We start from the raw sequence: 576,716 nt of genomic DNA, 5'->3' as shown, positions 1-576,716 counted from the left end.
GAGGGCAGAAAATGCACTTTTGTTGGTTCCAGTCACTACTTCAGTGATCACCCCGGTTCAAGATCTATCTGTTTTTTACACAAACACATTACAGACTAACGACCCTGTCTATCAAGAGCCCCCACGTGAAGTGGACCAAAGTACGGATGGTGCACCAGCTCCCGTGTTTGCAGAGGCTGCCTCTGGCTATTTCATTGACATTGATGATTTTTCATCAGAATCATCCACTACTGTGATTGACAATGTTTCAAAAAGTAGTAAGCTGTATCAATGGCTTAAAAAGAACTATTTGGCATACCCATGGACCTACTTATGTTTCTGTTTGACATTTTTTGCATTATTTTTATGGATTGGTTTTGTGACTGTTTTCTTTTTTGCTTATAAATGGCCACTATATTGCTGATCGCTCCTCTGTGGAGCCTGTTGATGAAGTTTTAACACCACATCATTCTTCACATAAGGTCCGGAGAGACTTGTCCCCTGTAAATATTACAGCAATACCGATTTCTGATGGGATTGTGTGGGACAAAGTTCCATTCGATATATACCGTCCTACTGAAATTATTCAAATACCATACGTGTTCAAAATTTCAATGACAGATGTAATTACACCTAATGTTGTCTTTGGTGATTGGGATGCCCAGACAGTTGATTCTATGCTAACTGAAATGAAGGACTATTCCACTTTTGAAAGTGATGATGTATAAGAATATACAATTAATTATGGGGAAATGTTCTGCTATAATAATTGGGGACATTACTACCTACATTGTGCCACTAGATACAGGCCAGTATTAAACTACACACAGTGGGAACACTGTTCTACACCACCGGTGGGGAGCCCAAAGTCCTATAGTGACAAATTTACATACTTTTCTGGGCATGATACAAAAATAGCAGAGTCGTATTATTTTAAAATACCTCCAGCACAAATTAGGAAAATTTTGTTAACTGATACAAAAATGATTTATTCAGAACCCTTTGTTTCCCGACTCGCAGTTGAGGGTTACGAATACTGGAAGAGCACTATTGATTTGAAAAGTGTATGGGGAACACAAGATTGGCAGATAGGGAGGCTTTATTTCGAGCATGCCTGATTCCTGTGCAAATGATTTTCTTAAATGACACTATTCAGCAGACGTCCTGTCTGGGGTTAGCAAAGATCAAAGACTTGAATACATCCAGTATCCCCACCTGTCAAAATTTAAAGATTGGCAATACTTCTTCAATATCACAGAGGACAAGCTAGACGCAATGGTTAAGGCTGGTACTTATAATTCTTCACTTTCCAGTCCCGGCGGGTGGTTAAAATGGCCCACTGACACAAATGAGTGTCAAGCGCGTTTTTTGAACTCTTCGGTTTTTTTTTCTCCAATTAACAGGCCAGACCCTCGCTTTGTGTCGGGTCAACATACAGGTATAATTACGACATGCAGTGTGGGTAAGCTGTCCAGCTATGGGTACAGACCAACACGTTAGCCGCAGTTAAGAAACATCTGAACACTCTTTCTGAAGATATAGACTTGCAGGATTTTCTGCTGGGTCCTAGGAAAAAGCGCTCAAAAAGGTTTTTATATGCTATGTACAATGACATTTTGAAACTTTCCCAGATTGAGGCTGCTGCGCGTTTAAGGCAATTGGTTAAAGAAAATTTAGAAAAAGCTTTAGCTGTTGTCGATAACGGCATGAATACACTGTCCAACAGGATTTATTACTGTCAAATATAGTGTCATCTGCTATTGATATCACTCAGACATACCTGTCCCGGTTATATCATGGGCACTCACAGCTACGTTCCATCATGCAGCTGGGTTGGACTTTACAAACACTGAAAAATGGCCGCGTTCCATGGAAGTATATTAACGGGAGTGACTTCTTCACTGCTTTTAATTTTTCCAAGGAACAACAGACAATGGCTAAAAGGGAGGCTAGTTTCACCATGCTTCGCGTAGAAAAAGTTAGATAAGTTGCCCTTCACTGTAGCAGAGAGTCCTTCAACTATCTGGCTCTTACATGGCATAATTAATTTGCCGATTTCGACCTTTCGTTTCTCGAGCTGCCTGAAACATCTTGCAGTGGGACAGTACGAGCAACTAGAAGATAGCTATATTAAGGAAGAGTGAGAGTTGCCCTTTGACTACAGATGTCTGAACGGCGAAACAGAGGTCTTTCTTAGCGGAAGCGAATGTGAGACTGCTGTTCGTCATTCGATTATATGCAAGCAGGTGTCTCTTCATGGTCTTTGCAATGCGGGGTCGCAAATTTGGCCTACTTGTTGAGGGGTACTTCCGTCCCTTTGATTCGCCCGGTATTTCTTGTGCTTTCCAATGGAAGTTATGTGCTACTGAACGATCAAAGTTGTTGCGGCATGCAACCAGGAATTGCCTACGCAATCTCGGTCTCGAAGGTCGTTACATGTTGTGGACATGTTTTGTTTCCCCACACATGAGAGAGAAAAGTATTTGACATGTGGCCCCACATAGATACTATTAATGTGAACTATGACAAGCTGAGCAGGCTAAAGGCGCTATTGTTTAAAAAACAGGTTGCCTTGACATCCGCAAAAGATACGTATGCTCTCCAGATTGCAAGATCATCAGCCGAGATACAATCCCTATTAAATACCAACTTCCCCAAGCACTTTGGAGAACTGGTATCCAGAATATTCAATGCTTCAAGCACCACTGGGATTGTTCACTTTTTTAAGGCTGTCGGGTCTGGTTTCGTATCCATCTTCCAGACTGTCTTCGGAGTCATCCCGTCAGCCATCCACTCGCTCTTTTCAAGTGTGTTTGGTGGCTTTCCAATTATTTTGGCTTTGATTGGCGGACTACTACTGCTATTTCTTCTGATTCGCAGTGGTTGTTTCTTTCCAGCAACGCAGAGCAATGGAGGCGCTCCCACCAAACCCACAGTGCTGTGAGCGCATGGTTCGGATCTTCGGTGCTCCCTTGCTGGTGGAATTGCAGCATGACTGGTCGTTGTCATTTCGGCCCCTTCTCTGGTGCGTACAACCAGTCTTCCGCTGCATATGGTGTCTTTTTGAACATCTGCCTATGGTCTGTCTTGCTGTTGCACCGACATCTCCTGTGGACCACGCACTGCTGATGTCCCCGATGAGGGTTCATACACGGTCATGCCCCTTGAGACTGAGGTTGCTCCGCGAGGTCACCTATGAGCCTTCCGTTTTGAGATCTACCACGGAGGAGGACACTGCAACGGATAATGATACACCAGGAAATACTGCTCACTACTGCTCTGTGGATCCGTTTGTCCGCCCAGCACTTGATTTTACATCAGATGACGTTGACTCATTTTTGAGGTCCTTGGTTGGTGACTTCGATGACACTCTTCAAGATCATGCGTACAGCACATAATTTGATGATTTGATTTGCCATTCTCATTTTTAGATTGTACACTTAAATTAACTTGCTTTGGCACGCTGTGGTTGTCATGGTTGACATTAACATCTCTGTATGTGGTTTAGCGACACTGTTTTTATCATCGTTATAACACATTTTAAAGATTTTTTTGCTGATTTTTTATGCTCTTAGCTTTTAGTTCAGCGCAATTTTAGCGTTTGGGTTCCTATACCTTCGTCATACCTGTTACGGCAATGGGGAGGGTGTAGTGAATCCTACTTCGTTTTAATGGGATACCAGGAGTTAGCTTAGCCTGTGGCTTGCAGACTCGTGCCCCCGTCACCTAGTGACTTTTAACATACTTAGTTTGCTCTGTCTTAGCACATTTAATTATTTATTTCTTCTAAGATGGCTGCCTTGTTTATAGTTAGGCCACTTGTTATGAGTTACATTATCAGTGTCACCGCGCTAAGGCGTCAAGCTCAAGCAACAAAGACAAACAAACAGTAGGTGTTCACACTTAGGGATTTTACCTCTCTATACTTTCGAGGGATTGTTTATATTAATTGCCGTCCCAAGCATGTCTGTTATCTATTGTTTGGGAACACACCTGCGTCAGGGGTCCTTGTAGATCTGTATAACTACATCGCACTTTAGACAGATAATCAGAGGGATTCCGACCAGAGGACATCACCACTATCGCTGATATCGATGCTACACGTCGTCTTGACGCTGACCCAGTCTTCGTGTCCCTGCGGAGTCTGAGATAGAGAGCTCATTCCAAGGTAACGAGGGTTGTGGGCTCCTCTCATGGACATGGCATTGGCAGATTAGGTTTAGCAAACCCAGCTCTCCTTTAGGTAGAAGGTTAGGCCATTCACATTAGGGTATTAGGGCATATTACATCTCGTATGTCTTTTCTATGCATTGCAAGATGGTGGGGGTCTTTGTAGTAATGACTCTCGTCTTCACAATTCTGTTTCTTGCATTATTCATTATCCTAATCATTGCAGCCCACGCAACTTATCGCAAATTGCAGTTATGTTGAATAAAAACTATTGAAACTTTACTGCATCTTTGTCATTGTCTGTGTTTGTATGAGACATGATATATCTGTGAGAAAGGGGTAGTCTTCGTTTAACCACAACACTCCCTGAGATGTCTTACTAACGAGTCAATGCGTAAAGGCTGCCACAAATCACCTTTTACTATTGTGTTTCTGGTGAGGTGCTGCTAGTGAGCTGGTAAGGTTGGGACAACAGTTGCGACTTGTTGTAGGAAAGACGTAGTCAACTACAAACAAAATTACTGTCATCCTTTAACCAGCAGTCTTGCCTAGAGCAAGAGTCCAAACTACGACACAGCTATTGTATTTGATTTTACAGTGAAAGTAATGTAGACTTCACAAGTCTTGGTTGGAGTACTGTTAGAAATGGGGTCTTTGGTTGACAGTCAGGTTACACCTGTCCAAGCAAGGACCCTCACTCTAGTCAGGGTAAAGGAGAATCACACTCAGTTAAACCCGCTCCCCACCTTGATAGCTTGGCACGAGCAGGCAGGCTTAACCTGGAGACCGTGTGTTAATTATTTGTGCAAACACACAGTAATCCAGTGAACCTCTACAGAATGACACAACACAGTTTTAGAAAAATAGTAAATAAGCAAGCCCAAATATGATAACAATCCACAATATAAAGTTAAAAATATGAATTTAGCACTTAAATGTATTACTGCAAGTTGGTACTATGTGGCATTGTGGCGGATTCATTTCCTACAATGCGATGCCAATGGCGCTGTTTATGGAGTAATTCAACCCCTAGGTACACTACCTTAAGAAACAAGTAGAGAACAGGCTGATACACAGAGTCGGGGAGAGCGGCTTTGCTGGTTCCGATGTGGTGTCGGTTCCGGTGCCACGGGGCAGAAAGACAGCTGCATTTGGTCCTCATAACAGGGCAGTGGCGGTGAAGCAGCGTCAGATGCGAAGTCGGTCCCTTTGTTCTGGCAGATGTGAAGTCTGGCGGAGTCACGATGCTGCAGGACAACCTCACGGGTCGCAATTACATCACAGGGCCACAGGTGCTGTGATGGTGTCGGGTTGTCAGGGACGTTGGACTTACGACACTCCGGTGTCAGTGAAAACAGGCGGGATCGGCGGCTGCAGGGACACAAGGCCTACCGGGTCGTGTGAGTTCTATGACGTTCACGGCCTCAGGGCAGGCGGTGTCATGGTTCCGGGGTAGCAGCGTCAGCTCACAGGGTCGTTGGATTCTTCGCACTCAGCGAGGTCCACAGCCTCATGGCGTCGTCCGGCATTGTTAGACTGTTTTTTCTCCAGGAATTTGCTTCCAGGGGTCCAAGAACTGGAATAGCACCCTCTGGCAAGCTACAGTCCACAGCAAGTAGTCTCAGGTCTGGTTGGTGAAGCCTTTGCTGTCCCAGAGGCTTCAAAACAGGAGGCAAGCTCTATTCCAAGCCCTTGGAGTCACTTCTGAAGCAGAAATGCAACAACGTCCAGTGTCTGTCCCCTTGCACAAGCAGAAACAGCAACTGCAGGATAGCCTAACATAGCACTGTCACAGGCCAGGGCAGCACTTCTCCTCAGTTTTTTAGCTCTTCTACAGGCAGAGGTTCCTCTTGAATCCTTGAAGTAATCTACAGTCTGGGGTTTTGGATCCATTAAAGCATGCTTTAAGACTGTCAATAGACTGTTGCGCCAAAGCATGGCCATTAGAGGCAGTGGAGCCACATTTCAGTTCCTTGTAGAATATAGTCACTTTTCCTACTTCCCTTAAGATTATCGTACAGTTTAGTTTCCTAAGCATAAAAATATTGCCATCATATCTCACCAGATGGACTGAACTGAGCTATAGGTTAGGTGAAGGCCTCAAACAATGAAAGAGGATTGTTAAGGAATTTGTTTTCTAGAAATAAAAGTCCACAGTTTTAGAAGGCGCTATACAGAATGCATATTGACTGGAAGGTGATATTCCTGAATAGTAGCCAGTTCAGTTTTGTGAAAGAATGAAATAATCACTCTTTTTATTTTTAGGAGATGACATGCTGCAGTCATCAAAGAGAATTATTTGGAACACCAATATACTGTGTCTACCCATCACCATTTGTCATGTCTCTATCAAGCTATCCTCCATCCCCACTCTGACTCATGCCAAACCCATTCTACTACTTTCATCTCCAAAATAACCCTGCCTAAGCTCTTCCTTCCTCTTCCACATCTAGCTCACCCAAACCTCACTTTACTACCATGATCTCCCAAACAACCCTAATAAATTCTCCCTCATTTATCTCACCTTGACTCATCCAAAACCCCTCCTGTACTATGATCTCCCTAACCCTTTCCACAGACTCTTCCCTTCTCCATCTCTCCTTTACTCATCCCAAGCCTCATCCTATTACTATAAACTCCCAATTATACTTCTGATTTCTTCCCTCCTCTATCCCTTCATTGCTCTTGTCAATCCAACTAATAAACTCACATATCCTCTGCTCAAATTAACTCCTAAAAATACTAAAACTGAACTCCTATTTCCCTATACTAATCCACCACTAATTTCTCTTGGGTTCCGGAGTAGCATGCTACTTGCCGAAAAGCGCTTCGACGCCTCGTCAGGGGTAGTAAGCGCTATATAAATACTATTACAATACAATACAATACTTACACCCCTTTCTGCCTTTGAAGTTGGCAAACTTCAAATAAAGTCTGAAGTGTCTGTAAGATACTTTCTTGTAAAGGCCAAGCCCCAGCCACACACCAGGGGGTTGGAGACTGCATTGTGTGAAGGCAGGCACAGTCCATTTACGTGTGAGTGACCACTCCTCCCCTCCAGAACAGATGGCTCATCAGGATATGCAGGTTACAACCCAGCCCCCTTTGTGTCACTGTCTAGAGAGAGGTGCAACCAGTCCAACTGTCAAACTGACCCAGACAGGGAATCCACAAACAGGCAGAGTCACAGAATGGTTTAAGCAAGAAAATACCTACATTCTAAAAGTTGTATTTTTAAACACACAATCTAAAAACCAACTTCACTAACAGATGTATTTTTAAATTGTGAGCGCAGAGACCCTAAGCTCCATATTTCTGTCTGCTCCCAAAGGAAATCTGCAACTTAATAACATTTAAAGACAGCCTTCTTGTTAATCCATGAGAGAGATAGGCCTTGCAACGGTGAAAATTGAATTTGGCAGTATTTCACTGCCAGGACATGTAAACCACATAAGTACATGTCCCACCTTTAACATATACTGCTCCCTGCCCATGGGGCTACCGAGGGCCTACCTTAGGGGTGCCTGTCAGGTATAAAAAGGGAAGGTTTAGGCCTGGCAAGTGGGTACACTTGCCAAGTCGAATTGGCAGTTTTAAGCTGCACACACAGACCCTGCAGCGGCAGGTCTGAGCCATGTTTACAGGGCTACTATTGTGGGTGGCACAACCAAGTGCCGCAGGCCCACTAGTAGCATTTGATTTACAGGCCCTCAGCACCTCTAGTGCACTGTACTAAGGACCTACTAAACCAATCACGGAAAGCCAATTACACATACATTTTACATAGGCGCACATGCACTTTAGCATTGGATAGCAGTGGTAGAGTGCCCAGAGTATCAAAAACAGCAAAAACGTCCAGCACACATCAACAACCTGGGAAACAGAGGCAAAAAGTTAGGGGAGACCACACCAAGGATGCCAAGTCTAACACGTATCCCCCCCCCCCCAGCTGAAAGAGGGGAGCAACTACCCAACCTCATGGGAGTTCTCATCACTAAGGCGGAAGAATCTGGACAGACCATTGGCATTGTTTTGTTCTATACCAGGGCGGTGTTGCACCGTAAAGTCCATCACCTATAGGGAAATGGACCACTTCAACAGTTTTGGATTCTCACCCCTCATCTGCATCAACCATCTATGTGGCCTGTGGTCAGTCTGAACCCGGAGGTGAGTCCCAAACAAGTAGGGTCTTTGCTTCTTCAGAGCCCACACCACAACAAAAGCTTCACGCTCTATTGCACTCCACCTAAGTTCCCTGGGAAGTAACCGCCTGCTAATTAAGGCTACTGGTTGATATAGGCCCTCTTCAGTAAGCTGTGAGAGTACTGCTCCTATACCATGCTCTGAGGCGTCTGTTTGCACAGCATACTCCTTGGAGTAGTTATGTGTCTTCAGCACAGGTGCTGTGCACATGGCAGCCTTCAGGGCATCAAAGTGGTCTGGCAAGCCTCTGTCCAGATGACCTCCTTTGGTTGCTTCTTGGAAGTCAACTCATTCAAGGGGGCAACAATAGTGCCATATCCCTTGCCAAACCTCCTGTAATAGCCAGTAAGGCCTAAAAGGGCCCTCATCTCAGTCTGGGTCTTAGGAGGCTCCCAAGCCAGAATGGTGTCAATTTTTGGCTGTAGGAGTGTGACCTGGTCACTACCTACCTGGTGTCCCTAGTACACCACATAACCCTGCCCTGTTTAGCACTTACTGGCCTTAATAGTGAGGTCTGCCTTCTGCAGGACATCCAACACTTTGCAGAGGTGCCGCAAGTGTTCCTCCCAAGTGGAACTGAACACTGCAATGTCATCCAGGTGTGCTGCGCTGAAGTCCTCTAGTCCAGTCAACACCTGGTTGACCAACCTCTGGAATGTGGCAGGGGCATTTTTCATCCCAAATGGCATCACTTTAAACTGGAAGTGTCCATCTGGGGTAAAAAATGCTGTCCTTTCCTTGTCCCCCTCAAGGCCAAGGCAATCTGCCAATACCCAGACGTCAAATCAAATGTGCTGAGGTATTCGGCAACTCCCAACCAATGGATGAGCTCATCAGGTCAGAGGATGGGGTGCGCATCAGTTTTAGTGACTGCATTGAGACCCTGGTAGTCCACACAGAACCGGAGTTCTGGGGTGGCACCAGGAGCAGTAGCCTTTGGGACCAATACCACAGGGCTGGCCCAAGGACTGCTAGAAAACTCAATTACCCCTATGGATAACATCTTAGACACCTCATCTTTGATGCTAGCCCTGACCTTATCAATCACCCTGTAAACCTTCTGTGTAATGGGTGGACTGTCCCCAGTGTCCACATCATGTGTCTACAAGTGTGCGACCCCTGGGATCACGGAGAACAGGGAGGCGAACTGACCCAATACCTGGCGACAGTCCCTCTGTTGTTCTGAGGTCAGGGAGGGGGAGAGGTTCACTCCCTCCACAGACCCATCTTTCTCTCCAGCAGACAGGAGGTCAGGTAGAGGCTCACTCTCTTCCTCCACCCCATGATTTGTTGCTAGGAGCATGGACAATTCAGTCCGCTCAAAGTGTGGCTTGAGACGGTTCACATGCAGGACCCTTAAGGGGTTCGTGTGAGTCTGCACGTCCACTAGGTAGGTGACTTTGCTGTTGGGCTCCCCTACCTCAAATGGCCCACTCCATTTGTCCTAGAGTGTTCTAGGCTCCACTTTTTGCCCAGGCAGTAACTCGACCACAGTGGCATTCTGGTCATATCACCTTTTCATGTCTTCCTTGCTTGCTTCTAGCTTCTCTTGTGCGAGAGCTCTGAAGCGGGCAGTCTGGTTTCTGAAGTCCAGCATGTAGCTAAATACATCCTGGGGAGGTTTATTGGGGGCGTTCTCTATGCCCTCTTTCACCAGACTCAAAGGTCCCCTCACAGGATGGCCATACAGTAACTCAAAAGGACTAACTCCAAGCCCTTTTTGAGGCACCGCCCTGTAGGCGAACAGAAGGCATGACAAGAGGATGTTCCACTTCCGCCTCAAGGGCTCTGACAGGCCCTTGACCATGCCTTTTAAGGTGCGGTTGAATCTTTCAACCAGACCTTTGCTTTGGGGGTGGTAAGGAGCGGTGAACTTATACGTTACTCCACACTCCTTCCAGAGACTTCATATATGTAGTTATGAAGTTGGTACCCCTATCAGATACCACTTCCGTTGGGGAACCCAATGTGGGTAAAAACCCCCATCAATGCATGGCCCACCACAAGGGAGGTGATTGAACTCAGAGGAATGGCTTCTGGGTACCGGGTGGCATGGTCCACCAAGACCAGGATGAACCTGTTGCCCATGGCTGTCTTGGGATCCAGAGGCCCCACAGTGTCAATACCAACCCTTTCAAAGGGGGTACTAACCACTGGAAAAGTTTGGAGGAGAGCATTGGATTTCCCCCCACTCTTGCCCCTTGCCTGACAATTTCGGCAAGACCTACAACGAGCATACGAATGCCTGCGGATTAGGGGCCAGTAAAAGTGGGTGAAAAGCCGTTCAAAGGTCTTGTCCTTCCCCAAACGTCCAGCTAAAGACACATCATGAACCAGACCCAGTAGGAAGGCTCTGAAGCACTGGGGTACCACCAGCACATTGGCTAACCCAGGCTCAGAACTCTTAGGCTCACTATACAGGAGGCCGTCCTCCCAATAAATCAGGTGAGATCCTGGCTCGTTGCCAGCCACCTAGTCTGCAGCCTGCTGCCTCAAACCCACCAGAGTAGGGCATGTCTTCTGTGCCTCACAGAATGCCTCCCTGGTGGGTCCGCCTTCCTGCTGCCACTGTGTCAGCTCAGGGACCGCCTGCAGCTCAGCCACCTGTTCCCCTGTAGACTTTTGGGCGTCACCCTCATGCTCTGCCACCTCCCCGACCGTGGGAATATCTGGGGCCAGTTTCCCGCACCCCTTGCCCTTCTTCTTTTTGGAGGTCCCCTGGGCCACTGTTTCAGGTTCCAGGGGCTTCTGACCACCCTGACGGGCTGCCATTGACCTGGTGGATACGCATACCCACCTAGGCAGACCCAACATCTCCAAGTGTGACCTGTGTTCCACCTCCTTCCAAGGGGAATCCTCCAGGTCATTGACAAGCAAATTATCCACAGGCATGGTTGGGCTCACAGCTACTCTCAAGGAACCTGAACCCCACCACCCCCCATTCAAACAGAACCTGCACCACTCGGCGCAGGCGCTCCAAGTTGTCCACTGCAACTACTTGGTGAAGTACACGGGGATCTATCTGCTCTTCAGACACCAGGTGACTCCTCATTGTAGTCACCCTGGCTCCTGTGCCTCTCAGAGCCTCCACCCTCTGTCCATTAATGGTCACCCACTGTCTGTACTTCTTACTGTTCTCAGGCACGAGGGTTCTCTGGACCATCTCACTGTGCCCTAGTGAGACAAGTGTAATCTCAGCTGGCCCCACCCACCTGAAACCAACTCCACCCCAAGCGCTACACTGGCCAAAGCCTGTGACTGAGCACCAGTGGGTGCCGGTGTACCCTTGGGGCATTTGTGGTCCCCCCTCACATCACCCACCTGGTCACATGCAAGGCACTTGCGAGGACCCCACTCCGCAGGTTTCCCTTTGGAGAACCATGGTTTCTTTTCACTGGGGGGGCTGGGAATCCTTTCCCTGGGAACTAGGTTGGGGCCCTTTAGAGAACTCCGCTGTTTACCCTTAACCCCTCTTCTTCTGAGAGGGACCCTACCTACCCTTGCGTGGTCTCCCCCATACCTCTTTTGGACTCTGGTGCTCTCCCAATGGTCCGCTTCCTGAGGTCAGTCAGCTTGCTGTCAATCAGGTGCTGGTGCAGCTCTGGAAAACATTAACTGTACACATGCTCCCAAGCAATTACATTGTAAAGCCCCTCATACATTGTAACCTTACTGCCCTTCACCCATCCATGTAGTGACCTGCGAAAAGAATCAACACATTCCAACCATGTTTGCGATTCCTTCTTCTTATAGGACCTATACTTGTCCTTCTACTGCTCAGGGGTGGGGTGAGACCAAACCTTGTGAGTAGGGTGTCCGTCATGGTAGAGTAAGTGAGCCCCTGAGAATCCCCTAAGGATGTCAGAGTATGCCTCCCCTTTACCTCAAAGTGCTTCTACAGACCTGCCCCACAATAAGCTTCAGGAACCAGATTCATATGGAGAGCACTCACTTGAACCACAAAAAATATGTAATCCTCCCTTTTGTAATCCTTCACAAGGTCTTTAGGAATGTGCACCCTCCTCTCATGTTGCACTCTGATGTTGCTGCTACCATCCCTACTGGACTGGCTCTTATGATCCAGCTCCCTCAAGCTGAGCTCATGAGCCAACCGTAACCTCTACTCCATGGCTATCTGCCTCCTTTCTTCCATCCTAATCTTTTCCAACTCCAACTGGTGAGCCCTTTATGCCTGTCTGCCCTGTAACTCTTCTGGAGTCTGTTCCTTGAATGACACACTGCTACCTGTCCCGGAGACCCTCTTCCTAGACATAACAGGCCCACCCACTATAGTATAGTGTATGGATTGCTTCTCCTCATACTCCACCTCCTCCTCTGTGTGTCCCTCATCCTCCTTGGCTGTCACCCAGGCCCTCAATGCCTTCTACAGCTCCTCCTTCCTGGTAGAGCGCTTAATGGGACAGCCACTGTATAGCTCTCCAGTTTTCCTAAGTCAAAAGGTGCTCTAGCTGATGCATCTCCAGATTGAGACATGATGAAGAATCAACAAAATTGCAAAGTTCCAAAGGCAGAAAAAAGAACTGCCAATGAAGTTCAAAAGTCAATCAAAGATGACCAAAAATATGGAAGTAGGGAAAAACTCCAAAGTACAGCAAAAAGGAAAAACCTGTATGTGGTCACATAATGGTCTGCACTGAAAACAGTAGTGTACACTTAATCACTGTATGTCAAGTACAAATACAAGTTCAAATCCTCACCAACGTTAGAAATGGGTTATTTGTTTGGCAGTCAGGTTACCCCCCTGTCCAAGCAAGGACCCTCACTCTAGTCAGGGTAACCCTCAGTTAACCCCCTACTCACCCCCTTGGTAGCTTGGCATGAGCAGGAAGGCTTAACTCACAGACAATGTGTTAAGTATTTGTACAAACACACACAGTAATCTAGTGAACTACTACAAAATGACACAACACAGGTTTAGAAAAATAGTAAATATTATATCTAAATAAACAAGACCAAATACGGTAAAAATCCATAATATACAGTTAAAAATACAAATTTAGCACTTTAAAAGTATGAAAATGGTGCCTTGAGGCACAAATACAGCAAGTTTGTATTATGTGTTGTCGTGACGGAGTAATTTCCTACAATGCGGGGCCAATGGCGCCGTTTACGGAGTCGTTCGACACCCAGGTACAGTACCTTAAGAAACAAGTAGAAAACAGGCTGGTACACAGAGTGAGGGAGAGCGTCTTTGCTGGGTCCGATGCGGCATGGGTTCAGGTGCCATGGGGCAGAAGGACAGCGGCGTCGGGTCCTCACTACAGGGTGGCGGAGGTGGAGCGGCATCAGATGCGAAGTTGGTCCCAGCAGATGTAAAGTCTGGTGGAGTCACGATGCTGCGGGGCAACCTCACAGGGTCACGATGAAGTCAAAGGGCCGGATGATCGTCATGGACGTTGGACTTATGACACTACGGTGTCAGTGAAGTCAGGCAGGATCAGCGGCTGCAGCAACACAAGGCCTACGGGGTTGTTGGACTTCTACGAGGTCCACGGCCTCAGGGCAGGTGGCATTGCGGTTCCGGGCTAGCGGGATCAGCTCACAGGTTTGTCGGATTCGTCTCACTGAGTGAGGTCCACAGCCTCAAGGCAAGTGGCGTTGCAGTTCCTGGCAGTGGCGTCCTTTGCGAAGTTGTCCGGCATCATTATACTGCTTTTTCTCCAGGAATTTGCTTCTAGGGGTCCAGGAACTGTAATGACACCCTCTGGCAAGCTAGAGTCCACATCAAGTAGACTCAAGTCTGGTTGTGGAAGTCTTTGCTGTCTCTGAGGCTTCAAAACAGGAGGCTAGCACTACTCCAAGCCCTTGGAGTCACTTCTCAAGCAGGAATGCAACAAATTCCAGTCTCTGTCCCCTTGCACAGGCAGAAGCAGCATAGCCCAACAAAGCACAGTCACAGGCCAGAGCAGCACTTCTCTTCAGCTCTTCTCCAGGGAGAGGTTCCTCTTGAATCCTTGAAGTAATCTACAGTCTGGGGTTTTGGATCCAGTACCCCTTTCTGCCTTTGAAGTAAAGTCTCAAGCATCTGTAAGATCCTTTCTTGTCCAGGCCAGGCCACAACCACAGACCAGGGGGTTAGAGACTGCATTGTGTGGGGGCAGGCACAGCCCATTCAGGTGTGGGTGACCACTCCTCCCCTCCCTTCCAGCACAGATGGCTCATCAGGGAATGCAGGCTACACCCCAGCCCCCTTTGTGTCACTGTCTAGAGAGAAGTGCAACCAGCCCAACTATCAAACTGATGCAGACAGTGAATCCACAAACAGGCAGAGTCACAGAATGGTTTAAGCAAGAAAATGCCTACTTTCTAAAAGTGGCATTTTCAAACACACAATTTAAAAACCAACTTCACTAACAGATGTATTTTTAAATTGTGAGGTCAGAGACCTGAAACTGCATATTTCAATCTACTCCCAAAGAGAATCTATACCTTAATAAACATTTAAAGGCAGCCCCCATATTAACCTATGAGAGAGATAGGTCTTGCAATAGTGAAAAACGAATTTGGCAGTATTTCGCTGTCAAGGCATGTAAACCTCATAAGAACATGTCCCACCTTTAACATATACTTCACCCTGCCCATGGGGTGTCCTAGGGCCTACCTTAGGAGTGCCTTACATGCATAATAAGGGAAGGTTTAGGCCTGGCAAGTGGGTACACTTGCCTAGTCAAATTGGCAGTTTAAAGCTGCACACACAGACACTGCAGTGGCAGATCTGAGCCATGTTTACAGGGCTACTAATGTGGGTGGCACAACCAGTGTCACAGGCCCACTAGTAGCATTTGATTAACGGGCCTTGGGCTCCTCTAGTGCACTGTACTAGGGACTTACTAGTAAATCAACTATGCCAATATGGAAATCCACTTACACATAGATTTTACATACGAGCACTTGCACTTTAGCACTGGATAGCAACAATAGAGCCCAGCACACATCATCAACCTGGGGAACAGAGGCAAAAAGGTTGGGGAGATCACGCCAATGATGCAAAGCCGATCAAGTACCTAGGCACTCTAGAAAAGTAGTCAGCAGGATGTTTATCCTTTTCTGGAGGATACACAGTGGTGTAATTGTCCTCTTGAACTTGTAGCCCCCATCGTTCAGTGTGAGGAAGCATCTTGGCCTATGAATTGCCGAAGATAGTCAGTAAAGTTTGATGATCAGTTACCAACATAAAAGGCTTTTGGTACACAAATACATGGAAATGTTCACAAGCCCATACCACAGCTAAACTTACTTTTTCAGGTTGTGAGTAAGCACATTCTGTTTGGGACAAACTTCTACTAGCATATGCTATAATATGCATTGAACATTTGGGTGTCCGCTGTGCTGTGAAAGGCTAGCACCTAATCTAACTAGTCTAGCATCAACAACAACCTCTGTATGAAGCTTTGGACTGAAGTATGCCATTTCAGCAGCACTTTCAATGGCTTGTTTGATTCTCTTGAAACTTCTTTCACATTCTTGTGACCATTGAAATAAAACATTTTTCTTTGTCAACTCTTGTAATGGAGCACTTACATTGGCAAGAACCTATATATATCTTGAGCAGTAACTGGCCAAACTCATGTGTTATCGCTATAATTGGACACATTCACAACTGGCTGTATGATATGTCAAATGACATCTTGGAAAAGTTCTGCAGCTGATGACACACCAAAACTAAGTCTTTTGTATCAAAACAAACCAACAAGTGTAGAAAAGATTCTATTGTACCTGCACTTTTCTTCAAGTTCAAACTTATGATAACCTTTATTTAAATCAAGGTAAGAGAAGAGCTTTGTACCATTTCATTGTGTTAACTTGTGAGCAATATATGGACCTGGATGTTGTTCTCTTTGAATTGCCTTGTTGGCCTAACGTATGTCAACACATATGCGTACAGCTCCTTCACTGTCCTTTTTGGGCATTACCACTATGGGAGAAACCCATGGCGGTGGCCCAGTACAGCGCTTCATAATGTCATGTTTGAGTAATGATTCAAGTTCTTTTTCAACAGCGCCTTGTAAATGAAAAGCAATTCATCTATGTCTCTTAGCTGCAGGATAGACATCCTAATTAATATGCAGCTTTACTTTCATAGTCTTAAGCTTTCCTAAACCATGAAACAACAAAGGGAATTGACTTACTAATTTGTGATGATCATTCATATTGTAATTCATAGATATCAGTGCCAGATCAATGGCTGTGCTGAAACTGAGGTGACATGCACCTTGAAACACACAGATGTTTCCTTGTACCTTTGTTTTCTTGTGTTTCACTATCGCTACAAATTAACCTTGACTTTTTATTAGACGTCGATGCAGCCATGTATACACCTTGGTTTTCAATGGCATAAGCTGCAGTAATAGAGATAGTTCATTGTATTTCTCTTCGACATTATGTTTATTGATGCACCACTGTCTAATGAAAGGTATTGAATAACCATTTATTTTCAATGTGATCTTTGGACATTGTTTGTATGATTTTGGTGTATTGAGATGTCACTTTTCTTTGAAATTTTTCTTCACATGTGGCCAATTCAACATGTGCACGACTCTCTGAGGTAAACAACGAGCATAACCATCTTCCTCACAGTCACGTGATATGGAGATGGAAGAACTGTTTTAAAACTGATTTAGATGATGATCAAGTTCGTTCATGTTGATTTGCCTCAAATAATGTTGCTGCTTGGCCATATGGGTGTGCGTTGAGCATTTCTTCTGGAACATTCTGGCAACCATTTTGTCTTTGCGCCACAATGCACTTGCTTTTCTCATCACTTTACAAAAACGATCACTAAATAGTTCTCTTTTCCACTGCTGTTACATATCTGTCCAATAGCGTGGTATTTGCCCTCATGTGGAAAAGAAAATTCACATCTGAAACATAACTTCTTTTCACATTTAGATATCACTTTGTGACCTTCAGTCTTTTTCTTTGGCTTACCTTTCACACACATGACTGATTCACTCTGAGCACTTCTGGCCTGTATGTCAGCAGCTTGCCTTTCAGCACGCTCTTCAGCTCTGGCAGCTATGTATGCTCACTCCAGACTAAGAGTTTCTCTCAGCATTTGTCTGAATTAATTTGACAAGCATCCTTGTAGGAGGCTGGCTCTCTATATGGTGCACTGAAAAAAAAAGTACACTGTGCAGTGCGTCCAGTGGAACCCCAGTTGTTTAGCAGAGGCAAAAGTAGATAGATCTAATGTTCTAGTTTGTGGTAGTGTGGGCGAGCACTTAGTCTTTGCAAAGGGTAGAGCTAAGCATTTGTTGTACTCACAGAGGCAATAAATGAGACATACTCAAAGAAAAAATCTGAGCGCAGTTATTAGAATAAGAATAGTTCATTTTATATATGTTTCAACCCCAAGAACTTTGTAATCAGGTAAGTACTTTTTCAAGCATAACTACTTTTCTGTTTAAAAAATCAACACAGTGAATTTCTCAGAGTTCTTTAATGTTAACCTATGGAAGAGAACAATGTTTAGCAAATACAGGGTTAATAACTTATGAGGCCAATCTGGGGGAGTTAAGGTAAGTACTGGGCACTGATCAGAACCACATCAGCAGGTCACTTTGGGCAGCACTGGGGCTGCCAGGTGCTGGGGTGCAGTAAGCCGTCTGGTGCCCAATGGTTTCTTATGGGATTTTGGTCCTCATGCAGACAGGCTGCAGGCTCTGGCTAGGAAGCCAGTTGAGGAGAACAAACAAGTAGGTTGTAGACTTGGGGTGCTCAGGGACATAGGTGCACCTTTGGTCCTTTTTGTCAGGGCCTAGGGGCGTCCTTAGGTGTCAGCTTTCTTCATCCTGGAGCACTCGAAGTAAGGGGGCCCAGCATGTTGAGGCTGCAGGTGTTATTAGGGAGTCCAGCAGAGGGATACTCAGGGTGGACTTGAGCTCAGGGGAGCTTGGGGATGTCATTGGCACCAGTGACCCACCTCAGATGGGGTCAGGGTGACGTTTGCAGTGGTTGCTGGATGTGTCAGATTTTCTCTCACCACAACGCTGCAGGAGAGGGGGCCTGTGTGCAGGGGCTGCTGGTGACTTGAGGGAGTGCAAGATGGGTGAAACCACACTGGACTCGGACTCTGGACAGCTGGGGAACCTTGCTGGCACCATTGGTTGGCTTCACTTCGGGTCCTGGATGTCGGTTGCAGAGGTCACTTCGGGTGCCTCAGCTGTTCCAGAGGCTGCAGAGTCCTTTCTTTAGACTTTGTTGCAGAGTGGAGTGACTGCTCATGGGAGCCTTGAGTCCTTGAGGAAGGCAAGTAGTCCTCTTGGGTTTCTTGGAGGCTCAGCTGCAGGACAAGTCGTCTTTTTGGGCAGAGTCCATCGAGGTCAGCAGACAGGCCGGTGGGGTTGGTTCCAAGTAAGCTGCTGCTTCTTTTCCTCTTCTACAGGTGCGACTCCTCTTTGTTCTTTGCTTGTTAGGTCATCTGGATCTGAGTTCTAGTGTTCAGGAGTGCCACCTACATTCTCAATTTTAGTGTGTTACAGGGGTGCCAGGAAGTAGCCAATGGGCTTCCCATCATTAGAGTGACTACACCCTTTCTATGACCCCTTCTGCTGGGAAGTGATCATAACCCTAACCCTAGTGCCCCAATTCCTTCCAAACAAGATGGAGACATTTAAAAAGTAGTGTCCACTTCAGCTCATCCATCATTGGGGGGGACTGGCATGAAGTGGGCACATCTCCTGCTCTGCCTAATTTTCCTGCCTGTGCTGCCGCCAAAAGTGGGGTCAGGACAGTGGGTTATGTAATCTCCTCCATCTGAAGAGACATGGGTTGCATTACAAAGACAGCTGGGACTTTGAAGCTTGCTGCCCTGGAATGTCCATCCTGCCTGGGTGAGGTGATACCCCCCCAGTGCAGGCCTTTGTATCTGGCTCTCAAGAGCGCTGGCTCTCACCTTGGGGGGCCAGAAATGCATCTGTTGTGGCTGAACTGGTCAGTACCAGTCAGTCATTCCTCTAGTGGGTTTTCAGGGGGCACCTACAAGGTGCCCTCTCAATGCAGCTATTAATAAATCCTTCACTGGCATCAGTGAGTGTTTATGAATCTAATATATTTGATACCAAACATCCCTATATTCAGAGAAGCCATCATGTAGGTGGGGAACTCGTAGTGACCAGTGTCCAGCACATGCATTTCAAATGGCTTCCCTGGTCAATTACTATGTCTGAGAATTGCCAAAGACATAGCAGACATAGCAGGGGCATATTTGCTTATGCAGATATGCCCTCACATCTAATATAATGCAACCTTCCTTAGGGCTGTAAGGCCTACTAAAGGGATGACTTACATATATTGCGTGCAAACCTCAGGGTGGCACAATTGGTCCTGTAGCCCTACAATTGGTCCTGTAGCCCTAAGGGACCCTTCTTAGCACCCCAGCCCCTAGGTACCAGGGGTACCAATTATTAGGGACGTATTGTGGGTGCTAAAGGTTTTGCCAATTGGGAAAAACAACTGTGCAGTTTTGGGGTAAGAGATCTGGCACTGGGGTCCTGGTTAGCAGGAACCCAGTGCACTTTCAGTTGAAATTACACTAGAAACCAAGCAAAAAGTAGGGGGTTGGCCATGTCAAATGAGGCACTATCCTCCAATCCATCAATAACTCTAAGACAAATAGCTTCTTCATCGTTAAATTCAGTGTTTGATAAGGGTATTGAGTCGCTCCACAAATTTATCGATGGTTTCACCATCTTTTTCCTATTCTGGACTGAAAATATATCTTTCATAATCAATGTTTTATACTAGATTGAATTTGAGATTGAAAGTTTTTTTTCATCTGATGGTATGTGACTTCTTTGTCAGTTATCTGCATTTTCTGTAAGACTTCTTTGATACAATCACCAGCAAGATTGTTGAGACATTTGATCATTTTCCTCTTATCAGGACCTGCAAGTGCAGCAATGAAATCATCAAATGTCTCTATCCAAGCAGTTCTGTTGCCAATATTTTGCCTTTTTGGCAGTATCAAAAAATGGTGGTGGTTTCAGGAAGGTGGCAGCATGGTAACTAGTTATGAAAATGGCTGACATTAAAGGTGGAGCTTTGTCAGAGGCTGTCTGCTGCACACTAGGACCTGGGTCACCTATGCCATCACTGAGGCCCTGCGATGGATCAGCATCCGGGTCATCCTGGACAGTCTTTGGGACTGTGACCTCCTTCTTGGTCACCACCAGAGCCCTTTCGCTTTTGGAGACTTCTGGAGTTGTTCTGAGGAGCCACCTGGCAGCTTTGGTGGTGTGCTGCTTCAGGTATTGGACAGCTCATTAAGCACAACCGCCATGCTTTTTCTTTGGTCCCCTCGCCCGGTGCTGAGGTTGTAAACCTTTGCTTATCAATATTCTGGTAAGATTAATATCTGTAAGAGACTTCTATTTGCAGATTCCTTACCTTAGAATTTCCCCCAGGCGTCAGACTGGATCCGGAGATTTTTCTTCGAGCAATACCCTTGCGCGTCGGTAGGTGGCGTCAGTCAACTCTGCAGGCGTCATTGGCGTCGTAGTCATCGTGATGACGTCGGGAGTAGTATATAGATGCCGCCTTCACGCAGTGACGTCAGTTCTTTTTTTTCCGCGCCACGTGCTGATCCAGAGAAGAGCTACCCTGGTCTTTTTTTGACTGACTTTGACCGTTTTGTTGAGATTTGGTGCATTAAGGATGTTCCCGAAGACCGGTTTCAAGCCGTGCGAGGACTGTCATCGTACGATGTCGGTGACAGATCCTCATCGGGTTTGTCTGTGGTGTCACGAGCACAACCACAACCCGAAGTCGTGCTCCGAGTGCTTGGCCATGCACCCGAAGGCTTTGAGGGAGCGGTCCCTAAAGCTCATGGCGGCCTGGCACCCGACTCCGCTTAAGGTCTCGATCGAGAGGAAGGTCTCAAGACCAGTCGTGGAGCCATCACAGCTCGTCTTTTTCCAAATCCTTGGGACAAGATAAGAAGAAGAAGTCGAAGAGATCCCATCGCTCTCCGACTTTGCCCCGTCACTTGACTGACCGCTGTGCGCTTCCCCAAGTTTCCCAGGGCTGAAGCGACCCCCGCCCAGCTTAAAAAGTTTTATGAGGCCATGCGCCTCATCTTTGTGGCAGTCTGACCCCGATACGGCACCTTCGGGCCCAAGGGGTTTGGATGAGGGGCCTTTGGGTTCCGCACCGGTGGCTTCGGCTCCGGCCACCGAGGTCACCTCCGGATCTGTGCGCAGATCCGCTCCGGTGCCGATTGCACCCTTGAGACCTTCCCCGGCGCCGAGTCAATCATCAACGCTCCCGACGTCGGTAGTGCCCACTATCGACATTGACCCGATTCTTATCCCCAACGACTCGGAGTCGGAGCGGCATCAGCCGACGTCTCCTTCGACGTCGATGGGGCCTATCTGCCCCAGGTCGGATTAGGACCCTTTTTCTTATGGGTATGAATATGGGGAGGGATTGGAGAGGTCCCTGGACCCTTATGAATACCAGGGTGACCCATCTTTGGACTAGGCTTAGGAATTTGGCGATGCCAGTGGTCTGGATTCTTCTCCTGACGCTGGCATGCTGTCTCCTCCTACCGTGGCTACGGCGGAGGGAGTGACTTATGGTATGGTGGTCAGTAGGGCAAATGAGGTCCTTGGTCTTGAGCTTCCCACTGTTGAGGTCAGGTCTAATCTCCTGATGGAGGTGCTTCAGCCTGGGGATCCTACTTCAGAACCCCTTTTGCCAGTTAATGAAGCCCTCACCGATATCCTTTTGGGTACTTAGTACAAACCCAACACAGGGGCTCCTGTGAATAGGACTATAGCACGCCGCCATCGGCCTGCTCCGAATGACCCTAAATTCCTGTCCAAGCCTGAGAGTCTTGTTATCCAGGCTTCCTCTTCTTCAAGCGCACTCCCTTCCGCACCCCCGGACAGGGAATCCAAAAGAGTGGAACAGTTTGACAAGAAGTTATTTTCTTCCTCCAGTCTTGCGCTGCGGTCTGTGAACACCGCATGCCTTTTGGGCCGCTATTCCCACTCTTCGTGGGATATGGTTGCGCAAGTCCTGCCGCAGATACGGGAGGAGGCCCGTGCTATCGTCTCCCAAACTGTGAACGATGGGAGAGATGCGGCCAAGTTCACAATCCGTTGTGGGCTGGACACGACCGACTCTGTGGGCAGATTGGTTGCTACGACGGTGGCCTTACGACGCCACGCCTGGCTGCGTACTTCTGGTTTTTCTGGGGATGTCCAACAGTCACTCATGGACTTTCCCTATGATGGCTCACATTTCTTCGGAGATAAAGCAGACTCGGCCTTGGAGAGATTCAAGGATTCCCAGGCTACGGCTCGGTTCTTTGGTCTTTCCTCTGCCCCCCACTTCCCACAGTCCACTTTTCGCCCCTTTCGTGGCCACGGAAGGGGCTCCCTGTTGCGTCTTTCACCCAGCCACCGTACCACCCATGCTGTTCAGCCTCTGTGTGGCCGGGGCCGTGGAATCCCACATGGCCGTGGCCCAGTCCACCTCTAACCCCTCCTAGTCCATCCCCTCACTCCCGGCCAGTTGGTGGCAGGATTCGCCATCATCTGCCCCACTGGGAATACATCACCACGGACAGGTGGGTTTTGCAAATAGTTCGAAAGGGCTACTCCCTCCCTTTTGAATCTGCTCCACCAACCATGCCTCCATCCTTCAGTCACCTTCCAGAGGATCATTTGGTGCTTCTGCACTAGGAAGTCGTAGCTCTCTTGGCCAAGGGAGCTATAGAAAAGGTCCCTGTGGCAGACGTAGGTCGTGGTTGTTATTCCTGCTACTTTCTGATACCAAAAAAAGGACGAGTGCTTACGTCCTATCCTAGACCTTCGGGACATAAAATACTTCCTCAAGAAGGAGAAATGCTCACCCCAGCTCAGGTTCTGTCTGCCTTGGATCCAGGAGACTGGATGGTAGCGTTGGACTTGCAGGACGCTTATTTCCACATCCCCATCCTGCCTGCCAACAGATGTTACCTATGATTTGTGGTAGGTTACGAGCACTTTCAGTTTACCGTGCTCCCCTTCGGGTTTACCAGCGCCACCTCGTGTGTTCACGAAAGTGATGGCGGTGGTTGCAGCTCACCTGCACAGGTTAGGGGTCTCAGTCTTCCCCTACCTTGACTACTGGCTATTGAAGGCGGACTCAGCCCAGAAAGTCGTCTCCCACCTTCAGACTACGGTGAACCTCCTGCACACGTTGGGGTTCACTATCAACGTGCTGAAGTCACACCTAACTCCCTCTCAGACACTCCCTTTCATTGGAGCTGTTCTGGACACAGTGCAGTTTCTGGCTTATCCTCCCGAAAGGCGAGTCCAAGACATTCAGGCTATGATGCCGATCTTTCGGCCTCGGTTCTTGGGTTTCGGTGAGACCGACTCTGAGGCTGCTGGGCCTTATGGCCTCCTGCATCCTGCTAGTAACACATGCCAGATGGCATATGCGGGCTCTGCAGTGGGACCTGAAGTTCCAGTGGGAGCAGCATCAGGGGAATCTTTCCGACATGGTCCAGATCTCCGAGGGGACAGCGAAAGACCTGCAGTGGTGGCTTTTGAATCCGCATTGGGTCCATGGCAGATCTCTCTCCCTTCCCCAACGAGATCTCTATAGTAACAGATGCGTCACTTCTGGGTTGGGGCGGCCACATTGGAGAGGTGGAGATCAGAGGACACTCAATCTTCTGGAGCTCCGGGCGATCAGGCTGACGCTGAAAGCATTCCTTCACTTTCTGAAAGGGAACTTAGCCGTCGAGGCACAGCCAATCATGAATGGCGTCTCCATCCGGAGGTGGCACAAGGTCTCTTTCAGCAGTGGGGAGAGCCTTGGTTAGATCTGTTCACCTCCGCAGAGAACATGCAATGTCAGCTGTTTTGCACGTTGGAGTTTCCAAGGTGGCAATCGCTCGGAGACGCTTTTTGTCTTGAGTGGAACTCCGGCCTCCTTTATGCCTTTCCGCCTATACCTCTTCTGCCCAGAGTTCTCAAGAAGATCAGCAACGACAGGTGGCTCCGGACTGGGCACGGAGAGTATGGTATCCAGAGCTATTGAGATTTTCCATCGCTCCTCCACTCAGACTGCCTCTTCGGGCGGATCTTCTGTTGCAGTAACAGGGGACGGTTCTTCACCCAAACTTGTCCAACCTCTGCCTTCATGCGTGGAGATTGAGTGGCTACAGTTTACGACTTTTGATCTTTTACTCGAAGTCTGCGATGTTATCTTGGCAGCCAGGCGTCCCTCAACCAAAACTGTATACTCCTGTCATTGGAATACATTTGTGGCATGGTGTACCAACAAATCTGTTGATCACCTTTCTGCTCCTCTATCCAAGGTTTTTCTGTTAATTCTTTCTTTGGCCCAGCAGGGCTCTGCTTTGGGCACCCTTAAAGGGTATTTATCTGCCATTTCAGCCTTCCTTAGGCAACCTGATCAGCCCTCACTTTTTAAATCTCCTATTGTGAGTAGATTCCTAAAAGGCCTCACCCATTTATTTCCTCCCACTCCATTTATCATGCCTCAGTGGGAACTCAATCTTGTCCTTACTTTTTTGATGTGTACTCCCTTTGAGCCAATGCATAATTGTCCCTTGCGGCTCCTCACCTTCAAAACTGTCTTTCTTGTTGCTATCACCTCTGCTCACAGGGTGAGTGAGCTTAAGGCCCTTTCCTCAAAACCTCCATACTTGCCTGTGCACCCTGACAAAGTAGTGTTGCGCACTAAGGCTTACTGCCTTCCTAAGGTTGTTACACCTTTTCAGGTAGGCCAGTCCATCACTCTGCCTACTTTCTACGCACCCCCACACCCTTCCCATGAGGAGACACTCCGCCGTCTGGACCCAAAAAGAGCATTGCCGTTCTACCTCAATCGTACTAAAGATTTCTGGGTCGACGATCATCTCTTTGTTGGGTATGTGGGTGCAAAAAAAGGGAAGGTGGTGCAAAAGCGTACTATCTCTCGATGGGTGCTTCTTTGCATCAAAATGTGCTACGCTTTGCCCAAGAAGCAACCTCCTGAGGGCTTGCATGCTCATACCACCAGAGCAACTGCTGCTTCCACGCATTAGCATGCGGAGTTCCTGTCCTGGATATCTGCCGGGCAGCTACGTGGGCGTCCCTGCACAAGTTTGCTAAACACTACTGTCTAGACAGTCAGGTCCGGCGGGACGGCTACTTTGGTCGTTCGGTCCTGCAGGACTTCCTAGTATGATCTTGGTTCGCAGCCCACCACCGAGGATGGCATTGCTTGGGTATCTATTCTCAGGTAAGGAATCTGCAACTAGAAGTCTCTATCAGATGTACAAGTTACTTACCTTTGGTAATGAAATATCTGGTAGAGACATATTCTAGTTGCAGATTCCTTACCGCCCACCCATCCTCCCCACTTGCGAACTGATTTCTAGGGACAGGGATTCCCCTTTCAGGTCCTTAGCTCTGGCACACCAATCGCAGTGTTCTTAGCGGCTCTGCGATTTGGCATGGAAAGTCGTTAAAAGAACCTACGTCACTGCGTGAAGGCGGCATCTATATACTACTCCCGACGTCATCACGGCGACATCGACGCCAACGTCGTCTGCGGAGTCTACCGATGCTACCTACCGACGCGCAAGGGTATTGCTCGAAGAAAAATCTTCGGATCCAGTCTGACGCCGAGGGAAATTCTAAGGTAAGGAATCTGCAACTAGAATATGTCTCTACCAGATATTTCGTTACTGAAGGTAAGTAACTTGTACGACTATATGATTCCTTTTTGCATGTTCTGTCAGGCAGCACATCTTTATATTTTGTTAGTATTTGACTACTGCAGTTCTTTTTTAGCGCTTCTTTTCTGTCTATTGCAGTAGCACTTTGTATAGTGTACAATTATATCTTGTGTGGTAGTGAGGTACCTTTATTTATGACCTGATTTGCAGGTTCTCAGCCAACAGCGTGTTTATTCTTTACAGTGTTTTTCTGGTCTACAACTGCTTCACAGGGGCTGGAGCTGCACTTTGACTCCACATGCATGAATTGTCAATTCCATACTTTGACAGCGGTGCATGTGGCACAAACAAGCAATTTGCTTGGACCACAGCAAACTCTCTTGGACATTCTTCGGGTTACTTATCCCCTATCGTGTTGCCAGTTGTAGCTTCCCCCCCCAGCCTCGGTAGTTGCCAATGACCACACCACACATGGAGCTGAATGTTAATCATCTTTACTCTTCTGCGTATAACCGCAAACTCAACATTCTAAACCAAGCTTTCTTTGCATTCTCCTCTAACAACTGGAGCCAAAAGAGCCCCGTCATAAAACACGCAAGACACCACATCCATCAAAGAGAAAAAAATTATTTTCCCTGAAAGAGAAATTTCAACATAGCAGTATACATTCTTTTATAATCTGTTATATTGACTAACTGTAAAATTCTTTCTTGATCATATCTGGAATACTTGGGGGGTGGGTCTTACTATACAAAGTGCAATGTACATTTATTCCTACCCTCACCTTGTGACTACTCGCCAGGCATCAGAAGGGATCTAAACTTTTCAGCAATACCTCTGTGAGTTGGTAGATGGTGTTATGCAGCTTGGTGCTGATGTTTCACTCTGAAAATGGTGTGCAGAGCTGCATATAAGTGCTACCTATGTCTGCTAACATCAGTTCATTCCTCTCTGCACCTGCAGACGTTGATACAGTACTCCATCTTTAGGGTGTCTGACAGAGGACCATCTTCTGTCTTACGGCAGGAAGTGCAGGCCCTTTTGGCCAAAGGGGTCATAGAGAGGGTTTTGGCTTTAGAAATACAAACTGGGTGTTACACCGGTTACTCCCTGTGACCGAAGAAGGTCAGAAGCCCTCACCTTCATCCTGTTTTAGATCTCTGCCATCTCAATACCTTGATCCAGAAGGACAAACTCTAGATGCAAATGCTAGCTCAGGTCTTGAACACTCCAAACCCTGGAGAATGGATGGTGACTTTGGACCTGCAGGATGCTTATTTTCACATCCCTGTCCTACAGGTCCACATGCCCTCCATGTGGTTTACCGTGGGCCTAAAGCATTTTCAGTTTGCAGTGGTCCCCTTTAGGCTCACCAATGCCTCCTCAGTTGTTCACAAGAGTGATGGTGGTGGTCAAAACACAGCTAAAGCGGTCAGGGGTACCAGTCTTCCCTACTTTGACGACTTGTGACTGAAGGCGAGCTCACCCCCGGTAGTCGTCAACCACCTCCAGATTATGGCGAATGTCCTAACCTCTTTTGGGGTTCACTATCTTAGAGCCAAAGTCACACCTTACTCCCTTGCAGATGCTCCCTTTCATCTGAGCCGTTCTGCATGCCGTTTTGTGCCTTTTCCCCAGGAGGGAGAGTCTGACTAGGAATGCAATGTTTCAGCCTCGATCCCAGTGTGGTCTTTGAGGCTGCTCGGATTGTTGGCCTATTGCATCATGCTTGTGTCACATGCAGGCTCTGCAATGGGACTTGAAATTCCTGTGGACGCAAGCAACGGTAGGGAAATCGATCAGATTGTACCCAGATTTGGGAGAAAACTACAAAAGATCTGCAGTGGTGGCTACAGGACCATGACTGGGTGAGTAGCAGGACCCTCTCTTTACCCCACTCAGTGCGAACATTAGTCACAGATATATCACTACTGGGTTGTGGAGGTCATCCTGGTTTCAAGACGTCAATATTGCGGTTTTACAGAAGCGGCTACAGGCACTTGTCTGGCCTGTTCTGTAATACGGATTGCAGTGGTCCAAAGTGTGTGCAGCAGTGACTCCAATGCAGCATTCTCTCATTTTAATAAGGGTGTGGGCCTATGCATTTTGAAGTAAAGTCTTTCCTACTGGGTCTGCACTGTATGACGCTTAGGGCCAATGACAAAGAAGCTGTAGGGAAGTGCACTGAGTGTGTGCCAGGTAGGAAGTGATTCACAGTCAGTGCATCCTGTGGGAATGGCCCTTGAAAGAAAAGCACAGAGGACCTCTGGATTCCTCCCCCAGGCACTCACTGCTCCCTCCTAAGAGTCGAACCTGTGTTCTCTATTAAAATCAAAGGCAGGTATGCTAGCAGTGAAAGACACAACCTCAACAGTTCAGTTTTTCACTTATGCACTGCAGGTGCTGGTCGAGGAGCATACTCTGCAGTGATCAAGCATACTATCTCCGTCTGAGCTGGACACACCTAAGTGATGTTGCCGCAGCACAGTCATGGAAAGTGCATGTGACCAGTATTACAACACCTGGATCCTGTTGCTATCATGGTCGATCCTGTTCTTCTTTGTGACCGGCAAAGAATCTCATCCAGGCACAGTGTGGTTCCTCCTTGATGGTTTCTTTGTCTTCTGCCACTCCCTGCGACCTATGGTGGAATGAATGCCTCAGTCACCAAGGGAAGAGGGTCAAATGACACTTCATGTTGCTACTGGCACGAACTTCTCAAAGACCTTCAAAAAGCCTTATTTTGATTTTGAGACTCGGGCAAATGTTGAAAATCAGAGAATGTGACGATTTGCTTCTTTGTCCATATTTTACAAGGTTTTAATCAGGGCCTGTAGTTATAATAATATCGACATTGAACACTCTTTGGGTTGATCGAAGTATCTACATAACTCATCTGTGAACATACAAATGAAATACACTTGCCGGAAATGAGAAACTGCAGTCGCACACAGTCATGGAGGTATGTTTGTTTAAGCTCCATCTTGGGAGATACGAAGCAACCAGCTTCCAAGTATGGTCTGCCGGATCCAGCAGTCCTATATTATTCACACTCGATTGAAACGGCTGAGTCAGACATGCCTGTAAACAGTTGGTTTTGCAGGCTTAGCTTTGTGCCACCATAAACAGGAATCTTGGTAAAAATGAATACAATCTCAAGGTGGCATAACAGGTGCGATTCCGACATCTGCCACTATCGTTCTTTATTATCTACGCATTCCTTCAGTTCTTTAAAAAAAAAGGGGAAGCTAACAAGCACAAACGGTTTTCAGACTTCAGCCTACATGCAGAAGCCAACGTTTGTGCAGCTTGATGGTTGTTGAAATTATGGTGAAGATACAACGTGGAACAACAGTTGCTCAATATCACATTTATGCTCCCACAGCACTTTATGAAGTAAATTATTTATGCTATTTGTTTATCCATGATCATATTTGTGTGTTCCTGTCAGCCCCTGTTGTTCTTCAAGGAAAATGCCTCCCTTTTTGATCAGTTGTGGGTAATATAGACTCAATAATTTGCAAACATTGTTTTAGTGAACTGGGTAGCATGGATAGGGTTGCCACCTTTCCAAGAGAAACATACCAGCCATTTATTGTTGCCTTAAGAGTCTGCAAAAGTCCCGCCATGAAACTAAATAGGACTTTAAAGAAAATTTCATGCATTCATTTGTAACACAAATTTTCTGTCTGTTTATGTTTTTATTACTGGTCCGGGTTCATTAACACAGCTCCAGAACACATTTTTCTGAAATTTCCCTACCTCTCTCATTCCATTTCCTTTTTGTGCCTCCTGTAGAAAGGTAATGTAGCCAATGTGGGCTAGGTTCTCTCTCTTTCAACAGCCTGTCATAAACTGTACTATATTAGGCACATCATACCTTCAGAAATCTGGGTCATAGTTGTAGGAAAGTACCATCTTGCCTGGCATGTTACCCCCATTCTTACATGTATGTCAGTTTGTTTTTGCCTGTCTCACTGGGATCCTGCTAGCCAGGACCCCAGTGCTCCTAGTTTGTGGCCTGAATGTGTATACCTGTGTAGTGACTAACTGTGTCACTGAGGTGCTGCTAACCAGAACCTCAGTGCTTATGCTTTCTCTGCCTTTAAACTTGTCACTAAAGGCTAGTGACCACTTTTACCAATTTCATTTGGCACACTGGAACACCCTTATAATTCCCTAGTATATGGTGCCTAGGTACCCAGGGAATTGGGGTTCCAGGAGATCCCTATGGGCTGCAGCATTTCTTTTGCCACCCATAGGGAGCTCAGACAAACCTTTACACAGGACTGCCACTGCAGCCTGAGTGAAATAATGCACTTTATTTCACAGCCATTTTCACTGCACTTAAGTAACTTATAAGTCACCTATATGTCTAACCTTCACTTGCTGAAGGTTAGGTGCAAAGTTACTAAGTGTGAGGGCACCCTTGCACTAGCAAAGGTGCCCCCACATAGTTCAGGGCTATTTCCCCAAACTTTTTGAGTGCGGGGACACCATTACACGGGTGCACTAGATGTAGGTAATTACCTATATGTAGCTTCACAATGGTAACTCCGAATATGGCCATGTAACATGTTTAAGATCATGGAATTGTCCCCCCATGCCAAATCTGGTATTGGGGTGCCAATTCTATGCACACCTGGGGCTCCATTATGGACCCCGGGTACTGCCAAACCAGCTCTCTGGGGTTTTCTCTGCAGCTACCGCTGCTGCCACCCCACAGACAGGGTTCTGCCCTCCTAGGGTCTGGGCAGCCCAGTCCCAGGAAGGCAGAACAAAGAATTTCCTCTGAGAGAGGGTGTTACACCCTCTCCCTTTGGAAATAGGTGTTACAGGCTGGGAAGGGTTAGCCTCTCCCAGCCTCTGGAAATGCTTTGAAGGGCACAGATGGTGCCTGCCTTGCATAAGCCAGTCTACACCGGTTTAGGGAACCCCCAGTCCCTGCTCTGGCATGAAACTGGACAAAGGAAATTGGAGTGACCACTCCCCTGTCCATCACCACACCAGGGGTGGTGCCCAGAGCTCCTCCAGTGTGTCCCAGACCTCTGGCATCTTGGATCCAGAGGTGTGAGGGCACTCTGGAGGCTTCTGAGTGGCCAGTGCCAGCAGGTGACGTCAGACACCCCTCCTGATAGGTGCTTACCTGACTAGGTGGGCAATCCTCCTCTGAGGGCTATTTAGGGTCTCTGCAGTGGGCTTTTCCTCAGATAACAACTTGAAAGAATTCACCAGAGTTCCTCTGCACCTCTCTCTTCGACTTCTGCCAAGGATCAACCGCTGACTGCTCCAGGACGCCTGCAAAACTGCAACAAAGTAGCAAGAAGACTACCAGTGACATTGTAGCGCCTAATCCCGCCGGCTTTCTCGACTGTTTTCTGGCGGTGCATGCTTTGGGGGCTGCCTGCCTTCATCCTGCACTGGAAGCCACAAAGAAATCTCCTGTGGGTCGACGGAATCTTCCCCCTGCTTCAGCAGGCACCAAACTTCACAGTCACTGATACTCTGGGACCCCTCTCATCCTGAGGAGCGTGGCCCCTGGAACACAGGTGGTGGACCCATGTGACCCAGACTGTCCAGTGGTTCAACTGTCCAAATTTGGAGGAGGTAAGTCCTTGCCTCTCCAGACAGTAATCCTGTTCACCGCGTGAACTTCAGCTACAAGGGCTTCTGTGCCCATTTCCAAGAAATCTTGGTTGATCTCCGGTGTCGTGGGACCCTCTTTTGCAGTGTTGAGATGACCGCTGTGTTCAGACTTCTTGAACCCGTGTTCAAGGACCTCTGCGGGTGCTACCTTCTTGTGTTGGGCTCTCTACGTTGCTGAGGGCCCCCTCTGTCTCCTCTCCCAGGTGGCGACATCCTGGTCCTTCCTGGACCCGGGCAGCACCCTTTTTCTTTAACCGCGACTCTTGCAGCTAGCAAGGCTTGTTTGTGGTATTTTGCCAAGGAAAAAACTCTGCACCCTTGTAGGAAAGTACTACCTTGCCTGGCATGTTACCCCCATATTTCACTGTATATATGTTGTTTTAGTGTATGTGTCACTGGGACCCTGACAGCCAGTGCCCCAGTGCTCATAAGTGTACCCTGTATGTGTTCCCTGTGTGATGACTAACTGTCTCACTGAGGCTCTGCTAGCCAGAACCTCAGTGGTTCTGCTCTCTCTGCTTTCCAAATTGTCACTAACAGGCTAGTGACCAATTTAAAAAAAAATCACATTGGCATACTGGAACACCCTTATAATTCCCTAGTATATGGTACTGAGGTACCCAGGGTATTGGGGTTCCAGGAGATCCCTATGGGCTGCAGCATTTCTTTTGCCACCCATAGGGAGCTCTGACAATTCTTACACAGGCCTGCCACTGCAGCCTGAGTGAAATAACGTCCACGTTATTTCACAGCCATTTACCACTGCACTTAAGTAACTTATAAGTCACCTATATGTCTAACCTTTACCTGGTAAAGGTTGGGTGCTAAGTTACTTAGTGTGTGGGCACCCTGACACTAGCCAAGGTGCCCCCACATTGTTCAGGGCAAATTCCCCGGACTTTGTGAGTGCGTGGACACTATTACACGCGTGCACTATACATAGCGTCACAATGGTAACTCCGAACATGGCCATGTAACATGTCTAAGATCATGGAATTGTCACCCCAATGCCATCCTGGCATTGGGGAGACAATTCCATGATCCCTCGGGTCTCTAGCACAGACCTGGGTACTGACAAACTACCTTTCCCGGGGTTTCACTGCAGATGCTGCTGCTGCCAACCCCTCAGACAGGTTTCTGCCCTCCTGGGGTCCAGCCAGGCTTGGCCCAGGAAGGCAGAACAAAGGACTTCCTCACAGAGAGGGTGTTACACCCTCTCCCTTTGGAAAAAGGTGTCAGGGCTGGGGAGGAGTAGCCTCCCCCAGCCTCTGGAAATGCTTTGATGGGCACAGATGGTGCCCATCTCTGCATAAGCCAGTCTACACCGGTTCAAGGATCCCTCAGCCCTGCTCTGGCGCGAAACTGGACAAAGGAAAGGGGAGTGACCACTCCCCTGACCTGCACCTCCCAGGGGAGGTGCCCAGAGCTCCTCCAGTGTGCTCCAGACCTCTGCCATCTTGGAAACAGAGGTGCTACTGGCACACTGGACTGCTCTGAGTGGCCAGTGCCAGCAGGTGACGTCAGAGACTCCTCCTGATAGGCTCTTACCTGTGTTGCTAGCCTATCCTCCTTCCTAAGTAGCCAAACCTCCTTTTCTGGCTATTTAGGGTCTCTGCTTTGGGGAATTATTTAGATAACGAATGCAAGAGCTCATCAGAGTTCCTCTGCATCTCTCTCTTCACCTTCTGCCAAGGAATCGACCGCTGACTGCTCAGGACTCCTGCAAAACCGCAACAAAGTAGCAAAGACGACTACTGCAACCTTGTATCGCTGATCCTGCCGCCTTCTCGACTGTTTTCCCGGTGGTGCATGCTGTGGGGGCAGTCTGCCTCCTCTCTGCACTAGAAGCTCCGAAGAAATCTCCCGTGGGTCGACGGAATCTTCCCCCTGCAACTGCAGGCAACAAAAGACTGCATCACCGGTCCTCTGGGTCCCCTCTTAGCACGACGAGCGTGGTCCCTGGAACTCAGCAACTCCGTCCAAGTGACTCCCACAGTCCAGTGACTCTTCAGTCCAAGTTTTGTGGAGGTAAGTCCTTGCCTCCCACGCTAGACTGCATTGCTGGGTACCGTGTGATTTGCAGCTGCTCTGGCTCCTGTGCACTCTTCCAGGATTTCCTTTGTGCACAGCCAAGCCTGGGTCACCGACACTCTAACCTGCAGTGCACAACCTCCTGAGTTGTCCTCCGGCGTCGTGGGATCTCCTTTTGTGACTTCGGGTGAGCTCCGGTTCACTCTTCCTCGTAGTGCCTGTTCCGGCACTTCTGCGGGTGCTGCCTGCTCCTGTGAGGGCTCCCTGTCTTGCTGGGCGCCCCCTCTGTCTCCTCACGCAATTGGCGACATCCTGGTCCCTCCTGGGCCACAGCAGCATCCAAAAACCCTAACCGCGACCCTTGCAGCTAGCAAGGCTTGTTTGCGGTCATTCTGCGTGGGAACACCTCTGCAAGCTTCTACACGACGTGGGACATCCATACTCCAAAGGGGAAGTTTCTAGCCCTCTTCGTTCTTGCAGAATCCACAGCTTCTACCATCCAGTGGCAGCTTCTTTGCACCCTCAGCTGGCATTTCCTGGGCATCTGCCCAATCTCGACGTTGTCACGACTCTTGGACTTGGTCCCCTTGTTCCACAGGTACTCTCGTCCGGAAATCCACTTTGGTTGCATTGCTGGTGTTGTTCTTTCTTGCAGAATTCTCCTATCACGACTTCTGTGCTCTCTGTGGAATATAGGTGCACTTTACACCTACTTTTCAGGGTCTTGGGGTGGGCTATTTTTCTAACCCTCACTGTTTTCTTACAGTCCCAGCGACCCTCTACAAGCTCACATAGGTTTGGGGTCCATACGTTATTCGCATTCCACTTTGGGAGTATATGGTTTGTGTTGCCCCTGTACCTATGTGCTCCTATTGCAATACATTGTAATTTTACACTGCTTGCATTACTTCCTTTTGCTATTTACTGCATATTTTTGGTATTGTGTACATATATCTTGTGTATATTTGGCATCCTCATACTGAGGGTACTCACTGAGATACTTTTGGCATATTGTCATAAAAATAAAGTACCTTTATTTTTAGTATATCTGTGTATTGTGTTTTCTTATGATATTGTGTATATGACACCAGTGGTATAGTAGGAGCTTTGCATGTCTCCTAGTTCAGCCTAAGCTGCTCTGCTAGCCACCTTTTCTATCAGTCTAAGCTGCTAGACACCTCTTCTACACTAATAAGGGATAACTGGACCTGGTACAGAGTGTAAGTACCCCTTGGTACCCACTACAAGCCAGGCCAGCCTCCTACAACCCTCCAGAACTCCGTGGCACATCTTCTGCACGAATGAGAAGTTCCTAGTACCTTTCGTTGTTGCAGATTCTTCAGCTTCTTCCATCCGGAGGCAGCCATTTTGCACCTTCATCCGGGGTTTAGTGGCCTCCAGCCCCCCGAGGACACTTTCGCTACACTTGGACTTGGTCCCCTTCCTTTGCAGGTCCTCAGGCCCAGGAATCCGTCTTCAGTGCTTTGAAGTCTGTTGTGGTCTTTGCAAAATCCTTTATCACGACTTTAGTGTGTTTCTGGGGAAATATTAGTACTTTACTCCTACTTTCCAGGGTCTTTGGGTGGGGTATCTTGGACACCCTTAGTGTTTTCTTACACTCCCAGTGACCCTCTACACACTACACTAGCCTAGGGGTCCATTCGTGGTTCGCATTCCACTTTCTTAGTATATGGTTTGTGTTACTCCGAGGCCTGTTGCATCCTATTGTATTTTACAGCGTTTGCACTACTTTCTGACTGTTTTACTTACCTGATTTTGGTTTGTGTGTATATTTTGTGTATTTTACCTACCTCCTAAGAGAGTATATCTTCTGAGATATTTTTGGCACATTGTCACTAAAATAAAGTACCTTTAGTTTTAATAACTCTGAGTATTGGCTTTCTTATGATATAGTACCTGTATGGTATAAGTGGTATAGTAGGAGCTTTGCATGTCTCCTAGTCCAGCCTAAGCTGCTCTGCTATATCTACCTCTATCAGCCTAAGCTGCTAGAACACTACTAATAAGGGATAACTGGACCTGGCACAAGGTGTAAATACCATTGGTACCCACAATAAGCCAGGCTAGCCTCCTACAATAGTCCCTTTTGGTACCCATAAAAGAACCACCATTAAACTACATATTCTGCTATTTGCATCACTTCCCATTGTGTCTTAACAGTTATTTCTCCTCTTAGTGCAGAGATGGAATAAGCTCATGAGGAATGCACTGTGGGACAGCCACACGCACCTTCTGTCTCACCCTACCTTCTGTCCCCTTTGTGAAAGCATGTTCAGCTGGGGGTCTGTGAACACTAATTCTGTTGCACAGTGGCTTCAATCATCACCATTATTCTGAAAAATGTGTGTAGGCATGAAAGTAGTGGGGCCTCAGACCACAGCAGACCTACAGCCTCTACGACCTGCCATTCATCTCCTGACACATTGGGCAAATCCACTCAAGAGAAATCCATTTCAGAGCCTGCAGATCAGTGGTAAACTGAGAAATGGGCAATCTCTGCTCTTGTATTTTTTATGGCATTTTACTTCCTAAATGTACCTGTCGGTTGTTTTTAAACAAACACCCTACAAACTGACATTGATGTTCTGAAGGATAAACCTTCCTGCACATTTGTCATCGTAGCATATTCCTCAAGACGTCAGACTCATGTGGAAAACTTTCCAGAGCAATAGGTCTCAAGCTCCCCCAGGTGACACCATGTGGTGTGAGCTACAACTCCTCCTGCTGCACGGGTATACCAGAATACACTACGCACCAACCGGTGTACCTGCATGTTCCTGTTTTTTTGTGACTCATCGATGTGTGTTCTGAAACTTCCTCACTTCATTTACAAATTCCTCAGTATTTTGACAGTGACTAGATTTAATGTCTCCTCAAAAGCAATCAGAGTCTAAACCCTGTTGCAGATGTCACAAGAAAGTCCTTGTCAGATCCACTTGGTGTGTATGTGGAGTCTAGGCTCAGAAAATTATGCCATGGTCTGCAACTCCTGTGCTTGAATGCACTCAAAGGCCATCAGAGAGTTAGCTGCTTACTTATGGCCAACGCCTGCGGGATACACCAAAGGAACTCCCAAAAGATATTCCTAGAAAAAACACAACAAGCTTTGGCAAAGCCAATAGGTTTGGCTTTAACAATCCACAGTATGTGAACACAGGCCTTCACAGATGCTCTACATATGCAATGCTTGCACAAATATTGTTTATTGCATGAAAGTCAGCCGCATAGGCATTGGAAATGATGGGGTGGGGGCAGAGTGCAGAGAGCTCACCAACATCAAAGTAGGAATTTTTCTGGACTGCTAAAATCCTTGCACTAGTCCTGAATGCATCCCTTGTATCAATATATTTCTTAGAGAGTTTGTTTTAATAAAGGGCTATATTTAGAACAAGGGTTTGCATATTAAAAAGTGGTTCCTCTTAAGGAACTAATAGCCTGGTGTAAGAAATTGCCATTTGCAAGAAGTGTCACAAATTGCACGCCAGATTTTTACAAATGGAAATGATTTTTGTTAACCAACCTACAAAGAAATAGGTCAGTTCACAAAACTCCAAATCACAGTGGGTCGTAATCAGCCTACCTCATCCTCATTCACAAGGAAGGTCATAACTTTCAACTAACTACGATTAGATGCCGTCATAGGGATGGTGGTCTGCTGGGGTCAGCAGACCACCATGTCTGCGATCACATTTTAAATAAAGTCAATGTTATGTTTTTAAACATAGTCCATTTTGCTTAAAGGATACGGGTCTACATTTAAAAAAGAAATATTATTTTTGTTTGTTTGAGAGCTGGCAGAGGTTCTTTGGACCACTGCCTATGCTGCAACAAACCTTTTTGTAACAGTCAACAAGGAAGGAGTAGGGGTTCCAAAGAAATCACTTCCCATTGCGAATGGACTAACATCTCCTTTGAGGTGTCCGTAAAATGTCAGTGTTTCAGGACCAAATTTCAGTTACAAAGCATTGTTACATCCTTTAACAAATCACTATTTGGAGGAAACTCCCTAAACACAGCCCTTCCAAATCTTGATTTGTTATAAGTTTCTAACAAGTTACTGAATCACAAAATATTTTTTGCGCTAAACAAATAGTCATTTTGTTGTTGCAAACCTTGTGTTTTTATGAATTGCAGGTTTTGCAACTGCAAACATTGCTTTGTACGTTAGGCCTTAGGTTGGACACAGAGCTTTGCTTAATGAAATTTACAGTGGTCTCAGCGAGGGGTGCTGTAAGGGCTTGGTGGGGTGGGGACATTGTAAAAGTGTTGTCTAGTGGTACTAGAGTGCAGCTGTCTGCTACTGTCTCAGTAAATCTCCCAGGGATGGGCTAGTCTTAATGTATGGATGTGGTCACTCCAGTGATGTGTGCTGACATTTTCCTAGGGATGTGGACTCCGGATGTCCAGAAGTAGGTTAGGGGTATCTCAGTGTTAAGCGCTACCCTTACCTGAGACTAACAACACCAGAGTCAGCAGTCCCCTGTGCACTAACAATTTACTTTGTCTGCTATTTCTTAAGTACAGAGAAAGGAGAACTCATAAAAGCCTGCTTACTTTTTAAAAGAACCTAGACAATTTTAGGGAGCCTCAAAAAATTAGAGATTGAAAAAACATTCCTTTCCTGGCTTTTGTGAGAGCTATCAAAGGTGGGACACACTTTTGTGGCAGAGGAAGTGTGCTGTAAATGCCAAGAATCTCATTATTTTGTTGTATTTTTGACTTAAGATATGGATCTACATAGTAATTCAGATTAAATCGTACTGTAATGTACTCCACATTTTAACAGGCAGGATGCACAATTTACCTGAGTGGACAAATGGTGCCAGACCTGGCGGTCCAGGAGTATGCATGTGGTTCTTGCCTAATGTGTATTTTCCTCCGGCCCAGGATCTTCTGCTTGCTTATAATTTTGCTCATGGTTTCCCCAGCAGTGGTGAACTCCCTTGCCCTATGGACTGATCACGGACTAGGATGGGAGGAGACTGCTGGTGCAAAAGATTGGGCACGAGCTAAGCTGGTGGTGCTAAGGGCTGGCCACCGAAGCTGGGCCGGTGTGGATGACTTGGGATCATGATGTTACTTCTTGATGCTGCCTTGTTCACTATCACCTTTAAAATGGTCACTCCAGAATAAAGGAGCTAGCAGCTGTCACCAGCAGCCAGGCGTATAGAGTGAGCTGCCTGTGAACTCCTACTCATAGTTGCCAAAGTGCTGTGTATCTCCGCTTGGCTATGTCCACATTGTACACTATCCTATTGTTGAGTACGTAGGTGGAAGTTTGTTTTATTTATTCAAAACCCCTCAAAATAATAAAGCTGATTTGACATGGTCTCTTCTTCAGGGATAAACCCAGAGCACAGTGACTACCAAGAACAGAATTGACCAAAAACCAACACACAAGCAACAACATGGTAGAACTTAGCTTGTAATATAACGATTATCCGTGGATACACCCTCCCTAGGGCCACATGTACTTTGCTACATTTTGCGAGTTCCAAATTGCGACTCGCAATTAGGAACTCACAAAATGCGATGTACAACAGTGTCTCAGACACTGTTTGTGATTCCCAAATGGGTAGCAAGGGACCTGCCTCATAAATATTCATGAGGAAGGTCGCAATTTGTGACTCATTGGGAATGGCCTGCACTCACAGGGATGCTGGCCTGCTGGGGTCAGCAGACCACGATGTCTGTGATTGCTTTTTAAGTGGGACCACTGCCTGCCCTTAGAAAATGTTGGCGCCCACATTCACAAAAGGGAAGTGGCCCCTTTGGGACCCTTTACCATTTGAAAATGGGTTACCACCTCCTTCACGGAGTCAGTAAACAATGTATGTTTTGCGACCACATTCCGATCGCAAAACATGTGTACATGCCCCTGCAACTCTCCATTAGGAAGGGATGCCCTTAACATGCCCTTTCCTAATACTGACTCGCAAACCCTATTTTGTGATTTGGCAATTGATTACCAAATAGCAAAATGGGGATGGTACATGTCAAAAGACTACTTAATGGTCACAAATGGCCCAATTCGCCTTTTGTGACCTCTAAAAACATTTGTACATGTGGCCCTTACTGCCTTATCACTATGCCATTAGTGAACCAACAGTCACTTGTCATGTGTACCCTAGATAAGGGCTACATTTGTAACGTGCATGGAGAAAAGTTGTATTCAAGAGAGATTTATATTGAACTGATGTATTTCAAGGTGCTCTTAATTGTTATGGTAAGGGAAAATAAAGCACAGTGGAATAAGGTAACTGCCGTAGATCACACAACTAGGTCACGTATGGAAGCTAGGGTTCATCCCACGTTTCCTGGTTGCACAGTTCAGCCGCTAGCTGGTTGACTCTTTTTCCTGGTTTAAATCAAAGTTTATTATTTTGTCTTTAAATCTCTAAGGAGCAATTGAAGCACACTATATTTTATTTTAATTGCATTTTTATAGCACTTACTACCCCTGAAGAGGTGTTCGAGCGCTTCGTCAAATGTTCTTAACTGCTTCACAGAGATGCCAGCCCCTTACCTCCAGCCACAGACACTTCAATATAAAATGTCTACACCTTCAGAAGATCTCAAGCCCAACATCCACAACCCTTGCTCCTAAACACCAGTGCCTGCTGTGTGCTCCTTCTTCAGGCGTTCAAATAGCATGTGATGTAAAGAGTTCTTCCTTCACAGTCGAGGTTAGCTCTGATAAATTGTAACTGCAGATTAGCATGGGAGTGTGTATCTTGCCCCCTGCTCATGCAAGCTCCCTCGGTCGGTTATCTTACCTCTTATAATCTATTCAAGACCCTTTTCCCTTACACAGGACATAACTCTTGCAGCAAAACAAAAATGTGCACATTTCATGTTTGAACAGGGATGTTGCTCTGGCTTCAGGGGGCAGACCACTTTTGAAGTATGCTTGAAAAGTAAATAAAGCAACATTGAGTTTGTGATTGCAGGGACATCTGGTTTGCATTGATTCTTATCAAGAAAGAATGACATTTAGTCTAGTTGGTAATGTACTTTATCTTGCACCTTGGCAACTTTTAAAGGCATGAATGCATTTCATCCTTTATGCATATGTTCATACTGAACATTGTGTGGGTGTTGATTTGCATCTTAAAACTAAATAAATCAATAACAAGGTTGTCTGCTCGATCTGATGCATGTGTAACACAGCAGGACATATTTTACTCGAGTTCTGTGAAGCTGTGTAAGCCTGCCTCGCCATCGCACCCGTTCACTTTACACAAATTGACCACAAATTAAATAAAGCTTAATTACATGTTGGGGGGGGGGGGGGGGTGTTCTGCAACTTTATTTTATTGATTTTGCAATAAACAAAACTAACCAAACAGCGCGATAGACTCAAATTTACAGTATACATCTTCAGAGGGTACTGGAGTGGAGTGTTCAAAGAGATCTCACCATGAGTGTCATACTGTAATAAAGAGATCATACCCTGTATTAGAATCTTAATGGGGAAGAGTTTAGTCTTGACACATTTGGTTGTCCCATTGGTCAACAGCATAATCTAACAAGTCAGTATTCACCCTCAACACTAACATCAGAACCAGGTCAGTGTCATCATTGAATTTATCTAGAAGTCGCCCCATGTCATTGACTCTTCTGCTGCTCCCTCATCTGTACACACCAAACGCATATATTGTTCCTCAGAAACCCCCTTTCTAACAAGTCTCAAAGCCAGTGGTTTATCAGCAGATTCCTAGACATCAACCACCCTATGGCTATTCTCCGTTTTGCCAATAGAAGAGCATGTTGTGTGAGTTTGTAAGGGATCTTCCAACATCTGAGTTGAGGCAGTACTCCCAAAAGACATGTAATTGGTGACAGAGGGATCGCCATCCCAGTGGCCTCCTCTATCCTGGGAACCACCACCTTCTTAAAGCTCTGGACCTCGGCACACTGCCAGGCTAAGTGTAGAAAGGTAGCACTCTGCTCCCCACATTGTATACAGCGTGCTCCCCTAGAGGGATCCATTCTAAGTTTGTTAGGGTTCACATAGTTTCAATACACAAAATCGAAATGTAGCAACTTAAACCTGTTATTGCAAGAGACAGTGCGCACCAGCTCGGAGGCATGCATCCAGGCAGCGTCGGATATTGGGCCCTCCAGTTCCAGCTCCAAAACATAGCAGGTGACAGGGTTTTTTCTCCATGTCCCCCCTGAGTGCCTTATAAAACTGGGTGATCAAATGTGGCCCCTCTCCCCATCGAAGAACCACCCTCAGTATCTCTGATGCCCGGGACACGGCCAGGAAGTCACACTACACCTCCCTTGCAACACTTTCTAATTTGGCATGATGCAGGAAGTGACCGGTACCAACTCCAAAGTGTCTTGTGCCTCTTGGAATTAAACAAAGTGCTCCCCAAGATACAAATCACCTGCCAGACCCCCATTCTCCACAGCTCTATAGACATAATGGCATTGATAGCCCAGAATGGTGCAAGGTCCCAAATATGTACATGTCTGTCAAATGGAGTTTTGCAAAACACTTTCCTCACTACTCATTCCCAGAGCGCGGCACTGGTTCTAACCAGATATGGCACTGGGTGTTCTGACTGTCCCCCCTTCATCAAGAGTTGAGCTGATGTATCCTTCCCAAGCATGCCACGGAAGATTCATTTCTCCCAAGTATCCGCCTCGGCTAGGCACCTGGTGGCATGCTGCAGGTGTGCTGCATAATAGTATAGCTGTAAGTCCATGACACCCACCGCCCCATCCTCCATATCCCTCCGAAGTGTAGATAGTGCCACCCTGCTGTGGCACCCAGCCCAAATCAAGGAGATCAACATACTATCCAATCTGTGAAAGAGCAGAGGCTCAAGTGGGAACAGTGAGTTCTGAACCAGGTATAAACATTGCTGGAGGATTACCATTTTAACAATGGCCGCGCTGCCCATTACCAAGAGAGGAAGTCTATTCCAAAATACAACCAAGTGTTCCAGGCCCAATATCACCCTACCCACAGTAAAGCGACTATGGGAAGCTTCAGTGTGAAAAACCAAATACCCAAAGAATGAAACCCCTCCATTTTCCAGGGAAGACCAACGTCTGGCAACTGATCAAATGACTTCCCACGGAGGCCACCCAAAGGAAACGTGAGCAATTTCCAGATGTTAACCGCGAGACTAGAGACACTTCCAATGGATGCTAAACATTGCATCAACAAAGCTGCGGACTCACCAGGAGACCTAAGATACACTAACTTGTCATCAGCGTATACGAAGACAATATGAGTGGTATCCCCCACGTTAGTTCCCGAGCGGTCCATTTCCTGGTGAAGCAGCAGAGCAAGGGGCTCAATTGCTACCACAAATAGGAGTGGTGATAGGGGACATCCCTGTCTGGTCCTTCTGCCTACAGCCCAGGCATCAGACAGCTTGCCTCCCACCTGAACTCAGACAGAGGGAGCAGTATACAAGAGCATCACTGACATATAGAAGTTGGGTCCAAACCCCATACCCTTCAATACTGCCATCAAATAACTCAATTCAACTGTATTGAAAGCCTTTTCCAGGTCTAGGGATACCAATGCCATCTCATCTGTAGCTTCTGCAGTATTGTTTAATACATTAGCCAATCTGCACAGGTTGAAAGTCGTGCTTCGTGCCGGCATAAAGCTGCACTGATCTTCATGAACGAGATCTCTTATAACACCAGTCAGTCAGGTAGCTATGATCTTGCATAATATCTTTAGATCATTGTTGAGCATGGTGAGTGGCCTATATGAGGAGGGATCCGCCGGCTCCCCCACGGAGAGACAAAGGCAGACTTTCCTCCGGTGATAGTTTCTGGCAATACATCCCTCCCTCGAGCCTGGAGAAAAACCTCCAATAGCTTCTCCTTAAGCACAGCAGAGTATGACTGTTAAAATGTAACAGGAAGACCATCCCCATCCAGAGCTTTGGCTCTATTAAAGCGTCCCCCATTTCCTCCAAAATTATATCCTCTTCCAGCTCCTGCATGCTGCCACGCTGCAACTGAGGTAGCCCACTCACTGTAAGAAGGCATCTAAGGCCGCCCCTGGGCACGCCGGACTGGTGGAATATACAGTTTGGAGGTGATCAACTAAGACAGACAGGATGCCCTGCCTGCAGGTGACCACTTCACCGGCAGCATTCCGAAAGTGCAAAAGGGGGAGTGGCTCCACCTGCCCTGGAGTATCCAGGCTAACAACTGGCCCAATTTGTCTCCGTCCCTGTGTAATCGCTGATGACATGTCCTAAGAGACATCTTGTTGAGCTCTCCCAACACCTACACATCTCTCTATGTATTCTCATATGTTCCTGTCGCTCCTCAGCCCAGTGTAGCTCCATTCTCTGCATGGCAGCCAAGCATCCTTCTAACACCTTGAGCTCCGCCTCCAGCTGTTTACTCACTTCACAAACTGGACCCATGCATTTACCTCCGAGAACAGCCTTCACACCTCCCACCCAACAGCCCTAGTATTCATGGTACCCCAATTCAGCTCCAAATATTCTGTCAAGGAGGTATCCAACACCTCCCAACAGGTCTCGTCGTTCAAAAGGTCTGGAGCCATACACCAAGATCTGACTGCATCCCGAGCTGCCCCCCAACATAATCAAAGAAGTACAGGAGCATGATCAGAGAGGAACCGCCCTAGATGTGTTACTGCATCCAAGTATGAGTGCTCCAGGCCTTCCAACAGAAAACAGCCCAAGCACCTGTATGTGTTGTACATTTTAATGTGATAGGTGTGCTCTCTGCCCTCAGGTGTAGCGTCCTCCTCCCATCCAGGGGCCCCAGATAAGCTTAGTTATAGGTTGATGTAAAACAAACAGTGTCTGTCAGCGCTGCTACAGCTCTTTTTAGACATAGGCATACACACACTTTTTATAAAGTATCTAATTCCTATTGCGAAACATGACCCACGTGCATCTCCTTGCTACACACCTTGAATACAGAAACAGCTCAGCTGATGTACCTCCAGCCTAGAGCAACACTTTATTTCATAGTGCTTAAACCTATGTGTTACCCTGCCAGTGCTCCTGACACTTGTTCACTAGCACACCTTGACTATCCTGTGTTTGGACTTTAGTACAGTGTGCCTAGTGTATCTCTATTTTGCATCTGTGCCTGCTATCGCAAAGCTCAGACACACATAACTGTGCCAATGTCCCTCAATCATGCAGCTGCACCTTTGAAAAAGTACATTAAGGGAGACCATTTTATTACAGTTCAGTATCAAATGCAGCTACTATGCCAATAATAGAAAAATAATTTCACTATCCACATTTTTAAACATTTTCAAATAAATGTTTGTATTATGTACAAATAAAAAAAAAAACATTTGTACATCTTGCCGCCATCTGCATTTCTAAACACTGAGAACCGATCAATTGCAGTGTCCTAGTGTTCCTAGTCAAATAAGGGTATTGTAGGAATTTAAAAAAAAACACCATTCTTTCAAGAAGCATGTAGATTATATATTAGTGTAACTTTGGGCATCCCATACTGCTGCCAAACACACAACTGTTCTCTGAAGTCTAAAGTTAATGATGGGAAGGGAAAGATGCTGGGACTGGAATATAGCAATACAACCCTCATGACTGCCCTCCTCCCATCTGTGCTGCTGCCAGAAAAAAAACACTTTTAATAAGAAATAGTAGCAGCTCCAGTGTTAAGCTAAATCTAAAAAGCACCGCAGGAAGGAGAATTCCTTTTCTTTTTCTTTGAGGAAAGAGCCCTGCTCCCAGGCCAGATCGGAATCTCAACACACTTCCCTGATAACACATTTCCCTGCCCCATCAGCCGAACCTGCACAGTTTTTCAAAAATGTGTCTTTAATTCTTAGTACATTTTATTGAAGTTTCATTCAACACAGGAGAATAGTAAAACAGCCTTACATTTACCAGTGTCCCCTAAACATATATTGACAAGAACAACATCATTTTCATTAGTGCATATACCAACAGTAATACACAATGCATTAGCTGATGTTCAACCTCCCTCCTGAGGTGCATCGCCTTCTATGGTCTGTCCAGGGGTGACAACAGGTATGTTGTGAGAGGGCCCCACATGTCTTTGGACGTTGAAGACCTTGGTAGTGCGTCCCCATAGAGTTCCAGTTGGGACCTGCCATAAGCTAGATTTGATATCCAGTTCTTCTTGGTGGGTATTGCCGGTTTGCCCCAGTGGAGAGCCACCCTCCTCTGAGCCAGCAAAAGCGCCACTGACACAAATTTAAGATTGACCAGCTGTAGGCCCCTAGCCAGTCCCAGTAGGCACACTAGGGTCGCATACCATTTGTTCTAACACCTTGTCTATTAGTGTCCTTGTAATTTGAGCTCAGTATTTTTTGACAGAGTCACAGTGCCAGGCCAGGTTTAGAAAATCCCCCTCTAACACCCCACAGCGTGCACAGCTCACATTCCCCCACAGCCCAAATTTGCATAGTTTAGCAAGTGTGCAGATATTTAAAGTGTATTATGTGCCAATTGCAATTAAATGCTAGTTTGCAGAGTTGCTGACAGCAACATTTCCAACCCGCCATCTCTCCTGGCCGGTCATATACTTCATTCCAACCCTCCAGCACCTTGTGAGGGGTCTGTGGCCTATCCATTGGTGCCTCATTATAAAGGTTTGTGATCAAGTGTCAATGCGTGGTGTTAGTGGGCAGTGTCTGCAGTCCAATAAGTGCAGGCAGTTATTATGGGAATTGAGGGTATAATGTGCGCAGTGCAATTTGTAGTTGATAATATGTAAATGTCAGAAGTGTAGTGTGTTGTTGGGAGTGTAGAATATCAGTAAGGGCCACAAAAGTGCCATGAGTATAGGAATATCCCATGGTTTTTAGGCCTGCACCAGCAAGTATTTGCAGTGCAGTGTCCTCCCAAGAGACCAATATTGCAGGGTGGTATCGCAATGGTAACGCCAGGGCATATACGGGGATTTTCGCAACTTGACTTCCCAGCCCTGCAAAGCTGCCATTGTAGAATGGATTGTGTTAGTTTCCGAGCATGGTATGCCCTCCCTTTTGTGCAGCAGGAGAGCCTGGAGCAGAAGAAGGAAGGCATCATTGTAATCCACCGAGATTTGTGACACATATTCTTGCTGCGCATACACATAAAGTGCAAAATTAGCCTGTACGCACAGGTAGTATAGGGGAAGTCAGGCACGTTAAAGCCTCCGCATGAGTATGGCAGAGTGAGTAAATCCCAGCTAATTCTTGACTGTTTACCTGCCCATACGAGTATTAGCAGATATGTCCTGAGTTTCTTAAAAAAGTGCAATGGTAAGATGATGGGAGTGTTGATGAACAAACATATAAATTTGGGCAGGATTACCATCTTTTTAATTGCAATCCTATTCGCTTGATTCAGAAACAGCTTTGGCCACCTGGAAACCTGATCTTCTAGTTTTGAGATGACTCTGCCATCATAAAACCTGATTACAAATTCAGGATCTCTATGAATCCACACCCCCACATATTTAATAGGGTCGTGTCCCACACCAGTGGAAATTCAAGTGGGTTCTCCAGAGTGCTGGGCGTGAGTGGAAATATAACTGACTTTGACCAATTAATGCTCAGGCCTGAGTATTGTTCAAACCCAATATATTCCTGAATCACTAGGATAGGTGCACAGGAGGATTTCTGACATAAAACACCATGTCATCTGCATAGAAGGAGATACTGAAGGAAGCATAGCCGGAAATGCATTGCGGATGCAACATGTCTTTGCCCAATGGCACAAGTCAGCGTCTCTAGCTTTATGACAAATAAAAGTGGCGACAGGGGCATCATTGTCGTGATCCTCTACATATGGGGAACTCTTCGGATGAGGACCCAATAATATGTACCGGGGCTACTGGGTCTGTTTATAGCAGGTGAATGCCTCTGGCATTGCCAAGCCAGGCATGATTGTAAACATGTATTTCCATTCAATAGAGCTGAAGGCTTTGGCTGCATGCACTAGGACCACTGCTGCCTGTAAGGAGGGATTGAGTTGGTGCAGCAGAGCGAAGATAGTGTGCAGATTATGCGCAGTGGCTCTAGATGGTATGAACCCGGATTGTTCAGGTAGCACAAGTTTGGTGAGCAGTGGTTAGAGCCACATCTCCAGGATTTTTATCAATGTTAATTAAGGACATTGGTCTGTATGATTCACAATGCTCAGGCGCTTTGTTTGGCTTTAACAAAGTCACTATAAGGGTCTCGCGCAAGGAGGGGGAGTAATAGCTGCTTTTGGTACACCTCATCATACATGGCATGGAGGTGTGGGGCCATGAAATCAGCAGACTCCTTATAGAACTCTCCATTCAGGCCATCCAGCTCCAGAGCCTTACCATTTGGGAGAGTGTATATGGCTTCTTTAACCTCTTCAACTGTTAAAGACTGTACTAGATATTTGCACTGTCCCCGAGACAACCATGCTGGCGCTACAGCTTTGAAATATGCATTAATCTCACCTGCAATAGTAGAGGTATGGGTACTGTAAAGGCTGGTGTAGAAGTGCTTGAAAATAAGTATAGAGGGCGTGTCATAGTGTGTTCGCTCATCTCCGGAGTCAGTATCTTTACCATGTGTTCCCCGCCCCTTGGTGTTCTAAACTTCTCCGCCAGACTATGACCTGCTCAGCCACCCTCTCCCCGTATGCTCGAGCTGTGTGGTGCTTGGATAAAAACTGCAATTCTTGTGTTGTAAGGTCTTTAAATTAGATGAGGCTCTCCCGGATGGCTGCGAGGGTTACATGGTTAGGCGTCCCTCATATTCTTGTTCAAGAGACCCTAGGGTATCCTCTGTCTTGTGCAGTTGTGTACATATTGCTTTTAACACTCCCACTTGTGTACTAAGTGAATATTCCACTGAATGTGACTTTGAAGGCCTAGCATAGGGTGTCCCTCCCATCTACAGATCCAGCATTTCTTTAAAAAAAAATCAACAATAGCTGATCGGATCCCTTCTTTGAACACAGCATCCAGTGGGGCTGTTGCGCGAAACCTCCATGTAAATGGGGCAGGAGTTATGGTAGGGAGCGATAGCTGCAACTGCACTGGTGCATGATTGGAGAGTGTTTTGGGCATGTGTCTGACCTCTTCCGGCCATGTGCATACCTCCCTGTACACCAACCAGTAGTCTAATCTATATAACCCATGTCCTGATGACATGTATGTGCCCCCTTGCAGGTACGGGTGTCACAGCCACCAAATGTCCACTAAACCAAAGTCTTCTAGTCCTTCTCGGATGACTCCGGCAGATAGTTTGCCATGTCAGTCTAACACTGCAGACTTGTTTACTGTAGGGTCCAAATATATGTTAAGGTCTCCCACTCCATACAATAGTTGTCAGTGACAAGGTGTGGATGTGGCTGTTCTGCTTTGCTTCAAACTAAGAGGAAAATTATGCCAAGGAATGCAGAACTCTTAGTTTGAGTAATGAATTTATTAAGGCACTTCCCAGATTTCAAATGAAAGCACAAGAAAATATAAACATGATCATTTAACTTGAATGCAGTAGAACACATGTGTAAATGTTAGCATACTTACAGCAGTTAAACAATGACAGGCATAAAAAAAGTACAATGCATCAACAATGAATATGTATGCAGTGAATATATATATATGTATGTGCACAGCCACGCTAGATAATTAAGAATAAATTTGCATCGCCATTGGATCCAACACCATCCTGGTGCCAACGTCAAGCTGAGGAACCATGGCCAGCTGAGACAGAAGACACCTTCCCCAATTGGATTTTGTTCTGGGCAGTGCGTCCACCCCTAAAATGAGTTCCTTCTGCGCCAAGCATCCCCCCTTATATACCTTAAACAAACCCAAGAGTAAGGTTCTGGCAACCTCCCCCTCCCTTCGCATAAGTTATGAAATTCAAGCGCTGGCTGTACTTGATCTGCATCGCAAACATGCAAAGGAACGGGCCCTGCCCCGATGCGCATTCCAGAAGAGCAGTACTTTTCCGTAATTAAAACATTGAAAAAATTCCCAAGCTAAGACTGTCTTATCACATCTACTGTCCACATCTCCCATGTTATGTTCCTGCACAGTGGTGGGAAGAAGCACAAACATGCTCTATGTGGAAAGCAAGCTAGGTGTGGAAAAATCCTTTGCCACCAATGCGACGGCAAGCAACTGAAGCTAAACTAAGCACAAAATGGAGTCAGTGGTCAAGACAGAGTCGTGGTTAAATGCAGATAGCATTACACTCCACCCTTTGACCAGTGACTCTCTGTCAGGAATAAGACTGTGCGCGGGCCAGGTCCCGTCCTGACCTCAAATTCGGGCACTGGCTGCATTTCAAGTGTGCTGCTATTTATCCCCTCTTGCTCCAGGCATCGCTTTCCCTGTGGTAAAGCTCATTTAGCTGCAGGGTCAGGGCATTGGTAAACACAATGTACTTATCAGTGGCATACTGTGAATGGACTACAACTCCCAAGATTTTAGGGGCAGTGGCCATCTTGGGGTGTGGCAGGCCTATAAAGCCCAGCCACACCCAAGCACATTGCTCACTGTTTTGGAGACTTCGGTTCTGCCTGACCTCGTAGAGTCTTCTCTTCAGGAAACGAGCTGAGTTGCAGCAGTGCAGAGAGTTTGTGTTTCTAGTCAGATCCATAATAATGAGTAGGTCGTACTCGTGGCGGTAACGTCAATCGGAGGGCTTTGTTTTGCCAGCCTTGAAAGGCGTTTCAGCTAAAAAGGGCGTTTCAGTTATAAGAGAGAGAAGCGCTCTAATTACAAAAGAGAAAAGCGCTTCAATTAAGAAAGAGAAAAACATGAGAAAAGTCACTTACAAAAGAGAGAGGTTTAAGGAAAGCACTTTAATTACAAAAGAGAAAAGCATTTCAGTTACGAAAAAGAAAAGCGCTTTAGGTATAAAAGAGAAAAGGCATGAAAAAAGAGGCGCTCCAGTATGAATAAAGCAATTCAGTTACAAAGGAGAAAAGCGCTTCAGTTACAAAAGAGAAAAGCATGTTGATAAGTTTATTTCTTTTTTTTTAAAGCAAAGTACTTGAGATACATGTTTTAGTCTTTGTGGAATCCTATGCCAAGGTTTTGACATTAATTTCATGAAACTATATTTCTATTCGGTTCTGATACTGAGGACGCTGTTTTGAAAGTGCAGTCATTGCCTAAAGCTCACGCCATCCTCAGGTATAGTGATTGCAGTTTGTCTTTGTCCCACAGCTCAAGAGGGGCCACGCCCAGTTCATAAGGGTCTTGTCTTGCTATCATGGAGACGCTTTGTCCAGGAGTATGTTGTGATTTAATAACAGTTATGAATGTGTGTGTATATATACAGTATATATATATATATATATATATATATATATATATATATATATATATATACACACACACACATATGTGTGTGTATATATATATATATATATATATATATATATATATACATACATATATATATACACACACATATGCTTTAATCATTTCCTTTTCAGATCTCCTTCCCTGCAGTTCCTATCTTAACCTCTTCGCTGCCAGGTCTTTTCCCCCACCTGTGCCGAGCCTTTTTTGGGCTATTTGGGGCAGTTCGCGCTTAGACCCTCATAACTTTTTGTTCACATAAGCTACCCACGCCAAATTTGCGTCCTTTTTTTCCAACATCCTAGGAATTCTAGAGGTACCCAGACTTTGTCTGTTCCCCTGAAGGAGACCAAGAAATTAGCCAAACTACAGTGAAAATTTTGTTTTTTTCAAAAAAATTGGAAAAAAAGGGCTGCAGAAGGCAGCTCGTGGTTTTTGTCCCTGAAAATGGCACCAACAAAGGGTTTGTGGTGGCAAGATCACCATCTTCCCAGCTTTCAGGAACAGGCAGACTTGAATTGGAAAACCCAATTTTTCAATACAATTTTGACATTGTACTGGGACATACCCCATTTTTACTATTTTTTGTGCTTTCAGCCTCCTTCCAGTTAGTGACCAAAATGTGTGAGAAAGCAAGGCTGGATCCCAGAAAGCTAAACATTTCTGAAAAGTAGACTAAATTCTGAATTCAGCAAGGGGTCATTTGTGTAGATCCTACAAGTGTTTCCTACAGAAAATAACAGCTGAAATACAAAAAATATTGAAATTGAGGTGAAAAAAACAGCCATTTTTCTCCACGTTTTACTCTGTAACTTTTTCCTGCGATGTCAGATTTTTTAAAGCAATATACCGTTACGTCAGCTGGACTATTCTGGTTGCGGGGATATATAGGGCTTGTAGGTCCATCAAGAACTCTAGGTACCCAGAGCCAATAAATGAGCTGCACCTTGCAATGGGTTTTTATTCTATACCGGGTATACAGCAATTAATTTGCTGAAATATAAAAAGTGAAAAATAGGTATCAAGAAAACCTTTGTATTTCCAAAATGGCTACAAGATAAGGTGTTGAGAAGCAGTGGTTATTTGCACATCTCTGAATTCCGGGGTGCCCATACTAGCATGTGAATTACAGGGCATTTCTCAAATAGACGTCTTTTTTACACACTGCCTTACATTTGGAAGGAAAAAATGTAGAGAAAGAGAAGGGGCAATGACACTTGTTTAGCTATTCTGTGTTCCCCCAAGTCTCCCGATAAAAATTGTACCTCACTTGTGTGGGTAGGCCTAGCGCCCACTAAAGGAAATAGCTCAAAACACAACGTGGACACATCAAATTTTTTCACAGAAAACAGAGGTGTTTTTTGCAAAGTGCCTACCTGTGGATTTTGGCCTCTAGCTCAGTCGGCACCTGGGGAAACCTAGCAAACCAGCGCATTTTTGAAAACTAGACACCTAGAGTAATCCAAGATGGGGTGACTTGTGGGGATCTGACCATGTTCTGTTACCCAGAATCCTTTGCAAACCTCATAATTTGACCCAAAAGACACTTTTTCCTCTCATTTCGGGGACAGAAAGTTCTGGAATCAGGGAGGAGCCACAAATTTCCTTCCACCCAGCATTCCCCCAAGTCTCCCGATAAAAATGGTACCTCACTTGTGTGGGTAGGCCTAGCGCCCACAAAAGGAAATGGCCCAAAACACAACATGGACACATCAAATTTTTTCACAGAAAACAGTGGAGTTTTTTTACAAAGTGCCTACCTGTGGATTTTGGCCTCTAGCTCAGCCGGCACCTGGGGAAACCTAGCAAACCAGTGCATTTTTGAAAACTAGACACCTAGGGGAATCCAAGATGGATGACTTGTGGGGATCTGACCAGGTTTTGTTACCCAGAATCCTTTGCAAACCTCAAAATTCGACCAAAAAAACACCTTTTCCTCTCATTTCAGTAACAGAAAGTTCTGGAATCTGAGAGGAGCCACAAATTTCCTTCCACCCAGCGTTCCCCCAAGTCTCCCGATAAAAATGGTACCTCACTTGTGTGGGTAGGCCTAGTGCCCACGAAAGGAAATGGCACAAAACACAACGTGGACACATCAAATGTTTTCACAGAAAACAGAGGTGTTTTTTACAAAGTGCCTACCTGTGGATTTTGGCCTCTAGCTCAGCCGGCACCTGGGGAAACCTAGCAAACCAGCGCATTTATGAAAACTAGACACCTAGGGGAATCCAAGATGGGGTGACTTGTGGGGCTCTGACCAGGTTCTGTTACCCAGAATCCTTTGCAAACCTCAAAATGTGACCCAAAAACACGTTTTCCTCTCATTTCGGTGACAGAAAGTTCTGGAATCTGAGAGCAGCCATAAATTTCCTTCCACCCACCGTTCCCCCAAGTCTCCCGATATAAATAGTACCTCACTTGTGTGGGTAGGCCTAGCGCCCACGAAAGGAAATGGCCCAAAACACAACGTGGACACATCACATTTTTTCACAGAAAACAGTGCCTACCTGTGGATTTTGGCTTCTAGCTCAGCCGGCACCTGGGGAAACCTAGCAAACCAGCGCATTTTTGAAAACTAGAAACCTAGGGGAATCCAAGATGGGGTGACTTGTGGGCTTTGACCAGGTTCTGTTACCCAGAATCCTTTGCAAACCTCAAAATGTGGCCAAAAAAACACTTTTTCCTCTCATTTCGGTGACAGACAGTTTTGGAATCTGAGAGGAGCCACAAATTTCATTCCACCCAGCGTTCCCCCAAGTCTCCCGATAAAAATGGTACCTCACTTGTGTGGGTAGGCATAGCGCCCACAAAAGGAAATGGCCCAAAACACAACGTGGACACATCACATTTTTTCACAGAAAACAGAGTTGTTTTTTGCAAAGTGGCTACCTGTGGATTTTGGCCTCTAGATCAGCCGGGCCCAGGGGGGGCAGAAATGGCCTAAAATAAATTTGCCCAACCACCCCCCCCTCCCCAGGGAGTGACCCTTGCCTACGGGATCGCTCCCCTTGCGTGACGGCGCAAAAATAAAGATCCCTGGTGCCTAGTGGTTTCTGCCCCCCTTGGGGGCAGATTGACTTAAAATCGGCCGATTTGCCCCAAAGGGGGGGCATAAATGGTCTAAGTACAATTTGCCCCCCAGGGGAGCGACCCTTGCCTAATGGGTCGCTCCCCATCTCTAAAAAAACAAACAAACCAAAAAAAAAACACAAACATTTTTTTTGCCCTGGCGCCTAGAGGTTTCTGCCCCCCCCCCCCCCATAGGGGCAGATCGGCCTAATAACAATAGGCCGATCTGCCCCCAGGGGGGGCAGAAATGGCCTAAAATAAATTTGCCCCCCCACCTCCCCCCCGTGGAGCGACCCTTGTCTACGGGATCGCTCCCCTTGCGTGACGGCGCGAAAAAAAAGATCCCTGGTGCCTGGTGGTTTCTAATCGGCCAATCTGCCCCCAAAGTGGGCAGAAATGGCCTAAATACAATTTGCCCCTCCAGGGGAGCGACCCTTGCCTAAGGGGTCGCTCCCCATCTGTAAAACAACAACAACAACAAAAAATCCCTGGTGCCTAGTGGTTTCTGCCCCCCTTGTGGGCAGATCGGCCTAATTAAAATAGGCTGATCTGCCCCCCGAGGGGGCAGAAATGGCCTAAAATAAATTTGCCCCCCAGGGGTCGCTCCCCTTGCGTGAAATTCACGAAAAAAAAAACTCCCCAGTGTCTAGTGGTTTCTGTCCCCCCTGGGGGCAGATTGGCCTCATAAAAATAGGCCAATCTGCCCCCAAGGGGGGCAGAAATGGCCCAAATATAATTTGCCCCCTATGGGAGTGACCCTTGCCTAAGGGGTCGCTCCCCACCTCTAAATTAAAAAAATAAATAAAAATTCTCCCTTGTGCCTAGAGGTTTCTGCCCCCCGCAGATCAGCCTAATAATAGGCCGATCTGCCCCCGGGGGGGGGGGGGGGACAGAAAAGGCCTTAAAAAAAATGCCCACCCTGAGAGCGACCCTTGCCCAAGGGGTCGCTCCCTCATGCCAGTTTCATTTAGATAAACAAAATCCCTGGTGTCGAGTGAGCGTTTCAAAAGCCGGATTGCTTTGCAATCCGGCTTTTGAAACGCTGAGAGAGACTTCAAAGGGAAGGAAATTCCTTTCCTTCCCTTTGAAGCCTCTCTTGCCTCCTCCGCGTGATCGGAGAGCTTCCAGCGCGAAGGAGGAGGCATTGTGACAATTAGCTAGCGTTAACGCGCTCACGACACAGGGGGGGTGGGACGGTCGGGGGTTGGAAGGGGAAGGTCTTCCCCTTCCATCCCTGCCTTGGGGGGGTGGGGGAGAACCCCACAGAAGGAGCACCAGCGCTCCCTCTGGGCTCTGTGCCCAGGACGTAATGGTTACGTCCTGGGCACACGAGCACTGTGCCTCAGGACGTAACCATTACGTCCTGGGCACAGAAGGGGTTAATTCCCCTTCCCCCGCCTGGCGTTATCAAGACTCAGTGCTTTAATAGCTTTCTGAGTTGGTGGCGCTGGGAGTTGGGCCTTTTGCTCAGCAGCGTGCAGATCCTGAGGAAAGGGCGCTGTGACAGAATAGTGAGCCCACGAGTTTATACTTTCCTCTTGGTCTGTACGTGGGCTGCGCAAGATGGCCACCTTAGAAAACCTTATGCAGGTAATCACTCAAATGCAAAGAGATTTAATAGATTCAAAAGATGTTACAGCAGACTTAGTTAATAAGGTAACCCTGTTACAGAGTAAGATGGACGGGTCAGGACCCATGCCCATACCTCGTCCTATGCCTGCCACACCTACTAATATAGCCATGAATGTGCCAACACAAATTCCGCTGGCTGCACCAGAAAGGTTTTCTGGGGACACTAATAAGGTTCAAGTTTTCCTCACGCAGGTGGACCTACATTTTACTTGCCGTCCCAGTGCCTTTCTGGATCCACAATCTAGAATCTCTTTCCTTATTTCATACCTATCAGGTGACGCAGCTACTTTGGCAGTTCCATTAGTGCGGTTCGATAGCTCCCTTTTGTATAATTGGCGTCAGTTTGTGGAAGAATTTGAAAAAGGTATTTGACAGGCGCTCAATTACCATGTCTGCAGACAAAGAGCTACTGAAGTTATGCCAAGGAAACAAAGACATGATAACGTACTTATCACATTTCAATCGGTTAGTGGTGGAAACCGCTTGGCCAGATGAAAAAAGGTCAGCAGTGTTTTATCAAGGACTAAAAGACAAATTGAAAGACGTTTTGGCCCAGATAGAACCCCAACCAAAAACTTGTACCAATTTAATTAATCTAACCCTGCGGCTAGACCATAGACTCGCAGAAAGAAAAGGGTAAATTAAAAAAACGGAAAGATCCAATTGGCGAATGGAAAGGTTCAGAACCCCACAGGTATCCTCAGACCCTACCATAGAACCAATGGATCTCGGAACTATTCGTCAACCATTGACGAAAGAGGAAAAAGACTTATGACGACGAAATGGACAGTGTATGTACTGTGGAAAAAAGGGTTATTTTGTAAAGGAATGTCAAGTGAAACCCAAAAGAAAAATTGATCCAACAATAGAGACAAAGAAAAAGATAGCAGTTGTTCTGGAAAATACAGATGAAAACTAAAAGGCCCAAGAAAAAACGAAGGGGACCTCTTGGGCAAATTGACAATCCCTTCAGTGTGTTCTTGTACAAATCATTATGTCAAACATTTTAGAATCCTGGCACAGCTAACAGTACATGGAAAATGTCATACTGTACAAGTTCTAATTAATTCAGGGTGTATTGCTACATGCACTACGTGCAAGTGTACTACGTGCAAGGTGAACAGTGGTGCAGGGTAAGAACAATGAAATATAGTATGGACCATTGGCCTCTGCTTCCATTTTACATTGGTTCATGACTCCATTTCATCGATTCTGGTTCTGTGCGCAAAGCACTGTTCTGTGTTTTTCCTCAAGCTTCTGCAAGCTGCAGGGTGGGGTGTTTTTCTGCTCAACTTCGCTCCATCTGCCTGATACAAAGGGCGCTATTTACATTCCACAAGCTATCAGTTAGGACAACAGGGCGATGCGCCTGTACTCAAGGAGGAATGCAAGCTTCACCTTGTAGCCCTCTTCTGAGAACCTGGCCCGTTCCAAGGAGACGTCTCGAAGGGTGAACAAGGTACCGCCGATTGCACAATTTGTAAAGGAGGAGGTCTTTTTCTAGAAAGGACTCCTGGGCGTTAGTAAATACTATAAAGGTCAGGAGCCTTGATGGACTGGTTTAGGAACTCTCTTCTGGGTTGGATGCAATGCCAGGAGGACTGATTGTCCCGAAGGAGACTCCCTGTGCCAGTCGATTTGGGTTCCCCGGCTTTGTGTGCGGCGGAGGGATGCAGAATCTCTTTTCGATGAAGCCTTTCAATTTATAAGCATTGAAGCATATTGTGTGTGCGTGTGTAATATGCACTTATTCTTGTAGTTATTTTCGTGTTATTTTTCATGATATCACAGAGTGTTTATATTCTCACAGTTATTCTCATGTTATTTTTCATGATATATTAGTGTGGTCAGTTTTGCTATATGAGAACTTGCCCCTTAAATAAACTTGATTATTCTACTTACTAAGGTGTTTGAGAGTGATTTGAGAGTGATTGTTTCACATTGTGCCCTAAACTATCCTGAAGTGCATAGTTCTGTTATTCTGAAGAGTGAAGCAACACACAGGGGCAACAGGAAATTTTGTGGATCAACAAACTGCATTAAACTTACAAATACCCAGTATCAAGAAAAAGTTCCTGAAATGGTTTATGCAGTTGACGGTAGTGAATTGGCAGGAGGCCCCGTTACTATGCAAACCTCACAGATGCAAATGATTTGCAAAGATGACAGGAATTTGAGCCACTACGAGATAATTTGCTTCGATATAACCCAAGCACCCCAATATGGTTTTATTTTAGGAATGCCGTGGTTAATGTTACACAATCCAAGAATAGACTGGCACAATCAGGTTTTGCGTTTTTCTTCATCCTCTTGTCTAGATAAGTGTCTTCAACCAAGAAAAGACAAAAATAAAAATCCCCAACACACTCTTGCTACTGCAGCAGAGAAGGAAATTGATCTGCTGCAACAGTATTCAGAATATACTGACGTCTTCTGTGAAAAGAGAGCAAGTTCATTACCACCTCACAGGTCGTATGATTGTCAAATAGATCTTGTACCTGGCGCCAATATACCAAATTGTAGAATGTATGCATTATCAGAGAAAGAAAACCAAGTCCTACGAGAATATCTCGATCAATGCTTAGCCAACGATCTAATTAGGCCATCACGATCACCAGCAGCTTCTCCGCTGTTTTTCGTACCCAAAGCTAATGACAAATTAAGACCTGGTAATGACTTTAGAGCGATAAATAAGATCACTGTTAAAAATAAATACCCATTGCCACTCATACCAGTCTTATTAGATCAAGTAAAATTATTTACACCAAACTTGATTACGTAGTGCTTATCACCTGGTTCGGATTCGAGAGGGAGACGAGTGGAAAACGGCTTTTAAAACCCGTTATGGTCTCTTTGAATATCTAGTGATGCCGTTTGGTCTGTGCAATGCCCCAGCAGCTTTTCAATACTTCCTAAACGATGTCCTGAGGGAATATCTAGACATCTTTGTCATCTTTTATATTGATGATATTCTAATATATTCTGATTCCGAAGAAATCCATGAAGAACATGTAAAAAAGGTGCTACAAACTCTAAGAACTCATAATTTGTATTGCAAATTGAGCAAATGTGAATTCCATACCAAAAGGGTAGAATTTCCGGGAGTGATCCTAACACCTAATGGGATACAAATGACTGAAAGAAAGATTCAAGCTGTAGCAGAATGGCCCACACCAAGGTCAGTACGTGATATTCAATGTTTTTGGGGATTTGCAAATATTTATCGATGTTTCATCCATCACGTCTCTCAAAAGGTAGCGCCAATTACCAAATTGTTAAGAAAAAAGGATGTTTTCAACTGGTCCAAAGAAACAGATGAGGCATTTTAAGGTTTAAAAAAAGCCTTTACTTCAGCTCCCATTTTAGCACATCCCAACGTAGAGGAACCCTTTATTGTGGAAGCAGATGCCTCCAATGTCGCTATTGGTGCCATCCTTTCCCAACACCAACTAGATACTGGACAATTGCACCCCATTGCATATGTGTCAAGAAAGCTGAATGAAGCTGAAAAGAATTATACCATTGCGGAAAAAGAATTGTTAGCAATTCGCAATGCTTTCAAGGAATGGAGACACTATTTGTTGGGAGCAAAACACACAACAACAGTCTACTCAGACCACAGAAACTTACAATTTATGAGCTCTGCCAGACTATTAACTCCCAGACAACTGAGATGGATGTCATTCTTTGCAGATTTTGATTTTATAGTGATTATCAGACCAGGAGTAGATAACCGCAAGGCAGATGCGTTGTCTAGACAAGATTCTTCAGTCACACATACTGAACAAAAACCCATGTCTATTATAGCGCCTTCAAAGGTGTTGTGTTTAGTAGCTGCAGAAAAGTTTTTTGATCTCATCCGTACTCATTTTCATATTACCTAGTGGCAAGATTGGTTACAGCAAGACACCAAAAGATCCATTCTGCAAGGTCTACCTTTCCATGAATCTCGAGTGTTTTTGCCCACAAAGGAATTGAGACAGACAGCCTTTCATTGGTTGCATAGTCATCCTTTGGCAGGACATCCAGGTCCTCAAAAAACGATATAACTAATGAAAATATATTTTTGGTGGCCTACATTTGTTCATGACTTAAAACAAATGCTACAATCATGCAAGGTGCAAAAGTGAACACAGTAAACCTAAGGGACTATTATGGCCACTACCCGCTCCCAACCATCCATGGGAACATATCACTATGGATTTTATTACTGGTCTTTCTCAGGTAAAACAATATTCGGCCATTTTAGTGGTAGTAGATAGCCTTACCAAATATGCCCATTTTATTGCATGTAAAGGTCTCCCAACATCCGATACCTTAGCAACTATCATTCTAAAAAACATTGTCCGTCTTCATGGGCTTCCAAGAGTTATTCTTTCTGATCGAGGCACACAATTCTCTGCACGTTTTTGGCAGCAATGGTGTAAGGCCTTACAAATTGATTCAACATTATCTACTAGCCACCATCCACAAACTGATGGTCAAACAGAGAGACTGAACCAAACACTAAAACAATACTTACGATGTTACACAGCAAAATCCCAGAATACTTGGCTAGATCTCCTGTGGCTTGCAGAACTGGCTTATAACAACTCCCACCATTCTTCAATAAACTCAACTCGCTTCTATGGTCTATATCACCCACACATTTTACCAGTCAAGTTACCTGCTTCTACACAAACCACGCCAGCAGTCGCGGATATGTTAACACACATGCAACAAATACATTCACAACTACAAGCAAATCTACACCAAGCAAAGACAAGGTATAAATTACAATATGACAAAAAACACCAGCCTGGCCCTCATTACACCAACAAAGATAAGGTTTGGTTATCCACAAAAAACTTTGGGGCATATTTATACTCCGTTTGCGCCGAATGTGCGTCAAAAATTTTGACGTACAATCAGCGCAAACGTTGCCCCATATTTAAACCCTGACGCCCGAGTCCGCGCAAGGGAAAAATCCGCAATGTGCGCCATTTTCTGGATGCGGCAACCTGCCCTGCGTTAATGATATGCAGGGTAGGCGTTCCCGTCCAAAAAACGACACACACAGCCGTGCGCCGTATTTATGCTTCCGGGCAAAAATGACTCTCGGCCGGGAGGCGGCGCAAAAAAATAACACAAAGCCCGATTTGCGTCAAAATTTAACGCCTGGGTCAGGGCAGGCGTTAAAATGGGGCAAACACACCAGTATTTAATCAGAACACACAGAACAGAGCAGCAACAGGGAGACATGGAGGTGATTTTCATTCAGCGTGCACGTCGACGCAGAGCCCGGCAGCAACAACAGCAGCTACAACAACAACAGCAGGGACCCCAAAGGCAGCGCAGAAGGCAGGAGAGGATATTCTGTACGTGAAAAAATTATGACGCCCATGCTGTATGCGTGGAAATGTGACGCAACATGGACAATATGGTGGACATGTCATGTACCTTATTAATTTAATAATTTTCATATCATATTTTTTGACTCTGCATTCTGTGCACTCCTGTACGTGAAAAAATGATGACGCCCATGCTGTATGCGTGGAAATGTGACGCAACATGGACAATATGGTGGACATGTCATGTACCTTATTAATTTATTAATTTTCATATCATATTTTTTGACTCTGCATTCTGTGCACTCCTGTACGTGAAAAAATTATGACGCCCATGCTGTATGCGTGGAAATGTGACGCAACATGGACAATATGGTGGACATGTCATGTACCTTATTAATTTATTAATTTTCATATCATATTTTTTGACTCTGCATTCTGTGCACTCCTGTATGTGAAAAAAGTATGACGCCCATGCTGTATGCGTGGAAATTTTACGCAACATGGACAATATGGTGGACATGTCATGTACCTTATTAATTTATTACTTCTACACTAGAACTGTAAACTCAGCCTCACAATAATGTAAGGGAACAATGAAGAAATTAATTTTGACTCTGCATTATGTGCAATGTTATGCGTCAAAAAATATGACGCATAACGGGAAAATAAAAAAGGCGGCCATTTTATGCAGGAAGCGATGTAATAAGATATCCTGTTTACAAAATCTGTACTGGGAGTTAACTTTCACTTTCACTTTGAAGTCTCAGATTTATCTAGACTGTGTGGTTGTGTGAAAAGTGTAGTCCTGTGTTTAACTGCTTTTGTGTCCTGTGTACCTTGTATTTTGTCTTTTTGTGATCCTACTCTTGTTGTCTAATATTGTCTCAGTCTGTTTAGTGTACTTTTGTCCAATCCTGTATTTGTTTGTATTGTCTGTGGGAGTCTGTTCTGGGTAGTTTAACTTTGGGGTTAGTTGGGCTATTTTTCTTAACTTTTCTTTTTCCTTCACTACTCTACCTTTCCCCATTTCCCACTTTTACTTGTTTGTCTCATTTTTCTCCTTTAAATTAGTTAATATGTCAGGTAGGCCTCGGCTTGCCAGGATGGGTGAGGAGGAATTGGGGGGATTCATTTGGCTCGTTTGCCATTTCCTCCCACTCATGCTGGAGGCTGGGGGCCGTGTGATACAGGGGTATCACACGGAGGCACGTAAAGTCCGGTGGGGGAAGGTGCGCCATCACCTGGTACGGGTGTACGGGAGCATGAGGAATGAGCATCAACTAAAGCATCGCTGGGCTGATCTCATATCCAGGGAGCAGGACCTGCTGGACCACCTGGGAATCAGGTTTGGTGGCCATGTTGGTGAGTACAAATCAATTACATGTGAATAAAAGAAATCTGTGTGGGGACATGTGATGATTGTTAGCCAATCTGCTAGATAAGTAGCTGACTGTGTGTAATGCTAGGGAAACCTAGGCCCATATTTATACTTTTTTAGCACCGATTTTGCGCCGCTTTTTGACGCAGAAACGGCGCAAACTTACGAAATACAATTGTATTTTGCAAGTTTGCGCCGTTTCTGCATCAAAAAATGACGCAAATGCGGCGCAAAAAAAGTATAAATATGGGCCCTAATGTGTATTTGTTGCACAATGTGTAGGAAGACCAATGCTAGCAGTCAGATGGCTCATGTTTTCAACCCATACCAGATGCCTGTAGCTGTATGTAATGTAGTGTTGCCTTTGTGTCAGACAAGCGACACGTTAATGCCTCTATTTGAACTCTACAGGTCATATTGGCCAGTGAGAAAGTCATGTAGAAACAACATACCTAAATATGTTGACGCCATAGCTAGACAGAAAATTGTAAACCCATGATGATGCTATAAATGTGTGGTGCCTTCACGTCACATGAAGTTAGCTATGTTGTCCACACATATGTCACATGTGTGTCTGGTTGCTGTGTTTTGAAAATGTCCACCTAGCCTGTTTGATTGTGAGGGGTCATGCAGTCCTCAAGTAACCAGCTTTTGGATGTCTCTCTGGGATGCACATGATGAGATGTATGCAAGCCATTATTGTTGGGGCATACTAATGGAGGGGTATCTTTGACAACACCTGACTGTCCTGGCCACTGCATGTGTGTAGTAGGGTGTGTAACTGTAGCAGGAGACTCATCCAATGTTAATGTTGAATAAAAATTCATCCATGCAGTACGAGCATGTGGGAAAGTGTATCATTACCATGTCATATTCACACAGTGTCATAGTAACTGCAATTATTTGTCAGTGCACCGAGTCTGAGTATATTCTTCCTTTCATGCTTTACAGGTGGACCAGCACCGTACACCGTGGGAGAGGTGGCACATTTTGAGGACCCCGATACCTACAGTGAGTGTGGCCTGAGTGCTATATTTATTGTTTGCTAGTGATGCATGATGGACTACTGTGTGTTCAACAGAATTCATGATTTGTTGCGCTGGCCGTTCATTGGCATTGTTGCTTTAGTGGGATTTCAAATATCACTTCTGTTTCTGTAGACCAATATTTAGCCATCTCTCAGATTTAGGGGCTGTAGGTCATTCCAGTTGGGCCGCTATGGGGAATGGGATGAGTCATGTGGAATACACTGGTTAATGTAAGAGTTGCTCTGGGACTTGGCTTGAACTGAGTCTGCATATCAGACTGACATTCTCCCAGATAGCTTTGGCAAATGGCTTGTATGAAATGTGCAGCTTCCTAGTTGAGGATGCACTGTGTACACTGTCGGTTGGATCTTCCGGGGGCATGTACTTCCACTAGTTGAACTAGAAGTGTGTGTGACTAGAGTGCAATGGCCTAGGTGTTCATTCGACTCATGATCATGGGTGTTCTTGCTCCTCTGTGTGTGTTGTAAAACATGCCTCAATGATAGTATGTGATGTTGGCCTGAGTCAGAGCATTTTGACATGTGTGGACCTTGGATATGACTATGTCTGGCTGACTCCAACGTGTTGCTAGCCCTTCATTGGTGTTGTGTGTGAAGGCACATACTTGTTGACCTTTCTATACACTCCTGGGTGTGCATTGAACCTGGGATTGTTGGTTGTTCTTCCCACCCCACCCTCAAAGACTGCCATGTGATTGGGGATAGGGTACCTAGGACTGTAGCAACCAGTATGTTACATGTACTTGTGACCTTTTGCAACTTTGTTTGGAACCCAGGGCCAGATGTAGCAAACAATTTTCAAGTTGCAAACTGCAAATATCGCCCTTTGCGAGTGGCAAACGTCTGTTTGCTATGCAGAAATGCATTTTGTGAGTCGGAAACGACTCGCAAAATGCATTTCCGACTTGCAAATAGGAAGGGGTGTTCCCTTCCTAATTGCGACTCGCAGTGGTATGCAATTCCATTTGCGACCGAGTACGTGGTCGCAAAGGGAGTGGCAGTTACCATCCACTTGAAGTGGATGGTAACCCACTCGCAAACTGGAAGGGGCCCCCATAGCACCCCTTCCCCTTTGTGAGTGGACCCAAAAATATTTTGCCAGAGCAGGCAGTGGTCCAAGGGACCACTACCTGCCCTGAAAAAATCCGAAAATAAAGGTTTGGGTTTATTTTTCTAAGTGCAGCTCGTTTTCCTTTAAGGAAAACAGGCTACACTTGAGGAAATAAAACACCTGCTTTATTTAAAAGCAGTCACGGACATGGAGGTCTGCTGTTCCCAGCAGGCCTCCATCCCCGTGAGTGCCCATAGTCGCTAAGGGGGCGCAAATTGGGACCCACCTCATTGATATTAATGAGGTGGGTCTTTGCGACCCCATAGCCACTCGCAGACGGTGTCGGAGACACCGTTCTGCATAGCAAATTGAAAGTCGCAATTTTCCGTCTTCCTACATCTGGCCCCTAGTGTACACATTTGGTTATGGCCCATGGGTTCAATATTAGCAAACCACAAATTACAAATGGCATTGAGTGAGGGTTGTGATAGTTATCACATAGAGTGACATGTAGTGAAGTCAGTATGCGGAAGAGGTTCAGCCATAATGTCAGATGCATTAGGCATTATTTGGATGAGTAGTTTAGGCTGATGTCATCCATCATGTAGAGACATGGATATGCTAGGTGTGAGATGCCCTTATGTATGCAGGCTTCACATGTACTTCCTCTGAGACTTTAAGTGAACTATGTTGTGACAATTGCTGCAACAAATACATTACAAGTAATGTACAAATAACCCATTGTGCTACTCCACCCAATTCAATTCCAAAGGTAAATATTTGCCATTTCTCTTCACAGCTGCAAACATGAGTGCCGCAGATAGACACCAATTTGAGAGGCGTGCCATGCGATACAGGCACATCCTGCAGGTGCAGTCGGGGTACCGGAGGATGGCCCGAAAATATAAATCAGATCGGGCCTCCGGGGCATGGTGGGCCTCACCACAGGGTGGGCCTACATTGCCCACAACAGCCACCAACACCACATCCACCAGGTCTCCCCAAGTGGCCCCAGCAACGTCGGGCACAGTTGACCCTGGCTCCTCATCCAGACCTGGACCCAGCCATGTTCAACAACCAGGACAGTCCACTGGGCATTCAACTGGTGGCACAAGGTCCACTTCGGCCGGCACACAGGCAGCATCAGCCCCTCCTGTGGACCCAGCCGCATTCCTGGCATTGAGCCGTAAATTGGACAAGGTGTTTAATAAGGTGGACAAGCTGAGCCAGGATGTGGCGTATATAAAAAAAAAAGGGTTCGCTCCATCAGGCGGACCCTACGGAGGGCCAACCTCTAGGACATTTGCCTTGTTTTACTTTTACCCCTCCCCTCTCTCCTCTTTCCTATTTTGTACTGATAGTTGGGTTTTGGGGATTAGTATTAGGTTAGTATAGGTAATTAGCTTAGTTAGTGTTAGGGAAGAGGGTAGGGGGTCCTTATCTTTCTCTCTTTATTTTTTGGGTGCGTGGGTGGGGGTCAATGTTGGGATTCCTGTTTCTTTGAAAAACAAAAAAAGACAAAAACATTAAAAAAAAAACCACAAAAAAAAAAATGACAAAAAAATATATGCTTGTTTAGGATAGTATAGTATGTGTGTAGGTTAGTAAGTGTTGTCCTGCATGTGTCCTGTCTCATAATGGTGGGTGGGGGCTTGATGTTTAGATCGTTTTGTTATATGTGTAGAGTAAGTTTAGCTTAGGTTAGTTAGGGACAGTTGTGGGTTAGTAGTAGTCAGGTTAGATTAGTGTAGGTATTACTTTTCCCTTAGTTGCCTCTTGTGTGAATAAATAGTAATAAATATATAGTTAACCCTTTACATGATGCGTTAGGTGCTACTTTATCATGGCCTTGACATCAGTGTAGGTGAATGTTTTTGTATGACATTAGTGTCCTATGCTAGCCATCCCCAGAAAATGGAGGTTTAACATGCCAGCTACCCCTGTGATCACTTGGTAAGTATCCACCATTTGGGAGACCCACCATTGGTAGTTTGGATTGATCACCAAGGTTTTGTGTTGGCGAGTATGTATTCTACTTCACAAAGTGTGCTTCCAGACTTGTTATTGTGGGTAATTTCATAGGTCGGACTGCAGTGTGATGTTCAGGGAGATCATTGTAGATGAGGTGTTGTTAACACTCTTGTCTTGTTGCCTTCATTGCTGACCTACATCATGTGTGTGCTAATTCTGCATGACTTTCCTTCATGGAAGTATACTCAGAAAGGGTGATTGATGCAGTGTTATTTGTTTATGTTTGCTTACATTTTGCAGCATAATTTCATGTTTTAGTATTGCATGGTGCCTACATATCTCAGCCACCATTAGTTGACTAGAATTGCTATAGATGGTGCATCATTCTGTCCAAAACACCATGATTGTGTGTGGCTAGTCCCTTCATCAGTTATTCTCCTCATTATGGTAAGGCTATGATGCAATCCTGGCCACTGCACAGATGTATCAGACTACATGATGTCAGGACAGTTGTATTGACAAGCTACATGGTTGCCACACAGGCACTTTGGAGTTATGTACTGCACAGTTGAAGTGTGAAATAACACAGAAACATAGGTGTGCAAGTGCTATTTATTTATAGGTGCTGTAGTGCAAAATTGTCCATTGTCCATGATTGCTGGGTCCGTTCTGGTGCATTCTTCCATAGTGATCCTACAGAAGGGGTGTGGATGATGCTCCTGACATGCTGGGGTGATGTCACAGACAGTGCAGAGGGACAGGAATTGGCAAATAGTAGGAGATAGACATTCACTGGCAATGCTGACAAGTCATACAGTGGATTGCAGAACAGTCATTGAGTGTAGTTGTAGTGAGACTGGCATTTGTCAAAACGTAGGACCTTGGTCAAAGTAGGCCATGGTGCAGGGACTAGTGCTTCCGGGTACTCTTCCGTGTGAATGTGATCTGTTCCATGTCTTCTTCTTCTGATGTGTGTGTTGCCTGGTTTGTCCTTGTTGTTGTTGGTTGTGAAGGGGCAACACACACCTCAGTGTTAGAAGACGTGGAGGCAGACATCCCGGGGGCTGCTCCCTGTGGAGTTATTAAGGGCAGTACTGCAGCAAGGAGGGCCTGCTGGTTTTTGAGAATGGCAGCCACATCACGATGGTAGGCAGCCAGGTCGGCCCTGAGGGGTTCAATGTTGCATTCGTGCACACGTTGAATGGATTGCAGTTGTAGGTGTTGTGTCAACTGGATGACAGCTGTGCTGATTTCCTTCAGTGTTTTGGCAAGTTCCTGCAAGAGAGATGTTCGGGCTTCCGTAGCAGCTGCCTGATCTGCAAATGACGTCATGCACGAACGCACCCCCTCAAGGCTGGCTGCCATGTTTTGCATCCCCACCCGCACCTCCTTGGCCAGCTCCCGCTGTACCCCAACTACAGTTCTTTCAAAGCTGGTGCCAGTGTCGTCAGAGTCCTCAGCTGTGTTGGAGCTGGCAGGTCTCACAATTGGGGTGGTGGGTGGTTCTTCTGTGATGGCTGCTTCTTCTGTGCTCCTCCTTGTGACTGAAGGTGGGGTCTGGAGGCTTTCAAGGACCTTTTGGATGGTCTCCTGGGAAATATTTATGGGCTCGTCATCCATGTCATCAGGGAATCCAGGGACAGGCATATCTGCAGGAGATCCATGTTCCTCTGCAATGAAAGAGGGTACAATTAGTGTGTCTGTGTTGTGACAATTTTGCCATAAGATGCAAGCCTTTGGATGACTTAACTTTGTGCTCTGGTTTGGTATTGGTATCTGCTGTCCTTCATATGGGCATTGTTATAGGCCTATGGCCCACCTGTGTGTCACATGTATGATATTGAGTTATCAGACTTGTCTGCCTAATTGCCTCTAGGTGTTGCTTTGTCCAAATTTGGGAATAGCCATCTTTTTGTCCTACTCGTCCCTCCGTGTATATCTATTCTTATGGAGAGACATTTTGTCGCGTGGGCTCTCATTATCCTACATGAGATTACTGGATTTCTAGGCAGCAGGATAGCTAATGGTGTGGGGGACTGAGTCTGACCCACTTGTAAATAACTCTGTCACCCTAATTCTTTCTTTTTGCTCTGGCTAACTAGCAGTGCCTCATGTCTCCCACGGCAAAGAAATGATTAGACAGCCGAGCGCATGACATCTTTGGAACTTCTCTGGGAAGTCGTGGTCACTCAGATCCAAACCAATTCTCTCTTTTCCAGTATGATCTCATATACAAATGACAAGGACCATATTGGTTTTATATGATGATTTCATAAAACAACTGACTTTTAGATAATTAGGTGTGAGCCACAATAACCCAAACAATACAACATGGTAGAATTAAAATAGTCACCAGGAGTGTAAAACATTTGAACAAAGCTATCATGGTGCCTAACTGTTTCTACTCTCCCTCTGCTTGTACTATTTAGAGCACAGCATGTTTAGCTTGGAGCTTGCCTGTCTGAATCACTGGGGAGACATCAGCCCTCATATCTGAGCAATGGCCTGTGATCTGGTTCAGCATCTGCAGCAAGGCGGGCAGCGTCTAGTTGTGGTTCACTGTTCGGAAACTCCCTCTTGCGTGTATTGGGACAAGGAAGTGATTTTATAACTAACATGTCATTGTGATGACAAAGTGTCCCTACGCAGGAACGCCAAATCTGAACTCCTACCACGTCTATCGGCAATGTACCAGACTGTATCCTTGACTGGAGCACAGAGTGAATATGTTCTGGAGAACTGCAGTGCTGAAGTAGGCAAAACAGTCTGATATGACTAAAAAACAACACCGTAGAACTGGCTATTTACAAAATTACTGATACGAAGCCTAATAAATAGCATTTAGTGCAAAGTGCACAGAGGCTCTAAGCTGTTAGCACATGAGTAAAAGTACATTCAGGGCAAGGTGCACAAAGGCCTAAAGCCTGAAGCTAATGCGCAAAGTATACGTAAAACTTACCACACTACACTTTGACTGGCTGTGGGTGTTGTGAATGCCCTGGCAGCACACTTGCCTCTCAGGACCTGCCCCAAACACTTGTTATTCACATTGACCTAAATGTACATGTTATGTGGCATATCCTATGCATGGCAATGTTAGGATGTGGTATGGATGTAAACATTGTTGATGTTTCGAGATGATGTTGGGTAATGTGTGTTTAATTGGATTGCCCTGTTTATAGTATCAAGGTCCTATTTGGTTCTCAGACTGTGCAGGTGTGTTTCAGTGACCAGTTGCATGTGTCCCCTCCTCAATGTTGTTGTCTGAGCAGTATGACATTAATGATGTTGCCTTGCCAGGCACGTGAGGGACCCTGACGTATGCAGCATGTGTGAGTCCTTAGTGCTGTGTGGCTCCTATTGCTATTTAATTTGGCTGATGTATGTGTCAAGTATGGACATTGGCATTTGAGTGTACTGGTGCCTTTGTCTTATTTCTATAAATAGTTGCAGATGTCATCCTCACCCCCTAATTTAGGTATGTATGTTCCATGGGGAGGTTCCTGCCATTTGCTACTATAGCTGCATAGAGATCAGAGGTGTTATTGTCAACTGTTGTCGCAGTTACATTGCAGTTGTTGTTTTGGCTAATGGATTACAGATGGGGACCTAGTTTATGTAGGATACATTTTGACTGACGAGTGCCTGGATCTAAGTTTGACGTAGTGGCCTTCCCACCTGTCGCTGCCTTCCCTTGGCTCCATTGTTGTGATTACAGGGTGGCCCCATGGGACTGTTGTTGGTGCTGTATTTTGTCGTGCCCCAGCTTCAGTCTGTGCTGGCCATGCCCCCTGCTGTGCCCCTTTACCCATGCCACTTCATATATATGCTGAGTTACATGCATTGTGTAGTAGGTATTCCCCCCCCGGTTGCAGTTATCATTATTGTAGTATGATTCCCCATGCGACTTACCCTGCATGTGCGTTGTGTCGTGGTAGTCTGCGCTGTCCTGTCCTTGAATCCCTGTGACGATCTCCTCAGGGATGACGGCTGCGACCATCTCCTCCATGTGGTCCAGGGCCTCCTGGTGTGCTGGACTCCCCCCTCCAGTCTGCAGTGCTGCCTTCCTGTTCCTGGCCATTTTTTCTTTTGTCCTACGTTTGCAGTCATGCCAGCGTTTCTTACACTCGGTGACTGTTCTGCGTTCTTCAGCCACACTGTTGATCTTGTCCACAGTTTGTTTCCATATGGCCTCTCTCCTACTGATAGGCAATTTAGAGGTGATGAACAATTGGTGCTGGTGTTCCGTCACCTCTTTAACCAGGATTTCCTGCTCCTCTGCACTGAAGCAACACTTTCTTTTTTTTCTGAACATGTCCTGGTTCCTGTATGGATCATCCTGGCTGGTTCCTGGTCTGCTGTCATCTTCCTGGGGTCTGTTGTGGCATCTGGGATCCATTTTGGCTCTACTCTGCTGAAAGGGCAGTTTCCGCGGTTAAATTTGACGCAATTGCGTCAAAATAAACAGCGCTTTCCGGGTTGCGCTGTCGTAAATCGACCCACAGTCATTTGCGTCGCGTTAACGTTGGTTTCCTTTACGACTTGACGCCGCTGTGTGCGTCACAAAATAATGACTCCCACCTGTTTGTTGCGCCGCCGTGCGTCAAAGTATAAATTTGACGCCCGCACGGCGCATCGAAATGGCGTTAGCCGGCGCTAATTTTTTTGGCGCAAAACTGCGTTAGCGCAGTTTTGCGTCAAAAAGTATAAATATGGCCCTCTGTGTTTAAGAATAAAAATATGTTTAATCCAAAGTTCATAGGGCCTTATGAAATACTTCGACAAGTGAACCCTGTAACATACAAACTAAAACTGCCATCGTCTTTGAAAATTCATCCGGTGTTTCACATTTCACTTCTTAAACCTGCTTCGCCCTCATGTGTTGCGCCGCCTGGTCCTATTCTAGTCCAAGGTCATTGGGAGTATGAGGTGCAATCCATTCTAGACTCTCGATATCACGGCTCTTCCCTTTGGTACTTGGTGTCCTGAAAGGGCTACGGTCCTGAGAATGACTCATGGGAACCCGCACGAAATGTCCATGCACCATGTTTGGTGCGACGCTTTCATCTCCTCCACCCTGATAAGCCGGGCCCTGGGCCGTGCGTGGGAGGGGGGTGTATTGTCAGGAATAAGACTGTGCGCGGTCCCGCCCTGACCTCCAATTCGCACATTGGCAGCATTTCAAGTGTGCCGATATGTATCCCCTCTTTCTCCAGGCATCGCTTTCCCTGTGGTAAAGCTCATTTAGCTGCAGGGTCAGGGCATTGGTGAACACGATGTACTTATCAGTGGCATTCTGTGAATGGACTACAACTCCCAAGATTTTAGGGGCAGCGGCCATCTTGGGGTGTGGCAGGCCTATAAAGCCCAGCCACACCCAAGCACATTGTTCACTATTTTGGAGACTTCGGTTCTGCCTGACCTCGTAGAGTCTTCTCTTCAGGAAACGAGCTGAGTTGCAGCAGTGCAGAGAGTTTGTGTTTCTAGTTGGATCCATAATAACGAGCAGGTCGTACTTGTGGTGGTAAGGTCAATCGGAGGGCTTTGTTTTGCCAGCCTTGAAAGGCGTTTCAGCTAAAAAGGGCGTTTCAGTTATAAGAGAGACAAGTGCTCTGATTACAAAAGAGAAAAGCGCTTCACTTACAAAAGGGAGAGGTTTAAGGAAAGTGATTTAATTACAAAAGAGAAATTTCAGTTATGAAAAAGAAAATCACTTTAGGTATAAAAGAGAAAAGGCATGAAAAAAGAGGCGCTCCAGTTACAAAAGAGAAAAGTATGAATAAAGCGATTCAGTTACAAAGGAGAAAAGCGCTTCAGTTACAAAAGAGAAAAGCATGACAAAAGGGCTTCAGTTACAAAAGAGAAAAGCATGTTGATAAGTTTATTTCTTTTTTTTTAAAGCAAAGTATGTGAGATACATGTTTTAGTCTTTGTGGAATCCTATGCTGAGGTTTTGACATTCATTTAATGAAAGGATATTTGTATTCGGTTCTGATACTGAGGACACTGTTTTGAAAGTTCGATCATTGCCTAAAGCTCACGCCATCCTCAGGTATCGTGATTGCAGTTTGTCTTTGCCCCACAGCTCAAGAGGGGCCACCCAACAGTTCGTAAGGGTCTTGTCTTGCTATCATGGAGCGGCTTTGTCCAGGAGTATGATAATTGTGATTTAATAACAGTTATGAATATATATATATATATATATATATATATATATATATATATATATATATATATATATATATATATATATATATATGCTTTAATCATTTCCTTTTCAGATCTCCTTCCCTGCAGTTCCTATCCTAATTCCCCTTCCCCCTGCCTGGCGTTATCAAGACTCAGTGCTTTAATAGCTTTCTGAGTTGGTGGTGCCGGGAGGTGGGCCTTTTGCTCAGCAGTGTGCAGATCCTGAGGAAAGGGCACTGTGACACTCTCATAGCATACTGGTCTAAAGGTAACCCTTTCTGGTCTAAACACTTCAAGCAGGTTAGGTATGCATTGTATATATCAACATAGCAATATTGTAATACAAATCACTATGAGTACTCCACCTAAAATAGTGCAACCATCTAAATAACCAGTCCCTCCACCCTTTATCTACATCTTGTTTTACTCACTTCACCAGTATATGTAAAGCATCAATGTGTAACTGAATAGAAGCAGAGTGGTCTGACAAATTAAAACATATTCTCAAATTCTGAGCAGCCATCATCATGCTTCAGGAGCAAGTTATCATTGGCTGCCCTGTTTTGCAATGCAGCTTTTCTAGTGCCTTGGATGTCTAACAATAATTCAGACAAAGTGATGGAATTATGATTAATACTCTTGACCATTAAACATGCTAACTTGTTAATAACTCGAATATTATAAACAGCTAATCCTGGAACTCCTACTATAGAAATACTTAGGCTTACATACTCTGACTTAGATAATAACTGAATTTCAGAGACACAATCTTCACTTAATTGAACTGCTTCTCTTGTGAGTCGCTGATGTGACACAGAGTGAAATGGAAACATCTTAAGTCCTAACTGGGTGAAAGCACATGATCCTCTGGTTGCATTGGCAGGAATGTACATATAAGTGGTATTTGCACAAGAGAACAACCACCCCACTGGTAGTTTAACATGCTTGATGTGACTAGCAGTAGTCACAATGTTTTGGTAAGACATGCTATTAATGTTTTCACACCTTTTATCATTTCTATGCTGACACAGTTTTTGTTGTTCCCACCGGATCTCTTGAGGAGATCCCGTTGTTGCTTCAAGACGCATTTGAGCTCATTTTCTGATTTTGTAAGTGTTGCAGGTTAAGTTGTAGCAAACATCACCTGTAGTAATGTTGTAAGTAATCACGTGTGTTATTTTATCCCATTTTTCTTCTGTTACGTCTTGGCAAAACCTAAAATATTCATAGGGAGTAAAGTGGGTAAGGACATGACTTTCTTCGAAAGCTCCATCTTTGTTGGTGGCATTAAAGATGTGCAGCAAAATGCTGGCAGGAGTCGGTTTGGCGACTAAACCTGTTGTAATCAAGTCAAGAGTACTTTTCATATTCATCATACAGAAATCCGATCTGTTAAGCACGGTACGCACCCGATGGATCCAGGCGTTCTCATTTATATGCAGTAAAGGTGTCAATCGGCGCGATCGGTCAATCACTTCGGAGCTGGGGGCTTTCGGTCCCTCCCGACCCCACACAGACATGTCCTAACACCGAAAAGGAGGTACAAGCAGCACAAAGACACCGTGCAGTATGATCTGTAAAAGAGCCAAGTATGATCGTTCTCGCAAATAAGTTTTATCAGCTGGCATGTGTTCCCACTTTTCTTGTCCTGGTTTCATGACTAATAAAATATAGTCCCTCCCCTTTCCTGTAACATTTGCTGGTTCTAGAGGACAATTTGGGGATTCTACCCACACCTTAGTACTAGGAGTTTTGTCAGTTGAACAAAAACCTCCCTCCCCATGCACTGTAAGAAGGGCAGGGCAGTCCCCTTTTTTTACCTACTCCTCCATACACTGGAATAAGGATAATCTGAGCAATTCTGTCTCCAGGGTGTATTATCAAATCAGCATCTCCACTGTTCAATAGGATAACCTTAAGTTCTCCTTGGTAGTCTGCATCGCTCACTTCCCCCGAGATCTGAATACCTTCAAGTGCCAACCCAGATCTAGGAGCAATCAATTAGAAGTGCTCCCGGGGAATATGTAATCCAACACCTGTTTCAAGAAGTGCCATGTCTCTTGGTTTCAATCTGTAAATATTCAAAGCATGTAAATCAAGACCTGCAGATTTTGGTGTGGCTCAGTGAGGAGCTAGTGCTTGTGGTTATTATTTCCCAATACATGATGGTATTTGTTGCTACATGGGGTTGTATCTTTAAGGCTGGGGTCAACATTCGCAATAACGGGGTCTCTATGTTTGTCAAAGGTCTATTATTAAAACTTTGGATGGCTTCATTTAAATGCTCTCTCCAGTTTCTCAAAGTTCCATCAGATAATTTTCACAATTGGGCTTTCAGTAAGTCGTTCATTCTCTCAATCAGTCCTGCAGTTTGGGGGTAATATGGAATATGATAAATCCACTCAATATTGTGTTGTGAACAATAATCTTGCACCAGTTTCCTGTGAAAATGTGACCCGTTGTCACTCTGGATCTGGAGTGGGACTCCGTAATACAACATTAACAAGTCCAGAGTTTTGATATTATTAAACTGAGTAGCACGTTTTCAAGGGAGTGCAATCAAATAGCCAGAATAGGGTGTCCTCCACTGTGCAGGCGTATTGACACCTGCGACTATTCGGTAGTGGCGCAATGTAATCATTCTGCCATATCTGCCCTGGCAACTTTCCTCTCCCCAACTGATCTCTGACAGTTTGCAGGACAGATCTCTGTTGTGTGTGTTGACAAATAGGGCATTGAAGAATGACAGTTTTGATCAAATTAGGGGAATGCGCATCCCTCTAATCTCTGCCCACCTGTTAGTGGCCTTCTCTCCCAGGTGTCCACATTTTTGGTGCACCCACTCAGCCATCCCCACCAAGTCAGAATCCTGTGTTGCCACTTCTGCATCAGAGATTTTGGCTTTATCGTCTGCAAGGGAATTAAACCATTGTTCTAGAGAGTCGGTGGGACATTAGCCATCTAAATGATACATAGTAACAGTACTTTGCTGTAGCGTTGCCCAAATTTCTTACCGCAATTCTTTTCCCAACACCTCCTTGGAATGTATTTGCCAGTTAAGTGCATGCCATGTGGGAAGCCAGGTGGCTAACCCATTGGCGGTAGACCAAGAGTAAGTATGAATGTGTCAGGTCCCAGGCAATGCTTGTTTCAGTGCCTGATATACAGCATGCAATTCTGCATATTGACTACTCTTCCCTTCTCCTGTAGTTGAAAGCAAATTCTTGGTGACTGGGTTATATGACACTGCCTTCCACATACTTGGCTGAATCATCGGTAAACCATACATGCTTCCTATCCTCAGAGGACAAGGATTCAAATGGCTCACCCCATCTCACTGGTGACTCTTTCATATCTGGTACCTCCTGCACCTCCTTCACCCTCTCATCATACTACACGGGGGCCTGTGCCACCTGTTTATGCAGGGCTGCCATCCCTGCTGGTCCCACTGGGGCCCTGCCCTGTCCTGTACGTACCACTTCCATTTTATTATGCTGTCTTCTGTGCATGTCCTATCTGGTGGGTTTTAGGTGAGCTCATCATCCACTGCATTATTGGAATCTCAGGCCTCAGAATTACATTATGACCTAAGGTCATTTTCTCAGTATCCACTAGAGGCCAGTAACATCCTAGTAAATGTTTCTCAAAGGGAGTATATCGCTCTCCCGCATCTGGTAGCTTTTTGGTCCAGAAACCCAGGGGTACCCTCTTTCTTCCTTGTTTTTGCCACATGCTCCCATTTGCATATTGCCCCTGTTACATGTAACTCAATGTCTCCTTCCTGTGCTGGCCATAAATCTAAAGCCTTTTGAATCGCCTCCTTTGCAAATTCAAACACACACTTCTGCTGCTCTCCCCATTCAAACTCATGCATCTTTCTTGTCACTTTTTACAAAGGGTCCAAAATCTGACTCAAGTGAGGGATATGCTGTCTCCAAAAAACAAACAATCCAATGAATTGCTGAGTCTCCTGCCTATTACGGGGTATGGGAAATTCTAATAGCTTTTGTTTTGCCTGTGGCAACACCTCCCTAAGTCCCTGATTCCACTGGATTCCTAGAAACTTCCCATTTTGAGAGGGTCCTTGTGTCTTATCTGAATTGATCATCCACCCTGTGCTCTGAAAGAGTTCCACAACCCTGTCCAACTGAGTCTGCACCTGTTCTTGTGTCTCTCCCTAAATCATCACAGCATCGATATGAAACAATTGCACCCTTGGAATGACAGGTACTTCACCCAGGTGTTCTGCCACCAGCCGGTGATAGATGGTGGGGCTATGTCCATACCCCTGGGGAAGCCTTGACATTTTTAATTATCTACCGCCATGGGAGGAGCTAAATGCCCCCTGACTCTCGGGGGCCAATGGTATGGAAAAGAACGCATTAGCAATGTCAATGGTTGCATAGCAGGTCCCTTTATGTTTTTCTATCCTTTCAATCAAAGTGATGGTATCGGGGATTGCAGCAGTCAGAGTGGGTGTATATTTGTTCAGTTTGTGGTAATCTATCGTCATTCTATAGCACCCATCTGCTTGGTGCACAGGCCACAGGTTCTACTCAGTGGTGACTGGAGCCACCACGCCTGCCTCTATCAACTCCTGTATAGTCTCACTTATTTCCTCATTGCCTCCCGGAATTCGGTATTGTTTCAAACGAACCACCTTGGTTGCGGGGGCACCTTCATTGGGGGTATCTTTAGACGACCCACCCTCGCGGCTGCTACGGAAATGTATCGCTTTGATCCTAATTGACACCAGCCATCATCCAACTATAGACTCATCCCCTTCAAAATGACAATTCCCAGTATAGTCAAGGAGGGGCACAATCAAACCAGTGTATTCTCTTTCAGGTGTTAATCCTATTTTCATTTGAACAGTAGTCTGCACCAGCAGGGGTTTGCTTTCCACCCAACCCTGAGGTGGTGTAGTGCTGACCTGTAAACGTTTTTTGGATTATCATATATTAAAGAGGCCTGCGCTCCGGTATCCAAAAAGGGCCAAATCTTTCGAACATTTCTGTTTCCAATGAATTTCTAAATCAACATGGGGTCTGTTACCTTTACGAGCCCATCCCTGTGCCGGAGCTTGGCCTGTTTCCTAATCTGATTTAAACCTGTCAACTTTTGCCCAAGTCAGGTCTGGGTATATGCTCTCATATTTGCAGGGAGATTCCTCTCCTTCCCTGTTTTCAGCAGTTAACCAATCAGTATCCAAATCTTCCTCCTCCTTCCCCCGTCAAGAAATCTTTTTCTTCCTCCCGTTTCCTTTCTCCTGCATCTGTGACTTGCTCTGAGTCACATGTTTGTTATGCTGCTTATTCACTTTTCTACTGTCGTCCTTTCTGTCCAGCCCTCGCTTATGGTACATCTCTCACAGACTCTTAGGGACATATTTATGGTTTTTGGCGCAAAACTGCGCTAATGCAGTTTTGCAGCAAAATCCTTAGCGCCATTCCATAGCGGCAGCCATACGACATATCTGTGGAATGGTGCACACTAGCGCTAAGGATCGCTAGCATCTTAAAAAAAGACGCTAGCCTGGGGGGGGTGGGGAACAAGTGTCGGTAGAGTAAAAGGTGCTAGTGGGTCAGAAATGACGCTAGGCTGGTGAGCGGCAATAAATATGCCGCTAACCAGCCTAGTGTCATTTTCTGATGCACTAGCACCCAAAAATGACTCCTGTCTTAGTAAAGACAGGAGTCATGCCCACTACCTCAATGGCCAGCACAGGGAACCAGTGTGCCCTGGGCAAGGCATAGGACTCAGTGCCAGGGGGGCCCTCAATGGCACATAAATAATAAAAAAGAATATATATATATATATATATATATATATATATATATATATATATAAGGAAGGACGAATTTTCACATTTGCGAGGAAATTTCATAGTACTAAACAAGGGCAACAAACAGATTTGTTGCAATCTGAACAATCGACATATTGAAGCATTGAATCTCTATCTATGGACAACGATACTAGTGAAGGTGAAGAGGGGTGTTCAACAACACATAAAACAAATTTAACTCTGTTAAACGAAATGCACCTCGCCCTTCAACAACAATCAAAAGATCAACAAGTCAACAGACGAGGAAAGGGACGAGGTCGGGGCGCAAGAAAAACAAATGTACAAGAAGGGGACAGAGAGGGAAATCAAAGAAACACCAGAGCAAAAACTGCAACATTATTCAAGAACTAAATGTAATAAACCTGTCGAATAGAATCATGTCACACAAGAAGAGTCTCTATTGAAAAAAGGTTTACATTTTTGCCCCGCTATTAACATTGACTTAGTACAGACACGGATTGACTTATATAAATACATACGAAAAATAAAATTGCCCAAGTTTCATAAAGGTGCAAATCAAACCGACAAAACAAATCCCAAAATACCAACATGTGAGTTAACAGCACAAGACAAAGACACTCTAATGACACTCATAAATTTGGATTGCACACAAGATGAAGCGCTCATTAGTGAACAAGAGGTAATAGTGCAGTTAGGAGCAGGTTTAACTAAAAAAAGACCTAAATCCAGGTTTTGCCCAGCATTAGCAGTTGGTAATAAAATTTATCTTTTTGCTGAGGTTGTGGTCAACGATTTATACAAAACAAAATGGAACCAATGCAAAAATAACTTATCAACAACAGAGGCACAAACCCTCCGCAATTTGCAAATGGATGAAACTGTGGTTATTAAACCTGCAGATAAAGGCGGCAATGTGGTAATTCAAACCAAACAAAATTATGTGCAGGAAGTAATGCGTCAATTATCTGATACCACCTATTACAAACCAATAAATGTCAATCCCACGAAACAACTAACAGTTAAAATTCAATCATATTTAAGTACTTGGGCAGATCAGGGCCTTATTGATCAGGATGAAGTAAAATATTTAACTGTGGAATATCCCATTACTCCCACAATTTACTTTCTCTCCAAAATTCACAAAAATGCAACAAATCCACCAGGAAGACCAATAGTTTCAGCAAATGCGTCCATATTAGAACCCATATCCAATTACATTGATTTCTTTCTAGAGCCGGCTGCACATAATTTAAATTCATATTTGAAGGATACAGGGGACCTTTTGAGACATCTGGAAGGGATACCGTGGCAGGAAACTTACAAACTGATAACAATAGATGTGATCTCTTTGTATATTAATATTGAACATCAAATAGGCATTCAGGCATGCAGACATTTCTTAAGTCAAAGAAATATTCACTTTGCTCAACATAATGAAATGCTTTTAGAAATGATCAATCTTTCGCCTCACCAACAATTTTTTTCAGTTTGATCAACAGCTATTCCTACAAACAAAAGGGACAGCCATGGGTTTCTCCTTCTCTCCAAATTTTTAAAACCTAACAATGGGTTGGTTTGAACAAAGAATTGCTTGGGCGGAAGAAAATGAAGAATTCCAACAGAAAGTGATAAGTTGGTTTAGATTCAATTGATGATCTTTTTCTAATTTGGGATGGTACAGAAATGGAGTTTAACGAATACTTCGATATCCTGAATAACACTTCGGCAAAATTGCAATTTACATATGAAATCAGCACCATGAGAGTGTCCTTTCTGGACACAGAAATTTACATAAAAGAAGGTGCAATACATACCACATTACATAGAAAGATCACAGCAACCAATTCTGTGTTACATGCCAACAGCTTTCATCCACCTAATACAAAATGGAGCATACCATACAGTGAATTCTTACGTATTAAGAGAATCTGTTCAGAATCTGGAGAATTTGAAAAACATCTAAAAGCCTCAGAAGAAAGGTCTATCGCCAGACAATATCCAATCAAATGTATTAACAAGGCAAAACAGCGAGTTGAAGAGGTCTCAAGAGTGGAATTAGTCCAGAGAACAAATCTTCGGCACATCTTCGGCACAAAAGAGAATCAGATGAACAAATACGATTCATCACAACATATTCCAGTAGTGCCTCTCAGATACGTAAAGTCCTTGCAAAACATTGGCCTCTCCTCCAATTGGACTCTACAATAAGAGAAATCATGGGAGATTATCCTAAAGTGACCTTCAGGAGAGCACCAAATCTACGCGATAAAATAACAAAAAGTAATTTTAGTTCCCAGAAAAAGGGAAATTGGCTTCAAAAACCAGGTTTCTGGAAATGTGGGAACTGTAAAGCGTGCAGGATTGCTAAAAACACAAAAGAATACACCACAGGCAATGGAGGCAAAAAATGTATCAAACAACATATCACCTGTAAGAGCCGATTCATGGTATATGTAATTGAATGCCCCTGCGGCTTAAAATATGTGGGGAGCACCATTTGTGAGACCAAGAAAAGAATATTGGAACACATTTGTGCAACCATTAATACAGATAGAAGCTATGCCACAGCTAAACACATGGAACAAGCACATGACAGTCAATGGGAAACTATGACATTCTATGCAATTGACCAAGTCCCCATTAATGAACGAGGAAGGGACAGGGAAAGGAGACTACGACAGCTAGAGTCAAGATACATTTTAGAGATTCGCCCCTTGACTCCTTTGGGAATTAACCTGGACGAAGAATTATTTGTACACTTGTGAATGGTTGAACAATATTTCACCAATAACAAAGACTCCATATATTTTCACACATGTTTTTTTATATATGTTTTTATGTATAGTGTATATAGGATCTCTATAACCATAAAGCATGTTTGATATGGTGAAAGTCACCCTATAAATGTGCTGGACATCTTTGAGTCTATTAATATTGTGATAAATAACATACGGCTCCATTGGTAATCAGCACATGAATAAACTGGGATAAAAGACAAATATATAAACATAGCTTATGGGTGGCAACTACTATATCCACAATGCAATAGGATGCACAGGGCTTACTGATTGTTACATTTGGATTTACCTTTGCATGCTTTACTAGGTCTGGAGAGCAATAATGCTTGTTTAACTTTTATAAATGCGCATATGTATATTAAGTTTGCAAATAGGAGTTGTGAGCATGTTAAAATTGTGGATATGAAATCAGAAGCAAGGGGTCACAACCGGAAATGCCTGTGAACAAGGTCTTGGTGACCGAAACGCGTTGGGCGGCATTGCGTTGTATATAATTTAAATTAAGCCCAGACTTTGGAGTGCGGTCGTTCCTTCACTTTTGCTAAGGAACTTGATTTTCATATATATATATTAAAAAATATATATATTTACCTATACTTACACAGGATGGGGTACCCCATCCTATGGTGTTCCTCTGGTGTGGGTGGGGGTGTTGCTTGGGCTTGGGATGGGTATCTGTGGGTCCATTCCATGGTCTCTCGCCATGGAAATGGGTCTACAGGTACCCTAACGCCTGGGCTGACCCCGGCGTTAAATAATGACAGCAAAAAATAAAGCAGGCTCAGCGCCATTATTTGGGTCTGCCTTCTCCGTGTGTGTCGTTTCTGTGCGTATAAATGAGGCGGTAGGGGGTTAGCGTCCTATTGTGGACGGGAATGCTTACCGTGATTCTAATTAGCGCAAAGTAGCTTGCTGCATACACAACATGACGCTAACTCCAATATTTTGACACTAGACAGGTCTAGCATCAAAATATCAATATGGAGTTAGCTTAGCGCTGTTTTAAATTATTGACGCTGAAACGGCGCAAGCAAAGTATAAATACATCCACAAATTGCACGCAAAAATTCTCAACTTGTTGTAACCCTTAAACTCCTGCATGAAAAACTGACCTTCCAATCCCTTATGTTGTTTAAATCGACCTCTGCTTCTTTCTGCCAACCATAGCAATATTAATTGCAGCTAGCAATTGTGCCTCATGTACCCCCTCTTATAATCACATCGAACGAAATAAGCCCCCACACAGCATGCAGACTAACCCCAAAAACCATGCAAACTAACCCCAATTACCAATTGACTGACCACTAACCAGGCTCTGAGTAGCGTGCTACTCACCGTAAAGCGCTCTGATGCCTCATCAGGAGTAGTATGCACTATACAAATACAATATATATATTTATATATATATAAAACACCATTGTTCAACAGTGCCATAAACATATCTCTCCTAGATAATCTGCTCTTGTCTATGCTACCCTCAGACCTATAGGCTCTCTCAAGTTTAATTCAGTCTCAGAGCTCCCCTAATTCACAAACTGCCTCCAGCAAATCTTTTAATGCCTGCCCTGTCTGATTAATTAGGAGAGTCATTATAACCTGCTTGTAAGCTGGGGCAGCTAACCAAATGATTTTGTTTTGTACGGAAGCTGTCAGTGGAGCATCTAACAAATTGTGACCTCATCCAAGAGAATAGCAGTTTTCATACTTTCTTCTTTAATTCCTTTCATAGCATTTCTCAATGTGTACCAGGGCTTTTCATTTGGCGGCAAGTCTGACTCAGTACAATATTTCTGTCTACACCCCTCAACTGCCAATTGCAACAAGTTAGTCGCTCCTTGATTCCCATAACCTTTAAGCTGTTCTTGTTTTATGGGGTCAGTGCTAAGAGTACAAAACTTACTTGCATCTCCCTCATCCAGTGCCGCACCAGAAGCTCTTGTGTCATACCACCGCACCATCCACGTAAGCAATGATTCCCTAGGTTTTTGGTGAAACCTATCCATGATATCATTTATCTCCTGCTGAGAATAATCTTCTAAGGAGTGCATCTCAACTGCCCTCCCCGTCCACCGGGTTTTGTGGAGTGCCCTGGATTTCCCATCTAAATTTAGGCTGTGCATGAACCATATTCTGTTCTTCTGGCTCAAGCTGGCCCCCACCTTTTCTTAACAGACTCATCACTGGAATCAGATAAATCAGTGGAATACCAAATATTGGCACCCCAAACATCAGGGTTCCAATCTAGCCCTGCTTTAGCAATGACTAAATGAACTTTCTTTTGATTGACTCTACCCCTACATTTACATTACCGATATTGTGCAACACGAACAGCTGCTTTCTCTGCAACAAAATGATGAGTGTCAACTTTATCCTGCAGTAACGTATTCTGACAAGACAGCATGGTTATGTTATTTTTGGCTTTAACTAGCTGCCTCTGGAATTGCTGATTTTCTTGTTCTAACTAAGCACATTTCTCATGCATTTTTCTATAAGCAGATAAAAGGATTCAGCCTCGTCTGCCTAAAAAAGATGAATTACATCCCGTTCTACCGTCCCTTTTTGCAAGCAAAGTAATACTGATTTTGCTTCAGCATCGACAAGGCAGCCACTCCAATTTCTCACATATCCCTGCTCCACAAGACCACTCATTCGCAAGAACATCATAGGGTGATTTTTCCCACCCTAGTATGTCATTTGGCACCTGGGTAACTGCCTTTGACTTTTTGCCAAACATTTTCACTTTTAAATCTTTCACTTCATTTCCTGCCGACAACGCCAAATTGTTCTGCTTTGCTTCAAACTAAGAGGAAAACGATGCCAAAGAATGCAGCACTCCTAGTTTGAGTAAATAATTTATTAAGGCACTTCCCAGATTTCAAATGAAAGGACAGGAAAATATATACATGAGCATTTAACTTGAATGCAGTAAAAAAATGTATGAACACCAGAATACTTACAGCAGTTAATCAATGACAGGCATAAAAAAGTACAATGCATCAACAATGAATATTAATGCAGTGATTATATATATGTAGGTGCACAGTCAAGATACATATTTAAGACTAAAATTGCATCACCATGGGGACATATGTATTGATAAGAGTGATAGGAGTCCTGTATAGTGTTCCCTGTGCTATTGTATGGTGACCCTGGTCTTCTACTATGGTGTAGGTAACAGCAAATGTCCCCCCTGGTTATCCAGAATTAGAACACCTCTAGAATAAGAGAGTAGGAAGATGCCAGGCTATACATCACCCATTTAGTTCCGATTGTGCGTTCTGTGTGGCATATGAGATGCATCTTCTGCAGGAATGCAATCTGCATTTTATGGTGGTCTAAGTAGGTGAGAACCAGTCAGGCTTTGCGATGATTGTTAGAACCCTGTATGTTCTGAGTCAGTAGAGTTACGCGTCCCCAGGGCTGGGCCATACTTTCATTGTATATTGGGTTGCAGCAGTGCGTAGTCAGAAGGCCAGTGTATGTTCCATTATGAAAATGGTGTAGTGGGTAACAACCTGGTGACATACATACGAACTAACAAACAACCCTCCCCTATGCCACTTCCGAATCCCGAACTTGCTAAAGACAAACCCTGTATCAAAAAACTTCAAATTAAGAAATAAAACATTCCAAAACAGAACATGTAGTGCAGTTCTACTTATCAAAGACATTTCCTCTTGGGGTTGCTAACTTCTCAGTTGCCCTCCAGATGATCAGAGGTGGCAGAGAGAAATCTGGAACATGCCATCTCGCCAAATCAGGTAGGGCAGTTGGGATGGGCTGCACAGTATAGTGAGGGGGCCCTACATTTCCCATCACTTGTTTATGTTTGAGGAGCTCAGTCCGTTTAATAGGTATGACAGTCCATAGTTATTCACATTGTTAAATATCCTCTTCATCAATATTCTCTGTTGATTGATCTCATTACTGTGGAGTGAGAGTCTTGAGAAATTCCTTTTCTGCCTTGGGAGTTTGCAAAAATGTTCTGTTTCTCTCTGTAGTCAATGCAAAGCTGCACTGGGTAGACTATGAGATATGGGATATCTGCCTTTTGTAATTTTCTCTAATGGGCAGAGATTCCCAGCAGGCCACTTGCACTGCCACCATGAAGTTTTGATAAAATGCATTCTGGTTGCCCTGGTAGTTAATATTGTTCTGTTTTTGCGGCAGCCGGAGGACCATGTCGCTGTCTCAATAGATTAATAGCTTCACTGTGATCAGGCACGGAGGTGCCCCAGGCGGTGGCTGCTCCATGGGTGACCTGTGTGCTCTTTCCACTACTAGCAGATGTGACAAGTTTTCAGGACCAAATAGTGTGGTAAGCATTGTTTCTACATAGGTCTCCATCTTGCCTGTGTTTGTTGATTCTGGGACCCCAGTGATGCGCAGGTTATTGTGATGTGAGCGAGCCTCAAAGTCTTCATTCTTGGCTTCAATTACTGCCAGTACCTTCTCCACATTCAGGCATTTCAAGCTCAAGGATTGCAACTTGTCTTCTGCTGTTGAGAGCTGCTGCTCTGCTGCCGTGAGGCGCATTGATTGTTTATGCAGTTTGGCTGCCATGTAGTCCATGTGCAAGTCCATGTACTTGATTTCCACATCTACAGACTGGAGGCTTTTCTGCATTGCCAGCAGTGTGGTCTTGAGTGTGGTCATACTTGGAGAGTCTGAGTCCTGGCTGTGGACCAGCTGTGTATCCTGTTATGGCTTGGTAGAGCACCGAGTTACAAAGTTAAGGCATGTTTGGCTTCGATCTGCCTTCCTCTTGTCTGCCAATTGGAATGTGACTGTATTTCCTATGCGCTCCACTGTGCAGTTGTCACCTGTGAGCCATAAGACATCATTGCTCTAGGCTCACTTTCAAAGGGCGCTTCTGTGCTGGGTAGTAACTGCATGCAGGCGCTCACTCCTGTCCCGTATTCGTCACCATCTATCAGATTCTGAAAAATAGTGATACCACAGGCACAGTGCGTTACAAGTATGATGTGCCGTGGGGGAGATTACACAGTCCAATGTACAGGCAGACTATTGTGTAGAAGTTGGCCTCTCTCAAAACCGTGCACTGACGCAGGTCTTTCACTACATGTTTACTCTTGGGCAATGATCTCTAGTGTGTTATGTAGATTGGCAGCAAGGCAGTCTATTGTGTTCACAATATAAGGATAACAACAGTACCAGCAGGTCACCACTTTTTTAATATACACTCCCCCAAAGCCAGTTTCAGAGCATGAGATGGGGTGCAGGCCCTCGGGCCGGCCTCGATGAATGGTGGAATTCAGAGAGTATGGTCTCAAACTTGTTACCATATTGTTTCTACGGTGAAGCCCCAGCGCCGCTTGGGAAATAGTGTCTACCGCTAGGGTGCCTACAACCAGTTCTCTACACTGTAACCACAGTTGTGTAATATGTCCATAAGGCAGTTATCTGTTGTTTTTATTTTAATTAAAAGTAGAGTGTGATTACCTTCAAGACCCTACTGTGTAGATGTTTTCCAGCAGCCAGTCTCATACTGTAAATCAGGGCACCTGGACAAGGTGAGCACCCTAGGGGGAGACAGCAAGGTAAAAAAATGATGAACAGTTTGGCCCAGATTTACTAGAAAATGAAGAAGTGCAGCGCTGCACCAAATTTGGCAGTGCTGCGCTCCGTCATTTTCAAAACACAGGGATGCACCGTCTTTAATAGAACACAACACACCCTTGTGTTTTCCCCTCCGCCAGTGCTAAATTTGCTGCTGAGTGCCCAAGCAGCCAACCTTGCGCCATGGTGCAAGGATGGCTGCAATGAGGTGGCGATTGTTTTTGTGCAGAAAGGGACACCTTCCTGCACAAAACATTTCTAATTTGCGATTTGCTTTTTCTATGTGTGTTGCATAAAGCAGCACACATAGAAAGAGCAAAAAATGAGGAGAAATGAAAGCATTTCTCCTTGTTGCACCACTCTAATGCCATCCCTGCGGTTGCGTTAGAGTTTGGAGCTGCCTCAGGTTTACGAAATATTGTAAATCTGAGGCAGCGTCAAAATGCAATGGGTATTGCTGTGGCACTCCCACAGCAACACTCGTTGCACGACCCCTTCAACGCAAAGTGCTGCGTGAGAAGGAGGCATATTTACAAGGTCGCGTTAAGCACAAAAAGTGGCTTAATGCCACCTTGTAAATATGGTGCAAGGCACTGCACCACTGGAGCGTCACAAAAAGTGACGCTCCGGTGGCAATAGATCCTTGTGAATCTGGCCCTTTGTGTGGCGCAGCTCCTCCGGCGGTGATCTCACCCCTCAGCTCTGCAAGAAATTGCATCAGACAGCAACGCGCCCCAGGTTCGATCCTTGCACCTGGGCTTGCAGGCCTCTGGAAGGGACCCCACCGGCACCCCCAGCTTACAGTCATTTTAATAACAATATGGTTCCGCTTGTGACCAGCAGTCGAGCAGCTAAAGGGCCCAACGCTTCAGCATGGTTTCCAATGGGCGGGGGCTGCTGTGCTGCTCTGATCATGTGCTCCCACAGGCCGCCTACATCCCTCCGGCCACCCACTGCTCTTTCAGAAGCCCCCTGGTCCAGCTGTTTGCTCTTGTCCTCAGTTTGTGGGGCTGCCTGGGGCCCCAGGATGCACCTATGGATCCTGACCCACCACACTTGTCTCCCTCTGTGCAGCCACTAGTCACCTACTGCAGGGCAGCCCCTGGCCCTCCTTCTCTATGCAGCCCACATGGTTAACAGCCACAGGCCTTTATCGCTCACATGAAGGATCACTGATACCCGGGAAGGACCGCGTCTGAGCCTCCTAGTTGCCCTTAACACATATCCTTCTTTATTTCTGTAGTGCAGTCAGCAGATGGCAGGATATTCATTGGATTTAATTGGCAAGCCAGCAGAGCTGCACCTCACGGTGGCCATCTTGCCGTGGGCTCTCTGGCGCTACCCTCCCCCTGCACAGTTGAGGTCTTTCAGCTGGCAATGCCAAACTTATTAAGTATGACTCCTGCCACTCTCTGGGCCACACTCATGGGTGAGTATAACCTTGCTGCTCTGATGACTACTGCCTTTGACTCAGATATCTTACAATGCCATGCCTTTGCAGGGTCATGTCCCAGCGCTTAAGAAAAGGTTGAGGTGTTCCACAGGCCGCAGTACATCAGAGCCTCCTTCAGCACCGACAGAGATACCACACTAGAGCCTTAAAGAGTCAGCCATGAATATCCGTTTGGCAGAAGAGAAAGTAAAGACATGCTTTAATGAAGAACCTTTGGCAGAACACCTTCTTAGGGCTCAGAGATTTGCTCCAAATGGAAGAGTTGTTTGACTCTGACCTCAATGTCCAAGCTATGCCGCCTAAGAATTATGGGCACATAGATGATGGTGATGATGATGATGATTAGGGGAGGATGAACTTCTACCTCTCTATAAAACTAATACTAGTTTGTATCTGAATGTACAAGAAGTGAGTTGCCTGTACGCTTCACCAGAAGGGGACATTTCCTCACCCCTCTGGCCCTTAGTCAAAGGACCTCTCTTAATTCACTACTCTAGTTCAAAAAGCAGATTAAGCATTAGAACTGACATTGCATTCTGTAGATGTAAAATCTGACATTTTGATGGAGATCTTGCAACCCTTCACCTCAGGGCAGAACCATTGCTTTCTTTTGATGAGGCTCTTTCGTTATAGCCCTCCCCCGGGTGACCTGCATTTTGTTCTCTCACCCTTTATCAGCAAGTCTTGTCTACGTCTCGTCTTTACAACCATCTAGTCAAGTTCTTTTGATGTTGTGTTAAAGACATCCAGGTTTAGCTAGAAAGTCTTTGCTTCTGGAAGTCTTGTTCTCCACAACATGAATGTCACCTGTCTACTGGCTCGATATGTCCACGTTTTGTGGGAATTTGTAAAACGTAGAGCAATCAGCCTACAAGACCACATGAAAAATCCATTTATCGATTTGCTCAGCTCTAGTTTCAATACCTTCAAACTGATCCTGAATTGTGGTCTGGATTATGTGTACACTGTGGTTTGATCCATGGGCACAGTCATGAAGCTGCATTAATATGCTTGGATGTATTCCACTTGCTTTTCAGGAGATGTCCAGGCAATGGCCTTATAAATACTCTTTTAATATGAAACAGATGTTCGGAGAGAAGACTGATCCTCCCTAGAACACTTCAAGAGCTATGGCTCACTTGCTGGGCCTACCTTCCCAAGAAAGGCTATTCCAGCAACAGTACAGACATGTTGAGGCTATTTCAGGGCAGTGCATTACCCGTAGAGACATTCATCGCAACCAATCCACATTCCTCAACAATTGTACTGTTCCTTTCAGGGCAAAAATGGATCTAGAGGATGCCTCCATGAGAATCAGCAGCAGATCAAGGGCCATATTTATACTTTTTGACGCAAAACTGCGCTAACGCAGTTTTGAGCCCAAAAAATTAGCGCCGGCTAACGCCATTCTGAAGCGCCATGCGGGCGCCGTATTTATTCAATGACGTTAGCCGGCGTTAGCCGCCGGCGCTGTCTGGTGTGCGTTAAAAAAAACGACGTACACCAGGCAGCTCCGGCGTAGGGGGAAAATGGCGTATGGGCGTCCACAAATGGTGCAAGTCAGGCTGAGGCAAAAAAATCGCCACAACCCGATTTGCGCCATTTTTTTACGACGCCCATCCCCCATTGAAATGACTCCTGTCTTAGCAAAGACAGGAGTCATGCCCCCTTGCCCAATGGCCATGCCCAGGGGACTTCTGTCCCCTGGGCATGGTCATTGGGCATAGTGGCATGTAGGGGGGCACAAATCAGGCCCCCCTATGCCACAAAAAAAAATAAAAAAAAATACTTACCTGGACTTACCTTAATGTCCCTGGGGTGGGTCCCTCCATCCTTGGGTGTCCTCCTGGGGTGGGCAAGGGTGGCAGGGGGTGTCCCTGGGGGCAGGGGAGGGCACCTCTGGGCTCATTCTGAGCCCACAGGTCCCTTAACGCCTGCCCTAACCCAGGCGCTAAAATCCGGCGCTAATGCAGGTTTTTTAGACCCGCCCACTCCGGGCGTCATTTTTGCCCGGGACTATAAATACGACGCATATGCATCGGAGTCATTTTTTAAGACGGGAACGCCTACCTTGCATATCATTAACGCAAGGAAGGTGTTCACGCAAAAAAATGACGCTAACTCCATGAACTTTGGCGCTAGACGCGTCTAACGCCAAAGTATAAATATGGAGTTAGTTTTGCGTCGAATTTGCGTTAAAAAAAACGACGCAAATTCGGCGCAAACGGAGTATAAATATGCCCCCAAGTCTCTGCCATCCAATGCCAGCTCAGCTGCAACAAACCCTTTCTGATTCCCACCATCGTCTGGAGGAGGTTGTCGGACACTTTTTCATCAATTTAGAGATAATTATGACGAATCCTTGAATTCAGCTAATCCCTTTCGGTCTCTCCTTCTAGTCTGCCCTCCATCCACAAGAGTGGATACATTTTGTAGGGGACAATTGATTTAATTGAACTGATGTCTTACACTGAGGGTAAAATGTGAATGAGATACTTGATCAGAAAAGAAGCAAGGTGTGCAAATGAAGCACATTATAATTGTACAGAGAAATTACAAAATAGATTTGACTAAAAAGGAAATACAAGAATTAGGTTTGGTGACTTTACATGCTCACAATAAGGATCTAGTTAAGAAAGTCAAAGACTGGAGACATTTGAAGAAGTACAGAGACAAGTGGAAGAAGAAACTTACTACTAAAAAGAAGATATAGAACCAAGAAAAATCAAAGGTGAGGGTATATATCATTTACAAAGCATGCTAGCAGGCGACCCACAGACTGTTCGAAACTAACCAAGTCAAAAAGCCTGTGGGACACCTGCTCGCATGCTTAGGAAAAGTTGTATCCCTTCACCTTTGATTTATTCAGCACTTTTCTTGGCTTCATGAATTGATGACAGAAACTTTACAGTGGGGAGTACATAATTTAAGTATACATTAAGGGGACATCTCTTATTTGTCCATCAACTGTAAGTCCTGGTGATGTAAATGTAAAATGTAAATTAGCACTTGTATAGTGCACTACTCACCCGTTAGGGTCTCAAGGCGCTGTACTCATACCACTATGGAACCCCTCCTGGCTTTTCCCTGTGAGGCGCCCGCTCCTGAGCACCCCCAGGGTGAAGCCAGGCATCCAAGCGCTGTTGGGGCTGTTGTGGAGATTAAGCAAGCTATTGCCCAGAGTGGGACCCATGAATTAGATTAGGCACCGAGGCGAGAATTATCTGGTCAAGGGGAATTGAGCCCAAGACCTGCCGAAGCGGGACTTGAACCCTGGTCTTGAGCCAGATCTCTGCTTCAGGGTCTGCCACTCTAACCATTGAGCCACACTTCTCCACTGTGGTCTAACTGACATCTGCTATTGAGACGTAAATGCCGATGTGTTACCCAACTCAGCTCTAAATTCACCAATGTGGAATCTTGGATCATCACTGCATGAATAATCCTTATGGACATTCTTATTGAGTGGGTTATTGTAACATGGGCTTATAGCTTAACAGCAATATTGATAATACTGAACCCTCCATGCGTCTATAACCATATATGTTTTGGTTTATGTACCCCTGCAAACTCTTTGTCCCAGTGCAGGCAGTGAGCAGCATTCTGTGGCAAAATGTCTAACGAAACACTAACCTGCTCGCTTTCTCAAAGGGTGTTTCAGTAGGTGAATACTTGTGTTCTGCTGTGTGTCAGATCAATTTCTAAGTCACACTTATTGTATCTCAAGTATGAAATGGTTCCCTACATAAATCAAATCGGAGGACAAATTGCAGTTGTCCATAGGCCCCTGTGAAAGCAAGATATATCTACTACTACATCAGGTCAATTGTTACATCATGCACCCAGATTCTCTTACACAATGGTAATAACTCTCCTAAATTAAATGTCAACCTACTAGAGAACAAAGATTTTTTTGAAATGTTAAATAACTATTACCTTTGAAAATTACCTAACCCTAACTATGCTACACTAACTAACCTTAACACTATCTTATAATAACTTAACTAAGTCAGACTTACCTTATGGACCATACACCCATGACAAGTTAAACATTAACTCCCGGCCCCCCTTAATACACATACAGTACAATACAAACAGCGACTGCATCCTAAACATATACTACCAATACATGTAATCCTAACAAATACATATTTTTTGTATTTTATATATTGATATAGTTATAAACACAAACATTACCCCCACACACTTAAAACCATAACATGATAAAAATAGACTTAAAAAGTACTAACTACAAAAATGTTGATTAACTAACACTTAACTACATTAAACCTACACCTATACTAACTAACTCTATGATTACTAAGTATAAGAAATAATACAAAACCAACTGGGAAAGGGAATGGTAAAAGGGAGAGAATCATATTTGGCTTGAAATACGTTCCAGGGCCTCCTGGCACATTAATAAGATCTCGGGAATGCTGGCCTGCTCCCTTTTCATTGCAGTTATCCTCCTATTCAAGCTCCAATTAGTCTGACCAATAGATACTAGTGTGCTGGTGATCTTTCATGGCTGGGCATCCTTTGCTTCATGTGTGGCAGGTGAGATACACTTAAGGGTCCTGCTGTGGCTGCTGTCTGCCACCCTCAAATTGTGGTTGTGCTGCTGTTTTTTTTTTTTTTTTACATTTTGACCTGCTTCCACTATTCCAAAGTCGACTTGCCTTTATCCTTTGGTATATGCCACTTATCTTTGGGTAGGCCTTGCCAATGTTGCGGCATATCTATATCTGTCTCATCTGCCCTCAAAGGTCCTTGCCATGTCTGGTGTCATGTTATCTAGGGAGTCAAAGTAAACATATATTTAATCAAGTTGCAAATGCACATTATGTTTCCAAACGTTTGCTGACATTGTCATGCTATCATAAGCGCAAGTCCAGACCTACACCAAATATTGAGATCAAGATATGGACAATACACCATCAATACAAATACAACATGTGAAACTGACCCAATTGATGTCAGTGTAGGTTTACAATATGTAGAATTAGTCACAATATGATAACAACAATATCACTAATCACTGATTCTCCATCATGATGATGTCTCAATAGGAAATTGTAGATATGTACACTTTTGGTGTTAGCATTATGCAATGGAGACAAAGTTGGTAACAAACATATGTGAGCTGTGAGATAAGTACATGTACAGCTAGTATGGTTCTGCATTGCATAACTCAGCTGGAGTTACACAAGGCAGCACTCAATGCTGACTTGACTTACTATGCATCAGGTAGCCACTCCATAGATGGAGGGTGTGTGGCTCCCTCCTGCAAGACTGTAATGTTCAATACTTTGCCTATTTAGTTTCAAGCAGATACATTGAAATCTGACATAAAGTATCTGGTATACAGTTGTACCAAAACCATGCAACCTCTGCATAATTACCTTTCTGTACACATATTCGCCCTAGGCTGCATTCATCAGCGCACATATAAAATATGAAAAAGCATATCAGGAGTGTGTGTGTGCATTCAGGAGCACTCATTTGTACAAGAACTATGTTGGGTATAATGCGTGGCCCCCGGCATCATGATGCAAAGGTGACTGCATTGGTGCTAGCCAGTCCAACTTACCCACCAGTAGGTGAGCACTATGGTGCACTGTATGCTGTTAACACTGTGCATTCCTGCATGTGCATTTTTGCACAGTGCTGCAACATGACTTTCTACCTTGTATTGTGTGGAATGCCTCACAGAAATGGCACACAGGGGATATATGGAGCATGACCCTGCCACTTCAGTTCCAATCCATGTCCAGACTAGTGTATTTGTCCAGCTGGCCACACTCATGCCAATGACACTGTATTCAAGCATCGAGGCCTGCCAGCGCACCATTGGTTTAACAACAATGACTTTTGCATGTGCTCCAAAAATACACATTGCACTGAGATATGGAGGCTGACATCCAGTTTACATCTGCTAATCCATATGACCAGAACCTAGTTTGTAAACATCTACACACACAATGTGCAACAGTCAGGCAGTCTGGTAATGATTTGTACAACACAATGGGGCAATAGAGTAGCAGGTGTACATTTCTGCAGCCTCCTGGGCATCAGTGTAATTGTTCCTCTGTCACTCCATTTTACATAGATATTGCATGGTTTTCTCTGAGTGAGGTTCAGTCAACCCCGAGGCAGGATTGCAACAGCCATACCTGAGGTTAATTAAGCAAAAAGATGATTATCCATACTTATCACAATTTACTAATAACCTAACAGAAATACATGTTGAGATGTCATTTGTACCTTTTCACAATCATGGTGTAGATAAACTTTGTGATGTTACTGACACATTACCAGCATCTATCCTTGGTTAAATATTTTGAATGTGATGGCTACCCTGTTGAAACTGTCCTCCATGTTTAAAAAGTTTGGCTTTTGAATTGACAAACAGTTTTAGGGATGAGTATGAGCCCCCAAAATGCTGAAGTGTTGATCAGCAGGAATCTTTACTCACACCTATATTCATTCATGCTGGAATTATGTAGCAGGAGAGGTTAAACTTATGCAGTATGTTTGAGTATGGTATGCTAAAAGATAAAGCAAAATATGTGGCGAAATGGTGCACAATTTTTAGTATTCTGATTCCATAATACCTTCATGTTTAAACTTGGTAAGACTGTCTGGGCATTGTGTGCACCTCATTAGCACCAGTTTCATACTCAAATATGGACATAGACAACATAAATGTGCCCAGACAAGATTTGCTACTGACATTACACTTTGCTGCAAAATCTGTTGAAACATTGTTTGTTACGTTTATCCCATTTGTGGTACGACCAAATTTGTTTGTGTTGAACATTTGAAGATTAAGGGGGTCATTACGACCTCGGTGGTCTTTTTGCAAGACCGCTGAGGTACCGCCGTGCTGAAGATCGCCAGTGGTGGCGGTCTTCCGCTCGGTGTATTATGACCGTTGGCTGCTCTCCGTCCTTGTTCCGACGGAGAGCCGCCAACAGCCATACTGGCTGGAGGCGGGGAAGTGGAGGTTGCTCCACCGCCACGCCAACAGAACACCGCCCAGCGAATCACGTCCTGTGATTCACTGTGGCGGTGTTCTGTTGGCGGTGTGGTGTCGGCGGAGCTGCCCCCATGGCTCCCGTCCCCTCCCGGAGGATCGTCGGACCAGGTAAGTCGATCGTCCGTGAGGGGAGGGGGGTGGGGCGGTGTTGTGTGGGTGCATGGGGGTGTGCATCTGTGTATGTAGAGGGGGTGTGTGAGTGCGTGTATGCCTGCGGGTATGTCTGTATGGATGTATGCGTGTATGTGTGAATGTGGGTCTGCGTGTATGACTGTGTGTGTGGATGTAGGCATGTATGTCGGCGTGTGTGCGTGTAAGTATGTATGTATGTAGGTGGTGCCTGCGTGCGTGTCGTGTGAGTATGGGTGCAGTGATGTTGGGGGTCGGGGTGGGGAGGGGGGCCCTGCCACCTTTGGGGGGTGGCAGGGGGAGTGGGGGGGGTGGGGGGGAGACCCCTATCAGTGCCAGGAAAGGAATTCCCTGGCACTGATAGTACTTACCGCCATGGTTTTCATGGCGGTTCAGACCGCTGGAAAACGGCAGCGGTAAGCCGGGTCCAAATACCGCCTGCAGTATAGTGACGGACGCCGGGCTGGAGACCCAGGTCTCCAACCCGGCGGTCGTCTCCGCCCTGGCGGGCGGAACGGAGAACCAGCGGATGACCATGGCGGTAACCGCCATGGTCATAATACGAAAAATAAGACCGCCAGCCTGTTGGCGGTCTTACCGCCGGTTCTCCGCCTTCCGCCAGGGTCGTAATGACCCCCTAAGTGCCAGATGATGGCTTATGTGCCAAATGCATCAAAACTATAGACATGCAAACATCACCATAGATGCAAAAGTGCATGTGGGGCTGCTTATATTGTCTTGACATTCACAATAACATGCCTCCTTGTCAATTATAAATGATCTTGTCGGCACGTTCTGTTGTGTTGCCACACTGACTGTAATTTGTTTGCAGTTGAGGAATACCTCCCATACACATCACAATGTTACAACTATCATGGATCATACACAGACGTCACAGAGCTACAACCATGTACTCATTACGCTTACTGGTTGCATTTGGATCCTGGAAGCTGTTCACTTCTTCCCGGGAGAATGGGATGTCCCCCTACAAGACAAAGATTTAGACATCGCATTGTAAATAGTGCAACTACACAGGTTCAAAATCTACAATAAATACAATGACATGCCATGGTGCTTACACAATTCTACACTCTTGACACACATCTATATACATTGTATGAATATGGGAGGCACCTAGTCACCTTGCTGAGGTGGCTGTATGTTGAAGGTTAGAAGTATCTAACATCACATCATGCATCATGTGATGTTTAAGTACTGCTGGCCAGCATAATCTCCGGCTGCATTGCACCATGGCATAAGGGTGAAACCATTGGCCCTAGGCAGACCAAAGTTGTTCTTTGATGTGAAAGGACAGGTATACACCATATGAAACATTGTACAGACCATATCAGACTTGTCATAATGCTGGAGCACAAGGTGCTGACTAGCCGCAATGCATGCAACCTTGCAACATGGTGCAAGGGTGCATGCCTTGTAAGCAGGTTTGCATTGTTTAGTACTTGAAGGGTCACCTTTCCCAAAAACAATTGCCTGAGGCATTTTCATCTGTCTACGTGTGCTGTACAATGCAGTACACATAGAAAGATTACAAAAAGGAAATATAAACATATATCTCCCCCCTTACCCATCACCTGAGGAGGTGTAGCATTTTCGGAGCATTCCCTGATCTATCATGTATGTTAAATCTGAGATTGCTTCAAAATCCATGCATGTTCAATGTGAACAACCATGCACAACCCATAGAACAGCCCCTAGGGGCAGGGTATAATGACATATCAATTAGCCCTGAGTTGCATTACACTGGATTTAGGAAGCCACTCTGAGGCACACAAAGTGGCCTTCTGTTGCTTGATAAACTATAAGTTTTGTGTTGCACTTGAAGCAAGTTGCATGGTGCAAAATCAACCCACCACATTAATAATTCAGCCCCTTTGATGTTTAAGTTTTGCAAAACTGATATAGCAACATTACTACATGCAGATGGTACATAAATACATACCTATGGGGCCTCCAATCTCCAAATCCAACAGGTCCACCAGATTGGCCTCACATGCTAAATCAGCCCACAGATGCTTCAGTTGGGAGACAATGCAATCTCCTCCAAAGACCTGACACATGTGCCAATGCACCCGCTCCCATGAGCCTTTCCTGTCCTTTGTGGAGTAGCCTTAGCTGACCCTACCCGCAGAGGCCACCATGTGGGACATGAAGTGCACGATGAGCCAAATTAAGCCCCCCAACCTCTCCTCTGTATAATTACCCTTCCATGACTGAATCCCTCCTTAAAAGACTAAACCCCAAAAGAGCACCCCTTAAACTAATAACTAGACATAATATACGAAAACCCCTAACGTTAAAAACAACCGACCATGCAAAGACAAATACTAATACAATTGACTAAACAAGCACCGACAACCAACTTTATCTAACACATTGTAAAAGAAATTGAAACTAACTTTTGCATTTCTTAATATGCCATCTGTCACACCCCTTGCATCATTTCCTGGGTGCAAGCAACACGTTTTCGACATTTGCTTCTATTTTTCAGACACATTGCTACTCAAATGTACATTACGTGATGGATGAACTGCACATTATCACTTCTGCAGCTATGCTAAGTTCCACACAATGTCGGCGATGTGTGGTTTCCAAACAGCGCAACGGGGGCAGATGCATGGGCTACAAACCACCCAACAGGACCAATGCGTGGGTTCTGAACCACGCAACAGGGTCGATTTGTGGGTTCTGACACAGGCAACAGGTTTGATGCGCAGCAAGAATAGTAGAAGTGTGGCTTCTGCTGGAGCAAACACCTTTGGACCACTTACATTGGTCCAGGACTGAGATGGCACCACTTGGCAGGGCAAACTGACAGATGACAGAGTCCAGGGGGCATATGTATGTCCAAGTGATGCAGAGCAAGACAGCAAGTCTGAAAGATGTGCTTGGTGGCCCTTGCAACTCACCAATAGTGGACACTAAAAAAACCGAAGTGAAAATGGACAAATATTCAGGACCTAAGGAAAATTAATAAAATAGTGATTCCATGTTATCCAGTGGTACCAAATCCTGCAATTATATTGTTCATGATTCCATCAGAATTATATACAGTAATTGTCTTATGTCTAGCATTCTTCCCCATTGCTCTGCATGAAGATAGTCAATTTCTTTCTATGTTTCAGTTTCAAAATAAAGTTTACATTTGGTGTCGAATTCCACAGGGTTATACTTAAAATCCTTAAATTTTTAGTCAGATTTTAAAGAAAGATTTGGAGAATCTACAGTTGCCATTTAACTCAGTTTTGGTGCAATATATCATTGACCTAGTTGTGGCATCAAATACAAAAGAATACTGTAAACTAGATGCTATTGCTCTTCTGCAGCATCTAGCTGACAGTGGTCACAAGGTTCTCCAACAAAGATGGAAAAAAGAAATGACCTATCTTTATCATCGCATTGAAAAAGGAGCAAGGAAAGTCTCAAAAGAATGTGTTTGTGCAATTCTGAAGATAGGTCCTCCAACCACCCAGAAAGGGGTAATTATGTTCCTGGGAATTGTTGGCCACTGTTGTCAAATGTTGTAAAGCTGGACTATATGGTTTGATGTCTATCAGTGGTAACATGTATGTTTCTTCTCTAACAGATTCAATATGATATAGGGTGATAAAGGACAAGCAGTAGCATCAGATGAGCAGAAGCAGAGTAATTCCCGTAATCAGCCAGTCATGCAGTATAAGTAAGACAAAAGTAAACCTGGAACGCAGTCTAGCATCTTGAAGCAGTGGGTTTTTTCTCTTTTTCTTTCTCGGGCCCAAACCAACAACTTGGTAACCACTGCAGACGTTTTGCTGCTATACATTCACCAGGCACCTAAGAGGACAAATCCAAGATAACAAAACCTACACCTGGGTGTGCTGGACATGGGAGTGTTATCCAGGACCGGAATCATCATACCCAAGGGACACTAACCCCACTAATGGATTTTTTCCCAACTGCGGTGCAGACTGACCAGTAGCCCGGGCTTAGGTGGCCTGCTACTGCAATGTAGAGGAGTTTGATCTCTGTGGCCAAGTTTGCCCCATTTCTCCAGTGGATCGAGGAACACCCAGAAAGGTACCATCATCAACCCGCACCGCAACCAAGAGCATCTTTGAGAATCTTTTTGCCGGAATTCCTCAGCATCAGCACCACGCCGTTGATATCTATAACGGTTGTCCTGTAAAGTTTGGACCATGCTTTAAAAATGCTCTGGTGGCCAAGTAACAGTCTAAAGTATCTTTTTTGGCCCCCAAGACCTCTGTCCTCCTGGGCTTGATGGTCCAACTTGGGCCGGAGTTGCCAAATGTTTCAAAAGTTTCAAAATGTTTTATTGGCCTATGCTTATTTGCGGTTCATATGAGTGATTTCATACTTCTGAAATCAGTATCTGTGGAACCCTCCAGGGGATTTTGATGCTTAAGGTCTCTAAAAATTCATAAAACTGTACTCTTATTTTTATAAATTGGTATCTTGTTTGTGTCACGTCCTGTGACTTTCTTATTTTGTTGTTTGGTGCTTTTAAATGTTTTACACATTGTTCCTCTACTAAGCTTTATTACTCGCAGCCACAGCTACCCAAGGTTGAGCTTAAAGTTAAGTAAACATGATTGACTGGACCCAAGATGGTATTTGTGAGTGTACTTCATGATAAGGCACCCCAGCCATATCATATGGTACACCTACATCCTCACAATGATGAAAACGGTGAACCGGAACATGACTCCATAAGCATCAGGGAATTATGTACCAAATCAAGTGAAAAGATGTGCTCACTGGAATACAGTGAGTGCATATATTTTATTGCATTTATACGTTAGCAGGAACATCAGAAGGGAGCTGCCAGCAGCTCCTCAACGGTTGTTGTTCTCCCCCGCCAATATTCTCACTTAGAACTCTCATGACATCCCACGTGAAGGAACGATGCATGTCTGGTGAAGTAGACTCATACGAGTCTAAATACAACACCAGGACCAGTGTTGCGAGCCACTCACCCAAATTCCAGGTGGTCCCTCTGGAGCGACGACAAGTTTCCAACTCCCTCTGAGGTATGCTGTAGGTAGCAGTGCTTGAGTTTACTAACTTCCCCAACATCAGACGATTTATACAGACAGTCATAATGGTTTTGGAGCTGTCCATGATTTCAAACAGTTGTGGTCACAAAAGGGCTTTATGATATGCTACGATGCATCTGTCAGGAATGGTTCCTATAATATGGATTTGTTGCAAGCAATACAACAAACGAAATAAAATGTTGTGGTCAAGTTCATTGCCCATAAGGCTGGAGATTATTTGGTTATACTAGGTAACAAATATGCTAATCAACTAGTAAGGTACTGTGCAATTGAGAATGAAACCTTGAAATCAAATGAGCAGATTGAAATGCAAGAAACAAACCAGAAGAAGAAAGCCGTACACAGCGAGCTGAGTTGATAATGCAAATTGAAGCAAAAGTAAATCAGTGAGTGAAAAAGATTCAGCAGTGGTCACAAGTGAAGATGCAAGAGTTGAAACACTCAGGACAGTGAAAAGAACCTGCAAGAGAAATCACTGGGAAAATAGAGAGCTAGAATTGATCAAAGAAGAACCGGAAGTAGTTTAAGTAGTTGAAATCGAATGAGAGTACACCGAGAGTGAATCACCTGTTGTTAAAAGACCAGTGAGAGTGAACGCCAAATAGAAAGTATGCTTCACCTGAATGGGCATATAATGCGTCTGTATGCGAAGAAAAGGTGCCAGATGCTGTAATCTACAGTCCCATACACTGTTGTCAATTCATCTTTGAAAACATTGGAAAGATGAATATCCACCTTGAACTTTTCAGAATCCTGAGAGTGGTAAAATACGTTTGAACCTTGCAGAAGCAATCACATGAAGAAATAAAGCTTGAGAGTGAGATTCACTACAAAAAGCAGAAGTGCTTTGACTTTGAAGTCAAATTTTGATTTTTTGAAGATCTTTGATTGCTTTGAAAAGAAGAGCTTTTGAAGGCTAATTTTGAATCATGATTTTGTTTTATTTTTTTGCTTTTCACTTCAAATAGAGTTATCCTACAGTAAATGCTGTACAATTGTTAGTTCGGGCTCCCTGATATTTATGATAATAATTTTAGTTGGTCTATTCTTTTGTCTTATTTCTCTGGTAGGATATGGTTCCACAGGAGTTGAATTAACTACTGTACATAATAGAATTTATATTACACTGATACATAGGTAAAGCTTAGTGGATTTAGTGATAATACTGATATAAAATGTTGGATGAATATATTTACATCGTGAGAGTTAATAATTGCATTGTGTGTACTTTTCTTCCTTCTTCTGCGGGTGAACCTATTTACAGCTTCATGTTTCTTATGGACTTTCCTGTACTGTTTGTTAGAATATTACAATACAGGAGTTTTTATCGCAGCATCAGTCAGATTTCAACATTTCGCTGGAATATCTTCCTGTTTCTGAAGAAGCTGAAGGTAAAATGACTTACGGTAATATTTTTAAGACAATTGCACAAACTAACCATAACAATAAACAGACTAGACTGGAGTATGTGTGCAGTTTGAGTAAAGAAGAATGTGAATTTGGTAAGAAATATTGGTAAGAATGTCAATTTGGTAAGAATATTTGGTAAGAATTTGAATTTGGTAAGAAGAGAGTGAAACTTTTGAGAGATTGGAAGGAAAAAATTAAAGAGCAGGTAAAAGATGAAAAAGAATTTACGTTTTCAAGCTTGCATCCAAGATTGAAAATGGAGCATGGGAAAAAGGGTAAATTGTCTATGGTGTGTCGTGACCCTACAGGAGTTAGATCAATGGAATTTGTGAGGGAGTGTGATAGAAGCCATGTTGTAAGTGGTGATTTTCTGGTTGGTGAAGAACCAATACTGAGAGAAATCCACTGCTTATTTCAACCTGCCTCATTATTGGGTAGGTTGTTGTTATCTGCCTATAGTATTTCCTACAGTTTATCATGTGAATTAGTGGAATGATGCTGTTGGTTTGAATAGAGTGAGGCGTGGTTCTGGGCTAAGAGTATTAGATATATTGGGAGCTATGATTGCAACTATTGGTGTGGCTGTGAATGATGTAACAATTAGAAGATTATCTACACTTGTTGGTCAATTGGTGTCTAATACAGCAGGTGCACTAAACCATATTAACTCTGAACTATTTGCCATACACACAATGATTATGCAAAACATCTCTGTGCTAGATATCCTTCTTGTGAAGAAAGGCAGTGTGTGCAGGGTCTTGAAGGTTAGAGATTAATTCCTGATAACAGTAGAGTATTAATGCCTGTCAGCAACACCACTAGCAAATCTCGAAGTTCAAGCTGTAGAAGAACACAGCTTGTGAGAAGCAGTAGGTTCCTGGGTTAGAGAGCTAGGAATGGGGTTTAGTAAGGTTGGTGAATGGATCAATAGTTTGGGAGGTCGTTTAGGTTATTGGTAAACCCTCTAATTATTGTGTTGATTTGCGCACTTGTCTTCTTTCTCTTGTTTAAAATGTTCTGAAATGGTGTTTCTAAATTGTGGGCATAAGGAAGAAAGATGTTTGCCTAAGAGGATGCAACATGGCATCGAGATGGAGGGTGCCAGAGATTAGGGCCATATTTATACTTTTTTTGCGGCGCATTTGCGTCATCTTTTGACGCAAAAGTGGCGCTAACTTACAAAATACAAGTGCATTTTGTAAGTTTGCACTGCTTTTGCAGGAAAAAGTGATGCAAATGCAGTGCAAAAGAAGTATAAATATGGGCCAAAGTTTACTTTCAACTAAAGCTATTGCAAGAATTAAATCACAAGAAGCAAAAAGTGATGCAGATAGTGTTATAACTGTTAGAATAGTTGGGTTTTTGGTGACAATTGAATTTGTTAGTGCAGCTTTTGTGCATTTTATATTTTTTATATAATTGACAATGTGCAGAATATAGATTTACTCTAGATTTTATATGTACACACTGACATAGTGCTGATGTAATTGAAACAATTTTGCTTTGATTCAGTAAAGTATTTTATTCTGGCTCGTATGGCTAGGCCTCGATTTAGGTCCTGTCAACACCTTAATCGAAAAGGATATCTCCATATCTGCACCACTGTTGGTGCCACCCACTTAAGTAGCCCTTCAACATGTCTCAGGCATGCCAGCGCAGCCCTTGTGTGTTCAGTTTCCAACTGCCTTGTCGACCTGTCAAGTTAACCCTCTTGCCAGGCCCAGACCTTCCTTTTTAATACATATAAGTCACCCATAAGGTAGTCCCTAGACAGACCAAGGGCAGGGTGCAGTGCATTTAAAAAGTAGGACATGTACTTTTAGATTTTCCATGCCTTAGTAGTGAAAAACTCTTACATTTGTTTTTCACTATTGCAAGGCCTATCTCTCCCATAGGATACAATTGTGATTGCCTTATTACATTTTATAAGTGTAATTTCCAATTGGGAAGAGATGGGACCCCCAAGTTTGGTGTCTCTTGAATCACAATTTAAAATCACAACTTATGGTAAAGTTGGATTTTAAATTGTAATTCTGAAAATGCTACTTTTAGAAATTTGGCATTTTCTTGCATTACCCATTTGGGGCCAGATGTATGAAAATGCAATTTTGCATTTCTTAAATAGCGACTTCATAGAAATCGATATTTAAGAAATGCAAAATGCACTGTACTATGATACAGATTTCCTAATAGCGATTCCTACAAAGTAGGAATCGCTATTAGGAAATTGCTATTAAGAAATCCCATTGTATATGAGTCAATGGACCGGTTTTGCATATCCTAAATAGTGATTTCTTATTAGGAAATCGCTATTTAGCAAATGCAAAACCAAGGATGACAATGGGCAAGGAGCCCCCTTTGGTGCACCCCAAAAATAGAGGTGCACTTGTAGAGCACACACATGCCCAGGGGGCATATGTGTGCTCTATTGCAATGAAAAAAAAGCACTTTGGGTGCTTTTTTGAAATTGTACATAGTTACCATCTGCTTCAAGTCAGTGGTATCAAAGCATCCTCTGCTTCAGGATCTGTAGCAGCGCATCACAGTCGGAACCAGCGCATTGCACTTGTAACTGCTGCATTGCCGTCGTTGCATAGAGAAGATCAGTGCATCGCTTTCACTGTGAGGTCTGACACATCGCTTCAGCTGCGTTACACATCTCCTCAATGCCGACACAAGACAGATCAACATACTTTGCAACTAACTGGCCCAAGGTTGGTCCCTGTACCAAACCCGCATTCCATTGCAGTTGGCCTGAATTTTTGACTTTGTCCAAGTTCTCCGAGACCAGATACCCCACATAGGTGCTTATTACTTCCAAGTGCTAGTTTACAGCTTATTCCTTTAAAACATTCATATTGAATATTTGTCATTTTGGTCTTGTTTTATTTATTAAATAAATTAGCTCTATTTTTCTAACCAGTTTTGATATATTTTTGTGTGGTGTTTGCACTGGTATACAGTGTTGCTCAAATACTTTACACGTTGCCCCTCAAGTTAAGCCTGATTGCTGTGTGCCAAGCTACCAGAGGGTGAGCACATGTGAATTGAGGGTGTACATCTGACTTGTCCTGGCTAAGATTGTGGTTCCTGCTTGGACAAGGTGCAAGGCAAGTGATTTCACCCCATGGTTTTACTTTGCTTATCTACATCTAAAAACTTTTTAAAATGTGGGTCTATCTACATGTGCCGTTTTCAGGTTGCTAGCGCCATAATACACCTTCGGGTGTGCGTTGTTTTACGCTATATCAAATGCCTTTGACATAACATACCTCTGCCAATGAAAAAAACGAATTTTAACAGTTGTGTCAATCCTTTCAGCCCATCAGGTTGTAGAACTTCAGGCCCTCTCAATCTGTCCACATGTCATAGCTTTGTACACAGATAAGAAAGTACTTCATACCTGCCCAGCCTTCCGCCCCAAAGTGGTACCTGCATTTCAAAAGGGCCAATCCATTACCCATTGATTCCTCTTCCCTGTTCCTAATCCCACTAAAGAGTAACTGCGGCTATGTAGTTCCCACATAGGATGTATCCTATTATACTGATCACACTCAATTGGACAGAGTAGATGTTCATTTTTTGTTGACATTACTGGAGTTAACAAGATCAAAGCAGTGAATAAACACACCATTTCTTGTTTCATTTCACTGTATTAATATAGCCTATATCTTGGCCAAGAAAGGCCCTCAGTAGGACATTTGTGCTCACTCCACTTTAGCCAAGGCTACTTCCATGTCTCCTTCCAGGGGCATTTCAGTAGCTGACACCTATTGAGCAGCTACATGGTCATTTCTGCATACTCTTGAACTCAGTGATGGGTACTTTTGCAGGGCTTTGTTGTACAACCTCCTTCAATAGTTAACACTACTCATTTCCCACCTCCGAGAAGGGGGTTGCTTTGGGGCTTATTCTTTAGTGAGAAATGTTTAAGAAGATGCATTCATCAGAAGGAAAAGCTACTTATGTTTGCTAATGACATTTCTAGTGGATACATATTCTTCCAGAAGATTCCTTGCCATCCTTTTCCATCCCCTGATGATTTAGAGTTATGAGTACAAAAAACCTAATGCCTGCAAACATGTTTTGCTGTAATTGTTGCTGTCTTTGATGTTTGCTTAGTTACACTCTATACACCTCAATGGATTGTGAAAAATCTACCAGGAACTGATGCCAGTGTGCAAGCTGGCACCTAAAGGTCACTCATGTTGTCATGTCCAGCAGGCAGCATTTTCTGGGCCAATCTGTTGTCTGGAGGGATATTCTGAGGTGCGGAATCTGCGGGAAAATTATGTATCAACCAGAAATATCTTTACCAAAGGTACGTCATTTTTTCCTTTAAGAGCATATGAAATTGTAACATTTTGCCAAAAATAGGGGGGCTTTGTTTTGAAAATGTAGTCACTTCAAAGTCCTAAGTATTAATGTAATCAGAAAATATATACTTAGAGGATGGAATCAGGAGCTTGCTAATGGTTGCAGCAACTTTCCTTAACTCCAGTCAACTGGGTCTACATATATAAGTAACCAATTATTATACTGTACACAAATAAAAGGCAACATTTTCTATGACTTCCAATACTTTTTTAAGTATTGAAATTTGGTATGCAAACATATTCCTAATTAGCAGCAGAGATTCTTTAAGGCCTAGGTAAAGTGGGGTCTGGCCCAGGGCCCCCATCTTTCAAGGGTCCCCCTCGTTAAGCTTTTGTGACAGTCCTGGACTGTATAAAGTTTATAAGTATACAGTTTGTTTACTTACTTTTTTTTAGCAAGCCCAAGCTGTCCAGCCATTCCTGCACTTACCTGAGAGATAGTGAGCATTAAAGCAAAATACTTAGAAACTAGATTCTGGTTAATTTCAGCAAGAGTTTAACATTTTAAAGTGCAAAGGTCCAGCCCAACTGCACAAGCCTTTGCCTTTATGCAGTTTGTGCCACGTGAAGTGCAGTAATGATGGGCATTGTGTACTCTCTCTATAACTGCATCGCTCTTGTGGAGCTACTGCCAGACCAGTGCGATCACAGCCTAGTGCCACGGCACTCACATTACCCATCCCACAGAGCACAGGCAATGCACCAAACTAAAGCACCCATCAGTACTGTATGCCTGAATAATGTGACAGAAACAACTTCACATATAGGCCCTCATTCTGACCTTGGCGGTCTTTTCGCAAGACCGCCGAGTTACCGCCGCGGTGAAGACCGCCGACTGCGGCGGTATGCCGCTGTGCGCATTCTGACCGCTGGGAGCGTTCCGCCGGAAAACCGCCAGCAGCCACACTGGCGGTCGGCGGGAAAGTGGAGACTGGTCAACCTCCACCGCCACGCCAGCAGAACACCGCCCACAGAATTATGACCCACATTTCTGTGTGGCGGTCTTCTGTTGGCGGTCTTCTGTTGGCGGTCACCTCCCCATGGCTCCCGTCGCCTCCCGGAGGACCAACGCACAAGGTAAGTTGACCGTCCGTGAGGGGAGGGGGTGGGGGGGTGTTGTGTGATGTGGGCGTGCATGGGGGTGTGCGTGTGAGTGTGTAGAGGGGGTGTGTGAGTGCGTGTATGCGGGCGGGGGGTGCTGCTGTGTCTATGGGTAATGTGTGCTGTTCGGCAGGTGCGCATGTCTGCATGTATGTGTGCGGGTATGTGTCCCCGTTGTGTATGTGTGTGTAGGGGGTGTGTATATGTGCATGTTGGGGGTGTGTGCATGTCGGGGTGCATGTATGTGCATGTCGGGGTGGGGGTGGGGAGGGGGTTCGTACCACCTCTGGGGGGTGGCAGGGGGGTGGAGGGTGTGGGGGGAGGACTCGGGTGGGTAGTGGGGGGTGGGGGAGACCCCTATCAGTGCCAGGGAAGGAATTCCCTTGCCCCGATAGTGCTTACCGCCATGGTTCGCACGGCGGTTCCCGCCCGCAAGAAACCGCGGCGGTAGGCAGGGTCATAATACCCTTGGCGGTCTTGGGACGACCGCCGGGCCGGAGTGCGCAAACTCCAGCCCCGCGGTCATGACCGCCGTGGCGGTCGGAGTGGAGAAGTGGCGGTCGGTCGCGGCGGGGACCGCCGCGGTCAGAATGCCATTTTTAATACCGCCGGTCTGTTCGCGGTCCGACCGCCGTCTCTCCGCCGACCGCCAGGGTCAGAATGAGGGCCATAATGTGTAGAAGGCTTGGTCAGACCAGTAGTCTTTTTGCTTTTCTGGCTCAGTCCAAGCAGAGACTGCTTGCGCCAAGGTGGGACTCGGGGTAGGCCACCAGGGTAACCACTTGTCAATGTGTATTGCAGAGCAGCATTATGGTGGTCATTACAACCCTGGTGGACGGTGTTAAAGCGGCGGTAAGACCGCCAACAGGCCGGCGGTAAACAAATTGCAATTACGACCGTGGCGGAAACCGCCAACAAAGACAGCCACTTTAACACTCAGACCGCCACGGCGGTACAAACAAACAGCGCGGCGGTCACCGCCAACAGACAGGCTGGAGACAATGTACCGCCCACAGTATCACAACCTACCAATCCGCCACCTTTTCCGGGGCGGATTCACCGCGTATAAAAACACGGCGGAAACAGGAATTTCAAAGGGAAAACGCTCACCTCTACACACTCCACGAGGAACGAGGACACCATGGAACCAGAACTCCAAATTCTCCAAGCAATAGTCTTCCTGCTCCTCTGCCAGGAGCACGAACGCCGGCGGCAAAGACCACGGTGAATACAGCCCCTACGACACAGGGGAGGCAAAAAACAGGGACACACACACGCAACACCCCCACCCCCACCCTCACCCACCACAACACACACACTAATGCATATCAATACATCACAGTTACACCCCCCAAACCCCCCCCGGAAGAATGCAAAGACCAAAGAAAATGAGTGTAACCATCGGAATATATTAAAAACAAGTAGGCAGAAATATATATATACACAATGTACAAAATAAATACCAGGCATAGTAGTCCAGGTACTGCACAAAGAAAGTCCGTGGAACACTGGGACCACACGGTATGGGCGAGGCCCACACAAGATCCCCGACCATGATGGAGAGAACACTGCAGGGGCATCAGAGAGCAAGAAAACAGGCACCTCAGGGGGAGGGAAAGGGGGGGCACCTCAGCCGGTTCAGTGCACAACGCCAAATCCACGAGGAGGCCACATGCCCACTGTCCAATCCTGGTGAGTGCAAAGCCACAGTCTCTCAAGTCTCTACAGTGGGTGGGTTGCCCACTGTTCAATCCTGGGGAGTGCAAAGCCACAGTCTCTCAAGTCTCTACAGTGGGTGGGTTGCCCACTGTTCAATCCTGGGGAGTGCAAAGCCACAGTCTCTCAAGTCTCTACAGTGGGTGGGTTGCCCACTGTTCAATCCTGGGGAGTGCAAAGCCACAGTCTCTCAAGTGGATGACAGTCTCCACTGGTTCTGGAGGGGGACTGGTGCCCAGAGTGCTTCATCCTGTTAAGGACAGAGGTAGTGGATGGATCTCTCCACTGGTTCTGGAGGGGGACTGGTGCCCAGAGTGCATCATTCACCCTGTGACGGACCCAGTTGCGTCAGTGCCCCTGCCGCTCATGGGCTAGCGGTGCTTGAGATGGCGGTGCCCTGTGCAGCGGTGCTTGAGATGGCGGTGCCCTGTTCAGCGGTGCTTCAGATGGCGGTGCCCTGTTCAGCGGTGCTTCAGGAGACGGACTACATTGCAGGGTCTCAGCTGCTGGCGGTCCTTCATGGCCCAACATGCCTTTTGCTGGCGGTCCTTCATGGCCCAGCTGGGCTGGTGCTGGCGATGGCCTCCTGGGCAGCTGGGCTGGGGCTGGCCGTGGCCTCCTGGGCAGCTGGGCTGGGGCTGGCCGTGGCCTCCTGGGCAGCTGGGCTGGTGCTGCCGGTGACCTCCTGGGCAGCTGAGCTGGTGCTGGCGGTGGCCTCCTGGGCAGCTGGGCTGGGGCTGGCGGTGGCCTTCTGGGCAGCTGGGCTGGGGCTGGCCGTGGCCTCCTGGGCAGCTAGGCTGGGGCTGGCCGTGGCCTCCTGGGCAACGGGGATGATGGCGGTCTTCTCCGCCGTGCTGCTCTTCCCGGACTTGTCGGGTTTCTTGTGGCCCTTCCCCACCTTGGAAGGTGTCACAGCTGACTCCACACTCCCAACGGGACCCCTGGGAGCGGCTTTGGTGCCTGGAGTCTTCCCCCTCTCCCGCCGGGCACTGGCCAACTTCTGATGCTTCACAGGTGGGGGACTGTCTGTGCTGTGGCTCCGTGCCACACTGGCTGTCCTGGTGGCTGGTGCACTCCACATTCCGGTGACTACAGGCACCACTGGTCCCGGAGATGTTGTGGCTGAGGTGCTACTTCGGGACCTATGAGATGGACGGGATGGGGGAGGTATGGGAAAGAGGTCAAGGGTGGACAGGAAATGTTTTTTGGACACACTGGGACGGGTAGCTGGAGGGAGTTTGTGAGTGGAGGAAGAAGTGGTGGCTGTAGGAGGTGTATGTTTGGTGACTTTGGGTGAAGGTGCATGCGCTGGAGGCTGTCGTGAGGTGGATGGCTGTTGGGTGGGTGTGTGCCTGCATTTGTGTATCTTGGGAGGGGGTGTCACAGACACACTGGGAGAGGACACAGGGGACGTGTGAATGGTAGTGGGGGTGGTGACTGCACCTGAGCGGGGTGTGGTGGTGGGTGTGCTGGAGAGGAACGTAGTGGTTGTAGAGGTAGTGCATGCAGGTGTGAGTGTAGACGAGACTGGGAGGGAGGAGGGAGACGAGGAGGAGGGGGACACAGTGGAGGCAGTGGATGTTGGTGTGTCTGCATGTGTGTGTTGCTTGCGTGAGTGCCTGTGGGATGTGTGGTGCTTATGTTTGCCTGAGCTTCCCTTGTGTGTTGACGTGTGTGCAGGCTGGTCTGATGGTGTGCTTGGGATAGGCAGAGGTACAGGGGATTGGGTCGGGGTGGAGGAAGTTGGAGGGGGGAGGCTAGAGACGGGGACAATGGCTGCCATCAGTGCTGAGGCCAGAGTCTAAATAGCTCGGTGAAGGGCCGCCTGACCAGAATGAATGCCCTCCAGGAATGCATTGGTTTGTTGCAACTGCCTCTATACACCCTGGATGGCATTCAAAATGGTAGACTGCCAAACAGTGAGGGACCTGAGGAGGTCAATGGCCTCCTCACTGAGGGCAGCAGGGGTGACTGGGGCAGGGCCTGAGGTGCCTGGGGCGAAGGTGATGCCCACCCTCCTGGGTGAGCGGGCACGGGGCAAAGGCTGAGGGGCTGCTGGGAGGTTGGTGCTGGTAGGGGGGGGTGGCGGCTGTACCTGTAGATGCGGGGGCACAGATGTTGCCACCACCACAAGGGAGCTCCCATCAGAGGACGAGTCCGTGTCGCTGGTCTCAGCTCCTGTCCCCGCCGTGGAGCTCCCCTCGCCCTCCGTCCCACCGGTGAATTCAGACTCCGTAGTGTCGCCCTCCAGGGCCATGTGGGATGCAGCTCCCTCGTGCTCCGGTACCACTGCTCCTCCGCCTGATGATGCTAATGCACACAAGAACAGGGAGACCACAAAAAGGGGGGGGGGAAACAGAAGAAAGACATGTTGAGTGCATGCATTACCGCTACCGTTGGCGGACACGACAGACACAGAAGCCCCCTGCATTACGCCGCGCTCTTGGGCTCCACTGTTCAATTCCTGGGAAATGGCCTACAAGGCTATGGACGACATCTGCACACATAGATGACACTGGGGCATGAATAGCTGTACTTGGCACTCTACAGAGGTGGGGTGGGGTGCCACATGGCCTGCCTTACGGAGGGGCCTTGCCTACGGAACTCGCCCTGGCCCAGGGAAACCCACAGCCCACATCCCCCACCCAAACACCTCGTAATGCGCGCAAAGTCAGCTGAATGAGAGTGTACTCACCCCCTTGTGTCTGCTGTGATGCCTTCAAGTGCCCATCCAACTCCGGGTAGGCCACCGCCAGGATCCTGAACATCAGGGGGGTCATGGTGCGACGGGCACCCCTCCCACATTGGGAGGCCATCCCCAGCTGAGCCTCCGCCGTCTTCTTGCTCCAGCGGCGAATGTCCTCCCATCTTTTACGGCAGTGGGTGCTCCGTCTGTGGTAGACCCCCAGGGTCCGGACGTCCTTGGCGATGGCACGCTAAATATCTTTCTTCTGGTGGGCGCTGACCTACATGAAATGTACAGGGGAAAAAGTGAAGTCATTACCAACTGCATCATCAAAGTGATTGGCCCCCATCCCTACCCTTGCCATGTGGCACATGCATTCACCGTCTTTCATGCACGCAGCACTCTGCCCCCTTCCTTCTTACATCCAGCCATCTCCACACAGGCATAGCCCATACAACATGCTCCCTGTGTACTTACCTGTTTGCCTGGAGAACCGTAGAGTAGCTTGTACTGGGGGAGGACCCCATCAACGAGTTTCTCCAACTCCTCCGATGTGAAGGCAGGGGCCCTTTCCCCAGACACTCGAGCCATTGTCTCTTCCAGACCTAGGTCACAGCAGCACTTGCAGTGTAGGTTCTCTCCTGTCGAAGATCAGGTATCGAGTGATTGAACAGATAGAAAATGGCGGTCACGTCCGCGGCGGTGTGTACCGTCACCGCCGGCGTACATCGTTATTGGCTCCTGGGACCCATAGGGTCCAATGTTAACCAATGCAGCATTGCGCCGCGGTCTTTGACCGCCTACCGCGATGGTGTACAGCGCCAGCGCAGTTACCTCACATCCCATTGTCCCACTTTAGAGGTCAGGCAGCTGCCATTTCAGGGGCCCACATGGCTTCATTTTCAACTGCGTCACACAGACCTAGGCCTAGACTCAACACACATACAGGCCACCTTTTGTGTATGAATGGTGTTCTGTGTAAACTGTGGGTACGTACCTCTGAGTTGGTTGACTCTGTGCTCGCTGTTGTCCTTCATAGGCACCGTCCGCTGGGACATGTGAGGAGATGGCAGCATCCTCCGGTGTACCGACCGTTGGTGGACCTGTCGACAATGGAGGAGCACATTTGATTATCACCTACAGGCTTGACCGTGCCACAATCCAGGAACTGTGTACCCAGTTGGAGCCAGACCTGATGTCAGCAATCCGCCATCCCACAGGAATCCCCCTCAAGTGCAGGTGCTGTCAGTGCTCCATTTCCTTGCAAGTGGCTCATTTCAAACAACTGTGGCCATGGCATCAGGGATGTCCCAGCCTATGTTTTCCAACGTATTGTCCAGAGTGTTGTCTACCCTTCTGAAACACATGCGGAGCTACATCGTTTTCCCTCAGGTGGAGGATTTGCCTACAGTGAAAGGTGACTTCTATGCCCTGGGACATATCCCCAACATCATAGGTGCCATTGATGGGACACATGTGGCTTTGGTCCCCCCCCACAGGAGTGAACAGGTGTACAGAAACCGGAAGAGTTATCATTCCATGAATGTACAGATGGTCTGTTTGGCCGACCAGTACATCTCCCATGTGAATGCCATGTTCCCTGCCTCAGTGCATGACACCTACATCCTGCGGAATAGCAGCATCCCTTATGTGATGGGTCAACTCCAGAGGCACTGTGTGTGGCTATTAGGTGAGCACCTGGAAGCAAGTCATTGGGAATGGTTGTCTGGGTCTGGGGTTATCCCTACAGGTTAATGTGTGTCTAACAGTTGTCCCTCGCCATTTGCAGGTGACTCTGGTTACCCCAACCTGTCATGGCTACTGAACCCAGTGAGGAATCCCAGGACAAGGGCAGAGGAACGCTACAATGAGGCCCATGGGCGAAGTAGGAGGGTGATCGAGCGGACCTTCGGGCTCCTGAAGGCCAGGTTCAGGTGCCTCCATATGACAGGTGGATCCCTATTCTACTCACCAAAGAAGGTGTGCCAGATCATCGAGGCCTGCTGTATGCTTCACAACTTGGCTTTGCGACGACAGGTGCCTTTTCTGCAGGAGGATGGTCCAGATGGTGGTGTTGTGGCAGCTTTGGAGCCTGTGGACAGTGAAGAGGAGGAAGCAGAGGAAGAAGACATGCACAACAGGGACTCAGTGATCGTGCAATATTTCCAGTGAGACACAGGTAAGAATACAAACCTGCCTACTACATGTACTTTAACACTACTACCTCTCTACTGTCTGTCATTTTCACCCAGTGTATGGTCACTGAGTTGTCACTTTCCCTTACGATTTCACAGATGTGGGTCCCACTGTGTGACATCTGCTTAGATTCATCATGTACTAGAGCTGTGTGACATAGGTATGTTGACATTACTATTTAAAAAGCATTTTGTCACTGTAATTGCTAATACACTATTTCGAAATCACAGACAGACTCCAGATCGTTTTGTGCTTTTGGTGTGTTTATTTAAGTGCTCAATATTGGAGGGGGTAGTGAAATGGTGAGGGGTGATGGCGGAGGAATGTCCATGGCAGAGTCCAGTCTATTAGTCTCACAGGTGCATTGCCCATATGGGCATAGGAAGTGGAGCTGGGGCAGTTTAAGTATGGACAGGGTGACAAAGTGGGACAGCAGGATGACAATCAGGGTGGTCTCATTTCTTGGCGGGGGTCTTGGCATCGTGCTCTGTCTTCGTCCTGGATCTCAGGGACCGTTTGCGGGGTGGTTCGGGTGGGGTGCTGGTGTGGTGGTCCTGTGGCGTGGCGTCCTGTCCACTAGCGCCGGCGGAGGTGGTGGGCAGTTCATCGTCCATGCTAGTGTCAGGGGCCCCTTGTAGTGCCACAGTGTCCCTCCTGGTGTTGAGTACTTCCTTCAGCACCCCTACGATGGTGCCCAGGGTGGAGCTGATGGTTCTGAGTTCCTCCCTGAAGCCCATATACTGTTCCTCCTACATGCGCTGGGTCTCCTGAAACTTGGCCAGTACCGTTGCCATCGTCTCCTGGGAGTGGTGGTAGGCTCCCATGATGGAGGAGAGGGCCTCGTGGAGAGTGGGTTCCCTTGGCCTGTCCAGCCCCTGTCGCACAGCAGCCCTCCCAGTTCCCCTGTGTTCCTGGGCCTCTGTCCCCTGGACCGTGTGCCCACTACCACTGCCCCCAGGTCCCTGTTATTGTTGGGGTGGTGGGTTATCCTGGGTTCCCTGTAGTGGTGGACACACTGCTGATTGACGTGTCCTGGGGACGGAGGTATGGGCCCGCTGGGTGGATGCTGTGCTGGTGTTTCCAGATGGGGGAAGGTCTGTGGTGGCCTGTGCCTGTGTGAGGGGAACCGACTGTCCCGAGGTCCCCGATGGTCCTGGCTGGTCATCTAGATCCAGTTGGACAGAGGTGCTGTCATCACTGTGGGCCTCTTCTGTTGGTGGTGTGGACATGTGTGGACCCTCCTGTCCGGTGACGTTGGGTAGGGGTCCTGCAGGGGTATAAAAGGATGTTTATTAAATCTGTGTGTGTAATGGTGTGCAATGGGTGGGTGACCGTGTACCCCAGTGCTTGCATTCCTGTGTGGGACCGTGTATGATGATGGTTGAGGGGGGTGTATAGGTATGTGCAGTGGGCATGCTTTGGTGATGGGGGTCCATGCTTTGTTGTTGCATGCAGGGCTTGGTATTGGGATGGCTGGTTTGTGATGTTGGGACATATGTGAGGAGTTGGGGTGCTGGGGGTGAGGGTGGGGGTATGTGATAGCATGCAGGTAGGGTGGGGGATGTAATAGTTAATATTTGACTTACCAGAGTCCATTCCTCCACCTACTCCTGCGAGGCCCTCAGGATGCAGAATCGCCAAGACCTGCTCCTCCCATGTTGTTAGTTGTGGGGGAGGAGGTGGGGGTCTGCCGCCAGTCCGCTGAACCACGGAACGCACCTTCCCCCGTAGGTCGTTCCACCTCTTCCGATTTCTAGGGTGCTGTCCCACTGCGTTGACCCTGTCCACTATTCTTCGCCATAGCTCCATCTTCCTTGCAATTGAGTTGTGCTGCACCTGTGCTCCGAATAGCTGTGGCTCTACCCGGACGATTTCCTCCACCATGACCCTGAGCTCCTCCTCCGAGAACCTGGGGTGTCTTTGTCGTGCCATGGGGTGGTGTAGGTGATGTGTGGGGTGGAGTGTGTGGTGATAAGTGTGGTGATATGTAGTGGTGTGTTGTGTGAGGTGCGTGGAAGTTGTGTGGGTGATGGTGTTGTGTGCCTGTGGATGCTAGTTTGTTGATGGTGGTGTCTCTCTCTGGCCTTCTCTCAGTGATTCTGGTCGTGGGGGTTTGTGGGTGATGTGGGTGTGTGTTTTATATTGTAATGGGTGTGTGGGAGTGGTGTGTGTATGTGTATCAGGTGTGTGTATTTTGAATTGTCCAATGTGGCTGTGTTTTGGAAATGTGTGTGTATTTTGAGCGCGGCGGTGTGTACGCCAATGGAATACTGCGGTTGAAAGACCGCCGCGTGGATTTGTGTGTTGTGATAGTGTGGGCGTATTTCTGTTGCCGTGACGGTGGAGGTTTTGTTTTCGCCAGTTTATCACTGACCTTTGGTGTGGCGGACTTGTGTGGGTGTCTGAATTTTGGCGGATTCCGAAATGTGGGTCATAATAGCTGTGGCGGAATTCCGCGGCCGCGGCGGTGTGTTGGCGGTCTTCTGCACGGCGGTAAGCGGCTTTTACCGCCAATGTTGTAATGACTGCCTATATGCTCACTTCTTGACAGCACCATCCTTGTGGGACCACTGATGGGCCAGTGTAATCACAGCATAATGCCAACAGACTCTGTACCCCTGTTCCTCGGCAGCAGGGAGTAGAAGTGCATTTAGCAAAAATGCAACCGATGTATGCACAGGCCTAGTAGGATGGGGGACCAGCCCACTGTATCACATGCAGCGGGATGTTCATGTCAATAGTCTTTCTGTTTCTCTTGTGCAAGCCAGCCAGAGAAAAACTGTTTGTTGCGGGGTTGTGCCCAGACATAGACTGGGCAAGGAAGAGGGCCATCAATGATCCCACCATAGTTGCCCAGAGGGAGAATGAGCTAAAAATGTATACTAAATTCATAGTTGTTCTGAGCAGGGGGCCCCAGATTACGGCCCAGATTTACAAGCGACCGGTGCTGCAGAGGCATCACATTTTTTTATGCATTGGCGGTGCAGGCTACTGACCCATATCTACAAGGTCACACAGAGCCACTTTGTGTGTCTTTACATGGCCTTGTAGATATGGAGTAAGGCAACGCAGGGCAAGTTGCTGCGTTGCCATACTTTGCGTCAGGGTGGTGTTTCCATGGGTGTTGTGTGAGTCTTCCTACGCAACACCCATGGATTTTGACGCATTCCCAGATTTACAAGGTTTTGTAAACCTGGGAATGCATCGAAACCCTACGCCACCCCAAGGGTGGCGTAGAAGTGATGCAACAGGGAGAAATATTTTTATTTCTCCCCATTTTTTCCTCTTGGGATTATTTTTGTGGAAGAAGGTGACCTGTCCTGCACAAAAAAAATCATCCAAGCAAAGTAGGTACCTTTGTACCATAGTGCAAGAGTGCATGCGTTGGCGTATGGCAGCGATTTGTGCGCCAGCGCAGGGGAAAAGAACAGGAATGCGCCATATCTCAAAGATACAGTGCATTCCTGCCCTTTTGTTTTGACGCAGAGCAGTGCAACAAGAAGGCTTGGGGCACTGCCCTGCACCAAAGCATTGTAAAACTGGCCCTACGTTTGGACCAGGGCCCTACAAATTCTCAAGGTGTTCCTGTTTGGCAGTTTTCTACATTCCTATATTATGATGCTAATGTTGAGATGTTAAAATGCTCATCATCACAATTTGTGCACAGTAACATGTTTACGATGTTATGCACTGTCACTTGTTTCAGCATTGCTTGCTACATGGAAAGCATGGGCAACAACAATTCAAAAGTCAAAATGCATTGGCAAACTGTAAGTGTACTTTGTAAAATAACATTAAAAACGTTGTTATCACCAATCTTACTCTAAATGATGATTTGTACTTAGGCAGGACCTGCTAACAATGGTCCACTGGCCTACAGTTGCCACTGTGGCAAACGCATTGGTAGAACTGGCATTTACATAAGGGTAATTCAGAAGGAGGACTACTAAACTGCCGGAGCTGGATCCCGTTGGCTACAGATATGCATACAGTCAGCAACATACCTTATATTGCAAATAATTAGTACTCTCCTCCATAGGATCTCAGGCATGCCCAGGACTGAACACTAATCTCAGTGCTTCCAACCGGTGACAACAGCCTTAGGGTGATTACATGAAGGTATGGTTTATACTTCCGGCGGGTGAATCTTTAGGAGTTCTGATTTAAGGTTGTTATGGGGAAACATGCTGCAGGTATTAGGGTTAGAGGTGAAAAGGACCAGTGTACCAATGGTGATTAATTGCGACTAAGCTCACAAAGAAAGAAAGCACAGAGGAAAAAGAACCTGGAAAAATGAGACAAAGAGAAAACAAGTGTAGAAAAGTGGAAGAAAGAGACATGAAATGGAAAAAAGACTAGGCAGTCTTAGCATTTGTCAGCCCCGCCTGCAGAATTCAAGGAAAAACTTTGGGGCTCAGCATTTAGTTTATTTATATAATTATTTATTTTAGAATTTTAACCCTGTCTAGAACAGAACTGTTCTGATAACTTCAGTAAAGAATTGCAGTGAAATCCACTTTTGTTCCATACCACCTTGCATGGGACCTCAATGAAAGATATCTTTGGGGTCGTCACAAAATCAGATGACTTGGAAGGGCACAATGCCAAATGAGTGCCTGTGGCACTTAGGGCCTCATGTACATTATTCAATTTTCAAAATAGTAGTTGCAAATAGCGCACCAACGTTTAGGCAATGGAATCAAATTTTGTGACCCGACCTACGTATTAATACGTGAAATAAGTAGCTCGCGAAATTCCCATTCAGGATAAGTTCCTATCTGATAGAGCTCATTAGTAATCATATGGTAGGTTGCACATTGCGACTCATTCCGATTCCTAGCCATCACGAAGATAGTGGCCTGCTGGGGTCAGCAGACCACCATGTCTGAGATCTCAATTATATATTACGTTTTTGTTTATGTACTTGCATTCCGTTTTCCTTGGGGGTTTAAAAACGGTGCTGGGATTAAAAATAAAATACTTGGACCACTGCCTTTCCCAAACAAGCTTTTTTAACATTCACGAGGGGACCCTTCCCCTTTGTGAACAGGGTACCACTTCTTTTGAGGAATCGGTAACCTATCTACGGTGTGTGACCAAAATTGTAGTCCTAAACCATTGATAGATAGCATTCTGAATAGCAATTTGGAAGGGCTGCGCTAAACACCACCCTACCAAATTGCGATTCGGTATGCATTTCTAAACCCATTTTGACGTTTTACTTACAGAATGGCAAAATGGGTATAGCACCCACTAAAACGGCACTTAGGCCCATAGTTATACTTTTTTGCTCCGCATTTGCGTAGTTTTTGACGCAAAAGCGGCGCACACTTACAAAATGCAATTAAGGCCCATATTTATACTTTTTGACGCAAACCAGCGCTGGTGCTGGTTTGCGTCAAAACATTTACCGACGGCTTACGCCATTCCTACGTGCCATGTGGGCGCCTTATTTAAGGATTGACGTTAGCCGGCGCTGCAGGCTGGTCAGAGTAAAAAAAAATGACTCAAACCAGGCAGTGCCTGCGTAGGGGAAAATGGGGGTTGTGCATCAAAAAATGGTGCAAGTCAGATTTGAGTAAAAAATCATGGCTCAAACCGGACTTGCGCCATTTTTAGACGCACAACTCCCATTGAAATGACTCCTGTCTTAGCAAAGACAGGAGTCATGCCCCCTTGCCCAATGGTCATGCCCAGGGGACTTCTGTCCCCTGAGCATGGCCATTGGGCACAGTGGCATGTAGGGGGGCCCAAATTAGGCCCCCCTATGGCACTTTAAAAAATTAAAAAATAATACTTACCTCAACTTACCTGTACTTACCTGGGATGGGTCCCCCCATCCATGGGTGTCCTCCTGGGGTGGGCGAGGGTGGCAGGGGGTGTCCCTGGCTGCAGGGAAGGGCACCTCTGGACGGCTTTCATGGTCTGAGACCATGGAAGTGAGCCCACAGGTCCCTTAACGCCTGCCCTCACCCAGGTGTTAAAAAACGGCGCACATCAGGCTGTGCGCCGTTTTTTAAGGCCCACCCCCTCCTGAGCGTCAAAATGATGCAGGAGTATAAATAAGGCGCAAAGGCCTTAAAGTAATTTTTGGGACGGGAACGCCTACCTTGCATGTAATTAACGCAAGGCAGTTTCCCGCATCCCAAAAATTACGCACACGGAGGTTTTTTTATGTCCGCGGGGTCGGGCGTCATAGTTTAAATATGGGGCAAGGTTTGTGCCGAATGTGCGTCAAAAATTTTAACGCACATTTGGCGTAAACAGAGTATAAATATGCCCCTATATTTCTAAGTTTGCGCTGCTTTTGCGTAAAAAAATGACGCAAATGCAGTGCAAAAAAGTATAAATATGGGCCTTAGTGGTTGCAAACGCCCTTGATTTAGCGAATCTCAGGTTTTGCAATCTCTAAATGGTTTCCTACATCTGGGCCAAAAATATGCAGTGACATGCGGCAATTAACCCTGTGTTCCGTTTGCTGAGGCTCATAACAATTACTTACAATATGATGAGTACGGTTAAGCCCAACAACACCTACTGTTCCTCTCAAATTTAAATTTGTTGCTAGACCACTGGAATCGGTGCCAACCTTGGAAGCACTATTGAGCTTGGTCCGTTTTACTTACCTCTCTACAAGATTCAAGCTGTGGATCGGGCAGCAGAACTGCTGTGGTGAATTCCTGTCGATTCTTATCTAAAAGCACGCGAGTTTAACTGCACGTGGGAAAATTCGGAGCTGTTAGTTCCCAGAGAGGCATTAACACTTAAAAAAGCGTTTTTGCCATACAAATTAACCTGAAAGAGCAAACTTCCTTACTCTCATTAAGATGGTGATCCAAACGTTTTGTTGCAGGGCACGTAAATGAGACAAAAAATGAGCTCTTTACTATACTTGTGACAGCATTTTTGTGTGACAGAAATGTATATTTTTATCATAGTATCAATTGTTCTGGTGTAGGTAGCATAGCTTGGGAAACATAGGGAAATCTATTTTAATGCCTACAGATTTAGAACCAGTATGTCTGTTTATGCTTTACTAATAAATGTTTGTAATTTGTACTGGGGCAGTGCATTAAACAGTAAGGGATTGGAGAATCAATTAGAACTCAACTAAACTGAAGAGCCCTGACAACTTCAACAGTGAACTATACCAGTTCTCAAAGTGACTTTGAAGGCCCTTAATTGTAGGTTAGCAAGTGTATAATGTACCATCTGCTGTGTTTTGCGAGGCCAGTGACCCATTTACCAAAAAGTTACAGTGAAATATGTCTGTAAGAAATTGGGTTATTAGTTGCCAAGGATATGAGATCTTCAAGTAATAAGTCCACAACTTTCTCTTTACTGAGAGCCAGCTACTCCATTGTAGCCCTTGACACTCTGGGAAGCGAAGCAGAATAGTACAAGGCCTATTCAGGGGAGATGGTGTGGGCTAATACCCCCAGCTACAACACTCAATAAATGGAAGAATTGATGCGTCTGTTTGAAATGGGAATACATTTGATCGACGGAGCACGATGGGAGTCTGGATATTATGAGTTGCCCACAATACCTCAAGAGAACAACGATTTAGGCAACAACACTGGAGGTTCTAGGCAAAGTTAGAGGGTAAAGAAAGTGCCCATAAATAACCACGATTATGTGTTAGCTCTACCTTGTTTTGGATCCTCCTGTTGTCAACATCTGAGAACGAAGGCATCACCTTTTGGGTTTGTGTGCCTGGAGTTCATTTAGATTTATTATTTTATTTTCGGAAACTCCTTGTTAGTTGGGTTTGTCTATTTTTTCTTTTGTGTTTTTAAAGGGGAATGTGTGTGGTGTTCACAGTGGAATTAGAATTAGAATGTAGGATTGTCAAAGTGTAATGAAAAATAGAATAAAAAGAGACTCCTCTGGTGGCAGTTACAAGTCACCTGGTTGACACAGAGGAAAGGCTGTGGAGAGGTTCTCTGTTGCTCCTTAATTCATCCAAGACTGTTTGAAAAATAGACATCTTTAGGACTACAAATGTGTCAGATAACTTATTTCTTCACAAAGACATTCCTGTAATCAAACTAAGACAGGTGACACCGTTGACTGAAATGGGGCTGAGGTGAAGGCAGTGTTTTATGTGTAAAAAAACACACATAAGTGCAGGAGCCCAAGTTTTTCTAAGGAGTCTGCTGCCAATTTTGCCAAAAGCTGGTAATGCCTAATACCAAGTCAGTCTAGTCTTGATCCCTTCTCAAGCCTTTATCCTCCACCACCAAAATCTCCAAAAATGAGAGCCAGTGCCCACCACCTACAACCAGCAGCACAAAATATGCACAGAGTGGCGGCAGATGAAGATGGTCTTGTGAAGCAGGCACCTGCACATGCCTGCAAGTCAAACTGTGAGGAGAAGGCTTCCATGGATAGACTTGGGTGACACTCAGAGGATGGAACTCTGAAGAGAAGTGGCACTGCAGTCTTGAATCTTAGGGACGCCACCGCTGTTGCCTGAGGTGAAGTAAAACGCAGGTTGCACTAGGGTAATCTGTCAGAGGGTGCTCCCAAAAAAGGAGCCTTATTTTGAGCAGGTTCCAAGAGGGCTCCTAGGGGCCAGAACCCTTATTTTTAAATACACACTTATTCTTTATTGGCAACTGCATAGGTACTAATAAATTCTATTTGGGTTTGGGAAGGAGTCTAGGTTCCCGACAAGGTGTGCCAAGCTTAGCAGATACAAACGAGACCCAAGATATCAACTAGCATCTGAGTATTTGTAAACCAAGGTTGTTGAATGAAATATTCCCAAGACATTGTGCTCAGAGGAGAAACGATATATCCCTTTATAGGGACAAGTCCCATTTTGCCTCTAGCTACAATGGATGGTAAAACAGGATATGTTTTTCAGCAAGTATGCACCACTAACCCACTTGCCCAATATGATCCATACCAACACACTGAGTTGCTCTTGGCTTACCCAAATAAATGAAACAGATTCAAGGTAGGTTATCACATTTCGAAAAACTAGTCTGATAGGACCGTTTGTCTGACCAGGCCAGATGTGATAGGCGTTTGGAGGGTACAGCCCTCACCTGCAAGAGTTAGACTAGAGTAAGGGCCATATTTATACTTTTTGACGCACAACTGCGCCAACGCAGTTGTGCGTCAAAAAATGTAACGCCGGCTAACGCCATTCCAAAGCGCCATGCGGGCACCTTATTTACGGAATGACGTTAGCCGGCGCAGCTGACTGGTGTGCGTCAAAAAAAATGACCCACACCAGGCTGCGCCGGCGTAGGGGAAAATGGAGCTTGGGCGTCAAAAAATGGGGCAAGTCAGGTCTGAGGCAAAATTTTGGCCTCAACCCGATTTGCGCCATTTGTTTTGACTCCCAACCCCCATTGAAATGACTCCTGTCTTAGCACAGACAGGAGTCATGCCCCCTTGCCCAATGGCCATGCCCAGGGGACTTATGTCCCCTGGGCATGGTCATTGTGCATAGTGGCATGTAGGGGGGCACAAATCAGGCCCCCCTATGCCACAATTTTTTTTTAAAAAGTACTTACCTGAAGTTACCTTAAGTTCCCTGGGATGGGTCCCTCCATCCTTGGGCGTCCTCCTGGGGTGGGCAAGGGTGGCAGGGGGTGTCCCTGGGGGCATGGGAGGGCACCTCTGGGCTCCTTCCGAGCCCACAGGTCCCTTAACGCCTGCCCTGACCAGGCGTTAAAAAATGATGCAAAAGCGGCTGGACGTCATTTTTTTTGACCCGCCCACTCCCGTGCGTCATTTTTGCACAGGAGTTTAAATAAGGCGCACATGCCTTGGAGTCATTTTTTAGACGGGAACGCCTACCTTGCATATCATTAACGCAAGGTAGGTGTCCACGCTAAAAAATGATGCAAACTCCAAGATCTTTGGCGCTAGACGGGTCTAACGCCAAAGTATAAATATGGAGTTAGCTTTGCGTCGGATTTGCGTAAAAAAAACGACGCAATTCCGGCGCAAACAGAGTATAAATATGTCCCTTAGTGTTTCCTTGAATTATGCGTGAAGAGATTAAACTGGATAGGTAACAAGGCAATATCAGTTGTAGGCATCGGGAACTATGATCCAACTCCACCTAGTGCACCATTGATTAATCCCCAGACTATAAATATTGTAATGGGGCAACACCCAATTAAGCAGGATAAGGTTTCCTTTTGGATAACCTATAAGGCACCCTAAATAAATGAAGTACATCCTCACACTGCATGCCAAGACAAACAGAATTATGATTAAGGTTCCCAGTTTTCCTTTTTTTCTGATTTTTACAGACAGCAATGTTTCCTGTCTGTATTTATTTTTAAAAGTGAAAAATACAGCAAATTGTGTTTCTTGTGAGCGACTCTCCATGTTCTCCTTCATGAATTCCAGGCCAGCAGCAGGGCAGATAGATAGCATGGAGAGCTATGAAATAGGATCAGATTTCTTTAAATACAAGCATATGTTAATCTATATGTGTATACAATGCTAATATTTACCTGGATGTAGTGTTTTATTATATGTGGCTGCTTAATTTTGTAAAACGCAACAGGTATCAAAGTATGAGTGCATATTTATCTGTTAAATATTTGTGGAAATACATCACATGGTGATTCCATTTATTCTGAAAACACAAAATAAATATGGATACATACAAGTGAGACTGCCAAAAAATAAATAGGGATAAATACATAAATACCATACTGATTATGATCCTGTCTCACCTGACAAGGATGCCTCTGACATCACGGCAATGTGCTACACGGGGAGCTGCCTTATAGCTATCACGCTTGGCACTCCACGCTTAGTGGTACTGCCTGAAGTACACAGACAGCTCCAAGAACATGGGATTTCTCCTGCATCGATGTGGAATAACATTGATTGGACATATAGACATTGACGGTTCTTGGCAACATTAAAAGTGATACAGTGTCCTGGCCGTAGAGGTTGCAAAGTAATCTCTAGAGTAGAAAGAGACACAACAGCATGAGACTATGGGGGTCATTCCAAGCTTGGCGGGCGGCGGGAGCCGCCCGCCAAGCGGGAACCGCCAGAAGACCGTACCGCGGTCAAAAGACCGTACCGCGGTCAAAAGACCGCGGCGGTCATTCTGGGTTTCCCACTGGGCTGGCGGGCGACCGCCAAAAGGCCGCCCGCCAGCCCAGTGGGAAACACCCTTCTACGATGAAGCCGGCTCCGAATGGAGCCGGCGGAGTGGAAGGTGTGCGACGGGTGCAGTAGCACCCGTCGCGAATTTCAGTGTCTGCTAAGCAGACACTGAAATTCAAAGTGGGGCCCTCTTACGGGGGCCCCTGCAGTGCCCATGCCATTGGCATGGGCACTGCAGGGGCCCCCAGGGGCCCCACGACACCCCTCACCGCCATCCTGTTCCTGGCGGTCGAAACCGCCAGGAACAGGATGGCGGTGAGGGGGTCGGAATCCCCCATGGCGGCGCAGCAAGCTGCGCCACCATGGGGGATTCCTCAGGGCAGCGGAAAACCGGCGGGACACCGCCGGTTTTCCGGTTCTGACCGCGGCCATACCGCCGCGGTCAGAATGCCCTTAGGAGCACCGCCAGCCTGTTGGCGGTGCTCCCGCCGACCCCGGCCCTGGCGGTCAAGGACCGCCGGGGTCGGAATCACCCCCTATGTACCAAATACATTCTTCATTGAAAAGGGGCACTGTCCGAACCATAATTAAAACTGAAAAATAAAACTGATGAAAGCCTTAAAAACAAAATGCAGATAAAATAATTGAATAGAAACGTCTACAACTAAAGGTAGGCCCTCCACCCCCTTGGCATTGGCTGGAAACCAGCATCACTATTATAAAATAGGGGCCCGTATTTATACTTTTCTTTGCGCCGCATTTGCGCCGCTTTTTGACGCAAAACGGCGCAAACCTACAAAATACAATGGTATTTTGCAAGTTTGCGCCGTTTTTGCGTCAAAAAACGACGCAAATGCGGCGCAAAAAAAGTATAAATACGGGCCAGAGTATCTAGGGTTATGCCCAAAAAAAAAAAAAACTTTAGCTGCCAATATTCTAATGCTCACTATACCCATTCTTCACACGATTGAGGAGACAAAACATCCTGTTAAATACTCTGATGACCGTGGAAGTGACCGTCCTAATTACAGAAAGACTGAAGACTCTTCCTGAAGTAAAGTGTCTGGCAAAAGACAGAAAGGAAAAAGAATACACAGGAAGGCAAGAAGAACAGGGTGGAAAGAACAGGCCCTGTAACAAGCCTTCTTAACCCTGTTTTTTGCAGCCCTGCATGTTTCTCCTACAGCACAATCGGTTGGCAACTTGCTCCTGCCTTTATAAAAGTCATGCATGTTGGGTTAGAAAAGCAACACCATATGGCATTCCCTTACGTAATGTTCCACCCATCTAAAAACCTGAGCCCAGAAGAAATATTACATAAGGTTACAGATGAGCTGTTGTATCAGGACCTAAAAATTCCACCCTGGTATTCCATGTTGTCCTCCTGAACCAATGATATGTGGAAGTATATCCCATTTCAGGATCATTCCTTCTGTAATCCTCTGATTGTCAAAGGCCTGTAGCATTTTGCAAACTCCTCCCCGTTCTTGAGCTAAGCTACTAGGGGTTGCCCATGTTATTGTAGGAACCACAGAGGCAGGTCCATGTTCAGCTGTATGATGCGCTGTGGAAGTTCCTTCTTGGTAAATACCCACAAATGTAAATGGTGTCCTCTAGTGAATGAGGTTACAATAGGTTTTACGTCCTGACCAGACATCATCATACAAAGAGATATTCTGGTTATTTTTGTTGAATAATAAGGATGCAAAATTGGCTAAGAGGACATGCTTTTTGCTTTTAATCCAAGACCCCCTTTAACGAGATCTTATCAAGTACCCACAGGATCAGCAGTTTGGCTTCATCACACTTTTCTAGATAACATCATCAAAACTCTGAGATATTCCGCTTGCTACTTTAACACAGCAAAGTATCCTGAAGTTCACTTGTCTCACAGGGCCAGTACTTACAGGCAGGTTCGGACTGGCAAGGAAAATAGGCCCCAAAATAAAAGGGGCCTCCATTAGTGAATTGGATAGCTAAAAAAGTGGCCCATGTTTGCAAACTGAACAGTTTCCAACTTGTAAAGACATGATGTATAAGTGTTTTGCAAGGTGTTGAAGACTGTATGGATTTGAGCTTCCTGCAGGCAATATTTGTTTTAATACCAGAGCAACTCAACACTTAAAACTGGCCCAGCAGACAGTAAAACAGGCCCGCAAACAGTCCAAAAAAAAACAAAAAACGGCCAGCACACTGACCTATCAGACCTGCACACCGGGCAATGCCTAATTGTCCTATTGGCCAGTCGACCCTGCTTTGTGGCATCCTTCACCAGCACATTTTACCAAAAACACCTTCTGGACCATTTCCCTGAAAATGACACATTGTTTGCTGCAAAAGCTATAAGGACTTTACCTTGTCACACCATGGCACCCTCCTTTCTATTGATGGTAAGTAGGCCCCAATTTGTGACACCGCTGTAAGTATGACAGCAATTCACCAAAAGTGGACAGAAGGCACCATGTACGTGCACAAAGGGTAAATACAGGCAGATTTTCGACTTTCATAACAGAGGTGCACAACTGGTGCAGGGAACATAGGCCAATGTTCTAAGTTCTGAGCAGCATCAATCCACTTTACAACAAGCAGTACAGTTCCTCTTCCATATCAGCTGATCTTTGACAAAGTCGAATAGATCACAAGGAAGAAAACTACAATCTCCAAGGACATGCAATCGTTATAAGCTTTTGTCCACATGCTACCTGTCTTCTATGCACACGTTCTCCTCCCTAGCTCATTACTTATGTAAGTGCCTGTTGCATGCTCCTTGTGCAGTGATGAGCAACAGGCGGATCCTTGTTCTTCAGTGCCACTAATGCGTTCAGCGGCACCATAAAGGAGGCAGGTCCAACATTAGTGGCTCACTAGGAAGGCAGCCAAGACCTTGATGCTCCTTGGCATATTGATCCCTAGCAAAAATGGCTGACAGCACGTGTAGTGTGTAAACTGGATTCGCTTAGAATTGTCATATTTGAGCAGCACACAGTTGTACTGGGAGCACGATGGCATAAGGCGAAAGCAATTTTGATGGGATTGTAGTTTCTGCCACAGAAATTCTGAGGAGTGTTCACTGGCAGTGTGCCTACCATTATGTATCCTGATGTAAATTTAACTGTGGATTTTATTTCCCGACGCGGCATTTATGGTGTGCATTTTTTCCTGCTTGGGTAACTTTTATCACACTGGCAATATTTCTCCGACATTTTTCTGCAGTGCGTCAGCATTCTCACCGGGTACACACTTTTCTGATGGGCACATACAAATGATGTTGGCCGTTGGTGCACACATTGACATGCTGGATTATTTTGTGACTGAGTTCTCATTCAGAACTGTTTCTGAACTCGGTGGTTTTATAGACATTGTGTCTGAAAGTGCGCCTTAAAATGTATTTTGTTGTCTTTTCAAACTTTCAGCAGGGACACAGTGTCCCCAGAAGTCCTTCTTGGAAACACTGCTCGTTTGCTCAGTCCCACCGGGTGTGTTACAAGCTACAATACATATAGAATGTTTTACTGAATCCAGAAACGCGGTTGCAAATATTTTAAGAATCCAAATGACATTTTCTCGTTGCACTCCCATAAGGGTGGCTTTCTCACACACCTTTACATGTTTACTTCAGACTGTTGCTTTAAGGGTTTTAGTGAGCACAGTCAATTAGGCAGCATTGTTTACACTGTGTGCACAGCTGTTTAAAGCTATAGAAGCCAGTGGAACTATCGGCTCACACATCTCTAATTTCCTTCCCTGCTTCCTTTACCCTCCTCGGAGTCTCGGATTTATAGTGGTTTGTCACTTTTATGAACCAGTCACCTTCTCCTAGGTTTTTTCTGGGTAATCAGTAGCCAGCGTCAGGGCCTGTCTTCTGCCAGTAAATTCTTTTGCTATTTGGCTCAAAACAAAGTAGTAAGCTAAACGCATGCACATTTGATGTTTCCCCTTCTTTAGTACATTTACACCTATCAAAATCAAGTCTCCACAAAAATTTGACTTTTTAATAATACTCAAAATATAAAACGCCTTTACAAAATTATATTAATAGCCTCAGCAGATGTAAGCATCGCATTTATCAGAATTTTTCGCCAATGAAAGGTGTTTACACCGGCCCACAGCCTAATACAACAGTTTTCCCTTAACAGCGTTCATACAAGTCGTTACCATTTAATCGGGAGAGTGCTTTTAATGAAGGATAGTCCAGGATAGCAACCTATATCCGTGGCTTGCCATTTTTACCCCTGACTTGAAGTCAGCAGCGCCGTAGGAAAGTTAGGTCTCTTAGAACCCTACATAATCTCTGTCCATTCCTCTCATCGCCCTTATCCAGTTTTACTACTGAATAGCGACACAAACAATATCCTGGTACAAGAATATCGAGTACAGAATATCGAGGGATAACATTTCGAAAGGCTAGCTCATATAGTAAAATATCGATTTACTATTCCTAACTGCACATGTACCTCCCTTGAAGATATATGTACCACGCAGGTATATAGATGCGGAGTTAGGCCTAGACAATCTGGACTTACCTGTAGAAATGTTTTCATTATTTTATCCTCAATAGTCTGTCCCATCTGTACAGTGGGTTCGATATTCGGGATGGACACATCCCTTATCCAAACCTCTCAGTGGCTGTTAGGTGGCAGTTGAGGAGCTAAGGGCAGGACAAGGAGTGAACCCCGTGGTGTCGTTTTTTTGGAGAAAAGGGGTCGAATGCCGAATTATAATCAGATATGCTGCATTTATCTTCTTGGTGGACTGACGTCCATCCTGAACATGTCCAACATGATGCACATGCTGCCTCACAAGAACCTCAATACACCTCAAAGGCAGAGTCTACTCTCAGTCTAGGAGGAGTACCTGGCTCATTCTCAAACAAAGTAGGCATTTAGGAACAAGCATTTGCAACGCCATTAGGTCTGGCCTACACAAGAGCTATTGGTTTGGCAATGTGTTTTTGCTATGTTGTATACCAGTGTGGCTGTTGTTCAGTATGGCTAAAAGTTAGTGGCCTGGAGTGTCATAGAGTGGAGGAGTTGTGTTGTAGAGTGGATTTGTTGGAGTAGAGTGTGGAGTAGGGGGAGTAGAGTTGAGTTAAGAGAGTAGAGCTAAGTGGTTCAGAGTGTTGTAGAGTGCTGTGTCATAGAGTGGAGTAGTGCAGAGTGGAGTGGGGTGGAATAGGGTAGAATGGGTTGGAGTAGATTGACGTAGCCTGGTGGATTGGATTGGAGTAGAGTGGGATGGTTTGGGCTAGATTGAGGTGAATGAGGTGGCTTGGAGATTCGGATGGAGTGAAGTGGGGCTGATTAGACTGGATTGGGGTGGGTGGACTGAATTAAAATGATAGGGCAGGATTGGATTGGGGTGGAGTGGATTGGGGTGGGGTGAATTTCAGTGGGATAGAGTGGGGTGGATTAGACTGAACTGGAGGGGGGTGGATTGGACTGGACTAGGGTGGCTTTGTCTGGAGTGGATTGGAGTCATTGGTTTGGAGAGGGGTGGATTGGATTGGAGTGGGGTGGGCCAGATGGATTGGAGTGGGGTGGACTGAACTGGGGTGGGATGTATTGGACTGGGTTGTATTGGTTGGACTGGAGTAGATTGGAGAAGAGTGGGGTAGATTGGATTGGAGCGGGATGGATTGGTGTGGGGTGGATTGGAGTGGGGTGGACTGGATGGGGTGGACTAGAGAGGGGTGGACTGAAATGGGGTGGATTGGATTGGGCTGTGGTGGGGTGGACTGGATTGGATTGGAGTGTGGTGGACTGGAGTGGGGTGGGGTAAACTGGGGTGTGTTACATTGAGATAGTTTGAATTGGAGTGGGGTGGATTGGAGTAGGGTGTAAGGGAGTGCAGTGGATTGATTGGGGTGGGGTGTATTGGAGTGGATTGGGTGGGGTAGATTGGATTGGAGTGAGGTGGATTGGATTGAGTAAAATGGATTGGATTGGGGTTGGGTAGATTGGAATGGGGTGAATTGACGTAGGGTGGACTGGAGTGGGTGGGTTGGATTGGGGTGGGCTGGATTTCAGTTGGGTGGATTGTGGTGTATTGGACTGGAGTGGGGTGGATTGGAGCGGGGTGAAGTGGGTTGGTGTGGAGTGGATTGGATTGGTATGGGATGGATTGGATTGAAGTGGAGTGGACCTTTTAAAGTGGGATGGATTGAAGTGGGATGAACGGAACTGGTGTGAGGTGGACTGGACTGGAGTGGGGTGAATTGGACTGATTAGGTGTGAATTAAGGTGGCTTGGAGTGGGGTGGATTAAGGTGGACTGGATTGGACTGGAGTGGACTGAACTAAGGTGAATTGAAGTAGAGTGTGATGGATTGAAGTGGGATGAATTGGATGATGGTGGATTGGACTGGAGTGGGGTGGAATTGATTTGAGTAGGTGGACTAGGTTGGACTGGATTGGAGTGGCCTGGATTGATGTAGGATAGATTGCACTGGAGTGGGGTGGATTGGAGTGGATTGGAGTGGGGTGAAATGGGATGGAGTGGGGTGGATTGGATTGGGGAGAGGGGTATTGGATTGGAGTTGGGAAGATTGGAGTGTGGCAGATTGTTTTGATTGAGTGGGCAGATTGGACTGGGGTAGATTGTTTTGGATTGGAGTGGGGCAGATTGGAGTGGTGAAGATAGTTCTGGATTGGAGCAGGATGGATTGTGGTGGATTGGAATGGAGTGGTGTGGATTGAATGGGCAGAGTTGGTTTGTGTTGGATAAGGGTAGACTGGATTGGGTATGGATTGGAATGGGGTGGATTGCGGTGAGGGCATAGTGTTTTAGAATGGAGTAGGATGGACTGGAATGGGATAGATTGGAGTGGGTCAAATTGGAGTGAGGCAGATTGGAGTAGGGCAGATTGTTTTAGATTGGCGTGGGGCATATCGGAGAAGTGCAGCTTGTTCTGGATTGGAGTGGGACAGGTTGTTTTGGATTGGAGAGGACACATTTGAGTGGGGCACATTGGAATGGGGTGAATTGGAGTGGGGCAGTTTGGAGTGGGGCCGATTATTTTGAATTAGGAGTGGGGAACATTGGAGTGTGGCAGATTGTTTTGGATTGGAGTAAGGGAACTCTGGAGTGGGGCAGACTGTAGTGGGGTGGATTGGAGAGGGGTGGATTGTTTTGGATTAGAGTGGAGCAGATTGGATTGGGGTAGATTGCTTTAGATATGAGTAGGGCAGATTAGAGTGAGACAGGTTGGAGTGGGACGGATTGGAGTGGGGCAGACTGGAGTATGGCAGGTTGGACTGGAGCAGATTGTTTTGATTGGTGTCAGGTAGATTGGAGTAGGGCAGATTGTGTTGGATTGGAGTGCAGCAGACTGTTATGGGCTGGTGTGGGGCAGGCTGTTTTGGATTGAGTGAGCATTCTGGAGTGGGGCACAATGTTTTGGATTGAAGTAGGAATATTACTTTAGATTGGAGTGGGGTACATTTATTATGGGGCAGATTGCTTTAGATTGGAGTGGGGCAGATTGTTTGGGAATGTAGTGGGGCAGATTGTTTGGGATTAGAGTGGGCACATTGTTTTGGATTGGCGTGGGAAAGAATGGAGTGAGGCAGATTGTTTGGGTTGGAGTAGAGCAGATTCGAGTGAAGCAGGTTGTTCTGGATTGGAGTGGCACAAATTGGAGTGGGGCAGTTTGTTTCGGATTGAAGTGGGGCAGATTGGAGTGGGACAGATTGTTTTGCATTGGAGTGGGGCAGATCGGAGTGGGACAGGTTGTTTTGGATTGGAGTGGGGCAGATTAGAGTGTCAGATAAACCATTATATTATTCCACATTATGATGCAGCAAACAGGGAAAGTGTTTAACTCTTTTGCATGGTGCTACAGTCCCCATTCAAATAATGGAAATGTCCCCTAAAAATAATGCTTGGCTAGTTCACTGGTGGTAACTGTTTTACAGAAGAAGTCACAGAAGCAATTGCAGACACTTGTGTAATACTACGGTGTACCAGAAGTACAGAAAATAGGCACACATGCCCTTTGCGTGTCCCAGGGCTCTGTATCTAATACTCCTCAGGTTTTCTCATTGCCATCACTGCTGTACGTCTGCATCAGCAAGCTGCAGGCTTTGTCAGTTCAGCCTGTGGGTATTACCTTTTTTCTTAACAAAATGATGCTTAGGACACATGCATCCTTTCTCCAGAAAGAGGTGTCAACTTTTTACTTAAGGCAACCATCATGTTTCCACTGTTCTTTTCTCCATCGCATCCATCTAAAGAGAAGAAAGGCTACATCAGTTCTATTTGGTCATTTGTTGGGGGGTCTGGAACTTTACGATTTAGAGATTACATTTTCAAAGAATGTTGAAGATAAGAATCCAGTCTCTTGTACAGGCATCGATCCTCACTGATAATAAGTAAGAACACTGTTGGATTTTGGTCTTTTTGCATGGTCACTCCCAGATTTTTACCTTCTGAACCTGTTTTTGTAGGCATTAGCATTGTGCACTTTTTACCTGCTAACTAGTGGTAAAGTGTGTGTGCTCGCTCCTTAAAACATCATACACCTGGCATCTACCTGATTGATACATTTTATTTACATGTAACTCCTAGTATGTGGTACTAAACATACAAAGGGCCTAGAAATGAAATGCTACTTGTGGGCCTGCAGCATTCTTTGTGCCACCAACTAAAGTGGCCTTTTAAAACATGTTTCATGGCTGCCAATGCAGCCTGTGGCAGAGTTTTAAACTGCCATTTTGACCTGGCAAAATAAACCTTTCACCAGGTCTAAACCTTCCTTTTTAATACGTATAAGTCACCCCTAACGTAGGTATGCCTGGTGCCACCCACAGAAAGTCTGGCAACAGGTATAAATATTGGACCTCCAAAGCCACTCTTCAAAACCCTCCTGGACTTATGGACAAAACAGAAGAAGGACTGCCCTGCTGCTTGACAAGACCAGCCTGCCTACATCCCAGGCTAACCTTGAGTCACTCCAAGGGTTAGTTGGCTGACCTTCTGTTTGAGCTACAGTGAAATAACAAGTTCCAGAGGCCTCCTCACAACTGCCCAGTTGACCTGCTACAACTGGACCTGCCTGAGCCCTGCTGACCTCTGCTGGAGTGAGTTCCTGATCTCCGAGAGGTACCCCCCAGGTCTTGAACCCTTGGCTGGCATCAGTTCAATCTTCTCTTAGGAAGAAGAGGTGAAATCCTGAAGTTCAGGCTCTTCGCAACACTCAACTGGCCTCATTGCGCCAAGACTTTGCCGCAAGTGACTACCGCCAACGAGCAGCTTCAGTGAGATCTGCTCTTTGCACTACTTCGACTGCAGCGTGAGATCTGCACTTCTCTCTACAGCATCGACTGCCAGCAGTGACTGCCAATGCGAAACTCCAGCAACGACTGTGCACAACTCCTGGCCTGCTCTTCATGCTACAGAGATGACCATCTACAACACCCTCTATTTTCCTTTCCTCATAAACTCCTTCTCCGCAAATGGGGACTTTGTGGAAATAACTGTTTCAGCATGACTAACCTGGTCCCTGACCAGACCTATGTTCCATCACGGTTGACCTAAACTTGTTTCTTTTCCCCGGTCTAGTGGGACCAGATGACTGCGAGTGGCACTTTGTGCTCTTAGGTGCTATTTTCAACTAAAACTTGAAAATGTATTATCTCCGGTTCTACTGATGAGATTTTTGCTATTCTGGTACCATTTCATTTATTAAGATTTACTATATTTTTCTAAATTGGTTTGGGCTTTTTCTTGTGTTGTATTTTTACTTTTTGTTGTTTGTGTGCTGCCTTTACATTGCCTCTCAGTGGCCTCGTAGATATGGCTCTGCAATGTGTGCCACAGGAGCGTAAAAAAAGTGATGCTTTTGTGGTGCACAGGGCTTTTAAGACCCTATGTCCCTTAGTCCAGTTTTAAAACAAACCCTTGAAAATATTCCCAAGCAAGTTTTTAAGTGAACCTTCCAGTACTTTTGCTGTTGTTTTATTAAGCCACTTCAACAGAGAATGTGTTCACTATATGTAATCATACACAATCATCTCATTTGCAGTCACGGCACGCTGTGCTCTTTGAAGGGATAGGTCAGCACATGGTGGGGGTGGGGGGCACCAAAATAAACAAAAAAGTGTAATTAAAAAAATACCTCACCTGACTCCAGAGACCGTGCTGCATCGCAGGTCTTCAGGCTGCACTGCAGGAACAGGCTCCCAGCCTGCCCTCAGGCCATTCCTAAAGCTGCTCTCATGCTGCTAGCTCTCTCCAACCCGGCACACAGTGAGAGCTCAGTGCGCCTGTGTTTGGCCATCCTGAGACGTCCGTCCAAACACACATGCCCACTGAGGGGAGTGCACACCACTCCCTCTCCATTCTCATTATCCCCATGGCCCGCCCCTTTAAAAATAAAACGATAATAAACATTGTTTATTATCGTTTTATTTTCAAAGTTTTGCAGCTGCTGCTGCTGACGGGGGCAGGGGGGTTCTTCTGCCATACCAGAGGAGCTACCGCTGCCCATTTTTGTATGACATTCAGACATAGATTGTGATATATGGATGTGGCCTAACAGCTAGAGCAGCTGGTTTTGGATCTGGGGAACCAAAGTCACAGAATTGGCTCTGGGCAAATCCCTTAATCTTCAGTCCTTAAACTAAAATGAATATGACCATATGTAATGTAATTCAGTGCTCATATGAAGCGCTTCAAAGCTCTTGGGCAGTATTCAATCTATATAAAACTCCAACATATTTATGGAGTCCACAATGCACCACTATGCCTCATTTTGAACACAAAAATGGATCTAATACCTTACTCCATACTCTGCTGCAGGCTACCACCCCACTCTGAAAAGTGTTTCAGTTCCAGCGCAGTTCACCATCTGCCACTTTTATGGCCAGATCAATACCAATATTAAATTTGTGATACTTACAAACAATTGCTGTTGCAGTGGAACGCCAAAAATTGTAAAGTATGTTATTTTGGCATGCATTTTGAAAGCATATCTACTATTACATTAAAAAATCGAACCAGCTTCATGCCCTTTAAAGCTATGTGGGTTGTGAAAGTTTGTCATTCTAAAAATGGGGTTGTGGTTCTAAAAGGTTTAGGAAACGCTGTACTACTAGATAAAAAAATGGACTCCGCCTCATATCTGTGATAGCTATGTGGGTTGCTACGCAAACGTTTGTTGTTTTAAAAATTGACTCATGGTTCTAAGAAGCACTGATATGGACAGTCACATTACAATCACTCAGTTTATAATGTGAACTTGTGTTTTTTAAAAGCAATCGAGAATTTTCTTACTTGTTCTTGTTTAGTGTACATGTTCTCCCCCACCCAAAGAACAAAATCTAGCTATTTTTTGGCCATTTTCTGAGTTCCCATTAGGGTACACTACAAACTCTGGATACCTTTAGAAACCACTGGATCTTGGGAAAAAGGATACAAAGTTGGTGGGAATGCTTTTCTGAAAAAAAGTTATGAAAATGCGAACTACCCCAAACATCCAAAAAAGGTCTTAGCAGACAAGAGGCTAACCATGACTGCATCATGTTACATAGTTTTCTTTTCAGGAGGCTTGCAGTATTTATGATCAGTTACGATTACAAATAGTAACAAATGTATACATTTGGGAGCCTTGCTTTGCCATTATATTTCCACTGTATTGCATTTCTCTGTTGTGTTTGATTTGTGCACTTTTACTTTTTACAATTTGACGTTCGTTTTTACTGTACTAATATTTGTGCATTTTGAGGTATTTTGAAACTTGTAGCTTTCAGTGGCGGAGGCCAAAATTCTCAAGTGGGGAGCGGTGGGGCAGAGGGGGGAAACAAATAAAAAAATACATTTTAAAATCCCAAAATGTATCTGTTCCTGCCGCCACCGCTTGCCTCACGCACCTCTTCGATGGTGTTGGTGTCCCAACAGTCACTGGGACACCAGCACAGGCTCCCCACGCAATCCTGGTGCTGTTCTCATGCTGAACCTAGCATAAGAGCTCCATTGGATTGGTCTGAGTGGATTGGTCTGCTGCTGAGACACTGCATGGGAGCCCGTGCAGTTTCTCCAACCCAGCTGTGTAACACAGCTGGGTTGGAGAAACCTAAATGCACATGTCAGTTTGGCCGGCCAAAGATGGCCGGCTAAACTGACCTACACACTTAGGCCCAGATTTCTGCTAAAGTGGTGCAGCATGGTGCTGCGCCAAAAGTAGCAGCACCGCGCTACGCCACTTTTGAAATGCAGGGGTGCAACTTATTTAGAGGAATACAGCGCACCCCTGCGTTTCCCCTTGCTCTGGCACTGAAATAAGCTGCCTAGCGCCAACGCAGGCGTCCTTGAACCAAAGTGCAAGGGTGTCTGCGTTCAGGGGATAGATTGTTATTTACAGGATGGTATTCCTTCCTGCACATAAACAATCTACAATTGAGATTTGGCACTTCTATGTGTGCTGCAAAATGTAGCACACATAGAAGTATCAAAGCGCAATTTTGAATGATTGTTTATGTGCAGGAAGGTGTCCCTTCTTGCATGTAAATAATTGTCCAAAAAAAAAAGCAAAAAACAAGGAGGAATAAAAGCATTCCTCCTTGTTTTGGCATTCTAATGCCACCCCTGGGGTGGCGATAATTTTTGGTGCTGCCTCAGGTTTACGACAACTTGCAAATCTGAGACAGCGTCAAAAGCAATGGATGTTGCTGAGGAACACCCACAGCAACACCCATTGCACGCCACACTGACGCAGAAAACTGCGTCGGAGGGGCCCATATTTACAAGGAGGCGTAATGCCACAAAAAAGTGGTGTTAAATCTCCTTGTAAAAATGGAGCAGTGCTGAGCACCACTGGAGCATAACGAAAAGTGATGCTCCGGCAGCGCTAGGGTCTCTTAAATTTGCCCTTTAGTGCACTCACTCCACTTCTCCTTCCCATCCCATGGCCAAGCCCCACTCCTCCCTGCACACGCTGGCTGAGACAGCAGCTGAAAAGTAAATTGATAGCAAACTATTGTTTTATTTTTCAGCTGCTGGCTCTTATCCATGGGGGCGACGCTCCTTCGCCATTGCGAAGGAGCCTCACTCGGTCTTTACAAAAATATGCAATTGATGCTAGACTTATTTCCTGTGATGTAGTGTGCCCAGACTCAATCTTACACTACCATCTTCGAGCTAGGCCTTGGAGTGGTCGTTCACAGTACACAGATAGTCAAAGACTGTTGGATGGCCAAATATGCGGGCTATGACTGCAAAAATCTATGGGCCTGATTTAAGGAAAGTGGCGTTGCACTCAGGGCAGGACCACTTTACTTGCGCCCCTTAGCGCCCCCTAATGCCACTATGTGCGCGCTGTATCTAAGATACGGCACACCATGGCGGTAGTTTGGGGAACTAGCGTCAACATTTTTTTACACTAATTTGGAGCTTTGCAGGATTAGGGTAAAAAATGTTGCCACTAACCCCGGAAAGCCAATTGAGGCCCATTGAAAACAACGGTGTGCCTCCTTTTAACGACTGCTTTAAGCAGGCGTTAAAAGTGCTAAAAAAAATTGACGCAAAGAATTCTCTTTAATTTCTTTGCGCCTTCTTTTCGGCCCCACTAACAGGGGAAACACCCCCTTTGCATATATTATGCCTGGCGCAGGCATAATGTAGGGCTAAGGGTTACAAAGTGGCACAATACATGTCACTTTGTAAATTTGGCGCAACGATCTTGGCCTCTTTGGGCCACATTAGCATCAAAAACATTACGCTAGTATGGTGCAAGGAGGAGCTAGGGGCTCTTAAATCAGCCCCTCAGTGTTTTTTATTACTGTATTTTATGTGATCTGGTTTGCTTGCAATGCGGCTATTTGTTACTCAAATTAATCAATAGATTTCTAATACCACGATCACCCGTTAGAAAATAGAATCCATAAGTAATTCTCTGACACCTGAATTTTTCCCGAGCGGCACTGAGATTCACAGTTAGGGCCTGATTTATACTTTTCTAGCGCCGCATTTGCGTCATTTTTTTACGCAAAAGTGGCACAATCTTACAAAATATAATTGAATTTTGTAGGTTTGCAGCACTTTTGTGTAAAAAAATGACGCAAATGCGGTGCTAAAAAAGTATAAATCAGGCCCCTAGTCTGTCTAGTTATTAAAGTTCAGCAACGAAGAAGAAGCTTTTTATGTATTGACAATAGGATGGGACTAACTAAGAGTTATGCCAGATGAAGGAAATAGCAGTTTAGAGTACCAATAAATGGTGATTTTTCTGCTTGCTAATAGGGAAAATCCTAATAAAAAAGCTGACACTAATAGCATGAGGGCATTTGCAAAGATTTTAAATAAGTCTGCAATGACGGAAGAAATATAATTAAAACCCTCTGGGTACTCATTCCAGGGCGTGCATGCGTAGGCCGCTTGCGTAGAGTTGGTAGACTAACGCGTAATGGAAGACTACGCGGCAAACTATGGACACATGTTTCCACTGCTCACAGAGAACTGCGCGTTCTTGCACCTTGGTGGATCATAAAACTAGGACAGCGCTACAGTAAAGTACAAAGTACTAATGGGGACCATACATGACACCTCTCCCTCAGAATAACTATAGACAGGACGTTCAGACTCACTTTTAATAGACTGGGAATCTGCGGCCAGATCCTCTGCTGAGGAAGTTTATTTATCTGTTGCCAGCAGCACCCTCGCGGGCCTTTAAGTGCAGTTCTGAAGCCACGGGACCAGGCCTCAATAAATCGCAAAGGCGACCGATAAACCTAATAGGAAAAAAAAAACACGGAAAGAAGCTCATTGGATGACAGGCTTTTCCCTCATATTTGTATGTTTGTGCTTCACAGGCTGTATGTACCCTTTGAACATCCCATTTAGAAACACTTAAAAAAACGTGAAAAATATTGGTAGAATTTGTCGAAAAGTATTGTTCGAAGCTAAAATAGTTTTTCTATTTTTTTTTCCCGGTATGAATCTTCCAGGCCTGGTAGGGGCAAAGGATTGATTGTTTCTGACTACAAAAAGGGAAAAACCGGAAGGGATTCTGTTTTGCTAGAATACAGCAGAAATGGTTTATAAACGAAAATGCAAGTTACAATAGGTCACCTAGGGTCTGCAGTTGCCATGGAATTCATTTGTTTCTAAACCAACTTCTCCTGCTGGAATAGTTCCTCATTATCATTCCCTTCGACAACAAAGCAGGCATTAGATCTGTGTTTTTAACGCTAACAAAGAGGCGTCAACTAAATGCATTATTTAGATGTAATTTCCCTGGTAAACATCGTGTTGTTTATGATGAAACGCCGCAAATCTAATCACTAAAAATGGAGAAAAAAAAAATTAGAGTTTCCGTTTATTTTATGTCATTTATATTCCTCTGCTCTACAGCTCTGGGCTTAAAATTCCATCCACCCTGGACTTTAACATTGCATGCAGAATTCACTCCAAGTCTCCCAGCAGGAATATAATTGCATGTGTATTCCGGATCCTCCATTAGCTAAGGTGCACAGCAGGCCCTCTTTCAGCTGATGATATATATGACCCGTATCAATACCCAGAAGCCTCGCATACTTACTGCACTAGCAAGCACAAAACGTAAGTCTAACGTTTTAGCATACATATGTTGGGAAGCTCTTGTTGTATTCAGTCCTAGATTTACTAAGGACTTTCATTGTTCTTGAGTGACGCAAGTTGTTGCAAGGCATCTCAAGTCCTAAACTGGGATTTACTATGCCACGCAGGGGCAATGTGCGCTGCCTTGCATGGCTTTGTAAAGAAAAAGTAACGCAATGCAGCCGCTTGTGCTACGAAGTGTTACACTGCATTTGGGAGGCGTTCCATAGGTTGATGATGGAAATTCCCATGTGTCCATCCATGGATTTTGGTGCATTTCCAGATTTACTAAAGCTACTAAACCTGTGAATGAGTCAAAATATCATGCCTTTCCCAGTGAGGCGTAACAAGAAGAAATACCTTTATTTCTCCTTATTACCTCCTCTTTCTATGCTTGATACTTTCCGCATCATACATAGAAAGAAAAAAATGCCTCCAATGATTATTTTTGTGCAGAAAGGAGTCACTTCCTGAACAAAAGCAATCCTGCCTGTAATGCAGGCACCCTTGCACTATGGTGCAAGGATGCCTGCATTGGCGTTAGGCAGAACCTAGCGCCTGATTTATACTTTTCTAGCGCCGCATTTGCACCATTTGTTGATGCAAAAGTGGCGTTTACTTACAAAATCTAATTGAATTTTGTACGTTTGCGCCACTTTTGCGTCAAAAAATTACACAAATGCGGCGCTAAAAAAGTATAAATCAGGCCCCTAGTGTTATTGCACAAGGAGCGAGCAGAAATGCTTCATATCTTTGTAAATAGGTACCACTTCTGCTCTCTCCCGCTTTCACGCAACTGAGAACGCATCTGGCCCATTTTCTAATTTCTCTGGTTCTGACAAATCTTTTTAGGCGTTCCACGGGGTAAGGAGAAATCAAATCAATACTTTCAATTCAATTAACAGTGTAACCTATTTGGTCACACATTAAATCTCAGAGGCAAAATTCAAGTTCAAAAGTTTATTACAAATTCAAGGCCAGATTTATATAAATGAGCCTCAGAAACATACTATATAATTACAACATCACCAAAGGCGAATTAAAGCGTCTAATCAGGTTAAATGAACAAGTATAAAGCACACAACTATTTCTGTTACAGCAATACAATAGACAAGAAACAACAGTTGGTGATCAGAATCCAAATGGCAATCATCCTGTTTAATAATATGAAGACTAATTAAATCTAAGTATTCTAATTAAGCTGTGAGGAAACCTAACGATTTCTCCAGAAATGCAGAAAATGGATAACAGATAAATGTGTCATTACACCAGAAGCCTCAGTAGAAGTTCTGCAAGAGAGATGTGCATAGCATGAAGCCACTCAGCAGAAGTAAGAATAGAGAGATCTTTATCCCTCTAAGTCTCAAAGGAATACGCTCTAGTCAAAGGGTAGAAAGGGTCTGCCCCACCTAACTTACTGAACACCACTTCAGACCTTGCAGAACCTTCAGATTCCATGTCATTATCCACAGTAGTTTTCTATCTTCCATGCACAGTTTGGAATTTGCAACTCCCATCAGACTTTCATCCCACAAACCAAACATCAGGATGACCTTGGGTACGACCCTGGCCCAGGAGCTCACAAAGAAGATTTTTCCCATCCATTCGTTAGCACTCCTTGTCCTTGCCAACATATCCTCCTGTACCCCTTTATCTGAAATACATAACATACCTTTCATTAACTGTAGACTTTTGCAGATGCACCTGCAAATAAAGAATAATTATCATTGCAATTGTAATTGTATTTATATATCACTTACTACCCCTGATGAGGCGTCAAATCGCTTTTCGGCAAGTAGCCCACTACTCCGGAACCCAAGAGGAAATAGTGGTCGATTAGTATAGGGAATTATGAGTATAGTATTAGTATGCCTATGAGTCAATTTGCGCAGAGGATATGTGAGTTTGTTAGTTATACTGACTAGAGTAATGGAGGGATAGAGGAGGAAAGAATCCAAAAGTGTTAATTGGGAGTTTATACTAGTAGGATGAGGCTTGGGATGAGTAAAGGAGAGATGGAGGAGGCAACACGAGCAAAACTCTGCGCTGAAAGTTAGGCATAGAAAAACATTTCAGGTCTTACCTTGAGTCAACTTAAAAAACAGTTCAATGCACATTCGAAATGAATGGCTTTACATGCATATCTCCTCATAAGTATAATAATTGTAAATAACTGTGATTATTCAACTTTTAACTGTAATACTGTAATCCCAATACACTGAATATAAATGCATACATTTATTATATTTCAATCGATTAATGTTATCAAAACATGTATATAACTTTCTACTTGTGAGTGCAACTTGAAAAGTATTATTTTGATGCACCACTTAACATTGATACCATAGAACATATGTTTCACATGACGTTGATTTCATTTTTATTTCACTTCTGTAACTCATAATGGCACATCATAAAGTTATGCTTTTTCACAACGCATTGCAGCAACTTTGCCTGCTGCTCTGCATTCCATGAAAGATTAGAAAATATGCCCCTAAGTGCACAGTAGCACCATGAAAACTTTTTAATTCTATTTGAATCATATGAAACAAGGTTGAACGCATTCATTTGTAAATTGTATTTGACTTTTTTGTTGATATTTAATTTTTTTGTTAAATAGTGAAACTTTCTATCAAGGAATTTCAATTAAATTATTATATTTCTTTAGGTGTCTTGTACAGTGTTTTGTATCATTCTCTCATTAATTTAGGCAATGGGGAGGCATGTGTCCAATAGGTGTCCAATATTATTTCTTGAAGGACAGTCATTGTTTAGGTAGTCAGAGCCTAAGTTGTGCAAGTGGCTACAGGTGTCGGGCTCCAGCACTAATTATTAGGGGCCTAGACTTATTTTTCATTGTAAAACTTTGACCACCAGAAAGAGAGAATGGTAGAGCCAATAGGTCTGGGTTTAATATGATAATGCATGTAGCATTAGCACATCAGACTGAGCCTAAAATGAGCGAGCTAGGAGGAGTGGCCAAAGAGTGGACAAGTAGTCATACATGCAGTTCAATGTAAATACTCAGGTGAAAGGGAAGGATACAAACAGCCAACAGCTTTAGGTGAGAGATTAATAGCCCACTGGGCAAAGCCAATAAGTGATTGACAAAAACTCACACCAATGGCTCAAAGAGAATATTTGAAGAATGTACCAAGGGTTGAAAGAGGCATAACTAAAATCCACTCTGAATATATATGGTAGCAATAAGTATTTTTAACAACTGTGCTGTCAAAACCAAGATCTAAAAAGGAAGGAGAAAGGAGGAAGAGAAATACAGGGAAAAAGTGATAGAAGGGCAAAGGAGGAATGATCAATAACCGCAAATAGTGAAATTGCATGTTTATTTTTACAAAATGAGCACTGGTGGTAGTGTGGCCAACAGGATGCCAATCTGGACCCTACCCAGTATGCCTCAGTTGCTAAGCATGCTTACTTAAAGATAGTCTAAGTCAAAGGCCAATGTAACAGAATTGTCAACTGGAAGGGGAATGATTTTGTCTCTGTCTTGCTTTTCTTGTCTCATCCCTAAATGGAGAGCTAGTGTTTATGGTTTATGAATAGTAAAACGTGTATTCTTTGTGTTTTACTATTACCTAGAATGGGGTATGTGTTAAACAGCAAATATTCAATCGAGGCCACATGCTCTATCATAACGTACCTATGAAACACTTTTGAAAAAGACAGAAGGTATATTGGGAATTGCAACAGTTTAAAGTTTTCCAGACCCTAGTTCTGGTGCAAATGTACTTAAAATGAAATGAGAAAGGAAACACGCACCCCGAGAAATTGAAGAAGGCTTTGCAATCAAACCTACTTGGTTAGGAATGCTATAGGGCAGGGATCTCCAATCTTTTCTGTAATAACAGCTATTTATGTTCAATGAAAATCATCCAGAGCTACTAATCGTAGTGATTTGATAGTGGCCACCCCATCCAAGTTTGTCAACAGTGATAACATCAATGCATTAGGCAGGGTTGCCAGCAGTAAAGTAGAAAAAGCACTATCAATTTGTAATGCATCTACCTGGGTAATACATAATAGCCGCAGCTGCAATCTCCATGGCACCAAGGTAATAATGAGTAATACATATTTCCAACTCAAATAATAGTATGAAATGCATTTTGAAAATGTAAAAATTTTTCTCCAATCATCAGCTTGTGAGCTCCTAACATACACACAGTTTCATCTGAAATACCTGATTTTTAAAATTGGCCCACAAGTAATAATCCAAACAATAATCCAAACAAACAAAAGCTTCTATATTAGTAGGCTGGGCTGCACACCAGAGAGATGCTCACAGGTAGTTCACCGGCTAATCACTGGAGACAACTACTAAGGAGTAAATAGGACCTGCTTTCTAGAAGCAAAGAATCATCGTAGAATGAAAAAAGGCAGTGTTTGGGTAAGGCTCATGATAAAAAGTCAAAAAAGCAACTGATTCATTGTAGTGCAAAAATTGCCTCACAAAAAAATATGCAATTGGAGCACAAAGCACCATAGAAGACATCTAAATGTTCCAAATAGCCCCAGAAAGTTAGTAGAATGACTCACAAAAAGTATCCCTTCACTCAAAGTTGACTGTCTAACTCCAAGCACCAGGGGCATATTATGAAATATGGTTTGTCTTTTAACCTCTTTGGTGCGTTGTACATCCGGGAGCCGTCTGACGCAACTGTGCTGGTGCATGGCACTGGAAAACCCTCTGATGCCCCCACACCATTTTCTTACCTACAATGCCCTAAAAACCTCCAACTGGAACCAGATATTTTCCCTATATTTCTGTGATAGAATTTGCAGGAATCCACAAAATTCCTACCACCCAGCTTTGCCCCATCTGTACTGATAAACACTCTAGCCCACTTGTGTGGGAGGCCAAAGCAGAGTCATCCTAAAAACATATGCCCTTTTGGACCCTCTTTGGTCCCCCTTCAATTTGTACATGGGTTTTGGCCCTTCCCTGTCACAGGCACTTAGCCCACCTACACAAGTGAGGTATCATTTTTATCAGGTACCAAGAGAAATGCTTAGTGGTATGAAATTTGTTCCGGTGCAGTGATCCCTCTCAGAAATGTGAGGAAAAAGGGATTTCTTTAGCTACGTTTGAAGTTTACAGGGGATTTTGGGTATGAATGCTTTGGGGGATCCCTGCAAGCCACACCTCCTTGGACACCCCCGGGTGTCTAGTTTTCAGAAATGTCTGGGTTTGGTAGGTTTCCCTAGATGGCCGCTGAGCCCGGGACTAAAAACGCAGGTGTACCCTTTACAAAAATTGGTCGTATTGTGATGGATAATTTTTATGTGTCCACAAATGTTTTGGGCCCCTCCCTGTCATGGGCACTTGGCCCACCCACACAAGTGAGGTACCATTTTAACTGGGAGACGTGGGGGAACGCTGGCTGGTAGGAAATTTGTAGCTCCCTCAGATTCCAGAACTTTCCATTACAGAAATGTGAGTTAATGTGTTCTTAGACAGATTTTGAGGTTTGCAAGGGCTTCTGGATAAGAGAAACTGGTGAGAGCCACACAGGTCACCCCATCCTTGATTTCCCTAGGTGTTTAGTTTTCAAAAATGTACAGGTTTGTTAGGTTTCCCAAGGTGCCGGCTGATGTAGGGCCCAAAGATCACAGCAACCCACTTTCCCAAAAATGGGTCAGGTTTGCATAGAAAAGTTTAATGTATCCATGTTGCTATTTGGGACGATTCCTGTTGCGGGCACTAGGCTTACCCGTACAAGTGGGGTACTATTTTCATCAGAAGACTTAGGAGAATGCTGGGTGAAAGGAACTTTGTGACTCTGTGCAGATTCAGGAATTTTCCATCACAGAAATGTGAGAAGAATGTGTTTTTCAGTCAAAGTTTGAGGTTTGCTAGGGATTCTGTATTTAACACCCTGGTGAAAGCCATACCCATTACCACAGTCTTGATTCCCTTAGGTGTCTAGCTTTGAAAAATGTTCAGGTTTGCTAGGTTTCCCTAGGTGCCAGCTGGGGTAGGGCCCAAACACCACAGCTACCTGCTTTGTAAAAACAAGGTCAGTTTTGCGTGTAAAAATTGGATGCATCCATTTTGCATTTTGGGCCATTTCCCTGACGCAGGCAGAAGCCTACCCACACAAGTGAGGTACCAATTTCATGATGCGACTTCAGAAAATGTCAGGTGAAAGGAAGTTTGTGGCTCTATTCAGATCCCAGAACTTTCCATCACAGAAATGTGAGGAGAATTAGTTTTTTAGTCAAAGTCTGAGATTTGCAAGGGACACTGGGTAAAACAGTCTAATGTGAGCCACAAAGTCACCCTACCCAGGATTCTCCTAGGTGTTACGTTTTTAAAAATGTATAGATTTGCTAGGTTTCCCTAGGTGCCAGCTGCGGTAGGGCCCAAAAACCACAGCTACCCACTATGCAAAAACTGGTCAGTTTTGTGTGGAAAAATTTGATGTATCCATGTTGTGTTTTGGGCTATTTTCTGTCACAGGCACTGGGCCTACCCACATAAGTGAGGTACCATTTTTATTGGGAGATTATGGGGAACTCAGAATAGTAGAACAAGTGTTATTACCAATTGTCTTTTGCTGCATTGGAGTCTTCCAAATGTAAGATAGTGTGTAAGAAAGAAGTCATTTTGAGAAATGCCCTCTAATATATGCAAGTATGGGTAACCCCAAATTCAGAGATGTGCAAGTGACCACTGTTTCTAAACTCCATATCTTGTGCCCATTTCAGAAATATATAGGTTTCTGTGATACCTATTTTTCACTCTTTATACTTTACCAAATAAATGACTGTATACCCGGTGCACAATGAAAAACAGTTGCAAGGTGCAGCTCAGTTATTGGCTCTGGGTACCTAGGGTTCTTGATGAACCTACAAGCTCTAAATATCCCTGTAACCAGATGTGTCCAGCACACACAGCAGCATATTACTTGCAAACATCTGCCATAGTTAGAAATTACAGATGAAAGCTTAGCCACAAATGGCTGTTTTTTTTCAACTCAATTTGAATATTTTTTTATTTCAACACTTGGTTTCTTTGGGAAAACCCTGAAGGCTCTACACAATCGACCCCTTGCTGAATTCAGAATGTAATCTACTTTTCACAAATGTATAGCTTTCTGGGGTCCACAATTGGTTTTATGCACATTTCTACCACTAACTGAAAGGAGGTTGAAAGCACAAAAAATTGGAAAAATGGGCTATGTCCCAGTAAAATGCCAAAACTGTGTTGAAAAATGTGGCTTTCTGATTCATATCTTCCTGTTCATGTAAGCTGGAAAGATGGTGATTTTAGCACTGGAAACCCTTTGTTGATGCTATTTGCAGGGAATAAAACAGACACTTCCTCCTGCAGCACTTTTTCCCCATTTTTCCCCCAAACAAACAAAATGTAGCTGTATTTTGGCTAATTTCTCAGTCCCCTCCAGGGGAATCCACAAACCCTGGGTACATTTAGAATCTCCAGAATGTTGGAAAAAAGACAACAAATTTGGCATGGATACCTTATGTAAACAAAACGTTATGGGGCCTAAGCACAAGCTACCCCAAATAGCCACAAAATGTTTAGCATTGGAGGAGAAAAGGCCTAGCAGCGAAAGGGTTAATGGACTGCAGGAACAAACTGTGGCTGCCACGCATCCTTCTAGGTTACTCTTTACTGTAAAAGTGCCTTGGTCTGCTCTGCATGTGCCCGAGTCTGATCTACAGCACGTAGAGTAGATTGCCCTGTGCAACCTGGAATACTGGCGACCTCACATGATGCTTTTTGAGGATGCACAGTAGGCCCAATTGCATTTGAGAGTGGGCATTATTGCCACCACAAAAATGGGTGTAATCCCTAACTTCAACTGTCCTTGTGGATACCCTCTTGCTCAATAAAAAAGAAGCAGGGATTTCCTGGTGCAGGAAATGGGTGCACTACCCCAGCTGCAATGCCTGGATTGGTAACTGAAGCCCACCAGCATGGATATCGCGGTGAGCCAGACCCTTTTTTGGGTTTTGGCACCACTACATGAGCTGACTAATAGTAAGTGTGAGACTCTCCTTGCCCTCTTCTAGTCTTCATCGGAAAGGCACAAATTGTAGTGGACGCCCTGGGTGGTCTATATTCTTCAATTCTGCATAACAACATTCGCTGGCTGATGGGGATTTGCTCAGTGAGATCAAGCATGCGAATTCTAGAATCTGAGGATACTGAGCCAGGGCATGCACGCTCGTTTTGTTTTTTTATGGAAAAGGGTCGTAGGCAAGGTTACTGGAATTATGTGGCAATATGGGACCAAATTATACAGCAGTTTGACTAAACTAGCAAATGCAAGACCAATTTTGTAAAAAGAAAAGGTAAATTATGTTGCATTGTTAGGACATTTTATAAGTGGTCGATGTGGAGGTAGGTTATCACGCTTGGGGGCTAGTCTGAAGCCTAGTGTGCACACGTTGGGGAAACATGGGTCTGCTCCGCTGGGTGCACTGCAGGTCTGGGAACTTGACGTGTCTCCAAGGGGCAGCCCCTGTGCCTTTCTGCCTGGTGTGTAATGTTGTGGAATCTTGAGGTGGCATCTCCAAGCCAGGTGTCTGGATTTTGCATCCTGTACATGTGGGTGGAACAGTTGTGTCCTATTGGACAAAGGTTTCCTTGGTGGTGCTTCCTTCAGAGCATCTCAACTCTTGGCTTAGGTCTAAAGCTAGACTTCAGGTCTTAAAAATAGACTTTAGATCTAAACTCAGACCTCAGGTCTAAACTTGAACTTCAGGTCTAAGTTTACCTTTGTGAATCAGGCCTAGAGACTGTGTGGGAAAATTGTGGCTACTGGGGGTTCTGCCTGTTTCTCAAGCCAGAAGAAAAGCACTAAGAATTGCCTTGCGTCAAGGCCTTGACATTCATATTATGCAAGAAAGGCAAACTATGTGGCACTCTACAGCATTCAACTCTAGATCTAGCTAATTTGACATTTAAACATATTACAATACAAGGGATCAGAATAACACACCAAATATATGAGTTTCTTATGGCGCAAATCTATACATATTCAGCAGATGCTGTTCAAAATGGTATTCATTACCAATTGATGATTTTCTCTTAGGTAGAAGCACAGTAACATAATGATATCAACTCATTTGACCTTGTCAGAAAGAAATAGCTTATATAAAACATATTTAATGTTGTACTGTGCAGAACACAAGAGTATTTGTGCAAGCCTCTTGTAACAAAATGTATGCCACCTTTATTCTGCACATTCCAGTTCAAATGATTTCTGCTTTTAGAATAGTCCACACGAGTTAACCGCTGTTAATCTTTGTACATAATGTAAAAACGTTTTATTGCTGTGAAACAAACAAGAGGACGTTCATTGTTTCATATTTGCTTTACTCATATTCATGCAAGGTTTTTGTTTCCTGTTTGAGAAAATGGCAATAAAGTATGCAAGACTCTACATGTTTACGGGGTGGCTAAAAGTGCAGCTTGATTCTTGTCACAAACTTCAGAAATCCAAATTGCAATGATGGCCAAAACACTAGAGGAGTCTATCAACTATTGTTGCACAGACAAGGCATATTCAGGTGATGCTAATGCATAGTAGGACACTGATGCATAGTTGGATGTCCTTATCTGCTTGTAAATATGAGGGAGAACAAGTAATATCCCAAATACATACCAGTAATCTTCATTACTTCTAGTCTATGTCTTGTTCATCACAGACTTTATGCCCTCACAGAGGGCTGTGACGAGGATGATGGGTCTGTTGGTAGTTTCAGACCTGCCAGCTTTGAATAAAATTCTCCATGTGAGATGTTGAAGGTCTTTGGATTGGGAATGGCTGAGTGTGGAAAAGGTGGCCAGTGTGCTGGGCCCAACACAGCCTAAAGACAATGGAGGAGGCAGGGCCTGAAAGATGAGTTGGGCTTTGTGCCACGAAGAACCTTAGCAATTACTGCTAACCAGACCTCAAAACACAGACAGCAGCTTCTGCAACAGGGGGGCGTGGCTGAGCGCTGAACAAGGCAGACGCAACTCACTAGAGCTCCCGCAGCCTTCCCGTAAGCCCACCAACATCCTGCTACTCACTCATAGAGCTGCATACAAACCACAATAGGGGCTCTGTTCAAGTCCACAAAAGCACAAATAACCCCACAAAAATTAGCTAAACAGCTAGTATTCCGTTTCAGAGGGGTTGTGTCACGGCGCCCACGCGGGGTGCGCTGTTGCTCTACTGTGGTGCAGAAGAGCGTAAATGGGACAAAGATTGCAGCCAGATGAGATCGGGAGGCTAGGTTCCCTGGCAGGGAAAAAAACAGCTCCGCCTGGGCCGCACAGCACAATGGACGTCGACTGCGGCTGAATGCGAACTAGAAGCAAATCAAACACCTACAAAACTACAGGCTGCAGGCCTGACGGATTCTGAACGGGGTAGGCTGCAACCCTTCATGATTGAAAGGGACAACCCTTTGTGCTGCAAGGCACAAACCCCAGCACTAACCGCGCATAACAATACAGAAACTCCAGGGAGCGGGGGTCCTCAACTGGCCTGCACATGAGGCCCTCCCCTGTCCGCATTGCTCCTGGCTGAGCATGTAGCTTGCGCTGGCATCTGCTGAGGGCTGATTTCTAACTGGGACATTGCAATCACCAAACACCAGTCATTACCAATTGGCCTGTCAAGGCCCCTCTCTCCTCTCCAGCTTACTCAGTGACATAAAGAACATCACTGCCACATCCCCATAGCTCGTGAGAACCTGAACCCAGGCTGGAGCTCACACTTGATCACAGCTATATGCTTGCCAAACAGTAATGAAGGGCAACCTCACCAAAAAGTCTTCTCCTCACCAGAAAGATTTTCTCGGACACGATGCCCATAACGATTCAAATCGCCCTTTGACCATTACAAAACACAATCTCTGCTTCTGCTTCTCTCCAAGCTGCACACTCCAAGACCGGTACCACTCAACATTGAGGACGGACACTATGGGGCACACAAAGACAACATGCACTCCTTCCTGGCATGAGGACGCCACCACCCACCAAAGTGCCTCAGACAACTTTACCCTGTCAATTACAGAGGATTGTATTCCTCCCATTAAGTGAACTCCACCTACTGACAAACTAGACCTGATTCTGTAGGAAATACATGACTTGCGTGATGCCAGCGAACATTGCATGAGTATTATTGCCACAAACTTGAATATTTTGAAGGATGATCACCGCAAACTTGACGATAAGGTGTAGACGACCAAGAGCACCCTCACTGAATTGACCCCCACCATGCCCTGAATACTGACGCCATTTCGGACCTTTGAAGATGGCTCCAAGCTCTCCACAATTGAGCAGAAGATGCAGAAGGTCGAGCACGATGCAATAATGTCAGGGTAGTTGGTATGCCAGAAGACGTGGAAGAAACTAATCCTACCAAGTTCATAGAGGACTGGCCTTGAAAAACAGTGGCTTCCCAGGGCCTCTCTGCTATGTTTGTGGTGGAGAAGGCAAACAGAGTACCGCCACATCACCCCCCACCTGGAGCGCCACCCCACCCTATGGTGGCCAGAATTTTTAATTACAGAGACCATGACCATATACTACAAATGGCCCAGAAGGCAGCACCCATCACTGTAAACAAAGTAACGATCTTGCTATTCCCCGACTATACAATGGAAGTACAAAAACATCGGGCATCTTATCAATCTGTGAAGAAGCAGCTATGTAGTGAAGGTATCAGCTACATTTATGCTTTTCCCAGCTCAGCTGAAAGTCCTACATGATGATCAATCTTTGTTTTTTGTCTCTCCAGCTGCAATCTGGGATTGGCTTAAGCTTTAATACCCCACGGCACGTCACCAGGTCCCCAAGGGGCATGCCTAAAAGGACAATCACTGACCTACAAAACAGCATAAACGTCAACAGGGGTACCAACTGCGATTCCTTCGCCTTAACAGGTTAGAGAGGGTCGAGAACCAGTGCTATTGACAGCAGTATTCATGGAGGTGAGGCCTGTACATTTGCCCTCGTGCTCCCACTCCGACTCGGAATCGATTGTCAGTTTAACGCTCTTCTCCACAGTGATGCCACAAACGGCAGGGCCAATCACTTAAATGAAGCACACATACTTTGTATGCCTGCCTGATGTAACTGTGAGAAAATTAATTGATTAAAATGCACTGTCTTTAACTGTCAATGCATGTTTATAATGAATGCACTACTATCTGCTTGCCCATTATTCCTTTTCATTGTTTGACCGCCAGTAGCCTAGATGGTGAAGTCAACACAAGCGAGAGTTGTACAAAACGATGACTAAGACCAATGGCCCTTCTTCCCCTTTCTTCGAGTCCTTTGGCATTCACAGACCAAAAAACTATGTGGCCTGTAAGCCATTGGAAGCTCTCAGGCAATGTGGGGGCAAACCAGGAAGCACCATTCACTCTGACTTGACGGTATCTGTCCAAATACTCTAAGCCTTAACATCCCCCCTAAAAAAAATTGCACTCATAATTACCAGTTAAAAATGGTAGAGTTCAAGGTTTTTGTTTGGTCAGACAAGTGTTTTTTGTTGGACCTAATAGTTGGCATTTTTCTATTGTTGCACCCTCTGTCCCTTACAGCCCTATTGCCTACTAGGGAGGTAAGAAGGCACACTGAAGGAGACACACCCCACAGGAGGCGAAGGGAAGACTGGGGGTTGTGCGTCAAAGAATGGTGTAAGTCAGGTTAGAGTCAAAAATATTGGCTCCAACCTGACCTGCGCCAATTTTTGACACACAACCCCCATGGAAATGACTCTTGTTTTAGCAAAGACAGGAGTCATGCCCCCCTGCCCAATGGCCATGCCCAGGGGACTTCTGTCCCCTGGGCATGGCCATTGGGCAAAGTGGCATGTAGAGGGGGCCAAAAGTTAGGCCTCCCAATGCCACTCCAAAAAAAAAAAAAAGATTATACTTACCTGCACTTACCTGCGCTTACCTGCACTCACCGTGGATGGGTCCCCCATCCATGGGTGTCCTCCAGGGGTGGGCTAGGGCGGCGGGGTGTCCCTGGGTGCAGGGAAGGGCACCTGTGGACTGCCTCCATGGTCTCCTACCATGGAAAAGAGCCCACAAGTCCCTTAACGCCTGTCTTGACCCAGGCGTTAATTTTTGATGCAAATCGGGGTTTACGCATTTTCTGGCTCCGCCTCACAGCCGTGCGCCATTTTTGCCCAGTTGGATAAATATGGCGCACGGGTGTTTAAGTCATTTTTTGGACGGGAATGTCTACCTTGCATGTCATTAACGCAAGGTGGTTTCACGCATCCAGAAAATGACGCACACTGAGATATTTTGATGTTAGCGGGGTCTAACGTCGAAGTATAAATATGGTCTTAGTTTTGTGCTGTATTTGCGTAAAAAAATGACGCAAATCCAGTGCAGGCAGAATATAAATATGCCCCATAGAGTACTTGCACAACTATACCGCCGAAAGGCGTCCATAATTTACCTACAGGAAACCCACCTCTCAGCACCTGAAGCGAATAAATTAAAAGCAAAATGGAGAAGCCAATTGATCACCACAACATATTCAGGGTTTGCAAAAGGCACGGCCATATAGATCCGTGCTGAGGTCCCCTTCAAGGTCCTAGACGCCAAAATTAACACCCTTGGTCGATACACCTTTGCCCTACGCCTATTAGATGGGACTCAAGTGATCTTGTGTAGCATATACAGCCCTATTACCAAACAAGACCCTTTTCTGCAGTGCCTGTCCATGCTGCAGGTGGATTGGGCGCATATACCATAGTTCATTGGAAGGGACTTTAACGAGGTGCTGGATCTCACCTTAGATCGCTCTCACCTACCCCTGCCCCACACAAACTCAACCAGACAGGCTTATGTCCTTGCAAACTGGACCACTCACTGGGACATAGTAGACATATATAGAGCTCACAGTGATGGGATGTGGGAATATTCCTTCTTTTCCTCCCACAGGGTCTCCATGCCCGGCTAGACTGCATCCTTTGCCCCACACATGTCGAGGTTCTTTACAGACATGACCTACTTAGCTAAGACCTTTTCTGATTACAACCTGCTGGAAGTAACACTGCAATGGGGCTGAATCCCTGCCCCCATACCAACATGGTGCATGCAACCATCCCTTCTAGAACATGGATTATAAAGAGACACAATTGTCACTGCCAAAGATGACTTCATTTCAACAAACAATGGTTCAACCTCATCACTGCTGACAGAATGGGAAGCTTTCAAAGTGGTGATTAGGGGGGTGTCAATAAACATAGCGACTGGGACCAGATGTAAAAACCTAGAGGACCTTGTCCATATTGAAAATTACATGGGTGACCTAGAACACAAAGTAATCACTGACCACAACCAATTGCTGAAATTGCAAGAACTTAGGATACAGCACGCTGAAGCACTTGAATAATTACGTGTCTATGAACTCACCTTCTATACACACCTCACACATGCTGAGAGAGACAGGGCTGGGTCACTTCTGGAGTGCATAAGACAACCCCTCAGAACCCCCAATCCTTAGTGTGTCCTCTGATTCCTGCCAATAATGCTGCACTCAGTTGTCAGTGAATCAAGCTTTCCAGGAATATTACACCACCTTATACAAAGCAGGCCCCCCACCTCCCCCTGACCTTTGTGAGGGTTTCCTTGGGGACCTTTGACTCTCTCGCTTTGACAGAGAGGCCCGAGCACGGCTGGTGGTGCCTATCATGGGTGAGGAGATCCTGACGCCATGAGGGAAATGCCTCACAACAAGACCCCAGGGGTGGACGGACTGGCAATTGAATTTTACAAGACATTCGCCTCACGATTATCACCAAGATTAGTGTCATTATATTAAAAAGCATATCATGCTGGGCCTCTACCAGCCACAAAGAGTCAGGCCCTTGTCACCTCCTTACTGAAACCAAGCTGCCCACCCGAAGCATTGCCCACCCATAGACCCCTATCGATTTAAACTACGGATTACAAGATCCTAAGCAGGGTCTTGGCACAGAGGCTGCGTCCTCTCCTCCTTCAGTTGATCAATGTGGATGAATGTGGCATTATACCCCGTAGAAGCACGTCCTTAAATATCAGGCATCTGTATCAGACTATAGAGTTAGCCTACACTGCCTTTCCGAGAGCAGGTTGTTATTCCCTAGACTTGCAACAGGCGTTTGATTCTCTGGAATGGGAATACCCGTTTTCGATGCTTCTGAGATTTTTCCTCCAGGCTGCATTTATTAAGTGGGTTAAAGTACTGTATGCTCATCCAATGGCTAGAGCAAGGACTGGTGGAAACATCTCCCTGCCCTACCCAATATCCCAGGGCACACGTCAGCGCTGCCCCTTGTCCCAATTGCTGTTTGTCCTGGCAATGGAGCCACCTGCACAGAAACTAAGACAAGAAGAAGACCACTGGGGCATAAGAGATAACCACTGATTACATACATTCTCCCTATATGCAGATGACATGCTCATCTATATTAGGGACATGAACATGAACCTTACTCAAATAGGTGACACTTCACTGATTCAGCACAATCGCTGGGCTGCGAGTGAATCTTACAAAATCCAGACATTCTCCTTCAGAGACACATTACCCCACACTGATACTGTCTATTTCAGGACAAATGAGGTTCCAGTTGCCCAACAAATCTTCTGATATTTAGGCATCCATATATACTAATCTCACACTGATTTACTAGACAGAAATTTACAGAAGGCCAATATGTTGCTAAGAGGACAAATACAGTTCTGGATCATTCTCCCTCTGGTGGTGGCGGGCCACCTAACCTTGGCCAATATGGTCATGCTACCCAAATTGCTGTATTATTTTGTAAATCTTCCCATTATCATACCACAGAGGGTCTTCTGCACACTAAACACACTACTAACTAAGCTGATCTGGGATACAGGTTGTCGCCGTGTTAGCCTTCAAAAACTGCAGCTGCCCATAGATGAGGGTGGAATGGAGATCCTGGTTTTCATATGTGTTGTCTAGCAGCACAGCTACAATTGTTCTTGCATTGGCTAGTGGGTATTTATCTTCAGGAAATAAACTACACACAGACACATCTAGGTACTGGGGAATTACATGAGTTGCTTCTACCCGAGACACCAGGCTGCCTGCAGAATTTACCATTACTGTTATACAATGCACTGTGGTATTGGCGCGTTGCTCTCCGTCAGCCTAAAACCACAATTCCATATGCCCCAAACATACCCTTATGTGGCATGTCCAGCCCATCTGGAATATTGACTCAACAGAGGCTTCACCATTGGGAGCATCAGGGCATCTCCATCATAGGTGACTTGTTTGAGGAGGGCACGCTGATTCCACACCGAGAGTTCATGATCACTACCCATTGCCCAGAGCTCTTTTTCTAATCCATGCAAATATACTACAATAAATACAGCAACATTGGATGACATCCGGGGACGAACCCCAGACACATGCACTGGTACAGGCACTTGACCATATGGGGTCAGACAGATACTTGGTCGTTGGTTGTACAAAGTTCAGCATTCACACTTACACATATCCCTGGGCCCTCTCAGGGAGAAATGGGAATTGGACCTCTCTCGCCCACTCCATGACAAAGAATGGAAATTTATATTGCAGGCTGCAACTCATATCCCCCACTATTCACAATTTAAGTTCATACAACAGATAATATTTCTCAGGGCATACCTAACCCCAATAAAAGTGCATGATCTCTTCCCTTCAGCACCATCCTCTTGTCCCCACTGCCGTATGGAGGATGCTGACATACTCCACATGTTGTGGGCATGCCCTTTCCTGAGCTCCTATTGGGAAAAAGTCTGCGACTCACTAAGAACAGCAACTCAATTGCCACATTGGGATTATACCCGAGTCCCAACAGCCCCAGCGTGATGGCGAGATTTATAGATCTTTCCTTAGTACTAGCAAAATGGCAAATAACTATCTGTTGGAAATCGGTGACCCACCCACCCCCCAGTAATATTGGCATGGAAGGCAGAAATTACCAATTGGGGACAAGCAGAAAGCTCTGCGCTTCACTGAGAGTAACACAGAGGACTGCGGAGACGCCTCATCTCCGCAACCTGGGATCTGATGCTCGAACAGTTCTGGCTACAGGGCTCCGAAAATGAACAATCTAGAGCAGTATATATCGGAAATGAACCTCCTCACTAGTAAAGATGACCCCGACACACATAGAACTAAAGCAGCTTCCATACGTCCTCAAACCAGGCACTGCTCTGTGCATCACACTTACCCCAGTGCGCCCTCCCCAGTCGTACTCAGACATGATCAGTAAGCCTCCAGCAGATGAGGGCAGCATTTAGATAGGGTGACCAGATTTTGAAAAGAAAAAAAACGGGACATGTTAGACATGAAAGTAGAACTAAAGCCTTTAGTCTCACTTTTATAACTACTGTCGAGAGAGAGAGAGAGAGAATATATATGAATATATACACATGCACGCACGCATGCAGCAGAAGAGGTAGTTAAGACTCTAGAGATGCATGTCAAAGGAGAGCACACCTTTCACTTCTGATGCGCAGGTTGACCTGACCTTTGTCCCAAAAACCGGGACATTTATTTCAAATTAATAAAGGCGTTAGCAGATTGACCTGACCTTTGCCCCAAGAACCAGGACAGTTATGTAAAATGAACAAAAGCGTTGGGACACCAGTAGAGTCCTCTGAAAACCTGGACAGTCCGGAGAAATCCTGGAAGTCTGGTCACCCTACATTTAGACATGGTGCTAGCTTGGGGTTTGGGGGCAGGACATTTGTTTAGTTTCAAGACAATACAGAAAGTTATCGCCATTGATACTCTGCACTTTCATGTAACAACAAAGAGTTCGTTATTTTTCGAGCCGACCGGAACCTTAAGCGCATTCTATTGCAATTACAATCGTATTACAAAATGTGTGTCTACTCATGCTGCACAATACACTGCTTGTTATCACCTGTTGTTTACTGCAAGATTATGAATCAATAACACCCAATAAAATCCATTTAAAAAACAGCTTCTGCAACAACGTCGCATGTCTGTGCGACCTGGAAAGCTGCTTCAGACTCCTGTATGTGCACTGCAGGGCCTCCACGCGTGGACAGGGCCGCACTCTGTGCATGGGTTTCCAGATCACTTATGTTCACGGTGTGATATCAGCTTTTCACTGGATGACCTTGAAGCAATATTGTGTCACATACTATGGCACGGTGTGAGACGGCAGGCCTGTAATAGATATGCTCTTGCAGAAGGGTTTTCAGTGGCCATAACCTCAAGCGGTCAAACAACTCTATGGTATTTAAAAATTACATCAGTGGCAGGTGGCGGCGTTTGAAAATGGTGTGGTGAGCGAACTGGCACTGCAAGAAACCAGCAATCCCTTTAGGCTCAATACAAAAGCTCTCAATCGTGGCTCATTGTAAACAGTGCCTATAATGGACCATGACTGAGCGCTCTGGTGTTGTGGTTAAAGGCAGTGCAAGTTTCTCACGGTGCCCATGAGTGTGTCAAAAAGGTGCTGACACGACAAGGTTAAATAAAATGCAAGCTATCAACAGTAACTAAATCTCTGATATGCATTACATAAAGATTTTAAAGTTAAAATGTGTAACTGTAAAATGTTAATGTTGTGCATTTCAGTGATTTAGTTAATGTTTATATTGCTTAAATATTCAAAAAGAAAATTACCCACTGACAGTGCATCCACAGGTCATCTGTGTTCTTATCTAGTCACCGGAGAAAGGGGTTCCAGAACCAGCTCCCTAAACCAATTGAGACGCTGCTCTTGTGCTGGTAATAATGTTAACAGTAATATTAACCAGCATGAGAGACGCGTCATTAATAGTTGCAGGGGTTGGCTAGACCCTCATTGAGACACTGGGGTCTGTGCCTGCTCTCCAAATGGAGGTCTAACACAGCTTGGGTTGGAAAGGTTTATAGTGCGCATGTTGGGCTGGCCATCGCAAGACAGCCAGATAAACTGACCTGCAGTGTAAGCTGGTGGAGTCGCCACCAATACTCCTCTCTGCTGCTAATCAGCAGCAATGGCCCTTCCCTTCCCTCACATTTGGTTCAGGCTGACAGCAGTAAAAAAAAATGGCAAAAAAAAACATTTTATTGGCATTTTATTTTCCGCATTTGCTGCACACGCAGCAGGGGGCACCACCACCCCGCCCTAATGGAGAAACCTCAGTTGAGTGTCAGATTCAAGTTAGCAGAGAGACTTTATTCACACAAACCAAATACACGCATGCATCTAGCTGAATATATGTGTAGGATTGTACTGTAGCTTTAGGAGAGAAAAGGTGCTCTGCCTTGCCCTCTCCTGGAACCTCAGCCTCTATCCCAAATCGTTAGTTCTTCAAATGAGGCACGTAGCAGAGATATTAGCGTAGAGTCTATATGCATCTGATGATGACGTTTGTGGTAAACATTTCATACCCTGGTGTTTTGATTATTGATAAATAAGCAATGTATTCTCTTACCTATTAAGGAGAAACACTTCATTTTAAGCTGCTGCCGTATTTTCATGAAAAACTTTCGAACACAACCATACCATGGTGATCTAATTTGGACTGCTAAATCTTCCATCTGGCATCGTCTATCCTACCCAAGACAGCAGTTTTGTATGATGCAATTCAGCTATATGATGTCACATCCAAACACATGAAAGCAACATAGCATGTACTTGAGACTCCCAAGGTCTATGTGATTAGATTCCTGCTAATGGTCATATGATGCATTGCACATGTGCTGTCTGTGGTGGTATAGTGGTGGTTGGCAATATATTATGTTTTACCAATAATCTTCTAGGAATTTATAACATTGTTGGTACAAATATTCCACGTATGCCCACATAATTCTTTTCTTTAATGTATTATTGCCTCCCTTCTTTCCCTTCTGTGATGGGGTTTAGTTTTGGACCCTCTGTGGCTTTAGCAAGCTTGCTTTCCACCGAGGTGTCTCAAAACACCCCAGAGTAAGTTGAGTAAGTGCACCATGATGGTGTGGATGGTGTAGGCATAATGAATAGACCCAGGCATCCTCATTAAAGCATTGTTGTTGATGTGGTTGCTATTACAAATAAATAATCCTATATGGTGCTATCTGAAAATGTGGGAGGGGTTTATGTTGTATATCCTGCCATACGGGTGTAGCCTGTCACCCACGGCCTACAGAGTGCACTGTGGTACCTGAGGTGTGCTTGATCTGTAAAGTGTGCCTTGTGCGTGTACTTGTGTGTGTTTCTCTAGCTGATGGTGTAAGGGAAGCTACTTATGTAATAGCTTAGACCCTACGGGGGCTGCCTTACCTCTCTATTTATGCACTGCTACTTTTCCCAAGGGTCCTACTGTGTGCTAACTCCACGTTTCAGAAATGCATGTATTGGTCTTTAGATAGCACAAACCCAGCTACCAAGCAGGAGTGTGCTGCACTTACATGAGGGGTTGGGAGACCATCTGTAAAATCATGTACATAACATAACGTGTATTAGTAAAGCACTTGTTCACCAAAAGTCTTGGGTCTCTTGGCACTGATCTAATGGATGTGGGAATTACACAATTACATTTTACACACATAAGTATTACATTTTTTGGCACTGAGAGAATATGTAGTTTAGCCAGAATCACACCATGTTGAGTCCAGCGGCAAGGCCAGGATTCGAACCTGGGTCTCCATGTTCCAAAGGCAACAGCTTGAAATGCTGGATCACGTCTGATCAGGACTGCTGGACGGACTGGCCGGTCTGCCCCCAACATTACTCTACACTTCTTCTTCCTCAGTGTGGGAAGGCCTGAATAGAGCTTAAGGGTCTTGCCATTGCCCTTTAGTATTTTTCTGTCTTCAGTACATAGAAATGGAATAGCCCTGCTCAAAGTGTACAGTCCTTGCCAGGTCTCCGTATTAGCTCAAGGCCCTGCTTTCGTGGAACACCCAGCAAATACCAGGCTTTATCTGGAACTGAGAATGGACATGAATAAAGGACTGTCTGATTGTCACTAATTGGAGCTTTATATCAGGTGCTCGGTTTACCCCCATGATCTGTCCAGCCTCAACAGGGCTTCCCTTCTAGTGGGCAGGAACTCTGCTGCAGTACTGCTGATTTAATAATAACCAACTTTTTCTGTGATTTTGTGCCATGACTAGCAGTCACCTTTGTGGAAGCATGGCATAAAATGGCATGTTGACAGGGGCCCTCACTCTATTTTATCAGAATACACAATGAAGATACTGGAGGAGTCTTGTTTGGAAAGCCTGAAAGGGCTTGTTGCATGCAACTCATCGCTGCAGAGACGTCATGAGAACTGCCCTTGGTGGATGGGACCTCCCTTGGGTGTTGGATTACTCCAGACACCCAGCCCGCAGTGACCAGGACCCAGAGCTTGCTAGGTTCCATCACAGGTGGTGCACAACTAAGCATTGCGCACTTCATTCATGGAGAACAGTAGTTTCTTGTCAGTTACTGGAGCTGGCAAATAAGACTGCCCTTAATATAGCGAGGAAGTGCAAAGAGAGTGTATCCTAGATTTGTTTTCCCCTCTGTAGGAGGCCACACCCATTATCTAAACACTTTGAGAGTTGATTCATCTCAGTTTCTGCTAAGAAATCACATTGAGGAGGTAAAAGGTAGGGTTTTGCAATGTTTTTTTTTTGTGCGAGCAGTCTTACCCAGTTTACGATTACTGAGTTATCTACACAAACTGGTAATATTTTCTTGTGGGTTCTAGTTAGTGCTGAAATTGGTTGTGCCATCTTCTGTTGTGTGTGTCATTTTTAATAATTGTTTCCTTGTGACTGGATTGGTGTTGATCATCTTTTTCAAATTATGTGAAAGTCACAATTTTAATGTGAAAACCCAGACGCAGAAAGATTGTTAAATGCAACCAGTGACAAAAGAATTTCCAAGATTTACTGGAATTTAGCAAAATCAGTCCACAGTCACAGAGTGCATCGCATCACTTGAGTTTTTAGGTCGAGCGTTAGCGTCCGGCCTGTTGTATACTAAAGTATACAATAGAGTGAGTTCCAGCATTTTGATTTGTTAGTTGCAGTGTCCTTCAAAACTCCTTGCTAGCTAGTGGTCAGTTCTGCCTCTTTGTCCTGCCTTTTTTCACTTTCGGAGCAGCACAAAGTACTGTGTAATTACGCTATGTCCTGTTTATCTCTTCTGAAGGGGACTTTTTCTTTCAGTATTGGCCTGTTTGCCTTGCACTGTGGGTGTGTGTTCAGTCCCTCCTCCCCACCAGCTCCCTCTGTAAACAGAAACCAACATCAGAGGGGGGCTTTTCCTCTCGCTCTCTTCTTCTTGTTATTTTCAGTCTGTGTGGCAGTAAAAGTCCAGACAGTAATTTACAACGCTATGAGCTCTAACTCGAGCAAACACAAGACTATTGCATTCCAAATGCTTGTTTTAGTTCAGTGTTCCAGCTGCTGTCGCTGTCCTCCTAATGTTAAGTCCCTCGTGATTATATCCATGCAGTGCCAGTGCTTTGTGCAAGCGTGTTTTTCCTTAAATGTAATGAAGTAACAGAGACCCCATTCTGATAATCCTTATTTGTTTGTGGTTAAATCAATTGTTTGCACTGCATTTTGAAAACAAATCAGCGGTATGCGTGAACTAGGTCTCCCATTATAAATGTTTCTTATTTGATGTGCGGGTCAGTTTTTTGTTTTTTTTTATTATTTATTATTATTATTTACAGAGAAATGCGACGTAGCGTGTTTTTCGGAACAAGTAATGCAGTGTAATTGTTTTACTTAGCTGCTACCACAAATAGCTTTAATTATTAAACATGCGTGTGGCCTGCCAGCTACATGAATTCATTAGCAGCTGTGTGAAATGTACTTCTAAGAAATATGTTTGATGTTTTAGGAAATACCGTGTCCTTAGGAAAGCAATTCATTAGTGAAATGTTTTTAAAGTAAAACTGGGTTGCTGTTTTCAACAAAAGACGTGGAAGCGACATGCATGCGGAGGGCGTGGTGGGGTCAAAGGAATGACACTGCTGACGTCGGCAGACTCCCCTGCAGCCGTCGCTGGAGTGGAGGAAAATTTGAAACCGCTGCCAAACGTGTGCCTTTTGCCTCAGATTACAACAAGCAGGAGGCAAAACTCAGGGTTCTGGGAAATTGAGACATGAGACACAAAGACGAACACCCACTCTGCCACTAAATTAACTCCTCTCTTGTCTTGGCAGTGAGACAGATGACAGAGATGGCACATGTTGGGGCAACGCTTTTTGTTTGTATGTTTACCTGCCTGGTAGGAGAGCGATACGGTTCAGATGTACTTAGGGGTTTTGAGGTCGCAAACCCTGGGGATCGCAAAATGACTTTTTTTTGCAATCAGAAAAAAAATTCTGAGTCGCCAAATGGGGTTTCTGACCCATACTGAATCACAATCTAGAAGGGGTGTGTAAGGGGCATTCCTTCCAAATTGCCATTCACTATGGAATGTAGCAGTGGTTTTGCAATCACAATTATGGTCATAAACCATCGAGCAGCTACTGACTCCCAAGTTGGGATGGTAACTGATTTGCAAAATGTAAGGGGTCCCCTTCAGAACCCTGGCACTTTGGGAGTTGGAGTGGCAGCTTCAGGGTGAGTAAAAACTGATATTTAAATTAGGCTGTGACTTCCTGTTTTGCGAACCGATCTATTTGTAGATGCGTTGGTTCCCAAAATCTGATTTGATTCTCAAAAAGTCAGTGCATCTTTTGCAACCGCTTTTTGGAAGTCAAAGTTTAGTACATCTGGCCCTCCAATTTCTTCTGAGTAAAGTTGGAAACCATTGCTCCATTAACCACCTATGTTGGCTATTGGATGTGGTTGAGTTGCAGTTCTAGGAAAGGATAGCACTGCAAATTCATGACTTCCTTTTGCTGAATGCACTGCTCCACTCATTTATTTTTTGTGTTACATGGTGCGTATCTTCCGCAGTGATCCCCTTGCCTCTGACACCTGGCAAGGCAGCCTCAAAAAGCACAGCATGCCGCAATCATCTCCTCAACAGTGATTCTTTAAGCATTTGTTGTGTCTCTATCTTAGCAGCTGCTCCTAGGTTATTTTTCCTGGTTGCGACGTGCTTTTTTATGGGCGAGCGCAAAGCGCTCCGTCCCATGCTGTAATCTCTCTTTGGGCTTTTAACCATGCCCATGTCATGTCAGTCACTTTTATTGGTTTGTGGGCTTGCCTTTTCAAATCCGCTTGCTTTCATTTTTGAAAGGCATGCACATGTCATGCCTTTTCCAGTGTTTAGCCCACCTACACAGCACCAGTAAACTACTGAAAACCATTCGAGGCTCAATGTTTTCAGCATGGTTTCCGGACTACTTTATCTTTTTATTTTCCATGCAGCGCGATTGCGCTGGGGTTTACAAAGCGCAATCGCGCTTGTTTTTTAATTTCAGCACAATTGCGCTGCATTTTACATAGCACGATCGCGCTGTGTTTTTTTTCTTGTAATTTGTGTGGTAAGAAAAGTCTGATTAGGAGTTTACAAAGCTAATAGCTCTAACTCGAGCAAATGCAAGACCCATTGCATTGCAAATGCTTGTTATGGAACTGTTATGACATTTTGGTATCTGGAGTGCTTGATGGAAGGTCTTGTTACAATGTGATTTTCCTGAGAGAGCAAAGAAGCTGCTGAAATTTCCCTCAAACCCTTTGACATGTTTTCTGCAGCGAAAAACACTGTTACTATCATCTTGTATCTAGTACTTGTCCCAGGTATCTTCTCTCTCCAAAATATTCCCACCTGAAGTCATCATCAGTGTGCCCAGACAGGGCACACTGAAGATTAGAATGGGTTATGCTCCTTGTGAAGACCTGAACGATTTGGGAATGCTGTGGACCATTGCATAATTGTTTTGTTTGCTTTTGCATTGACTTATTTTATCTTCGTTAAATTCAGAGTTAATTAATGTGCTCTTTTTATTCTGTTTCTTTGATACATTAATTGATTTTTGCCGGAATGCACAATGCCAATCCTTATTTGTCTCAGTCTTGTGTCATATAACCAATCAATCATAGCAGGTCACTCCTTCTATATCTAGTTATGTTTCCTCTGTTGGGGTGCAACATACATTCTACGCATCCAACGCCACGACGGGGAACCCTGGACAAACTCCCCTGCTGACATTATCATTTATTTCACTTTGTACTTCAAGAACACCTATTCTCACTGAGATACTGTGGTTCCTGGGAGGGTGAGAAAGGGGGTGGTGCTTTCAACATATAGGAAGCCCAAGCTACACATGCTGTTTGAAAATGATGCTGCAAGTTGGCTTAGGGCAATGCCAGCCCACTGGACTTCTGTGTTTAAAACGAAGCTACAGCAAGGATGTGCAGGCCTACTACCTGCGTGAACATCATCAGTGGGTGTATTACCTTACCCAGGGTGATGTCCTGCTGATTTAAAAATGGGTCGATGTCGGTCATGCTTCAGGATGCCAAACCTGATGACATGTCAGAAGTTGTAGATGGAGCATAGCCTTGCCCGACTGTGCCATAAGGGTTGACCCCATAATTCTGGGGAACCTTTGCTCATGAACAGTGTGGCCATCCATTTCACAATGCTTCAGGCACAAGTTTCTGAGATGGGTGGGGTGCTGGGTTCACTGTTTGTAAAAAGTGAAATGTTGACGAGTAAAAAATGCAGTGAATTGGAGTGGTGATAAAATGGGGGTCTGTAACACCCCTAGTTTCTGTTTCACTGTGTAGGTTTAATATCTGTTCAGCAAACTGAAGAGAATTAAAAACAATAATCGAAATATTCACTAACCGCAAAACCCCAGACTGCTACACTGCTATAAGCTACCTCATGATGAGACCACAGAGAGGAAGATGTTGAGGTAAACGCACGGCGGTTTTTCCTACAAAATACAATTTACTGTAATCTCATTGTTTGATTTCTTGCTAGTTATAGGTTTGCACGGACACAGATTTAAAGATTTTGCATAAATAGTGGCTTATTATTTCCCCACGTTCGATTTATAGAAAATGCTGCTCGTATTTTCGAGAGCTGGGAGATTTCTGTTAGTGACTAGTGTGGAAATAAATCCTTCTAAATTGTTCAGAAGTGTAAGGTCTTCAAGGTGGACAGTGAAATCATATTTCTGATTTAGGCCTCTCTTATTTTGAGTAATGTTCTTATTAGTCTGCATATATTACAGTGGAAACCGGTACCAGTTCAGAAATTTATACATCATAATCAATCGCCTTCCCCTTTGTTAAGCGAAGCATCTGTTCCTGGTCGACCCGGTGACTAAAATGGCTATTTCTCTTATTCGTGTGCAATCGGGTGCGGTGTTTTTCCTGAAATGGCTGTGTTTCTCCTTGTTGTAGATGTGTGTCTCAAAAGGACTGGGCTTGCAATAAATAAAAGACAAAAAGAGAGTTGTCTCAGCTGGTATAAGTGGCTTAACTTCCTGTTTCCATCAGGGATCCGTTAAATAAGGGGGTGTCAGTGGTAGCTGGTGACATTTGAAAGTGATGGGAAGTAAAAGTTGGGGAGGAGTGCCCTGTGGCGAGTGAGCATAGCGAGCGTGCCCCGCTGCCATAAGTGGGGCTCAGGGGGGTTCTCCCCTGGTAATTTCTTTAAACGAATGGGAAATGGTGCATTTTCAAGCAAATATGAGAAAGCAAGAAAGTTAATGAAGAAATTGTGAAAGTGTAGTTATGAAATCAATAAAGAGATTTCAAATGATAATGACAAAGGTAGCTGATTATTCAGTATGACCAGTAAACTTCATAACAGACTTTGAGATAACAATGCAGCGAGTACCTCACAAATTTATTTATTGATATACCTGTACAAATGAAATCTACTGAGGAAATAGAAGTTATTGTGATTTGTCGGATTGGACACAACGAGACAGCAAGGAATAAACATTAAAAGGCAGTAGGGAACTCTTTAAGGCACTTTACCTCTCCTTCAGGTGAAGAAGAAATATGATCACATCACCCCCATCCTGATGGAACTCCATAAACTCCCCTTGATGGTCCACTGCATCATCAAAACCAGCCGCGCCATTTAAAGACATTACAAATGATGCAGCTGTTTTCCTATACGAGTGGAGCGGAGCTGCTGCTCATTATATTTGTTGGTCCCTTTCATATGCAAACAGACTGAGGTCCTGACAACCAAACATATGTACGATTATATCAGTCAAAAGGCTGTATTGGTTGGTGCTGAGTGTTCTCCTTTCATTAGTGCACAGGAGGGCTCCAGAATCAAGAGATTCACAAAAATACTTTATCTTATAAGATCAACTAGGGAGGCTACTCTCTGTACCCCTAGTACCTCAGTGCTAGTGACATGCAAATGTAAATCGGAGGGCATTCAAAATGTTGGAAAACTGTTGTACATTGTGAACATTAGCGAGGGTGTAAATTTGCACATTTTTTAAAGAAGGGTTTCAGCTAAAATCCGTTTGTTTTATTTTTTAAAGTTTTATCCAAGTAGAGTTTTCCTTCTACCATGCAGGTCGTTGAAGGGGTTCCATTTAAAATGGCAATTCGCATCTAACTCACTTTGGGCCTGATTCTAACTTTGGAGGACGGTGTTAAACCGTCCCAAAAGTGGCGGATATACCACCTACCGTATTACGAGTTCCATAGGATATAATGGACTCGTAATACGGTAGGTGGTATATCCGCCACTTTTGGGACGGTTTAACACCGTCCTCCAAAGTTAGAATCAGGCCCTATATCTGGAATAGGTTCAAGCAGGGAGGGTTCAACTGCATCAGATATTTTTATGAGAAAAGAAAGGTTTAACTCAAACCTTGTAACGTAGCGCCTAACAAACCAGAGCACTGGGGAGCAACAAAAAACACTCACATTAAGAACCATGTCATTGCAGTAACAACTACACATCGAAAAGGGTGCACGCCAAGCAATTGGTACACAGGTTGGTTGCATGCACACTTGCACAGGCGCTGATTTGGAACTTGTCCAGCAACTCCTGGAGCAACATGTTACAAAAACCAGAGGTGGAATAAGGTGTCAAACATTATGAAGACCTCAGACAGAACATCAATCCTGATGGGACACACCCTACACCGCCATGGGTTAGACATCAGTAGCCGGCGCACGGGGAGGACTCAGAGACAATGGGGGTTATTCTAACTTTGGAGGAGGTGTTAATCCGTCCCAAAAGTGACGGAAAAGTGATGGATTTACCACCAGCCGTATTACGAGTCCATTATATCCTATGGAACTCGTAATACGGCTGGTGGTATATCCGTCACTTTACCGTCACTTTTGGGACGGATTAACACTCCTCCAAAGTTAGAATAACCCCCAATATGTCAAACCTTCTGCCACACTATCTTGACTCCATTCTACTTTCAATGTAAATTAAAGTTTTCAAAAGTGTGTATCAGAACATGCACAGCTGAGAAGTTCTCAGTTGGTGACATTTTCATTCTGTGTGCTTTTGAGTGACGTTTCAGCAAGGAATGTGTGGCGCTTTTCGTGACGTTGTCCCAAGTAGAATAAAGCAATTACATACGTCCATATAGTGTATTAGATTCTCAAAGAAGGAAAAGTCGACCTGCCTTGTGTAGCTCACAGAAACTCAAACTCTACACAACAACCATTCATGCTGCAACACAAGTTTGTAATAAAAAAAGAGCCAGGCGTACTGCTTTTCTCAGTAGTTGTGCTCAGCACTAACGTGTGGAGATTATTTTCAAAGTAGTCAAGGATCTTGACTTTATGTCGACGCCGACATGCTCTATTTAGTGCTCATGTGGTAATGCCAGTAGTAATAGTGCCTGTGCTCTGAATCTGGTGCTGTGCAAATAGTTTATAGTGTACATTAAAACACTGAAAATACAGCAGCAAAGCAGCGTGAAACACTTCATGTATCAGGTTTTGACACTGTGCCAATTTACTGAATTTACCTGTGGACTTGAAGCTCTTTTTATATGCTTGCGTAACAAACTGCCAGCAAAGCTGGTCTCTCTTCATGGTACATGGAAAGGGGACAGACGGAGAGAGAGAGAGCCCTCTCCCACCCCGGGCCTCGCGCTGCCTCATGTGCACACACTGCAACAGAAGCCTCTAGTAACCACTGCCTCTCTCTAAACCAACCCAGACGCTCCTCCTGCTGTCACAGCAGTGCCTGGATTGGCTAGGGCAGGCAACCTCACCGCTCATTACTGAGACCGGGGGCTGTGGCTTTGAATCCCCCCCGGCTCACTATTGAGCAGGTGAAGAGGCTCTGAGAGGCCTTTAGTGCGCATGTCGGGCTGGCCAGAGGAAGCCAGAAGTCCAACCCGACATGCGTGCTTGGGCCAAGGTGCGCTGGCTACTAACTCGGACCGTGACTGACAAATATGTCATTAAGGAACAACTTAAGCCACCACCCCAGGCCTGCACTGGCTTAGGGCCAGCCTTAGCCTCAGGAGCTCGATTATGCAACTGGCCTGCAGCTAAAGACTGACTGCCGTGGGCCGCCCGGGCAGATGCAAAATACTTTAACTGACATTTATTTGGGGAGTCGAGGGAAACAAAATATAAGTGGGGCAATGCCCCCCCCACGCCCTAACGGAGGCATTGCCCCTGACCATGGGGTAAGCAGGGGCTATGGATCACAGACGTGGGGTGTGGGGGTAGTTTGCCTCTGATGTCCTGAGGTAAGTCCTACTAGTTACAATGGTGAGCGGTCGCAGGCTTTTCAGAGAGGATAATATTGCGGTACAACAAGCTGAGCAATCAATAGATGCTTGACAGTGTAATAAGGCGATTGTCCAGTCCAGTGCTTATCTTTGTAAAAAGAGAAGTACTTTTATAAACAGTAAAACTTAATACTACACAAACGTATCAGGTACTCGGAGTCCCTGGAACTGGACTACTGCCTCCTGGTGAGAACGCCCTCAGTCTCATTGCATCTCCCTTAGCCTAATGTACTAAAGTGTAAGTTTCATCACAGGTGCAGTTCCCCTAACCCTTTGGTCTGGTGAGCCCTCAGTGCTGTCTTACCTTCAGTTCTGGTCCATGGTACAGCTTGGTCCTCCCTGGATCGAGGAGGCAATGTGGTCTGCTTCTGGTCACAGGTCCGGGATGGCAGCTGAGTCACTTCAAGGCAGCAGCGGTGGTTTGGTCTGATCAGGTGCACATTCCGTCAGTGGCCCAGTAGCCACACAGTCACTCTGGCACACAGTGGCAAGTGCCTCGAGGCAGCGGCTTCACTTCTAGGGCCATAGTCCACACGGGCACACTTTGGGGAAGTGCTGCAGAGCTAGCAAGGACAGAAGTACATTTGGGCATGCTTGGGTCAAGTGGCACAGACTTACAAAGGTCTCCAGTGGCACAAACCCTTTGAGCACACTAAGGGAAAGTGCCGTAGACTTTCATACATGACAACAGACCTCATTCAGTCGGAAGACCCCCGATTTTTGAAGCAATTTTTTAAAAAAAAAATTGCTGTCTCCTGCTTGAAATTGCCTCTGCTTTCATAGACATCATTGGGGAAAATGCGTTCCCCTAATTTTGTTCTCAAAATATCCCACTTTCCATTTTGAAATGTTGGCATGTATAGACTGGGTGAGTCATCGATTCAGGGGCTTGGTCCTGACTGGGTCGAGGCGGAAATGTGGTCCACTTCTGGTCGCAGTCTGGGGACAGCAGCTCTGTCACTCACAGGAACTTCAGTGCAGCACTGGTGGATTGTTCTGTTTGGATACCGCTTCTGGTCAGCGCCTCAGCAGCTGCAGAGTCACTCTGGCATATAGTGGCAAGTGCCTCAAAGCAGCAGCTTCACTTCTAGCAGTGTATTCTTACTGGATACACGTTAAGCAAGTGCCACAGGGTTAGCCAAAATACAAGATAGTTTGGGCACACTTGGTGCAAGTGCCTCAGGCTCATACATGTTTTGGGGCAAGTGTCATGACTGTGACAGCAAGGTTAATGAGGGGATTCACTCTGACACAATTCAAGAATATAGCCAACTTCTCCATCTCAGTGATAGTTACTGGCTCTGAGCTTGGAGCACACCACTCACTTTTCCATGAGTCCCTGTTAGACGTACCTACAGCAGTGGGATCAACGGCTTTCACCCAAACCAGGAGTCCTCTCCTCCTGCAGAATTGGTTCACTCCTTCCCTCTTCTACAAGGCATGAAGCTCCAGGCATTCAATGACAAGGAAAAGCTCTTTATTCAGGTCATACTCCATGTGATGATCTCTCATCTCTGGGGAGCTGGCTGTCAAGCGTTCACCAGGCCTGGATGCACAATAGTGCTCTCGGTACTCAGTGGATCACTTTCTCCTTAGTTGAAGAGAACTTCAAACTGGAACAACATCTGGGGCAACAGCTTTCAGAACCAGTATGGGTTGGTTCTCTTTTAAGGTCCATCTCAAACGTTCTTCCAGACTCAGTCTTTGTTTAAAGTGATGCTGCTCACGGCAGGGTTATCTCCAAACTGGAGTACCCATAACAGAGGGACAAAGAGGTGTGAGCATGTTACAACTATCCCTACCACAAATGACAATTTGATCAGGAGAAGAGACAAAAAGTTAACCACCGACTAAAGGATGCTTCACACTCTGACAAATGAAACAGTGGTCCCAACCTTCACCATCTACCACTCCCTAGTTAGCAGTATTGAGGGGGACTAACCAATAGCTCTCTGCAGCAAAAGAACGAAAGGGGACTTTGTCTCCTCTTTGCTCGCTTCATTGTCTAGAAGCCCCACCAACCTCATCCAATCTCAGAAGTGCCAGCAATCCACTTCAACCATCTGGGCAAGTAAAAGGTCAGCTCCATCTTATGCACATGAATACACCAGGGACCCCCAAAATGGAGCCACAGGACTCTGGTTCACTCATATATGCACAATGTTTGTAACACACAGTTCATACCCATATATAGATATATATGTATACATGCACTTGGGGTATCAGAGCAAAGGTACATGTTCACCTGTGGAAGTGCATCTCTACTACTGCAGGACTCCATTCCTGTGACTTACATAAGAAAGTCTGATCACAATAGGATCACTAAAACCATTGGTATGCTGCCACCACTGCGCTACAAGCATTAACCTGTGACAGGGAGATGCACCCTTTCAGGTACAGGAGGTTACATGAAGGAATAGCTCTATATATCCGTGCACATGCTAGAACAGTGTAAGGCTGGAGGCCAAAAGTAAAAAAAATCCGGACACCAGATACCTTCCGTTGGCACTTGGGGCAGGGGTTACGATTGTACAACATGCAGGGGACAACCTGATCCCAACAAACATAATGATATTCAAGAGGATAAACATATTTCTGCCTGTGATTGCTGCACTGGTCCCATCAGGGCGCACTGCCTGCACTAGAGAAAGGCATAAGGCATTGGTGAATTTATTAGACTCTATGATCTTGAGAATGACTTAGCTGGCAATTCTTTATCTTGCTGAAAGGAGACACAATTTTGAATCATTTATGAAGACATAGGACTTGGCCGACACCAACAAATTATGCTTCCTCACTTCTGATAGAAGTTGGCCACTCTTTTGGAATTGTGTACACTTCTCTGATCTTACAGATTGATTTTCCCCTTTTCAGTCCATTGGGATGCATGAGTATGGATGCAGATGATGTGGATCCTGCTGCTAGAACAGTGGAAACTTCATGTAAGAGGGTTAACTCAGCTACACCTCTTCCTTGTGATTGGAGGCATATTCTGTCTATATAGTGACAACCCTTGTTTCAGGATATTCAGCCTGTTGATCGCCTTACAGGAGGAGAATTGTGGACATATTACTGAGCTGATGGAGATACGGTTCTGCTTGCCTCAGACATAGCATCAGAAGGACTTAAGAAAGCCACTCTTGTTGCTGTGTCTTCCATAGTGACCCGCATACAATATTGGAGGAGTTCTTAGGAGGGTATTCAACCTAGAAGTCTTCCCAGGAGTCCATGCTGCTTATCAATCTGTTACTTGGCCAGAATATATTTGGGTAGAAGTTGGGGGGAAGACTGAGACATACAGTGGAAAATTCTAAGCTTACTGCACAATTTTGGCCAATGTCACTCCTAAAGTTTTAGTTCACTGGAGGTTTTATTGATTGCCCTCGCACAATAAGTGGTACCACTTTACTAAGGACTGACATGTAAAATAAATGTGCCAATTGGGTGTACCCCAATTTCATCATGTTTAAAGTAGGGACCATGATCACTTTAGCACTAGTTAGCAATGGTAAAGTGCACAGAGTCCTAAAAATGACAACACAAAAGGTTTAGAAAACAGGATGGGTGAAATAAAAAAGTTTGGGTGTGACCCTACAAAGTGTGTCAAGTCCAACATGACTCCCTTTCACCCAAAAGCCGGAGTAGACTAATCAACACCTTGATGGGCTTCCCTGTGATAGAACATGGTCAGTGGCCCTCTACTGCAGAGTTACTTCTGAACTCAGTTGGAGCCCTCTGTCAACACTCTCCTAAGCCATTGAGTGACTCATGAGGACCCCTTGTCCTCATTTGTGTACCCCATCTGTGCAAGTCCTTACCTTAACTTGATCCCAGATGCATCCCAGTAGTCAGACAGTACCACCATGGCCAACAGGGTGTTGTGGCCCACTCCCTCCCTCCCCCAAACCCGGATCAGACATCTGTCCCCAAACCAAAGAAAATTCTGCCCATAAGAACGGAAACCAACAGAGGCCACTGACAGCTGCCTTTGTCAACAGACAGGCCCAATGGCATCCGCTGCCATAAAAAGAGAAAGAGAGACTACTGGTGTTGTGATTGGACAGTTTTAACATCATGTATTTTGTAGTTTGTCACACATGCCTGCTAGGTATTGAAGTTTGTATCTTTATTGGCTTGTGTGATTAAACAGTAAAGAAAGTTCAGCGTAATTCTTTCCTCTGTGTCCTTAATAGAACTGAAACTTTCTTCATGATTGCTAGGAGATTTTTCATTATCCGTTGTATGGCACTATCTGAAACATAGTGGGAGTGGTACATTTTTAACAGACTTTCTTTTTGGAATTATGATCCCAAAATAATTTTTGATCATATTGGAGACATGGCAAATGGACATTTTGGTTTCATCTGTTTTCCACTTTACGGTTTTACATACCTCTAGAGGAAGAGGTGACCGTCTTGCTCTGGTTTGCCAAAAGGGTTAAAAACATCATTAATTAATGCTATGATTAGCACTAAGTGTATGACTGGCCCATCCTTATGCTTATGTATATGTGAACCATTTTTTCACAGGGTTTTTCATTGGTTAATATCTATGCCTCATCCAAATAGCTCTTAGAACAAAAAGTATTCTTTGACTTCCCCTTTTCAAGGCTTTGCTCTCATTTTTTAGGACAAGGGAACCCTGATTTATAGGGATTTCATTGATTACTTAGTTGTAAAAGTTCATTTCTACTATGAAATTGTGCCTGATAGTGTTAAGGGTGATGCCTACACCAAATTTGTCTTTAGGCATTCCTACTAAAGGTGGGTTAAGAACCTGAATCTTTATCTTTTGCTATGATGAGATTCACTTGGTTGGTTGAGGCTAGAGTGCTCATAGTGAGGCTTTTGGTTTATCCCTCCTCATCAATACATCTTACAACGTTTAAAGAGTTAGTATTTTTGTTGCTTTTGTTGGTTTCACTAATGTCTTTTACAGGTTTTGGAACCTGTTTCAGAGGGCCACGGGCATGCAAGAGCTACTGGGCCCAACGGTGTTAATTTAGTCCTGATGTGTCAGGGCCCGACCTACTATACATCCTGAGCAACAGGGCCAAGTACCCCTTCTGCACTTGACTCACAGTGGTAGCTGTAGATGAGCAGTCAAAGGCTCTCTCAAGTGGGCAGTGTAGATATAGTTAAGTGAACATGGCTCATAACTCAAAGAGCACGCAGTTCTGTCAGTAAATCAATGTTAAGTTAAATACCTGCTTTCATAAGAAAAATAAGTATTTTATTTCCAACTCTACACATGCAAAGGTATTACAACATTCGTAAGCAATAACACAATCCTCTTGTGTTTGAGGCTCTATTGTTAGTCAAGCCAAGTCTTCCAGCTTGAGACTATGCAATAAGTCAATTTCCCCCAAATGGCGAGGGTGTATTCAATCTTTTAGCTCAGTACTGGAGCCCAGAGAGGGAGCAACATCTTCCTTGGCATCCTCTTGGTCCTCAGTGGTCAGTTAGGGCAGATCCTGTTATGTAGGCTTGACCTGCTGGTCACAGTCTCACCATAGTCCCGGGTGATAGCCCAAAACTTCGGCAACATAGTACTGGCAGCCTCTCTTTCGGCATTGCTGTGGAACCTCCAGACACAACAAAGACTCCTCTGGTGCCATCACCCACCCACAGCGGCCCCGCCGGGCAAACATCATTGGTGCCTTCTCTGGCATACAGCATCACAGCAACAAGGCACTATAGGCCTGCTGCTCCCAGCACAATACTTGGTGTATGACTCAGTCTACAGCAGCCCCTCTCCTGGCATAAAAGGGTCACCAAAAACAATCCTGCACATGAGCTGTGACCCAATCGGTGCACAGACGAATCCTCACAACTTGCTCACCACTGGACTTCACTCCCTCCAATGCTCTCCTCTTTGTCACAGTGCACATTGCTTTTGACAGGCAGGTGGGTGCTGGTGCTCCAGGCCAGGTGGTCTTAGATTCCCTGGGTGATGCCTCCTCACCCAACAGGTAGGCTGGCAGACCTTGGCCCCCAGTCACAGTCACAGGCAGAAGTCTTGTAGAGCTTCCCCTTCTCACAAGCAAGTCTGGCTGCTTGGCAAATGACAAGTTCTTATATTGCTTTCCAGACACCACGTGTAATTTAAGATCTGGGACTTTGAAGTTTTATGTGGGGTTCTGTTTCTTTTGAAGTGTATGCATTTCATTCTCTGCTTCCCTCTTGAAAGGCTCTCTGACAAAGCAGGAAAGACTCTGAAGCTGACAGACTCACAACCCAGTTCATGGGAGTGACCAAAGTTCATACCTTGATGCCAGCCACAGTGATATTGGCATCAAAAAGCTAATCATGGGCTCCCATCCCTATTGTTTATAATTCACTTATCAGCCCCATCTCCTTCCTGAGATGTATCCAGGCCCCTTCCTTGTGATCTATCACTCAATCAAAGAGCACCCTTTTGATGTGTAAAGTGGGGGTCTTTCCCATCCTTCTTTCAGTGTTTGTCTCACCCAGCTCAAAGCAATGCAGCAATACCCAAATCTGTTTGGGGGGATTCCTCTACTCCTCATGTCTTCCCCAGGCAGGCCTCGCTTCCCAAAATGGAACACGGTCCTCCATGTAATGTACCACTGCAGGCACATTTGCACTCATTGTACTTTCACAGCACACATACTCTCCAGTACAGTTAACTCCATACATTGTGCCACTACAGACCCATACATTCTGCTATCACATTTAGTATGCGCGCACTGCTGAGTAGTGTAGCTTTTCTGTTTTGTTCCAGAGTCTGCTATTTGCAAACGCACACACTGCCAGCACACACACACTCACCATGTGAAAGGTGTACAACACTTCACCCTCCGTGTATTGTACTTCCCACAGGCACCTATATACCCATCACATGCTTTCGTGTGCATGCATTACACGGCACTACATCTCTCATGTAATATGTTCCTCGCAAGCATACATACACGCAGTACATGCACTAACAACACATCCACTGCAGAGTACTGCTCTAACCCTGTACTGCACCCTTCCCAGGGACACATACATCCAGTGCAGAATCCCTACTTCTACGCTACGCAACACTCTACATTTACCTGATCTAGGCAAAAGGTGAGTTACACTCCCAGCAGCGGAATTTTAAAAAAGGTGAGTGAGCCTGTAGGCCTCCTCCAATCACAGAGCATAAAAAGGACCTGTTCACTCCTACTGATCACTACATGGTATGCTGCCACCACTACGCTCATGGTGGTTAACTCGTGGAGAAGGTGGTAGCTTTCCACCACTATGAGGGTACCAGGGTAGCACTATGGGTGCCCCCCCGGTCCAGCAAGACTGCAATCCACGACACAGGCCTATGTAATGATGTGCATGCATGATACGTGTTGCCTATAACAAAAAAATCAGCATTAGGGATCCAGCAGTCAGGACAGGATTACACACTGATTAAATGGAGAGAACCTTTCTGCCCCAACAACAGGGTACCAACATATCTGGTTGGGGACAAATTAATGTATTTGAGAATCCTGTTGGAGCGACCCTGTGCCATTCAAATGTTACATAGCAATCCTTAGCTACATATAACTTGACCAAGACACAATGGCCCTAATTCTGAGTCTGACGGGCGGCGGAGGCCGCCCGCCAGACTTCCCCCCTCCGAAATACCGCTCCGCGGTCGAAAGACCGCGGAGGGTATTCCGAGTTTTCCCCTGGGCTGGCGGGCGGTCTTCGCAAGACCGCCCGCCAGCCCAGGGGAAAACTCCCTTCCCACGATGACGCCGGCTCGTAATAGAGCCGGCGGAGTGGGAAGGTGCGACGGGTGCAGTTGCACCCGTCGCGTATTTCAGTGTCTGCTTTGCAGACACTGAAATACTTTTAGGGGCCCTCTTACGGGGGCCCCTGCCGTGCCCATGCCATAGGCATGGGCACGGCAGGGGCCCCCAGGGGCCCCGCGACTCCCCCTCCCGCCATCCAGTTCCCGGCGGGAGAACCGCCAGGAACTGGATGGCGGGAGGGGGAGTCGGAATCCTCCATGGCTGCGGAGCGCGCTCCGCAGCCATGGAGGATTCCTACGAGCGGCGGAAAGTCAGCGGGAGACCGCTGGCTTTCCGCGTCTGACCGCGGCTAAACCGCCGCGGTCAGAATGCTCGTAGGAGCACCGCCAGCCTGTTGGCGGTGCTCCCGTGGTCGGTGGCCCTGGCGGCCACCGACCGCCAGGGTCGGAATGACCCGCAATGTCTGGTATTTTAACAATTGAAAATAGCCTTTGTCGGAGGATTATCTTGGTTCTAGTACTTGTTTGTGCTTTTCTACACTTTACTGAGTCTCTGGGAAGGAAATATTAACTCCAGAAATTATGTATGCAGGTGATGCAGCATTGATCACTTTGTCCATAGCTGGCATGAGTTGCTGCATAACTATGTAGTGAGTTATCATCATATGTTAACATTGACAACACTAAGATTAATATTTTGGGGGCATTAGACTTTTGATAACATGTGAATAGCTGTACAATGGAGTAAAACTGTATAAACTTAGGAGTGTTAAATATCTGGGCTAACAATCTGAGGGCGCTAGTAACTGCAGAAAGCACCATAAACATTATACTCTGTTTTGTGCCAGTTTTGTACCTATGAAAATGTTAAATAACTAAAATTGGTATGTTTGGAAGCTTTTCTATGGGTCCAATTTAAAAGCCTATGAAAACAAGGTGATTCCATTGATTCCAGTTGGAGGGTGAAAAAATGGAGTTGTACAGAATCCCCGTATATTAGATTGTATAGAGGGAACATTAAGACATACTGCTTTATCCCTGACACGAGCTACCCAAAAAGAGGTATAAATAGGAAGCTTGATCTCTTTCCCCTTTCTTTTTGTATCAGAAAAATTGTGTTTTTGTTATTACTAGGACAAGTTATTTGTAGCAAAATGCCACGTTGTTTAGGAAATCACTTCAAGAGGAGAATGTTGCTGGGAGTGGGATTCGATATAAGATCTTTGGCCTGCTATGGAAGGCCTTGCATCTCTTAGAGGTCCTCACTGGTTTTGTTCGTTACCTGACTTCTCTATACTTTACAAATTTGCTGTAGACCTTTTGCATATTCCTGATTTAAATTAGAGATTGTTTTATAAACTCTTTTTATTGAACAGTTGCTCAATTGATAGTGCTGTAGCGAAGAAAACAATTTGAAATATTTAAAATCGATCGACACAGAACACAACACTTGCATGGATATTACGATTGTCATGGCATGGTTTGTCCAGGCATTTAGCAAACAGTTCCCCCCAAGATAACTAAATACAAGGAGAGTACACGTTTGAAATACACCACATCATTAACCATTCAAGTGCCCCGGTAACTGTGCTAGCCACTCCACACCTTTCTCCCATTTTTGGGGACAGCCTCCGTTGAGGTATACTGTGTGATCAGTCCGTTGTAGATTCTAGAAAATTATACATAAAAAGTTGATTTAGATTACTTTTTTAGTTTTTGATAAATCAAACAGTATTGAACATACTATCAACAGGGAATTATGTGAATTTTACATTTCCTGGGCCATTTTTAACAGCAGCACGTCTCATTCAGTGACCAGAACCAAACCTGTCCCCTTCTTTTCTGCAGGTTAGGGCCTGGAACCTCTGCTTCAGCCCACTGAGCCAGCTCTCTCTCCCGGTGTTCGCATTCTGGCACCTTCCTAGCTTTCTAATTCAAAGCTGGCTGTCTTCTGGCGCACATCAATGATAGGTCAACAAATGTACATAATGTCACCAACCACTAAAAGCACGCCTTTGTGTTGCGGGTAATGGCTGCAGCAGTCGCCCCTTCTGTTACTTTAATAATGTGGGCCTAGTAGGGCTCTAAGAGAAGGCAGGAACCAAACAGGTCAGACACTTGTCTGGTGTTTCAACGAATATTCTGTAGAGTTGGGTGGGTGTTAGTTAGGTATGTTGTTTACAATAAATTATTAATCAATCAAATTGGATTTATTTAGCACTGCTATTCACCCCATAGGGTATTTATGTGCTTGCAGACCCCAGAAAGCTCACAGAAACAGCCAGGTCATGAGTGTTTTTTGGAAATCCAGAAGAAAGGCGACAGTCCAGAGCTGCATGGGGAGGGGAGGCTGTTCTAGGTCTTTGCTGTGATGTGAGAGAAGGTGTGTGTTCCACTTCTGCTCGGGTAGATGTAAGGAGTGTGGGCAAAGAGAAGGGAGGAGAATCATACATTTCTTGACAGCTGGTGGAAGTTTAGGTGATGGTTGGTGTAGGCAGGTCCTTGGTTGTGTAGAGCCTTGTATGTGTGGATCAGCTTCTTGAATTGGCATCTGTTCTGTACAGTAAGCCAGTGGAGTTGCTTGAGGTGGGGTGTGATGTGGGTTCATCGTGGGAGGTTGAGGTTGAGTCTGCCTGCAGCATTCTGTATAGTTTGAAGTCCGTGTAGGTATGTGATGATTTTCCACGGCAAGGGCATTGCCATAGTCCAATCGGCTGGTGATGAGGGCCTGTGTCACTCTGCGTCTGGTGTGTAGGGGTAGCCACTTGAAAATCTAATGTAATATGCGCCGGGCGAGGAAGAAGGCAGGGAGATGATGTTGGTCTGTGATTTCATGGTGAGCTTGTTATCTATGATAATTCCAAGGTTTCTGGGGTGGTCCGTGGGTATGGGTCCTAGGTCTGAGAGACACCAGGCATTGCTCCATGGGTAGTTGCCGAAGATCAGTACTTCTAACTTGCCCGATTTCACCTACAGGCAGTTGTTCCTCATCCAGTCAGTTATGTCTGCCATGCATCTGTGGAAGTTGGTCCTGGTGGTGATAGGATCGTTGGTGAGTGAGAGGATGAGTTGCGTGTCACCATGTTTAGTCTATGGGATCTCACAATGTTGGCGAGTGGGGTTGTATAGGCGTTGAATAGATTTTGGGTGAGAAATGAGCCCTGTGGGCCATTTGAGACAATATCCTTGGGTTCTGAGGAGAAGGTTGGTATGGAGACCCTTTCATTTCTCCCAGTGAGGAAGGAGATCCCCTTGGATGCTGATGTCCCAGGGGAAGGCCACTGAGAGGTTGAGTAAGGCTGCTGACAGGTCAAGGATGATTAGAGCTGCTGTTTCTCCTTGGTTGAGGAAAGTACAGATGTCATTGGTGGCTGCGATCAGGGCAGTCTCAGTGCTGTGATTACTGTGGAAGCCGGATTGGGAGGCATTGAGTAGCTGGTTCTAGGAACTGCATTTGCCCATTCTTTTTGGTCAGGGCCCCTTGACATCACTGAACCATGTCTCCCTTTTCCTTAGTGTTAATAACTGTATCTTAATCTTTAATTTAGCACTGAGTATACCTGTGTCATTGCCTTTCTACTCTGTCACACATCAATAATAATGCCATGTTGAGGCTGCTGTCACTGATATTACACTGTCTCTTGACCATCTGTGTCAGTAATTAACCATCAGGAACGGCCCACCCAGCAGGTTATACTCTTGCTATAAGCTCTGTGTGCAGTTTGTTTCATTTCAGTAACCGGATTATAGACTTATCCCACAGCTCCCAGTCTGCTTGCCTAGCCACCATGAGAAAATCTGGTAGGCCCACCAGTGCAGATAAAGTGGGCATGCTACTTTCATGGATTGCAGAGGCACTGTCTGCTAACAATGCCTGGCTACACTTGTCAATCTATCAACATTCTATACCCTTATGCTTAAAAATTAACTTCAATAGCTCTGCTACATCTGTTTGCCCCAGAAGATATTTCAGTGAAGAGCCCTCTGCACCCATCTTGAGACCCACTCACCCCCATCCAGGAATTATACTATCTTGTGATGTAGATCCTGACTGGAGCTGCGTCAGGAGATAGTACAATTCCTGGTATGGGGTTCTGGTCCCCCATCATTCCCTGACAGCTTTAATTTCCACAGAATTGCCTTATTCAACCAAAATACTTTAGTGAAGTTTGCATTTCCGTTATAAAATGCAAGTTCACCAGTCTCCTCACAACTTATGAAAATTAAACTTGCAACCTCCTTTCAGGTAGAGAGCAGTCTCTTTTTTCTCTCTGTCTATCTCTCTCTCTCTCTCTCCCCTTTCCCCCGCTCATTCTAGAAACTAACTGCTGTCTCCAATACCGTCTCTTTCTGAAGAGTGGCGTAACTTGAAATTATCAGGGGTATAGCTTGACCAGTAATTTGGGGTAGGGGGAGCTTCATATTTTCCCACAATCACGCTGGCATACTATGTTAAAACACATTATACCACAAGCAAGGCGCATGAGAGGGGCTTAAGAGGCAATAGAAAGGGAGAGAATGTGGATTGGTAGGAGTACTTAGTGAGAGAAACAATATTTTGTAAAGTAAAATTTTTAGGGCTTTCAAAACGGGGATGAGAGAGAATGTATGTGTTATTGTCTGTGTATATGCAAAAATCCCAGGTGAAGCCGACGGACATCTCACCATACCTGACTGAAAGCACCTGTACCCAATTATTCATTAGAAAATAAATTTATTAGGTGGGTGTAACACAGCAGCGGCTAGCATGTAGGCAGAGCGGGGGGTGCGCAAATATAACGTTGGTGTGTGCATGCATGTACACAAGTTGAGTGGTGTGTGTAAATAAAAAGAAAAAAACACTTACCTTACTTGCTGCATGACGTCCTAGCTCTGGTTCCCTAGGCCTCCAGCAAATTCCCTTGAACAATCCTGGCTCTGCTTATGCTGGTAACCAGCATGGGAGAAGCACCAGGATCGGAGAGAGCGGCCTCTCTCAGCGCTTTCAAGCGCACTGGAGGCCTGTGCTTTCTCTAACCCAGCTGTCTTAAGAAAGCTTAGTTAGAGATGTTTAAAATGCGCATGTCTGGCTGGCCGTCCCAAGACAGCTGGCCAAAAAGCACTGGCGTAACAATAGCCCCGGCAGCCCCTGAGGTGCAGGGAGGCAACCAAGCTCCAGAGGGCCCCCTCAGCAAGGTACACTGTGCATGGGTGGTGGGCCCCTGGTCTGAGACCTCCTGACTGGGTGGGGGAGTAAGCCCTTCCAAGTACTTTGCAGATGGGCCCCCTCAAGGTTCATTTTACTACTGCTAAAAAGACATGCACACTTTAAACTGTGCACAGTTCACTGCTGTCACTCAGCAGCAGTGGCCCCACCCAGTCCTGAAACTCAGTTCAGGACAGGAGGATGGAAAATAAAATGGTAATTAATTAACTTTATTAGCATTTTATTTTTCAACCCTGGGGGACATTTTAGGCAGAAGGAGTGATGCTTTTCTGCCCTAGAGGAGGAACCACTACTGGTAAAAACACCCCCAACCTATACCCCTGCAAATGATGCTCCTGCTTCTGCAGAATGCGATGAACGTCAATTCACCAAAATTCCAGGGGTTGCGGACGTGACATCACACGCCCTTTGACCTTCAGTTTCACTCAACATACACATGATTACACAAACACACTTTCACACATATCACGTAAACACACTCACACTCAAGCACACACAACATACATGTAAAAGCATTTTTTTACTTATCTCAGCTGCCAGGGAGGGCCAATTCCAGCTAATTGTACTCTATTTTTCTTATGCCAATAGTGAATAATTAAAAATTATATTTTATTAGTGTATTAAAAAATGAAAGAAAACGAAGACAAAGGCGCCCAAAACGACATCCGTAAGGATGTGCTACCACTGCATTCCTGGCACTGATTGTGCCTCCTCTGAATCCAGGGGTCGCAAAGGGCAAGCCAGAGGTCGCAGCTGCGACCCCTGGCGACCCCTAAATTACTTCCGTGGAGGGGCCCCTGCGTATCGCACAGATATTCATTTGCTTTGGCTCAATGGGAGCCCCCTCGATCGCTTGGGGACACTTAAAAGATGGGGAGGGGCTGCACCGCAGGGGGTGCAGGGGCCTGTGTTACGCCCCTTGTATTTTAGCTGTGTTGGACCAGGGAATGGGCTAATTCTCCTTGCAAGCATTAGGGCCCGTGACACCCATGCTACCCCCTCACGTCAGAACCGCTCTTAGAGGCAGTTTAATAAAACCTGCACCTTCGTCGCGCAGTTCGCATCACCCCACCTTCCGTGTTTCCTGTTGCACAACGACAGGTGAGGCGGCGCCCACCCTAGAAAATAGGATGCTTTTCAAAGATGTTAAAATAAATAACGATCTGGACAAAGTCGTCAAGTGTGGGGGCGGGTCAAATGTCACCTGTTGCGTGTAAAAGTCCGAGCGGCCTGATAGATATCAAATCGCATAGTCTAGAAAGCGGTTTAATCCTCCCTATCCATCCATACACCCATCCATCCATCCTCCCTCTTACACAGCATTGATGACGTTTGACCCGCCGCTACACCTGACCACTTCGTTCGATTCCAATGGATGGATGGATGGATACGTGAAATGACAGAGAGACGTTGCCTTTTTATGCCATGTTACTGAGTCTGTCTGTTCTTAGTGCTACGTAAAGGTCTTCTACTGCCTGTGTGGCTCTGCCTAAAATGAGTATTAATTCACAGGGAGGGCAGGGTTTGGTGTGCATGTATCTTCAGCCGCAGAGCCGCCGGCCTCCCAACCCCGCTCACCAGCTCAGCTTTATGCGCCGCAGAGCACATGCGCATCCGTGGTGGGTGAGAAGAGCGCAGTGCGGGCACAGGGCAGCAATTAATTAGGTGCCATAACTGATTCCCTTTTAATTTTCCACTTTCTGATTTCGTTTCTTTTATTAGTGGAAAGGTGTTTTGCTTACATGTCTGAATCAACCTCCAATTAACTCCAATCAAACACGCCAGGGCAATAAATATGTTTACCTGCTATTAATGTCCACGTCACAGACAAGTAATTAAAAGAAAATAGAGCAGTTTCTTCGAAAACGCAGACTGACCGAGGCCCGTGCTGTCTTCCTCTAAATACCAGATAATTACCACAAAATTCAGTTGTGAAGAGTGTGGTCGCCACAGGGCCCTTCGGCTTCCGCCCACGGAGCCCCTCTCCCCCAATTACCCACGCTCTCTTCCGTGACCCTCCGCCAGTCGTGGATTTTCAGGATCTACAATCAGGTGCTGAGATTCGGCGTCACTTTGTGGAGCGGCGGGACTTCTCTGTGCTATGGTTGGCGCTATACAGTGTTCTGATGCCATGTTGTTCCGCCCATATACGCTCGTGCGACCATGCTCTTGGTACTGTATAATTGTACACGATTGCTGTCAACAGCCGTGATTTGGTGCAGACAAAGTATAGGTAATGAGGGACCTAAATGGGAGGTCGAAGTCCATGCATTGTGCTGGATATACACACGTGTGTAATTCTTTACCCAGTCTTGGATAGCAGCAATTCTGAAAAACACAAATATCTCAACTATGATCCAGATTGATGTCATCTATGACAAAAATGCATTTCAGCATGAAAAGTAGAACAGTGAATTGTTCATGGGAAAGGTGAGTAGTGAAAGAAACGCAATAACAATAACAATAAAACTGGAGAATGTGTACTATGGAAATCTCTTCGAGGAAAATGGGAAAGGTAACAGGAAACGTGTAACAAAGCGTAATAAAAAGGAAGCTGGGTTAGAACATTTCCCAAAACGAACACTTTACGACGTGATAGCTTTATCTGCTATGGTCTTTATTGTTTGGGATGTATGCTGCTTTAAACTATTTTACTACAGAGTACACTGCTCCCCCCCCCCCCAACTCCTCTTTGTTTGTACGTTCGTTTTTGATGGGGCTCGTATGCGACATTATGTGTGTGTTTTAGAGGTTTCGTGCCATTTTCCTGGACCCTACACGAGAGAGCGCTATTTATTCGAGCACGCATCTTGCCTAAAGTTGAATTCGAATTTTATGTGCATATTTTATTTTCGCAAAATTTTTCTCGCAATGTGACGGAAACGAGCACACTCCATTGTTTAGAGGACGCGCAGCTACCCACTGGGAGTCTCATATTCGGAATATCTGAAAATGTAACGTTTCTTTAGTAGCTCACGTGGACACTGGCTTTCCGGTGTAAAAGCCCTATTCCGCCTTGTACAGATTATAAAGAGACACGTTCCTATGTTACACAAATCCCATTCCGTGGCAAGTGTCGCTTCGTGGCTCAGAAGACGCAGCGGACGTGTCCCTAAAAAAGTCCGCACCTCGGTGACGCGCGTACCTGTGCCGCTTCGCGGAGTAAACAGACGTCCGGTAGCAGCAGAGGCGCGGAGCCGCTTCCAGCCGCACCTAGCCGCCGTGCCGCACTGTTTACGCAACAGGGGAGCGGTGGATCAACAAAGGAAGCTTTCTTATTACACCAAGCCCACAGCCCTGTTTACACAGCTCCCGCCTCACATTAATGATTTACCCGCCGACATCATTTACATTCATGAACTGTAATGTATGCAGATTAGCAAATCCCACTTTTGATACATCACGGGTCGGCGTGTTCGCACTAAACCGTAAGGAGAGGCGAGATTGGCAGGTGAGGGTGCAGTAGCTGTGTAGTGTGCGCAGCGGAGGGGTTGCCTCTGCCGGGCATCCTTTACCTGTGTTCTATGTGCACTTCATGTATGTACACACGTGTGTCAGCAAAAGACATCAGTTCTCCCAGACTCTGCCTTGGTGTTACATTAACCTAAGTATAGACAGACTATTCAAATTCTATCGCCTTAAGATTCAACACCTATGTGAAATATATGTTTGATATTTTCCATATATACACTGTAGAGAAATGGCACATCAGTGATGATGCGTGCCTGTTTTCGAGTTTATAAATGTATACTGGAGTGTAGGTGTGTGTAAATGCCCATTAGAAGGACTTACTATAAATTGTAGTATAACTGGGACTACCTGCATGTATATAGAGCAATTTTGAATGTATGACCTGGTTTTACACCTTTACGTTTAATCGTAAAAAGACGTTTGAAAAAGAAATTCGTAAATATTTCTAAAAACCCGCTTATCCAGCAGTACGTCTATTGCATGCATACGCTTTCATAAGTAGTTCATTTTTTAGTTTGATAAATATTGCTTTGAGATAAACCGCATAGGACTAATATGAAGCCTACATTTTTAGCATAAAGACATGGATATATTTAAGGGGAAACTAACCAGCTAAGATAACTTATTCATGAACAAATCCGGGTCGACCTTTTCTTTAAAAGGCTGGGATAAGTATACATATATATATATATATGTATATATATATATATATATATATATATATATATATATATATATATATATATATATATAGGTTTTACGGTGAATGATTGGGGGTGTCCTGGGAGGGGTCAGCAAACGAATAACATCCTTAAAAAACATGTCATGTCGCACTCAAGTCTGTGCTTCCTTTTCACGGGCTTTTGTTAAAAAAATACACCCCTGCAATGAGAGGCATATTTCCTCGGGGGGGGAGCCCAGCTGTCCAAGCGCTGGTGACGGGGTCGGTGTTTCTGGCGTGTGATGGGCAGATCGTCGTGTCTGCAGGGCTGTTCTGGGGTTTTACCTTCAGGGGGTGGTGCTTGGTCCATCTGTGATCCGGACGAGCCCTGCGGCGGCTCATGGTGAGAGAAGGGAGGCTTCATGGGGGGCGAGAGAGAGCGACGCTGATCCCCTGACGGAACCGTATCTAACCCTCCTCGCTAGCAGCTGTGACTCTGGCTGATACCTACATGTTCCTTAGTTGAGCAAAAACGCACCTCATGCCTCGGTTCACGCCCCGAGTCTGCGTAACCGGGGAGGCGCTGTGAAGACAGTGGGCAGCTGGGACGGTCGCTGCTGCCCTTACGCACAGAAGACACCGCTTCACGGCGTTATTCACGCAAGCTGCACATTCATTAAACTGCAATATTCACTGCGCTGGGTCTTATCATGGACATATCGTCTCCCAGGCCTGGGTCACGTCCCAGTGATGTGTGTTTTCTGCAAAACACATTACTATGGCCTCTTCGGAATCTGTCGGTTCCGGCGCTCTAAACAGTCTCCAACATATTCCAGTTTGTATTATTCAACAGCAGAAGATAGTGGGAACACGAATAACTAAAAGCAAATAAATATGACCCATCGAGCCATTCACAATATTACCATCCCTTTCAAACAGATCCTCCTGCCATACACATCCATTCCTCCAACCTTCTAACCTTTCATCCAATTCCCCACGCGCCCAGCTATCTATTTACATTCCACCATCCATCCATTCATTCATTGATTCACCCATTATCACCCATTTACCACCATAATTAAATTATTCAAAGTCCATCATTCGGTCCAAATCCATCCATCCATCCATTTATTAATTCAAATATATCATTTATTCATCCATTCAACTATATATCCGAATTCATAAATACTTTTTTTGTTTTTTTACTGTAAAGGTACCTGTCTGAGTAGGGCTGGCATAGTGTCCAAAGAGACAGTAAACACAAACGAAAGCCGAGTATGTGCTTATATTATGCCTCTCCACAGCCAAAAACCGCCTACAGCCGCATCACACCGTTTAATGGTTATTCGTTTCAGGTCAATAATAAATCATATCCATTCACGGAGAGTCACAATTTCACCTTACTTATATTACATTGGCCATTTCTCCGACGAACGTTGGCTAAGGTACGTGAGAAACACACACATTCATCGAAAAATACCCCACGATTTCTTCCCCTTAAACAACTTTCATGAATTGTTTAAATGGAAATATAGCTCGTCCTTTCAATTTCTTAGGTACACTAATTCGTTCTTATCGTATTTACAACAAAGAAACGTCCTCCAATGCCCTTGGTTAATTTGTAGTTCTGGAAGCTGTCTGTGGGGTGGTGACAAGAAAAACCTCGCGGAAAAGACGCCTAAATATGTTTGAAATAACATTAAAACCGAGCTGACGAACCTGCCACTTGCCAAGTACTCCGGGGCTCCTTAAAACCTGAATAAACACAGCACGTGACGCTGCGTAATTTACACTATTCAAATGTTAAGTAAACCGATGAAGGGGATATTATTTTACACCAGGGACTTTGATCGAGTGTAGCCGGCGACATAAATAGTTATTCCTGAGGGCATCATTGGAACGGACAGGATATGCACGTAACACAGCAGACATGATCATTTGTTTAATACCGCCATGAGTTACAAAAAATGCGTGTTGTGTGGAAAAAAAACAAATATTCTCACTGAAAATAAATAAATATGACTGCTTCGCGTCTTTCTAAAATATGGCGTTTTGATATTGGCGCGCCCTCTCGCTGACGCGAGGTAAAAGCCCCAGAAGCGGGCAGGGGAGGCAGGTGCCAGTCACTCACTGGCCCTTGGGCAGCGGGGGCATACTTAGAGCAGTCTGACGGCTGGCAGCGGCGCAGTGGGCGGTGCACCTGCGGCGTCGAGCTGTTTATAGATATTCGTTTTCACTAAGTCTTCCTTCCACCTGTTATAACACCGCAGACACACATAGCTTATTGGGGCACTTTAAGTCCGGCGCTGGGCTTGTGGGGCAGCAAATCCTTACTTGTCACTTAAGCGCAAAGAACCTGGTCATTGTAAAAGGCTTCTTTGGATCAGGGGACGCAGCCCTCTGCAGCCGTGAACAAGGGTCTGCTTCTGTGACAGCGCAAAGAGGCGGGGAAGCCACTCGTACTGCAGAAGTCCAGCGCCTAGCTGTGTCTGTGGTGAGGAGCAGCCGAACCACGGGGTCGCGGCACCACCATCGACCTCGCAGCAGCCCTGACAAATGACAGGACAATCCCCAAAATCAAATACACGATTTAAATAATAATCAAATCGCGCTATTTACTCTTAAAACGCACTATATAGCGCTCTGAAACCCGGGTGGACGAGTTAGCCATATAAAAATGCAATAAAAATATAAATACCATGGTCTCTTAGATGGCAGTTGAAGCTTGAAGTGACACGCTGGTGACAGTCCCAATAAGTGAATCCTGTCTGATAAGGGTTTGGGCTGCTCTTGTAGCCTTAGTAGAGTACTGGTCTTCAATGTGTTAAGCCCTCCACCCCCCCTTTACCCCACCCGAATGCTTCCCTTGCCCAGGGTGCAGTCATCTTTTGCGCTTCAAAGACTCTTCAAGGCTAGTAAACGCTATATAAATGCAATTGCAATACAATGCCGCACCCCCTCCTCCGGTGTAGTACTGCCAGGCAGCGTGAGAGGGTGATGTGAAGTTGGGTTGGCACTGTGCCCCGCTCAGGTGCAGTAGGCTGAATTATTGAACACGGTGGAGAATCGTCGACTCACCTGCCAATAACGGAGGGGCATTTAACCCAGGTGATGTGCCCCTCTCGGCTCACAAAAGCACGTGACATGAGGGGCAGGCAACCCCTGAGGTGACCAGATGTGAAATACATGCACAACCAAGGAAAGATCCCTACGTGTTTGCAATGCCAGCATGGGCAAACAGAAGCAGCCCTGGCAAAAATGCTCAAACCAGGCCCTCCCTTTTTCTCCTCTGCACTCTCCCTTTCCATTCATTCTCTCGGTCCTTCTGTCTTCTTCTCTGATCGGTTTATTTCTACCTCCCGTCGCTCTCTCTTGAAGCCTCACCATGCTGGCTGCAATTAACCTCAGGGAGCGGTGGAAAGTGACAGGGGCGCAAGCAGCAGCCCTGGGCTTTCATTACTGGCCGCCGAGTGCTCCAGCCCACCGGGGAAACGCCCCGTGGAATAAAAGGCCAGTCTGGCCCTGCATGTTCGTCCTACAAGCAGCATTATTGGAATGATGAGTGTAAAAGGTAGGGCTCAGACCTTTGAAATAGGGACCCCGCCTCCCTCAGTCTAGCCTGAGGCCTATGGATATGTGTGATACATGCGAGTCATAAGGTCCCCTCACCACATTTTGCTGTGGGCCCATCATTTTTCCTTGCATCACTGCTTTGAAAGTACTTTTCAATCTAGTCTTCATTGTCTATCAAAATATAAGGCACAGTAGGTTATTCTAAGCTGCTGTCGCATTACACACTGTATCATAGATTATCTTGCGCACCTGTGCCTCTTACTCATCGCTCTCCCTAATTTGTCTTTCTATATTAGGGCCTTTCTCTCGTTATTTTCTATTGCTCCTATGTATTGTTCCATGTTTGAAGATAATATGCCCATGCAACATTACCATTCTTCCTTCATACCCCAAGAGTTCTCTTTTAATTGCTCCCTGACATGTGTATCCACCCCTTTTATGATGCACTGCCTCTCCAGTGTCATCCTATAAATAGACACCTTGTACTTGGTTGAAAAAGTGGGGGAGGTGGGTTAAAATACCCGTGGGAGGGTTGAGCCATAGAATCGGCTATACGGTTCAGGCTGCATGGCAGTATTACTTACGATTTATGCCTGAGTAATTCTTAGACGCAAGGACCCATATTTATGGATGGTTAGTGTCGCTTTAGCTCCATTAATTTTGGTGCTAAAATGACACTAACCTAACTCCATATTTATATTTTGATGCTAGACCCGTCTAGCATCAAAATATTGGAGCTAGCGCCATGTTTAGGATGCGCAAAACCACCTTGCGTCAATGAGATGCAAGGTAGGCGTTCCTGTCCTAAATACAACGCAAACCCCCTAGCGCCATATTTATCTACAGGCAAAGAAACGACGCACAAGGAGGAGGCGGACTTTAATAATGGTGCTAAGCCCGCTTAGCGCCATTATTTAACGATTGTGTCAGACCAGGCATTAGGGTGCAGATAGGCCCATTTTCAAGGTGAAATACCATGGAATGGGCCCAAAGATGCCCAGCCCAAGCCCCAGGAACACCACCATCCACATCACAGGGACACTACAGGAGTGGGACCCCATCCCAGGTAAGTTGAGGTAAGTATAATTGTTTTTTTTAATGTACCATTGGGGGCCCCTTACATGGGGCCCCCTGCCTGGCACAGAGTATTTTAGCCTGGGGGGTGGTAATGACTCCTGTCTACTCTTAGACAGGAGTCATTTTTTGGCTGCTTGGGTGCCATAAAATGACGCAAGGCTGGTTAGTGGCAATTTTTTGCCACTAACCAGCCTAATGTCATTTCAGACCCACTAGCGCCATTTTCCCTAACACCATCCCTGACCGCTTAGCATCTTTGTTTCAGATACTCGCCATTCCTTAGCGCGATCTTGTGTCAATTAATAAACATAGCGCTAAGATGGCTCTACGGAATGGCGTTAGCCGGCATTAAGAAAAATGATGCAAAACTGCGTTAGGGCAGTTTTGTGTCATTTTTCATAAATATGAGCCAAGGAGAGCGATTTTATGACCATAAGTAGTATATATTGGGCGTGAGTTTAAAAAAAAGGTGGATGGTTATTTTTGGGATCCTGTTTATAGAAAGGATACTGAGGTGAGGTTTTGTGTAATCTAAAAGTGGACAGTTTTACTTCTGGATTTTCTTATGTAGTAAACGCAGGACAAGGACCTTACCCATCATCACTGGCACAACAAGACTAAAGTATGCATGCAAATCTCATATATATATATAAATATATATATATATATATCACTTATTTCCAGTTTTGAAGAAAAGTTTTTGAGGGTACACGCTACAAGTGCTTTCGTGTAATGGTGAAGACCTTTTTAAATAATACTGTAAAACTTTACTATCCTGAAGAAGGTGCACCCTCGAAACGTGCCGATTTATGTGATCCTACTACTATGTAGACTTAATGTACCTGTGACAGATAATATCAACTATAGTACATAACGATCTGCTAGCAGAAGACTAAAGTAATTATTTTTGTGCAGGTTGTGGTTTGTGTTATAAAGGGCAAAACTCCAAAGTTGGAGAGGGTCCAATTTTGCTATTCTCCTGTGTAAATGCCTTGATTATGAAATGGGGGACTTAGCCAGAGGACAAGGACCCAAACGTCCTCTAAAGAAGAGAATGCAAAGTCAAAAAGAGGTAAAGTCCCACTCAAGAGTTCTTGAAAATATCAAATTCGAAGTTTATTGCAATACTTATTCCAACATTTTGCTTCCAAACATTCCAAGAAAGTCACTTCATTTCCTTATGCGAAAGCATTTCCTTTTTATAAAAGCAGCATCCAATCAAATGCACGATAGTGTCTTATATTACAGATGTATTATTTTCCTTAAATCAGCATATGCCGCAATATTTGTGTAATCTAGTTAACAACAATTAGTGATTTACATTAAAGATGCATACTTATTCTCACGTTTAGTTTAAATCAATTGTTCCTTACTTGTTCATGTAACTGACTCTATAGTATTCCTTTTCATTATTTATTTTAGCACAGTGCATACTTTTACTTTTACTTCTACCTTTTCTTGGGATATTGAACAGCTTTGTCTAGACCTGAGCACTAGATGCCCTATCACTACTTTTCGTACAATTATCCTGTAACTTATGTTCTAGTGTAAAACTACTCATCACAGACAGCGTTTCCTTCATCGCTGACTTCTTTGCACAATATCGGTGACATTCTTTGCACAGCATCTCGTTCTTTTGCACATAAATTGAAGGGCTCTTGAAGGCCTATGGATAATTTCCTCTTTTTCTTTTTCTTTCTTTTTCTTATCTTTCTCCAGACCATCAACAAGCGTTGATTTCTTTTTCTTTTCCAGCCTTGAAAAAGCCCCGGCTTATAATGCCAGAGGGGGCGAAACACGTGTTGGCTTGGCTTTTTCCTTCTCTCTTCTTGCGCCATTTGATTGGATGCTGCTTTTGTAAAAAGGAAATGCTTTCGCATAAGGAAATGAAGTGACTTTCTTGGAATGTTTGGAAGCAAAATGTTGGAATAAGTATTGCAATAAACTTCGAATTTGATATTTTCAAGAATTCTTGAGTGGGACTTTACCTCTTTTTGACTTTGTGGTTTGTGTTATGTATTCGTCTTTCCGTTCATGGTTTTAATATAACTTTTTTGTGACTTTTGAATCATATGTAGCTTTATTTTTCCATATGTAATAAATTAAATGTATTTATTTCTAATTTTGTTGTGATGTTTCCTTGCACAAGATGCACACTGCTCTATATTTTTCTAATTTTCTTTATTAATAACTGGGAGAATGTTTTTGGTTGTAGTGCCGAAGAACAAAACAGCTGTAATTAAACTTGCAGGTGTGGAAGCAACCGACACATGGAACATGCCCGTTTGTGTAGCCTTGTAACAGCCTCAGACAACTCCCAATAATTTCCAGATAAACTGGCGGAGAGGGCTCCACCCTAGCGCTGTTGCTACTTGCGTGGTGTCTGAACATTCGTCGTTGCTATGCTAAAAGTAAGGGCACCCAATCTGCCCCCAACTCCTCCCGCCCCCGTAGGTCAAAGAGCTACGTTCCGGTGAGCTACTGCAATTCACAGACGCCTGTCCAGCGGACAGGGACGTCTTCTGCGGCGGCGACGACGTCACCACGCTAGGGTAGTCGTGGCCTCCACTTCCTGCGGCCAATGGGCGGCTGCGGCTCAGGGACCCCTTCCAATGGCTGCTGTTTGAAGGGGGCGGGGCTGAGCGGACTCGGGGTGGGCGCGAGCCTGAGCTCTAAGTTGTACTAAACTAAAGCCTGCAGCTATGGAGAAGTTATATGCCGAGCCCAGCCTGGAATTAGGCGCGCTCCATTAGTGCCCAACTCCATGGCACCTGCTGCAGAGGGGCTGCAGCCGGAGAATTGGAGGCGCACAGGGCCGGAGGAGGCAGAGGGGCGCCCTAGGGAGCCGGCAAACACTGGCATGGGCTGTCACTGAGACCTGGGCTCTGCACCCGAGGGCTGCGTGCTGGGACGGAAGCGGAGGTAGGTTGGACCCTCACCAACACGTTCCTAGCAGGACACTCGAACCAAGTAACATGGCCTGTGTTTACATACCTCTGGGGGCTGGTACCAGTTCTCCTTTCACTCTTGCTGTCCGTACCCCCTGCTTCCCCCGAACCCGGTAATTTTCCAGTAGGGTAAATTCCGACAATAAGTCTTGTGGGCGCGAATGCTTCTAAGTTAATAAGTGCAAATAACGTCCAGTTAAGATGACCTTCTCAGAAGTCCATATAGGCATTCGGCTTGTTCAGAGAGTCGTCGGAGTTCGTTGAGGGTGACTGCAAGGTGAACTTAGCTTAGATCTGCTCCTCCAGTAAGACATATATCCAGCCAGACACCTGCAGGCTGAAGTAGCTGCACAGGTAGCTTTGCCAAGATTGCAAGAACACGTAGACCAGTGGTGAACTATTTTGCCTTGTCTTTCATCTTCATTTTAAATAGTAAGTATTTGTCTTTACTGGTGGTGCTGTGTATGCCACTTCTTCCGGCAAAGGCAATTTCAGGACACTTTAAAGGCTTTCAAATAATATTATGAAACGAACGACATACCTCTATTATGAATGTGCAGACAACCACCATGTTAAAGAAATACGCCCTTTGAAACTGTTATTAACTAAAACGATGTTTAATTTGCCGTTTCTAATATTTTTTTCAACATGAAAAAGCTTGAATATTGGAATGTCCAATTTAATGTTGCCCGAAATGAAAACAAAATGTCTGGCTGCAAAAATCTCACGTGTCCATTTAAAAGTCAGGTATGCATTTCAATTAACCATGGTCCTTACTGTGTTAGTAGTACGCCGTGCCCTTTTTACAGCCTCTTCTTCGTTCGCCGGGGAACGCTGCCTGTGAGTGTGCTGGGGGCGCTTTCATTGTTAACTCTTTTCTTCACAGAGAAAGGAAGCCACCCGTATACTGGCACGATGAACAGCTCGCCACTACACTCCCTGCCAGTCAAGAGCGAGTGGCAGTGGGAAAAATAAACAGGATTATGTCTCTTATTCGCACGAACTGGGCTTGCATTTCGCAGCTAAAGAAAAGGACACCGGCTGGACACTCGCGGACCCAGATGGCATTCAGACTAACACGTGGATTGTAATTCACATTCGATAATCACTTTTTATTCTATCCAGTGTGTCATTGATTGTGATTGTTCTAGTAATTTTAATACATTAAATCAAAAAAAACGAGCACCTTCAAAATCTTTTTTACATTTTTGCGAAATGAAGCCGAGTTGAAATCTCTCTTCCCCGCTGCACACTTCGGATGGTTCTGTGGATTTTGGCACCCGAGAAGGAAGGGGTAAAAATACACCATGAAAGAGAAGTCCAAAAATGCCGCCCGGACTCGACGGGAAAAAGAAAACAGCGAATTTTACGAACTGGCTAAATTACTCCCACTGCCCTCTGCGATCACCTCCCAGCTCGACAAGGCGTCCATCATCCGCCTGACTACCAGCTACCTGAAGATGCGAGTGGTCTTTCCCGAAGGTAGGTCTCTTCTAAACTATGAACTACTTGCATGTTTACAGGCACGGCAGCCGCACGATCGTGGCACTGCCTCAACAAAAAAATAATAATAATAAAATACACATATATATATATATTTGTTATAACCTTCCTTTTCCATTACCTTGTTGCACATCTTTTAAAAATGTACATATGAAATTTACTGCATTTCGATGTGGTTGGCAGTGAAAACTTGGAATCCGCGTTTGCTGGCAGGGTGTACAAGCATGACAGAAGGGTGCCTACTTGCTCGTACTTCAATGCTCGTATTTAATTTCCGAGCTGTTTCCCTTGCCGGCCGCTTTCCAGTTTGCAGAAGCTTTACCCCCTCAGCGTGTTTGGCTACAAGCTCCGCCAGTAATGCCTTTGTCAACACGTGAAGTGCGGAGCCAAAGCATGGCAAAAACAAACATTACTTTCTGCTTTTGTTGGCCGGAGTGCCCAGGTTGTGGGCATGCTACCAACCAACCACTTCTAGCGACCAGCTTTTGGAAATGATTGTTATCAGCGCAGATGTTTATGTAGCCGTGCTCCGAGTGCCGCAAACATTATCTCGCGTGTTATCAAAGTTGCCTTTGACTCCCCGCAGACCAGTAAAGGCCAAGGAATTCAGCTGCGCATTGCAATACACTAGGACGTGCCTACCAGCCGGGATCCTTGGAAGAAGTGCAGAGAGGCAGGGAAACCAAGAAATATAGCGGGAAGGACTGTTAGGAAATGTAGAGAACGAACGGAGCGTGTTCGTGTTCACGGTCGAGACATCCCGGAGATGGACACGTGTGTGCTTGAATCGCAGACACAAAATTCCATTCTAAATGCAAACTTTGATAATTAGTATTGAAACGTAAAAATACATTTTCCGCTGAGAGCAAACGAATCGCAGGGTATCCAGTGTATTTAAATGTATTTGAATTAATTAAGAGAAGTAAACCACATGTACAGACTGTTCACTTAGCCCCATACAACGAAGTATTAACAATAAAACCCACGTTGTAAAGATGATGCGAAAAATTGTTTTATGTTACTTTAGTTCAAACGTTAAAGCAAGACACTCGTACGCGAATAAGTTGACACAGGGAAGTAACGTCGGACAGCACTAGAGTGACACCTGATTTTTTCATATTCGAGTAAATTGATAGTTCACATTTATTCGATTGTAAATGAACATCTGTCTATCTACACAGAATAGTATTTTCCTAACCAAGCCTCGGTAATCATTTTCTTTGAGACACCGAATTAACACCAGGCGTCCTCTTACAGATCTCAATACTTTATAAATCTGCCCATTGCCAATGGTTACTCCTCTGCCGCTGCTATATGGACTATGGGACAGGTTCTGTGGTAGCTGAAGAGTGCACATCCCGCGGGTAGCCGGTGTGGTTAAAGCAGCAGGGTGCAGACCACTCATACGTGGGTGGTATTTGTAAGTGTGACTGTGCCTGTTCTCTTACAATTCCCTGTATCCATGTGTATGCGCAACTACACACCATGTAGGCATTTACTACAGCATTATTTGAGCAGCCCCCGTCATACACGCATGACACCACACCGCTTACCACATGGGCCAGGACACACTCAAGCCCAAACTATCTGTACATTAGGTACCCATACTTAATGTTTCTTTCTCTCACTGCCTCTCGGTCAAATGCAGGTGTAGGTGCAGCAACAATGCATCACAGGAGCAGATCTCTGGCCACCACTCAAAACACTGGACCACTCCTGAGATAGGCCACATGCAACACACATACACTTCCGAGGAACAGGATTCCTGTTCACAGGTGTGCTTTGTGCCTCTGCGAATGAAAGAAGCATTATAATAATAATGTAATTACGAGAAACATTTACCAATCGAACAATCTAATCTGTGTATTCTACCCATTGATCTAATCTATGTATCTATTCCCTATAGTGGTTATTTCACAAACAACAGCAGTTTTAATACCTGTAAGTTGCAGGAATGACTTGACACTCATGAATTTTCTCACACATTACGTGACTACGAAAATACAATGACAGCATTCCCTCGACGTACATTTTTCAACCAATAGAAACCCTAGAAAATAGTTAAGAGTCTCATTTTCCTCTCACCAGATAATCAGTCCAGGTGGTTAAACATGAATTTTCTTTTCAATAGTCAAAGCAAGTTACAGAGTAAACTGCGTGCATTTTCTTCCATCCGAATTGTATGGAGCAGGTGGAAACAAAACTTAAACAGTTCGTGTAAACAACGCCCATTATTAGTTGAAGATTGCAAAGAGAAATCCTGACTTCTTAGGACAAAACGTATATGTAAATCAGTGACTTGAACGCAAACGTCACTATGACCCTCGCCTTCCATCAACTTATGTTTGTTCTATTCTAATGCATGCTCTCAACGTGAATACTATAATACTCTGCAAACACTCAGTAAACCTATTCCTGTTTATACAAACATACTTTTCATGCTATACTAAGCCCAACTAACACAGCTGTGAAAAGAGAGTGCGCGAATAGCTCAATAAATCTGAAATTTCAGAATTCATCCAATGTAAATTCTAAAATAATTTTAGTGAAATAAAAAATAATGAATGGGTAATATGTCAGTTTCTAAAGACTGCGTTTTTCAGAGTTCTCTTTCAATCTGTGCCTATACCCATTCATAAACTTTGCAGATTGGCAAAGTGTTTTGTGTTTGCTTTCTTGTACTTATGTGAGATTAATTTTTTTATAATAAAATGTCATATTTAATAGGCGTGTATATGCACGTAAATATATGTAAATATAGATATATAGACATGTGTAGACCTGCATTCTAAATTACAAACACGCACAACCAAAAACAAGAAAACAAAGTAAAAAATTATGTGACTAAAGTGAAATGGCATAGAATTATGAAGGATTTGAAATTTGTATTACACAAACAATAGTCTTTCCTTAACACTTTTTACGGGATTTAAGCATAACTGAACTAAGTTCCATCATGTGCTGAAATTACGCCATTGCTCTGAATTACAAATTTCAGTCATCCAGTATACAGCACTTTTTATTACTGTTTCTGCACATATTTTTTTTCGTTGAAAACTCTTTTAATATTACAAAAAAAGTGTCAGATTGTAGGCTGTAATGAAAAAAAACATAGCCCATATTTATACTTTTTAGCGCCGCATTTGCGCCAGGTTTTTGGCGCAAAACTGGCGCAAATTTACAAAATGCAATTAAGTAAATATGGGCCCAAGTTTGTTTGGGCTTGTTGTGGCACCAGAACACTTTCATGAGAATCTGGGGCTTTTTCGTGTGGATGTCTGCCGTGTTTACCCTCGTATACCTCTAGGAACATAAAGTATTGGGACCGAACGAAAGACGAACACCACTTGCAAGCCTCAAACCTCATGACTGCAGTGTGGTGTCATAACGACACTGGAAGACCCCCACGCACCTCAAATTGAGTCGCATCCTCCTCCCCCCGCCCCCCAGACTAACACAGGACACTTGATGTTGTGAGGGGGTCCCCTGTTGCTAACCTCCTCGCCCCCATCTCCCAACCCAGCGTTTTAGGCTGTGGGGGCCTTTGTTATGCCCCTGTTGTGTGGGGGTGGTTGTGCGCCCCCGAAGAAGGCTTCGCTGCACGCTCCCCGTGCTCCAGAGCTTGCTGTGCACTGTGGGGCCGTCGCAACTTAGTCTGTGCACACGGAGCCCCCCGGCGTGTTCCTGGCAGCGCCTGTCAGGCGTCCCCCGCCAGCTCGCCTCACGTACCGGAGGCCCGACCAGCGGGGGCAGCACGTAGCGCCTGGCGGAGGCTAGGATTGACACCTAGAGTGTAGGCCCTGGTGGAGAGGGCTGGGCACATGTAGAACAGGGGACTCAGTGGCGTGGGGAGGAGGGCTGGGGCCTGGTCAGTGCCCTGGGTACCCGCCGCGGCAGAGAAATAGGGGCTTGTCCCGTTCTGGGGCAAGTGTCTGCCCTGCCCGAGGGGGCACCGTGGCACCTGCTCTGGTGCCCGCCTTAGATCGCATGGCACAGAGTTCCGGAGACTGGGCTTCGTCTGCTGTAGACACTTCTTCACAAACCACAAAGTGAAATTTGGATGTACCCACAGCAAACCAATTAAACTTCCAATACATCTTGGAAGAACTAAGAAAAAGAAAATCACAAAATGGCGAATTGAAAGGAAATCTCTCAGTGATGGATGATGTTTGTTTTTCCACCACTGTGATGTTTTATTGGTGACCTGGGCAGAAAGAATAAAATGGACGTACTGGTAAAAAATATCACTTATATTACATATAATACAGAGCATTTAAAACGTATACCCTGTCGGGCACTGTAGCCTGTTACCAGTGTTAGCGTAATAGAACGATAAACATAAAACAGTGGGACAGGAGGTTACACCTGTCACCTTCAGATTACTCGACATTAAACGGCAATTTCTGCTCCTAAAACGTCCCCTGCCTTCTCTTTTTCAAAATAAGACGGCGGCATCAACTATTTCAGTCTACACCCTATAACTTAAAACCTTTCACCCCTCCCTCTCTGCCAGAATCTGAACTCATGCACCCCCCTCCTAATTCGCTAGAACTAAAAAAAGCAAAAAACATATTCTCCAATTGAAGAAAAATAAACGAGTTGAAATGATTAGTGCACAGCTCCACCCCCACCCTGAAAATTAAATATATAAAAGGAAAAAATACAAAACAGCGAGTCAAAAGCGAATGATGAATGTTGTATGGCACATTACCATTTTTACGCTGTACATGAATACAATATTTATAGAATAACGGGCCCCTATTAAAATGTATCTTAAGGGTTTCAAAAGTCACCTCTGGGATCTGTGCCTGAATCAAGCGTCACCCATTGTCTGGCGTAAGCGACCATGTAATAGAGGTTTCGGGATACACTTGTCTTCTTATATTACACTAAAATAACAGTAACAAGAGGACGAAGCTTATGTTAAAAATACTAAAATGTTAATATTTATCCTGAGAAAAATAATACAGCAATCACATAATAATAATAATTATTATTAACAACATAACAATGTTTGCTTATATTTAAATTCATTCACGTTGCTTCACGGGACATAGATGTGGTGGCCTTAAAAATAATTCCAAAATGTACTGAATGGAAAACACCGATGTCGCACTCTGTAAATGTGTTTGAAATACGCTTACATTTGGGCTCAGAAGACAGGGAGGCGCAGGCGAGCTAGCCAGAGGGACTACGTACGTCACCGCCACAGCCTCGCGCGTGCCAGGCATTGTTGTTCCAAGCATTAAAACCGTTAGTCACTTGACAACACCGGTGAGCGCGCGAGCCGGTCCCCGCTCCGAACAGTCAGAAACGTCTCGGCGGACGGGAGTTCTAAATAACTGTGACATAGTGGCGTTTCGTGGAGGTTTTACACAACTTGCTGCAGCACACACCCAGGAGACAATGTTTAGTGTCGGGGTCTTGCTCAGCTGTTTTACGGACACACACAGCGAGCGCGCGAACAACCTAAATAGAGAAGCGTAAACACGAGAAAAGACAGACTGCAACACGGAGCGGAGAGACCGCCTCTGCCGGCGGCGTGACCAGTTACAGTAATGAGTAACGAGTTTCCTCTCACCGAGAGTGCAGCCTCCCCACACTAACGGAGCAGAACGGAGCCAGTTCAACGCGGGGGCGTCCGCCCTGCGCCCGGCAAAGCGCGGGCCTAGAAAACAGAGCACGATTTACCCTACCCAGGATTACCCCGCCTGGTGCGGACATAGCTGATAGTAACAAAGAAAGAGCTGTAGTAATTAATAGTATGATACATGTGCCGCTGCTTGTCACAGTATCAGACCAAAGTGTATAAACAGTGTTATTATATCTGTGCCGCTGCTTGTCACAGTATCAGACCAAAGGGTATAAACAGTGTTATTATACCTGTGCCGCTGCTTATCACAGTAACACACCTACTATGTACTGTTATTTTATATGTGCAGTAGTACACCTCTTATATAAATAGTGTTAGTTATTATATCTGTGCCGGTGCTTATCACAGTAACAGACCAAAGTAAATAAATAGTGTTATTATACCTGTGCCGCTGCTTATCACAGTAACACACCTACTATATACTGTTATTTTATATGTGCAGTAGTACACCTCTTATATAAATAGTGTTATTATATCTGTGCCGGTGCTTACCACAGTAACAGACCAAAGTAAATAAATAGTGTTATTATACCTGTGCCACTGCTTATCACCGTAACACACCTATAATATAGTGATATTTTATATGTGCAGTAGCGCACCTCTTGTATAAATAGTATTATTATACCTGTGCCGCTTCTTATCACAATAGCAGACCTAGGCCCAGATTTATACTTGCTTTGCGCCGAACTTGCATACATTTTTTTGACGCAAATTCGGCGCAAACCTAACTCCAAATGTATACTTTGGCGCTAGACCCGTCTAGCACTAACGTTTTGGAGTTAAAGTCATTTTTTGCTTGCGGGAAACTACCTTGCGTAAATGAGATGCAAGGTAGGTGTTCCTGTGCAAAAAATGACGATATGGCCTTAGCGCCTTACCTATCCCCAGTGCTAAAATCGCACATGGGGGCCTTAAATAATGGTGCTAAGCTTGCTTAGCGCCATTATTTAATGCCTGAGTCAGGGCAGGCGTTAGGGGACCTGTGGGCCTATTTCCAGGGTCACAGACCATGGAATGGGCCAACAGGTGCCCTTCCCTAGCCCCAGGGACACCCTTACCCACACCAGAGGGACACCACAGGATGGGGGGACCCCATAACAGGTAAGTACAGTTAGGTATTTTATATTTTTTTTAAAGTGCCATGGGGGGCCTAACTTGGGCCACCCTAAATGGCACTGGGCCCAGTGGCTATGACTCCTGTCTTTACTAAGACAGAGCCATGTCCATGGGGGTTTTACATCAAAAAATGACGCTAGGCTGGTTAGAGGCATCCTTTGACGCACAACCTCCTGTTCCCCTCCATGCCTCCCCCACCCGGCTAGAGTTATTTTTCATGACGCTAGCCGGGCCTTACCGCCGCCAACAGTCATTCCATTAATATGACGCCCGGCCGGCATCTTGGAATGGCTCTAGCCCGTGGTATACTTTTTCACACAAAACTGCGTTAGCGCAGTTGTGTGTGAAAAAGTATAAATCTGGGCCCTAGTATATAGTGATATTTTGTATGTGCAATAGGGCACCAATTATATAAATAGTGTTATTATATATGTGCCGCTGCTTATCACAGTAACAGGCCAAAGTATATAAATAGTGTTATTATGTATGTGCAGTAGAGCACCTCTTATATAAATAGTGTTATTATACATGTGCAGCTGCTTATCACACTAACACACCTAGTATATAGTGTTATTTTAAATGTGCAGTAGTACACCTATTGTATAAATAGTGTTATTATACTTGTGCTGGTGCTTATCACAGTAACAGACCAAAGTATATAAATAGTGTTACTATACCTGTGCCACTGCTTATCACAATAACATACACTATACAACACTATATAGTGTTATTTTATATGTGCACTGGAGCACCTCTTATATAAATAGTGTTATTATACCTGTGCCACTGCTTACCACAGTAACACACCTAGTATATAGTGTTATTTTATATGTGCAGTAATACTGTTATTATTTAATTAGTGTTATTATATCTGTGCCAGTGCTTATCACAGTAACAGACCAAAGTATAAAAATAGTGTTATTATACCTGTGCCGCTGCTTATCACAGTAGCAGACCTAGTATATAGTGATATTTTATATGTGCAGTAGCGCACCTCAATATAAACAGTGTTATTATACCTGTGCCGCTGCTTATCACACTAACACACCTAGTATATAGTGTTATTTTATATGTGTAGTACACCTATTATATAAATAGTGTTATCATATCTGTGATACTGCTAATCACCGTAACAGACCAAAGTATATAAATAGTGTTACTATACCTGTGCCGCTTCTTGTCGCTGTAACACACTTATTATATAGTGTTATCATATCTGTGCCGGTGCTTATCACAGTAACAGACCAAGATATATAAACAGTGTTATTATATCTGTGCCATTGCTTATCACAGTAACAGACCTAGTATGAAATTGTTTTATCATATCTGTTCCGCTGCGTATCACAGTACCACACCTAGTATATAGTGTTATTTTATATGTACAGTAGCAAACCTATTATAAAAATAGTGTTCTTATACCTGTGCCTCGTCTTATTACAGTAACAGATCTAGTATAAAATAGTGTTGTTATACCTGTCCCGCTGCTTAGCACAGTACCACACCTAGTATATATTATTATTTTATATGTGCAGTAGTACACCAATTATATAAATAGTGTTATTATACCTGTGGTGATGCTTATCACAGTAACAGAACAAAGTATATAGTGTTATTTTATATGTGCAGTAGTACACCTATTATTTAAATGGTGTTATACCTGTGCTGCTGCTTATCACAGTACTGCGCCTAGTATATAGTATAATTTTACATACGTAGTAGTACACCTATTATATAAATAGTGTTATACCTGTGCCGCTGCTTATCCCAGTAACACACCTAGTATATAGTGTTATTTTATATGTGCAGTAGTACACCTGTGTATAAATAGTTATTATATCGGTTCCGCTGCTCGAAGTAACACACCTATTGCATAGATAGTGTTATATCTGTGCAGGAGCACCCCTAATATATAAATAATCATTATATCTGTGCCACTGTTCATCACAGTAGCACACCTAGGGCCAGATTTATGTAAAGTGGCGCTACAGTACATATAGTGCCACTTTTCTTGCAGCCCTTTACCCCCCCCCCACCGCCATCATGTGTGCGCCATATTTAAAATGCAGCGCACCATTGTGCAGGGTAGGGAGCAATAGCGTCCATTGATGTACTGTTCAGGGTTGGTGCCAAAATTTTGGCGCTAACCCTGACCAGTACATAGGGGCCCATTAAAAACAATGGCATGCTCCCTTTCAACACCTGCTCTGAGCAGGCGTTAAAAGTGCCAGAAAAAGTAATGTAGAGAAATCTCTTGGATTTCTTTGCATCATTTTTTCGGCCCCCTAACGGGCAACGCCCCCTTTGCCTACATTATGCATGCATTATGCAGTGGCGCAATGCACTTTGTAAATTTGGTGTGGGGAAAAGGCCACCTTAGCATAAAATAAAAAAAATGACACTAAGGTGGTGCTAAAGTGACGCTAGGCCCTCTTAAGACTGGGCCCAAGTATATAGATAGTGTTATTATATCTGTGCAGTGGCACACTATAGTTATTATATCTGTGCCACTGCTTATCGCAGTACCTCCACTGGTACATGCATAGAGTTTCTATATCTGTGCTGCTTCTTATCAAAGTAATACACCTAGTTACACCTAGTATATAAATTGCTTTATTAAATCTGTTCCATGTGTATATATATATATATATATATATATATACATATATATATATATATATATATATATAACCTACTGGCAGTCACCAGTAGGTAGTTCTAGTTAGGACCTAGTTTCCAGAGACGGAGCGATTTTTTTTTGTCACCGCTTGACCAAACGTCACGAAATTTCCAAAACGTATACTTTGGTCAGTTCAACTGGTGCCTTGAACGTTTCATGGTGATCCAACAAGCGGGGGCTGAGAAAAATGGCGGCACTAGTTATATATACATCTGTGTGAGCTACAAAAAAAACCCATAGAAATTCACTGAAAAAAACAAAGTTTACAGGAACGTTATAGTTAGGTTCTGAATTTCCTTGTCCAAAACCATAGAATTTCAGCAGTTATAATTATGATTAACTCAAATAACTATAACTCGCGCCTTCACTATGCACAGCTAATTACTCCACATATTACATCATTGATGACACCTTCTGTGGCATCATTGATATTATTATTGCAACATTTACAATAAATTATTGATAATAAAACCTGTGCTTGGCAGGGGCGCAGGTTATAGTTACCTTAAGGCGCGTGTTATAGTGACTGGAGTTAACCATAACTATAACTGCTGACGTTCTGTGGTTTTGTTGGAAGAAATTCAGAACCTAACTATGATATTATATTGCTTCTTAACAAAGTACATAAAACACCTAGGCCCATATTTATACTTTTTTAGCGCCGCATTTGCGCCGCTTTTTGATGCAAAAGCGGCGCAAAGTTACAAATTACAATTGTATTTTGTAACTTTGCGCTGCTTTTGCGTCAAAAAATGACGCAAATGTGGCACTAAAAAAGTATAAATATGGGCCCTAGTATTAAATCTGTTCTTATCTGTGCCGCTTCTCATTGCAGTAACACACCTAGTACATAAATGGTGTTATAAGAGTGACATAACCCATAACATTAACCCACCTACTGTTAAATGTGTTTTATTATAACTACACCGCTGCTCGTCACAGTAACAAACCTAGAATTAAACCTATGTTATTACTACAGTGACGCTGCTTTACGCAGTAACACACCTGGTATTAAACCTGTGTTGTTGTCACACTGATGCTGCTCGTCGCAGTAACACACCTAGAATTAAACGTGTGTTATTACTACAGTGATGCCGCTCGGTGCAGTAACACACCTAGTATTAAACGTGTGTGATTACAATCACAGTACCGTTGTTACCACTGGGTAAATTACTTTACATTCAGCTGAACTTCTCAGCTATTGTTAGAAAAGAGAAGTGCGTTGCATTTAAAAAGAATGTTTTGAGCCAAACTATGTTTTTTCGAGGAATACCCTCCAGATTAATAACTATTTTAGTTTTTTTTAATCGGGCAGCACATTTTTGTTTTTCCTACTCTGAATGATTTAATTTCGTAGTTTTTTTCAAGAAGGAAATAGTCTGAAACGTACAATTCCCTGACCGCTGCTTGATTTAATGCTGTTTTTCTTGGGCACAGGCAGCGCCGGACTTGGGTTTCAATGTTTGTTTTCGAACAGGAGTTTTTCTCATCTGAGAGCCTCCGAGGTACAAAACTCTTGCCACGCCGCTTTGCTCTGTTTAATCCCATTTCACGCGAGCCTCTAAATTTTGATGTGCAGAACTAACTTGCTGTTATAACAGTCGCAAAAAGCAAATTTATGGAGCGAAAAACCTCCCCACAGATCCGCCGTGTTTCCCTTAGAAATGCAACACCGCTACCTCAATTGTGCAGCTATTAAATGCCGCCGAGTTCTTTGAACATGTAACTCGAAATCGAGTTTCGTACAGGGCCGCGTATCGGCGACAGCCCCTTTCACGGGGTGCGGTGAATTTTCCCGCGCACAACTTGACAATGTTATACACATTTTGCATCTGCCAAAAATTAGCACATTTATTTGGCACCATTCATTTTATAACTTGCGTTTTACGAGCACCCCATACGCCCTTCTCCCCTTTTTAAGCGCTATAAGTGACAGGGGCTTATGCAAAAGTTGCATAGTTAATTTGCCCCATTTCAGAATACAAAACTTTACAACGTAAAAGTAGACAGCTATTTGCCAGTTAGCATGGTAAACGCCTTGTTTCTGGTTTCAAAATGAAAGTGTAGCAGGGAGACACCAAACCAGTGCGTGGCATCCATTAATACTTCCAGCCAGGGGGTAGACCTTGTGATAAAATGATGCACACAGGAGCAGTGACGCCCTTCCGGTCCGTGTCTCAGAGGTGCCCTCTACAGTGACCTCCCCCACCGCCATCCCCACTTAAAAGCTTTGGCGTTATGAAGTATGCGACCAGCACACCGCAAACACATTAACAATGAGCGCTTCCCTAGTTATACATTTCATTTCTTCCACGAAAATTGTTTATTCATCTGGAAGAGAGGACAACCATGGTCACTGTCCATGACGAAACGGAACACAACATAACACAAGTGCTAAATAAAGCCCTCGTCTTGAGGTTCACCCCCAGTAGTCTCAGGCCTTATATCTCATGACAGTAATATTGCATTCACTGCATCGTAATGTGATTATAGGTAAGTATAACAGGTGAATATAAAAATGAGCAGTATTACGTAAAGGACGCGGGGCAAAATAAAAAAAAAAAACCTTCGTACCATCGCGCTGTAGTGGTGAGGGATGCATTAGATACAATGTAATTGTTGTTCAGTTTTACTGACGTCAAAATAGAGCCCTGCAACCGTCTGGAAATTGTCGGAAGTGTTATAAATGGGGTTTCACGCGTGATAAGTAGATTTCTGCACATTCACCACAATGTTTCAATTTCTAGTAAAATGATGTTACCCAGCATTGTCTGGACGAGGGTGTATGGCTAGTGTTTCAGGAGTGGCTTCTGTTTCTGAGCGCCCCCCACCCCTCCGCACCCACCCTCCGTGTGACCACTCACCCGTCCCTTGACAACTGGACTGTGATCCAGACAGGATGTGACCTACCTCCGTCCTTCTTTTGCCCCCCCTCCTGCTTTCTGACTGAATTAAAGCATGTGTATGACCCCTGTTAATGATTCCCAACTCCTGGAATGTCTGGAGGTGACCGCTTTGTTCCCAAGGTGCTGCAGTCCTTCCAGGTGGGGACTGGCAGTGTACGCTCCTGTAAACTGCAGTGGTCACAGGGGTGGAGTATAGATTTGCCGCCTAGAAGTTACTTTCAGGGAAAAGGGAGAACATAGTTTGTGATTTCAGTCACTGACTGACACATCTAATGAGTTGAATCATTCCATGCAACGAGGTAGTATGAGAAAACAAATTTGAACACTGTGCGCACAAATTAGCGACATTTGGCCCGTCCGCTAGGAAAGGACTGAGCAAGAAACGGAGTGAAGATAGATGATTTTAAAACTGCATTTGTATAGCGCTTTATACCCCGCTCTGAGTTGTTGAAGGGCAAAGTAGGGCAGGTGGCGCGCTACAATTTGGGGAACTGCTTGATTGGAAAGGAGTTGTGCTTGCAATTCAGCCTATGTGGGAGGCGTTTGATGTCGTGTCTGAGTGACCAGGGTGGCGTTGTTGTCTTGTCATAGGTCACGTGCTTACTCGTGTGATGGCGGAAAGCGAGCGAGAAGTACCGCGTGCCCAGTTTACACTAGGCAACTGCTAAGAGTTACTCTGGAGGCCCCAAATAGAGTTTTTGGTGAATATGGAGCCCCCACCTCATACCTTTTACTGGGTTCTGCAATTAACAAGCCCAGTCCCTAAATCTTATAGGGTGTACTTTACGGTAAACGCACAAGGCCTGCTGTCATTTTTCCCAGATACTAGTTTATTGAAGCTTTTCACCAATCTAACCTCTCTTTTAATGCAATTTAAACAATGGGGCCTGATTTAAGAAAAGTGGTGCTGCACCCAGTGCTGCGCCACTTTCCTTGCACCTCTTAGCTCCCCATCTAATGCCAACATGTGTGCGCTGTATCTAAGATACAGCACACCATGGAGGCAGTTAGGGAACTAGTGTCAGCATTTTTGATGCCAGTTCGGAGTTTTGCAGGATTAGTGCCAACAATTTTGACGCTAATCCTGCAAAGCCCATTGTAAACAATGGGGTTCCTCCTTTAAAAGCCTGCTCTGAGCAGGCATTAAAAGGGACAAAGAAAGACACAAAGAAATCTCTTAGATTTTTTTGCACCATTTTTTCAGCCCCCCCCTAATGGGGGAATGCCCCTTTGCATACATTGTGCCTGGCGCCGGCATAATGTAGCCAAAGAGTCACAAAGTGGTGCAATGTATACACTTTGTAAATTTGGTGCTGAGTGTTTGGCCTCGTTGGGCCACATTAGCGTAAAAAAATCATGTTAATGTGGTGCAAGGAGGCAGAAAGAGCTCCTATATCTGCCCCTAAATGTATTACACAGTGCTCTTACGTCATATAGAGAGTGGAGATTGGTTCTAAAGGAAAAGAAATGAGATCAGTATTGCTTCCTCAGAAAGGCTTATAAATACCTGAATTGCTGCAAGGTTTGTGGTGTTTGTCTCCTTTGGGTCTCAGGACACTGTTCAATTAACAACAGACTGGAGCCCACATGCTGGATAAAAGGCATCTGTGCCTAAATAGTCAAGTCAAACCTGGGCAGAAAATAAGATTTGTGGCGTTAAAAATTGGATTTAGGCTATCAAGGCACAAACAATCGTTCGTCCACTTTCTGGAGGCAGTAAAAATGATGGAAGCATATACGATTAATGGCCTAGTCCTGAGAATAAACACTTAATTATTGTCATTATTCCTTTTGCAGCCTGTAAATTGTTATTTAAATAATAGGAAGAACAGGCACACTAAAATGTTTAATATTTACAATAAAATAGGCTCAGGGTTGCTGCGAAGTTAATTGCATGTTTTAAAGACAGTAATTTCCCTTCCTCAGATCTTAATTTGCTGTGGCTGGCTTCATTATTAAATTTAATAGGAATGGTTCAGCAATTGCTATTTTTAAATTCTGTCTTGATGTACAGTTGTTAATGGAATAGTTTCATCTTGAATATAGGAATGAATATTTAATGTTTCTCATGATATGAATTTTACCGATGAATTAATGTTTTTAGGCCTTTTTTCAGGTGTAAGTCTAGACAGTTTATTTACATTCATGACGTCAATAGTCAGACCGTGGTCACCAAAACCTGAGTGATGAAGCTAAGCAAATATATAATTTAAAGTGAACAATTTTATTAGTGGTAGCTAAATATGTTTATAAGGTCTTTCTAACTTTATAGCGTTGCATTAGTGTTTTGGTCAGCAGTGTCTTTGTGGAGTCACTGTTGTATATGTTGTTAAATAAATATAATTTAAAGCTGATACTCAGTGTGCAATTTCACAGCTAGTTACACGTGGTTTATAATCCATGTATTCTATTGTAAACAGACATATCAAAGAATATGAGAGAAGCACTCCCTAGGTATTATTAAAAAAATCAGTACTACTAAAGCAACAATTAGGAGACACAAATAGGTCTTGTGCAAGTGTCCAGCTTCCTGGTCAAGATACACATGTACAGTTATCCATGGTGTCTTGACCAGGAAGTTGGACTCTTGCACAAGACCTATTTGTTTCTCCTAATTCTTGCTTTGTCAATACTGGATTTTGGAATAATATGAATGGAGTATTTCTCCCTTATTCTTTGATATATGTTTGCAGTTGTTTCTTTTTGGGGACTGTTAACCCTAGGGATGAAGCACCTGCTATTTGGGAACGACTGAGAGTGCTGTGACTTATGTAACAACTGTCCCAAAGTACCTAGTTTGTATTCCGTTGTAAGTTTCTAAAATCCGCTTATTCCACAGACCTTTTCCTTCGTTCATCCAGGCTGCAACTGATGGGCCTTAAGCCCATCTGAGGAATGCCTACTGCTCATGGTAAAGGTGACATGCACTCTGCCCTGCTTGGGATTTCGACAAACGTATCACATTCAGTGTACCAAGGGGATTACCAGGAGTCTCTCTGCCCAAACACTCACTCTTTGACCCTTTTCATCCCCATTAACTGCCCAACCTAGTTCCGGTTTTTATCTTTCATGTCAGCCAGTTTCTCCTCCATCTGCCTTATACTCTCTTTATTTGCTCCTTTCGGTTCTTCTTAAATAACCGTGTGCAATTTTAGATTTGCCTACCAACAGATTTTATATAACATATAATGAGAGTGGGCTTGGTTGAATGGCTTTCTAGTCTGTCTCAGTTCGATGCTCCTGTCTCAAATACTTAGCTCTCTATTCTTGATCTTGCAACGCACCATTGTTTTGTTCAAAGGAGTTGTAACCTTCCACTGCTGACATCAGTTAAATATTGTTTTCATTTTTGTTTTAGCACTCCATGGGAGAGCATGGCTTACCCTTGTCCCTCATCACACCACATCACGTCCCTGCCCTCAATCTCTCTTCCTGCTTACCACCGCCTCTGCTCATCTTCTGTTGCAATCTAACACTAACCATGCTGCTCCACTTTGCTGATGTTTTTAAAATTGCTTTTGCAAGATTCCAGCATCTGCGGCCTGCTACTGGGATGCTCGCTTCCCCGTCCGTCTATTGCTTCCCGCTCTCTCCTCTTTACGACCCTAGCGTTGTTTTTTTTAAACGTTTTTTAAAAGTTATTTTTGCAAGAGTTTGGCATTTGCACATCATTACAGGCCCACTAATTTCTGTCTGTTTGCTTGGCATCCTGGCGCATACTCAATTTACCTTTCTGAAATAGCCATAAACCATATTGGAGCCATAAGCCATCTTGGAGAGGTAAATTAAAACTAAAGTAAGCAAGTCAATAAAAATAAATAAATTACAATTTAGATCCCGGGCATGAACACACATGCGCATACATGCACATTCCCTCGTGGCCATCTTGGAATGATTTTGTCATAGTCTGGAAAAAAAAATCCTGGTCCATGCTGTGCATGCATGCGGATTTCTCAGGAAACAGCTTGAAATGGTTGTTTTCAAAGTATAAAAATATTTTTCACAGTGGTTGCCAGTGTGCGCACACGCATTTTGATGCATAGGCACCCATGTTCGAATGATTTGTTATTCTTTATGTGAAAAAATTAAATATGGCCTCCATTGTGTAGGCATGCAGGTTGCTATGTCTAAATAGATTTGGCAGAAACTATACCAAACAAGCACTGGTAAATCCAATAGTTCTGCATGCACAGTTTGAAGTCAGGACCCGTTCTTTTGGCTAATGCTTGTATTATTAAGCTTCAGATCCCGGGGTCTGTTACTCCTCCTTTCCCAGCTAATTGCTTTCCATCTGCCATACACTCTGCCTGAGGCTGTGTTAAGTGGTAGGAATTTATTTATTTATTTATTGTCTAATGATATAATAAATGTATGTACTGCTGCTATTCTGCTGCTCAGATATGTATAGTCCAGACCCAAGTTTTTCTGCTCTATTAGCAATGACAGCTGCACAAATGTATGAGCGAGGTAAAAATTCAACCATTATCCACTTGTCAATTTTGGATTTAAGGGGCAGATCAGATCAAACTTTTATGACTTCTTTGTGACAGATCGGTAAATGGAAATATTTGGCTTTCCTCTTCTGTGTTCAGAACCTGTGGCTTGATGTTTAGTCTGACTGATTTTAATTTCTGAAATGTGCCTCAAATCCTGGGTGTCATTGACCACAGACATTGTATGTAGGTGCCTATGCTCTTCACAAATCATGTGCCAACCATTCAGGCCATGCTGTAGGAACCTGCACATTGACATGCACCTGGATCTTTGTAAGAGGGCAAAGACAGGGAACAAACTTTACTGCAAGGTCTTGTGTGGTGGTGCTCCGCACCCGTATTTATACTTTTTTAGCGCCGCATTTGCGCCGCTTTTTGACGCAAAAAACTGCGCAAACATACAAAATACAATTGTATTTTGTAAGTTTGCGCCGATTGTGCGTCAAAAAAACGACGCAAATGCGGCGCTAAAAAAGTATAAATATGGGCCTAGGTGTGCAGTCTGCCATTCAACTGTACTTGTGTATATTAATATGCATAGGATCATTTGCCAAGCTTAACACCCACATTTCTGCTAAATTGCAGCAAGTGCCCCTTAAGCATAGTGTGTCAAAATATATTTTTGCCTTGCCCACTCCTACCCTCGTATCATGTCCTTATGACATGATACAGGCGCCTATCATCTAATGGTACCAACCTCAATGATGCAAATTTACTTTTTCCATACCTGTTGTAGCCTATATCAACATAGTAGAGCATATGGACGCAGTTTTGCATGGTTTCTCTAGCAGATTCCTTTAGAGGAAACTCATGAAATCCCACTTTTCCTTTACGGCCTAATAAGCAAATCAACAAGCATTTAGAGCAAGCTATTGTTCACTACAGTACTTGTGTGGAAAAACATAGTTCCACGTGTATGCACAGATGTACAATGTTGCCCTCTCTTGACAAAGGATTTACACCGTCCAATTGATTGCAACCTTGTCGTACCACACAAGTGTCAGTAGAGCTGTCAGCTATAGGCCATAGAATCTAAAGCGGTAAGGGGCATTTGGACTGTTTTTATGAACGATATTACCACCATTTCAAGAGAAGCATGAGGTCATGATTAGGCCCTAAGTTTAACTGAAATGGCTCAGTTCCTTAGTGAGGTACTAGCTGTAGATTTAAAATACATGCAGTCAAACCAGTTGCATGGAAAATAGTTATATATGAGGCCTTAGTCCTGTCACTTTCTACTAATATACATGTAACTCCATATGGTCTATGTTTAGTTGAATAACATATGCTGCTAAAGTTATGGTATGTTTCAAATATGAACTCTCAAGGACATATTTAGGGAGAAAGTGCAACCTAATTTGTGCATGCCTGGCATCCAGAACTTATTTATATCTTTTCAGCACTTTCTTGAGCACCAACCCTTGCGTGTCTGTACACTCAGTCCTATACTTGGCATTTCTCAATGTGTTGTTTGGGTTTAGGAGTACACACTCTCAAAAGAGTACATGTTGGGCATAGCTGGCCAGCACAGGAGGAGGGTTTTGAGTGATGATATCATCAGACAGATTACCAAACTGCTGCTCCTGTGTGAAGCCTCTTCAATTTCCTAATGATACTTCTGCTACATAAAGAGCATATTGTTCTCTCGTCAAATGCTCACATCAGCATATTGAGTGTCTCATTTAATTTAGTTTCCATATTACCATGTTTCAGTTTGTTTCATAAGACACCCGTCCTCTAACTTCTCACACCCGTACTTGTTTTAACTGCCTGCTGCCTGTTATTCGATGGTTGTTTAGTGACTGGGTGCTACGTATCTGCTTATGGAATATATGTATTCTCTGGCTCATTAATACATTAGTAAAGGCCTACCTGGATTTTAAGTCAAGGGTTTTTATTTCTAAACCTTCTACACTTGCAAAGTTGCTCAATATAAGAAAACTAGAACACATCATTGAAACCTTTTTTCAGTTAAAATTTATGTTACAATTCTTCATCATTTTGTGTTTGAAATTGAGTCTGAAAAAAGCATGTTGTTTTGGAGACCATATGAAATGAGCATCAGATAGAGGAATGTTGTCAGAATGTATTTCATCGCCAGGGAACAGACCTCCACTGTCACCTCACCAACCCCTGGCAGTGCCCATATCCAAATGTCCATCAATGTCCATCCTCTGCCGTAACTCAGACTCCAGAAAACAACACATATTAGCTCCTGACATTTTATCTCCCTCCTACTCCGGATCCACTATGACCTGTTCACCTTTGCCAACTTTCCCTACCTGGGCTCTTTGGACACTTTAAAAGAAACATCACATCAGCATTAGAATTTATCAAATGTATGTTGGAACAACGCATGCAGCAACCACGCATCCCTGAACAACGATGTCGAAACAACGATTGCGTTGTTTCCACAAATGCCTTTACCACGCATTTACGATTTTTCTTTGTAAAGGCATGCCTAGTAAAGGCATGTGTGGAACAGCATGCATGGTTTTCTCATGCCATGCCCTCCACCCACCCTGGAAATACAACTACCATGGCCCCCCACCCACCCTAAAAATAAAACTACCACGACCCCCAACCCGTCCTAAAAATAAAAATACCTGACCCCCTACCCACCCCTAAAAACGACCCCGATACCCCCCACCCACCCTGAGCCCGAAAAAAACTGACCCCACCCCAAAAATAAAACTACCCCACCCCTAAAAACAAAATAACCCCGACCCCCACCCTAAAAATAAAACTAACCTGACCCCACCCACAAAATAATATTTACGAAACCGCCCCAGAAATATAACTACTCGACCCCCACCCACCCAGCACCCTAAAACCTACCCCAACCCCCAAACACCCCACCCCAAAAATAAAACTACCCCGCCATAAAAACAAAATTACCCTGACCCCACCACCCCCAAAAACACTAACTACCCTGACCCACACCCCTAAAAACACTAACTACCCTGACCCCCACCCTCAAAAACAAAACTACCCAATCCGCCACCCCCCACAAACCAAACTACCCTGATCCCCCACCCTCAAAAACCAAACTAACCTGACTCGCACCCCAATGACCCCCACCCCAAAAACCAAACTACCCTGATACCCCCACCCCAAAAAACAAACTACCCTGACCCCCACCCCCAAAAAACAAAGTACCCTGATCCCCCCCACCACCCCCAAAAACAAAAGCGCAACAATCCCCCACCCCTAAAAACAGAACTGCCCGATCCCCTAAAAAACAGAACTACCCAAATCCCCCCACCCGCCCCTAAAAAACAAACTCTCCGACCTCCCCCACCTCAAGCCCTTAATCCACCCCACCCCTAAAAACTGCCCCCAGCCCTGCCACAGCCCCACTTACCTGACTGCATCCTCTCCTGATGGTCACTCCCTTTTTCTCTGCCTTAACCACGTGTGATGTTCAGCACATGCATGGTTAAGGCAGAGAAAAAGGGAGTCCTTCTTAACGCAAGCATGGTTCCGCCTGCATTAAGAACGTAGGTCGTTGTTCCGGAGTTATTGTTCTGGATGTTCCCCAAATTTATCAACTGCACACCAGAATCCTTTTGGACTTTCACTGAATGTCTCCTTTGTAATTCACACACACACACACAACCATTATGCACATGTACTTCTACAAATGGGAAATGCCTTACAGTCTTGCTCTCAATAACCATCAGACTGCAGTCAGACTCTATTTGCCATCCTCACAATGATGGACCAAAGTCCACACACTAACAGTGCTTTTATTACATCTCTGCACACCCATCCTCATCATCTATCAAAGATCATTAATCGCTCCTCTCCCCACTGTATTTGCCTATCGTATTCTCCTCACTGATAAATATTTTGCTATTGCTCCACTCCCTTTAACAATGACACTCATGAGGTCTCTCCCCACACAATATTGCACATTCAAACTCTAACATTACACTCCCAGCGGTTAGCCTGTCCTGTGCTCTTTGTGATCCTTTCACCCCAATTCATTAAATGGCATCTCAAATGTCTCTTCTTTTTAATCACTCCCTTCTGCCACTTGGCCCATTGCTTCCTAACAGCCCTGTTTATCTCCATTCCCAAAAATGCCACGATCATTTTTGCTCCCTCAGAATACCATTAGAGGCCGAACGTTCTTGAATGTCTAGTGTTCACTGATTCCCCATCTGCCTTTCCACATACAACATATTCATCCACCTCGATTCAGGATTTTAGGTGACTTACCATGACCCATGTTTGTAATGTCACACTACTAATGTTACACAACCATCACCCTCCCTCTGTGGTCTCTCTGTAGCAGTGGCGTAGCGTGGGTTGTCAGCACCCGGGGCAAGGCAAGTAATTTGCACCCCCTAACCCGTGGATTTTAGCACTCGCGAGCGCGCCCCCCCCAGATGTTGCGCTCGGTGCGGCAGCCCCCCCCTGCACCCCCCACGCTACGCCACTGCTCTGTAGTCTTTGGCACTGTTGGCGACTCACACCTACTGAACACTTAGATATCACAGGAAAGGCTTTTACCTGATTCATCTTATCCAGTGCTTAATTTGTAATAAAAAATGTGCCGGTGCCCAAAGCCCTCCTCTTAAACATGCAGCTGCTGCAATTAAATATGTGAACACGGAATACTGATGCAGGGTAATCCGAAAGCCACCTCGGGCCTCTTTAATCCATTTACAGCCCTCCCTGCCCTTTCAGCTCACTCTTGCACCTTTCTGCTTTCTCTCTTTGTGATGCTTTTTCGTTTTTCTCTTTCTCCGTCTTTCCCATGTGTGTCTTTTGCTCACAGTAAATGCTTGAGGCAGGAAAATAAGTGCTGGCCCTCAAAAATAAGTGCTGGTGCCCCGCACCAGAAACACCAAGCACAAATTAAGCAATGATCTTATCCCTTGTGAACCTCTTCATCTCGTTCACCTGGTGTTTCTCCATATTATTACCCACACCCCTTCTGGGTCTCTTCCCATGGCCTGCCTGCTTTGTACAACTCTTTTAGCAAAAAATCCTTTGCTGCTCACAACCTTCCCTCTTTAGGAGGGTAACTAATAAAAAGCTCAGAAAAAAAAGCATCATCTACTTCCCTTTCTCTGCTACACTGACAGCCTTTCTTCTTCTTATCTTTTATCTTTACCACATGACATCTTAGCCATTTCACCATTATACAGAAATGGCACAGACCTTTTTGAAATTCCATTATGGCCTTTATTACTGCGATGGCAACCCTCAAAGGAACATTTACTCACTGGATCTGAGAGCATTGACCTACTTCCACACATTTAAAATGGCCTTCAAGGTAAAATATTAGTCAAGGAAATCTCCTCTTCGAATTTGTGTTCCCATCATCAACACTTTGATACAGTAATCAGCACCATAGCCTGGGAACTTCTTGTGTGGACCTAATTTTATTTCTATATAGTATTTTTGCTTAGTTAGAAATACATTACATGTGTAAGCCAGCAACTGCTATCAAAATAGACAGGTTCCCGAAGTTGAAAGTAAAACCACCTCAAACTTGTAAGTATTATTCTAATAGTAATGATGGTGTAAAGTTTGATGATTGGTAATTCAACCAATCTGACAATTAGTAACTCAAGCCCACACGTCTTTCGTGACTTTTACATGAGCTTCATTAGGGCAAATTAAAAGTTAATCTGTAATTCACTAGGACTATATATAAATAATGCAATGAAATTGGAGGATCTGACCACGGTAAATTCCGTGTTTTGATACTAGCTGGTTGTTAGAACACTCTAGAGAATTCCAGTTTTATGGTTGATACACAGTTGTGTTGAAGTGGTTACTTGGCACTATAACTGGCCAGGAGAGATTTGGATGCGGCCATTAGATAGCTACTGCTATGTTCTTATGAGTCACTTTTTTACAACTGTTGCTGGTAGAGATGCTGACCGTGATCAATACATGAGAACAGTAAGGATAGTGGCAACTGTTTTCAGTTATTTTGTTTTAGGTATCATGTTATACTTTATTTGTATTTTCAAAATAAAGGAATTTGAGTGCATCAATGGCATTGCATTAGCTCACAATCTATTGTAATATTGGAGTGGAAGCAGCAGTTATGCACACGTCTTGAAAACTAGAAATAATACTTTCAGTTCCACTGTCTATATGTACCAAACTATGTTAATAAACTTGAGTCTAAGGGAAGTCACATACAACAGTACTATGCTTTCACATATTTTCATCAGGATCTCTGAAATGTGTTTGTTTTAAAATACAGTTTTGCTTATTTATTCAAATAAACTTTTTTTGACTCCAGTAACTGGGCCTGATGTCAAAAATGCACAGCACCCTTCCATTTACATGCTCGTTTAGGGAAGTTACTTCAGCCTGTTTCGCTCAAATGCATTCAGTTACAAATAAGCCATAGGTTGCAGTTGTCTCAATTGTATGCTTAGTGTTCATAGAAACCTCGGCCCTGAGTCTAAAATACACTGTTAACCTACACCTGCAAGTTTACTACCTTTCATGAGTGGACATTTAGGAATTTTAGCAGTTCACAAAGATTTTCAAGAGTACTTGTGAAACTCACTACAGTTGCAGGCTTTCTGGAAATGTTTTGTAACGTCCTACGTGTACACATGTGCAGGACTTTCTCCATGTGTTATTGTACACAGTGCACAATTCGGTATACAAATGTATTTGCAGGGGTCAAATTGCTCTTATTTGTACTTTTTTCGTTCATAGGGAATACGTTTGTGAATACCCATAAATGTTTGTAAATACCTATAAACAAAATCGTGTTCACAAACGTTCAGGGCGTTCTTTCTCTGGAACACCAATTGTGTCCCATCATTGGCGTAGATGTATTCACTTGAAAATATACAGATGAGTAAATCTAGATATTTTTAAATGTATAAAGCCACCTTTTTCAGTCTTTCACTGTATGCAGACAGATGTTAGGGAGATGGTAGTGGAGACTGATTGGGTGTGGTAAAGTGAAGAAGATTCAGAAAGACATGCAAATATAAGGCTACATCGTTTTCCGTCATAATAATCCCACCCCAGCCATATGTCCATTAGTAACCCATGCAAACCGCAACAGTAACACAAAAGTGCGACTGAGCAACGTAAACATGATTGCCTGTTAAATTGAGAGGCTCAAATGTTCATCTTTTCATCATCTCTATGAACTCCGTGGCCTCATTTACTTGTGACATAATATACATTCTTCCATCCAAGCTAATCCTTAGCTAGGCCTGATAATAAAGGAAGATTTAATCTCCATCTTAATTAGTTACAGCTCTTGCCTTTGTTGCACTGTCCATCTAAGTAGAGGTCAGGGAATTAAAAGATCAATCATTCCTATACAGTGCTCTCTCTTTTATAAGTTACTGTGTGACTTAATAACTCTGTACTGGCTATGCCCCAGCTTTACAACTACAGTGCTGGCTCCTGTAGATTTACCCAAGACCTCTTTGCGGTGTTCCATTACTTTTTGGACCTCTATTGTTCATGGAGTGGCATCATTAAACATGACAGTCATTATAAGTTGCTGGTGAACATTTCTCAGAGTAGCTACTTGCTTTCGACCAGGCAGCTGTTGCACTCTAATTTTGGATGAACTCTAGATGCGCAAATTACACTTACAGCGCAATAATATTGGTAGGGTGTCTTGTCTTCGAAATTCTCAGTATTCAGCCCCTTACCCTGGCAACAACGCTGAACATTTTAGAGACCAAGATCTGGACCTTATTCTCTGATTACAGTATTTGCACTTTAATTTCACTCAATGATGTTCCTCCCTACCAATGATGTCACTTTTTCCCATGTCTTGGCAAAGTAAATCTCAGATTTTTAATGATGTCCCTTAAAAGTGTTACTCCCCATTGTAGATTGGAGGAAGTAAACTGAGCTGCTTCTCTTTCTTTTCTGAAGCAAATTAATGTGGTGGTGTAGTTGCTAACGTTTCAATGGGTTTGTATTTTTTTTTTGTCTTGGAACCATGCATGCCCTCAGACAGAGGGATCCTCTCGAAACAAATTAGTTGAATGTATGGACATCTGAACAGGTAAACTCTTGCAGAAGCAGGACCCACTTCTCTTTCCCGTGCCTCTTCTGCTCTGAAACCAAGCAAAAGTAAATCTGTTTGCTCATGGGAATGTTCTTCCTCTATGAGATGTTCTTTCTCTCTCAGATTGCACTCCATGGGAAGCGTAGTCAACCTTGGCATCGCCACAGCGCAAGCAGTGAATAGCACAGCTCTCTTAAGCTGCTGCTATAGCGTTATATGGTTAGTCTTCAGCTTCGGTCCTTAGCAGCACTGGTGGGTGATCCTGATGTCCAGTTTCGGCATGGGTGGCTGCACCTCTACCTTCATCACGAGCATAACCACTACATTACTCCCACTCTCACTGCTTATTCCTAAACATAGCTTTGCAAAAAGAACAGCACTATAATATCACTTTTTGTTGACAGTGTGAAAATGTTTTCTTAAACAGTTAATGCAAAGAAAAGGAAATATGAAATGTATGCGCAGAGCAGCCAAGCCACTCAGCCTGTTCTTTTAACATACCAATGACGACAACTTATGTCATCAGTAATGATTGCAGGAATACTAAATCATAGACTAGACAATGAAATTGGAAAATTCCTATTCTTACCTTTCTTATTATCTTCTCCCTGTTATGTTTACTACACTGCAAAGTTTGTATATCTATGTTATTTAAGTAGAAAATATTTCAACAGGACAACTCCAGGCGTATTGACTTAATATTAAATGAAGTAACTTCAATACATGTATTTCACTATCTTAGGTGGATGATGCCCTTTTCTAGTGCCCACTATTTAGTTTACCTGGATCATTTTTATAGTGTAATCCAGTATGCATACTAAATTTTCCTGATCCCAAGAGCCATTGCATTATTATGGGGATACATTAGCACTCTGTAGGATCAAATGTATTTAGACAAGTGCTCTGTTAAAAGGATACATTTAGAGAAAAAAATGTCATGTTGTGTAGTGAGGATAACTTCTATATATTACATTTCATAATCTGACAGTTCGTGCATATATACACATGCATGTGTGTTTCTGTGTTGGTATTCAGTCCATGGGTACTGATCAATGTATTCAAATGGTAGAAGGATAGTTTTGAAAAAGTGTTTTCCTTAGTATTTCATTGATATTTTTTTCTCAAACACAGCTTTGCCCCTTGCTAAACTTATCATTATCAAACGTCCAACACATTTGCCCCTAATATAAGTCTTTTGGTGCCTGATCTTTGCTGGTGCAGCTTTTCTATGGTCTGGCTTTACAGCGCAGCTTTCGCCAGACAATTATGTGAGTATGAACAGGAAAGGGGCTTTGGCTCGGTCCCACAAGTTTGGAGCGAGGATTATATGTTTTGATTGGGTAGAAGTTGTGTGCTTCCTCAAAAAAGTGCTTGCCCTTCACATAGCTCTATTAAAGTGTCTTAGAAAGATAATTTATGTTGTTTTTCTCTGGCAGCAGCGCAGATGGGAGGAGGGCAGTTATTAACCTACATGCATTTATAGGTCTGGTTTGACAGTGCAACTGTCACTTGACCTTCTAATCTACACCAATATTATTCTTCAGTTATTTGCTTCCACACAAAATAATATCCATTTCCATGGTTAATTACTTGCTATGCTTCATATTACCATACAACATGCATTTAAAGCCAGACTTGAAACCATTGCCAATGGTTGTTTTAGTTATTTGTTCTTGAAGACACTGATTTTACAAATATTCAGTAACATTTATTTCATGACGATAGTTTAATATTTCTAAAAAATAATATTGGTATTGAAAGTGCTGTGTTTTGTTAAATATTTCTATTCAGAAAATATCCATATTTCCAACAATAAATATAGTTTTTAAATTAAAGGTAAATCTAGACAAAAAAAAGGTTAAGGATGGACAATGGTTACTCAACTTAGCGGTGTGACAAACGGTCAGTTGCAGCTGTGGTTCATGTTTTATAAAATGTATGACACGTATGAGCTGCAACAATTGCAGGTGCAATTTTTATTTAACATGATATTACCATGATCTGAGTTTGTAGGAATGTCTCCTCTCAACTGATTGTAACTAGAGTTAATGTCTTATGGTCTGGACAACAAGCATATAAATATAAATACTTTCAAAAACGTGTTATTTTTTTGGGGATAAAGGTATTTTTAAGAATTGTTTTTTTTTTTTTAATAAGTAAGTTGAGCCATAGTGTTCTTTTTGAAAACATGGACAAATTTCAAATACAATTCTATTTAAAAAAACAAACAAAAAACATGCTACGTTTGAAGGCATAGCCATATTCCAAAATAATGTTATTTTTCGGAAAATCAATGCCTGTTTGTGGCACCGATTCACATTTGATTGTGTTAGGCTGAGCTGAAACAGAAATGCTCTTTTCACACAGTCCTTAGTTGGCTCTTTGCCCCAGCAAACGGGGACTGCAGAGTCAGAGTGACAACATGAAATGCATATGGTATCAAAACGAAAGAAATGTAGTGAAAACAACTTTAAGTAACACTGAAGTTCTGTTAAGAATATAAAGCTACCATAACAAGAAAATGATGAAGTTCAGGTTTTATAAGACTCTGCCCATAACATTCCCGATTTTTTATTAGATATAAGAAGAGAAAAGCATCATTGATTATATCATGACTCATAATACTGGCACTAACATCATTCATAATGTCACTAATGACATCACCAACATATCACATACGTGTCATGTGAGTGTTTGTGAATTATTTCATTCCAACAACGTAATTTTTTGCTTGGAATGTATAACACTGCAACATTTGACGTGACACATATTTTTCTTAACCACAGATAAAACTACGGCAGTGATTTTGTTTGGGAGTAACTCAATAAGACACCAAAAATAAAGGCAAATACAAGTGATTGCAGAGAAACTGCTAAACCTCTATGGGCCTTAGTGTATTAAGTCACGTTTGGTGATAAGGCACTACAGGCAAATAAAATTCTAAACAAATACTGTTTTATCCACCTAGTTGCATCCTATGTGAAATAGAAGGTGATTGCTGCCACAACTGGCAGTTTTTTTGTTTACAAATGAACAAATACCTCATTTTGTCGACATTCACATGTTCAAATTTCAAAATATGTCAGCCTCTTTCTCAACCTGTCGTCCGAGGATCCTTAGGGGTCCGCAAAGCCTCCTTGGGGGGTCTGTGACTGGCTAAATAATGAAATAATATTAACAGATTAATGTACAACTGAAAAATTAAAAACATACTGTTAAAGTCATGGAATTTGAAATTGGAGGCTAAAAATTAAATTAGTATCCACAAATTGATTTGTTGGAGCAGTTCAGGTGCATCAAACAGAATATACTATGAACATGTGTGACTTCAATTGAATTTATAAAAGGTCCAACCTTCCTATTATATATATTTTTTAATTTTATTTATTTGTAAATTAAATGTGTTTTTATTTTTGTATGTGTTTGGTGGAATGCTTGTTTCTATATTTTGTGTGTATTGTTTTGCAGTTAAAATCATTGACAATGTATAGGACTGGGATTCTGATTTACAGTAAGGCAAAGTGGGGGGTACCCAGATTCCAATAATGATTCAGTGGGAGTCCATGGGTTTCAGTAATGATAAAGTGGGGCTCCACAGAAGTCAAAAGGTTGGGAACCACTGTTGTAAAGCTTAGGAAACCCTGTAGCTAAGACACTGACTGAATGCTTCCATAACTAGCTAAAAGAAATCAGTCCTACCGTAATACCCAGTTGGTTTGACAACATCAATCCTTGTCAGGAAACTGGTGGCGTTCTTGGATCTTAAATGTTTAGGCCTATCAAAACTCTGTTCAGAAAAACATCAAATGATGCAGACAGCTTTGAAGTATGTTTGTTATCGTAATCTTCTAAAACTGTGCTGCCTCATTGCTCAAGATTTTCTTGGAATTAGACAACCTAATTGGGGGCTTTTAATTTGGTTTCCAGTTGTGACACAATATTAATACCTGTGATGGCAGTGCATGAAGATAAACATTTTGACAAAAATGGCAGATACCACTTAATTATTTTAGACTTATTTTTGGACTTCAACAGAGGGAACGTAAAGTCCTACTGTTCACTAGCAAAGAAAGGATCCAAAACAGTACTGCACTGGTTTGAATCCTACCTCTTAAGCAAGAATCAATGTCTAACAGTGGCTAAGGCCATTCCAAACCTATCCCATTACCCGTAAAATACCATAAAGCTGGTCACCCTTACTTTCTAGTATCTGTGTTAAACATCCCTTGTGGTGGAAGTAGTAATTCAAAAGCCTGTTTATGAAGACGAAAACCTGTCATACACTGAAATAGATTTACACTCTGACCACTTAATCTTGTCATCATCCTGTTTAATTGATATTCAAGAGTGGCTAAAAGTCCGACACTTAAACATTATTAAACTCAATGCTGATTTTCTTATTTTTTCACCTACTCCTAATTTTCATTTGAAAAAACACAAAATTAGTGTGATGCTGCTATGACTGGGGGGGAGACAGGGGCCAGTATAATGGAGCTACTGCTGGCCATGCATTCCTTCCTGTCTTCATGACAGGCGGACAGTGCCCATGCACCACGTCGTCAAACCCCAAATTTTATGGGGCCTACATTGCCCCCCCCTCACCCTCCATGGGGCCATATCCCTGGGGGCCCCCAGTTTTGGGCCATTTACATGCCTGACTGCCAAGCTCTCCATGGTGGAGGGATCGCCATTAAAAGCTTGGTGGTCCTGCAGGTCTTAATGGACATGGCAGTCCCAATGTCGGGGATCTCCAACATTGGCCTCTGTAGTCAGGACCACCGCAGTCCGCGCCGCACTGACTATGGTGGTGCCAGCAGTCCGCTGGCTGTCTGACAGTCAAACTTGTAATCCGACGGTCTGACCGTTGAAGTTGTGGCAGTCGGACCACCACCGCTACCATAATGGTCCACAGACCACCAAACTAACAATAAGGCCCTTAATCATGAAGCTGACTCGGATATGTAGCAAAAGGTTTTTTTTAACAACTCAAAATACTTCGATTTGTTTTCTACAATATGCTAACCTAAAAATTGAAGTTACATTTGTACCTTGCCCTCGCTTTTTGTACCTTGCCCTTTGCATGTGCTCCAGGGCTTCAGGTAAAACAGCCTTACATCTTTAAAGGCTGTCCTTCATTCAGCAGCTAGGCTAGTCTCTACCTGGCATAAATATGATGAAATGCCATTCCTTTTTTCCCTAAAATGGCTTTTGATTGAAACTAAATTCATCTATAAAGCATCTTACCAAACCTAGAAGGCTCTACACCTAAATACTGCCTGGACATCTCTCACAGAAATTAACAATCTCTGGGGGATTTTGAATGGCTAGAAGCAAAGGTAATTGTCACTTGTAATTCCAAAGATTCAAGAAAGATCCTCCAGTTTTAGCTTTCTTAGTCCATGAGCCTATGATATGGAATTCTAGACATCTATGCTTAATATTGTCAACTAATTTAAGCAATGCCTGAAAAATCCACATTTTTGCAAAAAAACTAGCTGTCCAATGTAAAGAAATGTCTTCTAATTTTACTTGAAAACAGAGAAATGTAGTATATGACAGCTTCAATAAAGGGCACATCAAGTTAATTATTAAGCGATACACAAATCTGACTTCATCTCCACCCCTCAGCTGAATGCCTCACAGGCTCCCTAACTGACAGATAGACTCAGGGCTTCATTCCGAGTTTGGTGGTCATGAGACCACCAAACTTGCAGTGACGGTCTAACCGCTGCAGACCTGGCGGTAAACACTGACGCAATACTAGTTGTGCAGTTTGACCAAAGCCAAACCGCCACAACACCGATAGTCCCGCCGGTACGGTCGGGCCGCCACGCCTGGCTTTGAACTCCTGCGGACCAGTGGCAGACCTAAACCCGCTTGCCGTATTAGGAGGCAGCAAACTGGCAGGATTTTTGCTGCAGTAGCCCGCCACGAAAACCCTGGCGGTAACGCACCTGGCGACAGGATTCCCCATTCCTGTCACACTCACCCCCACACTTCCAGACACCCCCCCACATATCCACACACTTGCAGACACCCCCCACCCGTCCACACACTTGCAAACACCACCCACCTAACCACACACATCCATACAAAAACACCCCCCACCCAACCGCACACATCCACACAAACACCCCCACCTGACTGCACACATGCATACAAACACCCCCACTCGCTCTCACACTGACATATACACCCCCCACTTGCACTCACACATACGCACCTCCGCATTCATGCACACCCTTATCCCCTCCACGCACGCATTCACACACTCCCCCTCTCATCCGCACACTTGCGCATACCTCCCCTCATCCACAGACATCCACACACACTTCCCCCTCATCTGCATACATCCACAAAAACACCCCACTCTCTGATTTGCACACATGCACCTCCACTCGCATGCATCCCAATACACCCACTTACTTGCACCCGACACACCCCCTTCCCCTCTGCATACATGCAGACACACACACTCTCCATGCACACCTACATACACACATGCACACCCATACCGCTACACATACACGCACACACATGCACACAACACCCCCTGCCTTTCGGACGTTCCACCTACCTGTCCTGGCGAGGTGGTTATCGGGAGGGGATGGGTCTCGGCGTTTTCCACTGCCAATACCGCACCACTGTTCAGGAAACCACCACGCCATAATATGTATCATAATACCTTGGGCAGAGTTCTGTTGGTGTGGCGGTGCTGGTAGTGAAAACGCCTCTCTTCCGCTGTCGGCAGGCCGACAGTGTCGGATTTCCGCCCGTAAATGGGTGGAAGTCCGACTCAACTCGTAATCTGGTGTTCTTCGGACCACCAAAACTGGCAATCTGCTGGTGCCCGCGACTTCGACGGTCTTGTGAAAAGACCGCAGTAGTCGTAATGAGGGCCCAAGGCAGGGCTATCCACAAAGGTAAGTTATACATTGTTTAATGTTAGTCTTACACTTTTGAGTAACTTTACTACTTTTTTGTAAATCTGTTTTATTGTTTTATAATACAACAGCAATAACAATTGCAATGTCTAGGGCAAGACTGTGGGGCATATTGGGAGCATAACCAGGGAATGGTCTCCCCTACTGCAGTAGGATACATAACCATATCATAAAGCATAATATAAACAAAGATTGCAATACGCAAATAATGATGTCAGTGTAGAAGTGAGGTGGATATAACATGCATGGGTATAAGGTAGCTGATCTTCGGGAAGACTAAGGTGCATGGGGGTGCAATTGGGTGAGCTGCGGATGTCAGGAGCAAGCGTTACCCTTTGGGGTTGAAGACAAATGAGTACAAGCACAAGCGGACAGGGTCACGCACAGGGCACTCCATAAAGCATTTTGCTAGTGTAGTTAATTTACTACATCTGCTGCAGACAACCAACCATGTTACCAGTGGGTGAGGGTGAGTAGGTGTAATATAGGACTGTTCTGGTTAATAACTTCTTCATGGTGGGTGGGTGTCATTTTTGGCTTAAATTTTCACCACTATGAAATCATAATTTTCACTCTCTGTGCACAACTGGCACCTGTTGCATACGGATCGCAGTACGCTCACCGTAGCCAATTTAAGTACCCATTGAAGCCAACTGGAGATCTTCGGTGGTAGGGGCACTTTCCACTGCATAGCAATTTGCAGTTTCTGTGAAGATATGTTTTATCAGAGACTTGACCAGTGACACTATGCCATGCATTCAGCATTGGGGGCAATCCCACATCATATGGTATAATCTTGCCTCGTCTAGAACACATCTCGGACATCTAGGGGTACAGGTGGGAAACATGCGTTTAATGCGCTGTGGGGATAAGTACGCCTGGTGAATAAAAATAAACTTCATAAAGCGTAACCTGGGTTGCAAGAGACCAACTTCACCTGTTGACGAGCCCCCGTCCATGTTAACGTGATAGTGGTTGTGGAAGAACAGAGTTCCATCTAGTGAGTGCCGCCTCCATGTTCGTGCTAGCGGATGCAAGAGTGTGATTAACTTCCCCAGGCCAATATCTGATAATAATGTGGAAAGGAAGAGAGACTGCGACAGCTCCGCATTGCCGGTGCCCCAGGTATCTCGGATCAATCGCGAATAGCATGATAAGTCAAGAAATTACCCGGGCTCAAGGAGAAAAGCTTTGTGAGGTTGGTGTAGGACATAAGCGTTCCATTGTCAAAGACGTCCCTTACTGTCACCATCCCCACCTCTGTCCAGGGGGTGAGATCGTGATTCATAGTCAAGTGGAGTCCGCCCGGCAACTGGGTGATTGGAAGTAGGGGGGAATATGGAGAAGGACAAGATTTGCCCCAAACATATGGGCTCCAGCATTCCCATCAGTCTTCATTAGAGTGATTCTCTTAAATGGTGGATGCGTATGGTCAGAAAGCAAAGTGTAGGTGGATATCACACCCAGGCTTGCACTCACCATCTCCGACTCCACGCTAGCAGATGTGCCAAGCCAGAGGAGGGGCCATTGTAATTGTGCTGCAGCATAATAAAGCTCAAACTTTGACACACCCAGGCCCCCTTCGAGGAGTGTACCTTGTATAACGGGCAATGCTACACAACGCCTGTCTTTGCCCCATATTAGGTCCAATAGTAAACCATTCGGTTCATGAAAAAAACCTCTTGGGGATAACTATTGGCAAGGCTGCACAAAATATAACAGTCTGGGTAATATCAGCATTTTTGCTATCACCACTCCCCCCAGCGGTGACAGTGAAAGGGAGACCCAGAAGGGGAGCGATCGTACCACAGAGCAAATTGTGCAGGCCAGATTGCCATCCCTAAGAGCATCTATAGAGTGATATATTTGTATACTCAAATATTTAATGGATTCATGACACCACTGCAAGCGACAGGCCGGGAGCATGTCCCTGAGAGGAGCGGGCCTTTGGACTAGGGGGAACAGGTAGGACTTCAACCAGTTTACCCGAAGGCTGGAGAGCACCCCAAAGATGTCCAGGAAAGCCATCAAGCCAGGTAGAGAATTCTTGGCATTTCTGAGATATATCAATACATCATCCACATATACTGATACAATATGGTAGGTTCCTGGATCCTCCATTGCTGCACCTGTAAGCGTAGGTGACTGGCCAAAGGCTCCATTGTGAGCACAAATAATAAAGGCGAAAGCGGGGAGCCCTGTCTAGTGCCTCTGCTGATTGAGAAACTGTTAGATGTTAGTCGACCTGTTTTCACCCTTTCTGCTGGATTAGTATATAGGGTGTGGACCCAATTCAGGACCCCATGACCGAAGCCCATACGACTTAGTGTTGCAAATAAGAATTCCCAGCTAAGGGTATCAAATGAGTTTACAATATCCAATGATACCAGGATGCTATTGTATGCCGTGGGTGGGGTGTTGTGTAAGATATGTAAAAGTCTTTGTATTTTTAGGAACGTGCTTTGACCCAATATAAATCCGGCCTCGTCTTCATGGACTAATGTCTTAATGAGAGGGAGGAGCCTGTTCGCAAGGATCTTGCCCAGTATCTTACAGTTGAGATTAAGGAGGGATAGTGGTCTATATGAGAGCACATCTGTTAAGTCGCATCCTGGTTTAGGCAGGAGTCAATCAGAGGCTGGTGTTGTGATTCTGGGAGCTCTCCACGTGTCCATGCCTCTGTAAATACTTCCAACAGAAGTTGGGCATGGAGCGCCGAGTACGTTGCATAGTACTTTATTGGCAAACCATCCAAGCCAGTCGTTTTGTTTCGGGCTATCTGAGCAATAGCCATTCATAGCTCCTCCAACCGAATGGGTTTGTCAAGGTGGTTTCTTTGCAGAGGGGAGAGACAATTTAGAGGGACAGCATTCAAAAACGACTCCAATTGCTCGCGGACAATAGCTGAGTTTGCCTCATACAGTGCACTGTAATGGTCGTGGAAGGTGTCGTTAATGGCAGATTGTGTGGTAGCCAAGGAGCCGTCATGTAGTTTAATGGCTCTGATTGGGGTGTGCTGTCATTCATCGTGGACGAACCATGCCAATAGTCTTCCTGGTCAATCACCCTCTGCGTGTAATCTGGATAGGTAAAATTTGTAGTCATGTTGGCGTAAACATGCATCAGCCTCATTGTGTAATTTTCGGAGATCGCGGAGTTGGATGGGTTCAGCCAGACGGGCTGCGACCTCTTTCACCAGCGATCACAACTCTGTTTCCAGTGTTACTAATTCCCTTGGTAATGTGCGTCACACTCCCCATGGGGCAGAGACAATGGCCCCTCACCACTGTTTTATGAGCATCCCACTCTGTGGCACAAAGAGTAGACAATTCCATGTTGTGGTCTAGGTATTGTGCAATGCATATGGAAGGCTCCTCTCTAAAGGGAGAATCCAACAGAGCCTGTCTGCAGGTGCCATGTAGGGATAGTGGGAAAGAATCTGCCCCTTTATTCTAGCATCAATGGGGAATGGTCGGGGACCGTGCCGGCAAGGTACTCTCAACGCACAGTCATTTGGCCTGGGGGAGTAGTGCCCAACATCAAGTCAATTGTAGTGTGGAGGTCATAAACTGGGGAGCAAAAGGAGTATTCTCTCTCCAGTGGGTGACTAACGTGCCATAAGTCGTGAAGCCCTCTATCCCGGGGCCAGGATCCCAGACAGTTGGGTGCCTTTCTGTTGACCGCACCATGCAGTGGGGGGAATAAGCGATCAAGATCCACATCCAGCACACAGTTGAAGTCTCCTCCCCATAAACAGAAGACCAACGGGTCATGAAAGAGGGCAGGTGTGAGTGCATTAAGGAAGTCTCCCTGGGCATAATTAGGCGTGTAAATGCCTTCTATTGATAGTGGCGATCCGTCTAAAAAAGTCCCTCTAAGACAATGTATCGCCCTCGTTGTCTGCTGTGTAATGTTGCATGGTCTAGAGCACCCCAGGTGCTATCTATATCAGTAGCCCTGACTAACTTTCGGTTATTCACCCAATATGAGTGTTAAGTTACTCTAAAGTATAGACTTACATGTCTCCATCCTCTGAAAGGTGGGGGAGCCAAATTGATGAGTGAGTTGCTACTGCCAAAAAGAAACAGTAGTATGTCCAGCACCACCCATGGGCAACCACTGGTACTGCAACAACCTCCCATAGAAAGAAATTGAGGTAGGGGTTTAAAATAAAACCCTATAGGAAATAATGTCACAATAAATTATTTCAAAAGGTTACAAATAAAAATAAAAATAATGTAATGTTAAAAATATATCTATACCTAAAACATCTATAATTTAATTATACCATATTTTAACAACTTTTTTAAATTAAAAAAATAACATAACAATGTCTAATAAAATGTAATTAAATACATTGACTTAATTCTATAAATTACTTTATAATTGTTAATGCAGAATAAAAAATGTTTTTTTTTTAACTTAAGGTGGGAATTTGGACTTTCGTTTAAACTTAGGAAAAATATTTGATTTTAATCTAAAATATTTAAATTCTTTGTTTCTTTATTATCAGTTCAGATACATAAAGCCCATCAACAACGCACACATAAAATTGCATATTTACACAATAATAACTGTATAATAACCAGTTAAAGTTTACATAAAACATTAATACATCTGCATGACATCAGATCTTTGTGCAATTTACATAAAATGTATATTAGTACATCTATGTGACATCAAATATTTGTGCAAAAAGGACTCTATTTATTGCACTGTTTTGAGTGCTTTTGTTCTCATGTACCAAGCTGCTTGAAGGGATTTCAAAGCGGCAAATACCAGACAGGTCCTAGTGTCCGATTTACATATCCTTAGTGCTTAGTGATTATGCCTTGCTATCAAGATTAAGCAAAGAGGTTTAATCCACCTAGATCTGTGCCTCTTGTATGCTTGCCAGAATACCACATGCTCTTCATTTTCATAAGAAGTATTACAGATAGGGCCCAATCCACATCCAGAGTTCTGCATATGGGATAATTAACATAATCCAAAAATTCTTCAAAATTATAGTCATTTCTCATATTTAGAAAAGTGCTACTTAATCTCCCCATTGAAATCAAGGTTATTTGTTTGGCTTTGACACAGAGCCAGACTCTGTTCTTCACAGTGTGATGTGTATCTGCTGGAACAGACAAAGGGGCTGATTTAGATCTTGACTGAGAGGAATACTCTTTAACAAACATGATGGATATCCTGTCAGATGTATTACAATCCCATTCTAGCCTATGGAAATCACAGTGCGGCGAACGGGATATCTATCACGTTTGTGAAAGCGTATTCCCTCCACTGAGATCTAAATCAGGCCCGTAGTGTTAGACCAATAACCCCTTAGCCCGAGGTCTACCAGTGATGACATATGTCAGCTAGGGGATTTTGATCACTTGCTGTGTACAGATGACGTCAGATAGCCCTATTCTGATGGATACAACTACCTGTGGATTCCTCACCTAATGAATACTCCCATGGCGCCAGCATTCGACGGAAATCTTCTTCCTAGTCTCTGCACGTCGACGAGGACGTCACTCTTGCCCACGCGACGCCGTCTGACGTCATACAGGCAATAAGAGGTCCTCGACGACGTGCCGACGTCAGTTCCCTTTTTTCCGTGCATTCGAAACGGTTATCTTCGAGGGAGCAACTGTTACTTTCGTGGTTACAGTGTATTTTTTGCTCCGTAGTCCTTCTCTGCAGTAATAATGTCGCAGAGAAAGTCGGGTTTTAAGCCTTGTCGTGAGTGTGGGGGCAAGATGTCAGTTACGGATCCTCACTCCGACTGCCTTTGGTGTTTGAGCTCCGACCACGACGTCTCGACTTGCGATTCATGCCAGCACATGAATCCAAAGGCCCTCAAGGAACGTGAGGCTAAGCTGTTTATGGCGAAGTCGAAGAAAGAAAAACATCACAAGAAGTCTTCTTCGCCAAGGCATCGGCGTCATCGAGACTCCCGGCGCCGTAGAGATTCACGGCGCCATTCAAGCAAGGAGACTCGTTCCAGGTCTTCGGATCGGCGCCTGAGGACTTGGGAGGTCAGTCCCACGGTCACGCCGCATCCGTCGACGCCGTTGCCCTCTCCGGCGTCACCGACTTCACCTGGACAGGCGTCGGTGATTGAAGTGGTGCAGCCTCTGGTGTTGTCTCCGGCGTCGCAGACTTCGAGGCTGGCGTCGGGGTCGCCTTCGATACAGGCACCCTAGTATCCGGCTTTTCCCACCCCTGGAGCCGATAGTACCGCATTCCTAAATGCGATGTATACCATCTTCCAACAGATGGCTCCAGGGGGTGCTCCGGCTGGCCCTTTGGCCTTTTCATTGGGTGATCCTGCGCCTCTACGGCCGGCACCCTTTATGCCCTTTCTCCCTTTTGGGAACGAGGGCTCGGCGCCGGTGTTGGCGCCGGTGGCCGCTCCGGTGGCTTCAGAGGGATTGGCCCCGGAGATTTCCATCCCGTCGACGTCGGGATTTCGTCCTGTGACTCCGGTGGGTCCATCAGCTCCGTGTTCTCTACGTCCTGCTCTTTCATCGGCGCCGAAGTTACCTGTGGCGCCGGACGCAGCGTCAGTTGCTTCTGGGGATCGGCGCCGATCTTCGACTTCGGCGGAGGCCATGTCGACTCCGCGTATCGAGCAGAGGCTTCATTCGAGGAGACGTGCTCTCTGTTTATTAGAGGAGCAGGAGTACCAACGAGTCCTGGAGGAAGGAGAACTAGAGGACTCGGGGGATGGACTGCATTGTCTGGATACAGCCAGTGGGCTGGACACTTCCCCTGAGTGGGATCTTTCGTCTCCAGGGGAATACACGGAGGAGGCTGCTTCCTTTCACGCTGTGGTACGTAAGGCAGCTAACTTTCTGGACCTACCTTTGCCGGTGGCAGAGGCAAAGCAGAATCTTCTGACAGAGGTGCTACATCCGGCCTCAGCTGCGGCGGAGCCTCTCTTGCCGTTTAATGACGCTTTGCTGGATCCGGTGCTAGAGGTGTGGAAGAGACCAGTATCTTCCCCAGCGGTTCATAGGGCCGTGGCCAGGAGGTATCGAGCTGCACCATCTGACCCTGGCTTTCTTTCTAGACACCCTACGCCGGAGAGCTTGGTGGTGCAGGCCTCCTGTTCATCTACATCAGCGCCTGGTTCTTTCCCGACGGTGCCTGGGGACAGGGACTCGAAGAAACTGGATGCGCAGTCCAAGAATTTTTTTTCGTCCTGCAGTCTGGCGTTGAAGGCCACCAACGCAACTTGTATTCTGGGGAGATATATCCATGCTCTGATGGATGACATTTCCTCATCATTTACGGAGCTTCCCCAGGGTCTTTTGGATGTTGTTTCGGACGCCCAGGCTGCCGCGACCCAGATTATTCAGTCTGGGCTGGACACGACCGACTCGGTGGCCAGAGCAATGGGCACGGCTGTGGTGGCAAGGAGACAGGCCTGGCTCCGTAATTCGGGGTTTTCTGCGGATGTGCAGTCAACCCTATTGGATCTCCCTTTTGATGGGGACAAACTGTTTGGGGCCAAGGCTGATTCGGCCTTGGAGCGATTTAAGGAGGTCAGGGCCACAGCCAAATCGTTAGGACTCCAAGCTCCTTCTTCCTCTGCCTCTTCCAGATTTTTCAGGAGGTTTCGTGGATTTGGGCATGGCTCTTCCTCCTCCTCCTTTCGGGGGAAATTCCAGCAACCTGCCTCTTCCCATCCCTATAGATCTTTTAGAGGGAGGGGTAGGGCCCGCACCAGAGGAGCCTCTCAGCAGCACTCTGCCTCTTCCTCGTCCTCTGGAGGGGTGCAGCAGGGAAAGCAGCCTTAGGCTTCCACCATTTCCCACTCACTCCTCTCCTGTAGGGGGAAGATTACAGCATTTTCTCCGCAAGTGGAAGACTATTACAACGGACACTTGGGTTCTCAGTATTGTGGGAAAAGGCTACACCCTTCCCTTTTGGGAGTTCCCGCCCCCCTTCCCGCCTCGCCCATCTTATTGTTCAGAAGAACACCTCCTGTTGCTAGAACAGGAGGTACAAGTCCTCCTTTCAAAGGGCGCGGTGGAGTTGGTCCCAGAGCAGGAAAGGGGTCGAGGTTGTTACTCAAGGTATTTCCTGATTCCCAAGAAGGATGGTCGGTTGAGACCAATCCTGGACCTGAGGATCTTGAATTGGTTCCTCAAACAGGAAAAGTTCAAGATGCTGACCCTAGCTCAGGTGCTTTTGGCGTTGAACAATGAAGATTGGATGGTGTCTGTCGACTTGCAGGATGCTGACTTTCATATCCCGATACTCAAGTCACACAGGAAGTATCTCCGGTTTGTGGTAGGATCGCAGCACTATCAGTTTGCGGTCCTTCCGTTTGGTCTTACTTCAGCACCTCGAGTTTTCACGAAGGTGATGTCGGTGGTTGCGGCAGAGCTCAGAAGGAAGGGGATAGCAGTATTCCCTTACTTGGACGACTGGTTGATCAAAGCCAAGTCTCCGGAGCTTGTGTCGCATCATCTGCAGTCAACGACTCAGTTGTTGTTCGACCTGGGTTTTTCGGTGAACGAGCCCAAATCTCACCTGGAGCCCTCTCAGCGCCTCCTGTTCATAGGGGCAGTACTGGATACAACATTGAGTCGAGCCTTTCCTCCGCCTCAGCGGATTCAAGATATTCAGGAATTGGTTCCAATGTTTCGAAATGGGGCAGTAGTTCCAGTCCTCAAGGTCCTTCGTCTGCTCGGTCTGTTTGCCTCCTGCATTCTGTTGGTCACGCATGCTCGCTGGCACATGAGGGCTCTTCAGTGGTGCCTCCGAAGGCAGTGGTCTCAACACAAAGGAGATCTAGAAGGTGCTGTCAAGATCTCCAGAGATGCTGCTGTGGACTTGAAGTGGTGGATTGCGAGCAACAATCTTTCACAAGGAAAGCAGTTCGCGCAGTCGCCACCAGTGGCCACGGTCATAACGGATGCTTCCACTCTAGGGTGGGGAGCTCATCTGGGGGATCTGGAGATCAAAGGCCTTTGGTCTCCAGAGGAACAGATGTTTCATATCAATCTGTTAGAGTTACGGGCTGTACGTCTGGCTCTCAAGGCCTTCCTTCCTTCCCTTCGTGGTCAGTCGGTACAGGTCCTGACGGACAATACTACCACGATGTGGTACATAAACAAACAGGGAGGAGTAGGGTCGTACCTTCTCTGCAGAGAAGCTCTTCGACTATGGTCCTGGGCAAAGGACCATCAGATTTGCTTGGTAGCAAATCATCTGGCCGGGGTCTTGAATGTACGTGCGGACGGTCTCAGTCGCCAATTCTCGGCAGACCACAAGTGGCGTCTCCATCCAGATCAAGCCCGTTTGATCTTCCAAAGGTGGGGGTTTCCTCGGGTAGATCTGTTTGCCACTCTGGAGAACGCGCATTGTCCGTTATTCTGCAGCCTCCAGTATCCGATGCAGGGAGCGTTGGGGACGCGTTTCAAATAACCTGGTGCGGCCAGTTGCTTTACGCGTTTCCTCCCATACCCTTGATTCCTCGAGTATTGAGGAAGATTCGCCAAGACCGGGCGCTAGTCATCTTAATAGCTCTGGATTGGCCAAGTAGGGTGTGGTACTCCGACCTTCTCCAACTCTCAATGTGCCCTCCGCTCCGTCTCCCTTTCAGGGCAGACCTCCTCTCGCAGTCGCAGGGGCAGGTTTTACACCCCAACCTCCAGAGTCTGCACCTACATGCCTGGAGATTGAACGGGGCAACCTGAGTTCCTTCTCTCTCACGCCTGATGTAGTGGATGTTATATTAGCGGCCAGGCGACACTCCACTAAATCTATCTACGCTAATAGGTGGTCTAAATTTGTTGCGTGTTGTGGAGAGAGGCAGATTGATCCCTTACATGCTCATCTATCGGACGTTTTGTCTTTTGCTCTGTCTCTAGCGCAGAAAGGTTGTGCAGTGGCTACCATTAAGGGTTATTTGTCGGCCTTGTCAGCCTTCATTTGTCTTCCAGACCAACCATCGTTATTTAAATCCCCTATTGTTATCAGATTCTTGAAAGGTCTTCTAAATAAATATCCTCCAAAACCATTTGTTATGCCGCAATGGGATTTGTCCTTGGTCCTGACTTTCCTTATGGGGTCCCCTTTCGAGCCTATGCATTCTTGCCCCTTAGGTATTTGGTTATAAAAACAGTTTTTCTGGTAGCTATAACATCTGCAAGGAGAGTGAGTGAGTTGCAGGCCTTATCGGTAAAGCCCACTTATACAACTTTTTATGGGGATAAGGTGGTGTTGAGGACCAAGGCTGCTTTCCTCCCGAAGGTTGTTTCACCCTTCCATTTGGCTCAGACAATTACTTTGTCCACGTTCTATCCTCCGCCTCATCCTTCTAAAGAGGAAGAAAGACTGCACCGTCTGGACCCAAAGAGGGCGTTGAGCTTCTTTATTGATAGAACAAAGGATTTCAGGCTGGAGGATCAGCTGTTCATCGGGTACGTGGGCAAGAGGAGAGGAAAGGCAGTCCACAAGAGAACACTCTCCAGGTGGGTGGTTCTTTGCATTAAAATCTGTTACTCTTTGGCAAAGAAGGATCCTCCTGAGGGCATTAGAGCTCATTCCACCAGAGCTAAGTCGGCCACTTCGGCCTTGGCCAGAGGTGTTCCTGTGGTCGACATCTGCAAGGCCGCAACTTGGTCGTCCCTTCACACTTTTGCGAAACATTACTGTTTGGACTCTGAGGTCAGAAGGGACGGCCATTTTGCACGGTAAGTGCTGCAGGATTTCTTGGTTTGACCATTTAGGCACCCGCCACCGGGCGTGGTACTGCTTTGGGACTCTATTCATTAGGTGAGGAATCCACAGGTAGTTGTATCCATCAGAAGAACGAGTTACTTACCTTCGGTAACGACTTTTCTGGTGGATACATTAGCTACCTGTGGATTCCTCACAGTCCCACCCGCCTCCCCGTTGCCTTTCTGGTCTTACCAAGTAATCCTTGAGTGCGCTCCTCTTGGTCTTCAAGGTTGCAATAGATGTTGTATATATGGATACTTGTGTATATTTATCTGTATATATATATATGTATATATCTTTGTGTACATACATGATTTGCATATATTTGTTCATTATATTAAATTTACAGCTATTCATTGCAATATTGTGTATTTTACAAGGTTATGGGATGTTGCCTTGCTCTTTCATTGCATTGGGTTGTTGTTCTCATGCACGTAAAAAAAATTGGTACTGACGTCGGCACGTCGTCGAGGACCTCTTATTGCCTGTATGACGTCAGACGGCGTCGCGTGGGCTAGAGTGACGTCCTCGTCGACGTGCAGAGACTAGGAAGAAGATTTCTGTCGAATGCTGGCGCCATGGGAGTATTCATTAGGTGATGAATCCACAGGTAGCTAATGTATCCACCAGAAAAGTCGTTACCGACGGTAAGTAACTCGTTCTTCTGTAATGTTCTAGTTCTTCTGTGGTCCAAATCCTTATTCAATACAGGATTGGCCTCAATCTAGCACACTGGTTTTAAAGAAAAGTCTAATCACAATGGCAAGAGCGGGGTGCTTCGAGGCAGCCTCAAAAATTATCTTCATTTTCGGCTGTCCCTAGATTTTTCAACTCCACAGTAGCCCCGTAGCTCCGAGCCACACAGGGAGGCACTAAGTGCATGCACTCTGTAAATCTCTAGAACTAGAGAAACAAGATGAGTTGAAGCTTACATAGCAAACTTAATTATAGCAGCAGATCTCTGTTTTAGCAAAAACATACTCTTGGCATTTTGCTGGTGCCATAAATGAGCGTCAGATAATCTTATGTTTAATAATCAAATTCCTTAACTCTTTCAAGACAGTTCCCTCAGATGTTATCTTGTAGCTCAACTTCTTGTGGGGGGTGAATACCATAAATTTGTTATTTTTGGGAGTTTTACTCAAGCTGGTCATGGTACAAAAAGGCCAACCTTCTTGAGCATTATCTGAAACCCTTTCTTTCTTTACGAAATTAATAAATTATCGTCTGCGAAACAATGTGCAGGCACCTTCTGGCCTGCTAGTATGGGACCAAATTCTCACAATTGGAGAAAAAGGGAAAAGGGTTGGAGCTAGAATGCATCTGCAGCGGACCCCTTTTTTTATATCTATACTTTCTGAAAGCTCACCATTTAAGCCACATTGAACCTGTGCAAAATTACCAGTGTAGGCGCCTAATTATAGTTAGGAGATTTTGAGGGATTCTCAGCCCAGAAATCTCCTGCCATAGCTTGTATCTTGGGGCCATGTCGAACGTAGCCTGTAAGTCGACACAAGCGACACAAAGGCTGGCCTTACTCATATCTACAACTTTATACCTAATCAATAGAAGTCAAATAGCCTGATTGATCGTGCTTGTCTTCGATCGGAATACTTCCTGGAATTGCCTCAAAATATGATTTTCCGTCATCCTGGTAGTAAGTTATTTGAGTACTTACTTGCACAATATTTTCTGCAAGTTATCAATCACGCTAATTGGACAATAGTTTCTTGGTGTATCACTTGATCCATTTTGCATATGAGAACTTTCTCTGCTGTCTTCTATGTGGTTGGTATCAGGGCCCCCGCTAATATAGCTAATATAGCTTTAGATAGAATGTTTATGTATGGCACATCAGGTTGGGAGTGAAAAAGATCAGCTAAGATCTTCTCTAAGCCTGGTGCTTTCCCTGTTTTCTGTACCATGACAGCCACTAGTGTGTCAGAAGGGGAAAACCAGTAGCGCAATTCAAAGTGGATACTTGTCGATCAGGAAGTGTTTCTACAGCAGTATCAGCAACTCCATCATCTAGGTCTGCGCATTAGAGAGCATTAAAATGCATGATGCATTCCTCCCTAAAATATGTGCCTCAGGTCTCTTATGCTAATTTTGTCCCCCAGGAGTCACTCAATGCAAAAATCATCTCATTTTGTGACATTTAGCCAGACATAAAAAGGACCAAGGGGTCATGGTCACATTCATGTCTCCGTCATTTCAACCATCTCATCCCACAACCCAACATTAATAAATATATAATCTATGTTACTCCTCGAAGATCCTCTTTAAATGGTTGGGGCGGCATTGTTATCTGATGCAGAACCACCATTACATGCATGTAGGTTATGTGACAAGTAATATCAACAATTTGTAGTGCGGCCTTGGTGAGGTCTTTTATGGGCTTAACTTCTAGTTCTGAGATACCCCAATAAGCATCCTCCTCTCTTACAAGAGTTCTTGGAAGCACACATGACTCAAAGCATGTATTAAACTCACTCCAAGTGATGATGGCGCAATTGTTACTTTACGATTTTAGCAAGCTATCAAGAAGACTTGAAGTAGCAGATTCAGTTTTCTTCTCAGTGCTTCTCTTTTATATATCGATTAGAAGCACAGTCTTTGCATTCAGCTGGAGTATCTTTATGGTTCTGCAAGGTATTGTGAATTTCCTTTGCAGTCTATTTCAATTAAATTTTTACCCATAGGCATAGCCCTCCAGAAGGTCGGCCGGCGCTAGAACATTTGGCAATAGCTTGAAAACTGCTGTAGCCTGGTCTGAATACACAATTGGTTTGCCCAGGGTTCTTGCAGTTAACATACATCAAAAGCATAAAGAAACACGCATTCTTGTTTTTAATACCTGATATATTACAACTAACCACAAAAACATTTTTAGATGTGGAGGAACAGGACACCACTGCAACGTCTGGTGTGCATAGCACATTAACAAGGGTCGGCTGGGTATTGACCATATTATCAGTTTCTGCAAGAGGGTCATGTAGCAAAGTATTTGCAAGCCTAGTTACGGTCAGAGAGGAATAGTTATTGGTAATTGTGTTCGAATTGGTAGACTTTCCCAAGGTAGGTCCCTACTCGATTGCACCCCCTGGATTAGAAGGACCTTTAAACACAGAAACTATTACAGGTTTATAAGGTTCGAGATTCCCTCTAACTTCAAACCAACAATTTCATTTAATGTCTGCTCTGAACAGTTACTAGTTCTACACGCTAATCTCACAATATTGGTGGGATGAGTATCTTGAAGCTGTTTGGCTTTTAGATATAAGGAGCTAATCAATTTAAGTTACATTTCCCAAAGGGAGATTGGATGGAATGCCAAGCATTAATAAACCCCTAGCTAAGGGGGCATCTGATAGGGTAATTTTTATATAATCCCATTCACTGTTTGAATGCACATAGTGCTTTGCATCTGCTATATCACTGTAAATGATGTTATAACAGTGACAAACACTTCTAATTCATTGGATGACTTATTTTTTAGTGAAACTGTATCTTCGTAAGTGCTTTGTTTCAATTTAGGGACTTTGGCGATAAAGACTTCTTTCCCTGTGGATGGGTTTTGCTGTTTGCCGCTTTGTGTGTTGCAAAATAATAGTTAAATATGGATCTTGGATTGTTGAAATAGGCATTAGAATCATAAGAGGGTAGCCTGAAGCTTAAGTGAGATAGTGACTTTTCTGGTCGTTTGTATGTATCTAATTCAGGTCCGACACCATCTTGGCAAGTTGCTCCACACTGCATGTTTCTATGGAGGGCACTCATGATACTGGTCTAATGTCTATGTTTGGTAACGTTTTTGGGCATGTCAGGTGGGTGGCATGAGTGACCCTTTGGATGGGACCACTTGAATAGCATCTCTCTATATTTTTTTGCTGAGTTGTCTATAACTATCAGAGTTACTTCAGAACATTTTCTTAACACTGATGGGGACCATGGGTAAAACTGAGATTATATTCCTGAAACATATTTATTTAGCGGCCCTCGGCACCGCACCGATCCCCACAGACCACGCCCGCAACTTCGGCTTCATCTTGGACCCCCTTCTCACCATGACCAAGCAAGTCAACGCTGTGTCCTCCGCCTGCTTCCTCACCCTCCGCATGCTCCGCAAGATCTTCCGCTGGATCCCCGCCGACACTAGAAAAACCGTGACCCACGCCCTCGTCACGAACCGCCTGGACTACGGCAACACCCTCTACGCTGGGACCACCGCCAAACTCCAAAATCGCCTGCAACGCATTCAAAACGCCTCGGCCCGCCTCATCCTCGACGTACCCCGCAACTGCCACATCTCCACACACCTGAGACACCTGCATTGGCTCCCAGTCAGCAAAAGGATCACCTTTCGACTTCTCACCCACGCACACAAAGCCCTCCACAACAAGGGACCGGAATACCTCAACCGACGCCTCAGCTTCTACGTCCCCACCCGCCTCCTCCATTCCTCTGGCCTCGCGCTCGCTGCCGTCCCTCGCATCCGCCGCTCCACGGCGGGTGGGAGGTCTTTCTCCTTCCTGGCAGCCAAGACCTGGAACTCCCTCCCCACCAGCCTCAGGACCACCCAGGACCACTCCGCATTCCAGAGACTCCTAAAAACCTGGCTTTTCGAGCAGCAGTAACCCCCCCCCCCTTTCCCCTAGCGCCTTGAGACCTGCACGGGTGAGTAGCGCGCTTTATAAATGTTAATGATTTGATTTGATTTGATTTAGCAGATTAGTTAGCTACAATATTATCTGTAATAGCTGGTAAATTCCAGATCCCATAGACAAGATGAGTTCACCAACTGCTGTAGGATTTGTGGGAAGGCATTGTTGGTCTGTTTGTGTCTCTATGGATGCATTTTTGCCATTATCCTGTCAGGTATTTCCCATCATCCTCCAACTGGAGTGGTTTAGACATGTTCTTCTAGAAAATAGCTGGCCTGAAAGTAGTATAGCCTTTGATTTCAATACAAATAGTCCCCTGAAGTTCATCGCTGCTGCTTAGCTTTTGGGGAGTAAAGTCAGACGCTAGGTCTGGTGGGAGCATTTTCTTGTTCCCAAAAATTTTGGCCAGCTTTTTTGTTTTACCATTTGGCTCTTTCACTAAACATCTATTGCCTAGCATAGATTTGATTTCCTCCTTTAAATTGTCAATATCTGCTACAGCACAGTTCTCCCCTGCGTGCTTAGTGGCCTAATTTCTTGCTTTGTACGCCCTGGGGGCTTCATTGTGCTTTCCCTTTTCTCCTAATACACAGTCCATGTGGCTAACACAAAACCATCCAGGGCAACTCAATAAACAGGATAGGGGAAGGGCACTCAAGAACTTATGTTTGTGCACACCAATCTGACAAAGGTTTCTACACATAAAAGTGAAAGATTAAAAAGAAAAACAAAAAGTGACCGGAAATACATTGCCAAGGGTGGTGCAGTGAAGTAGACATTCAGTGGTTGGAGCTGCAGAGCCAAGGGGAGGGTGGCCCAGCTCAGCCTCTTACAGGCGAGGACAGGCGAAAACGGGCCTGGCCCAAGGGCATCCCATGCTGCGGGAGAATCTCTTGCGATATATAACACTTTGATATGATGTCATGCCTCCTCTGACCTCTCCTCCTCTCAGTGTTGGGTTGTGGTGATTGGGGTCCCCCTGGAAGCAGCTATATAGCGCTTTGGTATGACTTTGCGGGACCACTTTCTCAACCCTTGGATTAAAAACATAGCAGGCAGCCAGTAATCCAGTGATTAACCTAGAACTGCCTTGTTAGGGGGGAGGGGAAATTTGTGTGGGTGTTTCTGGATCATGTTTTGCCAGAGATACACAAGGACTGCACAGACACACAAAATGTCCAAATTCTATCTGTTGATCTGGCTTATCTACAGAGCGGAATGTTTTTTAAAATAATTTAATTGTTTTTACAAGTGGATTGGGAGAACAAGACCATATTTTTCCGATTTCGCAATTATGCTGACTTTTTTGCTCACTTCTAGTTGTTTTTAGCAGAGGCACGGGGGAAGAGGTGGTGAAAAGAAACACTCCAAAGACTGTGAGCCACGGTGTCATTTATCCCAGTGTTGGCAAAACGCACTGGGACAAAATTGTGTATGTTAAATACTCACTGGCGCTTAGTATGGAATCCAGTTCTCGGTCAGGAGTAATTGCGGGAATTATAATCTAGCAGATGCCCACACAGTGCCTGCACTGGCCACAACTGTTTTTACAGATTGAGAACAGTAAAGCCAGTCTTACCAAATTTAATGAAGATTTGAGATTTTTTTTCACAATGCATAGTGCAGATGCACTGTTCTGCTTACCAGCAAGCTCAGCACATTGCTCACTGTGAACAATGCAAACCAAATCATAAGTCTGTCAAGGACTGAATGCGGCGAAGGATGAGGTAATAGCGATTCCATCCAGTAGCCAGGTACCACTCTGCAGGTAAAAACATGTGTCTCCTAAAGAGGGTCCAAAGAGGAGGGTAAAATCACAACACAGCATGGTCTAGACCGTATGATTGGCTGAGCATTATGTCCAGCAAAATGATACCTGAGTACACGGCACCCACATTCTTCCACTCTTCGTGGATAGCCTTAGGTAAGCTCTCTGCACAAATGTTACAAAAATAAGCACAGATTTAGTGTTCTTTGATCACTGTTTGTATTTGTGAATCCTGCTTTTTGTCAGTTGATGCTAATTTCCAAATTGCTTATAGACACATACAAAAAATAAGTTTTGGTAAAGCCAATAAGTCTTACCTACGGAAGAGCTTTTGTATTTGTCACATCTTTTATCCATGATTTACATCAGTGTGGCTGCTATGCAGCATGGCTGAAAGTTAGGAAAAAAGTTAAATGAAGCGGCCAGCACTGGGCACGTCAGTGTTTTTTCCTGGTGGAATGGGAGGGGGACAACCAACAATGCAGGAAGGATTGTGATGGCAGGGAGGGGCAGGTTAGGCAACAACAATGCCAGAGGGGGTGGAAGGGACAGCGCAAGCAACAACAATGCAGGAGGGATGTGACAGGCAACAACAACAAAGAAAGGGGCAGAAAAGATGGGGCAAGCAACAACAATGCAGCAGGGAAGGTACAACCAACACCCATGCAGGAGGGGGGCAAGAGGGATGGACGGGAGGGACAGGGAAAGCAACAATGTGGGAGATTTGAGGGTTAAGGCAAGAAACAACAACATGGGAAGGATGGAACAAGCAGCAACAACTATGGAGGGACTGTCTAGAAGTAACAACGCAAGAGGAACTGGGAGAGACGGGGCAAAATGCAACAATGGGGTAGGGCTCTGAGGGAAGAAGCAAGCAGCAACAAAGTGCGTGAATGGGTGGAAGGGATGAGTCAAGAAATCAATAATGTGGGACAAATGGGGCAAGCTAGCAACAACACAGGAGGGAGGCAGGTGGGGTAAGTAAGCAAGCAATGCCATGGGAGGGGGTAAGAGGGATGGTGCAAGTAAACAGCAACATGAGAGGCGGGTGGGTGGGGCAGGCCAAGTAAGCAATGAAGCAGAAGGGGGCAGGCAATGGGAGGGGAGTTCGACGGGGTAGAGGGCCTGCAAACACAAGCACTCATATACAGTGCTGCAACTAAAAGAAAAAAAGTTGCACCGAAAGCAGGAGCAGCAGAAGGAAATGGGACAAGGCAGCAGTCTTTGGGCCATGCTCAAGGGAAGGGACAAACACACCAAGAGGAAGTGAAACTGGCACGTGCTGAGCAAAGACAGGCAGGGGAATGAGAGTGATGGTGATGCCAATGAGTGGTAAGCAATGGGTGGGTTCTAAGCCCCTTAAAAGTAAACAAAATATCTCACAAGTGACAGCACATGCACTGCCTCAGGCGAGACCTAAAAACTAGACACAGATTTGTAAAAGAAGCAAACTTTTCATTTCAAATTAAAAATTTCTAACTTACCTTCACAGACAATTTACATGATTGAAGAGAAGTTGGAACTATTTGTGATTGATTAACTCAATTTTCCACACACATAACTGGCCAAGTACGAACAATTACGTAGCTGCTGGAAATGGTCTATGAAATTGTCCTCATTTAGCGATAATCCTTATTGCCTTCCTGCTTTTATAATTCCAATAAATTAATAAATCCAATCTTGCTGCTGTATCGTAAACATTTACCTAGTCACTAACCGTATCCACAGGTGAAGGCATTTCAAATTCCTGAAACAGTAGTTTCTTGAATATCCATGAGCTGGTGGCCAGTCATATAAACAATTCCTCTCTGAATCTAAAAATAATGGGACTGTACACTGAAAAGCTGCTGTGTTGTCAATTTTTTTATATCTAAGTTTGCAAAGGTACATCAAGCCTTTCAAAATATCAAAGACTAATGAAAATAGTGTTCAATATCTATAGACATTTCTGTTTTGTTCACCTCTATCACCAAGAAGATTGAATTAGTTCACATGCAGTTTCCCAGGCAACCAGAAGTTTATGTGTGTGTGTGCAGGGAACCTTGCATTTTCAACACACCAAAATTTAACTCAGCAGAATACCTACAAATTAGGGGCAGAGTTTGGAGAGTTTTGCCTGCTTGGAGTGAGGAGTTCTGGCAAAACTTCGCCAACTGCCACATGGTGGCTCACCAACATTAATTTGGCAAGCACGAGCAAGAATTTGCATCCCCTAGCATGATTTTTGGATGCTTCCCGACAAGATTTCTCAACGTGAATGCAGTAGCCTGTTCGTCAAACTTTAAATCAGGCCCTAAATATTAAAACTAAATTGAAGCATATTCCCAATTGAGTTGTCTGTTCCCTTTCTGAAATGCACCTTTTAAAGGGACAAATGACTATGAATTTCATGAGGAAATTTTCCAACAATAGCGCTTGCTTAGTGTATGTATTTTGTCAGTTTATCTTGTATGGTGCAGCACTACAAAGTTATGTGGATCTAGAAAGTATGGCAGGTGAGAAAGGTAACCCTTACAGACAGAATAAGATGACAAGGGGAACGTTTCAAAACACGTACAATTTCAGAGTTTTATTGACACACAGGCCTACATTCAGCCACCTTAGACAGCCAGAAATGTTCGCCTATATAAATGTTCCTCTGTAGTGAATGTGCATATTGTTAGGGGTTCACTTAAAATGTCAGTAGCACGGTTGAAAATCCACACCAAGCAATTCATATTAGCCATACACAATCTCCATAAAGTGAAAATGTAATTTCTGAAACAATTACTCATTCGTATGTCTACCTTTTTGTTTTTTCCAGCAGGTAACCTTTTCCTCCCACACATATCCCTTCACTAACATCTATTTGACACACACTTATTTCTATTGATATAAGTATGCTAGTGTTTACAGAATGCGGAACTACCTGCAATTGGTGAATGCCCTGAACATTTATGTTTGTGGGTGCTTTGCCTACTATTAGAGGGAGACCCATCCAGAAACACCAATGAATTCAACTCTGATATTAAATTTGCTTATGTAAAAATTCAACCATACTAGCACAAATTAATGCTTCAGAATTGTAAGACTAAAGTTCTGACAATTGTTATTTTGGGAATATAGGTGTGCAAAAAGTTTGGTGAATCAGGCTCATTTCGCATGAGACGGTTGTGTGGCAAAGGGGACAGGTTCTACATTTAAAAAAAAATCTAATTGCTTGCTGGCCTTCATCATAGTATTCTCAGCCTGTTGGGTAAAGTCTGTTAAAATAGCCTGGTCTCATTATTAGTAATAAATGGGGCAGGATTCTCCCAGTCCTACCAAGGGTTCATTTTTGTGCACTGACAGAACTGAACATCTGTAAAAGGCCATAAATATTCTCAGGTTGCAAACCAGTTGCTGTCTTTGTAAGCGTTTTTTATGATTTGACAATAATACATGAGACACTATGTCCACAGAGGTTACTGTCATGGTACATTCCGACATACATCAAGAGTTCTGATGGGGCAATACAGGCATGCAGCAGAGCACTGCTAAAATGAGCGGATTACTTCAAAATAATGATAATAAAGAATTTACTTTTTCACTTTTTCAACACTACTAGCACGCAAGTGCCCACTACCATTTGGGGACGTCAGAGCTGCATCAATCAAAGATTTTGTGCTGCTGTTCCAGTGTTAGGAACAGTGGTGTAACAAAGGCCCCCGCGGTGTGCGGAGGCCCTTGAGCTCCAGGGGCACAGTACACTGACTGGGTCCAGGGGGAAGGGGCCCTCCACAAGGTACTTTGCAGGTGACTCTCAGGTTTCCTTATGCCACTGGCTAGGTGCAAGTTGGCAGTTTATAATTAAAAAGTGGTGTTAGGTCATCCTTTGGGGATGACGAAGGCCACAAGCTTTGGAAGAGAAGTAGTGCTACTCTTTGAGGGCGCATGAAATGATACAGTGTGTTTGTTGGAGTCCAGACTTCTGTCTCACTATTTAAACATTAAAAAACACAAAATGTTCCTCACTTCTATTCATCCTGACATATATTCACAAATCTCCTTCTGATGAACATCATGTTAGTGAATCTTGTGAGCTGAGATGTGTCTGAAAGATTATCGCATTAGGCCTAACTCTATAATGGGAATAGGAATTTCTGCTTCTGGGGCAATATTTTCCTCTACTTTTATGGGCTATTCTTTCATTACAGACTATTTCCTGAAATTCCGAATGTATGACTTTAGCCTACTCAAAGTCGTAAATGTAATTTGGAAGAATCCTGCCTAAACATTGGTTTGTCACCAGAGAAAAAGTTACTGCTGCCTTGTATGACTAAGCGTACATTAATTATAAGCCGAAAATATTGGATACTATCACACCAACCTTTAAAAAAATAATGTGGTCTACGTTATAAATCCAACTAGAAATCACAGTTTACAAGAATTTGTTACTACAAAAGTCAGAGGTCATAGATAATTCAACATTCTGGATTTGCAGCACTGTTTTTTATATCAACATGTTACCCCTTGAAGTACCTAATTCTGAATATTAACTGGTCTGTAGATTAAAATATCCCTGTTCACGTTTATTCTTTTAAGTACAAGCACTTAGAGGAACGAGGCCACTTAGGAATATTATCTACTGATTGTTTGGTTGCAGGGAGAAGAACCAACCATGTGGACTTGCACCTCCTGGAATATTATCAAATACCAATCCAAACTACAAGGCGTGACATGTAGGAAAGGCCATTCTTGATGGACATTTCCCTCCATTTGTGCCAAGAGCAAGCACATTGTGTATGCTATTTTTCGTCTTCTGATCAACTGCTTGTTTTCAGTGTATGCCATGCTTACATGATCTACCCTGTCTACATAAAGAGTCAAATGAATGTATGTAAGCTGATAGTGAATAATAGCAAAAGAAGAAAAAAAAAAAGAAGTCGGTCATTTAATTTTATTTTTACATTTGCTTACAACAATCAACAATATTAAAGTGAAACTTAGATGGTATGAAGTTGTAATCATACCTTATTGTACTTTGTGGTTTTGCCTGATAAAAAGGCACCTGCAACGTTCTGGGCCATGGAATCTGCGGGGAAACTCTGTTTAACTGAAGCATGTCTAAAATGGAATTGCATTCAACTTCATTATTACCAATACTGAAATAAATCATCATAGTACAATGGGGACAAGAAATATAATAACCTACTTTTACATATGGGTCTACCTCACAGAGATGTGCTCTGTACTGGTAAACATTGCTTTCTAGGGTGGACGACAAAATCGACAAGGCCATCAAAAGGTGATGGAGCTCGTAACTGGGCTGTTTTCTTTAGTCACAGCCATGGCATTTACATCTTCTTGTGCCTCGCACTCTGTGGGTTTCATGCACTAATACCAAATCAAGCAGTGTACAGTGTTCTTGGCAATAATGAAATCCGTTGCTCCTGTGAAGATCACTGTGCTCAGCATGCACATTTTTGCAGAGGAAAGTGATTCTAGAAGGATACTCAGATTGTCGGTGCACGAGGCACAACGGTAGTCACATAGGAAACAGTATGGGAGTGTGAGGAAAGAATTGACAGTGATTGCAAAAGGAACTGTGCAAGAAAGAGCAATAGAGAATGAAATAGAAACCCTCACCCATAGGATAACTTTGGAGTTGTCTTATTAGATTTATTATGTGTAATTTCCAAATGGGAAGAGATAACCCTTTCAAGTTTGGTTTCTCTGTTATCCTAATTTAAAATCCTTACTCAGGGTGAAGTCAGATTTTAAGTTACAATTCTGAAAATGCCACTTTTAGAAAGCTGGCATTTTCTTGCCTTAGCTATTTGGTGCCTGTAGCCTGCCTGGGTCGCATGAAGGTGTAGTTGGCAGTTGGGCTTAGTGTATTCCTCCATGAAAGGCACATAAAATGGAAGCTTAGGTATGGCTTAACGGACCATCACTTGCAGGATGGGTGGGAGGAGCTGGACCTAGCCTCACTAAACTTGAATAGGCTGTGTCCTGTCTCTACACAATAGGCTTAACAATTGTCATTGTCACTTGAGCCAGCTTGGAGCCAGGGTAAAGGAGGCAAGGAATGCCTTGCACTTTAAAGACACTGTCTAGAAGCATCTTCCGCCTTCCAGAACCAGGACACCAGTCTATAAAATATGGACCTCACTTCAATACACTTCTGGACCTGTGAATACTCTGCAAGGAAGAAGGACTGGTCTGGTGCTGAAAGGCCTGCTGCTCTGCTGAACTACTACTCTGAAGGAGCTGCTGCCTTGCTGTGCTGATCTGATGCCTGCTACCCTCTTGCCTGGTTAGGAAGTACAGGATCTGCAACTTCATCTTGAACCCAGGACCCCAGAGTGGCTCCTCCTGATCTGAGCCTCAGGGAGATAACAGGCACCCCCAGCTCCTGGACCTGTCTTCAATGAGCTCCTGACCCCCAAGAGGAGCCTCTCAGGTCTTGCCCTTTTGATGTGGCTCTCACGCTCTTAAAGTCAAGCTTTTGGGCTGTGTGCGACTGTGAATGAGACTGTTCTCACCAGAACTGCACCACTCACATGAAAAATCAGTGCGAGCTGCTGCAAACCAGTCTCTTCACAGAACAAGCATATTCTGCCTGCATGTATCGCTAACATGAGGCTTCAGCCTGCCCATCCGCGATGCCCAGCTTGCTCCTCGTGCCACGCTGACCATGGCCAGCAATGCTCTCCTTGCTCCCAATGAACTTCTTCAACATGAACAGGACTCTTGCCACAAAACTTGAGAAGGTAAAACTTCAGAAGTATTGATCTGGGACTGTGTCTGAACCACGCTCAATCACTGTGTGCTTGAAGTTTTGAGTTTGACACAGTCCAGTGCAACCGGATATGCTTTTAGGTGCTATTGTTCAGTTTATTTTTTTAAAATTCATAACTCCATTTCTACTGATTGGATTTTTGTTGTTTTGGTTTTGTTTTATTTATTACATTTTGCTCTATTTTTCTAACGTGGTGTGGGATCTTTCTGTGTGGTGTTTTCACTGTTTTACTGTTTGAAGTGTTGCACTAATACCTTACACATTACCACTAAGTTAAGCCTGAATGCTCTGAGCCAAGCTACCGCTGAGTTGAGCACAGGTTAATTTGGAGTTGCTTGTAGCTTACACTGACTAGGATTGTGGTTGCTGCTTGCACAGGGCTCACACCTTGATCAACGAGTAACCCAATTTTTAACATTGGTGGCATCAGTGGGATGCGAGTTGTGTTTGCGCAGTGCCCTATAGTGACTGATGTGCACTACCATTCCATATCTAAGACCATTACGAGTTGCTTTGAAATTCACATTTTCTCTCATTTGGTCATTTTTAGAGGGCTATGTAATAGTAATTTTGGCTTGTCATTCTAAATGCTCTCTCCTCGTGCACCCCATTGTTATCTGAGATGATTGAAATGTTGCATCCATATCTCTCAGACAGCTGTTTGTAGTACACATTTTAGAAAACCTTTTATAATAATTTCCTAATAAAACGCACTGAGCACTTTAAAATATTTTATACAAATAAACGTTCACAAATTTCTAGGGAATAAGTCCATACACCATGCAGTGGTAGCAGTAGTAATTTTTATTATGTTGATAAAAATCATTCACAATAAAAACAGAGACAAGTAACAATCTATATAAAATGGAAACATACAATAAATATAAAATCAAGCTCTTTTCATCTATTAATGAGCATACGAAGTAAAAGCAACTTGTAAACAATTGGATGCTGAGTTGAGAATGGAGAAGTGGCTTCAGAACTTGTCCTGTGTCCAGTCTCAATAAGCGTTGAGTGTACAAAGCAGTTATAATCTCGGCCCTTTTCAACCAGTAATGGATGAAATTCTACCGGAATTAGAAAGTGCTTAAAACAACTTTTAGGACTATTAATTGTTAAAAAAAGCAAAGAACTGGCTCCTCGGATTGTCCTGTGTTATGATTAAAGAAAAATTGTCCAAGGTAATTTTTACGCAAAGCGAGGCATGTACAAATTAGATGTTTGATTGTTTTATCATGAATATGACACAGAAGACATAACCTGATTTAGAGTTTGGCTGAGGGGGTTACTCCGTTACACATGTGACAGATATCCTGTTCGCTCTATTATGATCCCATTATATCCTTTGGGAATTGTAATACATTGGAAGGAATATCCATCACGTTTGTGATGGAGTAACTCATCCACTAAACTCTAAATCAGGCCTATAGTTTTTGAGTCATGCCAAAATCCTTCATAACGGCAAAGTGAAATGTAAAATAGTCTACATTGCAGAAATTCATTTTTAGGGTCCAGCCTGTGAGAGCATGCACAAGTGCATGCGTCTCGCTAACGAGGCACTGTTGTTAAAAAAAGGGCATGGAGCCTGCTCGTTGCTTACCATTTGTTGGCTTGTGTGGCACTCTTCTTTACAGCCTTGTAATTTGTTACTGCAGGCCTAGCATCATTCTCGTTCCTCTCTGTGGAACAGGGACCAAGCACTGACTGATTCAACTTAATCAGTGCAAGTCCACTGCTCCTTACGTGATTGAGGTATTATTATTATTATTATTTTTTTTACTTTTAGTGCCATGCAAACAGAAGACGTGTGACTGGCAAAAATGTGCCCAGCAGGACAAACAAAATTTCCAAGATTTATTTTCTATAGTTAACTTGCTTTTTATTTTGCCAAGTCTTCTTTTCTCACTTTCCACTCACGTTTCTTTTGTTTTTGCTTGTGGGTGCTGTTCTCAAAAGATGAGTGTTATCTTCTTCTAAATATTGCAATCTAAAGCACTCACTCCAATCCAATCCACTCCAATCCACCACACTCCATTCTAACACACTCTGCCCTTCTTCAGTCCAATCCAAAACAATCTGCCCTACTCCAGTCCAAAGCAATTTGCCCCACTCCAATCAAAAGCAATCTGCCCCACTCCAGTCCACCCACTCAATCTAAAACAGTCTGCCTTGCCCCACGTCAATCCACCCCACTCCAATCCAAAACAATACGTCGCACTCCAATCCAAAACAATCTGCCTCACTCCATTCCCCCAATCCAATCCAAAACAATCCACCTACTCCAGCTCACCCCACAACACTCTGCCACACTCCAATCCAATCTAAAACAGAGCACCTCATTCCAATCTGCTCCACTCCAATCCAAAACAATCCACCCCACTCCAATCTTCCTTACTCCAATCTGCCCCACTCAAATCTAAAACAATCTGCCCCAATCCAAAACAATATGCCCCACTACAATCCAAAACAATTTGCCCCACTCCAATCTTGCCCAGTGCAATCCTCCCCATTCCAATCCAAAACAATCCACCCCACTCCAATCTGCCTTACTCCAATCTGCCCCACTCAAATCTAAAACAATCTGCCCCAATCCAAAACAATATGCCCCACTCCAATCCAAAACAATTTGCCCCACTCCAATCTTGCCCACTGCAATCCTCCCCACTCCAATCCAAAACAATCTGCCCCACTCCAATCCAAAACAATCTGCCCGACTCCAACCCACTGCCCTCCTATTCAGTCCACCTCATCCAATCCAGTCCACCCAACTTCAGTCCAAGACACCCCTCCACAATCCAATCCACCACAATCCAGCCAAATCTAATCTACCCCACTCCACTCCACCCTAATCCAATCCACTCCACCCTAATCCAGTTCACCCCACCCAATCCAATCCAACCCAACCAATTGAATCCACCCCACCCAATCCAATCAACCCCACTTAATCCAATCCATCTCACTACAATCCAATCCACCCCACTGCAATCTAATTTACTTTACTCCAATTCACCCCACTTCACTCCATCCTACTCAATCCATTGCCCCACTCCAATCCTTCCAACCCCAATGCAGCCCACCAAACTCCAAACCACCTCACTCCACACCAATCCAATCCAATCCAATCCACACCAATCCAATCCGCTCCAATCCACACCACCCCAGTCAAATCAAATCCAATCCAACCCACCCCAATCAAATCCACCCCAATCCAGTCCACCCCACCTCAATCCAATCCATCCCAGTATAATCCACCCCATCCAATGCACCCCACTCCACTCCACCCCACTCCAACCCACCCTACTCTACCCAATCCAATCCAGTACTCCCATCCTCACTCCAGTCCATCCCACTCAATCCATTGCATCCCACTCCAATCCATACCACCTAGGTGCAGTCCACCACACTCCAATGCACCCAACTTCATACTAATCCAATCCACCACCGCCCACTCCAATCCATCCCACTCCAATCCAACCACTCTACCCCACCCCAATCCACCCCACTCCAGTCCACCGTACTCCAATCCAATCCACCCCACACCAATCCATCTCCTCCAATCTAATCCACCCCACTCTACTTCACTATAATTCACCCCACTCCATACCACCCTACTCTAGTCCAATCCACTCCACCCCAATCCAGTCCACCTCACCCCACGTTTATCACTCCAATCCAATCCTCCCACCCCAAACCAATCTAATCCACCCCACTCCAGTCCACCCTATCCAATACACCTCACTCCATTTCAGTACACCTCACACCAATCCAATCCACCTACTCCACCCAATCCAACCTCATCTACCCTAATCTAATCCACCTCAATCTGCTCAAATCCAATCCACCCCACTACCTCAATCCACACAACCCCCTCTGCCCAATTCCACCTCACTGTATGCCACTCCATTCTTTGCCACTCTATGACACTGTTTGCCACTGAACCACAGATCTCTATTCCCCTGTACAACACTCTACTCCCCCAACTACACAGTAGCACTCTATGCCATTAACTTTTAGCCATGCTGTACAGCATCCACATGGGTGTACAGCATGGCAAGAACACATTGCCAAAGCCAATAGCTCAAGTAAAGGTGAGCCCTATTGGCTTTGCCAATGCTTCTTTACCTTGGAGGTTACATTAGGATCGAGGTAATTTGGACATTTCATTGTGTAAGAACCATGGGTATAACCAGAGAATTTATACTCCAGTGAGCTTCTAAAATCTCAGTTTCTAGGTTACTTTTTTCATAATTGTCTTTAGCAGTAATTTACATGTCAACAACGATAAATTACTCAACATATCTAAAGTTAGTAATGGTATCAACTGATTATCCTGCTAATATTTTTTCCTATAGGCAAGACAGAAGCACGATTCGGCAAAACCACTTTCCTCTACAACAGTGATTTTAAACATTCTTGATTAGCACCAGCACAGGAACAGAAATAATGAACCAACTAACATTTATATAAAGAGAATAGTGAAGAGCGGGCCATTTCAAGTTGAGGTCCACACTGGGGGGTTGATGATCCGTCGATTAGAAGTGAGTGGACAGATTAGTTTTTGCAATCAGTTCAATAGGGCAAGCTAACATTCCATTAAGTAGAACGGGACAGGAAAATCCTTATATGTAGGCACATTGAATGAAGGACTGATGACACACCCTCCATATCTATTAGAAAACCTTTTCATTGCAAAAATGATTTTCTTGTAGCTGTGCCTGAGACTGGCAAAAATGTAGGTCCAAGTTTTTCTAATATCAATAACTAGGCCCAGAGATGAGTAACTTTTGACTTGGACAAAAACATTTGTATTCATCTTCAACAAAACGTTTTACAACCAATACACATTACCTTTGTTGTGCAGTATGGTATTTTGTTTGTTATACTGACCATGTCTACGTTTTTGACGTCGAAGCCCAATCTTGGTCTTTGATAAAATTACAAAATTGTCAGCATTGATAAAATAAAATTACTGAGCTAAATTGCTCACTCTATTGCCTTGAGGTTTTGGAGCAATGCCATCTTCATAGTCTAAAGCTTCAGGAAGATCTGCTAAATACAGTTAAAATAAAAGAGCGGCTAAGAAACAGCTTGTTTCAGACCATTGGCCGTGTTGATTCTTAGAGAAAGACACCTATCCCTGGAGAGTTTTGTCTGTATCCAGCTATTTTTATAGAATTCAATCAGTAAATCCAATGCTGTACCATAGATTTTCCAAGATTGCTGGTTGAACCATAAGCAGTTCCTTTCTAGTTGTCAAAATCTGATGACAGACAAAGCAGAAGTGAAAAGGCACAGTTTTACAGTATGAATAAAAATAGAGCAAGGGGGTGTAGCTTCCACCCGCTTTACATAATTTGGAGGGAACTGATTGTGACACCTCTGTAAAACTTGTTCGATGGGCTATTTATTTACAAATTATTTGATTTTTGTAAAATGGTCTTAGCCTGGTCTGCAAATAGCAAAACCTTTAGCAAGTTAGTTTAATCCTAGTTTTGCAGTTAACGTAAAAAGTGGGTCATATCAAGTTTGTGTCAAATGTAATCCCATTGCTGTAGCATTTCTCCTTTGCAGGATAATGCTTAACCAAGGTCAATTAATCTTTGGACCCAGCATAAGGGTGTGGAGAAAAAACATTAATAATCACAGCAGATCATATGCAAATATAACCGTATGACCAATGTGGCCATACAAGGAAAACTCCAGTCTGGTATAAAACTAAGGGGCAGATTTATGGAACAGGGGGCTGCACTGAGTGCAGCGCCACTTTCCATGCGACTCTTAGCACCCCCCTACCTCCACCCTGTGTGCGCTGTATTTAAAATACAGCACACCATGGCGCAGGGTAGGGGGCAATAGTGTAATTTTTCATGGCACTGTTGATGTACTCTGAAGGAGTAGCACCAAAATATTGGCGCTACCCCTGCAGAGTACATAGGACCCCATTCTAAAGAATGGAAGCCCCCTTTTAATGCCTGCTCAAGGCATTTCAAAAGGGCAGGGGCAGAGAGCACAGTACCTTTCAGAGTTCAAGAGGTTCAACAAACAGAATAGGATGAAGATGCCTCTCAAGGGGAAAGCGAGAAATGCTCAAGGGAGAATGTTCGAGGAAGAATGCAACATGAATGCTGTGAATCCATCAGAAGAACGGTATATTAAAGTTCATAGGGCAAGATGATTCATCAATCCATCACTCCATATGACGCAGAAGGTGTAAGATTCAATAGCAATCGATCCTGCGACACAGATTGCAACATTCATGAAGATTCTCACCAGCGGTATGTGAAAAACAGACATCTTGTTGTCACCCACTTGGTTTGAATCATTTGTATCGCCATCCATTCTAGGGTCCTGGGTATACTGCTCTCAAGGTTGATTTCCAAGCTTTACTTTGTGTAAAACAATGTAATAACTACTTTCAAGCTAGCATTTTCAGGAGAACGAGTCCTGGAAAAATGTCATGTTAACAAAAATGATTAAACATTTTATGTACTGCCACGAAGCAGGGACTTGCAGGCCTCACTAAGGCTAATGTAATGAATTAAAACATCACATTCACTTACGCACTTAATACACATACAACATTCTAAACCATAGCTCCATATTAATAAGCTACCAGACTTGTTCATGTTATGATGCATTTTAGATGCATTTAAAAGTAAAAGGATGCTGTTAACTATTTCAAATAGCTATGACATATTACTACAATTTCTACATTTGTACATCATTTTAAAAAGAATTCTCATATAAAATCTATTATCGTTTTAGTGCACACTATTTTCATCATGAATTATAACATAATGACGAATCAATTCTTTAAATGGGAAGTTAAAACTTTATAACACACTGGTATGACCTAGAGTGAATGCACATCAATAGGCTTCTCAGGGCAACACTTTGTAAACAAACTATTAATATTTTGATTAACACAATACATAAACTGATGATCACTGTGACATGAGGGACAGTACTAACATTTCTGCTACATCACCATCATTGTGAAAAATGTATTTTATCAAACAAACATAAAAAAATAAACTGGAGTGAGTGTGAATTTCTGTCTTGAACAAACGTCTTTATGTGATATGGATTGGAGCTACATTTAAAATCAAGCAACATACAGTTCCATCATACCAGAAAGAAACTGAATCTTCCCATCTCCTTGTTATCACCTAGTTGGAATGAAACCCAGAATTGTCATTGGCCCAACAGGCATGTGAACGCTATTCCAGCATAGATCTTCGCCCAGGAATTCCATTCCATTCTGTCATTTGGTGAAACTGACACTGATGTGTATCCTGTGTACTTACACTTCTGTGACAAAGTACAAGCTTTCACCACAATGGGGAAATGAGATGTCTATAGACGTATGTCAATGTCTGCGGAGCATCAAGTCTTTCCTCTATAACAGTGCCCCATTGGCATAGTCTGGGTAAAGGTAGCCTCTGCTCCTTCAAAGAACACAAAGAGTACTCAAGTCTGTGTTAAGTACCCAGAGCCTTTATATGGAGAATAATTTATTGTCCCCACTGATAAAGACAAAAAGTAAGGTAACCATTTTGGAGTTTGTATTGTAGGGGAAAATGGCCAGCAAGTACTTGCAGCATCTATATTTAAGTGCATTTTGTTAAGGGACACTAGAATTATGTGACAGGTGAGGGCCAAATTGTGAGGCAGGGTTTACTAAATAATGCGGCAAGAAAAAACAAATTATGCAGGATATTGCAGCTCATTTTGTGATAGTATTACCTCACTATTTTGTCATTTTTACACATGCTAACACTATCTGGGCAAAAGGTTCACCTCATTAGTACCAGTCTGACACCCAAATACAACAGTGAGCAACAGAAAGACAACCAGTCAACCTTTGAGACGGGCATGCCACGTGCAACAACATGTTGCCATATGTTTACAAACTTTTGATTCATTTGAGTTTAAAACTTTTTGTATTAAAGTCTGCAGACCATGGAGCAGATGATGAATTATGTGACAAATGCATCAAATCCATAATTATGTGAGAAACGCTGCCACCGCAAAATCGCATAGCTTCATGCCCCAGTGATAAGGAGGCAAGAAAAGAAGAGTGAGAATTAGATAACCAGTAACCAGCCAACGGGAAGAGGATGAGGTGCAACGGCTAAAGCTGCCAACTTTGCAACTGGGGAACCAGGTTCGAGACTCAGTGTCATCTCAACATACTGTGATTTTGAGCAAATCAATGAATCCCCTGTGCTTAAAAAAAATGAATGTGTCCTTGTGTAATGTAACTGATGCTTATGTAATGCACTTAAATAACTTCGGTTCGAGTTTATATTATATAAAACTGCAAACAGAAGAAAAAAAACAGTGTTAAGCAATGGACGGGCTCTAAGCCCACTGTAAGCAGACAAAAGATCTTTTCGCAAACAGGGACCTAACAAAACGCTCAGAAGCACTTAAGCCTCAGAGGCTAAGGGGCTACCATATGAGAGACCTGGAGAAAAGTTAAGGTATTGTCCCATTAGTAGCATGCATGTCCTGCAGAGAAGTGCTGCTACCGTTCTATTAGTAGCAAGGCTGTCCTGCAGAAAAGTGCTGCTAGAGTATCATTAGTAGTAAGGCTGTCCTGCATCGAAGTGCTGCTACTGTTCCATTTGTGTCCAGCCTGTCCTGCAGCGAAGTGCTGCTACTGTTCCATTAGTGTCCAGCCTGTCCTGCAGCGAAGTGCTGCTACTGTTCCATTTGTGTCCAGCCTGTCCTGCAGCGAAGTGCTGCTGCTGTTCCACTAGTAGCAAGCCTGCCCTGCAGAAAAGTGCTGGCACTGTTTCATTCATAGGTTGGCTGTGTTGCAGAGAAGTACTTGTACTATTCCATTGGTAGTAAGGCCTTCTTGTAGAGAAGTACTGGTTCTGTTCCACTGAAGATGTGGAATTTATAAGATAAGCCCTTGTATTGCCCCACAGGTGGCAAGGCTGTCCTGCAAAGACGTGCTGGGACTGTTCCAGTACTATTACAGAGTTCCTGCTGCAAAATTAAGTCATTGTTCTGTTAGGAGTAAAGCAGTTCTGCAGAAAAGTGTCAGTACTGTCCCATTAGAAGTCTGCCCCGCAAGGAAGGGCTGGCATTGTCCCATTAACGGTGTTTAATTTCTACAGAGAAAAACAAATGCTGTCCCTTCAGACGTTAGGCTGTCCTGTAGCCAAGTGTGGGTTCTGTCACATTAAATGTTTTCTCATGATGCAGGGAAGAGCTGGTAATATCCAACACTAAGCTAAGGCCTGGCTATGAAGAGTTAGTACTGATCCATGGGTAGTACAGCTCCGCTGCAGAGAAGAGCTGTTACTGTTCTTTTCAAAGTGTAGAATTTTTACAGATGCACTGTTCTGCCCCATTAGTGGCAAGGCGTTCCTGTCGAGAATTAATGGTACTGTTCCATTACGAGTGCAGAGTAGAACCAGCACTGTCCCATTAGAAGTAGGCTATCCTGCAGAGAAGTGCTGGTACTGTTCCACTAAAGGTGTTTATTTTTTACAAGAAGAACCAGTAGTGTCCCATTAACAAGAACCAGCACTGTCCCATTAACAGTAAGGCTGTTCTGTAGAAAAGTGCTGGTACTCTGAAATTCATCATGTGGCAGTCCTACTGGGAAATATCAGCAGTGTTGCATTAGTAAGGTTGCCCTGACGAGTAGGGCTGGTACCTCACATTGAAGATTGCCCGGTGCAGAGAAGAGCTGGTAATATTCAACATTAATATATGGGCCCTCTTGAGATGCTCCGGTAGGTTCAGATACTTTTCATCACTCGCGTAGCAGCCCTGGCGAGAAGTGCTGGTGCTGGTCATCACTATTATAGCAGCACTTCCACAGTACAGACCTGAAATCATTGTTCCCTGGCTCTCCTCACCCCCACAGCACGCACTAAAGGGAGATGCTGTAAGCCAGAGACAAGCTGCTGCCCTGTCTTGAAGGAAGGAAATACACAAGAAAGACTTGGTCACCCTTTTCTTTAAAAAAAAATAATATTTTTTTATTTTCTGTTTAAGGCACAAACTGGCTTGGGTGGCGTGGCATTGGCCTGTGCACCCAAGTGCATGTTTGGCAACCAGTTTGTAATTTATCGCGAGGGGATACTAGCTTGATTCCGGGGCCCTGTAATGCGCAGCTGGGCGCCTGCCTGCCGCCTCCACTCGCGGCCGAAATTGCCCCCGTGGGATTAGCAGAATTCGACTGGATTTACTTCGCCTCATTTGGTTATTAATTGGTTTCTTGTTTTATAAATCGAAATCTCATTTTCGAGAAATTAGGAAAGCCGCGCATGCAGTCCTTCGAAGTAATCCACGGGCCAGAGGCTATTCACGTGGAAATTCCGTCTGCAAAGCCTCCAGTGTCAAGAGGACTACCCTGTGTTTGCGCAAACGGCGTCAGATGGCCAGGGCCTCGCGTGCGCAGCGAGCAAATCCATTCTCGTGGTGTTTGTGCACATATGTATACATAAATACACACGTGTGCATTTATTTCATTTATAAATAGTCTTCTGTAACACGACCTATACCCTCGGGTTTCAGACCGCTGTGCATTACATCCTGATAAAGAATATTAGCCGTTTATTGACAATCGCGTATTCAGAAAAAAGACAGGGGCTTTACATAAAAGGTGGTTACTTTTGAAACTGGTACTCGTGTTCTGTTGGTACAAATACTGAGGAACAAAAACTAACAGGCAGGTTACGAACAGGAATATTGAACGTGTGTAAGCAAAGGCACCGACAAGTAGAAGAAATAAGGGAGATAGCATACAAAGAGTAATTGCTTTTTCTTACCATTGTTAAGTATGGAGAAGGTTCATGAGTCAGGGGTAGTAAAGTTTCGACTGGGTCATGACACACCTCGACGCATTCAGCAATGGCAGTACATAACATATTACAATCTGCATATACAGGTTATGCCAGGGACCCTTTCTATATGTATTGCATAAAAATTATATTTAACCAAAATCAGGGTGCACAGTGTTACATTTGCGCAGCAAGGTATAATCACATTGAAGAGGCCTTGGGACTATTGAGGTATTTCCTTGCATAAAGTCATTGTAACTTTCAATTTGTGAGGCAATAAATACTATTTTTCTGTCAATCTGGCTGCACTGTCTTAATTACATTTGACTTTTACAGAATTGCTTTGTCTTTCATGCCATAGTAGCATGCATTCCGAGACAGTAAACTTTTTTTTTTCACGTCAGTTGGGGTGTGCTCTGGAAATAACATAGACTTTCACCTTTGCACTGTAGTAAAAATGTGTGAATGTGCATTTATAAGTGAAGTTGCTCTAAATCGTACTTATAACCACATTTCTTTATTTTACGTGCATGGCATGTATATATATATATATATATATATATATATATATATATATATATATATACCACGCTGTTGCAAATGTATGTGCCCCGATCTTGCTATTTAGGGCAAGTGGCCTATTGGTCACTGTTAGAAATGGGGTCTTTGGTTGACAGTCAGGTTACCCCCTGTTCAAGCAGGGACCCTCACTCTAGTCAGGGTAAAAGAGAATCACCCTCAGCTAACCCCTGCTTACCCACTTGGTAGCTTGGCAGAGCAGTAGGCTTAACTTCAGAGTGCTAGGTGTAAAGTATTTGTACCAACACACACAGTAACTTAATGAAAACACCACAAAATGACACAACACCAGTTTAGAAAAATAGGAAATATTTATCTAAACAAAACAAGACCAAAACGACAAAAATCCAACATACACAAGTCAAGTTATGAATTTTTAAAGATTAAACTCAAAAATAGCGCTTAGAAACAAAAATGCTTCGATGAGATGTTAACACGGCATCGTGACGGAGTCGCTCCCAACAAGCCGACACCAGCTGCGCCGGACACGGAGTCGTGTAGACCCCCAAGTACAGTACCTTTGGTGAAGAGTGAAAACAAGCCGGGGATCACGGCGTCTATGCGAAACGTTGAATCCGTGAACTTCGAGCGGCGTCAGTCACGACATGGTGCGGCGACTTCCACGGAGTCGCGGACTTCAGCGGGGCTGCAGCGGCGCCGGGCCTGCGAAGAGCGTCGCGTTCCAGCGAAGGTCACGGCTTCGGGCCAGGCGGCGTCACCGGATTCAGCAGCGGTGTTGGTCCGGAGTCGTCTGAAGTTGATTTCCTTGGATTTCCACCAGCTTTCCTTTCAAGGGCCCAGGGACTGGATAGGGCACCACTTGTCAGAGCAGGAGTCTCTCCAGAGACTCCGGGTGTTGGCAGAGAGAAGTCTTTGCTGTCCCTGAGACTTCAAACAACAGGAGGCAAGCTCTAAATCAAGCCCTTGGAGATTTCTTCACAAGATGGAAGGCACACAAAGTCCAGTCTTTGCCCTCTTACTCTGGCAGAAGCAGCACTGCAGGAAAGCTCCACTAAGCACAGTCATAGGCAGGGCAGCACTTCTTCCTCAGCTATCAGCTCTTCTCCAGGCAGAGGTTCCTCTTGGTTCCAGAAGTGTTTCTAAAGTCTGTAGATTTGGGTGCCCTTCTTATACCCATTTTAGTCTGTTTTTGCCCGATTTCTGTGCCTTTCGCCCCTTGTGCGCTCCTCGACCCCAGCCGCTGCTTCCCTGCGGCCCCGCCCCCCTCGCGCCCCCATTTGCCGCTCCCTCCCGCCTCCCGCCTCCCAGCTGCTCCTCCCTCCCCCCTCCCTTCTTAATGGCTGGCGCTGCGCGTCACCAGTGAGCGAGTTCGGACCTGGTTCAGGTCCTGAACTCGCCCCTCACGACCGCAGCACCAACCTGCTGCCTTCTGCCTCTGCCCCACGACCACGCTGCCGTCTGCGTGTCCGAGGCCCTCCTCCACCCGCAGGCATCCTCCTGCGCCTCATCCCTGGTGGCTAGTGGGCTCACTTGACCCGAGTGCCGCTTCCGCCGTCCCGTAAGTTTGTTTTTCAGCTTTTTTCCACTTTTCTGCGCCTCGCCGCCGGCGCTTTTTGCCCCATTGTGCCCCCCTGATTGCTGTCTCCCCGATCGTATTTAATCCCAGTATTGTGTCCATATTGTGTTTTTTCCTGCATTTGTGACTGTTTTTGCCCGATTTCTGTGCCTTTCGCCCCTTGTGCGCTCCTCGACCCCAGCCGCTGCTTCCCTGCGGCCCGCCCCCCTCGCGCCCCCATTTGCCGCTCCCTCCCGCCTCCCGCCTCCCAGCTGCTCCTCCCTCCCCCTCCCTTCTTAATGGCTGGCGCTGCGCGTCGCCAGTGAGCGAGTTCGGACCTGGTTCAGGTCCTGAACTCGCCCCTCACGACCGCAGCACCAACCTGCTGCCTTCTGCCTCTGCCCCACGACCACGCTGCCGTCTGCGTGTCCGAGGCCCTCCTCCACCCGCAGGCATCCTCCTGCGCCTCATCCCTGGTGGCTAGTGGGCTCACTTGACCCGAGTGCCGCTTCCGCCGTCCCGTAAGTTTGTTTTTCAGCTTTTTTCCACTTTTCTGCGCCTCGCCGCCGGCGCTTTTTGCCCCATTGTGCCCCCCTGATTGCTGTCTCCCCGATCGTATTTAATCCCAGTATTGTGTCCATATTGTGTTTTTTCCTGCATTTGTGACTGTTTTTGCCCGATTTCTGTGCCTTTCGCCCCTTGTGCGCTCCTCGACCCCAGCCGCTGCTTCCCTGCGGCCCCGCCCCCCTCGCGCCCCCATTTGCCGCTCCCTCCCGCCTCCCGCCTCCCAGCTGCTCCTCCCTCCCCCCTCCCTTCTTAATGGCTGGCGCTGCGCGTCGCCAGTGAGCGAGTTCGGACCTGGTTCAGGTCCTGAACTCGCCCCTCACGACCGCAGCACCAACCTGCTGCCTTCTGCCTCTGCCCCACGACCACGCTGCCGTCTGCGTGTCCGAGGCCCTCCTCCACCCGCAGGCATCCTCCTGCGCCTCATCCCTGGTGGCTAGTGGGCTCACTTGACCCGAGTGCCGCTTCCGCCGTCCCGTAAGTTTGTTTTTCAGCTTTTTTCCGCTTTTCTGCGCCTCGCCGCCGGCGCTTTTTGCCCCATTGTGCCCCCCTGATTGCTGTCTCCCCGATCGTATTTAATCCCAGTATTGTGTCCATATTGTGTTTTTTCCTGCATTTGTGACTGTTTTTGCCCGATTTCTGTGCCTTTCGCCCCTTGTGCGCTCCTCGACCCCAGCCGCTGCTTCCCTGCGGCCCCGCCCCCCTCGCGCCCCCATTTGCCACTCCCTCCCGCCTCCCGCCTCCCAGCTGCTCCTCCCTCCCCCCTCCCTTCTTAATGGCTGGCGCTGCGCGTCCGCGCAGCGGGCGCGCCAGAGGCAAGCCCGTCTGCGCCCGTCCGCGCCTGTACCGCGCCCAGCGCCACCCCCCCTGGTCCTCGCGCCTCCCGCGCCCACTTCTCGGCCGAAGAGCTCCGCGCCCTCAACCCCGGGCCCTCCACTGAATGCTTCCGGGCATCCCCGAAGCTCCTCAAGACCTGGCTCTTCGACCGCTAAACAGCCTCTCCACCCCATTGTGCCCCCCTGATTGCTGTCTCCCCGATCGTATTTAATCCCAGTATTGTGTCCATATTGTGTTTTTTCCTGCATTTGTGACTGTTTTTGCCCGATTTCTGTGCCTTTCGCCCCTTGTGCGCTCCTCGACCCCAGCCGCTGCTTCCCTGCGGCCCCGCCCCCCTCGCGCCCCCATTTGCCGCTCCCTCCCGCCTCCCGCCTCCCGCCTCCCAGCTGCTCCTCCCTTCCCCCTCCCTTCTTAATGGCTGGCGCTGCGCGTCCGCGCAGCGGGCGCGCCGCTGGCGCGCCGGAGGCGCGCCAGAGGCAAGCCCGTCTGCGCCAGTCCGCGCCTGTACCGCGCCCAGCGCCACCCCCCCTGGTCCTCGCGCCTCCCGCGCCCACTTCTCGGCCGAAGAGCTCCGCGCCCTCAACCCCGGGCCCTCCACTGAATGCTTCCGGGCATCCCCGAAGCTCCTCAAGACCTGGCTCTTCGACCGCTAAACAGCCTCTCCACCCCCCCCCCACCTCAGCGCCTCGAAACCCTAACGGGTACATAGCGCGCTTTATAAATACTATGATTGATTGATTGATTGATTGATTGTCTGTATTGGCAATGTGCTACCACACCACGAACACTCCACTCTATGCCACTCTGCACCACTCCACACTACTGCACACTACTCTGCACCACTCTACTTTGCACCACTCCACTGCACTCTGCACCACTCCACTCTATGCCACTGCACTCTACACCACTCCACACTATGCCTCTCTACTCTATCTTGTACCACTCTACTCTATGCCAATGCACTCTTTGCCATTCTACTCTACACCACTGTAGTCTTCACCGCTGCACTGTACAGCACTCCAGTCTAGGGCATTTCTATCTTCTCTGCACAACTCCAGTCTATGCCACTGTACTCTATGCTACTCTGCAAAACTGCACTCTACACCATAGCGCTCTATGCCAATACACTCTACACCAATACACTTTACTCTGTAACACTCAACTCTATGCCTCTGCACTCTAAGCCAATCCACTGTACGTCACTGTAATCTACTCCACACCACTACACTCTACACCACTTTACTATACACTATTACACTCTATGCCACTCTGCACAACTGCACTCTAACCTGCACCACTCCACTCTATGCCACTTCACTCTACTCTAAAACAATCTATGCCACTGCACTCTGTGCCATTCTACTCTTAACCACTGCACTCTGCGCCAGTGCACTTTACACAAGTGCACTGTCACGGCACTCTACACTGCTCTTTACACCACTCCACACCACTGAACTCTGACACTCTACTTTGCAACACAGCACTTTACACAACTGGACTCTATGCCACTCTACTCTTCACTACTCCACTCTATGCCATTGCCGTCTATGCCACTCAACTCTACTCTGCACTCTGTGCCACTCAACTGTACTCTGTGCCACTTCCCTCTGCATCACTGATCTCTATGCATCACTGATCTCTATGCCACTGCACTCTGTGCCACTCCACTCTACTATGCACCACTCTAATCTAAGCCAGTGCATTCTACGACGCTGCATTGAATGCCTCTGAATTCAATGCCACTGCACTCTGTGCCAATGCACTTTACACCAGTCCACTGTACTCTGCCACTTCAGTGTATGCCACTCTGTGACTCCACACTATGCCACTCCAGTACATGACACACTCTGCCACACCACTTTACAAAAGTCTACTCCACTCTTCACCATTTCGCTCTTCGACACTCCACACCACTCTTCTTTACACTACTAACTTTTAGCCATGCTGAACAGAAGCTACGCTGGTGTACAACATGGCTAAAACACATTGGCAAAGACAGTAGCACTTGCATAGGTGAGAAATATTGGCTTTGCCAATGTTTGTTAAATATCTGTACATACACACTCGGAGGCAGACAAATGTAACACATAAACAGGCACACACTTGTGCAAGTACATGTGCATACAGAAACATGTGCGCATATGCACACAGACACACGCACACCCAACAAACCCCCAGAACACACACACACCCACACATCTTTTCTGTATCAGTCGTCATTTAATTCTCCAGTAAACGTTCTCAGTTATTCCTTTCTGTCTTTAGTTGTGATTCCCAACGCTTTAGGTGAAGACACAATTGAATTAACAGAGAGAAAGAATAAATATGCTGGTACAACCTGGTCCATTTCTAAATCAAACATACTTTGAGGTGTGGTGGGGCTGGCAGAGGGAGGAGGGTAGATGAGGCAGCTATTACCAAAAAAATCTCAGAATTACTTTCCACTCTAATCCTTTAGCAAAGACGCCTGATCTTCTTCATCCAAATACACTTAATCAAAGGATTTGTTGAATTTTGTGCCATAGGGCAAGAGTACACAGAATAGCTTCAACTAAACCCAGAGGGAGAGAGAGAGAGAGGCAGCACAGAGGTGGTGTATGAGAAAAGGAAAACAAGAGCTAACAGACAGGGAAGAATAATAGAAAGGTGTGTGTGAAGAAAGAATATTAACAGCTACAGAGATGACTGAGGGAAGAGAAAGAAATGAGCAGAGTGAAAGTCAACGAGGGAGGCAAAGAATGTTACAGAGATAGTGATAGAGAAACTGAGATAAGGGGAGGAGAGATAGACGGAGTGAAAACGACATGAAGAAACCAAGAGCAACAGAAAAAATAAGTACTAACACCTCAATTAATGATTGGTGTTATTCTCGATTTGCTTGGAAAAATAAGGGCCAGATGTACAAAGCATTTTTCAAATCGAAAAGGGGCCGATCTGCCGAATCGGCCTGTTTGCGACTTGAAAAATGCTTTTTGGGATGTACAAAGCCCAAACTGCGATTCAGTAACTTGTTACCGAATCACAGTTTGGGTTCTGTATTTTGGTATTAGGAAGGGGTGTGTCAAGGGCGTCCCTTTTTAATAACGAATCCAAATGGTATGTATGATTGTTTTGTGACTGCTGATGCGGTCGCAAAACAATCTCAGTTAGCACCAGTTTCAAACTGGTGCTAACCCATTCGCAAACGGGAAGGGGTCCCTATGGGACCCCTTCCCTTTTGTGAATGGCAGCAAAATATTTTTTTACAGCGGGCAGTGGTCCCACAGATTGTTTTTGAAATGCATCTTGTTTTCCTTTAACGAAAACGGGCTGCATTTAAAAAAAAAAAAACGCTTTATTTAAAAACCATCACAGACATGGTGGTCTGCTGTCTCCAGCAGGCCACCATCCCTGTGAGGGCAGCCATTCCCAGTGGGGTCGCAAATTGCGACCTACTTCATGAATATTCATGAGGTAGGTCATTTGCGACCCCACTGGGAATCACAAACAGTGTAAAGTACACTGTTGTACATCCGGTTTTGCGAGTCGCAAATTGCTAGTCGCTAAGACTCGCAGTTTGCGAGTCACAAAACCGTATCTTTTTACATGTGGCCGCAAATATTTCTGGACGAATCCAGAGTTATAGGGTATCCAGCTAAAATCTGCTGGTGAACATGGGATGATAAATGGGGAATAATTGCGGGACCTGGGATCGGTTGCCCTGATTCTTGCTCGAAATTCTGGGTGCGGAATAATTCACTGGTATTTCTGCACCACTCACAATGGCAGCTTAACTTGAGGAACAAGGAAGTGGAAACAGGAGTATTGAGCTGCATAGAAGTAATTAAACCATGTGTGTGCATATCTGTTACATTATGGTTGTCTAAGGAGCTCAGTGTGCGATATAACAATCGATGCTTATGACCTGAATCACAAAGCTGTCTCCATTAGAAGATGTCCCTTACTCGAGACTTGGATATGAGTAAACCTTGAATACCCAGGGCGCAGTCACATAGCTTGTTCTAAGAGTAGGTGATCTTATTTTGGGGTTAGTTGTGACTTTCATGAATTTCCAGGAGTAATAACGGGTTCTGCGAGTAAACTATGCTTCCATATGAAGCATGTTCATTGAAAGTGCTTTGGGATACTGGGTGGGTATTTAGGTGTAACTCAGGTTTATGATGGAGTAAAGGCCTGCTTTACAGTTCAGCAGATGGGTTACTCCGTCACAAATGTGACATTTACCCCCTCTGCCGTATTAGAGGTGCCAGTAGTTCTAATGCACTTAAATGACGACGATGGGATATAATGTTTGTGACGGAGTAACTTATCTGCCGAAATCTAAATCACGCCCTAAGACATAAGTACTCACAGAAATGCTTTGTGAATCAGGTTCTCAGTGTTGAAGTGTGTCCCTATTATCTTGTGGACAGATAAAATATTCCAAAAGTTCTGACCTCATACGACAACATAAGTAGAAGGTGTTTCCTTGAACCAGAGGAGAAATGGGACCTCTATTGCACTATAATGAGAGTAGGCTGTTAATTAACACGAACAGTTTTTTTTCTATTTTCCTTCCTTGGGTGCACTATAATGAAACTTGTAAACCGAGGTTAATAAACAGTCCAGCGCTCTGCCTTAAGTAGATTGCTTCATTGCATCCCTGTGGGAACAGACACATTGGCGATCTGAGAAGGATTTCCTCGCTTGGTTGAACGTCTCGGTGCGCACTGTCTACCAAATGCATTTTTTGCTTGGCCTATCATTATCTGGGCACTGCTAATATGCAAGCAAAATGGAAAACATGCAAATATTGGTGAAATCGGTCCACAGCACATAGTAGTAATCTAAAAAGGTGATGAAACCAGTGACTAGTCCTCTATAAATACATTGTCAGAGATAGCTTCAACTAGCAAAAAATGCAATAAGACTTATCATGAAGCTTTAAAATTAAACAATTGAGGTTACATTAAGTCTGTGTGTATGATGTGCTGTCATCAGCCCATTCATCCATTCTCCCAGTTCTTCATTTGTTAAAAAAAAACTCAATCTGCAGGGGCCCAGTGTTCCTCATAGGAGGCAGCGGCTTACGGTGCTTATGGATGGCTTGCTGAACACAAAAGCTGGCTAGTTTTATTTCCATCTTAAGGCTCGTCCACCACTGTACACTCCTAGGATCTACACATCACTTCTGGATATATATATTTTTTAACCCTGTTTTCTCTTTTTGTCACTATTCTCTATATCTCCTTGTTTTTTCCCTTTTTTTGTGTCTTTTTCTCACTTCACCTGGGTCAAACTCTGGTTAGGTAAAATAGGTTAGTCTCCAAAATGAGTGCAGGTGCCACCATCTGCAACCATCAGCACAAGTGAAACACTGCATTCACCTAAATCCACCCATCCATCATCCATTTCTCTGTCCATTCAGCTGCTTGTCTGATTAACTGCCTGTCTGTGTGATGAGTTCAGTGTGAGCATAGAGGTGGAAAAGAAATCAAAGCCGAGCATGGTTTTATAGAGCTTGCACAATGTCTATTGTCTGCTATTCACAAAGGTGGGCATTAATGTTGTCTTTCGTCCATATGTTAGTTATTGACTGAGCTCAAAGGCATAATTCAACAAGAGGCGCAAAGGGTCCGGGGGAGGAGGGGAGGTGAAAAAAATAAAGAAAATATAGTCCAGACAAATGTAAATTGGCAGCATATACCAAATGCCACAAAAAGGGATGAGGGTGAAAATAAAATTAAGAATAGATTGAAGGATGAGAAACAAATTAGTGTTTTGGTCAGCAACGACTGCAAACCAGCAGGAAATATAGTCTGATTGGGATTAAAGCCACTTAGCCTTTTTTACTAAAATAGGTATCATGCTAAGAGAAGAAACGTAAAAAATATATTCGTTAAAGGTTTAATTGCCTAATGTGGAGTTCAGTGATAATGGAAAATATTTAAACCGTAATTATGAGTGTCTTGAAATCATTCCTGCCACATCCTCGCCCCAGAATTACAGTTACTAGGGGTACGGGTAAATTCCGTGAGGGGGGGCTAGTAACAGGAATTTGTAATATTTGTGGAATAACTTGCAGAAATCAAACATAGTGGATGAAATCTCCTGGTGAAAGGGCACTTATCAGCAATGTTCCCACTGAACTCATAACTCCACTGGGTCTGGTACTCCCTTTACTAGGCCCATCAGAATTAACAAGCCACTCGAAATGGGGGCCTTAGATTTGTCATAAAAGTGGTAGATCCTCAGTTGGAGGATACTTTACCAGTGGGCTATCTTCTTTTAGAATTACTAACAGCAAACGTTTCCTATCATGTAGGTAATTTCTCCAGAGAATTACCCACCAGCAGGGAATCCTCCAATGGAAAATTTACCAATTCCTCCAAAAATTATATTATATTATAATCCAACTCTAATTGAGGCCATAAGTGTCTTTCCATGAACGAAGAAAATCGAGGTCCTCAGACACACAAGTGGCATTGGGACCAGCTAAGTAAGCAGTACTCAATGTTGATGTACTCATGCCACAAAGATACGTTACCCAGGTGGCTCTTGTGCGTCACTGAATCAGGGTATACTTGAAGAGGCTTGAGGGGTTGAGTGTGGGCCAACAAGCAACAGAGGTGTAAACTGCCAGCCTTATTTCTTTTGCAGCTTCAATATTGGTAGTGATTGAACTAAATACAAGAGAGCGATTTTCATTGTTACTAATTAACAGTCCTACACAGGAGTTGTCCCATTGTGAAAGCAATTGTTGCCAACTTACAACTCCTACTGTTTTTCTGGCCCATGGATACAAGGTCCTCTTCTCTGGACTCTCTCACAGGTCTTTCATTTCGAAATTAAAACAAACCATACTTGGCTTCCAGGAAGTGGAGCTTCATTGGCAAGTGTAACCCAACTAGCGCAACAGCAAATAAAACATGCCTGTCTGGTGCCGGAGACACAGGGCCTCATTACGATATTGGCGGTCCCACAGCGGGACAATCAATGCAGCAGTTATAGAGTTATTTCAATTAACTATAACTCGTGCTTTAAGGTAACTATAACTTGCGCCCTCACCATGCACAGTTTTCTCATCAATACTTTTATTGCAAATTCTGCAGTGATAATATTAAAGATGCCATAGAAGGTCTCATCAATGATATGATATGTGGAATAATTAGCTGTGCATGGCGAAGAGGTGAGTTATAGTTACCTTTAGGGCTTGAGTTATAGTTACCTGAAATAACTCTAAGTATAACTGCTAAATTTCTATGGTTTTGTACAATTATATTCAGAACCTAACTATAACGTCCCTGTAGCATTTGTTTTTCAGGATTCTTTTGTTTTTTTAAAGTAAAGTAATTTTATTTACTGTACGCTAATCTAACCACTGTGGCGCACATGGCCTTTGGCCGTGCACGGCAGGTGTTGGACGCAGGGCCTATGGCCAGGCCCTGCAGCCAAGCACTTATAACCAAACAAACCTGCGCATGGCCTTTGGTCGTGAGCAGCGGGGTTGGCCAAGGAGCATGCCTTTGTCAGTGGATCTCTGAGTGGGTGCGTGAGTGTCTGAGTGGGTTTTAAAGTTGAATGTGTGAGTCTATGAGTGGGTGCATGAGTATCTGAGTAGGTGTGTGAGTGAGGGAATGAGTGAGTGCATTTGTGAGTGAATGAATTAGTGTATGAATGAGTCTGTGAATGTTTTTGGATTTTTTTTGCTTATTCACAAATATTCACAATTAATCTTTTAATCGCGATTAATTGCAAATATTGAACATGGTGACAAAAAAGTCATTTTAAACCCATAATTTGACCCTCAAACACACCTATATTACATCCCTGAGGTCAGGGTAACCCTACCCTGACCCCTTATCACACTTTTCTATTTCAATGATCACCCTTGGGGATTTTGTCCAATTGTTTTTTTTGTTGTCGCCGGTATCCGCAAAGTCGTCGCAACATTACACAGTGGGGGCTGTACTGAGCATTGTGACGTATTTGCGAATATCGCGTGTTGTGGAAAAATATATTAGAAAGTAATAATTTCACCCTCTAACACCCCTATATCACATCCCTGGGGTCAGGGTAATGCCACCCACCCTGACCCCTTATCACACTTTTCATTTCAATTATCAGCCCTGGGCACTGTGTCCTGTTCCCTAAAATGGTGGCCGCAACTTTCCACTCAGGTTGTGGGCAGCCAATCGCAGTATTCCTGTTCACATGTGCATTCGCGAATATGTCGTGACCTTCGCAAAAATGCCCTGAAGAATTTTCAACTTCATATATACAAATGTATTTGCCCTTTAATATCTAAATAAAATACTGAACAGATTTACACCAGACGCCCCAAAGCACAATCTGTGCACCAACAGATAGCTTTCTGACAAATTTTGTGTAATTCACTCCAATGGTTCGTGCTGTAGTCATGTTCAAAGGTCCTATGGGAATTAACATGGAAAACACAACTTTTTTGACCCCCACCTTTTTCTCGGCCCCTGCTTAATGGATCATCCTGAATCTTTCCATGTGCAACAAGAATCGCTGCGCACTTTTTGGGAAATTTGGTGATGATTCATGAAGATATAGGCAAGTCAAAAAATGTTTTTCCTATGGAAACACGGTCTTAACTATAACTACCTACTGGCAACCACCAGTAGGTAATACACCTATATATATATATATATATATATATATATATATATATATATATATATAATAAATATTTCCTAAAAAAGCAATAGTTAAAGTGATATTATAGTGAGATGCTGAAAGAAGATAAAAAGTAACGGTAAAAAAACACACTGAAATGTCCCAATAATATTTTTCTGAGCCAACCATAACTAGTGCCCCAGCCATGCACTGCCTGTGACCTCACATATTACATCACTCAGCACACAAAAATACATAAAGGTTTATATAAATACTTTTGGACTAGAGTGGTCCTCTGGATCAAGTCCCTGAGTGCTGTATTGGTGAATGCAACAATTTTTGCTGAGTTGTGGCTAGCCACTGAGATCTCTCTGTACCGCAGGACCGGGACCTGTCTTCCAGGACTAAAACGGCCGACAGGAGAAAATGATCTCTCAGCCAATCAGAGGGTTGATGCAGAGTTAAATAAATAATAATGGATAGCTTATTTCAAAAGCATTGGATTCTATTTTTAACTTTTATTCAACATTAGGAAAAAATGATAGTAATTAAATACAACTTGTATTATTACATTTACTAACTAGTAATTAAAAATAAACATGCTAGTGAGGATGGTTTGCTTTATATTGTAGAAAAATATTTGTAGAATTAATGTATTTCATTTACTTGACTGTTTAACTAAGGTTTATTCTGAATCATTAATGTGCTTGATCGGTGCCTGGGTAAAAATAATTATTTTAATTTACTTTATTTTTAGAATATTTCTCTTATGTTTTGAAATTTTCAAAAAGTTATTAATTTCCCCATAAAGGGAGATCTCTGCCACAGTGTTGGAGATCTCTGCCACGGTGGTGGAAATCTCCATGTGCATGTGAAAAGGTACTAGTAGGCATTTTACGCTCATAAATGCAGTCTTAGGTGTATCCACCCCATGAACTGATGGGGGTGGAGACATGTGAGTCTACACTTAGGTGTGAGTCTACACTTAGGTATGAATCTACACTCGGAAATTGTGAATAGCGAATATGTGTAGACTTAGACCTAGGTGCCAGAGTAAATTTACATGTGAGCAAATCTAAACATCTAAATTTACCTTTATGGAAGGGTCATAGTGTGAGCTAGAGGAAATGCAAATAAATAAGAAAAAACTCTCCTGCTTATAGTAACATCTACTAGAAATATTCCAAGTGGAAATATGACCTGGATGATTTGCCTATCCATGTTTCATTCAGAGGAACAGTGGGTACTTTACTTTATGAAAGGATATGCTTACTTTGACACAGGGCTTTGGGTATATAGCCAGTTGGTCACTGCATTGTACCTGATGTAGTGGTAAGCCAGAACAATATTGATTGTGAGATCCATGACAAATGAATTTGTGACACTTTTTAAGTTACCTTGTAGACTGGCCAAGTTGGAACTTAAATTATCCTCACTCATAAAAGATGCAGGCCACATTTACATAAGGGTGTGACAACCAATCAAAAGGTATATGCGCAGACTGAGTAAAGCAGGGATTTGCATATGTAAACTATGCCACTCATAAATTACACATACGCGACTGAATCATTTATATTTGTTGGGTACTAACATCCCTTCTAACTCATGAATAAATCAAGCGTTTGGTAATGAACGCTCAGATGCGCAGTGTTCAAATGCATTTCCATCCCATAAGGACTGCCAAAAAATACGTTATTTGCAGTGCGCTTTTATAGGATTTGCACCGTTGTAGTACCCTCTTTTCATTTCACAGTATACTTTTACCCTCATTGTATGTTTCCCCTTTTACACATTACATCTGAGAACGGTACACCCAGTGCTTAACTTGTAAATAAAAACGTGCTGGTGCCCAGAGCCCTCTTCCTAAATACGCGGCTGCTGTAATTAAATGTGCGAACACGGAATACTGAGGCAGCGTAATCCTGAAACCATCTCGGGCCTCTTCAATCAATTTAAAGCCACTCCCTGCTCCTTCAGCTCACTCTTGCAGCTTTCTACTTTCTCTCATTGTGACGCTTTTCCGTTTTTCTCTTCCCCCGTCTTTCCTATATGTGTCTTTTTCTTGCAGTAAATGCTTGAGGCAGAAAAATAAGCGCCAGCCCTCAAAAACAAGTGCCGGTGCTCTGCACCGGAAACAACAAGCACAAATTAAGCACTGAGTACACCATCCTCACTCTCAGCACAATTTTCAGATATACCATTTATCTGCAGATTAGAAGTGCAGGTACGTGCAGGAATTCCATTCCTGGGTTTTCGTTAATACATTTAAAGTTACCACTGTGTGAGAATGATCTAATCTGCATCACATATACCTGACTACTACAATAGGAAACACCAATTACATAATTAATGTTAAATATGTGAGCGAAATTTGAGAATGGATCCCGTACATTGCATGCCCTGTTTACAAATATGTTCCATATCTGTCATCAGCTCTGTGAATGTATGCAGCATGTACAGGAGCTTTTTACAGACAAAGGGGGTCATTCCGACCCCGGCGGGCGGCGGGCGCCGCCCGCCGGGCGGAGACCGCCAAAAGACCGCACCGCGGTCAAATGACTGCGGCGGTCATTCTGACTTTCCCGCTGGGCCGTCAGTTTCTTCTAAACTGTCCTCCGGCCCAGCGGGAAAGCCCCTGCAAAGAGGAAGCCGGCTCCGAATGGAGCCGGCGGATTTGCAGGGGTGCGACGGGTGCAGTGGCACCCGTCGCGATTTTCAGTGTCTGCAAAGCGGACACTGAAAATCTTTGTGGGGTCCTGTTAGGGGGCCCCTGCACTGCCCATGCCAGTGGCATGGGCAGTGAAGGGGCCCCCAGGGGCCCCACGACACCGTTCCCGCCATCCTGTTCCTGGCAGTAAAAACCGCCAGGAACACGATGGCGGGAAGGGGGTCGGAATCCCCATGGCGGCGCTGCAAGCAGCGCCGCCATGGAGGATTCCCTGGGCAAGGGGTAAACCGGCGGGAAACCGCCAGTTCCCCTTTTCTGACCGCGGCTTTACCGCCGCAGTCAGAATGGCCCAGGAAGCACCGCCAGCCTGTTGGCGGTGCTTCCGCGGTCGTTGGCCCTGGCGGTCGGAGACCACCAGGGTCAGAATGACCCCCAAAATCTGACCCAGGACAGATGCAGGTAATGCAGTGCAAGCAGCATTCGGGCTCAGCTGAAGGCAGATGAGTGCCCAGAGCGTCTGTCCGCCCATTCCTTTGTTTCTCTGTCTGTCTCTCTGTTAGTCCCTATCATCTCTATTTTCCTCCATCTCTCTCTCCCTCTCACTGCAACTCTTTTTCAGTCTATTCCCCTCTCTCCCCCTTTCTCTTTCTCCATTTCCTGCTCACTATTTTCTCCCTCACTATAGCCCACCACTTACCTACTCTCGCTTTTATGTGCCTCTCTCTTCAGACGGGTGTTCTGAAGCTCTAGAGGCTTGGATGGTTGGGATGGTCGCTGGTATGCTGGCCAGCTCAAAGGTCATTTGGATCAGGAGACAACAATGCCGACATGACAAGATTTAACTGCATTCTTCTAAACTGTTCGAAAGTTAGGGTGACCAGATGTTCAGAAAAAAAAAACAGGACAGCCATTGACATAGAAATAGGACTAAATGTTGACACTGCACTGACCCTCTCTCTCTCACTCTCTCTCTCTCTCTCTCTCTCTCTCTCTCTATATATATATATATATATATATATATATCTATATATATATATATATATATATATATATATATCAGGACAGCCATATGAAACATACCACGGCCAAGGAAGTCTAATTTTGATGCTATTAAAACACACACCTCTGCAGCATGAAAATTAAAGACTCCCTCGGCAATGCTCCAGTGTGTTGCAATGGGAGCTTCGTTATTCTGGCCCGGGGGTGATGGCCTCCACAGGGGTTTATTACCCCCCCCACTCCATTAAATCCTGCTGTGCTGCCTGGATTAAGTCAGGCAGCACAGCAGGAGAGTTTTTAAAACATTACTCTGTCAGTGGTGTCATGAGAAGGTCGGTGTGAACGTGGGCCTTCAGCGCACATTGGTGATAAATGTGCCTGCTCATCCGACCCTTTTCCAAAACCGGGACATTTGAATATTTTTTAAACAAGTGTCGAGACAGTCAGCGGAAAACTGTGACTGTCCGGGCAGTTCCAGGACGTCTGGTCACCCTACGAAAGTGTGTACCTCAACTTTGAGAAAGTTAAATTAAAATGAGAAACCACACTGAAAACCTAAATAAAATGCCATTTTTGCTAACAAGTTACTGTGAAGCAAAAACGATACACCCACTTAGCTTTAATATTAAATGCTCAGAAGAAACGGGTCACCTGTAAAAGTTTTGCATTGATTTCTGAACAGGAAAACATCACAGCCATCAACACAGTTTACAAAATGTTTGATATATGCTTGCATATTCTGTCATAGTTGAAGCTCAATGGATCGGATTCCCGTAGCAAACTGTTGATATGCCCAAGATTGACTTACAATAATAAACTGTCATCTGCTCATTGAGGCCTAAAGGCTTTGCAATAGGATTTCTCCACACACAAGACGGTCCTCTGGAATTCCTCTGACTGTAGTTCTGATTCAACACCAACTTTTTGAAGCTCTAGAAATGACAAAAAATGTGTTGCCTAATCTTCAAAGATATTTGTGTAATTATGTCAAAGCTAGGTGCCTAAATACTTGCAGTCTGGAGGGAGGGATAATCCCATTCTTGAGTCACAGAAATAGGAAAGTTTGGATTTCACCCTTGTAAATTGGATATTTTAAAAAGATATTGCCACCAGTGAGTTCTTCATATCAGCAAACCTGTGATTACTTAACAGTAATCTTCATCACGCAGATTCTCCCTTCCTCATCCCAGTACTAACTCTATGAGGAGGACTCCCCCTTCCCCACTTCCCCCCTTCAGACTCAGGACTTTTTCCAAAGCTCTTTAACTTCCACAAACTGGATGTTCCTACACAATCCATACAGAGGCTTCACCTCCGAATATGTTCCGTAAAGAGAGGTCCACCAAACCTGATCCAGCACCATACCAATCCCTGTCTAGGATCACACAAGAACCACCACCAGTGGGAGGGCAGGGACGTAAGTAATGGGACTATGAAAGGAATGTAATGAAGTAATAAAGATGACTAGAAAGTAACCTGGGCATTACCTCCACAACCTCTTCCTTGTCCCATTCCTTACACTAGGAGAATTTACCAAAGTGGCATTACTTAACTTCAATCCAGAATGCACCAAAAATAAACATATCAGTCAACCAAAGTTAAGCCACACTGAACTAAATATATACATCGAGCAGTGCACATGAAAAAGTGTAGTCTAGGGAAACCAAGGGCAAAACATATAGATAAAATCCCCAGAAGTCCATCAAGTTAGCACCCTGAACCCCCTGTGATGTAGTGGATCATTCACACACATTCTGCTGTAACAGCAGCGGAATAAGAACCCATTAATTTCAGTTTAAGCATTACAGAATGGTCTATTAGCAATACACTCTTCATCTGGGAAAGGAAGAGACAGAAAGGAGAACCCAATCATGCCTCAATAAAGACCCAGCAAAGGACATCTGGAACCACCCAGTGCCTAAAAGAAAAAGAAGAAAATCACCTGACATACAGTGAACTGAAAAATAAGTTGCACACAATATGTACATGAATGTCCCTATCCTCAACGTGGACGAAGCAGGAAGGGGACTCCAACACCATCTAAGATGTTGAGCTACACCATGACAAAAACCCTACATGAGGCTCCAACCAGAGAACAGGCATCTACCTTAAGGTCCACATAAATATTAATGGTTCCATAGAGATTCCATCTTCAAAATGCCCATTACAACAGGGAGTCTTAAATCCCACAAACCATAAGCCATTATGGCAACATCCCTTGGACACAATGACATTGTCAGGCAACCCACAGGTTAAGAACAGCAAACTTAGTGGTAAAATAATACCACATGCTTATTATAGTGAGTTGAAAGCATCCGTAAAGGCAACCCAACAGTACACAACAGCCAGCCATCAATTAATATGACCAAGACTATAGGAGGACAAGCCTTCGCCCAGATATTTGGTCAGGGGGAGACCAACTAATCTTAAAAGTCTGGACATGTCATTGCACTATGAAAATTATTTGAGAATCGGTTTTAAAATGTTTATCCTCTAGCTCAAACATGGTTAAACTATCAACATTGATCTGGTAAGCATGCACTGACAAAGCCATAGGCTTCACTCATGCACATGTTCACAATAGCCTGGGCTACTGTGCTGCTTTGCTAAAAAGTGGACAGTAGGGAAAGCATTGGACTTCAGAGAGGTGAAATTCACTATTCCCAGTCTAGTCTAAACAACAATAGGGAAAGTGTTGGACTTCAGAGGTGTAAAATTGACTATTCTGACTCCAGTCTGTGTAACAGCAGGAAAATCGGTGGTTTTCTGAGGTGTTGGATTTAACATTACCACTCCAAACAATACAACAGTAGAGAAACTGTTGGACTTAGGAGGGGTGAAAATTACTAATCCTATTCAAGTCTGTGCAACAGTGGAGAAAGCGCTGGACTTCAGAGGGGTTACATTTACTATTCACAATCACACAGTGCAAACCTAGGGGAAGTGTTGGGCTTCGGAGGGGTATAATTTACTATTCCCAATCTAGTTTGTGGAACAGTAAGGAACGTGTTAGATTGGGGGGGGGGGAATATACAATTCCCACTCCAAACAGACCAACAGTAGGGAAAGTGTTGGACTTCGGAGGGATTAATTTTAATATTCCTACCTCAGTCTAGGCAAGAACAGGGAATGTGCTTCACTTCAAACACATTGCATATAGGAGTAACCCCATGAATGTAGAAATAAAATTAATTATTACTCTTAATATATAAATTATTATCAAACATGGAAAAACCAATTATATATGTGTTTTGAAAAACAATGAATGTACATAATTACTTTTCAATAATTATCAGTTAATGAATAATTGTTATCCAATTATTAATTACCTTCCCTCCCTATTCCCCTACAAACCTGGCAGCAAGCACCTAAAATATAACTAAAAAATTAATTAATTAGTATACAATTATTATTTAAATAATTCCCACCGTAGACCCCCTACAAACCTGCAACAAAATATAATTAAAATAAATATGTATTCCATAATTTAAATTTTTAAAATTGAATTACATTTTTTACAAATAATATTTAATAGTTTATTATTATTCAATTAACATTTCACCATATACCCTACAAACCTAGCCTCCCGCAACTAAAATATAATTGAAATAAATAAGTATTCCAAATTTTACATCATTAAGATTCAATTGAATAATCAATTTACAAATAATAATTCATAGTTTATAAATTACTTAATTAACTTCCAACCCCATAACCCTTCAAACCTAGGATCCCACAACTAAAATATAAGTAAAATAAATAAGTATTCCTTAAATTACATAATTCAAATCAATGAAATAATTAATAATGAATATTGAATTGTTAGTTAATTATTAATTAACTTCCCATCCTATACCCCTACACACCTAACAGCCCATAAATAACAAAACAAACTTAAATCAGTATTACATAGTAAATATCAATCATATAATTGAATACGTTTTATTAAATATCTCATTATTATCACCCAATTAACTTCCCACCTTAACAACTCAGTATTTTGTCCAAACACCCAGGGCAACAAGGTGAGAAGGCAGTGTCCCACTGACATCACCAGCCCCAAAAGTCATCCCAGCCTCCTTTATTTCATGACTCCCTTTCTTACTGGCGAACAAAGGACAAGACGAGAAATGGTGAACAATGGGGACCATCTGTAATTGAGAAAGATGAACACACATGGCTGAAGATAGCTCCACTGTAGGAAATGTGGTTACTGGTTGAGGAGGGTGAAACCCTATTCAAGCAGCAACAACAGTTTTTGTCAGCGGGAAACACAAGCCAACCCTATATTAACCTGTGCTTTGGAACCTCAGTGGAATAACATAACAAAGCTTTACATTAAGTGTGCAAAGCCATAAAAATAGAAACCTGACACTAGACCCGCCAAAGTGTAAGTTCCATAAGAACCACCTAAAATGTTCTGGCATATTTTTCTGACAAAGGAATGCACTCAGACCTCAACAAGATCAAGGCTCTGAACGAGACTTCAGCACCCAATGATACTAGCAATGTTTGGTCATTCATGGGGATGGCGATCTCCTGTTAGAGATAAAAAATGATCTACCTCACTATTAGCCTACTACTTCAAAGTTGACCGGACAGTGATGCACCTTTGAGTGGATGCAGGATTGTGAAAATGCATTCCAAGAGATCAAAGGAAAGGTTAACAGTGCTGCCAACAGGATGGTCTGGCCATTTGGCTGAACTGTTCCTTTGGAGCAGGGACAAGACTGATTTGCATATAGCCATGTCCAAACTGAGGTTGCATGGTGGACAAGAGAACAGTGGGTTGGAATGCTATCTGAGCACTTACCAGTGGTTAGACTTACTGAATGCATTTCTCCCATCACCCTTTGGGTGTTTGAGTATTCAAAGTTGCCCTTAGCCAAGACCCTCTCCTTGATCGGTGCAAATACAGTAATTACAGCCATTGATAAATCCTTGCAGTGTGGGGAATTCCAGAAATTGTAAAGCTGGACAGTACTCCCCCCTTCAATGGCCATGAATATTCTGCATTTGCCACACATCTAAATTTTCAGCACAGGAAGATTACACCAGCATGGCTATAAGCAAACATCATGGCTGAAGAATTGATGGCAACCTCTAAAAATTTCTCTCCAGCAAGCTGAACAGGAGCACTTGCTTTTCCGTCAAGCACTAAATGCTGTGCTACATGCATATCAAAATACACATCAGACTATCAGTGCTCCACCATGCTCATTCTTGGCTGTGAGGTTTGGATGTGAATACCAAGTTCTAACCTTCAGACCCAACGAATGACAACTGGAATGAGCAGGAAAAACAGACAAGCCCAGGAGCCGATGAAGGGATAAGCTGACTCTCAAAGTCGGGCAGGATCCTCTGACATCAAAGAAGAAGAGTGGGTGTTTGTAAAATAGAAACAAATGATATGCCAACGAGCCACTCCAAGCGCTAACTCATAAAGGGTCCGAGGTAACCCATTGTACAGGGGACAAGCAAATAGTCTGTGACCTGTCGCATTTCAAGGCATATTCTCAGCCTGGCGTATGCTGTGTCCCTGGAACACTGCATGTCATCGAGTCTAGGGACGCCACAAATTTGAACCATTCTGGAAAAAGAGAAGACATTGATCCCCCGAATGATCCCAGTGAAATTCCAAAAACTCTCTAGAGAAATTGAGGAAATGTAATATCACCTGTTGCCGACAAATGGTCTTGATTTCAATCCAGATGGATCAGAAGAGATAAACTGTGAAGAGGTGAACACATCTGTCACCAAGAAACATTCATTGTTTTTTTCTTCAAGAAGGGGGAGATTTCATGCAGGCATAGGTGCCCCTAGGCCCATGTGACCTTTAAGCTGTTCAACATACTAGCTGGACTCTTGACACCAATTCATGGAAAACATAGGATAGGACAGAAAATTTCATTTGGTTCACTGAAAAGTGGAGAATGAAGATGCTGGTGTGAATTAGTCAAAATGGTTGTATATATGAATTTCTATCCATTGATGCCACATTAGGGAAAGTAAATGTAGCTTGACTCTTGAAATACTGCACTATTATCTGCATTATATGTGGCAATGCATAGGTTCAATTCATAATTGACAGAATCAATAAACTGCTAACGAAAACAATGTTGACTAAAAGATACACTTTTGCACTATATTCGTGATTGTCAACTATCTCTACAAATCTTCTGGGATTTAACTGGATTTAGAGCACTGTACATATGCTACAGTCTAAAATCAATAATACTAATAAGGATGATACACATCACATCTCAAACTCAGTTACACTAACTAATCAGACGAAACCAGTTGTAAATTGTTTTTTCTGTGTTGTAAATGTTTATTTTCTTTAATAAAAACAAAACGATAATTTCTAAATAAAACATTTTGTAAAATACATACCTGAGTAAGTGAACAGCATAAGTATAACAAATTTTAGGCAATATCAGCAATGTTTAGAAATTATCAATGCACTTTAGTATGAGATGCATGGATGGTTTCATATAATTGAAAACAATATTGTTATTGCATGCAAATTTGAAGCAGAAATAAAAGGTTTAAATCACTAATCGTCAAACAAGTATGAGTATGTTTCAATACAGATTTAGAAATGCATTGTTACAGTGGGTATGGAAAGACGCTCTTTTGAAAGAAGAAAGGAAAGTCTTATCATGAGCCCATTCTTCAACTCTTGGTTTTTATTGCATCCATTTGTACCTGTACAAGACCTGTCAGCTATGTTATTGAAGAGGGAGGGGATCTTATGAGATGAAGTCACTTGGAGCTTAGCTACTTAATGTTGAGGACCTAAAACTAAAGGTTTTACCTGGGATCCTGATTTCATAGCCCATTGTGATGAAGTTTATGCCTGGTCTCGTCATGACTACCACTTCATCATGGTGTGAGAGAACCAGAATATTGGGATGGCTTCTAAAAGTAAGACATAAATAATGCCAAGGTGCACCTAGATTGTATGAACGGTTTCCTTCTGCTTCCTAACCCACACTAGTGGGATAGTTTCTGTCATGACCTTTGAAATCTAGTGTCACAAGATAGAGAGAAAGTCAGAATATTAACAAGGTATGTCAATGACACCGCTCAATATGGCACTTAAAATTCATAGCTATGGGTAGGAATCAAAACTTACAGAGAATTGAGACATGAATCTTTGGTAATTTTGGATACATGGGCAAGTAAACACTCCTTGTGCGCACAGGGACACTGCCTTCTTCTGTTGCATCCCTGGAGTGTCTTTGCCACAGTCTATGATTGACTGTAGGCACTGGGAAGTGAAAATAGCTCTCAGTCAATTTACTTATTGGAGGTGGCATAGAGAATTTGCATCAATAGCATTAACATCAGGACGACCAATTTACTGTTTATGGGTTGTTCAAAAATCGCATTTAGTTAGTGTGCTTTTTAATAACCATGCTCTAAAGGGGCATGCACCTGAATTTAAAGGTTGTATGTGATGCGAATACTCCCCAAACATTTTTTTGCGTTTATTTTCACCGGTATTGATTACTGTTACTGTGTAAGAGATGTTCAAGTTAATATTTGATTGTAGTTATAAATAGCTGGGTTTCATTGTCAGTATTGCTTCTAAACAGGGTTTTAATAACTACTACTTAGATAAAGAAGCCCGCTACATTTACATTAAAAGGACGTGGGATTACCACTCAGGTTTTGATGAAGACCTAATTAGAAACATTTACACCAGACGTTTGTATGTCACTTTGATACTGATAGATTATAGCACTGTAAGACGTACAACTCTCTTGATTGACAAATTAACCTAATTTCTGGATTCGGCTTCATGACTATTTGAAGCCTTTGGTAAATCAACAATATGAGCCACCGTTGTCAACTTTGGATTTGTCAGCATACATTCCTCCATTTTTTTATTTCTTCAGTTCTTCACAAAGCAGCATTTTTTTTCCTTTCTACCTCTATATTATTAGCTATATTCTTTTTAGATATATGAGGATGAGAAAAGACCCTAAGGCCCAGATTTAAGAAGGCCTAGCACCTACTTGTTCCACATTAGCATCATTTTTTATGACGCTCATGTGGCTCAATGAGGCCAAATTTGCAGCCCCAGATTTACAAAGTGGAGCAATGCATACATCCTTGCGCCACATTTTGCCTTTGCCAGGTATAATGTATGCAAGGGGGTGTTTCCCCATGAGGGGACCACAAAAATGGCACACTGGAATCTATGTGATTCCACTGAGCCATTTTAGAGTCTGTTTTTAACGCCTGCACAGAGCAGCCTTTAAAAGGGGGCACACCATTATTCTTAATGGGCCCCTATGTAGTTTGCAGGATTTGCTCCAAAATATTTGGCACTTATCCTGCAATGTACAACAATAGCATAAAAAAGTATGACACTAATGTCCCTAACCTGCGCCATAGTGCACCGTATGTTAAATATGGCGCACACATGGTGGCGTTAGGTGGGTGCTAGGGGTGCAAGAAAAGTGGTGCTGCATAAAATGCAGCATCACTTTTCTTAAATTTGGGCCCAACTTTCTAATCATGCCATTGAAAATGCATCTTCTCCGATTTGATTTTGCTCTTTGGTGAGTCTACATAAGCCAAAGTTCAAACTTGTTAACTGTGTTCTCCGGGCAAGACAGTGATGTTGAAAACTGAAATGACTCCTCGAGATCCTTGGATTACTGCCATCGTTTGTGCATTGGAACACTGGCTATCAAAACCTAGAGACTTTGGATTTCAGACCAGACTAACAGGATTGCTAACCCTAATTAGTTTGCATTACAACAATATGTAGTCCATATACCTAACCTGAACTCACCATGTGCTAGCACATCCACTGTCTATGCGATCCACCTTGTTCATCTTTTAAAGTCAGGTGTAGCGGCCTCCCTTGTCCCCCTTCTATCTTTAAGATTGGCACACAAAGGTCGGAGTGTGTAAGAGACACAGCACTGCAGGTTGCTACCCTGACGCAAGAGACAGGGAATTACTGCTGGTTAGAAAACCACATATGGGATGAAAGATTATAAAGTATTTTTAAATCATTCTTTCCCTGTTATGGAGCATAAAGGCGCCATGGTGATAGCAACAAGACAAAGTTCCACCTTTACATCCTGTGAAACCCACTCTCACTGAGCAAATAACTTAGCTAAACATTTAATCTTATGTTCCATATTTTGATAATTTGCATATCTAAATCACTGTGGTAACAGCATTTAATATGCCTGCACTGATGTAACCCTTTCTGTACCTGGTCTGTGGGACGCTTGGATAGCAGCTGTCCATGTTGTACCTGTCTTTGTGATGGAAACTTGCACGACTGCTATTGAAGTGGTACCTCTTTTATGTCTTAGAGATGACTGCACTGCTGTAGAACATGTTCTATAAGCCTGAAATCTATACCGTCCTCCTGCCTGTGCTCTGTTCTGATCTTAAGGTTTGCTTAGACTGCTGCTGTACACATTGTAGCTAATCAGTGTGAGGAATGCTTGCACTGCTGCTGTTCCTGTTGTACCTGTTCCGAGCAGTGGTCGAAGTGCATTAAAATAAGTATGGGAAGTGTGATCCTGAGTCCATGGAGCGGAGTTAGCGGCTGTGGCTAAAAAGAACAAAATATTCTGTAACTATTTTGTTAGCCTTCCAATTAATTCCATAAAATAACACACACCTTAAGTGAAAAATAAATGCAAGTTTATCTAATCAGTGAGAGATAAATTTTTCCATGTTGTGAGACCTCTGTTGGTTAATGTGATCATTGCAGATGTGTGTGTGTACCCAGAGGGTGACAGAATTGAATTCTGGTTGGTGTAGTGGGGGGGAATAAACGAGTTTCTATTGTTTTGAGATTACAGCCTGTCACAGAAAGCACTGTGAATATGTGCAGCATTGCTCACAGTATATGCTGTCACATAGTGCAGAAAACAATTTTGATTTAAGTTAAAAAGAAAGTGCTTCCACAATATAGATCCGAGTAATATGCAGACTATATGTAGTGCAAACATTTTTCTAACTGTCCCTTAAAAGTTCACAATCCACACCTCATCAGGTCACCTTTTAATAAAAAAGTGACTCTATCAATTAAAGCCAATGCTGGCTCTCAAGCAGCCTTTACGTTTCTAGGCTAACCAGTGGCACACATATGCATTCCTTTTAGGCACAAGACACTCTGGCAAGAAGGCTTGTTTCTTGTTCAGCTATATGCCCCTCCTCTGCTTCACAGCACAGGAGACACTTTCCCCTTCCACTTCAGCTGAAGAATCTCAAATGGCAGGAATAACCATCCGGGGATGCTTGCCTTTTAACATAAAGTCGTTTTTGGTCAAATTAAAAAGTATGGCCGCTGCGTGCCCCTCAGATCCCACACACTTCTACATCCGGTACTGAGGGTGAAGATTTTCTACACTGCTTCTGCAAGGGCTGTACTTGGGCCCATATTTATACTTCAGTTGCGCAGAATTTGCATCATTTTGTTTTACACAAATTTGGCGCAAACCTAACTCTGTATTTATATTTTGACGTTAGACACATCTAAAGTCAAAATATAGGAGTTTGCACCATTTATTTTGATAAGTGCACCTACCTTGCATCACTGAGATGCAAAGGTAGGCGTTCCCATCTAAAAAATGGTGCTATCCCCATAGCCCCATATTTCTCCCCCGTGCTAAAATGACGCAGGGGTGGGAGGAGGGGCTAACTAATGGTGCAAAGCAACTCCTGGGTCAGACCAGGTGTTAAGGAACCTGTGGACCCATTTCCATGGTTAAACACCATGGAATGGGTCCACAGTTGCTCTCCCCAAGCCCCAGGAGCACCCCAACCTCCACCAGAGAGACACTGGATGATGGGGGACCCCATCCCAGGTAAGTCCATGTAAGTCGTTTTTTTTTTTGTCATTGGGGGCCCTAACTTGGGTCCCCTGCATGGCACAGGGTGCAATGGCTATGCCCAGGGGACACTTGTCCCCTGTGCTGGCCATTGGGGTGGTGGGCATGATTCCTTTCTTTCCTAAGACAGGAGTCATGGTTTTGGTGGTTGTGTGCCAGGAAATGACGCTAGTCTGGTTAGAGGCATTTTTTTTGCCTCTAACCAGGCTAGCGTAATTTTTTTACACACAACCCCCTCCTTCCTTACCACCACTCCCACCCGGTTAGCATCTTTTTATAAGACGCTAGCCCACGTTTAGCGGGGGGCTTGTGCCATTCCTTTAATATGGTGCCTGGTTGGTGCTGTGGAATGGGGTAAACTGGAGCTATACTTTTCTCCGCAGTTTTGCGGCAAAAAGTATAAATATGCCCCTTGGTCTGACGAATGTTTGCACAGCTGCTGTACCCGCTCAGTGTGAGGGGCATTCACATTGCTGCTGCCAGTGCTGTACTTCTGCTGAGAATGAGAGGCACTTGCACTGTAGTTGCCCACTCTTTGTCTGGTCCGGTGGTGGTAGATGTTGAACATCTGTTGCCTGTGCTATACCAGTTCTCGGTGTGAAGAACACTTGCTTTGGGGTTATGCAGTGCCTACAAAATGAACAGAAGCATACACTGTTGTTAGCCACCGTCTGCTTTGCATCAGGGGACCTGGGCTGGTGGTGTCTGTGCTGTACAAGTTGTGTATGTGTGGGGGGAAACAGATGGTGTCTCTACTTTACCAGCTCCTTTCGTGATGAATCTTTTGCATGGATAAGAAACACCTGAATTGTCACAGCTAGTGCTCCGTCTGATTTGTTTGCAGGACATATTCACTGCGGATGCCTTTGCTTTATCATGAGGAAAACGTATACCTCGTAATGCGGTATACACGTGCAGTTGCAATTACAATTACCGATGCTTCCTTAGTGGTACGCGTGGTGTGAGCAAGCGGGAAGCATGCAGTGCTGCTGCATGTGGTATCCAAGTTCTTTGAATGGGAGGGAAGTGTGTAGTGCTGCAGTCTGTGCCATATCTGCTCTGAGGTAGCGTGGGGGCTGCTTTTACTGCTTTTACCCATGCTGTGCCTGATGTTTCAGAGTGAAGGAAGCTCTCACTTGCGATTGCCAATGCTGCACCTTTTCAGTGTGTGTACCTTTTTGATTACATAGTTTATTTTTTCCCTTTATTTGGAGTGTTTTCTTGCTTTCCACCAGTAGAAAACTGTACAATAAAATTGCTCCAGAGCAAATTGTTTTTCATATTTCAGCATCAACATAATTAGCAGCAAATGGAAAAACAATCTAGAACTGATTACATTCGTTCACTGCCCAGAGCTGTTATAACACCATTAGAACATCAGGCAGTGGGTTTACCCAGTTTGAGTGAACTGATCCGGTTCACTCTGTCCAATGCATTACTGTCCACTTAAAATGTTTTCCGCTCATCCCTGCACTTTGGCCATCATCGGACACTTTTAGCAAACAATAGTTCATTTCCTACCATATGAGCTTGTGTATGTAGGTCAAGAGGTGTACGTTTTTAGCTTATAATATGAACCTTCCATTTTATTGGAGTAGGCAACGCCCTTAAGCAAAGCTTCTTGGTAGTTGTGAGATTTTTCAACAAAGGCATTGCATGGAAAAAAAACAGATTTCGGCCCACAAACGTCCTATCTGTTTTGAAAGCCCAAATGAAGTGATTATTATTATTCTCATTGAGGCCACATCCATTTTATCCTCTCTGACACACTCTTTACGTTAGTAGTCCACTTAGTGTTGGGAACATTTGTTTTTCAGCTGCATAGCATCCAGAAAAGGACGGCTTGTACGTTATTCCCCGATATGGTAGTTTTTTGCAGACGATTGTGGGGGGGGGATTGCCTGTCCTGTTATATGTTCTTTTTTGAGAATCCTGTACACTTTAAGATTGTGAGTCTGTCTTTTAAGGTCATCGATTAGCATGCTGTTCTTAGGCGGATTGGGAAGGTGCACTTAATCATGCAGGCCAGTTTACATCCAGCACTGATCAAAACTACAAACCAGGGAATAAGCTCCTAGGAAACTAGGCAGAACAAGGTGTTGCAATATGGGATGCAGACCTCTCGTGGCTGCAATCCAAAAGTGTTCAAGAACACAATTTGAGGTTGTATATGTAAAACATATGGTAATACAAACAGTTCACCGTAAAAAAGGAAGAAATCTGTACAGTATTAGATGATTATTGTGTCTTGAAATATACCTCTCTATGGACAGGAGGACTAAAAGTTGGAAAACCTTTTAACGTTCTGTACATGAAAATAATACCTTGTGATTGTTTGAGAATAGATACCATAAGCTTTGGCAGGCGTGTTATGTTGAGATTAATAAGGTAAGAAAAAAGGGGAGTGTGAAGGGTATACGAGTTGGTCCAGTGTATGGTGGGCTGGTATCTACTGTGATGTGTCCTTTTACCCGTACAGTGATCATTTGCTATCAGTCTGCCTTCTTTTGTCTCTTTCAGTCTGGCATGGCATTTATTGTTTTAAATGGAATGATTAAGGGTTACTCTCAGGGCCGGACTGGGAACCCAAAGCAGCCCTGGCAAATCTTGTCAGACCAGCCCCCATAGGGTGCAGAGGGAGCCTGACCACTACAGAGGGGTTTGGGGGGTTCTCCTCCCCAAGAAAATTAGGAAAAAATGGCAAAACAGTGCATTCCACAACACATTTTTCATTATATAGTCAACTGTGCCAGTCTTCAAAGCTTAGTAAATGATGACATTACAGTGCACCAGGATATGGCAATCTTTATTGGGGCTCTTCAATGATTCGCTCACCATTACCCTCTAACAGTGCCTCTCATCTCTCCATTGCCCTTCTCTCACATGTATTACATTTATTTTATTGGGCCTCTCTTACCAGCGTACGGTGTTGGAGAACTTTACATCACACATACGTACAGAGACAATGAATCATACGTGTGCTAATTAGTGGATAGAAAATGTTATATTAGAGAAAGGGGACTACAACGTGTAGGACTCACATGTCATCCATATTGGAAGGCCTTTTTTAAGAGTGATTAGTCTGGGAAAGCATAAACTCAAGATTCAGAATGTAACACATGGTTAGGGTTGACTTTACTGATAGCAATTTATATCTACCAAAACAACCCCTTTTAAAAAAAAATAGGATAATCAAAGACTGGGAAAACATATCTTTCTAACCTGTGCCATGCTACTCTTTAATGGCAGATCATAGCTCACTGTGCTAGATTATGATTGTAACTTATTAGCTGCACAGTAGCAAAAGGATCTCTGTGACAAAAGTAGTAGCTCACTGAGCATTGCACATAAAATACTGTTCTGTGATCTACACAGTACTTGTTCTTTGCAGCAGGCATATTAACCCTCTGCACTACTTTAGATGAGTCAAATGTTCCACTAGACAAAACTCCATCTTTCTCCAGCAGGCACATGGCACATTATTCACTAGAGTTACCTAGGCATTTTTATTGTTGCTTGAAAGCTGGTGCATACACAAGGAACTCTGCAGTACTTTTAAAAATGCTGCACTGCTACAAAATCACCTCCCAGTAAAAGCGGCCTCCCACCCTTCCAGCCTCATGGGGAAATGCCCTATGCCTGGTACTGCCTGTCGAGTCTTGGTTACGCTACCACAAATGCAACAGTGAACCCGTTCACCTTAAGAAGTGCATTATACCCTATAGCACTTGTTATAGGGTGAATGGGATATCCATCACATAGTGACATAATAAGATGCCCTCAAACTCTAAGTCAGATCCAAAATCTTGAGTTTATGGAGCAGACCTGCCTGTCGGTTATGCAATTTTTACATATAAGGTCGGTAGTCGACCTTAGCAATATCAACATTGTCGACACTACACTGTATGGGATAAGGCTGTCTTTCGTCCCTCATGCTGTTTACCCTAGCACTGAAAAGGTAATTTCAAAATGGTTTTACCTGAGGGACTTGAGATTAAAGTCTGCTGATGACCAACTTCTTCTTACGACAAGTCTTTACTGATCTTCATATGCTGTGCTGAGGACAACTGAGAATTCAACAAAATATCTCTATGTAAGCCGAACCAAAGATAAACATTTCTTGTTAAAAATATGTATGCTATTGAGTTGCTCATGTTTTTTGGCCCCTTCTATATTTACTGCTCTGGTCAGGTGTTATGGACAGTATAAAACTAAACAGTCACTCTAAACTTGTGCCAGAGCCCCTAAAATGCTGCTTTGAGAATGGTGGGAAAGTTTTCAACTCACCTTAGTGATGTCTTGGCCTAGACAGGTCTCCGGGTGAAATATCTGACCGAGCGTAGTATATTGCTGTGGAAGTAAACACTGACTCGCACAGAAGTTCTGTCCAGTATACAGTTTCTAGACATTTTTTCATAGGATGGTAACAGCAGAGCTGCTTCGTGTGAATAATCCTCCGATATCTGTGCATTATATGAGGGTAATAAAACCCAGATTTACTAAGATTTGAGGCAGTGCAACACGGCAAGACAACTTGCTGAGTTGTGTCAAATATTTAATAGTGGAGCGCTGGCCTGCCAATTTTGGCGCAGCATCAAGCTCCATCATTTTCTTTTAAATATGGGCCTGAATTTAGACTTTTTTGGTTGATTTGATTTGCCTATCCCTGAAGGCCAAATGGAAACGACTCCATGGGAGCCATACTTTCACTAATCAGCAATGTGTGCAAGAGTGGGACACTTCCTGCACTAATCAGACTTCTCATGGAAAGGCCTGAGTTGGTAGCACTTTGATGCCACATCCTATTATAGCTTGTGCGGAGAAGGGGCGGATGTGAAAGGCAATACCATGCTCTGGAGCATAGTTGGGACCATCCTACTCAACGGAAACACAGTGAAGTCATTAGCATGCTGGACCAAGGTAATGTCATCACAGATGGGAATAACATCAAGGTAGGGTATGTGATGTCAGTGAAAGGATGAGGCTAGAAACTGCCTTTCCCCTTTTGGGGAGAGAAACTAAACTAGGTAATTATAGAATGTATAGTTCTGGTTCTGTTCCTAGTACTATAACATCCACCATCACCATTCACATGAGGACACTGTCTTGAGTGAAAGTGTGAGCCCACATCACAAGTTCCTTGTCTGTTATTGTACATGTATTGGTGTTTTACAGGCCCTAAGTTTTTGATCTGCAGTCTATATGACTTTGGTAGGCCAAAGCAGATGTCTCTGAAACAATCTCTGTGGATGCATGGCAATGAGGGATATACTTGGTACTAATATAACAAGTCTCAGTGCTTTGCTGTACTCCGGACTGAGACTCATGGTATAGGCTGAAGCATGTTCTCTAGTTTTGGGGTGCCATTACAAATGCACCAGTGTGTTATGAGATTCAGGACTGAACTTTCAGGATGCATGGCTTTATTTGGCATGTTAATGTCAAATCACGTTCTCCAGCCCTCTGCTGTCATTTCACGAGCCCAGATGCGGATCAAAGAAGCATTTTTACATGACATGGTAGGCTCAAAGCATGCTCATGCATTTTGGGCCAACACTCATAGCATTAACATGCAGTGGACCTTGGAAAACAAAACTGTTGGAAATATCCCTTTTTGCAGGGTTATCCCCAAACTTTTTACCTTCTTCCTCCTATTTTTTCAGGTCTGTTTTTGCTGGTTTATTGTCTCTGCGCTTTGCCACTGCTGCGCTTTGCCACTGCTAATCAGTGCTAAAGTGCAAGTGCTCCCTAGGTAAATTGTACTGCTGATTGGTTTATCCATATTTCAAACAATCAATCAGGAGTTTGTAAAGCGCACTACTCACCCGTGAGGGTCTCAAGGCACTGAGGAGGGCAGGGGGATGAAGGACAGAGGGGGTGTTTGCTGCTATTGCTCGAATAGCCAGGCCTTCAGAAGTTTCCTGAAGGTAAGGAGGTCTTTGGTCTGGTGCTGGTGGGTGGGAAGAGTGTTCCATGTTTTGGTGGCGAGGTGCAAGAATGATCTACTGTAGTTCTGCGGACGCATGGGACGGTTGTGAGGGCGAGGTCGGCGGAGCAGAGATGTAGGGTCAGGGTGTAGAAGGAGAGTCGTCTGTTGAGGTATTCAGGTCCGGTGTTGTGCAGTGCTTTGTGAGCGTGGGTGAGGAGTTTGAAAGTGATTCTCTTTTTGACTGGGAGCCAGTGCATGTTTTTCAGGTCGTCTGTGATGTGGCAGTGGCAGGGGATGACCTGGATGAGGCGTGCGGATGCGTTCTGGATGTGTTGCAGCCTCTTCTGGAGTTTGCCCATGGTTCCTGCGTAGAGGGCATTGCCGTAGTCCAGCTTGCTGCTTATGAGGGCTTGGGTGACTGTTCTTCTGGTTTCGGTGGGTATCCATTTGTAGATCTTTCAGAACATGCGGAGGCTGTTGAAGCAGGAGGAGGAGATGGCGTTGACTTGCTGGGTCATGGATAGTGAGGGGTCCAAGATGAATCCAAGGTTGCTTGCGTGGCCGGTGAGAGTTGGAGTGGCTTTGAGAGTGGCAGGCCACCAGGAGTCATCCCGTGTGGAGGGGGGTGGAGCTGAAAACAAGGACTTCCGTCTTGTTGGAATTGAGTTTGAGGCAGCTACTCTTCATCCATTCGGTGATGGCCTTCATTCCTTTGTGGAGGTAGGTCTTGGCGGAGTCCTTGGTGAGGCAGAGGATCAGATGATTTTGGTGGCCTCCGAGCAGAAAGGGGGGAGGCGGACTCTATAGGTTCTGCCAGTGAGAAAGGAGGTTACCCAGTTCACGGCTCTGTCACGGATTCCAGCATTGCTGAGGCGTGAGCGTAGGATGTGGTGGCAGATGGTGTCGAACGCGGCCGAGAGGTCCAGGACAACGAGGGCTGCATTTTTGCCGCTGTCCAGTATGGTTCTGAAGTCGTCGGTGGTGGCGATGATGGTGGTTTTAATGCTGTGGTTGCTGTGGAATCCGGATTGGGAAGGGTCCAGGGTGCGGTTCTCCTCGAGGAAGCAGGTTAGTTGTCTGTTGACAGCCTTCTCGATTACTTTTGCTGAGAAGGGGAGCAGGGAGATAGGCCGGAGGTTCATGAGGTCCTTTGGGTCCGCCTTGGGTTTTTTGAGGAGGACGTTGATCTCGGCGTTTTTCCAGCTCTCCGGGAAGGTGGCAGACTCGAAGGAGCTGTTGATGATCTTCCATAGTTGGGGTGCGATGATGGAGCTTGCTTTGTTGAGGATGTGGTGAGGGCAGAGGTCAGATGGAGAGCTGGAGTGGATGGTGTTCATGATTTTGATGGTGTCGTTGATTGGGGGTCCAGGAGAGCAGGAGGTTGGTCGGAGGTGAATCTGTGGTGTCGGTGGTTGCCGGGGGGTTCTGGGTGCTGAAGCTGTCATGGATGTCTGCAATCTTGCGGTAGAAGTAGGAGGCTAGGGAGTCGCAGAGGTCTTGGGATGGCGGGATGTCGTTGGCGTTGGAGCTGGGGTTGGAGAGTTCCTTCACGACGTTGAAGAGCTCCTTGTGACTGTGTGAGTTATTGTTGATTCGGTCTTTGAAGGCAGTTCTCTTGGTGACTCGAATGAGCTGGTGGTGTCTGCGGATGGTGTTTTTGAAGGCTGTGAGGTTGTCCAGAGTCTGATCTTGGCACCACTTTCTTTCGAATCTTCAGCAGCTTTGCTTAGATTCGTGGAGGTCGGCGGTAAACCAGAAGGCCTTTCTGTCGGTGCATCTGTTGGAGGGATTCCTGATTGGGGCAGGTGGTGACCCATTGCCTGACATTTCGGGCAGCTGCATCAGTGTCGGTGGTGTCAATGGGTGGGTTCTGGGAGAGGGTTGCGATAAGTTGGTCTTCGGTGACCTTGTTCCAACTGCGGTGGGGGATCCGTTGTGGGTGGTGGTGTGTTGTGGGTTTCTTGAAGGAGAAGTGGATGCAGCGGTGGTCTGTCCAGTGGAGTTCGGTGGTGTGGCTGAAAGAGACGTGATTGCTGGCGGAGAAAATAGGGTTGAGTGTGTGTCCTGCGGAGTGGGTCGATGTCGTGACGACCTGTTTGAGGCTGAGGTTGGAGAGGTTGTCGAGCAGGGTGGCGGTGTTGTTGTCATTGGTGTTCTCGAGGTGGAAGTTTAAGTCTCAGTGGATGCAAGGGCGTGTGTGCTGATGATATCGGTAATGGAGTTGCTGAACTGCTGTCGTGGGCCGGGGGGCCTGTAGACGAGGGTCCTTCGGAAGGTGGTGTTTAGGACAGTGTGGATTTGGAAGTGCAGGTGTTCGGCGGTGCTGAGGGTGTCTTCGGTGTTGGTCATGATCCTGAGGGTGTTCTTGTGGATGATGGCAATGCCTCCTCCTGGTTTGTTGGAGTGGTCCCTGCAGGTGATCTTCTAGCCGTCTGGCATGGCTATGACGATGTCAGGCGCTGAGGAGGGGTTCATCCAGGTCCCGGTCAGGAAGGCGACGTCTGGGGAGGCTGAGTGGAGTAGATTCCATAGCTTTACTGCGTGCTTGTGGACAGAGCGGATGTTGAGGAGGATACATCTGAGATGGTTGCTTCCTGCCTTGGTGGGTGGGTCGTTGGCGTGGAGGCTGGTGAAGGTGAAGTTCTGGCAGGAGAAGGGTCTGCGGGTGGTCTGCGGGGAGGCTTGAAGGTAGGCGGGGGATCGGCCGGTGTTTAAGGCACAGAGGGTGGTGGCATCGTAGTGAAGGTGTGTGTGGCAGCGGTGGGGGGGACGGGAGCCAAGGGTTCTGGCACTGGGCACGGTCCAGGTGCGGACAGGCACAGATGGACTTGCCTTTGGCGCGCCCGCTGCCCGGCCACGCAGTGGCCGCCTTTAAGTAGTGCGGTGGGGGGGAGAAGAGGACAGGTGGTAGGTGGTAGGTGGGAGGGGGATGAAAAACTGCACGAAAAAGGGGGCGGAGCTGTAAACGGGGTGGGGCCGCAGTGGCGGGGTAGAGAGAGAGAGCGGAGTGAAAGAGAAACGAGGAAAAGGAGCACGAAGAGACAGTAGTGAAGCAGAGCAGAGAGCAAAGCAAAGCAAAAGGAGGAGAGAGGCAGAAGGTAGCCTAGTAGGAGAGCAGAGCTCTCCCAATAGACACCAGGGACGAGGCGCAGGCAGAAGCCTGCGGGTCTAGGAGGACCATGAACTCCTGACAGGGGTCAGGAGTTCAGAGGAGCCAGGGAAAGGGCTCTACTTACAAGGTGGAGCCAAGGGAGGCAGAGCAATGAACTGACCAGGCATATTTGATTTATTGGTAAGTCCCTGGTAAAGTGCACCAGAGGTGCCAGGGGCCTGTAAATCAAATGCTACTAGTGGGCCTGCAGCACTGATTGTGCCACCCACATAAGTAGCCCTGTAAACGTGGCTCAGACCTGCTGCAGCAGTGTCTGTGTGTGCAGTTTTAAACTGCCAATTCGACCTGGCAAGTGTACCAACCTGCCAGGCCCAAAACTTCCCTTTTGGTACATGTAAGGCACCCCTAGGGTAGGCCCTAGGTAGCCCCATGGGCAGGGTGCAGTGTATTTAAACGGTAGGACATGTACTGGTGTGTTATACATGCTCTAACAGTGAAATACTGCCAAACTCGGGTTTCACTGTTGCAAGGTCTATCTCCCTCATAGGTTAACATGGGGGCTGCCTTTAAATACTTTTAAAGCGCAGATTCCCTTTGAGGGCAGATAGAAATCTGGAGTTTGGGGTCTCTGAAATCACAATTGAAAAATGCATCTTTTAGTGAAGTTGGGTTTTAGATTGTGAGTTTGAAAATGTCACTTTTAGAAAGTAGACATTTTCTTGCTTAAACTCTGCCTGTTTGTAGATTGCCCGTCTGGGTTAGTTTGATAGTTGGGCTGTTGTGAATTCCCTCTAGACAGTGACACGAAGGGGTCTGGGGTGTAGCCTGTATATCCTGATGGGTCATCTGAGCTAGAGGGGAGGGAGGAGTGGTCGCTTACACCTGAGAGGACTGTTCCTGTTCTCACACAATGCAGTCTCCAACCCCCTGGTGTGCGTCTGGGGCCCGGCCTGGACAAGGAAGGATCTTGCAAACACTTGAGACTTTGCTTTGAAGTTTGCCAACTTCAAAGGCAGAACAGGGTATAAGAAGAAGGCCCAAAACCCAGATTTCTAGAATATTTCTGGAATCAAGAGGAACCTCTGCCAAGGAGAAGAGCTGGAGAGGGAGTACTGTCCCTTTGCTGTGTTGCTTTGTTGGACTGGCCTGCAGTTGCTGCTTCTGCCTGACAAGAGTGCAAAGGGTGAACTTTGCTGTGTGTCCTGCTTGAGGGAGTTCTCCAAGGGCTTGGAGTAGAGCTTGCCTCCCGTTGGAAGTCTCAGGGACACCAAAGACTTCAGTTTCCTCGACCTGAAGCACTGGGAACTGTGTGTTTTGTGATGTTCAAGAGAAGAAACCACCGCGCCGCTGCAAATGAAGCTGCTGGCCTGCACCGTGTCCTGCCTACACCGCACAGTCGCATTGCCCCACTTCGCACTGCAACCCTGGTCTCACTGACACCGTTATCGGATGACTTCACTGAGCCGCTGCTCGTACCGCAACCTGTGGGCCACGCACTCCGGCATCGCCTGCTCACACTGCAGCCTGGGCCTCTCTGACGTCGCTGCTCCTGCTGGCACTGGTGCTGCTGCCTGACCGTGGCCTGTGGACACCGCTCGTGAGGGTCACGAAGCACTGTCCTGTTGCGCAGTGCTGGCTTGGGCCTACAGATGACAGCACTTCAGCAGCGACTATGACGCTGCCTGCACCATGACTTGGTGACACCTCATGTCCCACGGCCCCGCTTCACACCGCAGCCCTGGTCTCACCTACGCCGCTGGACGCCGTCACCGAGCCGCTGCCTGCACTGTGACCTGTAGGCACCGCACGTCGCATTATCTCGCTTTGCACCGCTGCCCCGACGCCATCCACGTCAGTGCTCCTGACTTCATCAGCCCGGAGTTCGATCCGCAATGTGTGTGACTTCAATGGCCTGACGACTTCCCCACCGACTCCGGAACCGACACCGCAACACCAGTGATGCCGCTCTCCAGAGCTCACCACACGATCACGACGCCCTGCAAATCCAAAGGTATTGTTTGCGGGACTTCCCGACACTGTAGCTGGCCCGCGACTCCACGGCCGGCCTGAATTGTTGGTTTTGTTGATCACAACGCCGCGGTAGCCCCAGGTGGAGCTATCGACTTCAAGGAACTATATTTTTTAAGTTAAATCTTACAAAATTCATATCTTTAGCACTGTATGTTAGATTTTGATCGTTTTGGTCTTGTTTTATATAGATTAATATTGGCTATTTTTCTAAAACAGGTGTGATGTCCTTTTGTAGTGTTTTCACTGTGTTACTGTGTGTTATGTGCAAATGCTTTACACATTGCTTCTGAGATAAGCCTGACTGCTCGTGCCAAGCTACCAAGGGGGTAAGCAGGGGTTATCTGAGCAGGTATCTCCCTCATCCTGACTAGAGTGAGGGTCCCTACTTGGACAGGGTGCAAACCGACTGCCAACTAGTGACCCCAATTCTAAAAAAAAAACAATTCTGAAGATGGGAAGTGTTTGCAATAGTTCATAACCATTTAAAAGATTTATGATATCATTTTGACATTAAATCTTTCTTTACAGTTGCCGTCTTCAGAAGTGCAGCCCAGATTTTGGGAACCCACATAAGCTTTTTGGAAGCATTTTCCAGTTGTGCTGCTGTTAAAGATCCATTAGACCAATACATTTAATGGGAAATTAAAATATTTCTCTCTCTGACTCAAGTGTCCAACTTTGTAAGGTTAGCTGGAATATTGGTGACACGTCTTACTATCTAAATAAAAATGCATTGGCTTAAAGTTTGGGTTTGGTAGCATCAAACTGCTTCTTTTTCCATTTGGAGTGGTTGCTGTAAAATATTGTTTTAAGCTCTGCTAGAGGGCTTCCCTTGCTGTGCAGCCAGGGTGAAGTGGCCACTGGGCTAAGAGTGGCACAATAATTCCATATTTGCAAATCATTTCTTCAGCACTCATTTTCAATGATATGTTGTCCAATCATATTTGTTTCTTTCATTTGTAAAACTCTAAATAAGATAGAAGGAAGTAATTTATCAGTCACTTGCTGCTGTTTGAGTGACGTCTTGAAGCATCCCACTCCCTTTGCAACCATTGCTCCACCCTACCCTAGAGTCATAGCTGATGGCTATTTGCCAGCCCCGCAGCGTCACCCCCCCCCCCCACCAGCAGCAGAAACTGCAAACCTTTCAGCACGAAGGGATAATAAATTAGGTTTATTATCCCTTCGTGGTCGAAGGGGCAGGGCTATGGGGGTGACGAGCACCGAGGGGAGTGAGTGCAATTTCCTCCGAGCGCATGTGTTTTTTGGCCGGCCGTCTCCGGCCAGCCAAACACCCATGGGTTGCCGTTGCTGGGCTGGAAAGAGCTAGCACAGACTCCCAGTCTGCCTGGGAGTGCTCAGCTAGGGCGCTCCCTGCCAATCCTGACGCTGCTCTGAGCAGCGTCAGAATTGTCCGCAGGGCAGGCTGGGAGCCTGTGCTTGAGGGAGGAGATGGAGGAGAGGAGCGGTGTGCAAGAAGCAGGTAAGTTTTTCTTTTCTTTTTTTAAATTAATTCTAAGACCCGCTCCTGCGCGCTGCCCCCCATCTCATTAGAGAACCGAGCCGCAACTGGAATTAGGTCATATGTCACCCCCTCATTGCCATTGTCCTGTTTGGGATACTACCTCCAATGGTGTCCCCTCTCCTCTTTCTTTCTCGTCTGAGCAAGAACATGAAATAGGCAGACAGCAGTATATTTTTGTGTCCTTGTGCTGGTGTTTCTCTCAACACCACTGGCTGTAACTGTCCCGAGGGATCCATGCGGGTCCTCTACAGCAGTGATTTTAAAGTTGTTCTAAGTGTGTAATACATCGCAACAAAACGCCTCAGAATCCAATTTTACATTTCAGTCTTTCCTGGCCATGGTAGCTAAGTCACCAGCCAATATTTGTAAATCTTTAAAAAACGCTCTGCGTTTATTGAAAGAATTTCAACAGCATTCTTTATCTGTATCAGACTGATTAAGGCATTGACTTTCTTTGGCTTATATAACAGGTTTTTCCTTAACATGTCGGCCAGTTTCCTTGCCTCTCCTTTCCCACCCCTCTTCTTAACATGGCAAAAGGGCCTGGGCTTTCTCCCTTGCCCAGTGGAATCAGGACACCCAGCCTCACACTGGTCTTCTAGTTATTGGCTCTCACTTTGCGATACTAAGCTTTTCCATGAAGGCGTCCAGCCCGGGTGTTCAGGTGAAGGTTATGAATGTCTTCCCATGGCGTCATGCTTTAGGGTAAGAGTCTAGGGGGCCTGGGTATAAGGGCAGAATTCATCGCTCTTGACTTTCATTTAAACCATTTCCCTTGAATCCTTTCGTTGTTCTGTTCATTCAGTGTATTTACTATTTATGACCCTTTTACATTAGTACACTAACAGCAACTTTAACACTTAGGAGCGCTGTTGCTTTCATTCCAACAAGTAGCTTCTGAATGCATCTTAGAGACCATTTACACTTCCTGAATAAACAGTGGCCTACTCCTCTTTCACTCATTTTACTCGCTGCCTCTAGCCAGAGCATTCCTATAAGTTGTGCCTTTGTCGTTCTTGGGTGAACTCAACTGATCATCCACACCAGCTGCAGTGCTTAATTTGTGCTGGTGTTTGCTGATGCTCGGCAACAACACTTATGTCTTAACACCATCAATAATATATGACATTTACACAGAGAGAGAGGCACAGTCAGTCAGTTTTAAAACACGAGTACTGCATTTATTAAATGAAGTGTGCAATTAAAATAAAAAAATGCTAGGGTGCTCAAGCCATTCTTTTAGCTTTAGAGCAACTGCTATAGCTTAAATTCTCATATTTCCAGGAACATATTGTTTACAAGGAGGCAATGGTAGTGGTATTTGGCTGCAATGACAGGACTATACGTGGTGCAAGTTGCCATTGCATTCTGAGATATATGTTAGGCATTGTTACTTATTTTTTTATATTATTTTATTTTAATTGTAATTTATGTATTTTATTTATTTATTTGTTTATTTTTTACAGCTTAAGCACTGCCTGTGCCCAGTACATGTAGTGGCCTGCTCCTTGGCTTCTCCTCTGGGTGAGGGGCAATAGAGCATTTACCCTGGCTTTCTGTAACCAGCACACACTGTGGGTTGTTAGTTGGTTACCCTGATAGCCTATAGCCTGTGCATTCTGTTGCGTTGCCATCTCTGGACGAAACTATAGAAAAGCTTACCATAACAAGCAAATACTGGCACTCGCAATTGTCTATGGTAAAAGGCTTAATGTAATTTGTAGGATGGCACTAGACCATAACATCCATGATTTTTGTCCTTCGGCATTTGTCATCTTCTGTTGTAAGCTGTCTAGTTGAGCTCTAAGCTCTGGCACCTGTAAACAGTACATGCCTGTGGGTTTCCCTTCTGTTGCTCCTGGATGGTCTCAAAAGAGCACTTACTATGGTGTGAGCACTTGGCCTTTTGGGCTAGCCTCACGGTTGAGTGCCACAGGTCATTCACCGAAAGGCAAGCTAGCTTTCACGTAAGGTATTCTCACTCACCTTTGGATACATCACATGTGCAGATATTTTCAATGGAAAATTGTATGTTATGTCTCACTACAGTACCTGTACTAGACATTAAGAAAACTCTAAATGCTTATTTAAAAAAAAAAGTAAGATTACTCAGTAAAATTGATCACATTGGACTATAGGACCATAAGTCAATAATCAAGTGAGGCACAGCTAGCAAAGCATTCTATAAAAGGAGTAAGAATAACTGGAGGAACAAAAACAGATAAAATTACCTGGAATCATTGTCAAACCCTTGTTAGTGACAGTAGCTGTACCAGAAGAACCATACTCAAACCAGGTAAAGAAGTCTTAAATCTTTGGTGTTGAGGAAAGCAGAAAACTGATGCAGAACATTGTAAAGCCCCACTGAACCGGTTAGAAGTGTAGCGATCCCAGTGAAGTCAAACTGGGGATGGCATTAATACCGTTATCTGTAGATTTTACTACAAAAGTCGGCTATAGGCAGTTTGAGTCACTGGTCAGTCTTTAGGTATTCCAGGCGGTATAAATGCGTAATACATGGGGACCCCGGTTTTATAGTGTCTTTTTTGTAACTTTTCCATCTGTAAAAATTCATATGTGTCTGTAGGAAATCTGCCTTTCCTGCGTGGTCAACCCCGATTTTACACCTTTTGTTGGACACCTATTTTTGCTGGGTATAAAACTCAATGCATTTTCCCCACACAAACCAGGGATACAGTGCTTGTGGTCCTCCTTTCAAAAGGTAAAATTGGGATATTCCTAATTAGTATATTTGATTCACCTGTAAGTCTCAAGTATATGGTACCAAAGTCTATCCCAGGCCTGTAAGTTAAATATCACAGGTGAACTGCAGCACCCATGGTGCCATCAACTACAATGTCAGGGTAAACATAACTGCAGGCTCACCTTCTGTAGCCTGACTTTGTAGTTTTCAACTGCAAATTTAACCTCTCAACATATCTCCTTTTTACAAGCCTAAACCTTCCTTTTAAATATTTATAAATCACCCCACAGTAGGCCTTATTATTAAAAGCAAGACATATAAAAGTTTAATGTTATACATGTCCTTATAGTAAAAAGTCCCCAAACGCTATTTTTAAGGTATCAAGGCTGGCTGTTCCATAGGAAAACGCTAAAATGCAATTTAAAATTATAATAGTGTATCCTGGGTATGGGACTAGCTAGAAAAATAATTAACAAACTATTTTAATAGTTATTAAAATAAATCCAATTTGAAGGTGAAGTTAGAGTTGTATTAAATATTATGGAAACGTGGCTTTTAGAAGGTTACCTTTTCACTTCCTGGAGTTGCTGGAGGTTAATCTGCATTTTGCACTCCCCTTTTGCCAGCCAGTAGTTAGCAAATGAATTGGTGTGAAATGCCTCACATGAGCAACTGCATGTGATGAAATGGTCCCTCTGAACCTGATGGAATATACAGGGTGGGGCTGTGAGGATCTTTGTTGACATTAAAGTGTCAAATCCTGCTTGAATATTACATCCTGCTTGACAGGTCTACTTAGGACTTTTTCAGATGACATTTTGAGTGCACTACAAAGGGGCCTCTCATCACAGGCAAATGCTAGCTGTCATGTGGGCAGGGCCCTTCTTTTGTCCCTCCAGCATGGCAGGCTCATATCATTGCAGGCCTCTTTTTGACATTAAAGTATCAAAGTCTGTTTGTAGGGTCTTTACATAAAGCACTTGTGATACACTTCTATGGAGGGAAGCACAATCCCAAAATAGTTCTTGTGTATCCATTGTCTGGTTAATGAAAACTCAATTTTTGTTCTACCAGAGGCCTGTCTCTGAGATTGATGTGGGAGGACACTAGGATTACCATAGTGCACTCCCCACACACACTCACAGCCCTCAGAGCCAAAGTTTGGTGAGATTGAAGACTTTCACCATCATGAAAACCCCCAAAGTGGGTAGATAGGTTTAACTCTGGTAATCTTTACCCCATTTGTTAGGGTCTGCCCTGGGGTAATTCTGACCAACCTGCAAGTGCCAGGCATAAATATGGCATCTCCCGGCACCCACATCAGAACACTCCTGGAGTTGCTGAACATCAGAAGAGGATTCAACCTGCTGAGACCTGAGAAGAGCCTAAAAAATGGGCCTGTTCTCACTCTTGCACCCAGGACAAAGAAGTGAACTTTATTAGTCATAAGGCTGACCTCCTGTTAAAGCTATAGGGGCCCAACAAGCAACAAGAGGCCTATACCTTCAACTGCCCAACTGACCAGTGGCAACTGGACCTGGACTGGAACCTGCATGTGGCTGCTGTCTGACAACCTGTGAGTCTCTAAGTGCCTCCCCTGAAGTTGTTGGGGGCTTTAGAAGTGTACTCCTGTGGTGGATTGGGACTTGAAGGACTAAAGTCAAAAGGTTAAATCTTTGACTTGGATAAACCTGGTTAGTGTATCCAATTTGTGCTCCATCGCAGTCAGTGTCAAATTGCACCTCGGTCCTGTTCTACAGCAACCATTGACTATCATTTGCAGTTTGTACTTCTTGGCAGTATTCTATTTAAAACATCAAAAATTCACACCTCTAATTCCCCTTACGGGATATTTGACATTTTGATGTACTTTACATACAAAATTTTACTCTGTGTCTAATTCAGTTTTAGATTCTTATTGTTTGCATTTCGATTATCATCACTGTTCTAGTACTTCATAAATACTTTACACATTGCCTCTAAGTTATGCTTGTCTGTTCTGTTCCATAGCTGCTATCGGGTTGAGCTCAGGTTTATTTTGTGACTTTAATGGTTCCCCTTGACAAGGATTGTGAATATTACTTGAGGTGGCAACTAGTACCCATTTCCTAACACTATCTTTCCTTGCTTTTTCTTGTGTCACCATATTTATTTTGCTCTTGTGCAGAAATTAATCAGAAACTATTATATTTCCAAATTTATATATCCACATAAAATATATATATATATGTATATATATATATATATTATATATATATATATATATATATATATACATGTAGAGATATATATATAGATATATATCGAAAACAAGGAAAAGATTAAAGCGCTCTCACGAGGAAGGGTATTTATTCCAACAAAGCCATATATCAATGAATTGATATGAAAACATGGCCATTACAGTGTAAATATGTGCACTTTTGATGCTATTCAAACTCAAATTACGAACGTGTGTCCCTTTTTTATTTTAATCTCCAGGCATATTCATTTGCATAATTATTGGCCTAGAAAACATTAGTTACGGAAAATGAAAATCATTTAAAAAAATATCTATTTCCCCTTTTTCAATATTAAAAATGGTTGTTTTTTTGTAAGTATTTATTTACCTGTATCAATCAATAAAGACATAAAATTAGGAGATTCAAGCTTGAGTGTAGAAAGTTCACAGTTTGACCCTGTTGTTGTCTCGGCAAGCAGGCATCAAACACAAGCACTGGCTCGAGTTGAAGCAAAATTGTTTTTCAATTGTAGCAAAGTTTAAGGTGAGTCTGTACTGACAGGTGATAAATGCCACTTTTTAAACAGTTACAGGATTTGCCCCTGCAATTTGCTAGGTCAGGAAAGTCCTCAGGATTAGTTCACTCTAAAAGCCCTGCGGAATTCTTGCTCAGGTGAACTGGTTTTGAACGCCATGAAAAGGACAAGTAAGAAGGGAAGATCCTAGTGTACAATAAATAATGTCCTTCGCGCGCCCAATCCCTTTCCATATAAGAGAATGATAATTTTTAGAGGGCCTTCCTGTCACAGCTCATCTGCTTCATCTAAAGCATTGGCGTTTTGTAAATAAATTCAATCGCCAAGACAGTGATTTGAATTTAGGTTTGTACACCTTAGGCAGGAAAAAATAGGACTCCCTGTGGGAAAATGTAATTCTGGATGTGGGCCAAATACCAATAGCTGCCCCATCGCAATATGAAAAATGTTGTGCACTTCACCATGTGTAATTGTTAAATAGAGAGACCTGCAGATTATTTGCAGCCTTGCCTCACAGACCTGCTATTTGACATGTTTCATGGAGGAGACACGTGCCTTTCTTCTTCACACCATAACATGGCAACATGCCACTTGCCTTTCTAAGAATGGTTTGCAGTATTTTAGTTATGAGATTTTGCCATTGTTCAGTGCCGCTTCCAGGCCTGTCAAAACAGGCCAGGCCAGTCCCTTGTTGGAAGGGCTGCTCGAAGAGGTGGGAAGGTTTCCTTTTTGGAATAGTACACATACCTCTGAAGATTGTTCAGCAGCCCTTGGAAACAAGTGAGTCCAAACACAGCAAAATCAATGATCCAGGGTTCCAAACAAAACACATTACTGGGAGGGGCACGCAAAGAAATGGAGATTGCTCACAACTGACATATGATGACATTAAATGACACCTAGGTCCATATTACAGAAAGTGCCCTGGGGTGCAACGGGCATGTGCGCCTGCTTTGTACGCCCCCAGCGCACTTTGGTATTACAGAAGAGGGCCACATACACATGTGCCCTACTTTCTGGAACATTGATAGTGTTGGTGCACATGTAGCACCAGCACTATTGTGAGAGGGCGTTCCCTCATTTGCACGGGAAATGGGGACATGGCCCCATGTAAATGAGGGAATCAATCTGACTTTGCATCTGCGCAGTACTGCAGACGCAGGCGCAGAGGAGGGAAACATGCCCTTTGAAGGTGCACTGACAGTGCACCACAGAAAGATGGCATGCTGTCAGTGAGTCCCTAGTGAGCAGCCATCTCAAAGAGTGAAAAGGGGTCCTATAGACCCTCCTCCCCCCAAAAGATCCCCCTGCAGGTGGATGTAGCCACTCACTGCACCGACCTGCAGGGGGATCTCTAATCTCCCTTGAAAGGGCAGGTGGGTGCCGCTTGCACTAGGCAACATGAAGGGGCTTTTAAACAGCTGCTCTGCATTTCATTGAATGTGCTGTCCCCAGGGTAGCACAAATGTGTGGCTGCCCTGAGGGCAGCACATTCATCACAATTTGTTTACGCATGACCAATCTGTTTAAAGGTGTGCCATGGCGCAAACAGGGAACATGCATCCTTTTCTAATACATACCCTAATGTCTATTCTTGCCATGTGATGGCCATCCTGGCAGTACTGGGCAGGTTATGGCTTTTTTGCGTATATCATGTCAATACTTGGCACATAGGCATTTGTTTGCTTAAGATTGCTTCAATAGCAGTATGAGGGCATATTTGGACATTTCTTATCAAATGATGTCTTTGCCAGACATATGACCGCATTACGGATTAAGTCAGGAATTTGTGTGGCTAACATGGCTATTCTTGGCATATCAAGTAGCAAATATGTAATGTTGAATCTAGGTATCAGATTCTGCACTTCTGCATGTGACAGTGATTCTGGTTAGTTAAAGCATTTCCTGGCCTATGTTTGTGGTAAGTGGGCATGTGACGTTGTGGATAGTAATGTGATACTATATCTAAACTGGCGTGGCACAAGTAAATGAGGTACTCGTATTGTGAGATCTATATAAACTTTCATTTTTCCTTCCTACAAGTAGATTCACAGTCATAATATTTGACTGAGAATCATCTTGCAGGAGTCATTATAAAACAATTAAAGGAAATGAAAGCTAAAAATCAAGGGAGATGTTTATGCTTTTTGAGACTGAAAAGAGAGCATATCAAATTAGCCAGATCAGGTTTGCTTACATTGAAGACCCTGCAATCTATCTTCCTGCACCTAGGATTCCCTTGTGAGGTCCAAACACCTTTCCTTTTTATCCTATCAAAACCTGATTACCTCAATGGCCTATATCACGGCTCTTGTCTAATAACTATGGGAAGGTTACAGAGAATTCACAACTTTGCCGCCAGGCTACTTCTACATGTAAAGCCATAACAATTCATCTTATCTGGCTTGGCGGGCCACAATTGGTTACCAGTTGCCAGACGATCCCCCTTGTTTGTCTAACCCACAAAGCATTACATAGCAAAGGACCAGTTTTCATTGGGAAGAAAAATCTCTAAATACATACCACAAAAGAACCTCCACTCCACACCAACACCTGAGCATACAAGACAAAAAACATGGGTGGACATTCTTTCTCTGTCCCAGCTGCCTACCTATAGAAATCACTACCCCTAATCATAAGATCCACTGGCAATCATCTCCGCTTCAGAACATTTTTCACAGATTGGCTCTTTCTTACATTACCATATTACTCACAACAAAAAATGCAGCAATAGTATGCCTAAGACACAGACAACTTAAATGTAACACATTATATAAACAAAGTTATGCAAAAATAATAAATGTAAAATATACATTTACAAAATTAAAGAAAAAATATGTAAATTATATATTTAACCCTACTGTATATTTATAGATTATATGCATGTATATTTACAAAGTTACACCTTTCTATAAGTCTATGCTTACAGACATCATTGTGAATATGTACAAGTGTGGAGAGATTTAGGTCCGACCTTTGTATATTGATTGCTTCTTTTCTATATGTAAATGAGAACACACATGCATATATATGCCTGTATGTTTCTATGTCTATCATAACTACAAAAAAATATTTATTATAACATTTAAACACAGCACTCAATGAAATATATATGTAAAATATGTGCATTAATTTGTCTTGACACCTTTATGGAGATATGCAATAAAGGTATACGTATGTAATTGCATATTGAAAATGTGCAGATGAATTGTCTGTATATGGGTCTGTGCTCCTTTCTACAATGTTACATATAAATGTCTGTGTATGTAAATATAATCATGGGAAATGTACCTGTAAGGACATGGCAGTATATTTATTAATATTAGAACAAATTATAACTAAATAAAACAAAAGTGTATCAATAATTATGTACAACACACATGTATATATTTGACCATATAAATATTATTACATGTATGGATATATAGGTGTAGGTGCATAGGAATCAATTATTTGTACAGCAATATTGCCAAATGTAATGTGTGTATGTGTATATGTATACATATATGTGCATTTTGGATATGTGGGTTCGTCTGTATATATATCATATATATGTATCATTTCTTGTGTGTAATCCTAATTATGTTTCTGCTTAACATATACATATGTCATTTTATACAGCTAACGTACATTTCTGTCTTCCTAGAGGTTTGCACTTTCCTATGATAATACATATATTCCCAGTATGAAATATAGGGAAGGCACGACTAAGTGTTTAACAATTTATTTAGCTATAAAATAAGTCCATAAATATTTAACTCTACACAACTCATATCCCAGTGTCTGAGCATATAAACATTACTGCATTTGTATACATATGTGTTTAGTGGAATTTGTGCCTTGTACATAAAATTGCATAATTATATTCCGTTTATGGATGTATGTATACATATTGCTATATATCTAGATGTCTGGGCATGTCTCTATAGAGTATATTTATTTTGAATTACTGGGGGAAATAAAAATAATTGTAATAATTTCCTGTTCAAACCTCTCTGGCTACTGTGGACGCCCAAACACCTTTCCAGACTCTTCCACCATTACATAATTGATCCACATAACAGGCCCACATGTCCACCACTCTCAATAACAACTGACTTCTTCCCTTTACTAGTTCACTTCAATTAATCTATCTCTCTCAAAACAATTACAGTAAATGCAATGAGCACTAACTTAACACACTTACCAAACCTAATCCACATTGAAGAAACAAAAACAAAAAAACATTTTGTACTGATCTACTACCGTCTTACCTCTAACCAAGGGTTCCAGAATAGCGTGCTACTCGCTGCAACATGCTTCAACTTCTCATCAGGGATAGTAAAAGAGCTTTATAAATACAATTTCCAATGACATGTTACATACTCTCCCTGAGAAGACAAAATAAGTTCTAAAAATATATATTTGGAAAACTTTGAACTTTGGTTTAAATATCCGTTATTTTGTCCATAGAAAAATGTATCTTAATTGTTTCCATAAAAATAGCATCTGAAATCCGGACCATTTGCTTTAAATACCGTGTTCTACTAGAATATGGTAATTCATGTTTCGCAACATTAAAATAAAGCATTGCTTCTCCAAGGCATCGAGTTCTTAAGTTTAACAGCCTACCTAAAATAACAATTTAAGCAACAAATGAAACAATAATAATGATGTAAGAAATAGGAAAAAGTTACAAAAGGAAGAGAACAGTGAGAGAGAGAAAGTAATACGTGTGTAAGAAATGTATGTTATTTACAATCGCTTTAAAACAAGTATAACTCAAGTCTGTATAAACCCCGTACGGTGCTGGTCTGAGTTTGAGGTGTTGTGGGACCCTGGGTTTCGCTATGTTGGCCTGCAGTAGCCTACAGAAAGTCTCCTTACTATATTGACCAGTGGATAAAAGGAAGTTTGGGAGGTGGTGTGGAAGGAGGTGTTTTTTCTTTACTTATTTTGCCACAAAGTCTTACTGTTATTGCTATATGATGTTTGCTATTATGTGCGGATACCTGTAGTGTTCTACTATTTTGCATATGCATGGAGCTTTAAGTTTAATGGCTCATTTGATTTCAGATGTATGGTGTAATTTATTGTGCTCGCTGAAATACCAAAAAAAACATTTTTTTTTAAGTCTATAATTCAGGATGTACCTATATAAATATTGTATAGTCCCTTAATCTCTCATATTTCATCCAGATCATGACATGTTTTTGCTGATATTATGACAGAACCATGAGCTGGTTATATGATGAATGATGATTCATATTACAGATTACATGGAAACTCTTTAAATAGCATACCGTGATGATTTAAACTTTCTTTAAAACCTTAGACATTTAAGTCAATTCCTTTGGTAGAATCTACTGTAAAATACACAATGTGGCCCCATTTTGCCAAACTTTACTGGGTGCAGACCCCTTCTCTAGGTCTCTTTAAGTGAAGGGTGGGCAGAGTATCGAGTGGCCTTGCTTTACTGGTGCATTCAGACTGTCAGATTTCCACGCCGGCTGATTCAAAATTCACGCTCCATGCTCTCATAATAGCTTTTTACTAAACTGTGTTTAGAATGCGCGTGTGGAGAACATCCGTAGTGTGAGCCACAGCTCTGTTTCTAAGGAGCTTTCAGCAACTCGCCTCCTTCCGCATCCCCCACAGACTCCGGGGGCTCAAGGATGATTTACAGAGCCCAGGGAGACTAGACTGGCTTGTAATCTGTGAATTAATGCCCATTCGCCCAGCTGTGTTAAAGTCTGTCATGCAGGTCCCCTGCTGCTTTATAGCTGCTTTACTACATGTGGTTATATTCCTCCTTATTACCATCATCAAAGATAAACCTGTTTCTAAAGCTGTATTGTGTGCCTACTGTGCTGCAGCTCCACCCTCTCAGTCACCCATATACATGAATGTTGACCACTCGCTGGCACTTCTAACCAGCTCATATTCATCCATGTACATGAATGCTAACCACACGTAAGCACTTCTGCACAGCTCATATTCATCCAGGTACTTGAATGTTGAGCACACACAGGCTCTTCTATACAGGTCATATTAGTCCATGTGCATGAATGCTGACCACACGTGGGCATTTCTACACAGCTGATATTCATCCGTGTGCATGAATGCTGACCACACGCAGGCACTTCAGCGCAGATTATATTCATCCTTGTATATGAATGTTGACCACTGTGGGCACATCTGCACAGCTTACGGTTATCCATGTGCATGGATGCTGACTGCATGCAGGCACATCTGTGTAGCTGATATTCATCCATGTATAGGAATGCAGATCATGCATGGGCATTTCTGCACAGCTCATAGTCATCCATGTGCATGAATGCTGACCACACGTAGGTACTTCTGCACAGCTCAGATTCTTTAATGTATATGCATGCTGATCATGCGCAGGCACTTCTGCACAGAACACAGTCATCCACATGCATGAATGCTGACCAGACGCTGGTACTTCTGCGCAGCTCATATTCATTCATGTATACAAATGCTGACCACGTGCAGGCACTTCGGCACAGCTCATGGTCATCCATGTTCATGAATGCTGCCCACATTCAGGCACCTCTGCGTAGCTGATATTCATCCATGTATACGAATGTGACCACTCGCGGGCACTTCTGCACAGCTCATAGTCATTCATGTGCATGAATGCTGACCACAAGCAGGCACTTCTGTACAGCAAATATTCATCCATGCACATAAATGTTGACCACACGTGCACTTCTGCACAGCTTATATACACAGGGGCATATTTATGAAAAGTGGCGCTGAGCCTAGTGCAGCGCCACTTTTCTTGCACCCCTTAGCACCCCGCTAACGCCAATTTGGTAGTGCTGTATTTATAATACGGCACACCATGGTGGTAGTTCGGGTGACTAGCATCATAATTTTTTATGCTAGTCCGGTGCTTTGCAGGACTAGGGTCAAAAATGATGACGCTAATCCTGCAAAGCACCCAGAGGCCCATTGTAACCAATGGGAACCTCCTATTAATTCCTGCACTTAGCAGGCATTAAAAAATGCCGATAAAAACGGCTCAAAGGAATCACAGAGATTCCTTTGTGCCATTTTTATGCCCCCCCGAGACAAAACGCCCCCCTTGCATACATTATGCCTGGTGGAGGCATAATGTGGCGCAAGGTGCAATGCTTGCATTGCGCCACTTTGTAAATATGGCACGTGGTAACTACCACCTTAATGCCACATTTGCATCTAAATAAAGGATGCTATTGTGGCACTAGGGGCTCATAAATATGCCCCATCGTATGCAGCAGCATGCCTCTGTCTACTCTTGGGACCTTATGGGAACTTGCAACCAGTGTACCGCCTGTACAACTGAGTATGTCTAACTCTTGTTTACTCAACAGAAATTAGTATCTAAGATCAGCTGCTAAAACAGACTGAGATAAGTGATGATGATTTAGGTCCCCACTCTGCTTCCATTCAACAGAATATTTCAAAGGCAATAAAAGCTACGGTTTTCGACCTTGCTAGTAGGCTGTACATAAAAATGATTGAGAGCTTGTCATCAAATTTAATCTGAATACTCTCAAAGATTTTGGGATTCAAAAGTCATCGAATTGGCCTTTCTCTTGCCTACCCTCTTTTCGTACCCACCCTCTTTTCTTACTCATCCTTCGCCCTTGCAACAGTTATTATAAAACATTTTATAAACATATACTTCACGATTATGATTGTTTTGTTAAACAGATTTCAGACACAGGAACTTCAATGCAAGTCAATGAGATCATATGTTTATTTTTTTATAAATCTCATTACTTTATTATTATGCTCCTAAGCTTACCAAAATGTTGGCCTGTGTGTTATCCTGGGTGTTTTTTTTGTACATTTCCAAACTGCGAACATGTTGGCATGCCCTATGATCGTATGCGCATGTGACCGCTCGGCCCCTTTATAGCAAAGGGCTGCCAATGAAAGTTTGGTTGCAACAGTCACAGGCCCTGAAAAGGGCCAATAACTTAAGTGAAGTCAGTGTTTACGGTGCTAGTACCATGCCCACTTGGACACTGAAACATTTTGTTCAGAGGACCGTGCATGTTTCTGCATTCAACACATTGTTTTTTGGCGTTCAAGCAGTTTAAGGGCCGGTCTCCTCAATGGACTTGGTCCAAGAGAGTAGTTCAAAATATTAAAATAGCCTCCACTTGAACCATACCACTAACCATCCAGAGGACGCAAAGCAAGCAAATCTGACCCTCAGAAAAGTTGGCTTCTCTCCTTCACGCTTCTTCCATCTATCCAGCTTTTCCACGTATTATCTATTAACCCATTTGCCCATCCTTAACCTTTCCATCCTCCCATCCTTTCACTCTTCCATGTGTACATCCTTCCATTTATGCAAATACCCATCAATGCCTCCATGTACTCATCTATTAATCCTTTCAACCACCCATCCCTTCACTCTTCCCCAGGTATCTATTTTTCGTCCTTTGATGCATTCACCCTTTCACCTAAGTATCCTTTTACTGTTCCATCCATCCTTTCACCCCTCCATCCATTCTTACACGTCCTTTCACCCTTCCATGGAACTTTTCACCTTTTTTTCCCTTATTCCATAGTTCCTTCATTTCTCCATCTGTTGTTTCTTTCCACTCACTGTTCGGTTTTCACCTTTCTTTTGCTTTGAATTCTCTCATATACTCTTTTTTATGTGCGTCCTTTTTCTGTAATTTCCCCTATTGTCACCACTTCATAATCTATCGTTTTGATTTCTTTACTGTACATGAAAGCTACCTCCCACACCACTCTGACAGTGTACATCCTTCCAGTACTGCTCATGAGGCCTGCAGACTGAAAATGCCCATAAACATCTAACTAACGCTTAGTGGGCCCAGTTCATCAGACTACGGAGCCCAGTAGCAGCCCCCTCTGGAGTTGCTTAACGGGGGGCTTCACTAAGCCACTAACTTGGTCGACGTTTGTTAACTCAAACTACAGCGAACCGACCCCAGACACCTGTCGGCGCCAAGAGGCAGTGTCTGTGGCAGGCGTTGCGCAGTATAAATACTGCACACCCGTTCGGTTAATAAATAAAGCTAATAAGATAAGCTAATAAACATGCTAATCTGTTAGTATTGTAACAACAAATGCCCTGCCTTGTGTACACGTAACTGTCTTGAGACACAAACATTGCTGAATGGCAGGGCGGGAGAAACCCGGAAAGACAGCTCTGGCATTCCCAGGCAGCATGGGCAGTTCGAGTAACTGGCAGGGATCCTCGGGCAGGGTCAGTGCTAAACACCAGGAAAAGTGTTTTAAATCCTCCCCACGTTGTCTTGTTTTTATCGTTATGATCTGCAATAAGAGTGTGTCCATTGCACTGGAGCCAGGCATGCTTGTGCCTTTCATTGTTTGCTTCCCCTGAGGGAGGTGGCAACACCGTATACTGCTATTAAGTTGGTAAATGTTCTCACTTTTCCTTCTCTCGTTGTCTGCTGCCCTCTGTTGAGTGTCCCTCTTTGTGTTCCTGCAGGTCTCGGAGAGGCGTGGGGGCACCCGCCGCGCCCTACCACCCTGGACAACGTGGGCCGTGAGCTGGGATCCCACCTGCTGCAGGTACTGCTGAGGGGAGGAAGGAGCGGGGGAGGGGTGGCAGAGGCATTAATGATTACAAGCAGCCTGGGAACAGGTCACTGCCCACAACTAATGTTTAACTCCTCCAACTGCAGGGGGAAGGGATTAGATAGAAGTTATGATTTTAAACTAAGTGGCGTTTTTAATCGTATTCTGAGTGTATATGCAGGGCAAGACTAATATTCCAAAAATATTACTAGCATCTCACCTGCATGCACCCACACAAATATGTAGGTACCTGCCACCGCACATCAAAGCCTTCTCATCACTTCTCGAGTTCTGCAAGAAACTGAAGGTCTGGCTCTGCGAGTATCTACCCCCTGGGAGGGCACAGCCTACCAATCTGCAGGGCATCTGGATACCATCAGGGGTGATAAGAGCTATACATAACAAGCTCTTACCGTTGCCCTCTCTCCTTGACTCGATTTCCCTCTCCATTCTTCAGCCATCACTTTACCTCTATTTCTCTCTCACTTCCCCACCTCCTTTTCCCCGTCCTTCCTCTTTCACTCTGTCTATTGTGTTTTTGTTTTTCCCACTCTTTCACTCATCCCCCCTTTCTTGTCTCTTCCTCTTTTTCACTCTTGTGCTTCCCTGTAACTCTCTTTCTGTAGCCTACTTTCATTTTTTTTCCAGAACAAATTTTTATTGAATTTAGTACACACACACAACGACCTAGAAGGTTAAAAGAGATATTGAGCAATGGGAATGCATAAAACAATGTATGTGAATAGTATGACAGTTGCGCAAATAAAGAGTAAAAACCAACAATGTGCACAGGCCAGCACCCGCACCCATCCCCGCCAGGGTCTAGTGTCTAGATATCTGTAGTTGGGCGTCCATCCCAATTTAACGGTCTGTGACCCCCGATGTCTTCATCAGCCCTTGAATCAAGAGGACGCATTGGGTCCAATACAGTACCTCGGTAGTCTGCCCATCTTTGCCAGATTTTGTAATGTTTCTGAGGGTAAACCCTAGATTGATAGCCATCTCCAGCCCCATACAATGGTCCAAACCACTTTTCCAAGCACCGAGCGGGGTGGGGCCACAGCCTTCCAATGTTTGGGGATATTGCATTTGGCAAGAGTAAGGCCTAGAAACAGGAGAGCACCTATTACCCCCAGTGCCCTCAGTGATATGTAGAAGCACCATCTTGGAGTCTTTTGGTAAAACCCATGAGATGACCAAACTCAAACAGGAGAGAACTCCCCATCAGAACACATCTAGGGCCAGATGTAGCAACGAATTTGCGACTCGCAAACGGCGAAAATCGCCGTTTGCGAGTCACAAATGCGTCTATGGTATGTAGAAATGCATTTTGCGAGTCGGAACCGACTCGCAAAATGCGTTTCCGAGTCGCAAATAGGAAGGGGTGTTCCCTTCCTATTTGCGAGTCACAGTGGTATGCAATTCCATTTGCGACCGGGTAAGCGGTCGCAAATGGACTCGCAGTTACCATCCACTTGAAGTGGATGGTAACCCACTCGCAAACGGAAGGGGTCCCTATGGGACCCCTTCCCCTTTGTGACTGGACCCAAAAATATTTTTTCGTTTCGTTTTTTTTTCTAAGTGCAGCTCGTTTTCCTTTAAGGAAAACGGGCTACACTTTGAAAAAAAAAACTGCTTTATTTAAAAGCAGTCACGGACATGGAGGTCTGCTGTTCCCAGCAGGCCTCCATCCCTGTGAGTGCCCTGAGTCGCTATGGGGTCGCAAATTGCGACCCACCTCATTAATATTAATGAGGTGGGTCTTTGCGACCCCATAGCAACTTGCAGAAGGTGTCTGAGACACCTTTCTGCATCCCAAATTGCGACTTGCAATTTGCGAGTCGCAGGGACTCGCAAATTGCAAGTCGCAATTTGGGAGTTTCCTACATCTGGCCCTTAGTGCTTTACAGCGCCATAAAGAATGGATAAAGGTACCCTCCGCCACACCACAGTGAAGGGGAGGTCACCAGACCTATGCGCCACAAGAGGTGCAGTGTATAATAGGCCCTATGTAAGTATTTAAATTGGATAAGGCTGAGGTGGGTCGACATTGCAGCCTTCCTGGGTGCCCCCAGGGCTTCCATCTAGTCATTGTTGTCTAATGTTTCAAGATCTTATTGCCGAAGGGTGGCTAGGGTATTAGTGAAGTTAGTGACCAGGGTTTTCTAAATCTTTGTGAATTTTGGTGATTTTAGGTCTCTAACGAGGAGCTTGCCCTCGAGGGGGCTGAATTCAGGGAGGTCTAGGTTGTGTCGTATGCAGGGGGTGAGGGCGTGATGGAGCTAGAGGTAGCGATGGAATTGGCTCAGATGGAGTTGATATTCGAGCTGCAGGTCCTGCTATGATTTTAATACGGGTCCCTGCATAATGTCGGCCAAAGTGGAAATCCCTATGTGGTCCCAAGGTCGAAAACCATCCAACCCCGACACCTGAGGCAACAAGCAACCCCGCCAAAGGGTTGTCTGCTCTGTAAGACGGCCCCACCACCCTATGCACTGCAGAGCGCTCCTGCAAAGACTCAGAGCCACCTGAGCAGCCGATGGCAAGAATGTCATGCCTTTCCCGCCGTAGAGATAGGATGTGATGGGTGTGTCATTCATAGCCCACTTCTCTAGTGCGTATGCAGGGTCACCAGGAGGCCTGTACCACCAACCATTAATGACCAAAAGGTGGGAGGTGGTGTATTATGCATGAATATCAGCTGCTGCAATGTCCCTTTAATAGGTCGATTGAAAACATGTCGTGAGAACCCCCCCCAAAGAAAATCCCCAAGGATAGAGTCTATCTGCCTGAACCAATGTCTGGGGAAGAGGACAGCCTACTTTCATTTTATCTCTTCCCTTACTCCTTCTCCATTTTCTTTCTGCCTTTCACTTTCCCGCTTTATTTTACTTACCTTTCTCTTTTGCTGTCTCCCCATGGCTTTTCAAGACATCCTTGTCTCTGTCATTTCCTTTGTCGCTACCCTTCTTTCTTCTGCTTCTTACTGTCAACCACTTCGTTCTCATTTCTTGATCACGCCTCTCACAGCCTTCTTTTTCTTTTAATCTCTCTTGCTCAGTTTTCTGGCTTTCTCTCAGAGATTATTCTCTATGTTTCTTTTAGCTCTCTTCTTGGTTTTAGTCTCTCTTTTTCTCACACTCTGTTCCCCTTTTTTTAGGGCCAAGTGCGCAAAGCACTCTGTCCCTGTTTTTCTTTCTCTACAGGCTTGTAACCATGCCCATCACTTTGGTTGGTTCGTGGGCTTGCCTTTTGAAATTCGCTTGATTTGATAGGGGGAAGGATACGTCATGCCTTTTCCGGTGTTTAGCCCTCCTCGAGCGCACCGGCCAACTACTGAAAACATACGAGACTCCATGTTTTCCGTATGGTTTCTGGACCACTTTTTCTCTTTGTTTCATAGGCAGCGTGATCTCGCTGGGCGGTAGACGTGCGCTTTGCATGACATCGATCCTGTTAGATGAATAATGGCACTTTTGACGGTTACATGGATAATTGCACTTTTGTTGGTAACATGGATAATTGCGCTTTTGCTGATACATTTCACTGCGAGCTAACTTCTTTTTCCTTTTGTGTGTTTGCTTCACGCTCATGGCGGCCATCGGCTTGTTTTATTCAGTGACGCTCCAGCCCTTCCCATCATGCCTGCGAGCGTTTTAGCAGTTCTTGAAGACCAACTTCTTGACGCACTAACTTACCCATTTTTAAGACACAGAAAAGATTTAGTACGCCACATCCCGTGCTGTCGAAAAACCCCACGTCTTGCCTGAGCTGTAAATAAATGAGTTTCCACCCTACTCTTATCTCTGGTACTGTCTTGATTGCTGTATGCGCTATGCACTTTTGATCATGGTGTACTACCAAAGGTGAACTGAAAAGCAGATGAGGGAAGGGAAAGATGCTATCTTCAACTTAAGCCGCAGCTACCATTTTCTTGTTTCAAAGCGCAGTGTCACTCATACCCTGGCGACAGCTGGCTAGATGCTGTGTACAGCTGGATGCTAAAATCCAGATTCTTTTCACTGATGTTGGGTATTCGTAGCTTTCATTGAGGCTCATATAAGCAACATCTCTCGTTCGGGTATAAAGAGGCAGTGAATCCAGTCTTTCTGATGGATACACCTACCTGTGGATTCCTCACCTAAAGAATTCTCCCCTCACGCCAGCCTCGACTGGAATTTCTTCTAGCTAGGTTTGAAAATGTCCTGTACCATTCTCTGCTACTTGAACGCCATGTACAAACTCATTCCAGCCTGGTAGTTACTGAAGAGTGCAATGCCCAGTTATGATGTACTTCCGGAACCATGGCCTGTAGCTGTGTGACTGGCTTCTGAGCACCAGAATACAGCCATTGATGTAAATACTGAGAGGGTCTTGTATTCTTCCAGACTTCAGGAGATTATCTCATGATCCTCTGGTGATAATGCACTCTGCAATCCTGAGACTAAATATTTCACAAAAAAATGATGTTTTCCAGCAAGTCCCTGAAGACGCATATGTTGTCCCATTGAACGCTCTCACAGTCACATTGAGAATGGATTATAGGCTTAGATTTTGTCACAGAAACACTGATTTTACTATGAGATACCCAGTAACGAGCCTTCTTAACTGTTAAACGACAATGGGCCACTTTAGATTTCAGCAGATTGGTTACTCTGTCACAAAGGTGATGGATATCCCAGAGGAAATAATGAGATTTATAATTTGGTGGACGGAGTAACCCATCTGTCGAAATCTAAACCAGGCCCAATGTTGCGAATTTAGTGTCCAAGCACTTTCATTTATCCAGTGTGATTTATCATACCACAATCTCCCACAAAAAAGTAAATTCATGTATTCACTCATTCATTGCCCTTTTGGCATCGAATTCTTCCACAGTCCTTAAAGTTTATAATGCTAATAGCTCTAACTCAAGCAAACAGGAGACCCATTGCATTGCAAATGATTGTTTCTTTTTCTAACCACCTATTCTTCTTACTCTCCCTTTCACAACTTAATCACCATCTTCCTCTCTCCCTCTTACTTTCTAACTTTAACCACTCTCCCTTTCACTTTATCACTCTCTCTAACTGTCCCTTCTCTTTATCTCACTCTTTTCCCTCTTGCTCTATACTCTTTATTGTTTACTTCCTCTCAGATGTTTACTTCTCTTTTTTCCTCTCTATCCTTCAGCCTTTCTCCCCGCTCCCTTTCTCTTTTCCCTTTGTCTTTCTCTATTCCAACATACTGTATCACTTCCATCTGAAGACTGAATTCCGATCTGTTGCAATTTTCGAGTGTGGCATTTTTATCTGTTCAGTGAAGAGTAGCAAAACCTGAAGTGTTTGGTCTCTTATACAAAGTGCTTAATTTGTATATGAATTAGTGCTGGGCCCGAAGTTTTGCTCAGAAACCCTCAGATGGAGCTATTGAAGGCCGGGGTTCAGAATACTAAGGCTGCACTGCTTTTATGCCACCTCATGCCACTTTAACATGCCACCTCATGCCACTTTAATTTGCCACCAGTCACATCATCCCCTTTATTTCACTCTTGCATGGTCCTTCTTTCTCACTATATCACATTTTCCATCTTTCTTTTCCACCTTCTTTCCAGTTGTGTGGTTTCCCTCTCTTACTCCAAGTCAAAGTCAAAAAGGTTATGGTCCACAAACAATTGTGCTGGTGGGCCCCACCTGCAACCACCGGCTCATATTAACCACTGATTTTACACATACTTCCCCCCTCTTAATCTCTTGCACCCTTCCACATTCCTTTCCCCTGCCTCACCCTTTTCTGTCATTCTCTATCTCTGTGCCAAACATTTTTCAAAATCCTAAAGTTGTAGTGATCACCTAACAGTATCAACAGTGAAACAACATTTGTTTACCATATAATCATGACACAGGACACTTTTTAAACAGAAACATGCCCTACAAAGCTTTCTTGACTGTGCTGGATATCTTGATTGAGGCCAACTCATGAACTGAGCCAGACACTAAAAGACACAGTAGATTATCACCCAAACAACATCAGGTCTTTAGGTGGGCTGGGTGCCTCCAGGTCTCAGACCCATTAGTAATTGAAAACAGACATTGAAACGGGCCCCAATCGTGCCCTATATTAATGTTCTTAACTTTACTGGCAAATAACATTGATGGATTTCTGAACAATTAATGTAAAAAATGTTAAGGTAGTCTATGTCAGTGATTTAGTTTATATTTTGCATGTTTTACTTAACCTTGTACCGAGATCCCGGTTGGGTGGAACACTATAGGGATCACAAAAATGTAGTTTACATATTGAGCCACACCCTTGATTACATTTGCCACAACCCTTTTAGAGACCTCCACTTTTTTGGATCCCATTCACATCCTTGAATAACATCAATGTTTAGTCAGTGTTATCCCTATAAAAACATGCCTTAATGTACACCTTATGATGATAGCACAGTCAAGTGGAGGTAGAATAGTAAAAAATAGAGTTTTTTAGCCCAAACCGTTCCGTAGATATTAAAAATAGATTGAAGGCTAGCTCTGTCTTTCACAGCTCAATTATTAGTCCAAGGCTCACTGAAGCAGCTCTGAAAGATTGTAGAGAACCTGTCACTGTGATAAATTCCTTCTCTGTTCTTGGTAGGAACATTTTTTACATGTAACTCCGTAGAGAAGCACCAGGACATGACAGCCCACTACACTTCGGAGGCATAGTCTAATGGCATGGTCACAATATTTTTTAATAGAATCTCTGGTTAATTAGTCTTCACTTCTCAATATGTGCTTAAGTACAACATAGTAGAAGTGATAGAATTACAGAAGAAATCTTAATTTATGTCATCTTCTAGTGGACACGGTCAAGAAATTGTCTCTTGGGATACTACGAAGGATCTCATGTTTGGGACAGCTGACACTGATAGCTTCAGGGATTGATAGCTGCCATCAAAAAGTTCACATGAAATGAGTTAATCTGATAGCTGTTTGAGTCATATCAATGCATACATCCAGACTGTAATATCATGGTATTTCAACTGCGGCTTTGTGTGCAGCACCCCTCCGCACATTACAGGGAGTTGTTGCTTGGGAGCAATTGTGAGCAAGAAAACTAAAGATATGCAGAGGGCTAAGAATAGTAAATTAATTCAAAAGAACTTGTGTATTGTTGATACTCCCTTTCAATTTTATTGCCAAATGGTTAAAAAATATAATCCATGTGGAAGCAGGAACACAAAAATAAGAAATCTGCCTGTGTGAATGCATAGCCAGCCGACTGAAGAAATTCAAATCACAGTGTGTTTCATTTCTTTTAGTTTTTCATATTATACTGAAATTGCAAGGCACATTTAATTTAAAGTAGGAATAAGAAATTGTGTAGATTGAGTCGTATGGCAAACCTAACGGTGACAATTGTTAGTATTACAGAAATGAAGCTTCTGAATTTCAATGCTAGACATGTGTTATCATAGCAAGGCAGCTAATGATGGAATGTGCACTACATTGTTCCTGAAAATGATCACTCCGGAAAGACCTTTGACTGACTGGGCATGGAGACAAAAGTATTAGATCAGCCTGTAGAAATTATTTATAAAAAAAAGACCGATTTTTTTTGTCTAACACAAATATGATTTTGTCAGAAAACATACCATGGCCATTAAACATGCATCCATAAATTCGGCCAACCAACTTTCTCTTCGTTGAACCACATGTCCTCTCTTTGTTCCTGCTTGCATTCTGCCTGACCATATCTGGGTTGCATGGATCTGTATGTGTGCCCGTCTGCTTGCTGATTTTTGTGTTCCCAATTAGAAGCTGTGTATTATTTATGCCAAGTAGCTTTACAAACATGCTACTAAGTATTCAACCGTTTAATTAGTTCTAAATGACAGATTCATCATTTGCCATTTAAACAAATCACAAAACTGCTGCTAGTAATAACAACAATAAGGTCAGTTATCTAATAATTGACTAATAACTGAGCCTAATTAAAAGTTAGGTCATTTGTGTTTGCATTTATAATTTCTAGGAACAATGCACTTAAAAGGAATGGGTCCTGCCAGTGCTGCCCACTGGGACTACTTTAAAAATGACATGAGAACGGCTCCCTACAGAGCCACGTGGTCACGTCATTAACTTTAGAAAGAAAAACACTGAACTTATTTCAACAATGAGTTTAAAAAACGTTTAGGTAATACTTGTCAGCAATTATGTAAACGGTATAGGAGCCTATATTCCTAAGAGTATTTCATTTTCTAAGATCCGTTCTGTGTTTTTATTTCCCATGCAATTTATTAATCTTGCTTAGTATGTACTTTGAACTGAGTTGCCTCTCGGTGAGCTGAAGGTGAAAGATGGGTGATCACGATGGGGCGCGATTAAGAGCTCCGGGGTTGAGGTTGAAAGCATTGTGAGTTTCTCACAGTGCCTCTCACCTGATCATAAAGGTACTCAAATTACAAGCCCATACAATTCTTGGCCTATTTCAAAGCAAAGATATTCATGGTCACATATGTGCCCATTATAATGACGATTAATGGGGAAAAGGTGGTAAAGAGGTGCACAGATGATAAACAATTGACAGTTACAAAGGTCATCAAAATGCAGTGTTTTCAAACTGTGTGTATGTGTGTGAGAGACTTCCCAACTGTGCGCGCCTGTGCGTGCGTGGTGAAGTGCAACAGACAAAAGGAACTCCTTGCACAAGGAAAGTTTGAAAAAGCTGTGATGAATAGGAAGCAGGTGCAATGTGAGACATGCAGAGTGTGGGATTTCAGAAAGAGAGCTGTGGGGACAAAAGGGTTGTAAGTGACTAAAGCAGAGGGAGGGATTTCAGAGGAAAATGGTGCAAAGAGGAGGAAGGAAGTGAGTAGGACAGTCTAGAATATTCCTTGTTCCACAGACCTTTGTAATATTTAATTCATAAACTCACATTTTCAGCATTTTTCACAATCTCATATTCTCACATTTATATCACAAAGACTAATAACTTTTGTTTTTAGATTGCACCTAAAACACACAGCACTCCCACAGCACAATACAGTATTAGTAACATGAAGTTATAAGGCAGTGATAAGCAAACATTTCCATCAACGACATTCACTGTACAAAAATGAACTAGTATTACAGAACCTAACACAACATGGTTTCTAATCATTTTCACCACAGCAGCAAAATAATTTCCCTGGGGCATGGCATCATTACAAGCAGGGTAAATTTTGTATTCCAATTCTCGTTTGCTTTGACTGATTGTGACTAAAATCTCAGTTATTAAATTTGAGTTATGAATTACTCTTTGACGCACCTTTTGTTATGGCAACTGTTTGTGTGTGCAAAGGAACCTGTGGTGGAATGGTGCCTTGAGTGTGGTGTGTGTAGTGTGCAGTTACATTGTACATTCTTTATGGGCAATGTGTACAAGTCATGCAGTGTAACTAGGCACCCATTTTGACCATTAGTGAACGATAGCCCTTTTGGCATTTGCAGTTAGGGTATACTCAATCTCAGAGTGCCAATCAGATTGAGTAAGGAAGCCTCACCCACTTGTGGCATGCTTCATCCTCAGCAACCTCATCCCACCCTAGTAAGAGGTTTCTACCAGGGTGGATTCAACCTTATTAGGAGGGAGTTCCTAATAAAAAGTACACTGGATAAGAAGTGATCCGGATCAACACATCATATGCCATGTATGTACCCAGTGTGTATACGGTGTGTACCCTGGTCACATTGTTTAGAATTTCTTCCCGTGTACCATGGATCCACTTAGAGGGGTTGTGGTGAACTGTGATGGTTTTAAGGCTAATATTTTGCTGGCACTGTAAAGATTGCAACTTTAATTTAGTTGCACCTGAAACAAAGCTTCATGCTATTCAATGTCATATTGACAGATTGACCAGAGAATGTAGAAAACACAATAAAATATCAACATTTATCAGTTTGGCATATTGCTGATTAGCTCTGCCTCATGAGCTATGGAGAGTAGAACATGAACTTGAGTTTGGTGGTGGTGGTGAGTGAAGGGATGCTACTTAGTGAGAAGGAAGGGAACTGGAATATATCCAGTAGATTGAAAGTAATTAAGAGCCCTGCCGGTTGTAAGAGGGGTCACTGCTCTGGCATTCCCTTAGTCAAAGACTTGCTTGAACGAGGACTGTGATGAAAGCATTTGTGAGTTTGGGGCCCGGTACTTCATAGGACCTCCTTACATGCTTTTGCCCCATAGCTCTGGCTGGAAGATGATGTGCGTGCTTGGGTTGCTCAGAGTGAAGGATCAGCTTCTACTGATATCCCCACTCTTGATCCAGGATAGCAGATGCATTGCATAGTGGTTCCCAACCTTTTGACTTCTGTGGGCCCCCACTTTATCATTACTGGAGCCCGGGTACCCCCACTGAATCTTTTTTGCAATCTGGGGACCCCCACTGAGTCATTAATTAAAGGTGGGGACCTAATCTGTTAATATTATTTAATTTTCTAAGCAGTCGCGGATCCCCTGGGGAGGCTTCGCAGACACCCAGGGGTCCCCGGACCACAGACTGGGAACCACTGGTGTGGAAGGAGCTGAATTTAATTCAGGACTTCACCAAGAGTCAGCACAGTACTTTCAAGTCAAGTTTTGTGTGAAGCTGTTTCTTCAAGGTAATTTATACGGGGTAATTTCGAGTTTGGCAGAATGGGACCATGGCTGTAATTTAGCAGTGCTCCTGTCTGGCCCTAAACACTATCCCCCCTTTCAATTTGGATACAGGAAAAGTGCTGAGTTTACACTAGCAGATCCTCAGCTGGTTCTGCAGGAGTACACTCCTTTCTAGGCCTTTGTACTACAAGAATGTCAGATCACAGTGGTGCTTACCTGACCTTTGATTGTTTTCCCTATCTGAGACAATCCTGCAAAGCATGGTTGTCCGAAAAATGTGCAATGGGCCTACAGACAAGAAGAAAATACCCTGTCAATCAGGCCTTTGTTTTTATTTTCTGAAAATATATGTCACAAACTCCCACTTGCTAAATACTAATGCTGCCTAGTCTTGACTCCACCTCATGCCTCTTTCTTCCACCATCCTACACTTCCTTTCTGTTTACCTCACTCTTGCAGGATATTTTTCATTTCTGCTTACTTCACTTGCCAGTGTTTTCCTGTCTTTTAGTTCCTCATCCATTCTCCCTCTTCTTCCTTCTTCTCTCTTTCGGTGGGTCAAAGTCTGATGGTGAGCGTGGGTGCCAGTCAGATGCAACCAACGCCACAAATTAAACAAATTAAGCACTGCGTGATGTTTCAAGCACTCTGTGATGTTGCCCCGACTCCCCGATTACATTTCCAGGATATGATGTAGGTACTGTTAGCTGATAAATGTCAATCACAGCTGTTGCAAATCAATTAATTACATGTGCAAGCGAGCACATACTTATATCAAAACGGTGAAGAGGGGGCAGCAGGTACATCACACAAAACCCTTAACCTGGGGGATTAGAATCACGAAATTCCTAGCTACCTCAGCGAATTAAATGTTACTGCAGAAACCAGGAAAATACAATTTCGAATGCTTGTGGGGCTTGTGTATTTATCGTCCTTCTTGAAAGCAGGTGCACCTTTGAGTTGGTTATTAGTAGCATCTATCCTTCGAGTGCACAGAGACAATGCGCTGTGTACCACGCTCTCTGTGAAGAGTCGTTTTTATCCCAATAGTTCCTGGAATTCCTATACACTCGCACTTCCTCTCTGTTAATTTCTTGCTTGGTCGCACCTCGTCTGATCTCTATTCTCCTTCTGTTTGCTTAGACTCTGGACGGCTTCATCTTCGTGGTGGCCCCGGATGGGAAAATCATGTACATCTCGGAGACCGCATCGGTGCACCTCGGCTTATCACAGGTAGGTGAACATGTTATCTGCAAACGTGTTTCCCCCGTCCTCCAGGTGTGAATAAAGATAGCCTCGCGGGCGCTGTGTGTACTCGAGGTTAGCTTTACACAATCCTACCTGGTTGACATATATACAGAAAGCGATAAGGGCGCCCTACCCCCTCATACGCACACACACCTGTGCGCGCCGTGGCTGTGGAATAAAAGAGGAGCCTCGGTGCAGCCCGGCTGTGACCAGGGAGCGTAGCCTTCCTTCCGAAGCGGCAATGTGTGCCCGGAAGCAGAGATGATAACCACCTTTCTTTCACCACAGGTAGAGCTGACCGGAAACAGCATCTACGAGTACATCCACCCTGCGGACCACGATGAGATGACCGCCGTGCTGACAGCTCACCAGCCCTACCACTCGCACTTCGTCCAGGGTAATGTCTCCTCGTCCGACGCCCACCTGTCTCCACTGCAGGAGCCTGCTCGCCAGTCGTGACCCCCCTTTGTCGTTTTGTCTTTGCAGAGTACGAGATCGAGCGCTCTTTCTTCCTGCGCATGAAATGCGTGTTGGCCAAGAGGAACGCGGGCCTGACCTGCGGAGGCTACAAGGTGGGTTCACGTCACGCGGTCGCGGCGCGTGCCGTCTGGCACGCGGAGTTCAGCCCTAAAGCTGCCGCGGCTGCTCCTAGTGACCCTGGGCTGAGACTATTATATAACGGGTACGAGGGACGGGAGGAGCGCTGCCCCTCACCCTGGGTACCGAACTTTACCCAGACATTGAATTCATGGAATATTAATGACGGGGTCCATACATTGAAAGGTCTATAAAATGTCACAGTACATAGTCCCAAATCCCTTCGCTAAATATGACTACATTGCACTTGAATCCATGCACGTCAATTCACCGAGATTCCAGGGGTAACGGAAATGACATCACATGCCCTTTCACCTCTACTTTCAGTTACACAAATATCTCTCACATAAACACACTCACTCGCAAGCACGCACACAACATACATTTAAAAGCATTTTTACTTACCTCAGCTGCCTTGGAAGGGCATATTCCAGCCAACTGTCTTCCATTTTTTATTACACTAATGATGAATAATATACAATTATTCACTATCAGTGTTATTTAAAAAAATAAAAAACTGACAGAAAACAGATAGAGTGGATCCCCAACTGTCATCCATAAGGAAAATCTGCAACTGTGTTCCAGGCACTGAATTTGCCACCTCTGAGGCTAGGGGCCTCAAAGGCAGTGCCAGGGGTTAGGAAAGGGCAATCCAGGGGTCGCAGCTGCGACCCTTAGTGACCCCATGCTTAAATCCACCAGGTAGATCTAGAAGTGAATCGTGTGAATGCTATAGTGTCAATGATTTTTTTTTTTTTATGTTAGAGAAAATGCAAAACATTCCGACTAGCAGGTGGTTATTATGTACAAGCTTGTTTCAGGGTTGTATAACATGTACACACTTTCTTTAGCATTGTATTTGAGACTTTGAATGGACCGCAGAGGGCAGATAAGAGCTAAAAAAAAAAAAAAAAACAGAAAGAACTAGTCTTTGTCAGAATTTAGAATGCAGATCATTAAAACAGTCACTTACTTTGTCTGTCAGTGAAATAAGTCCAGTTGGCTCTAAAATGTGACATGATTATATGTACATTCTTATCTGTTTGTGGCCTCTATACCTTTGTAATTTGCTCTTTATAGCCTTTCGTTAGCCAGCGATTCAGCAGAAATGGTGACAATATACCATAAATAACAAAATATTTCCTTGAGTTAAATATAACCAGATTTTAAAGCCAAAAAGCGGGACATTTCACAAAAATAGAACTACAAAAAATAGGACTACAATTTTACTTCAACGGAGCCACAGACTTACCAGCGCTCATTAGGATAGAATTACAGAAAAGGCATTAAGAATATAAATAAGATGCGATTTTTAAGCCAGTGTTATGCCTGTTAATTAAATCGCTTCTGATAACACCTTCCAACTACCTCTACTTTAGAAAGCAAAACAAAAAAACAAACCTTCAGCTATTTTTAGGCAACCCTCTTTAAAAATCGGGACATGACTGTCCCTGCAAATCCGGGACGCCTGGTCACCCTAACGCAGAGGTCTTCAAACTGGGGGGCGGGCCCCCCAAGGGGGGCCTCAAGTGATCCCAGGGGGGGCCCCAGACTCTGGCCAAAATAAATATTATACAGATAACAGGCCTTTGTTTTAAGCAGAAGCATGTTGTTGCAGTTTTAAAAAGGTAACAGTACTAAACTGCAATGTTTAAATAGGTTTAGACATATTTAAACATTGCCATGTTTATAAAATAATTGTGAAAAATTCTGAGGGGGGCCCAATGACTTTTATTTTTCAACTGGGGGGGGCGCAGCATTAAAAAGTTTGAAGACCTCTGCCCTAATGAGAGGGGCTTATGGGTCAGTGGAACGGAAGAGGAATGCGAACTGGTAGGGCTTCTAAGTGAGAGAAAACACATTATTTTGTGAAATAGCTAACATTTTTGAAGTCTTTTCAAACAGAGAGAAAGAGAAAAAGAGTGTGTGCATGCGTTTTTGTCTGTGTGTCCTGGTGAAATCGACAGACACCGCACCATACCCTACTGAAAAGCAACTGTGTCTAACTATTCATCACAAAATACATTTATTGGCCAGGGTGTGGGGGAGGTGTGTGTAACACCCTAAAGACTCCCCCTAAAGCTACACCCCCTGCTACTGGGCCTGAGTGCGTTTTTTATTCATGGCTGCAACCCTATTACCACTTCATTAAAACATTGACGCTTGCTACCTTTGTCTCAAGGTCTCTCTTGCTTGGTTTTATAGGTTTAACATGGAGGCAGTAGTAACCAGCCCCACCCCCTCAAAGTTATGATAGCGTACATCAAGCTGTAACTAGTGGCATCTAACACCAACTATCCATGTTGGCCACGCAGAACGGGTTACAACGTGAGGAGAGTCCGGGTGGCTCTCTACACATGTGAGCTTGAAATTAGGAGGATGTTGGCCATTTTTTTAAACACAAAACAAAATAAATAGAGCATGAAAGTCCTGATTTTAGTGTGAATATCCACATGGAGAAAACTTCGTAAATTATGGGTAGAACGACTGGTTTTTATGAGATGTTTACGAGAGAAAAACTTAGCACACCAGCACATGTACCCTTCCTGTCGTGCTCTGTTTCTTATTATTAAAGACTAAGGGAAGGCCTGCCTCCGCAGGGGGGCAGTAATTGCTGGAGGGAGCCCAACAGAAAAGATAGACAGACAGACAGACAGACAGACAGACAGACAGATAGACAGATAGATAAATAAGGCACAAGAAAGATAGGGTGCCAAAAGGCAGTCTAGCCATTGACCCACAATCTAGGCTAGGTGTTACCTCGCTGTTCTTCCTTCCTGACCCATTGTTAAAGCCTCCCTCCCCCTCGAGCTGCTTGAATGGAAAAGCGCAACATTTGGTGCTCCTTGCCTCTGTCACTCTTTGTGGGTACATGCCTAGGGCCTCCTTCTCTCTCTTCCGTGATCTTTCTGAATGCATTTTTGAATACATGCTCTCTTACGACATGGGCGAGATACTGCCTCCCATGGTCCCTGGAGTAGGTAATTCTGCACACTCCAATCTTTCTCTGTCTCATTATTTGGGCAGAGTAACTGTAACCTCCACTTCTTCCACTATTATTGTTAATATAGGGGCACGTAACCCCTTTCCCTCTGTCCTTGCCTCACTGTCAATGCAAGGAAGATGTCTCACTTCTTTCTGTCCATGCCTTATTTTCAAAGCAGGGCCATGTAAGCCCTACCTCTCTGTCCATGACTCATTATTAATGGAAGACGGACGTATGGCTCTCTTCCCTCTTTTTCTGCCTCACTGTTAAGACCGAGAAACTGTAACCACTACCTCCTCCCCTACTCCCCTGCACATTCCTCCTTGTTAAAGCAAGATCACAGTTAACCCTCTTCTCTCTGTCCTTGTTTAGTTGTTAGCGCAGCATAGTTGTAAACTCTCTTCCCTCTGTCCACGCCTCACTTAGTGCAGGGTAGATGTTTGCCTCTGTCCATGCCTTATTGCAAATGCGGGGCCATGTAACCCCGTCTCTCGGTCACGCCTCATGGTTAAGGCATGATTTGCTGCACACAGACACCCTCCCCCAACCCCCACGCTCTGTTGACACGCTACTGATGCAGAGTTGTCTGTGCCGCCCTGCTCCAGGTGATTCACTGCAGCGGCTACCTGAAGATCCGCCAGTACAGCCTGGATATGTCGCCTTTCGACGGCTGCTACCAGAACGTGGGGCTGGTGGCCGTGGGCCACTCTCTGCCCCCCAGCGCCGTCACCGAGATCAAACTGCACAGCAACATGTTCATGTTCAGAGCCAGCCTGGACATGAAGCTCATCTTCCTGGACTCCAGGTAGGGAGAGGTCTCTGCACACTGTGAGAAAGGGCCGACAATATCAGTCCTCGCCCACGGCTACGCTATGTTTCTTTGGCGTTTACCTTTCCTATGCCAACGGTCCTGTATTTTCTGTTTCTGTATTTTTATTTGTATTAGTTCGTTTTAGAATTCCGTTTTGTTTCTAAAGGTTTGTTGTGCTCGATTCGCGCTTTAATTCTGATTCTGTTTTAATATTTTAATTGTGTTTAGTGTCTGTTTCCATGTTTTCAAGATGTTCATTTTTGTAGAGCTACATTGCATGAACGCGTTTTTGTTTGTTACTGCCTGCTTCTGATGCGTCAATTGTCTTACCTTTCACTTGTTGCGTTTAAAAATGAATGAGGCGTAAGCTGTATTTGACGTACAGGAAAACAGAGCTGCAACTAACAAAAAATAAACATTAACAATGATTGTTTGTTCCGAAAATTACCCTTTCTCGTTAGTTGTAAAAATAAACACTCGGGGCATGCGTTACTTCTAAAGACGTCTGACAATTTCGCTGTGAAAAGAAAGTACATAAAAGAATAAGAACGCGAAGGGATCCAAAATTAACAGATGTATTCAAGAAATGTTCTAGATAGCAGGATAACTTGTACTGGAGCAATACTAACGACCTACCGAGGTTGCTTAGTTATGTATATGCGATGCATTTTTGCGTCCTGTTTGTACATGCTCTGATAACCACTACGCATTGTGCTCAAAGATGAAAACGTCAACTTCAGACGACTTCCAGGATGTACATTATACTGAAATTGTAGGTTTAGAAGGGATGCTCATATTAAAGCTTTTACATTTGTAAACGCTGTTATCGTTGAGTTTTACATTTTCAAAAACGCATGGTCCTTTGTCGCACTGCCTTATAATACATTATTGTGTGTCTCCGCCTTGCTTTTTCAGGGTGGCCGAGCTGACAGGGTATGAGCCCCAGGACCTGATCGAGAAGACTCTCTACCACCATGTGCACGGATGTGACACCTTCCACCTGCGCTGTGCCCATCACTTGTGTAAGAGAGCGCCCTTTTGCTGACCGGCGCCGTGCTCACCTCATGGCCACAGGGTTCGCGGAAGCAATCAATCGATTATTGTTTAATACAAATTATCTTTGTATAACTCTTTCCAAATTCATCGCGGTGCCGAATCACTTTTTTATAGTGACTTGTATATCATCAGGATCCATTTAGTTGTCATTTATTTTACTTGGGCAACTGCCTCTGCTTTTCATTTTATTAAAAGTAGAGCTTTTTCCTGTATAATCATTTGCTACTTTCAACTACACATATAGCCACACTGACGATTTATTTTGTGCTGCCCCATTTCCCAAGTCTACACAGATTGTGTAGGGTTTGAACTAGAGATGAAAATGAAAAGTCAGTGTTACATATAATACATAACAATGAACACTTTAATTGTAATGACAACGATCCAGAGAAAGCTTACAAAATGCTGCAACATTTCTTTGATAGTGCGTTTGCTTTAAAGATACAAATCATTGCAAAATACACACACGATGTCTATTGTTCACTCGTAAAAAAACAATATGAGAATCGTCGTCATGTATCCGGGCCTGCTCTACGAATTTGTACCGTCCACCTTTCTCCTACCAATATCGCTATTAACAAGGGGTTAACATTATGTGTTAACAACGAGCCATGCAAGGCTCTTTACCCGCAATCTGCTTCGCCTCTTCGTTTCACGCTGGTGATCACCGCTGGGAAAACTGTCACAAGAAAGAATTAACATTTGGCCACATAGCCGAAGCCTCGCCTGAGCAATTTAGCACATTCCAAGGGGGTTGAGTTGCACTCGTGAGCTAATTGACTTAATCAGTGCTTTTTATATTATTCAGTGTATTTTTATTACCATTCTTACTGTAACACAGTATTATTAGTGTTGCTGCGACTGATTTTATTAACATTTATTCTATTTACCTGTGGGTTAGACCACCTGATGTTGCGAAAGAGCGAGCGACCCCGCGAGCCTTGTTTACTAACAGTAATGCACACTTGTAGCTTAGAATCGCGTTCTCACAAGTCTCACACTCTCCCTTTTGTCGCCCTCTGCACAGTGCTGGTGAAGGGCCAGGTGACCACCAAGTACTACCGCTTCCTAGCCAAGCAGGGCGGCTGGGTATGGGTGCAAAGCTACGCCACCATCGTGCACAACAGCAGGTCGTCGCGGCCGCACTGCATCGTCAGCGTCAACTACGTGCTCACGTAAGTCCACGCTCTTGTTTTATCCCTGTTTCTCTGAGGTTGTCTGTCCACAGGCTGCTGCGTAGCGCTATTGCTCGATGCACCGTTTCTTTCGAAAACGTAATTTGACACTATTGATTCTTTGTGATGTTTACTGTTCAAATAACGCCTCTAGCTGGACTTATCATTATACGTTTTTAAATGTATGGGTTTTTGTGTGTCTCCTAGAAATGCTCCTGCTTTTCTTTTAAAGGTTAGGATGTCTTGATGTCTTTATACAAATTTGATAATGGGTCGTCTCAAAGTGGCAGAAATTTCATTTTTTTGTAGCTGTCATACACGTGGCCAAGGTTTTCAACCTATAAAAAGGGAGCGTTTGAAACCAATCTGGGGAATTTATTTTCCCCGTTGACTTACATGGAAGTGGAGGGGATTTTAGGAGGGAGTGAGCTAAAATAAAGCCGCTTTGGGTTTAAAAAGTGAGGAGTCAACCGCCTAAATCCTGTTTTATGGTACGTACGCTGGTATATTTACAGGTGTGAGGACATTTGTGGGCACTTACGCATATATGCCAGTAGGACAATTCGGGCGGGAGACACGATTTTTGAAGCCAAAAATACCTTAACTGTGGCTCTTTCCCACCTAAAAACTACTTCGGATTAAATAGAAGTTCATGGGGTAAATACTGTCTCCGATTATTGTTTAAAAAACTCCCACTTTCTCTTTCTAAAATCTTGGCATGTATGCTTATGGACCGGTTCATTGTTACTACACAAAACCATATGCATGGGTGAGAATGGTTCCATTTCGTGATGACCTTATTTTGTGACAATGTGCAGGATTTGGCTCCACTGTTATGATAGTTTATTTGTTGGAGACAGCAAGTAACACCCCAATGATTTGCGGTGACATAGAGCAATGCAGATCTTTAGCACAGACTGGCATCCAGCTAGACTGTGAAAATCTTTTAGAACCAAGTTGCGTGTCATTTGGTGGCTGTTGTATTTCTCTTGTGGCTTTTTATTGCCAGGTCTACAAGTGTGCCCAATTCCATGTTGTCTTCTTTTCATTAGAGACCCTTTGAGTGTCGTTTGTTGTATATGGAACTATTCCCACTGTAAGCAGTCCGTCTCAGAATAGTTGTTGAATGACTCATGCAGACTGTGCAAATATGCTATGTAGGAGATCTGTGCCGCCACACAGTCCTGTGACACATGCAACTCATTTGACCAGTTCTTGCTTTTTAACTAGAAGAATTTAAAATGTTGCCACTTGTAATTCCAATTTTCCCATCATAGGGATGAACAAGCACATCCCTAACTGCAAAGTGCTGCCACCTATAAAGCTTGGACTGGCTAAAGGGGACACTGATAATGTGGGACCACTAGGCAGATGTATGCTAAAACACAGTAGTACCCAAAGTAAAACATTTTGCTGGAACAATCTGTTTCTATTTTCAAACTTAAAGGGGGCAGACAATAATGCACAGGAGTGTAAAATTTTGCCCGTGTGAAATGTAACTGCATCAGTGGAAGTGTCATTTAGAATAAGCAACAATACTTCTGCATTACTTTTTGCAAATTTAGTGAACTGCTTTGCATTCAATGAATAAACCAATTTGTCTACTGATCTTTCAATAGCATGACTGTGTGTAGATGTAGCAAAGCGCAGTAGCTGCTTGTTTATGGTTATTTTTCATATTATTTAATTATTGGTATACTTCAGGCTCGCATATGCAGTAACGATTGGGTAAAAAAGTAAAACTCTGCCAAGGAGAGCAAAATTATTGCAATGTCAGTTCATGTTATACAATGGAATACGTGATGCCACAACTAGCACCCGTACCCTCATGATGTTGATGAAATAATATCACTGTACACAGGTTGCCATGCCATAAGAAGAGAACTGAAAATATACAGTTACAAAACAAACAATATTTAAAATTGGAGGTAAAAGGAATGGGCCAATAAAAGGGTTAAATGTATACACCACCTCTACATATGACATGACAGTATTTGGAATGTAAACATGCAATTTATAATCTATGAATGCACCGCACTGTGGAAATTCATCATCCTGGACAGCCAAAGAGAAGCTCCTCGGATGCCCTTTTTAAAACTGTGTCAGAATGGTTGCACACCAAACAGTATTATCCATTGAATATTTATTATTCTCAGAGAATTTCCATTTTGTTGAGCATTTCATTGGAGGAGCATAAAACCTCCAGGGTCCATTTGGAAAGAAAAAAGTCAAACGATGCGGTAGGACGATGTACAAAACATCACAGTAAATGTGTATTGGATGTATTTACATCCTTTCACCAAAAACTGTTAATGGCAAATGGATCACTGACATAATACTCAAAGAAAGACTTCTTAAATCCATATTTTTTTACTTTGGGTAGGTCTTTCAGTTGTATTAAAACATGTAAATACTCAGAATAGAAACATTCAGTTGATTTATTGTTTGATTGCAAACACAGATATCCAAATTACCAATATCGCACCAAGTTCTGCCCTGTGATAAATGACCAAAATACCAAAGTTAAAAAACACAAGTTCATTCTTTGATAAATTAGTCTACTAAATAAAACCATGAACTGATTAAAAGTAATTGTTGAAAAAAAGTAGTTTCTCATATAAATAAATAGCAAAAAAATCATTTCAACATTGAAATTGTTGAAATAAAGCCATTTACTAACAATAGTAAAAACAAATTCACATGCAGAAGTGGAAAAAGAACATAACACAAAAGAAAATTACTGTATGAAGCATTTGAAAATCAAATTTTCTCTTAGCATTTTCTATTAAAACATATCCAAACCTCATTCCATAGAATTGAGTGATACAAAAAGCAGCTAATGCTGTACGGCTTTTACACCACCATATATATCATTTGAACTGCAGGATTTCCCTGTAAACTACATTACCAATTATGAAGTAGAGGAAACCGCATGTGCTCCAGCAACCTCTTTGCCTGCAACTAATCTTACTTTAAGTAGCAGAATGGGCTTTAACAATGCTCTTCCATGTGGTAAAGCATGTCAAGCAAATGAGCATAGAAAAAAACTAAGGCATGTACCAAAATAGCGAATCCGGAGTCTAAATCGAGTGGACAAAATTTGTTAAATGCCATTCTGGCATAGTGATATTTCATAATTCTTGATCATATTAGAAGTTTCGTATTTACGGACAGAAAAGAATTGACCCAAGCTGACTGCATGCTTTGAAAAGTGTCAGGTCTCTGTCAGGTGGTACTGCAAACCCACCATCAATCAATCCATCAATCAGTTTTTATAAAGCACAATTACTCAGCCACGGGGAGAAGTCTCAAGGCGCTGGTGGAGGGTCTGGCCCTCATTCGAAGAGCTGTATCTTGAGGTTCTTCCTGAAGATGGTGAGTGATGAGCTTTGTCTGAGGTGCGTGGATAGGTTATTTTAGGTCGTGGCTGTGAGGTAGGTGAAAGATCTTCCTCTGGCGGTGGTTTCCGGATGCTTGGAATGGTGTCTAGTGCCTGCTGGGCGGATCCGAGGGGTCTGGCGGGGTGTTGGTAAGAGATGCGATGATTCAGGTAGGCCTGTCCTATGTTGTGAAGGGCCTTGTAGTTGTGGGTGAGTAGTTTGATGCATGTAGATGCTTGTTTCCTTTGGGGTGATGACAAGATGAATGCAATGTGTATGTGATTGCTGAGGTGGCCATCTGTTTTTTTTTGCTTTGCATGTAGCCCACTTATTTGATAAATGCCTCAGTTCCTCCCATGAACTTCTTTTACCTGTATTATCAGATCATATGGAATATTTGTCAAACTGACCTTTTATCATTCTACATCTCTTACTGTCACTGTCTTATGGGTGAACTTATTGACATTTTTCATTGGCGACCTTGAGATATGATGGAATCTTCAGTGAGAAGTAAGTAATTGTGGGTAACAAGGAATAAGGAAATTCCATTTGAGAGTACAAGGATCAACTCTTTGTTTGATTACTTACACACTTAAAACTGCTGTTGATGCAGTGATTTTGCTTATGTTTCTGATCCAGCACTTGTCCCTAATTCAAAGTTTTGGGGTTTGATGAATTTTTCTTCTTTGTTCTGGAGGGTGAGGAGACAATGCATCAAATTATTCAGATTAAGCACAGTGTAACTTGATACTCACACATTCAGTCTCAGAAACCAAATTATAGGTCAAAGGTCTGTATTTAGACTCAAAGTCAAACTTACATATATGAGTCTCAAGATCATAGTGTAAATGTACAGAATAACCAAAGGTGAATCAAAACATCATACAATATGAAACGTAACTAGCATATAAAAGACCACTAATTCGATAGCGTTAATGCAGAAAATGAGGAAAAACAATTGTTGCATAGAGTACGAATCCAAGTTCTCCTGCCTAACCATTTAATCAAAATCCCTAACTATGCTAATATTCTTTGGGTTCAAGAAAGTAGTCAGTATGACAGAACTTCTGGTGAAGTTTACATGAAGAGAGGTATGGCGGCATGAAGCCACAAATTAGAGTTCAAGAGAAATATCTAAGTAAGGTCTGCCCTCAGCTAAGGGCAGAGGGAATCTGAATCGTACCGCTAACTAAACCACTTAAATCCTTTTTCTTTCAAGGATGATCTCATTGGCAAATACCTATCCCAGTTCAAAAACATAACCACAAATTATACTTTGCTAATTGACACTTCAGCATTCTGGGTTTTCGGCATCAACCTTGGTACACCCTTGCACTGGAATTTCACAAGAGTTACAGCTGCCAGCCCAGGATATGCCTCAGAACTTTGATAAGTCTTCTGCTGGGCTTTTCTTTTTGTTTCCAGCAATGAGCTTCCTATTAACTCGGTCTCGAATCCTCACACCTGCAGCTTCAGAAAAACATTCAAAGCAGACTGCACATTGAAAGTTAAACACCGAAAAATATGGGCCTTTACTCCGGCTAAACTAATTAAACATGAATACACTTTCAGGTTATATACATTTTATACGTCTCGTCAAATATGTAATTATTATAAAGAATAACATTTCTAAAACACTGTAACATAAACATTCTTTCAAACAATGATAAAATATGGCATACACAAAACATTGCATTCATTTGTGCGCTTAGCACGCATATTTTACCGTGCACCACATTAAAAACACATTTCTTTCATTAAGCAGAAAAACAACCACCCTTTCATTTCACGTTTTAAGAGTTGTAATGGCACAGCCAGGTTACGCTGTCTCACCTGTGTTGCACAAAGATGGTCGCCACTGCTGTCTAACGCAGCTGTCCCATCGAAGTGTCAGTTGTTGATAATCCTGTCTTTTATTTGTTTATCTTGATTATCTGAGGGCTCAGAGTGAACTGATTCAGAAATCCTTTCAGGTAGGCAGATGGGCAGGCTCCAGTGGGAGGAGGGGTATGGGGAGGAGTAGGGGTTATCAGATACTAGTGCCCAGTTCCCATTTTTGAAGTAGGGTTTTTCCGAATTCAGATCGTGTTCAGTGGAAGGGGCTTATTGATTTTAGGTTGTCATTCACAGCGAGAGGCCTACTCTCTTCAGCATTTTTGATACAGCTAGACGAAGTGTGAGAAGTGACTCAATGGATCTGTGATGTGCAGGTGGAAAGTGAAGAGAGCAGGCCGTGTCAATAGATTCACACTTCCATAATAAACAAGACGTTTGTGATTAGACTGTCTATTAATTTAACTCACTAATGTGAAATAATGTGTAATTTTTCCTTTGATAACAGCAGAATAGCTGGCACACTTGTAGCATCCTGTGCTCCTGTGTCCCATCCTAGTCCTGTGGAAGTGAAGTATGATGTCTTGTATGTCTCAATGTTATAGTACCTATTGGGGAAGTCCATTCTAGAGTGTCAGCTGATATCAGCTACAAAATACCTCCTGGCTAGATTTGTACTGCTAGCGACATGAACTAAACCTGTTACTTATACTGATGAAAAAAGCATATAGTCAGTACTTTCCTACATCTGATGTACCTGGGTGGGATGCCCAAGTCATGGTATAGAAAGATGACTTCATCAACATTTCCATGTTGCTTATACGCTTGGTATGAACCTTGGATGCACATTGATGGGAAGCCCATTTTGTTTTCCCTGGGCGGGACATCATGGTGAATGATAAAGAGGCTTTACCAGCATTTCCTTGTTGCTTGAGAGTTGTGCAGGATGGTGGATTTATATAATGGGTTGTCTGTTTTTATTTTTCCTGGGTGGAATGACATAGTGTGTGGTGGAGAGCGATGGATGTTATGGATGTGGTTTTCCCACAGTATTTTTCACTCATAGGAAGTTTATTTCTCTATTGGTTACCTGTATGAATTAATGCATATTTTTCCTTGTGTGGGTGTGACTGTATGCGCTGTAAGAAAGATGTGTGTGTCTGTTAGTGATTTGGATATTAAGATAATATTGAGGCATTGGAACTTATAATAGTTTGTTTTTTGCTTATACGCTGTGCTTTTTCTAGTGTGTGGATATTTTAATTGTTTTATGATACATATAGAGTAACACGTTTTAGTGTAAAATGGTTATTAGTTGTGTGGTACCCAGAGAGTATAGCATTTATGTACTTTGTCATTGTGTTTCTTTGTAATATGGAATATGTGTGGTTTCATATGTCTCTCATGGAAGTCCTATTCTAGTCCAATGAAATGAAAATGTTTGTCTAAATATTTTTATAAATCTGGGGATGTTCTGTCTGTACACGCAGCTAATCTCACCTGCATCATATCTCCTGGAGACCTTTTTACCACTCTCGACATTACCAAATCTATGGTTTGCTTTTGAAAAATAACACACAAATTTAATATCTGCCTGCCTTTCGTACTTCTGTGATTTTGCTGTCTACAACATTAGTGTCAATCAGCACCATTGTTTTACTATTTCGATACTGTAATCAAGAACATATAGGCAAATATCCCATTATTATACTTTATACACGTGAATATTTCTTTCATTTCTTCTAAAATGACATCTTCTCCTTCTACTTCATCTCTTTCTGTTTAACCCATCTCTCACTTTACTTCTTTGTATTCCACCTAAATGTTGACTAAAAAATCGTTTGACCATAATGCTCTGATGGAAATACGATATCTACAAAAGTGTAATGGCCAAAAATATAGATGTTTAGTATATTGTTTTTGATTGTTTTATATTACATCGAAGTTTAAAGTATTGTTCTTTATAATATAGTTTGTGTTATGTTGGTTTAGTGTATTGTATTATGTGTTTATTTCACTATTTATGTTTTAGTGAAATGTATTAGTATGCATTTTTAGAAAATATTATAGTAATGTACCTTGTTTTCCTATTGTTGGGCTTATTGTGGACTGCATGGGCAGATTATTTTAAGTTTTAATTATTTCATTTATTTAATATATTTTAATTGGTTTGTATTAATTGACATGTTTATTAAGAAAAATATGTAATCTTGTATTTCAGGTTGTGGGGCTTATTAGGGGTGGGTAGTGTTTTAAGTAAAAAATACACATTTATATCATTTTGATAATGCATAATTATTTTTTTTTCATTGGAAATATTGATGTGTAGGACTTTCTAAATATTATTTTCGAAAAAATCATGTATTGCTTTTTTATTTGTGGTGCATATTGAGTTTTGGATGAGTAATGTTATTTTTATATGGTGTATTTATTTTTAATCGTTTAATAATGAACTTTTTAATATGATCACATTGCTGTTTATTTTTTCATGTTTTAGCATTTTTCAATTATTTATTTCTGGGATGTGAGACTTATTGAGACATTTGGTGGGTATCCTTTAAATTAAAATGAATGCTTATTAACTCATATTAATTAATGTAGCTATTAAAATTGTTATTTTGTAAATGATAGGCCTTAATTTAAGTTGTTAATTTTGTATAATGCATTTAATTATGCGATTATTTATTTAGGGCCAGATTTACAAGGCCCTTGCGCCTCCTTTTGTGTCATTAGCGTAATTTTTTTACACTAATGAGCCATTAAGGAGGCCATTTCCCCACGCCATATTTACTAAGTGGCGCAATGCTAGCATTGCGCCACTTTGTAACTCCTTGCGCCACTTTATACCTGCACCAGGTATAGTGTATGAAAGGGGGGCGTTCCCACGCAGGGAGGCCACAAAAAATGGTTCAGTGAAATCTACAAGATTTCACTGCAAAATTGTTTCCATCATTTTTAACACCTGCTTGGGGCAGGCATTAAATTGACAGGGCCATATTAACCTATGGGCCTCCCTGGTGCTTTGCTGCACTAGCGTCATAATTTATGACGCTAATCCAGCAAAGCGCCGCAATAGCATAATAAATTATGATGCTGTTGTGGAAACAAGTGCCGTGGTGCACTGTATTGTACATACAGCGCAACCATTATGTTGTTAGGTGGGGCAGGGGGGGGCGCAAGAAAAGTGGCGCATAAGGACCAATGCGCCCCTTTCTTGTAGCTCTGGCCCTTAATTTCAGAAAAGATCTATTAAACTTTTATCATGGGCTGTGGGGTATATTGGCTGACTGGTGGATAATATTTCTAAAAGCATATTTGATTAAAATTGAAATATGTAAAATCTCAGTCGTTCGTTCTTTGGTTTTGGAAATATTGTTTATTAATATAAAAGTTTTTTAGGTTTTTTATGTGGGAACTCAATGGGCAGCCATTATTTAAAACATATTTTATATACTAGATTGTGTTTTTTAAATCTGAGATAGTTGTAACTTTGTAAAAATAAATGTAGAGTTTTTCACATTTGTAATTGAAATGTAATTTTTTTAAACGTTTTTAGTGGCATTTTTAATTAATTTAAAATATATAATTATTTGGGTGTAGTGAATCAGACACCTCCAATGTATGCTCCTTCCCCAATGTTTGCCCTTTGCCCATTGGTTGTTTGACAACAGCTATAATACTAACTGTAACCCTCCTCAATGTATGCACTTCCCCAATGGTTGTTGGACTGAATTTAGAACAATAAACCTGACCCCCTGTGTATGCACTTTTGCCATTGTTTGTGGGATTGGAGTTATAGCAGTGAATTGGGCCCTCCCCGTATATGCATTTCTCCATATTTGGATAAATTAACTTTCAATAATGCTTGTTGCAGTGGTGATAGAATAGTAAATGTTACAACCCCAGCATGTGCATTTCCCCTGGTGTTTAGGTCAGAATGGTAAATTTGACTCCCCCCCCCTTGTATGCACTTTACTCAGGGCCTAATTACGATTGTGGCAGTCCTCAGACTCCCAAACTCTCGGTGGCTGCCAGTTGTGGCGGTCCGACCGCCACATTATTAGGTTGGCGGGCAGTCCCACCAACGAACCGCCGTCTCCGCCAGTATCAGAGTTCCCGGCGGATTGACGGCGGTGCAGCTTGGAATCATCCAGAGTGGCGTTGAATTCAGCGTCGCCCTGCTGATTACAATCTGGTTCTCTGCCAGCCTTTTCATAGTGGTTTCACCGCCATGAAAAGGCTGGCAGACAACAGGTGTAGAGGGGCCCCTGCCATTCTAGAAACCTCCCCACCAACCCCAAAAGACTTTCCAACTGGGGCTGACCGGCAGAAACCTTCAGCCCTGTTGGAAAGTGACAACAACATTGTTGCCTGCTCATAATAGAGCCGCACGCAGGGGGTGCCGGCACCCTCGAAATGAGGGTGCTGGGCCTGGGGGGACCCCTGCACTGCCCATGCCTTTTCAGGCTGGCGGAGAACAAGGTTGTGATCAGCCAGGCGGTGCTGAGTTCAGCACAGTCCTGGCTGATTGCAACCTGCACCGCCGTCAGCCCATCAGGATCAAGGATCCTGGCGAGGGCAGCGGTAGGTTGGTTGGTCTGCCCGCCAACCTCGTAATGTGGCGGTTGGGCTGCCACAAGATCAGACTGCCAATGTTGTAATCCGGCCCTTTGTTTCTCCCATGATTAAATTAAATTAAACAGGAGAATAAACAAATATTGGGGCACATTTAAGAAAAGTGGCAGTGCACCCAGTACTGCGCCTCTTTTCTTGTGCCCTTAGCACCCCCTACTGCCACCATGTGCGTGTCGTATCTAAAATATGGCACACCATGGCGCAGGGTAGGGGGCAATAGCGTCAACATTTTTTACTCTAGTGATGTACTGTTCAAGGCTAGCGCCCAAATTTTGGTGCTAATCCAAATTTTGGTGCTAATCCTGAACAGTACATAGGGGCCCATTGTAACCAATGGTATGCCCCCTTGCAGGTGGTAAAAATGCTAAAAAAAATGGCGCAAAGAAATCTTTTAGATTTCTTTGTTCCATTTGTTCACCCCCCCCCTTGCATACATTATGCGTGGCATAGGCATAATGTGGTGCAAGGGGTTACAAAGTGGTGAAAATCTGGCGTGGTGATTTTGGCCTCACTGGGCCACATTAGCGTTAAAAAAAAAATGATGGTAATGTGGTGCAAGGAGGCACTAGGCCCTCTTAATTCTGGGCCATTATATCTTAGCTTCCCTTGTAATAAAAATAAAAGAGAGCTGTTCCAGCACTAAGCAGACAGGACAAATCCCGAAGTGCATTCTTGAGCACCACTCTTCAGCAATCCTATAAATGTTCTGTGCACCTCAGCAGCAGGCCCAGCACCATAGCCAATAACCATTGGTCTAAAGTTAAATCTGTGATGTGGCAATTACACTCGCCAAAGATTCAGGAAACTTGCATTTAGCATCCAGATTGAAAAGTTCACTGTGCAGTTTTGGGAAGGGCATTTATTTTTCATCCATTTCCCTGATTTACCTTGTGGCTTACATGTGAGCGGACATGCAGAAAAAGATCATGCCAGATCAGATCATGTCAGATTTCACCACTTGATCTCTTGCACCAGTTCAACCTGTGTATCCTAAGCTAAGGACACAGAATTTTGGAGATCGGGGTTGAGGCTTTTTACCACTAATGACTGAACGCAGGTTAACTTACCATGTTTTGACCACCATTAAAAGTCTTGTATATTTTCCCCTTCCTTGCAGACACCTGAATTCATCTGATATATTCTTTTAAGGTTACATTTATCAGTGTGTTTTTAAATTGTGAATTTATTAGTTTGAGTAGTTTGTGACTTCTGTTACTTGTTATTAATTGAACTTATTTTATGTAATGAGCCAGATGGCTCCTAAATAACCTTAATATTTGAACCCATTCTAATAAGAAATAGCAATATTTTGGTGTCCTAAACAGAGATGTTCTGAAATCTAGTTCTGAGGGAGATAAGTCTGACCTTAGTCCTAGGTCTAGTGCACTGAATTTGTATGCTCTTTCTTGGAAGAGGTAGACCACCTGGCACAAATGCTGCAAAGAAGTCTTACAGGAGAAGGAAGGCAGCATTCTGAAGGTCAAAAATGTGCACCTTCCCATCAGTGTTCACCAGTGCAGCTTAAGTGTCATGTTCCATCATACACCCATTGACAAAGGTGTAGAGCTGCACACATCTCAGGATATCGTTCGAGTCTTGACCTTAGAAACAGAATACAAGATATTGGCTGACGGTTCTAGGATTGTTTGTTACATGAAGTATTTTAAGGAGAAAGAGTATGGCTGGTGAAAGGCTTATTGTGTGTACACTTTAATGCTTTCCTGTCTTTTTAACAACAGACAATGAAACATTATAGACCGCTTTTAATTGACTATTTGGTAAACCTTTCCCAAAATATTTAAATATATGTGAAGACTTATATGCACATTTAGGTGATTGATTATATATTTAGATCTTATATGTGAAGTAGTATCATTTTTCATGGCTGTCCTTTTTACTTTGTACATATATCTAAGGTCTTATTTATGTGTGTGTGATTTTCTCACAGGTGTTCTGGGGCTTGATTTCCAATATTGTCTTGAACAATGACATGAATATGTCAATGCATTCCTTGATGTTGATGTTGAAAGATTATGATATTTTGTGGAGTTGCCATAGAATCCAGGAAGTATTCACTGTGAATTGTTTATTGATGTCAGTGGCATCCAATAGGCACAGTATTTTCTCTGTGTCCATGAAACAGATGTGACCCTCATAGTGTCCGGTCCCTACGGTCCATTTTGAGTGCTGGTAGAGATGTGAATGTTTTTAAAAATGCAACCATGTTGTTACCTTCTCTAATTTTGCTATTTTTGAGCAATATTTGTATTTTGGTGATATCATAATGATTTTATATTCAAGTGCAAAATGAATGGTAAAATTGTTTGTATGTCTGTAACGAAAGATGCTACAGTCCCTTCTCGATTTCTATGATTGACGGTTTATATTTTCTGTCTGGTGAGGTGAAAAATCCAAGGTTGTCCGTAAAGTAGAAGCCGAAACACATAAATCTTGTGTGTTCAATGGACGATCAATTAATCACGTTATAGCAACATTGGATGAAGTGCTACCTTTTTAGTTTGAACATATTGGAAGATTTCCAGTGATTTATTAAGGCTGGCAATTCCCCTGTAGGCTGGCACAGACTCTACAAGGTGCCCACTGCTGCCTTCCTGCATATTCAGAGTTTTGTCAGATATATATAGAGGCACTCACAAACAGACACTCACAGATTGTGCCTTTATTTCCAAATCCATTGCTGAGCACAAGCAAACCTTTGGGAGGGCACAGATGTGTATCTGACATCAGTGCTTTATTAATAAAAATTATTTGCTTTCCCATATAAATCTGTCATAGTTAAACAAGATTCTCATAATTTACAATGTTAATATCTGTAAACATGTAGTGTTGAAAAGTCAAACATGAAGAATACCCTTAAGAGCGCTCCCTAGCTTTCAGATTATCCCTTGAGCCCATCAGTGCCTAGAGCTTGTTGTGCAGAATTAATACATCTATCTATAATTGATAACATTTACATATTCCACCTGCAGTGGATTTCTACCGCAGTACTACTCATGTGCTTTTTTAATACATTATATTCAATGTCAACAAAACACCATTCTCATTAAGACAGCAAGTTCACTGCACCTGTCATGTAGGATTTTGCCTTTACCAGGCCAAGTGGGCAGCCACAATTCACCCCAGGGAAAAACGTGGACTCTACCAGACGAAACTCCCTCACTTCCCTCCTATCTACATTCTGATGAAAAGTTCGAACAGATGAGGGAAGGGCAGAATTTTTAATTCTGCCAGTGGAATTGGAGTAATTTACTCATGTAACGTGGAATTACTAATTATTTACGCCATTTGGTCAGCAGAATTCAATCAGCACTGTAATGGTCTTAAACAGGGCCGGAAGAATGTAACATATACCCTTTGTTGCGCTTACATATGTTTGCCCTTACACAGGGTACTGAGGCGTATGCACTGGAGTGGATACCACTTGCTGCCCTTACATTCTTATGTATGGGTACCAAGGGATATACAGTGCACATTGCGGTGCCCACTCTGCCCATTCATGGAATTCAGTGGAATTCCACAGAATTTGACTGTAATTCGGTAGAATGTAACTCTCCCAATTCATCCCAGTCTTAGAACAGATATGACACTTGATATTAGTCCAATGGTTAAGAACCAATTGTTTATTTGTGCCATTTGTGGTAATTTAAACAGACAGTAGATGTGACTGTAACTATTAAAACATATGGGGCCTGTTGTATCAAAGTACCAATTTGCATTTCCTAAATAGCAAATTTTCAGAAATCGATATTTAAGAAATGCAAAATGGTATGTAAGAAAATAGCGAATCTCTAATAGCGATTCCTTAAAATTCGCAGTCGCAATTAGGGAATTGCTGTTAGGGCATGGGACTCCATTCATCCCCATGGGCCTGAAGGCCCATAGGTGCAAATGGTTTTGCATTTCCTAATTTGGAAATTCCTTTTAGGAATTAGCACATTGGGTAATGCAAATCCAAGGGTGCTGGGGGCCTCAGGCCCCCTTTGATGCACCGCACCCCCCCCCCACAAAAAGAAAATTGTGCACATTTAAAGCGCACATATGGACTAGGGGCATGAGTTCACTACATGGCACTTTTAAAAATGCATTTTTCATGCATTTTTTAAATTCACATAGTTACCATAGTTGGTGGGAATTGCATTTCCTAAATGCCCAGTTCGCATTTAAGAAGTGCATGATACATGTGCATTGGAAATTAGAAATAGGAATTCCCTATTTGCGATTCACTATTCGGAGTCGCAATTTTAGGGAATCGGTAAAAATTGCGATTCCCTAAAATTGTACTGCAATGCCTTTCAAGCATTGTGAAAGGCGATTTAGCATTCGCAATCGGTAGAATCTTGCGATTCGCACCGGTTGGGAATGCAAAATATCTTGATACATCTGGTCCTTGGTCTTTTTAACAGAGAAACCATAAAAATCAAAGGGGCAGATTACTAATGCCTCACGCTAGCAGTCTAAGTTGCTGCACTGTGTTGTGTGAGAGGGAGAGAGCAGAGCAGTGCCAAATCTACATAAGTATGGCATTGCTGCTCTCTTCCCAAGTGCTTGTGCACAGTTTAGCTGCCTTGCGCCACACACCTACCTTTGCACCATGGTACAAATGTGACTGTGTAAGTCTAACATTGCTTTTGTACTGGAAGGGTGCCCTTCTGGAAGAAAATGCCATGCTTAGACTTACTTTAAAACTTTTCCAACCTTGCTTGTGTGTTGTGCAGTACAGCACACATGCAAAGTTTGGAGACAATCTTTTTTATCTCTGTCTCTGCATCTATCTCAAGGATGCATTTTTTGATGCAACACCCTGTCTACAAATGTTAGTAGCACGAGAGTTGCTTTAAAAACCATGAGTGGTTGTATAGGAACGCACATACACCACCTATGGGACAACCCCTTGATGACAAGTAGCTCAAATCAGCGCACAGTGCTACTTTGCTTTACTTGTAAGCAATTTCCAGGACAAAACAAGCTTTGTTATGGAAAACAAATCCCAAATCAACACTTGAATTTGCATCAGCACAAAGCCTTGCAAAATCTGTGCCGAAGTACTCAGAGCAGCTCTGGATATATTTCAATATAAAAGTAAACACTGTGCACAGATAGATTACAATTTCCTTTAGCCTCTGTGGTGCGTCGCATCTTTAAACAAAGTCCCATGAATATTTGCAGTGGCACTGGTGGAATGCTTTCTATAGCATTACAAAAGACTACTGTTATTTACTTATACATTTCTTTTCAGTTTATTGATTTTATAGAAGCCTCTTTTTTCTTTACAGTTACATTGAAAATGTTCCTATATAGAAGTTCCAGCTCTCTTTATACTCCATTAACAATTCAACATGCTATGAGAAACTATGATGAAGGGATGCCACTGAGCAAGCCTTTTTCGGGCGAGTTGCAAAAGTGCTTTGGGAGCTGGAAAATGTAGCAGGTGGAGGAGTGTGGGGGTCACATGTCTTTGAGTGGGCGAGTTGGAATGCCAACATTTCTTGGCACTTGAGATAGTGCTGAAAATCCAGGAAGGAAGGCACAACCCCTTGCTTCTCAGTTTTCTCCATTCAGTAACGTGCTATTTTGCTCATTTCAAAATTAAATTTCACCTTCCGTGGCTTTCACAAAATGAGCTGTCAGTGCTAGATCTGCTAGTAACATGACTGTGGTTCAGTGTTGCTTCAGAATCCGTGCCTATTAAATGGCCGCTTCCCAGATATCAACAGAAAAATGTTAGAAGCTATGCCTGAATACAATGCTTCTCCGCCAATGGAAAATAACAGAGATGTCACGTGCTCATCCATTGCTTTCCCTTAAAGAGCCAACTCCACTTCTTTTTTCTTTTTGCGCACGCATTTCTATTTTTTCTAAGAAGGGTCTTAATAAACAAACACAAAAATTGGTTAGTGAAAGACTTTAAGTAATCTCAGAGATTACCATTTACTCTGGGCCACATTCCAGTCTATGATATCTTTTTGTGTTCAGAATGCCACTACAGACAGGGGCCAACCTCATGTAAATCAGACCAGGTCCTACATCTATGGACATTAAGCAGGCAAAACCTTTAGTCCAAGTCTTTTCTGAACAGCAGCACAAGCAACCCCAGACTAGTTTCAACCTTGGTGGGCAACATCAGTGAGATGCAGCTTAAGTATTACTGTATTATTGCATGCCTGCGTCATTTACATGACAATGAATGTCCTAGTAAAACTCTTCCAGCACCAGTAAAAAATTAGAGAGGATTCCATAACACTTAATTGCTTCACAGGGACGATCTCCACCACTTTGTTTATGACCATGCATTTTCATTGTTCAATAAAGAAATGCCTTTGCAAGCACCTGCAAGCATAGTTACCTAGTTTTGTCAATCTGCCCACGAAATTGTTCACTGAGCTGTAGGCATATTCAGTTGTTTTCAATGTATGTTGGAGTGTGGTTAAGAACGTGGAAAACCTTTCTTGTAATCTATTCCTATAGAGTGTTCAAAAGATGACTGATGTGGGCAGGTGGCCAGGCCCAGTTCTCCACGTACCTCTCGGCCAGCTCCAGGATCTACGTTCTTCCAGTCACTCTCTATTCTGCTTCATACTTCTCGTCCTTCCTGCTTCTGTGCCGCTCTCTTTTCAAGCCTCTTCCTGCCGTCTTCCCTGCCTTTTTGCTGCTCCTACTCTCTTTCCCACCCTTTTTTCTGCTGCTCCCGCTATTTTCCGCCCATTTTTCTTACTCTCCACTTCAGTCTTTTCCCTATTGCTTCTTTCTCACCTTATTCCTTCATTCTTTTTTGCACCTAAAACACACAGCACTCCCACAGCACAATACAGTATTAGTAACATGAAGTTATAAGGCAGTGATAAGCAAACATTTCCATCAACGACATTCACTGTACAAAAATGAACTAGTATTACAGAACCTAACACAACATGGTTTCTAATCATTTTCACCACAGCAGCAAAATAATTTCCCTTGGGCATGGCATCATTACAAGCAGGGTAAATTTTGTATTCCAATTCTCGTTTGCTTTGACTGATTGTGACTAAAATCTCAGTTATTAAATTTGAGTTATGAATTACTCTTTGACGCACCTTTTGCCCCTTTCCCATTCCTTTCTCCTGCCTCCCTCTCTCCTTCCTGCCTGTTCACCCCCACCAACCTCATCTTAATGGCCCTCCCAGATCCCAAGACCTAATTAATGGTGGCTGCAGCGCAGCTGCGCCACTGGTGCACATAGGATTAGCATGTCAGACCCATCTGCACCTGGACCACACTCTGCTCTAGGAACCCTATTCCATCCGCCACCCACAGCTACACTTCTACCACCCTTGGCCTTGGATGCCACAATTAATTCTGCCAACAGCTAACCACCACCAGCTTGCATGCACCCTCCTCAACACTGGGTCACTCAGCAAACACACCACTGAGTTCTAGGACCTTATCAACACTTCCACACCTGACATCGTCTTCCCAATCGAGACCTGACTCAACACCGTGTCAGCCCCCAACATCACCATCACTATACGAGCATGATACAGAATCACCCACAACCGCATCAACAAGCCAGGTAGAGTAATCGCCATTATCCACTGAGACTCCATCAAATGTACCTCCACCCCCACAGATGACACCATCCCAGCAACAGAACACCTCATCTTCACTATTCAAATGGGCGCAAAATCCACCATTAGCACCATTAGGGGAACCCTTGCATTCCATTCACCTGAACCTCTAACCACCTTCTGCAGCCTCATTACCGATTTCATCACTCCACTCTCCATCATCTCGAAGGACTACATGTTATAGGGCGACCTTGACTTCCACAACAACATCATAACCGATCCTAACTCCGCCAACCTCCTCGACAGCCTGACCACCATTGCCCTCACCCAACCCGTAGACAACCCCACACACACATCGCAAGACACACGCTCGACCCCATATTCACCCTCTGCAACCGCATAAGATACAGCCACACCACCGAACTAACATGGACCAACCACTCAATTGTCTACTTCATCATCCCTAACACATGCCCTCCCACTGATGCAATCAAACACTAGCTGCCACAGCTGGAATAAAGTTCTTAGAGACTGAATGGACCATCACCCTCACCCTCACCCTTAACCAGCCGAAACACCACACCAGTGTGAACCAAGACATCAGGCGCTTCAACACCTGTATCACTGACTGCACTGACATCCTCACCCCCATCAAGAACAAGGAACACAGAATATCCCCATAGCAAGCCGGCTGCTACACCGAGGCCTCAGGACAGCTAAGCACCACTGCAAGCATCTTGAGAGAAGGTGGGGCATTAACAAAGACCCAGCAGACAGAACAGCCTACAAATCAGCACTCACCCTAAACCACTGCCCACTGTGTAAGTAAAAAAAACTGCCATGGCTTTGCACATTGATGCTAACCCCAGTGTCAGTGCATTCCCAGAGTTTTTGCTTCTCCCTGTAGAAGAGTTGGACTTTTCCCTGGTCCAATGTGTATGTGGTCCCTGTCCTAATATGCATATCTCTCTATTGAAATGGACTCTCTGACCTGTTGTCAAGGTATTTCCCGCTACAGTATCAGTCACGTCCCCTCTCAGCGCATCTATGGTTCCTCTGAAGTTTGTCAGTCCCATTGTCATTCTCTTCTTTGTCATAAAGTTAGTGTATTCATTGCCATGTTCCAGAGCAGGTGTATTACTGTCATGGTGCCAGTGTATTTTGACTGTAAGTGAGCACTCTGCCCTAGTATGAGTATCCTCTCTATTTGGGCATTATTTTACTCCCTGATCAATTGTGAGTTTCCATTTTTGCAGGTGTATGTATTTCATCTCCGAGTGTTGCGTCTTGCTCGTTCCATTGCATGATTCTCACTGATCCTTTGTAACAGTTTTTATGACCCACTGTTAGTTTATTCTCTTAACATTTGTCAGTGTATTACGTCCCAAATGTTAGGTGTTCAGTGTATTCCACTGCCAGGTGTTTGAGTCTCATCTCCCTACGTTCAAGTCTCCCTGTCCTTGTATTACTGTATTCCCTGCCCCGGTGTGGTTGTCTCTAGTGTATGTATTATCCTATCCTTTTGTCTTTGTATTCCATGACCTCGCGTTATTGTCATTTCCCAGTATATACGTTTCCTTGTCTTTGTGTATTTGTCTTCCTTGTCCTAAAGGAATGGGAGAAACAACACTGAAAACAGTTCCACGGCACCACACTGCTTTGAAAACAAAGATGCTCGGGCCTTCTTGTGGACGACTTTCAATGTAGAATTTCCCTCCTCAGAACAAAAGCACAAAACCTGGAAGCGATATTGGATGCTGGTCTCATCCTGAAGATGCTAGTAGGAGCAGTACTAAAAAAATTAAGCTTCTAAGAGAAATCGTCCTCTTCATGCCCAGTCAGTACTATCCCATGGTAGTATAAGCCTTGATCATTTCATGACTAGGCCATGATAAACCTTCAGACCAGATTAATTAGGGAGTTACGTTGTCTTTGTGTCACACAACGTGATGCAATTCTTTAATTCAGATTTGCAAAGATACATGGGATGATCCGCACTACCTTGCTTGGCTTTGTAAAGGAAATATAACACAACTCAGCTGCTTGCTCTGTGTTACATTACATTTCAAGGTGGGAGGTGTTCTGTGGGTGGAGCATGGTGACTCCCGTGCATCCACCCCTGGATATGATGCAATTCCTGATTTACAAACATTTGTGAAACTGGGATGGCATCAAAGCTGTATGCCTCCCAGAAGATGGTGTAAATAGAAGAAAAATATTTTTTTCTCTTTGTTATTTCCCCTTTCAATGCATGGTGCATTCTGCATTATGCACAGAAAGCTGAACATGCCTATTTGGATTGTTTTTGTGCAGGCAGATATCCTTTACTGCACAAAAACAATCCTACCCTTAATGCAGGGTCCCTTGCGCAATGGTGCATGGATGCTTGCGTTGGCTTAAGGCTGCACACAGTGCACCAGAGAGAGCAGAAATGCCACATATCCTTGTAAATATGGAGCATTTCTGCTCTGTGCAGCAATGCAAGTTCCTTTGCTGCAGTGTTGCATGAAATAATAATAAACAGGCCACCGGTAGGGTATATCAGAAGGCTTCAGACTGGGCAAATGAGACAGGGAAACACATTTTTGGCTTAAAATACACAAAAAGCTGAAAGGCCTACACTGGTTTCCAGTAAAAAGCAGAATCAAAAGCTTCTGTGCCTTATGTATAAGTATATCAAAGGTACAACTTCCAGCGTGAAAACCTGTACCATACAGCTCAACATGCAACCTGAGTTCATCTAAACAGCATCTTTTAATTACCCTGAGAACCAGCTGAAAACATAGGTAAAAGGCGATTCTCAGTGGCATATCCCACCTCCGCAACAACCTGCCCAGTGAAACCTGCTGCTACCAGTCACTGATGCAGATCATATGTACCGGTTTGCAAAATGTGCGTTATTCGCTTTTGTATAATTATGTGCAATTTTGGGAACATTACATATATTTATACGAAATGCAAATCCACTATTTAGTGGTATTCTTTAGCACAAAATGGGTCTTGGCATCAATTTTTGACTTGAGGACTCATTTCAAGCTAAAACAAATTATGGAAAAACACAAGTGCTGTGAACAACAACTCACACTCACGTTCTGGGTGTTTGTTTTGTTCACACCCTATAATTTTGCAGTAAATGTGCTGTGATCGTGGGGGTTCAGGAATTTCATGGAAAAAAGACACAACTGGAAATTCCAGAAATTATGCAAATCACTCGGGCATAATTTAAATTTCACCAATGCCTATTCACATTGAAAGTCCAAACCTACCTTTTCTGATTCCACAAATCAGTCATCATTCCCGTCTACACCTAGTGTACCACCATGAAAACGGTCTACGTGCATTACTTGAACTTGGTACAATACGCACACCTAAATATGCCTGGCTGTGTGCTATCCGAAATGCCTAGCAGAAGCTTGCCTGACATGGTCAACATAGCCATGATAAGACCTTTAAGCCTCACAAAAGCTATGCAAGGTGCTATACCACTACTGATACAATACAGTACAACACAATGAGTGCTCAGCTATGTTACTGAATGGACAGAGCTCTGAACACAGTTGGCACTTTCAGACAGTCTCAATTTTATGCCAGCTCCTTTGCCTCACTGACAAGAGCCTCACTTAATTTAAGCAGTACTATCGAACTGCATTCAATGTGTGGAACAACTTAGGGCCTTAGAGCCTACAAAAGCACGTACACATGTCTTGTTGTGTCAGTGATGATGTATACCATGCATTAACCATTGTACTCCTTGGCATCTTTGTATTCCCTGTCCCAGTGTGTATGTCTTATTATAAGTGTGTATTCTTCCTGTTCCAGTTGTCTGTGCCTCAATGCCCCAGTATGTGTGCCTCCCTGCCCCACTGTTCGAGGGCTCCGTGTCCTTCTCCCAGTCTGATTGTGTTCCCAGTTTCGACTCCAGAGTTGGTGTATTTCCTTTTAGAATTGTGCGTGTTTTTTTTTTTAGTTTATTTCTCCATGGGAAAAAGGTTTTCCAGGGAAAAACCTCTTTCCTACACACCCATTAGGTAAGGGGTCGTTCCACTCCATACCCTGCAAGGAATTTATTCCAGCCCTTTGGATATGTGCATTGTGGGCAGCACCACTGGAATTATGCTGCAGGGGAGCACCAACGTATGCAGCAGAGTTGACTAAATTATGTGGCAAGAAAAGAAGGCAAATTATGCAGCATAATGTAGCACATCTTTTGATACTATTACTTTTTTATTTTGTGATTTCTACACATGATAATACTGTCTGAGCAAAGATTTCAAATCATTAGTACCAGTCAGTTTAATAACCAAATACAGAAAAAGGCGACCAAAAAATGACTAGTTGACATTTGCAAAGTGGCTTCCACTGCTTTGTGCACCTACGTTGCCACATTTCTACTAACTTTTGATCCGACAGAGATAGAAACACATTTTATTTTGTTAAAATGGATCACTGACAGAATATCAGATACAAAAATATTGTGTGGACAGAATATCATGTAAAAAATATTGAGGAGCAACATATCAAAAGGTAAGTGCAAATAAGTAAGTATGGAGTTACTATTCTTAACTCCATATCTGCATACCTTGAAGATATACGTATTGTATCATATATATGGAGTTATATATAATAAAACTTTGCTTACCTATAAAAACTTACCTTCCCAGTATCTTTTTCCTTGACCTTCTTGACACAATATTTTAATTACCAATATTCTGTCTCTATGCCCCTAATAAGTGTTGTGTCTTTGGATTGGCTGTTGTTTCATTGGATGCACTTTGCATTGGATGAATACTATTGCTATGACTTACACATGTTCATGCTATGCTTCGAGTGACTTTTCACATCAAGGAATGGACTTTCTGAACTATTGTGGTGTGCCATGGTACATAAGTTTTGGATTGGTATGTGTTGGTTAATCATCAGCTGACACAATTGCACCTGAAGTGGTTGGGTGTTGTACCAGTTTGGCAGCACCATCTGCGATGAATGGACATTCTACTCTTTCAGTTTACCATATGTACACATAGGAGGTGCAAACCTGTAGCATAGCCACTGTGTGTCTGTGTTGCCCCTAATAAGTGTACGCAAACCTAAGTTTTGACCACTGAATTGCCAAGGTTATTTAGTTAGAATAGTTAAACATACCTTTGCTGATACATCTTACCAGACGGGAAAAGGTTAGTCCATTCACTTAACTTGAAACATAAACTGCTTCTTTCACTCTGTCTCGTCCTTTTTCTCTCGCTCTTCCTTGCTGTCACTCACTGGCCCTCCCCCTCGTTCTCTCTTTTGGTCTCCATCTCACGATCTTCAAGACACTTTGGTGATTATGTACAAGCCCCTTGCACGGCAGGTGCAAGGGGCTTGTAAATAAGCCTCTTTGTCTCCCTGCTTTCTTTCTGTTTTTTTTTTTCTCTTCACATTTGACCCATCTCCTCTATTTATCTGTGTGACTCTAACTTTATATCTCTCTTTTTCTTTCATTTTGTCCATGTGTCTTAGGTGATTATGCACAGCTGTTGATGGAGGTCATAGGGTGGGTAGTCGTGGCCATGTCTGGCCCAAAACTGCACAACTTGGTTCTGCCTTTGACTTTGCTATCTTTATCCAATACCAGCAAGCAAAACAGTACCTGCTGGCGGTCAAGGCCTGACTGTGAACACAAAGCAGATATAGAAAGTGTTGTAATATCACCTCCATATCGCATCAAGAAAACATAGTGAGCAAGACTAACTGTTTAGAAGGGGGTGGCCTTGATCTCTTATCCTCATCACAACACATATTTTGTAAACATGGAGCCTTTGAAGGAGCAAAAGTGGCCGTCTTTGGAGCAGCCCTCCATGAAACCTCCTTCCTTCCCTGTGCCTACGTTCATTCATTGGAACAAGTGGTTTCCGTCGCCCCTTACTTGCTTAAAAAGCTTTTTTGATGTCTACCTCAATAACACTAGCAATCAAAGTAGCTTGTTAAAGGGTCCTTGAGTATGGCCTGTACCAGTCCACTGTTGAACTACTAACAATCCAGTGGGTTGAACTTTCTAATAATAAAAATATTTACCTGGCATATGCCTCAAACTGACTTGTCTCTAGGTACTTGATTACTAGGTATTATTATCCAGCTCAACCTCATACATGCCAATCGCCTGATTCAGGTGAGAGACTACTGATTCCTAGGCTAGTCTCCTGCCTCCAGATTCCTGCATGCAATAGCCTGATTCCTCGGTGGGCTTCTGCCAACAAGGACTGGTCTTGTGTGATTCTGAGTGTACACTGCCAGAAACCTGCAGGGTAGTGCACACCATTTTTGCCATGCTCTCTGCCTGCCTGCTCTGTGCTGGTGACAGACAAGGTTTGTTTGCATTTCTGATATCCCATCCTGCAGCAGCACATTTACAAGTCCCATACTTGAAAACCGACGCGATTCAAGCCTCAATAGAAGTCAACAGGAGAAATACAATCTCCTGATTATTGTTTTAAAATCCCCCTACATTTCTCTTCTAAAATGGTGACATGTATGCGACCTGAATGAATGGAAGTCCATGGAAGGCCTACCAAGATTTAAACCCACAACATACATGGCTGTAAATAGGCGATCAGTCCTACTCATGTCACATGCTGCTTACTTGGACACCTGTTTCAGAGGATAAGGCGGTATGATCTGTAAAAGCAAAATGCAAAGGCAGCGTTTTCTTGCCATTTGCAGTGTAATTTGGTTAATTTTGAGAATTGACTGAGACCCACGTGTAGTAAACAATCCCTCACATTCTTTCTCGTTGCATTTTGCGCTCCACCGGTAGTCTGGGAAGTGATTTTTAATCGCTCAGACCAAAGGAACTTTTTCCTACTTGTGAATAATTAAAACAAATGTCTCCTGTGACTCTCCCCATTTGGAACATCAGTAAGTTGCCATTTTATTTTCGAAACAAGGAACTCAATGAGAATACTAATCTAGCCTGTTTTCACTGTACATAATAACAATATCGAAATGCGTGTGTTACTTAAGCAAATATTTTATTTTGTTGGACAAACTATAGATTGATTTTAGTAGTTAAAATAAAGTGTACTAATGCATATTTAGTGAAACATAAAAATACCCAGGGTTTATATAGATTAGGAATAAACGAAACCAATTAAAGTTCAAGTATCTGGAATGCGATATGTCAAAAGCATAAGGGAAATGTTTGCACAGGAGAGGTAAATAAATCATTTATGATTAACTCCCCAGCAGGATTAAGTAGCTATGAATGTTGTGAGTGAACCCAACAGTGTTTAAAGGTCTAAGGGCAGCTCGCATTGAGATTTGAACTGAAAATTGAGTTTGCAGATTTTTGTAGTTTTGAATAATTTGCATTCATGTAATGTTTCCTTGCAGAGAGTTGTTCAAGAAATTCTACACCCACTGGAATGATATTTTTATGAACAATATCTAGACCACAATATTTATATCAGACGATATTTCTTATGGATTTTGTGACATTTAACTTCACTTTTATGACTCTCACCTGAGAAAGCATATTTACCGCCCTCAACCTATGATTGAAGAAAGACCGGATGCCTGGCAGATGTTCTGCTGTGGAAGGCTGCATCTTGGGCCTTACATTTTCCCAGATCTCAGTTGTGTGATTCAGGGGCTATCATTTACGCATACTGCTTTTTCCGCAAATAGATTTCAGTTAGGTGCACAACATGTTCGATGTATCAGCAGGCAGAAGAAAACAAAAGCAGGGGTTCCAGTCCTGGCCACAGCTTTGGGGGCGGAGGGAGGGAGACGCATCACGGGTTGTCCTTGATCTGGTCGGATGATTCAGTTATCTGATGCTAAAGAGATACTTCCATAGTCCCTATGGATAGGGCTCTGGAAGGTCAATTCTTACCCAGTTCTGGTGGGCTGGTGAGAAATGAAGGATCTCTAAGTGGTGGGTACATTCAAAATCTGTCACTCAAACCAAGCTGTGCAGAGCAACATCTCAGGCTTTTCCACACTTGCGGGGAAGGGTCAGGCACCAAATGTGGTGAACTTCCTGGACAGTGTTTTTTCTGTTTCCAAACAGCTCCCAGAGCAGAATACCATGGAGCTCACTCAAATGTAAATTTAGCAAAACACAAAACTACTTCCTAACAGTATTATCTTTTTACTGGGCAGAATTGGAGGAAGAACTATGGGGCATATTTATACTCCGTTTGCGCCGAAATTGCGTCGTTTTTTTTGACGCAATTTCGACGCAAAACTAACGCCAACTAACGCCATATTTATACTATGGCGTTAGAGGCGAATAGCGCCAAAGTTCCCGGAATGTGCGTCATTTTTTAGCGTGAACCCCTTCCTTGCGTTAATGATATGCAAGGGAGGCGTTCCCGTCTAAAAAATGACTCCCAGGCCTTTACGTGGTATTTATACTCCCGGGCAAAAGTGACGCCCGGGAGTGGGCGTGGCTAAAAACGGCGCATTTGCGCCGCTTTTTAACGCCTGGGTCAGGCATGGCGTTAAGGGACAAGTGGGCTCAAAATGAGCCCAGAGTGCCCTCCCCTGCCCCCAGGGACCCCCCCTGCCACCCTTGCCCACCCCAGGAGGACACCCAAGGCTGGAGGGACCCACCCCAGGGACATTCAGGTAAGTTCAGGTAAGTTTTTTTTTTTTTTTTTTTAATAATATTTTGTGGCATAGGGGGGCCTGATTTGTGCCCCCCTACATGCCACTATGCCCAATGACCATGCCCAGGGGACAGAAGTCCCCTGGGCATGGCCATTGGGCAAGGGGGCATGACTCCTATCTTTACAATGATAGGAGTCATGTTGATGGGGGATGGGCGTCGTTAAAAAATGGCGCAAGTCGGGTTAAGACGATTTTTTCGACGTAACCTGACTTGCCCCATTTTAAGACGCCCATGCGCCATTTTCCCCCTACGCCGGCGCTGTCTGGTCTACGTGGTTTTTTCCCACGCAAACCAGGCAGCGCCGGTCTGATTGCGCCGTCTAACGCCATTCCATAAATACGGCGCCCGCATGGCGCTTCAGAATGGCGTTAGACGGCGCAAAACTTTTTGACGCTAAACTGCGTTAGCGCAGTTTAGCGTCAAAAAGTATAAATATGGGCCTATATCTACTCAGACTGCAAAACTGTTTCTGGTTAGACCTTTACTCTGCAGCAGAGCTTTGCTGAATTTCAAATTGAGTTTCCCTGTTTCCCCCACAAAGGGAACATGAAACAGAACCTCCATCGTGCGTTGCAGCCTCCCTGTTTGTGTGGAAGACACCTTTCACAGAGTACATGTATACCAGGAAAGTAGCACATAAGCAGAACACACATCATACACATGCCATATTCCATGATCCATGACATTAATGCAGTAATAAGTGAAGAGCTTAGTAAAGAGGAACTTAATTAATTTTTCACAAGTGAAGAGGCTAAAAGAGATGTACTCTAGTTCTGTGAATTTAGCTGACCGCAACCATCAGTCTATCAATAGCCAGGTTCAAAGGCAGCATTTTCCTCCACTGTGGGTGATGGCAAGTTTTGGATAGGCACCCAAATAAGCAGAACCTTTTTCTCCTGTTTAAGCAACAAAACAATGGGGAGCCTGCAGTGGACTTGTAGATCGTCAGGTTCACTGAGGGGAAAAATAAACCTTTCAGGGAGTATGAATTAGCACAATGTTAGCTTTTTTCCTGATAATTACAGGACATACCTATGCTCACCGCTTACGCTTATTATGTGTAAATATTAGACTTGAGAAACATTCCGTTCAGAGATTTAATATGATGTCTTCTGTTTGTCTGTAGATTAGAAACCAGGCAGTGATGGATGGCTAAAGCTTTAAAAGGACCTCCCACTGAACCAGAAGTCTATCCAGTATCATATTTTAAAAACACTTTATAATGTGTTCTTTTAGTTTTTATGTAAAATTATTGTCTTCCTTACCCGACCTTCAGCATGGAGCCTCAAATAAAAGCCTTTGTTTTTACTTGGTGTTTGCTACTATAGATTTTGCCATTCTGTAATGTTGTCAATATTTGGTGGGGATTTTTAGCCAGTGGTACTCATTGTCTCAATTCACAAATGATGAAAGGTTGAGCCATGACATCCGGGATCCAAACTTTTGATCTTCAGATTTCACACAGAAGTATTATTATTCTGAATCTCAGGAGCAGCTCGCAGTGCTAACTGGGGGCAGGGCGGCATGGATAGGGGGAGGGTCACGGGGGGAGGGATTCATAAAAAAAAAAGTAAACTTACCTCTGCCCCTCTACTGTCACCATCGCACTGCTCCTCTCCTGCGCAGACAGGCTGCAGGCACAGGCTCCCAGCCTCCTAGCCTGTGGCCAAGCCTGATGCTGCTCAGAGCAGTGTTAGGATTGGCTGGGACGCCCAGCCAGGGCACTCCCAGGCAGACTGGAAGCCTGTGCATGCTCTCTCCAGCCCGGCAACACAATGCCAGGCTGAAGAGAGAGCCTACTGTGAATGTGTGTTTGGCTGACCCGAGACGGCCGGCCAAACACACATGCGCTCTGAGGGGCAGTGCTGTGCAGCCTGTGGCCCCACCCCTTTTTACCAAGAAACGATAATGAACATAGTTTATTATCGTTTTTTGGTAAAAGGTTTGCAGCTGCTGCTGCTGGCGGGCAATTCTCCCGAATCTCATTATAAGGTCAGTGAATCTTATATTTGAGACTTCTCCCCTGCGTAGCAATGAGGTAGAATCTATAGATTAGTCTTGAACACTTACCACTTCACTTCAGTCCAGAGTTGATTGTCCACAATCACTTCAACTCTGTCCATCAGCGGACAGTGGTAATAAGAGTACAATTAATGCCAATTGTTGAACAGAATTTTCTGTAGATTGCATCTCCACGGTTAGGAGTTGCCTAATTGATGTGGCATTAGTTCAGTTCATTTAAGCAAAATATCACTCACAAGAAGGAAGTAAAAAAGATAGAAGAAACACACCATTTATCCACAGGAGAATTGCATATAGCAGATGCTAAAAACAGGGAACGGGGGTGCAGAAAACTTAGTGAAAGAGAGCAGCAGAATCACAGAGTTGTGAGGATACTTCAACTTCATTTAACAAAGTACATTTATTACTATCCGTGTAAACTCGTAATTAATTATCTTAAAGCAGTGCTTGCTAGAAGTAAGGATAACCTCTAAGCTATATGTTGAACAAAAGAAAGATGAAGTGTGTGTGTGGGAATATAATACCTTCACATCTTGATTGATTTTCCTTGGCTGGAATGGAGAACTCCGAAATAATCATTGGTCATTATTATTTACTATGTACGGTTTGTGTATGAGAGTTTTGTTAACTATGTGCCGCTATACTGCCATGGATTACATCCAGTTTACAGACTTCATTTTCAGACACTGTTTTGCACACGTTCTATGCTGATTGCATTCTGTATGCTATGTGCATTTTAAAATAGACACTACTTAATCAATTTATAAATACCAAACAATCTGGACACTCAGGCTGTGTGCTGTTATGTTATTTTATACATAAGTGTGTGGCTTTACACGACCCTCATGACATTTAAATGTTCTAAGGAGGGGCAAGGGAGATCAAAAAGAGACATTAGAAGAACACAAAGTAGTGGACATGATAAATGGGTAGCCATTTCTTAATTTTTGATTTTAATGTCCACGCAGTCACTTCAGCTTATCTCAGTGATTGCCCAGCTCACACAGAAAACTTATGGGTAGACTTCTGGAGGAGTCACATTTGAGACAATGTGTTAGACTTGATATCTTTGACCTAGTCTCCCGTAACATTTTGCCTCTGCTTTCAAGGTTGTTTCTGTGTGCTGGACTCTGTTTTTGCTGTTTTGTTTGCTCTGGACACCTTACTACTGCTGACCAGTGCTAAGGTGTAAGTGTTCCCTGTGTAAATTATATGTGTAATTGGCCTTGGATTTGGATTTATCCAAGGAGTTTGTTGTGCAAACTTATGCTTCAGAGCATGGTATAGGAGCAGGGTTATCACAGCTAAATGAAGAGGGCCTAGATAAACCTGTAGCCTTCATCAGTAAGAAGTTACTTCCCAGGGAATGTAGGTAGAGTGCAATTGAGCGTGAAGCTTTTGCTGTGGTCTGGGCACTTAAGAAGCTAAGACCCTACTTGTTTAGGACTCACTTCCAGGATCAGACTGACAACAGGCCCCTCAGATGGTTAATGCAGAGGAGGAGTGAGAATCCCAAATTGCTGAGGTGGTCAATCTCCCTACAGGGAATGGACTTTATGGTGGAACACCCCCCTGGCACAGAACACGCCAATGCTGATGGTCTGTCCAAATTCTTCCACCTTAGTGATGAGAACTCCCATGAGGTTGGGTAGTGTTTCCCCAATTTCAGCTGGGTGGGGGACATGTGTTAGACTTGGCATTTTTGGCGTGGTCTCCCCTAACTTTTTGCCTCTTCTTCCCAGTTTGTTTCTGTGTGCTTGACTCTGTTTTTGCTGTTTTGTTTGCTCTGGACACTTTACCACTGCTGATCAGTGCTAAAGAGTAGGTGTTCCCTGTGCAAATTACATGTGTAATTGGCTTTTTATGATTGGCATATTTGATTTACTAGTACATCTGTAGTAAAGTGCACTAGAAGTGCCCAGGGCCTGTAAAGCAAATGCTTCTAGTGGGCCTGCAGCACTGGTTGTGCCACTCGCATGAGTAGCCCTATAAACAAGGCTCAGACCTGCCACTGCAGTGTCTGTGTGTGCAGTTTTAAACTTCCAATTCGACCTGACAAGTGTACCCACTTGCCAGGCCTAAACCTTCCCTTTTTCTACATTCAAGGCACCCCTAAGGTAGGCCCTAGGAAGCCCCACGGGCAGAGTGCAGTGTATGTTGAAGGTGGGACATGTACTGATGACCCCATTTCTAACACATTGGAAACTAACTACCACAGAGTTATAGCACAGAGTGTCCCCTGATCAAGCAGGGCCATCTGCACTGAAAAGTGGGGCAGTTTATTCCCACTGTTGTGGTGTATGGGAAAAACTAAGGTTGTTTTACTTCACATCAGGATTGGGGTGTATATGATTCTCATTACACTGGTGAAATACAAAATAATGGAACTCTCCTGCAAAGTTTGGTGAGGGGCCCATGCGATTGCCTTGGTGCAACTAATTGTATCCTAGTCACAGTTATACAGATGCCTTTGGCTGAGTAGGGTCTCCCCTGAATCTGGTAAGTTTCCACAATCTATGGGGCTGCAGGTACTCACATTAATTGATTAGCTTTGAACCTCATTGAAAGTTAATCAGCCTTGTTTTAATTAATTTTGCTGGAAGCAAAAAGCTACAGAATGTTAAGCCAGTGACTGAAAACAGGCAGAAAAATGGTACATGCATTCATCATACCTTTAGATAATACGTAGTCTGTTATTTGAAATGGGTTTCAACGTAATTGATGTGGATTACAAGTAGCTATATATTATTGGGTTGCAGCTGATAGCCCTAGCAGCCCCCAGTGACATCGCTGAAAACCCAATAGGCTTTAATAAAGAGTAGTTCAATTAGAAGAAGTTATTTCATGCTTGGGGGAAGAGGAAAAGCTTTTTTGTGGTACCAAGTGGAAATTAGCCCAAATGATGGCTTTGGTGGCATTATAATACCATCACATACTATCATTTTAGGAAAATTGTCTGTTTTCCCCTTTGTCCATATAATGTAGCAGTGTAGTTTTCTGCTGATAATTTCCTTTGTAGGCTGACTGATGTATGCCTAATACCATCATTAATTGTTGAGTCCTTGCCATAGGTGTGATCTTCCGCCACACAACTTATTTAATGCTTTATGCTTTTTGGTCCATTGAAGGTTTTGTTTTTAATGGAAATGTTTTCAACCTGATTAAGGACAGCATTTCTGATGCTACTTAATGTCTTCTGTTTTCAAGAGTTATGTTGACTATTTGATGCTTTATGATGCTAAAAGATCATATTCGTCATGTGGTAGTGTATCTCACTTGAGAGTTGTGGGTGCCTCTGGTGTCTGGAGAAGCCTATTGGATACATGCATAACATTCTGTTAGTTGTTTTAGAATAGATCATTTTAAAAGTCCCTTGAACTTTGTTGCATTACTATAGTAAAATATTTGCCATTAGGTATATTTAAAATGAGCATACTTTTTTTATAAATATTGCTTCATACCACAGATTTGCCATAGCTAAGCACTGTAAATGGTATATGTGACTATTGTCCTGTTTAGGCATACTCAGTTAACTGACATGGAAGCAGGGTTAAATTTGGATCATAATTAGGCCTGGGCAGTGCCAAAAAAGTGACCCACATTCCTGTACGACACCCTTTCCGGAAACAGTGTTTGCTTAGTGTCATTAGACTATTTTTTAGAGAAATGTTTTAAAAAATAACTATCTTAAAGCTTATAGAGCGAGTAACATTGGGTAAACTAGGAGTATTGTATTTTGGCAAGGTGAAAGAGGTGAAAAAAGGAGCTGAAGAGCCACAATACCTAATGTGTCTACGGTTTCCAACTGGAAATGTTAGTAGCAAAAAAAAAAAAAAGAAAAGCACTCAAAGCTATTTGTTTTTTTCCTCTGATCACTGTGTACTTTACAAAGTAGACATAAGGCAGTAGCACTCAAAAATGTGGTTTAAAGCTGCCTTATGACTAATAGTTAAGCTAAACAAAGGCATATAATAATGTTATAAAGAAATACGGATGTTTTTATATAAAAAGTCCTCTTTAGTTATTTAACTATGGCTTTCAACGAATCTTAAACATGGTTAATTAGCAGTTTACTTTTTTTAGTTTGATGTGGCGTGAATGCGGAGTGATAGATTAGTTACATGACACAAAATCATTTTATTTTTTTTACGCTTAAAGTGATTTGCCCAGAATCCCAGGATGTTGAGCCGACGCTGGGACTCATCAAACATAGTTCCCAGTTTGAAATTCAGCAGCTCTGACCTTAACTCCATTCCCACCCTCCCCTGCGAGTCCCTGGGTACACCGACCCTACTCGCCCACCATGCCGTGAATGTAATTGCTGAGCGGCGAGGGGGTTAGGGGAAAATACACTGTTTCTGGGCAGGGCCTGCCCCACGGGGAGATGAAGTGAGAATGGCCCATGGGAGAGAGCAGCACCTGGCTGGGACATATGTTGTCACAATGTCATCTCGTGACTCAAGGCCTCCCCTGTCCATCATAGCCTCAGGGTGATGGCCTAGCAGGGGAGGAATGAGGGAAAGGGCATGCTGTGGGCGGGTTGACAGAGGCACTAAAAAACCGGCCCAGAGGTCACCTTTAGGCACTGGCCCATTGGCCAGTGCTTGACTTCCTGTCTTATCAATCCGACCCTGCATGGGAGGCCGAGTTACACTGCAAGGATTTGAACTCATGACCTGTTTGTCACAGCAAATGACATCACAAAATGTTTAATTCACTGAGCTATCAAATCTTGTAGAACCATGCTAGAAAATGTCCTTTCAGTGTGCTACTCGGGGCTCAGCAAGCAACTCATGAGTTTGTAGGAGACTGAAGAGCCAGCAGTCGACTGAGGGCAAGTGGGCAATTGAGGGTCCAGTGAGGGACTTGGAGCAGTGGTGGACTAAGTGTTGGGGGGGGTAGATGGTGGCTTAGGGGGACAGCAGGTGACTTCTGGGTCATATGAATACTTAACAGCTAATGGGTGGTTCTTGCCACAAGTAGCTCAGGTCATTGTGCAAATAGGTTATTAAGGAGTACAGCTTGTGTAATTAAGTTGACCAGTGGGTGATTAAGGGGCTATTTTGATACTCAAGGGCCAGTATACAACCTGGACAAGTAAGAGACTCAGGATGCCAGTGAGTAATTCATTGCGCTAATTGACAATCCAGGAGGCCAATAAGCGATTCACGTGTTAGTGACAACACATATGGCTAGTGAGTAAGGGCCAGATGTACGAAATACTTACTTTGAAATTCCTAAATAGCGACTCCTTAAAAATTGCTATTTAGGAAAATGCAACATGGTATGCACAAAAATAGAGATTCCTTAATAGCGATTCCTACAGTGTAGTAAATCGCTATTAGGAAATCACTATTTAGGTAATACCAAACTATTCCTTCCCAGCGGTACGAATGGTTTAGCTTTTCCTAATTTGCAATTTACTAATAGGAAATCGCAAATTAGGAAATACTAAAGCAAGTTTGACGCTCAGCCTAAGACCCTCCTTGCTGCACTCTGAAAAAATTGGTGCACATGTAAAGCGATATACTGACAAAGAGGGAGAATGAGGTTTTTATGGGGCTGGGGCTCTCCTCCTTAGAGTCTATATATACAATTTTACAAAAAGGCCAAGCCTAAAGGAACTTCCACAGGGTGGAAAAAAGGTTTTTTTGTGTGAGAACACTTTCACCCACCAGGGTTACCCCTGGGTGGCATGCTTCATCATTGGGTTTCCTCCCATTCTGCTGCAGAACGAGGCGTACTGCGACCGACGGAATACATGGGAGCACTGTCATAGTTTCATCAATGTGAATACTAAGAGGGATAGAAGTGGTGCGGTCTTAGGTGGGTTAGAAATACCTGCCACTCAATGGTATTACTAATTTAATATGTCTTACAGGGGTGGTATGGTTAAACAAAGGATGTTGGAGAGGGGATATATAATGTACCTTACCTCCTAAGCAGTCAACATGTTTCGGAGTCTACCCCTGGACTCCTCTTCAGGACCAAGGTGGTCTCCCTAGTGTCACTCATTGAATAGCTACCACTAGTGAAAGCACGAAAACTAAAGGCTCTGTGGTGTGGTGTGGTACATACAACTAAAGTAAAGTAATTACCCAATGGTAATGAAACATGTAGACCGCTTAGGAGGTAAGGTACATAATATACCCCCCTCCGACACCCTTTTTTTAACCATACCACCCCTGCGAGAAATATTAAATTAGTAATACCATCCAGAGGCAGGTATTTTTAACCCACCTAAGACCCCACCACTCCTATCCCTCTTAGTATTCACATTGATGAAACTATAACAGTATTCCGTCGGTCGCAGCACGTCTCGTTCTGCAGCTGAACGGGAGGAAACCCAATGATGAAGCATGCCACCAAGGGGTAACCCTGGTGGGTGAAGGTTTTTTCACACAAAAACACTTTTTTCCACCCTGTGGAAGTTCCTTTGGGCTGGGCCTTTTTGTAAAATTGCACATGTAAAGCGCACACGTGCCCTAGGGGCATGATAGCACTTTAAAAAAAGCATTTTCAGGTGTTTTTTTAAAAATTGCACATGGTTATCATCGACTTGAATTTGATGTTGATTGCATTCGTACATGTGCCGAGAAATACAAATAGGAAATCCTTATTTGTGATTTCCTATTTAGGGAATCACAAAATGTGATTTCTGCCAGGTAGAGACTGCATTTTGCAGTTCTGTAGAGGCCTTTGTTCATAGGAAAAGGCTGTTTTGCATTTCTTAACGGGCCGGAATTGCGATTCGACCCGTTAAGAAATGCAAAAAGCCTTTGTACATCTGGCCCATAATCTCTGGATTAGTGGCAATACAGGGTAAAAGTGATGGGGCCAGGCAAGGGGCATGAACACGGGGTTTGTGTCCAGTGGCAGGACAAAAGCAACCTAATGGCTGAAATATATACGGGCTTTGTCCTGTTTGCACACTGTGCCTCTAAGCTGTGCATCCTAAAGCAAAATACAGGTAATACTAGAGACCTGACAGTAATATCAAGCAGCTCGTCTTGTTGTTCATATGAGTGGGAACTGTAGGAGATCAATTGGCAGGGCAGACCATGATGTCAGCTATGGAGTTCTGCCTGTGCAGGCTCAATTGTTGTCTCTGTGGGGCTCAGCGTGTGAAAGATGTTAGGGACTGCAATATTGTTTTGTCTCTTGCCAGGCAAGGGAGTGGATGGTGCAGCTCTTGGGCTTAAACAGAGGTACTGCTGTTGACTGGGCACGGCATGCCAAAAAACTCTCCTCTTGTGGTCACTGGGTGGTGTCTGCTGGATGCTGCTAGATAGTGAGACTGAGATGGTGGTGTTTATTTGATTAGGATGCATGGAGCTCTACATTCAGTGACACTGGCATGCCTGTATATCCTTCCAATTAAATGTTTCTTATCTCTGACCTCAACATGGTAGGAAGTCATTCTGCATTGCGAGTCTGGACCCTTCCCCACACACATAATTTGACAGTGGTGGAATGACATTGTCCTCAGGTGGGAATTGAAAACCTGCAGTGGTCTGGGCACGCGATTGTAGCTCACTGGGTGCAGCATCCATGAGCCCAAGAGGCATCCTAGGACAATATGCGTGCAAGGTATGTATTGAGGCTGCATGGTGCCCAACCCAAGAGGGCCATTTTCAAACTCTACAGTCCTTGCAGCCCCACCTTTCTTATTTGGGACGTCTGCTTGTGACTCAGAGTTTGGGCATTATCTTTGGATGCAGATCTGCACTATGATCTAGCCTTGTGTCCTCCTGCTGAGGGAACAATGCATCCCATGAGCACATACTCCTGCATGTCTACAGGTGGATTTGACTGTTGTGAATTGATCTCTGTTCTCAGCTGAGCAAAGGCATTTGCACCAGTTATTGTTATTTGATTCCCTTTTGTGCACTTCTGTTGGATAAGCTTTTAATGGGTTTAGTTGGTCAAGCCAGGAAAAGTAGTTGAATTTCCATTGTCACTTTCTCTCATACTTTCATTGTTTCCTTCTCCTCCTTCTTACCTTCTTTGTCCCCCAATTGTCTCATCATTCAATGTTTCTCTGCTGGTCTCACTCACTTATTTACACTGTCATAAGAAAGTGATGGAGAAAGGACAGGAACCAATCTGTGTGCTAGTTTGTCTACATTTCTGCACTGTGAGTTTATTTCAGTTTTTTCTTTCATTGCTTTCTTGACACCATGCAGCGATACGGAATACAAAGGACTCCAGCTGTCCCTGGATCAAGTCACGGCCCCGAAGCCAACATTTTCATATGCAAATTCAACTCCAATCATTGCTGACAGCAGGAAGGGGAGCAAGTCTCGTCTTGCAGGCACCAAGTCTAAATCCAGGACATCACCATATCCCCAGGTATATAGCTTGATGCTGATCTGCTCCCAGCAGCTTAATCCGAAGCCATGCTTAGGTATGGAAATCAGTGGGTGTAGCCAAACAGCTTATTATTCTTGCATTCATTTGTGTTTGCTGCTTTTAAGCTTCCTTGGTTTGGTTCATAAAAGTATTTTGATCTGAGCACTGTATGAGCAGTGTATGAGGCTAATTTATCAAGGTTTGGTGTCACCCTTGTGCTACTCAAGGTGAACCAAAACTTAGAATGAGATTTACCAAGCCAAGCAGGGCCACCTCTCGTGGCCCTCTGTGGGTTGGCAAATCTGCATTCTGTCGCACACTTAGAGAAAAATGCTTATGAGGATTGTTTTCATGCAGTACGGTGCCTCTTCCTGCACAAAAACAATCCTGCCCACAAGTTAGGCACTCTTACTCCACAGCTCAAGGGTGCCTGCATTGGTGCTAGGCAGAACTTTGTGTGCTAGTGCAAGGAGAGGGCAGGAATGTGCCATGTACTGTTAAAAATGTAGCATTCCTGCCCTCTTCCTTTTAAACAGCACAGTGCAGCAAGGTGTCTTGATCTGTAGGCATGTGTGAAAGTGTGATAAATCTGGTCCTTAGTTTGTGCAAAGAGGACATAGCTGGAAATTGCAAATGTCTTAAATTGTCTTGATTCTGGTAATTTGTTCTGATTCATTTGCCTCGACTAAAACAATCTTAACAAAATGAAAATCTAAGACTCATTTAAGTAAGTCTGGACATTACCGATAGGAAATGCGTATGTCATCCATCAATGTACATGTGGATGCATGCAGATTGTTTACAATGTTATGCGTGCAATCAAAGCTTCACTGAGAATGAAACAAAAACCCTGGTCAAATGGCATCTGCCCCCTGTTTAAGTCCAGGATTGACAGGAGTTCTTTTGCAACTACTTTGTAATGTATCTTGCTGAATTATGGAGTTACCTATTGATCATTGTACAGCAGAGTTGGTCATGTTTGTAACAATAATTCCTGGGGCTTTGGCTTAACCCATGGATGGTGACCAGTCAAATCGTATTCTCAGGAGAGGAGAAGACAGCATTAGGAATTTAATGCTGTTACACTGGATCTGTTACAAAGAGATATGTGGCGTTAATTCATTTTAGAATATCATTCATGATTTTTAGCAGTGGTGATGGAATTGACAAAACAATGTCTAGTTCTTCTCTCCAACTTAAGTATACATCATCTTTACAAAGATACAAGTGCAGATCAAAGTGTTAGTTAACTTTGGTTAAAGAGCGCAAGTATACTTTTTTATGTGCTTTATGATTTAGATGTAGAGGTCAACTACATGTAGTTTAAGTTATCATTTGCGTCCTTTGACTGGTCTTTGTTCTGGTATTTCCACAGACCTAACACCTCAAGAGCAAATGTGAGAAATGTAAGGGTGAACCATAAGATGTCATCAGAGAGTCAAAGAATGCTTGATGACACTTTTGCTACCCCTAGAATTCTGGTGATGTTGTGCTTGAATTTAGGCCGTCCATCATCAAAAAAAGCCTCCCTTCATGATTTGCTGAGTAGCTTCCTTTACAGAGCTTTAGCCACTTTACTTCCCATAGATTTATTCATTCATATATGGGTAGCCAAGGGGTTGAGCAGCAGGCACTGGTCCTCTGTGTTGAAGGCGCTTGACATCCAGTAAACTGAGATGTGCCAACTGGCCTTCTACTTGTTATTATAGAAAAAGAGTGGCTTAATAGCAGGTAGATGGAAAAGTAACTGGTCTGTATGTGTGAGTCACTTTCTTTACCAAGAGGCATGTTCAATTCCTTCTGATGATGAAGTTGGTCTTTATTCATTAATTAATGACAACATTTTGAAAGAGGAGAGTTTATGTTCTAATGCTTTTTTTCTGGCACCAAGATTTAAAAAATGCCCACTACAGTTGAAAGTGTATCGAGAAAAAAAGGCCTGGCTTAAGACGCATAATTCATATGTGGGCAGTATAATAAACGTTGTATTAATCAGTGATTCGAGCAAGATTAATAAGCCTTTTTATGCAGGTGCTGACTCTTCTCGTCAATGAGATATGGTAATATGATTTGTGTCTTTAAACTCCTCTTTTTCTCCTATAAGTCATATTTCACATAGCACATTATCTATCAGGAGATCAAACAATCATTTTCTATCAAGTAAAGTGGGTATTTTTCAGAGCAATTTGTTCTTTTCTGTACCATTTACTATTAAGGACCAGTTATTATTAGGGACTGTTTTTCAAATGCTTCTTTTGCAGGGGGAGAAATATCTGAGTACTTGTCCTCGGGGAATTATTCACACACAAAAAAATAAAAGTTAATCTATGGTAAATGATGTTATCTGTGCATCTGAATGAAATTATTTATGACTAAAATCTATCAAATCAGTAGACGGCCCCATCGCACCAAGTATCAAATGAGATGCAAGCAACAAAAACATTTTCTCGCTAACTGTAATTTCTATACAAGTGTATATACAACACACATATGTTTAATAGTGCTGACGGCAGAATGCAACATGAGAAAAGTGCTTGAGTGAATAGTGTAAACCATGCAACACAAATGGACAACTGTATAAAAATAAATAAATACATTTGAAATTAGGTCCTATTCAGTAAACCATAGAGACTCAGCATAGAACTAATCAGTCGTTTTACTTTATGTATGGAAATCTTTAGTCATTTTAATTTTTAGGCAAAGGAGGTATTACTACTGAGTTGATGGTATCAAATCGTTCAGGTATGCGCAACCACTGCAAAGGTGAAACTGCAAGGGATGCAGACATCACATAGTACTTTGTGTGCCATGTGACTCTACTGTGCAGAAGCCCCTGAGGCAGAGGTATAAATTAATGCTTCAGCACATCTTTTCAGTCAGAGAATCTTGAAGCATATGTCCTTGATCTGGAATTCCAGTCAAAGCAGACATGGGTGGGGTGATCTAATGATTATTTAAGTTTGGAGGACAAACTCAACACATATACTCATAGAGGGCCCGGCTGTTCAACATTGCGCTGCCAGCAGGGTCATCCCACAATGAGTGTATCTCATGCATGACAATGGGCAGTATGCAGGTGCCCCTTGATTTGCACATATTTTTGTTTAGCAAGCTCTTTTGCTTAGAAAACAATTGAGTATATGGAAACATTCAAAAAAATGTATTTGTTTTTCACTTTCCATTTTAGACAATAGTTTTTGATACAATCATATATGTTTTATTTCACAGGCAAGCCAGTACACAGTTCAGTCTGCCTAGGCGCAGGTTCCATGCTCGTGTGTCATTTGACTGTAGGTGCGTATGACTGATGAGGCCAACAAGGCTGAAATTGGTCAGTGGTCCACAGCTTATCTGTTTGGCTGTCCCTTTTGGGGTGGTGCTAAAATTGAAATAAACATTGTTGGCCACAGGGCTTTAAGAGGGGTGAGTTCTGCTGGCTTTTAGTTCTGGCAGTAAGTAAAAACTGACTTTAAAGCAGGTCCTTACCAGGCCCTATATTCATTTACATAACTTTAAAGGGAAAATCTCTGATCGATTTCTCTACAGTGACTATGAAAATCTTGAAGTTCTTCCATATCGGTGATGCAGTTCTTATTTACATTTCACATGTTTTACTTCATTTTGCATTGCCTTGGAAATTTGCTTTTTTTAGTTGGTTTGTTTCTGCTTCTATACTCTTGTATAGAGTATACTTTGAACTGAGTCTCCTATATTCATTTTGGTGGGTTTAGGTGGTGGGTGGGTGCCTTAGACTAGGCACAATTGAGAGCTCTGGCTTTGAGTCTGAAATTAGTTCATATTTCTCATAGGACCCGGAAGACCCCAGAACACCCGCTGAATGTAAACCAACAGAGTCTGAGTGTCTTTTGGCATTGGGAGAATTTATTAAGATTACACACACATTTAGTACACACTGTGCAAGATTAATTAAATCACATCATAACTCATAAACAAAGGCCACAAAAAAAAACATAACCTGTAAATCAAAATCATTTCTCAATATTTGACACCCAACCAAGGATCTGGCCGTGTCATGAACCACTGTTGGACCACACAGGTGAACCATACTACACCTGTATCCCGGGGTTGGGGTGGGGGTGGGGTGGCTCCAACACCTCACCGTACCTTGTCCTCATGCTCCAGGCTCCACCCCCATCCCCCAACACCAATCCGCCGTGGGGGTACAATGGGGTGGTCAGGAGTGAGAGCCCCATGCCCACCCCAGCAATCTGGGCACCCTAGCCTCCAAGCTGGTGTGTACATCCGTCGGTTGGTTCAGGCCTGCAGGAGCCTACCTTCGTTGCTATCCTGATCCTCTGCTTTGACTACCCCTCAGTGCTTAGGGTGCATTTAGTATCTTCTGTCATGCCACGAGGGCGACCAGGGGCCCAGAGGTCCTTCTCCCTCCCCACCGCTGAACAAACAGTGAGCAAAGGCCCATATTTCCTTGATGAATCAATCTGTGCCCACATCCGATAAATGCACCCCATCCTTATGGAACATATCAGTGACTTTGAGCAGCTTATACAGGATATTCCACAAGTGCCCAGGTCCCGGGCCCAATCTTACCAGTTCTGAATTCACACGTCTCACAGACACATTGATAGTCCTTGATTTTATCTCGTGCCCCAAATTCGCCGGTGTACCATGTGCGACCATGCGATGGCTGTGTTTGGAAATTCTTTGGACAGTTGACATATTTCTGTTAAGATTGCTTCACGGAGTGCCTTACTCCCAAGCTGGCCCAGGTCATTCCCTCCAATATGTAGCACGATGAGGTCCGGGAACTGCAGTCCCTCGCACCCCTTCACCATTTTTATGAACTGTTGTAGCTGATTAACTCTGTCTACCAATCCCACACCACTGGAAGGAGACGTCGCAGATTGACTCTGGCTTAGGTCTACGGAGCAGTTGCAACCTGAAGGCCGCTGGCCGGATAAAGGAGTGCCCGAGCACCCAAACCACATGTGGGGCCATACTACTGAAACAGAAGAAAAACAGCATGAGTGAGGTCAAGGCATGACGATTAATCACAACTGTCATATGTATTACTGCAAATCCGGCCAAATGTACCGACTAAAGCAACTGGAGGACCATCGGCCAATTGTTTTCACTTCTTCTGAAGACATGCCATCCTTAGCCGCCACCAAGGCTGCCCCTATGCGAAAGGAATGCAGCGAATAGTCTGAGGGGTCCAACCCAGCTGCCCCCAGAGTGGCAGTCAACACTGATGAAAATTGATATCTAGACAGGCATTCGCCACCTTCGTGAATGAAAAATGCTGTGGCACCCGTGGCTGGGCGAACCACTAAGTAGGACCCCAAGCGATTGAGTGGACATAAGGGGGAACCCAGGTGGCCTCCTGGTCAGTTTTGGACCTACGCAACCCAATTTTTTTTTTTATAAAGACATTTTTATTGGTTTTGCCGAGTCCTAGACAACACACTGTGTGGGAAGATTATGCATCTCCCTGTAAAGTGTCCTATGAATGTTTCCACCCATTAGAGGGGGGAGAAGGAAGGGCTTGTTTAGGCTCTTTCCGGCGTTGAGCCAGTCGACAGTGCAGGGAGGTTGATTGTTGTGGCCTCCCATTTCCCTCACACCTTATTATATTTATTCGGGCACCCTCTGGCCTCGTAAACGAGTTTTTCACGTTGAGCGCACCAATCCACTCCTCGTCTCCATTTAGTCAAAGCTGGTGCGCTTTGGGTTTTCCAGTCCGTCATTATGTCTCTTTTGGCCACTAGGCACGCCACCCCTAGAAAGATCCGTTCCGCCCTCCTCAGTCCAGTATCACCCATGATCCCCAGCAGGAGCGGCATTGGTGTCAACCCAATGTCCGTCTGTAAGGCCGTTGAGATCTCCTTTGTAACAGCCCCCCAGTAAGCTTTAATAATTGGGCAAGACCATACCATGTGGAAAAGTCTGCGTCTGGATCCATACAACGTGGACAGTCAGCTGCGTTACGGAGACCTGCCCTGTACAACCTGACGGGTGTTAGGTATGCCATATGGAGATAGTAAGTCTGTATTAGTCGGAGACGAGTCGTCATCGTTAAAGTGTGCGGGGCTGCTAATGCTTCGTTCCACTCCACCTCTTCCATAGGGCCCACCCACCCTTCCCATCTGCGGCGGAGCCCCTCCAGGGAACCGGCAGTGATGGCGATTAACGAACGATATATCTGGGAGACACCTCCTCTACCCAGGCTCCCCATCAGAGCTTTCGCCTCCATAGGGCTATACTCAGATATGTTGTCCCCTGTCCGGATTTCTGTCAGCAGGGCGTGGCGGATCTGGAGGTACTTATGGAATTGCGTCTTGTTTAGTGAAAACATTTTCTGGAGGTCTTCGAAAGAGCGCATGTGTGAGCCGTCCCATACGTCGCCCAGTGTAGAAATACCTATGTTGTCCCACTTCTGAAATCCTTCCAATCCCACCACTTCTCTTAAGTGTATTCCCTGCCATAGTGGGGTCTGATGGGTGGGGCGCCCCCACCACCCTGTCACCTTTTGGGCCATCCGCCAACCCCGCAGCACCACCCCGGTCACCTCCGGGATCCCGTGCGAGATTGGGCCTCTGTACAGGGCATCAAAGATCTTTGGATAACTCATGGTCTGGAGTTCTAGCCGATACGCCGGATCTGTCCATCCACCCCCTACCCAATCATTGATCACTAGTAGTTGCATTGCTAGGTGGTAGTAATGGATGTTGGACATTCCCAATCCCCCTTCATAAACGTCTCTCTGGCAGGTTTTAGGCGCCAACCGAGGACGGGTGCCATTCCATAAAAATTGGCGTGCCTGTGAGTCCATCTCTCTGAACCATCTCATGGGGATAGGGTGAGGGAAGTTCTGGAGGAGGTAAAGAAGTCTGGGGAGAACCATCATCTTATAAAGTGCGATTCTCCCATGCAGATTAAGGGGGAGGTCACTCCAACGTTGGAGGTCATTTTTTATTCTTTTGGTTAATGGTGTGATGTTAAGCTCCCATGCTAGCTCAGGGAGCAAGGAGACATGCACACCCAAGTATTTAAAGTTATTCCTTCGTATTGGAATGTTTTGCTGCCAGTCTATACAGTCTCGAGATTGGTGGAGTGAAACCAGCAAGGATTTACTAGGATTTAGGGTCAGTCCTGAGGCTTCCGAGAAGAGACCTAAAATTTGTAGAATGCGGGGGCCACTTTTAGCCGGGTTTGAGATGTACAGCAGGACGTCGTCCGCGTACAATGCCACGCGGTCCTCTTGGCAGACGGGCCAGGGCCAGTCCTCTATCAGCGGGTCTTCCCGTAGCAATTTCGCCAGAGGCTCTATAGTGCAAAAAGCAGGGGGGATAGCGGGCATCCCTGCCGGGTACCACGGCCGATAGGGAATGGGTCAGAGATTACCCCGTTCACTTGGACATGGGCCGTTGGATTAGAATAAAGTAGTCTCACTAGTCCCCGGAATCTAGGCCCAAGCCCGTTTCTTTGTAGGACGTTTTCGAGGTAGGACCAGTCTACCGTGTCAAAGGCTTTCTCGAAATCGAGTAAAAGCAAAGCCAGGGGGGTGCGAGACAAGGTCTTTTGATGTGCCAAGGCTAGGTGTAACCTCCTAATACAGTGCCTAGTGCTACGGGCAGGCATGAAGCCACATTGGTCAGGATGCACCAGCGTGGGCATTACGTCTCTTAGTCTTGAGGCAAGGATTGAGGCTAGTACTTTGACTTCAGTGTTCAGGAGCGAGATGGGTCGGTATGCCGAGCAGTGTTGCGACGGGGGTTGGGTCTTGGGGATCACTACTATTGTCGCTAGGTCAATCCCAGGAGGGAAGTGGCCCTTCTGTTCAGCTTCTTCGTACATGTTGAGCAGATGTGGAGCCAGAATATCACTACATTTCTTGTATATCTCTGGCGGGAATCCATCAGGACCTGGGGTCTTGCCTGATGCCAGGTTGGCAATCGCACTGGTTATTTCTGCGAGGCTGATTGCCTCGTCCATCCTACTCCTGGCCGTCTGGGAGACTCTAGCAAGAGTTATGTCGTTCAAGAGGTGGGATTCCCTTTCAATGGTGGGTCGAGGGTGTTCTGTGTACAGGCGTGCATAATAAGAGGCAAAGCTCTGTGCAATCTCGATGGGCGCTTTAGAGAGAGCACCCGAGTCGTCTCTGATCTCAGGTATGATTCTATTGGCCAGGGGGCGGGTGGCCAGCCAATGCAAAAGTTTTCCTTTCTTGTCCCCCCAACCATATATTCGGGCGGCTGATGCTCTCCATAGGTGTTTTGCTGACTCAAGCACTAAGTGCCTGATTTCCTCTCGGGTCCTGGTGAGTTGCTTCAGAGTAGAGGCCGAGGATAAGGTCGTTTGTTGGCGCTCCAGGTGTAGCGCCTCGGCCTTCAACTCAGACACTCGTGAGTCTCGAGCACGTTCACGTGCACGAAGAAGACACTTGGCATGTCCTCTTAGTGTGACTTTGCAAGCGGCCCATATTATACCTGGGGACTGGACCGTTCCCAAGTTCAGCTCAAAATACTGAGCAAGGCGGTCTCTTATTTCGAGGGTATATTCGTTATCTTGTAAGTACCATGCGTTCAGGCGCCATAATGGGCGCTTGGCGGGGTCTGTTTCACCCAGTCGGACTCGCACAGGTGCGTGGTCTGAGACCCCTCGTGGCAGTATATCAGCCCCCGTGACACCGGTGATGTCTAGAGCAGGCATAAATATTAAGTCAATTCTGGAATGTGTCCAGTGGGCGGCTGATGTGTGTGTGTATTGACGTTCTTTAGGGTGCCAGGTTCTCCATACCTCGCAGAGGCCGAGGCTCTCCACCCATCCGTTAAAACTCGCAGCTCGGGAGGCCCTACCAGCGGTAATGTCACCGGATATATCCAGTCTGGGGTCCAGAACAGCATTCAAATCCCCTCCTATCAACGTGGTTCCCTGGGGGAGTCCCGCTACCACCTGGCGGAGTGAGAGTAGGAAGGCATCGAATCCCGCTGGGGGGGCGTATGCGCATACAAGGTTCAGCGGTGAACCGTGAAGCACCCCTGAAGCTACTACGAACCTGCCCTGTGGGTCAGACAGCGTAGATGTAATCACCATAGGTAGTGAGCGGTTAAGTAGGATGGCCACTCCCCTGGATCCCCTGGAGAAACCTGCATGGTAAACCCTATCAAATCCACCCCGTGTGAGCATAGGGCATTTAGTTCCCAGGAGATGGGTTTCCTGCAGTAGGACCACTGAGGGGGAGTATCTGCGGAGGGTGTTGAAAACTGCGGATCGTTTGATCTTGTCTAAGAGCCCGTTTACATTCCAGGAGATGATTTGTGTCAGTGAGGACCAGGCGTGGGCTACGTGGGTGCTGTATCTTGTTGGGTGTCTGTCAGTGGAAACAGGGATGACCGCTTAAAACATAACATTGAAGTACTAAACCTATAGTAAATAAGTGACCGAGTGTTACTATCTAACCCCAACTCAAACTTCTCACCCCCCAACTGCCCCCCACCCCATACTCCCACCCCGGAAGCATCTGTCGCCCATGTACCCAACCAGAACAAAACAGCCAGTAAGACTGTCGTGGGAGTGGAGTGGTGGACCCCTCCATTCAGTCGGATCATTCTGCAATCATCAGTGAAAAGTCGTCAAGTCGTACTTGGCGAACCCCAAGGAGCCGCCGGGTCATCCGACGATGCGGCCCGAAGGGCCCTGCAAGGGCGATCCGGTCCCTTCGATCCCCTCCATGTGTCACAGCGAGAACTCCGTGCAACAGTTCAGCCAAGCACCGGGGACTGGCTCAGACGGCCGCCATCCTCGGCTCGCACCTGGTCCTGCACCTCCGGGGACTCCATGGAGGTCCTCTCCACCCAGGAGTTAGGGTCTCCAGCCATCCCTCCACTTCGGGGAACGGCTAGATCCTCCTGCCTCCCTTTTCGAGATCTGGTGCGCCTCCGGCTCCTTCGGGGTCCTCCCATGGGGGGGGGGGGGCCTATCCCGAGCGGGCTCTCCCCCTTGTTTCAGGGATTACCTTTGGGCTCCAATGCCCTCCTCGGTCAGCCAGTCCCATGCCTCCTCCGGAGATTCAAAGAAATGCATCCTACCAGCCATAATGACCTTAAGCCGCGCGGGGAAGAGGAGCATGTATGAGAGTTGCATTGCTCTAAGTTTTTGTTTGACTTGCTCATACGATCGGCGGCGGGTCTGGACGTCTCGTGTGTAGTCTGGGAATATCAAGATCTTGTGGTTCTCCCATTGAAGATCTTCCAAGCGTCTCGCCTCTTTAAGGATATTGTCTCGATCTTTGAAGTTAAAAAAACGTGCGATCATCGGGCGCTTCGGGCCACCCGGAGGGGGAGCGGTACAAGGGCTCTGTGAGCGGGTTCAATTGCAAACCAGGGTGAGAGGGCCTGGTCTGGTATCCAGGTCTTGATCCAGCGCTCCAAAAATTCCGATACTTTATCTTCCTCCGCGTCCTCCGGGAATCCGATAAAACGCAGATTGTTGCGTCTTGATCGATTCTCTGCATCCTCTGCATGGCGGTGCAGCTCGCTAGTTCGAGTCTGTAGCTGGGCCACTTTTGTTCTAAGATCAGTTAGTTCGTCTTCGGTTTGGGAGACCCGGCCTTCCACTTCAGTAATTCGGCTCACTGCATTTCTGAGGTCCTGCCTGATAAGGCTCATATCCTCACGCACTTCCCCAATTCTGGTCTCCACAGCCGACTGCGACGACTGAATTGCTTGGAGGATGGCGCTCACTCCGTCTAGCGCTGGGCCTCCACTGTCAGTTTCCCCTTCTCTTCTGGGGCCCGCTGGCATCATGAACTGGTCGATCTTTTGCTGGGAGGCCGGGGGTTGTTTGTTTGCTTTGTCCTTTCCCATTCTGTCTCACGATGTTGGGGGCGGCTTGTCGACACCCAGATCCACCTCGTCCAGATTCCTGCACCCGGACCGTTCCGACAGAGGACCGCCTCGGAGGGGGTCCACCGGCGGCGTATCAAAAGCACATGCGGGTGGGCACTGACCCAGTCACCCCCCCGGGGTCTGGCGGGCGCTGGTCCTCGCCACTCCGCTAATTCACACCGCCAAGCGACTGCCCGGTCCTGCGGCAGGTCCTGCCTCGCGCCTCCAGGTCATCAGGAGCTCGCAGGACTCTTTACTTTCCCCGCAGTCCAGGACGTCTCCAGCAGACCCCCCGTCCGGGGCCGGTCGGAATGCTTTGCTTGCACTGCGTCCCCAGGATGTGGCTAGGGCACTGAGAGGTCCCTCGGTATCAGTCGGGACGGTAGGTTTTATTCTTTCATGGATTCAACCGCCCGGTGTATTGTTCTGATTGGGAGTTCCCTCCCCGCCGAGTTCGTGTTGGAGCACCTTTGTTTTCTTCCGAGGGGGGGGGGGGAGGCCCCCATTTCCCGGTCCGGAGTCCTCTCGCCTCCCAGGGCCCAAAACCAGCGGCCACCGGGGGGCCACCTACTCCGCCCCAGGCACTCAAAGCCAATGACCGGGAGCAGGAGTGACTCACGTGGCGGCCTCTTCGTTTAATTCAGCTTTGTCTCTCGGGGCCCCGCATACCTGTACGGCGGAGTCCGGGCCGCCCAGAGTCTTTCAGCAGCCGCTCGTGCAATCTCGGCCCAATCCACTGGGGCCCGGGTCCCGGTGCGCAGCGCCGGTGCCTCCGGCGTCAATCCCACCACTCAGGACGGCCGCCCCGGCGGGCAGGCTCCCCACAGGAGCGCGGCCGGCGTCACGATCACGGACGCCATCTTGATTTCCCTGCTTCGTTCAGTCCGGACGGAGGAGACCCCCTCGGATCTCAGGATGTCCCTCACATCTCCCGGACCTCCGCGCAGATGCACAGCGGGGTCCGGGCCGCCAGGAGCCTTCGTCAGTCGTCCTCACCGCAATCTCGTTTCGTTTCGGCCCACTGGGGGCCTGGGCCCCAAAGCGCAGGGCCGGCGTCCCCGGCGTCACCCACAGAGCGGCTGCATCAGCGGGGGAGCCCCTCACCTCGGGTTCGGCAGAGCGCCGCAGTCCCGGCCGCCATCTTGAATTTATCGAACTGGTCGCGGCCGGTGGTTCGGCTCAGATTTGCCGATGTTCGTTTCAGGGGGGATCTCTGGGTCTAGGAGCCGATGGGCATATTTAGGGCAGCGCCAATAGTGTGGATAATGGCAGCTTCATAGGGCGGATGACCGAGGGGTCCAGAGCACTCTCAGAGTGCGACCGCCATCTTGACGCCCGAAGCCACGCCCCCCACGCAACCAAATTGTTAGCCACCCTGAATCAATGCGTACATCAGCGAACTGCAGCTCCCCGGTAACATCAGTCTTGGATGAACCCACTAACTCGCCCACCCGGAATGCACCGTAGAAAGCTATTGTGAATGCTTCTGCGAATAGTAATACCTCAAATGAGGAACTGCAGACTTTGTCAAGGTAGGACAAGAGGGTTCATAAAACAGAGGGCAAGCGAGGGCGTCTTCTGTCCTTCCGGGGGCCCTCCAGGCGGGACCAACCTGCCATTGCTCTTTTAATTACAAAGGAGTTTAATTATGCCTCCCTGGCCTGCAGTCTTGTGAAAAAACGGATAGCAGCGAAGTGCACCCTATTGCAAGATACCAGTTTGCCTAACTCCCTAAGCTTCTCTAAAAAGAGACAAATGGCCTCGGTTGAAATCCAGCTGGGTACTTGCATCTAGCGCAAGAACACTCTATACTCATAAAATGACTTTTCACATGCTCTCCCAGTCCGATTTGCTAACGATGCTGCCACTAGTTCTGAGAGAGTGGGACCCCAATCTGCCACAGAAATGCAGGGAACTCCGTCACCTTCTCTGCCGCTTGCTGATGGAACCTCCGAAAATCGAAAATGAGCAAGACAAAGCATCAGCTGCATTGTTACGAACACCGGGAACATGTTGTGCCCAGAATGTAATGTTGAACTTCAGGCACCATAAAACCAAATGTTTTAACAACCTAAGGATGAACCTACAAGAAGCACCCTGCCTCAACTACTGCCAAACTTGTCGGACCAGAAGGTTACTGTTCTGTCTTTGAAAAGGAGGGCCCAAATTTTGACTGTGACAACAATGGGGAACAACTCCAAAAAAGCCACATTCTTTGTGATGCCCTGGGCATGCCACTCATTTGGCCAGTTATCCCTGCACCACTTGGGGCCAAATATTGCCCAAAATCCTACGCTTTCAGCAGCGTCGGTGAACAGACCCAAAGCGTCACTGGACACTGGGCATGCAGGCCATATAAATGCACCGTTAAAATGTGCCAAGAAGGATGCCCAGATATGTAGATTGTCCTTTACCTCAGCAGACAGCCTGATGTAGTGATGTTTCTCCTTCAGACCAGACATAGCCCTAGCTATGCACTGAGAGAAAGGGCGAGCCATGAGGATGATTCTCGAGGCAAAATTGAGCTGACCCACCAAAACCTGAAGTTGATGAAGTGTGACTTTTTTCTGTGCTAGGAATGTCAATGGATTGTCTAAATGCCTGAATCTTATCTAATGGGATGTGACACTCACCTGCTACTGTGTCTATCTCAATGCCTAGAAAAGTGAGGCAGGTTGCAGGGCCCGCTGTTTTATTCTGGAGCAATGGGGACCCCAACTTCCTCAAAGAAAGTCGTCAAAGCTCGTAGGGCCAACTGGCACTTCCCAGAGGTAGGAGGACCCAAGACCAAGAAATCGTCCAGGTAATGAATGATATCCTTATGGCCTGTGCGCATAATGGAAATCCACTGTAGCAATGAGCTGAAAATGGGTACAGAACACGCTACAGCCCATGGACATACACCTATCATAGTAATATGACCCCACAAACTGGAAGCCCAATAAATGATAATCATCAGGGTGTACAGGCATGAGGCAGAAGGCAGATTCTATGTCTGTTTTTGCTAAGAGTGCCCCTTTGCTCAATCTGTGCAAGATATCCTGGCATGATCAACTGTTCCATAACGTACCGAACATAGCTGAGGGTCGATGGCTTCGTTGACAGAAGAGCCACAGGGGGCCAAGAGATTATGGATCAACCTGAACTGTCCCAGCCCTTTCTTGGGGACAACTCCCAAGGGGGAGCATACAAATCCACCAAGGGGGGGGGGAATGGAAGGGACCTGCTATTTGACCCAACGACCTCTCTTTCTCTACTTTTTTAGTTACTACCTCAGGATGCCTCCGGGCTGACAATAAATTGCTGCAATGTGGGATGGGGCTACACCAAGAGCTGGGATACTGAAACCGGAAGAAAAACCTGAAAGCAATCGCTCTGCCACATCTTTTTGGGGGCACACATGTAACCAAGGAAGGATTCCTGAAATCAGTACTGGTGTGGGCAACTCAAATTCAATTTGAAGGCTTACTCCCTTCTTTACTTTTCTCTTTGGGCTTCTTATTGCATTTGAATTCTGGGTGTGATGGATGGCCACAGAAGGAGCAATTATGCTTAAATTTACAAGAACCCACTGGACGAGAGCACACCTTCCTGTTGAATGGCCAGCAGGAGCCTTTTTTGTCACCCAATTGGTGGTGCCGAAAAGGCTTCCTCCATGTCACTTTGTTGTTCACGCATTCCAACCAAACATTAACTTCAGTCTGGTCCCAGCCTATATCTGGGTACTCAACTTTAGCCCATCTGAAATCCCTATGATACTCCAACCAAACGTTACCCCCAAACAGGTGAAGTGCTTTCAATATCTTATTGGAGTAGAAAATCAGTGATGGTGCCAATTCTGTTTTTTTTTTCCAGGAGAACAGTCATGAACACATTAAAACCAAACAGCCAATTTGTAATATTCTCATCAACTTTAGGTTTTTTCTCATATGAAGATGAACCCCTTGTTTCCTTATCCTTCAGGTCCACTTCCCTCCTCTTTGGCCTAATGAGTGAAAACATATCTACAAATTCCCCTTTCCAGATCTTGTCCTTCACATCTGAAGGGACATGAGATGCCAATTTTCTCTGCCGTGATAATAATGTATCCTGTCCTCCCACTCCTGCCAAACATGCACTCCCTGTTGCGCTTGCAGTTGGTTCAGCCTTACCTTTTGCCGCTTCTGATGCAGCGGAAGGCTTCAGACCCAGAGGTGGGGTGGAACTCTGAATTATGTCCTTGTTACCCACGACCCCCACCCCCCCCGGAAGATGTAACGCCACCACTGCATTGAACTGCCGCTTGAGCTCCGCCAGTGCATTCTGTACATTGTCCTCAGGGGCCCAGGTGGCAGTGAGAAGAATTGGGGCAGAAAGTCCCTCCACTGAAGGCAGTAATTGGGTAGCTGACAATAAAACTTGTGTTGTTGAATCCTGCGTCTGAGGAGTAACTGTTACGGGAAGGGGTATTAAGCCCTGACTTTGTGTGACAGATGGGACAACTTGCTGCATTAGGACCGCCTGCCCTTGTCCCTGAGGTGTACGGGGCAATGGAACTGATTGCTGAGAAGGAAGCAACCCGGAGCTAACTCCAGGAATGTTTGCTGCCAATGCTGCTATCGCCTGCTGCATCTCCCCCTGTATCACTGTGAGACCCAGGAGATCAGCTGTCGGTGTTACCCTGGCCTCTGCCTGAAGAGCTGCTAAGGAATGGTTAACTAGAGGGGGACTAGAGGGTCCTGCATCCAAAGCTGACTCTGGCACTGCCACGGGTGATGCCGCAGGTGGCAGCGCTTCAGAGGAACCTACATAGGACTGCTGCGAAGATTCCCTTGAGGTACGTGAGGCCCATTTCTGCGCCCTGCGTTTGACTGGGGAGGAACATGGGAGCGCCTAGGCCATTCCCCTGCTGCCTCCTCCTTGTCTGATTCCACCCCAGAACTCTCCCCCCGTCGTCCCCTAACTTTGCCAGGACCAGCTTCAACAACTGTGATAATTTGGGGTCCTTGGCCTTCCTTTCCCCTACTCTGCCTTTGCCTGACGCCATGATCAGGCTCAGATGAGGTACACACTTCCCCAAACAAGTACAGTGAATAACTCCAAAACGATTTAGCTAAGCAGTGTAAGTAAAGCAATGTTAACTGCAGCTACTAGGGATGTTAAATGATTCAGCTAAGCACAGTCATTGTAAATCGATGCTAAGTACCAATGCTAGCAACATTAAAAGTTGCTCAAAATTACACTGTATATAAAATGCCAATACAATGTTAACTACAACTGCTAGCAAGGCAGCTCCCAATTACACAGCATGGCAAAAAAGGCAAACACAGCATCAAATTAACCCAATAAAATCACAATAAAGATTGGCCCCTTAAAAAACTTGCCCCCAACTCTCCCAATACCCACACTTACTGATCTGCAGCGTGTGTTCCTGGGCCGGGGTCAACGGCGAGTTAATGACCTGCGGTGCCCCGTCAGTTCAAGGAAGGCAGACCAGCGGCAAGGGGTATTAAAGGGAATCCTCACGCCAGTGGGGTGGGAGTGGGGGGGACAGACAGTAGCAAATCATCCCAAAGTCAATGCCTATGCAGAAATATTTGGTGCGGCTTGCGGTCCCGCTGCGGGTGGCAAGCGTGCGTGGCGACACGGGCGCTGATCAATGAGCTAAACTAGGAAAAGTAACATGGCTCGTGGCCCTGAAACACAAGGCGGCAAGCTTGCGCAGCACCAGGGGCGCCAGGATGGGGGGGCTGTGATCCTGCAAGGATCCTTCGCTGCAGATCTGCTGAATTCTGTCACCCGCGCTGCATCCACCAGAAAGGTTGGAGCCTACTCGGGGAGGGGTACATAAATGCTGTGCGCAACCACCCCCCCAGATTTCATATTGTGATAAATGCTTCCGCCCCGCCCATCCCATGAAACACCCCACAGCAAACACTGGATGGGTGTATGAGGCCGGGGCCGTGGTGGCCCCAAGTCCTAAACGCCGTGCCTCCCCAACTGGGGAGGCGCTCTGTCACAGTACTTGTCAATGGGTCAGAAAGATTTTCAGATCACATGAACATTCATTCCTTGTCCTCTCTGCAGAGTGCACAGAGCAGTAGTAAGAAATGTGTAAATGTAATTATGATTCTTTGGGGACGTGTGTGAAGGAGATGTACAGCTGTTATATTGGCAGCGCCAAAGCGAATAAAATGCACTTCTTATAGATGTATGGGTGCGTCCTGTGTGTGGGGGATGATGAAGTAGATGAGATTAAAGGAACACTACATGCAGAAGGAGAGAGCGAAAAGACACTGCTGAAGAGGAAAAAAATGACGTGAGAAATGCCTATGGACTGTTTAAGAAAGATAGGGGGGAAAGGGTTGTAGAGTGAAGGGTAGAATGGGAGTGATTCAAACACTCCACAGACCACTACCTCTTCCACTGACCTTAGTAGAGTTTCATTCACACTCTCATATTTTCAGACTTTAAACACTTTCATTTCTAATTATTCATAACAAAATATTTGTTGTCAATAACAGTAAGCTCACAGAGAGGCATGTTGGCTCCCACTGTTCAGGTCACACACAGTGTGGAGCACAGAATTTTAATTTACAAGTTTTAATACATGCCCTTCTATATAAAGGCCACACCTCTTGAAAATAATTCATATGTGTGCTTCTTTGGTGACACCGCTTTTAGAGACCCCACCCTTAACGTTTTCGTCCCACTTAAAGCATGGGTGGTGCCCTCTCTGTAATGGCAGAAAATGTTGAATTCAAGAATTTTCATCCATCCGTTTCTTGCTCTATAGGAGTTGGGCTATGGCTAAAGCCACTAAACCCTAACTGTAGCCACAGAACAGGGGTGGCACATCACACATCAGCAAAGACAGGAGCCTTGACTACAGGATTAAACCAAATATGGAGACTTATCTCCTGGGATACAGGTACCTTTAGGCTTTCACATGTCTGTGTCAGCAGCAGTCTTGTGGTAGTTTTTTGCTACGTGGATGACCTCCCAATGAAAACTAGCCTTGGTACACTATGGGGGTGATTCTGACCGCGGCGGTCGGCGGTCGCCGCCCGCCAAGCGGTTCCCGCCGAAAGACCGCTCCGTCAAAGTCATTCTGGCTTTCCCACTGGGCTGGCGGGCGACCGCCAAAAGTCCGCCCGCCAGCCCAGCGGGAAACACCCTTCCCACGAGGAAGCCGGCTCAGAATGGAGCCGGCGGAGTGGGAAGGTGCGACGGGTGCAGTTGCACCCGTCGCGAATTTCAGTGTCTGCAAAGCAGACACTGAAATTCTTTGTGGGGCCCTCTTACGGGGGCCCCTGCAGTGCCCATGCCATTGGCATGGGCACTGCAGAGGCCCCCAGGGGCCCCATGACACCCCATACCGCCATCCTGTTCCTGGCGGGCGAACCGCCAGGAACAGGATGGCGGTATGGGGTGTCAGAATCCCCATGGCGGCGCAGCAAGCTGCGCCGCCATGGCGGATTCCCATGGGCAGCGGAAAGTCGGCGGTACACCGCCGGCTTTCCGCTTCTGGCCGCGGCTGTACCGCCGCGGTCAGAATGCCCGGCGGAGCACCGCCAGCCTGTTGGCGGTGCTACCGCCAACCTCCGCCATGGCGGTAATTACCGCCAGGGTCAGAATGACCCCCTATATCTGTTTTAAAAGCTCAGGTAATGATAAGCTCATTTTATAAACTGGGACAGGTGTTTTTTTAATCTTTTCATTCACTGTGAGTTTACATTCACTTAACCTTTATCTTTTTAAAGAAGTCAGAATTAGGAATAACAGCATATGTAAACTTGTGTTCTGGCAGACCTTATTGTTCATTTTACATTCTTGATGTTCACTGAGTTCTAAACTAATGACGATAAATCCGGTCTTAGACCGTTTTGACAAGAGTAACGAAATTCGTGTATGTATGTCGTATTAGTTAACATTATTAAAATAAAAATATAGAAATGCTGAGGATTAAGTAAGGGCTCTATGAATTGAATAACTAGCTGATAATTCAGATACAATGAGCACAAAAATGTTGTCCTGCAGGGATTAGATTGGAATGATCCAGTCAATTTTTGTTTTCGCCATTGACTTTGAAAAACAACAAACTAACTACATTCGAAATATTGAAAAATAATATTAATTCCATCTGAAAATGGTGTTGTAGTTGCTAACAATTTCAGTGAAATATCTTCATTACATTCAAGGTATATACTATCAGGCCCAGGGTGAATGGTGGTTTTAGTAAAGTATGTTGCCTTATAGCACATCCACTGGAATTATATACAGTTCTATGGCATACTCTGCATATTTTTTAGGTTTGCCATATAATCCACTGCCTACTGCATAATTTGCAGATTCCAACCAAAGCAAATCTCTTTGTGGCTCAGATTGATTAAAAAATACATTAAAGCGCCATACATGGTCCTCCCAGTGGCAGATCCTTTGCAAAGGTTAACTGGTCACTTTTTTTAGTTGCAGATTGCTGTATTCCGGTTTTAAACAGTTTTTGCTTCATAATTTAGTCATCCTTACTGCATAATTTTGTCTGTTATTGCTGAATAAATGCAGCGGCCTTGAATTATAGCAAGCTGCGGTGTCATAACTAGTGAGTACATGCCTTATGGAAGGCAGCCAGTTGCTGTCATTAACAAGCATTTTCAATGCAACGGGTCTCGCATTTGCTCGAGTTAGAGCTATTGGCGTTGTAAAGGAAAAGAAATGCAGCGAGATCGCCCTATGTTAAATTCAGCGTGATTGGGCTGCGTGGAAAATGAACAGATAAAGTAGTCCGGACCCCAGGCAAGCCCACGAACCAATGTAAGTGACTGGCGTGACATTGGCGTGGTTTGAAGCCCAAAAAGAGATTACAGAATGGACGGAGCGCTTTGCGCTCACCCATAAAAACTACCAAAAGGAGGACGATCAGGACCAAATAATCAATATAAAAGCTGCAGTGTCCCTCTGTTTCTGTAATTCATGTACTTATAGATCTTGTTTTTATAAATGCCCAGTTTTGTGACAGCTTGCTGATTCTCACTTAATCAGTCAATAACATTGACAAGTTGCAGCAAGACTTTGCATAACAGAGTACGTCTCCACAGGTCAATGCATCATGCACACTATTTACACTGTGCTCCCCAATTTTATTTGAAGCATACTTTTCTAACGGAGCTGCGTTGAGGTACTGCTCACATGGTTCCGATTTGATGTATTCAAAATGGGAGTTCAAAATGATGGTTTTGTTCTTGCTATGTACAGGCACACGTTTTTCATGGTTCATTTCAATATAAAATCAGAATACAATGCATTGTGGATGCCTACAAAACAGAAGTGTTCATAAATACCATCCTTGTCTACTATTCGTCATTAAACAACTTTCATTTAGTGATATATTGTTTTTAAATGATATAGAAAATGTTTATAGTTTTTTAATTTTGCTTTTGGATGTCATGTAATTTCCTTCTAGGATGTGACTGGTTGGAATTTTCGCTGCCCATTCCTTGACCAGTGTTTCTTCTCACATGGATATAGCTTGTCCAGTTTCATTTGATGTTTGCTTTGTGGCTTGTTACAAATGAGCATGGGTGTGCCCCCTTACCCCCAAGCACACACATGGTGTAAAAAGAAACATACATTTGTTTCCGCATATAGTTAAAATGTAATTTATGAATAGATAATATTGTGGTAATACACAGAACTCTGTGGTCATTATGCAGTTTTTTAAAGCCAAATAAATTAGCAAGGTCAAGACTCCAGTCATGGCAGTCACATTATATTTAGCAGACATGTCCACCTCTTCTATTGGGATGCTTTGGATTACAAAGCTAATGTATGTAACCATTTTTTGGAGGATGCTTTGTCTAACCTTTGAGGGAGTAAACAGCAGGTTGGTAGTTATGATCTTTGATGTTAAGCAGGAAACTGAGAAGGCACATAGCTATTTTCTGGAAGGCCACATCTGGCTTACGATGGGTGGGTCTATCTTCGTGGTTTTAAAGAGTCTTAGTAGCGTATGTCTGACTTCAGAAAGGATCCCTTGCTTGAGAGTTAAAGCCTTGGTGCTGATCATAAACCAGGTCCTCAGAGAAGCAGTTCTGATTGCAGAGGGGCCGGATGTGATTCAAAAGATAAGTCCTAACTTAATTCTGACAAGTCTGACTTTAAAGGCACAATCCTTGATTCAGAGTGATCCTGGCTGAAGACCTTCAGAAAAGCAGTCCTGAGGATGTATATCACCACATTCACTAAATAATTGCCGAGCCTTACTTACTGTATTACATCAATACCCCTACAAAAGAATGAGTACTGTTATCCTGCACCTCTACCTATGTCATTACCTCAGTTGTCTGAACAATGATCTTTGTGACCTAACACTAAATCTAACCCTTGTATTTTCCGTAACACTCCTCTTAAGCCTTGTAATACAATTGACCCTAGTACTAATTGGTTTCTTAATAGGGGACATGTTTACATAAAGGTGGCCAACTGTAATTACCTACTGCTTTTAAATGTTCTAACCCCAAAATCCACAGCTGTTAGATATTTATGTTGCTGCTAGGATTCAGTAAATGTAATTAGAAATATATCTGCAAAGTACCCAACCATGCCAAACTGCAAACATATATTTGATGTGGGCTTACCTTATATGGTTTAATAGTATGTATTTTCAAGAAACTGCAAGGAGCTTATTGTTGTGGCTATTTTCATGGTACAGATTCCACATTTAGTACTGCACTGAGAGGATCTCTGTGAGTAAAAGCAGCCAGACACCAAGGATTTCATGTGGAGCTTCGAAGATAAAGATGAACTACCCCTCAATAGTGGACATCGTTTTCAGCAAAGCAGTTCTGGATAAAAAGAGATACCTCTTCAGAATAGGCCTGGGTTCAGAATAGTAGCTCTGGTTCCAGGGAGCACTACAGCTTATTTATTTTATTAGGGTTCATTTATAAGGCACGAACCTAGCCTCAGAGGGCAACCGAGCACTTCTGAATTCAGGAAGGTATGCCCCTCTTTAAAATAGTGGGACTGTCTTGAGTAGAGCCTGGTTTTGCAAAGCTGTAAAGAGGCTTTGGGGAGGGGGGACGTTTGTTAAAATACCATTTCTTGTACTAAATTGAACGTTTCCAAACATTTTCCACCCTAAGTTAATATCCTCTTTAATTCAGACTGTTCTTCATTGAGTTTTATAGTTTGCCAAACTATTCTCCATATTCAAACATACATCTTTTAGATCCCTTCTTACTGTCAAACATGTGAGTGATGGCTCTTTTCCAACAATGGTTCTTACCGGTTCTTGCCCCTTCTGCAGTGTAAGTCGATTTCCCTGTGCTACTGTTCTTGTCATATCATAGATCATATATGCAATAATCTAGTGGCCTGCCAAGTAAATCAATGATTTCACTAACAAGGACTGTACTATGTTGTGTTAGAGACATTTTTTTCAGTTAGTGGTCTTTTTATTAATGGTGTTTTTTTTAGTCTTCTGCTTACAGCACCCGGGGTACACAGAAGAGTATTGTTGGCGATGTCTTCGTCACTACCCCAATTCCTTTGTTAGAAGCTCAAGTGTATTATGGAACAGGAGTGAAAGCGCATCCTTTACATATATGGACACAGACCCAGACAATCGTGCCTGCTTCCCAAAAATATTTTTGTCTGCGCGTAGAATCAAATTTCTCAGCATCATATGGACTCAAATCACAGAATTGCCTGTAGCACTTTCTTCTTTTTGTAGTGCCTGGGACCATTTCTACTTTTGAATTGGGTCATGGAGACACCAAAAGAGCACTAGATGATAAAACCTGAACCTTTGATTCTCATAGCATGTGCACTTGACAGACCAGATCGACCCGAACCCATAAATATGAACAGTGATGCAACATAGCACTCAACTCAATGATTTAAGTAGACTGCGGTAGCAGGTAGGCAATTATCCGTCTCACAACTCCTACACATCACACTTATCGCAGAAATATATATATTGAAATCTAGGTGGCCATTAGGGACACACCTTTTACTCCCAACCACCGTCAAACAATCAACGACCTGCAGATTAGTCCGGGTATAATAACTATTTAAAAGTACAAATACAGAATACAAAATGCAAATGCAGACGTTCCAAGCATACGGAAAACATAAATAGATACACAGTGTTTAATCAATATATGCAGTCATAATGCTCGTTGTCTTTAGCATCTGTGCTATGGTGGCCCTGCGCCTGCAAGAATAACCTTGGACTGCTGCCAGATGCCGCAACCGGCATCTTTCGCGCGATCGCGCATGGTTAATGCGAGCACCTCTTTGGGCGCATTCAAAATAACATATGGCTTAGTTGTAGGACAGCTACTAATGACTAGTGTGAACCACAACATATTGCTTGCAGCTATTCATTTTTTTCACCGTAAATGACAAAAGATCAATAGTTTGCGCCATTTACAAGGAAATTAAGATGGCGTCTGTTCATTAGGGCTTTTTAACGTGCAGACTTGCCAACTTCTCTGTGGAGCGCCTGTGAGGGCGCTGAAAAGGGATGTTTCATCTATTCATTATCAGTCCTTTCAGTGGTTCTTTGAGGCACGAGCGGGGCTCACGCTGCGACGATTATTAGCGTGACATCTTCTGGCTGGTAATTGGCAATAAGGAGAACACAATGCCGGTAATTGTTTGGTAACAGCGCGCGGAAATTGAAAGCACAATGACGGAGGAATCCATGAAGAATCCCACATGATGTCTGCTTTAAATTCGACGGGGCTTCTACATTATTAATCCCACTGCTGCTCACCCCAGCATAACAAATCAGGGTGATGGGCATGACCAAGCGTTCTCGACTCCATCAGCGGACCAGCTGATTCCAGCAACTGCAGTAAAGACCCCCAAGCAGCAACTACACTATGAACAAGCATTGGCAAAGCTAATTGGTCTAGCGTCAGCTGCCAGCCCTTTGTCTTTGTCAGTGTTCTTTTTTTACAATGGTTTTCTAAATCGTTATTGTTGGCAGACTGCTGGACCCTCACCAATATTAAAAAAGAAAACACAAAAAATACTTTTTTGTCTCAGAAAGCACACATTGCTATAGTAGTCCTTGGCACTGAAGGGAACTTCTTTGTGTGCACGTGTACTTTGCTAAAGAGCATATCACAGTGTAGATAGCAAATGGCGGAAGTGGGCTGACCCATTGGTCTGTGGTATATGCAGTAGAGTGCGGAATTTGAATGTGAATAACACAACAACAAAGCAATGGATAAAGAGAGCTGGCTAAAAGCCCTTAAGAGTATATTTTATATATCTATATACTTTAAGTAAAATCAAAAGGTTCTTGGCTAACGCCATACATATGAATCATTTCTGTTGCAATGAAGGCACTATTGTAACTTGGGAATCAAGAATCGTAAAAGAGTCACGTATTATCAGACAGGTTCAAAGAAACTATGGCCAGTGGCATATTGTTTTAAAAAACAGCCTGTACCTGGAAACTAGCAACACCTTTTCACAACATTTCTAAAAACATTCATTTACATAATTAGCTTTAAAATGTATGTGAGTTAGCTATTGGTTAAATTTCCAGAATCGAGCTGGATGAGCATGTTGAGTTAAGACAATGATAAATACTCTTCTTCATTATTCGTGCTGAATTTATGAAATGCGTGATTTAAATTGAATGTGTACTGGAGGATCATATCTAATAATATTTATGCTAATATTTCTATGTCCACTACTACTACTTACACTAATGCTGACAATGCTGACAATAATAACAATAATAATAACGTAATATGAACAATACATTCATTTATTTCAAAAGCTGTATAGAACTCCAAACATCCAAGCATGTTAACATATAGTCACTTTCAAATCCTTTCTTGCACATAAAATGAGAGAAATCATGCGTATCATTAGAGATCACCGGAATACTGTCTTATATTGTATTTTGGCTTTCTAATGGTAGAGTAGTGTATTAGATGCTGCAAGAACATTTTGCAATAGCCCCTGTGTGTAACACCACTCTCCTAAGGAGGGAAGCTAATAGTGGTGGAATACTCTTGACAGATAATAGTTCTGGAACTGAGACACTGTATGTTGTGGACTAGGCAATTGGCGCTCAGCTGTCAGCAGTACTCAGTCCTTGCATATTGCAGTACAAGATCTCAAGTGTAGGTTTTTTGAAAAGTAAGATAATCAGGCTGGGAGAATTTACATTCACTGAACAATTCTACAGAATGCCCCAAGTTCTAAAGGCTTTGTATGTGGAAGCACCGAGATAAGGGTCTTCTTTTACACAAATAAACACTGTTACACAAATAATGTTTACGCTTGTGAAATTATGTATAAAAATATACCCAGTATTTTAGAAATTCTCACTAAAAAGTCAAAGGTTCCACCAAAACAATTTTAGGCACATGTCTACAGTTTAGCTAAAACTCATCTTCAACCAATGTTGACATTTTGCAGCCATGTACTTCAATTCCAAACTCATGAAGAACTTACAGGCCAGGTTCTAAAGTGATAGAGTTGAGCACCAAGGAAGGTCAGCAGTTGCAGTGGTGTAAAATGAGAGGGCTTCATACCTCACCAATGACAACTTTTTCATGTTCTGATAATTATTACACTGCACATTAGCTGTCTGTAAGCCATTTTCCTTTGGATTTGCCTAAAGAAATCTTTAACTGTCTGTTGTCTAAACATTTCTTGTGTATCATATGGAAAGCGTACAGTGGGCTTAGAGCCACCCCATTGCTTATGATTGGTTGGCTTTTTTGTCACTTTCGCTTGCTTCTTATTCAATGGCTTCTTTGCTCTTCCTGCACTCTACTTGCACTTATCCTCCCTTGGAGCACAGCTTCTTTACCATTCTTTTGATTGGATGACTAGCACCCTTCCACTGTTCATATTCTTTTTCTTTAAGCACCCCATTAGAGAACATGTGTTTTCTTGCTTTCTCCCTTATGTGCTGCTTCCTCTCATAAACACACACCCAAAGGCCCTCCCCTGTGCTGCTTGTTGCTCCCTCATCGCCAAGCCCCCAGCTCAGTCATTCTTTCACCCACATGTACTTTTTTGCTCCCCATCCCCACCTCAGGCTGATCTGTTCACTCCTGCACACTTTTCTTTGCTCCCATCCACCACCCCGCATTGGCTTCTGCCGGTGTCGGCGCCGGTGGCCACTCCGGTGACTTCGGAGGGATTGGTCCCGGAGATTTCCATTCCGTCGTCAGGATTTCGTCCTGTGACTCCGGTGGGTCCATCCGCTCCGAGTGCTCTTTCATCGGCGCCGAAGTTACCTGTGGCGCCGGACGCGGCGTCGGTGGCTTCTGAAGATCGGCGCCGATCTTCGGCTTCGGCGGAGGCATTGTCGACTCCGCGTATCGAGCAGAGGCTTCATTCGAGGAGACGTGCTCTCCGTTTATTAGAGGAGCAGGAGTACCAACGAGTCCTGGAAGAAGGAGAACTAGAGGACTCGGGTGATGGACTGCATGGTCTAGATACAGCCAGTGGGCTGGACACTTCCCCTGAGTGGGATCTTTCGTCTCCAGGGGAATACACGGAGGAGGCTGCTTCCTTTCACGCAGTGGTACGGAAGGCAGCTAGTTTTCTGGACCTGCCTTTGCCGGTGGCAGAGAAAAAACAGAACCTTCTGACAGAGGTGCTTCATCCGGCCTCAGCTGCGGCAGAGCCTCTATTGCCGTTTAATGACGCTTTGCTGGATCCGGTGCTAGAGGTGTGGAAGAGACCAGTATCTTCCCCAGCGGTTCATAGAGCCGTAGCCAGGAGGTATCGAGCTGCACCAACTGACCCTGGCTTTCTTTCTAGGCACCCTACACCGGAGAGCTTGGTGGTGCAGGCCTCCTGTTCATCCAAATCAGCGCCTGGTTCTTTCCCGACGGTGCATGGGTACAGGGACTCGAAGAAACTGGATGCGCAGTCCAAGAAAATCTTTTCGTCCTGCAGTCTGGCGTTGAAGGCCACCAACGCAACTTGTATCCTGGGGACATATATTCATGCTCTTATGGATGACATTTCCTCATCATTTACGGAGCTTCCCCAGGGTCTTTTGGATGTTGTTTCAGATGCCCAGGCTGCCGCGACCCAGATTATTCAGTCTGGGCTGGACACGACCGACTCGGTGGCCAGAGCAATGGGCACGACTGTGGTGGCAAGGAGACTGGCCTGGCTCCGTAATTCGGGGTTTTCTGCGGATTTGCAGTCAACCCTATTGGATCTCCCTTTTGATGGGGACAAGCTGTTTGGCGCCAAGGCAGATTCGGCCTTGGAACGTTTTAAGGAGAGCAGGGCCACAGCCAAATCGTTAGGACTCCAAGCTCCTTCTTCCTCTGCCTCTTCCAGGATTTTCAGGAGGTTTCGGGGATTTGGGCGTGGCTCTTCCTCCTCTTCCTTTCGGGGGAGATTTCAGCAACCTGCCTCTTCCCATCCCTATAGATCTTTTAGAGGGAGAGGGAGGGCCCGCACCAGAGGAGCCTCTCAGCAGCACTCTGCCTCTTCCTCGTCCTCTGGAGGGGTGCAGCAGGGAAAGCAGCCTTAGGCTTCCACCATTTCCCACTCACTCCTCTCCTGTAGGGGGAAGATTACAGCATTTTCTCCGCAAGTGGAAGACTATTACAACGGACACTTGGGTTCTCAGTATTGTGGGAAAAGGCTACACCCTTCCCTTTCGGGAGTTCCCGCCCCTCATCCCGCCCCGCCCATCTTATTGTTCAGAAGAACACCTCCTGTTGCTAGAACAGGAGGTACAAGTCCTCCTTTCAAAGGGCGCAGTAGAGTTGGTCCCAGAGCAGGAAAGGGGTTGAGGTTGTTACTCAAGGTATTTCCTGATTCCCAAGAAGGATGGTCGGTTGAGACCAATCCTGGACCTGAGGATCTTGAATTGGTTCCTCAAACAGGAAAAGTTCAAGATGCTGACCCTAGCTCAGGTGCTTTTGGCGTTGAACAAGGAAGATTGGATGGTGTCTGTCGACTTGCAGGATGCTTACTTTCATATCCCGATACTCAAGTCACACAGGAAGTATCTCCGGTTTATGGTGGGATCGCAGCACTATCAGTTTGCGGTCCTTCCGTTTGGTCTTACTTCAGCACCTCGAGTCTTCACGAAGGTGATGTCGGTGGTTGCGGCAGAGCTCAGAAGGAAGGGGATAGCAGTATTCCCTTACTTGGACGACTGGTTGATCAAAGCCAAGTCTCCGGAGCTTGTGTCGCATCATCTGCAGTCAACGACTCAGTTGTTGTTCGACCTGGGTTTTTCGGTGAACAAGCCCAAATCTCACCCGGAGCCCTCTCAGCGCCTCCTGTTCATAGGGGCAGTACTAGATACAACATTGGGTCGAGCCTTTCCTCCGCCTCAGCGGATTCAAGATATTCAGGAATTGGTTCCAATGTTTCAAAATGGAGCGCTAGTTCCAGTCCTCAAGGTCCTTCGTCTGCTCGGTCTGTTTGCCTCCTGCATTCTGTTGGTCACGCATGCTCGCTGGCACATGAGGGCCCTTCAGTGGTGCCTCCGAAGGCAGTGGTCTCAACACAAAGGGGATCTAGAAGGTGCTGTCAAGATCTCCAGAGATGCTGCGGTGGACTTGAAGTGGTGGATTGCGAGCAACAATCTTTCACAAGGAAAGCCGTTCGAACAGTCGCCACCAGTGGCCACGGTCATAACCGATGCTTCCACTCTAGGGTGGGGAGCTCATCTGGGGGATCTGGAGATCAAAGGCCTTTGGTCTCCAGAGGAACAGATGTTTCATATCAATCTGTTGGAGTTACGGGCTGTACGTCTGGCTCTCAAGGCCTTCCTCCCTTCCCTTCGTGGTCAGTCGGTACAGGTCCTAACGGACAATACTACCACGATGTGGTACATAAACAAACAGGGAGGAGTAGGGTCGTACCTTCTCTGCAAAGAAGCTCTTCGACTATGGTCCTGGGCAAAGGACCATCAGATTTGCTTGGTAGCAAATCATCTGGCCGGGGTCTTGAATGTACGTGCGGACAGTCTCAGTCGCCAATTCTCGGCAGACCACGAGTGGCGTCTCCATCCAGATCAAGTCCGTTTAATCTTCCAAAGGTGGGGGTTTCCTCGGGTAGATCTGTTTGCCACTCTGGAGAACGCGCATTGTCCGTTATTCTGCAGCCTCCAGTATCCGATGCAGGGAGCGTTAGGGGACGCGTTTCAAATAACCTGGTGCGGCCAGTTGCTTTACGCGTTTCCTCCCATACCCTCGATTCCTCGAGTATTGAGGAAGATTCGCCAAGACCGGGCTCTAGTAATCTTAATAGCTCCGGATTGGCCAAGGAGGGTGTGGTACTCCGACCTTCTCCAACTCTCAATGTGCCCTCCGCTCCGTCTCCCTATCAGGGCAGACCTCCTCTCGCAGTCGCAGGGGCAGGTTTTACACCCCAACCTCCAGAGTCTGCACCTACATGCCTGGAGATTGAACGGGGCAACCTGAGTTCCTTCTCTCTCCCGCCTGATGTAGTGGATGTTATATTAGCGGCCAGGCGACACTCCACTAAATCTATTTACGCTAATAGGTGGTCTAAATTTGTGGCGTGGTGTGGAGAGAGGCAGATTAATCCCTTACAAGCTCATCTATCGGATGTTTTGTCTTTTGCTCTGTATCTAGCGCAGAAAGGCTGTGCAGTGGCTACCATTAAGGGTTATTTATCGGCCTTGTCAGCCTTCATATGTCTTCCAGACCAACCATCGTTATTTAAATCCCCTATTGTTGTCAGATTCTTGAAAGGTCTTCTAAATAAATATCCTCCAAAACCATTCGTTATGCCGCAATGGGATTTGTCCTTGGTCTTGACTTTCCTTATGGGGTCCCCTTTTGAACCTATGCATTCTTGCCCCTTAAGGTATTGGTTATAAAAACAGTCTTCCTGGTTGCTATAACATCTGCAAGGAGAGTGAGTGAGTTGCAGGCCTTTACGGTAAAGCCCCCTTATACAACTTTTTATGGGGATAAGGTGGTGTTGAGGACCAAGGCTGCTTTCCTCCCGAAGGTTGTTTCACCTTTCCATTTGGCAAAGACAATTACTTTGTCCACGTTCTATCCTCCGCCTCATCCTTCTAAAGAGGAAGAAAGACTGCACCAGCTGGACCCAAAGAGAGCGTTAAGCTTCTTTACTGATAGAACGAAGGATTTCAGGCTGGAGGATCAGCTGTTCATTGGATACGTGGGCAAGAGGAGAGGAAAGGCAGTCCACAAGAGAACACTATCCAGGTGGGTTGTTCTTTGCATTAAAATCTGTTACTCTTTGGCAAAGAAGGATCCTCCTGAGGGCATTAGAGCTCATTCCACCAGAGCTAAGTCGGCCACTTCGGCCTTGGCCAGAGGTGTTCCTGTGGTCGACATCTGCAAGGCCGCAACTTGGTCGTCCCTTCACACTTTTGCGAAACATTACTGTTTGGATTCTGAGATTAGAAGGGACGGCCATTTTGCACGGTCAGTGCTGCAGGATTTCTTGGTTTGACCATTTAGGCACCCGCCACCGGGCGTGGTACTGCTTTGGGACTCTATTCATTAGGTGAGGAATCCACAGGTAGTTGTATCCATCAGAAGAACGAGTTACTTACCTTCGGTAACGACTTTTCTGGTGGATACATAAGCTACCTGTGGATTCCTCACGGTCCCACCCGTCTCCCCGTTGCCTTTCTGGTCTTACCAAGTAATCCTTGAGTGCGCTCCTCTTGGTCTTCAAGGCTGCAGTAGATGTTGTATATATGGATATTTGTGTATATTTATCTGTATATATATATATATATATATATATATATGTATATATCTTTGTGTATATACATGATTTGCATATATTTGTTGTTTAAAAAAAAAAAAAAAAAAAGAGAGAGTTATATTAAATTTACAGCTATTCATTGCAATGTTGTGTATTTTACAATGTTATGGTATTTTACCTTGCTCTTTCATTGCATTGGGTTGTTGTTCTCATGCACGTAAAAAATTGTTGGTACTGACGTCGGCACGTCGTCGAGGACCTCTTATTGCCTGTATGACGTCAGACGGCGTCGCGTGGGCTAGAGTGACGTCCTCGTCGACGTGCAGAGACTAGGAAGAAGATTTCCGTCGAATGCTGGCGCTATGGGAGTATTCATTAGGTGAGGAATCCACAGGTAGCTTATGTATCCACCAGAAAAGTCGTTACCGAAGGTAAGTAACTCGTTCATCTATACATCCCAAGTATATGGTACCAAGTGACTCAGTACCTGTGAGTTAAATGTTAGTAGTGGACTGCACCACATATTGTGCCACTCCAAATGTAACATTGTAAAATATGACTGCAGGCCTCCCACAAGAAGCCTTGCTGTGCACTTTCAACCTGTCAAAATAACCTTTTTTGACACAACTAAACCCTCCTTTTTAAATATTGATAAATCACCCCTGTGTTAGGCTTATTGCCTAGAAATCAGGGTATATGGTATTTAAAAGCAGTGGGTGTACAAGTTTAAAGTAAAAAATATCTTTAAAGTGAAAAGGTTTAAAAAGCTATTTTCTCTGAAGCAGGGTTAGCTATTTCACAGTAAAGCACTGAGAATTAATGTAGGAACCAGATAGAAAGGTACTTCTTGGACTTTAAAAAAATACTTATTACAAATCCAGTTAGTTGGTGAAGTCGGATTTGTAACGCATATTTTAGAAACTGCACGTTTAAAAAGTTACCTTTAGTCTAAGCCCCTTAATGTCACCCTGTAGCTGAATAGCACCTTGTGAAAAATTGGGTTGTTGATTGACTAGGGTGTGAGCCGTGGTCAAGCAACAGCCACAGTCCCCTGCAGGGTGAACCACAAAAAATCACTAAATTAACCTGTGCTTAACCCTGTGTAGTTTGGCACAAATTCAGTCAGGCTTAACTTAGAGACAATGTGTAAAGTACTTATGCAGCACACAAACAGTAGTTAAGAGAAAACTTAACACAAGAAAAAGCTCAAATCAATTAAGAAAAATAGAGTAAATTTAAATTAACTATTTGACACCAAAAATTAGAACTGGAGTTATGAATTTCTGAACTTTTAGGTGAAATCTAGCACCTAAAACAGCAAAGCATCAACCACAGACATGGAGTCACGTGAGATTGGATCAATGTCGAAAGTTAAGGTCGACTGCGATGTAGAGCAGTTCTGATACTAGAAGTGAATTAGGCCCAGTCAGCGCTTACCTTTGGACTTAAACAAATTATTGAAGAAAAACGTCTGAGATGGTAAAGTTCAGAGGGGGAAGGCTGCAGGAGGTATCCGGGGAGGGAACGTCGTCATTGAAAGTCCTTGGGCCAAAGCTGCAAAGATTTCTACATTCAGACTTAGTCACCAAAATGGAAGTAAAAAAACTCCAGCGGGAAGAAGCACAGGGTTGCAGTCAAAGACTGTTCCACCACGTCGGATTACTGAAATGGATTCATTTACGCAGAAAAGACATAGTGGGAAAAGCTGCAAAATCAATCCGACTGGTGATGCACCTCAGGCGGATGGGTGAGCAGGGTGGTCCTGGTCTCCTCCTGGTTGTCAGCACTTTTTGGACCTCAGTTTTGGAAATTGGCCATTTGGGCAGCTTTAGCACCACAACCAAGGTTCCAGGACTGGTGGGACACCTCTTGGGGGTTTAGGACTCACACACGCTGGGTCCAGGTACATGCGGGTACAAGATGGTAGGAGACCTTATGTCCCTGTGGCTCTGAATTGAAGGCCAGCAAACTAGCCCTTTAAGTTACTTTTGGTAGTCCAGGGTGCAGGTGAATATTCAGGGCTCAATAGCAGGTAGGCCTCTGAGGGTTCAAGGCAGATTCCAGGCAACAAAGCAGTCTTTCCAGGTAGAGCAGCAGTCTGGTAGAGTGCAAAGCAGGCAGTCCTCTGAGAGTCCTTGCGCAGGTCCAGTAGTGAACTGAAGAGTGGGTCTAAAGATCTTATTCTTATACCCTGGTCCCCTTCTCCTGGAAGGTGGGAAAAGCTTCTAGGAAGGCTCTTTGAAATGCATGGAATTTCCTGACTCCCCTGCCATGGCTTCAAGCTGGCTGAAGTGACAATAAAAGGTCATGAGGCCCTTTGTGTGAAGGGAGAGCCCAGGCTATTCAATTGTAAGTGGGGCTATGCTCAGCTCCATTCCCCCATCCTGCCAGCAGGTGGCCCATTGAGGCATAGCTAACCCCTCTATTGAGTGACTGTCTGGGAGGAATTCACAAAGTCTGTCAGCTACACCCAGTCATGGAACCCAAGACAGGATGTAGGCACAAAAGCGTTTAGGGCAGCAAAGTGTTAACTTTCTAAAAGTCCCACTTTCAAAATTGTAATGGAAACTCAGACTTTACTATTAAAGAGGGTTTATCATTACTGTTTCATAGATACCAAACATGACAGATCTATCTGTTCCCAACTAGGAATTACAACTTATTAAATGTAATAAAGAATCTCCAATCTTATTCTATGGGAGAGATAGGCCTCACAATAGTGAAAAACAAAGTTTGGAGTTGTCTACTACCAGAGCAGGTAAACCTTAAAAGTATATGTCCAACCTTTAAATTACACAGCACAGTGCCCTATGAGCTACCTAGGTCCTATGTTAGGGGTGACTTATATGTAATAAAAGGAGAGCTTGAGGCTTGGAAAGGAGGTTTAAATGCGAAGTCGACATGCATGTTGAACACTGCAATTAGGCTGCGATGGCAGGTTTGGGACATGTTTTAGAGGACTACATAAATGGGTGCCACAGTAAGTGCTGTAGGCCACGAGTAGCGTTTAATTTACATGCCATGGGCATATGGTATACCACTCTACAAGGGACTTAAAAGTAAATGAAATATGTCAATTGGATAGCAGTGGTAAAGTACACAGAGACCTAAGGCCAACAAAAATGAAATCCAGCAAAAATTGGAGGTAAGTGTGCAGAAAGCTTGGGGGCATGCCACCTTAATGCTAACAGGTCTGACACTCTTTTGATTAGGTGTGACTTGCCTCCAGAGATGAGACAAAGGCCTTGGGTATGGGGAGAAGTTGATCTTTCCCTGACAGGATGATCTGGGGACTTTGACCAGCCCCTTGCATTTCTTCAAAGGATGCCTACCCTGTTACTGGCAGAGGTAGTTCATACTGGGGCCTGCCTCCATTTTGTCCAACCAGCCAGACAGACACCAATTCCAGAGGGAAAGGAGCTTACCCCAGATTCTGTTTTGAGTAACCACAGGAGAGGGTTTGTTCATTTCGCTGGTCACACCACTAAGGTGGGCACAGGAGGTTTGCAGAAGGGATGAAAGATTGTGCCATCTTTGTTTTACATAGAGAGGGGCAATGTGGGATTGTTTCCAGAGGGGCACACAGAAACTGCTGCAAATGTGGGTAGGCTTCCTTGGGGAGCTTTCTCCCTTTTGGTCAGGGAGAGTACAGGAATCATCCTGACCCAGAGGCTAGTACCATGCATAAAAGTGCCCCCCCGGCCACCTTCCTCAGAACATTACTGAACTTGTGGAAAACACCCTTATCAGAACTCTACTGGACTTGTGGAAGACAAAAAAAGACTGCATCTGCTGTTGTGGCCTGTGAATAGAACCCTAAGGACTGGATGTGTCCCCATTTGTACCTGTGACTAAGAAATGTTCTCCAAGGGTCAGTTGGATTAACCTCTTTTAAGCTATAGTGACAGAAAAGCTGCAAGAAGCCCACTTTCCTAAAGGAGCCCAGCTGACCATTTTTAACTGGACCCTCCTGCTGGCTTATGTGGAGTGAGTCCTGACACCCAAGTGCTGTTCCTGTGGCCCTAAAAGCCTTGGCTGGTGTCAGATTGTACTCCTGCTGTCTAACCCTAGAACATGGGACTTACAAACTTTTTCAATTATTTGTTTGCCTGGAGAACTGGAAGAAGACCGAAAGAACCTGCCAAACTGATCTGCACAGGGTTCATTAGCAGTGAGCCTGGTTTCTTTGCATCTCCTACTACCTTCTTCCCAGCAGCTGCAAATCTGATTCAGCGGCGCAGACTCCAGAACAGAGTATAAGTCCAAAGGTAAAAATCTTCATTGGACCCAACACAGAGCAGCATCTAATCAAGTGTTCTGTTTTTTATATATCTAATCACTAAAAAAACATAATTTAAAATTGAGTTATAGTTCAGGCTCAAACTTGAAAACCACTCAAATTCATGAGTTATGCGTTTCAATGAAAACAACAAACACCATAACTCATGCAACCCACCATGTTGCTTTCTTGATGGTTATTATTTTTGTTGTTATGCCATGAGCAGATTTGTATTTTGAGATTGGTGGTTGGTGGAGTACAGTGTCCAGGCTTTATGTCAAGACAGATCTAGGGCCCACCCCCTGCTAGGAGCCTTTCCAAGTCTCATATGGCACAATAGGGATTGGACGAAGGTCCTGGTTTGTAGCCAAGCCCTGCACTTTACTCCCTATTGTCAACCAACTCCTGTAGCGCAGTGCTTGGGGGGAAGGGGGGCTTGTCTGCAACCAGGCCCTGTACCCTACCCCCTGCCAGCAGCCTGTCAAAGCATTGCACAGCTTTTGGCCATTCACAGGGGGATTAAATATTAGACAAAGGGTCTGATCTGTGGCCAAGCCCTTTACTCTCATCCAGTCCTTGCTGCACATGGTCTTTGGTGTGCACATTGGTGTTTTGGTGCGAGGCCTGGCCAGTGACCAGGCCGTGCACTCTACCCCCTGCCAGCAGCCAATCCAGGCAGTGCACATCCTTTTGCCGTGCATAGTGGGAATGTGGGTAAGGACCTGGCCTGTTACCAAACCCTGCACCCTTTTGTCATCCAACCTCTGCTATGCAATGCCTTTGGCTGTACACTTTGGGTTTGGGTGCAGAGCCTAGCCTACAACCCAGTCTTGCGCCCTATGCCTTGTCATCAGCCAGTCCCTACTGTGTATGGCCTTCAGCTGTGTGCAGTATGGGATGGATGCAGTGCCTGGCCACAAACCAGACCCTATGATCATGCAACTGCCAATGTCTACAGCTGTTGACCTTAGGACTTGTGGAGGGGAATTTGGGTGAAGGGCTTGGGTTCAGTCTAGGCCCTAGACCCTTCCCTTTGCTGTCAGCCAACCTCAAAACTGCAGCCTTTGGCTATGCTTAATGAGTGGGAGCAGGGCTTAGCCTGCTATCGGCAAATAACACTGTGAATGACAGACAAATCACTACATAAACCTACCTGTCAATTGCACCTACTTGCTAGGCCCAGACCTGCCTTTTTATTACATCTAAGTCACACCTAGAGTAGGTCCCCATCAGCCCCAAGGGCAGGGTCAGTGTATTTGAAAAGTTAGACATGTATTTTTGAAATGTAATATGTCAAGGTAGTGAACAACTGTTAAACTCATTTTCACTACTGCAAGGCCTGTCTCTCCCATTGATTAACATTGGGAGAGACATTGGGGGTACCTTGAAGCATACCTGTAGTTTGGTGTCCCTGTGCTCACAATGTAAAATCACAGCTCATGGTGAAGTCAGATTTTAAATTGTAAGTCTGAAAATGCCAATTTTAGAAAGTTGGCATTTTCTTACTGTAGCCATTTTCTGCCTCTTCCTGTCTCTGAATTCACGTCTGGGGTAGATGATAGCTGGGCTTTGTGCATTCCTTCTAGATAGACACACACAAAGGGAGCTTGGGTGTGATGTTTGCATCCTGATGGTCCATCACCTGGCTGATGGTTCTTCCTGGGCTAGATGGGAGGGAGGAGCTGACACCTACACCTGAATAGGGCTGCGCCTCTCCTCACACAAAGGGCTGCATAACCCTCTGTAAGTGCCTGAAGCCAGAGAAGAAAGAGAAGAGACCTTGTAATCTTCAAGGCCTCTTTTGAAGTCTCCCCCACTTCAAAAGCACATTTGGTGTAAGTACTTGACCCCAAATCAGTTCACTTTGGGGTCCTGAAGAGACTCTGCAACTAAGAGGAGCTACGCTGCCAGGAGGGACCGTCACTTGCTTTGCTGTGTTGGCCTGTTGCCTGCAAACTGCTGTGCTGCCAGGAAGGACGGCCACTTTACAACTTGCTCTGCTTTGTTGGCCTGCTGCCTGCTACCTCTACAGTGAGAACTGAACCTGCCCTCTCCAACCTCTGCTTCACCCAAGAACTCCAAGGGCTTGTTGCCTTGCCTCCTGTTACGGAGTCTCAGGACTAAAAAAAGACTTCCATTCCCCTCTAACTAAAATAGGGGTCTACAGGGGTCGAGCAATCTACTGTCTGACCTGCAAACCTTAACCTAAGAGTGACTGCTATGAAGCGCCAATCAAAATCACCGTCCTGTCCACAGTGCAGAGAGAAGCGTGAGGGTGTGTGACCACCGAATGATCCTGGGCTTCTCCCATGATGTAGCGACCAGCGCGTGTCACGTGGTCCTGTGCTATGTGCTGATGTCAGCGTTGCCCAGCCTTTCCCCATGTCTGGACCAGCTGTCATGAGAGACCCCCGCACCCATTGACCCTGCACAAATGCCGCAGGCCCACCTCCGGGAATCTCGATATTCTGAGAAGCTCACAGGGACAGCTACAGCCGGTCTTTCTCAGCCTGGTAAGGGGGGGACAGTGGGGCCTAGATCAACTGGGGCCATTCCGTGTACCTCTCCGTCTCTGTTTTGTCAACTACGTGTTGCCATGCCACGTTACGGAAGAGCTTTTTCATGGCACACGCTAGCCCTGCTAGCACTTGGCTCACTGTTGTTGGATGAAGATACATTTACTTCATAAGGAAGTGCATCAATCCTTCCTATTTCACTCACTTGATACAAACTAGCTCTGCTAGTACTTGGCTCACTGTTTTTGGCTGACAACGTGCTCACTTCATAAGAAATTGCCTGAAACCTTTCCATCTTGGTTATTTGACATATGCTAGCACTGGGGGTTGTTTGAACTGGTAGCGTGCATACCTTATGAAGTAGTTACTGAATCTTGACCATTTGCATTGATTAATTGGGAAATAATTTTTGGATTTTTGTCATTTTGATCATATTTAAATCAGATAAAGTTTACCTAGTTTTCTAAACTGACGTGGAGTAGTTTGTGGTGTTTTCACTGTTACTTTAATTGTTGTATTGCACAAATACTTTACACATTGCCTCTGAGGATAAGCCTGGCAGCTCTGCACCAAATGACTAGATGGTAAGCACAGGTTATCTTGGTGTGTATCTGACTTACCCTGACTAGAGTGGTGGGTTATGCCAACCAGAAACCAATTCATAACAAAAGCTTTTTGAGAGCTACTTTCATGTCAAGTTTAATATACATCCTTTCTGTGGTTTGGGCTGTAGCACAAGCAGAATTTACTGTGAGAGTTGTTTTCCTGTTATATTTTATTTACTGAACAGATCTTCTTGAAACTTAGCATGTCTCACCTAATCTGGTTAAGCTAATCGACTGCCATATTTCATGCAAATCCATCCATGTGGCCAAACATTAGAGGCAAATCCAATCAAAAGTGTGACTGAACAATAATTACATGGTGATAACTGTCACTGTGTGATATACCTTTAAGGAAACTTTGGTCTAAGCAGCTAAGCCATAACTGGATGAAATTCGAGCAAGAGTGAAAGTGACATATTCAGTAATTCTCTATGGACTGCAATCTCTGACAATAGATTTGAGAGTCTGCCATAAGTTGGGACTGTTCTTGAAAACCCTGGGAAATGTTGTGTTGCAATTTAAATAGCAAATTTAATTTTTCACTGCATTTTCAGACCACAGTAGGAGCGCACAAGTAGTTCTACCTTTTATACCCCATCGTCTTTTCTACCCTACCTGCTCTTACAGAGTGAAATCAATGAATACCTTAATATCACACTACCTCTATAGAATTACAAAGAAGGGCTATATCATGGCCGTTCTATCTTTCATACTTTTGTCCTGAACACCAAACACCATACAGTTCAAATCGTTCTGCAGTCAGAGTGCACTACTTTTATTTTTGTTGATTGTCTGCATCGCTTTTCTTTCAGGAAACATTGCTCCATGTCAAGTAAGTTTCAATTAGAGCAAACCCATCACAAGTTGTGTTCAGGTGGCAGATCTTCTAAAGTCCAGGCAACTGTCACCTAGAAACCAATTCCAACTGTAATTAGGGACCTCTCTAACTACTTTCACTTCTATAGAGAACGGTCATCCTGTTTCTTTCAGCAATTGTTTAGACACTAGGGTCACACGTATGAAGGCATTTTGCATTTGCAAAAGGTCGAGTTTGCAAAATAAGGCAGTTTGAGACTGCAATAAGGCATTTTGGTATGTAACAAACCCAAATTGTGATTCAATGAAAGATTACTGAATCACAGTTTGGGTTTGTGACTAAATACTGAATCAGTATTTGTAAGGAGCGTGTCTAGGGCATCCCTTCCAAATACTGATTTGTAATGGGATGTGTTAATGTTTTACCCAAAAAATCTGGCACCAAACATAAACATTTCATCGACAGCACAAATGTAGTGGTAACTCATTCACAAAGGGGAAAGGGTCCTCCTTCCCCTTGGTGAATGTTGACACAATGGTCCAATGTTACTCAAACGTTTAATTTTATTTTGTGAACATGTCATGTTTTCCTTCGAGGAAAATGGGCTACATTTAAAAATAATAATAATAGCTTACATGTAATCTCAGACATGGTGTTCTGCTGACCCCAGGAGGCCACCATTCCTGTAATGGCTGCGAATAACAGTGGGTAGTAGTTTGTGACCTACCTCAGTAATATTCATGAAGTGGGTCAAATTGTGACCGACTATGATTCAATTTATTTTTTTCCTACCTGACCTATTAGTACATAGGTTGTTCTGCAAAGTACCACACTGGTCACAAAAATATTGCTTGCACTTTGTGACCAGTGCTTAATATAACTGGCCCTAAGAATCTTGTAAATGTTTATTCAAGTTAGCATCAAGGAGTCAGGTCGACGGTAGATGTCCTCTTTGCAAACAGATAAAAGTTAAGTTGAATCTAATGAATTGTGTTATAAGACATCTCAAAACCCCAGGTGACACCATCAAAGCAATATTCTAGAAGGCTTGTTGTTGGTGATGTTTAGAGATGCAGGACAGGGTAAAGAGAATTGGTTTTGCTCTACAGTGGATGGCCCATTTAACTTAACTTAACTTAACTTGTAGCATAGCTGCTTAGCTTAACGTAAGTTGTTTCTTCCCAAGCCTGCCTCAAAAAGCTCTTTCTTTCTAGCTGTGGATGATCCATAATACACTTTGCATACAAAAACATTGTATGCCAGGCAGTGGTTTGTAACACAATATATGACTCGCTTTCTATTTTTAGGTACCACTTGCAACTCCTTATTTGACATTAGCTAATTCACTGAAAAACTCCAGAAGAAATGTGTAACCTGCCTTTTTGCTCCAAGCTTATACTTAAAATACTGGTCATTGTTTAGTTATTTGTTACTGATTGTCCACTAGAAATATTGATCATGCGTAAATTTGTAAGCATCTCCCGTTACTTTCTGATGCCATTTTAGATCAGGGGTAAAATAAGCTTTCTTGAGCAGAGGTACGTTCAATCCATTTGTTTACTGCTTTGTGATCATCCCATCAGGTCTCCGCCTAAGTCTCTGGGATAGAATAAGCTTGTAGACTGAAGTTTAGGCAAACACTTAGCAAAAGTACACTCACTCCCTTTTTTTGAGTGCTTCTCCTTTGTCCGTCTCAGCCCCTGCAGTAACTCTACAACCTGGAAGATGATACAGACTGTGCATTCCTCTTTGAAATATATTATTGACAGATCCACTATGGTTTCCACTTGGGCAATACCTACAATGGTCAAGCTGGCCTTAAACACAGGTGGCTGCAGCATATTGAACAACACTCCGTTACTATTTCCTATTAGATGTATAATGTATATCCCTTTCTCTGTCAAGTTCCCAGATCAGTTTCATTGGCATGGTTCTGTAACAGACACTAGTAAACACTAATAAACTCTCCTGCACCTAAGCAATAGATTGGCTCTACACAAGCTAAGCACTGATGGCAGATGATTTTTATGCTGCTTTGAATAGTTTCTGTCCTTCAATATCTTTAGTAGTTTCATTGCAACAGCCTCCATTTCGTCTTTAAATTTGCTGGTGTGACTGCGAATAAATCCAACCGTATCCCCTTTGTCTCATCCCCCTGAGGACAGGGGAACTCCATTTCCATTTCCAGTGAATTTATTGCCAGTAGTATGAGTCATTTTAATGGACATTCTGTATTACTTTAATGGAAGCCTTTGCCATCTGTTGTTCACCATAACAACAAATGCAGAGGACATATTTTACTTTTCAAGCTTGCATTAGTAGTGTAAGATAAAAGTGATTTAAAAGCATGCATCTGTTCTTAGTAAAATGCATCTGCAATGCATTTTTACCCTTGTGAAGAATGAATAAGGACCAGCAATTATACTCTGGTACTGTATTTTGTTGCACATTAATCAGAATGTGCATTAGCTTTTTAAGAGGCAAAAGCTATTCTGTTGGATGAAAGTGCATTTAGCCTGGCTAAATACTCATGCATAGGTAAGGGATGGATGTTCAAATCTGGATATTTTAACAATTAATGATTGATGAAACAAAGCTCAAATTAACATGTAGATAATGTGATACATAGTCATAAAGCTTTTGTTTTTTTAAAAAGCCGACAGGTTCAATGTAACTGTCAAGTGGGTTACACAGACCTTAAAATCTGACCTCTGGTAAAAAGGCTGAATGAAAATTGCATCAGGCCTTTCATATCAGAAGCAAACTCTTTCTAAAATCTCACAATTGCTTGTAAAGTACTTGGGGTTCATAATGGAAGCCTCCGTCTGGCAGCAAATGGCCCACTACTATGCAGAAGTGCCTTCCCCATTACACTAGAGCCAGCAGTGGCAGGAAGAAGTTTACTTTGGTGGGAAATCCCAGGCCATCCTGCTAAGGAATAAAACACCTCTCTACAACTGAGCCCTTTGTCCACTGTCTGGGAGCAATCCACATCTCACCACAGGTGAGCATCAACACTCTGGTGACAGTGGGCACTGGCTGAAAGGCCCCTTTTGTCTTAGGCAGAAAAAAGGCAACTCTCTAAAAGTGTAATTTCCCAAAAAGTAATACAAAATCTGATTTGATCATTAGGACGGATTTTAAGACCTTGAGCCATATTTATAGTAACTAAAATTAAGCACTGTAAGTTGTAAGCCACTGTTTTCCAAATGGAAAGCGAGACTTGCCATAATGAAAAATATCTTTGGAGGTTTTTCACTGCCAAGACACATAAAACATTAAATAGATGTGCCTTACCTTTGAAATGCCATGCATCCTGTCCTACGGGCATTTAGGGTCTACCTTAGGGGTGACTTATAGTAAAAAAGAAGGTTTAGGCCTAGAAAATAAAAAGTTTGAAATAGCAGTTTAAAACTGCCTTCTCGGGCTGCAGGGCAGGCCTGGACACATGTTTTGCAGTACTACTTCAGTGAGGGTCGCAATTTGTCTGGCAGCCCACTAGTAGCATATATTTACAGACCCTGGGTACCTTTAGTACCATTTACTAGGGACTATAAGTGAATAAAATGTGCCAGTTCATTGGATTACAATTTTACCATGTTTAAAAAGAGAAGCAGAAGCACTTCACTAGTGGTCAGCAGGATTAAAGAGTGCAGATTCCCTGAGCCAGCAAAAAAGGCTTCGGCAAAAACAGGAGGCAAAAGTCTCAGGTAATATAAAGCAAAATATGGTCATCTCCAACACAAAGGCCATATCAAGGCAACTTTTCTACTGTGCAGGTGGGGTTCAACAACTGGCAGAGACCTACCAGTTTAGGGTGTCTGTGAGGCCCCCATTTCTGACACAGAGACCCTCTATATGTGGTGTTAAAATACTCCCCACCACTCTTTTGTAGGCATCTGTATCTGCTCCCAGGATCTGGACCTAAAGAGTGCGCACAATGGATAATAATTTGTGTGACGTTTTACCTAGCCGCCCTTTTGGAAAGGGATTACTTCATATAAATGAATCCCTCTATAGCAGGCCTTTACTGCCCTCGAAGACCAGACTGTAATAGTTTGATCAGGCATTAGCCAAGATCTTTGTGTGTGTGTGTACATATATATATATATATATATATATACATATATATATATACATATATATATATATATATATATATATATATATATATATATATATATATATATATATATATATGTGTGTGTGTGTGTGTGTGTGTGTATATATTAGATTAGATTAGACTCACAGTGGCTTTTTAGCCAGCCCTTTTCATTGTTTGGGTGTTGCTACATCAGTCACTTGTTTCTTCCAACCACTAGAGCAAGGGTCTCCAACTTTTTCTTACCTATGAGCTATTTATGGTCAATTAATATCATCCGGAGCTACTAATAAATATTATTAAAGTAGTAATTGTCCCCATATCAGACACAATTACATTACTGGCCACCCCATGCAAGATTACCAGCAGTGATCACTTCAGTGCATCAGGCAGAACTGCCAGCAGTAATGTAAAATGGCTTTATCAATTTGGAATGCCTCTGCATGGATACTACTCACTCCCTTGGCACCAAGGTAATTGTAATAGCAATAAGTCTTTCCCACGCTGCATGATTCATCACTGAAACATCAGCATTAAATACATTTTAGAAATTCAACCATTATACTTCAAACATCAGGTTATGAGTTCTGGAAATACACACATTTTTGTCTCAAATACACACTTTTCAATGTTGGTATACATATGATAATTTAGCCAAGAAAACACTTCTAATTTAGTATGCAGTGCACACAAGAGAGCTACTTAGAGACAGCTTGAGAGAAACCAGTAGCTCCTGAGCTACTCACTGGAGAAGCTGTGACTAGAGCATACAGCAAAGGGTAGAGGATCACCCACTTCAGCAGGTAGCTAACTGTACTGCGAGTGATGGCACTCTGCTCTTTCACACGATCACATCCAGACACAAAGTAGTTCCCTTCAGCTCCATCCAGACACAAAGTAGTTCCCTTCAGTTCCATCCAGACACAAAGTAGTAGTGTAGATAGTAATGCGTATTTTTTAGACTAAAAATATTTTTTATTTTAGCCATGTTTTATAATATCAAGGGCCCAGCAGTTCCCCTCACAATAAAAGTTTACAAATACCATGACAAAACCAAAACATACAATAAAAACAAGCACTGACAAAATCAAAAGTCCGGATGCCAAGTCCAGAGCAATTGGCTTTACTAGTGTTGGGGCTCCTGAGAACTGGTAAAATGTCATGTATGCATTTGACTGATTTCAAACTAACCACGTGACGACCTTCAGAATAGCAAAGGTAAGAAGATCAGTAAGCCTTTGTGGCTTTGCCTTAAGTCGTGGGTACTAAGCAGCGCTTAATTTGTAAATAAAAACGTGCCGGTGCCCAAAGCACTCCTCTTAAACACGCAGCTGCTGCATTTAAATGTGGGAACACGGAATACAGAGGCAGCGTAATCCTGAAGCCATCTCGGGCCTCTTCAATCCATATAAAGTCACTCCATGCCCCTTCAGCTCACTCTTGCAGCTTTCTACTTTCTCCCTTTGTGAAGGTTTTTCGGTTTTTCCTTCCTCCGTCTTTCCCATATGTGTCTTTTGCACACAGCAAAAGCTTGAGGTAGAAGAGTAACCCCTTAAAAATAAGTGTCGGTGCTCAGCACCGGGAACAACAAGTACAAATTAAGGCCTGGTGCTGAGAGCTCTTCCGTTCTGCAGTACGGCAGCTTTGGCAATAAGTACTGTTAGTGGGATATCAAAATGCTCATTAGAACTTACAAAGGAAATAAATAATATAATTTTGTATGGTGCTTTTGGACAGTTTAGTGGCACTTTGTTCAACATGTTTTCCATGCACTCAGACTATTCGTTTTAGATATTTCCAAAAGACCCACGATCATTTTTAGTGTTTGAACCTGAATCCTCTTCAGGTCAGGAGGGCCATCAAAGTTTTTAAAGATCTAGTGAACAAATTATTCTCCATATGTTAGTCGAACTTGCATGTGGAAAAAGTGGGAAACTCTCAAAATCGGGTCCTGATTCACAAAGCAGGCGCAGCATTGTCACATCTGAGGAAGTTTCACATATTTCTACGGAACTGACAGTAAAACGATTCTTCCTCGGAAAGTGTCGGGGGCATAGATCCACGTATATAGTGTGAACACCCACACTGGTGTGCCTTTGTGGTTGTTCACAAACGTGCCCACTGCCCTACCTGCTCCTAATTGTCGGTGGAAAATATTTGTAAATAATCATTACGAACGTATTGCTGAACATGAAAATGCATTAACATCCCCCGTGTTCCCAAAGGTTATGTATAGAGAAGAATTAACATGGAAACATGTTTCTTCGTTTTTGAAGAAAAAAATCTTTTGTAGCACTATTGTCTTTTTCCTAACCTTGCACGCAGAGATTTTGTACAGTGCAGAATTATTTGCAAGGATATGGTTTAGAAAAATAGGCACATGCCTGAATTGTATGCCACTACCATATATTTGCTTGCACAAATGTTTAAAAAAATGCAGGTAACACCTGTGTTCGCTTAGAATTTTCATGAATTGTGTAAATTTAGTAAATGTAAGAGGGTTTCCGATTCTCTCCCTCCCCACAGCGCCCATCGCCCTCCCCCCCTCCCCCCCCCCCGATCTCCCCGGTATGTTTTGAATTGCGGACTATGTTAATACATTATGATTTTTACGGCATGAGTGCGAGACTAGTGCTTAGGTTGATCTTTCTGTACAGGTAGGCACCAGGCATCTTTTGCTGCAATCAGTTGGTCCTAGTGGGCAGTAGTGGCTCCAGACTAAAAAAATAAATAAAAAAAAGCTGACATATTTCCAAATGAGTTGCCTTAAGTTCTGGCTAACTTTTTGATAAAATCATTTGCTGTTTTTCTCCCAAGAACGTTCCCTTGAAGACCTAAAAAGTATTAATATGAAATTATTATTATTATTATTATGGTAGAGCCTGAATTTATATTAAAGACAGTCAAACATTCCAACTTAGTCTAGCAGCATATAGTACGTGTCAAGATCAACTACAAATCATTATTCAGGACCACTTACCTTAATAAAACATATCATAGCTCTTTTCGGAGAGCTTCAAGAACGTACCCACAGATTTAAGTAAAAAACAAGGAGGTCATTTGTCAGTGTCTTCCTCCTCACTCACTTTGGAAAAAAAACCTCCAGCTTGTGACCTATGCGAGATTGACTAGAAGGCTACCCTCATAAATCACTCACTTGAAATAAGCTAGCTTGTGTTTCCATCAGCTGTCTTTTGCCTCTGTTCCCCAGAATGCAATGCATCAAGATGCTATGATGTACAGGAATGTTAGCCCTTTTTTTGTCCTTTGACCTCTCACCTTCTGGTGTCCAACTTGTGCATAAGCGATGAGTCGGAAAGTCAAATCCCATGAGAAAGACAATGGACAGCAGACTTTAGATGTCCTTCCGGTGAAACTCTCACAACTATGGGAATAATTTGTACACTGTCATTGTTGATTAGACGTTACAAATTAATCCCAAAGTAGTTGTAGGCTGGAGGTTAACAGCCACATATATCCCCATTTTCCTGTCTGAGAGGTGGTAAATGTGTTAATTGTGGAGACAAAACGTTACTGTATCGCGTTGAGAAATGTCTTCCCTTTTACTACAAATACTTTTCAGTGGTATAGATGCAGTACCAGAGGCCAATTACCTGTTTACGGCAATGGCTGAACGTTCAGTTCCTCCAGAGCTGCATTTTCACAATATAGTGCTGCTGCAGGAAGTTCACTTCCTGCATGTACTGTGTAAGCATCTGCAATTATACCGAGTTCATTAAATGCATGAGAGATTCTTGCAAACACTTTGGCCCTTGTTTGGAAAAGGTTGGGTCCTTCATGCTAGTGCAATGATTCGGTAATTGTGGTGCCACTACCGGTAATCATGATATTACAGCAGTTTTAGTTCTAAATTGAGAATAACTTTCCGAAACAATGTTTCCATATGTTTATCCCATTGAAAAGTGTAAGGTTTGTACCAGGATTTAGCGGTACTTGCAATCAAGCTTTGCTGGTGTCGTGAATGTGTAGTTACAAATTCTTTGTTGCATTTACCTCACTTTCCTGTACACTGAAAAAACATTTACAATGAACAAGAAACCACTTACCACACATTCAACACCAGTTTTATTTTTCCTACAATCTCTTACCGAGGGCATCTGTGTTGTAAAACAAATAATTTACTTATTGCAACGCTACATTTTTTGCTGGCAGATTTCTAAATGCAAGCTTCACATATTGTGATCTTGTTCGACAGGGCCACTGGAATTATTCGATTGTGCTGCCATGACGTTGTTTGCATAGTTATAGATTTGCCGCATTTGTCACACAATCCATTATCTGCTGCATAATCTGCAGATTTTAACAAAAATGAATTTGTTTATAGCTCAAACAGTTCAAAAGTTAATAAAAAGGCAGCGACGTGTTGCCACGTGGTGCAAGGCCTATTCCAAATTTCTCATTTTGCTATGCTTGGGTGTTAAACTGGTACTAATGAGGTGCAATCAACGTCCAAACAGCGTTAACGTGTAAAAATGATAAAATATAAAAGTATTACTATCATAAAATGTGCAGCATTACCCTGCATAATTTGGCTTTTCTTGCCACATAATTTACTTGAACCTGCCCATACTTTGCCACTCCCCTTCCCAGTAATTCCAGTGGCCCTGATGATAGGGTTAGGCCAGAGGTGTAACAGGAAGTTTACTTAATATGTGAAGTTCCTAACCTATTATTCATCAGTAGATGATCTGGTGTTCATCAACCTCGCTTTCCTACTTATGTCTATGTATATTAATTGGTTAGCTTTCTGTATGTTGGAATGGAAGTTTACATACGTATACATGATATTTACATTATCGAATAAGGTTACTAACACATTGTATTCTAACATTGCAGACAGTCCATAAAGCGATGCTTGCTCCGTTTGCTGTGTGCTAGTCGTGGATATACTTAGTTTTTGGTGAGCTAGCACGTGTGCTTGATTATTAAAGGATTACTGACCTGCAGACATTGGGAGTGTCTGTTTTTATCATTTTTAATGTCTTGCCTTATTTAGTGGGATGAACTACATAGTACAGAAGCAGCACACTAGGTGGCAATGGTTAAATTAGCAGCCCACACATCAAAACATTACATTACTGATGATATTTAGGTAAACATAGTTTTTTCAAGGGTGTAGCAGTTACAAAACAACAAACACTAACATAGTACTGGATATACACTTAGATACCACCCGTCTCCAAGTCATTAGAGATAAAGTCTGATGAGTTAAATGGAAGCAAAATGAGACAACAATACCCGGGATGCTCTAAGTTATGAGACAAAAGTCCAGGACTGGAAACTGTGATGCTAATGCCCTGGAGGGAGCTGGTCACTCTAGAGTGAATAAGGATGGAGACAGTGTCTGGGAATGTACTCTGTTCACACGTCTGAAACCCAAACATTTCCGTGGTATAAATGCTCAGGGCTCATCCACATCAGACCCTTTTCCACCCTACCCCACCAACAAGACTGAAACGTACCTATACAGCCATACTTATTGCCTGCTTACCCACTGAACTACTTCCTAAGACTGACTGGCACTGAATTTAAGGATGAGAAGCCTCTCGCATTCCCTGTAAACACCCCCTCTTCTCCCAGAAAGCCATTTAAAGTGACCAGCTGGCAGTGTGATACTAAACAGAAATAAAACCAAAGCTAGACGTAGCCAAATGCTGCTTTCCATAATTCATTGACGACGCCACATTTTTTTCTGGTCACATTTAAAGCATTTTTTGGAATGATTCACAGAATTCTGGGCAGGGTTTATAATACAGCTGACCTAGATTGATGCCGCTTTGTTGGACGACTTAACAGGCTTTTGTGGCCCATTGACTACCACACTTTATGTCCAAAGAGGAGCATTTTCAGATCGTTTTTGGTATCTTTCTGGGTCGAGTGCAGGACATCATCGACTCAAGGTTAGTTAGTGGTTTGTGGTGGTTAGCATAATTTGTGTAGGCGAGATATACCAATCATGTAGTGTCAGTTTCCTGTCTGCGGTTGATTCCAACCTTGGGCGGAATTTTAATGATTTTTTATGCCACTTCATACATTTTGTGTAGCGAGTACCACTCTAGAGTGCTTGAAGTGTTTTCTGCAGATAATATTACTTAAGCCCCATAGGTTTGCAGTGCAGTCCATATAAGTAACATAGCAAGTGGATAAGACTTTACAATTTGCTAATTTGTTTTATAGTAGGCATTCTAGAAAAACAGATATTTTGTCTCCTTCTCAAATATGAGGCTACACTTATGCTAAACGTATTGGATGGTGTATATTCTGGTCATTGGGCTTTCAACCTTTAGGCAACTGGTGCTGTCGCTAGCCACTTTATAACAAACTATTTCACTTGTTATGCAGTGCACAGAGGGTCTGCTTCACAAAGCTATTTGCACATTTAGAGTCAATGAGGTACATAAATGGCACTATTTTCAAGTGCAAAGTCTGGTTGTGTGGTCCCAAAATCTGAATTTATTCTCAAAAATAGATTCTTCCTATGCAGTATTACACGTGTATGATGTAATATTACATGGGGCCCAAAGTGCTCCCAGGGACTTCCAAGGTGGGAATGTTATGCAAACGTAGTGAATAGATGTAAATTGTAGCTTTGCAGAAATTCATAAACATTTTCAATGGCAGGGTTAGTTTAACACCATTAACATTGGTTAGAGTACAATGGAAAGGCTTCTGTAGAGAAAAGAGGGGAAATATTGCCCGCTTGGAGGAAAAAAAACTTGGTGTGTGCAAATGGGATTTTGCCTAGCCGTTACATGTGCATAAATACGTGCATCATTGTGTTTCGTACAGTTCTTTCCGAGATAAATTACAACATGAAAAATGTAAACTATCTAAAGGTGAACTGGAAAACATCTTAATATAAAATTTCTTTTTCATGCATGTCCATGTTCTTGAATGCTGAAATAGCATCAATAATCTTTTCAATTTAGAGATTTTTCCACATATCGTATTGGACAATAGCAAAACTCAGATTGTGTGCAATGTTGACAGACGGATCTTGCTTTTCTGTTTTTTAGTATTCTGGATTCCACACTGAGAGGTCTGAATCTGACCATGACAGTCAATGGGGCAGCAGCCCCTTGACGGACACTGCCTCGCCACAACTTCTGGACACCGGAGAGAGATCAAACTCCCAGCAACATGATGTCTCCTGTGCCTACAGACAATACTCAGACCGAAGTTCTCTTTGCTATGGCTTCGCCATTGATCATTCCAGGCTTACTGACGACAGACACCTCCATACTCAAGCCTGTGATGGAGGCAAGTGTGAGGCGGGCAGATACTTCTTGGGCACTCCACAAACGGGAAGAGAGACTTGGTGGGGCTCCCGTTCAGTGTTGCCCATCACTAAGAGTTCTCCTGAAAGTAGAGATGGGTACGACAGCAGCATGCCACATATAGCTTCAATTCACAGAATTCCCGGTAAGAGAAATACTCACATTGTAATGAAGAACAAAAAATGCAATTGAAAGTCAGAAAGACTGTTGATTGTTCGATTTGTTTAACTATGAGATACATTTTACTGTAGGGCGCTATATTCACATACTTAAAGGGCGGTGATTAATGATTGTCTCTTCCATGAAACAGTGAATAACAATTTAGCAATGTTGGGTGCAATCTGTAATGTTTACATACAGATTTGTTGTGAGATTACAAAAAAGTAAAAACTCAAATTGTCACTAATCAGAATTGTTGTGTAGATTAGGATTTACCTAATACGCCCTGTTTCCAATGTTTGCACGTTTTATGTTGAAATGTGACAACCTTTAACCATTTACTTAACTATCTAAGACTGAGAAGAAATGCATTAAACCCACTAATCCATTCTGTTAATTTCAGTAAAAATCCTTTTAGAGACTACATTGATACCAAACAGAAAATTTGTAATTAAATGTACATTAAATGTTGTCCACATACTTTTTTTAAAAGTAATTATAATAATAAACACGTTGGCGGGTAGGTCAGTAGAGAAGCATCTGAAAGGGGAAAGATCCAGGTGCAAGTGCAACAGAACTAATGTCAAATCCGGTCCAAGAGTGATGCCAGAAATATATGCAGCAATAGACATTTAACTTGCAGTTTGTCCAAGTTCATAATCACTGATGATTAGTGATTTAGACAGACAGCTGTTCCAGACAGTTGGGGTCATGAGGTCAAACTTGAATCGTGACTAAAATAGACATGCTAACCCCTTTAAAATATCAGTGGTCCTTGCGCTGTCATCTGTAACCTTAAAAGGACAAAACGACTTGTGCACACATTGTGAAATGACTGCAAGAGATTGTTTTGTTGATTGCTATTTTTGCACCTGGTGCACATTGTATCAATGTATTTGCTGGAAACTTTAGAATTAAATTCTGGACAGAGGTTAAATGTCAACTAGGAACATAGTGAACTTAGTGGTGAATGAAAACAGAAAGTCTGTATTGGGTAATAAGTGAGACATAACTGTTTAATCAGATGCTATACATCAGTGTCACTGAGAGCCCATTATCTATGCAGTGGAATTGGTAGTAAAAATGGTAATGGTGAGTAAAGAAGACAGGGGAACTCATTGGCATTGAAAATTTGTTGTTTGATGGCTATTTTGTGGGCACTGAGGGTGGTGGCAGCTTTTACAATGAAGGGTTGGGGTATCCAGTAGAGAGTACTGGAAGGGAAAGTACCATAGGCTTGATGAGTTTCAGGGGGCTTAAGCATTGGAGGGGCATTTCTGCATTTGTGATCTAATAGGTTAATCAGAGGGGCAGATGGAGATACCTCCAGAGGGCTAGGTGTGGAGGGCAAATAGGCCATAAAAGACTTTAATATCAAGATAGAGAACCTGCATAGAGACATTTTGTACAGTCTACTTGATGCCTGAAGAGAGAGTAGAAGATGATTTAGAAAATGCACACTGGTAACGAATTGCATGTCTGAGTACTTTTTATCAGTTTCTGAAAATACCTTTTGAGTGGAATATGAGAAAGGCAGCTTTCTGAGACAGGAGTATTAAATAGGGTAATTGCCTAGTGGAAGGAGAGTTGGGTTGGTGGAGAATATTGTGATTTCGGAGTAGGTTGTTGTATGTAAAGGGGACGTTCAATATAATGCAGACAGGGAGCCCCTTCAGTTAGTCAAAATGAACTCTGGGAATAGAAGCAGGTGGTTGAGGGTAAAGATGAGATAAAATCACCTAAAGGGCATTGGATAATCGGTGATATACTATACTGGTCTATTCTGTATTGAGAATTAAATAGTACGTCATAATTTAGAAGCAGATAGGTACATCCTGACACAGAGACAGACAGCGATGCAGGCTGAAAAAGGAAGTGTAAGCGAGAGAAAAGAGAATGTGCTCTCCATGCCACCAACAACCTTTGGTGGGTGAAAACTGATAATAATTCTTAAGGAGCTGAAGGCACTGAGTAGAAATGGACCGCTTGGTAAGATGAGATTCAGAAGAGTGCAGTGCCAAGGATGCCCAAGCTTGACAAAGATAGAGAAGGTTGAGGTTGACAATATTAAAGACAGCAGAGAGATCAAGGTTGAAGCTGAGGAGAGACGATTTTGATGGTTGAAGGTTACGCAATATAAAATGTGGACCAGTGCTACCTCGGTGGAATGTATTCTGATGATTGCCCAGTTTCAGGAAATTGCACAGATATTTGGTGGTGATCAGGCTACCAGTGATTTTAGAGAAGTAGGTTATGGGAAATAGCACAGTAGTTTCAGGCGTATAAGGGGGTCAGCGTATAGTATTTTAGTAGTGGGATGAGAACTGATGTTTTGAAGCAGGGAGTGTAGGAAGCAGGGCAAAGAGACTGGTTAAACTGTTGAGATAAAAGTGTGTAAAATGGGAGTGAATTTCAAGTGATTTATGAGATACACAGGTTGATGGATACAATGAAGAGACTGAGTAATTGAAGAACAAAGTACGTCTAGCCGTTGAGAAGAATGAAAGGGAAAAATGGATTAAGATTGCGTTTGTCAAGTAATGCCACTTTTTGTAGATCATCACAAAGCATGAGAGGGATGTCCTGGCCATTCAAATTTTCGCCACTGAGAAGAGGGTAGTGAAATCAATTGCAGTAAGGAGAGACTTTATAGATCATTGGAGTAGACAGGGTGGTCTAAATATGGATCTGAAGTTGATGGATCTGAAAAGGGCGAGGAAAGACATAATGGTATAATGGGAAAGTTTCAAAATAGTGAGGAGTCCTGGCCATGTGTTATTCATGGTGGACGTAAGAAGGTGACTGAGGGCCCTTAATTCTAGGTAGTGGGTGGGTGCTGTAGCCTGGTTATGAAATATTGAGATGGGTGTTATTAGGGTATTGGACAACTTGCTGAAATATGTGTGGGGCCAGGGACAGATGAAAGTGGCTGATTCGGAGGGAAAGATCTATTAATAAAGATGAATCTAGAGAGGGCTCTGCAATGTTCAGTATGGTGGGAGTTGAGGACATCCTTCAGTTTCTTTATTTACTAAATGGCAACATCAACAATATTCAAGATGGGAGGTAAGGTGAGGGAACATTCAGTGTATGTAACTGCAATGAGGTGAAACCGATAAAAGGTGCAGGACTACATTTCTAATTTTTCTCTGACTGTGGTAGGTCTATAAAGTGATGCACTGACTCAGTGTGTGAGGGAAAAGCATATTCTTTATAGCTGTCAGAGCTTGCTGGGTGATATGTGCAGCTCTTTTGTTTGCTTGCCATGTTGGCCATTCACCCGTATTGTGATGATATTTTGCAAAGTGCAGTAGGGGCTAGTATGTACAAGATGTGAACGGTCAACATATGGGCAGCATTTCAAATGACATATCACTGAATTTTGTGAATAGGTGCCTTGATTATTATTTTTAGAGGGATAGAATCCTTCCCTGCTGAAAACAGTGATAGGTTTTCCTGCATTGGTACTTTCCTGGCGTGTTCAATTAACCCATTTATAAGTTGAGGCAAACTTGCTGGGGAGACTTCAGCTCTTCTCCAAGGTGTAAGTATGTATGCTGAGATGTTTCGTCTGTTTGTTGCTGTTTCTTTGCTTGCCTAGACCCAATAGGCATATCTTTTATGTTAAATGTCTTTATATACTTAGCGCAGTGGTACATTTGCCACATGCCCATGCTTTGAGCATTCTTCAAAAAACATATTGTCAGCTAAGTTCCGCATTAGGGACAGCAATCTGTAAGTAACTGAAGTCCTACCCAGAGTTTTGTTGCACAATGAGGCTGCAGATGTCCTAAACAAAGCAAGTGCAGTCAAAGACAAAACACCGATAAAAACTTTGAAAAACTAATGAGCAATGGGTGCTATTTGTGCATGCCAAAGGCAAGTGGGGTGCTCTGTAGCAAAGAACCAGAGTATTAGTTTTGCAGGTCCTCAAGGTCTGTGAAAGCACACTGGCACCCATATATTTTTATACACGCTGAAGGTCAGCTATGAGAGGGCAGAAAGGAGTTCCTGACTGCCTTTTTCCTCTGGGTGCCCACTGTCCTCCCTCACCTGTCACACATTATTGGTGAGCTCCTGTGGCCCTCATGAATGGCCCATTTTACCCATTCTACCGAACGATACGTTAATGCAGATTAATTAAGCACCACAGATCTCGATTACCCAGTTTGCTCAATTATGCATAATTTGCCATTGACCTTTTATTGCACAACATATGCGTGCACACATAGTTTCACACTGTGTGCATATACACACACACACACAGTAGCAGTCCAGTTGGTATGAAGGTTGGTTCACAAAGTAATGAGATTTATTTTACGTACTTCATCAGTGGTACTCGCCTGCTATACTAGCGGAATATATGACTCAGAAATAAACACGTCTATGTATATTTATGTATCTATACATATAAAAGCCAAGAGTGGGGACAGAGGGTAAGTATACCTGATGTCAGGTGGATGCGCAGTCCAACACATATGTCACTTAGGTGTTGGAAAGAAAAATGCTAAGGCCCTTATTACGAATGGTCGGGTAATTCCAGATGTGGCCGGAATTATAAATTGTGCATGAATTCCACCGCTCTCCGGTCCTCCGCCTAGAGATTTTCTATGCTGCAATCAGGCAACGTTTCCAGGTGAAATGCCAGGGAAAAACATGTACATTTCAAAGTAAATCTTATTCATGCATGTCACTCCCCAAAGCCTTTTACTCCAATTATTTTCCTTCTCCCCGAATTACCGGGACCCCTGGTAATGGTGATGCTAGTGCAGGGAAACTAATCTGTTGTGTGGTATTTGTTCACGGTTTACATAAATTAGTAGACAAACACCTGTAGCATGCTATCATTGTTTCCCTTTGTTTTTTAGGGCGCGGACAGTGGGATGAGGACAGCGTGGTGAGCTCTCCAGATCCTGGTTCTGCAAGTGAGTCAGGAGAACGGTACCGCACTGATCAGTACCAGTGCAGTCCTCATGAGCCCAGCAAAATTGAAACCTTAATCCGAGCAACTCAGCAAATGATTAAAGAGGAAGAGAGTAGGCTCCAGCTTCGGAAAACCACAGCTGACCAGCTGGTCTCCATTAATGGAGCTGGAAAGAAGCAGTCCATTTGTTTTGCCAGTTACCAGCAGCCGCAGATGGCCGGGGTCCTATGCCGAGCTCCTTCAGTTTCCAACACATCCCCATGTGAGCACATCCAGCACCGCGATGGGAAGATCATGAGCCCACATGAAAATGAATATGACAACAGCCCCACAGCGCTCTCAAGGATGGGCAGCCCAAATTCGGACAGAATATCAAAATCCAGTTTGACTCTAGCTAAAGACTATTTGCATTCTGACCTGTCTCCCCATCAAACAGTTGACCATTCTGAGGCATCTCCGAACTACTACAGTGCGCACCGGCAGTACTTTGATAAGCACTCTTACACATTGACTGGGTACACCCTTGAACACTTGTATGACACTGAAGCCCTACGGAACTATTCTCTAGGCTGTAGTGGCTCTCACTTTGATGTATCTTCTCACCTGAGGATGCAGCAGGATCCAGCACAGGGACACAAAGGGACATCGGTGATAATCACAAATGGAAGCTGATGTTCCCCTGAATATGTTCACACTTGAAAGAATATTTGAATCGTCTTAGGAAGAAATATGTTTTTATGCCCTTGTTAAGGACCCTTGAATATAACACAATGCACTAGACATAGCAACCAGTGGCATCGGGAGCGAGCTAAATGTGGTGAGGTCTTCTGTGTAAAATGCTCGCTACACAATGCAAGAGTTTCAGCAGTTGGATGGAATGAAGCAGGGGGAATGGTGTTGCCTTACGTTGTGGGAACCATCATGTTATTGCTGCGAGATGCTCATATGGATAAGGCGAGCACCTGTGTAACTGGCAGAGGAGGTACATAATAAAATGGGTGATGGGAGAAAGTTTTCGAACTGCATGTGCTTAACACGACCCCATGCAAGTGCAGATATGCACCCTTTAAGATACCAAGCTAGGGAATGCACACCTTATCAACATGCATATAAAAAATATGCATGTTTGGTCTTGTCTGAGCTCATTACATCTCCAACAACACTGGCTTCTCAGTTGTACCCTCCATGGAAGAAACGTAAGATATATACTTACATGTCCAACACAAGGAAACACAAGCAACTATATTCACACCATATGTTTGAAATGAAAGCACTGCCACATTCAGGTCAACATGCTATTTTATTAAACTGAAACAAAATTAGTATTTTCTTTGTATTTACGGTTGTACCTTATGCCACTTCATGATGACAAAATTGAAAGTTTCTGACTGAACATGTCTTGCAGAAACAACATAGGTTTGTGAAATATGTAGTTGGAGGGAACATAATGATGGCGTTTACACCTATTTATATAGTGTTACCAGTATTTTTTTTCTCCTTGGACAGTATTATCCTTCTTCGCATTACCTCGCTCAGAGTTATATGCAGCACCATAACAGGGCCACCTGCGACCGGCAGTACATTACAGAAGTCCAGCAGTTGCACTTCTTGGCACCTTTGTAACACACTGCACTTTTGAAAACTCTGTCTTAGGGTGTAGCGTTAATACATGAATCTCAAGAAACCTACTGGGAAAATACTCAGCCTTCTATATTGGTACTGCCAATTACTGTAATATACCACACGAGTGACCAGTGTGTGGGAATGTGAACTGCCATCTGATGTTTTCCATTAGCTTACTAGACTTTGAGTATTTGTTTAATACCACTACAGTGCTTAACGGGTAACGGGAAAGAACCACATTTTGCAAACAAGCTATGTCATTTGTGTCAAAAACCAGTGCAGTTGGAAACCATGTGGTATATTTCATTTCACTGTGCACATACTTGACTTTCATCACAGCAACGCGCTCCATAAATTGTAAACCGTGTAACAACAGTTTGCCCAGTTAGATGAAAAAAATCTAAGGTGTCAGCAAAAATAAAGCAAATAATTTGCACTATCCCGCAATTATGTCAATCATGAACACTGAATTTATGAAAAAGGAGATCTGAGTTCTTGCATAGTAAGGCAGTGGATGACATGCATCGAAAGTGAAATATTAGTTTAAAAAAGGAGATAGTCCAGACAACTCAAATAGAGCACCAATAATGTTGTGACTGCAAATACACGCGTATAGTCTCCTGATTTGAAGAACCACTAAAGAGCATGTATTAGCTTTCACAAGTTTCCCAGCAACTTTTCTAGCTATGTAAAGTGAATGAAACCTGGGGCTGGGTTCATGAGCCTGCACACAAATAACGCTTACTCGGTATTAGGACTGTTTTTTCTAGCCGACTAAATACCCCCAGCTATTTCTGCTTTGATTATATGCACACTTATACGTTTAGCAACAAAGCTGTGTTCTGCATAATGTACAGTAGGGCCTCAATCAAATTGAAAAATAAATGCTAAAACCTTCAAACTCAGCCTCACTGTTTACTGGGACAGAGTTACACCATCTTGTGTGTTAATATGTGTAATACACAGTATTCTGCCTTCTTTAACTGTGGTTCTACACATTAGAGCTTTTTCCTACGAACCATTCCAAAGTTAAAAAATGGATCATTGGATAACGCAAGAATTCATCCTTAAATGGGAAATCTGTTTGCCTACAATGCCCTTACTACTTGTAATTGGACAGAGAAAGCCATATTAGAGTTATGCTTCACTTTCAGTTAGTAGCACCAACATTAATTAAGTTAGTAAAATCTGTGGAATACAAGAACGAACATGATAGAATGCCATTCCCTGCAAGTCTTCCAAAAAGACAAAACGGCTTCCTTAATTACGAATTCTCTATCCTGTGTTACATCCTTCCTACACACTTTTAAATGTCCCTTTGCCCTGCATGCCATGGCTTTGATTAAAGCCTCCGTCTTCACGTTTGGATTCAAATACACTGAGGATTCCCAGAGCTTATTAAAAAGCTTGTTTACTATATTGCTTAATTTCATGTATTCACTTACTACAGTTATTACATCTTAGCTTTCTTTCCCCAGTACCCCAGTACCCTAGTACCCATTTCCTGCTGGAGTGAAATAAACTGGAACTGCGTCAATTCAGTTGACTGTTTGCTGGGGATGCTAGCTTTTGTCAAGGAGCAAGACCAGATGCCACCTTGACAGTAAGATGGAGACTGCAGGCGTCTTCTAGTATGCATATTATTACATGCTTTGGACTTGACCCCAGAGGTGTCATTGCAGTGGTGTATGTGAGCTTATTCCTAAAAGGAGTGATAGGACCAAGGCAGGCACCTCTTGTTCCCCATCATGCTCCTACTGAAAAGTGTCTCAATGTTAGAACATCTACAGTTTGATGCAGATATCCCACTTCACATATTGGATCAATTTTGCTTAATTTCCTGCTAATGAATGACTTGCAGAGCGTAGTGGAGTAGCACCAGTGTATACTTTGGGGTGGCAGACATTTCACCAACAAGTCTTGCAATGCGGCTTATGAGAAACACATGCTTTTTTATCTCAGTGTGAATTCTCTAGATCCTCACTATTCAGTTTTAAATTATATCATGTATGTCGAACTTAAGCATAATGAGACAGAAAGGATCCATGTTGGAAATTCCCATCAACCAGTTAAAAATTGTCTTTACAGATTTTAATCGTGAAGTTTGGTTTTAGAGACTAGAATTCTCTGTTCATATGAAGTGTAAGTGAACAAAAACACCAGCTGAAACCAGTAGGAACCATTAACTAGCAGTGAGATGCAACTGGAATCGCCTGGAAATCTATTTATATCATATCATTTGCCAGCAAATGCATCTGGGGATATTTTCAAGCTGAACTCTGATAGGCCTGCACGTGTACTATTGTCACATTCAATTCGTGGAAAATGGAAATTTCTTGTACACTCATTAACTACAGGAGAGAACGTTGCATGTGGTAAAAGCAAACCGAGGACAGGCGTGTCTTGCCTAATATATTAAGAAGCTTTCAAGGACTGTCTTTCCATTGGTCTGTGGTGTCAGAGAATTTGTAGCATTCAACCAGTCTTGTTGCAGAATGTTTACACACAGCATAGCTATCATTTGGAATTATACATAATTATATGCCCAGTTAGTTACACACTTAAAGAAACTGCAATGTTGCATGAAAAATGCCCTATTTTTTAATAAACTACTATTACTTTTATTTTCCATTGCAATTATGTCTGCATGTTTTACAATGGACTTTTACTTTTCCATGCCTCACAGTCGTTAGGCTGGTTCTTACTTAACCATTCAAAATCACGCACTAAGGTTCAAAATAAAGTTAAAATCCCTATGGAATGACATTGCACACCTGCTTAAAATGATCTGTTCACATTTCCATAAAAGTCACGTTTCTAGTTATTAGCTTTTTTCACACATGTAAACAGGCCCAAGCATCTACAGACCATAGTCTCAGTGCAAAATCAAAACATATTTTATTTTAAAAAAAACACTTATACAAATATATACTAGTGTGGGTATGACGAAGCAGCTGGTTTACCATGAAAGCATAGAATACTAAATTGTTCGTGGGATAAATTGCATTTTTACGGCTCATTTTTGCAACATGTGTTTTTTATTGCATTCAGATACTTTCGAATTCTGAAGTTATACATCTTAAACGACCCTGTGAGACAAATACCCAGCAAAAACATTCATGGCACCTTTATAAGCAATGTTATGTTGACATTCTGGTGAAAATAAGTCAGCCAGAGGGGATCAATGCTAAAGTACTGTACCCTTTCTTTGTTGAAAACTTTTGACAAAAAATGCTTTGCAAGTCATCCAGCCAAACAGTAAAGCGCTTAAAAGGCTGCCATGCAAGCTTTCAAACAGGAGCGCCAACCACCACTCAATAATCTTTGTAACAAACCTATTTATATTTGCCAAATTTGAAATACTATGCCTTGCAATGTATAGTTTCTAGTGACATTATAGCATAAAACCTGTACTTTGAAGTTTTCCTTTTGAATGTAATGTAGGAAACACAATTTAGCTATGTCAATGATATCTTAAAAAGTGTTCTCATTTCTAATTATTTATATTGTAAATAGCTTTCTGAAGTAAATTTGAAGTCAATTGTGCATAAAATGTATTTATTATGTGAAGATTTTTGGGGTGGGGTAAAAAATACAGGTACAAACGAAAGGGTATGGTTTTGTTTGATTTTTTTTGTCTCCCGAATAACTAGTTTCTCGAAGATTCACATAATTTGCAAGACAGTATTCTATAAAAATGGGACTTCAGAATTAAATGAATGATGCGAGAATGGAATATATATTAGAGGATGATTTTACTCTAATGTTATCTGTTTTGCTGTGCACTTTGTGCCTTTTTTGCTTGGTTTAGGCAAGGGTTTTTTGAAATCTCCTTCATGTCTTTCCGCTCCGTGGGACCATGGGAAGCACGATGGCAATAAAGAACAAATCCATAGCTCAATGGGTGTACAATAGAAGTTATGGTGATTAGGTGGTTATATTTAAATACTTCGAGGCCATGACAAGAAGGAGTAAATGATCAATCAAACCTTTTTCTGACCCATCATAGTCAGAAAAGGGTGAAAGTCATGTTGCACTACTTATGGTGTTATTTTTTTTACCACATACACCATCACTGCCATTAGTGTGCACAGACAATGATTTATGGCCTCATTGCGAGTTTGGCAGTCATGAGACCGCCGAACTCGCAGTGGCGGTTGGACCATCGTGACTTTGGCCGTCCGACTGCCAAATTAGGACCTATGCGGTTGGACCAACAAAGGACCGATGCCCCTGCTGGGAACATGGTTCCCGATGGTATGACGGCAGTAGGGCTTGCAATCATCCATGGCGGCACTGAACTCAGTGCTGCCTGGCTGATGACAACCCTCTCTTTCTGCCAGCCTTTTCATGGCGGGTAGCCCACCATGATAAGGCTGGCGGAAAGGAAGTGCTGGGGGCTCCCTTGCCCAGCACCCTCGGAATGCGCACTGTCTGCTTTGCTTTGCAGACAGTGCGCATTCCGAGGGTGCTGAGTGTTAGGATATTGGCCTTGGCTCCCTTCAGGGAGCCAAGAGAAATATCCTAACACTGTTCCTGCGGTCAGCCAGGCGGGAACTCATATTACAATGTTCCCGCTTGTCGGTCCAGCGGGAAAAGTGTAATAACTTGGGGCAATGTCACTGCTATGGCGGTAGCGTTCTTTCCGTGAGTTTGGCGGTCCCATGGTGGGACTACCAAGTTCGTAATGAGGCCCTTAGTGTCTTCTCTAGCTGTGAAAACATGAGCACCTGTTACACTGCTGCCTGTCTGCATCAGTGTAACCAGAAGGTTGTGCACACAGCAAAAAGCTCCTCTTCTTATGGAAAGTTGGGGGCACAGAGTAATGGGGAGAAGATTGTGTGATATATGAATGTGTAACTGCCTTGCTAAGGTACCTTTCAATGAGCTGATGGCTCTCGTTTTAGGCCTGAGACAATGCAGGCCAGACTGACAGGTAATGACAAGTCGTGGCCTGTTGCTGCTGACTCTTTTCCGCCTGTCTTACAACTCACTGCTGACTTTTCTGTCTGCTCTACAAACATAAGGATACCATGTACAGTTGGTACTGAATCATGATGACGGTTATCCCCACACCAGAATTTAGCTAGAGATTTTGCTATTTAGAACAATTTTCTTTTCAGCTAGTGCAATACACTGTGCTGGATTGATCATTTCTGTAACACATGCTTTTATTTGCACCAACACATGCTAGATATAATCAAAGAAATTTAAATAAACCCGTAAAAACAATGTAATATTAAATAAATGAAGCAAGTATTTTGAATGTTTGAGTTACGTTTTGACTCAGGACGTTATCTATACACTCCAGGGATATGGCCTTCAAAGCCCCTACAAATGTTGCTCAATGAGGAATGGACAGGTGTTTTTAGATTCAGCTCCCCACTCCTGTCCATTGAGTTCATTTGCAAGAGCCTTCTCATTCCAGCTTCTCTGAGACAACTATCTACCCTGGATGTTCCTAGGTCTTTTAATTTGACCATCATCCAAATTTTGAATACTGCACTACCTTTTGGTAGTCTGTTCTCATGATTCTCAGCTGTATTTCTTCCCAGCTTCCATCTTTCCTGACTTGGAATACGTGAATACTGGTCTCAGTTCCTGGGTACTAGCAACCTCCCTCTCCCAGCCTGCAGACTGTCACTGGCCTGTCAAAAAGTGTTAATCTATTTATTTAACCCTCTGTCCACTAATTCTGTAACTGCTGAACATCAAATAATCCCTTTTTTGCCAAATGCTTCTAATAATCTCTGTGGAGTCTCACCAGATGTTCTTAGTGATGTACAGAAATGCACTTGGAAGCCTGGCGATCCCTAAACATCAAGCCTTACGTTCTCTTCCTACTATCTCTGTAGATACAGCTCTGGGCAACTTCTCTTCTAATGATGGTGTAAGCGGTAGGAATCTCAACCAACACATAACAATTGAATTATGCATTTGTGTACATGGTGTTACTACTTCTGGGGCAAGGATGTCTCTGGTGTCCTTAGCATATCCATGGCTGTAATGCTCATTGGAAGGAAGACATTCTCAAGGTTTGAAGGATCTGTCTATAGTAACCTTTCATCGACCCCTTTCCTTCCTTTGCCTCCTCATTTTCTCACTGTAACATGTTTTCTGTTTCCCATGGGCTCGGTTGGATACCTCTCATTGTTTAGCTATTTACTATAAGGAACCAGCTGTTGATTTTAGAAGAATCTGCTACAAACCTTCTGATTGGCATCATGACTAGTAGTAAAGTTGTATCACTATTGATAGGGCTGTAGTCACTTCACTGCTCATTGTGTAGTCTGCAGTGCATGATGGACCATCCTACTCTGAGATTTATCCAGCACATTGTGTGCTAGCTCATCGATGCAGGCATGATCCATCTGTCACACTCTTGCCTCCCCAGTGTCTCTAGATTCAACTCAGAGCGTGCTAAGTACAGAGCCCATTTACACTCCACCTAACAGTAACTCACTATAAATAATGGAAAAAAGGCACACACTAGAAAAGTGACACACAACACCCACAGCCCAAACCACCAGAGGGGAGTGACACACATACTGATGACTGGACATCAAGATGCCGTCAACATGAAAGTATGTTATTGACGATAGAACCAACTAAGAGCCTATATTGCTAATGAATGATGCTTGTAACTGAAATCAAGCTCACACTGGTCAATCTGCTTCTACCTTTGGCAGGACATAGATGTCTATCGGGTATTTACTCTTTGTCATGGCTATACGTGAGGAGGGGTGAGGGAGTGGTAGGGGATCTCATCTTTCTAGGATTCGGCAGGCATTGGGGTGCAGCTTTTTCATCCATGGCAATCATTGAAGACAGTGAGGTTATAGAACATAACATGATGGGAGTCCTCTCAAGTCACTGGGATTAGGATTATTAAAAAAAAACACTTAAATTGCCTCAGATTTGCCCAACTGATCGTTTGTATGGGAGATCAGTTGTTTATAATGCTATCCTGTAATCGCGATCATCCAGGACTTTATGTCCGGAGTGCGATTGGTCCTCCACATATAAGGATTCCAATTTTAGCCACCGCAAGTGTGCTAGCAAATCATTGAAGCCTCTGGTGTGTAATGTCAGAGTAATCAGTGTAGTCGTGGGAGGGGGGAGCCTGGCTTGTGAGCTGTACGGAGGCTCCAAGGGATTATCTCATCAAGTCCCAAATTCTCTCCCAGTATTGGCTTAGAGCAGGGCATTCACCTAATAAAAATATAAAATGTCATATCTACAATATGCCTGCCTTTCAACTGTTTGGGGACCAGAGTCATCTGTGTATAATTTTGAAGTAGCTCAGCTTCAAACTGGCATCTCTAAATGATTTATTGTGATTCAAGATGACCCCTGTCAACTCCCCTTCTGTGTTCAAGTATATCGCTAGATATTAGATATTGTAAGATGGTTTGTTTCCATTGGAACTAGTGGTCCCCTATCAATGCGATTGTAGTGGTATGCGTAAGAGGTGATGGGTCACATTTTTCCAAATGTATTTTATAAACAGAGACTGTCTAGCATATGTGCTTCAAATGGTGGGCACAACAGATCATGATTACACACTGGCCCTGCCTGATCTTGAGCATGACTTTTACTCAGTCTAGACCTATAAGTGGAAAGCCTTGTGGGCCATGGATCTCAGACACATATATATTAAATGGATCCAGCAGTTGTATGTCAAGCTTCTGACCTGGGTTAGGGCAGGCCCCATAACCACTGACAAATTTGAAATGAAAATGGGACACAACAGGGCTGCCATTGTCACCAATGGTACTTGTGACAGAATCCCTGGCCGGCAGACTGAAATGTGAGCTTAGGTCCTGGGGAATACAAGTCGGGAACACCACCCGTGCGGTGTCTATGCATGCAGATGATACCCTGAATACCTTCAACACCTGACTTATTTTCTCCAGATTCTGCTACATGTTCTGACTCAGAGGTCTTCAAACTGGGGGGTGGGCCCTACTAGGGGGGCCTTAAGTGATCGGGGGAGTGGGGCGCCACTGCCAAAAGAAGCATTATACAGATAACAGGCCTTTGTTTTAACCCCTTCGCTGCCAGGCCTTTTCCCCCTCCTGTGCCGAGCCATTTTTTGGCTATTTGGGGCAGTTCGCGTTTAGGCCCTCATAACTTTTTGTTCACATAAGCTACCCACGCCAAATTTGCGTCCATTTTTCCAACATCCTAGGGATTCTAGAGGTACCCAGACTTTGTGGGTTCCCCAGAAGGAGGCCAAGAAATTAGCCAAAATACAGTGAAAATTTCGTTTTTTTCCAAAAAATGGGAAAAAGGGGCTGCAGAAGAAGGCTTGTGGTTTCCCCCCTGAAAATGGCATCAACAAAGGGTTTGCAGTGCTAAAATCACCAGCTTCCCAGCTTTCAGGAACAGGCAGACTTGAATCAGAAAACCCAATTTTTCAACAATTTTGGCATTTTACTGGGATATACCACATTTTTACGTTTTTTTGTACTTTCAGCCTCCTTCCAGTCAGTGACAGAAATGGGCATGAAACCAATGCTGGATCCCAGAAACCGCAAAAGTTCTAAAACGTAGACATAATTCTGAATTCAGCAAGGGGTAATTTGTGTAGATCCTAGAAGGGTTTCCTACAGAAAATACCAACTGAAAAGAAATAATATTGAAATTGAGGTTAAAAAATCTGCAATGTTTCTCTACATTTTACTCTGTAACTTTTTCCTGCAATGTCAGATTTTTGAAAGCAATATACTGTTACGTCTGCTGGACTCTTCTGGTTGCGGGGATATATAGGGCTTGTAGGTTCATCAAGAACTCTAGGTAGCAAGAGCCAATAAATGACCTGCACCCTGCAGTGGGTTTTCATTCTATACCGGGTATACAGCAATTAATTTGCTGAAATATAAAGAGTAAAAAATAGCTATCAAGAAAACCTTTGTATTTCCAAAATGGGCACAATATAAGGTGTTGAGGAGCAGTGGTTATTTGCACATCTCTGAATTCTGGGGTGCCCATACTAGCATGTGAATTACAGGGCATTTCTCAAAAAGACGTCTTTTTTACACACTCTCTTATATTTGGAAGGAAAAAATGTAGAGAAAGACAAGGGTCAATAACACTTGTTTTGCTATTCTATGTTCCCCCAAGTCTCCTGATAAAAATGATACCTCACTTGTGTGGGTAGGCCTAGCGCCCGCGACAGGAAATGCCCCAAAACACAACGTGGACACATCCCATTTTTTCACAGAAAACAGAGGTGTTTTTTGCAAAGTGCCTACCTGTAGATTTTGGCCCCTAGCTCAGCCGGCACCTAGGGAAACCTACCAAACCTGTGCATTTTTGAAAACTAGAGACCTAGGGAAATCCAAGATGGGGTGACTTGTGGGGCTCTGACCAGGGTCTGTTACCCAGAATCCTTTGCAAACCTCAAAATTTGTCTAAAAAAACACATTTTCCTCACATTTCGGTGACAGAAAGTTCTGGAATCTGAGAAGAGCCACAAATTTCCTTCCACCCAGCGTTCCCCCAAGTCTCCCGATAAAAATGGTACCTCACTTGTGTGGGTAGGCCTAGCGCCCACAAAAGGAAATGGCCCAAAACACAACGTGGACACATCCCATTTTTATTTACAGAAAACAGAGGTGTTTTTTGCAAAGTGCCTACCTGTAGATTTTGGCCCCTAGCTCAGCCGGCACCTAGGGAAACCTACCAAACCTGTGCATTTTTGAAAACTAGAGACCTAGGGGAATCCCAGATGGGATGACTTGTGGGGCTCTGACCAGGTTCTGTTACCCAGAATCCTTTGCTAACCTCAAAATTTGGCTAAAAAAACACATTTTCCTCACATTTCGGTGACAGAAAGTTCTGGAATCTGAGAGGAGCCACAAATTTCCTTCCACCCAGCGTTCCCTCAAGTCTCCCGATAAAAATGGTACCTCACTTGTGTGGGTAGGCCTAGCGCCCACGAAAGGAAATGGCCCAAAACACAACATGGACACATCAAATTTGTTCACAGAAAACAGTGCCTACTTGTGGATTTTGGCCTCTAGCTCAGCCGGCACCTGGGGAAACCTAGCAAACCAGCACATTTCTGAAAACTAGACACCTAGGGGAATCCAAGATGGGGTGACTTGTGGGGCTCTGACCAGGTTCTGTTACCCAGAATCCTTTGCAAACCTCAAAATTTGGCCCAAAAAACACTTTTTCCTCTCATTTCGGTGACAGAAAGTTCTGGAATCTGAGAGGAGCCACAAATGTCCTTCCACCCAGCGTTCCCCCAAGTCTCCCGATATAAATGGTACCTCACTTGTGTGGGTGGGCCTAGCGCCCACGAAAGGAAATGGCCCAAAACACAACGTGGACATATCACATTTTTTCACAGAAAACAGAGTTTTTTTTTGCAAAGTTGCCTACCTGTGGATTTTGGCCTCTAGCTCAGCCGGCCCCAGGGGGGGCAGAAATGGCCTAAAATAAATTTGCCCCCTCCCCAGGGGAGCGCCCCTTGCCTACGGGGTCGCTCCCCTTGCTTGACGGGGCAAAAAAAAAAGATCCCCAGTGCCTAGTGGTTTCTGCCCCCTTTGGGGGCAGATTCACCTAAAATCAGCCGATTTGCCCCCAAGGGGGGCAGAAATGGTCTAAATACAATTTGCCCCTCCAGGGGAGCGAACCTTGCCTAAGGGGTCACTCCCCATCTCTAAAAAAACAAACAAACAAAACAAAAAACACAAAAAAATTAGCCCTGGCGCCTAGAGGTTTCTGCCCCCCCCCGGGGGCAGATCACCTAATAACAATAGGCCGATCTGCCCCCAGGGGGGGCAGAAATGGCCTAAAATAAATTTGCTCCCCCCGCCCCCCCGGGGAGCGACCCTTGCTTACGGGGTCGCTCCCCTTGCGTGACGGCGCAAAAAAAAAGATCCCTGGTGCCTAGTGGTTTCTGCCCCCCTTGGGGGCAGATTGACCTAAAATCGGCCGATCTGCCCCCAAAGCGGGCAGAAATGGCCTAAATACAATTTGCCCCTCCAGGGGAGCGACCCTTGCCTAAGGGGTCGCTCCCCATCTCTAAAAACAAAAACAAAAAAAACAAAAAATGAGCCCTGGCGCCTAGAGGTTTCTGCCCCCCCCGGGGGCAGATCGGCCTAATAACAATAGGCCGATCTGCCCCCAAGAGGGGCAGAAATGGCCTAAAATATATGTGTCCCCCACCCCCCCAGGGAGCGACCCTTGCCTACGGGGTCGCTCCCCTTGCCTGACGGCGCAAAAAAAAGATCCCTGGTGCCTAGTGGTTTCTGCCCCCCTTGGGGGCAGATTGACCTAAAATCGTCCGATCTGCCCCCAAAGCGGGCAGAAATGGCCTAAATACAATTTGCCCCTCCAGGGGAGTGACCCTTGCCTAAGGGGTCGCTCCCCATCTGCAAAACAAAAACAACAACAAAAAATCCCCGGTGCCTAGTGGTTTCTGCCCCCCTTGGGGGCAGATTGGCCTAATTCAAATAGGCTGATCTGCCCCCCTGGGAGGGGGGGCAGAAATAGCCTAAAATAAATTTGCCCCCCAGGGGAACGACCCTCGCCTAAGGGGTCGCTCCCCTTACGTGAAATTCACGAACAAAAAAAAAACAGGCTAGTGGTTTCTGCCCCCCTTGGGGGCAGATTGGCCTCATAAAAATAGGCCAATCTGCTCCCCTTGGGGGCAGAAATGGCCTAAATATAATTTCCCCCCTATAGGAGCGACCCTTGCCTAAGGGGTTGCTCCCCACACCTAAAACAAAAAAATAAACAAAAACAAAACAACATTTTTTTTTTATCCCTGGTGCCTAGAGGTTTCTGCCCCCCCAGGGGCAGAAAAGGCCTTAAAAAAAAATGCCCCCCTGGGAGCGACCCTTGCCCAAGGGGTCGCTCCCTTATGACAATTTCCATTTTGAAAAAGACATCCCTGGTGTCTAGTGGGCGTTTTGCAATCCGGCTGCCAAAACGCAGAGAGAGACTTCAAAGGGAAGGAAATACATTTCCTTCCCTTTGAAGCCTCTCTGCCTCCTCCACGTGATCGGAAGAGAAATGCTCAGCTTCCAGCGCGAAGGAGGAGGCATTGTGACAATCAGCGCGCGCTCGCGCGCTGTCGTCACAGGGGAGGCTGGGGGGGTCAGAGGTGGAAGGGGAAGGGCTTCCCCTTCCATCCCTGACTTGGGGGGGTGGGGAGGGAACCCCACAGAGGGAGCGCTAGCGCTCCCTCTGGGCTGGGTGCCCAGTACGTAATGGTTACGTCCTGGGAACAGCAGCACTGTGCCGCAGGACGTAACCATTACGTCCTCGGCACAGAGCCGGTTAAGCAGAAGCATGTTATTGCATTTTTAAAAAGGTAACAGTATTTTACTGCAATGTTTAAAATAGGTCTAGACATATTTAAACATTGCCATCTTTATAAAATAATTGTGAAGAATTCTGAGGGAGGCCCAATGATTTTTATTTTTCAACTGGGGGTGCGACATTAAAAAGTTTGGAGACCACTGTTCTAACTATATATTGGGAAATCTCAGGACTACATAAACCTTTATAAATCCAAACAACTAGGGGGGCTAAGATAACTGGGAGTGGGCGAGTTTCCAAGACTGTATATACCTTGGGTGACTTCCGGCTTTAGATACTTGGGCATACAAATCACACTGGATGAGGCAAATAGTCTCTGACTGAACCTGAGGGGCGGGGAGTGTAAATGGACTCCAGACCTCAATCAAATTCTGGAACAAACTTCTGCTGTCTGATATGGGCAGAGTGGCAGTGCCCCAAAATAATATATTTTTCCCAGATGATTATATGTGTTGGAGGGGACCACTTATGTGATCCTGAAGCAGACCTTTGAGCTGCTCAACCAGTCATTAGTAGACTTCATATGAGCAGACAAACAGAGCAGCATCCAATTAGACACACTGAAATGGGAATGGGAACAAGGAGAGATGGAAGTGTCTCCCATTGAACTGTACTACATGGCAGCCCACTTACAGCATGTGGTTCACTGGTTAAATGAAGAGGTCAACTGGAAGAAACAATTAGTTGAGGACACTTATGAATGGGATCCACTACCCACTTTATTAATGAAGGGCCGGGAGTCCCTCACCATCCTCCTTACATAATGCAACATGTCTGTCATATATGGGACAGAGTAATTACAAAAGTCCTCAAAAGACCACCCTTTGCACTGGACATGTCACTTTGGAGTATTAATCCATTTGCACAGATAGCCACAACCATCTAATAGACAGGTGCAAAAGATGGAGCTGGTGGACCTATAGCCAATAATAGATTTTTCACTTTTTGAGGGGGCCCATATGGCCAGGGTGACATGTGTCTCTTTCCCTGAGGGCCTTCCACCCCGCAATCCCACACAGTGACCATGTTGTTGGCCCTGCACTGATGTAGACACGTGGAGCCAGATTACGACCTTGCCGGAGGGGATTACTCCATCCCAAATGTGACGGATATCCTGTTTGCCATGTTACAAGTTCAATAGGATACAATGGAACTTGTAATACAGCGGCAGGATATCTGTCACATTTAGAATGGAGTAACCCCACCCCCCCAGGTCGTAATCAGGCCCTTGTCTCATTTATATTAGACACAGCGGGCATCCAAACTGGTTATGGTACTGAAATTCCAAAACAAATGGTAGGTCTATTTGGAAGGTGAGCTCGCAGACAAAGAGGGGTAGGGGATGTGCCAAGGGGTGCAGACAGCAATGCGTGCTTCAAATAAATTAATACAGTATAACTATGTCATATGACATACTACAGTCCAGTAAAAGTACACAAAATCTACCTGACTACACCAGCCAGATATGGACGGGGCAGGCTAGACAAAGCAGATTTCCTTCATGATATTTAGCACTGCCCAGTCATTCACACTTTTGGGTTGGAGGTAGCTCACTGGATAGACAAATATGTCACTGGTGGCTCAACCCCCATGCTCAAATACTACATATTGAACATCCTACTGAGAGGAGGGAATAAAGAAGCATATAAAGAAAAAGATTTTTAGACTGGGCACCATACTGGCCAAGAGGCGTATTGCCATACACGGGGATAAGCTCTAGAGCACTCCCCAAGGAAGCCTGGTTCTGCGACATGCTACAATGGACTGCTGCAGAAGTCACTTATGAAACAGGTGTGGTGTGATGAAAGCTTACCAGATGGTGTGGTGGTGTGGGCTGGGATGATACAAGCAATTTCTGACCCGCTGGGAACCAGATTCGCATGAATGGGGCAAAAGGGACAAAAGGGGCCCGGAGCCACAAGATACAATGAGTAAGTGTAAGTTTGTGTCAGTACCTGATCCAGATAGACATTTACAATATGGGGATACCCATAGTATAAAAAAAGACCCCAAGAACGGAGTAAATGTGCTGTTTTTGGCAGGAGTATAAAACACCTAAGAGCAGTCTAGTGATGAGAAAGGAATACCAATTTTTGTAACGTTATGCAATGGTAAAATCTGGGATGGACTCTTGAATCTTACCTGTTTTGCTGGACATGCTTGTGTTTGTGTGGGGTATGTTGCTGCTGGGTATCGGATATGATATTACACTGCTGTCACTGTAATGCTTGATTGTATCTATGTAACCCTACCACAGCAGGATTGCCTCTATGTTTCTCTTGTTGAAAATACAATAACAATTATAACACATAAATAAAAACAGAGCAAGACAAGAAGTTTGAGGAAGTTAGAATAACATTTTGTATTGATTGAGGTGGGTTGGACCGGATTACTAGTGTGCCATACATAGAAGAGTGCCTTGAGTTCTCACGCTGGCATTGTGATGCCTTCTGTATGTTTATTCTGTTAATGGCCATTGCAAGGGGTTGGAGAGCTACAATGAATAGCAGCAGAGACAACATGCATTCCTGCCTTGTTCCTGTGTAGATATGGAATGTATAGGAGACATGTTTGGTACTTCCTACCACAGCCGTCGGGCTACTTTATAGCCATTTGACCTTTGTGAGGAATTTTCCATTGAACCAAATCACACCAGCATTGTGAATGTGCCATTCCACACTATCAAAGGCTTTCTCCATGTCCAGCAAGAAAGCCACATTTTTGTCTGTGTCATTTTTGACTTGCAGAGAATGTGTAATAGGGATTTCAAGTGAGAGGGATGCAGAACAAAGGCCATCTGTCATGGTCAACCAGGGATGTTAATACCAGTTTGAACCTTTCAGCCAATACCTTGACTAGTATTTTCTTGTCTGCATTTATTAAAGATATCCGTCTATAGTTGGCACAATCTGTGGATCTTTACCTGGCTTTAGAATGAGGGCAATCTTGGCCATATTCGCTTCTCGAGGAGATGCCCCCTTTCTTTTATTTCTAGGAATTGTTTACTCAACAAACATGTTATCATAGGTCTAATGATTCAATAGTATTCTGAAGGGCAGCCATCTACCCCTGGGACCTTGGTAAAAGGGAGGACCTCAAACATCATTGTTATTTCCTCTTCCATTATGTCTTGGTCGAGAGGCCTTTATGTATTTGTAAGAAAATTTATTATTAATTGGGTTGGGCGGCTAGCCACCCCTATGAATAATCACAGTCCTTGTCAGGGTGAACCCTTAATGCCATTAAACCAACTGGGAACACAGATGTAATTTAGGGAAATGTGTACAGTATTTATGCAGTACCAAAATAGTATTAAACTCAAAATGCAAAACAATCCCATAACAAAATAGGACAACAGAGTAAAATTACAAAAATTAAACAACACTAAAATGACAAAAAACTAATAAGGGGAACCGAGGATATTAATTTTTGTGGGTTTCAGTAAAAATAGCATCAAAAAGCACAACATTCCAAGGATAGTCAAGGATTTTAGTAGACCTGAACCTAGGCACAATGTGATGCTGATCACACTGGAACACGGTTTAGATATATTAACCAGGTTCATCCAGACCAAAAACTTTACGTTCTGACTTTCGTCCTCTAAGTCGCATTCAATACAGAAGTACACTTCTAAAACCCCCCAGGACCTCAGGGAAGGCACTTAGAGACACACAATGGCATGCGCAGGCCAACAGGTGGGTGCAGTCCAGGTCCAGTTGCCTCTGGTCAGCTGGGTAGTTGAAAAAAGGCATCTTGTAGTTTGTTATGTACCTGTAACTTTAACAGGAGGTCAGCCTTATGAATCATGGAGTCAACTTCTTTGTCCTGGGTATGGGAGAGAGCTGGTTCAGGTCAAAGAGAGCAGATTCAGCCATCTTCTAATCTTCCTCAGGTCCACAAGTGTTCACAAGTGGGTGCCTGAAGGTGCCACATGTATGCCTGGCATGAGCAAGTGGGTAGGAATGACTCCTGGACATGCCCTAACCAATGGGGTATAGGTTCCTGAGGCCAACCCTGCCACATTGTATCAAAAGTACTGTCTTTGCTACATCAAACTTCGGCATGAGGGCTGGGGGTGTGTGTGAGGAGTGTAGTATGGTAATCTTCCCTCCTCCATCTTCTCCCCCTTGGACTGCACCCATGTGTTATTTGTAAAACCCCAGCACAGCTGGCAAGCAGGATTTGACATTCAAGCATGAGATGACACTAATGCCAAAAAGGTTGCTCACAGCCTCACCCTGCATATTCTGTCAGGTATAAAGGGGCCATCTCTTCCCATTCAAGGCAGGCTATTGTTTGCTCTTGGCAAGCATTTCACACCTATTTACTCGTAGTTAAATGACAGTTACTAGCTGGCAGACATGGGAGAGGGAATGCAAATGGGCATCCAGAGGCTTTAGGCAAGGAAAAGGTAACATTTTAAAAATACATTTTTCTTACTATTTATTAAAAATCTGACTTAACCATTGACTAGAATGTTTAATAACTATTAAAATTAGTTGTTTTATTTTTCTGCCTTTTTCCTAACCAAAAGTAACATTAATTAATGTAGAAATGCAACCCAATATTTTCCTATAGCACAATCAGCCTTCCTAAAATTGAAATAGCTTTTGATGCTTTCACTGGTAGAACGTTTTACCATTAAATATACATCTACACACACACATAAATATATATGTGTGAATGTGTATATATGTGTATATAGATAGATAGCTAGATAGGCACACCCAAAGTGTAACCCTATCCCTTTTCACTGACTGTACTTCTAAAGTTACAACAGGCAGAAAGGGACCCAGAACAGTAATAGTACAGAACTCAATTATGTTCTGCACCAGATGGCCAACCACTGATACTGCAACACCCTCCCATAGAAATCAATGTAGTTAAAGACTTAAACTAAAATCACATAAAATAATGGTAAAATAAATTACATTATTTTAAATAGTTAATTGTTAAAATATAAATAGATATAATTCAATGCTAAAACATATACCAAATACTCCTTTTTAATTTCATTATGAAATATTGTAATAACTTTTTAAATAATATTTTAAATAATGTAATTTCTAAGCCAACATTTTAGTAAAGTGCTGAAAGTGAAAGTGCTGTAGCATTTTCTTTCTTTGGTTATACATTTGAAATAAATAATAAAATTAATATATGCCCATGTTTCACCCAAAAATATTTTAGCACACTTTTTTTTTTTTTAATTGCATAAACCTTTTTACTTTTTTCTACACCTTTCCACAAGGAGACTCTGAAGTTGGGCAGAGATCTCTGTATGGTGAAGTATAGAGAAAAGTTCTGTAAATTTTCCATACGAAGATCTCCGTAGGTGGGCGGAACTCTCAGCATAGTAAAGGAAAGGAAAAGATTCCCTGACACTGAGGTCCTCATTTGCAAGGTCTTTTGCAACCATTATGTCATTTTTTGGTTCAACGGAGATGCAAGCAGTGCTCTACATTTACAAACTGACACATTGGGCCGAATGCATCAGTTTGTAAAGCCTTGCGTCACATTATATCTGTGCCAGGTATAATGTAAGCAAGGTAGGGGTTCCAATGGGAAAAGCCACACAGAAATGATGCAGTGAAATTGATAACCTTTTACTGCGTCATTCTCCGACTTCACTGAGTCAGGATTTTACCACTTGCTCAGAGCAGGTGTAAAACCGACACAGGACTTTTCTCAATCGGGGCCTCCTGGCATTGCTGGACTAGCATTATTTTTTTTACTCTAGTCCAGCAATACTTGAGTTGAGCGCCACAGATGCATCTTAATTTCTGACGCATCTGTGAAAACATGCTACAAAGAGTTGTGTATTGTAAATACAGCCCATCATGGCGTCATTAGGGGGTCGCAGGGCAGCACAAGAAATATGACTCATTGGAGCCGATGCGTCAGATTCTTGTAAATGAGGCCCTGAATTTGTATTTTTGGATTTGTGAACACACTTGTGTATCTTCAATGAAATCTTATTAAGACCCTTTGGCTCAGATTTACCAGCATTTTGCGTCATGGTTGCACCACTTTTTTTGGCACAGCCACAATGCAAAATATTAGTTAGTATTTCCTAAACCATGCGTCAGCCGACTTGCATTGGCATGCGTGGCTTGGTAAAGAAAATATAACACAAAGCAGTTCCTTGTGCTGGTTTGTCTTTCACTGCGTCCAGGAGACATTCCATGGGTGGAGCATTGATGTTCCCATGCATCCACCCATGGATTTTGGCACGTTGCATTGGTGGCAGGCAGTCGCAAGTGCACTAGTACTAGCAGTGAGCTGAAAAGCTCCATTTCTTATTAGATATCCCCCTTTTCACCTCCTTTCCCTTCATGCAACACAGTGCAGCAACTTTACTTGCTGCCCTCTGTAGATTGAACTTTTGATAAATATGCCCCTTTATCTCAAGTACCAACTGGAGTGTCTTATGATTTGTCTGAATGGTAAATTCTCTCTACCACACAAAAGAGCGGAAATGTTTAATACAATAGTAAACCATTAGCATTTCTTTCTTAATAGTGCTTCTGAATTTGTCAAATGTCAAAAGTCTGAGTGTTAGAACAATATTGAGACATTATTTTCTTTTCACCTGTGCTCTTACCCCAGTCTTTTTGCCTTTCACTTCCTGTTTTGTTGCTGTATCTTTTTGCTGGCCTTAGGACTCTGGGCACTTTACCACTGCTAACCTGTGCTAAAGTGCATGTGTTTCTCCTCTAAACATGGTAACACTGGTGTCTTCACAATTGGCATATTTCATTTAGTTGTAAGTCCTTTGAAGAAGTGCTATACCGTATACACAGGACATGTGTTGGACATGGCTTTTCTTAGGGGATTTCCCTGACAGTTTTTGCTTTTTCCTTTCGGTTTTGTGCTGACTGTCTGTGCACTTACCCGCTGTAAGTACAATGTGAAAGTGCGCGTCCCTTTCCTACCTATGTTAGGAAGTGACACTGCCCAGTGTGTGCATGCGTGTCCACTGGTGTTGAGTCTGTCAAAGAAGGTATGTGTATGCGCACTTACACCCATGCTGTTCTTAAACATGAGCCCCTGTTATAGCAGGCTGGATGTGCACACTTACACCTATGATGTTCTTAAACATGAGTCCAGCCTGTCACAGCAGACCGTTGTGTGCTCACTTGCACCTATGGTGTTCTTAAATATTCATCCTGCCTGATATAGCAGGCCTGTATGTGTGCACTGGCACCTATGGTGTTGGTGAACATGTGTCCAGCCTCCCAACGCAGGCTTGTATGTGCGCCGGGACATGTATGCCCAGGGAGTGAAGAATACTCAAGTGTTTTCACTACCTATGGTCGTTGTTCTTCCCATAGGTTAAAATGGGAGCAGCTTACAGTTACTCCTAGCTGCAATCGTGGACTTCAGCAGAGTAGCCTCATAATGTTTCCTATCATTGAATTTTTCCTGACAAGTCCCTTCCTATGGAAAAAGGTGGTTTTGTCAATAATAACTTAGAAATGTCACTTCTAGAAAGTGAGCATTTCTATGCCCTAAAACCCTTTTGTGGGCCTTTTAAATTCGACTCTAATCCACACTGGAGGCTGGGGAAGCACATCTGTGCATTCCCCAGCGACAGCTATAAACCCTGGGCACACAACTGGAATAACAGACCTCTGCCATTTGAGGGCCTGGCTGGATAGATTAGAAGGAGAGGTTTTGACACTAGGCCTCTTGGAGCCAAATCATGGACCCACTAAAGATTAAGCTCTGTCTTCCACAACCCCAGAGCAGACAGGACTGAAATGTAGAGGAGACATCTGTGGTTCAAAGGGAAACTCTCTGAACCCCCCATGTCTTCAAAGGCACACTACAGTATTACTACTGGTGCCACACTGCAGCAAACTAGAGATATGCGTGTGGGGAGGCAGGATCGGAGATTCTGTACTGCGTGGTGCTCACTGCCAGAGGAATCTGTTGTGCACGAGGAGTAATTACTGCTCTTGGAAGAGACCACGCACCCTTTCTGAACAGTGGCTGGCCTGGGCTGACTGCTTGCTGTTGTGTGGCACCCCGAAGTGTGCCCTCCCCCTCCAGGGCTTGTTGACTTGCCCCTGTTCTCTAAGGAAGGACTCAGGGAAATCAAATACCTCCCACGAGGACCTACACCTCTTACATTTGACACCTGGAGATCGGTGCCCTAAGTGCCCACATCATCCGCTGGATCCCACCTGGTAGCGGCGGTGTGAGTGTGGAACTAAGTATTGTGCCTAGAGACCGAATTGCCTGGTGCGGAGCCCTAAAGGAACTGCCCACATTCTAGGAGTATGGCCCTGCATCATGTGGCCTCGACATGCATAAATGTCTTGTTCGTGGTGAGCGGATTCGCTGGTTGCGGGACCCTGAGTGGCCTGCTTTGTCGATTGTGCTACATTTCTCTCGTGCAACACGTCGTCTGCATGCTCATTGTGTGCGGTGTTGGATTCACAGGTTTTGGCCCTCGAAGGTGGGGCTTACCCATAGCAGTGCTGCATTCTACCTCATGTGGCACCGCTGAACTTGTGCCTATGTGTGTAACCTGAATTGTCTAGTGCGACTCAAGTCATTGCACACCAGATGCTGTGCCTCCTTTCTGGGGAGGTAACAAATTGGTAACTCTTCATTTGTGTGACTCAAGTCATCATGCACCAGACTCTGTGCCTCATTTCCAAGGAGGTGCTGAATTTGCAGAAGGCGTGGGGGAGTGAATTTGTGTTCCTGAGTGGCCGGATTGGTTGGATAAGACTTTGTTCAACGCGTGTCCTTCGGGGGACCTCCTCCTTCCTATAGTCTCTCCTGCTTCATCTCTCACTCAATGATTACTCCATTTGCTGCCCTCAGTGTGGCGGACCAACTGCCATCTCCTTACCTGGCCCTGACAACTCCTTGTTACCAGGTTGTATAGACGGAGCAGGGCTTGGTGGTGAGAGTAAGTTAGTGGGCTTCAGAACGCTTCTGAGAGTGATTGGAAGCAGGTCCTAAGACGTGGTGATCTCTCCCCTTGTGCCTCACAGAACTAGCAAGAGCCTGGTGACACAGTGGGAGACCTTTGATTGAACTTCCCGAGTGGTAGCCAAACCTCCATTTTCCGACTGCCACCTGAAACCACCTTTTATCTATCCTCCCATCTATCCAGGCCTAGTGCCTGGGGAATGGAAAGGTTTCCTTCAACTCCAGTCCGTGGGGGATGGGGCAGTCGAAGTTGGCTGAAGGGTGGAGGAGGGTTTGGGCCATGGTGTCTGTGGGTACAATATCTAGTGACCTGCTGGATATCAGTGCATCGCATTAGTGTGCTGTGTGTGCATGTGTGTGTGAGTGTGTGCCATACGAACCTGAGTGATATCCGTAGCACTGGGTATTGGTGCTGAGTGAGTGTGTGGGAGTGACTGCCTGTGATTTGCAACACTGCATGTGCTGTTGCCATACATGTTGATTCTTGCCAAAAGTGTATTACGTTTGTCACTGGTTTTACCCATGCAGCCTCCGGCCCACAAGACAATTTGAAGTGCTATAATCACCTACCTGTACACATTACCACTATTATTGTGAACTGGGGTGCACCCTCTAACTGTGTGGGGATGGAATTAGAATAATTGCACAGGTTGGTCTTGTGCTGACAACGTTTCACACTGCCTGAGGGCGCTGAGGGTAAAGTAAGATCTTTCCCAAAGTGTACATAACACTGATGTCATTTTAACTCAGTTGGGCCTAGTACTGCTAGTGATATTTCCAAATATGATTTATGCCCAGAGATACATGATGTTCATGTTTTAATTAATGTGTGTTGAATGCAAGCCTTATTTACAATCACCTTGTGTGAATTCTCTTTTATGACGCTCAGTGTATTTGTTGTGTGAGAGTGCTGTGCCAAGGCTTTACACATTGCTCCTGTGCTAAGCCTGACTGCTCAGCGCCAAGCTACCCAGGGTGAGCGAAGGTTATACAGTGAGTGTAATCACCAACCCCTAACAGGAGTGGTAGGTTCTGCCTGGCTAGGGCCTTGCCTCAGGGAACCAGAGCATGCCGCCTCCAACAGCCTGTAAAGTAAATGCTACTAGTGGGCCTCCAGCACTGATTGTGCCACCCACTTCAGTGGCCCTTACAAATGTCTCAGGCATGACATTGCAGATCCTGTGTGTGCAGTTTCACTGCCAATTCAATTGTCCTTTAAAACCGTTTGCCAAAGCCTCCAGTCCCCCTTTTCTTACATATGACTCACCCCTAAGGTAGGCCCTAGGTAGTCCAAAGGGCAGGGTGCGATGTAAAGTAAAAGACAGAACATGTACTCTCAAATTTTACATGTCCTTGTAATGAAAAACTCCCAAAGTTGTTTTTCATTACTGTGAGGCCTGCTCCTTTCATAGGACATTATTGGGAATTCCTCATTATTCCTTTAAGCTGTAATTACTGTTCAGAAAGGAGGAGTTGCATCATGCTTCAACTTATTGGATGGTAATGATAAATCCTCTTTACTGTTAGGTCGGATTTAGTATTACTATTTTAGAAATTACACTTTTACAAAGTGGGCATTTCTCTGCTCTCACTGCTGTGTGTGCCTGACAGCCTATCTGGTCTGGGTTGGGTGACAGCTATGTTTGTTCATTCCCTCCAAACACCCACATCACAGGACACTCAACTGCATCTGTATTCATCTGCATACTGAAGAGACTTTCGGGACTGGAAGTGTGGAGGGGAGCTCGCCCCTACACTCTAAGAGGGACGTGTCTGTCCCCACACAAAGGGCTGATGATGCCCTATTGATAGTTGGGAGCCAGGGCTGGGTTGTAAGGGGGACCTCTGCTCTTCAGAGAGATCCTTTGAAGTTATCCCCCACATGAAAGGCACTTCGGGAATAAGTACTGGTGCTCTGCGCCCCTGAAATCAGTACACTAATAGAGGTGAAGCAACTCTGCTGGCGTAAAGACTGCTGCGCTGAAAGAATTGTCACTTTGCTATGCCTGACTATTCCCAGGAACTGCTGCCCTGCTTTGCTTACCTGCCCTGAAGCCTGCTGCCCTTTACCCTGCTAAAAGGAACTAAGGACTAAACCCAGACTGACACCAAGGGCTTGCTGGCTTGCCCACTGTTCTCTCTGAGGTCTCGGGGACATGAAAGACCTTGCTACTGTTTCCCAACTACTTTCCTTCAGAAGATTGCTACCGAGCCCCGTGTCCCAATGACTGCACTGAACCGTGCAAGCTGTGACTTCCCTGAAAAAGCATTGTGGGCTGTGATTTACTGGAGTGGCCGTTCTGAACTCCATGTCTAAGCTGCTTTCTACCCTTGAGTGGCGGTAGAGATACCCTGAGCGCCTGCTCCTGAGAGCTGCAACTGCTCCTCTACCTATTTCTGGAGAAACTAGACCACCAGAGACCTTAGTGACATCATCACCACCCCAGCCGAGCATCGCTAACTCACCGAAGCACCAGCAACCCAGCAGAGTGCAGTAGCAGAGACAGGCGCTGACAGAGACCTCACCACTACCTCTTAGAAGGTACTTCTTTGTCAAATCTGATCCGTGTGGCCTTGAGGGTCACACTTGTGAGAAAAGGCCTCTTTTTGACATGGTTAGCCCCAACTTTTTGCCTGATGTATGATGTAGCCTAGAAATTGTAGTACCCAGGGCCTCTGCTAACCAGATTCCCTGGGCCAGAGCTCTTTCCCTAAGACTGTTGTGAGGCATTGGCGCAATTGGACACACCTTTAGCTACCACTATAAGGCCCTAGTAAAAGGGTACTTAGGTACCCAGGGCATGGGGTACTAAGCCAAGGCCCCTGAGGGCAGCAGCACTGATTGTGCCACCCTCTAGGGCCATGCACCCAGATGCCACTAGCACTGCCATTGCAGGCTGGGTGTACTGGTGCAAACCTAAAACACAAACTCGACATGGCACACTGCCTGTGTGTCCCATCCACGATACACTGCATATACTATGGGTAGGACCCCCCTCAGGCAGGCCTTACAGCCCCAAGGCAGGGTGTCCTTGCCAAACCTGGGATGTAGTGCGTGAATAGAGCAGCCATTTTAGTACATGTGCTGGACACTGGTCAAACTGAGTTTCCCAGACACATGATGGCCACCCTAAACCCTGGGTTGTTTGGTATCAAACAACTCTGAATGATAAATACAAACTGGTACCAGTATTGGATTTATCCCTAAATGTACCCCGGGGTCACCTTAGAGGCACCCCCTGCAAAAGCTAACTACCCTTGCATGGTTGCTGACTTGTTCTATTCAGCCTGCCACCTCCAGACACCCAATCTACAAATCTTGGAGGAGAGCCCTGTCTTTCTGGTTTGTAAAACAATACCCTTCTTGGGTGAAGGTGATAACACCCCCTCCCTCAAGAATGTGAACTACCCTGGTGGTGAGCTTCAAAGGGCTTACTGCCTTTGAAACTCAACCCCCAGGCTTGCTGCTAGCAACAGGTGGTCAATCCCTTTGAAAACTCTCACTCATGGTGGTAGCAAAGGCGGGAAACTACACAAAGAGTAGGAGCAGGGGCCCCACCTGACATGCACCCCTAAGGTGTTGCCTGCGAGGTGGACACTCCATTTAATTTCCCTCCTTCTTAAATGAAAGGAAAATAGCCAATCATAGATAGGGAAGTGACCCTTCCCACAGGAATTGGTCACTAGAATGGGTGTAGCCACCCAAAGGTAAGTGTCCCATTCGACACTACCAGGTTCCACCTAAAACACCCACTGAGTTCAGTATTTAGTGGGCATCCCTAGACCAGATAATCAGATTCGAAGGCCATAAAGAAGACCAGCACCAAGAAGATCCAAGGCACGGGAACTGTGGACCTGCTGCACAAAGAAAAGGCACAAAACCCTGCCTGCTGCACCCAGGACCTGACAATCGCCACTGAGGAACTGCTAGACAACTGGACTGACCTCAAGAACCCCAGATGACCTCTAGGCTTTGCCAATCCCCAAAGAACTCCCTCCAGAGTGGAGGTACCATTCTGCAACAAAGAAGAAACCAGCAACCCAGTGAGGGCCACCTCACTGACCGGCCACTAACTCCTGAACCGGAAGCTGCAGCCAGACCCGATGACACACAATTGACCAAAAGGACAAACCTTAAAAGTATGGCAAGTTTGGTGGCACTTCGCCTTCCAGGGCCGAAACCTACTAATACCCTAGGTTCAGTTGACAATGGACACCAGGAAAATGAGCCCATCCAGGGCTGAAAAAGGACGAGAAGGACACCCAAGTCAAGGGACTTCAGGAACACCCCAGACCTCCCACCAGAGTGCCGCCATTGTCCTGCAAACAATCCTTGACGTGACTTACCTCCAAATTGAAAGGGCATCTTTTTGCACAGCTCCTGGCTCACCAATTCGCTCTGCACTCGGCCACCCTGTGCCCTGCAACGAAGAAGCTGCTGTGCCATAAGGGTCCCTCACCCCTTACAACCTCAACAGTCCAAGGGGATCCCAAAGAACCACCTCTAAACTTACTTGCACAGACCTTTTCCATGTGGTCCCCTGCTGTGGCCCTGCACCAGCTCCAGAGACTTTTCACCGCTGCTCCCGCCGGAACCTGGAACCCCCTGAACTTCTCCAGCTGGCACAGTGTGCCCACTAACGACCTTGACCAACCTGTAATATAAGAGATTGGTAAAGCAACTGTGTGATTTTCTATGTATTTTTAAAGGTGGTCCCCCATTGAGTCCTATGGTGCGTAATTACCCACAAAAAGACAATTTTTATTAAACTTAAAAAATCCATATCTCAAAAAGTACTTAACAAATTTGGTAATCTTAGTCTTAAAAATTAAATAAAAATCTGAAGTATTTTTATAAATTGGACTCAAGTTATTCCTTCGAATGTGCAAGTTGCATGATTGATACTGTGAGTACAACAAATGCTTTGCACTTCTCCAAGATTGACCTAACTGTTCGACCATGCTACCTTAAAAATTAGAGCATTAGGTGATCTAGATTTTACCTCTGTAAACCAACGTGTGGTTGCCTGGACTCCCTGCCCAGTATGTCTAGCTTTGCACACTATATAGAGGGCCAGCCTCCTACAACGCTTCAGTCCTCGCAGCTAAGCAAACTCTTGCTTCTTTGACCAACTATCTGAACCTGAGCAGTCTCTGCATTACTGTGCAGCTTTCCACACAGCTGATTGCTGTACCTTGCTTTGTTTACTTGGATTAGACCCAGGTGGTCCCAGCATTTCTGCACTCTGCTCCTCGCCTGATACAAACTTTCCTTCCCCTTATGACCCAATTCCCAGTGAGACCCTTATTACCCTGAAAGGAGTGAATCGATGTCTACAATTACAGTAATTATTGTACTTTCCAAAAACGTTCCTACATTCTAAAGCACTGCTTTCATGTATTTAAAAGTGAATAACTCATAAACGACTGATTGGATTTTTGTTGTTTTGGTCTTGTTTTACTCTGATAAATATTCTCTATTTTTCTAAACCTGCGTGGAGTCGTTTTGTAGTGTTCCCATTGCGTTACTGTGTGTGTGTGTGGCACAAATACTTTACGCATTGCCTCTTAAGATAAGCCTGTGTGCACTGCGCTAAGTTACCAGAGGGTAACCACAGGTTAATTTGAAATGCGTTGTGGTCTGTATTTGGACAGAGTGCATACCTCTTTAATGAAGACTGAACCCACATCCATCTCACCCGCTTCAGTCATGAGTAGAGAGCCACTAGCCATGCCAAGTTTGCTGAGTAATGATGCTTGTTTCAATTCTTATTTCAGTTCTTGAAACTCTTACACTTATCTGGCCATTCAAATTGGCCCATCTGCCTTATGTTGAATGATTTGGATGCATTATTCACAATAGATTTGGAATAAATCTAAATGGCCTCAATGATAAACCCTGCGGTTTTGCCATGATAACTATCATGTCTGATAAAAAATAGTACCCTAAGGATATCTCCAATTACGAGCTTCCCCACGAAAAAGGGGCATAATGTTAGGATTTTGGTGATTTGTGCACCGAAATCTACGTCTCAATATGTACCAATCCTTTTTCAGATATTAAAACTTCAGCAGGTCAAACCTGCGGATATTTATTGGGGAAAAATCAGGTTTTTGAATTTTTTTGCTTCCATTCTTATATGGTGCAATAAAATACAACAAACCCATAATTCGAACACCTGTACACGCAGAGGTTTGCATGAGGTCAGACTGTAACATGGGACTTGTAATTTGGGCATATTGGAACTAAAAAGAACAATACTTACTCTTTGTTCTTATGTCAGTTTGGATTATATAAGTTCATCACTATTTTTTGTTCTTTTGTCTTCACCACCTATCTCATAAACCAAGTTTTTAACAATTTTACATTGGCATTTCAAGCAGAGCCCACTCTTGATTATCTTTAGCACTCACTGGAGCTTCACATCGTGTTACTTCTTGCCCTTCCTTCCAATTCCAAACAGGACTCAACAGTTTCTATGATCAGTTCAGTGCATGGTTCCACAGTAGTTTGTTCTCACACCTTCTCCTCAACTAATGGATATCACCTGTAGTGTCCTGATGCGCACATTCTAGTGTCCCTGTGCCTTATTCATATACCATGTGGGCCCAGGGCCCACCCCACGAGATCGGCATTGAGCGGGTCTGACCCACTGTGAGTGCTGGCTGCAGTTTTGCTGTGCCTCGAGGAGGAAATCTAGTGAGAGGCACCACCATACCTGATATCTGCAAGGCATGCCCCTGCAGTCCCACCTGCCATGAGCTAACATGCCGACCTGCCCAAAGTGAAGCGAAAGACGAAAAAAGGGGGTGCAGTGCCGCGGCCAGCACAAGGCGCCCTCACCGTTTGAAGCCCGCTGCACCAACGAAGCTGCGGTGAGTGACCGCAGCGTGATGTCACTATGGGCCAGATGTAGGTAGAAATGGTTTTGCGACTCACAAATTGCGAGTCAGAGGGACTCTCAATTTGCGAGTCGCAAAACCATATGCAGAATGGTGTCCCTATCACCATCTGCGAATCGCAAGGGGGTCGCAAAGACCCACCTCATTAATATTAATGAGGTGGGTCGCAATTTGCGACCCCCTTGCGATTCCCTGCACTCACAGGAATGGTGGCCTGCTGGAGGCAGCAGACCACCATGTCTGTGACTGCTTTTTTAATAAAGCAGTCTTTTTTTTGTATTGCAGCCCGTTTTTCCTAAAGGAAAACGAGTTGCAATACACTCGGGAAAATGAAACCATTTGGTTTAATTTTTTCAGAGTAGGCAGTGGTCCATTGGACCACTGCCTGCTCTGAAATTTTTTTTGGGGCGGCATTCACAAAGGGGAAGGGGTCCCATAGGGACCCCTTCCCCTTTGTGAATGAGTTAGCACCCACTTCACATAGGTGCTAACTGCGAATTGCTTTGCAACCGCGTTCTTGAAGTTCCTGCACCCACTATTTCCTTTGTGGTGTAAGGTAGAGATAAGGCGGCCTGCCGAGAAGAGCTATGGTGAGCAGTCTTTATGCCCATAGTCATTTGCAGAACCCACCAGCAGAGAAGAAGATCATGGCAGTAAAGGAGAAGACTGTGGCGGCATCCTCTCCTGCGCACATCTCAGCAGCATGTAGCTTGCACCTGAACGGACTGGCTGGAAGGAGAAGCTGATTTCTGGTGGTTTGATCCCCTGTCTAGAGCCTGCTTGTAGTCACTGCCTGTCTCACCTCTGTGAGGCTGCACTGGATCTCCAGGGCAGGCAAGAACACTGCCTCTCACTTGGTGATCGTCTGTTGCCAGTGCGAGGAGGAAAGGAGGATTTTTGCCTCCTGTGGCAACCAAACCACAGCTGGTCTTCTGTTTTTTCCGCCAACAGGAAAGAAGATTGATGCCGTCTGAGAGCCTGCAGCATCTGAAAGTGCCTTTGCATCACAAAGAGTGGCTGCAGTATCATCAAGTGGCCATTCCCGTGCACATGCACTCCAGCACCTGGAAAGCATGTGGCAGAAAGAAGACTGCACTATGTTTCAACACTTATCTGCAAAGGGTGGATGAGTCCCCGCGAAGCGCACATAGGCTCCATTTCTTCTGACCAGCCCCCAATATAATGCACCCAGCAGTGTTCCCACCTGCGGAAAAATACTTACAGCGCCGGTGAGGAGGAGCATGGCCCCTGAGATAAAGCACCAGCACGGACTAACCTGTATGCAGTGGCCCAGACTGTGGTTAATGTGATGCGGGGAGCCGCCATGCCCCACCGGAATTGCCAGTCTCGAATCTGCATTACAAGTCTCCACTAGGCCTGCAGCTACATAGAGACTGCTGCGGGGGAAGGGAAGGAGCAACAGCAGTGCCACCAAGTGATGTTTTGCTGCACCGCACCCAGGGTGGGGGACAGAACCACTGCGAAAGAGAGAGAGCAGCAACTGCAGCAGAAGAAGTGTGACAAGCAGAAAGAGCAAGAAGAAAAAAAGAAAATGAAAAAGCTGATTGATTATGAGAAGCAAGTGGCAATGATGAAGCAGGGGATTGCAGCGGAGAATGACTAGTCAGTGTCTTAAGCAGAATTATCCTATGAACAAGCCACTACTGCGGGCAATAAAGAGACTGGCCAAGTGAGTGCCACACGCCCAACGTGGGCTGCCTACCATTCTGGAGGGAAGAGACTGATAACCCCCACAAAGAGCTTCAGAAAGCCCAAAGCTGTCCAGCCAAGAAAAGTCCAGGCCAAAGGCCAAGCAGCAAAGCCAAAGACATCAAGCCCTGCCATCCAGCTAACAAGCCTCAAGGAGCACTTCGAGAAGACAGCACCACATGCCCCTAGTGACAAATTATCAACACCACAAGAAAGAGTAGCTGACATGTAAGGTGCCAGCTGAAGGCACCCAGGACGAGACTGCCTAATAACACCACCATAGCACAAGCTCAAGGGATGCAGAAACAATGTATTACTGCATTGGAGAGCACAGGACCTGAGAGAGGTCCACAATGAGAAGGAGCCAAGTCCTATTGACAGGACAGGACCTGAGAGAGGTCCACGAGGAGAAAGAGTCAAGTCCTGTTGACAGGACTGGGCCTGTGAGAGGCTGTGACAGAAGAAGATACACAGTCCTAGGAACAGGACGCGACCAATGAGAAGTCCATGTGCAGTGAACATGTGACACGTGGCAGGACGCCACATCACAAGGAGAGACGTGTTCAGAAAAGAGAAGAGTGTGGCACGATGCTACATCACAAAGGAGAAGAGGAGAGAAAGGTATGACTGATCTGTCACAGGGAAGATCCTGACAACTATAGGTGCGCGTGAGAGTGAAGAAATGCATTCAAGATCAAGGACTCGTACCACCACCCAAGAGTGCATCCATCTACACAAGCCAGCCACTGGGTTGCAGCGATGTCACTGGAGACAGCCCAGTGGGAGTACCGAATGTAAGCCGCCTGCACATGTGAACCACATACCTACCCCAAGCTTCACAGTGCGACCGTCCAGCCACCTGTCACCGGTACATGACACAAATGGCATCCCTGCTAGTGACTGCACATGCCAAAGAAGAAGAACTGCATGTGGCTATAAAGTCCCTCTAGTCGTCCTCACTCAAAGCAAGACCTCGCCATCTGTAGCACAAGTTGTCAAATGGTAAGAATGTAATCATTAACACATGCATCACAAGAAGCATTTAAGGAGCATCTCACCACCAGAGTGGAGCCTTACGCCTGTGAAACATCAACACCAGGAGACAGATGAAGCATTCCTGGCGCCGTGGGAGACCAATCACCCAGAGACCTTCTGTTAGGCCCCACATGCACCTGAATCCAGCTGGCAAGAGCACACATACCATGAGACACCAAGTCTTTATGGTTGTATGAGCAACTTGGCTGTGGCCCTGTTGGCGGTTCTGCAAGAACCCCTTTGTGTGGCCTATGAGAGGCCCCACCCACACAGTCCTGTGTCAACCCATCAAAAAGGGCATCAAAGAAATTCCTGTGTGAGGTAATCCCGCCACAAGAGATGAATCTGAAGCTGCTCCACCGACAGGTTCCGGGAGGCACCAAGGCCTCAGAGGGAGACATCCAAACATCCCACTGTTGTCCCGGTCATGGTGGGTTTGCCGCCTCCAAAGAACTCTTTGCAGCAGACTCCACCAGCACCTCTGATTCACCCCTGTTTGAACTGTTGACATCAACTCCAACACCATGAGAGCAGGCAGGACTGACCAACTGTCCAACATGCTGTCAAAGGATCTGGATTCCTTCCGTGCCGTGTTGGTGCCCAGAGTCATCTGGTTAAATTACAGATGAGTGCCATGATGACCGGGTGCTCCTCAATGCACTTGTTCAGTTATCCTGTACTGTCCTGCGGACTGCCTGATGAGACAGAGAGGCTCAGTGGTGTTTTATTGTGTTGTTTATTTCTTTTCCACATGTTGGACTCATTTGTTTCTTTTCAATAAAGTTTGAGAGGGATGTAGTGTCCTGCTTGACACATTCTAGTGTTTCTACCAGCCATTCTGTGAGGGCCGGATTCCACACTCACCCCACATCCATCTATCACAGATATCACAGGTCAGGTGACCCTGCCAATAAAAGAGGCCGGGTGCACGTGCTCTCAGGCCAGTTACCTGTACCCTCACTATGTTCATTTGCCTTATTCACGTAGCTTGTGGGCACAGGGCCCAAGACATGACATCACCCACATTTTCTGAGCTACTGGAACTCTTCCTCTCTTTAATTTATATGATGAACAAAACCTTTCAGCAAACCAAGTAACTTGATTAAGTACTTTTCAAAATTCCTCTTTTTTGATCCTTCATTAACGCATAGTAAACCACTTTGTTGTACCTGTAGGGAACTATTAAATTTAATTATTAATCTTTCTGGTTTGGTCACTGTTTACTGTAACATGCGCTCTACTAAATATCTTCGTTCCCTGAATTTTATTTCCTTCTAGAAGAAACCACACAGATCAGTGGCAAAACATCTGTATGCCCCCTGGACAAACGTTGCCTTCCCTTAAATCAAACTTCCCTTTTAGCACTTTGTCAAAATCTTTTTTGGAAAGCAAAGAGAATTTCCATCACAAAACCATCATCATCATTACGTGCTCACCACCGACATATGCCAATGTCTTTTGATGAGTCATCATCGCTTCAAGCAGCAGTAAACACCACCTCATCTAATTCATCACACATTTCTTAAACCATTCTCGTTTCCGATTTCTGTCCACACCTGCAGCATCCCCTCAGAAGTCTCTACTTGCCACACTTCATAAACATTACTTTTGCTACTGAGCATTATTCACTATTAGCTAAGTGTTTTTAGCTACCACAGAGGGAACACATTTTTTATTTTCAGGCAGGTCATTTTTACTTTCTTCTTTGATAACAACGTTGCTTAACGCCCCATTAGCACTCATTTCACAATTCTATTCTTACTTTTGCATTTTTTTGGCCCATGCAATACAATATTCCACCCTTCGGCGACCTTCAGAACCTCATAGAGCATTGGATTAACTTTTAGCCACAAAATATTCCCTTACTTTGGGAACATTAAATTTAAGTATACATTGTCCAATTAACCTTTCTTGCAGATTTTTGCAAAGTCACGTGATTTGTCTACTTTTGATCGTGCCGTAATAAAACTTTCAACCTTTTCCATAGTTAGCTGTTTTGTACTATGAAGGTAATAGCACCACTATATCTATATGACTGGCTATTGGTAAATAGTATGACCTACCTTTATAAAAAAAAATCCCAAACTTATTTAGACTACTTTCGTTATCATCGGGTGGTAGACTCGCATAAACATTTTGATTGTTAGGTCCCGCACACTACACCAGAAGACATAGGCCCTCATCATGACATTGGTGGTAAATCCCACTTACCGCCACGCTGACGGGTGCCAACATACCGCCGCGGTGGCGGATAACCATTCGGCATATTACGACACGCACACACCAAACCGACAGAATACAGCCACATACACAAATCCATTAGCCCAAAGGTCTGTGCTAAAGTGGCGGTCCCAACACCCATACCATTATGCCAACAGAACAACGCATACCACATCATGACCCATGAATCACCATGGTGGACATTCAACCACTGTAAACCATTGGTGGTACACACCGCTGCGCTCAGAATGGACACCCAAATGCTAAACTACATACCATTGGCCAATTCAACAACACACACCTGACACCCACCCACTCACACCACTATAAAACACATACCCCCATTACCCACAACCCTTTACGAATACAAATCATTGCCGCCATACAAACATCAAGACCACTGCAACACATACACACACACCCATACGTCCCTCACGGACTCCACTACGCACACCCAATCACACCACCCAACACTCACACACATTACACAACACCCATGACCCCACAAAGGCACCCCCGTTTCACAGATGAGGAGTCGCGGGTCATGGTGGAGGAAATAGTCAGGGTAGAGCCACAACTGTTTAGAGCACAGGTACAGCAAATATCCATTGCAAGGAAGATGGAGCTATGGCGGAGAATCGTGGACAGGGTGAACACCGTGGGACAGCATCCAAGAACAAGAGACAACATCAGGAAGACTTGGAACGACCTGCGGGGGAAGGTATGTTCCATGGCAGCAAGGCACCAGCTCTCCATACAGAGGACTGGCAGTGGACCCCCACCCCTTCCCCACAGCTCACAGCATGGGAGGAGCAAGTCTTGGCATTACTGCATTCTGAGGGACTCACTGGAGTAGCCAGATGACTGGACACTGGTAAGTCAACATTTAACACTTATTACCCCCCATACCTGCATGCCATCTCACACCCTCATCCTCACTCCCATCACTCCACTCCATCCCACCCACTGCACCAACGCAGATGACTAACCCCAATGCCAAGCCCTGCATGCCATACCAATGCATGGACAGCCCTCCCAGCCCTGCATGGACACCCATCACCAAAGCATGCACAGCATAGGGGAACTAACAATCCCACAATACATCACCATACACAATCAAAGGTGGCAGGGCAAAAGCAACCATAGAGGGGAAGATAGGGATGTACAACATGTCAGAGGCATGAAGAATAATACATCACTTACATCCCCACAGGTGCCCCAACCAATCTCAGTGGAGAGGAGGTGCCATGACTATCCAGTCCCCCAACAGAAGATGCCCACAATGATGACAGTAACTCTGGACTCCAGGATCTGGATCAACAACCTGGCCCATCAGGGACCACTGGACAGCCGGTCACCCCAGCCCACTCACAGTCCACCACAGAGCCTCCCCCACCAGTTACCAACACCACAACACCCACCCAGCGTATCAAACACCTCTGTGCCCAGGACACGTCAATCAGCAGTGTGCCCACCTGTACAGGGACCCCAGTCCACACCTCATACCCAAGACAATCAGGGACCTGGGTTCAGTGGCAGTGGGCACACCGTTCAGGAGACAGGGGCACAGGACAACAGGGACACTGGGAGGACCGCCGTGCGCCAGGGGGAGGACAGGCCCAGGGAACTGACTCTCCAGGAGGCACTCACCAATGTCCTGGGTGCCTACCAACAATCCCAGGACACGATGGGCCAGATCCTGAACAACATGCAGGAGAACAAGCGGCTGCAGGGGGAACACCATCAGGAAGGACTTGTAGGCCCTCAATACCACCATAATCTCCATAGCGGGGTACTGGCAGGCATGACCAACATCATGAGGGAATGGACTGCACAGCAGCGGGCCACTACCACTAGCCAGTCTATTGACCAGCCCTCCATTTCCACTGCAGCTAGTGGACAGGAGGCCCGCCACAGGACCCAAAGGCCCAGAGCACCCCTCCCCCTGCAGAAGGTGAACCACCCTGCAAATGTTCCCTGCGAACCAGACAGAAGACAGAGACACTTACCAAGACCACCACCTGGAAATGAGACTCTCCTGATTGTCCCTCTTCTCTCCCACCCTGTCACCTTGTCCACTTTTAACTGACATTGCTCCCCTTCCTATGGCCCCTTGGACACTGGACCTGTGCTAACTGGAAAAATACCCTTGACTTTCCTCCATCATCACCCCGTTCCATTGCACTTTACCCTAAATTATATAGCACTACAATAAACACCCTTGAACACAATTTGAGTAACACTGTTTTATGTGTCTTAAATGTGCATTTGTGGGAACAGTCACATCGAGTGCAAATGATCTGAACACTGTGATAGCTAAGAAATAATGATCTGGGACAGTCTGTAGTGATCACATCAGGACAATGTTGTCATATCACTGACATCTGGAAAATGAGAAACCATAGGTGACAGTAAGTTGAGATGCAAAGGAAGTGAATGCCATCATGCCACAGGCACACAGATAAATCAATAGACAGAGTAATGGTCAGTTTCACTGTCTCACCTGTTTGTCATTGGAAGTATTGTAGTATAACTGATGTTCTGTTGTCCTCATCCTCAACCTCTGCTTCCTCATCCTCACTGTCCTCAGGGTCCACTGCTGCCACAGGGTCATATCCATTCCCCTCCTCCTGCAGAAAAGGCACATGTCGTCTGAGGGCCAGGTTGTGCAACATGCAGCATGCACTACTATCTGGCAGACCTTTCCGGGTGAGTAGCACAGGGAGGCACCTGAACCTGGCCTTCAGGAGGTTGAAGGTCCGCTCGATTATTCTTCTGGTTCGCCCATGTGCCTCATTATAACGGTCCTCAGCCCCTGTCCTGGCATTCCTCACAGGGGTCAACAGCCACTATAGGTTTGGGTAGCCAGAGTCACCTGCAAGTATTGAGGGACAACATTTAGCCTTACACAATCCTATTGGGAGAATACCTGAAGGCATATACTAACATACAGTGGGTAGGGGATCTGGCTCACCTATTAGCCACACTCTGTGCCTTTGTAGTTAGGCCATCACATTTGGGATGCTGCTATTCCTCAGGACGAAGGCATTATGCACCGACCCAGGATACTTGGTAGTGACGTGGGAGATGTACTGGTCTGCCTTGAAAACCATTTGCGCATTCAGTGCACATTCAGTGAGTGGAAACTCTTACGGTTCCTGAGCACCTGTTCATTCTGGCGGAGGGGACTAACGCAATATGTGTACCGTCAATCTCACCAATTATATTGGGGATAAGGCCCATTGCATAGAATCCTGCCTTTACACTGACCAAGTCCTCCACCTGGTGGAAAGCAATTTAGCTGCACATGTGTTTCACCAGGGCAGACAAGACCCTCGCCAGCACAATAGAAAACATTGGCTGTGACATTCTAGCTGCCAAGCCCACTGTCACTTGGAAAGAACCAGTTGCCAGGAAATGAAGCACTGATAGAACTTGTACAAGAGGGGAGATCACAAGGGAATGACAGATAGCTGATATCAGGTCATGCTCCAATTGGGCACACAGCTCTGTGGTTGTGGCCCTGTCCAGTCTATAGGTGAGTATATTGTGCCTGTCCTCCACTGTAGCCAAGTCCACTAGGGGTCTGTACTCAGGGGTCAGTTTTCTCCTCCCACTCATCCACAGCGGTAGGCATCTAAGGGTCCCAAGCGTGAGTAGGCTGTCACAGTTTGAACAATGGAACCACAACCTCAGTGTACATGTTACATTTATGTGATGGGACAGTGGAATGACAGGTATGTGCAAATCTAGGCAGTGACGCAGTAAAGGTTAATCTGATGGTTGTTCATCACCATGACATGGCAACCGCCTGTCCTGTATGTAGGGACAGGTGGAAGTGAGGTAATTCTGCCGACGTTGGGTGTCGTGGCGGAAGGCGGTCGTGCACCGCAGTGCAATTCCTCATTGGATAATATGGGGCTCTATGGAGTACAGTGGCCAATGGGCATCTGCGCAGGCGGTGACAGTGTACACTGCCGTGGACGTGACTGCCATTTTCTATCTCAATCCTCACTTGTTTCCTGTCCTTCAACAGGAGAACACCTACACTACATGTGCTGCTGTGACCTGTGTCTGGAACCTACCATGGCCCGTGTGACCAGGGAAAGGGCCCCTGCCTACTCCAGTACGGACTGCTGTATGGGCCTCCAGATCAGTAGGTGAGTACACATTGGGCATGATGCATGTGGGAAGGATGCATGGAAATTTGTGTGCAAGCATCGTGTCATGGGGAAGTGATGTAATGTGGTGGTGTACACAGTGTGTGCCGGCCGATGTGTGAGCTAATGGTGAAGGAAACAGGAATGGTGGGCCATATGTGTGACAGGCTGTATTGTATGTGTAATGGTGTCTTCCCGTCTGTATTGCCTCTGCAGGTCAGCGCCCATCAAAAGAAGGGATTATGGCGTGCCATCGCCAAGGACGTGTGGACACTTGGGGTGTATGGCAGGCAGAACAACCACTGTCGGAAACAGTGGGAGGACCTGAGATGCTGGGCACGGAAGACTGCGGAAGCCCAGCTATGGATGGCCTCCCAACGAGGAAGGGGTGCCTGTCGGAACCCGACCCCCCTGATGGCCCGCACATTGACAGTGGCCTACCCAGAGATGGATGCGCACTTGAGGGCATCACAGCAGCCACAAGGGGGTAAGTACAGTGGGCATTACTACAATAAGTGGTAGGCGGCATGGGATCCGGATGGTGGGTGTCAGTTAGTGGGTGCCCCTTAATGCCAGGCCAGACATTGCAGCGTGATCCAGCTCCAGGGTAATGGTTGAAAGGGAAAAGAAGGGAACCTAGCTAGGTTGCATTCCATGTCAGACAGGGCTTAGTGGGTCCCAGGAGGCATGCAATTGGTGGTGTTTAGCCCTCATCTTGCTGTGGCATCTAGCCAAATCAATGGCAGTGCAATTCATAGTGCTCAATCCTGATCCCTGAGTGTGACAGTGCTGTGTATGTCAAGAGTTGTGTTGGTGCAGTAATTGACCCTGTGTTCTCTTTCTCTCACCCCCCTTTATCTTCTGTCATCCTGTCCATGTGTGCATTAGCATCATCTGGCAGAGGAACAGGGGCACCAGCAACAGAGGGAGCTGCATCCCACAGGACCCAGGAAGCAGAGTCCACTGACGCCGAGGGAACCAGTGGGATGGAGGGTGAGGGGAGCACCATGGCGGAGACAAGAGGTGACAACACAGACTCATATGCCTCCTCCGATGGAAGCTCCCTTGTGGTGGCTGATACCTCTTTGACCACCCCAGCTGCAGGTACAGCAGCCACCCCGTACCAGCACCGCCCTCCCAGTAGCCCCTCAGCGAGTTGCCCGTGCCTGCTCACTCAGGAAGGTGGGCATCTCCTTTGCCCCAGGCACCTCAGGCCCTGCCCCAGTGAGCCCTGCTGTCCTGAGTGAGGAGGCTATTGACCTCCTGAGATCCATCTCTGCAGTCAACTATTCTGAATGCCATCCAGGGGCTGGCATCCCAGATGCAGCAATGCAGTGCATTCCTGGAGGGCATCCACAGTGGATTGGCGGCCCAACAGAGATAGATTCAGGCTCTGGCCTCCTCTCTGATGGCAGCTTTTGTCCCTGTCCCTACCGTCCCTCCTCCAACTACCACTTCCCAGGCCCAGTCTCCTCAACCCCAACCCATCCCATGCACACATACAGACGAGCATGAACACAAGACAACACACAAGAGTAGCACAGTCAAACACTAGCACCACACTTCAAACAGGCACTCATGCAAACGCCAGACAGTTGCAGGCACAATCACATCCACTGCCTCCTCTGTCTCTCCCTCCCCCTCCTCCTCCTCCACCTGCCTCACAGTCACGTCCACATTCACACCTACATGCGCTGCTTCAACAGCCACCACCAGCATTACCAGACCAAGCAGCACAAACACCTCACTAGCAGACACTTCCACAACATCCATGCACGTGTCCCCTGTGTCCTCTCCAACCCTGTCTGTCCCCCTCCTAAAGCTCACAAACGCAAGCACTCAGACACCCAACAGCCATCCACCTCACATCAGCACACTCCCCATGCACCTGCACCCAAGTCCAGCAGACATACTCCTCCAACAACCACTCCCTCAATCTTCATTCCCATCCCTCCTCCCTCTTCTGCCCCACCATCCCCAAAAAGCTTTTCCTTGCCCAACTTGACCTCTTCGCTCCACCTCCCCCTCATCCTGCCCATAAGAGCAGGGTCCCAATGACCCAGCCCAGCACCTCAGCCAAACAGTCCATGCGGACAGTGGAGGCACATCCTAGTCATGGCGGCAAGACAGTGATGGTTCCCACTCCACCAGCCAGGAAGGGTAAGGATCCCACAGCCACTGCCATGAAGGGGAAGAAGCCCTCAACTCCTGTCATGAAGGGGAAGGAGGCTGCACCTCCTGCCATGAAGGGGAAGGAGGCCACACCTCCTGCCATGAAGGGAAAGAAACCCTCAACTCCTGCCATGAAGGGGAAGAAGCCCTGGACTCCTGCCATGAAGGGGAAGGAGCCCGCACCTCCTGCCATGAAGGTGAAGAAGCCCTCGACGTCTGCCATGCAGGGGAAGAAGCCCTCGACTCCAGCAGACGCTGGCAGGATGACACCACCACCAGTGGTCACGGAGCCCTCACCTCCAGCTGATGTAGTGCAGCCCACTCCTGCTGCAGAGGCTGCACCTTCAACCGCTGAGACAGTGCAGCCCTCACCTCCAGCAGAAGCTGCCCAGGAGGCACCTTCACCTGCTGACATAGTGCAGCCCTCACCTCCAGATGAGACAGTGTAGCCCTCACCTCCTGCAGAGACTGCCCAGGAGGCACCTTCACCTGCTGACATAGTGCAGCCCTCACCTCCAGATGAGACAGTGCAGCCCTCACCTCCAGCAGAGAGCATGTAGGCTATCCTCCTGCGACTGCTGTACAAGGAGCCCCCTCCAGAACTAGTGTGAAAGTCACCCATCTGAGAGACTGGCCTTGCACTCCCCAGCACAGAGAAATGGACACGGAGCCCCCTCCAGAGCCAGTGGGCAAGTCACCCACCAGAGAGACTGTGGCCTTGCACTGCCCGCCACAGAGAAATGGGCATGGAGCCCCCTCCATAACCAGTGGGCGAGTCACCCACCTGAGAGACTGTGGCCTTGCACTCCCCTGCACAGAGACATGGGCATGAAGCCCCCTCCAGAACCAGTGGGCGAGTCACCCACCTGGGAGACTGTGGCCTTGCACTCCCCTGCACAGAGAAATGGGCATGGAGCCCCCTCCAGAACCAGTGTGCAAGTCACCCACCTGAGAGACTGTGGCCTTGCACTCCCCAGCACAGGGAAATGGGAATGGAGCCCCCTCCAGAACCAGTGGTCAAGCCACCCACCTAAAAGGCTGTGGCCTTGCACTCCCCACCACAGAGAAATGGGCATGGAGCCCCCTCCAGAACCAGTGGGAAAGTTCCCAATTTTGGATGAGGTGCCCCCCACCACCATTCCCCTGAGACGCCTGCCCACTTACAAAATGATGCCTCTGCGGAGTTCTGGGCAGTTGATTTCAGGAGACAAGTTGGGCCTTGGACTGCCCTGTGGCCATGTGGGCCCTTTGTACTTTGGACTGGGCATTGGCCCTTTGTGGACAATTGTACATATCACATTCATATGGTGGCTTTTCCCTTGCTGATACATTTTCAGTACTTCCGAAATCTGGTCCATGTTTTATTGTGCCGTGTGCGATTGGTTTAAGTGTGCAGCTGGTTGTGTGTATGGTGTGTGTGTGTGTCTGGTGTGTGTTGTGCATGTATGTGTCACTCTCGGTTTCCTTCCTCCCTGCCTTGCATGCTAGGCGGCTGTACTCACGGTTGTCGTCTTCGTCGGCGTTGGTGTTCCAGGTGGAGCATGGCATAGAAGAGCTTCGGGAAGACTTGCAGTTCCGGTTCCATGGCAGCGGCGGAGTCCTCTGTGTACTTGTTGGTGAGTCCTTTGTTTTCTGTGTTCTGTTTCCACCAGGTTTTTGAAGGCTTTAGCACCGCCCTGGAAATCCTGGCGGTTTCCTGTGTCATAATATGGTGGGCAGTACTTTGTCTTCCACCTGGCTGTTGATGGCATCTGCCGTTGTGCGTGGTGTTAACGCCCTGGCGGATGGTGTGGTACATTGAATGTCTATGGGAGTTTCTCACTGCCATGGTCATACTTTGGCGGTAATTATCACCGGCCTGTTGGCTGTATTCCTGCCACTTTATCACTCACGACAATGTCATACTGAGGGCCATAGTCTTGTTATAAATACTTTTCATCATATTTGTGACTTCACAGGTGGCTTCTCAGGAAACTCTGTGGGGGTTAGAAATTTTGCATACTGAAACAGATAAGCAAAAGGAAATATTTATTAAATTGGAGCATGTATTAACATTAATTTCATCACAACCGCACTTGAAATAGTACCCGAGTAGCTTTCACTAATGTTTAACACTTTACACAGTACCCAAGTCCGTATGCCAAACATGTTGGTATTTGAAATTATACCCTATTTCCCCAGCCAGTAGTTGAGACATTGCCCAAACAACACTAAGAATGGTATTCTCAGTATACAAAATGCTATTCTCACGATGAGTTACTTCAACGTCAATGAGGTGAGATGTGAGATTTAAGTTTTAGAAGTTTTCATAGAAAAAAATTACCAAAGAGGTCTAGAAATTATGTTCCCCACCTCCACCATTCTAGAAATGATACATTGTGAATGAACAATGCTGCAAACAAAGGGTCTGATTTAGAACGTGGCAAAGGCAAATACACCGCCACCAACGTGACGGATATCCCGTCGGCCAAATTACAATTCTAGCCCATGGAGATTGTAATATGAGGGACGGGATATCCGTCACATTTGTGACGGAATATTCCATCCGCCAAGTTCGAAATGTATAAGTACATGTTCACCACATGCAACGTGCATTACTAAAATCAGGATGCAAAATATACTGAGAAATTTCTTTTCTAATAAAAGCGTGTGACTATGTTTGAACTGGGTAAATCCAAGATGGCTGACCAAGTAAGTATGAAATTCAATACAACCAACATGTTTTTCTACTGAGTCAAAATAGATGAATGGAGTTTTAGGACTCTATAATGAAATCAGTGCGACTAACATGTTGTGACTGATGAAGCAGAAAATGAAGGTTTTGGTTTATTAACGCTTAAACGTAGTGCTGAAATAAACTTGTGTGACTTTAACCGAACTAATTAAGATTGTACGGGGACAAAATGTGCCCTCAGAGTAGTTTGCCAACATTTATACGCGTGCTTTATATAACGTGGTGTATTAGAATTGCACTAATCCGACATAATCATAAACGTATGCTACGATTTGCTTGTTTGAAATGCTTTAGCTTAGCATTACTTTAGCGGAGGCTTTGGCCTAGTGGCCTGGTCTCACGGTTTAGATGTTCGTATTTTCCAATGTGCTATTAAACGTGTATTTCTGCTTGAAGCTGTACTTTTCCACAGAAACTGTTCACATGCTTATCTTAAAGTTTCGTGCCAGCTTGGCATATTTTCTCTTTAATTCAAGGTCGACTTGCAGGTGCGGACAATGGAGGCTCTGAAAGTGAGCTAATTGGGAGACAATGTTGCGATTTGCGTACCCATCTCCAAGGATAATGTATGCTTAAGTAAAAGCTTGAGAACTGTCGTTTTTGATTGGACAATTTGAAGCTAACCTATGAACCCTCCAATGGAGACCCTACTGGACTTGAACTGTTGTCTATAAAACCCAGGTGCACGAGAGGAAAGCTCTCTCCATTTTGGACAACCCGCCATTTTGCAGACTTCGTAGCTATTATGGCCCACTTTGCTGCGACGCCATTTTGAGAGACTTTGATGCTTTCTCTAGTCGAGAGAAAGAGACTTTAATGATTCTTGCCCTAGAGACTTTAACTTTGATTTGCCCCTTTGCATGAAGTAGCAGTCTTAACTTGCCGCCGTGAGGCAATTGCCCCGTTCACCCCTGTCCCTTTGTCCCGTCCTATGCTGATCGAGAAACGATACCTGTGAGACGAAGATTTCATTGATTACTGATCGGAATTGGTAATTATGAAAGGAAATTGTAAAATTGCATTGTGTTTCTTTTAGGTAACCAACTGCTGATTTTGATAAGAGCCCTAGCTAGGAGTTTTCTAAATTGATGTTGCTAAATTGTTTTTGCATGAAGTCCCACATGCTGATTCTAATTTGAGGTTAGACGAGGATTCCATATGTCGCACGATGCAATTTGAGATCTTGTTATGCTGACTAAATGTACGCAATTAGTTCATTACAGATTATCGTATTAGTGCTTTGCATTGCCATTATCGAATGCCTTGTGATTCAAATGCTACATAGATTGCACTTGTTTCGACGATATGGACAGCTATTAATGTTCATTTACGTATATCATTTGGTGTTGAGACACATTTATATTGTGCTAGCTTTGTTAATATAGGGAAATAAATTCACTAACTTTGCAATAAACTGGTGTGGTTATTCCTGACTGAAAGGTCAGGGTTCGCCGAAATGTATTCTGGATTAATTGTTAAGTGTTATGTTGTTCAAGGGGTTGCCTATGTTCGTTATTGATTATCGATTTGATGTGATTGATCGATCAAGAGTACAGAGAGTTCCCACATAGTCAAAAGATTCATCGGCCTAAAGAGCGTCCGAACACAGGTAAATTGCTACCACGGTTTCGCTCTATCATGACTTCGTCTTTTCTCCTTGGACCTTGTTATCATGAAGACGCTCACCTCCAACCGTTTGACAGTTCTTCTTACTCTGAAAGCGCAGGTATACCACTCTGCCACTGATCAAGTTAGCTCACTGAAGAATCAGTACAGATCACCAAACAGTTGATATTCAAGGTATTTTTCTTGCTGATTTGTTTGATGGTGAAGGGCCCTTTCAGTTATGGAACTGGTGGTGGCTCAAAAGGTTTTCCACACCGGTCGCTAATGTGTAATTACTTAAATGTCGCAGTGACTTTAAAAATAAAGTAAGTTTATTCAATTAAATAGAGAGCGAAGCAAGCCATCTCCAGCTATACAGTCAGCTCTGATCCAACTTCTCTTTACATAACCAACAGAAAAGACTGCACATTCTATATTCCATCAGAACAAGACAACAGAGTTGGTTTAGAAGAAACCACAAAACCTCTGTTTTTTGTTCTGGTGAAAGAATGATGCTGCAGGAATGGAGGCATAACTGCAATGCCATTGCAGATCATGAGTTTGTATCTGTGCTAATCCCTGCACTTGACTAGCACACGGAACAAAATTAAAAGTACAAACTCTGACCAACATATGCCTAATCATTTAATTGTACATAGTAGCTATGGCCATGGCTATTGACTTCGGAGCACAAAACAAGAAAAGAAGGGATGTATTCAGCCTTTTCAACAATTGCTCAAGAATTTGCAGGCGGTCTAAGTAGGACCCCATTGATCACTGATGTAGCTGTTGAGGATGAGCATAGTATAGGTCTGTATTTCTGCAACACCGGACAAGACTAGACCATATGAAAGAAATCTGCCCACTTTCCAGTGCACCTTTTACACTGAGCAGTGGAGCGCAGTTCAGCCCGGTGTAGCCTAACTGGTGCCAAATATGCTCTGTGTAAATAGTAAAATTGCACTGCACGAAGTCTTGCTGACACCGCCAGCACACTTGGTGCCATCAAAGCCTCCGTCCATTCTGACTCCTCTAGGGTTCCACCCATGATTCCCATTTGGTTCTAATTGCGTCCATGTTCCCGGGAGCATTATTTACTAACATTTTATAGATCTGAGAGATACCCTTCCCTCCCAGACTCCCCATTAGCAGCTTGGCCTCAAGAGGGCTAAATTCCGGCAGGGCGCCCGCAGTCGCCAAATGCTCTCCCAGAGCGTGTTGAAGCTGAAGGTATCTAAAGAACTGTGTATGAGTTAGTTGAAAGTCTGCCTGCAGTTCCTGAAATGATCTCAGTACATCCCCTTTCCACACATCTCCCACCAATGAAATGCCCAACAAGTCCTATTTCCACGAACCCTTCAAGAGCCGCCGTTGCCCTTAACCATTTCCCCCTCCATAGTGGGGTCTGCTGGGTGACAACAGCATTCCACTGGGTATGCCTCAACGCGGCGCGCCACGCCAAAAAAAACACCTTAGTTACCGCATCCATGTCCCACGGAAGGGGAGCGCTGTATAACACATCAAGAAAATGTGGAAAGCCCAGGATCTCCAACTCTACCTGATAGGCCGGGTCCGTCCAACCCCCTGTGAACCAGTCATGAATCACCAGCAGCTGGGATGCCAGGTAACATAAATAAGGATCTCAGGCGCCCAAACCCCCATCGTACATTCCTCTCCGGCAATATTGTGCTGCCACTCGGTTCCTGGCCCCTTTCCAAAGAAACAGTGTGGTGGTGCTCTCCAGAGCTCTAAACCAGGAGCGTGGGATTGGGAGGGGGAAACTCTGAAATACATATAGCAGTCTGGGCAAGACCAACATCTTGTACAGGGCCACCCGTCCCATCACATTTAGGGGCAGAGCGTGCCACCTCAGCAGGTCCGTCTTGATGTGGGCCAAGAGCGGGGACAGATTTCTAGCCCACGTCAGTTCAGGCAGAAGGGTCACCCAAAAACTGAGCCTACGTAAGGGTATCCCGTCCTGCCAGTCAAAACAGTCGCGCGAACTCACCAGGGGGACCAACACCGACTTAGCAGTGTTCATTTTGAGTCCCAACACCTGCTCATAGTGCCGCAACAGGTGAACACTCCGCGGGCCCGATATACTGGGCTCTTCGATATATAGTAGGACATCGTCGGCATGTAAAGCTATCTTGTCTTCCCGGGAGAACCCCCATCTCCAACTGCGATATATTGGATCTGATCTAATCATCTGAGCTAATGGCTCAATCGCCAAAGTAAACAGAAGGGGGAACAGGGGGCACCCCTGTCGCGTGCCCGACAAACTGCGAACACCGAGGACAAGGTCCCATTAACCAGCACACGAGCTGAGGGGCTAGCATACAATGCGCTAACCAGGGGGCAAAATCTTGGTCCAAAACCTTCACTCTGGAGCACCAAGAAGAGAAACCCCCAGTCTACAGAATCAAAGGCTTTCTCAAGGGGTAACCGGTGGCGCTCTGCCAAAGCTACCTGCAATCGGCGGATGCAATGCCGGGTGCTGCGAGTTGCCATAAACCCGCATTGGTCGGGGTGTATTAGTTGCGGAAGCTCTTGCTTCAGACGAGTTTCCAGAATAGTAGCATAGATTTTAACCTCATTGTTAATCAACGATATCGGCCTGTAATCTGCACACTGCAGTGACGGCGGTTGGGTTTTGGGGAGCACCACAATGGTGGCTCCATCTAGCTCCTCCGGGAATGATCCCCTTTCTTCTATCTCTGCAAAAAGTGCCAGTAGATGCGGCACCAAATCTTCCCTGAAAGCTTTATAGTACTCTGACAGGAAACCATCAGGACCCGGAGTTTTCCCCGCTCCCAATGCAGAGATGGCGCTCCAATCTCCTCCGCATCAACTGGTTCATCTAGGATCTGCATCTCCGCCGCCGGCAGTCACGGGAGAGGAATTTCCTCCAACAACTGGCCTGCCTGGTCCGAGGCCATCTGCGTCGACGCCCGATACAATGTCTGGTAGTACCGGGCAAAGGCCTCCGCTATCTCCGCGTTGCCCGCGACGTAACCCCCCTTTTCGTCAGAGATTTCAGGGATGATCTTAGAGGGTCGGTGGTGAGATACCAGCCAGTATAGTAGTTTACCAGTTATGTCCCCCCAACCATACACCCTAGCAGTGGTAGCCCTCCACAAATGCTTTGCAGCCTCTAAAGACTGATCTGGGATTTCCTCGCGGATTAATATGAGCTGACGCGCCACCTCCTCACTGGGTCTCGCCTCATTCTCCTTCTCCAAATCCATAGCTTGCAACTCCAACCGTTCAATACCTTGAGTTCGCAAGCGCTCATGCTCACGGATCAGGTCTTTGGCCGCACCTCATAGGACCGCCTTGCTTGCCGCCCACAGAAGAAGTCACGGACCCTTTGTTTAAGGTGAAGTATTCACGTTGTGCTTGTCGCAATTGTCCTGCAGATACCACGTATTCAACCGCCACATAGGATGAGTCGATGACCGGGCCTGGCCCACAACAAGCCAGATGGGGGCGTGGTCGGAAATTCCCCTAGCTAGGATATCAATTTGGGAGAGGCTGGTACAGTCCGTACTAGGCAATAGCACCATGTCAGTTCTGGATTGCGAGCCGTCAGCCACTGATGTATGAGTGAACTGTCGCCCCCTCGGATGCCACACCCGCCAGGCATCGCAAAGCCCTGTCGCCGTTAGCCATCCTGTGATTCCCACTGCCATTGTTTGCCTATACGCTGAAGGCGGACCAGCGAAAGGTGTGTTTCCTGTAGCAGGAGCACTTCAGGTCGGTATCGATGTATGAAGCCGAACACTGCAGTGCGCTTAATTTTGTCTAAAAGACCATTAACATTCCATGAAATGATCTGTGTCGGACCCATAGGAATGGTTGCCCTGAGATTCAGTAGTACAGTTCCCGGGATATGCCGCCCCTAGATTTGGAGCTCCTCCCCCGTGGTGTTGCCTTTGCAAAGGAATGAGCCCCCTTCTTCTGTCAAATGGTCCAATGAGTTTCCTGTCCCCTGCACTTGCAAACAAACATAAACATACCAAATTGGTAGGAAACAGTAAAACATATCTTAGAATAAAACCCAAACTCCCTTTCCCCCCAACTCCCGCCCCACCCCACCCCATACTTCCCCCCAGAAGCATCTGCCGCCCAAGTAATTCACCTCACTTTCGAACATAGTAAGGTAGAACATTAACTATGTGAGCAGTGGTGGACCCCTCCATAATGTCGGATCAAGAAAGGAGAAACATCTATACTGGTGATTTGTCATAAGCAATATTGTCTCTCGTCCAGGCAGTTAGCACCTTCCCAGATTGTCCATCGTCCTGCAAGTTACAGCGCTCGGCTACGGGACAGATCCCAGTCATTTACAGACCCCGATCAAGCCTGTGGTGTTTCAGATGAGTCCAGATTCCCCCCGAAATCCTCCAATGACCGCTGGGATCGTGGTTCCTTATGTGGAGCCTCAGAGGGGAAGGCCGAGCGGGAGCTCCGGTGTGTCTTGCACCACCCGGAGTGCGTACGATGGCGCTGACCAGACGGTCACTTTTGTTGCTGGCTCTGTTGCACCCCTTTACACCCCAGGTGTGACCCCTGGTGAAATGTTCCAAGAGGGACCTCCTCCGTCAACCAAGTCCACGCTGTGGCGGTTGTTCAAAGAAATGCATTTTGTTTCCATGGACCACGCGGAGTTTCACTGGGAATAGGAGACGATATGAAATGGCCATTGCCCGCAGCTTCTGCTTTACTTCGGTGAATGAGCGGCGCTGTTGTTGCACATTCCTGGTATAGTCAGGAAAAAGGAGGACCTTCGTCCCGTTGCAAAAAAGATCTCCCCTAGTTCGGGATGCTTGCAGTATAGCGTCTCGGTCTTTAAAGTTGAAGAGACGGAGTATCACCGACCTGGGTGGAGAGCCCGGCGGGGGCCTCGACTGTAGGGCCCTGTGGGCACGCTCAATCACGAATCATGGTGTAAGACGGTCCATTGGCATCCAAGATCGGAACCAGTCCTCTAAAAAGGTGACCAGGGAAGAGGCTGCAGTGGCCTCTGGAAGGCCCACCAAACGAAGGTTGTTACGCCTGGACCTGTTCTCCGGGTCTTCGGCTCTTTGATTTAGTTCCGATGTACACGAAGTCAGTGCAGAGACCTGCGCTTTGAGAGTCATCACATCATCTTCAACTGTAGATATCCTCGATTCTGCCTCCGTGATTCGAGCCGTGGCGTTGCAGAGGTCTTGCCGGACCAAGGCCACATCCACCCTTACCTCCCCTATCTTAGACACCACAGCTGCTTGAGATGTCTGGATGCCTTGAAGGATCGTTGCCAAATGTCCTGACACCGCCTGTGGATCCCCTCCTCCACCTGCAGTACGCTCTTCCACTGAGGACCCATTGCACCTGTGGTGAATTGGTAAATGCGCGTTGGTGCCGCCACCTGCTGCACTGATTTGTCTTTCCCCATGATGACGACCCACTTGGTGTTCAAAGTGGGGATTCACGAAAGAGTCAACCGGTAATAGCCAGCTTAGTTGCCACACAACTCCAGGGTCACTTTTCTCTACCTTCCAGGGTTGCCGCTCAATCATACACCTTTCACTGCTGCAGGTTAATCTCTGGCGTCCCAGGGACTATAGCCGTCTGCTGGTTGCACTCTTGTTCGCTCACGACCCCTCGCTTAAAGAATCATCCCCGGGCCCTCTTCAGTGGACCTCGATGCGTCCCCCCTGTGGCCCCGGGCTCCAAAGTCTCGCAACCCCTTGGCCTCTCCGATCACCGTTCTGCTGGGCCTACAGCTTTGGGAGTGTTGACTTTCTTCACTACACCCCTGGATTGCCACTTAGTCCCACACTCCTTGTGCCTGCTAGATAGTCTCTTGTGTCCCGAATGTTGAGGCCCTCCGTTGGCTGCATTCCTGCTCCCTCATGGCCCCTCGCTTACACAATCATCATTGGGGCCTCGGACATGTCCCTCTCAAGCCGCGCTGAGCTCCGGGCCCTCCGGGGGGGCCAGGGGGCCCCCTGCGGGTCAGTCTGTCTCCACCACAGCCCACCTCCTCGGCCACAATGCCGCCACACCTTGCCGCCAGGCCAAAAGGCCTGGGATTCTCCCTTCTCTCTTTCTTTTGTCTCCTGGGGGGCCGGCAGCGCCCCCAGATCACGAAGGTGCCGCCGATGAGTGCGGATGCCAGATGTAGCTAGAGGCGGATGACGGAGGGGTCTGGAGCACTACAGAAGTGCGACCGCCATCTTGACGCCTCGGCCACACCCCCACCACTGTCTTCTTTAAGAAGAAAAGTCTAAATCCTTGGCTCTCTTTAAGATGACAGTTTCACTGAGTAAATCCCGGAGTTTGGGTGCAAAGGTGGATGTGGCAATAGTTCCTGAAACAACTTATGTCAGGTCATCAGACACAGTAATGCAAAAAAGACTCAGAAGACGTCATACATGGAGAAGGTGGAGTACAAGTCAATGGGATGTACAGACACAGATAGAATGGTTCTGACAGAGTCAGACAGGTCTGTTGTTCTGCACCAACCACAATACAACCATCCCTAGCAGTAACACTTCTACACCAGTAAAGACAGAGATAGTATAAAGGCCTGCCACGGGGAGACACAAGCTGTCTGGCAACAGAGGTTGTTATGAGTAGTTCGCTTATGCTTCAGTTTGCACTCAGCCTACTGGTACTCCTATCTTTGTTGTTGGTTTTGCCCTTCTTAAGTCCCTTGGTTCCCCTGCCCTAGTATTCCATTGACTTGCTAGTATCAGATATCCCTTAGTCTGGGCTCCCTACTTCAGGCTTCCTCCTTGCTGCTGCTGCAGGGATGTTCCCTCGCATATTGGCTCATGAGCAGTTATCCATGTATGCTTGGGGCAATTTGCCTGTACTCTGCATTGGGTAAGTCAAGATCTAGTTCCTGTGATACTTACATTTGTATATTTTCATGTGTTTCCACTAATGATGATGCTTTCTCTCCCAGAGTGGAGAACTTTTCCAAACCTTGACCTCTGCCTTAACCTTCACTTTGAGGTTTTTCATCAACAATCTACTAGGAACGTGCCTGTTTCCACCCTCTCCTTACTCCAGTCTTGAAATCCTACTCAGAGTAAAGTAACTTTAATTTATTTATTATATCACAAGATATACATGCAATAATGTAGGCCATACTCCACTGTTTCATGGGAACCTATGTCATCCATGACGTTAGCTGCATAACTAAGTGTATGAAGTAAATTAAAATATCCATTTAACTTTATAAGTGCAAGAATGTCACATGACTAATTTATTAACCACTATCTTCCTTCTCAGCAAGGCTGTCCTATGTCCATGTATCTCTTTCTCACTCTGTCTGTCAACCTTTTCCCTAACTCCTTTTTCTCATCCAATAAACCTGACCACCCAGCACTCTTCTTCTGATTGTGAGATTTATTGGACTGTCATCTATTTGTTCCATCATCAACAGATCTCATTGTGGTGAGGCATATGTGGTGTTAGAAATAGAAAATCTGTTGAGTAGGACACAATTTGAAGGTGTCCACACATTTCCTTACATCCCACCCTGTCTCCCCTGACTTGATGACTGCTGAGGGTAGCAGTCTTTAGGAATGATCTCCTGAAGCAAGAAATCCTGAGATGTATGCCAATTAGTCTGCACTTTTTTCCTGTGGCAAATCTTCAACTAACTTAATGAAGACCAACATTTCCTGACTTTACCTATAATAAAGATTTTGAGCACATCTATGAAGCACAAACTATATTGAAGAAATTAATTTACAGATCATATTATTCAAAGAAGAACTATTATTATTCAAAGTAGAACTAATAATTCTTGATGGAGAAACCTTTCCAACACGACTGATCGAGAGTAGATGAAGATATTGAACTGCCTAGCCTCCCAACAATCTCTTGAGAAGGAAACTATCTGTGTACAATGCCTAACTTTATTGAACTGTGGCGTTTTGCTGGGAAGGATCAGATATAGAGTTTGCTTTTTATTACTGCACTGTTTTTCACAAGACGTATTGGAGTGCTGAAAATATTGTATTTTTAATGGGAAACTTGACTTCAGTTCAAGACCTCTGCTGTACATATTAATTGGAGTACTGTTTATGATACTGACTTTTGTTTCGAATTGATTGCCACTGATGTTGTTCTCCTTATTGATAAATGGAGAGACTGCAGAATAAATTCTTGATTCAGTCTTTAAATAACTTTAATTTGCTTACCAGGACTGACTCATCCCTCGCTTCTACCACCAAGAAACAATCATTCATAGATGCTGTATTAAATCAGCTTAATTTGTGAAACAGATGTGTTTATCTGAAGTTCTGAAAGACTGGCAGGTGTGCAGGGCAACCTCATGTGAGTATCTGCTTTGAACCTACCAACTCACTTGAAAACCAGGTAACGTCTGATCTAATTCTTGGTTGGACCTTTGCTGTGCCTGGGTTAATGTAAAGCAGTTCTACTCACTCAGAGGTGAGTTGAGGAGTTGCTCGTGGTTGCCAATTTCTGAGTGAACCACTAGAACTTTGTCAACGATTCTGCTGCTCCTACGGAAGCAGCTCACATTAGATTGCTCACTGCTGTGCCCAGGCTACATTTACAGGTTGAGGCTTCCCATTCTAAACTTTGAGATAGCTGTTTTCTTAGCCAGTCACCAGAAACTGGAAAGTATAGTAAGATAAATATGTTACGTTTAGGCCAAAACAACTTTACCTCTCCCACACCTTGTCTGTGTGCTTGACCTCATGCTTAAATTCAGCAGCGAGGTCTACACAAATTAACTGGAGCACCCCTCTTCACCTTATACCCAACACTAAACATACTGCTAACAGGCAATGCTATGAAGCAACAGACTTTGTGCCATTTTTTTGCCCCCCCCCATGGGGGAACGCCTCTTTGCATACATTATGCCTGGCGCAGGAATAATGTAGCGCAAAGCATTATTAAGTGGCCCAATGCATGCGTTGCACCACTTTGTAAATTTGGAGCAGCTATTTTGGCCTCGCTGGGCCACATTCACCTAAAAAATTATGCTAATGTGGTGCAAGGAGGCGATAGGGGCTCTTAAATCTGTCCCAATGAATATTGGTTAGTTACTTACTTGTCTTCAGAGAAAGAATATTGAAGTTTCATGATGAATAGAAAAGTGCTATAAACATGCGGCAATACCATTGAATAGAAGACAATAGAAACAGTTGTAGGAAAAAAAGCAAAGATGAAATTAATCTTTCTCAAATTATGTTTATTTCTACTAACAGTATTCCCCAATCCCAGCTACAATACCTCTCATAGCACATACCCACTGGTTTCCAAAATGCACAAACCCACAAACAACAAAAATCCAACACACTCCTTACATCTAACGACAGTTCCACACACAACAGACACCTAGCCCCTACAAAAACCCGCTTACAACACAAGCCCGCCCCTCCAATCCCAACAAACCTTACCATACACCAAGAACCAACTGAACTTTCATAACCCCAACAAAAATGCAAAAAAACTTGCACCTGCTGCTGGTAAGCAAAATATCTGTAAAGTTGCGAAGCACATAGCATTGCCAACTAGCAACAATGGCAAAGTTGTGATGAGATGAAGTTATTCAAAGTTAAGCTATCCTTTGATTAGTAACTAAAATTAAAAAATGACTTCACCTGGATTACCACCATTGCCAGCAGTTGTTTTCTGCCCATCACCAAGTCAGCTGGTTGTTGTAGCCCTAAAGGAGGAAGAAAAATAACACTTATTTGTAGTACCGTCCTGCATCCCGTACACCTTAATAATGTATTCTGCCAATTGTTCTCCTTCGCATTTTACTGGTATTTCTCCTCTATGCTACCAAATTTTCACTATCTGACCTTTAGCGACTGAGGGCCAGATGTAGCAAAAATCCAATTTGCGAGTTGCAAATTGCGAGTCCTTCCGACTCGCAATTTGCGACTCGCAAATTGGTATGCAGAACGGTGTCTCAGACACCGTCTGCGAGTCGCTATGGGGTCGCAAAGACCCACCTCATTAATATTAATGAGGTGGGTCGCAATTTGCGGCCCCATAGCGACTATGGGCACTCGCAAACATGGAGGCCTGCTGTAGTCAGCAGACCTCCATGTTCGTGACTGCTTTTAAATAAAGCCGTTTTTTTTTTTTTAAGTGTAGCCCGTTTTCCTTAAAGGAAAACGAGCTGCACTTAAAAAAAAATCCAAAACCTTTAGTTTCGGTATTTTTTCAGGGCAGGTAGTGGTCCCTTGGACCACTATCTGCCCTGAAAAAATAATTTGTGGTCCATTCACAAAGGGGAAGGGGTCCCATGGGGACCCCTTCCCATTTGCGAGTGGGTTACCATCCACTTCAAGTGGATGGTAACTGCAACACCATTTGCGACCGCATATGCGGTCGCAAATGGTATTGCATACAACTGCGAATCGCAAATAGGAAGGGAACACCCCTTCCTATTTGCGATTCGGAAATGCATTTTGCGAGTCGGAAATGCATTTCTGCATAGGAAACACGCATTTGCGAGTCGCAAACGGCAAATTTTGCCGTTTGCGAGTCGCAAAGTGTTTCCTGCATCTGGCCCTGAATTACGTCGTTTGTCTTCCAAAGTGGTGAAACAAGACATTTAGGAAGATCAATAACGTGTTTAGCCCACTATGCTGGAGACATTTTTCAGATCACAACCGAAGCCTTGACCTTGCAGCCAGAAGTCCTACAGTGGGGTATTTGGATGCAGAAAATGTTTTCCTCGCTGTCAGGCAGGGCTGCCTCGCCTCCTGAGTGACAGTGAGAAAGCAGAATTGCGACCACAGGTGCGAGATCAATGACATACTTCTCGTACCCTTCGACGGCCGAAATTCCTACTATATCAGTAGGAGAATTTGAGGTATATGATTCATTAATTCGGGAGCCCCCCTGAAGAGAGGCAGCAAGTCGATGCAGTGTAATAGTGTTCTCGCAGCCCTGACTGGCAGTAGGCTATTTATTGACTTGGTTGAGCAAGTTATTTTTTCGTTTCCGCTTTTTTTCATTTTTTTAGGAAAATACTTCACTAGCTCCGTTCTATGCAAATTTACATGAAAGTATGAAAATATATTCGTTTTATAATAACGTCTTAGTAACTTCACAAATTAACAACAATGGCTGACGCGTGCTGTTGAAATAGGGGCAGGTCTCACACGCACACACACACCACCCAAATACTCTCTCTCACTCTCTCTCTCCAAATCCCCCACCCAACCCCACATACAAAGACTGGCCCAACACAAGTTCAATAATACAATTGCTTGCTTATAGCAATCAAGAAATGTTAAACATGACTTAGCAACAAGCAGCCTCCACCTCAGCTAAAAGTGCTGCAGTAGGTCCGACTTCAAACTGACGAGGCTAGCCAGCCAGTGCAACAGTTTATCCTGGGAGAATGGGATTATGTTCTTTGGAAGCACACACCCTTAGGAGCTATACCTCTCTATTTGGGAGAAACTCTTCCAACGCTTGCTACCTGGTTACAACATAGGGGAGAAGCACTGGCGCTCTAAACAAATCAGTGATGAATCTTCATCTGGTGAAATAAGCATTGACAAAGGCAATATGTCTGGGCTTCATGTGCAAACGCATGCAGCGTTGGCACACTGAAGCACGGCCTATACGTGGGAGCAAACAGGAGTGACCAAAGCGGGCAATGGTTCTAAAGTAGCCCTTATTCAGTTCAATGGAAGTTCTCAAGTGCAGATGGAAGAATCCGTCCAAGTATCTCTTAGTATTAAGTTAGAGACTGGACTGAACCAAGATGCGATTACCAAAGTCTCCAGATATTAACTGAAAGAGGCAGGTGAAAGAAAGCCAGTGGCTAGAAAGGGCAGACCCAAAGACCACTCTCTGTACATTATTAACAATAGGTCAGTTTGACTGTTAGAAACAAACCTAAAAAGGTTCGTTCCTTCACCTGCGGAGGTGGCAGCGGCCCCGTCCCTGGCTTTCACTTTACCTCTGATACCGTTGCTATTGCTGACCCAAAAACAGTTTATAATTACAATACAAAACTTCAATATTAATAAATGACAAAAACTAAGAAAAAAGTCAGAGCAGGCAAGCACAAATAAAAAGGCAAGGAAAAGAGCAGGAGTGAGGTGCGCTTCTGGGGAAAAGAAAAGTAAAGCAGGAACAGCAGCCATGCCTCCATTACTTTCTTTCTTGGATAACAAATAAAGAAACAAACGATGGCTGGCCCTTGTCGAGCATATCGATATTGTGCTGCATCACGTGTTGGAGTGACAATGACTTGCAAATATTTTGTTTGTGGGTGTATGAGTCACAAAGATTTTCTTACAAGTGACTCAGCAGCAGATAGTGCAAGCTACAAATGCCATAAATAAGGAGTCGGTGCTATAAAAACTCTGCAAAGGTTCCCACAGGATCTCATTTAAGGCACGTATTTTTCATAGTTTTTGCAACAAATACATGAAATTGTCATGAAAAAACTTCAGGCATATATTATTGCGGTTTATTTTTTCAATTCGCAATTATGTTTTAAATTCATACGCTTACACACACATCCACACACACTAACATCAACACATACCGTCCTGCGCACAGCACATATTGTAAAGATGTAGGGCCCATAGACGTTTTAAGGCATGGGCAAAGTGGACTGTGGCCCAGGGTCCCAGCCTTTCAGGTGACCCCCTGATGGGGCCTTCTCTGCTTTGCAGAAAGACTTTCCCTAATGACCTTAAATAATTCTTTAAAATATTGTTCTAAATACCGTTTTACTTTAGTTTATTTTTAATGTGGGTGAAGTGTGAGACTCTGTTACAGACATTTTGCAGAGAAATGTTGTGTTTATGTTTCATGCAAAGTCCCTACAAATGTTTGTTTTAGATCACAACAGGACCTCGCATATTATAAATGGGATGGTGTCAGAGAGATTATTTGCAGTAATGCTAGTGAGCTGCTGCTGTGTTACAATATTGAAAACACACACTACTATCCCTGAATATTAGGTGCAAACACATTTAGAATTTGAATGTGTGTGCGTCTGCAGTAACCTGGCAAAAGAGGGCGTGAAAGAGCTGAAATTGGATCAAAAGTTCAAATCTGTTCTGAAAGGGGCCCCCCAAAAACTTTTGACCCAGGGTCCTCAAAATCCTTAAGAAGTCCCTGATGGGGCCCCAATCCCAAAGTCATTTGCCTACCTGTGGAGTAGTGTGCTACGTGTACAGGTGTGCCATACATGCAATGGTAATTTACAAAGACCCATTCGTAAATGTACATGCAATAGAAACTCAACCTCTGAATGCATATTATTCTGCCACAGAAAAAAAATTTATTCAATTGTTCATATGGGTGTTGAGTTGACAGGGGGACGGTCCTAAAATGTAGAATATCTACTTCAAAATTGGAGGGACATGGGGAAGACCAAGAAGGGGCACAAATCCATCAACACAACCTAAGAGTGTGTGGGGCCTGATACATCCAAAATTACTTTTTACTAGAGGCCAATCAAGCTCAAAACTACTCTAACTTACCTTTGAAGTGCATCACATAATTGGCGACCACTCATTGAAACTGTAATGGATTCACACAGGGAAGGGAAGTACATCACATAATTGGCGACCACTCATTGAAACTGTAATGGATTCACACAGGGATCAAGTGAAGGAGAAAATACCAACAGTTCAGCAGCTTACCATTTATACCACTACAAGTTTCATTTACACACGAGGACCAAAAAAAATGAATTCCTACTACTGGAGAACACTGACAATGGAAACATGACTGGCAACGAATGAGCAGGTGCAGTAGCTGTTGAGGCAAGTGGTGTCTGTTCAGAAGGATTTTGCGGTCATGGAGAAGAGGGGATGCACAGGCTGCCCACCACAGATAGATACGACCTCACTCTTAATCTCTTGAACTCTCTCCACTTAAGTCCCTCCTGTTGCCTCACCATAGTCCCTGCCACAGTGTGTGATCCCCCTCAGGAACTCTAGGGTCCTGCTACCCCGTGCACATACCAAGGTACAAGGAGTGGTGCTTCTAACTGGCCCAAAAAACAATAAATGGGTGGCCAGGATCTCAGCTCCCCAGCCTAGGACAGCAAACAGAACATGATATATGGATTGGGGGGTGGAGGTGACGTTGTGTTTTTCATTTCACGCTGTGAATACCCTTGGAGTTTGTTTGTTGACTTTGCTTTTTCCATTTAGACACTTAGGCCCATATTTAAAGGAAAATGACAGAGGGCGATGCTGCGCCAAAATTGGCAGCACCGTGATCTGTCATTTTGACAACGCAGGGATGCGCCGTATTTAATTGAATACGGTGAACCCCTGTGTTGTCCACTGCACGGGCACCAAATTTAGCTGCCAGCACCAACGCAGTCATCCTTGCACCATTTTGCAAGGATGTCTGCGTTGAGGGGTTTCATTGTTTATGTGTAGGAAGGTGTCCCTTACTGCACATAAACAATCACTAATGGCGTTTTGGCACTTCTGTGTGTGCTGCAAAATTCAGCACACATAAAAGTGCCAAATCGTCATTTTGAAATGATTGTTTATGTGCAGGAAGGGACACACATTGCACGCCCCTTCCACGCAAAGGGCTGCGTGTGAAGGGGTCGTATTTACAAGGTGGCGTTGTCACAAAAAATGGCTTAACACCACCTTGTAAATACGGCACAGGGCATAGCGCAACCGTAGTGTCATGAAAAGTGATGCTCCGGTGGCACTAGGGGCATATTTGTGAGCCGGTTTGCATCTCGTATGCACCATGCAATGTGGTAAATTTGTGATGCAAACAACTGCCATTTAGGAGGCCACACAAGGCCACTTAGTGTGGCCATGAGTGGCTCCATAAATCTGGAGCCACTCATGGCGTTGCCTTACTGTACCCTAGAAAGGCATTCCATGAGCAATGCCTGGGTGTTCCCATGCAATTTCAATAGATTTTGATGCATTCCCAGATTTACCAGAACTGGTAAACCTGGGAATGCACCAAATGCTATGCCTTCTCAGGGGAAGCAAAACAAGGAGAAATATCCTTATTTCTCCTTGTTACTTCCTCTTTCAACGCTTGCTGCATTCTGTAGCACACATAGATAGAGGAAATTGTCTCAAGGGATTGTTTTTGTGGAGGAAGGTGCCCCTTACTTCCCAAAATCTATCTTGCATACAACGCAGGCACCCTTGCACCGTGGGTCAAGGGTCCCTGCGTTGGTACTAGGCTTACAAAAAGCCGCCAGTGCAGGGACAATGGCAGGAATTCACCGTTTTAACTTAAATATGGAGCATTCCTGCCCTTTCCCTGTCACGCAGTGCGGACCAGCAAGGTGACCTGCTGTGCTGCACTGCGTGACAAACTTGTAAATATGCCACTTTATTTGTAACTTTTGGATTTTGAACTATGATTTTTTGTACTAATTTTTTTTGCAAAAAAGAAACCCGCTCAAAGTTGATAATCTGTACTTAGACTCGTGCTGTATTGTTATTGAAGTAAATTTTTGCATGTTTCCCAGACAATACTCACCCCACATCTTTACCTTCCATGAATCCATCTACTTCCCTTTCAATTTATTTTAGGTAGTTTTCACGAGCTTGAACTTTGTTTTAGCATTCTATATGAAAAAAACCTATGGTTTTGAATGTGACCACGCTCCTGTCATTGTTTGAGTATGCCCCTGCATTTTTCATTCACTTGTAAACGTTCCAGTACAAGTGTTCTGTAATATATAAAAAGTGTTTAGGGCGTGCATCCAAATCCATGGGGGGCTGCCCAAGCCTCTGACCATGCAATGAAAATTCAGGATAAGGAAGAGAAGGAGTATGACTTTGGTGGTCCCCACAGCTGCTTGCTGTCTACTAGACACATCAAGAGCATGACTCGGTCGTGCAGGAACAGGGAACTATCTCCTGGAACAGCATATTTGCTTCTGCTCATGGGTGAATCATTGTACATTAGCTCTCATTGTTCTGGTGCTTGAATGAGAGTGAAAGTTGCTTGGATGTTCCTGAAATTGTGGTAGGGTAGGGATGTGAACAAAGTTATACTGACAAATATGGCAAGCTGCTATTTAAGTAGATCACATGAGAGTGACACTGGCAATTTACAACTTTAATCCAGAATGTTGCTTTAAGGGTGCTTTGCGGTGGACCTAGTAATGTCAGAAAATAATGCCTTCTCTACAAGTGCCACAGGTGCTCAGTGTTTGGAAGGACTCTATTTTGTCAGCTAGTATCTGATAGTATGAGTAGGTGTGTGGTGATGTGAGAATTTGTTAAGAGCAACAATCATATCAAGGTGGAGAAGCATATGAGTTAAAATGTGCAGCACAAAATTTGTAATCTCATGAATACCAAATTCCTGTGAGAACATGGTTCCGACACATGGATGTAGCTGTCACCCAAAATTGTCCTCCTTGCAGTTTGATCTTTGAGTGAGCGTGCTAGATGGCTCATAGGGTTGTAACCAGGGGATGCTGAGTGACTGCTGTTGTGGAGAGACACACATTGAGACTTATAATTAACGCATGGAATGGAGAAGAAACATGCTATTTTACTATATAGATTCCTATCTGCATGATACTGTCATAATGCAACTTTTTGGTTGTTTTAGTGAGTGCCATACCTCAGTGATTCTTTTGGTGGCATGGCACTATCAGATTCATCAATATTTACACTTGATATGACAAGCCATGACAGACACCGAGATTTAAACTATTTATATTCAACAGGCATCCTAGTATCTAACGTGATATTAGGTCATGGCTGGCTTTTGAGGGAATTTATTTGAGGCATTGTTTTCACGTGGCATACATGGTCACTGACTTTCTCTACACACAGGTAAAGACTCATTTATTGCAGTAATGATAATGGCTCACTTCACGGCGACTCTGATCTAGCATATGGAGGAAACTGACTTTCCCTGCACACTGGCAATGGCCCGATCGGTTCAGCAGCAATCTCTCTCGCCTTTCTAAGGGGATCTGCTCATCAAGGTGTCCCCACTAGAACTCGCTCCCTTCAATGGTCTCTTCTTCCTCACAGGGCACACTGGTCTTGGCAAGCAAACAGGAGCTGATGCTTCAGGCACCAGGGCAGGTAGTCTTGGATTCCCTGGGTGATGTCACCTCACCCAGCTGGGAGACTAGGAGGCCTTGGCCCCCAGTCCTGGCCACAGGCAGAACTCTTGGAGAACTTCTTCTCCTTGCACAGCCTGACTGACTGCTTGACAGTTGAACATTTTTGGGGTCTCAAGCTCCCCTTCTTATTGTCCATTTCCAGACACCAGCTGTGATTTAGGGTCTGAGTCTTTGAAGTTTATGTTGAGGGACCTAATTCCTTTCTAAGTGCCTCTCTTCTCTCTTCCTCCTGTCATAACAGGAGTGACTCCAAATCTGATAGCCCCACAACACATACCATAGGAGTGACTAGAAGTTCACACCTAGTCACACCGAGATGCCAGACACAGTGATATGTGTATCAAAAGGATACCTCAGGCCTCAGCTCTACTCTCTATGGTTCTCTTATCAGCCCCAACTCCTTCCATCTCCTTCCTTAGATGTACCAGACCCCTTCCTTGTGACCTCTGCACCCTTTGAAGAGTATTGGAGAGCCTATCTCTCCCCTCCTGCAGTGACCCACCAAGCTTACAGGAATGCAGCAATACACAAATCTATCTGGGGGAACTCCTCTACTTCCTCTTCTCATGTTTCACAATGCAGCTCTGGGTTTTCCAAAATGGAACCTAGAATCTTCCATGTATTGTCCTATTCACAGGCCACATTCACAGGCACACATACACCTAGCACATGCATACAGCATACAGGCACGGCCCAGCACTACAAACTTTATGTATTGTACAACTCATAGGCACACATCCAGTACATGTATATAAGATACACGCACTGCATTGTACTGCATTGTCCTTGTATTGCACCACTCACAGACAAACATACACCGAGCACACGTAGAACACACATGCACTGGACTGTATTACACACCGAAATGACATAGGCCAAGGGTGAATTAAGCACACAGTAACAGAACTTTACATGAGTGAGCCTGTGGGCCTCACTCCAGTGATACAGGTAAAAAGTACTTGTTCACTCCTACTGATCACTACACAGTATGATGCCACTGTGCTTGTGCTGTTTAACTTCTGGCAAAAGCGATAACCTTTCCCTACTAGGAGGGTAATACTTTGGGCACCCAACCCGGTCCAAAAAGACCACAATCTATGAGACAGGCCTATGTCATTGTGCACACGTGTGATCCGTGTTCGACCATGACAGCAAAGTTCAGAATTAGAGATATAGACATCAGTGCAGTTGGGACACTCAATGCAGGACTTCACGTCCATCATCATGAAAGGGACTTTTCCGCCCCAACGCTCACAGTTGTTTAAACCATGCCACATGACCAGTCTTAAATTGTATGTAGACAATGCACGCCATTATGTAACATAGTGCTTCTTTCAAGTGCTATTCTTATTATAATATAAAAAGATGCTTCTATCATCATGTTTATTGGTGATCTAGACACTTTTTTCATTTTCAGTTTGTTGAATTTTCTTTGAATGTTTGCTTTTCACCACGATATTGAGCACAATAAACTCTGCGCACATTTTCTTTTTCTAGATCGGCTTGTCCACATTCTAAGATTGAGTCGTACACGTCCTCTAGCAGGTGACTGTGAATTTGTGGTGATACGTGTTCAGTCGTTCAGACGGCCTCTCATCTGCTCATTTTCAAGTTTATCCCTTTCACACTTTCCTATTTTAAGTGCCTCAAATGGATACAAAACAAGTGTTCGGTATCGTATTCCATCTTCCTCACTCAGTCATTAATTCCTCACTCTACTGAATTGAATGGGGAAAGGTTCTGTTTGCTTTGTTAAGATAAGCTAGTTGTTAGTTTGATTGCAGAAGTATGACTATTTTGTCTGGCTTAAGTCCATGACAACAAATAACCCCATGCTCATTCTGAAACATGACTCGGGCAAAGGGAATGCACAGTTGTGTAAATATGAGTGTTGTCTGATTATTGATGACAAGATTGACCATCAGAACATATCACATCTCAAAAGGGGGTTTTAAATAGATTTTGCCAAGTAACAGGGAGTGCCCCGCCAGTCGTGGATCACAGCATCCGGCAAGGAGTATACTGGGAGGGAGGCGTCTTGATATGAAGGTGTTCTTTTTTGTTAAATCACCACCATTTAAGATTATAGTTATGTAGACAATGAAATGAAATGTAAACTTAAGTTGTACAGTCTTGTTTTCCTTTTTATATATTGGAGAGCTGGAAGAATGAGCATGGGAGGGATGCTTATAGAGCAGTCTATGCCTAGGTTACTGAATCTGCGCTAATTCTGTAGGTTTTTTGGGATATTTGTACCACGTTCTGTGTATTTTTATAGTCCAGAAGAGATGGTGCTCATTGCTTCTTCTATAATATGCCAGTCTAAAGTGTTGATTCAGTGGTCATGCATTTGAAAGATAATGGTTTCTCATTTGCATTACAGAAGCTTGCCCTAGTGGCAGGTAGATCTTTTTGAGCAGGTCCCAGCCCCCTACCCAAGGTAAAATACAGTCACAGACTGGCTGTTATGACCACTTCTAATTGATTGGTTGGTAGTGCAGCGCAGAGCAGCTAGGAGCTATATTCACGGAGAGCAACTGGGGGCTATACTGTCTATATTTCTCTATTTGCATCCTGTGTGGAGTCCTATAAAGCAGGTTGTACGGTGCTGCGTGAGGGTGGGTGCCATCAGAGACAGACTTCCCTTGTGGGGTACCTCAGGTACCCCTTGCAGCTGTGGTATACCAGACACACGGACGCTAGTAGACTGGTGAACCTGCTGCTTTGTGACGTGTGAGACACATTACAGTACCCTACGCAGGTGTTTATGGTGTCTATGTGCATTTTATTTTAAATAGGATGTATGGATAGGATCTATGACCCTGAGATGCACAGTCCTTATAATCTTAATGTGTAGCGGCCATAACGGAGAAATTCTGTATGTAGAAGAATCTAGGGTATGATTTAAGAAAAGTGGTGCTGCAGTGGATGCAGCACCACTTTTCTCGCGTCCCTTAGCCACCATGCATGCGCCACATTTAAGATACGGTGCACCATGGCAGTAGTTAGGGAACTAGTGTCAAATTTTTTTATGCTAGTTTGGCGCTTTGCAGGAGTAGCATAGAAAATGTTGGCACTAATCTTGCAAAGCACACTGAGGCCCATTATAAATAATGTGTGCCTGCTTTTAACGCCTGCTGTGTGCAGGCGTTAAATATGCAGCAAAAAATGGCACAAGGAAAACTTTCAGATTTCTTTGTGCCATTTTTTTACCTCCCCCCCCAATGGGGGAACGCCCCACCTGCATACATTATGCCTGGCGCAGGCATAATGTGGCGCAAAGGATAACAAAGTGGCACAATGCATGCATTGCGCCACTTTGTAAATCTGGCACTGCGATTTGGGCCTCGTTGGGCCACATTAGCATTTAAAAAATGACGCTAATGTGGCACAAGGAGGTACTAGGCCCTCTTAAATCTGAGCCTTAATGTCTTGGATACTTTGAAAATCAGCTAAGTCCATTAAATAGCTATGCATAACCATATCAGAATACATTTCTGCATTTAGGTTATTCCTAGCCTCAAATGCTGGCATTATTCTATGGGATGTATGAGCCCACCTGTCTGTTCCATATATTGTTCTGATTGCCCATGCCCATCAAATGGGACTATTGCAACATCTGTGGACATCAGCTGATGACAAATGTGTCCCTGCTGTAGTCAATCTGGACATAACTTGATAAAATGGGCAGTTTCCTGTAATTCTTACACATTCTTGATAGCATGAGGACGTTCCATTTTCTTTTTTATTGCCATTGATATTGGTATTCATTCAATCCTGAGTGAGCAAGGTTTTTGAATCTGGTGTTTAACCCTAGATACTTGGGCCCTGATTTAAGAAAAGTGACACTGCACCCAGTGCAGCGCCACTTTTCTTGTGCACCTTAGCGCCCCCTAATGCCACCATGTGTGCGCTGTATCTAAGATATGGTGCACCATAGCGGTAGTTAGAGGAACTAGTGTCAACATTTTCGATGCTAGTTTGAAGCTCGCAGGATTAGCATAAAAAATGATGACGCTAATCCTGCAAAGCCCATTGAGGCACATTGAAAACAATGGCATGCCTCCTTTTAATCTTTTAATGCCTGTTCTGAGGTGCAGAAATAAATGACGCAAATAAATCTTTTAGATTTCTTTGCACCACTTTTTCTGCCCCCACTAACTGGGGAATGCCCCCTTTGCATACATTAAGCCTGGGGCAGGCATAATGTCCTGCAATGGGTTACAAAGTGGAGCAATGCATGTATTACGTCACTTTGTAAATTTGGCGTGGCAATTTTGGCCTCGTTGGGCCACATTAGTGTAAAACAAAAATGATACTAATGTGGACAAGGAGGCGCTAGGGGCTCTTACATCAGCCCTTAGGAATCATTAACATTCCTGACGATGTGTTAAGACTTGTAAATATTTATGAGATGGTATGTACATTACGCAGTATATCATCCATATTCTTTTAGAGTAGTGGTGAGTCTATGACTGGAGAGTGCATTTGGTGTAGAGCAAGGGATGGTTTCATAGATAAGGGGTGATCCGGTATTGACTAAGATTGGGCATGTGTGTGCAACCCTATTCTAATCCAATCTAGTTTGACATAAATACATTTGGGATAAGGGCAATAAGATGTGGAGTCAAATAGCATGGACATAGCAATGGTGAGGACCTTGTCAAGAAGAAAATTTATTTTTCTGGTCAGTGTGGAGATTATTGCACTAGTCCAAGCTGCCACAGGTAATGAGTTTATTAACCTGGGGTAAAGAGAGGTGAGGATGGATTTGACTGATGTTAAGAAGATGGTGCTGGTGATTACCTCTGTTGGATGGACTGAATAGTTTCTGAGCCACAATCTACAAGTTATGGTAGAGGTGGGATTGAAATAGAAGACTCAACCTGTGTGCAGTCGATGGTTGAGAGTATATTATTTTTGTTTGGCCAAGTGAATAATTTTAAGTCACTGGACCACCAACTGATGAAGATTAGTGTTGACACACTATGTGAATACAGTCTCATGTAAGTTCTCATCCACTCCATTCATGTGAAATATATGAATTCTAAAAAATGCCTGTTGCCCTCTTGACACCTGCATCTGATACCCTGCACAGGACAACACACAAACGATAGGGACTGACATAGCCTGTCATAAATTTTACAGAGACCATGTTTGTGCTTATTCTACCTTCTCCAAGTGCTCTATAGTTAGGATTGCAAATTTGCCTTCACCTTTAAAGCCGGTCTGGCCGTTTCCATCTTTTACTTTGATACTGGCCTTTCTCTTACATACCAGCTCCTCTTTATTTGCTGCTGGATTTTTTGTTTAAGTCTGGTACTGCAGATGACTCTGCCAGTGTTGTATACCTTCAAAATAGTCAATGGGACAATTTAGGTTTATGTCTGACGTGAAAGCAAACCAATTCTGTGACATCACCTCCTTCCGAAGGACCTTGAGATATCATCCGGTTGATGGTAGATCCAATTTTTAACTGGACTGCATGGTTCATAAACTCATCCCTTTTGACAAATCACACTATTTTGCTCAGAAATCAATCAAAGGTCTCAGTTGGCTTCCACAGACTCTGCGGCACTGACTCACTATTACCTGAAATTCAAGGCATTTATGCAACCAATTCTTTTCTAGAGGTGCCCCAAAGCCTGGGACTCCATCCCACTGGCTCCCAGCACTATCTCCTTCCTTTCGACTTTCAAAGAACAACTGAAACACTTCCTCTTTAACTAATCCTTTACAACATAATAGGTGCCTGTTGAGTGCTCCTTTGCTCCATACTTTTGTTATATACACATATAATTATAAGACCGAAGAATGCAATGGCTATTTCCATAAAAGAAAACATGAAAATTTCCTTGCAGCCCAAAATATATATGCCACCTGAATCTCTGCGTAGCTCTAGGTTGTTGTAAGCATGCTTGATGTTTAGTGCACTCATGTACTAGGTATGGGACAGTAGCTGTCTTTACAGAGTAGATGTTGTTCCAATTTTTAGTTTGAGCATAAGCGTTCGACCTTGTATAAACCTTTAGTATACTTTTTATAGCTTAAAGCGATTTAATTTGTTTAAGAGCAGTGACCAACTACTGTATTGTTTCTTTTTTGTTTCTTTATCTGTTGCTGTGACAGACATTTTTTTGCAATTTCTTTGGTGCACCCCTGTCACTGTGGATGTTTTAGGCTGGTAGCTGCCTGCGTTTCATTGCAGTATTCCGTCCCTCCCATTTCATTCCATGTCACTGACATTTGTTTTGGCTTTATTCCAGTGCTGTCCTCATGTACCTCTGGCTTCTAAAATAAGCTTATTTCACAAAAGAAACACCTGATTGTTTAGCTCACTGCTCATGAAAACCACACTTTGCCCTTTCTGGTAGAATGTAGCTAAACCTAGAAGCAATGATATGAAACTTGCTTATCCTCGCATCACATCTGAGTGTCTCTCTCCAGGGCCTCTCCCTGCCAGCACTCACAACATCGCAAACAGGGCATTGTTTATCGCCTTTATTGGGGCCATAAATCTTCTCAGGCTGCTCTGCTTCTTGAAATGCTAGGCAAGAATACTTGCAAGACTTTTCATTCTGTTAAAATTAAAAGGAAATACTTTTCCAGCCTAATTTTCCAATTTCTGTTCTGGCGTTTACACACCTCGAGGTAGTGCATCTCATCTCTCCTCAAGGGCTTGTGAATTTCCTTTTTAATTGTGAGCAATGGCTTTTGTTGAAACACTTGGTGAAGCAATGAAAGTATTGTATTGTATTGTGGTATTTATAGAGCGCATTCAGGCCATAGCATCGAAGCTCTAGGGAGGAAAGAAATGAGAGGCAGGGGGAGCCAGTTTGCGAATCGAGGCAGGAAGTCACTAAGTGAGAGTGGGAGACCAACTGCCTAACGTGAGAACAGCCAGGTTTTGAGCTGTTTCCTAAAACAGAAGTATGTCTCCTCCAACCTAATGTGGGATGGAAGAGTATTCCATAGTTTAGCAGCTACTACGGAAAAGGCTTTATCACCCCAACGTGCTCGGTTACAGCGAGGTACAGAGATCAGCTTCGCGTGCGCCGATCTAAGCTGTTGGCGCGGCAGATAAGGCTGTAAGATAGAGCTCAGAAGTATGGTAAGGCACAACGTCCTATTCCTTAAGGATGAAATTTTGATTGCAAAATTCTTTTTATACACCTCGGTGAATAGTACACTTTTTACTCTTTTGTCTGAAACAGTGCAATAAACATACATCAGTCGGGTAAAACTACTCACACAAAAGCACTTTGGCAGAGGGGAGCACCTCTATATGGCCACGTTAAGCCAAGACGGAAAACAGCAGCTTGGCCCAGGGGCAGTCATGAAAACTTCAATGCGTGCAGTTAGCAAGTATGTGCGTTTTACATGTAAAACAAAACAAATGTTGCATTAACAGCCTGGCTCTAATGTTGCACTTTGCATTTCAATGTAGAAAATATCATTAGCACAGGCCAGGGCTTACTTTTTAGTTTTTTAAACAAAATTCCCAGTGCTAAGAGGAACGTATCGGTTGTATTTCTTATTAAAAAGTGAAAGCATGCAGTTTTGTTGGCAATTACCTTATTTGCTCTGCTCATTATTTTATTTAACATGCTCTCATTGTTAGTGGCGTAATGTATCGCAAATGAGGTAAGGCATAATCAGACCTTAAATTTGGAGTTGGAGGACATGCTTTTCAAACAGTGGGGTGAATAGGATGTTGGCTGCCCTCCACGAGAAATGTCCCTTCTTAACTGGAGTGTAAAATATTTTAAGAGTCAGTCACTTTAAGTGACGTCCTTTGGAAAGACGCAAATCTGAAGCTTTCTGTGTCATAAAAACCAAAGGCCATATGTACTAAGCATTTTTGCATTCACAGAATCCGAACATTTGCAACCATAAGCATGTTTTTATGTATGTGTGAAGCACAAATTATGATTCTGTAACATGTTTCCAAATTGTAATTTGTGTTTGTGACCATATATCGAATAGGTATTTGCAAGAAGAATGTTTAGAGCGTCCTTTTCAAATGCTGATTCAGCATGAAATGTTTTATTTTTTTGCAACCAAAATCCAGGTGCAAAACATTAATATTAATCCATTTCCAAATAAGAATGGGTCCCCAATGGATCCCTTCCAATTTGTGAATGATGACAAAAACATTTTTAAGAGTAAGGAGTAGTCCCATAGACCACTGCCTACTGTTAAAAACAGTTAGCTAAACTTAAAAAAAAACACTTTAAAATCAATCAGACATGGTGGTGTGCCAACTTCAGCAAGTCATCACCACTGTGATGGTTGTGAATCATAGAGAGCCACAATTTGTGACCTGCCTCATTAACATTCATGAAGTAGGTCGAGTTACGAACTACTACGAATTGGGTTTTTGCGAACTGACCTATTACATAGTGTCCTACCAATGAGTTCTAGGCTGTATTTGTTTTAGAATGTTGGTTGATGGGTGTCCCCTTTGATGGAGACTGTAAGAGGTTGGATCTTCCTGACTTCCAACATCCGCCTATATCTATTCAGAGTCTTTGTGTTTTTAGCACACTGTGGAAATCAGTGTCGATGACCAATGATAACAAAGGGTTTTTGAAAGGCAAGTCCATGAACGAGTGCTAGTGATGGGTGTGCGGGGGGCATGGTTAAAAGCCCACAGATAGATTACAAAGGGCCAGAGCACTTATGTGCTCGATCTAACAAAGGGATGAAAAAAATGTCCAGCAGCATGTGCTGCCTAATTCACCAATTGAGTGAAGAATTCAAATAAAATTAAAGTATCAGGGTTAGAGATTCCATCAAGGTGGCAGTTTAAATGCCCTAGGATCTTGAAATTGGGCGCACTCAGTTCAAAAGGTTCCAGGAATAAGGAAGTGGCATTAATTAAATTAGTTCTAGGGTGGGGTGTTAGATAAGAGCCCTATGTAGAAAGTGGAAGGGCAGGAATAGAATGATTCAGAAGGAATGCGAGCCCTCATGAATTTTTGAAGAAAAGATCAGATTTCTGGTTTCAAAAGGGAAGAAACCTGCTGCCCGGTTTCTCTAAAAGCTTTTGTTATTAACAAAGGCACAGATATGATCTTCAGCAATGATTAGCACTAGGGCATTCAGAGGCATATTTATAAGTGGGGTTGCGTCACTCTTGCACCACGCAACATTGTTCATGTGCGAGGCAAGCTCACAATGCGATTTATCAAGCCAAACAAGGCCACCAGGCGTGGCTCTGAGTAGCTTGATAAATCTAGAGTAATGCAACGCAGTGCAAATCGATTGTTCCCATGCAACATCCATGGATTTTGACTCATTCCCAGATTTAACAGAACTGATAGTTCTGGGAATTAGCCAAAATGCTACGCCTACCCAGTTGAGGCGTAATGAGGAGAACTATCTTTATTTCTCCTCGTTTTTTCCATTTTTCATTCTGCAGCACACACAGAAAGAGGAAATGCCTCAGAGAATTGTTTCTGTGCACGAAGGCCCCTTCCTGCACAAAATAATCCTTCTTATAACGCAGGCTTTGCAACATGGTGCAAGGGTGCCTGCATTGGCGCTAGGCAGCCAACACGGCGCCAGCGCAAGGACAAAGGCAGGAATGCGCCATATTCTTTTACATATAGCACACTCCTTCTCTTTTCCTTTTACGCAGCACAGCAAGGTGACTTGCTGTGCTGCGCTGCATAACTTGGTCATGAGTATGGCCCTCAGAGTTTAAGTGCCCTACTATGTACTCACATATTTTCCATGCTGTTCAACTACTCTCTTCTTCTGACGGAAGAAAATGAGGGAACAAGGAAGAAGAAATGAGGCTATGGAAGAAATGAGACTGAATTAAGAACAACTGGGAAGAATGTAAAGAAAGGCAAAGCTGAAAAAAGTAGTAGCGTAGAGGAAGTCATGCCAATGTAGCTACAGAAAAGAGGCGAGAGATCAAGAAAATGATGAGAGCAGGGACAAAAGCATTGAGGGTAAAAGAGGATAGGAAAAAAGGCAATACGAGTGTATTGGCACTAAATGGTCCATTCCTGTGCAGTCTGTGCACCACTTGCCAACATGCACTTGCTAGTGGGCCAGGCCCTTTGTTACTGTTTCACACGCACGCTCAGACAGAAGCAAGCAGGTTTTACTTAATTTGTCCTTTGAGGATACGTAACCTTAGAGGCAGAGCCAGCAGGCCTGCAGAGCTGTACTTGTACACAGCATTTCTCACTGTTGTGGTGATGTGCCATCTTGCTGTCTTATAATTCCACTTTGCCTTCATCCACGTAGTGCTTAATTTGTAAATAAAAATGTGCTGGTGCCCAAAGCTCTTCTTTGAAATTTTTGATACGCGGCTGCTGCAATTAAATGTGCGAGCACTGAATACTAAGGCAGCGCAGTCCTATAGCAATCTAGGGTCTCTTTAATCCTTTTACAGCCACTCGCTGCCCTTTTCAGCTCACTCTTGCAGCTTTCTGCTTTCTCCCTTTGTGGCGCTTTTTCGTTTTTCTCTTCCTCCGTCTTCACCATATGTGTCTTTTGCTTGCAATAAATGCCTGATGCAGGAAAGTAAGTGATGGCCTTCAAAAGTATGCTGTTTCCCCCCACCGGAAACCACTGGCTCAAATTAAGCACTGCATCCACGTAGCCATTGCGCTGGAAGTAGGAGTGCAGGGTGTTGCTGCAACACTCCTATATTAATCATGCTAGATTTCAGATGGTGAATGAGCAAGAAAGAGGCCTTTAAATGCTGTTTTTATCTTGTCACCTTTGTTGTGCTTTCAAAGACAGAGTCCACGTCAGTTTATGTCTAGATTGCTGCTTATTCTTTTTAACATAGAGAGCAGTGTTTTACTTTTTTTCCTTTCCCAAGTGAGAAGATTTTGTAAAGTGAACTATTTGACAGTCTTGAGGGGGTACAGGATTACAGGCACTGTAAAAGGAATTGCTGTGGAATGTGAAATTTATTCTAGTACACAACAACATTAAAATTCCTGCAAATCAACTGTATATATACTTTAAAATATATCAGCCATTAGGAAAGCACACAAGGCCTATTTTTTTAAATACTGAATTGTGATGGAAACAAAGGTCCTGACATATAGGCCCTCATTACAACCCTGGCAGTCGGTGATAAAGCGGCGGTAATACCGCCAACAGGCTGGCGGTAAATACTGCCAAATTATGACCATGGTGGAAAGAGCTCAGACAGACAGCCACTTTACCACACCGACCGCCAGGGCGAAATCAAAAGGCACTGCGGCGGTAGCCGTCTACAGCCAGGCAGAAGTCAGTGTTCCGCCCACTGTATTATAAGACAGGAAACCGCCACCTTTTCCGGGGCGGTACCAATGACATGAAAAGCCTGGCGGAAACACTGCACAGAAGGGAAACGACTCACCGGTGGAGACTCAGGGAAGAGCCACATCGCCATGGAGCCCGAGCCGCAAATATTCCCACTTCTGTTCTACGTCCTGCTCCACCACGAACACCAACGACGGCAAAGACGACCACGGTGAGTACAGCCGACTAGCACACAGGGTAGGGAGGAAAAAGAGAGTAACACACACACGCAACACGCAACACCTCCACCCCCAACACCATACACACAAGTGGATGCAGTAACATCACATATATACCCCGTACCCCAAAGGAATAATACAAGGACAACACCAATAGATCAAAGTGAGTGTAATAAGATAAATATAGTAGTAATACGTACATCCAAATCAAAAAGTATATACATATGTACAAATGAAGGGACACTGCCCAGTCCTCAATGTTCGTGGGCCACAGGGCCACATTACAAAGCACAAGGCCCCACTTGACTCCTGCAACAACACAGAAAGAACACTGCAGAAGCATCAGGTCAAAAATAGGCAGGCACCTCAGGGGGACGGGGAACGGGGGGACACCTCAGCTGGCAGATGGAACAACACCACTAGTCCTGGAGGGGGCAACATTCCCATTACTCTGTCCGGCGGAGGGCAAGGCCACAGTCTCTCAAGTGGGTGACCTGCCCACTGGTTCTGGAGGGGGCATCGTGCCCTGTGATCTTTGTCCTGGGGAAGATGGGGTGAGTGGATGGCTTCTCCCCTGGTTCTGGAGGGGGCATCGTGCCCTGTGATCTTCGTCCTGGGGAGGATGGGGTGAGTGGATGGCTTCTCCACTTGTTCTTGGGGTGGCATTGTGCCCTGTGATCTTCATCCTGGGGAGGATGGCGTGAGAGAATGGCTTCTCCACTGGTTCTGGAGGGGGCATCATGCCCTGTGATGCAGATCTTGGGGAGTGCAAGGTCACAGTCTCTCAGCTGGGTGTCATACCCACAGGATTTGCAGGGGGCAGGCCGCCCAACAGCCTATGGAGGCAGGTCTACAGAATGTCAGCCGTCCGGCGGTGACGGCTGCTCAGTGGTGGCAGTGGTGCTGCTGCTGCTTGTGGTTGTGGGGGGAAGCTCCTGCCCATCCTCTGCAGCCTCGGATGGCTTGCCACTGGAGCTGCTGGTGGTTTTGGTGCTGGCGAAGCTGGTAGTGGAGCTGATGGTAATGGTGGGGGGAGGCTCCTGCCCATCCCCTGCAGCCTCGGACGACTGCCCACTGGTGCTACTGCTGCTGGTGGTGGTGGTGCTGGCGGAGCTGGTGGTGGAGCTGGTGGTGGTGGTAGGGGGAGGGTCCTGCCCATCACCTGCAGTCTCGGACAGCTGCACCACCATGGTTGGTGGTGTGGGCTCCGACTGAGTCCCAGCACCAGGCCCCTTGTCCTCTCTGCCTGCTGGTGCAGGCCCCTACCCTTTCTGGCAGCAGCTGGGGATGGCTCCTCGCTCATTTTGGCAGCCGCTGGAGATGGCTCCTTGCTCCTTTTGGCAGCAGCTGGGGATTGCTCCTTGCCCTTCCTTTCAGCAGCTGTGGTGGCACCTTGCCCTTCCTTGTAGCAAATGGTGGTGGGTCTCTGCCCTTTCTGGCAGCACTTGGGGCAGGCACCCTTTCTGTGTGACTGCCTGGTGCCCGGGATCCTTTCCCACCAAGAGTTGCTGTGGACACTACTGGGCCCGTGGACTGGGTGGCTGAGGTGCTTGCCTTGGTTCTAACCACCCTAGCCTGACGTGAAGGTGGGGTAGGAGGTCAACGATGGAGAGGAAATGCTTCTTAGGAACATTTGGGTGGGAAGCGGGAGAAGATTTGGGAGTGGAGGAAGAGGGAGTGGTTGTAGGAGGTGTCTATCTGCTGTGTTTGGGTGCAGGTGCATGGGCTGGATGCTGTTGTGAGGTGGATGGCTGTTGGGTGTCTGAGTGCTTGCGTTTGTGTACTTTGGGAGGAGGGGGCACAGACACAGTGGGAGAGGTCACAGGGGACGTGTGCATGGATGTGGGGGTGGTGACTGCCAGTGAGGTGTGTGCTCTGATAGGTGTGCTGGTGATGGTGGTAGTGCATGCAGCTGTGAGTGTAGACGCAACTGGGAGGGAGGTGGACGAGGAGGGGGACACAGTGGAGGCAGTGGATGTTGGTATGTCTGCATCTGGATGGTATTTGTGTATCTGTGGGATGAAGTGTGGTGCCTGTGTTTGCCTGTGCCACTCTTGTGTGTTGTCCTGTGTGCATGCTTGTCTGTCTGTGTGCTTGGGATAGGTTGGGGTTGAGGGGAATAGGATTGGGTAGAGGAAGTTGGAGGGGGAGGGTGGAAACAGGGACAATGGCTGCCATCAGAAAGGAGGCCAGAGCCTGGATTGATCTCTGTTGGGCCGCCATGCCAGTGTGAATGCCCTCCAGAAATTAATTGCACTGTTGCATTTGGGCTGCCAGCCCCTGGATGGCATTCACAATTGTTGACTGCTCAACAGAGAGGGATCTCAGGAGGTCCATAGCCTCCTCACTCAGGGCAGCAGGGCTAACTGGGACAGGGACTGAGGTGCCTGGGGCGAAGGAGATGCCCACCCTACTGGGTGAGCGGGCACGGCCATCTCGCTGATGGGCTGCTGGGAGGGTGGTGCTGGTACGGGAGTGGCGGCTGTACCTGTACCTGGGGTGGGCACAGAGGTGTCTGCCACCACCAGGGAGCTTCCATCGGAGGAGGTATCCATGTCCAAACTGTCCCCTCCAGTCTCCTCCGTGGTGCTCCCCTTGCCCTTTGTCCAACTGGTTCCCTCACCGTCGGTGGACTCTGCATCCTGGGTCCTGTGGGATGCAGCTCTCTCCGTCGCCGGTGCCCCGCTCCTCCGCCAGATGATGCTTATACACATAAGGACAGGGTGACAAAACAAGAGGGGGGGAAGAGACAAAGGATACACTTGATCAGTTGCTGCACCAACACCACTGTTGACGTACACAACACACTCACACACAGGGAACAGCCCTACGCACTAGGCAATGCACTATCAGTAACAATGCTAGTCACCAGGGCACGGGGAGGGACACATACCACCAAACTGCAGCATACCTGGGACCCACACAGCTCTGCCCAGTAGTGGGTGCCTACTAGCTGGGTAGGAGGAATTTCACATCAGCACCCTGCCCAACATGGGGCCTACACTGCAATGTCAGCCCTGGCCTAGGGGCACCCACAGACACACTTCCCCCACCTGGATACCACCCCACCAGGCATGAGTAGTAATGATGCTCACTGTACTCACCCCCTTGTTGCTGCTGTGTTGCTCCCACGCACCCATTCAGCTCAGGATAGCCCACCGCCAGTATGCGGGCCATCAGGGGATCAGGGTTCGACGGGCACCCCTTCCTCGTTGGGAGGCCATCCCCAGCTGGGCCTCCGCGGTCTTCCATGCCCAGCGTCTCAGGTCCTCCCACTGTTTCCGACAGTGGGTGCTCTGCCTGCCGTAGACCCCCAGGGCCCGTACATCCTTGGTAATGGCACGCCATATACCCTTCTTTTGATTGGCACTGACCTGCAGAGGAAATATACACAGGGAAAGGTATTAGTTAGACCGTCCTGCCTGTTACACTCATGGCCTACCATATCCCTTCCCATCTCCTCACACACAGACATTGCCCAACATACATGCTGCACGCTGCCCAGGGCCCATCCACCAACACGCCCTACACGAGGTCTTCACACACAGCACTCCATGCATTCATGCCCCATGCATCGTGCTCACAGTGTACTCACCTGTTGGTCTGGAGGCCCATACAGCAGTTGGTACTGGGGTAGGACCCCATCCACCAGTCTCTTCAACTCCGCTGAGGTGAAGGCAGGGGCCCTTTCCCCAGTCACACGCGCCATGGTGGGTTCCAGACACAGGTCACAGCAGCACATGCAGTGTAGGTCTTCTCCTGTTGTAGGTCAGGTAGCAAGTGAGTGAACAGTTAGACAATGGCAGTGACGTCCGCGGCGGTGCATACCGTCGCCGCCGGCGTACATCACCATTGGCCACTGTACCCCATAGGGCCCAATGATAACCAATGAGGAGTTGCACGGCGGTTCCCGACCGCCTCCCGCAACGGTGCACAACGTCAGCGGAATGACCTCACTTTCTCCTGTCCCTCCATACAGGGCAGGCGGACGCCATTTCAGGGGGGGCAGGCCATGGATCCTAACTGCACCACAGTTCACAATTGTACATTCTGGACATATGCCACCAATAAATTGTAAAAATCACATCATTCTTTGAACTGTAGTGGTTACAATGTACAGATTATGACTGACTTCTCACTCTTTTGCCCCATAGATTGCTACCACTGCGGATGAATAGGAGATGAAGACATACCCCAGTGTACAGACCCCTGGTGGAATTGGCAACACTGGAGGACAGGCACATCATCCTCACTACAGACTTGACAGGGCCACAATCACAGAGCTGTGTGCCCAATTGGAGCCGGACCTGATATCTGCTATCCGTCACCCCACTGGGATCCCCCTTCTTGTGCAAGTGCTATCAGTGCTCCAATTCTTGGCAACTGGTTCTTTTGAAGTGACAGTGGGCTTGGAAGCAGGAATGTCACAGCCAATGTTCTCAAAAGTGCTGACCAGAGTGTTGGCTGCCCTGATTAAACACATGTGGAGCTACAGCGTTTTCCCCCAGGTGGAGGATTTGGCCACAGTGAAGGCTGACTTCTATGCAATGGGACATATCCCCAACATTATTGGGGCTATTGATGGAATACATATAGCATTTGTCCCCCCCTGGCAAAATGAACAGTGAAAACGTTTTCACTCGATGAATGTGTAGATGGTGTGTTTGGCAGATCATTACATCTCCCGGGTCAATGCTAAGAATCCAGACTGGGTGCATCATGCCTTTATCCTGAGGAAGAGCAGCATCCCAAATGTGATGGGCCATCTCCAGAGGCACAGGGTGGGGCTAATAGGTGAGCCCTGGTTCCCACCCAGTGGATGTTAGTGTAGGGGTATGGTGTGGGCCATAAGGGTTAGTCTGTGGCTAACAGTTGTCCCTCGATATTTGCAGGTGACTCTGGTTATCCCACCCTCTCATGGCTACTGACCCCTATAAGGAATCCCAGGACAAGGGAAGAGGAACGTTGCAATGAGGCACATGGGTGAACAAGAAGGATAATTGAACTTACATTTGGCCTCTTGAAGGCCAGATTTCGGTGCCTCCATCTAACTCCCAAGAAGGTCTGCCAGATCATCGTGGCATGCTGTATGTTGTACAACCTTGCCTTGAGACGCCATGTGCCTTTTCTACAGGTGGAGGAGGCTGGAGATGGCCGTGTGGCAGCAGTGGACCGTGTGGACAGTGAAGATGAAGAGGCAGAGGATGAGGATGAGGATGAGGACAACAGAAGTGCAGTGATTCGTCAATACTTCCAATGACACACAGGTAAGACAGTGTAACTTCACATTTCACTGACAGTTAAATGTTTGATATTGTCACTGGCAGGCTGTGAATTCCCACTTCTATGCCCCCTCACTGTACCCTTTGGCATCTCCTATTGCAGATGTTGGTGCCCCACTATTGCTCCTGGGGGCATATTTATACTCTGTTTGCACCGAATTAGCGTAATTTTTTGTTACTCTAATTCAGTACAAAACTAACTCCATATTTATACTTTGGTGCTAGTCCTGTCTAGCGCCGAATTTATGGAGTTAAAGTCAGTTTTTGGAAGTGGAGACCTACCCTGCCTTAATGAGATGCAAGGTAGGTGTTCCCGTGCAAAAAATGACTCTATGGCCTCAACGCCATTTTTAGGGGCATATTTATACCCCGGGGCATATTTATACTCTGTTTGTGCCGCATTTATGTCATTTTGTGACCCAAAAGTGGCTCAAACTTACAAAATATTGGCCTTTATTTATACTTTTTGGTGCAAAACTGCACTAACTCAGTTTTGCACCAAAAAGTTTAGCACCGGCTTGCAGAATTTCTATGCACCAGCCAGGCACTATATTTATGGAATGATGCAAGCCGGTGCAAAGGGTAGGCTAGAGTAAAAAAAAATGATTTTAGTCGGGTGAGGCTGGCGGTTTAGAAGAAGGGGGTTTAGCGCCAAAAAATGACTTTAGGCAGGTTAGAGTAAAAAAAAATAACTCTAACCAGATTAGCGTCATTTTATGGTGCTAAACCTACCATGCCACATGACTCCTGCCTTAGATAAGGCAGGAGTCATGCCCACCACCCCAATGGCCAGCACAGGGGACAAGGGTCCCCTGAGCATGGCCATTGCACTCTGTGCCATGTATGGGTTCCCATTTCAGGGCCCCCAAGGCACTTTAAAAAATAAAATGCAATACTTGCCTGTACTTATCTGTACTGATCTGGGATGGGGTCCCCCATCCTCCATAGTTCTTCTGGTGTGGGTAGGGGTGCCCCTGGGGCCTGGGGAGGGCACCTGTGGGCTTATTCCATGGTGTTCCACCATGGGAATAGGCCCACAGGTCCCCTAACATCTGCCCTGACCCAGGAGTTAAAAAAACAGGGCAAAACAAGCTTTGTACCATTTTTTGCCCCTTCCTCCCTCCCGTGCACCATTTTTGTACGGGAGTATAAATATGGCGTTAAGGCCATAGAGTCATTTTTTGCACGGGAATGCCTACCTTGCATCTCATTAAGGGAAGGTAGGTTTCCACTTCCAAAAAATGACTTTAACTCCATAAATTTGGCGCTAGACGGGTCTAGCACCAAAGTGTAAATATGGAGTTTGTTTTGCACCGAATTAGAGTTAAAAAAAATGACGCTAATTCAGTGCAAACAGAGTATAAATATGCCTCTTATCATCAAAAAATGACGCTAATCTGGTCAGAGTCATTTATTTTGACTCTAACCTGCCTAACGTAATTTTTTGGTGCAAAACCCCCTTCTTCCATACCGCCAGCCCCACCCGGCTAGCGTCATTTTTTTTTACGCTAGCCTACCCTTTGCACCGGCTTGCACCATTCCATAAATAGGTTGCCCAGTAGGTGCTAAAAAATGGTGCAAGCCGGTGGAAAACTTTTTGGTGCAAAATGGAGTCAGTGTAGTTTTGCACCAAAAAGTATAAATAAGGTCCCTGGTGTGTTCACTGCAGCCAACTACAGGTAGTTACTATGTAAACATCACTGTACAGTTGAATTGCAATGTTTAAACCTTGTTACACGAATACATACTTAAATCATTTGACATACTTGTATTTTTTTTCAAAGTGTGTTTATTGCAGTGCTCTGACGAAAAGGGGGGAAGTGCAATGGGCTGGGGGGAAGATGGAGGAAAGTCCAGGTTAGAGTCCAGTCTATTTGTAGCACAGGTGCAATGTCCAAGGGGGCATAGGAAGGGAAGCAATGGCAGTTCAAGGTGCACAGGGTGACAGAGTGGGACACAAGGGTGACAATCAGGAGAATCTCATTTCCTGGCAGGGGTCTTGGCAATAGTCTCTGGCTTCTGCCTGGATCGCAGGGAACATTTGCGGGGTGGTTCTCCTTCTGTAGGGGGAGGGGTGCTGGTGGCCTGTTGGTCCTGTGGCAGAGCCTCCTGTCCACTAGCAACAGCGGAGGTGGAGGGCTGTTCAGTGGTTTGACTAGTGGCAGGGGCCCGCTGGTGTGACACTGCCTCCCTCATACTGTTGCCCATGTCTGCCAGCAGCCCTGCAATGGAGACCAGGGTGGTGTTAATGGACTTCAAGTCCTACCTGATCCCCAGGTACTGTCCCTCCTGCAGCCGCATGTTCTCCACCAACTTGTCCAGGATCTGGAAATGTTGGTATGCTCCCAGGATCTCAGTGTTGTGCGTCCTGGAGAGTCTGTTCCCTGGGCCTGTCCTCCCCCCTGGCACACAGCAGTCGTCCCAGTTTCCCTGTTGTCCTGTGCCTCTGTCCCCTGAACCATGTGCCCACTGCCACTGACCCCAGGTCCCTGATTGTCCTGGATTTGTGGTGTGCCCCGGGGTCCATGTAGTGGTAGACACCCTGCTGATTGACGTGTCCTGGGGATAGAGGTATGGATACGCTGGGTGGGTACTGTGATGTTGTTTCCTTAGGTGGGAGGCTCTGTGGTGGTGTGAGACTGAGCCGGGGTAACCGACTGTCTGGATGTCCCTGATGGGCCAGGTTGGTCATCCAGATTCAGGCGACCAGAGCTGCTTTCATCACTGTGGGCCTCTTTTGTGGGGGGACTGGATGTTGCTGGCACCTCTTCTCCGGTGACATTGGCTGGGATACCTGTGGCGATGTAAATGCAGTGTTATTGTTTCTGTGTGTGACATATCGTGCATGGGTGAGTTGCCCTTTATGGTTGTTATTGCCCTGGCAGATTTGCCTTGTGTGTGGTGTTATTTGATGGGCTAGCTGATTGTCTCTAGTGTGCATGCTTTAGTGAAAGGTATCCATGCAGGTCTGTGAGTGGTATCCATGCATTGGTGGTGCATGCTGGGCTTGGCATTGGTATGAGTGGGTTGTGATGGTGGGGTTGGTGGGAGGTGGTGGAGTGATAGGAGTGAGGGTGGGCTCTGGGTATGTGATGGCATGCAGGCAGGGGGGTGATAGTAGTAAAGAGTTCACTTACCGGAGTCCAGTCCTCCTCCTTCTCCGGCCAGGCCCTCAGGATTCATGATTGCCAAGGCTTGCTCCTCCCATGTTGTTAGTTGTGGGGGAGATGGTGGGGGTCCACCGCCAGTCCTCTGTACAGCGAGCTGGTGTCTTGCTGCAATGGAACACACCTTCCCCCGTAGGTTGTTCCACCTCTTTCTGAAGTCATCCCTTGTTCTTAGGTGCTGTCCCACGGCGTTGACCCTGTCCATGATTCTCCGCCATAGCTCCATCTTCCTTGCAATGGATATCTGCTGCACCTGTGATCCAAATAGCTGTGGCTCTACCCAGATAATTTCCTCCACCGTGACCCTTAGCTCCTCCTCAGAGAATCTGGGGTGTTGTTGTGGTGCTACGGGTGTAGTGTGAGTGGTGTGGGTGAGGGTGTGTAGGGTGATGTGTTGGGGTGTGTGATGTGAAGTGTGTGGTTGGTGTATGGGTGATGGTGGTATGTGGCTCTGGTTGTGTGAGTGCTCTTGCTGTCTCTCTCTGTTGGCAATTGTTTGTATTCCTAGGGGGGTTGTGGGTAATGTGTGTGTGTGTTTTATATTGGTATGGGTGTGTGGGTGTGGTGTGTGTATGTGTGTCTGGTGTGTGTAGTTTGAATTGACTAATGTGGTGTTGTTTTGTTTGAGTGTGTGTATTTTGAGCGCAGCGGTATGTACCACCAATAGTTTACCACCATTGAATGTCCGCTGCGGGGATTCCTGGGTCATAATGTTGTGAACGTTGTTCTGTTGGCGTAACATTGTGGGTTTTGCTACCACCAGTTTATCACTGACCTTTGGGCTGGCGGACTTGTGTGTGTGGCTGTATAGTGAGGGATTGGTGCGTGTGTGTGTCATAATATGGTAAGCGGATATCCACTATGGCGGTGGTATGTTGGCGGCAGTCGACGTGGCGGTAAGTGGGATTTACCGCCAATGTCATAATGAGGGCCACAGTTTGGTAGACAAGTTACTCCATTACAAACATGACAAATATCTCGTTAGTCTTATGACAAGGTCATTAAAACCTATAGCACCTTGTAACGCAGTAGAGGAATATCTGGTATATTTCTGACCGAGTAAATTGTCCGCAAAACTATAAATCAGGCACAAAGATTTTAGGAGGATCAAAATAAATAAAGACACTTTTCTTGGTGATGGGCAAATGATAAATATTTGCTGAAACCCTATTTCCACTGTATAGTTGTTTCAATAAAACTGCAAGTGTGTGACAATTTAGTGGGCATTTCAGTGGAAAATGTGATGTCTGTAAACAATAGTGCGCTATCACAATATGCTTTAGTAATATATTTATGACAGTGTGCCCCAAAATGCTCCATGAGCTGCATACTACAACCATACCTCTCTCCTGCTGAAAGAACATGGCTCATTTGCAACACATGTTCCTTGTGTAACACGTAGGGGCAGATTTATGAAAAGTGGCACTGCCCCCTAACGCCACCATTTGTGCGCCGTATTCAAAATATGGCGCACCATGGCGGTAGTTAGGTAACTAGCGTTATATTTTTTATGCTAGATTTGCGCTTTGCAGGATTAGCGTCAAAAATGTTGACGCTAATCCTGCAAAGCACCCAGAGGCCTATTGAAACCAAGGAGAGTCTCCTTTTAATGCCTGCTCTGAGCAGGCATTAAAAATCCTGGAAAAAAAGATGCAAAGAAGTCTGTTGAATTTCTTTGCTTCATTTTTACAGCCCCTCTAACGAGGGAACGCCCCCTTTGCATACATTATGCCTGGCGTAGGCATGATGTAGCGCAAAGGTTTACAAAGTAGTGGAATGCATGCATTGCACCACTTTGTAAATATGGCACAGTGTTTCTGGCCTTCTAACGCCACATTAGGGTAAAAAAATGACTCTAATGTGGCGTTGGAATGGCGCTAGGGGCTCTTAAAGATGCCCCTTGGATTTTTCACAATCCCTACGACTTCAGGTGGGTAACATTGATGGCAGCACCCCACTCTGAAAATTGTTCCAGCACCACTGCATGTTGCTGCGGCGAGCCCAGTCCACACTTTAAAAAGAAGATACATATGGCATTATTGGTAGCATCAAAACTGACAACAGCTGTAAGTGCAGTGCAGGTCTGAGGTTAAATATGTTTCTTTAAGACTTCAACTGTCTGATCTCTCGGTCCCCAAATGGCATTATCAAGTAAGTAAGGGGGCTTTTAATAAATGTCACTGAGTGCACCTCACTGGTACTTTGGATTTTGTCCCTGCTTTCAGTGTGTTTTTAGAACCCTCGCCCCCCTCACTACCCTATTGACAAAGCCATTAGTGAACCGTGAGTCAAGTCTGTCCATTGTCGTGTGCTCCATTTATACGTGGCGTAGGATGTTATTATAGACGGAGCAATATTGTAGTCTACTAAACGAAGTGCAAGACAGTTTTAACTGCGGTATTGCAAGTTCTTCCCCACAAAGAGATTGATTTAAAACAAGCATTTGCAATGCAATGGGTCTCTCGTTTGCTTAAGTTAGAGCTATTAGTGTTGTAAATTCCTAACTGGACTATTCTTGTTACAAAAACTGAAAATAAAAAGTAGAACAGTTGACATAAGCAAGCCAATTCAATGTGCCGCCCTGAGCACAAAGGAGAGAGACAAAAATAAAAAGACTTTCACTCACAAAGTTATCGGCAAAAGAGCAATTATCCATGTAACAGGGTGGATGGCCAAAGAGGCAACAAACCCCCCCCTAAGGAGGGACAAACATAAGGCAGTTACCAATGAAAACAAAGGATTTTTGACAGGCAAGGCCATGAACGAGTGATAGTGATGGGCGTGAGGTGGGTGTGGTTAAAAGCCCAGATACATACCAACATGTAGGAAAAAGCAGCGCTTGTGCCCTGCTATGCTCGACCTAAAAAAGTGTTGAAAACAGAAGGAGGCAGAGCTAATGGTATATAGGTAAAGGTGTAAAAGAAACATCTGGGAAACGGTTAGAGAGTCATGGGTTAGATCCCGTTTAAAAAAGACAAAGAGAAAAACAAATATGATAAACAAAGGTTTCTTCAAGAAAGGCTTTCTTCAGGAGGGCTTGGGCAACTTTGTGAAAATCATTCTGAAGGATAACATCAGTGCTTAATTTGTGCTTGTTGTTTCCGGTGCTGAGCACCGGCACTTATTTTTGAGGGTTGGAGCTATTCTTCTGCCCCAAGCATTTGCTGCGAGCAAAGGACACAAATGGGAAAGACAGAGGAAGAGAAAAATGAAAAAAAGTCACAAAGAGAGAAAGGAGAAAGCTGCTCCAGTGAGCTGAATGGGCAGGGAGTGGCTTTAAATGGATTGAAGAGGCCCGCGATGGCTTCAGGATTACGCCGCCTCAGTATTCTATGTTCACACATTGAAGTGCTACAGCCGCGTGTTTAAGAGGAGGGCTTTGGGCTCCGGCACCTCTTTATTTACAAATTAAGCACTGGATAACATTCATAGATCATGGTGTGATAAATTAAATTGATCAGAACCATTTTTCATGTTTATTTTTTGTGTATAACACAACCATATAGAACACAATATTTATGTCACACAATATTTCTGTAGCTGACATTCCAACATGAAATCCGTTCTGAAAATCAAAACGATGTGTAACTCTTTCTCAACTGAAACAGTATTCAAGTATTTTTCTTACTTCTGCTTTTTATTACCAACATATAAACCCTGAACATATGTTTAAGGTTCTGCAATCAGGAATAGCTTTAAATGATAGCAGACTTAAGTCTATGACTTAAGTTTAGTAAATGGAGTAATAGAACCTTTTATACTACATCATCTGTCTTTTTTAGTTCTTTACAACTTTGCTCTTTTATATGGCAGAATGTTAATGAACTGTGTACGGTGGGCATTGATGTTGTTCCTCTACTAGCATCTAATGTCTAATGCTCTTGATCTCTTAGAGAACACTCTAGCCCACATAAATGTCCACCTGCAAGCCTGCGAATACCACAATTAGACCCGCTGCATTATTTAAACCGTCTGATGCCACTAAAATATCTTCACATTCCTTAACTATAGCCATAAGGGCAAATGTGAAGTCGATTATTGACAAAAACGGCTGATTATGGTAATACATTGGGTGAGTGTCCAGCTAATTGGTCCTGGATAGCATCAACTCTGCACTTCAGCTGTTCTAGGGTCGCTACATTTCTGAGTGATGTTTTCCACCTTATCCTGAAATAGGAGAGCATAAATTATTTATTGACTCTAATAATTGTATGGTCTTTTATGATGCACACATTATCTGTCTCCCGGTAATTTGTTTAAGAAAATTAGGTGGTGTATAGCTTGCACACTCTACCTCATGCTAAAGGACATGTAAAAGGAAATGTGGTCTTCCAACACAATTAACATGTACGTTGTTGAGATGAGAATGTCTACATGATGTCCAGCTGTGTACTCTGCCATGCATACGCGAACTGCAAACGTTTTTCACCCCGAGTTATGGATTTTTGCCCCTGCCCTATACTAATATAGTATATAGTGAGAAGCCTAGGTCTGCCCATGTACAATGGTTTCTGGCCTTGTCCTGGACCTGGAGAGGTGAAGCAGGTGAGCCCTGGTGGTGACAGAAGGACTATTGTGTCTCTCATGGGTTCACCCGGGTTGCTTTGTGGTGGCAGCACACCATGTTTTGTAGCAATTATAGGCTGACCAGGATATTTTTATGGGTCTACTGGCCCATTCATCCAAAGTTCCATTGCTAATGATGAAACGTGGCATTCTAGCGCTGACATCCCCTACGCCTGGTTATATGCATGTCTGGAAGTGGAATTGGTATGCAGTGCATGGGTGCCTGAGTGAAAAAGAGGGACACAGACCTGCAGATTCAATTTTGGAGGCCCCTGGCCTGTTGATATGCACAAGATGGTAGTGAGGTTGCTTTGCAAGATAGTGGAAGTTCACTACTGGTGTTATTGTAAATTGAGGCACAGAACCCACACACCGAAATGGAGACATAGGAGACATGCTCCCCTTAGAAATTTGATTAGGTCCTTTTTGATACAGAGGACTTCTGATCAATCTTCCTGAGACTGCCATTTGGTGGATAGCAGTGGTGAAAGATGTGATTACAGTATTTAGGGGCATATTTACAAGAAAGTGGCGCATTGATCCTGAAGGGCTACTTTTCTTGCGTCCCCCTGTGCCCCCTTAACAACACCATGGTTGCGCTGTATTTACAATACGGCGCCCCATGGTGGTCGTTACCACAATAGCGTAAACATTTTTGGCTCTGTTGAAGCACGTTGCTGCAGTAGCACCAAAATGTTGGCGCTAGTGCAGCAAGGCACAGGGGGCCAATACAGGAGTGTCACTTTAACACCTGCCTAGGGCAGGTGTTAAAAATTATGGAAAAAATGGCGCAGTGAATTCTTGTAAATTTCACTGGACCATTTTTGGGGTCTCCCTGCGGGGTAACACCCCCTTGCATACATTACGCCTGGCTCAGGCATAATGTGGCACAAGGGGTTACAAAGAGGCGCTATGCATGTATTGTGCCACTTTGTAAATATGGTGCTGGGGAGTGGCCTCCTTAACACCGCCTTAGCATTAGAAAAATGATGCTAGGGCAGCACAAGGTGGAGCTAGGGGCTTGTAAATATGCAACTCAGTGTCAGAGTGTGAAGTGGCCTTTAGAAGGGGGTACAGCCATTTGTCTGTCTTCCTGATTACTGTCAAATATCACTACTGATGGTCAAGGTGCATAACACTTTTCTGTACCCCCTATTTTGGATGCTCCAAACTGGAGTCAGCCCTGCTGTGAAGAGCATTACTCAAGTCAAAGGCTGCGAAAGGAAGAGAGACTGAGATGGACACATGAATAGTTCTGCAAAGACAGAGAGCCAACATCCCCTGTCTGCTAACTCTGTAGAAAAGATGGTGCAGCAGAGTCACCTATTATTCCCTTCGGTTCTCTTCAACCAAGGAAGGAGCACTCCCCAGATTGCCCAGTGGACTTTGGTGCAACCAGGGGTCGTATCTGCCTGGCAACGAGCTCCACAATGGTTAGGTCTCACCGCCTGGAGACCAATCTGCTGGAAGAATTTGTGATTTGTTTTTCGAACCAAAGAGTCCTGTCTGAATGAGTGGGAGGGAATTTACTGCCACTGCAGGAGGAGCTGACCATTGGAAGAAGTTGAAGCAATTGACCCTGGTGTATTGGTCAGTCCAGCAGAGACTCACAGATTGAGTGAATGGCCTGGTCAATACTGCCTGTTTGTCTTCCCAATCGTCAAATGAGCCCTAACATTTTTGAATCATGCCAAGGGATAGGCACCTGCTTTGCAGCACCATTTATGTGTCAGTGACTTCAGACGGTGTGACTGCTGCACTGCTGACTCTGTACTATAAAGTTGTGATGGACAACAAGTAAGGTCTGCAGTCCTGCGGTACCTGCTATGGTATCCACTGTGAGTAGTGTATACGCCACTGGCCCCAAGAGTGGCTTGTTAAAGCACTACTGTGAAAACGAGGCCGCTGTATTGTTAGCTCCTGGCTGACATGGCATAGAACAACTCAGTTTCTCATTTGTATTACTGCCATCATACCCCAGAATAGCACCAAGAACTGTGTCATCGCAGTCAGAGCCCTGCACCTAGAGCAAATGACTGTCAACATCCTCCATCCTGGGAGGCCCTAGTACAACTGACAGAGACTCACAAAAGTGAAAGAACCAAGCTCGCTGACTCACCGCCAGAACACCAGACCCCAGAACACGGCTAACTCCAGAAGTGCACACACCTGCCATGATACTACAGAGACCTGGGGGACTGGTAGAGAGAGAGCAAGACAGAGAGAGAGGTGGGGGGGTTTAGATTGAGACCCCACTTTGAAGCATATGGGACTCACTCCCACAAGTCTAATATTTAGCATGATTGTAGAGTGAAGTATTGTGCTTTTTGTACAAAAAATACTTGTATTTTTTAAAGAAATGCACTGGGCTGGACAATTATCTTACTAGGTTGTTGAGTACAGTGTAGTATGCTTAGCTTGATTCCCCCAACACTAACCTTCCTGAGAAGCCTGTGAGTGCTAGCCATCACTGCCACTGAGAGTCAAGAGCTGAAAGGGATGTATTTTGCCAATTTTGAAGAGCCATGGACGGACAGGCCCCTGGTCAGTAAAAGAAAATAACCTCAGCCATCCCCCAAGGCCGTGGCTCAGCAGCCCCTGCCTGCCTCACGTACCCCTGAAGGAGGTCCAACATAAATGCATTTAGAATTGTGCCCTTTTGAATATTAATTCCAAACCTGTAATACAAAGGGAAAATACTTGGTGTATTATTTAATTTATGTTAATGCTTCACTAGGACAGAGGCATTTGTCTGATTTTGAAGAGATTATGAAGTAAATTCAACATGTTCAACTTTTCTGTGTGCAAATCAACAGTCCTATTGTGGGCAACTTCAAAGCCCAAATAATTGCAAAAAAATAAATGAAGAATGGTTGTCCATCAGTCAACCACAAATGTTTACTGCTAAGAATGATAGAAATATATTTGGGGCTACTCTGATGTGGAGGGCTTAATTACTAAGGGCCAGATTTGGATATTGGCAGAGGGGTTACCTGTCACAACGGTGATAGATATTCTGTTCCCTGAAATCTAAATCCTGTCATGTCCTAAGGGATTTAGATCTCAACAGAAGGGATACCTGTCACCGTTGTGAAATAGTAACCCCTCCGCCAATATCTAAATCAGGCCCTAAATATAGTGCTATTAATCTCATAAGTGTGGCCAACACCCACACACCCTTCCAACACCAGGGAGGAATCTGAAAAATCCTCCAGTGCATTGCACCGGAGGATTATTTTTATTTTTATTTTAACCCCCCCCCCCCAAGGAGACACGGAAGAGCTTCTGTGTCTCCCACTGACACCTCACCCACTTCTTTGTGACGTCAACGCACCGCTAGGTGCGCTGACGGCACACTTAGTTTTCCCCATCGGAGCAGGAAGAAGCAGGTAAGGCCGCTTCCTACTCCGGTGGGGAAAAGGGTCTGAACGGGCCTCTTCACCGTTCGGGAAGGCCTTGTCTGAAAGGGGAGATTCTCCCCTTTTAAACAAGGCCTTCCTGAAATAGTTTCCTAGCCCTGGATCACAGCTGTGCTGCGATCCAGGGCCCGGAAACCCCACTAGACACCAGGGATTTCACTTGGGGGGGTGGGCCTCACCTGAAATCGGCCCCCCCACGGGGGCATTTTTTTATTTTTTATTAAAAAGTATGTTTACCCTGGGGTGGAGGGGGGTTAGGGGGCATGATGGCACTCCACTCCAAGGGTTAAAAAATAAAAATAAAAAAATATTTTTTTTTTAATGAAATTGACAGGGGGTCGCACGTGAGCAGGGCTGACTCCATGTGGGGGCAATTTCTTTTTAATACCTGTATGGTTCCCCTGGGGGCCACTATGGTCCCCAGGGAAACCACACAGCTATTAAAAAATATATATAGATCTATATATATGTGTAGATCTATATATAGATATATATCTATGTACAGATATATATATATATATATATTTATATATATATATATAGTTATATATATATATATATATATATATAGTTATATCTATATATAGCTATGTAGATTCCTATATTTTAGAGAGAGAGAGATCACTTTTTGTCAATGCATGTGTGGTTTCCCTGTGGCTGCGATAGGCCCCCCGGAAAACCACAACCACATATAAAAGTGATATCTTTATATATACATATATATAAATATATAAATATATTCGCCACCAGTTCTCTTGCAGTTGCAGCTTGCGTCTTCAAAGCAATGCACATACTTCAATTGACGTGTTTCAACTGTAGCTTTTAGGCAGCAATAAAAAAGTCAAGTAATTCTTGTTATTATGTTTCTGCTACAAAGGAATCTGACTTTTGTCTAGTGGTAGTTTTGATGCCATAAAGTAGTTCAGAAGGTTTATATGCCTACTGCAAAGATCAAATCTGTATTTTATGTAAATAGCTAAGTGGATTAGTATAGCCAGCCATTGCCTGTGCTATGATACAAATGAAATGTATGTGCGAGGGGGGCTATGGAGAGATGAAGGGCACTTTCGCTGGGTGGTAGTGAGGGAATCTGAGGAGGAGGAGCACCAATAATGATTGTTGGACTGGGCACCAGAGGAGCTAAAGACCTTGACGATTGGTATGTGACAAGGTGAAGTAATAGTGTGTCTTTTTTGTTTTTTTGAGTGTCTTGAGAGAACGTGCTGATTGAGGGAACAAGCGCAGGTAAGGTGACTGACCTTTATTATTGCACGTATCACACACACACCCACCAACAATTTTGTGACTGTCTACGTAGGCTAGTGTTTTAGAGCGAGAGCTTAGCCAGTAGCAGAGATGGCGTCTCAGTGGATGACTGCTGCTCAAGCTCTAACTTGGGTTATGGAGGACAGCTCTGACGTATCAGAGACTGAGACAGCAGATACTGAGACAGCATCTGCGGGATAGGATAGTGGCGCAGACTGTGGGAGTGATTTCTCCAACAACTCTTCCAGTGATTCTGAGGTAGGTGATGAGGACAGTCCTGCTGTCCCTTCTCAAGCACAGTCTGTGCAGCGGGATAGTAGTGGGTTAGCCCAACCCAGAGAGCAGGTGCATGTGACAGCAAGCACAGTGAGAGTGCTCTCTTGGGAGCTCCCCAAATTTAGTTCAGCCCCAAATTCCACCGCCCAAATCGTATTGTGGAGACATTAAAATTATCTATCACAAAACAACCTGGTTTTGTAAGGCAGGCACCTGTGTTTTTAGTCCCGGGCTCGGCGGCGTGTAGGGAAACTTACCAACACCAGACATTTCTGGAAACTAGACATCTGGGGGAGTCCACAGTGGTGTGACTTGTGTGGATTCCCCAAAGTTTTCTTACCCAGAATACCCTGCAAAGGTGAAATGTTGAATAAAAACTCTATTTTTTTCTTGCATTTCTGTCACACAAACTACAGGAATATGCTGGGATCCACAAAATTCCTACCACTGAGTGTTTCCCCACCTGTCCTGATAAAAATGCTACCCCACTTGAGTGCCTGTACCTAGTGCCTGCGTCAGGAATGGATCACCCCAGGGTCAACATTTGCCCTCATGTAAGGACTAACAGTGACCGTTGTGTGATCCATTCCTGAAACAGGCACTAGGCCTACCCACACAAGTGAGAGTGCCACAATTTACCACATCCTGGATTACCCTAGGCATCTAGTTTTTAAAAATGCACAGGTTTGGTAGGTTTTCCTAGGTACTGGCTGAGCTAGAGACCAAAATCTACAGCTAGGCACTTTCCAAAAACCACAACAGTTTTGAATGTAAAAATTTTATGTGTGCATGTTGCGTTTTGGGGCATTTCCTGTCGCGAGCACTAGGCATACCAACACAAGTGAGGTACAATTTGTATTGGGAAACTTGGGTGGAAGGAAATTTGTGTCTCCTCTCAGATTCCAGAACTTTCCATCACGGAAATGTGAGGAAAAGGTGTTTTTTGTGCCAGATTTTGAGGTTTGCAAAGGATTCTGGGTAACAGAAACTGGTGAGAGCCCCACAAGTCACCCCATTCTGAATATCCCTAGGTGTCTAGTTTCCAAAAATATATAGGTTTGCTAGGTTTCCCTAGGTGCCGGCTGAGCTAGAGGCAAGAATCCACAGCTAGGCACTTACAAAAAACATGTCAGATTTCAAATTAAAAATTTAATAATGTGTCCATGTTGCGTTTCCTGTCGTGGGCACTAGGCCTACCCACACAAGTGAGGTACCATTTTTATTGGGAGACTTGTGGGAACAGAGAATAGAAGTGCAAGTGTTATTGCCCCTTGTCTTTACATTTTGTCCTTCCAAATGTAAGACAATGTGTAAAAAAGAAGTCTATTTGAGAAATACCCTGTAATTCACATGCTAGTATGGGGACCCCGGAATTCAGAGACGTGTAAATAACCACTGCTTCCCAGCACCCTATCTTGTGCCCATTTTTCAAATACAAAGGTTTCCTTGATACCTATTTGTCAATCTTTATATTTCACCAAATGAATTGCTGTATACCCGGTCTGCAATGAAACCCCATTGCAAGGTGCAGCTCACTTATTGGCTCTGGGCACCTAGAGTTTTTGATGAACCTACAAGTCCTATATAGCCCAACAACCAGAAGAGTCCAGCGGACATAACAATATATTGCTTTCAAAAATCTGCCATAGCTGGAAAAAGTTATTGAAGAAAATGTGGACAGAAATGTCTCTTTTTTCACCTCAATTTCAATATTTTTAATTTTAACTGTTACGTTCTGTAGGAAAACCTTGAAGGATCTACACAAATGACCTCTTTCTGAATTCAGAATTTTGTCTATGTTTCAGAAATGTTTAGCTGTTCGGGATCCAGCATTGGCTTCACACCCGTTTCTGTCACTAACTGGAGGGAGGCTGAAAGCACAAAACATAGTAAAAATGTGATATGTCCCAGTAAAATGCCAATATTGTGTTGAAAAATGTGTTTTTTTGATTGAAGTCTGACTGTTCCTGAAAGCCAGAAAAATTGTGATTTTAGCACTGCCATCCCTTTGTTGATGGCATTTTCAGAGAAAAAAACACATGTTTTCTTCTGCAGCCCTTTTTTCAAATTTTTCTGAAAAAACTCACTTTTAGCTGTATTTTGGCTAATTTCTTGATCTCCTCCAGGGGAACCCACAAACTCTGGGTACCTTTAGAACTCCTAGGGTATTGGAAAAAAAGGATGCACTTTGGTGTGGATAGCTTATGTGGACAAAAAGTTAGGAAGGCCTAAGCGCGAACTACCCCCAATTAGCTGGGGGGGAGGCCCAGCAGCTAAGGTGTTAAAGGGTAGAACAGAGGATGACATACACAGAACCCCTACCTGGAGTAACAGAGGAACAAGCTCCACCATAGACTAGGGCCTCTGTCCATATATAGCACTGGATACTTTTAGGCCCTGATTTATACTTTTTTTGCGTCGCATTAGCGTCATGTTTTGACGCAAAAGTGGCTCAAACTTAAAAAATACAATTGTATTTTGCAAGTTTATGCCGTCTTTGCGTCAAAATATGACGCTAAAGAGGCGCACAAAAAGTATAAATCAGGGCCTTAGTTACTTAAAAGTGCTGTAAGTGCTGTTTGTGGCATTTAGTGATAGTAGGCTTTTGCTAGCAACTGTAGTATTGGGTGTACACAGAGCAAATCAGTACCAAAGCCTTTAGGCTTCTCTTCTTTATGTAAACAAAATATTGTGTTGTAACTTCATCTGTTCTCTCAAAGAGAGACAATGGATGTTTATTAAAGCCCCGAACGGGGACTTAAGTTGATTCTGTATGCAATATTAAAACCAAAGCAATGAAGGTCTACGAGTAGACCTGATGCTGGATAATGATGCCAGATGAAAATATTAATCTGTATTAGACATGACATTTACTTGAGATTAGTGAAGAAATCAAAAGGATCTAGCCAAGAAGCATTAATGGTGTAATATCCATGACGTTTTACCAAAAGGGACTATGGGGAAAGTTTTGGTCTATGTAGCACAATCCATGGGAAGGGAAGTAATAATCTATTCCTCTGAATGAATCTGGTTGTTTTTCATACTTCTTCACATTGTATTAGGTTAATGAGGAGAAATACACCACAATATGATTCAATAGTTAGTAGTGGTGGGGGGAAAGTTACTGCAGAATAAGTTGCAAAATCCATAAGATAGTTAAAAGTATTTAACGTGTAAGGCTTTTAAAATGTGTATGTCTGCTTTTCCAATTCCCTAATCCTGGACAGGTGGCTTACTGCTACTAATATATAAAAGAAGATCAAGGAATGGGGCTGCTAATTAATGCTCATGGCGCTGCTGTATGTTCTAGCAAGGTATTTGCAAAAGCTAAACCAAACCACCTACACAACAGTCTTAAGGAAGTCAATTTGATTCCACATGAACCTTGTGGCTTTAGAGTACATTTTTCTACTAGTGACAACACTTGTCATTAAAAATGATAACAGAGAACTATGTGATTAGGATAAAGTAGGGGGTCTTTATGGTCTCATCAGACTTCTCAAGTTTGTTTAAGAGGGTAGTGTGCACTCAGAGGCGGCTCCTCTGTATGGGTGGAGGAGCGTCATCTCCCCGCCAGCAGCTGCAGCTTCAAACCCTTTTAAACAAAACAGTAATAAACTATGTTCACTATCATTTTGTTTAAAAGGGGGAGGGGCCATAGGGGTGATGTGCACTGGGAGGGAGTGCTCAGCACACCCCCTCAGAGCGCATGTGTGTCTGGCCGGCTGTCTCAGGCCGGCCAAACACACATGCGCTGTAGACTGTCTCAAGCCCCTGGAGAGAGCCTGCACAGGCTCCCAGTCTGCCTGGGAGCGCTCCTGACCCTGCTTTGGGCAGCGTCAGGACTGGCTGCAGGGCAGGCTGGGAGCCTGTACCTGCATCCAGCCAGCATCGAAGAGGAGCGCGGCGCTGGACCACGCGGGACAGGTGAGTGTGTTTTAAAAAAAATTAATTTAATAATATTTTAGCGCCCCCCCGCACCTCCTCCCCGCCCTGCCTCTTCTGTGGCCCGCGAGCTGCTACTGTGTGCACTACTTTCCAAGCTGAGGTCATGGAGAATATCAGTTGCAAGTGTCCCGAGAAATAGGCAAGATTTCACTCACCCCTGGAGCCACTGTTTCTGGTAACTCTGGGGGTAAAGAAAATCCGGGCATCTATAAGTTGGATCCTGAGAGTCCCCTTTAGAAATGGCCCCCCTGCAGCTTCGGACCTCCCCTTCTCTTCTGGAATTATGAAAAGAGCACAAGACTTGGCTTTTGGACTGAGTCCCTCTGTCCCTGCCAGCTCCTGGATATCCTCTTAGGTGATTAGCTATACAAATTGACTGATTAATTGAGTTATCATTGGGACTCAGTAATTCTGAGTCTGATTCCCCCTTTTCCCAAGGGTTTTCACATGATTTTCAGCAACTGAAATCTCTATGTAAATACTGCCTCTGTGTGAAATTGGAGAGACCTCTGATGTAACAATTCCGATTGGGCAGCCAACTCCTCTTACTGGCCATTGGAACTAAGAAGCCATGCTTAACAAGAACTCTAGTTTTAGCACATAATTACAGAGGGACAATTTGCTGAGTATCCAAATAGCAGCTCAAAATTAATTTATCAAATAAATCCATGCTGAATAAGCCTTAAAGCATCCTTTTTATTGGAATCCCCGCTATTTTCAATTTATATGGCCAACCCACTAGACTATCCTATTAAAATTAACTTTTCCCTCCTAGATTAGGTGGAACACATTTAGACACTATAATATACACAAATTATATAGTGCTCCTCAATCTAACACTATGGCGTCTGAAAAGACAATTAAGTAAATTACTTTGCAGTAAATATTAGATTCCAAATCAATATGCAAAGTGAAAAATAATGGAATTTGCTTCAGGAACAAAGCACATTTGAGAGAGCTGTCATTAAATAATACCAAAATGGAAATTGTAAATGTGTATTCATATTTAGGGGTGTTAACTTCTGCAAATATGTTTTGGCTAATCCATTGGGCATCCTAAACTACTGAGGGAATCTCCTCAGGGCTAAGATTACTCTGATTCTTCAATTTCTTTAGGTAAAGCAACATTGAAACTTTGCTTCAAGTCTGTATTTCAGTAGTTCTTGCGATTATTTTATATAGAATTGAACACAATTCATTTGTGGTAGATGTTGTGCAAAATGGTGAAGTACAGCTATGTAACACAGCTCTAACAGTTAGGCAAAATTTTTCCTTTGAAGGGATTTGACTAGAATTAGGGATGGCCAGCCCTCAGCATGGGGGATACATACACATAGTTGACTCATGGTAGAGCATACACTAGGCCCTGAGTGGGCTATTAAAAAGTCTCCTCTGTTTAGGACTGACAAGATCGTTCGCGGATTTTATGTTTTTGCGGGATCATAAAATAATATATTTATATATTGCAAATAAGTACCTAATAAGTCAAATAAAAACAATTCTAGAACCCAATTACTCCATGGTTAAAAAACATTGTTCGGATTAAAAGATATGATTTGGACCACTGTTTACAAATAAGAAGACTCCTGTGTGTAGCACCATGACAGTCACAAATAAGAAGTTTTATTTACGTGCCAGAATGGATCCTGACATGCACATGTTTTTTTAACTTTAAAATGGGAGAGTTGTCAGTCAGGAACAATGCATGCAGTCGGTCTGATGTAATGTACAAACATGCTACATGTGACTATTGTAACAGTCTAGTAAATAACATTATTTGCATGTTATGTGTTTGAACTGGTCTTTAGCATGTCAGGGCATATTTGTGGCATATTGTAGCATATTTGTGGCTTTTCGCATTGTTTAGTTCGTTTTTATCTATAAACATATTTTGTAATTGCTTGTTCTTATTTGAGTTACCATTGTTCCATGGAACTAAGCATTTTAATAAAATGTAAGCTTGGTAGTCAGTATGCATTTTTCACAAGAAAGGGTAATTAGTAGTATGAAGCCCATTAATCTGCAAATAGCCTTATGTGGACATATTTTGCATAATTATAACCACTTAAAAATGTGCATACATTTCACTGTTAGTTTATTCTTCTGCTCCGGAAAGGCCAGTGGATACAAGGGTTAAATAAAATTGATTTGAACTGAACAGAATGAATAACTATGTTAGCAAATGGCATACTATACACTCCGGGGCATATTTATGAGCCCTTTGCGCCCCTGGAGTGACACTTTTTTGACATTCCAGACTACAAAATCATATCTATGAGGCCTCTCAAAGCCACTTTTTATGGTTTTGAATGGCTTCATAGGTAAAGAGTAAGGCAAGGCAGTGCACGTCACTGCGTTTCCTTACTCTGCACCAGGGAGGCTTTCAATGGCGTTGCAGTGAGTTTTCCCACACAACACCCATGAATTTTGACACAACCCCAGATTTACAAGAACCTGTAAACCTGGTAATGCACCAAAACCTTACTCCTCCCCAGGGCAGGCATAACAAGGAGATATATTTTTATTTTTCTATATGTTTTTTCCTCTTTCCATAAGCTACATTCTGCAGTACATATAGAAAGAGTAAAACACCTCCATAGATTGTTTCTGTGCAGGAAGGTGCCAATAACACAGGCACCCTTGCACAGTAGTGCAAGGGTCTCAGCATTGGTACTAGGCTGCCGAAACGGTGCCAGTGCAGGGGTAAATGACAAGAATGCACTGTGTTGTGTAAATATGGTGCATTCCTGCTTTTTCACTTTAACTTAGGGCAGCGCAGCAAGGCGACTTGCTGGACTGCCCAACGCCACATCCCTGTAAATTTGGCCCTCAATGTATTAAACTGTTACAACAATGAGAGTGGTTATTGTTTTTAAGTGGGTTCTGTTGCATTTTCCTGAACAAGGGTCCCCTCTATATTGAATCTAGAGCCTCTTCTTTCCACTGTAGTAATGCGCCCCCCACCTCCCAACAATGTATGAATCCAGGTTAAGGCTACAATACTGGGGTCTGCCTTTCTATCCACAACTCACACTCCAGACCTTCAAACAACTGTTACAGGTGGGCACAGGTGTGAAGTATCTTATCAACCCCACACAACTGACTTCCAGCACTAGGTAGTTTTCATCAGGCAGGGCCATAGTAAGAATGAACACCCTAGACCCCTTCTGCACTGATTATAAGCTGAAAAAAGCCAACTCCACAGAAATGGAGGGTCCTAAAACATCCTTTTTTACGACTTGTGACAGAGAGGTTGAAATTAAAGTCCAGAGGTTACATTCCCTGACACAATTGTAATCCCTGAGCCTATGCTGTCATTGCGTGATTAGGAGTAGTGGTACATCTTAGGGGCAGTTAGAAGGAATAGTTAGATAGACACTTCTGTTCATCCAGGGCCATTGGCTAAGCATTCCTCGTCATGCACCACACCCACCGTGCTCTTCCACTGTGGCCCGTTAATGAGGAGTAGGCCCGATGATGAAGCGTGGCACTTCTAGTGTGTGAGGATTTGATGTCCTTTTACTGATCCTAAGCCAGAATAGTTTTTTGCAGACTACTGACCAAAACTTCTAGGGCCACATTTACCTAGGTTGTATGCAGTTGAAAACGGTCCGATTCAAAGAATGGGCGTGTTTGCAACAGCAAAAAAACATTTTGGGATGTACAAATGCTATTTTGAGATCTTTTACTGAATAGCAAAATAGGTTTGTGATTCGGTATTAGGAAGAGGTGTGTTAAATGTATCCATTCCTAATTCCTAATATTGGCTCACAGGGGGATGCATGAATGTTTTGCGACTGGAATGCAGTCACAAAACATTTGCAGTTTACCACTAACTTCAAGTTGGTGGTAATCCATTTGCAAATGGGAAGGGGTCCACATGGGACTCCCTCCCCTTTGTCGATGTGTGTGAAAACATTTTTAAGAGCAAACAGTAGTCCCACAGACCACTGCCTACTCTTAAAAATGAGAAGAACACTTTATAGTTTTCCTTTTGAAACACATCCCTTTTTCCTTTAAGGGAAATGGGCTGCGTTTAAAAAAAATTTTTGATTTAAAAAACAATCACAGGCAGCAAGGTCTGCTGACCGCAGCAGGCCATCATCCTTGTGATTTCGTCCATTCTCAATGGGTTGCAAATTGCAACCTACCTCATAAATATTGATGAGGTAGGTTCATTTACAAAACAGTTGAAATCGCTAAATGTGTCTGAGACACATTGGCACATTGCAGTTTGGGATTTACTAATTGCGAATAGCAAAGGTTCGCAATCAGGAAATTGCAAACGGAGGGCCTCATTTACAAGACCTTTGTGCCACTGCTTTGTCTTTTTTTTTTTAAACAAGTGGTGGTACTAGCAGTGCACTGGACACAGCGCCTCAGTTTGAAAGCCCTGTGTCACATTTTACCTGCGCCAGGTATAATGTATGCAGGGTAGGCGTTCCCTGAGAAAAAGCCACATAGAACTGAAGCAGTGAAACATAACTTTTCACTGTGTCATTTTATGACTTCACAGCGTCAAAATGTTACCACCTGCTCAGACCAGACGTAAAATTGACGCAGGACTTTTTCCTATAGGACTCTTCATGCATTGCAGGAGTTGCGTCAGTTTAACAACGCAACTCCAGCAATGCGTTAATTTAGCGGCAATTGATGCTTCAGAAATTATGATGGATCTGTAAAAACGCGCACCATAGAGCTCTGTATTGTAAATACAGTGCACCCATGGCGTTATTAGGCAATGTGTGGCAGGTGCAGGAAATCTGAGGCATCGATGACGATGCATCAGATTCTTTCTTGTAAATGAGTCCCAGATTTCTACTTGCATCTGACCCCTAGAGGCTTATTTACAAGCCTCTTGCGCCGCTGGTGCGTCACTTTTTATATGGGAAAAAGTGACACACCGGTGGCGCAAGGGGCTTGTAAATAAGGCCCTAGTTTCCTCAAGACACACGCCACTGGTTAATAAAGCATGCAACACCGTTGTCCTGTTATACGGCGGCTTGGATGACATGTTGTAACCTTTAACAGCTCCCTAGTACTCTCACTCTCTGCCTGTAAGGGCCTATAATGTACTCATGCCTTGCGAACACTGTGCATGTGCAAGACACGCTTCAGTACACACATTTCATGCCTAATGAATTTCGTGAATCATGAACATGTCTTCGTGTCTGAAAAAGACATTTAAATCGGCCGCTGTTCCTTTCCTTTTCTAAATGTGAAAACATGAATTTTAAAGCAGCACATTACATAGCACATGACCACACAGTCTCTATAACATATAGTTTAACATTTATAGCAGGATCCAGTACTACAAAGTTTCTAATTCCTACTGTATTTGTTATTATTTGGGATGGTAGTACCGAGTGCTACCGTGTGTTACTTTTAAGCAATCACCTCAAATTCAGCTGTGTTACTGCCAAATGTTATTTTTTAGACTCGGAGATTTCACATTTAATTGTATTCATCTACAATGAAATTCATTTCTGTCTGTTTTATTTAAATGGGGGCAATAACACGCGTGTCATGCTCTGACCCTAAACGTCCCTCGTTTAAAAGTTGGCGTGTTGAAATGTTTGCAGATAGCTGTTGCGTATTTCCCCTTCTCAGTCTCAAGCCTGGGAGCTGAGGGCCTGGTGACGGCTGGTGTAATGTTACCGGTCACTGCTCTGCTTTTCCTTTCCTGCTGAGTGGCTCGTTTAAGGAACAGATGCACGTCCTTAGCTGCCCCTGTAATACATCATTTAATGCTGCCAGGTCCCATGCTGTGCTAACGCTAATTTGGCAGGAAACGAATGAAGCTAAATTTATAGGCGCAGTAGCTACCATGTAGCATTGGGCTACTGCTTAATTGTTGATAATTTTCTCCGGCAAGTGATATGCTATTGGAATGAACATAATCACTGCATTTCAAATACATTTTAAATAAAAACAAGCACTTGCAAAGCCAATCGGTCTTGCCTATGCGAGATCTGTTGGTTTTGCCTATTCCTTTTTCGACATGTTGTACAGCAGTGTGGTTGTTGTGCAACATATCAGAGAATTTTTAAAAAGTGCTATGACAAGGTCAAAGCTGGCGGGTCTTAGCGATTTTTTTCCCTTTCAAGCATGTGCCACATATGCTGCTCTGCTGAACAATATGCCGAACACGGTATGCAAGACATATTTGGATTGGCGGGACAGGGCAACCAATGTAGGATGCAGCGGGAGGATTAGTGGGGATCCCTAACGACAGAGAGGGCACCGCAGGTAAAAAAAAATATAAAAAAATAAAGTTGGGGGAAAAAAGCACTATGACAAAATGGCCAGCACTGAGTGCATCATAGCGTTTTTTTTGTTTTGATGGTTGGGGGCAGACCAACACCGACAGCTGGAGGGAGGACGGTAAGGGGCAAGCAACACAAGGGATAGTGACAGGACAAGAGGTTGCAAGAAACACCACAGACAGTCGGAGGAGTTGAAAGGGACGAGCATAGCAGCACAATATGGTAAGTGGGTAGAACGGACAGGAGAAGCAACACAATACATGAGGAGGTTGGGAGGGATGGGGTAACAGCAACAATGTTGGAAGGGGTGGAGCAAGCAACGATGACTAGTAAAGCAAGGTCAACGGTCCAAGCAACAACGACAGAAAGCAACTAAAAGGAAAAAAAAGTATCTCCAAAAGCACGAGTAGTGGAAGGGCACACAGTTGAACAAGGAAGCAGTACTTGGAATAAATTCCAGAAAAAATAAAAACAGACAAAGAGGAAGTGAAGCTGGCATTCACTGACCAAAACAAAGAAAGGAAATGAAAGTGAAGATGAAGCCAACCAATGGTAAGCAATGTGTGGGCTCTAAGCTCCCATAAGCTAACAAAATGTCTTAAAGGCGATAGCGTATGCTCTGTGTCAGGCAACTCCTAATGACCAACAACCTGATTTCACATGTGTGCATGTTTGTAAGCATTCCATTTCTTCTGGCTCATTATCTTCATTGTTTGTACTGAGAAACCCTGTGGGGTGTAAGCAAGCTCTATAAAAATATAGACTAGACAAATCTACAAGAATTCTTCTAGGGCTGTCAGCAAACCTTATATATATATTGCTCCCTAGTGTCTGGACAAAGCTAAACCTCTCTGATGAGCTCTAATGAGAGTGAAATACATGTCACAGGTTGCTTTTACTCATTCCAGGTTGGCTTGGACGGTACTTTACCAGTCCAAAGCAGTAATACTGTGCCTGGAGTGGTAAATGGCTTTTGTCATTTTACAGCTCAGCAAGGTTGGCACTGTGTCAAACCTATGCTTAAAGACTTTGCTGAACAAATGGCAAAAGACTTTGTTACTATCTAGCTCGGCGTGGATAGCACTGTGCTTATCCAATGCTTAAAAACTTTGCTAGATAAACAGACATTTGAGGTGAGCAAATCTAGAGTGTCGCTGGTGTTGCAGGGTGCTCCTTACTACAGCTGCCCTCCACCTAAACTTGGGAACTAGCCAGAGTTCTCTCTTCTTTTTTGCATATATATATATATATATATATATATATATATATATATATATATATATATATATATAAATATGTATATATGATCCAGCTGTGAAAGGGAATCATGGGGAGGGATAAAAAGAAAACTCTTTTTCAGTGGAATTACATAGTCTCCATGAGTTCACTAAATGGCTCTGAGAGCTAGCAGATTGAAATTGTTTATGAGATTTGTGACAAGTTAAGCGAACTTGAGACTTGTGGTCAATAAATGGGTCTATAATCTGATTGCATTCACCACTGAAGATAAAATATTAATCCTGAAACTGCATTACTTAGCAGTAGTAGGCCTAAATAAATAGTCTGGTATAGTTTGACCATATACATTAAACAAGGTGAGAGGAATATAATTAATCTAAATTTAACAATCAGCTACCTACCATCTGCATCCCTTTTCTGAGTAAAAAGTGTACATTTCTACTTTTTGTGACACAAAATAATAACACTATTCTTCTTATTGGATGTAGAAGAAATAAAAACCGAACCCACCCGAGTTCGTTTAAGTTTTAAGGCCTCAAACTCTGTAAGATGAGTTTCCTGTAAGAAAACTACATCTGAGTTGTAGGGAGCCAGATGGGATAAAATTCTCTGTCTCTTTATTGGTTAACAAAACCTTTGACATTCCAAGTTATGACTCTAGATGGTAATAACAATAACAAAATATGCAGTTACATGGTCTACATAATTAGCGTAGTAGGGAGAGAAGGAGAAGAAGGAAGAACATGTAAGAACCAGATAACAAGTGCAGAAAGAGAAAGGGAGAAAAGAGAGGAAAGGAGATGAAGAGAGAAAAATAATAATAATAACAATAGAAGACAGTACATACCAAAAAATTATGGGTGAAATACGTACCTTAAGTGAACACAAAGGGAGGCGACACACTGATGAAGATGCTACAACCTACAAGAGACAACAGACCACACCAGAACGCCACAAAGAACAAAAAGGAAATGGACATAGTAGAAGTATTGCTAACCTGCAAGGAAAGTAGAAAGGAAGAAATATGAGTAATCAAGTCAAATTACCAAGAAAAACAGCCGCTGGCATCAAAATGGGATAAAATAAAATTAAAATTTAGAGGCACAATACAATTTGCATTATAGTCAATGTGAGGATGAAGGTCTCGGAACACCATGGAGAAAGCCAAAAAAGAGGGAATACATTTCCTGAGGCTCACAGGATCATCGAAGGTGGTTGTTTTGTTCTGCAACGTGACCTTACAAGAGCAATGGTGAAATAAACCATACTGTGCTTCTAAAGCTCGCAAATCAGGACGAAGTGCATGGAATTCTTTCTTTCGTTTAGCCGTAACCATGGAGAAATCCTGTGAAAGAAAAATCTTAGTACCAGACCATATGAGATGTTTTTTTGACTTGGCTGTGGTAAGAACTTTCAGAAGGTCTGTGAATTGCAAGAATAAGATGATCACATCACAAGGTTTAGATGGAGCAATGGAGGATAGGTGAGGACCTAATCCTTGGGCACGTTGGATGTTTAAATTGTTAGAAGAAGGTAAGTCAAGAAGCTTTGGCAGAAAAGAAGTAAAGAAGGCAACAGGATCTTCACTCTTCAAACATTCAGGAAGACCATAGAAACGTACATTGTTTCATCTGTTCCTATTCTCCAGGTCTTCAGCCTGTTTCCTCAACTCTACCACATCCTTCTCCAAATCTGCAACCTTAGTAGATATTTGCTCTATATTTCTGACCCGTTGCTCCAGTCTGGATTCCATATTTGACCATTTATCATCCAGTGTTTGAATGCGAGTATGTGTTTCTTAGATAAATGGTTTTAAGGCTCAAATTTCCTCTAAAGCAGTCTCTAACAATACAGGAGATGTGTATTTTGGCGAAGAAGGAGGGTCTCCCTAACCTACTTAGGACTAGAAGAGGATAAATGCAATTTTATTGGTGAGATTGTAGACATTGTTGCACGAGAGCTGCCTGGTAAGGTCATGTAAGGAGCAGAGTACTAACCATCCATTGTGGGTACTTTGCAAGGTAAATCAGAGTCAGGCAAAGCTGTAGTATGGCTTTTACTGGAGTATGGTGGCTTCATTATCCTGCCCATTAAACACTTGACAGACCAAGGGACTGACAGAATTGATTGGTCAGTGAAACTTATTTTATAGAGTCAGAGGAGCTTTTCAGGCTTAGGAGTGGCACAAAGATACCAAAAATATGCTCAAACGGAGGAAACACCAGCCATGAAAATCCAGTCATGAACAGAGAACGAAGTCCTGTGAGAAATAAATGTCAGGGCTTCAAGGCAGCACTTATAAAACCATCAGCATATTTACAATGAAGCAGCATCATAGAACAAACAAATGAAAGAGTATTTGAGGAGCTAAAGGTAAGCGGGAGAGAAAGCATCTCAAGCGTTATGCAAAACAAGATGACGGGTGCGGTAATTTCAATGAAACCATCCATAAGAAAAGAACTCATGCAGCCACAAATATGCCCCAAAGTAGAAAAACACAGGTAAGGAGATGTTCCGGTGCCTGGTATCAGACATTGAAAGTGACAATCTGACAATAAATTCTCTAAACACTAACTTGAGTGAAGAACAGGGAACTTATGAGGTATACAGAACGAGCTTCAAAGCACCAGTAATGTCTTAATTATTGAAAAAACAGCAAAGAAACTCCATGCACCTAAAGTATTTAAAGTACGTCAGAGGCTAAGGTGAAAGTGCCTCACGAAGCAAAATTCAAAATGGGGCCGCGATGTTTCTAGCGGCGCCATCCAGTAAAAAAGAGCCCCCATTGCCTTAAAGGGGCTTCAAAACAATATTTAACGGGTCAGGAAATCTTTCGACATCTGAAGGAAGCCATTCACTGCAACATTGCGGAAGTCGCAAATGTAATCTCGGCAGTTCTGACGTGGAACTGAGGTCTGAGACTAGGTGGCCATCCTGAGTGGGGTCCTTGTCCCTCGATGTATTAGGTTAAAAAGCCATCTGAGGAGTATATAAAGCCCCGGTTTCTTGCATCATTCAATGATCACACTCATCTATAAACTGTACTTTGTCTGAATCATTTATCTTGGATTTATTACCAGACATATTCCAGTTTACCAAACAAACTTTACTGGGGGTTCTTGATTTACTGCCCCTACTGTAATTGCATTAAATTCCATGAATGGAATATGTGTATTTGAGTTTTCAGTTTGGCTGCTGGTGAGGAGGTCTGTGGTGTCTTCCTCTGAGCACATAAGAGAGGCTTGTGATTTAGGGCCCATTCTGTGTCTATGGGGAAATGTGTTCATACATATGGCCCATAGGGGGTCATTCCGACCCTGGCGGTCCATGACCGCCAGGGCCAGGGACCGCGGAAGCACCGCCAACAGGCTGGCGGTGCTTCCAGGGCTATTCTGACCGCAGCGGTAAAGCCGCGGTCAGAAAAGGGGAACCAGCGGTTTCCCGCCGGTTTTCCCCTGGCCCAGGGAATCCGCAGCGCCGCCATGGGGATTCCGACCCCCTTCCCGCCACCCTGTTTCTGGCGGTTTTCACCGCCAGAACCAGGATGGCGGGAACGGGTGTCGTGGGGCCCCTGGGGGCCCCTGCACTGCCCATGCCACTGGCATGGGCAGTGCAGGGGCCCCCTAACAAGGCCCCACAAAGATTTTCACTGTCTGCTTAGCAGACAGTGAAAATCGCGACGGGTGCCACTGCACCCGTCGCACCCCTGCAACTCCGCCGGCTCCATTCGGAGCCGGCTTCCTCGTTGCAGGGGCTTTCCCGCTGGGCCGGCGGCTGGCCTTTTGGCGGTCGCCCGCCGGCCCAGCGGGAAAGTTGGAATGGCCGCCGCGGTCTTTTGACCGCGGGGCAGTCATTCGGCGGTGACCGCATGCCGGGCGGCGACCGCCGCCCGCCGCGGTCAGAATGACCGCTATAGTGTTTAGTCAGTATACCCTTGCGAGATCAGATTCCATTTGCACCCCTACCAATACACCAGTGGAACGTGGATTTGTGTGACAGGATAACATTAACTTCTTCCCTGATTATATTTGTTAGACTTTTTTTGGGGAAAAGAACGGGCACCCAGTTCCACCAAACCATTGCCCAGAATTTACATTTTTAGGGCTACCTTTAAATAGTAGTAGACCTTAGTTGGGGAAGATGACGAGTATGTTTCAGTATATCTGGGTGAATAAGGTCATAACATTTACGGCCCCCTCTTTTCCAGTGAATTACTTTATTTATCAGCAAATCCTCATTCTGTCTAGTGCCCTTTGAAAGATTTTGAATATTCGTCATAACAACTGCTCCAAGAGGTAAATCTTTGTGGCTTCTTTCAGCATGTTCTCACGGCACAGAACCCTTTCCATATTGAGTTAGAGGGCCACCATAGGGAGCTTTTAACGGGGAAGGATGACATATAGTCCTTACAGAGATTTGTGGCAATCTGTCTATGCAGGGAATCAAAATCTCTTACATTGAGTAGGAGTCATGTAGATAATGCTTCCCAGATCAGATTGCCATTCATTTGATTCCTTCTGGTTGAGCACGGGCAGGTAAAACATAGATGCCAAAATATCTGCCTCATCTTCCCTATCAGTAGGAATAGACAAATTCAGAACATTGCTCTCTGCCAGTCCTTAGGACTGATTGTGTGTGTCATTACCCCTGTATTGGTGTCCTGTAAATAATTGTTGTTAATGAGCTGGCTACCTTGGCCCGGGCACTTTCCATGCATCAGGAGACCTCAATGCACTTTATAGCACCAGGTGGAAGTAGACTACAGTGCAGTGCATACCCCTTGGTTCCCTTACATATTTATGTAAGGGCACCAATGGGTTTGCAGTGCACTACATTTCAGTGCAAACCCCTTGGTGGCCTTACATAATTACGTAAGGGCACAGAGAGGTATGCATTCTATGGCATACCACTTTGGTGTCCTCACATCCATATGTAAGGACACCAAGGGGTATGCTGTGCACTACATACCAGTGCATACCCCTCTGTGCTCTTACATTCTTATGTAAAGACACCCAGGAGTATGCTGTGCACTACAGTGCAGTGCATACCCCTCAGTGCCCTTACCTAAGTATGTAAGGGTACTGAGGGATATCCACTCCAGTGCATACTCCTCGGTTCCCTTACATAGCGATGTAAGGGCACGTAGAGTATATAGCACACTACGGTGGATTAAACAGGGCTGGAAGAGGTAGCAGTCCCTCTATGTTTAAAAAATCACTGCAGATGAAAGTTTAAACTGCAGTGGTTTTCAAACATAGAGAGACTGCTTCCTCTTACATCCTTATTTAGTACCAAACAGTGCTGATTTAATTCCGCTGGTGGAACGGCCAAATTAATTAGTAATTCCACATTACAGGAGTAATACAGATTTATTAAATTACTCCATTTATGATGGTGGAATTCAAAATTTCACCCACCCCTAGATTTTACCAGAATCCAAGATGGTAAAGGTATCTATGGAGCATCTGAAAATGCATACTGGCAAAGGTATACCCCACCTCTCAACCATAAAGCTTCCTACAACTTGCTCAATTTGTCCTGATTCAATATGCAATTCTACAAAAGTCCCTGGCAAAACTGGCTTCCACTTCTTGTACTGCTAAAATGCGTGTAATAACTTTTTTGTACCTAATGGAAGTCAGTGTGGGAAGATTTGTTGCTTATTCAGAAACTCCATTTTGTAGTACATAAGAAGTACTGCACTTGTACTACTAATATAGTAGAAAATGCCACTCATATACCTAGATATGGATGTCTCGGCCTCTCCTATCTTTTATGTGTGGAGATCTCTGTCCTGACTGTGAAGATTTCCACACATCTAAGTATATATATTAATAGTTAATGTGGAAAGGGCAGGAGGTTTAAGGGAAGAGTAAGGAGCGGTTTTGAGAGGGCCAGGGAGGGGTTTAGGGTAGGACATGCAACCATCCACAAAAGAGTAGTCCCATTCCTATTCGCAAACAGGGGAGCAGATTTACTAAAAGGTCACACAGCTCAACCAAGCAGGTCAAGTTGCGAATGGGAGAGAGCTGAATAGTGCTGTTAGATATGTCAAGCTTAGGGTGGTCTTCCCCAAAACGTTTTGCCTTATCCCTCCAATTTTGTTGTTTTTATTGGCCTTAGGACTTTGTGAACTTTACCACTACTGACCAGTGCTAAAGTGTGTGTGCTCACTCTGGTGGAAACCTCCAGAACCTCTACCTAACTTTAAGCTGGTACCAGTTATAAATCTTGTGACATAAAATTCCTAAGGTCAGACTCTTCTTATGTAGGCCTAGACTTCATCTTAGTTCATGGAAACCACCTTCTTCCTCAGCTTAGCCAATGGAAGCCGCCATATTCCCTGATTTAAGCAGAATAATTGTCATGTCTGCCTTTAAACGCAGATGTCACCAGACCTTATCTTTCTAGGAACTGTAATAGTGTCAAGTTATTCCATTAATTACATAGAAACAAAATCTAATGCAACGTTTGTCTGAGTCAAATGTCTACTCCTCACCATGTCAAGGTCAAATAAGAACACATACAGACATATAACCAAAATAAGGTAGTCTGAATTGACATCCTTTTGCTTTATATGTGCATAAGACAAATCCAGAGGCACATAGTCTATGTCAGATATTCCTAAACATATGTCAGAAATTCTAATTTCTGATAAGATTTTGTATGAAAGTACTGCCACTTGACTACTTGTTGGGAAAGGCCATTCTACCAGATTATTGCCCGAGATTCTGCAAAGTACAGTCTCACTTCACACTTCGCAGATGACACATCTCGCCTGAAGACTGAAATTGATAAAGCCAAGTTCCAGAGGAAGACAGACTGACTGCTACCGAAGTGGGTGTTTGCCCTTTGTAGGGAATACCTTCTTCATGCCTCCGCTGATAAAGACAGCCTTTGCTGACAACATGGTATGCAATGCATCTCTTTTCCCTAAGAAACTCTAGACTGCATGTTGCTCTGCCTTTCATGCTCTCATAGTGAAGCTCATAGAAGTAGACGTTAGGGTGTTAGGTTTTTGCTAACAATTTAAGGGACATTTTAGTGATGCTGAAAATGTTAATTTTGTTCTCATTGTTTATAATGTATCTTGTTGCTGTTTTTATAATATCCTGTGCAGCTGTTTTAGATGTACTGAGAAACAGAGGCCCGTATTTATACTTTTTGACGCTAAACTGCGCTAACGCAGTTTAGCGCCAAAAATTTTTGCGCCGGCTAACGCCATTCTGAAGCGCCATGCGGGCGCCGTATTTATTGAATGGCGTTAGCCGGCGCAAGCAGACCGGCGCTGCCTGGTGTGCGTGGAAAAAAACCACGTACACCAGGCAGCGCCGGGGTAGGGAAAAATGGCGTTAGGGCGTCTTAAAAATGGCGCAAGTCAGGTTGACGCTAAAAAATCGTCTTAACCCGATTTGCGCCATTTTAAACGACGCCCAGACGCCATTTACATGACTCCTGTCTTAGTAAAGACAGGAGTCATGCCCCCTTGCCCAATGGCCATGCCCAGGGGACTTATGTCCCCTGGGCATGGCCATTGGGCATAGTGGCATGTAGGGGGGCACAAATAAGGCCCCCCTATGCCACCCAAAAAAAAAAAAATTTGTTTTTTTTTATACTTACCTGAACTTACCTGAATGTCCCTGGGATGGGTCCCTCCATCCTTGGGTGTCCTCCTGGGGTGGGCCAGGGTGGCTGGGGTGGGCAAGGGTGGCAGGGGGGGTCCCTGGGGGCAGGGGAGGGCACCTGTGGGCTCATTTTGAGCCCACAGGCCCCTTAACGCCTACCCTGACCCAGGCGTTAAAAAGTGGCACAAATGCGGGGTTTTTTGACCCGACCACTCCCGGGCGTGATTTTTGCCCGGGAGTATAAATACGACGCATTTGCGTCGCCGTCATTTTTTTAGACGGGAACGCCTTCCTTGCATCTCATTAACGCAAGGAAGGCGTTCACGCAAAAAAATGACGCTATTTGCCCATACTTTGGCGCTAGACGCGTCTAACGCCAAAGTATAAATATGGCGTTAGTTTTGCGCCGAATTTGCGTCGAAAAAAACGACGCTAATTCGGCGCAAACGGAGTATAAATATGCCCCAGAGTGTTCTTGTAGTAATAAATACTTTTTACATAAACATGTTCATTCTTCTTAGTACAGTGTGTGTGATACTGTGAATACTGAAATAAGGTTTGTTACTGTTTGGTCTATGCCACTGATCTCTTTATGGGATTATTAGTAACTCAAAAGCAATACTTTTATAAATATAAATTCCACATTGAATAGTGTCTTGCGGGACTACAATAACTTGTCTTTCATATTCATTTCTGGTGCCTTGAGCCAAGGTCACCCATGTCACCCGTGGGTGGGAAAGCACACCTTGTGGAGTTATGCTAAAGTTGTAACTCACAGAACAGTTGGATCCTCAGATCCAACTCTTCAGTACACCTTTGGACATGTGGAAGACTCAGAAGGACTGCTGTGGTGCTCTTTTGCAACATGGACTGCTACTCTGCTGCTCTGCATCTCTGCAGCCGTGCTACCCTGTTGCCTGACATAAAAGGACTGGACCTGCATCTTGAACCGAGTACCACCAGAATGACTCTAAGGCCAAGTTGGCTGGCGCCCTAATCAGAGCCTCCTGGACAGAAAAGTTCCAACCATCTTGAACGTAGAACCCCGACTCTGTCTTCTGTGAATGTTGCCATCTAAGTGGTGATACCCCAGTTCTGGAGCCATGGAAGTGGGCCTTAGGTGCTCCATCAGCCCAGTTGTGGTGTTTTGGGGAGAATTGACGCAGCACAATTCATCTCTTTGCAGCTCTACACCAGAACCATTGCTGTTCAACACATCTCTGGCACAGGACCTTGCAACACATCCTGCAACTCTTCAAAATCACTTCTGCCTGATGCATCCCAATGCAGGACTTTGCATTGTAAGCCTCTGGCATTCCTGACAATGACGCAGAACTTCGCATAGCAAACCTCATCACTAACTTCTTCAGAACCAGTGCTGCACATTGCATCTCTGATGTAGGATCTCACATTGCAGCCCACATCCTCTTAGAAACTGTCTCTCCTTGACGCACCCTCGACATGGGATCCCGCAATGCTCTGCAACCAGGATTTAAGGTACTTTATTCAGTGGGCCTAACCTGGTCCCTGTATCTCGCCCATGCTCTATCACAGTCAGCCTGACCTTGTGACTTTGTCCCGGTCCAGCGCAACCCAATAACCACAATTGGTACTTTGTGACTTTGGGCACTATTTCTATTTAAGTCTTAAAACTTCCATATCTCTGATTCTACTGGTTGAAAGTTTGTTGTTTTGATCCTAAATAATTTATTACATTTCACGTTATTTTTCTAAATTAGTGTAGGATTTTTCTTATGTTATGTTTTCACTTTATTACTGTACATAGGGTGAAACACAAGTTAATTTGGGGTTCGCATGTGACTTCACCTTGACAGGAATTGTGGTTGGTGCTTGAATAGGGTTTCACCCCCCTCAACCAGTAAATCAATTTCTTACAAGCACCATATTTACAGAGATATGACACTGTTCTGCTAGCTCCCTGCGCTGGTGGACTTGTGGGTGTCTAGTACCAACAAAGTCACACTTCCACCATGACACCAAAGTGCCTGCATCACAGGCAGGATTGTTTTTGTGTGGGAAGGCATATCTTCTTGCACATAAGAAATCCTTAAAGGCCAACACCTCTTTCCATGTGTACTGCATAATACAACATATTACCTAGTTCACTTAAAAGTGTAAATAATGCTATGAATAGGTATGCCACATTTTCATGTAATAGGCCATTATTCTTAACATGGATGTAGTTTCTGTTGTTCTGCTCAACTTTCTCCTGCTCATTCCCCTACCCATTTGGTGTCCTGCTGCAAAGCCATCTTCCCCCTTGTTTCTGCAGTGCATCAAGTGAATGACGTCAGTATATTAGTGATATTCAGCATTGTTTGAAAGCATAGATTGTGAATGGAGCTTCCGTTGTATACTTAAAGTATCATTTTTAAGTGTAGTCATGCTCCTTCCATGAGCTATTGTTTAAGAAATGCTTCATTTGTGCAGTACATCTCCGGCAAGCAGTCGATGAGGGAGCAAGTAAAACATTTTTCTTACCTTAAGAAATATGTTAGTGCTAAAGATTTAGAAAATGATGTTGTTGTTTCTGACTTGACCAATGCTAATCTAACCTTGATCATACTATGCTGAATTTGTACAGTCTATTAATAGCTTGTGTGATTTGTTTAAAAAAACCTTTGGGTTTCTTTCTCAAGGGAAGATTTCTTCTATACTATTCTCCTTGGGATGCTGACCCTTAGAATTTTACAAACTAAGGATAAAAAGGTGTTATTAATTTTGCATTTATCTGTACGTCTGTATTAGGTCTTCATGACATTTCATGTATTTTGCTCTATACCACATTTTAATTATTGTATATTGTCTTAGTTTTGATCCAGAGCTCCGGTCTTTATTCTTTCAATATTTTATTCCATTTACCTCTGCTAAGTTGTGTTTTCCTGATGAGGGGTGTAGTCTCTAACCACTAGATCAACTGGAGACTGAGGAGCAGAATTTGTTTTGTAAAATATTGATGTGACTAAATTTTGGGGTCCAGATGATTATTGGGGTTTGGCTTCCACATAGTTGGTAGCAGAGGAAGGTTAGCATTAGAGCACCTTCACTTTAAGGAGTCCCAAAAGAGGGTTGCAACATTTTGGTCTTAGGTGCCCAGAAAGAAGATGAAATGAGTTTGGAGTTTTGTGAACTTCCCGGTGTTGAATACTCCTGTGGGCTGACAAGCTGTATTGCTATACAGTCCTGAATGAACTTGGAGTGAAAGTATGAATAGGGAGAATTTGAATTAATGAGTTTGTGTGATTTGTGATGATGGATTTCTGATTTTGCGGTGAGCTGTTTGGTTAAGAGATAATAATTGTGGCTTTTGTTGAATTTGTTATTGGACTTCCATAAAATCCAAGATGCCAAGCTATTATTACCTTGTCTGTAATTGTGGTGTGTAGAATGAGGCATCACTTACACCTCGGTGTGGATTTTTATTATCAAATTGTTTTCAGGTTTGTGGGATTCATTTGGCTTACTGTGCTTGCCCTGAGTGCCTGGAGTGTAGTACATTTACTGGGGGGGGGGGTAGAATTCTACTGGCTAGAAGTTTGCCCAGCGAGTTTCAGGGTCTGATTGAGATCCTGGTGGTCTTACCCCCAATTTGCTGCGGAAGAGGTCCAAAGTACTCCGTTGGTCGAGGTGATGACGGCCCGCCCGCCCTATTTAGATCTATGATGGGTCTGCCGGTAACTGTGTCGACAGAGTGTACTCTGTCACGCCAGCTACATCCCGCAGTTGATGCAGTAGACTCCAATGTTTGAAATTAGCCTTCTGCCGAGCTTATTTAGATAACACAGTTGTGCTGGCGGTGTATCAGCAGCAGTTCCATAATGGTGGGCGTTCGTCAGGGAACTCATTCAGTATAGTACTATAGCTGTGGCTATTGATTGGATGCTAGCAGCCTACACCTGTTGTATATTGGACAATTGTGACCATCTACAACAAACACTATAAAACACACTCCATTTCAGACCATGATCCTTTGCCATTGCACTGCAGCAGACCATTTTCCAGCAGAAATTGCTGCATAGGAGGCAAGTTTTTTTTTCTGTTCTTTTCTTACTCTGTGTTTTTTGTTAATTTACTTCTTTTTGATTATCCTTCACCTTTTTGGGCACTAGTGGTTTTTTCACAAATAATCACAATGGCAGGGAGGAGAAATCCATGTTTCACAGAGGGAGAGTTGTCTGTTATGGTGGATAAAATCATTAGAGTAGAGCCACAATTGTTTGGAGCACAAGTACAAAATACAACCATATCTCAGAAAAGGCAAATGTGGTCCAGGATAGTGGACAGAGTGAATACTGTAGCTAACAATTTGCGCACACAGGAGGAAGTTAGGAAGAGGTAGAACTCACTATCGGGTAGAGTGCCCTCACTGGCCTCCAAGCATCACCTGAAGGCACAGAGGACTGGTGGTGGCCCTCCCAGCCCACCCTTCCAACTCTTTCGATTAGAGGAGAAGGTCTTGCAGATCCTACATCCTGAAGGCTTGACTGGAATCCCTGGTGGAGTGGAGACTGGCAAGTTATGTTATGTTATGTTATAGGTTCTTGTAGAGCGCATGGCTACCCGGAGGCCTACCAGCGCTAATCACCAATGTGAAAGACAAAGTCTGATGGTTATGCTCTGAATAGCCAGGTTTTTAGTGCATGCCGGTATAAGTTGCACGTAGCAATGTCTCAACAATCACAAATGGAGTTCTGCCCTTAAGTTAGCTGTTTATAATGGTTCAACACCCTTATAAAAAACAGATATACCTAAACTTGACCCCACAAAATATCTTGTTTCATCCCAAGTACTAGCATCATGATCATTGTGTGCTATTCCCCATGGATCATCCCTTGCATTTGCTTAGCCCCTTGCTTTCTATCAATGTATGGTGTAGTTTACCAAAAAACAGGTCCATAACTCCATCCATTTGCACATGAAGTTATAGTGCTTGTAAGTAGTATTTTCACCTATTCACATCATACCCTTTTGTGCGTACATGTTGTAATTGTATGTTCATCTCCACTATAACTATTGAAATAGATATATGTAAGTCACTTTTCAACAACTATTGTCTATGTTGTCAAGCGATGACTACAACTATCATGATGGCCTGTTTTTGTATCTGCAAAACAGTAGTACAATGTAATGTTGCTCTACCTTCCTTTTCTTCCAGATGTGCACACATCTCAAAATCCTGTGCATTTAAAAATCAACATGTCATGCTATGTATGAAAATGTCAGTTGTTGTGTTGATCAAGCATGTTGACACCTTCTCATAGCTACATTGAATTGCTGTAAATGCTCATAGAATTCAGAGTCTGTTGAATCCAAGATTTCCTACCATTTGAGGTGGCATGCTGAATAGAAGTAGTATCCACACACAATTTACTTTGCACTGTCCATATGATGACCAATGCCAGTTTTTCTTTTAAGTTGAACCACAGTTTGTCTAATGTTATTTAGCCTGCTAGGCCTTGGAATAGTCTGGTACTCAAATCTACTCACCACTGTGTTGGGTTGAATGTCTGTATATGTAATGCACACTTCAGAAATAACATTTTGCATTTTAGGACATCTCTAGAACATCATCACTGGAGTTTGCATCTGTGTAAAACAATGAAAATCACACAATGACCTAATCATTCTATCAGCCTGATTTTACTTTTTTAGGTCACCCCATTTGTAGCTAAAGACACATATGAGGTACAATCCAGATTCTAATATTATATTGTCTGTATTCTTTTCAAGTCTAACACCCCAGCCAGCGGACCACTGTCTGCCATTTAACACACGCCCACTCCACACTAGGATCAAACCTTCAGTGAAGACTCCACTTGTGCAAGTCTGGATAATGGGGAGCTGCCTGGTCTACCTTGTCTGTCTGACTGGACACCTCCAGTGAGTCACACTCGGCCTACTGCTACCACACCTACACCTTCCACCCCAGCTACAACCACATCTCAGCCTCAGGATATACCTCCACTTACTGTGTACATAGGAACTTCGCACAAATCTTGTGCCCCCCTAGTTTTGGTTGCTATTGAGATACCACCAACACCGCCTCCAATTGTGCCAGCACCCTGTGGGATGGGGTGTACTGCTTCTAGGGCACAGGGTAGTGGGGGTAGGTGTTGTGGGAGGGAATCTGTGGGCTAGCAAAGGGAGGTCACTGACATCTTTGTCAGTCAGACCACCATTGACGGGGTCTTGGTAGCAGATCAAGAGTGGCAAGATGTGATGGGCCAGGTTGTAATTGAGCTCCGCGAGATCAAGGAGGTGCAGAGCCAGCTCATGCTGAAAATGCACAACCACAATGACAATATGAGCTCCCTCACTCTGATGCTTTTTAAAACTACATCAATATGGGCAGAGCTTTTGCGATACCATCTACTCCTGTCTGTGATCCTTCTACATCTAGACCAGTTACATCACTGCCAGCCACAGACAGGAGGGCCCTGCCACATGAAGAGCCTGCTCCTCACACCCCAGTCCCGGCATCTCTGCCCCCCTCCTCCCTTGAGAGGATGGTCATCTGGACCACCAGGAGAGTATGGCAAGATCTCCAACACCACCTCCAAGAGACACAGATTCTAATTACTTCTAGTGTGAGTCTAGCATTCACTCTGTGGACTATTTTAGGGACACATTTACCTTTTTTGAGGACAGTTGTATTTTGTACTGCTGCTACTATACTTTAATCCACCATGATAGGCATTTTGGTTTGGGTGTTTCATTGTTTTATTGTTTGAAACACATTTCAGTTTCATTGTATCATGTAAATAAATGATAAAGACACAAACTACAAGACAGTTGATGCATTTATTCTGGCATTTCATTTTTAATGTCTGTCTTCCACCATCGTTTTGTCAAATCTATTGAACAATTCATTGGAAAGGAAAATTAGATATGACAAAGAGGTAATGTGTTACCCATTTCATTCAAACAACAAAACAAATAAAAAATCCCAACATATGCAGGTAACAAGTCTTAGACTACGTCAGAGCTGAGTTTCACAAACCATGCATAACCCCAATAGTCTGTACCCTTTAGAGGTGGACACTCCATGAACGTGAAACCATGGAAGAAAGGGAATATTACATGGGATCAAATTAAACAGGCAGACTATCATTGATGAATGAGCTCAGCTGGAGCCAGGAATCATGCCCTCACAATAGAAGCCTAAATCAATAGCACCAATAGTCTACATCATGACAGTAACAGAGTTTGAGGCCACATGACCATTACAGGACACTGTGGCAGTATCTGGTGCAGTGTCAGAACCACCGTTTAATGGTGTGCAAAACAAAGTTTTATCAACTATGAGGAGACACATCAACAGCTACCTGCACTGAACACAAATTGAAGATTTAGCCAATGTGAAGGAAGAACCATTTGCAGTGGCTTGACATACACATGTGGTTTGAGGAAGTTAAGTAGTACATATTGTCTTGTTGGCACCATCCCACAGAAACCAGGGCCCAGATTTAAGAGGGCCTAGCCCCATTCGAACTCCACTTTAGCGTAATTTTATTTATGCTAATGTGGCATTGAAAGGCCAAAAAACGCCACTTTGTAACCGCTAGCACCACATTATGCCTGCATCAGGCATAATGTATATAAGGGGGCATTCCAGTGTTAGGGGCCCAAAAAAGTGGTGCAAAGAAATCTAAGAGGTTTCTTTACGTCATTTCTATTGGCATCCTTAACGCCTCACAGAAGCAGGCGTTAAAGGGAAGCTCCCATTGTTTTCAATTGGCCTCTGGGTGCTTTTCAGGATTAGCGTCAAGAATGTTGATGCTAATCCTGCAAAGCGCCGGACTAACATAAAAAACTATGACACTAATACCCCTGACTACCACTATGGTGTGCCGTATCTTAAATACAGCACACATATGATGGCTTTAGGGGGGCGCTAAAGGGAGCAAGATAAGTGGCGCTGCACAAAGTGCAGTACCACTTTTCATAAATCTGTCCCCAGGTCTGATACAATCTAAAGAACTTGCATTCAATCACAGTGCAAGTTGTGTCTGTACAAGATTTGTCCATCCCCGTGGGTGTCTGTCTCTGGATCAACTCATGTTCCCTTTGTACTTTCCAACAGCAACATATCACAACTTTGAAATGTTAAAATGAAGATGACATGGAGAAGAACTCTGAAACACAACAACAAGGGGAAATTAATGATTTCACGTATACATTTTGACACAAATAATAAGTTAGAATGACACATATACTTAGCACAAGCAAAGCTGACCTATGTTAATAACTACAGAGGTCAATGTAGGGAAACTCTGGCCCACAAATATCTTCACCTTGGACTTTCATGAACTAAACATTCCTACCAAATTACCATTGCAGACTGATTTGGTCACCATGTCACAAGTTGTTCTGACATAAACGATTACAATATGTACAGGTACTCTTACACTCAGGTGAAGAAGTGGTTAATGACATCTTGACATAGGTAAATTCCTTCTTCTTCACCACTGTCATCTTCATTTCAACATACTCACCCAGTGGCTATTCACAGTCTCGATCTTCTGTGATGACTGGGATGTTCTGTTGCAGGACAATGCTGTGCAACATGCAGCAGGCAACCGTGATTTGGCACACCTTATCAGGTGCGTAGAGAAAGGCTCTACTGTCTGGTCAAGCACTGGCCTTGATGAGCCCAAAAAGTCTGCTCCACTATCCTCTGTGTTCTTCCATGGGCCTCATTGAAGCAGACTTCCTCTGGTGTTGTTGGATTCCTCAGTGGTGCTAATAACCAAGGTCTATTAGGATAAGCTGAGCCTCCTACATCGAAGCAATATATCAATAGACTAATATCATATCAAGCCATTGTACCTTCCTAAACTAGGATTCAAGCAAATTAACTTCAAATCAAATTGTACTTACCAACAAGCCAGGCCCTCTCAGCTCCAAGATGTGACATTTCCAGGTGTATGGTGCTGTTCTGTAGTACAAAAGATCCATGTGCTGATGCAGGAAAGCGGGCACACATACTTAGGATGTATAAATAAGGTGAGCAGACAACTTCCACTTTGGTGGAATGGAAGTTCTTCAGATTGCGGTAGACCTCTTCTATTGCTTGTGGTAGGACCAAGGTAATATGCATTCTGTCTATTGCTCCAATTACATGTGATAAGCCACCCAAAGCGTAATGTTCTCCCTTCACAGTGGCCAAATCTTGTTGTCCTGGGAACTAGATGTAGCTGTTGATGTGTCTCAGCATTGAAGAAAGGACTTCTTTTGGCACACCTCTGAAAGTTGGGACACGCCTCCAGATACTGCCAAAGTGTGTTGAAAAGAGCCAGTGGCCATAAAATGAAGTCGTGCCATGAGTTTCCCTATTGATTTTTATGGCTGTTGTATTCATATTGTGAGGCAGGAGATCTGGCTGCAGTTGGTGACACAAATTCCGGATAGTTTGCCTATTTAACCCAAAATGTCTCAATAACATCCATTTCCTCCATGGTGGCAAGGTCTGGAAATGGCCTGAAGACTTGAGGCCTTCGTCTCCTACCCTTGCCTGGGTTCAAATGTCTGCATTTACTGAAAAGAAAATATAAGCTTAAATGATTGTGCCATAGTTTGATAATCAACACACATCTTATGTCTTTGTAACATTAGGAATCGCATTGTGTCATATATGTACATCCAATATTATCAAATTCATTTTTACTTCAAAAATCACCTTTTTACATGTCATTTTTTTATTATGTGTGATTAGTAAATTTGAAGTGTTTTATTTGCACACAATGAAAAAAAATGTCTTTCAAAATACCCTCAACAGAGGTATTACTTCCTTGTGGCACTATCAATGTCAAACACAGTCACGGTTCACTTTTTAATGTGTCATATCTTGCCAAAAATAGTGTAATTCCAATCTGACATTTGTATAGACAGTAGCCTCCATTTTGAGTGCTTTTGATGTACTAACAATTTGAAAATACACAGCTTCACACCCTAAAATGGTGGCTGCCTGACCTTGCTGTCAGGACATTGGTTACCAGATGGCCGTCGGCGGAAGTTGCTAGCATAGAAGGTGGAACAGTCTGCGACGGACCCTGCCAGAAACTAACGTGAGTGATGGCTATGCATTAAAGACAATGGCTGTGTTTGTCTCTGTCACGGATCACGTCCGCTGTATACTTGTATGTGGTGTATTGTAAAAAAGCTCACTTTCTACCTAGCACTGCAAACAACAGGACCTCCACATTTTTTGCTGCTGTTACCGATCTCTGAGAGCCATGATGCCGGGAAAAGCTGGTTACAGGGCCCCTGCCTTCTTCACTGAGGAGCTGGAGCTCCTAAACAGGGAGGTTCTGTCCCTGTACAGCCAGCTGTATGGGACCCCAGAGGAACAGATACCTGTTTAATTGGGAAATGTTTGCCAACGTTACTTGGTCCGTCTTTGTCTACAGGCTATTTGGTTCCTTTGTGTTCATGTCGGATGTGCTGTGACTGTAGGGTAGTGAACTGAATGATTTAGCTGGGCACAGGTTATTGTTTGAAGATGTTAGAAATGTCTGTGCATTGATACGAAAAGTCACCTGTAAGATTCAGCTGAGTTTTCAGTACATGTTGCTCACAATTCCAGTCTAATGAGACAAAATGCAGGTCCCTTACTTTCAGTACTGTGCCACTAATTTAAGTCGACACATACAGCCCAGGTCAAAGTGGAAGAAATCCAAACCCCAAGTAGAATCTTTAAAGTTGTGAAGTTGTCTGATGGTGTTCTGTCAAGTAAATGTGCAGACCATATTTGGGAACTGGAGTATTTTTTTGTTTTAAACATGTCATGGTGCTACATATGGGGAAAGTTATTTCTCTAGTTTAAATTACAAAGGCTCTCAATCATCCATACCATTATGTCCCATTACGACACACATCCTTCTTCATACATCACCAAAAATCATGGTTTCACTGTCACATTGGAGCCCTCCCATACCACCCTTAGTCACCGTATGTGGTGTAGACCATAGTATCTGACTCTTAGAAGGTTAGGCATGAAGGAAATGTATCTGTGAGTGTGGTTATGTGCAAATACTCTATAGGTTGTTGTACCTTTAGTAGCTCACAATCAGTTGGACTAATCTGGAGTGGGTCTCACTACATGATAAGTTCCCTATCCCTGACTTAGATGGTGTTTGTGTCCTGTATTAGCAACACAAAGACAGAAATATTGAGGCTACTCCTCAGATCACTACAAATTAGTATTTCTTAGGAACTTTGAAATGTTTGTAGATAAGTACTGTCTGTTCTGGGAATGCCTATGAAAGCTGCTACTAAATTGTGTGACTGCACTACAAACAATCAAAACCACTCAAAATCTCTTTTGTTGTTATTTGTTCTCATCCATACAGGTCTACGCCCATCAGAAGCGTGATTTGTGGAAGGCCATTGCTAAGAAGGTGCAGACCTTGGGGGCTTTAAGCGGTGCAGCCTGCATTGCAGGAAGAGGTGGTAGGACCACCATCCCTGGACCAGGAAGTCAGTAGAAGGTCAAACTCCGCCAGGCCTTCCAAAGAGGCAAGTGCTTGCACCACAGTCTGACCCCCTAATGACCTGCATCCTTGCGGTGGCCTACCTGGAGCTTGATTGGCAGTTGAGGCCCCAACAGCAGCATCAAGGGGGTGAGTTATTGTATGCAGCTAATTTTGTTGTTTAATTGTTTTAATTTACTGCCATGTTGTTTGGCATCAACAAGACAGTTGACACACATCCAATGCAGATGAGGATTTCTGGAGGTGTAAGTTTTTCAGACAGTGTCTGATGATGTGTTTGGAATGTATTTTTGTACTAACCTTTGTCACCATATTCCTCATCACAAGCCAAATACTGTTTAGAGCAGACACATGGCAGCCGGCGAAAAAAGGGATGCCTGCATTTTCTCCATTTAATTAGGGACATTTGTACCAAACATGTCCTATTTGAGACAGGTGTGATGCTGCATCACAGATGTGAGTAGGTAATGTAAGCATAATGACTGGTGACATTGCATAGTACGCACTTGTGAGACAGTTTCTGTTTCAGACTTTACATTGGTAAGTTGGTACAAAGAAAATATGATCATGAGCATCTGCACCAAGAGGATTGGAAACATGTGTACAATGGCATCAGTCCTTATCTGAAATCTAGATCTAATACCACAAATCAGTTAATCTCATGTAGACAGTAGTATATTGTCACAAAACCTCAGTCCTTCCAAATGTGCATTTGGGCCAGTATGTATCAACCAACATGACTTTTCATACCAGAATGTATTGATTGAAACAGACAGGAATGTGTACACATTGGTGACAGACTTACATGTTCCCCATATGACGTATGTTTCCTTAGTTATGTCCAGATGGGAAAGCAATGTGATGCTTGAAATGACAATTGCAGATGGAAGGTTCCATTACATGAGATGTTGGAGTATTCAATCTTGAGTCAATATCTGGCACAAAACATGTCCATTTTTTTTTGCTCTGTACTGCAGTGGTTTAGGAATGTATCCAGGCCTATGTATTTGCTAATTCTGTCAAAGCTATTTGTCATTCAGAGAAATAAAAGTGAATAAGAGACAAAAGGCATACATGTCATGGGAACTAGCATGGGGAATTTCTAGACTGTGAGCAAATTGTTTGTGGGGGTTCTTCCCTACAGGCATGAGATATGGATGATTAATAAGCCAAGTTTGAGTACCTGGAAGCTAGTTTGATATGTAGACTTGGCAAATGTTTTGTGAGCAAAGTTCATGTTCAAATATATTTACCCAGATATCCTTAAACTGCAGACACCATATACCCCACCACCACTACAAGCATACCCACAGACATCATACCCACTACAACACAAACACCCTCACTCACCACCATTACACCTGCAGACACCACAATACAAGCACCCACACTCAACCCCAGCACACCAGCAGATACCACACCCACCAGAACACAAGCACCCACACTCACCACCAGCATTTCCGCAGACACCACACCCAACACAATGCAGACATGCACCAGCACATCCACAGGCACCACAAACACACACAGCACCTGCATAGCAGACACACCTACACCCCCACACACACACAACAGACACCCAGTGAAAAACACAAAACAAAACATACACCACATACACCAGACTTCAGGCACCCACACCATCAACAGCCACTGTGGTCCCTCTACCCCCCAAGCCGAAATTCTTCCCGAATACATCTCTGACATGTTTGCAGTTTAGAGGTAAGATTGGTAGTACATTCTGTGTACACCCACTTGTAGCATGTTGTTGTGAAATTGCTACATTATTGTGGGATTGAGAAGTTCCTATTGGGTATACTGTTTATGTTAATGTTATGGAGTTTATTGGGAAAGTATTGCACACACCTGTATGGCCACATTTCTATTTGTGATTGCAGTGACTTTTTGTGTAGGTGACCATTATTATGAAGGCAGTTAGTACCAGATTGGTGGATGCTACTAATATCTTGAGGTGTGTTCTGATACAATTTTCTAAGGACAAAATTACACACAAATGCATTGCACATCGTTATAGTGTTGCTTGCACATATCTGTTACAAATGCTTGATTCCAGTGCTACTGAACTATGACAATTCTGAGGATGACAGGTAAACAGTGACTTACCTTTTCTTCTGGCATCAATGGAGTTGATTTTTGTATTGGTCCAGGAGCAGCAGCAATGGCAGGACTTGTACTATTGGATTCATGGTGGCAGCAAGTGGATGAAGTGGAAAAAAGACAAGTTTTGTCCTTTTAGCCCTCCCAATCCGCCAACTCAGGTGTGGAAGTTTAGGTGCCTCCGTTGCATTGGCGGGAATACTCATCATTATTGGCTCGGTGGTAAAAGGGGCTGGAGTTCCGTCGTGAACCACTTTTGCCTATGTCACCATCGACACAGGTGGAAATTCATGGCGATGGTGGCAGTTTATCAGGGGTCTTTCGTCTATGGTCCCGTTAACATCTAAATAGGGCGGGTGGACCATCATGTCAACGGCTGAGTTTTCTGATGGAAAACTGACGGCAGGACCGTTACTGCCAAGATCTAAATCAGACCCTCAGTCTTTCTGGTTCTGTTTTTCTTTGCTTGCTTGAAACCAAGTTTCTACTGTGGAATATATTCTGACAAGAAATACTGATTTATTTTTCTTTTTAGGGTACAGAGACAAGGGGTCTATTAGTTTTCAAAGGTTTATTGTAGTTATCTGTTCATGGAGAAACAGTGCTGTGATTGGCTGTTTAGCCAGGGAGCAGCCCTGGGATTGGTGTGATTTCACAATAGCTGCACTGTAATAGGTTGACGTTAGACAGAGCCACACTTTTTCAATGGAGTAAATATACAGCACTTGATGAGAACTTACAGTTTCCTATGGCTGGCACATTTAAGTTTGAGAAATTAGATGTTTTAAGACAGACCATGTAAGATACTAAATAAATGGGTTCATGTGGCAACAGAGAAAGAGAGAGAGAAGAAGTTCAAGTTTAAGTTTATTTATGTTTAGACAAAAGTCTTTAATACAATGATAAATAAATACTTGGACATAAAATAACACACCATCCACCTTCCCCCCTCCAGCCTAACACCCCCACTTCTGTAGAAACCCTACAACCTGCTCTGCCCAACCAGAAATTTCCCCAAGTAATTCTGTATATCATTTCTAGCACCAATACATTACATACAAGTTTAAACCATGTTACATAAACACCATAATTCTAGTCCAAACATGCTTTTTAAAAACGTTGAGAGGGCACATGCAGCATCCAAAAATTCCATATTCATCAAAAGTGCAAGTGCTTCAGTCTGGTTTATAAAAAGAAGTTTTAAAAACACACAGCGAGTCCTATAAAAATGCAAGCAATTTAATAAAAGATGAACATTAACATTTTGAAATCATAATCCACATGGACAGTTATTCTCAGCATTCAAAAGAGCATTATATTTCTATGGTCTTCAGTTTCACACATTCAGAGCCACCTGGAATTTTAAGATTAATAAGCGTAACTGGGCATTAGGCAAGGCAGCTATATATAGAAAGACCCTCTGATTTTCCCATGATTCCATCATATAACTTATTGAGGATTTACTCTTTATATACTCTAGGTCAAACATCCTAGACTTCTTTTTACAAGCCCCTTTCAGTTCACCTTTTGAGATGTGCGAGGCCTCTGCCACTTTAACATTTTCCAAATGTAAGGCTGGAGAAATTGTTCTTAGTCTAGTCCTAGCCTGCACCACCCATCTTAACTCACTCTTCACAATTTCCTCTGTACATAGCTGCAATACGTTTTGGGCCCTAGAGGTCCACAAAGTATCCCAGAACCTCAGGGTAGATTTATAGGCCAGGAAATTCCAAGCCTGCAAATCCCCTTCCAGTCTTATCGTCAGGCCCATCACACTTTTGGGCAGACCAAACAATGTTTTCAATCATTTGCCCTCCCCCTTCTCCCAGCTTGTCTCCAAACTTAAGGCCAGTATCTCAACACCGTAAAGGCTTTGAGAGGGCACCATTGCATCATAGGTGGTTAAAAGAGGATACCATGAGAGACCACGAAGGAGTACTTAAAACGTATCAAACCTCCTATTGTTGAGTCTGCATGAACGTCCATTGTTACTTTATGTAGGCCCAATTCAGTTTTTGAGTAAATACCATTCCTAAATATTTATACAAAGTGACCTCCTCTACCTTCCTATTGCCCAACAACCAGTTGTATGGCTTAATGTTTTTCCCAGAAACAGTGATTTTTGTTTTTTTCCAGGTTAACCTTCAGGTTATTTAACACACAATAAGTATTAAATCTATGTAATTTCACCCGAAGGCCCACTTGTGTCAAATTCAGAATTGCCAAATCATCTGCACAGAGGAAGCATGAAATGTGTCTGCCTCCATTTTCAGTGAGAAGGTATTAGTGCGGGTGCTAGGGAGAACGCTAGGAAAAGAAAAACAATGTAGGGTTCAGGGCACATCCCTGCCTCTGCCCATTACCTAAAGGAATTTTCTTTGAGAGAACCCCATTTAGATCAAGGTCCTCCTGGGCCCAATTCTGCGAATGCAGTTCCTGAAGTATTGCTAATAAGCAAGAAGGGATCGAAACTTGCTGCAGGTTCTCCCACAGAATGCTACGATCCACTGAATCAAATGCCGAGCTAAAGTCAACAAAACAGCAATACAACCCCGTGTCGATTCAATCCTTTTTTTCTCTAGCACCCACAAGCTAAAACAGTGATCAAGCATTGATCTGCCCTTGCCTCTAAAGCCTCTCTTTTCCATTGGTACAATATCATTACCCTCAATCCAGTTCTTTAGGGGGCTAAATATTACCTTGGAGTATAATTTGTCACCTATATCAAGAAGCCTTATGAAGCACAAGCCCTTCCCATATCCCTTTTTGTATTTATGGTTTAGTAATAGCACCTTTCCAGCTTGGCTGGAATGCCCCTGTTTGAGAAGAAGGATAGAGATATGAAGACGTCCTTCATGGACTGATTAGAAGCTAGGCTAGAGGATGAGAAAAAGGCAATGAGACTGGATAAAATGTAAAGTGTTAAAACATTTCCTGCTATAGTCACAGAAAAGAAAATGGCAAACCAAACAAATCAAAAGAGAAGGCAGAGAATGAGGAATCAGAGGATGATGTTGACAAATGTTTTAGTGAGTTACTGATTTCAAGACCTCCTCCATACTCCGACAGATCTGCAGAAATTGACCTAGACTACTGTTGGAGGAGGAGACATAGTGGCATTTCAGTCCCCTACTGGAGTTGTACCAAGGGCTCCATAAGAAGTTCCAACTACAATGACAATGACTTGCACAAGTGGGGCAGAGTACACTGCAGAGACAATTGTGATACAGCCACCTCCTAAATAGGTGTGCATTGGGATTCTTAAACAGAATTTAGAGAAATGCTTCAGGATAACGAGGATCTGAACAGATTACTGACATATAATGCTGATGAGATGAAATACCTAATCAAAGATGCAGCCAAGTGTGCCAATGAAGCGCATGACAAATTAAAATAATTAGCTATGAGTTAGATGTTGACATAAGTAAAAGGAAGAATGCCAAACAAAATTACAAAATAGATTTAGCACCTGATGAAATCAAGGAGATAGGTCTAATTTAATCGAGTCCATATTAAAGATTTGATTGAGATAATGTGAGACTTGAGTGATTTAAAGAAATAACAAGAAAAATGGTGAAAGGAACAGTAAATAAGATAGAGATGAAGAACTGTGAGGTGAAAGCAGAGAAAGGTCTAGCAAGTGATTCTGATGTGGGAAGAAGTACAGTGGTTGAGTTTCCTTTGAGAGGAGTGCACCGAGGGAATTTGGTGCCAGTTTCTTGGATGAGGGCAGATTGTTTTGCTTTTACACATCATTTTCCAAATTTGAGAGAAGATTGACACATCTTTCCCCAATGCTGTGGACAGATTTGGAAGTGTTGTTTGAAATTGTTGTTCCAGGAGATTTTCTGGCTGGAGTGTAAGGTGCCAGTAGGATGGCTGTCGTAGAAACCATCTGACAAGGTCCTAACAATGCACCATCAACGGATGTGGCTGAAAAATAGAAGGCAGTTTTTGAGAATTTGAAGAAACAAATTCCAGAAAAGGATATCAATTGGGAAAAGATTTTAAGGACAACACAGGAGCCGAAAGATCAGTGCATTCCTATAAGAGAGGTTGATGCAGATATTCAAAAAGAATGGCAGAGTCAGAAGTATAGACTAGATGCTGTTGGAGGCCTTCTTTCTGCTCTTGTGAATAGGCTGAGATCATAGATTATCAATCACATTCAGCAAAGTAAATTGTTTAGTCGAGAAAGGGCATTGATGGGATTTTGAAACTAGCTAAAAACAGTAGTGACTATCTTGTAAAGAAACAGAATAGGCCTAAAGAGAAACTGACAATTGCTCAGACCAAACAATTTGAAAAGGGTCAGATGGTTCTAAGATGAATTTTGTGAGAAATGGCATGATTGGAATAAATTGGATGAATCAAGTGGCACAAGGAGACAAGGCAATTTGAATGGTTGGAAATGTTGAAATGTTGAGAAGGACTATAGCTTGTCATTATCATTGCCAGTGAATTGGATATTGGAAGAGGAAATGTACACAGAATCCAGACAAAATTCAAGACAACATACAACAAAAATCAGCAGGTGCAGATAAATAATCTAATGTCAAATATGCAGAATATGGGAGAGAACATGCAGAGTCAAAAAACGTTTTGAATGCCAGTACCCTCAACTCATGTAATGCAGCAAAACATGAGAAATAAAATGCCATATAATTCAGGTCTCCAGAAGAATGCCTTGATCATCACTGATGAAATGGCAGGTACTAGTTCACAATGATGGCGTCTGAGAGGAAAGGAGGATTGCTTACTTATCCATTGACGGAGAAGTCAATGGCCACCCTGTTTCATTTTAGATTCATGCAAGAGCTACCCATTCTACAGTTCATTCTGTGGAAATTCTGAACCTACCCCTCTCGGGAAGAGGAGTCCAAGTTATAGAGATCAGCTATTAAGAAATTGTTAGTCAAGTTTCAGCAGATGGGCCAGAAAAATTAGAACAAATGCAGATAAACATCAATTTATTCTATGTGACATGAGCAGAGCGAATTTGGTTGGAACGGATCTTCTTTGCAAGATTAATTGTGTTATTTATTGCACATCAGATGGTGTTGCAGGAGAAACACAAGACGAGGATCCAATTTATGAACTCAGTGCAGAAGACTCCAGAGTTCAGATGTACCCGGATTTTTAAAAAGAAGACCTTCCTCCACATTCAAGACTTGCTGTCAGAGAGGAAGTATGGGATTTTTCGGGGAAAGAAAAGACAAGCATGGAAATTGGACTACTTAAATCAGCAGAACCAGTGAAAAAAAAGGTGAAACTAGATGCAATATTTCCCAGAACTAGACAGTGTAGATTAACTAAGGAAGATGAAGAGGGATTAAATCAGTGATTTAGAAAATTATTGAGCAGGGAATCCTTCAAGAGGGTCTTGGTAGTCCATGCAATTCTCCTGTAATGGGAGGTGTTGTCAGTGCAGATACTTCTTGACCCAAATGTATTGTTTTGGGAATCCCCAATGATGTTGACTTGCCCCGGGCTAGGCTTAAATTCTTTAGCCTCGGGTTGGTGGTGGCTAAGAGGGATTTTGCCTGTCTTTGGGGACCGGAGCTGTGCCCAATTGTGGACATGAGGGGAAGAGGGATGGATGGATTTATGATGGCAGAGAAGGTAACATATGCAAACAGAGGCTGCCCTCAAATGTTTAGGAGCATTTGGGGGGCCTGGATGGCATACAACTCATTAAATGTGTAGAAATTTGTTGACTATGGGTCTACCGGATTGTGCTGCGGACTACAAACTGCTGACTATTGCAGGGCAGAGGGACTGGGATGCCTATGATTTGGGGAACAGACCAATTACTGCTATGCTTGAATATATGTTTATGTGTATGTGGGCGTTTGGGGAGGTTGGGGAGATTGTTGTTCTTTTCATTAATATTGGTGCTGTTGTGAGGTATTGTTGGGTACATTTTCTTTGAATATGGTATGCACCTGTTGAAAACCAAAGAAAAAGATTTAATAAAAATAAAAACAATCACGGGAGGCTTTTTCCTTTTTCTATGTGTGCTGCAGCATGCAGCACACATAGAAAAAGGAAAAAACGAGGAGAAGTGAAGGTATTTCTGCTCTTTGTGCCTCCCTTATGCCTCCCCTGGGGAGGCATAGGGTTTTGACACATTCCCAGGCCTACAAATTCTTGTAAATGTGAAAATGCATCAAAATCCATGGGTGTTGCATGGGAACACAAACCGCAACACCCATGGAATGCCTCTCTGTTGCAGGCTGAATCAACACCTATTTACATAGTTACAGGGTGGCTTTACGTGGCCTTGTAAATAAGTCCCTGTAGTGTATGTCACTGAACCGTCACTAAAAGTGACATTCCAGCAGAGCAAAGGGCCTTGTAAATATGGCCTGCAATATTTTAGGGCCTCATTACAAGTTTGGCGGTCAGACCGCCATGGTGGTGGTCTTTTGAACAGCGCCAAGCCGATGGCCCCAAGACCGCCGGATTACAAGTTCCCCACATGTCCGGCGTGACTGCCGGGGGAGGCAGAAGGCAGCATAATGGAGCTACTGCCGGCCAAGATTCCCTACCTGTCGTGCATGTAACACAGTGTGCCCCCGAACTCTGAATTTACCCTCCATGGAGCCGTACTACCTGAGGGCCCCCCTCTGGGCCCCTTACCTGCTTGACCGCCAAGCTTTTCATGGCGGTAGGGTTGACATTGAAAGCTTGGCGGTCCTGCAGGTCATAATGATGGTCACAATGCTGGGATCTCCTACACTGGCTGCAGCGGACCCCTCCGCACTGACTATTGTGGTGCCGGTGGTCCGCTGGTGGCCTTCTGGTGTTCCGAGTACTAAACTTCTAATCCGGTACTTTGACTGCCAAAGTTGTGGCAGTCAGACCGCTACCATGGCAGGCCACAGACTGCCCAACTTGCAATGAGGCTCTTAGTCAATTGGTGGAGTTGATTTTGATAACTGGTATGAAGCTGAAGAAAATTGAGAACTGAAATTGATAAATATTTTTTTCCCTGTTGTGCTATAAAAAAGAAGATAACAAATTTGATTTTTTGTTATCAAGTATTTTTATTTATTTGTTTTTGTGTTGGTTTCAATATGAATATGGGATACAACACTGTTGTAAAATGTTAGCAATGAGATTCTTACCATTTGATATTAGTTGGCCTGTTAGGTTGCTTACTGACTTAGTGGGAAATGTTTCAGAACACTTTGGGGCAGATTAGTGGGAAGTGGCGCTGCACTGAGTGCAGTGCCACTTTCCATGCGCCCCTTGTGTGCACCGTGTTTAAAATTCGGCGCACTATGGTGCAGGGTAGGGGCAATAGCGTAATTTTACAAAGTAGTGGTGTTACTTCAAAATATTGGTGCTACTCCTGCAGAGTACATGCATAGGAGCCCAGTAAAAATAATGGAAACCCCTTTTAACGCATGCTCTGAGCATGCGTTAAAAGTTCTGTAAAAAATTGGCGCAAGAAAATCTAGTAGATTTCCTTGCACTATTTTTTCAGCACCCCTATTGGGGGAACGCCCCCTTTGCATACATTATGCCTGGCGCAGGAATAATGTAGCGCAAAGGGTTACACAGTGGCACAATGCATGCATTGCACCACTCTGTAAATACGACGTGGGTATTTCGGCCTCGTTGGACCACATTAATGTAAAAAATGATGACGTTAATGTGGCGCAAGGTGGCGCTAGGGGACTATAAATATTCCCCTTAGATAGTAATGCTGTAATTAGAATTAACCAAAAGGAATTGGACAAGGGATACCAGTACATGAAAAGCATTTGGTGAGTGGTTTTAGAGATAATGTGTATACAAAAATGACCAGAGAATATGTTGAGATTCTGCAAGTTAGTAAATCTTTTGTGTGCACCTTTCTTTCGAAATCGACTGGGAAAGGGTCAGCTGAGGACCAACTGGAGCTTTCTCACTCTCTTGTAATATGTTTGTTGCTCTCTTTAATTATGATGAGTCTCTTACTCCACACCTGACTGCTTTTAATGTGACATGAGAGAATCTTTTCATTAGTGAAAATGATAAAGAGACTAAGGGGGTCATTCCGACCCTGGCGGTCCATGACCGCCATGGCGGAGGGCGACGGAAGCACCGCCAACAGGCTGGCGGTGCTTCCTGGGCTATTCTGACCGCGGCGGTAAAGCCGCGGTCAGAAAAGGGGAACCGGCGGTTTCCCGCCGGTTTTCCCCTGGCCCAGGGAATCCGCCATGGCGGCGCTGCTTGCAGCACCGCCATGGGGATTCCGACCCCCTTCCTGCCAGCCTGTTTCTGGCGGTGTCCACCGCCAGAACCAGGATGGCGGGAACGGCTGCCGTGGGGCCCCTGGGGGCCCCTGCACTGCCCATGCCACTGGCATGGGCAGTGCAGGGGCCCCCTAACAGGGACCCACAAAGATTTTCACGGTCTGCTTTGCAGACAGTGAAAATTGCGACGGGTGCCACTGCACCCGTCGCACCCCTGCAACTCCGCCGGCTCCATTTGGAGCCGGCTTCCTCGTTGCAGGGGCTTTCCCGCTGGGCCGGCGGACGGCCTTTTGGCGGTCACCCGCCGGGCCAGCGGGAAAGTTGGAATGACCGCGGTGCGGTCATTCGGCGGTAACCGCATGGCGGGCGGCGACCGCCGCCCGCCGTGGTCAGAATGACCACCTAAATATGGTCAATATTTTAAAGAGATTATATGAATCAGAGCTGAGCCAAATATGGTTGCTGCTTATTCATGTTTAGTTAGTAAGGAACAGCACAATATTATTATGTAATATAATTAGGGAGGGATACAAGTGGTGAGAACTTTGGGAGAGCATGAGACTGCTTTGCAAGAGATCAAAGAAGAAAAATTTAGGTTTTCAGGTTTACAAAAATTGATGCTGGAACGAAAAAGGAAAGTAGAAATGTGTATGGTGATGCATTGTCCTATGTAAGGAGATAGGGCAGAATTTGCTAGGGAAAGCGCACATGACGAAACCTTTAAAGTTAATGAGGAATTTCTAACAGGGAGAGAGCCTATTATGAGGGGAATTTATTATGTCTGTGGGAAGACTGCTAAATTTCAATTTGTCAAAGAAATGGGTGGGTTTGTTCTATTTAGCTTTATTCTTTCCTGGAATATATAATAATGTGGAAGAACTCAACGAAGAACATGTTTTAAGAAGAATGAGGAGAAGTTTTGGGCTTGTGATTTTGGGAATAATGTGGAAAATTCTTCCTCCTATGGTAATAGCCGTGAATGATGTTAAGATTAAACATTTGTCTAGAGTTGGGAATAGACTTGCTATGAATCCAGCATGGACCTTTAAGCCAGTGAATGTATAGATGTTGGTAATTAGAGCAATGCTAATGCATATGGTCTCACCATAACAATTGTTTTGGCAAAAGAGGGTGGAGTTTATAAGGTAACTGGGGCAAAGAAGTGTTGGGACTTATGTGTCTAACTATAGTAGAGGAATTGACTCATACATTACTAGCATAACTAATCTGACATACGAAAGTAGGTCATTAGAAGAGCCAGGTTTCTGGGAGACTGTAGGGCCTTAGATAAAAAGAATGAGGGTAATTTTGAGAGAGTAGGTGAAGGGCTAAGTAGTGCTGGTAATGGAGTTCTGCAAGCACAAAAAATAATAATGTTGATTTGTGCAGTTTCTTTGCTTTTCTTATAAAATTAAGTGTAGAATGAAAGATGTTAGACCGGTCCCTTTTTGCAGGGTCATCCCCAAACATTTTACCTCCTTCCTCCTATTGTTTCTGACCTCTTGTTGTTGGCTCTTGGACTTTGAGCACTTTATCACTGCTGATCAGTGCTGAAGTGCAGGTGATCTCCCTAGTAAAGATGGTATGATTGACTTACACCTAATTGGCACATTTAATTTACCTGTAAGTCCCTTGTCCAGTGGTATCCCTATACCCAGGGCCTGTAAATTAAATGCTACTACTGGGCCTGCAGCGCTGCTTGTGCCACCCACAGAAGTAGCCTTTCAAACCTGTCTCAGGTCTGCTAGCGCAGGGCCTGCATACTCAGTTTACCGCCACAGGGACCTGGCATCTAAATTTACTTGCCAGGCCCAGATCTCCCCTTTACTACATGCAAGTCACCCCTGTGGTAGGCCCTAGCTAGCCCTCTGGGCTATGTATGTAGAAGTCAGGACATGTGCCTAGTTGTGTGGCCTGTCCTGGTAGTGACAAATAGCCTATTTGGTTTCTCACTGCTGTTAGTGCTGCCTTACTCATAGGATTGCATTAGAAATGCCCTGCCTTATGACTAGGGGGTATGGTCTAATATATGAGGGGGAGCGTAGGCATGTTAGGTATGGTTGTAAAGGTAATGAGAAATGCTGCTTACTGGTGTAGGTGGAATTTTTATTACCATTATAGAAATGCCATTTCTAGAAAGTGAGTATTTATCTGTGCTTATGACTCTGGTGTTTTGCAGCTTGACTCCAATCCATGCCAGGGCAGAGTGACAGCTGGGCTTTGTGCATACTTTTCAGACAGTCTGTACACAGGGAGGGTGAAGGTGTCAAGGAGGTGCATCTGCATACTGAATAGTCTTCCTGGGCTGAGGGAAGGGGAGGAGGGGCACACCTGCATTTGTAAAGGCTGTGCCCTGGCCTCACACAAAGGACTAGTTTAACTCCATCTGTCTGGAGTCTATGCTGGAGGAAAGAGGGGACACTCCTAGAACCATTTGTTACTGGTTGGAACCTCTTCTCCCTCTCTTTGTGAGTGGTATGCAAAACAGAGTATAAGTAGAAGGGATTTTTCCCCATGCATGACACACAAGAGATATCTTAAGGAAATGGACACAGAATGCTGCTGGAGGGACTCACCAGGAACCGCCTTGGACTGCTGCTGCTGTGTTGACCTGTGTCCTGCTGGGTCACTAGGAGGAACTGCCACTGACTGCATCCCCCTTGTGCTGGCTTCTTGCTGGGTCCTGCCGCCCTGTGCTTCCCTTGGGTCCCTAGAGGCTAGGTTCTGTGGCCCCCTACCCTCTGCAACCATTTGCTTGCCAGCATGAGGACAGCGCTGAGTTTTGCAGCTCCTGTGCACAAGCCTAAGCACCTGAGTAGCACTCTACTTATTTTCCTCAGCGCCTTGAGAGCATCTTGTTTTTATTTTCTAAAGTGCTTTCTTTGTTTCTGCAAGGGAGAATCACTGCCGTGGCCTGGGCACTCTGTATTTCCGAAGCGCAGTGGACGTGCGCTGTGCTGCGTGCCCCTGGGGCACAAAAAAGTGAAGTCAGTAGTCAGTGCTCCTGGTTGGTACTCCTGGAGCCCATCAAGGAGTGTCCCCCGGGCACAAGCAGGCATCCATTCCCAGAGCCTGGGGCTGTGGCGGACAAGCTGCGAAGAAAGAGGAGCCGGCCCACTCTGTTGGCACTGGGGAGGCTTCCCTGGGCTTGGTCGCCTGAGGTGATGGAAGGAGTGGCCCCGGGAGCGCTCCTCATGGGAATCGCAGCATGCACAGAGGCCACCTGCAAGTGCAGCCACCTTGAGGACAGAGGCACCTGTCACTGGAGTGCTGGCGTGCGGAGGGTTGAGCGCAGAGACCAGCCCAGGTCTCCCACGCTGGAAAGGGACTGCAACTTCTCCCGGTGCCTGAGGAGTGCAGGGGCTACCTTGTGGGGGGGGGGGGTTGTGTCTGCCCCGGGGTCTCAGAGGAGAGGCCTCACTTAAAAAGAAACAGAGCATGGAAGCTCCTGACCTCAGCAGGAGGAGCGGAGATCCACCATGTAGTGGATAACGCAGGTGCAGGAGTGCTGTAGGATTCTCAGGGTGCCCTGGGGTTAGAATATAACGTATACTTACCTGGTTGGGGGGTCATGTATTTTCCCAGGACCCAGATGAATGTGCTTCATGAGGAGGTCATGGCCTCCATGATGACTCTGCCCTGAACATTTTTGGTGATGTGTCATCATAAGTGCACTCATGATATTTTGGCATTTATGAGGATGGGCTCTTCAGGCTACGTGTAATCCTTATGATACCTGAGCATTTATATTAACCTGCTCTGATGACCTGCCATGTGTTCTCCAATTCACGTCTTATGGGCATTTATGATGGTGTGTTTACTGGGGCAAGTGCATTTTTAGTGACCTGTTTAATATGACCCATGCATTTATGATAATATGTTTTCATGACATGCCATGTGTTTTCTGATGTTCCTTTTATGGGCATTTATGATTATTTTATGACATGCATTATTTTAGTAATGTTTTCCTGACCACTGCTTATGTTGCAGTAACCTATGTGTTTTATGTGACTACTGATGGCTTTCGCAGAGTAATGGTGCTGTGTAATGTTTTGACAACTGCTTGGTTAGCAGGGTTTTACTGACATGTTGTGTTTGGTCTAATGATGTTGTGTACAATACTGTTTATTTTCATATAACTTTTTGTTCTGTTTCCTTTGTGGTGGGCATAGTGCGTCACGTGTGTTGCGTGTGTTGCGTGTGTTGCGCAAATGCTTTACACATTGCGCCTGGGATAGCCCTGACTGCTCGTGCCAAGCTTTCAAGGAGGTGAGCCGGGGTTATCTTGGGTGTATAACTCCCTCGCCTTGACTAAAGTGGGTGGGTTCTGCCTGGCCTAGGTGCATGCCCTAGCCAACCAGAAGCCCCATTTCTAACAAAAGGATATTGTGATAAAAAAAGAGAAATGAAGTGATACAAACCTCAGAAAAGGAGATGATCAGAGGACTATTTTGAGCTGGATGAATATCGAGATAGAGCGTTCCAACAGATGAGATGAATAGAGGAGGATGTTTGGAGAAGTAAAAAGCTGAAGACTTCCAATAATAATATTTGATTTATAAAGGTATTAATGGAGTTTTTTAGTGATTATTAAAATAATCAGTGTCACAAATCCCTCTTGTGCCCTCTTTTCTGTGGGTCTTGCTCACAGGGCTCATGTTGTTTTTCTCCAGTTGCACCTCACGGCCTCCTGCACACCCATGTTTCATAAATATTAGCTCCCTCCGCCTTTACCTACTGCATGTAACCTTTAGGTATACTTTTCCACTTGCCTCGGTTATTGGTGCCAACTGGGGTGACTTATTGACTCATGGTTCGAGCAGTTGGTTAATTGATTTCCAAAAGTCATTTATAGCTGCACCTGCAAGAGGTAACGTCCGTTAGGTTAACATGCGTTTTCTTCCAGGTTTCCATTGGAACTTTCCATCTCTTCCATGTGAGCCACATGCCTTCTGGAATATAAACTCCATCTAAACCCATAGTAGGAGCTTGGCCTTGTTCCACTCCTCTGCAATCATCTTCCCTGCACTCACCTTTTGAGTCACCCAGCACTTCCAATGCTCTAATCTTCCAAGCCTTCCTGTGATCCTGAGTCTGTCGACATCTCCGGTGTCTTCACGTCTTGAGTTACGATTCAATCTCCTCTTGTAGCTTCTTGCTCTTAAGCCGTCAGCCTTCCTCTGGATTCCTGTAGAAGAACCTATTTCTAGGATAAGTACAATTTCTCGGGTTAGTGTGCGCTAATCCATAGTTCAGTTTTGAGCTTTGTCTATAACCAAGTTCTTTTGAGGAGATTCAACCCTTTCTTGGAATATGAACTTAATGTGTGTCTACGTTTTGAAAGTCCTAGTGCTCTTTACCACATGGGTCCTCCAAACTTTATTTGACTTCGATCTAAAAGTCCTCATGTTTGTACTCTTGACAAGATCTGTGTATTGAGAACTCAAAAAGACTCTGAGTGCATTACTGTGATTCTCAAGCATTTGTACTGAACTTTGTTATATTCAACATTCTGTGGCTTCCTTTTGAATTGTATCAGCTTTCAAGCCTAATTTTTGATGAAGTCTGTAAGTGTTATTGTTGTGAATAACTGTTTAAACACCATATGCTAATGACTGTTAGTAAACTACCTTTTTATTGTTTCTAGTGCACCACAACCACATCCACACACAAAGGATCAGGGAGTACAGATACTCCTGTGCAGTGTCTCAAGGCAGCAGAGCAGACACTGCGGCACAAGTCCATGTTTTTTTCTTGTTTTATTCCAACCCCCTTTACCCTCATAGGAAGTTAGTGAATTAAGGCTGTTATTACTTGATTTTGTTCTCTGCCTCTGGTGGGATTAGAGGTCTAGCATCGAATTTGCAGTCGGGACCAGGTAACTGTGTGTCAATTAGTGGGCAGAATTTTTGTAGCGTTTCCGAAATATGCAAAATATGCAGATATTGTGTGAAAACTATTTCTGATAACTAGTGTTTTCAATTATGCCTGGAGCTGGGGCAAATGTACTAATAATGTTGCATTTAGAACGTGTTACCTAGGTCCTTTGGAAAGGTAAATAATTCTATGAATGTTTATGCCCCATTGTTGTGTAATATACTGTTTGTCTTATATTGGGTGTAGTTATTGCTACTGCTCATTCCCCCTCCTAATCAGTGTCCACTGCAAAGCCATCTTTCCTCTTGTTTCCACTGAGCACCAACTGAATGAAGTCCATATATTAGTGATATTCAACATTGTTCAATAACTTATTATGAATGGAGCTTCCATTGTGTACTCAAAGTATCATTTTCAAGGACATCCGCTGCAAGTGTTAACTGTTAACATGTTGACATGTAGTCATGTTAATTCTATGAGCTGTTGTTTAGGAAATGTTTCATTTGTGCAGTATATCTCCAGAGTGCAGTTGATGATTGAGCAGCAGAAGATTTCTATTACCTTAAGTTAGTGCTATAGATTTAGAAGATTACCTTGTTACTGATTTTCCAATTGACTCTAACCATGATCATGCCATGCTGAATTTGTAGAATCTAGATATCGTTTCTGAGAATTGGCTATAAAACCTTGAGTTTCAGTCATTTAGGGGAGATTCCTTCTTTACTATTTCCTTATAGGCGAATGGCCATGCTCCTAATTTGCTCCTAATCTCATTATTGGGAAGCTATCATATTCTTTAAGGGTTTGGCACTCAGAGTTTTACTTTCTAGGGAGTATAAGGTTTTATTGAGTTTGCATTTATCTGTACTTGTGTATTAGGTCTTTATGGCATTTCATGCATTTCTTTCTGCACCACATTTCAATTATTGTATATTAAATGCATTTTTTGCCTTATTTTTCATCTTGAACTCTGTTATTAATGCTTTCAATATTTTATCATGTTTAACTCTACTAAATTGTGTTTACTTGATGAGGAGTGTAGTCTCTAAGCACTAGATCAACTGTAGACTCATGGAGCTGTGGTATTGTGGTAATGTGCTAATTAAATATTGGGGTTCAGATGATTATTGGAGCTTGGATCTCACACTACCCCTCTGTAGGGTAGCTGCACCATTTTGGCCCAAGCTCAGGTTTTACTGCCTTTGGTAAATCGGAGTTTGCATGAAAATACATGAAAAGATGCATAAAGCCACAAAGCCACACAAGGTGACACAAATTGGCCCTTGTGTGGCTTTGTGAATCTCAACTAGCATTTTGTTACTTGGTTGCACCAAAAAAGTGGCACAACCATGATGCAAAATGTTAGTGAATTTGGGCCTGCCTTTCTATTGTTATTACAGCCATAAAAGACCCAAAACAGTTGTAAGTATGCTCCAGCACAGTGCCCGGAGTACGTACAGCACCATACATGACCATCCACTATTATTGCAACATCCTCCCACAGAAAATAACAAAGGTAGGGACTTAAAATAAAACCAAGTAGGAAGGACTGTTAACATAAATTAAGTAGTTTAAAGTATTTAGAAATATAAATTAATGTAATTTATTATTTAAATAAAACATATTTATTATTTTATTTGAAAAAAATTTAATAACTTTTTTTATTAGGTAAATTAATGTAACATTATTTTAGTAAAATAATTGAATTACTTTTAATACATTCTATACATCACTTTTAATATTTTCAAAACATAATAAAATAAATCAATCTTTTACTTTAGGTAGGAATATTTGTTGCTAATTTATACTTTAGAAAATTATTTTTTGTATGTTAATTTAATATATTCTAAACAACTACATTTGCTATTTAAATTAGGTTAACTGCAAAACATTTTTATGTGGTTCTAAATTTAGAATATTTATATAAAATTAATTAAGTTTAATGTTTAACATATTTTTTCTTTTTTAAAGGTTTAATAACGTTTTATACTTTCTCTATACTTTACCACAGGGAGATATCCGCCCCAGTTGCGGAGCATCTGGCAAGTGTGTAGAATGACAAATTCAGTTGTAAAATCACTAGTATTAGTAACTTTATGTTAGTATCTGAAGTTTTTAGAGACTCCATGTTTTTGTTTCAGGGGGTGGAAATATGTAAGTCTACACTTTTGAGTAACTTTACACTAATAAATGGTGAATAGTCAAAAGTAGTGAAATTACTTACTCAAAATAGTATGAATAGGTTTAGTACCTGTAAATCAACATGTGTAGTTTTACTTTTGGGTGTAGATGCCTTTTCAACTCACATTTTCTATTGACTAATTTTTAAGTTTCAACTTTCCACTTCCTTCTCACATGCTGTAAACACACAGGCCAACCACTTTTTTCAAGCTCTCACTAGCTGCCAAAAGTAAAGTATACTGAGACATTGATTGCATGTATCTCAATGGTACTGTAGTATACATTTTGTTTTCAGACCAAAAACACCACCTTCAAATCTTTAAAGTGGGAAACCACCCCTCACTTCTATTGGGCTAATTATACACCATCAAAGACCCAAAAAATCTCTCTACATTCTTGGGTGACACTCTTACCCTTAACCACTAAATTAATACTGTAATGAAACTTACATCATCTAGATAAAGGTCCAAGTAGTAACTCTCCGAAACAGCTTAACAGAAACAGACATGAAAAGGAGGGGATGTGCAACTACAGAAATGCATAGGACAGGCAGATGCACAGCGTATGTTATGTTATGTTATGTTAAGAGAATTTATAAAGCACATGGCTACCCAAAGGCCTCCCAGCGCTAAGTACAAATCTTCAGAACATGGTATGACGGTAAGTTTGAAAAAGCCAGGTTTTAAGCAGTCGACGGAAGGAGAGCTCATGGCTGGTCAGCCGAAGGCAGAGAGGTAATGAATTCCATAATTTGCCTCCTAAAAAGGCCATTGAGCTTCCCCTCCCCATCTGGCCTTTTTTACAATTGGGGGTCTAACTAGTGCCACCGCCAAAGATCTAAGCTGCCTTATGTAGGGATCTGTGAATATAGCACAGAGGTTTGAATTTTATGCGGTGTGCTACAGGAAGCCAATGAAGAGAAGAGATAGCCTCTTTAGCAGATATATGTCTAGGTATGTCTAAAAGGAGCCGGGCGAAAGTATTCTGAACCACCTGCAATTTCCTACTTACATACTTTGGAGAACCGAGATACAATACATTACCATAGTCAAGCCGAGAAATAATCAGGGCCTGAACAATAAGTCGTTTAGGTACAACTGGAAGAATCCTAAAGACTTTCCTCAGCAGTCTAAACAGACTGAAACAGGTTGCGGAGATCTTTTTTACATGGTAATCCATCATGAGGCAGGGGTCCAATGAGACACCTAGGCTCTTGTTATTCTCTTTAGGGGAAGGCAGGTTCCTTAATGGATCCGAGATGTGAGGATGAAGCCCCAAATGGAGCCAACGTCCTAGTACATTATTTCAGTTTTATCTTCCTTAAGTTTCAGTATGCGATTAGTCATACCTCTCATCAGCTTCAGGGGGTAGTGAAGGGCAGTAAGTAATGCAGCCCATTCTGCCACGATAGGGCAGCTTTGACCACACTGGGTAGTCACACTCCGCTACTACACCATACCAGGTAGTGTTGAGGCTTTCCAGTGCATGGTGATGGTCCGATTAACTAGCTTATATGATGTGTAGACATTTTAGTTGTAGAACGTAGTGCTTTCATGCCTCATCAAATTGCATTGCACATCAAATCTTTAAAACTTGGCACTCATAATGAAAGAAGCGCTACAGGATAATCCATGGGTATTATTTCAAATACCGGTGAGGCTAGTTGTGGGTTTTTTTCTATTTGTTTTTTTTTCTTTTTTGTGTTTCTACTTTTATTTTCTTTCAAATTTAAGGAAAATCGACTAAGGCAACTTATACCTTCAAACGAAAAATAGGATGACAAAAATAATTTAATGAAACTGCCTCAAAGCATAACAAAGACATCATTAGCACATTATCCATTTGTAGAAGGATTGTGGGTTTGATATTCTTGCCTTTATGCCAAAATGCAAAATGTCAGTACCCCTACCCTTTTCTTAACATCCATAAGTAAACCCATTTTGCAGTAGGCTAAATTGAAAAAAATATTTATGCATTATTTTAGAGTGTGTGGCACTTCGTAGAGTGCTGAAAGGAAAGCCTCGTTGTTGATGTGTTGTTTAGGACCAGAAGATCAGGAGGTATTTTTGCATTTACCGGCAATATCTGATGAGGAAGCAACAGGCTTGAATGAGTTAGAAATTTGTATGAAAAAAATTTACATGCATTGTATTCCCAAATTGAGCACCATTTTGGAATGATGTGACATTGGGAAGAGGCTGCAAAGAGAAGGTGTATCTGCGGAACAGTTTATCGCCTCTTTGCATAAGTTAGCTTCCACATGTAATTTTGAAGCTTCACCCGAAGAGCGTCTCTGTGATCATTTTATCCTGGGGTCTTAATTGAAAAAGCTAAAGAATCCATATGGCAAAATGACAATCCTCTACTAAAGGATGCCTTGCAGATTGCCAAAACATGTGAACTTGTATGTAAATTATTGTCAAAGACAAATGTGTTGTTTAGAGAGGTGATAGAAACAAGGTTCATCTTGTCAAATTGGGTATGAAGAAGGACAACCTCAAAATATCTAAATAAGTAATTATGAAGTGCTTTAGGTGTGGTAATGTCAATCAAGTAGACAATTTCAAGGACTGTCCTGGATAGACGTTGTGGTGCAAAAAGTGTGGAAAAAAAAGGTAATTTCACTCTTTGTTACAAGTCAAGTTAAACAAAAAATAAGAGAGATCGATGTTGGATCCGAGGGTGAGTGCGAGGAGGTAGTTTTGCAAAGTAATACTCCTGAGTGCGAAAACCCTTTTGAGGAGGTCTTAGTGGAAGGAATGGCTGTGAGAATGCTATTTGACTCTGGGACTAGAATTACACTTATACCCAAAAGCTTCTTCGACTCCAACTTGGGGCAAAAAGTAAAGTTATTGAAACCTGATTTCAAACCAAAATGGGTGCCTGGAATTCGTTGGCAGGTTTGTTGCTCGAAAACTGTAGATGTTGATCAAAAGGGATTCCATTATAAGCTGTTTTCATCAGAGGGATTTGATGGTCTATTTATATCCCAATTAATCTCTTTTTGTGAGACTCAAAGAGATGGTCAATGAGGTGCCTGACACCACAAGTATGAATGAACACTGTTCTACTAGCTAGATTTATGCCAAGGACTCACCAGTTGTTTTCCGGAAGGCGCTGGGATGTTTAGAGAACTATCTTCATCTCATAACACTTCAGCCAAACTATGTGCCTAAAGTCAAGGTCAGAAATGTGCCTCTAATGATGAAGGATGACACAGCAAGAGAAATTACAGATGTTAAAAAATAGTGGAATAATCAAAGAGGAAGAGGCATCAGAGTGGTTGGTGCCGGTAATAATGGCGCAGAAAGCAAGCAAACAGAGAGGTCAGACTGTGTGTAGACCTTACGGAGTTTAATAAGTGTGTCATTGTGGACCATTACCAACTGCCTAATAACAATGAGATGCTGTGTTAGCTGAGAGAAGCCAAGTATTTTTCTTCACTAGATCTTACTTCAGCGTACCATCAGGTCAGGCTCCATAGTTTATCTCAGGATTTGACATTATTTGTAACACCTTTTGGTTCATTCAAGTATGTGAAAATGCTCTTTGGCTTGATTTCTGGTTCATCAGTATTCTAGAGGGCAATGGAAGGAGTATTAAAGGGGTTGCCATATATCAAGATTAATCAAGACGATATACTTGTGTATGGAAACACACCTGAGGAGCATGATAGAAGGGTGTGAGGAGCCTTGCGGAGAAATGAATCTAGCGGGTTCATTCTTGAGCTAGAAAAGTTTAGGTTTAACATACCCAGCATCAAATTTTTAGGTCAATTCATTTCCGGTAAAGGTATCCAACTCAAGAAAGATCTTGTGAATGCTATTATTAACATGCTCAGTCCCTCTAACAAAGAAGAATTCATGAAATTTCTGGACATGGCAGAAAGTTATAACAAATTTATTTTGAACTTTGCTGATAGGAGCAATAGCATGAGGGAACTGTTAAAAAGGGTGAGGAATTTGTGTGAACCAACAGATGCGGTGAAGAGTATTTGTGTTTGAAATCTTGTTTTAACGATGCTCTGTGTCTTAACAGTTTTAATTAATGGTCAAAGGGCCATCATGATGACTGGTAATAGATCTAAGGGCCTTGGAGGGTGCTTTTGCATGAGGTTGGTAGTCAAGAGAAATTTATGTTGTTTATTTCCAGAACCTTAAAAGAAGCAGACTTAAATTATTCTATAATTGAAAAGGAGGTTCTAGCCATACATTGGGCAGTGAAGAAGCTGAGAAAATGTCCATTGGAGGAGGGGGTCACTTTGAAATAAAAAACGATCACAAGCTTTTAAACAAACTTTTGTATAACAAATGTATCAACAGTGTTTCTACTAGGATCTGAAAGTAGGTGGTTGCCTTCCAAGAATTTAACTTTGATGTTTTGTACGTTCCTGCTATTGAGAATTCTATACAGGATTTATTTTCTAGACTGTGTGATAATAGCAAGGAGGGATGCTTAGTTGAAAATTATGATCTAGAGGATTGTGTTAAGGATGATTGAAAGGTTTATGAGGTCACCAACGGCATCATTCAAGAGGGAGAGTGGTTGAGTGAAGTGCAAGCTGATCTGGTTTTGCAGGATGTGGTGTGTAAGATAAAAGGGCACTGGTGTACAAAGAACGTGTATGAAGATGAATTGAAGTCATTTTGGAGCACAAAGAGCGAGCTTTTTAACAAGCATTTTTCTTATTAAGGGGAAGTAGACTGGTGCCCCCTAAATGTTTGAGAGAGCAGATAGTATAAGGGCTCATGAAAGTCATTTGGGAATTTCAAAGATAAAGAAAGAATATTTGAAGATTATTGGTGGCCAGGAATTGATTTAATGGTTGAATGTATGGTGAGGGGTTACTGCGAGTGTCTAAACAGTGATAAGGTTCTGAAATACCACACACAATACTTGAACTTGCATAGATTGCCTTCAAGTCCTTGAGAAGAAATAGCCCTAGACATTGTGGGGCCTATAAGAATGTCAAGGGTGGATTACTATATTCTAAGCTACATTGATTTGTATTCTAGTTCTCTGAGGGTTAAGATAGTGAACGCCATAGAAACAAGAGATGTTATCACTTTTCCAGAAAAGATGTTAGCGAGAGAAGGTTATCTTTCCTCTTTATTGGCTGATAATGGAGTTCAGTTGTCCTCTAAGAGATTTGAGGAATTTCTATCACACAACTGTATAACTCACAGGAAGATGGTTCTTCGTCATCCAGAGGCAAAAAGGATGATAAAGAGATTCAACCAAGTTTTGAAAGAGACCATTCAGTGAGCAGTTGTCTGTGGCAAGTGCTGTGTGAAGGAAGTGAAAAAGAAAGTGAGAGTGTATAGGTTGACATCACATTCCACAACAGGGAGATACCTTTTTGAGCTTTTCAAGGCAAGAAACCATAGTTGTTCGGTGTGTCCGAGTTGAGTTAACAAGAGAAGGGGTTACACTGGACAACAGATTTTGGGAGATAAGGTTGTGTACAATGAGAATTGCAAAATGAGGAGGAGAAAATGTGAATTAGACAATTGGAAAAAGGTTAAGAAGACTGTGGTCAATGTATGGATTGGGTATAGATAGGACATTTCATGTTCAGGAAAACTCTGAAGGTGGTGAAGTTGTTCAAAAATGCAATACAAACAGAGGACAGCAGGATTTGGAATTTAAACAGTAGCAAAATATTCTTGCCCATGTGTGGTTGTTGATGATGCTTCTTGTACTGTACTTGATTCCTTATTGGCACATCAAGGAAGAGGAGTACATGTTTCACAGGCCAAGGAAGAAGGAGTCACGGTATTGTGAAGACGCCTTCTTATTTGAAGAATTATTTCTGACTATTCTATGTTTGATTGTTTACTATGTTTCATTTTATGCATTTACTTCTTGTATTGTGGATTCACAGGAAGAAAGAGTGAGCATCATGAAGATGCTTTCTTATTGAAGGACATGTATGGTCATTTACAATGTTATGCCCTTACTTGTAGAAATGATAAGTTTGTTTTGTAAATAAGTCTGCCATATTGTAAATTTGTGCTAATTTTGGGTGGGTGTGGTAGTTTGTTGTTGGGGGAAGGTATGTGATATCTAGGTGAGGTCAGTGATGGAATGTGGAGCTGTAAAGTTCTACAGGGCTTCTGGAATGTGAGTGAGGAGAAGGAGAAAAGGCAGTTGAGCTGACAGGCTGGCTGCGGCCTTTGCCCTCAACTTATTTCCGATTGGAATAAATATATATCTTCAAACTTCAAACTTCCTTTGATTTGCTGTGTTTGAACTTCACATCTGTATATACTGAATGTAGGCATTGCGATAACCTCCCTTCGGGTACATCAGGACCCTTTCCTACTCTTTTTGGGTCATTGTGCATCCAATATCCCCCTCCCAGGCCTGCTGAAGAGTACCCTGTGGGTCCTGAGAGGTTTAAGAGATGGCTCTAGTTAGCCATGTAATCAATCTCCTCCCATTACCCAAGGGCGAAGCCTTCTCAGGGGGTCCGTGACTGCTTAGAAAATAAAATAATATTAACATTATAAACATTAATAAAGTGCGTATACATAAAGTGGCTAGATGTACAACTGACATTTTTTAAATGTACTGTTCAGATCAAGGAATTTGAAATTGTAGGCTGAATATTAAATTTGTATCCTCGGATTGATTTATCAGAGCTGTGCAGGTGCATCAAGCAGAACATAGGCCCAAATTTAAGAGGGGCTTGCACCAACTATTACCACATTAGTGTAATTATTTGTTATGCTAATGTGGCGATAGTGTGGCAAAAACGATGCGCCATGTTTACAAAGTGGCACAACGCACCTATTTCGCCACTTTGTAAACCCTTGCCCCACATTATGCCTGTGCCAGGGATTATATATGCAAGGAGGGAATTCCCCCATTAGGGGGCCCTCAAAAATGGTGCAGTGGAATCTATGTGATTCCACTGCATAATTTTCAGCAGCATTTTTAATGCCTGCACAGAACAGGCGTTAAAAGGAGTCACACTATTCTTTATAACGGGCCTCTATTTACTTTGCAGGATTAGCACCAACACTTTTGGCGTCAATCCTGAAAAGTACACCAATATCGTAAAAAATTATGATGCTATTGTCCCTAACCTGTGCCATGGTGCGCCGTATGTTAATTGCAGTGCACACATGGTGGCGTTAGGGAAGCGAAATGGGCCACAAGAAAAGGGGCGCTTCATGACATGAAACGCCACTTTTCTTAAATCTGGGCCATAGTATGGACCATATGTAGCTTCAATTGAATTTAGAAAAGCTGCATGATGAATGCTTGTGTCTGTATTTTTTGTGTATTGTTTTGTGTTTCAAATCGTCGACAATGTTTAAGTCGGAGTCTCCGACTTCCAGTAATGACTCAGTGGGCAGCCCCTGGATTCCAATAATGATTCAGTGGGGGTCCCCGGGTTCCAGTAATTATAATGTGGGGGTCCACAGAAGTCAAAGTACCATTGGTGTAAAGGACCTGCCCTAGGGGATATGTTGCGGGTTCTGTATCAGTAGTGTCCCTCTAGTGCCAACATGAGGCGCCTGTGTTCCAGAAAACGGCCCGCAGGAAGACCGATTTGGTCTGCCGGGCGATCAAAGGGCATCAGGGCTATATCATGAAACAAAGCCCCAGCATATACCCCCTGCTGCTCCCCAAAGTGCCAATCCATCTTTACCTAGGCTCCATCGGAATAGATGGACGGAGCCCAGAGGGATCTCCGGAGTGTAGAACGCCTATCCAGGTGCAACCTTCAGCTCCCTGCGGTGTCATTCATACTTCTTTTCAATGAGGGCGGTCGAAGTTATAGGCATCACTGAACCTGGAAGAAACAGTTTCTACAAACCAATGAATCCAAATATTCATCATCAATAAAACCAGGAAACACATCACCCACATGATAAGTGACATCCAATGGTTTAATTCAGAATCAAGCACAGAGCTTATTGACTTCTGAACATATGCATCCACAGTCAAGCTCATCAATATTATAGAAAGACATGACTGCATATGCTCCTGCACCTGGGGATTTTGCTATACATACATTGCTAAATTGGCTCAAGG

At 44.3% G+C, this 576,716-nt stretch overlaps 1 protein-coding gene across 1 annotated transcript; it reads left to right on the top strand.

The window, feature by feature from the left end:
• Positions 1 to 194,845: 194,845 nt before the first annotated feature.
• On the top strand, positions 194,846 to 432,859 carry SIM1 (SIM bHLH transcription factor 1). Its single transcript, XM_069235470.1, has 12 exons — positions 194,846 to 195,074; positions 195,987 to 196,582; positions 317,348 to 317,430; positions 329,182 to 329,275; positions 329,579 to 329,683; positions 329,773 to 329,858; positions 333,475 to 333,674; positions 334,596 to 334,702; positions 335,764 to 335,911; positions 372,180 to 372,345; positions 422,283 to 422,688; positions 427,571 to 432,859. The coding sequence occupies exons 2-12, from the start codon at positions 196,408 to 196,410 to the stop codon at positions 428,296 to 428,298; spliced, it is 2,298 nt and encodes a 765-aa protein (XP_069091571.1). The 5' UTR covers positions 194,846 to 195,074; positions 195,987 to 196,407; the 3' UTR covers positions 428,299 to 432,859.
• The last annotated feature ends 143,857 nt before the right edge of the window (positions 432,860 to 576,716 follow it).

The sequence above is a fragment of the Pleurodeles waltl genome, chromosome 5, assembly GCF_031143425.1.
Source record: "Pleurodeles waltl isolate 20211129_DDA chromosome 5, aPleWal1.hap1.20221129, whole genome shotgun sequence".
NCBI lineage: Eukaryota > Metazoa > Chordata > Amphibia > Caudata > Salamandridae > Pleurodeles > Pleurodeles waltl.
Note: the sequence above shows the minus strand (reverse complement) of the source record. Positions and strands in the feature narration are given on the sequence as shown.

Excerpts from the sequence above, each read along its gene's own strand:
- SIM1 (XM_069235470.1), top strand. The coding sequence starts at position 196,408 with ATGAAAGAGAAGTCCAAAAATGCCGCCCGGACTCGACGGGAAAAAGAA. Across the intron at positions 329,684-329,772 it reads CCACTCGCACTTCGTCCAGG|AGTACGAGATCGAGCGCTCT; the intron begins GTAATGTCTCCT and ends TTGTCTTTGCAG. Across the intron at positions 334,703-335,763 it reads GCGCTGTGCCCATCACTTGT|TGCTGGTGAAGGGCCAGGTG; the intron begins GTAAGAGAGCGC and ends CCCTCTGCACAG.